The sequence below is a fragment of the Oryx dammah genome, unplaced genomic scaffold (assembly GCF_014754425.2).
Source record: "Oryx dammah isolate SB20612 unplaced genomic scaffold, SCBI_Odam_1.1 HiC_scaffold_17, whole genome shotgun sequence".
Taxonomy (NCBI): domain Eukaryota; kingdom Metazoa; phylum Chordata; class Mammalia; order Artiodactyla; family Bovidae; genus Oryx; species Oryx dammah.
This window is the reverse complement of record NW_024070201.1, coordinates 73,252,623-73,827,890: the sequence shown is the minus strand read 5'-3', so window position 1 is coordinate 73,827,890 and position 575,268 is coordinate 73,252,623. Positions and strand designations below refer to the sequence as shown.

The window sequence follows — 575,268 nt, the reverse complement described above, 5'->3', positions numbered from 1 at the left end:
CCATCAGGTTCAGGAGGAACTTTGCCGAGAGACGTAACAGGAGAAGGTGGGCTGAACCCAGACAGCGGCCCAGGCAGGGCCCCTCTGGAGGCTCACCTTCTCCTCAACTCAGAGATCTGGGAAAAGGACCCAAAAGAAAGCGATGGGGAGACCTTGTCTGGCAGCTCGGCTTCCTAACATCTGAGGGTGGAGCCCATCCCTACTGCTGCTGTTGGAACCAGCAGAGATTGTGTGGTGGTTGGAGAAGTGCGCCCTGGAGCCAGAAGACCAGGCTTTAAAATCCAGCTGCAAACTTACCAGCTGGGCAGTTTGGTCCCCGAGCCTCAGCGCCCCAGCTAGGAGGAGCGGGAAATAATATCCCAACTTGTCAGGGTCATTAGGCGAGAAAAGGCATGTGACCTTGTGCTGTTTGTGGAAGGGATTCAATCAGTACTCATGCAAGAGATGAAACCACTGCAAATTCAAAACCGAACAGAGCTCTCTCCCTTTCTTAAAAAAGTTTCCCCCCTCTTTATTCTTAAACTAATACTTGTATGTGATTTTAAAAAACAAACAAACCAAAAAACAAAATTCACAACATCATGAAAGAAGATTCAGTGAAGAGTGACTGTCTCTCTCATTGAAACCCCCCCCCCCTTTTTTTGGCCACCCAGCTTACAGGATCTTAGTTTCTTGACTGGATATCAAACCCACGCCTCCTGCAGTGGAAGCAGAGAGTCCTAGCCACTGGGCCACCAGGAAATGCCCTCATTTTAGCCTCTTGTCACCAATTTCTCCTCCCCTGGTGGCAATAAATACCAGGTTCTGGTGTGCCCTTCCAGACTTGGGCTATGCACCGTATAAGGTTCTTTGTGGATTTTGAAATTTGCCTCTTTTTTTTTTTTTTAAACTAAACAATGTATTTTGAAAGTAGTCCACTATTAGGATATGTAGGATTATCTCATTCTTTTTAAGGCTGTGACTATTACACTGTAATTACGTAGCCAGTCCTTTGCAGATAGACATTTAGGTCTGTATTGGTTTTATTTATTTATTTATTACTACCAGCTTAGTGGCTTAAAACAACATGAATCTATTATCTTACAGTTTTGTACACCGAAAGTCCAAAATGAGTCTTGCTGGGCTAAACTCGAGGTGTTGGCAGGGTTCTCTTTCCTTTGGACACTGTCGGGGAGAATCTGTCTCCTTGTCCATTCTGGCTTCCAGGCACGTCGAGACCTGCATCCCTTGGCTTGTGTCCCCTTTCTTCATCTTCAAAGTCAGTAACCATAGGCAGAGTTTTTCTCCAGTCCCTTTATTCTGACTCTCCTTTTACGCCTCCCTCTGTCACGTCTAAGGACTCTTGTGATTGCATAGAACCAACCCAGATAATCCAGGATAAGCTCCCTGTTTTGAGCTCAGCTGTCTTTATTCCATCTGCAATTTTAACTCCCCTTTGCCAGGCCTATTCACAGGTTTTGGGGATTAGGATGTGGACATTTTTTTGGAGGAGGACGTTATTCTGCTTACCACCAGCTTATTTCCTATCTTTTGTTGTTAGAATCAGAACTGATGAATGTCCTTGTATAAATATCATTTCTTACCTGTGAATTGGGACATATTGTAAGATCAAGTCTGAGAAGCAGTGTTTATGTGGAAGGGTGTGCATTTAAAAAATCTTTGGAAGGTATTGTCAAATTTTGCTTGAAAGGGATTATAATAATTTACATAGCAACTATTATACTATTATGTACCCGTTTGGGTTTCCGCTCACCCCCTGGTAGCTCATGGTAAAGAATATGCCTGAAATGCATGAGCTACAGGAGACACGGCTTTAATCCCTGGGTCAGGAAGATTCCCTGGAGGAGGGCCTGAGAGCCCACTCCAGTATTCTTGCCTGGAGTATCCCATGGACAGAGGAGCCTGGGGGGCTATAGTCCATAGAATCGCAAAGAGTTGGAAATGACTGAATCGAATCAGCAAGCATATAGGCATGTACCAGTGCAATTAAAAATAATTAGTAGCCCTTATTATTTTAGAGGAGTTTTAGATTTACAGAAAAATTGATCGGAAAGGATAGTTCTCACATACCTCCTCCCATGGTTCCTCCTCCTATATACATGTTATATTACTGTGGTATGTTACAACTGATGAACCAATGTTGATACTATTATTAACGGAAGTCCCTAGTTTATACTAGGATTCATTCTTGACACTGTACATTCTTCCCTTTTTTTAAAAAATTTACTTTTATTTACTTATTTGGCTGCACTGGGCTTAGCTATGGCACGTGGATCTTCTATCTCGTTGTGGCACTCGGGATCTTTGGTTTCGGCGTGTGGGGTTTAGTTTCCTGACCAGGGATCAAACCCAGGACCCCTGCACTGGGAGCACGGAGTCTTAGCCAGTGGACAGCCAGGGAAGTTCCTTGGCATTGTACATTCTATGGGCTTTGACAAATGTATAATGACATGTACCGCAATAATAGTATACACAATAGTTGGGTGTAAAAATCCTCTCTATTCTGGTTATTTATCCCTCTCTCTTTCCCATCCCAGTTCAGTTCAGTCGCTCAGTTGTGTCCAACTCTTTGCTACCCTATGGACTGCAGCACACCAGGCTTCCCTGTCCATCACCAACTCCCAGAGCCTATTCAAACTCATGTCCATCAAACACTGATATTTTTACTGTTTCCCTAGTTTTGCCTTCTCCAGAATGTGGTATAATCGCCTTTTCAGATTGATTTCTGTCTTCTAGCAATATGCTTTTAAGATCCCTTCATGGTTTTCTGTGTGTGTGCATGTGGCTTGATAGCTCTTTTTTATTGCTAAATAATAGCCCATTGTATGGAGGAGCTCAGTTTATATTGCCATCCCCTCCATCACCTACTGAAGGACATCTTGGTTGCTTTCAGGATTTGGCAATTTCAAATAAAGCTGCTATAAACATCTGTGTGCAGGTTTTTGTGTGGACATAAGTTTTCAGCTGTGCTAATTTTTTCACACCTTTGAATATGCAGTATTTTTTTAAATTAATTTATTTTTTATTGAAGGAAAATTGCTTTACAGAATTTTGTTGTGTTCTGTCAACGTGAAAGTGAAAGTGATATCGCTTAGTCGTGTCCGACTCTTTGCGACCCCACAGACTGTAGTCTACCAGGCTTCTCCATCCATGGGATTTTCCGGGCAAGAATGCCAGAGTGGGTTGCCATTTCCTTCTCCAGGAGATCTTCCTGACCCAGGGATCAAACCCGGGTCTCCCTCATTGCAGGCAGACGCTTTACCCTCTGAGCCACCAGGGAAGCCCAAACCTCAATATAAATCAGCTATAGTGAATATGCAGTATTTTAACAAGCTTTTTCATTTTGGTTAACCTGATAGACGATAGTGGTAGCTAATCATTGTTTTCATGTACATTTCTTTAAAGAAAAGTGAAGCTTGACGTCTTTTCATATTTATGTTTTAATTCCTGGCAATGATCTGTTCACATTTAATCTAATAGTGGCTTGCTTGCTTTTTTCTCTTAGTGAGTGATACAGTCTTTTTATATAACAAGTAAATTGGAAATTTGTGTTATATTTTTATAAATATTTTGCCCAGTTTATTATTTGTCTTTTGTTTTATTTCTATGTTGAAATTTAAAACATTTACAAGTCAAATTTATGCCTTTAGTTTTCTTTTGAGGCCTTTGTTGTTTTGTGTCTTGACTTTCCCACATTGAGATTTTAATCTCCTGTTTAATTCTCATGTTTATATGGCTTTAATTTTTACATATAAGTCCTGGATACATCTGGATATATTTAGTAGAAAGGAGCAAGGTAAGATTCCAAATGCTGTTCCTCCAGCCCCCACCCTACATTGTAACCCATCAAGGACCGTTGTTCTAGTATCATTTTCAGTAGAATACATCTTTCCTTTTATTGAAAATGCCATCTTGACTATGTACTAAATTCTATTGGGTATTTGCGTCTTTTCTAGTCTTTTGAGCTGACTGCTGTTCCATTATTTTTTTACTTTTTATTTATTTTATTTTTTTTGTTCCATTATTTTTTTAAAATATATTTATTTGTCTGGCTGCACCAGCTCTTTGGAATCTCATGGAATCTTTGATCTCAGTTGCATCATGTGGTTTCTAGTTCCCTGACCAGGGATTGAACCTGGGCCCCTGCACTGGGAGTGCTGAGTCTTAGCCACTGGACCACCAAGGAATTCCCTCCATTATTTTTTTAATAACTGATTTATTGAGGTATAATTCACATACTATAAAATTCACCCCTGTAAGCATACCATTCAGTGAGTGAAGTGAGTGAAAGTCACTTAGTCGTGTCCAACTCTTTGCGACCCCATGGACTACACAGTCCATGGAATTCTCTAGGCCAGAATACTACTGGAGTGGGTAGCCTTTCCCTTCCCCAGGGGATCTTCCCAACCCAGGGATCGAACCCAGGTCTCCCGTATTGCAGGCAGATTCTTTACCAGCTGAGCTACAAGAGAAGCCCAGACAAAGCCACTCATAAACTCAGCCGGCCGACGAGGATGGGGTGCTTTTTAGTATATTTACAGAGTTGTGTAACAATCACTGTTATCCAGTCCAACAACATTTATATCACCCTACAAAGAAACCTTGTACCCATTAGCAGTTGTTCTCTACTCCTTCCTGCCCCTACCTCCTGGCAGTCACCATGCTGTTTTGGTTCCTATGGCTTTGCCTCTTCTGGACATTTCATATAGAGTTAAGTGGTATGTGGCATTTTATGGCTGACTTCTTTCACTCAGCGTAACATTTTCATGGCCCATTCATGTTGCATGTGTCAGTACTTCACTTGTTTTTTAGTGGCATATAATATTCCACGGTGTGGCTCTACCACTTTCTATTTACCCATCCACCAATTGATGTGCATTTGGACTGTTTCCACTTTTTGGCTATTGTAAATAGTGCTGCTATGAACACTTGTGTACAAGTTTTTGTGTAGATGTATGTTTTCGGTTCTCTTGGGCATGTATATAGGAGAGAAATTGCTGGGTCACATGGTAATTCTGTGTTTAATGTTTTGAAGAACTGTCAGAATGTTTTCCAGACTGGCTGCATTATTTTACTCTTAACAGCACTCTATGAGTGTTCTAATTTCTCCACATCCTCACCAACACTTGTAAATATTTGTCTTTATGATTATAGCCATCCTTGTGGGTGTGAAGTAGTATCTGATGGTGGCTTTGATTTGCATTTCCCTAAGGAGATCAACCCTGGGATTTCTTTGGAAGGAATGATGCTGAAGCTGAAACTCCAGTACTTTGGCCACCTCATGCAAAGAGTTGATTCATTGGAAAAGACTTTGATGCGGGGAGGGATTGAGGGCAGGAGGAGAAGGGGACGACAGAGGATGCGATGGCTGGATGGCATCACTGATGGACGTGAATCTGAGTGAACTCCGGGAGTTGGTGATGGACAGGGAGGCCTGGCGTGCTGCGATTCATGGGGTCACAGAGTCGGACACGACTGAGCGACTGAACTGAACTGAATGACTGATAATGTAAGACATCCTTTCCTATGCTTATGGAACATTTGTATATCTTGTTTGGATACATTTCTGTTTCAGTTCTTTGTCATGTAAAAATTTAGTTGTTTGTTGTTTTTATTGAGTTGTAAGAACTCAATAAAAGTTGTAAGAACTTTGACTCTTATCAAATTTGCAAATATTTTCTCCCATTCTATGGGCTGCATTTTTACTTTCTCAACGGTGTCCTTTGAGGCACAAAAGTTTTTAATTTTCATGAGGTCCAAGTTTTCCCTTTTGTTTGTGGTTTTGGTGTCACATCTAAAAAACTACATTATGTTTTAATATTTGGCAAAGAGTCTATCCCTGCTTTCTCTCTCCCTACCCACCCACCCCCTGGGCTATTCTCGTATGCTTATTTTTTTCACGTGAACTTTAGAATCAGCTCATCTTGTTCCAAAAGCAATTCTTTCAGTATGTTTTTAAAATTGGAATCACTGTATGTATGAATGATTTGTGAGAACTGACATCTTTACAACCGTACATCTTCCTATTCAGAAACAGGATGCGTCTTTACGTTTTTTCAGATTATTATGTCCTTCAGGAGCACTGTAAAGCGTTCCTCTTATTGATTTAACACATTGAAGTAGCTGTGTTTTGTGTTGTTGCTTCTATGAGTGGAATCTTTTATGTTTTCTGACTGGTTGCTGACTGCATGTAAAAAAGCTGCATCATCATCTTAGTCGTATAACATCATCTTATTTTATTGATATTGGATGATTTTATTGATAATTTCTGAATGAGTTATCCTGTGTTTTCTAGGTGTACAGTCATATCATCTAAAGATAATGATACTTTTGCTTTCTCCTTCCTTGACTTAATACTTCTTATTTCTCTCTGTTGTCTAATTGTATGGGCCAGCACTTCTGGAACAGTGTTAATAATGATGGTGTTGGTGGAAATCTTTGCCTTGTTCCTGACTCTCCGGGAAGTGCTTCTAGTTACAGACTTTGCAGAGAGACAGCTGTCAGCACCTGAGTCTTTCTTTTACTGTGTTCTCTCTGTCAGATTTCACACCGTGTTATGCTAGCTTTCATAAAAAGAATTTGGAAGTTTTCCTGCTTTCTCTTTGCTCTGGAACAATTTAAATAGCAGGTAGAATCCACCCATGAAACTGTCTGGACCTGACGCTTTTGGAGGATATAGTTCTTTGAAAAGTCCTCAATTTATCCTATAGTATTTAGTTTGTTTCAGTTTTTTTGGAGTATATTTTTTAAAACTCTCCTGAAATTCATCATAATATTTTCTCTGTTCCTAGGGAATTCTCGACTGAACCCAGGGCTTTTAACCATTTTGGCTTGGGTTGACCAACCTACTGCTTCTGATTTTATTAATTAGTTTGGTGTCCATGGTGGTTTCCCAGCTCTCAATTCTTATTTTGTGTATGCGCTCTTTCAAAAACTGATAGGGGATCTTCCACTGCAAGGCTGCCTGTTTAGACAGCCAGTCTGAAGCTGAGGGTACCCAAGAGTGAAATCTCCCCCTGACCATCCAGCTTGGACTTTTTTGTTCAAGATGACATAAGACATTCCTTTGTGCCCATGGCCTTTGCTGTGATCAGTTGTTTCCACGTGCCAGCCTTTGTGCTAAACTCTTTCTGTGTTTTTTTCTCATTTATTTGCACATTGTCCCACAGGATAGGTAATATTGCATTATTCCCATTTGCCAACAAGGAAACAGAGATTCAGAGAGATGATATACCTTGCCCAAGCTCTGGTCAAGCTGGTCTCTGACCAGGCCTGTCCACCCCAGGACTCATTCCAAGCAGGGGGCCTTTAGCTCAGCCCACTCTCATTCTGCCCCTGCCTTTTGCCTCCCCTGGTGTCAGCAGCAGAGAAGCGGCCTCGGTTGGTGGACTTCCAACTCGGGCTTCTGTTTTCGGGACTTCTGAGTTGCCTCACACTGTGACCCCCTACTCCATCTCTTAGAAAATTTTTGGTAGCTGGCTTGGGGTCAGCCATGGTACTAGGTGCCGGGAAAATAGCACTTACAATCCTGGAGGGGAGAGAAGTGTCATCAGTTAAATAAGATTCACACTTAGATGGCAGGAACAAACCGAAACAAAAGAACCAACCATCAGATCATTGTGCCTTGAGGACAATTGTAAATAGAGCCCAGGACTAGTTTGAATCGTAGGCGCCTGACCCTTAATGGTTATGTGAGCATGCCACACTGCTTTATGCCTCTGAGCCTGAGTTTCCACGTCTATAAAGGGCGGATAACATCACATGTTTTTCACATTCTAGGGATGCAGCTTACAGTTGATATTGCTCAGGGATGCTTGGCAGTGCTGGTTTTTAAATTTTTTAAAATTTTCTTTTTGTTACATAAAATAGTGGTGTGTCCTATTGGTGATCTTAGATCTGACGACATACGATAATAATCACATGGTTGCTGTGAGAATGACCTGAGATCATATCAAGTGGAAAACCCTGTAAACTTCAGGTAAAGCAGTGTAAGAAGCAGGGGTGGGGATTCTAATCCCAGACCCGTTGTCCCTATCGTGCTCGATGACTGCGGGCAAATTACCCCCGTTGTGAAGTCTTCACATTTCTTCCTCTGGCTTTCCTTCTCAGCAAAATGAGAGATTTATTTATTTCATTAATGCAGCCAGCAAGTCCTGAGCACATTTCCTGGGCCAGCACGGTGCCCCTGGGCAAGGACCTGGCTCAGCAGAGTGAGGGCACGGAACTTTCCTTGGGAGCAGTGCTCCGGGAGAGGCAGAGACGGGAAGGGTGAGCCCGTCTCATGCAGCTCCTCCAGTTGAATTTTCGTCCTTCTGGAGCTAGGAGGAGGGCCAGATGGGACAGGGTGAGTTTGGGGAAGCCAAGTGGTATGGGGTTAATGTACAGGATATGGAGTTGAACAGTCTTGGACCAGCTCTGTTGTTTTCTAAGCTGTGTGACCTCTGGCCAGTGACTTAACTTCTCTGAGCCTCAGGAGCCTTAACCGTAAAATGAGAGTGGCAACAGTTTTTAATCTCTCAGGACAGTTCTGAGTACTGAATGGAATGCAGTGTGTAAGGCACTCAGCTCCGTGCTGGGTAGCACCAAGCCATGAATGAATGACAACTTCCTCCCTCTGTTTCTCCCTCCCTCCTTCCCTCTTTCTCCTTCTTGTTCTTCCTTTTCTGCCTCTCCCTCCTTACTCTGCCCCTTCTCCCCACTTTACTTGCTATACTTAAGCAAAAACCTGTGAGGAATCCCCCTGTCCAAACCTTCCCACTTTGTTTTTTAAAGAAGTATTTATTTATTTGTCTGTGCCGAGTCTTAGGTGGGGCACGCGGGATCTTTTTTAGTTGCAGCATGCGGACTCTTAGTTGAGGCATGTGGGATCTAGTTCCTTGACTGGGAATCGGACCCGGTCCCCCTGCATTGGGAGCTTGGAGTCTTAGCCACCAGACCACCAGGGAAGTCTCCCAAACCTTCCCACTTTGTACTTGGTTTGTTGGCACAGAGAAAACAACTCTGCTTACATACATTGGCCTTTCCCATTGCTGGCTTTTGCAGTGACTTCTGCCCTTGCTTGGAAGTTTCTGATACCGGTCTGTCACGATTGCCCAGCAGCTGAAGGGTCTCAGGCAGGATGTTTTCCTCTGTGAGGCAGGGCAGACACAGAACCCAAGGCCTAGGGACTTTTCAAGGGCCTGGGGAAAAATTTGAAGTCTGGAAAACATGATTGGTGTTAAAATAGGAAAAGAAACTCTAAGATCAGGAAGTGTTTAATTAAAAATCTTGAAAATGTAATATTGTGTTAACTTCATTACTTGTTAAAATTTAGTGTTTCTTTATATTTGAAAACAGTTTATAGGTTGGATTTTGTTTACTTTCTAAGCGTTCCTCAATATGTACAGTAGTTACTGAGAAATTATTGCCAATTGTAAATTGAGTTGTTCACCAGTTGTAAATTAAATGAGTATGCTTAGCCAAATTCAGTAGCAAAAGTATTAAAAGCCCTTTCAAGAATTTTATAGTTAAAATTGTTAATATGGAGTATTTTAGGTATTTTATACAACATAAGGTCTCTCTAGGGCCTGAGAAAGTCTTTAAAATGCCATTAACCATGTTTCTAGTTCTCCTAATTTTTTTTTTCTCCTAGGATAGCTGATTATTCTAGCCTTTTGTAAGACATCTAATAGTTAGAATTTGTAATAATTTTTGAAAATGTTCACAATTTTATAAAAAATTGCAGGAAAAGATGCTTACTCCTTGGAAGAAAAGTTATGACCAACCTAGATAGTATATTCAAAAGCAGAGACATTATTTTGCCGACTAAGGTCCGTCTAGTCAAGGTTATGGTTTTTCCAGTAGTCATGTATGGATGTGAGAGTTGGACTGTGAAGAAGGCTGAGTGCCGAAGAATTGATGCATTTGAACTGTGGTGTTAGAGAAGACTCTTGAGAGTCCCTTGGACTGCAAGGAGATCCAACCAGTCCATTCTGAAGGAGATCAGCCCTGGGATTTCTTTGGAAAGAATAATGCTAAAGCTGAAACTCCAGGACTTTGGCCACCTCATGCGAAGAGCTGACTCATTGGAAAAGACTCTGATGCTGGGAGGGATCGGGGGCAGGAGGAGAAGGGGACGACAGAGTATGAGATGGCTGGATGGCATCACGGACTTGATGGATGTGATTCTGAGTGAACTCCGGGAGTTGGTGCTGGACAGGGAGGCCTGGCGTGCTGCGATTCATGGGGTCGCAAAGAGTCGGACACGACTGAGCGACTGAACTGAACTGAACTGAACTGAAACTGTAGATCAGTTTGATCTCAAGTAGTTTAAAAAATTCATACATGCATTAAAAAAAAAAGGACTGGAAAGAAATATATTAGAATGATAACAGATTCCCTTGGTAGAACAACTTGCATAATTAGCTTTTCTTTTTTATAGTTTTCAGACTTTCCAAATTTTCTACAATGAAAATGCATTACAATCAGAAAAACAATTTTTGGTAGTTAAAAAAATTTTTTTTCTTACTACAAAAGTAATTTATGCTCATTATAGAAAAATCACGAAATACATACAACCATAAGGAAGGAAAAGAAACATGCAAATTCCACCCACCCAGAGACAACCACTGGGTCCTTCCAGACCTTTTTTATGCATACACAAACATTTATATTTTTATCACAAAACGGGATCATTCTGTACGTAGTACTGTTTTGAAAACTGCTTCTTTCTCTCACAATGTATATTGAGAACATTTTTTTTTAATGTCAACAGCACGTTTCTACAAGATGATTATAATGGCAGCATACCACCACATTTCAAGGAGGAACCATAATTTACTTAACCTCTAATTATTAGACATGAATGCAACTTCCCAATTTTCTCTATTACAAACATTTACTATAATAAAAATATTTTAAAGCACCTAAGAATACTTCATTTTCACAAGGAACTCGTAAAACACTACCTGACGTTTATTTTTTGAATGATGCCAGGCTCTGAGGCTCCAAAGGTGTTTAAAAGTAGTGATTCCTGCTGTGAAGGAGTTTCCAGCTCGGCAGAAGACCGTGGCGGGAGCTGTGAGCTCTACGTGAAACAGCCAGCAAAGGGCTCTCTGGGAGGGTGACACTGAGCTGAGACCTGGTGGAGTGAGAGTTCACCAGAAATGCAGGGTCAGGGAGCAGGGAGAAGTCACAGACCCAGAGAAGGAGGAGAGGGGAAGGCAGCGGCTAATCTAGAGCCTGGCACGTGCTTTCTCACTTTCTCATTTAATCCTCACAGCAACACTGCAAAGGTAGCTATCTGATTAGAATTCCTATACTTCCCAGGTGGCACAGCGGTAAAGAGTCCGCCTGCCAAAGGAAGAGACGTGGATTTGATCCCTGGCTTGGGAAGAACCCCTGGAAAAGGAAATGGCAACCCACTCCAGTATTCTTGCCTGGAAAATCCCATGGACAGAGGAGCCTGGTGGGCTACAGTCCATGGGGTAGCAGAGAGTTGGATATGACCGCGTGACTGAATACACACACACACACATACTTTCCAGCCCAAGAAACTGAGGGTACTGGGCTTGTTTTAGCTAGAGATAGAGCCAGGATTTATTCTTTTCAGTTTTATTTATTATTATTGTTTTTTGGATGTGGGTCATTTTTGGAATCTTTATTGAATTTGTTACCATATTATTGCTGTTGTTTATGTTCTGGTTTTTTGGCCATGAGTGATGTGGAAACTTAGCTTCCTGATCAGGGATCAAAGCCACACCCCTCTAGCAGTGGAAGGCAATGTCTTAATTGACAGACCTCCAGGGAAGCCCCTTGAGCTCAGATTTTAGACCCAGGTCTCAATACTCTTAAACCCAAGCTCTTACTTTTTTCTTTTCTTCTCTTCTGTCTGATGATAGCAGAAGCAGTCCTATGGTCCCAAGGAAGGTAAGAAAAAGTTGAACTCCTTTTCTTCTGATTTTTCTTGGTGGTAAACATCCCCTGCCCCGGCCATTTTAAGGCCTAGGCTACTGCCCACCCCCGCTCCACTCCTCACTCTGCCCTGCTGCCATAAAGAAGTATTCCAGTTCCAACCCACTTTGGTCTTTTCTTCACAGAGCTTGAAAGAGAAGTGCAAGCATCCAGCCACCATCTTGGGTGCTGTTTTTTGCCACCACTTGATCAAGCTGTCCTCTTGCCACTCTATCTTGGCACGAAGACCCAAAGTCAGGCTCAGAGTGGTGTGTTTTGGGATTGGTGAAACATATGGTGGGCAGGTGTGTGGGGCCTGGGGGTGGGGAGAAGTAGAGAGTGAGTTGGAAAGGCGGGCTAGGCCACAGCCCATGTTTCTCCTGTTTGCTAGTGAATGGCCTGGTTAAATGCTTTATTAGGAAGAAGCACCAGACAGCTCAAAAAAGGACACTTTAGCCTCCAGAGAGATAGGTGGTGGAGAAAACATGATATCGACCAAAAAGAATAATAGTTAACATTTTTTGTTTGCCAGGCACTGGTCTAAGCATTTCAAATATTTTAATTCTCTTAATTCATTGTGGGGTACGTCCTGTTGTTATCCTTGTTTTCCCGATGAGAAAGCTGAAGCACAGAGAGGTTAAGTAACTTGTCTAAGGGCACACAGGAAGTGAAAAAGCCAAGATTTAAACTGAAGCAGCCAACTCAACCTTGAGTTTAGCCCTTGCAAAGCTGAATGAGACTTCTCTGGTGGCTCAGACAGTAAAAGCATCTGCCTACAATGCGGGAGACCCAGGTTCGATCCCTGGGTTGGAAAGATCCCCTGGAGAAGGAAATGGCAACCCACTCCAGTATTCTTACCTGGAAAATCCCATGGACAGAGGAGCCTGGCAGGCTACAGTCCATGGGGTTGCAAAGAGTCGGACACGACTGAGTGACTTCACTTCACTTCAAGCTGAATGAAGCTGCCCATTGACTCCATGAAGACAGGGGAGGGGAAAGTGAAGGGTGCCTTTGCAAGTCTGATCACCGGTGCAGAGCTCAACTTCTGAAACACAATGCACTGTCAATAGATATCATTTATTAATATTTATTATAATAGCATAATCACACATCATTATGTTAATTGTATTACAATTATACAATATTACAAGAATATTAATGATTAAACATAGATTAGTCTGAATGAAAACAGTGGCATTGGTTTCCAGGTTGATGACTAGGGGGATGGTGGTGTCATTAATGAAGCTCATTGAGAAGGGGGTTGCAGAAGAAAGCTGTGCTTGGGCTGTATTAACTGAAGGGTCTGTGGCCTTAGCTCTGAAGAGCACCTCCCTTGGAAACTGTATAAAGCTTGTTCTTCTGAATTTGATGGCAAAACTAACAGGTTTACAAACTTCTCACATGCTAATTAAGAAACTAATTAAAACCCATCAGTTCTAAAAGGCATATGGTTTATTTAAGGTTGATCCAAAATTGATATTTGCTTAAACAATGTTTTAATAAATCAAAAAACGAATTGGCTCTAATAATGCTAGCATGGTGTTCTCATTTACTGGCTATGTTTCACATGTGCTTTTTTCCATTTGGAAGAAATTAAATGAGATAGCTTAGATAAAAATGCCTAATGCCTCATCAACATTTAAAATTTCCTTGTCCTTGAACTCCACAGCAATTCTGTGTAGTAGGTAATGTCTTTATCCCCCTTTTACAGATGAGGAAGCAGGCATAATTAAGAGAAGTTAAGGGACACACACAAGAAACTTTTGCAAGGAAGTAGAAAAGTCAAAACTCATATCTAGGTCTTCCTCCAAATAATTCCCCTGTAAAATAATCATCCCCAAACTTGAAGTGAAAGTGTTAGTCACCCAGTTGTGTCAAACTCTTTGTGACCCCATGGACTGAAGCCCACCAGGCTTTTCTATCCATGGAATTCTCCAGGCAAGAATACAGGAGTGGGTAGCCATTTTCTTTTCCAGGGGATCTTCCTGACCATAGGGGTCAAACCCAGGTCTCCTGCCTTGCAGGCAGATTCCTTACCATCTAAGCCTCCAAGGGAAGCCCACCAAACTTGGCTGCTTACAACAGTAAAGGCTTGTTATCTTACACAGTTGTTGACGGTTTGGAGTCTGGGAGGGGCTTAGCTGGTGGTTTCACGCAGGTCTCTCATGAGTTTGCGCTCAAGCTGTTGGCTGGGACCGCAGGGTTTGAAAGCTTGACAGGGACTGGAGGTCCCATTTCCGAGCTCATTCACGTGGCTTTTGGCAGGAGCCCTCAGTCCCTGTCTATAGGGATGCTTGTGACGTTGTTGTTCAGTGCCTCGGTCGTGTCTGACTCTTTGCGACCCCATGGACTGCAGCACACCAGACTTCCCTGTCCATCACCAACTCCTGGAGTTTACTCAAACTTATTACCATTGAGTTGGTGATGCCATCCAACCATCTCGTCCTCTAGCATCCCCTTCTCCTCTTGCGTTCAATCTTTCCCAGCATCAGGGCCTTTTCTAGTGAATCGGCTCTATGAGTCAGGTAGGCAAAGTGCTGGAGCTTCAGCTCGTGACATAGCTTTACTCAGACTGAGGGATCTGAGAGAGAGAGAGAGGAGCGGAAGAAAAGGAAAAGTGAGAAATAGCAACCAAGATGGGATTCTTTCTATCCTAGTCTCAGAAATGACATTCCATCACATCAGTTCAGGCACGTGCTACTCCTTAGAAGTGAGTCACTAGGTCAATCTTACACTCTAGGGGAGGGGCCTTCACAAGCATGTGAAAGCCAAGAGGAGGGAATCACTGAGGACCATGTTAGCAGCTGCCTACCAAGGGCCCCTTTTCCACTGGATACAATACCTTGTCATTTTCATCTTTGCAGCTCTTTCCCCCACCCATCCCCCGATACATTATGAACTTCAGAAAATTGCAGTGTGACCAGTTTGGCGTGATGCATACTTTCTGTAGACAACAGCATTGAACTACTTAGCAAATCAGGAAGTGAAAAATGGTTGTAAAGGGATCCAATTACTTTCATTGCCAAGCCAGTGTAAAAAGCAACATGTAAAAATGGACTTAATTGGTGAAAAATTAATTAGTCAATTAAACTTATTTCTACTAAATACATTTAGGTGTTAATTGGTGGTCCGACTTGGGGTTTATTTTAAGGGGGATTTATTATCTTGACTCTGTCCTTTAAGAGACAATCTCTGTTTAAATGCCAGGAACACCCCAGGTCTTGCTGAGAAACAGTGTCTAGGTCATTGTCATGGTCCTTCTCCAGATGGGACGATCAGGGTCAGAGTGGGCCAGAAGGCAAAAAGGCATTTGCTTTGGAAGCCCCATCAGGAGAAAAATCTTTCTACTGCCTGAAGGGCTTTTCTGGGAAGGCCGAATGGGAGCGTGAAAGGCATAGGATTACATGTGGAAAAGAGAAATACTCTTTTTTCTACTGTGACTTTCGGCAAGACTTATGCTGCGTGGGTTTACATTTTCTGTGTCTGTAAAATGAAGCATTGAGAATAGATAACATCTGACGTCACTACCCGTAGAAGTCCATGATTGTCGAGTACAGTGGTCTCAGTAGAGGGACACCCTGCAAGGATTTTCTTTTTCACAAAATTATTCTTTGGGTGATCTGTTTGCTAGAATTTGTTTCACAGTGGATCTTCTGTTCTGGTTAAACATAGTAGGTTGAGCATGTGTTTACTGCATGCTGTCTTTTTTTTTTTAGGATTGATTTTAATTTTTATTAATTAATTAACTAGTTAGGCTGTATTGGGTCTTAGTTGGGGCACACAGGATCTTCGTTGCATCAGGCAGGATCTTTTGTTGAGGTGCACAAACTCTCTAGATGTGGCACCTGGGCTCTCTAATGGTGGCCCACAGGCTCCAGAATGCCAGGGTACCAGAGTTGTGGTACTGGGCTTAGTTGCTCCAGGACATGTGGGATCTTAGTTCTCCAACTAGGGATTGAACCTGCATCCCCTGCATTGCAAGGCAGAGTCTCAACCACTGGACTACCAGGGAAGTCCCTGCCTGCTGTCTTAAAATCCTATGGAAGTGATAAGGATGAACGGCGTGGGCAAAGAGGACCCCAGTGGACAGGAGGGGGATGAAGGAGCAGCTAGTGCAGAGCCTGCAGAGGGAGGTGGTCTCAAGAAGACCAAAAGCTTGCTCTACAGAATCCCAGAAAGGCGCAGGAACTCCAGGGAACCACTGAAGGTGTCGTGAGGGGAGTTAAGGGAAAGCGTGGATGACTGACATGTGACTTTGCCTTCCCCTGGCACTTCCATTCCCCACCACCTCCAGGAAGGAGACTAGAAGATTCTTCTCTGGAAAAGCTCGGCAATCCTGGAGGAAGGAACTCCCCAGTGAAAAAGCCGACGTGCCTCCTGGTCACCTAAGAGTGACCGTCACCACTGACAAGCCCTGTCATACCGGCAGCTGCTCACCAGTTTTTAGTGTCTCTTTGCCAATGTGATTGCTCAGCCAAAGATCACCAGACATGTCAGGAAAGCCTCCTGGCAGGACAGAGAGATCAAGAGTGGTGGACGGAAGAAACCGGAAAGAAAAAGAGACAGTGCAAGGAACAAAAGGGAAAGTATAGCAGCTCCCTAGACAGGTGAGAAGGTGCTCGTTCCAATTTCTGCTCAGATGTCACTTCATCAGGAGACTTCTGCTGGCCACTCTGTCCAAAGCAGTATCTCCCATTACTCTCCACCTCCTCACTCTGCCTAATTTGAGAAAGAGAGAACAGAAATAGAGAAGAGATTACTTAAAATAAACAATCTGGAAAAGTTTCCCCGGAACTGAAGGAGATACGTTTCCAGTGTGGCAGGGTCCACTGGGTATCCAGCACAGTGGACTTAAGACCCCATAATGCACGTTACGGTGAAATTTCAGAACCTCAGAGATACAGCAAAGATCCTGAAAACTTCCCTAGGAAAGATCCCTGAAAACACAAAAAAGTAGGCGTTTATGAAGGTTCAGCAATCAGAATTGCCTCAAGTGGCTCCATAAAAACATCAGAAGCTAGAGGAAAATAGAGCAAGGTATCAACATCCCAAGGGAAAGTGATTTCTACCTATAATTCTGTATTCAGTTCAATGATCAATTAAGTGTTGAGGGGAAGTAAAGGCATTTTTAGACATGCAGGCTTATCTTAGAATAAACGAAGAAAGAGAGTGCCGTAGGATTCAGGGGGTCTATATCAGGACAGTGGCTGGGGAAACTTCCAGGATGATGGGAATGGAAGCAAACCAGTCCAAACGGATGGGGAAAAACAGGATTCCAGGAAGGGGGTCTTCGAGAAGATAAAACAGAATGGGTGGTAACCTGATTGCTTGGTGTCTGAAAATGTTAAAAGGCTGCTAGAAGAAGGTGTGAGAAAAGTTATTGTTAGATATCCAGAATACTGAGCACATGAGAAAGAGCTAGGGACTCCCTGGTGGCCCAGTAGTTAAGACTCTGCCTCCCAATGCAGGTGGCACGGACTGGATCCCTGGTCTGCTAAGACCCTACATGCCTTGGAGCAACAGAGCAAGCCGTTGGACCACATCTACCGAGTCTTCACTGTAGAAACCACGAATCACAACTGGAGAGTAGCTCCCGCTCACTGCAACTAGAGGAAGCCCTCAGTAGCAATGAAGACCCAGCACAGCCACAAATAAATAAATAGGTAATAAGATGTAAAAGACCTAATTACTAACTTAGAATGTGTTAGTTGCTTAGTTGTGTCTGACTCTTTGTAACCCCATGGACTGTAGCCTACCAGTTTCCTCTGTCTGTGGAATTTCCCAGGTAAGAATACTGGAATGGGTTGCAATTTCCTTCTCCAGGGGATCTTCCTGACCCAGGGATCAAACTCAGGTCTGCATTGCAGGTAGATGCTTTTCCGTTTGAGCCACCAGGGAAGACCAAGGGTAAACAAAAAGTTGTCCAAGAAAAGAAGCATATCTAGTTCAAGTGAATAAATATCATAATAAAATAAACATTAGAAAAAGCAGAGACATTACTTTGCCAACAAAGGTCCGTCTAGTCAAGGCTATGGTTTTTCCAGTGGTCATGTATGGATGTGAGAGTTGGACTATAAAGAAAGCTGAGTGCCGAAGAATTGATGCTTTTAAACTGTGGTGTTGGAGAAGACTCTTGAGAGTCCCTTGGACTGCAAGGAGATCCAACCAGTCCACCCTAAAGGAGATCAGTCCTGGGTGTTCATTGGAAGGACTGATGCTGAAGCTGAAACTCCAATATTTTGGCCACCTGATGTGAAGAGCTGGCTCATTTGAAAAGATGCTGATGCTGGGAGGGATTGGGGGCAGGAGGAGAAGGGGACAACAGAGGGTTAGATGGTTGGATGGCATCACCGACTCATTGATCATGGGTTTGGGTGGACTCCGGGAGTGGTGATGGACAGGGAGGCCTGGTGTGCTGTGGTTCATGGTGTCGCAAAGAGTCGGACACAACTGAGCAACTAAACTGAACTGAACTAGGTGTTAACTTCAGCAAGAGTTAGAATTACACTGAGCAAAAGAGGGCAACAGATAGTGCTTCAGAAGAGCCAATTCCTCCCTCAGCATGCTAGCCAAGAGATGATGGATAAATGTGGCAGATCAGGACACAGCCTCTACACTTGTTCTTTAGACATATGAAGGTCAATACCAGAAGGATATGCACTGAAGACTGACGGTCGTTGCCTCTGGGGCAAAGATGAGCTGCTTTGTGTTAAAAGGTGTATTTAGGACAATTTTACTTGTTAAACCAGGAGCAGTCGTGACACTGAGAACAATAAAGATGAAGTTTAAAAACTGTATCCCACATTGAGACAGTTCAGATTCATCCCTTCCCCCATACCCAGTGTGAATGGAGTAAAATCATGGCCAGAGCTAAGACTTAGCTCCTGTCTACACTGCTCGCTGAGTGTGATTTGAGGAGCCCTGGCAAGGCTGTCCCACCCACAAATCCCTATTGGTGATGGGTGTCCCGCCGTTCTGCAGTGATGGTATGGAAAGAGAGTAATGGGCTGGAGTGAAAGGACTGTGGGTTCAAATTTAGTTTCTGCTGCATATTAGCAGAGTGGTGTCAGGAAAATAACAAATCTCAAACACCCCTGAGCACCCACCAGGGCTGTTGTCACATACTGGGGGGGTGCATATCTCTGTGCTCGAGGAGTTGAAGGGTGGGGATGAGTTAGTTTACTCATGGATAAGATGGGAATTCATCTACTGTGGGTATGAGCCTGGCACTGAGCCTGCCCGCTGGGCAGAAGCTGCCATGCTGAGAGCCATGGCTCTGGGTAACAAGGCCCGTGGAGCACACAGACAACCATGGGATAAAGAGAGCCTGGGAGTACACCATCAGGGGGCAAAGGCCCCACACCAAAGCGCTTGTGCTTGGGGGAGGCGGTAGGGCAGAGCAGTGATGCCCCTTCCACCCAGCACTGGCTGAGCTCTATCATTCTATTTTCCTTCTTAGGACTATCTTCAGAGAGCTGGGAGTTTAGGATGTTAGAGCCCTACAAAATATCTAGGTCACTCATTTCTACACTTTGGCAACTCATAAATCAGTAACATCCTCAAGCTGATGTGGTGGGTTCACAGAGAGTGAACCGCTTCCTATTTGCTAAATAAAGACATGAAAAGATGGGAATTCCCTGGCAGTGCACTGGTTAGGACTCCAGGCTTCTGCTGCAGGGGGACCAGGCTTGATCCCTGGTTGGGGAACTAAGATCTCAAAAACCACATTCCAAAAACTCAGCACCCTCCCCCCAAAACAAGACATGGAAAAGAAACATTAGGGGAAAAATCCCGGCTCCCATAGGCCATCGTTTCACAAAAGAAGGATGGCTTACCATTAGAAAAATAGGAGAGACGTTGTCCCTAAGTCACGTCTGACTCTTTGCAACCCCAGGGACTGCAGCACACCAGGCTTCCCTGTCCCTTACTATCTCCCGGAGTTGCTCAAACTCATGTCTATCAAGTCGTTGATGCCATCCAGCCATCTCATCCTCTGTTGCCCCCTATTCCTCCTGTCCTTAGTCTTTCCCAGCACCAGGGTCTTTTCCAGTGAGTTAGCTCTTCACATCAGGTGGCCAAAGTATTGGAGCTTCAGCTTCAGCATCAGTCTTTCCAATGAATATTTCGGACTGATTTCCTTTAGGATGGACTCATTTAATCTCCTTGCTGTCCAAGGGACTCTCAGGAGTCTTCTCCAGCACCACAATTTTAAAGCATCAATTCTTCCAAGCTCAGGCTTTCTTATGGTCCAGCTCTCACATCTGTACATGACTACTGGAAAAACCATAGCTTTGACTATAACGGACTTTTGTCAGCACAGTGATGAATGAGGTTAACTTTTTGCAGTGTGAAAGATTGTCCTTTATCCTGAAATTATTTATATATATAGGAAAGACATAATCTCAGAATAAAGGATGGTCTTTCACATCACAAGAGGTTAACGTCATTCATGAAAATTACACAACCCTGGCCTAATTTTTCTCGTTTCACTGCTGTCCTGTGAAAACTTGGGTGTGAATCCACAGTGAATGAAGACCAACTTCAGGCACCTTTGCACTCACCCACTCCTTCATGTTGTAGGCGAGTAGATTAAAGGTCAAGGGTGAATCAGAGGTGGCGAGATGACGGCAGAGCAAGACCGAGACTGGGCCGCCCGGCCCCCTCCTCAGCTCCGGTCCACCCCAGGTGTGCCCTCGGGTGAGCAGTCAAGGGTGAGCTCATGGGATGACTCTCGCCGCGATGAAAGGAGAGAGAAAATCTTGAGAGTGACTTTCCACTGAGGCTAGCACCCTCTCACACCTTCCCGACGCCCCCAAACTGCCTTCACGGTAACTCTGCACCCCTGATTGGGTCTCCTCCTCTGACCTCCTCCTCAGCGTTCCTCCCTAACCTCCTCCCTGGGAGCCTTCCTTCTCTGTCCCTGGTAACCTCGGAGGCATTTAACACCGTTCTCTACCCTTGAACTTCCCCCTGGCATTTGGCACCGGTGTCTATTGGTTTCCCGCCTACTTCCTAAACAGCTCTTTTTCTTTCCTTCATTCCACTTCTGCCTTGCAAATGCAGGTTTTCCTTAGAGTTTATTCTTCATCCTCCAGTGATCTCACTCATCACCATTTACATACTGGCGATTCCCCAACTTTAATCCCCAGTGTCCTCTCTTCCAAGCTCCAGACTCAGGTTGTTAATGGGTACTTTGACAGCTCCACCTGGACCTTTGAGAGGTAACATGTTGCAAACAGGAAACTTTGTTTTTCCTTCTAGACCCCTCCTCCTTCCCTTCTCCCTGTCTTGCCTAATACCATCACCCTTCACTCTGCCTCCACTTGGGAGTGAAACTTGACACTTTTAATTTATTTATTTAAAATTTTTGGCCACACCCTGTGGCATGCGGGCTGTTAATTCCCCGACCAGGGATGGAACCCACACCCCTGCATTGGAAAGCAGAGCCTTAACCACTGGACCACTGGCTTCTCTCCTGCCAGTTTCATATCAGTCACGCATCCAACCATCTTTTCTTAGAAATGTCTTCCTAACCTTAAACATCTAAACCCACACATCCTCATTGCTTGGCTGTGTCATTTCTTTTTTTTCACTAATACAACATTTTCCTCGTTGATCTCCACTCTCTCACCTTTCTTCAGTCCAGTCTCTACCATCTAGAACGCAGACCTGAGTGTGCTACTTTCTTTCTTATGAAACCTCTGCTAGAATAAAAATAAAAACAGCAAGGAGAACTTTTTAAAAGTGTAATTCTCAGTGCTGATGAGGATGCTGCGAAACGGGCAATCTCATTTATTGCTAATAGAAATGCATTTTGTCCAATCATTATAGAATGCAGTGTAAGGATACAGCATAAGAGCTTCAATCTATTCAGTCTTTGACCCAGGGATTCCATTTCTGAGAAGCTAAGGAAATAGCCCCATCTATGAAAAAGCTTCATGCACAAAGGTATTTATTATAGCATTATTTACATAAAGAAAAACTGGAAATAACCTAAGTACAGTACAATAGAAGTAACATATGATACTGGATATCCTATAGTACAGCCATTAAAAGTGACATTTACTCATATAAAAGTAAGGCAAAATAATATAAACTAAAATATTAGTAATGATTATTTCTAACTGATGAGATTATGGATCATTTTTTCTTCTTTATAATTTTCTATATTTTCCAAGGTTTCTACCATAAATAACTATTCTAATTAGATAGGAATTTTATTTTTAAGTAACACTTAGAATAAGTGTATGGTGACTGACCAAAAAAAGCAGCATACCAAATTGTATATAAAACATATTCTTGATACAGACACGAATAAGAGCATAATGAAATACAACAAACTTTCATCCTGATTGTGGGATTTTTGTTGTTGATTTTGCCTTCCTGATTTTCCAACTATAGTGGGAAAAGAGTGAGTGTGCATGTATACAGGTGCATGCGCGCGCACACACACACACACACACACACACACACACACACGAGTATTAAGAAACTTGTCATTGCCCGCAGGATTTAATTCACATCCCTTAGTGTGACCTAATGTGCCACAGGGACACCAGATGACATTTTAAAAAATTGAGCTGCAGTTCACACCATTACATTATACACACACACATTACATTACATTACATTACTAGCCCATTGCTAGGGCTTCCCGGGTGGCGCTAGTGATAAAGAACCTGCCTGCCAACGCGGGAGATGTAACTGAGCTGGGTTAAGAAGATCTCCTGGACTAGGATATAGCAACCTGCTCCAGTGTTCTTGCCTGGAAAATCCCATGGACAGAGGAGCCTCGTGGGCCACAGTCCATGCGGTCGCAAAGAGTTGGGCACAACTGAGGACTGGACACACACACAGTTCCACCCATAAAATCCACCCTCTCCGTGTGTACAGCTCAGTGGTTTCTCGTACGTTCACAAAGTTGTGCAACTGTCACCACTAACTTGTACAACCGTCACCACTAGCTAAGTCTGGAATATCTCATCACCCTCCCCGCCTCCTGAAACCCTGTACCAATTAGGAGTTACTCCTCACTTTGGCCTTCCGCAGCCACTGTAAATCACTAATCTATTACTTTCAGTTTCTAATAATTTATTCTGGGCGTTTCATACAAATGGAATCATACACTGTGTGGCCTTCTGTGTCTGATTAATATTTCAGGATTCACCTATGCTATGGCTTGGGTCAGTCTTCCATATTTCTTATTCCCAAGTAATACCTATTGTATGGCTATACCACATTTTCAGAGAAGGCAGTGGCACCCCACTCCAGTAATCTTGCCTGGAAAATCCCATGGATGGAGGAGCCTGGAAGGCTGCAGTCCATGGGGTCACTGAGGGTCGGACACGACTGAGCAACTTCACTTTCACTTTTCACTTTCATGCATTGGAGAAGGAAATGGCAACCCACTCCAGTGTTCTTGCCTGGAGAATCCCAGGGACGGGGGAGACTGGTGGGCTCCCATCTATGGGGTCGCACAGAGTTGGACACGACTGAAGCGACTTAGCAGCAGCAGCATACCACATTTTGTTTCTGCACTTATTGATTGATGGGCATTTGAGTTGTTCTCACTCTTTGGCTGTTGGGATTCATGCTGGTTTGAATATTCATTCCAGTTTTTGTGTCTACGTGATTTCAGTTCTCTTGGACATATATAAATAGGAATGGAATTACTGGGTCATATGATAACTCATTGTTTAACTTTTTTGAGGGACTATTTTCTAAAACATCTACACCATTTTACATTCTTACCAGCAATGTATGATGGTTCTAATTTCTCCACATCCTCGCCAACACTTCTTATTGTCTGTCTTTTTTTATTATAATAATCCTAGTGAGTATAAAGTGCCCATTTAAAAATGGGGTTATTTGTCTTCTCATGGTTGAGTTGTAAATGTTCTTTGTATATTTTGGACACTGGTTCCTTATTAGATACACAATTTGAAAATACTTTTTCCCATTCTATGGGTAGTCTTTTTACTTTCTTGATGGTTTCCTTTGAAACATATAAGTAGAAATTTGATGAAGTGCAGCTTATCTATTTTTCTTTTGTTTTATGCTTTATTTATTCTTTAGAATTTCAGACTCCTTGGCCTAATCCAGGATCGTGAAGATTTACACTTAGGTTTTCTTCTTGGAGTTTCATAGTTTAAACACTTACCTTTATGTCTTTGATCCACTTTGAATTACTCTTTGTATGTGATGTGAGGTGAGAGTCCAACTTCAACTCTTTCCATGTGGATATTCAGTTGTCCCACCACTGTTTGTTAGAAAGACTATTCTTTTCTCATTGAATTATTTTAGCACACTCACTTCAAACCAGTTGACCCTAAATATAAGAGTCAGATGACATTTTTAGCTTCATCAGACTTCTCAGTTTACCAAGGTTTTCCCATCCCTACCTTTTGAAAGGCTGGTCCTTTTCCTGACTTCCATTTGTCTTGGTTGCTGACCATCTTCATTCTCTAAATATTATCTGAATCCACAGCCTTCTCCTCTCTCCCGATGCAGTCAGATTCAGGGCCCTTGGAGCATTTTGCTCAGACCTTTATAGTTTTCTGGACTTCCCTGGTGGCTCAGACTGTCAAGAATCTGCCCACAACGCAGGAGACCCAGGGTTTGATCCCTGGGTCGGGAAGATCCCTGGAGAAGATCATGGCAACCCACTCCATACACACACACAGTATTAAACTCGTCATTGCCCACAGGATTTAATTCACATGCCTTAATGTGGCCTACATGCCACACATGGAATTTATCACTTTCTATCCATATTGTATCAAAGTTACTTATTCATGAGTCTGCCTGGAAATAGTTTAATACATCCAAGAGCTGAAATCACATCTTCTTCTTTGAAGCACATAGTGTAACACTGGCGCGTCACAGGGATTTCTTAAATGTTGGTTGAGTCACTATTGACCGAAATTTCTGAAAATTAGGACTATACTGAAAACCTTAATGGGAAGAGGAGGACAGCTTATTGCACCACAGCCTCCCATCCTGTCTCTTTTTCCAATTCCGGAGAATACTATTTGTTCAAAAGGTCTTTATTGAGTACCTGTTACATGGGAGCCATTGAGCTCGAAGCTGCAGATAACACAGTGGACACAGACATGCAAATGTCCAGTGTAGTGGGTGAAATCGACATCAGTCAAATAATCATAAAGGTGAAAATATGAACCCTGTCATGAGACCGCGTCTAGCACTAGCCCTGCCTGCCTCCTCTTTGTGTGCTTCTGGACTGTTTGGCCATCTGACTCCCTGGCTTTCTCTGAGCCCCTCCTTCATTGTCCGCGGTGACTGTAAGAGCTACAGGCTGATCATCTATCCCCTGCCTCTCCTGATGCCTCAACACCGTGATCCCTGTCCCCCCAGTCCACCTCAACCACAGTCACATTCACACCTGGCCACAGCCACACCACCTGTGGAGTTTCCATGCTAACCATCAGACCATCACCATGCATTGTCCCAGCTGAGTTTTCCTGACTCCCATTCCAACAATTCTCTGATCCTGTTGAGAGCTTCAATTCCTCGATCACTATATTCACCGTCCTTTATCAACCCTGACCCAGGCCCGCCCTTTCCTCCTCATCCAACCTGGACTCCACAGCCTGGTATCAATAGTATGATTGTTCCATAGCTCCCTTGCTCTGCCGTGTCCACTGCCAAAACTCCCACCTTGGTCACACCCAGCAGAGCACCTCCTTTGCACCTGCATCTGGGCGCAGGAGCATGGCTCAAGGAAACACCCACAATAGCCCGGGCAGGTTTTATTTTACATTTAAGTGCACAGATAAGTGGACTGCCTCAGCACTGCCCAGCGACCCTGCTACAGCGTCCAGTCACCCTGCCAGTCTCCAAGACACTGTCCCTTCTCCTCTCTTCTCCAGCTCTTCTGCCCTTTCCCTGCCTGGCTTTCAGCTGATGAACTCATCTTCCTGTTCACAGGGCAAACAGGGCATCAGAAGGCTCTTTCCCCACCACTAAGCTTCCTGACCTCCACGTCCATACATGTTTGCTCTGCCCTCTCTCTTGTTGCAAATTTCCAGTCATCCCCGTGCCTGCATCATGCCACGCTCTCTGCCTAAGCCCTGGACTGCCTTCTCCCTCACCTACTCAAGTGTGTGTGTGTGTGTTAGTTGCTCAGTCGTGTCTGACTCTTTGCGACTCCACGGACTGTAGCCTTCCAGGCTTCTCTGTCCTTCTCTGCCCTGGAATTCTCCAGGCAAGAATACTGGAGTGGGTTGCCATTCGCTTCTCCTGAGAAACTCCCCAGTCCAGGGATCGAACCCTGGTCTCCTGCATCGCAGGCAGATTCTTTGCCGTTAGAGCTACAGGGAACCCTCACCTACTCAAGGACTGACTACAGTTATCTCCTCTTTCATGAATCGCCGGAGTGACTCTCCGTCTCTCCCGGAGCCTTCCTTTCAGCATACAGATAGGCTGTAGTACTCTCCATCTTATCACAAAAGAACAAACCAGAAACACCCTCCCTAGAGCTCATGTGCGCCCCTGACTCCTGCCCTGTTTCTCTGCTCCTTGTTTTGAGCAAAATTCCTCCAAAGGCTTGTCTGCTGGTCCTCCAGCCTCACCGAGCGCTTTCCCGTTTTGCTGTCTCCACCCCAGCCACACTGGCCGGCTGCCGCCCTTCAGACTCGCCACGCTCACCCCGGGGCCTTGGCCCTTGCTGTTCTTTCTGTCTGGGGTGGTCTTTCCACACGCCTCTGCATGATTTGCTCCCTCGTTTCATTGAGGGCTCTCTTTAAATGTCATCTGCTCAAAAAGGCTTTCTCTGTGGCTCTCTCTTTTCTGGTTTAAGATCTATTTATTTGGGGCTGTAGTGGGTCTTCTGGAGAAGGCAGTGGCAACCCACTCCAGTACTCTTGCCTGGAAAATCCCATGGACGGAGGTGCCTGGTAGGCTGTAGTCCATGGGGTCGCTAACAGTCGGACACGACTGAGTGGCTTGACTTTCACTTTTCACTTTCACACATTGGAGAAGGAAATGGCAACCCGCTCCAGTGTTCTTGCCTGGAGAATCCCAGGGACGGGGGACCCTGGTGGGCTGCCGTCTGTGGGGTCGCACAGAGTTGAACACGACTGAAGCGACTTAGCAGCAGCAGCAGCAGCAGCAGTGGGTCTTCACCGTTGCTCGGACTTTCTCTAGTTGCAGGGAGCGGGGGCTCCCCTTCGTTGCCGTGCTTGGCCTTCTCGTTGCCGTGGCTTCTCCCTTGTTTCGGAGCCCAGACTCCAGGCGCTCGGGCTTCGGTAGTTGCAGCTTGTGGGCTCAGTAGTTGTGGCTCACAGACCCTAGAGCCCTGGTTCAGTAGTTGGGGTCACAGGCTTAGTAGCTCTGCCGCCTGTGGACTCTTCCTGGGTCAGGGATGGAGCCGCTGCTCCCTGCATTGCAAGGTGGATTCATAACCACTGGACCACCTGGAAGCTCACTCGTTTTTTTTTTACATACTTGTTTATTTGACTGCCTTGGGTCTTAGTTGTGGCCCTCGGGATCTTTCTTTGAGGCATACAGACTCTCTAGTTGTGGGGAACTGGTTTGCTTGCTCTGAGGCATGTGAGATCTTAGTTCCCCAGTGAGGGGTTGAACCCACGTCCCCTGCATTGCAAAACAGATTCGTAACTACTGAACCAACCATGAGGGAAGTCCCTCTCTACTGCTTTTATTGAAACCAATTACTCCATACCCCTGACACCACACCAATCCTTACCCAGCTTAATTTTCCTCTTAGCACTGATCACTGCATGTGTTTATTTGATTGTTGTCTCTTCTCTTGTTAGCATGGAAGCTCCCCAGGGCCTTCTGTTTTTCACCAGTATATTTCTAGCCTCCGGAGTACTGTCTGACCCACAGTAGACACTCAGGAAGTATGAATTAACGAACAGATGGATGGCTGTATACAACTCGCTGAGCTTGTAGGAGAGAAGGACTCACCTAGCTGGGAGAGGTGGACAGTGCTTCCTTGAGGAAATGTGATTACAGTGATTCTGGGACAAAAAGAGAGAGTTAACCAGGAGGGAGGGACAGAAGTTCTAGACAAAAGGAGTGTGCAAAGGTCCTGGGGCTGGGAGGAGTGTGGTCGATTCAAGGGGAGAGAAGGCCTGCGTGGGGGCCCAGGGAATGTGAGGGACTGGGTGGATGGGCAGGATACCAGGCTCCGCAGGGCCTGAGGGCTGCCGCCCTGCTCTGGCTCCTGTCCTAAGACCGGGGTGGGGGAGGCCTCGGATGAAAGGCACAACGTGTCTAGATTTGCGTTTGAAAAGGTCCCCTCGAGTCACTTGTTATTGCTAATAATGATGATATGAAGATGATGATACAATGCTTGCATCTGTATCGTGGAAGGTCTTTACAGAGTATTTTCACGTCCTCCACCCTGCCCTCAGCTCCTTGAATCCGTCAACACAGCTCCCGGACTTGAGGATACAGTGTTCTCCTGTTACAAGGATCATGTTTTCTGAATCCCAAATCAGGGCACGTGGTCTGACAAAGGACTTTTTTTTAAGAATCTATACAAAGCTATACATTCCAATCACATTTAACTACACTTTAAACAAACTGCCTCAATTCAGGAAAAATATACCTGTTTCAGAAAGTTAGGGGGAAATGATTACTGTAAGTGAGAGCTCTCCTGTCCCCTGGCCCATCCTCACCAAAACATGCTCACACTTTGATTGTTTGTTTATTTATTTGTTTTTCGGCTGCACCCTGTGGCATGTGGGATGCTAGTTCCCTGACCAGGGATGGAAAGTGTGCGCTCTGCATTGGAAGCACAGAGTCTTAGCTGCTGGATCTCCGGGGAAGTCGTGCATGATCTCACGAAACATGTGTCCTTACGCTGTGGGGCCATGAGTTCAGTGCCTATGACAATATTTCACAGTCAACCGGATTTATTCTCCCTCCTTCCCTCAGAAAGAGCAAGTGATCCTCTGCATCCAGAGTCCTACTCTCCTCTTAGGGATGGACAGGAAAGCAGAGGGAAGGATGAGGCTCAAGCTCTTGGGAGCTAAGGGATCAGGGCGTCATTTCCTTCTGAGTAGCATGTTGCTTCAGCGATGTATCCCAGGCTAGCGTGCTACTGCCTGCTGGCGCTGTGGGCTTGTAATGATGAGGGACTCGCTGAGTTTATGATGGGCAGACACAGCCCTGGGGGAGGCAGGAGTGGCTGGTGAGTAGGACCGGGGGCAGGCAAGGATGGCCAAAGATTACCTGTTTAATAGATACTAGAAAAACATATGCCCATACATGCAAAAATACACATGAGGACACTAAAATCAAGTCCTTCTCTGAGTCTGGCTGGGAGATAGGCAAAGGGACTGAGTGTGCTCTTGTAAACAGACCCAGCCGTCGGTCTGCGGAGGTCCTTTCAGAAGTCTCCCGGAAAAAAGCACGAAGGAAGCGTGACTTTCTGGGCGATGATTTTTGGAGACCAGTCAGAAAGGAGAAGGTGGAGCAAATTCTAGGGACCTGGGAATTTATGGCAATCAGCTGTCAGAACTGGGAACATCCATGAGTCACGTTCATTCCCTTTGGTATTAGTAATTGGCATCATTTGGCTGGGAAATGAAAGGCTGAGACATGATTTTATAACTGCTTTTAAAAGTAAGGAGAAGTTTTTCCTTTGAAAGATGGTCATGAGGTGTTTTCAACCCTTAGAAGGAGGAAACAGCACATTCCCAAGCTGGGTGTAAGTTTCAAGAGCTTTTCAGCTTAAATGTACAAAGTGCCTGACCCTGGGGCTGGCTGTCTCTCAGTGATGACTCAGGAAGATCCCAGAGCGTCCTGAGCTCTGAGCAGAAGGCTTGGAGTTGGAGATCTCATGGGGGCGGTATTGTCCTGCTCCCCAAGCCTCCTTCTCCCAGCGTGGGGGCAGTCATGGGCAGAGAGCCCTTAGCTCTCTGGAGGGATCCTCAGTGGTGAGCCCAGCTATTCTTCAGGAAGGCCAATCTCCTGTCCTCCTGGGGTGCAGTGGTTGAGTTCCTCATCTGGATTGTGAATACAAAAGTCCTGTGTCCTCTCTTGTGCCATTTGACTTGAGGAGAAGTATGAGAGAAGGGGGCATGGCAACCCGCTCCAGTATTCTTGCCTGGAGAATGCCAAGGACAGAGGAGCCTGGGGGACCTACAGTCCATGGGGTTGCAAAGAGTCGGACATGACTTAGTGACTAACACTTTCACTTTTCACTTCATGACAGAGGGGTGTCAAAGTGGGAAGAGATAGCAGCCTCTTTTTTTAATGCGTTTATTTTTATTTGTTTCTGGCTGGGTCTTCGTTGATGTGCGTGGGCTTTCTCTAGCTGCGGAGAGTGGGGGCTTCTCGCCGTGGCGGCTTCGCTTGCTGCGGAGCACAGGCTCTAGGGGCATGGCCTTCAGTAGTGGCGGTGCATGGAGTTAGTTGCCTTGTGGCACTTGTAATCTTCTCAGACCAGGGATCAAATCCATGTCCCCCGCACTGGCAGGCAGATTCTTCACCACTGGACCACCAGGGAAGCCCGAGGCAGCAGTCTTCACTGATCGTTGTCAGCATATTTGACAGAAGCACATGACCACTTGAACCCATTGCTGGGGCCCCTCTAAGAGGAGCTCCTGAAGTTCCATTAGCTTCAGGGGATATCTGCCCTTGGTGCCCAACACTGTACATCCATGATCTAACGGAATCATCACAATATTCCTATGAGACAAATATGGTTCTTATGTGACTTTCCTGAAGAGACAGACTTGGGGCAGTTAGGAACTTAGGACCTTGTCTCTCAGCTAGAGTGTGGTGGTGCTGGGATTTGAAGCATGTCAGCCCGACTCCAGAAGCACATCTCTACCCACTGCTCTCCTCTGCCTCCTCTTCCTCTCTAGGAGCTTCTAGCTGCTCAGAGAAAACGAACATATGTCAGTAGTCCTCTCACTGCTTTCCAGTCTTGACTCAAATGTCACTTCATCTAAAAGAGGGGCTCACCCGGGGGGATAGGGAGTGACAAGTACTCCAGACAAAAGGAGCGTGCAAAGGTCCTGGGGCCCAGGGGATGAGAGGAAGCCAGGCTGAGGTGGGAAGGTGCCAGCTCTTGGCATTCCTCTTGTGCGGAATAGCTACACCCCAACCCTGATTTAGTTTTCTTCACTGCACTTTTTTTTTTTTTTTCCTTTTGGCTCACCAGGGAGCAGGATTTTAGCTCCCTGACCAGGGATTGAACCCAAGCCCCCTGCAGTGGAAGCATGGAGTCCTAACCACTGGACCACCAGGGAATTCCCTCCATTGCACTTTTGAGCGACAGATATACTCTATTTTTTGTCCCCCTGACTTCTTCTAGAATGTGAGCTTTACGAAGGCAGGGACCACATTTGTCTTGTTTATTTCCATGTGTCCGGTGCCTAAGACACTTTCTGGCAATAAGAAGTGTTTGATATATATTTATTGAATTAACAAATTAAGTAAATAGTTATAGTACTAACCTGTTTTTGGTAAATGCCTGAAGAATTGACAGCCATCAGGTGTTGCAGCAGTTAGAAGACTTAAAACCTTTCAAACCAGGGGTTTATCAGAGAGGGTTTCCAAAAGGAGGTCGGCCTGTGAAGGATGGCTAAGCTAATATATTTAGGAGCCGATGGTGGGGGAAGGGATAGGATGGTAGCGGTCCAGCAAACTGCTTGGCATGCCTCCCAGCCTCCACCGGCCTCCTTGGATGTGGGCCTCTGTGCTATATTCACACATCATCTAAGTGGGTTGTGAAACACAGACACCAGCTAGCAAGGGATGCTATCGTTTCTCCTTCCTTGGAGATCTTTAAAAATAGGAATAAGAGATCAACTGTCCTAAATTCTTTAGGAAGGGAAGCACCGACAGGGTGGGCGCCTACAGTGTATCAGGCAGCTTAACTCTGTCATCTGATGCAAGCCTCTCAAGAACCTGTGAGGTGGGCACTGTTATTTCTATCCCCATTTTACAGATGAGGAAACTGAGGCTCAGGGAAGGGAAGCCCAAGGTCACACACCTGGTACAAGATGCATCTCCTTGACTGCAGAGGCGGTAGTCTTCCCACCACCCTCGGGCTCCGAGGCTGTCTGTCCCTCTCTCTTCTAGGCTGTAGTAGAAGAGCACGTAGTGCTTCTTAAGGTTGACTTGTCTCAACGGTGATGGCAAAAGTGACCTCGTCACGTGACTGAAGGCTGTTGATTTGTCGGCAGCATCCTTTGAGGCAGGAGCTTGGACCAGACAACCCCTTCCTGTCTCCCCTTCCGTGTTCTTCTCATTACAGAGAGTGCCCTGAGGAGCAGTGACAGGTGGTTAGTTTAGGGGAATATGCATTAACCGCTGAATTAAACACTGAGTTCCCACGTGGAGGTGTAGTTACATTCGTGCAGCAATGTACTGCCACGCCCTGTGGGTAGAGACATGGAAGTAAGTGTGGAAGAGTTTCACAGGGAAGACGCAGATGGCAGAGACTTGGAAGACACATGAACTTGACCTTTTATGTATGTCCTTTGAGAAGTGGCATGAGGCTTTGACATCAGACTGCCCTGAGGTCAAATCCTTGTGCTGGCGTTCCCCAGCTGGGCCGTCTAGGGTGAGAGTCAGAAATATTTCTCTGATGGTCAGTATTCTTTAGTTGCGTAAATAGAAACCAACTGTGGCTGCCTTAAGGTGGGAGGGTCAGAGAATGGACCGCAAAGCCCCAGTCCCTGACCTCAGAAGGGGCCAATGGCTGTCCTCTTCAGAGTGCTCACCAGCGCTGGCCTCAGCATTACTCCACGCAGGCCAGGGATTACAGGAGAGGCCTGCGTCCTGGACTTCTGGGCAGGAGGGCAGGATTCTTTGGCCATCGGTTTCATCAGTGAGGCAGAGGAGTTCCCTGAAGCAGACTTGGATAGTGACCACTGCCTCTGAGCCTCAGTTTCAGTTCAGTCACTCAGTTGTGTTCGACTCTGAGACCCCATGGACTGCAGCACGACCCTGTCCATCACCAATTTCTGGAGCTTGCTCAGACTCATGTCCATTGAGCTGATGATACCATCCAACTATTTCATCTTCTGTCATCCCCTTCTCCTCCTGCCTTCAATCTTTCCCAGCATCAGGGTCTTTTCCAATGAGTCAGTTCTTTGCATCAGGTGGCCAGAGTATCGGAGCTTCAGCTTCCCCATCAGTCCTTCCAATTAATATTAAGGACTGATTTCCTTTAGGACTGACTGGTTTGAGTTTCAGTTTATTCATCTGCAAAATGGGGACAGTGATACCTGCCTGGCAGAAGTTTATTTAGTGTAGGATTCAAGTTCATATAACTGAACTGGCTTGCATAAAACAGTTCCCGTAAACAGTAGTTATTGTTATAATATAGTCACATCTTCATTGTCTCTTTTGTAGATGGTCTGTGATAGCTTATTTGTCAATTCCAGGGTGTGTCTCTTTTTAAGAAAGGAACATATCCCTCCATAGCTAAAATAATGTCGATATAGTTAAGACAATTAACAATTCCTTTATATCATCTAAACAAGTCAAAATTTTTTTCCAGCACTTAAATCTAGCCCCCAAACTGCCTGTCCCAGCATGGTCTTCTCTGTGGACTAACTGAGGATAGTTCAGTCGCTCAGTCGTATCCGACTCTTTGCGAGCCCATGGACTGCAGCACGACAGGCCTCCCTGTCCATCACCAACTCCCGGAACCTACTCAAACTTATGTCCATTGAGTCAGTGGTGCCATCCAACCATCTCATCCTCTGTCGTCCCCTTCTCCTCCCGCCTTCAATCTTTCCCAGCATCAGGGGCTTTTCCAGTGAGTCAGTTCTTTGCATCAGGTGGCCAAAGTATTGGTGTTTCAGCTTCAGCATCAGTCCTTCCAATGAATATTCAGGACTGATTTCCTTTAGGATGGACTGGTTGGATCTCCTTGCAATCCAAGGGACTCTCAAGAGTCTTCTCCAACAGTGGAGGATAAGCTTATTGTAATATTTGCTTAAGCCAAACAGAATTGGAAAGGTGCATTTGTTGGAGGAAAAAAAATCATGGACTGTATTTCAAGACTAAATAGAGTTGATCTGGGATTTCCCTCTGTTTGGGTGTATTCAGGTCACCACTCCCCCTCATTAGTACCGGCTGTATTTAACACTGCCACAGTTAATGAAAGCTTTAGTAGTTAAACACGTACACGAAATCCCCTATTACTCCAGGGTGCATGTCACAGTCTTCCAGGGCAATTCAACAAACATTTATTGAGTGCCTACTATATGCAAGAGCTTTCCCATTATAACCACACTTGTGGAGTTCTCGAGCCAAACTGAGTTTTTTTTTTTTCCTAGTAAATTGTATACATCAGAAGCCAGATTTGGCTGTCTAAAGTGGGAGAGAAGGAGCAGTCACATTACAGAATTACTTGTCTATGAATTTTAAGATCTACTAAAAGGAGCCCTCCTGGTTCCTTTGGGGACAAACATTTCATAATACAAAGGTTTAAAAAATCAACCAAGTTTGTTTTTTTTTTAAGTTTAGCCTGTTTATTTCTTCTCACTCAGTAATGGTTTTTCTACCAAAGACAAGGGATTTTCAAGGAAGGGTCTTCTGCTAAACCTAGGAAGCCTTTGTGGTTTTGCTGAAGTCGGGAAAGAGCAATTCCTAACCTGGAGTCTTCCCCAAAGACTGATATTTCCAGTTCCTTGAGCCAGAAATCTCTGCCTTCAAGACAGCAAAAGGAGAAAGAAAAGTTCTGAGCCAGGGTTAAAGAGGGACAGGATATAATGTTTTATAAGACCAGATGTGAGCAATGATGTGGGGAAATGGGCCCTCTTAGATGCTGCTGGCAGGAGCATAAATAGATACAACCTTTCTGGAGGGCAATTTGGAAGTATTATCAAATGCCTTAAAAGTGATCATACTCTTGGAATGGATCCCAAGGCAATAAATAGGCCTACACACAAAGATTTATCCGTAGGAACAGTTGTTGCGCTATTGTTTATAATAGTGGAAAACTGGAAATAATCTGAATGTCCAATCTTAGGGGACTGACTTAGGTTGGTTCAGTAACTTATAGGGCATCCTTCTGTGATGGAATATTGTTCAGGCATTAGAAATAATGTTGTATCCTGGGAAACACCATAATGAAAAATAATGTATATATATATGTATAACTGAGTCACTTTGTTGTAAAGCAGAAATTAACACAACATTGTAAATCAACTATACGCCAATTAAAAAAAAAAGAAGACATAATGTAGAACTGGAGTTCTCAGGATCCATGGTTCAGGGAGTCTCTGAAATCACATGTAAAATTTTTTGTGTATTTCACATTTTGGGTGAAAGGGAGAATTCTTACAGATTCTTAAATAGATGCGTGACTCAAGAGAGTGAAAAAATTCACCATTGTAGCAAATATTTAAAACAGAAAGATGCTGATAATGTATTATTAAATGGATGAAGGAGAGGTCAAAAGCCAACATAGTACAATCTTATTTTTTAAAACATTTATCTTTAATATTTATTTATTTGGCTGCATTGGGTTTTAGCTGTGGCACACAGTATCTCTCGTTGTGGTGTGAGGCTTAGTTGCCCCATGGCATGTGGGATCTTAGTTCCCTAACCAGGGGTCAAATGCATCCCCTGCATTGCAAGGTGGATTCTTAACCACTGAACCAGCAGAGAAGTCCCACAATCTTATTTTTGTAAAAAAAGAAAAAAAAAGTGTGGGTGTGTGTGTATAGGAGAAAGATTCAAATGTTATCTACTAAAATGATAATCATGGTTATCTCAGAATGGTAGGATTATAGTGATTTTTTTTCTTTTTTCTTAGTCGTATTTTCTAAAGTTGTTACCATGAATATATATTACTACTGTATTTTTTAAAAGTACTTTTATAAAGGCATAAGAGGATAGACCCTAGAACTTGCAACCACACTGTCTGACTTACCAGCTGAGGGGTCTACAGTGAGCTTCTTAACTTCTCTAGACCTCAATTTCTTCATTTTTAAAATGGGGATGATAATAGTCCATATTCATAGCTGTGAAACACTGGGGCCTGGCTTGAGGTAAGTGCTCAGCGAAGGTGGGTCATTGTTAACAAAACTTAAGTGAGGCAGCGTGGCCTGAGCATGGGCTTTGGAGATGCATAGCCTTGGGTTTGAATCCAGGTTCATGACTCCTTAGCTAGTGATCACCTTATATAAGCCTTACTCTTCCCCTCTGTAAAATGGATACAATAATATATACCTTGAAATCAGCTGGGCTGATTTCAGCACTAGAAAAGTATATGTGTGTAATGTACAGTAGGGGTTAAGAAAATGATAAATACATTCCAACTAAACTAGAGTGTATCCTTTGGAAACTGACAATGTTTGGAGAACTACTTTTGCTTTTTTTCCCCACACCTTAGCATAAATGACTCCTCATTTACCTCAAGCTAAATGCACTGCAGTGAAGAGGCTGGCTTAGCACAGGCTCCAAGAAATACAACATTCCACGTGTTTAGCTAATATTGGCACTGTGATTACTAGAAAGTGTTACCTTTGGCATTATTATCATTTTTTTGAAGTCTGACAGTACTTTATTTTTCTTTCTTTTTTTTTTTTTTTAAAGCCAAAGGGTAGTTGTCTTACAATATTATATTAGTTTAGGTGTACAACATAGTGATTTGATATTTTTATAGATTCACACCATACAAGGTTATTACAATATTATTGACTATGCTTCCTGTTCTGTACATCACATCCCTGTTATTTATTTTGAAGTTATTGTTATGTACTGGTCCTGGGATGAATCATTCTTGTTTTTCTCTGTTCCTACTCCATTTATCTCCTATTTCTAGAACTAAGTTACTGGCCACAGGAAAACACTGAGTTATTAGAGTTGACTAGAGCCTGCCTTCCCAGGTGGCTCAGTCAATAAAGAAATCACCTGCAGTGCAGGAGACCTAGGTTCTATCCCTGGGTCGGGAAGATATCCTGGAGAAGGGAATGACAACCCACTCCAGTATTCCTGCCTGGAAAATTCCATGGACAGAGAAGCCTGGTGGGCTGTGGCAGTCCATGGGTTCGTAAAGAGTTGGACATGACTGAGCAATTAACACAAGAGCGTTTGGTCACCCTCTTCTTTCGATTTTCTTCTGTGTCCTAAACCCTACCCCATGAGTTATCTAACTAAGATATTACCTTGCTGAAGACCGTAATCTCTTCTGAAATTTTCTGGGGTTTTGGTGTTTGCTAAATATCTAATGTGTGCTTGGGACTGTGTGCAGTTCCATTCGGTTCAGTCGCTCAGTCATTTCTGACTCTTTGTGAACCCAAGGACTGCAGCACGCCAGGCTTCCCTGTCCATCACCAACTCCTGGAGCTTATTCAAACTCATGTCCATTGAGTAGGTGATGCCATCCAACCATCTCATCTTCTGTCGTCCCCTTCTCCTCCAGCCTTCAATCTTTCCCAGCATCAGGGTCTTTTCTAATGAGTCAGTTCTTTGCATCAGGTGGCCAAAGTATTGGAGTTTCAGCATCAATCCTTCCAATGAATATTCAGGACTGATTTCCTTTAGGATGGACTGGTTTGATCTCCTTGCAGTCCAAGGGACTCTCAAGAGTCTTCTCCCACACCACAGCTCAAAAGCATCAATTCTTTGGTGTTCAGCCTTCTTTATGGTCCAGTTCTCACATCCATTCATGACTATTGAAAAAAAAAACATAGCTTTGACTACACAGACCTTTGTCAGCAAAGTAATGTCTCTGCTTTTTAACATGCTGTCTAGGTTTATCATAGCTTTTCTTTCAAGGAGCAAGAGTCTTTTAATTTAGTGGCTGCAGTCACCATCTGCAGTGATTTTGGAGCCCCAAAGAATAAAGTCTCTCACTGTTTCCACTGTTTCCCCATCTATTTACCATGACGTGATGGGACCAGATGCCATGATCTTAGTTTTCTGAATGTTGAGTTTTAGGCCCGAGTTTTCACTCTCCTGTTTAACTTTCATCAAGAGGCTCTTTAGTTCTTCGCACCATAAGTGTGGTGTCATCTGCATATCTGAGGTTATTGATATTTCTCCTGGCAATCTTGCTTCCAGCTTGTGCTTCCTCCAGCCCAGCATTCCTCATGATGTACTCTGCATATAAGTTAAATAAGCAGGGTGACAATATACAGCCTTGACGGACTCCTTTCCTGATTTGGAACCAGTCTGTTGTTCCATGTCCAGTTTTAACTGCTGCTTCCTGACCTGCAAACAGATTTCTCAGGAGGCAGGTCAGGTGGTCTGGTATGCCCATCTCTTTAAGAATTTTCCACAGTTTGTTGTGACCCACACAGTTAAAGGCTTTGGCAACTTGACTATGAACTTTATTTATTTATTTATTATTTATTTATTTATTTCTGGAACTCTCTTGCTTTTTCAATGATCCAACAGATGTTGGCAATTTGATCTCTGGTTCCTCTGCCTTTTCTAAATCTAGCTTGAATATCTGGAAGTTCACGGTTCATGTACTGTTGAAGCCTGACTTGGAGAATTTTGAGCATTACTTTACTAGCGTGCGAGATGAGTGCAATTGTGCGGCAGTTTGAGCATTCTTTGGCATTGATTTTCTTTGGGATTGGAATGAAAACTGACCTTTTCCAGTCCTGTGGCCACTGCTGAGTTCTCCAAATTTGCTGACATATTGAGTGCAGTACTTTCATAGCAGCATCTTTTAGGATTTGAAATAGCTCAACTGGAATTCCTTCACCTCCACTAGTCTTGTTTGTAGTGATGCTTCCTAAGGCCCACTTGACTTTGTATTCCAGGATGTCTGGCTCTAGGTGAGTGATCACACCATTGTGGTTATCTGGGTCACGAAGATCTTTTTCGTACAGTTCTTCCGTGCATTCTTGCCACCTCTTCGTAATATCTTCTGCTTCTGGGAGGTCCGTGCCGTTGCTGCCCTTTATTGTGCCCATCTGCGTGTGAAATGCTCCCTTGGTGTCCCTCATCCTCTTGAAGCGACCGCTAGTCCTCCTCTTGCTTTCCTCCGCACTGTGTGCAGTCACTGCCGTGTGTCGCCTTGTCTAGCATGTAGGCTGAATCTTCACTTGTCCTCATACTCCACGTCCCATCCGCTGGCAATTCTGTTGGCTCTTCTTGAAAATAAATCCATAATCCAACCACTTCTCCACACTTCTATAGCTGCTACTCTTGGCAAACCACCATCAATTCTTACTTTTTTTTTTTTTTTCCCAAATAGACTTGATTTTTTAGAGCATTTTAAAAAAGGGCTTCCCTGATGGATCAGTCAGTAAAGAATCTGCCTGCCATGCAGGAGACCTGAGTTTGATCCCTGGGTCAGGAAGATCCCCGGGAGAAGGAAATGGCAACCCACTCCAGTATTCTTGTCTGGGAAATCCTGTGGACAGAGGAGCCTGGTAAGCTATAGTTCACAGGGTCAAAAAGAGTCGGACACAACTTAGTGACTAAACTACCACCAAGGTTTACTGCAAAATTGAGTGGAAGGTTCAGAGGACCCCCTTATATCCTCTACCCTTTCCAGCCTCCCCTATTATCAACATCCCTCACCAGAGGGGTACATTTATTACAATCAGTGAAGCTATACCGATATATCATTATCATCCCCAATCCATAGTTTATATTAGAGTTCACTCTTGGTGGTGTATATTCTGTAGGTTTTTGACAAATGTAAAGGGCTTCCCAGGTGGTGCTAGTGGTAAAGAGCTCACCTGCCAGTACAGAAGACACAAGAGACATGGGCTCGATCCCTGGGTCTAGAAGATCCCTTGGAGGAGGGCCTGGCACCCCACTCCAGCGTTCTTGCCTGGAGAACCCCAGGGACGGGGGAGCCTGGTGGGCTGCCGTCTATGGGGTCGCACAGAGTAGGACACGACTGAAGCAACTTAGCAGCAGCAGCAGCAGTATGTAGTCTTTTCAAATTGGCTTCTTTCACTTAGTAATAATTCATATAAATTTCCTTCATGCCTTTTCAAGGCTTGGTAGATCATGTCTTTTAAGTGCTAAATAATATTCCATTACCTGAATGTACTAATATCACTGTTATCCACTCACCTGCTGACGAATATCTTGGTTGTTTCCAAGTTTTGGCAATTTTGGGTAAAGCTGCTCTAAGCATCTGCATGCAGGTTTTTGGATAGATGTTTCCACCTCCTTTGGATAAATACCAAGGACCATGATTATCGGACCATATGTTAAGAGTATGTTTAGCTTCCATAAAATATTTATTTATTTGGCTGCTCTGGGTCTTAGTTTTAGCACGCAGGATCTTTGATCTTTATTGTGGCACGTGGTGTCTTTCAGCTGTGGCATGTGGAATCTAGTTCCCTGACTAGGGGATCCAGGGCCCCCTGCATTGGGAGCATGGAGTCTTAGCCACTGGATCACCAGAGAAGTCCCTGTTTAGCTTTTTAAGAGACCGCCACGCTGTCCTCCAGAGCGGTTATACCACTTTGCATTCCCACCGGCAATGAAGGGGCGTTTCTGTTGCTTCACAGCCTCAGCAGCATTTGCTGTCATCAGTGATCTGGTTTGGCCATTCTAATAGATGTGCAGTGGAATCTCATTACTGTTTTAATGAGTAATGACTTTTTATGTCTTTAATGACTTGTAACATGGACACTTTTTCCATGTGCTTGTTGCCCTTTATGTATATCTTTGGGGAGATGTGAACCAAAGTCTTCAGTCTGTTTTTTAATCTGGTTGTTCAGTGTCTTACTCTTAGAGAGTTTTAAGAGCTGTTTGTATATTTTGGATAACTGTCTTTATCAGATATATGTTTTGCAGATATTTTCTCCACAGGACATGACTTTTCATACTCTTCACAGAGTCTTTCTCAGAGCAGAAGCTTTTTTTTACTGAAGTCTAACTTATCAATTATTTCATGACGTCTTTGGTGCTGTAGCTAAAAAGTCATTGCCAAAGCCTAGATGATCTAGGCCTAAGTTTTCTCCCTTGTTATCTTCTAGTTTTAAGTTTTGCACTTTGTACATGTAGATCTATGAATCATTTTTTCAAATGTCCTAAACTACTTATGATCCATTTTGGGATAATTTTTGTGAAAGGTACAAGATCTGTTTCTAGATTTTTTTGCATGTGAATGTTCAGTTGTACCAGCATTATTTTTTAAAAAGACTATCTTTTCTCCACGGCTTTTCTCCAAAGAAGCCTTTGCTTCTTTGTCAAAGATCAGTTGACGACATTTATATTGGTCTATTTCTTGTCTCTCCATCTGTTCTCATATATGTATACCATATAAATCTTATTCATATCATATTAGGTTCATACCTAAGTATTTCATTTTCTGTGGTGGTAACATAAATGGTATTGTATTTTTAATTTCAGATTTTACTTGTTCATTGCTGGAAAGGAGTTGACTTTTATATATTAACCTTGTATCCTGCAAACTTGCTATAATCCCTTATTAGTTCCAGGAGTCTTTTGTTGTTGTTGAATCTTTCAGATTCTCTTTATAGACAATCATGTCATGTATGAACAAAGAGAGTTTTATTTCTTCCTTCCCAATCTGTGTATCTTTTATTTCCTTTTCTTGTCTTACTGCAGGTTAGGGCTTCCAAGATGATGTTGAAAAGGAGTGGTGAGAAGGAACGTCCTTCCCTTGTTCCTGATCTTAGTGGGAAAGCTTCCAGTTTCTTACCATTTATGTATAATATTAAGTATAATTTTTTACAGATGTTCTTTACCAAGTTGAGGAAGTTCCCCTCTATTTCTAGTTTGCTGAGAGTTTTTTTTGTGTGTGTGTCATGAATGAGTATTTCACTGTGTCAAATACTTTTGCCTCATCTATTGAAATGGTTATGTGATTTTTCTTCTTTGGCTTGTTCATGTAATGGATTACATTAACTGATTTTCAGATGTTGAACCAGCCTCACTTCAGATGAATCCTTCTTGGTCATGGTGTATAATTCTTTTTATATATTGTTGGATTAGATTTGCTAATATTTTGTTGAGGATTTTTGCATCTATGTTCATGAGAGATATTGGACTGTAGTTTTCTTGTAATGTCTTTATCTAGTTTTGATATCAGGGTAATGCTAATTCTAGCCTCATAGAATAAATTGGGACATATTCCCTCTGCTTCTATACTTTAAAAGAGATGGTATAGGTTTGGCATAATTTTGTCCTTAAAGTTTTAGTAGAATTTACCAGCGAACCCATTTGGGCTTAGTACTTTCTGTTTTGGAGGGCTATTAGTTACTGATTCAATTTCTTTAATATACATAGGTCTATTCAGATTGTCTACTTATTTTTGTAAGACTTTTGGCAGATTGTGCCTTTCAAATAATTGGGTCATTTCATCTAGGTTATCAAATTTGTGGGCGTAGGGTTGTTCATACTGTTCCTTGATTATTCTCTTAATGTCCATGGAATCTGTCGTAACGTTGTCTTTCTTTTCTGATATTAGTGATTTGTGTCCTCTTTCTTTTCTATGTGACCTGATAAAGGTGTATCAATTTTATATATCTTTTCAAAGAACCAGCTTTTGGTTTCGTTGATTTTTTCCTATTGATTGCGCGTATGCTCAGGTGTGTCTGCCTCTTTGCAACCCCATGGATTGTAGCCCGCCAGGTTCCTCTGTCCATGAGATTTTCCCGGCAAGAATACTGGGGCGGGTCGCCACTTCCTCCTCCAAGGGATGGATATTCCCTAACCAGGGATCCAAGCTCTGTCTTCTGCATTGGCAGGTGGAGTCTTTACCACCGAGCCCCCTAGGGAGCCCCCTCCTATTGATTGTTGTTCAGTCGCTCAGTCGTGTCTGACTCTTCACGATCAGTGGACAGCAGCACGCCAGGCTTCCCTGTTCCTCACCATCTCCCGGAGCTTGCTCAAACTCATGTCCACTGAGTCAGTGATGCTATCCAACCATCTCATCCTCTGTCTCCCCCTTCTTCTCCTGCCCTCAAACCTTCCCAGCACCAGGGTCTTTTCTAATGAGTTGGCTCTTTGCATCCATGGCTCTTCATGGCCAAAGTATTAAAACTTCAGCTTCAGCATCAGTCCTTCCAATGAATATTCAGGATTGATTTCCTTTAGGATGGACTGGTTTGATCTCCTTGCAGTCCAAGGGACTCTCAAGAGTGTTCTCCCACACCACAGCTCAAAAGCATCAATTCTTTGGCGTTCAGCCTTCTTTATGGTCCAGTTCTCACATCCATCCGTGACTACTGAAAAAAAAACATAGCTTTGACTACACAGACCTTCGTCAGCAAAGTAATGTCTGCTTTTTAACATGCTGTCTAGGTTTATCATAGCTTTTCTTTCAAGGAGCAAGAGTCTTTTAATTTCGTGGCTGCAGTCACCATCTGCAGTGATTTTGGAGCCCCAAAGAATAAAGTCTCTCACTGATTCCACTGTTTCCCTTGTTTCCCCATCTATTTGCCATGAAGTGATGGGACCTGATACCATGGTCTTTGTTTTTTGAATGTTAAGTTTTAAGCCAGCGTTTTCACTCTCCTCTTTCAGCTTCATCAAGAGGCTCTTTATTTCCTGTTCGTTCTCTGCCATAAGGGTGTGTCACCTGCATATCTGAGCTTGTTGATATTTCTCCTGGCAATCTTGATTCCAGCATGTGATTCATCCAGCCCAGCATTTTGCCTGAGGTACTCTCAATATAATTTAAATGAACAGGATGACAATAGACAGCCTTGTCATACTGCTTTCCCAATTTTGAACCAGTCAGTTTTTCCATGTAGGGTTCTAACTGTTGCTTCATGAGTTGCATATGGGTTTCTCAGGAGACAGGTAAGGTGGTTTGCTGTTCCCGTCTCTAAGAATTTCCCACAGTTTGTTGTGATTCACACAGTCAAGGCTTTCCTGTAGTCAGTGCACTAATGTCAGTCATCATTTCTGTTACAGTGGTTTTGATCTCTGGGTGTTTTTTTCTGACTCATTCTTGTAACCACTATCTGTTTACATTAGTCATCTGTTCTTGCACACTGTCTACTTCATCCATTAGAACCCTTAGCATATTAATCATAGTGGTCTTAAATTCCCAGCCTGATAATTCCATCATCTCTGCCATCTCTGAGTCTGGTTTTGATGTGTGTTCTGTCTCTTCAAGGCAAGTGTATTTTTTTTTTTTTTTTTTTTTGCTATTTGATAGTCTGGAAGTTTTTTCTTGTTAGCAGGACATAATGTATTGGGTAAAAGGAACTGCAGTAAATAGGCCTCTAGTGATATAGGGAAGGTGTTGGGGAAAGAAAGCATTCTATAATCTCATGATGAGGTCTGATACTTTAGTGGGTCTGTACCCCTGGACTGTGAATTTCACAAGTTCTTCTCAGCCTCTTCCCCCATGATTCCTCCTCAAATGGCAAAGGATAATGAGAGAGGGCTGGAGTGGGTGTTTCCCTTTCTCCACATTGATTATGCTCTAGTATGATCTCTAGTATTATGCTCCCCAGTAGTTTAAACTCTGGTAAAATAACTTCTCTCGAGGGCAAGCCTCATTAAGAGGAGCAGAATGCTCGCCATATTTCAAAATGGTTCCTTTTCCTTAAACCACACCAGAAGCTGGAAGGGTTTTTCTACAATACTCACCAAGAGAATGTGGTTGAGTCCCTGGAGATAAAACTCACAAAATTGTAGGCACCTGTCCTTAACTGGGCCCTCCCCTCCCCAGAGGTTTTAACTCTCGGCTTGTGCACGCTGAGCCTCCAGCAGTTCAGGTTTTCCTGCCCCAGTGCTGCTTCCCTTGGAGGTTCCTGCTTGTGATCTCTGCTCTAAGTGGTGACTCGAAGCATTGTTCTGGCTGGCTGTCCAGACTTGTGGGGGCAGCAGTTTGCCTTGAGACCTCACTTCTCTGATGAATCTAAGAAGGGCTGTGTTTTTAGATTTTTACTTGTTAGGACAGAACGATAACTCCCAAGCTCCTTACGGCTAGACCAGAAACTAGAAGCCTCACCTGGATTTTAAAAAATTTATTTATTTATTTACTTATGTTTGGTTGTGCTGGGTCTCCATCGCTGTGTGAGCTTTTCTCTAGTTGGGCAAGCAGGGCCACACTCTGGTTGCAGTGTGCGGGGCTTCTCTCCTTGCAGAGCACGGGCTCCAGGGCACAGGGGCGTCACTCATTAAGGCACGTGGGCTCAGTAGTTGCGGCTCCCAGGCTCTAGACCACAGGCTCAACAGTTGAGGCACGTGGGCTTAATTGCTCCGCGACATGTGAGATCTTCCTGAATCAGGGGTCAAACCCCTGTCTCCTGCGTTGACAGGCTGATTCTTTACCACTGAGCCACCAGGGAAGCCCCTCACCTGGATTTTTGCTACAGCCCCCTAACTGGTTTTCCTCTTCTGTCCTCACTTAGGCATAGCGGCTCAAATGATACTTTAAATATATAGATTAGATTGTGTTACTTTCCTGTTCAAAACCTTCCATTGGGTCCCCATCTCCTTCAGAGTAAAAGCCAAAGTCCTGGACCGACCAGGCCCCAGGCATCTGCCCTGTTGCCAGGACTCTGACCTCATCTCCATCTTTTCTCCAGCTACAGGGTCCCCTCCAGCCATCCTGGCTGCCCCCGTTCATTGTTCCTTGAACTTTGCAAGAGTGCTCTCAGCGGCAGACCACTGCCCCCCGCGGTTCCCTCTGATGGATTCCCCCAGACCCCTGCCTGGCACAGTCTGCCTCTCTCGACGCTTGGTTTGAATGTCGCTATCACATCAAGTGTCACCACTGGGTTGTCACCTAATCACCCTATAGATTATAGTAACTCTTCCCCCATCACCCCATTGACTTCCTTCTCGGATTTATTTTTTCCACAGCATTTATCACGATCTGAAAGTGCAAGTGTTAGTTGCTCAGTGGTGTCTGACTCTTTGCGACCCCATGACCCCACCAGGCTCCCCCGTCCCTGGGATTCTCCAGGCAAGAATACTGGAGTGGGTTGTTGTTCCCTTCTCCAGGGTATCTTGCTAACCCAGGGATCGAACCCAGGTCTCCTGCACTACAGGCAGATTCTTTGCTGTCTCGTGATAAAGGGAAGCCCCTTGTCACTAGCTAACACACCACATATTTTCCCCTTTTTTGGTTGTTTGTTTACTTTCTTCTCCCACTAGAACATGAAGCCTGTGAGGACAGCAGGGGTTTCTCATGTGTATTGCTCACTTGTTTTATCAGTGCCTCAAAGAATACCTGGCGTATAATAAGTCCTCAATAAACATTTGTTTAATGGGCTATTACTGTACTCACATAGATGAAGCAAAGGATGGGTTCAAACTCAGGGCTTCATGACTCAAAGCTCGTGTTCTGAACGACTATGCTACATTGCCACTGTGTTGAATATTGAATATCTGATGCGTTCTTCCAAATGGCTATTTCCTACACTCTGGCAGTTTTCTATTTCTTGGCTCTCGCTGGAGTTGATTTTTCTGAGTTAGTGAGGACTCTCTATGAACTGCATCCTAATATTTCCTCAAGATCATTGCATTGCAAAATAGGCTGAAATAAGACTGCCCACTGCATTACCTGCAGAGCTCTCTCTCCTTCATCTCGCTTCACTGCAGCCTGTCTGCCAGCTAAGGTCAGAACTGCCTGCTTCTGGCCAAACGCAATCTCGGGTTAAGGAGTTGATATGCTGCGATCTGCAAAGTAAATTAGAAAAACCCAAATGACCAATAACAGCCCCTCAGGTTTGCATGTTTAACAGCCTTCCAAGTGCCTTCAAGCACATTATCTATGTTGATGCTTATAATGCCCGACTGGATAGATCACTGCTTACTCCATGGCTTAGATGAATAAACAGAGGTCTCAATTAGTAGCAGTGCTAGGACTAGAATATGGATCTTCTGATCCAAAAAAGCCCACATTCTCCTCAAACTGAGCTTCCTTCCACGGATTTCAATCCTGCCTATTACTCGCTTTAGTTTAGAGTTCTGCCAGCTTTTCATACACAGCACCCGGAATCTTGGTAGGCAAGTAGACTGTGTAATTGGGGAGAGATGGGGGTGTTTTGAACACATGTAGTTTTTGGCTGCCCAGCATTCTGCTCCCTTATTTTGGCAAGAGCCCCACTTTCTGTGTTGGACAATTGCTTCTACCCCAGTGGTTGCAGTCTCAGTTGGGTTGTTGATCAAGGTGGCAAAGGAGAGGGCGTTTTACTCAAGCCAAGCCAATCAGATTCAAGGACTTGGGATCTTAACCAAAATGGCTGAAGGACAGATAACACTGTGTGTGAAGCAGTCCTCTAACAAGCTGGTTAATTAACTCCTGTTCCAGGATGTCATGGCTGTCATTGTTCCCAGCCTTTTTCTCAGCTGTCTCTTGATTCTGTGAATGGCCCCATCCTCTCAATGTATCCCTTTGCTTCAAGTCTGCCAAAGTTTGTTTCTGTTGCTTGCAACCAAAGACTGCTGCCTGAAGTAGGGAATAATTATGGAGAGATTGGCCTCCTGTGGCAAGACTGGAGCCCTTTTCCGTCAAGATGAGCTGGGGTGAGTGAATGCACTGTGCTGCTCTTCTCCGTCCCTGGGTCAGTGTGTGCCAGCCTGTTGCCTTCTCCCCTGGGACTTCACAGCCTGGATGGATGTGGGACCTGGTGAAGCTTTTAAGAAAATGAAGGGTCAGGTTGAGGGGAATGTGGGTGGAAGGGGACTTTGAGATACTCCTCAAGGACTTGGCAAGGAGAAAACAAGAAGACTCAGGGTGTCTTAACCCCATGGCTGGAGTTATCCAGGCAGGAAGATTGGGACCCAACTTGGAAAACAGTTTTTGCTTTGCCAAACAAGCTGTGTGAAACCTGGGTTTCAATGTCACAAGCCGCACTTCTCATATTTTAAGTGTTTATCACTCAGTTTGATTCTTTGTGACCCCATGGACAGTATAGCCCTCCAGGCTCCTCTGTCCATGGAATTCTCCAGGCAAGAATACTGGGAATCTCCCCCACCCAGGGATTAAATCCGGGTCTCCCGCATTGCAGGGAGATGCTTTACCATCTAAGCCACCAAGGAAGCCTTCTCATGTTTTAGATGAATGGCAAGGTTATTAGACAGTTATGATGGAATGGGGATTGGTGCTGGTAGATTAAAGGGAGATTCATGGCTGCCACCCTCAACATACAGAGAACAGAAACTTTTCTCCTGGGTGCCCCCTCCCCACTTGCTACTTCTCCACTGGTTCTGGTACCCACCACACCTTCTCTGCTATGCATCTGGATACACCACCTCTGTCTGATGATGGAGCGCTCTCAGGCCATGGGACTCTATGACTGGGTGGATCTGACAGAATCCATCTTGTGATGGGCAGCTCTGGCTGGAAGATCACTTAATGTCCCATCATCAGATGCTCTGTGTTTCCCAGAGCTCAGTACAGCCCTGGTTGCTGTTTTTTGAATGGGACGTACAGTTCTCTATTATAGATGACATGGCCTGTGTCCAGAACTCCAGGGGTCTAGGATGTGATTCCTCTCAGAGTTTGTCACAAACTGCATTCAGTGTCTTTTGCACCATAGATGCCTCATATACCACGGCGACAATTGCATCACAGCCTGTACCTGCTGCAGAGCCCGTTCTTGCTCTGGGCCCCACTGCAAGCTGACAGTCTTCCTTGTCACCAAGTAATTGGGTCAGAACAATATCCTCCAGTGTAGAACACGTCTCCAGAACCTGCAAAGGTCTGCCAGATTGTGGGAAGCAGCTTCAAAGAGGCTCCCCAGTGACCCCCGAGTCCTGCCACAGACTCTGTGTATATTCTCCTCTCCTTATGGATGGATTGGACCTAGTGGCTTGCTTCTTTTTTTAAAATTATTTTTAAATTTATTTTTATTTTTGGTGGCACTGGGTCTTCATTCATTGCTGCGTACAGGCTTTCTCTAGTCTCAGCGAGCAGAGGTTACTCTGTTGTAGTGCACAGGTCTCTCATTGTAGTGACTTCTCTTGTTAGGGAGCATGGGACCCTAGGGCGCATGCATGCGTTCAGTATTTCTGCACACAGTCTTAGCTGCTCCACAGCATGTGGAATCTTCCTGGACCAGGGATCCGACTCCCATGTCCCCTGCATTGCAAGGCAGATTCTTAGCCACTGGACCACCTGGGAAGTCCGTGGCTGGCTTCTAATGCATAGGAAACATCAGATACGATCGGCTGGTACTTCCAAGATTAGCATACAAAAAGGCTTGGTTTCTGTCTTGGGAGACCCTCTGGTTCTCTGTCTCCGATCCCCAGCTGCTATGTGGTGCGGACACTCAGGATACACGGCCAGGTCCTAAGGCTTCCCTGCAATTGCAGGAATAAGCTTAGAAAAGGATCTGCTAAGCCCTGCAAAAGCCAGGAGAGTGATCATGGAAACAGATGCTCCAGTCTTAGCTGAACGTCAAGATGACTGCAGCCCCTGACCAATATCTTGATTTCAGCCTCCTGAGAGTCTCGGGGGCCCATTCTTTCCAATCAGATCCCTGACCTCAGCACAGCAGATCTGCTAGCGTTGAGAATTCAATCTTCTTATAATTAAGTTCTGGGCCTGATCCTCTGCCCTCTGGTACAGGAGCTAAGAGTCTCTTTATACTCTGCCTTATATAGGCCACCCTCAAGCTTTTACACTTTGCCTTATATTGGTGATTAATCACTCTGGGCCTCTTGTTGTCTTTCTTCAGTGAATCAGTCCCTTGCCCCTCGCCTTGCCCCCAGCACCAGCCATCTCATTCTACAGTGTTTGCAAAGAGTTCGTCCCAGAACCTCTCCAGCACTTGGTAATCTGCCACCCCAGGTGCACTCACATACAACTGTGTCCCATGCCAGGCCAACATCAGTGAAAATTTTAGCAGTTGCACTCGAACCCCATGCCTGGTGCTCTCAGCGTCCCACTCCCACTAGTGATGAGGTCCTCAGTGCCAGTCAGCCAGCAAGTGATGCTGCTCCATAATCTCATTTTGGGGACTGTTTCTTAGGCCAACCACTGTAGGTCAGGTTTCCTGGGAAACAGACTCGGAAGCAGAGATTTTGCATGTGTGTGGTCTATGGAGGAGTTGTTTAGGGGAACAGTAGCTGTGAGGGGAAGGAAAGGAAGCTGGATTGGGCAGAGAGAAGCTGGGTTCTGATGCAGCCACAACAGAGACCTCAGTGAACTTTATGGGGGGATCAGAAGCAGGAGTGGCCCCTTAGAACTGTCTAATCAAGGCAAAGAGGCCAGGCTTTTGCACTTCTTGTTGACGCGGCACTGGATGCAGGCTGCCCCCTGGAGAGGGCAGCATTTTAGGGGTTTCCGTTATGGTAGTCACTCAGTCGTGTCCCACTCTTTGTGACCCTTTGGACGGTAGTCTGCCAGGCTCATCTGTCCGTGAGGAATTCTCCAGGCAAGAATACTGGAGTGGGTTGCCATTTCCTTCTCCAAGGGATCTTCCCGATCCAGGGTTTGAACTCAGGTCTCCTGCACTGCAGGCAGATTCTTTATTATCTGAGCTACCTGGGAAGCCTGCAGTTTCCCTTGGTTGAGGGCAATTCCTGGAGGGGGTTCAGTGTGAGGGTTAGTGCCAACACTCTTACAGCTGGGAGAATATGTATCTCAGCCTTGAAGAGGGACCTGTGTTGTGTATCACCATATCTACTCCAAAAGGTACCCATTTTACAGATGTGCAAAACTGAGGCACAGAGGCACCTTGTGTAGCTAGGAAATAACAGAGCCAGAGCTCATACCCTTAACCCTTATGCTTTATGCCTTTTATGAAAGAGAAAAAATCTGCTTTTGATATTCCCTAATCTCCGTTTCGATGACCTTCTCTTACTTCTTCAAGTGTCTTTCCCAGGCTATGAAGTCACAAGAAGAGCATTCCAGGCTTGGGAGTGGAGGAAATGATGTTGCCGGGGTGGGCGTAGGCATGACCAATATGGAGCAATTAATAGGCTAATTTGGCTGCAAAAAAAAGTTTGTAAAGGCAGAGAGAGATCAAGTGGGAGAGTGAGGCTGAAGACTAGAGAGGACTTGATGGTCAAGCTAAGGAATTTGAACACAGAGGCAAAGGAGTGGAGGGCTCTGATCAGAGCTGGTGGATGAGAATAATGCGTGCAAAGGGTTGTTTGAGGAAGATTCAGTGTGTCCCCAGGGCCAAGGATGAGCTGGCTAAAACAAAGACTAGAGGCAGTAAAATCTGTTAGGAGGCTGTTGCAAGAGTCCAAGAGGGCAGAGGAAGCAGAGAGAGAGAATGGAAAAGAAAGAAGGATGGGACAGGCATTCTGAAGGCAGACTGTTGGGAATCTATATAGGTATATTAAAGACAATGATCTTAGATGATATCTACAATAGGGTTGCAAGGGTGCTAATTAAGCAGAGGATCCTATAGCAAAGCTCCATAAAGATGAAATCTCTCAAGGGCTTTCCATGGAAGAGGCCACAGAAGTTGTTTTGCTGTGATAGAAGTCTGAGTACCCGCACGGCAGCTAACCCAAAGAGTACAGGAAGCACGCGGGCACACAAATATATTGTCAATCCAGATAAAGATTTTATTTAACAACACTGATGCTTGCTGCACGCCAGGTGCTGTTCCCTTTATGAATATCTCCTCACTGAATCACTTCCTGTCATTACAGTTCTATGAGGTTGGTGTTTTCTTTCCTTTTGGTTGCTCTGTGTGGCATGTTAGTTCCATGACCAGGGGCCGAACCTGCACCCTCTACATTGGAAGCACAGAGTCTTAACCATTGGACCATGGGGGAAATCCCAAGGTTGGTGCTATCATTATCCCTATTTACAGATGATAAACTGAGGTACAAGGAAGTTAAGTAATTTCCCTGAGCTTACCCAGTAAGTGGAGGAGTCAAACCCAAACAATGCCTCCACATTCCATCATCGTAACCACTGCACTCTGCTCCATGACGCTTTGTAATTAACCATGATAAAAATTAAAGTGGGGATAAAAATGATAATTACCAACTTACTGCTATGCCCAACTGGACTTTGAAAACTCCCAAGATTTCTCATCTTTATTTTAAAACTGACTGCTTCCCCACTTTTATCCCATGACCTCATTTTACCTTCTCCCTCAGATCTTTAATTCATAAATACCTTTGGAGAAGCCACGCCCATTACTATGTCTCAGCTTAGATCATGAGTCAGAACAGCCTGAAATAACCTCATATATCGGCAATGACAGAAATGGTATAGCATCCTTAGCCTAACTGCAATAGTCATTTATTCTTTCAGTAAGTGCTTCATTCATTTCCGCAGGAAACAGCTATCCGATACTTACTCTGCACAGGCACTGGGCTGAAGGTTAGCGACATAAAGATGAATAAAGCTTGGCCTCCACCCTCTTCTTCTATTGCCTACCCAAGACCCTTAACTCAGAATTCTAACATCAACCAACAGTCAGGGATGCAGAAGAACATTCCATGCTTGTGGAAGTATTTAAGGGGTGAGAGTAGGCTATTCTATAAGGGGAAACGATAGCCAATTCAACACCTTGTCTGGATACCCTTCTTTTCAGCCTGATAAAATGTTTATCAGCTATTTTCTCACAGTCTTGGAAGAAAGTCAAGGGGCCCTATTTTACTGATATTTTGATATGTCAGTGGCTTGCTCAGTGTGGCTAGAATTTTTGTCCTCCAATTCCATCAACTTCATTTCTACCTTTTAAAAGATATTAAATGTGACCCTGATGCTGGGAAAGATTGAAGGCGGGAGGAGAAGGGGACAACAGAGGTTGAGATGGTTGGATGACATCACCAACTCAATGGACATGAGTTTGAGTAAACTCCGGGAGTTGGTGATGGACAGGGAGGCCTGGCGTGCTGCAGTTCACGGGGTCACAAAGAGTCAGACACGACTGAGTGACCGAACTGTGATAGATAAAAGAATATATACAATGTATATCTAAGTACAAAGCATAATGATGAACATTTGTAAACCACCCAACTTAATAACATTTCCAATGCTGTTAGCTGTCTGGGATCTCCCCAGTCCCACCCTCTGCTACTCCCCAGAGGTAACTTCTGTCCTGAATTTTGTGTTTATTGTTCTCCTGACTTTTAGGGTAGTTTTACCACATGCATGGGTCTTCAAACAATATTGTGTTTTCTTTTGTTTGCTTTTTAGAAAGTGGTTTTGTTCAGTATAATATCAACTGCAACTTGCTTTGTCCACTGCACATTGTATTTCTAAGATTTATCCAAACTGCTCCAGGTAGCTGTACTTCATTTTCACAGCCGTTTATTAATTCATTCAATAAACATTGATTGAGCCCCAGTAATATTGTATTAGGTGAATATATCACAATTTATTCATTTAGTTTCCTATTGATGGATATTTGGGTTGGTTTTTATTTTTCTTTTATGAATAATGCTACTGGGAACATTCCATTACATGGCTGCTGACATACATATGCAGAAATTTCTCAAGAGCACTGGCTTTCGTACTGGGATTCACGATTTTTGGTGGGCTGTGAAATCAATTTAATAGATTCAACCAGGATTTAAAAAAATTAAACAAAGCAGTAACTACCTTAGTGCATTTCCTGTAGAAATGATTAAGTATGGCTTTGTGAAACTTTTGTTTTGATTGTGTTCATGTGTCTTGGGTTATGATGGGAAGAGTTTTTCTTACTCTTGGGTCTTATAAAAATTTGGAACCCTCTGCTTCAGGGTGGTGCTTTTTGAACTATCTGTGGGTAGATTTAGAAAATTTTACAGCTGTCATAGATGATTTTTGTAAAATACCATAAAAATGAATTATTCGGAAAATGAGATTATTAAAAATTCAAAGACATCCTAACATAAAGCCCAATTTTAATTATTATAGTCAACGGAAAAATTATATTTTAATAAGTATAGTAGGACAGTCATTCACAATAGACAAAAGGTAGAAGCAACCCAAATGTCCATCACTGAATTATTGGATAAACAGAAAGGTGTTAGTTATATCCATTCAGTGGAGTATTATTCAGTCTTAAAAAGAAAAGAAATTCTGACACATGCTACAGTATGGGTGGAATCTGAGGACATTATGCTTAAGTGAAATAGGCCAATCACAAAAGGACAAATATTGTATGATATTCCACTCATATGAGATACTTAGTCAAATTCATAGGCAGAAAACAATGGTTGCCAGGAGTAGGGGTGCAGGGGGAAGAGGGAGCTATTGTTTAATGGGTATGGAATTTCATTTAAAAATTTTATTTTAAATTTATTTATTTTTTATTGGGATTCTTAAGTTTCGGCATTGGAGAAGGAAGAGGCAACCCACTCCAGTATTCTTGCCTGGAGAATCCCATGGACGGGGAGCCTGGTGGGCTGCAGGCCACGGGGTCACAGAGGGTCGGGCACGACTGAAGCGACTTAGCAAGCTGTGGCATGCAGGGTCTTCAGTCTTCGCTGTGGCATGAGGGACCTCTTAGCCGTGGCATGTTGCATCTAGTTTCCTGACCAGGGATCAAACCTGGGTCCCCTGCATTGGGAGTGCAGAGGCTTAGCCACTGGACCACTAGGGCAGTCCTGATACGGAATTTCAGTTTGGAAAGATGAAAAAAAAATTCTAGAGATGGATGATGGTGATGACTGAACAACAGTGTGAATGTATTTTTTAATGCCACTAAATTGTATCCTTAAAATGGTCAAATTTTAGTTATATATATTTTACCATGATAAAAAAGTCTAAAAAATTAAAAATATAGGATGGCAATGTCGAGTTGCTATCAAGTTTTCTTAATCCTCACTGTCAATTTTTGTACTTGTCTCATGGTAAATTATAACAGACCGTTCCCTTACATATTGACACCAGTCTGTGGACTGCATTTTTAGAGGCACTATTCCTGGGTATAAATCTAAGAACAGACAAACTGACATACAGGCTACACACATGCGCACCTTTATAAGATAATCCCAATTTGTCTTCTAAAGAGAGAAACAATTTCCATTCCCACCAGCAGGTGTATTAAGAGTTTCTTGTGTTCCTCATTCTTGCCAAGACTTAGTATAGTCAGAATTCTTAATGTTTGCCAGTCTGGTAAATATAAAATAGTATCTCATTTCAGTCTTAATTTGCACTTCCCTAATGATAGTACATTATATGTTTATTGACAAGTTGTACTTTTCATTTTCTTATTGAAATGCCTGTTTAAGCCTTTTGCTCATTTCTTTCTATTGAGTTGTTGATGTTTTTATAATTGATTGGTAGGAGTTTTTAACCAACAAATATTTATAGAGTACCTGCTGTGTGCCAGGCACTCTTCTATACACTGGGAATACAGAAGTGAACAAAATAGATCAAAATTCCTTATTTCATTTAGGAGTTTATAGTCTTCTGAGGAGACGGATGGGAGGCAATCATCATTTCCTTAACGTGTATAGTAGGTATGGTAATGATAAATGTTATGGCTAAAAGTAAGGCAGGGAAGGGCAATAGGCAGGGCAGGGAGTAGTAGTGAGCTTGCAATTTTTTAAACAGTGATTAGGGAAGGTTTTCTGAAAAACATGACATGTGAGCAAGTTCTGAAGGAGAGCAGGAAATGAGCATGCAGACAGATGTAGGAAATTTTTCTTATGTATTCATTTATCAGTTATATGCATTCCAGGTATCTTCTCCCACTTTGTGGCTTGCCATCTCACTTTCTTTAAGATGTAGTTTGATGAGAGACATTCTCTTATTTTTAATATAATCTATTATATCAATCTTATATTTTGTGGTCAATACAATTTGTATCTTGTATAAAAAATCCTTCTCTCCTGCTGTGATAAAGAAATTCTTCTCTATTTTCTTCTAAAAATATTAGTGTTGACTTGTACATTTCACTTTTAGTTCAAAGGATTTACTTTTGGATAAAGCCTGAGGTAGGGATCCGTCTTCCCCCGCCCCCTGCCCCGATGTGAATAACAATTGTGTGCCATTTACTGGATAATCTCTCCTTTCTCTCGTGGTTGGCTGTGCCGTCTCCGTGATGTCGGGTTTCCATATATGTGTAGTTCTACTTTGGGGCATTCTGTTCAGTTCCATTGGTCAGTTTGTCTGTCCTTGTACCTATATCACGGCTTCCCAGGCAGCACAGTGGTAAAGAATCTGCCTGCCAATGCAGGAGACACAAGAGATGCAGGTTCGATCTCGGGGTTGGGAAGATCCCCTGGAGAAGAAAATGGCAACCCACTCCAGTGTTCTTGCCTGGAGAGTCTTGTGAACAGAGGAGCCTGGTGGGCTACACTGCGTGGGGTCACAAAGCGTCAGACATGACTAAAGTGACTTAGCATGCACATATCCCTATATCACACTGTATTACTTACCGTGGCTTTGTAGTATGATTTTATATACAGTAGAGAAGATCCTAACACCTTATTCTTTTTTTTAAGGAATGTCTTGGCTACCCTTAGGGCTTCCCTGATAGCTCAGTTGGTAAAGAATCCGCCTGCAATTCAGGAGACCCCAGTTCAATTCCTGGGTTGGGAAGAGCCCCTGGAGAAGGGATAGGCCGCCCACTCCAGTATTCTTGGGCTCCCCTTGTGGCTCAGTGGGTAAAGAATCTGCCTGCAATGTGGGAGACCTGGGTTTGATCCCTGGGTCTGGAAGATCAGCTGGAGAAGGGAAAGGCTCTTCACTCCAGTGTTCTGGCCTAGAGAATCCCATGGACTGTGCAGTTTATGGGGTTTCAAAGAACCAGGCACAGCTGAGTGCCTTCACTCACTGGCTATCCTTAGGACTCTCCTCTGCCTTGTAAATTTTGGAATTAGATAAGGATTTGAGTTGGGTTGACTCTATAGATCTATGTGAAGAGAGCTGACATTATTTTCATATTATGACTTCTTATACACAAACCTAGTTCATCTGTCTGCTTGTCTGGTGTTCAGTTCAATTCAGTCGCTCAGTCGTGTCTGACTCTTTGCCACCCCATGGACTGCAGCACGCCAGGCCTCCCTGTCTGTTACCAACTCCCGGAGTTCACCCAAACCCACGTCCATCGAGTTGGTGATGCCATCCAACCATCTCACCCTCTGTCATCCCCTTCTCCTCCTGCCCTCAATCCCTCTCAGCATCAGGGTCTTTTCAAATGAGTCAGCTCTTTGCATCAGGTGGCCAAAGTATTGGAGTTTCAGCTTCAACATCAGTCCTTCCAATGAACACCCAGGACTGGTCTCCTTTAGGATGGACTGGTTGGATCTCCTTGCAGTCCAAGGGACTCTCAAGAGTCTTCTCCAACACCACAGTTCAAAAGAGATGGGCATACCAACTGACTTGCCTCTTGAGAAACCTATATGCAGATCAGGAAACAACAGTTAGAACTGGACATGGAACACAAATTCTTCGGTGCTCAGCTTTCTTCACAGTCCAACTCTCACATCCATACATGACCACTGGAAAAACCATAGCCTTGACTAGACAGACATTTGTTGGCAAAGTAATGTCTCTGCTTTTTAATATTCTGTCTAGGTTGGTCACAACTTTCCTTCCAAGGAGCAAGTGTCCTAATTTCATGGCTGCAGTCAGCATCTACAGTTATTTTAGAGCCCAGAAAAATAAAGTCAGCCACTGTTTCCACTGTTTCTCCATCTATTTCCCATGAAGTTATGGGACTGGACGCCATGATCTTAGTTTTCTCAATGTTGAGCTTTAAGCCAACGTTTTCACTCTCCTCTTTCACTTTTATCAAGAGGCTCTTTAGTTCTTCTTCACTTTCTGCCATAGGGTGGCGTCATCTGCATATCTGAGGTGATTGATATTTCTCCTGGCAATCTTGATTCCAGTTTGTGCTTCTTCTAGCCCAGCATTTCTCATGATGTACTCTGCATAGAAGTTAAATAAGCAGGGTGACAATATACAGCCTTGATATACTCCTTTTCCTATTTGGAACCAGTCTGTTGTTCCATGTCCAGTTCTAACTGTTGCTTCCTGATCTGCATATAGGTTTCTCAAGAAGCAGGTCAGGTGGTGTGGTATTCCCATCTCTTTCAGAATTTTCCACAGTTTGTTGTGACCCACACAGTTAAAGGCTTTGGCATAGTCAATAAAACAGAAATAGATGTTTTTCTGGAACTCTCTTGCTTTTTCCATGATCTAGCGGATGTTGGCAATTTGACCTCTGGTTCCTCTGCCTTTTCTAAAACCAGCTTGAACATCTGGAAGTTCACAGTTCATGTATTGCTCAAGCCTGGCTTGGAGAATTTTGAGCATTACTTTACTAGTGTGTGCTGCTGCTGCTGCTAAGTCGCTTCAGTCGTGTCCGACTCTGTGCGACCCCATAGACAGCAGCCTACCAGGTTCCCCTGTCCCTGGGATTCTCCAGGCAAGAACACTGGGGTGGGTTTCCATTTGATGAGTGCAATTGTGCAGTAGTTTGAGCATTCTTTGGCATTGCCTTTCTTTGGGATTGGAATGAAAACTGACATTTTGCAGTCCTGTGGCCACTGCTGAGTTTTCCAAATTTGCTGGCATACTGAGTGCAGCACTTTCCCAGCGTCATCTTTCAGGATTTGAAACAGTTCAGCTGGAATTCCATCACCTCCACTAGCTTTGTTCATAGTCTTGTAGATTGTCTTTCAATAAAGTTAATATATTTCTTTTTAAAGGTCTTCCTTATCTTGCATCATGTTTATTCCTAAGTATCCTAATTTTGGTTGCTGTAATAACTGACATCTTGTATTTTTGAATTTTGTGTGTATTGATTTTTTTTATTTTTTAAATTAATTTTTTTGGCGTATAGTTGTTTTACAATGTTGGGCTAGCTGCTGCTGTGTAGCAAAGAGAGTCAGTTATATGTATTCATATACCCCCTCTTTTTAAGTTTCCTTCCCATTTAGGTCACCACAGAGCACTGAGTATACGTGCTATGCAGCAGGTTCTCATCAGTTATCTGTTTTATACATGGTGGTGTACATATGTCAATTCCAATCTTTCAGTTCACCCCACCACCCACTCCTCTTCCCCACTTGGTAACCATAAGTTTGTTCCCTACATCTGTAATTTTGTTTCAGCTTTGCAAATAAGTTTATCTGCACTATTTTTCTAGGTTTTCCATGTCATGATATTATACAGTATTTGTTTTTCTCTTTCTGTGTCACTTCACTCTGTATGACAATCTTTAGGTCCATCCACGCCTCTGCAAATGGTGCTGTTTTGTTCCTTTTTATGGCTGAGTAATATTCTATTGTACATATGTACCACATCTTCCTTATCCATTCCCTTGTCAATGGGCATTTAGGTTACTTCCATGCCCTGGCTATTGTAAATAGTACTGCATGACATTTTTAAAAATTATGCTGTCTAATTGTTTATTGGGAGTAGTATATCGTTCAGTTCAGTTCAGTCGCTCAGTTATGTCCAACTCTCCGTGACCCCATGAACTGCAGCACGCCAGGCCTCCCTGTCCATCACCACCTCCTGGAGTTCACTCAGACTCACGTCCATCGAGTCAGTGATGCCATCCAGCCATCTCATCCTCTGTCGTCCCCTTCTCCTCCTGCCCCCAATCCCTCCCAGCATCAGAGTCTTTTCCAATGAGTCAACTCTTTGCATGAGGTGGCCAAAGTACTGGAGTTTCAGCTTCAGCATCATTCCTTCCAAAGAACACCCAGGACCGATCTCCTTCAGAATGGACTGGTTGGATCTCCTTGCAGTCCAAGGGACTCTCAAGAGTCTTCTCCAACACCACAGTTCAAACGCATCAATTCTTCGGCGCTCAGCCTTCTTCACAGTCCAACTCTCACATCCATACATGACCACAGGAAAAAGCATAGCCTTGACTAGACGGACCTTAGTCGGCAAAGTAATGTCTCTGCTTTTGAATATGCTATCTAGGTTGGTCATAACTTTTCTTCCAAGGACTAAGCGTCTTTTAATTTCATGGCTGCAGTCACCATCTGCAGTGATTTTGGAGCCCCCCAAAATAAAATCTGACACTGTTTCCACTGTTTCCACTGTTTCCCCATCTATTTCCCATGAAGTGATAGGACCGGATGCCATGATCTTTGTTTTCTGAATGTTGAGCTTTAAGCCAACTTTTTTCGCTCTCCTCTTTCAATTTCATCAAGAGGCTTTTTAGCTCCTCTTCACTTTCTGCCATAAGGGTGGTGTCATCTGCATATCTGATGTTATTGATATTTCTCCCGGCAATCTTGATTCCAGCTTGTGTTTCTTCCAGACCAGCGTTTTTCAATTCATATTACCCACCCACATTGTTAAACTTTTAAACTTAATTCCAACTACTTATAGTCTTTTGTGTTTTCTAAATAAACAATTATATTATCTATAAAGACATTAGTCTTATTTCTTCCTTTCCAAAACTTATACATTTTATTTTTTTTTTATTGCACTGAATAGGACTTCAATACAATGATGGAAAGAAGAGCTAATGTGGACATTTTTGTCTTGTTCCTGATTTTAAAAGGACCCCTCAAAACTTTCACCTTGAAGAATGGTGTTTACTGTAATTGTTTGATAAAAAGTCTTTATTAGGTAGGAAATTTCATTTAAAATTTTACCAAATATTTTTCTACACTTGTTTGGATAACTATATGATTTTTCTCCCTTATCCATTAATATAGGAGAAGGCAATGGCAACCCACTCCAGTACTCTTGCCTGGAAAATCACATGGACAGAGGAGCCTGGTAGGCTGCAGTCCATGGGGTTGCTAAGAGTTGGACATGACTGAGCGACTTCACTTTCACTTTTCACTTTCATGCATTGGAGAAGGAAATGGCAACCCACTCCAGTGTTCTTGCCATATGAATTATATTAATAGCTTTTCTAATGCAACAGTTAGAACTGGACATGGAACAACAGATTGGTTCCAAATAGGAAAAGGAGTACGTCAAGGCTGTATATTGTCATCCTGGTTATTTAACTTCTATGCAGAGTACATCATGAGAAACGCTGGGCTGGAAGAAGCACAAGCTGGAATCAAGATTGCCGGGAGAAATATCAATAACATCAGATATGCAGATGACACCACCCTTATGGCAGAAAGTGAAGAGGAACTAAGAAGCCTCTCGATGAAAGTGAGGGTGGAGAGTGAAAAAGTTGGCTTAAAGCTCAACATTCAGAAAACTAAGATCATGGCATCTGGTCCCATCACTTCATGGCAAATAGATGGGGAAACAGTGGAAACAGTGTCAGACTTTATTTTGGGGGGCTACAAAATCACTGCAGATGGTGACTGCAGCCATGAAATTAAAAGACACTTACTTCTTGGAAGGAAAGTTTTGACCAACCTAGACAGCATATTGAAAAGCAAAGACATTACTTTGCCAACAAAGGTCCATCTAGTCAAGGCTATGGTTTTTCCAGTGGTCATGTATGGATGTGAGAGTTGGACTGTGCAGAAAGCTGAGTGCCGAAGAATTGATGCGTTTGAACTGTGGTGTGGGAGAAGACTCTTGAGAGTCCCTTGGACTGCAAGGAGATCCAACCAGTCCATTCTGAAGGAGATCGGTCCTGGGTGTTCTTTGGAAGGAATGATGCTGAAGCTGAAACTCCAGTACTTTGGCCACCTCATGCAAAGAGTTGACTCATTGGAAAAGACTCTGATGCTGGGAGGGATTGGGGGCAGGAGGAGAAGGGGACGACAGAGGATGAGATGGCTGGATGGCATCACTGACTCGATGGACGTGAGTCTGAGTGAACTCCAGGAGGTGGTGATGGACAGGGAGGCCTGGAGTGCTGCAGTTCATGGGGTCACGGAGAGTTGGACATGACTGAGCGACTGAACTGAACTGAACTGAATGTTAAATCACTCTTGTATTCCTAGGATCAACAACCTAAACTGATCACAGTACATTATCTTTTTATACACTACTGAGTTCAGTTTCTTGGATTTTTGCATCTAGGTGAAGAAATGAGATTGGCCTCTAATTTTCTTGACCTGTTTAATTTCTTTACATTCCTCCAACAAATTTGTCATTGTGGCTAAGCACAAGTCAATTAGCTGCAATTTATTAATAGAAGGCTTTTTTTTTTTTTTAAATCTCTGCTGGCTACCAAATGGCCCTCCCATTCTGGTTTTCCCTCCCCACATCAATGCACTGAGGCCTGGGTACTAACCACAGTAGAGGCCAAACACCTGTCTGAAGGTCAATGGCAGCCCTGAAGAAACCAAACCCTTGGTTCGTTGTCAATTCACATCCTTTCTCTCCCCTCAAAACTCACTTTGTCCGAGAAGCTCTCTTGATTACTAGCTTGTGATCTACCTTGAGGGCAGGACCACATCTTTTTGTCTCCATATGCCCAAGATCCAGCATAACACCTACACACTGACGTTGCTCATAAATGTTTATGAAACGGAGTTTAGTGTGTGGGTCACTCAGTCGAGTCTGCCTCTTTGTGACTCCGTGGACTGTAGCCCGCCAGGCTCCCCCGTCCCTGGGATTGTCCAGGCAAGAATACTGGAGTGGGTTGCCATTCCCTCCTCCAGGGAATCTTCCTGACCCAGGGATTGAACCTGGGTCTCCTGCACTGGGGGCAGATTCTTTACCATCTGATGCAACCCAATTCTTTGCGCTTCTTGGCTCAGGTGACTCCGATTTTTAAAATTGCTTTTTCCAAACTGGTCTTGAGGTTTTTTTGTACATGTTACAGGCATAGGCTCTGTCTCAAAAGGCAAATAGTGGTTATTTAGTAGATGAGGAATTTCTTTTGACTTTCCAGTTGCAGAACCTGCCAGTCACCAGCCCAGAGAGTCTTGTCCGGCTGTGTTTCCATCTACATTCTCCCTCACACGTTGGGAACTCTAGGTAGGTTCACTCTAAGGTTTCCGAGTAGGGAAATCCTCCACGTTTCATGCCACACCTTTCCCATGACCTTTTCCTAGCCGACCCTCTCTCCAAACTCTTCTTCTCCAAATGAACTCCTTTTCTGTCTTCTCCTTTGTACTCAAAGGTCAAATGCTGGGTGAAGCTCCTCCCTACTCACCTCCTTCCTTTCCTTCCCCACTTGGAGTCATCCTTTCATCCGCTGTGCTCTTCAGATGTTGTATACATGTGCCTATTGAAAAAAGACAAACATCTTAAAAAAAAAAAAAAAAACAACAAACCCTGAACTACTTCAGTGTATTGTTTCCCAAGATCAGGATATTCTCTTACAGAGCTTACAGTACAGTCATCAAAATCAGGGTATTTATCATGGATAAAAATACATTTTCTAATCCACAGTTCATTTTAAAATTGCATCCAGGGACTTCCCTGGTGGTCCAGTTGCTAAGACTCCACACTCCAATGCAGGGGTACGGGTTCGATCCCTGGGAACTAAGACTCCACATGTGGTGTGGGGTGACCCCCCCAAAAAAGAAAAGTGCATCCGTTATCCTTTCTTTAAGGGCTTCCCAGGTAAAGAACCCATCTGCCGGTGCAGGAGATGCAGGTTCGTTCCCTAGGTCGGGAACAGTCCCTAGAGGAGGAAATGGCAAACCCACTCCAGTATTCTTGCCTGAAAAAACGCCATGGATGGAGGAACCTGGTAGGCTATGGTCTGTCGGGTCCAAAAGAGTGGAACATAACTGAGCGTGCACACACACACACACCTTTCTTTAGCTTTATTGGGGTAACAATCGTCATACTGTGTTATAGACATTTGGTCATAGTTTTCCGCCTCCTGTGTAATTGCATGCACACAATTGCCCCCAAGGGTCTGAGCTTGTAACTTTATCTTTCACTCCATTAGGTGACACATAAGGAATTTTTGTCTTGTGTGTGTGTTTAATGACAATGCAGTCATATGACTTGTCTTGGCTCCTCTGGTCTTCCCAGTCGGGCCCTCCCCTTCTCACTCTGACTTGTGCTCCTTCGTTCTATGTACCATGCCGTCTTCCTGGCTCTATCTTTCATTCTCTTTCTCTAAAACCTTTACACGAACCTCATTCTGAGCCTTCCTGTGTACTGAGTAGTAAATCACTCGCGGTGGCTTGCAGTATCCTTCTTCCAGGGGTCGATACTGAGGGGAAAGGGGAAAAAAAAGAATAGTCTTCCTCTCCATCCTCAACGGCCCCTGTTCCTTGTGTTCTGTGTATTTTGGTTTCTCCCCCCAAAGGCCAGTACTATGCCTTGCCCATATATACCTGCTGGCTCTGGGCTCGGTGAATGAATGTAAACGTGAAAAGGGGGCCCCTGAGATGCAGAGCCAGGGTCCAGGACTCTCCAGCCACACCACTTGGCCACATCGTCGAGGGCTGGACCCGATGTTCCAAACTAGGGCTTTATATGGCTTCCCTTTAGCTTATTTAAAGCCAACAGGCTGTTCTGAGAAGCATGTCAGACTAAAAACTTGGACTGCTTGTTTTATGAGGGAAAAAAAAAAAAATCTCTAAGAGACCGAGGAGAGAAATTGAAAAAGGACTGAAATTCACCTCATGGGGGCTGTCACTATTTTAAAATGCTTGACTTTGTAACTGGAGCCATTTATCCCTTCAATGCTTGGAGCTCCGTGGGGAGGAAACACTGCAGAATTTGTAGACAGAGTCCCCTGCCCTCAATAAGCTTGTAATTTATGCCACAAGCCTTACTGAGCTCCTGCAGTCGTGCGATTCCTCACACTGTTTCTGGTTTTCTTTTTCATCTTGGTTGTGGGATCCCGATTTTCAAGGCCACAATGGAGTTAGGAATGGCCAGAATCAACATTCTCACCTTGTTTCTTGTTTGTTTTTTTTTTTTAATTGCAGTGTCCATGATAAACCTTTGTGGAGCATCAATAATATGCCCGACAATGTAAGACACAGGGGAATTAGATCCCAGAGGGCTTATAATTCAAACTCTGGATTTCTCTGTCTTCCGTTTCTCCCGTTGCTTCCGGATTTTCCCTTGGCGTTCGGTGTGTTCCCAAGAAGGCGCCACCCTTTCCCTGCTCCCTCCACACCGCTAAACAGGAGCCTCTTCCCAAACCCACACCTGACTCCCGGACCTCGCGTCCTCTAAGCTCAAGGAGGCATTTCAGGGCAAGAACCCATTCTTCACAGGTTGGGCTAAAATGGCTTTTGAGCCCGGTGGAAAGGAGACAGAATCCTTGGTCTTCCATCTTCTCCCAGGCCACAGGGAGGGCCCTCAGGCCCTTGCAGGCGGAAGATGATTCCCGAGGCTGAAGAGGCCAAACCCTGCCCAAACGCCGCCTTCCCGTGCCTGCGGTGGTGGGGGAGCCCCTCGCGAGCCGGCGGTAAATCCCGACACAGCTGGTTCTGGATAAAGAAGCCTGGTCCCCCGAGGCCTGCAGGCTCCAGGGCAGAGGCCGCGAGGCGGGCTCTCCTGGCGCGGGATCGCCGGGCGGCGGGACCCGCTTCTTGGGGATAATCACGGCGCCCCGGCCACCGCCCTACTTCAAAAGCGGGCCGTGGGCCTGGCGATATTTGTTGACCCGCCTTAAACTGCCATCTCGCCTTCCTGAGGTGAAGGGGGTGGGTGTGGAAGCCGTAAGAGGAAGGCCGGGCTCGGGGGAGACTCAGGTCACGTCTCTGAGCCCACAGGGGGCCACTCGCTCCTGAGCCTTTTCTGCCCGGGAGTCCCACCTCTGGTGTCTCAACCCCCCTGGGGTTCTGGCCGCTTCCCCCGCCCCCACCCCGGGGGAGGTGACTTTTCACAGCGAGTCCACTTGTCCCTGACTCTCAGCTTCTAGCACTCTCTTAATTCCAACCCTTGTTTCACTTTTTAATGCACATTAAATAGCCCATCTCCCCTTGATGCTATTCACCTTCCAGGTGTTTGTGATCGTCCTTGATTTATGAGTTAGCCGAGCTGTGCCGTAATTATTTCTTCATCTTTACTCATGGATTCTTCCATCCCTTAATCACTCTTGTTTTTCCCTAAACTGTCACTTTCTCTACATTTGTCTGGTAATGAGGCAGCGGCTGCCGGGTCCGGTTCCTGTTCTGGGGACTCAGCGGTCTGAAGAGGGCAGTTAATGTGCTCAGGACCCGCCCCTGCCCTTTCCCATTATGAATCAGCTTGTCGCTGATGGATTGGTCAGCCCTTAACACTTTCATAATTCCAGCCATTGTGTTTATTGAAAGTGCATCGACCATGGGATACCATAGTTCACCCCCCACCCCACCCCACCCCACCCCTCACAACAGCCCTCAGGGTTGTTCCTGATCTATGAATGTATTTACTCACAGTGGCTTCTGAATAAGACTCTACACCTACTTCAGTTTTCGATGCTGTTCTGAATGTTGCAGGTGTGCATTCTGGAATAGACATTGTGAGGTGCAGGAGGGCACTCTGGATCTAGTTTCATGCAGCCTGTGTTCAAATCCCAGCCTCCCTGCTCCCCATTCCTACTGGAGTGACCTTCGGAGAGTCCCTTAATCTCTAGAAACCTTGCCTTCCTGATCCATCAAATGGAAATACTATCACCCGCTCCGCTCCGCAGTGTTGCTGTAAGGATGGGCTGAAGTGAGTCATCTCAGCACAGCACGGAGCAGGTACTTAGTTCACATGCCTTTTTTTTTTTTTTCTGTTTGTGCACTTGGCTCCTTCTCCAGGCGATCCCCAGACTTTGGGGGGTTTGTAGGCTAGGGAAATCTCAAAATACATTGTAATAAGCATGAAGTTGGCTGACTTTTTCTTTTGCCAAGAAAGAACACTATAAAACAACACAACTAACCTCCATCTCTTGTCACTAAATTTTATGGAAGAGTATTTGCAAGCAAAAATAAATACATAAAGAGGACATAGTTTAAGAATTAAAAATACATTCATCTTATGAAAACCTCTCTGCATTGTTCTTATTTATCTCACCAAGGATGAGCAGAAACTTGGTGCTATGAGCTTTTGGGAGCTGTTGCCCTCCGTTGACAGCTCAGAAGGGCTTCCCAGCTTGCTCCTTTCCTGCTGTGGTCACCTTGCCCTGAGGTGGAGAGGGGTAGGTGGAGGGTGAGGAGCTCTGCATTTTTCTGTGTTAAGTTTCAAGAGGAGGCAGAACTGCCCTGTCTGAGTTCCAGGTAAAATAATGGCTGGATCTGCAGTTGACTTTGTTGTGTTATGTTTTAAAACACTAGCAAACATTAAAACTCATCACGTCTATACGTCTGTAGCTGAAGGGTATTTGGGCTCACCATGATTTCACTCTGACCCTGTTCCGAGCCACTTGTGGTTTCTCAGACAGACACATACACACACAAGTATACTTTGGGGTTGAAGCATTCCATATCTGGTCTAAGTGCAGAGGTGAATTGTTTCTGAGAAGTTTGACCTAACTCTGCTCATCTGGTTTTGCTTAGGAGAGTGTGGAAAAATCCTTATTCTTTTCTGAGAGAAAAAAAAAAAAAACACACAATACACACACACACACACACAAACACACATATCATCTTGAGTCTTTTAAAGTCAGGTTAATGCATACCTGGGTGGGGAACTTTGTCTAGATAGGAAATCTTACAGGACAACCATTGATTTGGTGTCTTCAAGCAAGCACAGAGCAGGCCTGTGGTGTGTTGGTGTCCTGTGGGAGCACTGAGCCCTGGGCCAGGAGGCTCTGCTGACCTTGCAGAGAAAAGAGTCATGACCACCTACTCTGTGCGGGGTACTCTGCAAAGCACCTCGCTTACGTTGTCCGACACTGGCATAACCCTTAGAGCTAAGTTTATCAGAAGGACCATTTTACAGATGAAAAAACCAACGCTTACATAACTTTCAGCAATAGTTGTCCAAAGTCATACCAGAGCTGGTGAGTGCTAAGGCGGGGATACACATGCAGGTCTTTCTGACCGCGTTTCAACTACTCGTATATTTAGCTTCTAAAGTCTTAGGTCCAGGTCTTCCCTGGCGGTTCTGTGGCTAAGATTGTGCACTCCCAGTGCAGGGGGCCGAGGTTTGATCCCTGGTCAGAGAGCTAGATCCCACACTGCAACTAAGAGTTTGTGTGCTGCCACGAAAGATCCCGAGTGCTGCAGTCAAGACCCTGGGCAGCCAAATAAATAAATATTAAAAAAAAAAATCTTAGGTCTGACATGAGTGGGAAACAGACTTGAACTGACTTGAACCATACCTTCTGGGGTGGCATCTGGAAAAGGTGACATTGTACACACACACACACACACACACATACACACATTTTTAAAACTCTCTGAGCACTCCTAAAACCCATAGCGTTTCCTCCTCTCTTTAAAAAGACAACCTTGGGAACTTTCTGGAGAGTAATTTAGCAGTACCTTTTTATCAAAAGGCGGCTTCCCAGGTGGCTCAGTGGTAAAGAATCTGCCTGCCAATGTAGGAGATGAGGGTTCCATCCCTGGGTCAGGAAGATTCCCCTGGAGAAGGAAATGGCAACCCACTCCAGTAGTCTTGCTTGGGAAGTCTCACAGACAGAGGAGCCGTACTCTACAGTCCACGGGTTCGTAGAGTCAGACACGACTTAGCGACTACACAGCAACAGTTTATCAAAAGTCTTAGAATGTTCATGTTCTCTGGCCCAGAGATTGCCCTGGTAGGAATATATCTGGTAACCAGTCTGTTCCAGGATTCTCCAGCCCCTGGGTCCGTAGGGCTGTTCTCAAGTGGCTCCTCCTTCCTCTCACCCTTCCTTGTCTTCTTCAAAGCACTACCTCCAGCTGAAATGACAGGATGGAACTGTCAGAGAAGGTGACCCCATGAGAGCAGGCATTTTTCTGATTTGCCGCCCCCCGCCCCGCCCACCCTGGGACTAATCAGTATCTGACTCATTGAAGGCCCGAAACAAAGATTTGTGAGGGAATGAATGAACTTACGTTACAAAAATATCTCGGATCTCAAACTCTGCTTGACTGACAGTGGGACCAATGTCTCACTCTCCCATGCAGCTGAAGTTCTCCTTGAAGTCTCCAGAAGTCCTGGTCCTCACTCACCACCCCTCTCAGTGGGTGGAGGAGGACACCCAGGCATGTCTCTTGAGACCAGAGTCCACAAACCCTGGCCTCCCTGACCACCTCCAAGGAGCTGTTCCTGCAGAGTCACCTGCACCGTCTGTCCTCCCTGGCCCCAAATGCTGCCTCCACTTGGGGGTATCACCCTGCTGCTGAGGTAATTTCAGGCCAGCAGCCCTCCGCCCATTTGCACAGGCAGTGAGGCACCCTGACTTTCATCTAGTTCTATCTGGGAATGTTCTGCAGGAAAGTTGCCTGAACCTCAACGTATTCTAGCTCTTCCCCTGCACCCCAGCAAGCAGACAAGGCACAAAGCACCTCCAGCCTTAGGGCTGCTGGGTATGGAGGGTCCACTCTATGTCTGTGCGTTCTCTCCAAGCCCAGACTCTGCTGCCGGGCTGATTCAGGTGAGGGATCCCTGAGATATGGGAAGGGGCCCATTTCAGAAGCAGAATGAGCATCTCTAGGTAACGGGGCTTCCCTGGTAACTCATCTACCTGCAATACAGGAGACCCTGGTTCAATTCCTGGGTTGGGAAGATCCCCTGGAGAAGGATTAGGCTACCCACTCTGGTATTCTTGGGCTTCCCTGGTGGCTCAGATGCTAAAGAATCCCTGGGTTGGGAAGATCCTCTGGAGGAGGGCATGGCAGCCCACTCTAGTAATCCTGTCTGGAGAATCCCCATGGACAGAGGAGCCTGGTGAGATGCAGTCCATGGGGTCACAAAGAACTGGACACAACTGAGCCACTAAGCACAGCACAGATAATGAAGGATGGTCAGGAGAGGGCCTGTCCCCTTTCCTGAGAAGGCCTCCCTGCCTAACCTCCTCGAAGCACAGCACAGATAATGAAGGATGGTCAGGAAAGGGCCCGTCCCCTTTCCTGAGAAGGCCTCCCTGCCTAACCTCCTCTACTCTGGGTTCTTTTTGCAACCTGGTCAGTTTAGCTATTGTTTTCTTTTAATCACCTTTGTCACAGTATAATTTACATACCAAAAAAGTACCCATTTTAAGTGCACTTAGCAACTGGATAAACTCATGTAACCATTACTACCTACAACATTCACACCACCCCCAAAATTTCCCTTGAGTACTTTGCAGTCAATCTCCCCCACCCATTCCCTACCACCCCAAGCACTGGTTTGTTTTTTAATCCTTATACATTAGCTTCATCTGTTCCAGAATTCCCTACAGGTGGAATCATAATGAAGATACTCTTTTGTGACTTCTTTCACTCAGTATATGTTTAAGATATTTCTATGTTGTTACACAGAGGAGTAGTTTATTTTCATTGCTGAGTGGTATTCCATTGTCTGGAGAAACCTCAGTTTGTTTATACATTGACCTGTTGATGGACACTTAGATTCTCACTTTTTGGCTTTTACAAATAAAGTTGCTGTGACTGTGTAGTGCTAGTGTTTTGATGGACATGTTTTCATTTCTCTTAGGTAAATATCTAGGACTGCAATTGCCAGTGATATGGAAAGTGTATATTTACTTTTATAGAAACTGCCAAGCTATTTTTCAAAGTGGCTGTACAGAGGACAGTTTGGTCTAAATCCTTTCACTGGTCTTGTTTAAGTCCCAACTTTTGCCCTTTGTAACTCAAATGAAATGTCAGATAAATACACCTATTTATGTGTTCTCAAGGATATTCATTGTGTTATTGTTTAGAAATTTTAAAAATCCTGGAAATGATCCAAGTGTCAAAAAATAGTAGATGCTGATTCTAGAACTGAGACAAGAAAAACACGAGATAAACCTGTAGCATCATGTAGCACCTGGAAGTAAGGAAGTGCTCAAGAACAAAGACTAAACCCACCATGATGGAATGTCAAAGAAATGCAGGAATCAAATGAAAGAGCTCCCAGTGGCTGTAAGTGAAACAATTTGAGGAACAAAATAGTGTTGAATTATAACCCAAAGGATAAAATATATACCCCTGAGTCCATACTGATATTGATAACGGAATAAATAAATAAGTGGAGAAGAGACACATCTTTCATGCGGAGGGATTTCAAGCAAATGTCCGCCCACAAGGAGGGGGATTAACGTCTCACCTCAGAAGTGTGAGCTTCACATAGTGACTTTCTTCCAAAAAATGCAATATGGAAAAGGAGGAAAGGGAGTAACTCTACAGTGAGGAAACTTGACAAACATTGCCTAGCCAGATGATCAAGGTCAACTTCCGTGGTGAGCAGTTGTGTTGACAGTATGTACCCTTGACGTTATGATGCGCTAAAAATGCCCGTTTACTTCTGTGGCCTTCTTCCCCAACACCTTACCCCATCTAATCATGAGAGAAACACTAGCACATTACCCCCATCTAATCATGAGGGAAACTATCCCAATTGAGAAGCATTCTACAAAAGACCTGACCAGTATTCCTCAAGGCCGTCAAGGTCATCAAAAGTGTGGGAAAATCTGAGAAACTGTTACAGTCAAGGGGAGCCTAAGTATCCATGACAACTACATGTAATGTGGGTTCCTGTATGGGATCCTGGAACAAAAAAAAGGACATTAGGTTAAAAAAAAAAAGCAAGGAAATTTGGATAAAATATGGATTTTAGTTAATAATAATGTATCAATAAACATCACCGACTCAATGGACATCTGGGGTATAGTGAAGGACCGTGGAGCCTGTCGTGCTGCAGTCCATGGGATTGCAAAGAGTTAGACACAACTGAGTGACTGCACAACAACAAATGTATCAATGTACATTTATTAATCTTAACAAATGTACCACACTAATGTAAGGTGCTAATAATGAGGGCAATTATTATTTGCTTGGGTGTGAGGCTATGGAAACTGTCTGTATTAGGTTCATAATTTTTCTGTAAATCTATAACTGTTCAAATATGAAAAGTTTATTTAACCTCCCCCTCAAATTGTGGACTGCTTAAATAAATCAGAGTTGCATCATAAAATGGAAAGTACTACATCCTTTGATGTAGATGCAATAGACATTTATGTGTGGCTATAGAAAGATAGTTTGAAGACATTGTTAGAGTGAGAAAAAGCTAGTAACAGAATGGTATGTATGCCACAAATACATATTCATATGAAAAACGTGTAGAAGGCTAAGTCAATAAGCCAAGAGAGGTTATCTCTAGGTGGTAGAATTTCCAATTGTTTAATGTATTTTTCTTTTTGCTTACTTGTATTTTCTCATTTATCTATGATGCCTCAGGATAAAAATATGATGTGATAGGCAGAATCCTAAAGTGATCTCCAGTGACCCTTTTATAATCCCTTCCCCTGGAGTGTAGGTGGGCTGTGTGACTATGACAGCTGCCACTTCTTTAATAGGTTACACATATGGCAGAGGTGAGGGGATTTTTGTAGATGTAATTCAAGTTCCTAATCAGCTGACTCTGTGTTAATCAGAAGGGAGATGATCTTATGTGGGACTGACACATGCAGGTGAGCCCTTTAAAAGAAGACTTAGGCTTTCCCTGAGATCAGAGACTTGAGAGTCCCTTGGCCTGCACAGAGATCAAACCAGTCAATCCTAAAGGAAATCAGTCCTGAATACTCATTGGAACTGAATACTTAGGCCACCTGATGCGAAGAACTGACTCATTGGAAAAGACCCTGATGTTGGGAAAGATAGAAAGCAGGAGGAGAAGGGGATGACAGAGGATGAGATGGTTGGATGGCATCACCGACTTGATGGACCTGTGTTTGAGCAAGCTTTGGGAGTTGGTGATGGACAGGGAAGCCTGGAGTGTTGCGGTCCATGGGTTCACAAAGAGTCAGACACGACTGAGTGACTGAACTGAACTGACTGAGATCACAGAAGATCCTGCTGGTCTTGAAGAAGCAAGCTGTAAGGAAGTGAATTGTACCAACCAGCACACAAGCTTCAAAGAGGATCCTGAGCCTCAGATGAGACCCTCGCCCCGGCCACCACCTGCCCTGCAATCCAGGAGACCCCGAGCAGAGGACTCAGCCAAGCCATGCTCAGCTAGGGAGACTTAGAGATCATACATTGATGTTGTTTAAATCACTAAATTTGTGATCATTTATCATGCAGCAACTAATAGAACTAATAGAGATGGTAAAAAATAAAAAGCAATAAACAAAGGAAAAGGCAGCTTAGAACAAACAGAATGCAATAGCTTCATTTCCAAACAAATGCAAAATGCCATTCTTATCCAGCTTTAGGTTTTCTTAACTGGACTTTATTTTTTTAGGCTCCAAAATCACTGCAGATGGTGACTGCAGCCATGAAATTAAAAGACGCTTACTCCTTGGAAGAAAAGTTATGACCAACCTAGATAGCATATTCAAAAGCAGAGACATTACTTTGCCAACTAAGGTCCATCTAGTCAAGGTTATGGTTTTTCCAGTGGTCATGTATGGATGTGAGAGTTGGACTGTGAAGAAGGCTGAGTGCAGAAGAATTGATGCTTTTGAACTGTGGAGTTGGAGAAGACTCTTGAGAGTCCCTTGGACTGCAAGGAGATCCAACCAGTCCATTCTGAAGATCGGCCCTGGGATTTCTTTGGAGGGAATGATGCTAAAGCTGAAACTCCAGTACTTTGGCCACCTCATGCGAAGAGTTGACTCATTGGAAAAGACTCTGATGCTGGGAGGGATTGGGGGCAGGAGGAGAAGGGGACAACAGAGGATGAGATGGCTGGATGGCATCACTGACTCAATGGACGTGAGTCTGAGTGAACTCCGGGAGTTGGTGATGGACAGGGAGGCCTGGCGTGCTGCGATTCATGGGGTCGCAAATAGTCCGACACGACTGAGCGACTGAACTGAACTGAACTGGGATTTTGCCACTCAGTATTCCTACCTCCTCACTTTAAAGCCTTTCAAACGATGTAGGTAAAGTTGTTTGTATGTTATGCTAATGAACTAATCATACCAAATGCTGTGGATAAGAGGACAAATATTCAAACCACATGTAGCTGTCATTCAATAAACTCAAGTAAGTGGGAAATGACTTAGCTGTAAAGGATGAAGGCAGAGAGAGCTATTAGAAAATCTGTTCCTCCTACTCCCTCCCCCCATGGAAAAAATTCTCTTTTTATTTTTTTAATTTAAATTATTTTTTTCCTATTTTTTGGCTGTGCTGTGGGGCATGTGGGATCTTAGCTTCCTGACCAGGTATCGAACCCATACTCCCTTCCTTGCAAGCTCAGAGTCTTAAGCACTGTACCACCAAGAAAGTCCTCAATAGCCTCTTTATAAAAATAATGTATAATCATTATTTTAAAAATCTAACACTAGAGGCAAAAGGAAAGGATATCCTTCTGGGAAAGTCAGTTTTGCAATTAAGAAATCTTTGAAAGGAGGGTGTGTGAGAAGGGACTGTTTTAGGTGAAAGATGGAAAGAAAAGGCTCAAGTCCTGCACAGGTGCTGTACCCTAGTCCCAGGCGGCCCCTGTAAAAGCTGCTATCACTGTCATCATCGTTAAATAGGCACACAAACCCTTTTATGTCCTATACGCTGTCTTGTTTGTTAAGAGCCTATAGGGAAGAGATTAGAGTTTGAGAGAAACAAAGTGAGAAGCCAGCGGTCCCAGAAGGCAAAGGCTGACATCCATGGGGCTTTTCCAGGTGGTATTCAGGTCACACTTGCCCTGGGACCCAGGCAGGCCGTGGGGCCAGACCGGGCCGGCTGGGAGGATGCCGTCATAGGAGTCATCGCACTGCTCGAGTGTCCTTTTGACTTTAAAAGGAGCAGAAGAGGAGGCTTCCTTTGAGGTGTGATTTAAAAGTTCGAGATAAAACTCTGGGCTCAAAATGATTTCAATGACTACCTTTTACTGTGCTAGTGGTTCACTGTTAAAGATTCATTTTGGGAGATTTTGAAGGGTTTTCTGTTTTCAAGAAGCCCTTCATGAACACAGATATCCCTGGGAGACAAAAGAGAGGCTAAACCTCAGAAAAGATTAGATGGAACCAGTTGATAGTAAGAGAATGCTTGAAAAGTGGAAAGAAAAAGGGGCCAAATCTCTTTCACTGCCTTGTGTAAATAGGAGGTGTGTGTGTCCATCTGTTTGCCTGTCTGGGTCTGTGTGTCCACTCCTTCATTCTGCATCCACCTTGGACATTGCTGATAGACTGTGATGCACTCGCCTGCTGGCCTTGAACATTCTTCTCAACATAGTTTCCCAAGGTGCCGCTACTAGTTGGCTGGGACAGGCTGGTAACATACGGACTCGCTGACGTAAAATCAGGTCCTGGGCAAACTTGGGAGAAGCACTCCCAGAAGCCTGGGAGAAGCACTTGAAGAGGTCAAGGTGCGGGACAACGAATGAGCTGTGTGGCCCCAGGGTTGGTGCCATAGTAATATAATTCACAAACACCTGAATGGTGTCTGTGATATAATATCTCATATAATCCTCACAAAACTCAATGAATGCTCCCATTAAACAGATAAGAAAAGGTTCAGCTACCCATGGCTGATTCATGTTGATGTATGGCAGAAACCAACACAACATTGTAAAGTGATTATCCTCCAATTAAAAATACATAAATTAAAAACAAACAGAAAAGAAAAGCCTCAGCTAGTACAGGTCGGGACCGGAATCTCCATTTGAATCTTCTAACGCTGAGCTCACATGCTTTCCACAACCCTGCCAGAGCCTGGCTCTGCTATCACAGATCTAATGGGCATAGTAGTAGAATAAATAGCACAGAAGTAACAAGAAAAGCTTTCCAATGTGGCTTTCACGCCCATCACTTATCCCTGAGACAACCTGCCTAATTCACCACCAGTAATCTCCAGGTTCCTTCATTCCATGGGCATTAAAACACAAAACTTAAACAATTCACTGGTGCATTTTTGTTTGAAAAATGCAAACCATTTCAAAGTATACAGAGTAAAAGTGAGTCTTCCTTTACTAGATTAACTCTAAACCACTTTTTAGGTTAATCATTGTTAACAGTTTGCTTGATATACTTCCAGACATATTTCTATGCATTTATGCTCATAAAAATCTACATATGCAAGTATACAGGTTTATAAATGTATACCAATAAGATTTTAGTATATATATTCTTCTACAACTTACTTTTGTGTTTCTTTCTTTTTTGTTTAATCTCTTCCCCCCCAATGCTGTCCTCAACTGGTTGTCCTAAACTGGTTGTCCTCTCCCGGTTGTCTTCTCCCAGTAAATGTTCCGAGCCTCATCTTCCACTTTAAACATTGGGAGGACCCAAGAATATTTCTCTACCCACGTTTTTTTTTCTTTTTTCTTTACACCCTTTCCTAATCTCATTCAACCCCAAACCCTAAATTCCTTCAGTCCAAACCTCTTCCTTGAGTTTCACGTTCTGATACCCTACTGTGCACCAAACATCCACACTTTGATGTGTAATAACCATCTCTGGCCTATATGGCTGCAAGTGTCAGTGTTTCCACTGTTCCTCGAATCTCCTTCTGTCCCATCCAGCCTCACTGCCACTCCCATTTTACATTTCCCATCTCACCCATCCAGGTACTCAAGCCCAAAGCATCATTACTTAATCTTTCTCTTTCTTATATACACTGAGCTCAGTCCAACAGTAAGCTTTATTGGTAATATCTCCAGAACATACCTCTGATCTGACCATTTTACTTTTGTGTTTCATTCTGTCTTAGGGAGCTTTCTATTTAAGTGCCTATAAATGTACATTATTCTTTTACCCCGCTGCCCAGTATTCAATAATACACCCCATTGTTTTCTTTCTCCCAAAAGACATTTACGTTTTCAGCAGTTTTTCAGTTTTACAAACAATGTTGCAGTGAACAGTATTGTAATCACCACCTCTTGTATATGAGGGAGCGTTTCCTGTGTATAGATACATAGAAGAGAAATTGTCAGGTTAAATAGTGTATATAGTTTATATTTTTATAGATGCTGTCAAGACAACCCCCAAAGTTGGTACCATGACATTTCTACCAAGAAGATGTGAGAGGAATCCTTCCCCCTACCTTTGCCCACACTGAAGATTATTAATCTTAAAAATCTGAACCATCTGGTGGTTGAACAGTGATATCTTGTTTTAATTTGTATTTTCTGATTATTAGTGAGAGTGAGCAATAAGCACTTTAAAATCTTAACTTTGTCTCCAGCAGACTTCCCTACCATGCTCCCTTTCCCTGGCTTCTGTGACAGTCCACACCTCCACACCGGCCTGGCTTGCTTCCACACCGCTGGTCACACTCTCTCATTCCCCATTCCTGACTTCTTCCTTCTCCATTTGGGTTTAAATACTGATGTTCCTGAGGCTTCCCTGATGGCTCAGTGGTAAAGAACTGGCCCATCAATGCAGGAGACACGAGTTTGATATCTGGTCCATGAAGATTTCACGTGTGGCTGAGCTACTAAGCCCAGGCGCCACAGCTGCTGAGCCTGGGAGCAGCAACTGCTGAGCCCATGTACAGCGCTGACTGATGCCTGCACACTCCAGAGCCCGTGCTCCCCAACAAGGGAGGCCTCTGCAATGAGAGACCCTCGAACCACAGCGAGAAGGTGGCCCCCGCTCACTGCAACTGGAGAAAAACCCACGTGGCAACAAAGACCCAGCACAGCCAAAATTAAATAAGTTTAAAAAATAACATTTAAAACATACTGGTGTTCCTCAAGTTTTGGTCTTAGTCGTTCTCACCTGCTTCCCTAAACATGCAGATCTCTTAACCCACATTCTCTCCACAGACAATCTCGTTCAGGCCGTTATTGCCTTCAGATTTTATCTATACACCAATCCTCCCAAATTCTGTCTCCATCCTCTCCTCTCCTCTTGCTCTAGACCTGTCTGTTTCACATCTCCACTTGGATGTCTCAAGGGCATGTTATACTCACCATTCCTAACCGGAACTCAAGAGCTTATCCCCCCAGACTAGTCCTTTGGGATTCCCAACTCGGTGACTATATCACCAACTTCTGGTTGCCCAACAAAAACCTGAAGGACTCATCCTTGATGCTCTCCTTGCCATGATCCCAGTATTCAATTCATTCCAAATCCTGTTGGCTCTTTGTCCTAAATATCTCTGGAAGGTGTCCATTTCTTTCCATCTCCACATGCCCCACCTACCCAGAACTGCGCAGTGGCTTCTTAACTGGCTGGATCCACACTTGGCCTTGGCCAGCCTGTTCTCAACAATATAACCAAAATGATTCTTGAAAAGCAAATCTGATCATGTCATTCCCCTATAGAAAGATCCAGTCGCCAAATTGTTAAACATAATTTTTTTATATAATCATAGAAAGAAAGAAAAAAGAAAGAGAGGAAAGAAGAAATAAATACACAAGAACAGCTTGGTTAAACATTTATTTCATCTATTGGATAAGATATGTAGATATTAAAAGAAACTGTAGTCCTAGTAAATCAACTATAGTTCAATTAAATAAAAAGAAAAAAGTGTAGTTCTATCAAATATTAAGGATCAGATAATTGCTATTATTTAAAAATTTAGAATGGTGGTGACTGATAGAAAAATAACATGAGCCTCATATATAATTAAAAACTTTCTAGTAACCACAAAAATAGTAAAATGAAACAGGTAAAATTAATAATATATTTTACTTAATTCAATATATCAAGCATAATTATCATTTCAACATGTAAAATTATTAATTGGACATTAAAATTTTTTTCACACTAATTTTTTGAACTCTAGTGTGTGTTTTACACTTACCCACGTCTCAATTCAGGTGCTAAATTTTCATCCGAAATATTGATCTCTAAAGATTTAGGTTTCACGAAATTTACAGTTGAAAAGTAGAGGCAAATACCCATGTTGTTCCAAACATACTTAAGCAATTTCCAGTAACTGGATTGAGGATCAGGTTTTAACTTTAAATATACATTACTTTAAATTAAATTAGAAATTTAGGTCCTTGGTTGAAGTCACCACCTTTCAAGTGCTCAGTTGCCCACGTGGTTAGTAGCTACTGTATTGAATAAAGTGGTTCTAGAAAGGACATGAGTCTGAGCCAACTCTGGGAGATGGTGAAGGACAGGGAAGCCTGGGGTGCTGCCGTCCTTGGGTCACAAAGAGTTGGACACGACTGAGTGACTTAACAACAACAGAATAAGGTAAGGACTGCAGGTTCCCAAATTCATTGTTTATTTATTTTAAAAATATTTATTACTAATTTGTTTATTTGTCTGTGGCCGGTCTTGGTTGTGGTGTGCAGAATCTTTTGTTGCAGCATGCAAACCCTTAGCTGTGGCATGTGGGATCTAGTTCCTTGACGAGGGATCGCATTTGGGGCCCCCTGCTTTGGGATCTTGGAGTCTTAGCCACTGGACCACCACAGAATTCCCCCTAATTCATTTTTAAACCTTTTAAACTTTGTTATAAAAATCCTTCAAGGCATAAAAATATTATAACCCAGACTCTCTTGGAGTCGGGCACGACTGAGAGACTGAACTGAACTGAACTCTTGGAAGTAAATGCTAAATAAAATATTAGCAAATTGAATCAAGCAATGTTTTAGAATAATCATAACTAAATAGGATTTATTTAAGGAATGCGAGAATGGTCATTATTTACTCAGCTTTCCTGTTGGCATAAAAGATCCCATTCACAATTGGCATAAAAATAAATGCAAATAAACTTAACAAAATGGATATTTATTAAAAAACTATAAAACCTTGCTAAAAACCATGAAAGAAGCCTGGGGAAATGGAGAGGAACACTCCATGGTCCCGGAATGAAAGACTAAATACTGGTAAAGGTGTGAAGTCTTCTAAAATTAATCTGTAATTTTCATGTAATTCCAATAAAAATGCCAAGAGAGAACATTTGTTGGAGGAGGGAGGGGGCTAGTTAAACTAATTCTAAAGATTATTTAGTAGAATAAACGAATGGAGAATAGCCAAGAAAATAATGAAAAAGGACAATTGTTCTACCTGATAGAAAAATGACCTATAAAACTATAGCGATTAAAACTTTGTGGAGATAGGCCCATAATATAGGGGAATTTCATATATAACAAAGATGGTATTTCAATGTGGTGAGGGAAAGAATTGATTATTTAATCAAAGTGATTGGTATCACCAAAAATCTTTAGGGAAAAAATAAAGTTATGTCAAACCACACCCCAAAATAAACTGCAGATAAAGATGTGGAAATTAAGACAATTAACCAAAAAATCAAAAGTTCAAGAAGATAATACTGGAGCACGTTTTAAAAGAATTTTGGGGGTGAGAAGGGCCTTTGGTAATATGGCACTAAGCCACAAGTCATGGAGGAAATGATTGACAGCTTTGACTATTTTGGCAGACACTACTGGTTACCAATGAGATGTAAATAAAAATCTGCTGGGGACTACTGGGAAAGATTTTTCTTCCTGAGGAGATAACAGATCTGTGAGATGAAAAAAAAATCTGTCCTTATCCTCTTCCTTCCTAATTGGCACATGAGGATGTAATGTTTGATGGTGTAGTAGCCATCTCATTTCACAAGGGGAGACACTGTCAACACACTGTAGATGGCAAATTTGAGACATGTAAAGGGAATAATGACATCTCTGAGCCATCAAACCAATTCTGAGTCTACCGATCTCTAGATTTCCAGTAAATTAAATAGTATTTTAACTGGTTTAAACCCTGGTTACCTGACTTTCTGTTCCCTAGGACTGATACAGATATATAAACATTCCATGGCATAAGACACAATGAACTAAGTGAAAAAATACAATTTCAACATTGATGTCAAGGTTAATAAACTTAATAGAGGCTATCATTTAATAAAAACACCCTTCTACTTACCAAAAAGGAAAAAAGAGATGCTTTAATACCATAAAATGTGCAAAAGCCTAAACGTATAATTCATAAATTAAATTCAGTTGACAAAGACACGAAAATATGCTCAACCTCACCAATAATCAAAGACTTACAGATTGAAGCCACAATAAAATATCATTTTTAGCCATCATACTGGCAAAGATTAAAAAGAGTAATAATGGCTGATGCTGGAGATGGTGTGGAGAATAATCCTATCTCTTATGTGTAGGTGAAATGTAAATTGGTAGTTTTCTACAGAGCCATTTATTAATATGATTCAAATTTTAAAACATGTATTCTATTTTTTTTTCAGCAATTTTCCTTTTAGGAGTTGTCTCTAAGGGAATAATTAGACTTGTGACAAAAATGTGTATACAATGATGTTTAATGCAGCATTCCTTAGAATAGCAAAAAAAAGAGCGGGGGGAATAACTCAGATGTTTCCAACAATAACTGATGAGTTAAATAAATTACAAGCATTCATTCAATGGAATGGAATTCTATGTAGCCATTAAGAAGTATGATGCATTACTATATATATTAATATGGAAAGATATTCATGATCTAGCGATAAGTAAGAAAAAACAGGTTACAAAACACTCTGTTATGATTCCATTTATGTAAATGTATGTTCATATATATGTATATACATACATACATATAAATAAAAACTTGAAGGATTTATTTCTTAATAAGTGATCATCTTTAGGAAGTGGGATTATGAGGGAACATTTATTTTTCTGTATTGATTGAATTTTTATACATCAGAAAAAGCAAAATTGATTCCTGTTTAGGAAATAAAGTGTTTCCAGAATAATATGCCATGATATGAAAAGAAGCATATGATGTATTGCTAAGTTTAAAAACAGAATACAAGTCAATGTTATCATAGGGTTATTTTAAGAGTAGAGCTAATTTTATTGAAAATTACCTGGAAAGTTGTATACCAAAATGTTAACAGTAGTTATCTCTTGAGAGGGGCATGGTGGGGAGGAGGTATGATGTGAATTTGAATGACTTTTATTTTTTTGGTGATACTTCCCTGTTTAAAAATATTTTTGAGAGATATTTGTTAACTTTCAAAAAACAAAAATGTTACTCTTAAAAAAAAAAAAAGAAAGAAGGAAGGAGGGAGGGGGAGGAGGGATGGACAAACCAAACTTAACTTGGTCCAAGCCCTCTTGGAAGACAGTTAGGATCCTGAGAAACCTACAAGATGGGCGGATTTGATGGCTTTCAATACAGCTCCTGAGATTTATTTAAATTTAGGGTTTATTTTGTCTCCCAGCTGGAGACTTCCAACATCCTGGGACCTACACAGGGTGAACCCACAAAGAGGAGAGCAGACACTGACACACTGTGGGTGTCTGTCCTGCCCAGAAGGACTCCCTTTCTTCTGCCTCCTTGAGGGGCCCTGGCAGTATCACAGTGGACTGTGCCAGGGTGAACCTCTGGCCCAGCTGGAGCAGAGCAGCCTCTCCTAGACATTCAGAAAGGGCCTGAGAGCTGGCCAGAGTCCGGCTGGCCTCCTGGGGTGGCTGCACAGGGCTGAGAACACCTCTTAGATTGGGGGGCCTTAGAGCTCACTTCTGTGTTATGAGGCTCCTGGTGCCTTAAGAAATAAAGAAATGAGGCCACAGAAACGATGGTATATTTTTAATGTTTATATTGAACAAATTAATGCTTTTAACACCAAAAAAATAGAGTGCCACAAAAATGATCTGTTCACAAGATAATTACAGGATTTATTCAAAATATTAATTCATGGTGCACTACAGGCGGTGTGGTCTACAGCCAAGAGGGCTTGTGCCAACCTCCCGCTCCCCTCCCGCCACATGCCCCCAGGCTGTGAACTCTGCGCGCAGGAGGAAACCCGAGGGCAGCTGGCAGCAGGCAGACGTGGGGAGTCGCTGCACCCGCTTCTCCAGCCTTGCCAGGGCTTGAGTCCAGGTCCTTCTGAAGCCCACCGGTCGGGCCGCCTGAGACACTCATCCTTCCAACGAGGTCTCTTGTTCACTGACTCCGCCTGAAGCGGTTATCTTTCTACCATGGGCCACCAGAAGAACTTCAGGACAACTTGCAGACAACCAGGTTCTTATTTTTCCCTTGCGATGAATCCCCCCTCCCAGGGACAAAGGGAATTTTCAGCTTTCGAGGCCCTTGCCTGCACTGAGTTCATGCATATTCTCCCAAGGTGGAGGAGGATCGTCTAAAAGATGCTGAGTGGCAGGGAGAAGAATGTCACCTCAACATCCCTCCGCCAAGCCGGGAGAGGTTTGGCTGAGTCTCAAGGACGCAGGTTCAGACAAGGGCAGGCTTGGCTGCCTCTCACTGTGAGCCGGAGTCCTGTTCCTGTAGGGAACCTCGGGTCCCTGCTTCAACGCCTCTCGCAGAGCGGATTGGTCCTAAAACTGGTTTCCGAAGTGGGGTGAAGACGGTGAGGTGAGGTATCTGTCCTTTGAGGGGTCACCTGGCTGACTCTGCCCTGTGGAAAAATAGAACGGTAGAAGCTGCTTAGCCTTAGAGATCTTGTTTCTCCGTGGTTCCCAGAGTGCCCAGCAGTGAGCCCTTAAATCAAGCAACTGTGCCAGTAGCTGTCTGTGGTCCCCAGTGCTGCTGGCCACACAAAGCCTTTGTCCTAGGGACTTCCCTGATGGTCCGGTGGCTAAGACTCTGAGCTCCCAATGCAGGGAGCTCCTGGTTCCATCCCTGATCAGGGAACTAGATTCCACAGGCCACAACTAGAGATCCTGTGTGCAGCAACTAAGACCCAGCCCAGCCACATAAATAAATAAATAAATAAAATTTTTAAAGGGCTTTGACCTTTGTTCTTTGCTCAAGCAGCCCCTGGAGAATGTTCTAGGACTCACCTCCTCCCTTCCCATTGCAAACTGGAATGCATTCATTTAGTCAGCACATATTTCCTGAGCACCTGCTTTGTGCGAGGCTCTGCCTAGGGGCTGGAAATACAGGGGTGATGAACAAGACAGTCGCGGCCCTCGGAACCTTTTACGTCTTTCCATACAACTTTTCACCACCACCCTCCATTGTACATGAAATGAAAACACTCACAAAAAGAATCATGCTTCATTTCTCTCGACCCACCAAAGAATACCAAGTGTGTGTGGTGAGAGAGAGAGAGAGATCTTGCCAGAGAGAAAACTCTCAGTTTTGCGGTAGTCTCCCAGAACAAGGGGTCCATTTTTGTCAACCCTTGTTCAAAAAATCCCATGTCCCTCACCCAAAGCCCATACATATGTTACCCTCACAGTTTACATTCATAACGTGTACAGCTGGAGAGCAGCAAAGTCTGCCTCCCACATTATACAGGACGGATTGGCAGCTGGGACTGAAGGCGATAGAAATAAGCTATTGATCAAGGGTTATAAAAGTACTGCCACTGGGGTCCTGTGATGCTTGCACGCTGACGGCAGCAGTAAAGTGCCACACAAATGCAATAACATTTATAACCCGAGGGCAAGTGCTTTTACATGAAAATAAAAAGCTGATCCTCTGTTTAATTCTTTCCCCCTCCTTAGGCTGGGTTGGCCTTTGACAACTGCATTGACAGGTGCCTAAGCAGGGCCGCTCTGGATGGGCTGGCCTTGTACTGAGTAGCTGACATGGGTTCTCCTTTGTCCCATGCCAGTGCCTTCTGGTGGTCTGTGGAGTAACCTGCACTTTGAAAGCTTCCCTGGCAGGCAGGAAGAAGCGGCCATATCCTGCCATCTTGAGAGGCCCAATAATGCCTTGGCCCCATGGGCCTGCCTTGGTTTGCTTTGTGGATGTCACCTGGTCCTGTTGGGAGCTGAACTTTTCGCTTGAATGGATGCTGGAAATCACTCTTTAGAGCTTCATTCTGTGACATTTGTGAAAAAGGAGAAGTCCTATTTTAGGGAGAAATAAATGGAGAAGCGAGATGGCTACAAAATAGTGAATGCATCATAAGGGCTGGACCAGAACAGCCCAGCTTTTTCTTCCAAAACTCACCAGACCACTGTTTCCTATCATGAGTTCACAGCAACATCAGTCCTGTAAGATGCTGGATTAAAAAAAAATAAAATAAAAACCTGGGCTATATAATCAAATAAAATGGGAAAGTGCTTCTTCTTGGAGATTCTGATTGGGGCTTTGCAATTTAAAGTTCCTAAGAAGCCCTGCACTAAGAAAACAGGATAAATTTGCTTAACAGCATTTCCTGGGTTTACTTGACTGCCAAGCTGTCCTTTCAAAATTTATTTGGTCTTTTCCCTTTATATTACTTAATGCCTACTAACACACTTTGGGAAATGCTGCCAAGGTACGTATAATAGGATATGATATTTTGCCTGCCATACAGTGTATGCCTACTATGTGCAAGATACTTTACATGGTCATTTCTAATCACCAAAACAGCTCTACAAGGAGTATTAGCCCTATTTCACCGATAAGAAGAGTAAGGCTAAGAATGGATAAATAACCTGCCCAATGGGGTTGCACAGAGTCGGACACGACTGAAGTGACTTAGCAGCAGTAGCAGCAAGGCCCTTCAGCTAATAGTCACTTAACCAGGACTCTTCACCTAGGCTGTTCTGACTCCAAACTCCACATTTTCTTTTATACCATCTGTCTTTCTGGGATAGAGACTTCCTTCTCTTTTTGCCCAGGAGTGGGTGAGTTGCTTTTCTTTGGAGACCTTTGTCTCAGAATTAATTCATTCTTTCTAAAGCCTTGCCTGATTAATCTCTTAGCATAGCCCTACCCTGTATTTGCTTCCTCCTGGCTCATGGGAATTCCCATTAGAAAGCAGAACCTGAATGTAAGTAGCCATGGGCAGGAATCCCAGTTTTGCCATTTACTATTTATGTGACTTTAGGCAATTTACTTAACCCCTCTGTACCTCAATTTTCTTATCTATAAAATTTTAAGTATGTACAAAACATCTGGCCCAGAATGCCTGGTAAATGGCAGCTGTTATTTTTCACTGTTAATGATTAACAGTAAGTTTTCATGGAGAAAAAAAAAAACTTATCAAGAAAATTTTAGGGATCCCTGTTTTAAATCCCCCCAACTATCCTGGTTGGAGAAGGCAATGGCAACCCACTCCAGTACTCTTGCCTGGAAAATCCCACGGACGGAGGAGCCTGGTAGGCTGCAGTCCATGGGGTTGCTAAGAGTCGGATAGGACTGGTCGTCTTCACTTTCACTTTTCACTGTCATGCATTGGAGAAGGAACTGGAAACCCACTCCAGTGTTCTTGCCTGGAGAATCCCAGGGATGGGGGAGCCTGGTGGGCTGCCGTCTATGGGGTCGCACAGAGTCGGACACGACTAAAGCGACTCAGCAGCAGCAACTATCCTGGTATGATAAGACATGGTATTTTTGTGTTGAAGAAATAGAAACCTGTTAAGCCAGTGGCTCTTTCAATGTACAGCTATCAAATAGCAGAAGGACTTCGATTCTAAGTTCACAGAAAGTTAAGACACTCGGAGGTGTCAAATAGCTAAATGCACCTGAGAAGGCAGAGAAATTCAGATTTAAAATTTGGGAGCTCTTTCCCGTTGAAATCCAGTCAGCAGGGATCATAAAAATTTCTCTAAAATTTAAGTTTGGTAAAATGAAAAAATGAGAAACTTTCATTTTAAAAGTTAGGTCTAAAATGTGATTAGAAGCAGGGCCCACTTGTATCACCCACTACCATATTTTGTTTGTTTACTTTTTCTTTTTCACAGTTACTCAGGCCAAATCATTTTCCCTTAAAACAACATTCTTTTGGAAATCGACTCAAGTTCCCATAACATGGAGAACATAAGATCTCCATGCTAATGTTGTTGCACTCTCAGTTGGTTCTGCTCCGTGATCTTTTTGGTTTTGCCTAGACTGCTGAGACAAGGATGCTCCAGGATGAAATGAGCTGTCCTTAGGCGCAGTTAGTCATGAAGCTTAGGTTCGAGCATTTCACCTTTGAATGAGTCTGTTCCCATCAACCCACTGATGTTTATCATAGGAAATGTAGTCTTCACCCAGACTGGAATTGGAATGAGTTTTTCTTTGCTATTAGGTGAACATCAACAACACAATGTACTTGGAAGAAAGAAGTTTGCGCTTATGCTAATTGAGGAAGTAATATTAAAATAAAATGTTTGTGGCTCTGAGACTCATAATCCCTGTACCTTCGGGGAGTCAAAAGCCCCCAGGTGGCTGTTGGAAAATGCTTCTTGTTTTTTAATTCTCACTCTCAATAAGTTAGGAGAACATATTGCTGATTCTGGTCCCTACTTCTCTGTGTTATCTCCCTGTCCACCAAAGTCCGTAACCCACTACTGCCTCCAGTTTCATTCCCCCATTCAGATGCTGGGATGGTAGAAGTAGTGTTATTTTAAATTAAAATGAAAATTTAATGAATTCCTCTTTCTTTCACTTACAGCACTGCTGCTGCTGCTAAGTCGCTTCAGTCGTGTCCGACTCTGTGCGACCCCATAGACGGCAGCCCACCAGGCTCCCCCATCCCTGGGATTCTCCAGGCAAGAACACTGGAGTGGGTTTCCATTTCCTTCTCCAGTGCATGAAAGTGAAAAGTGAAAGTGAAATTGCTCAGTGTCTGACTCCTAGCGACCCCGTGGACTGTAGCCCACCAGGCTCCTCTGTCCATGGGATTTGCCAGGCAAGAGTACTGGAGTGGGGTGCCGTTGCCTTCTCCACTAACAGCACTAGTTTTCAGTAAACACAGTCTTTTGCAATTTCTTTCTTTCTTTTTTTTTGTTAATATGAATTTTTATTATTAACACATCAAACATTAGCCAAGGTATTATTAATGCCAATATCGGAGTATTGATAAAAGATCTATTTTTTTCGTTCTATCTCATCAATTCTCTGCAGGCAAAGAGAGAGACATGAGCAGTATATGGTGTGTCCATTTGACAGATGGAACAACAGTGGACTGTACATCAATGCTGAGAACAACTTCCCTCCCATTCATCAACATTATAATGTGGAGGAGATTTGACTTCTTCATGCCAATGAAGTATAAAACACAAATGACCAACCTCTGTTTAGCCCTGGGGAGGGAGTGATACAGCTTTCATCAGTAGACATCTATAGACATAATGCTTTGAGTTCAGAGAGCCTTAAAAACAGTTATTATTCGAATAGTTTTCTTAGCATTACCACCTGTGCGAAATACTTTCCCATTTCAGAGATGAAGCTAAAAGGAAAGCAGGCTGACTGGACTTGAAAGCAGAACAGAATCGAGGGCTTCTGCTTCCCCACTGCCACCACTCTGGGGCGTGGTTCTCTGTGTTCTAGCTTGGATGCACACAGATGATGAGTTTAACAAGAATGGGTGTCAGGTTCATCCAGAGATCATGACCTCAGGACGTAAATTATTCAGCAACGAGGTTGATGTGACTATTTATAGGTCATAAATCAGTTATAAACTCAGAAATATGAGCCCAGGTCCCTAAATAGGGAGGCAATTGTTACCTATCCAGGGTTTAATTTAAATAAGCAGGGTTGAAGCCAAGTAAATTGCGTATCTGATTCTCTCAGTGTTGGGCTTAGGGAGAAGTGGCTTAGGATAGGTGCATTGATTATAAGACGGGATGGGGGGTAAGTCCATCTATGATGACATGGATTTCCATCTTGAGCAAGCTCCAAATATTTGGTGATGGCTGATGCTCTGAGTTGAGAAGGATTCTGAGGCCGAGTTCAGGCTCTGGAAACCCACAGGCCACAGATTTGTCATTCCTGACTCGGGTATTTCATCCTCTTTATCCATCAGTGACGAGGTTTCCTCAAAGTGAGCCCACCAGGTCACATTTGCTCACCAAAATTGTCCTGCTGAATCCTGTACTCTGATGCATCTCCTACAACCGATCAAGGAAAAAGAAACCAAATTGCTTCCTTTCAAAGACCCTTAGAGAGATGATAAGCCATTTGCAAGATAGAGATAATGAAGAAGAAATAAGGACACTCTACGGTCCAGCTGTGACAGATTGGGCTGCTGGCTGGATTGGGGGTAACTCCTTGCCCCTGTTATCCAGGAGGGCAGATTTTTCTGCCATGCCTGTCTGAAACTCAGCCTGCCTCCTTTCTTTTCTTCCTTAGCAGTATATCTTTCTCTAATCAGCATCCAAGTTGATTCAAGTGCATCTCTCCATCGCATTTCAGTGTGAAGGACCGCCAGGCCTGAAGAGATACATCTGAGGTCATTCCCAGCTCTGAGTTGCTCCAGTCTTCTCGCCGTGGAGAAAGCCCTCAGTGAGTCCCCTTCCTTCAGTGCCCAGGCCTTTCAAGGATCTGACCCCCGGGATTATGATTCTTGTGGCTGCTCCTTCTTTTCGTTCCTCTCTCTAGGCCCACATCAAACAAACTATCACTCCTAGGCCTTACTCTGGTTTCTGAAAAATCAGGTCATGTCCTGTTTGGATGCCAGGCACACTCCTGTGGCTCTCTGTTCAGAACGGCACTATCTTTACAGCTCCTTGGTTCAGCACCCTGCCTGCCACCCCCAGGTCCCCTGCTTTGTCTCAGGTTTCATTCTGCAGCCTTTCCCACAGACCAACCCTCCCTGCTGGTCCTGAGGCTCAGTGATAGTACCTCTTAGCTATTTTGATCCAACTTCTCTTCTGTGCAAAATTTTCCTTTTTTCTAAAAGAATTATGGAGATGTCTGTAACTTCTTTCCTGTTTGTCCCATGGCATCATTCTAAATAGGCAATAATTTACATTTATTGAGAGTTTAGGTGCCAGACTCATCCAAATCTTTACAACTGTTATTCCATTTAATCCTAACAACAATTCTATCATTATCCCCATTTAACAGATGAAAAGACTGAGGGACTAGACACTAACTGTCCAGAATCATATAGCAAGTGGTAAATGGTGACAGGACTTTTACTATCTGATTTCAATTGATCTTTTTGCAAAACTGCCATGTGATCATTTAAAATCAAATTTGGACAGCAAAGGCATTACTGTGTCCTCTGGGAAATCGCTGTTTTTTTTCAAATTCATGATAACCTTTTTTTTTTTTTAAATATCCTAATGATAAAACACGTTTATGACAGAATTCTCAAACCTTTAAAAACACCCCGTGATTACATAGGTGTGTTTATTTTGTGAAAATTTACTGTTGCGTACAATTTGTGATCTGTGTGCTTCTCTGTATAATTTAATTAAACAGTTTATATAAAAGATACCCTCAGACACCTCCCTGCCCCCTATTAGGACTTCAATGCAATTTGCCAGTGCTATGGGGGAAGGTGAGTTTTGCGACAGCACCAAGTCAGATTTATATTGGACATACATCGTGCTAGCTGGGCATACTAGGTCTGACCCTATGTGTTTTATGTGGTACAGAGGTTGTAAAAAACTTATTAGAACATTATTTCAATAAGGGGAGGAGAACCTTATGTTATTGCAACAAACTTGTACACTGATTTAACTTGAAAGATGAAAGGCTACATACTACAGTTTGATGCTGCTTTCCTTGTTTTGGAATTTGGGATGCCATGTATTTATAACAAGGTTTCACTTGTATAGATATATTAATTGGTTCTTCAGATTTCCAGGTTTCAATGTTCACAGGAAAGAAATAACAATAATATGATATGTATTTGTGCAATGTGATACAGTTTACCAAAGACCAATAACATAATAATATTTATCCAGTACATATGGTGTATCTTATATCATTTAACCTCCATTAACAATGACGTTATGTGATTATTGCTGTATTTTTCACACAAGGAAACTGTGACTTACAACCCAACGTCAAGCCAAGACTGTGCAATTTCAGTGTTCCTAATTCCTCAAGAACAAGCCCTGCTACTTCTCATTAACAGCCTGGACCTTCACAACAACCCAGTGGATTAAGTGTTACTGTTTCTCCCATTTTGGACAAGGAAATAGGCCCAGAGAGATAAAGTGATTAGCTAGACATTTGCAGAGCCCAGACCCAAGCTCAGGTTCTCACACTCTGAATCTGGGAATGCCTTCCACCAGATAATGTCCTTGCTCAAGGCCCACAATACAATTTATTTATGTTGATAATAGATAAACTAAAGGTGCACACAACAAGATGATAAAATTCATTCCACATCCCTAGTCTTGGAGGATCTCCCTGTGATACTTTTAGCAGCTCAGCAGCTCTAATGCAGACATTACAGCTCTTAATCGCAACCATTTTCGTTTTTAACCACAGATCCAGCCTAAGCCCCCTGATCCACCCCAGTTACTTTTTCGGAAAAGAATTGGGATCTGCTTCTGTGGAGGGCAGAGTCACACATATGCAAATACACACCTACATCTATCCATGGTGTTTAGTGGTTTTCAACCCCGACCACCTGCAATCCCTCATCCTCTACCTTCCCCCACAAACCTGGTGCAATTTTACCCCTCCTTCTGGCCCCATACACATGTAGGGGACTTTCGGCAATGTCTGGAGATTTTTGGTTGTCAAAACCGTGGCCAAGGTGCTACTGGTATTTAGTGGATAGAGACCAAGGACACTGCTAAATATCTGCCCCCCACCCCCACCCCAACACAAACTTATCTGGCTCCAAATGTCAATGGTGTGAGGTTGAAGAGCCCTAGTCTAGTCAATTCTACTAAACACATATACCTGAAGTTGCTTAGGATTAAACTGCTTATTTGGTGATCATGACAAGGTAGTGAAATTGAAAGTACTCTTGAGAAGGTTGACTGCTTATTCACCAATATTTATTTATTATACCAGTTATATCTGACCCATTTTCAATGATAATTTCAGCTTACCATAAAAGCATACACAAGAGAGTTACAGAGATTTTTAAAAGATCAGAAACCATTGAGACAGAGGGGAGAAAGAACATACATTCAGCTTCTGCTAGTCACTGGGGATTTTCTGTCATAATTCTTTAAAAATCACATTGATACATCTTCTCTACTTATTTAAGTATTTTGTTGGTACAAGCCAGGCAGTTACTTCCCTGCCTCAGTGAAGAGGTAGGACCTTCAGATTTCCAGTGTTAAAATCTTCTTTAGAGTGACCTTTTAAAAGACAATGGGGTTACTTTTCAACCTGGAGTAGAAAAAAGGACAGAGTTGGAGTAAAGGAGTTAGGGAGATTGGATGAGAAAGCTATTCAAGTAGCCCTTTGTGGGGCAGGTTCATTATGTTATTTGAAATACTGTCAAATTCCAGAATATCAGAGACAATCATATACAGTTATAGGTATAAAAACCTTAATATCTAGGGTATGGCATGTATTGTTACCATAAAACTGTAAAATAAGAAAATGTTGAAGACACTTCTTTATTCTTTAATATATAATGTTCCTCTATGACACTGTAATATATAATGCCTCTTTATATTTTTCATATATTTACAGTATCTCTGCATTAGACTGACCACCTTTATAGGGAGCTAGCTGTTTTATCATTTTGAATGACATTTTACATTCTCTATGGACTTCCCTGGTGGCTCAGACAGCAAGGCATCTGTCTACAATGTGGGAGACCTGGGTTCCATCCCTGGGTTGGGAAGATCCACTGGAGAAGGAAATGGCAATCCACTCCAGTACTGTTGCCTGGAAAACCCCTAGGACAGAGGAACCTGGTAGGCTGTAGTCCATGGGGTCACAAAGAGTCAGACACGACTGAGAGACTTCACTTTCACTTTACATTCTCTAAGAGAATCCCAATATTAATTAAATATTTTCTGTCCAATGAAAGTTATTTAGATTCCTACCTCCTAACCTACACATACATATATGATAAGTGTGAAAAATAGAAACCATAAAAATACGAGAAGAAAACTGTAGGTTTTTTTCTAATCATGGACTTTGAATGACCTCTTGAAGCAATGGGATGGAAGGCAGGAATACATAGGAAAACACTGACAGATTTGACTGCTTATATAAAAACTAAAGGGCTTCCCTGGTGGCTCACTGGTAAAGAACCTGCCTACCACTGCAGGAGACATGGGTTTGATCCCTGGTCCAGGAAGATCCCACATGCTGCAGAGCAACTAACCCCACATGGCAAAACTACTCAGACCGCGCCCTAGAGCCTATACTCCACAAGAGACGCCAGGCACCGCAACTACAGAGCAGCTGCCGACTCGACACCGATAGAGAGAAGCCCGTGCTGCAACGAAGACCCAGCACAGCCAAATAAATAAAAGTTAAAGACTATGCTCCAATATTTAATAACATCCAAAACTTGAGTTTTACCTCTTCTCAGCAGGGTTCTGATGACTAATAAATGAGAATGGAGGCTAGCTAGGTGATAGGAGAGCAACTCTAAGTCACTGTGCACCTGCCATTATTATTATTATTAGGTCATTCCTGTCTGAACTGTTTACCACAAAGGAACTTCTGGTGGTAAGCTTTCAATTTGCAGCTTATTTCTGGGATCGTCACTAACTTACACTAATTGCTCTATTTTTTTTCCTTTAGCACTTATGCCGGTTAGCCCTCTCAAAAATCCTGCTAAGTATTATATTTTACGAGAAACACCAGGGTTCAGAAGGCCTAAGTGTTTTTCTCAGGCCACGTAACTAGTGAGGGTCTACTGAATGCCTCGTGTCAGGGACACATGGAGCTTGAGAAAGACCCACAGAAATATAGCACAGCCTTGAGTCACCCCAAGATTCCCGGGATGCCATATGCCACATTAGCACTGACGAGGTATTGGAACTCCACGTGTTCACCTTATCTGGTTATATTAGCTCAGAAAATGAATCTGAAGGCACAGGAAAAGATGTCTTATGTGGCCTTGTGTGCCAGGCACTGTGCTGAGCACACTTCCTGAATTATTTCATTCAATTTTTTTCAGTAGTCCTAAAAAGTAGGTATTAGGAGCTGCATTTTACAAGATAGGAAAACTAAGGCTCTGAAAGATTGTTATTTGCCTAAGGTGCCTTAGTTGAGAAGCAGTGATGTGTCTTAGGTGTGAGAATCCAAGGCCATTGGTTCCACTCCTCTTCACCACCTTAGAGCGAGGAAGAGTATGTAATTGGAAACGTGGTTACATAATGAATCACAAGCTAAAGAATTCTTTTTCATAGGGTTTGATAAATGTTATCAGACAATTATTTAGCTAAAATACTTTAGTAAAATGTAAATATCAAACATGAGTTTACATTTTTTTCTTTTGAGTATAATTGCTGTACAACAATAGCAAAATGTGAATCAGCTATGTATATACATGTATCCCCTCCCTCTTAAGCATTCCTCCCACACCACACCTCCCGCAACCCAGCCTCTAGGTCATCAGAGAGCACCAAGCTGAGCTCCCTGTGTTATACAGCAGCTATTTTATGACACTCATTTTTGATTGCTATGGATTTAGTAAGAAATATTTGGTAAGTTTCCTGGTGGCTCAGACAGTAAACAATCAGCCTGCAACTCGGGAGACCCAGGTTCAATCCCTGGGCTGGGAAGATCCCCTGGAGAAGGGAGTGGAAACCCACTCTAATATTCTTGCCTGGAGAATTCCATGGACAGAGGAGCATGGTGGACAACAGTTTGATTGCTATTCAAACATGTTAGTAACCAAGCACTTATACAAGAAGTTCAGGGGCTTTAGTCTTCAAAAATTGGGTTGATAAAGGACAGCCCATGAGCCTAATCCTGTCCACCCACTGGTTTCCTGAGGTCCATGAGCTAAGAATGTTTTAACATTTTTTTTAAGGGTGAAAAAAATAGGAATATTTTCTGACACATGAAAAGTACATAAAATTGAAATGTCACGGCCCATAAATAAAGGCTTTATTACCTCACAGCCAGGCTCATTTGTTTACCTACTTTCTATGGCTACTTTGTGTTACAACTGCATGGAGTTGAGAAGTTGAGACAGAGACTATGTGGCCTGCAAAGTCTAAGATAGTTCCTATCTGGGATTCTACAGAAAAAAAATTTGCTGACCCCTGTTCTATAGCATTTACACATTCAGGCACGAAGTGAGTTTCTGAATTTTTTCTTTGAAATTTCGAAACATTCTAAATTTTTTTTTTTTTTTTTTCTGCCAGAAAGAACGCTAAAGCAGTCTTGCTCTGAAAAAATTTTGACAGCCTGGGCTGAGTTGAAATGACACCATTAGACTATGGTCCAGTGCCTACCTAGTGGGTCCTTCTTGAAAGAGCCCTGCCTTCACGCATCTTTAAGAGACATTAGAGTTATCTCTAGACAGTAAAGCTGCATCTTACTACCCAACCAGTCCTTCCTTTATTTATACTGACTGCATTATGGGTTTAGTTTCACAACATTATGAGCTTATCCAAGCTTTTTGAATCATTTATAGGGACTTTCATTTTCGATCTCAAACTCTTACACTCTGCTATGAAAATTTTTTTTAATGTAAAGCTCAGAGCACTAAATGGGCTACACATGTAAAATAAAGCCCATAATTTTATTTATCCTTTAGCGTTAAGAAATCAGAATTTTTAAAAATTGCTTTTTCTTGAGAAATGAAACAATTTTGCAGAAATAAAAAAAAAGCTTGCATGTCCAGGGATCTCAAAGCACCTCTGGTGGAAATACAAAACAGGATAAAGAACGTCTATTTATTTTTAAATACTGTTTACTTCTTGAGGGAAGTAGTATTTAATATAAAAGATGTGACTAGTAACAAATAGAGTCCAAGACTATTTCTGGTTCTGTCAATGACTCACTTTGACTTTGAGCAAATCGTCTCACCACTGTTGCTCTTTATCTGCAAAAACTGGACTTCATGCCTATGGGAGTTGCATGGCTAATCAATGCCTGAAAAATGCGTAGTGGCAGATGCTACAAAAGTGCTGAGCCTTAAAAACAAAACCACCCCCACCCCCCATTTGTATTCAGTTGAGGTTGGGGCTTATTGTTATTTAACATTCAAAGGCCAGCACTACGTTAAGTCCAGCGTGCTGAACAGAAGAGATAATAATCACCGCCCAGTAGAATTAAAAAAAAAAAATCTAAGATTTTTGGACTTTTATCTTTTCTTTTTCGTGGTTAGGTATTATTTTAGAATCTAGTAATATATCCATACAAAAACATTCAGCTCTAAGTTGAAAACTATCGATTTGAAAATCTAAATAAACCCCCTGGAAAAGAAAAAAAAAAAAAAGCCTTCCCCCGCCCCGCCAAGAAATCTCTCAAAACAAGAATTCTTCTGATGTTTTTTTTCCTCCCTGCAGTTCTCCATGTTACAGTCCTTGGAGGCAGAATAGGCATAAAATACTTTCACTAATAAAATATGACAAACCGCCGGATTATACGTGGCCGATTCCCAGTGATTGCCCTGCTACACAAAGCAGAAAAGTAAATGCCATCATCCCCCTTAGAACAAAAGAACTTAGGAATAAAAAACATGGAGAGGGGGGGAGAAAGCGGCAATAAATAAAGGTGAGCGAGGACCCCGGCCCCCGCCCCTCCCCGAAGCGAGTGTGGGACGGAGTGTGGCTAATAAAGTGGTTCAAGGGTAGTTATTTGGAAAGGGGGCGGGGTGGCGAGGGGAGGGAGCGGGCGAGCGAGCGAGCGGCGGCCGGGGATTGCATGTTGCATTCGACTTGAGGTGGCATCTTTCTCCTGTTGCCTGGACCACGCTCCCCCATTGCAGTGCTTCCCCCCTCGCTTCTCTCCGTCCCTGCCCTCCACGGCTTTCTCCCCCCCCCACCCCCTTCCAAACTGCTGTTGCACTGGAGGGAGTTGGGGCCGCTCCGAAGCCCCTTTTGCAGCTCCTGCCGACGGGAGGGGGGAGTTGGGTTCGGGCCGCCGAGTTGGTGGTGGTGCCGGGGGTTGCGGGGGGAGTGGCGGCCGCAGCGGGCTCCGGCCTCGCCTCGGCTGCAGCTCCTTGGGTGCCGAGCTGCAGCGCTGCACGGGCCCATCATTGCGGCGGCCCCGGAGTTTGGCCGCTCGGTGCTCAGCCCCATCACCGCCGCCGCCGCCGCTGCACTGGAGTTTGGCTGCCGCTGCCCTACTTCACTCTAGTTTAGTTTCACTCACTTTACATCCGGGTTTTTTCCCTAGGCAATGGGGGCCGCAGCACACCCCGTTCCTTAGGCAAAGTGAAATAAATTCGCCGCACCGACACGTCAAGTAGTCCGCCCGCCCGAGCGCCGCCGCGGGCCCCCCGCCGCCCCTCCCGCCGTTCCCCTCAACCCCCCCGGGGGAGGTGAGGGGCCCGTATTCCCCGGGAGCCGCTGGGAGGGAGGTGCGGCGGGGGGGGGCAGCCCGGGCCGGCCGCCGTACAACTCCGCCCGGCGGCCCCCGCCCCCCCGACCGTGCCCCTCTACCCCGGCGCCTCCTCTCCTCCCCCCGCCCGCCCTCGTCCCCGCTTTCCTCAGCCTCAGTCCCTCTCGCCCGGCTCTCGGGAGCGGCGGGGGCGCGCACGGCGGCGGCGGCGGCGGGCCGGCGGGGCCGCGCGGCGGGCTCCCGCGCGGGCGAGAGTGTGTCTGGGCCTGGGCGGAGGGATCCCCGGGCTGAGGCGGCGGAGGTGCTGCGGCCCGGGGCCGGGTGGTGAATGGGCTGGTGGTGCTCGCCGCCGCCGCCGCCGCTGCTGAGGAGGAGGAGGAGGAGGATGAAGAGTTGGGCTTGTTTGTCTCTCACAGTTTCTCTCCTGCTGCTCTGATTTCTGCCCTCCCGTTCCGGCCCGGGGCCTGTGTGTGTGTGTGTGTGTGTCTCTCCTGGACGAGGAGGAGGATCCAATTCCTCCCCCCCAACCCCCTCCTCCCCACCCCCCCTTGCCTGGGGAAGAGGAGGAAAGAAACAGCCCAGAGAGAGAGAGAGGGAGAGAGAGAGAGAGTGAGTGAGGGAGAGAGGGAGAGAGAGAGGAGGAGGAGGGAGAGGGGAACAACCTACCATCTTAACACACTAATATCTAAAAAGTGCGAGAGGCCCAGAGCAGCAGAGAAGCAGCAGCAGCCGCTCCAGCGCCTTCCCTCCCTCCCCATGAAGAAGAGTTCCCTCCTCCTCCTCCTCCTTGCTTCTCCTGCTCAGAGTTCCTGCCTCCAGCTGCCAGGGGGGACAGCCAGCCAGCAGCAGGAGGGTGCAGTATCCCAGCTTTTCCATTCTCTCTTCTCCTCACTCTCCTCTCTCTCTTTTTTTTTTCTGGAGTAGCTCTGTTTCCCCTCCCTCCCCCCTTCCCCCTCTCTCTTCTCTCTCTTCTCTTTTCTCTCTCTCTCTCTCTGTCTTGTCTCTGGTGTTTGTCTCTGGGAGGAAAAGGGGGCTGCTTGCTTGGAGTTTGTTGTGGCTGGGGGGGGGGAGGGGGAGGGGAGGGGTGTGTGGGAGGGAGGAGGGAAACGGGGGGTGTTCTCGCCAGGACCCCTCAGTCAACTTGAGATTTGAGCAATAACTTCCCCTTCGGGGCGCCCCCCTCCCCCTGCGTGCCCTTCCTATTCCATCCCCCCCACCCCCCAAAAAAAAGACAATGGAAAAACCTGGTCTCCCCCTTCCTCCCCTCTGCCCTCCACCCCTCCCCAGGATAAATTGGAAGTAAGTTTATGAGCAGCCTCGGGAGCCTGGGCGCTGAGTGCTGGGCCGGAGCGGGTGACAGAGGCGGCGCGCCGGGGGTGGCGGGGAGGGGGGTGTCACATTGTCCCGGAGGGCGGCCAGGGAGTGGGGGGGGCGGCCGGCGGGGGCGGGGGGCGCGGAGCCTCGTCCGCCCCCTTGGGCGCTCTCCCCTCGGCCCGGGGATGGGTCGCCGGGGCTCTTTCACTACCCCACCCCCCACCCCCTCGGGATGCTGTCGGGGGGAAGTTTTTATTATGGTTATTTATTTAATTTTTTTTTTTTTTGGAAAACCATCTTGTTTGATGACTGAGGGATCTGGTTTAAAAAAAAAAAAAGCTGCGGCTGCTGACGCTGCCGGGCCCGAGTGTGTGTGTGTGTGTGTGTGTGTGTGTGTGTTGGTGCATTTGTCTTGGGTGGCCGGAGCAGCGTTGGGGAAATTCCGCTTATTCTTCTTCTTCTGCAACTTGTTATTCCGGAGAGTCTGCCTGCACCCCTCACCCCGGGGCCGGCCCTCCCGCACTCGCCCCCGCCGCCCGCGGCCGCGGGGCGCCCCCGGTACCCCAAGCGGGCCGGGGCCGGCGAGAGAGGGGCCGCGGCCGCCCCTCCCCCGCCCGCGCCCCCGCCGGGGGGAGGGGCGCGCGGAGTGGGACTCTTTCCGTTTGGTCCAGCCCCGTCGTGCACGCAGTTCCCAACACTTCTCGTCATCCTCTCTTTGGTCTCTTTATTCTGCTGAGCGGTGCTGCTAGGATTTCTTTTTTTTTTTTTTTTTCTCCCCTGAACACGTTCGCGATGGTGGGGTAGCAGCAAGGTGGTCCTGGCAGGGGAGGGGTCGATGTCGAGATTGGGCACCGGGGGGAAGAATGTCTCTTTTCAACTTTGTCTGTGGCTTGCACCCCCGGAGAAGGCCACACGCCGGTTGTGGGGTGCAGATGTGCCGAGAGTGATTTCTAAGTAGTTGAGTTGTCGAGATGAGGGTACGACTGCTAATGGTAGGCAGGTTTTGTTTTCATTGGTGAATCTGGTGTCATCATATTCCGGTCATATGTTGAAATATTCTTTGTTTAGGTCTTGAAGTAGAGGATCTTACTCCGAACGTCCACATTGTGTTGTTTTTAAATGATGTCTCTGCAAGTATGGCTTTCTAGAATTTAAAATGTGAGTTAAGGTCCGGGCGAGTGCGGGCCTCAGCACTGGCCTTGACAGTGAACTTTGTGGCTCTGTTTTGGTTTTCAAAGATTTGCTCCATAGCTGGGGTGCGAGCTGTGGATTTTAGTATCAGGAATGTAGATGCTTGAGCTGGGGACGTTGGAGAAGGAAGAACATTTATATATTAATAATTGATAGCTGAATATTAGAATCAGATTAATTGGACTGATGAAAGTTTTTTTTTAAAGCAGTTATGCACTCTAGGAAGGAAGCCTTTTCATAGGCACACTTTAAAGGGGTTCTTTAGGGCGCAGAGCTTGAATATCTCCTTTTAGAGAGGATACTTACCAACATCTGTAGCTTCATTGAGGGCCTGCTAAAGGGACTGAAACGGGGGCTAAGACATCGAAGTGTACTTTTCAGCGTTTATGTTGTTTGTTTACATCTGATGTTTACTCACGTTTGGGCAGTAGAAATAAATAGGTCAGCTTTTCTTTTGCTTTCTGAAGACTAGCCCCCTCCCCCAGCCCCCTTTTTTTCTAAGTTTCACAATTTACTTGGTTTCACAGCATTGTAGGAAACTGTTACTACATTTTTACTGGAAATACTGTTATTCATTTTGATTTTGGTAAGTCCTTTTCTGTTCTTTTTTTCTCTTTATGTTTATATATGGGATCTACTTTGTGGGCTTAAAACTGGCTTATTAAGGTCCATTTAAAATGTTTGAAGAATGCATTTTAAAATCTCAGGACACATCTTTTGATGGCAAACAGGAAGTTTTTGTTTGCAGTTATGCTCATGTTTATGAAAAAATTCTGTACTTAAAACTTTTGTAGATGTATAACTATCCTTAAACGAAAAGTATAGTAGTAGTGCAGAAAATTCTTCAAACAAGTTTCTGGCTAACACATTAAAAATATTCCAGGTGCTTTTCTTTATGTCATACTTTGGCTTTTCTTAAGGTAATAGTATTTGCAATATGACTAAGGTTGCCTGGATGGTCTTAATAGTCTTTTCGCTTGAATGCTTCAGAAGGCTTTTTAACATAGTTTTAAGATAATTTTGCAAGCTTTATTTAAGCTTATTGCACTTAGAACTCCCAGGCGAGTCTTTATGGAACTGGAAAAGTAAAAAGCCCCCTGCCTCTGCCAGATTTTATTTTTAAGAGGTGTAAGTGTTGGGTGGCCCCTGTTTCTTTTAGCTTTGAAGGGTCCATCCTTTTTCCCATTCAGTCATCTGGAAAGAGCTGCCTCAGAAATACTCTTCTTCTGCTTACATGAAGAACTCTAAATGCTATCCAGCAGGAGGTGCTGCAGCAAGATAAACGAAACCTCTGAATTGTGAGGGTCTTGCTACTTATTACAGCTCTACTTAGCTTCAGCTAAGCAACAGGATTAACACCTTAAAGTTCCAGAAAGATCTTGAATAAGTCCATTAAAAAATTCCATTTGCTATTAGAAGCTGAAATTTGTGACTGCTTTTTCCCTGCTTACAATATTACACAGAGTAGATTGCTTATGGTGGACAGCTGAAGGATGCTGCCCTTAGGTACAGAGTACTGCTAGAACACGTTTTTAAAAATTACGTGCTGTGGATGGCTATAAACAAAAGTAGTTAATATGACTTGGGATTTTTGACTTTGAGGTCATCTTTATAATATTGAGTGAGATATAGAGTACTTGAACTATTATTGGAAAGGGAGATATTGTGTGGAAAAATTCTTAGACTTTCTGTGTTTTTTTTCTTCCCATCTGTGGATAGTAATCCTAATAGATAAATTCTTAGGCCCTCAGCTTTATAAATACATGCAGTTAATGTGTTTGAGTTGGCTTGCAAAGACTGAGATTCTTGAACTAGAAGTAAAGTTCTGTCTGTGGGTATAGGTCATTGCTGATATGGCTGTTAGTAACACTTAACAATAAGTGCATAAAGATGGAAGTATTTTCGTAGCATTTATAGCACATGGTCCTTTGAAACTCTTGTTAGTGTTAGGTGAATTGATTTATCACTGGAAATATTATGATACTGTGGTGGCTTGTAAAGCTTTATATCAAAGTTTTAAAAACTTAAGAATGTGTAGAAAATTTGATGAACTTGCTTTGAATTTTGTTTGTTTTTTGGAAATAATGGTGTACTTTTTTCTCAGTAAGATCAAATGATATAATACATGTGAAAGTTGTTTGTAAATTGTCAGAAGCCATGCAGATGTTAAGTTGTTGAGATAGGTGGCTAATTAATACATGGGCAGAAGCTCCTGGCTTTAAAATATTAACTATCTTCATATGATTTGGGAAATGAGTGCATTAAAAGTGCACCCAGAACACTTTATGAACTTTTTTTTAATACTGCTGTGGTTACCAAAAAGCTCTTTGTTAGAATATTGAAGCTTTGTTTAAAAATGCTGTCTAGGCAGTTTCCCCTAATTAAAAAAAAAAAGATCATTTTTTCCTTTTGTAGACCCTGGGAAATGTGTATCTCCTGTTAAAGTTTTTCTTCATTCTCCATTGATGTGATAGTAGTTGATTTTAGTGATTATTTTAAAGTTCCTGTATTTTTCTATAGACTTTTAGTAACACACAGAGTAACAGATGTCATGGTTAATATTTTGATTGTTTTGACTGATCCTGCTAACTTTCTGAAAAATTCTTGCTAACTAAACCATTCAAACTTGCTTCAGAGTGAAAAAGACATGTATCTGTATGTGTTAGTATTAGGTACCTGTGTGTATCATTTTTGTTTTTCTAATTGAGAAGGATGTGTGAGGAAATGACTACTCAAATCTAGAGGAGTGCACTGAAATATTTTTGGTGTCAAAACAACTTAGAAGTTTAAAACTCAGAACTTTGATTTCTGGCTTTCTTACTAGACTCTACTCAAATTTGAACTGAAATAAAGTAACATATAGATAATGGGGAGTTCCTATTTTGTGAGCATATCAAAAGGTATAGTATCCTAAATTTTAGAATTAACTAGTCTTTATGAAATAACCGCAACTAGAAATTAAATATAGAAACTTGCTTCAGTGAACGGTGAGAAAAACATTTAACTGTTTAGATAAAAATGAAACTTCTCAGGGTAATATTAATGTTTTCATCCTAGACAGTGAACATTAAAGTTGTTTTTTTTTTGAAGAAATACTGACATTAAGGTTTTAGTCATGTGTTTTTAAATTTTGGATCCTTAATATATTATTGCCGAAGTCTTTTGTATTTAATTACTGTTGAAAGGGAGAAGAGGAAGGGGTTATAGTTTTAGGTCTCTAACCTTTGACAGAAATCATTTATATCTATATTCAGAGCTGATTTCTTGAAACATGTTTGAATCTTCATATTAATTTGTGCTGGGAAATATTAATGATTTATGTTGACTTCTCAGAACTTATTGTACATGGGCTTTTTTTCGTAGGCCCTAAATATTCTTTAGGAGCATAGCAGTGTGTTTTGATCACTTTCTAACTTCACCAGGTGTGTATTTTTGCTGTTTTGAGGTGTTTTTTTTTTTAAAGTAATATGTTAATACTGCATGAAAATTATTGTTGATAATTATTTCTTCAATAGCATATGTTTCCTTCTTTGTATCGTGTGTGTACATGTGGCCATACTGTTTTGTGGGCTTTCATATCCTCTTATTTGTGTATTGAATTTTTGAACAGTTATCTTTGGTGAGAATGTTGAAATAGACCGTTCGTTAGGAATAACTTTTATATTGCTCGTCTATCAATTGAGTCTTAAACTGGGAAGGTGGTGAACTCTTCCCCTTAAGAGATAATGTGCGTTTCAGTCATTCTTTGAGTTTTTCTAAAGCAACTTTCTTACACTAGACACTTGTTAGGCAGTTTGAATGCCCCTCCATTTCTCTCCCTCCAACACACTGCAGACTGCACATCTCTGCCCCCTTTTTAAAGAAAAAATAGGGAGCAGGTCTCAGCTGGAGGAAACTATTCTTTCCTATATTTTGGAATCATCTATGGAAATGTTTTTCTGCTTTTTAAAGTAGACAAAAAAAGTGAACTGATAATTTGGAGATAGGAAAGGGATGGGGCCTAACAGGTTGATGATCTAGGTTATATTTTGACTTTGTTTGTGGGCCTAGGGGAGAAAAATAACTTAAACACAGAAGCCAAAAAGATGGGTTTTGTTTTATTGTTTTGGCTGCATTGAGAATACAAACTGTCAGTACTTGAGGAGAAGGAGCAGCAGAAAGGAATTGATTTTTTTCTGCTGCAGATCCAAGTATTGTTAACCATGTGGATCTCTAAAGCAGCATACTTACAAATCAAACAGGAGTTGATTCTCTGACTCAATTAACAGTCAGAACCCTAGACTGTTTTTTAAAAATTTTAAATAAGTACCAAAAACTTCGGAGTAATGACAATGATTTCCTGATAAAAGTGGGTGATAGTAACCATGGCAACTGCTGTCTCTGGCCTTATGGACAGTATGTTGTATTGATGGAGCTTCGGATCCTGTAGTAGCCTGTCACTTTCATGGTGAAAGGTAGTAGCCTGTGTTGCAGGTGCTTTTTAGCTGGATTGTGTTAAATTTGTGTGCCAGCTTATCTTTCCTTGTTAGGAATTTCTTGGACTGTATTCCACAACATGTTTGTGAAGGTGCTTTTGCCTGAAAATAACCCACCACCTGTGTTAGGCCTCCTAATGCAGATTGCACTTAGTTCTTTCCCTGCCTCCTCCTTCAGTGTTGCAGAAAATGAGAGTGTGTGTAGAAATTATATACATATATTACAGCGCAAAGTTATCCACTTGGGTTTGGACATGTCATTGATAGCTTATTAAAAAAAAACAAAACCTTCTATGTTTTTGGAAAAGGTCAGTGGTTGAGAGAAATGGATCTGTAATTGGTATTTTCCTAAGTGTTCTTTTCACAAACAGATGTGTATGTGAAATGAAGGGTGAGAAGTGGAGGGGGTAGATACTAAGGACTGGACAAAAGAGGGACTTAAGTAGTGTTGGTGTTGTGTGTGATGGTTTTATGTGTATACTATAAGAATATATTTCCCAGTGGGCCTAGTGGGCAGTATGAAAGTATGGAAAATGTTTTCTTGTGAGAATTTTCTTCAAGAAAAATTATTTATAAAATGTAACTTGAAAGACTGTTAAGAGAAAACCTGATAAAACAATTAAAACTTTTTTGGGGTATAGGGGATAGAAAGCTCTGAAACTGATAAAATTTAAGCAATTGTTTTAAAAGTTGTATTTTTAAATATCATTTAAAATTTGTGTCATATCTTTTTGCTTTTTAAGGATTTCTTTTATAAAGTTATTCTGTTTTTCTAAGGTGAAAATGTTGATCTAAATGTTAATTGATACTTTTTATCTGTATATAGTAAAGAATCTGTGCTAGGGCAGAGAACAAACAAATTATATGTAGATTTGACTAGGCCCTGATAATAAGATCTAGTCAGATTGTGCTAGGTAGTTCAGAGTTTCTTAAAACTTACTGTGATAGGGTGAAATGGTTTACTTACTACAAATCCCAAGATGCAGTGCAGTTTTTTGCCTAGCTCCAGAATAGAGCATTGCATGCTGGGACCTGTAGTTGATTTTAATAGCACAGGGAACCTTTCCCTCCTGTCTACTCCATTTTATACACAGCTTCCCAAAGCCTCTAAAAACTTTCTGCTAAGTAAAGTTTGATTGCTAATGTCATGATTATTATGCTGCTAGTATTCTAAAGTGAGTCTTCAGAAACACCCTAGTGTGATTTTACCTTAGATGCGTTAGCTGTTTTTTAAAATCAGTTGCTAAAAGATTTACATGTAGAATAGCATACATATGTATATATACTCAAAACTTGACTTAGCAGTTGTAACTTTTTTTGTTTGTTTGTGATGATACAGATTTTTTTTATAATTACAGCATTAATTGATTGCTAGTGTGGGCATTAGAATTAGAAGACTGTTATTGTAGGGCCTGATATATATGCAGTTCTTTCTTTGATTGAGGACAGCTAAGTTGGATGAAGGGTTATTTTTGTGCCAGAATTTAAGTAGAAATTTTTATTCTTCTGTAATGATTGTCAACGTCTTGGATCTCAGTATTCTTTAAATGGAAGACAAAGTCCTGAAAATAATTGTTATTTTAGTGTAAGTTTAATACTCAAAGCTAACGGCTGAAAGGTAGAGAAAAACATAAGGTTATAAAAACAAAGTGTAATTTGTTTATATTTTCATTTGTAAATTTAAAAATTCTGTCCTTTTGAGGGTTCTAATACTTTCCACTTTCTTAACTAGCGTCAGTGTTGTTGTAGGGATTAAATGTTAAAATCTGTGAAAGTGCTTAGCACAGTGCCTGGCACATAATAAAGTCTCAATAAATGTATATGGTTAGTAGTAGGTTTAGTAGTAGTGTTTATTGTTATTTTTTTAAATATCATGATTTACATTTTTCCTCTCTTTTTACATTATTATTTATTTGATCAGAAACTCAGGATGTTCTAAACAGGCCTTGAGGTTTTTGGTCTGTAGTAATGATGTGGCAGTTCCTTAGAATTTTTTGCCATGAAATGTCTTCACACCGCAGTTTCTCCCTAAGTGACATATGCCCGAAATCAAACAACCAGCTAGTAGCAGAATTTTCACTGGGATTCAGCTTTGCCTATTCAGAACTCTTTGCCACTGTGCCATGGCCTTTGGTTGATTTTAGAAAGTTCAAAAGATAATGAAAATTTCTTTGTTAATAATGTTTGCACTGTTAGAACATCCAAACTAGTTGATGAATGAAAATAAGATGCTGTAAACATTTCCTCGTGTCACAGTGTATGTAACCTTGGAAAAATTCTGTCGTGTTGAGAAGCATGAAACAGTCTATCACCACAGTTCACAGTGTTACAGGATTGATGTACTGGAGGCCAGTGAGCAGCCCCAAAAAGAAAATGTAGTTTCAGGTCTGTGGGATGTACTTAAAATGTTAGGTTCAAAGAAGTCATAAGTCTTTACGTTATTTTTCTCTTTCAGGACATGAACTTCTTTTTAGCTCTTGAAATTGTTCGAGGATAATTTTTTATCTACATGGCTTTTAGCTTTTTGAAAAGACAAAGGGACACCTGGGAATATTGAAAAATGTAGGCATAAGTTGTGGTGTATGTGCCTTAGTCTGAGTGTGTGTAGAATCAGGGAAGTGTCTTTGTTACCTCCTTGACCATTGTCTATTAGATAGAGTTCATCAAATGCTGTTGCTGAGGGCTGCTGTGTTTATTTAAGAAAGCTCTGCCTTTAGTAGTAATTATTCAAGTATTTATTTATACAACAACCCATTCCACTGTAATAATACTAATCTTTTTTTTTCTTCATAAAGGTGAACTGAAACTTGTTGATATTTGTAGCTTAGACATTAGATAGATTTTTTAGATAGTGTCATAAATTTATGGAATCTGGTCTGATATGCTTCTACGTTATGAATGGTTTTATTTATTTTATATTAACTCATCTTTTCAAGACCTAATATTAAAATGAAATTAATTCAGTGGTTACAAAGATGTTAAATTCTAATGGCTAAGTGTAAGGGAGAAAATGGTCTCTGGTGTTACTTGACCAGTGCAGGAGGTTTGGATGAATTCTTATCTACATTTTATGGTTACACTCTAAAGTTGGAAATAAGGAGAGGATGTAAGAGGAGTGAACCTGGGCAGCCATGTGTAATTATCTATAGAGTCCTCTGACACACCTAAATTATTGAGCACAGTTTTCTATCTTTTTTTAAATGAAGTGTCCCAGACCACTTGTAAATGAAACAGTGTTGATAGTGTCAGAAGACCTGGGTTTAAGACCAGTCCTGTCACTGGCTGTACACTCTTGGGAAATTCATCCTAGCTGAGCTTTAATTTTCCCAGTACTGTAGTAAAATCGGGATAATGGTGAAAGCCTGCTTCACTGTTTTCCTAAAAGGATGAAATAATACTCCTGGATGTACTTTACAGACTAAAGAAGTACATAAAAATTTGAGTTTTTAATCACTAATAGATGGCTGGATTTTAAGATATTTGTCTGTATTATGTTAACAATGTTAATATTTACAAAATTGAAATATATGAGTTAGACTCATAATTGGTGATATGGATCACCCTCCCCCACCATGGCCGACAGACAAGTTCTTAATGTGTTTGCAGTGTAGTTCTTGTGTGTATATATATAAAAATATCTTAAGTGTACTGTGTGTTACATTATTGAAAAGTTTCAATTATGGCCTTTTATGTTGAAAAATGTTCTTATGTGTTAATATTCAAACTTAAATACATATATTTGTTCTTAGACAAGGGCATGTATATAAGATTTTAAATGGTTGGCAAGTGGTGAACAGTTTTTGTATTTTGGGGTTATCTGTTATTATATGTTTATTGTGTTTATGAGTATGCTTAGTACTAGCCTTTTTACATATAGTATCTCAGTTAATTTTAGTCCTCACAGCAATGTTCTGAGGATTTGCTGTTGTTAACCTACCCCCATTTTACAGATGAGGAAATGAAGGCTTCCCTGAGATTGCATACATAGCTGTGATACTATGTTAATTCAAGCCCGAGTTTGATTCCAGAGCCCCTCCTTTTAAGTGTCTGTAATGCCGTACGAAGCTCTGTAATTCCTGTAGAAGCTTAGCAAGTGCGTTACTAAAGGAGTTTTCAATCTACCGAAATGGCCACAGCTTTGACATATCCTTTTAAGAATGAATGTTTCATCTGATTTTGTTGGGTTAGGTTGAATGTTTTGGAAATAGTAAGTAGTGGAATGGAATGGAAATGAAGGCATTTGGGATAGTGTATTTCCTGTCCTAGGTGGCGCAGTGGTAAAGAATCCACCTGCCAATGTAGGAGACACACAAGATGTGGGTTCGATCCCTGGGTCAGGAAAATCCCCTGGAGTAGGAAATGGCAACACACTCCCATATTCTGGCCTAGAAAATTCCATAGACAGAAGAGGCTGGTGAGCTATAGTCCATGGCGATGCAAAGAGTCAGACATGACTGAGCACACACTGCCTGTGTCCTGTCCATCACTTTGTGCCCATTGCGAAGCACAGTGCTTGCTATGGAGGAGGGTCTAGTGTCCATTGCAAAGCACAGTGCTTGCTATGGAGTAGGGTCTAGTATCCATTGCAAAACACAGTGCCTGTTATGGAGTAGGGTCTAGTACCCATTTCTTAAAGGTTGCAGTCTGGGCACTGTTAGCATGGTAGGTTATCCATTTTCTTAGTAGGTGCAGATGGTTTACATTAGCTATGTCAATCAGTCCTTAGAACTGTCAGCATTTTAGAGGGTAGGATGGTAAGTGTCCTTTTTTTAATAGTTTATTTTAATATTTTAAAAATATCAAAAGGCAGAGAATTGGAGTTATAAAAATAATACTTGCAATACAGATATGTGTAAAGTAGAAAACAGAAGTTAGCCCATTTTCATCTACTTTAAATTTTTCCTGTGTATTTAACTATGTATAATGTTGTTGTTTAGTCGCTAAGTTGCTTCTTACTTTTTTACAACCCCATCATGGACTGTAGCCCGCCAGGCTCCTCTGTCCATGGGATTTCCTAGGTAAGAATACTGGAGCAGGTTGCCATTTCTTTCTTCAGGGGATCTTGACTCGGGAACTGAACCCATGTCTCCTGCACTGTGAGGCAGATTCTTTACCACTGAGCCACCAAAGAAGCCCCATGTGTAATGTATAAACATTTTAAAAATAAGTAAAATTATACCGTCATACTCAAAGTTTATTTTTTTCAGGTGGCTATTTTAAAAACTTTGGCTTGTTTTTGAAAATAAGGTTCAGATGGGAAATGGTAGTGAGGTTGGAAAGAGAAAGGTAGGTAAGATTTGTATATTAAGACTGTAAACCTCTAATGCCCTAGACTGATTATTACCTATGGGGCAGAAAGCATTTTAAGTTCTTTTTGTTTGAGTTGAGTTGCATGCGTGCTCAGTTGTGTTGACTCTTTGCGAACCCAAGAACTGTAGCCCGCCAGGCCCCTCTGTCCATGGGATTTCCCAGGCAAGAATATTGCAGTGGGTGGGCATTTCCTACTCCAGGGGATTTTCCTGAACAGAGGGATTGAACCCTTGTCTCTTTGCATCTCCTGCGTTGTCAGGCTGATTCTTGACCACTGTGCCACCGTTAGAAATGGTTGTCATTATTTTTTAAAAATTTAAAATGTCATCTTAAGTAAAATGACAACATTGTTTTCTGTCCTGCACAAGTAAATTAGGAAATACCACTTCAGAATTAAATTCCATTAGTTTGTGGGAGGGGAGTTCAAGATTGGGAACTCATGTACATCCGTGGCGGATTCATGTTGATGTATGGCAAAACCAATACAGTATTGTAAAGTAAAATAAAGTAAAAAATAAATAAATAAATTCCTTTAGTTTATTCTGGTAGTTATTTATAAGGAGATCAGTTGTGGTTTCAGATAACTTTAAAAAAAAACTGTAGTCTCTCTTTCTGATTGTTAGAAGGGGTTCATTCAACATTTATACAGTAAAGTCGAGTTTTAAAAGCAAGAAAATACTTGTGCTGTTTTAATAAGTAGAAACTCAAACCAGTACTGCTTAATGGGCATACAGATATGGCATACAGATATCCTGCCTAGGAATTAGTGTTGGTTGACCTCACCTTCATCCCTAACCCTACTTACTCAATCACCGTTGAATGCTATACTGGTAACCCAGCAATTTTTAAAGCAGTTAAAAAAAAAAGAAAAGTAAATAATTGGAAGTGCCAATAATTTAATGAGTACCAATAATTCATTTTTTCTGTTGTTATTTATATTTTAAAAAGCATACTGAAGACCTTATAATCTGCAGTAAATATCTTTTGATTCTAGCTTTGAGAGTTTTGACTTGTTGATAAGGTTATATTAATAATTCACCTTTGTAATTTTTAAGTTGAAAATTTTTATTTCATGGATAATAAGTTTTTCATTATAAAAGTTTAAAAAGTGTCTTTCTAATTCTAGAATGTGCTCATATCTAAAGTGCTTTGTAGGTCTTTAGATCCATATTTAGTGAAGTCCTGGAGCATGGCCTTTAAATTCTAAGAATTGGGTCTGATAGGGTGTAGCAGTTAACTAGTTTTAATAAGCCAAGTTAAGGTTATCTCTCATTGGTAGCTTCTTAGGTGCTTTTCATTTTGTGTGGCTTAGACTATGCTCTGGAGAGTATTTTATTTCTCATAATAATTTGATAAGTGCACAAACGACTCAGTATATGTCATGGATGGTAAAACTGAGGCAGAGACAAGAATTTGAGTAAGTTGATATTAATAGCAGAGACTAATTTTCCTGGCTTTCTTATTCTAGTTTTGGTCTTCTTAACCTGTAGTACCCAAACTTAAATATTATGGCCCCCATAAATGTGTATTTATATATAATTTCCTGAACCTAGTATTTTATGTATGTTATAAAACATACAGGAAATTAGAAATTTTAAAAACGATGAGATTTAAAAATATAAGTTGCAGTAATTTCTTCCGATGGCCCTCTTCTTTCTCCAGAGTGGGTGCACCCACTTGGAGACTGGCGGCCTAGGTAGGCCATTCTTCTGCAGAAGAGGTAGCCAGGGGGACACCTGGAGGACCATTAGTACAAGGTGTGGGGCTCTTTTACAGCTTTTTAATTTTAAAGCAACAGCCTTTCTTTCTGTGAAGGCTGAATGATCGAGAGTAAAGGCCTTGAGAGAGGTTAGCTTAAAAGACAGAAATATAGGCCCTGTTTGTTTTCTTCAGAGTTGACCAAAGGGAGAAGGCTGGCCTACCCTGACAGCTCCTACTCCCACTATGGAGATAGCAGTGCCTTTTTCTGTTGTTGTTAGGCAGTTTATAGAACGCAGGATAGCTTGGTAAGCGTCTTCTCTGTGCCTGATATGACGTAACATTGTGGAGTATGCAGCATGCATGTTAAGTACAAGTGGTTGTATTTGGCTTGTTGCTGCAGCAGTTTTGAGGCTGTCTTAAAAAGCAATTATCACTCGATAGGGTTGGATATGTGCAAATTATTGAAATCATCATTTCATGAAGACCAAACTTTGTAACTTGAATTATTCTATTTAGTATTTGTTTTCTACTCCCCCCGCCTCCCCCCACATAACTCAGAGCAGAATTCTTTTTCTGAAAGGAACAGATGCCGTTAGCTTATCAGGACCTGATACTAAAAAGCCCACAAAAATCTTTCTGCTGCTTATTCTCTTTATTTAATGTATATGCAAAGCATATTGTAATTATTGCTGTTAGAGGGTTTTAAGCTGATGGTTCCTCCCCACCCTTTTTGTCCTCAAGGGAGATAGATCAGGAATGCCAAATTGACAACTTGGTATAAGGAAATAATGACCACTGAAATAAAACAGGAGTTCAAATAAAAAGCAAACCAGATACAAATGTAGAATGAAAATATCTTTTAGTAAAATGTTAGCATGCTGTACTTGGAACAGATGCCACATTAATTCAAAAGAGAGCCCAGAAAATGTGGCAACTTTACGATGTCAATGGAGGGGGCTGCAATAGTTCCTGTTCTTATTGTGTCAAGTTCTCAGTACCTCCAGGTCCAGTCCTGTTATTCTGTTTATTTTCTGTGTATATTCCATGTTAATATTGCAAATATTAAATCCATGCTTAATATTTTTGTTTATATTATTAACTACATTGTCATATTAATAGATACTAGGGTAAAAGCCCAGTAACTTGTAATCCAACAGTAATGAATCTTGTTTTAAATATGCATATCAAGATTTGTAGAATCTGAGGCAAAAATGGACTTTTCTAGATACCCTTCAAGGCACGTATATGATAATAAGGTAGTCTAAGAATTGAAGCTTTCAAAGAGGCCTACTGCTTTTTGAATGTAGAATTTGGACAAGTTACAAAACTATGAGAATTTTGCATTTTTTTCTCATTTAAATCTGTAGTTATCATTGGACATTTGCTATGATTTTTAAGTAGCTTAGATTCATTCATTCCTTTTGCTGTGTTTTTTTATGGTGTTTGGAAAGAAGAAGATAGGGTGATGGAAAGGTACTATATGTACTTGGGTACTTCCAGAGTGACATTCATTTTATAGAGGATATCACTGGGACATCTCTGAATCACCTGTATTTTGCAGTGCATGGTTAGTGTGGGTCTGAGCGTGCAGGGAGATGGGTGGGGGGCTTTTAACCTGATTTACAGTGTGCTACTTCCTGAGCACTGCAGTGATCTAGTCACCAGGGGCATATCTTCTGTGCCTGTGAAGAAGTCTGGTGAGCATGCTTAGAAAAGCACTACTAGTTTTCTCTGTATTAGTTGAAGCATGAAGCCTTACAATTGACTAATTTTGTGAAAAGGTTAAAAGTTTTGTTTTCGGGCAGTTCAAACTAAGGGAAGTTTTTTAGCATGGCAGTAGAGCACAGTGGTTAAGAGTGTGGGCGCTGGAGCTGGAGCCAGTTGCATAGGCTCAAATCCTGGCTGTGCTCTGTGCAGTCTGGATTTGTATTAGCTCTGTGACAGATCACTTCATCTGCTGTGCCTCTGCCTCAGTTTCTTAATCTGTAAAGTTTGAATAAATAAGAGTACTCTCTGAGGTTGTTAGAAGGAATAAATAAGTGCCTGACAACATAGTAAGCACTAAATAAGTGGTAACTTTTTAGCTATTAGTCAAGACTATGGTATTTCCAGTGGTCATGTATGGATGTGAGAGTTAGACTGTGAAGAAAGCTGAGTGCCGAAGAATTGATGCTTTTAAACTGTGGTGTTGGAGAAGACTCTTGAGAGTGCCTTGGACTGCAAGGAGATCCAACCAGTCCATTCTGAAGGAGATCAGCCCTGGGATTTCTTTGGAGGGAATGATGGTGAAGCTGAAACTGCAGTACTTTGGCCACCTCGTGCGAAGTTTTGACTCATTGGAAAAGACTCATGCTGGGAAGGATTAGGGGCAGGAGGAGAAGGGGACGACCAAGGATGAGATGGCTGGATGGCATCACTGACTCGATGGACATGAATCTGAGTGAACTCTGGGAGTTGGTGATGGACAGGGAGGCCTAGCGTGCTGCGATGCATGTGGTCTCAAAGAGTTGGACACGACTGAGCGACTGAAGTGAAGTGAACCTTAATTCTAGACTTGTTCTCTTCTCAGGGTTTGAGACAAATGTTGCATAATGGGCAAAGAGCCTAAGCTTGGAAGTCTGACCTATGGGTTGGAATCTCAGTGTGTGTGTGTGTTAGTTGCTCAGTTACAGCTGACTCTGTGTGACCCCATGGACTTGTAGCCCACCAGGCTCGTCTCTCACCAGGAATTCCTGTCCATGGAATTCTGCAGGCAAGAATACTGGAGTGGGTAGCCGCCATTCCCTCAGGGGATCTGCCCAACCTATGATCAAACCCAGGTCTCCTGTATTGTAGGTGTATTCTTAGCATCTGAACCACCAGAGAAGCCCCTGGACTCTCAGTACAACCACTTCAAGTTGAGTGTGTGACCTTGGACTGATTATTTAATCTGTTTTTAACAAATATGTCTCCTGTACATTCATTCATTCCTTTTGGTGTGTTTTTTATGTGTTTAGGAAGAAGAAGAAAGGGTGATGGAAGGGTACCAGTGCTTCATACCAAGCATTCTGCTTTCACTTGGACTTTTCACTTTCTTTACTGACGACATAGGTACAATAATATTGACCTCTTTGGATTGACATGAAGATAAAGTGGGGCTGTCTTAAGATACTTCATAAGCTTGATTATCATTGTTACTGTTATTGTTGTTTAGTTGCTAAGTCATGTCCGACTCTTTGTGACCCAGTGGACTATAGCCTGCCAGCTCCTCTGTCTGTGGGATTCTCCAGGCAAGAGTACTGGAGTGGGTTGCCATTTCCTTCTCCAGGGGATCTTCCCAACCTAGGCATTGAATCCAGGCCTCCTATATTGGCAGACGGATTCTTTACCACTGAGCCACCAGAGAAGCCCGCTGTTATTGTTACAGTCCCACTAAAAGTTTATGGGAAAAGGGTAAATATGGAACAACTTAGTTAGAAATGAGAGCTTTTTCCTGAAATGTCATAAGAAAAGATATGTATGGGAAAAGTGACCTAATGAGTTCTTGTTTGTGGAAACTGCTAAGAGAAGTATAAAATACATGGGAGTATGTCAGTTATTACAGAGACTTTGAAAAGTATTTCAGGGCACTTTATATTTTTAAAACTCTTAGTGATGAAAGATTTTTTTTGCACCAAGATATTGATATTTGCTGTAGGTCACTTAGCATCAAGGCAGTAGCAGATTAGGCATTGTATTACAACTCACAAGTTCAGAATTCTAATCAGCTGGTCAGTCCATTGGGTCTACAGCCCAGGACAACTTGAGAACAACACATGCTTGGTATCGTAACTCATGGAAACAAATGTGGAACCTCAAAGATATAAAAGTGGCATAGGAATGCTTTCTAGTAATGATGGACACAGTTTATGTGTCTTTTTATTTTGAGCATTTTTTCCTGTGTGAAATTTCCTCTCATTTGGTGCCTGATTTTTTTCTTTCTATATTTATTTTATTTTCTTTCTATATTTAATCATCATGCGTTACCTATACTGAGCCTACAAACTGGGCCTGAGAACAAGTTGATTGTGAGAAAAGCCATACTTTGTCTCTGCCTTACAGTGATCTCAGAATTAAGTTTTTGAGTTTTAAATGTTTTTTGAGTTTTTAAGTGTACTTTTGAGTTTTAAATATATTCATTAGTATGTAGGTACATATAAGTATATCTATAGGTATGTATGTATCTGTTAAGTGAAACCAGTCATTGAGGGGAATGATCATTCAGTATGAAGAAGGATTAATTTTATTCATTTATTGCCAGTTTAGATCTGAAACCTTTTTCATCTTTGGTCTGTGCAGTTTTTTTCCCTGGGATCAACAAGTGTGTTTGTAATAGCTTACCAAACATCCTAAATACAGTATATGTTGCCAGTAGTGAGCATTTGAGTTAAAAAATAGAATAATAGCTTTCATTAACTTTTTTTTCTCATTTACCAACTGCACCACTGATAAAGGCCTAGTAGGTGGATAGAAGTCTTTATTCAATTTTATTTTGTCTGTGTTCCTAAAACATTGTTTCTGCTTTCTGAGCAGAAACTCCAACAAGGTTGTTTTGATAAAATGTTGTACTTTAGCTCGACAAATATTTTTTAAAATTAAGCAATTTTATAGCAGGTTGTGTAGTTTTTTTTTGTTTTTTCAATTAAAAACTTGTCGTACTTTGCAATAGCCAGAGTTTTGGGAAGTCAAGTTTTGTACTTTAAGAATTAGCATAACAGGTATATTGTGTGTTCTGTGTTCTCTTTATTTCAGTCTGTATTCAGGGTCTGTAAAAGTTGCTTCTCTTGGGTGAATGGAATTGTAAGAAGTTTAGAAGTGTATTTTATTTTAACAAACAGGGGAGTTAGAAGTGGACCCTAAATGGCCTCTTTGGGGTTGATTTAAAGAGTTACACAATTTTGAAAATCATGTCCCTGCCTCATTTGTAAAAGGTGGGCTACTTTTGACTGCTGTTCGGAGAAGGCAGTGGCACCCCACTCCAGTAATCTTGCCTGGAAAATCCCATGGACGGAGGAGCCTGGTGGGCTGCAGTCCATAGGGTCGCTAAGAGTCAGGCACGACTGAGCGACTTCACTTTTACTTTTCACTTTTATGCATTGGAGAAGGAAATGGCAACCCACTCCAGTATTCTTGCCTGGAGAATCCCAGAGACAGGAGCCTAGTGGGCTGCCGACTATGGGGTCGCACAGAGTCAGACACGACTGAAGCGACTTAGCAGTAGCAAACTTGTGCAGGAGCCTGTCTGGTTCATGGTAAGTCAGCTACTTTGCAGAGAGATGCTGCCATCACCCCCTCCATTTCTTTTGCTCTCCCCCTTCTTTATTATCTTTGAACTTTCATCTGTGCTTATGGCCATTCCCTGTCTGCTGTTCATCACTCCCTCCAAAGGAACCATCATCTTATTCTATTTCTCTTAAATACAGAACATTATTTCAATGATTAGTTTTAAAACAGAGAGACTTGTTATCATAGACCTCAAAGTTTGACAGCTTGTGAACCTCTGCATTTTGGCCCCTCAGCCAGGAGTTGGATAATAGCTTAAAATCACTTCCAAAGTAACCAAAGATTTGTGAAACATTTCATATCTGGACTAAGGGAGAGAATAGAAAAAGACCTTTTTACCTCAAAAGTTGCTTTATTATTTTCTGATAGGAGGTGAACTGGGATCTTAGAGAGGAAGGGGGTAACCTTGTTACTTAACCAAGATAAAAGAAATAGGAAGCGTTAATTTGTTAGATTGCCCTCTGTAGTCCTGTGGACCTAATTGGAGAAGAAAATGGAGAAGTTGGTATTGCTTATTCTGGACGTATTTTGATTTATTAGTAGAGAGAGGGCTAATAGAAATTCTTTGGTTTGTAAAATACAAAATATGGCTAAAGATACTTTGTTATTAGGCATTGATTGTTTTCATTTCATTGTTGGTAATTACGCAATAGCAGATCCTTTCCTTTTCAGATTTCTCCTGTGATTTTTGAACTGTTAACTGAATTGTTTTGGTAAAAAAAGTAAAACTTGGAAATTTTAGTTGTGGTTACATGTAATGGGTATGTTCGATTTAAATTCAGTGGCTTCTAAGGTCTGTACCAAGCATTTCATCCATTTTTTCAGTTACACATAGAGAAAAACATATTTGAGACAAGAGCCTTAACTTTATAGGATTTCTAAAAACTTTTTATGGAAATTTAAAAACATACACAGAAGTAGAGTGAATATTAGCAAACCCTACATACCTGTTAACCCAACTTTAACAATTATCAACATTTGCCAAACTTTACATATAAGAAAAATGATTTTACGTTTTTAGAACATGTATTACAATAGATATGTTGGTATACTCAAATGAAAAGTATGTGTCCTGGAATGTTAACTCTTTACATACATTGTAAATTTACTACTGGTAATCATCTTTTAGGATAATGTTGTTTTCATTTGTTTTTTAACTTACTGAAGATGTCTGAACCACTATCAACTTAATAGAGGACCATATCTACTGGAAAGATTTTAGTTTTCTTCTCTGTCTTTTGAAACTTAAGATGATTAGTTTTGAATTTATTGTTCTTAAGAGTTGCATTTAATTTTATGAGCACTTCCTGTCTGCAGGTTTTGTGTGGACCACCACAAATGGCCATTTCTAGTGTATGTTGGGCAATATTTGTCAGCTTATAGTGGAAAATCGCCAAGTCTTGTTCTACACTTTCTCTTGCATATTCTATTTGTACTTACCAAAATGTATGTGTTGATTGACTAGGGAATATACACTGTAACTGTGAAATAGTTTATTGAGGAGGGAATTTTGACTCCCTGCTATCCCTGGACCCGGTAACAGTTTTTAAGAACTTAGAACTTAAGTTACTGTTCATTTCTCTTTGGAGGAGTAGCAAGTTGTGCGTGTGTCTGCAATTTTGGGTGCTGTTCGTTAGCAGTGACTACAAGGTGATGATAGGCTTATTTCTAAATTTCCTTGCTTTTATTAGTTTAAATTAGACCCGTAGGGGTAATTATGCCACCCCAGTGCATGAGGAAGCAGTCATTGGTGGTTGTGCGTCTAAACCCGTGTACAGTACGTTGGAAAGATAGCTTTTAATGTTATGATGCTGTTTGGCATATTTAGTTTAGTGCAAGGAGTGCATTTATTTAACAGGACTCTTAATAAACTCCCACTACACCAAAGACGTCTTTTAAAAAATTATCCTTAAGAAGACTTTGTAGTATTCCCCAGTAGAGTTCATCTAGAGCTGCAAAACCTTACTAAAATAAAACTTATTCCTTTAACCGGTATTCATTTAAGTGGTTTCTCTGTACTTGGTTTCCATGGAAATAGCGAATAGCTAACGTTATTTATAAGGTGGAAGTAAAATAGGGTGCCTAATGGGACCCCATGCTGCTCTGATGAAGAGACTTAGGAAAAAAAATCCATGCTCATGGGATTTTTTTTTTAAACAGGTTTAATGGAAGCCCTGATTTCAGTCTTCGGTAACAGAAAATATTTTTGGTTTTAAAGGCTAGCTTTAATATCAGGCAAACTTCTTTTTTGGTATGTATTGCTTTCACTTTCAAATTTTAGGACCACTTACTTATCAGCATGATTGAGACTTTATACTTCAGAGTCATGTTTCTTTGTGGTTTTTGTTTCCAGAGTTAAAACCCCCAGCATATTATAGCTGTTTCAATTTCTCATTGACATTTCAAACTACAGATAAAAAGCTAAATGTTCATTAATGATAGCAGTGATGATAAAGAATCAATATGTTGGACTACATAGTTTTTTTTTATTTAACTGTGAATGTTATGGAACCACTTAGTTTTCAGGCCTTAAGTCAGGGTTCTTTTTCATTTGTGTTGCGGAGCTAAGATCAGAAGAAGATCTTAATTTTCTTTGGAGGATAGAAATGGGGAAAATCTTAATTTTTCTTTCTTTAAAAAATGGATTGTTGCCAAAGCCATTCTAATTGAAATAAATGTTAATTCTTTTAGTAAATGTGGATTAGGAATAAACCTTGGCTTTTTCCTTACTGCTCCGGTAAGGCCTACTCTTAGTTTTTGTAGGCCTTCAGCAAAGCCTTGCGTTTTTTTTTAAAGCCCTTTCATGTGAAAGAATATCACTCTCTTTGTGTGTGTGTTTGTGACTGGGGTGTGTGTGTGAGTGCATGTGTGTGTCTCACTAATTTTTCTGTGGCCTGAAACACACCTGCTCATTTTTCAGCCTGGTGAGTACAGCAGTGATGTGAGAAGTGAGGCAATATGAGACACAGTAAGGTGCTGTAGTTTTTATTTTAGTTTTGGTTGTCTTTGGCAGCTTGTGATTGTTATCTGTTTGTCTGGAAGTGCTTTGTGATTATTCCAGGCAGTCTGTGCAGCAGGAGTTTTCTTCTGTGCTTTTTAAAGGCAAGGATTGCAGTGCACTTAGGGCTCCATCGGGGGAGGAGTTTTTGTTTTGTGTGTGTGTGTGTTTCTTTGGACAAGCTTCTCCTACAGTTGGGGTTCCTGTGCTCTAATGTAGAAAATTCTAGTTGTTTTAACCCTGTTGAATTTTTGTGTGAGATATTTTATCTCCAGCAATTCACTAGTTTTGTTTTGTTTTTCCCACCTGTGCATATTGGTGCTATTTTATAAAATTTCCCTTATGCAGTAATTGTTCTTTTAGTTTAGCTTTTTCTTGTGTATTTTTAAAATCAAGTGTTTACCAGTGACCTTCCTTAGTGACTTTTATTTGAATGATCTTTATTCTTTAGAGACATAGGAATTTGGGTCTATTATCCCATCTCTGAGAGAACAAGTCCCAGTAGTTGCAGTTAGTGCCACAGAAAGGGTTTTCACAGATTCGGTGCTGGGCGTTGATCCTCCTCCTTACTTGACACCCAGAACTCCCATTAGTGTTAACAGGAGGCACTGGCTTAAATCCCTATACACCAAGATGAATACAAGCTCTTCTGTAATGCTTTATAGATACCTCAGTTGTTTTTTGTTGATGATGGCTAGAGTGTTGGTCCTGAGGTTTACTGATTATTAAAATAAGAGTTTGAGTTGTCTTGGGATATGGGGTGATTTACTAAGTCTGATCTGTAATTAAGAAGGTTATGTTATGATGATTAGACTCAGAAAACATTTACACCTTTGTGCACTGTGGAAGCTTGTGAATAAGGAATTTTGTACTTTATAGCATGATGAAGCAAGAATTCTCCTTTCCATTGATTTTTTTGTAATATATTACTACAAAATAAATGATTTTTACAAGTTTTTGTACGTATTCTAAGAATTTAAGTAACTTTTTTTAAAATTTGTAATCTCTAGCATTTTAAGACTCTTGTCAGCTAATGTTGCTAACATTCTTCAAGCATATAGAAGCTAATAATGTGCACTGTCTTAGAGCGTGGGCATTGCAATTACTGGTCAAGTATTAGATAATCACTGTTTACTATGCCTATCTGAATTGTGGATTTTTATTACTTTATTTATGCACAGTGTAATGGAAGGATTCCTAGATGGAGAGCAGTAAATCTGGGTTTTAGACTGGGCTTTGCCTCTTATAATCTTTATAGCTTGTGGCTAGACATCTAGATTTTTTGGACCACTGTTCCCCTTGAAATGAAAGTATGGATCTGGTGCTCTAGGGTGTCCATTCTAGCTTTAGGCTATTTGAAGGCCTACTTTCCTAGGTCCTGAAGGTAATAGAGATGTATAAGGCAATGGTTTCTAATCTTGGCTCTGCATCAGAATCTTCTGGAGGAACTTAAAAAAATTACAGATATCTGGGCTCTAAATCAGACATAATGAATTCAGAATCTTTAAGGGTAGGGCATGTGAATCTATACATTTTTTGAAGTTTTAAAGTTACCTTGATATAAGTTTGAGAACTGCTTGTGCAGGACATTATTTCTGTTCTACACATGTGGGGGATGTGTGTGTGTGTATAGTTAGGGAAATGAGACGTGTAAGTTACAGTGTGAGATAGTACATGGTTAAATTCTAAGATGAATGAGGGTGTGTGTGTGTGTGTGTGTGTGTAGTTAGGGAAATGAGACATGTAAGTTACAGTGTGAAATAGTACCTGGTTAAATTCTAAGATGGATGAGAAAGATGATAAACACTTCGCGAATTAAAAGAATGGAGAACTGGGAGTTGGAAAGGCTGTTAATCAATGAGTCTTCATCTGGCTCCTAATGGTTGAGTAGGACTTGGATAGGCAGAGAGAAGATAAAAAAAGGGTATTCTTGGTGTAAGAAAGAATGTCCCTAAAGTGAACGTTTGGGGAGGGGACAGTTCTGATGAACGTTTTAATCTTTGTTTTAGTATTCTACTCTTGCAGCTGCTGTAGTTTTTCTGACATTTGAGGAAGTGAACTGTTGAAGGTATTTGATGGGAGAGAATGTTCCAGAAGAGCCCTGAGAAGAGAACTTGTTAGGAGTTTTTGAAATACAGAAAAGAGGCCAGGGTGGCTGGAATAAATTGAGGAATGGGGAGAGGGAAGAAGGTGAGGTCTAAGAGTAACCGAGGCCCACATCACTAGGGCCTGTGGCCGTTGTAGACGAATTCAGCTTTTTCTCTAAGCATGATGAGAAGCCATTGGAGGATTTTGAGCAGAGGCATGACTAGATCTGTCTTTTAAAAAGGCTACTGACAGACTAGACTTTGGAGGACAAAGATGGAAGTGGGGAGGCTGGCCAAGTAGGAGGCTGTTGCAATAACGTAGGTGAAAGATGATGGTGACTTGGACTAAGGAGGTGCTAGTAGAGTTGAGACAAGTGGTCACAGTCCCATGTATTTTGAAGGCAGAGGCAAGAAGTTCAGTTATTGGACTGGATGTAGGATATGGGAAAGAGGAGTCAGTGATAACTTTAAGATTTTGTCCTGAAAGGATGGAGTTTCCATTTACTGAAATAAGGATGACTCTGGGGAGGAAGTTGGGGGATAGGTAGTCAAGAGTTTAGTTTTAGATTTGTTGAGCTTGAGAAGCCAATTTGACAGGTGTCAAATGGGCAGTTTGATATGATATGTAGGTTTGGAAATAAAGGGACAGGTCTTGGCAGAGATACAAACAAATTTTGGAGTCACCAGTGTACAGATCCTTTTATAGCTATGAGACTGGATGAGTTTACCTAATGGGAAGAGTTCCAAGAACTGAGCCTTGGGGGAGTTCAACATTTCAGGTCTTGAGAGGTGAGAAAGAACTAGCAGAAGAAACCCAGAAGAGTGCCTAAAGAGATTGGGAAGAAAGTGAGGTGTGATTGGTGTCCTGGCAGTCAAGAGAAGAAAGGATTTCATGAAGGAAGGGACGATTAACAGGGTCAGATAATACCGTGTGAACAGGGAAATGAGGGCTGAGACTTAACTGCTGGATTTAGCAACAGAGAGGTCACTGTTCTAGACAAGACTGAAGGAGGCAAAAGCCCTAATGGAATGGGTTCAATAGAGAATGAAAGGAGAGGAACTGGGGACAGTGACTTTTGTTAACTCTTTCAGGGGGTTTTGCTACAAGTTGCAGTGCAGATAATAATTACAGAAGACAATAACTACAGAAGAATATGGAGTTTTGGAAGGCTATTTTTTTTAGATAAAAGAAGCAAAATGATCCAGTAGTGAAAGAAAATTTGATGTTTCAGGAAAGAGAGGGGAGAGGGATGCCCTTGAGAGGGTGAGATTAAGAGGGCTTGGGGCAAGAGGGATGATTGTGATATTGGGCTGCACCTAAAGGACTAAATCTCCTTTAACAGGATTCTGCTTTTTCATCTGAGCATTTATTTGCATTTAAATTTATTTCAAACTTATTATACTCTCTGTTAGAAGTTAGGAAAGACAGATAAAAAGCAGTAAAACTTATCGTATATGAAATTAGTGTATCAGCTTGGTGTAGTAGAAGAGATTGAATCTTCTGTGTAAGGTGACATTTCAAAGTGTCTTTGAATGACAATTATCTGTGCTATTCTAGTCCCTTATCAAAATTTATGATTGAGCACAGACTATAAACTTAATTGTTCAAAATTTGTAATGGGGTGGATTTTAGCCTAATTTAAGACATAATCTAGTGTTGAACTTTTCCTCTGCAAAATTTGTTTTTGGTTTATTTATATTCTTCATACACGAAGGTTTTATATACAAAAGATATTTTCAAAGTAGTTATTAATCGCCTTAGATTTATTGATGATATTTAAAAATTTTATAACCATATCAGAAATCTGAATGATTCATTTCTTTATTGGCCGTAATTAAAGCAGCTACAGTACCTGTGAAGTTTCAGAGAGGAGGTGGAACAATCTTTAGTTTGCAAAAAATCAAGTGAAGTTATGTTAACAAGATAGTATTCATCTCTAAAAGTAAAAATAATTACTCCAATTCATGTGTGTTGAATGTATTTTTCAGGAACAAATCTATTTTAAAAATTTAAGCAAGTAAGGCTAAAATTTTGAACTACTTTAGCTGCAAGTGTCAAATGTATGTGAGAAGTTATGTGGACTTTCCAATCAACCTAGCCTGAGGAAGTCAAACTTGGATTTCAGACTTACATACATTTTGCCTATGTATGGTGTAAAAAGTACAAGTTACATGTAAATATTTTTGCTGCTAACTAATTTTTATTAAATTACAGAAATACTTGCTTTTCTTTTTTCAAATCAATATCCCAGTGGTAGTCAGTTAATAATCAGTCTTCAGAAGGAACACTTCGGATAGTTCTAATGCAATGTTTAAGAATCACTAGTCTAAAAATAATTTACTCTTTTTGGGTATCTGAACCTCTGCGAATCTTATTTAAGTTGTGGATCTTCTTCCCAGAATACTCTAACATTCACAATTTAGCATATAGTATTGTGGAGTTGGCAAACCCCTCTGAAGCCTATTCATGGGGATCCCTTAGGCATAAAGGAGTTCAAGTGTTAAAACAGCCCTAGAGAGCTTACTTACGTGATTTTTCTTTAAAATTTTATATGAAGGTTTCCTCCAAAATATTTGGTCAGTATTTATCCTAGTTTCTTAAGAGAGTAACAGCTGAAACTGGATAAGAGAAAGTGTGATCTAGTAGAAATGCCAGCTTAGTCAAAGGATCTCAGGGTCTGTATACTTTTCTCTTGCTTGATACCAACTATCTGTGTGACTTTCAGGGAAGTCACTTAACCTCTCAGACTTTGATTTCCATTGTGATTTCTGCAGTCCCTGCAAGCAATGTTACAAGTAGTTTTGTGGTAAAATTCCTTGTCAATTAGGGATTGACTCTGCTATTTATTTTTGGAGAAAATGCCCCAGAGATAAGGTGCATCCATTGCCTTTCTTACTGAATATGATTTTCAGAAGAGTTTATTTGACTATACCTTCTCAAATGCCATTTGTGTAAAAGTTGAAATCCCAATCCCATCCTGACCACTTTGAGTCTCAACATATTTTATACATTCTGAGTATAACCTATTGTTATGTATTGCAGTTATAATTCTCCAGTTCTGTGGATTGCTTTTTCATTCTCTTAAATGGTGGGTTTTTTTTTTTTTTGATGGACAGAAGTTCCTAATTTTTATTTGATCCAATATATCTATCTTTTCCTTTTCATTATATTTTAAAAGGGCAATCAACTGTTGTTATCCAAAGTCACTCATTTAACAAATAATGCTGTGGAGATTGATACATAAGAGATTATCTATCCCCAGCATGAAAGAGCTAACAAGAAATGCCTAGTAGGGAAAATGAGCCAGCAACTGAAAGTTAAGGTTCCACTCAATTAATTAATTTAACAAATATCTGCTTACCATTTACTTTGTTTTTGGTCACTCCACTTGGCTTGTGGAATCTTAGTTCTCTGACCAGGGATTGAACCTGAGCACAGCAGTGAAAGTGCCCAGTCATGACCACTGGACTTCTAGGGAGTTCTCTCTAAGGAGCCTTTACTGTTTGCCTGGTAGTCTTTGAGTAGTACAGATCTGTACTAAGAATCCACTTTTTAAAATTGACATAGAACATCATATTAGTTCTAGGTGTACACCATAATGGTTTGATATGGCTGTGTATTGTGAACATCACACATAGTTGGATATTTTTTTTTCCTAGTGAGAATCCACTTTTTGGTAGGGGGAGGCCATACCTTTTGGCGTGTGGGATCTTCGTTCTCCAACCAGGGACTGAACCCATGATCCTTGCAGTGGAAGCACAGAGTCCTAACCACTGGACCACCGGGGAATTCCCAAGAATCTACTTTTTAATAACCACATCATTCTACAGATCATTTTATAGATTTTTCTTTTGGTTGGTAATCATTCTAATCTTGGTGATTAAAATTGCCATGTATATGGACTTTAGAACTCTAGAAAAGTGCTGCTGCTAAAAGAAAGGCAGGATAAAACAGCAAATTGAATTTCTTTTGGAAATGAATGTTAACTGCATGAATTGAGGCCCTTTAAAATTATTTTACTATATGTTGGGTATGACTGTGCATGATTAAATACAAATTTGTGATTTGGATGAAGATTTTTTAAAATATCCCTTAAGGAAATGAGAATTTACATCACACCATTGGAGTGACATCAGTGGACAAATGTACTATGTTTAAGGCATAGGATGATATACATTTAGAGCATGGTATGTTGAGTTTAAATAAGTTAATACTAAAATACTAAGGAAAAAGTTTTAATTTTTGTTCACTAATTTTTTTAACTAGAAAAGTTTGGGGCAAGGACAAGTTAAAAATAAACAATATAGCTTGACATGAGTTTTCTGACCTTGAAATCAACTTAATGGAGTTTAGATAATCTTAAAAAACCACAGTTGATAAAAGCATCACTGAGCATAGATTGGGATCCCAAAACCTTGATTTTTCTTTTTTCCCCTGGCTCTATCACTGATATGGCATAGGGAAAGTCACTTTAGTGTTACGTGGTTCACAGTTTAAACTGGTAGGACTTTAAGAATGAAAAGTTTAATTTAAATTATGACTATACATATAAGATGCTTGAATTTTATAGCCTTATAAGACAGGTCCATTTCAAGATTAATTGAAAAAAAAGTGCCTTTTAAGTAGATCAGCCTAAGGGCCAACATCATTGGCCCTAATTTGTAAAATAAAGCAGCAAACAGTGAAGGTCATTTGTTGGGGATGTGGGTGTATTTCTGCATTTCTGTGTCTCTTAGGAAAGGGAAACTGTCAACTACTTTTTCTTGTCTTGAAAAGGCTGTGGAAAAGTGAAAAAACAAAAAACAAAAAACTGGAAAATTAGATATTCAATTGCCCTTGAGTTCTTCTCTTGTAAAAATGAAACTACCTATATCTTTCCTTATTTTTTTCTTTTGGGTTTTAAAGCTTTGGAGATTCTTGTGTGTTTTGGTTTTTTCCTCATGGAAATGAGATAGAAATCTTTAAGTTATCAGCTTTTGATGACTTGTCATAAGTCTGTGTTTGTAGTCTAATTCCATTTTCCCCTTCTTCTCTTATAGGGAACAAGAGAACTGAAGGAGAGGCAGTTTCCCCAAAATTGGTAAGTACTTTTTTCAAGCAGGCACACTGTGCCTGATGCTCGTTGGATGATAACTCAAATATTCAGTGACGTTTTTTCTTTTTTTGCAAAAAAGCTCTCTCCCAGAAATGCGAAAGGCTTCACTGTTTGTACTGAGTGAACGTGAATTTTTGTCTAATTTCACATAACCATACCTCAAATTCATTTGTGTTTCTAATAATACTGCTAGGCTTGCATGTTCCTGCATTCGATAACCTCTTAAAATGTAAAGGTCCCCTTTGCGGAAAATGTCCTTAATGCAGTGGTTAGGGCTGAAAATTCAGAAACCAGGAAATTCAAAAGTTAAGGTTCCCATTGTGTCTTGTATTACTTACTACACTGTTTAATTTGATGGCCTTAGTATATGTGCAAAAAGGCTAAGTTAATGTAGTTATGGGAAACTTGACTTTGAAATTGGGGACTCTTAGCATTTATATTACTAAATTTAATGTTGGTTTGGCCTCATGTCTGATGCTACATTTTCAGTGTATGTTTTGTATAATTCTTGAAGAGGAAGAAGTTTTTAAAATGAGAGAAATGTAGCAGTGTGGGTCGTATAGGCAAACATGTTTTTTCCATAGTATCAGTTTTAATGTCTACTTTAACAGCTTATAAATCATCACACTTAATAATTTATTTGAGTGTATAATTCACATTACACAGGGCATTCCAGTGTCTAAAGATCAGACAGACATTAACCTTATATTGACAGCATGTATTATGATAAAAAATTAAATTCAAACAAGATAACTGGAATAGGGTAGTCCCCTATTGCAAGGTACTTTTTTTTTTTTAATTCTTTCTCTCAAATGGTAATTCATTTAGTGGGTGGAGTAGATATTTAGTTGAGGCTTCTTTCATAACTTAATGGTCATTGAGGTATCTCTTACCTTTTAGGTATTGAGCTTTAAACATGAAAGGGAAGCATTTGAACCAGTTAATCTTAGACTATACTACCTTTTTATCTACTTGCCTTTCTCATGGAACCATTAAAAATAAATAGTCAAGACCCCATAGCCATTTAGTTTGAGATGCAATGGAGTCATATATTTCTTAAAGAAGAAGGAATGTTAAAGGCCTTCTCTTTGAACCGTTTACCAGGTGTGGCAGTTTCTTCTCTTAAATCCCTGACATACTGTTATTCAGATATATCCCTGATGTATTAAATTCTACATTTTAAAGAATGTAGCTCATATTTCTGTAATGTGTTCTGAGGAACTGTAATTTCCACAGAAATTAATAAATATTATTGAGGTGGGGTGGTGGGGAAAATGTTCTGTGGTCAAATAATTTGGAAAATGCTGCTTTAAACAAAGTTAAACAGGTTTCTTTACTGCAGGACTTCTCAGAACCTTTAATATGCTAATGTGCATTGTGAATCTCCAAGAGGGGGATATGATATGCAGCATTCTTGAATACTTCTATTGACAGGGAGCCCACTACCTCATAAGGTAACCCATTCCTTTTTTGTACAGCTCTAATCCTTAGCTCTTCCTTAAATTGATCTGAAATCTCTCTCCCATAACTTCCACTTCTGTTAAGTACTTACTAGTTATACCAAGACCACCGTCCTCTCTTATGTTCTCCTTTGTGTAGTAAAATACTTATCATTAAAAAGCATTCTGGTAAATACGGCAACCATTTCTAAAATCTTGACCTCATTGTCACTATGCTCTTATACGACTCTTCTCTTCAGCCTCCTTTATTTTGAATTTCTGTGCATTTTTGAATTTGCTGCAGCGTTCTTGTTGTCTGGTATAGTTGGGAAGAGTTTAGTAGACATGCTTAATTTCTGTAAAGAAAAGTAGCAGATAGAAGAGTGTATGTGTGTCTGCCAGGCCTGGAGCCAGGAAGCTGAGGTGGAAACTGTGTCTTAGAATGAACACTGGTGGTAGGAAGTGGGGCAGGACACTCACTGCAGCAGACGTGTGCAGAAGAGGGGGCTGTGGGGAAACCCTGACTTGACCAAAAATACCACTCCCTTGTGCTGGAATGGTATGACTTGTGCAGGTATTCCTTGTTTTTTTTTTTTTCTTTTTAACAAGGATCTGGCCCCCTTCCACCCAAGAAACCAAAGGAAAGATACATACTTTATACTCAAAGGCATTCATACTTTCAGATATCATTAATCAAATTGTGTGTGTATGTGTGTGTGTGTGAATTCAGTGGTTAAGAAGCATCAGTCTTACTAGCTCAGGTTTGTCAACACCTGTAATACCAGTACTTGAGCATAGTAATCTTGCCAGATTCAAAATGTAGCCTCCAACATCAAGTTCTTTGTGAAGTAGCATTTCCTATTGACCTGTGGAGTGTTACCAAAGAAATACCAGATGAAAATAAGAAAATAAACATTATATATATTTTTTAATGTCATCTTATTGATTCATGTTAGTAAATGTTAGTTTTCATAAGTTATTAAATTTTTCACATTTGTGATCATTTTTAGCCCTGTTAAAAGTTAAAGATATGTTTTATCTATTAGCATATTAGATACATAGTAATCAGTAAGTATTCAGTACAAATTGAAACCTGATATTTTAATAATGCTTCCCTGGTGCCTCAGGTGGTAAAGAATCTGCCTGCAATGTGGGAGATCCAGGTTCTGTCCCTGAGTTGCGAAGATCCCCTGGAGAAGGGAATGGCTACCCACTCCAGTATTCTTGCCTGGGGAATTCCGTGGACAGAGGAGCTATTTCCGTATTGTAGTAATTTAATTTTAGTATTTTAGTAATAAGCACGAGACAAGTAAAGTGAAAGTGAAGTCGCTCAGTCGTGTCCGACTCTTTGCGACCCCGTGGACTGTAGCCTACCAGGCTCCTCCGTCCATAGGATTCTCCAGGCAAGAATACTGGAGTGGGTTGCCATTTCCTTCTCCAGGGGATCTTCCCTACCAGGATACATAGATCTACAAGACTCTACTTTTTCATATTTTAAAAAATTAATTAAGCGTACTTGAAACACTATTTTGAGAGTATAGATCAAAAATGGAGTCTTACACCAAGTAGATACATGGTACAGAGAACCCTGAGCTGTTCATTTTTAAGGAATTCAGTTTGGGGGCACAATGTATTACAGACTTACTGTAGTTAAGTAAACTTGGTTGATGCAATGAGTTTTGATTGGGAAAAGATTTATATCAATTCAAGAACAGAGCAGTAATTTTGGTAATAAATTCAGAGTTGTAGTATTAATGCATTATTAGAATCATTATGAAAGATCTAGCAGTCATACATCTCCAAGCAGAACTGTAACCAGGAAAATGGTTAGAATCCCTTTCTTAGAGAAGTTGGAAATAAGAAAGCTTACATACTCTTTTCAGAAATATACTGTGTTGAGAAGTTTATACAAAAGTTTGTGTGTATGAGTTAAGTATGTTAAGAAAAGCATAGAACTTTACAGTTTACAAATGGCTTTTCATATAACTTCACCTAATTTAAACCTCATAATAGTTTTGTGAAACAGATGATTCTGTTCCCCTTTTTCTGATTTATAAGCAAACAAACCTAAAGCTGAGAGTGGTTACACAGTGAGTAAATGGAATCAGATGTTTTTTTTTTTTTTTTGAGACAGTGAATGTTCTTTTCAGACACTACATCTGCCCTTGTTTGTTTTCTTTTTTTTAGTGAGATTTGGTTATTTTGTTTGTTTGCTTGTTCGTTTGGTTTGTGGAGTTTTTATTTATGTGTTTTGTAATTTGAATGTGGGAGGCCATTAGGTGTCCCAGTGGTTTGACACATACAGTCTTGAATATAGTGAATGTTGGTATTTTGTGCTAAGCACTTGCCTTCTCTGGTGGTAGTACTTAGAACTGATGGGCAGCAAAAGGCTTTGTACCTCAGTAAATTATTTTGTAAGTCTCTTTATATTTACCTTGCAGAAGTGGATTTGTTATTTATAATATATTAGAATTTGTCAAAATATGATAAATCATCTTTTTATAAATTTTGCTTTCTTTATAATACTTTATATTACCTTCTATATTACTTTATAATACTAGAAACTGCCCCCAAATGGTCACCACATGGTGGCTACATACATTGTCTAAGCCCTCAAAGTATTTTTTAAAAGGATTCAACATGTGCTTGCATTGTTTTTTGTAGGCTATGAATATATATGTATATAACTTGTTCTTTAGGCAGAAATCAGTCTTTTAAAAATGCAGAAAGAGGCTTCTGTGAAAAAGAAATAATATTAAATGAATCTTCTAATCCTTCATATATTTTTCTATAATAAGTCACTACCTTTTTTAACCCTTCAGTTTTATCTTGAAATAAAATGAGTAATTGGCCTTTAGAGTCCTTGCCAAATAAAATTTCTTGCCTTTGTGTGTCTCTAATAAGCAGACAACAATCTGATGAAAGAAGTAAAAGCTGTCAGCTCCTCATTAACTTGAGTTGCAGGCTTCTTATCCTGTGAGGCACTCTCTGACATTTAGAACCTCCAGGTTAAACCCTGGCTTTACTTACTCTGTTCCTGAACGTTGTGTTTCGTCAGTATAAATTTTTCTGATGTTTTATCTAGCAATTCTAAGTTAATTTTTTGTTATATAAAAATAAGTACATATTTTCTATGGGAAAATTTGAGATTATTGATACTCTGAAAAGAAGAGAGTAAATAACCCTCAGTGCTACCACTCAGATATAACTAATAGCAAATTATAAAAGTGCCACCTGATGCAAACTCTAGACAGTTCAGAGTATTATTATTTTTACACGTCTGTCAGTTTGACAAAAATGTGTCTTAAGTTTACCTTTACATGACTCTCTTGAAAATAGATTTTTTTTCGTGTTGATCATTCTTATCTTCTGTGAATTGCTTTTTCGTAGCTTTTGAAAAATTAATTTGTAATTAATCTGTAAACACTCTGTGTAACTGTACAAATTATGTTAACCCTTTGTTTGTGTATATTGTAAATTCTTCATGTTTTTATGTTCCTGTTTATTTCTAGAGCTTATGAATTGAGTTGAGCTATGATGTTATAAAGTAAAATAAAGTGTGGCTTTTCTGTCATTGAAAATACCCTTCAAGGTGATTTTAATTTAATGAAAATGGTAGGGAATCATTTTTGGACATGCTTTCTGATGGGCTTAAAACTAAGTACTGTTTTCAGGAAGACCTCTAATACATAAGTCAGGAATTTGAGTAGGGAGATTATTTTAACATTCAAAATTATAGTAAGTGCATAGTTTTAACATTTGCTTTAGTATGTAAACCTAAATGACAACAAAAACCTTGGTCTAAAACCAATAACTTAATGATTCTGATATTTATGTAGTTCCAACAATTTTTAAAGATTTAATAAATATGTGGAAAACCTGGTTTGTTCATCAATATCATCTTTTCTAAATTACCTCCCCTAAACATACTACCTTTATGAAAATTTTTGGTGGGCAATATCATTGTACAATAATATCGTTTTCTAGCCGCCACAAATGTAAGTTTGAAGGAATTTTACACTTTGGAAACGTATTGTTTTCTTAAAAAAAGCTTGGAGTACTTTGATATTACATAACATAGTATGTAAGCCCTAGGGGAGAGATCGCCAGTGATGTTTTAAGCCTAGTAAGATTAAACAAATATAATAAAGACTAATACACGAATACAGCCTGAAGTTAATGACTTCATTATAACTTTGTTAAATCAGGTTTTAAAGAAGTTTTAATAAAACTTAGGTTGACTGTGGGGCTTCCCTGGTGGCTCAGGTGGTAAAGAATTTGCCTACAGTGCAGGAGACCCAGGTTTGATCCCTTGGTTGAGACGATCCCCTGAAGAAGGGCATGGCTGTCCACTCCAGTTTTCTTGCCTGGAGAATCCCATGGACAGAGGAGCCGGGCGGGCTACAGTCCATAGAGTTCAAGAGTTGACATGACTGAGCGACTAACTCTTTTAAGTTAACTATGAATTTTATCCATAGATAAATAGTTTTTAGAGGTTTGAAGATTATGAGTCTCATTGAATTAGCATAGGAGTAGCAGTTATTCTGACTTCTTGATTGTCCCCTTTCTCAGTTTGTAAAAATGCTGAAAAGCTGCTCTAACTACAAGTTAAATATATATATTTATTCAATTAAACTTTTACTTTGGGGAGAGTACCTGAAATCATGTCTAGGGCCACATTCAAGAAAAAAGAAAATAAAGAAAAGTTAGCTATGGAGTTAATTTAAGTTGCAGTAGTGGTGAGCAGAGCAGAAGGTTCACATTCACAAATCTAGACTTTTGACTTTGTCTCTATGTGTAGTTATACATGGCCAAAGCCAAAGCTGGAAAAGAAGGTGGTGGTATAAAGGTGAAGAGTCTGTTCTGTTGTATAGACCCACCTCATCTGTTGTGCATGATAGATTTATTTTTTAAGATCTCTGTCATAACTTTGTGGAAAGCAGAGTTCCATTGTAATGTGGTTAAGTATTAATTTGTTAAATGTAAACCTTTGTGTCAGAATTTCCCCTATTTTGAGTTTATTTTTTTAAAGACTGTGGAAGTCCATCCAAGTGAGAGTGCTCTGGCCTTCTTTAACTTCCGGGAGATCCTGAGCTCTCCAGTTCACTCTGTGTGATAGTTAAAAATGTATGACCATGCTGTTGTGTGTCTCTTTCCAAGAACAGTGTGTCCTGGATGGCTGTCCTCTCCTCCTCTTGTCTCCCGACCCATCTAGAACAGAAGTGGTCTTGTTCAGTTCTGTGTCCTCAGAAAGTAGTATCTTACATGGTGCTGAGCACGTAGTAAGTGCTTGGATGTTTTCATGACCAGATTTCCCCATATCTTACTTATTTGAAGTGTTTTGTAGAGGAATGCTCACAGAATAAAACTCAGAAAGTTTTGGTACCAATTCAGTACAAATCTACTCATTTTGGAAAGAAATCTGTTTGGGGAAAGTTTGTTTAGTTGGCTAATTTTTTGCCTAATGTAATTTATTTTATCTAACATGTATGTTTCCTTTATAACCAGCATAATGATCCCAAACATTTTATGATCTCTACAGCTGCAGTGAGAAGAGGAGTTTGTTAGTTTAAACAAAGGCTGAAGAAACTGTAGGATTAGCAGACATAGAAAAAGTGGAGAAGGCAGAGGATGGAGTTGCAGACTCTACAGGAGGCTCTTAAAGTGGAAATTCAGGTTCACCAGGTATGTTTCAGTCATGGCTTCTCCCACATCATGCTATTAAGTAATGGCTGAGATAGTCAACAGCCTGCTGTCTCTGATTTTCAGTACAGTTTTTAATCATTTTTTCAGTCAGTTGTCCAAGAATCATGTTATTTGCCTTGTGACACTACTCAACAAACTCATTGATAATATTTTTGAGAATTTTAAAAACCCTGACTTCTAAGCAAAAGAACTAAAAATATTTTTTCCATATACTGAATGTGTTTAAAAAAAAACAAAACCCTTTTCCCTGTTTTTTGGTTAATCTGAGAGACTTTGTTCGTGTGACTTTAACTTGCATATTTTATTTATTTTTTAATTTTCAAAATTTATTTTTTTGAAGTATAGTTGGTTTACAGTATTATGTTAATTTCTACTATACAGCAAGATGATTCAGTTATACATATATACATTCTTTTTCATATTCTCTTCCATTATGGTTTATCACCAAATACTGAATATAATTCCCTGTGTTTACTTACATATTTTAAAAAATAAGACATGTTCCACTATCATGTATACCAAAGTTACTCACATGTGATTTTTGGACGTATTCCTGCTCTCAGGAAATTTTGGGATGGCATAGTTAACATTCAGCTTTTGGTTCATCCTCCCAAGATATGAACAAGTCCAAATAAGACTTTTTTTGAAAGGTTCATGATATAATTGAACTGAATCACAAAATTTAAAGAGTTCTTAAATATTATTTAGTTTCATATTTTTAATTCAAGCATACCAATTTTATAAAAATTATGAAAAAATTGGATGTTTATTGCTTTAAAATATAATTTAAATTTTAAAATTACATTTATTGACTCAAAAGGAATAAAATATTCTTCTGAAGTTATCACTTAATATTTACATTATTTTCCTGTGTATTTAAATATTTTTAGCATAAAATTAATATAACTGTTAATACAGCACTTTGTATGGTAATAAACATTTATTTATGTTTATCAACATTGGTTGATAGTATTTTAACTTATATAGAATGTAAAATATTTCATTCGAGTTACATTTAGAATCCTTTCCTATTAGAAAAAAATTTAAGTACTTACAGTAGGGACTTTGCTGGCAGTTCAGTGGTTAAGATTCTGCATTCCATTGCAGGGGACATGGGTTGGATCCCTGGTCTGGGAACTAAGATCCCACATGCTGTGACATACAGCCCTCCCCTAAAAAATAAGTATTAACAGGAAATACAAGTGACATGCCTTGATGTAAATCTGATGCTGTTGTTCTGATTGGGTACATGTTAACCTACATGATCATGAGAAATTCAGGGATGCCAGAAATGACGTCAAAGTAGCCACTGGCTATTAGGCCGAGGCCAAAGCCAGATTGTACATTTGACTAAATTTTGGGGCAGAAGCCACCCCTTCATCATTTCCACTTAGGGAATGAAACTGGGGCTGAAAATGAGCTTACTGGATAGAAAGTGTGTTTATGAAGCTACCTAGTATTGCTGTGGTAGAAGTATACTTTTGTTCTTGTTGAACAGGGAAATGATTTTAAAAGTAGCGACATGCACATGGTTGATGTTGAATGAATGTTTAAAGAGTAATGGCCTGTGATGGGCATCTCATCTTTCTTTGAGAAATTGCCTTTTTTAATATTCCTGTGTGGATTTGATGCAAGTTATATTTAAACTTCTGGAGTATTTACTCTACATGTAACAGAGAATAGTATAAAGCAGAGATTAGCAAACTTTCTGCAAAGGGCCAGATGGTAAAGTCTTTTACACTTTGGGAATCATTTATGGTCTGTGTCACAACCGCTTTTCTCTGATGCTGTAGGGACAAAGCAGTCATAGACAGTATGTAAGTGAATGGGTGTGGCTGTGTCCCAGTAAAACTTTATTTGTAGGAACAGGTGGTAAGCCAGATTTGTCTGTGGGTTGTAGTTTGCCAACCTTTGGCAAAAACTATATCCTCATGAAAAACTGCTGCATTCTTGAATTAGAAAGTAACAATTTTGATAACACACAATGTCACCTTAAAGTCATTTTGGATTTGAATGTTTGAATTGCCCAGCTTTTCTGTCCTGCCTGTAATGGTCTAAAATTAAGCTTGAGTGATTGTAGGTAGAAAAGTTGGCTTATTTATTTCCTCCAGAGGTGGAGAGTGAGTTTGCTGGTCAGTTTTTAAATTCCAGTGTCATGGAGAAAAACTTTTTTCAGCTTTAAAAGACAACTTTACTGTAGTACTCTAGTCTCTGGTACCAAATCAGAAAGGAAGACCAAGGGCTTTTTTTCATTGAAGAATGTGTCTAGCCTTTAAGCTGCATTAGTAAAAATGTATATGTATAAAACTTTGTATTTTTATATCCTTGAACTCTTGGAATGTATGTTATATAGATTAAGACCAAGATATAAAAGAGTTAACCACTGTCATATATGAAGTATAGTAAAATATACCTTGTGTATTTGGAGGTCACATGGTTGGCAATCTCAGCTATCCCGACTGTGTCTTAGCACCTAATGTAAGGCTTTTGACAAGCTAGAACAAATGTCAAAAGTCACTCACCAAAGATTGTATGTTTTACTCAAGGGGGATTTCTTAGCATATTTGCTCATCTTAGGATTAGTTCATTGAGCATATCACAAAGCAGATCAGAAGTAGAAATTTGAATTATGGCTCAGGGGCTCTTAGAGGGAGGCATAGTGATAGTAGCAATATTTGGTAGCTGCCTGTTTGACCTTAAGGAGTAGATGAAAAAACTGAAAAAACTCTTTAGAACATAGCAATTTGGGATCTTTATTTAAGGACCTTATTGTATTGTTTGCAGAATAGTGTATTGATGTAATCATGCCTCTATCATTAAATATCATTAAATGCTGACTTTTTTTTTTACTTAATAAGGTGGATAAGTATATATTTTAGAAAGTTTTTATTTTATGACTTAAAAACTTCAAATGTGTCTTGTCACCCAAAGAGAGGCATAGATTTTTCAGTTATATGAAAAAAAATCACAGGAATCAGTCTTCTGATACTCCTTTATGCTTCAGTTTCTTCTCTCCATGGTTATTGTTACCTTTGGGCAGTGACGCTTTTAGAAGTTGGGTAGGTCAGTCGACATCCATTTTCCTTTTTCATTTTTTGGACTTATGTTTTCCTTAGTTAAGGTCTTTCCATTCAGTATTCTGGTAGAACTCTCTTCACCCAGGACCCCAGGTAGGTCGAATTTTGCATTACTGTTCTTTACTTCCTTGCTCTCAGGTACTAGCATTGCTCCACTGGGTACCTTCCCTCCCCAACAGAGGGGACAGTGGCAGAGTCACATCTGACACTAGGCTCCTTCTGTGAACCAAACCAACTGACTTGCTAAGTCTGTTTGCTGTATACAAACAGGTCTGTTTTTGTATGAGAGCAGCTTCTTCCCAGGCCTTACTTGGGACTCTAGACAAAATGACAACATTTTCAAAGGACATTTGACTTTTGAAGCATTCTGTTAGTTTAAATTGTCTTTTAAAAGCTCCTTTCCCCCATCCCATCTCCAGATTTGTTTAAAAGCAGGAAGCTCTTTATTTCAAATATAAAGCAATACTTTGGTGTTTGTTTTTTTTTTTTAAATTATTAAGAGAGTGTTTCATTAATCTTTTACATGGATCACAGAAGCTTTTGGTCTGTTCTGATTATGGTATTGCTTGTTTTGTGTGTGTGTGTGTGTGTGTGTGTGTATGTCTGTGTGGATTTAAAACTTTAGATTTTGGGGGCCAAGCCTGCTTAGTGACATTGAGTTAATATGTAAGACTGATGGCTCTTTTTCTCTTTTTATTATCAGAAACTGGTTGCTCAAATGAAGCAGGATCCGCAGGTAAAATACTACTTTTATTCATTTAATTTTTAAAACAATTTAAGATAAAGTTACTGTAAAATACTAAAATATAGATGTTTCGTAGGTTTTAAAAACTATTTCATCTCTATAACAGCTTTTTTTAGCACATTTGTCTTCATGTTTTAAGAATTAAGAAAAATCTAGTCATTCTGTTCTAATATAGCTATTATTTCATCTTTGTTACTGTTATTTTGCTTTTAAGTTAATTGCTTTGAGTATTTTGGGAAAAAATTGAGAGTTAATACATATATTAAATACTTAGCTTAAATTTAGTTTCCACAAGCCCGCTTACTTGAAATCAGAGTTTGTGAAGCTTTCTCAAAATTATTGAACATAGCCCAGAACCATTTTTTACTTTCTTATAGTTTATAGTGTAGAACATATAAATGCTTAATCTCACTGTTTGGAGTAGAATTTTAGAATAATTTTTAAAAAGCTTTAAAAAGATTCTTTTTGAAAGAGCCCTTAAGGAAGGTTTTAAAGAACCTTGTGTTAATACAGTAATCCATCAAGTATTACGTTTTCTTTAATGTCTCATAGGAATTTTTGGCTCAGGTATTTTATTCCCTATCCCTGAAGAGAAATTTTCCTAAAAACTTACCTTGTCTTTAATTACTGTTAATATATTTATTGTTCAGGCAATGTCTTTTTTGCAGCAATTAGCTAGTGGGCCATAAGTATGAGGTCAACGTATCAGACATTCTCAAGATTTCTCCCTTGCATTTGTTTACTCATAATCTGTTCACGGAACAGCTAGACCCACACACATTTTTTTTTTAAGCTTGTTAAACACACCATACATGCCTCATTGTAAAGTTACGTAAAATAGATTCTTGGATTAAAGAATGGTGCTGAGGCAGATTGATTTTTGGAAGTGGGACATAGTATTCATTTCTACAAATTTAGCCCCTAGCAGCTTAACTATTGTATTTTTAACACAATCCATTGATTCTGAGCTGGCATTGATAGCCACTTAACTCGTGTTTGACAGCCCAACTTCTTTGAGAAGTTTCTCCATTTTAATTTTTAAAAATATACTATAGTTTAAATTAGGTTTAGGGAACCAAGTAGCAGTAGATCAATCAATAGATTCTTTTATATTTAATATGGTAACCTATATTATCAGCAACTGAAATATTATTAGAAAACTGTAGCATTTCTGACATAGCTGGGAGTTATGTAACAGAGCAATCTTAATGTGGAGAATCTGAGGGGGCAGTAAGTTGCTGGACAGTCTTGTGAGTGATCTCATTAGAGAGGCCTTATAGTACACACTGTCACAAAAAAGACCTCATGGAGTAAACATGAAGGGAGGATGTATGCTGCGACCCTGTCAGAAGATCAGGTAGAGTGAATTGAAAGAATTTCATGAGAAATGAAAAAGGAAAAGTAGTCTCTCTCTGGGGTGGTATTCAGTTTGCTAGTAAGTAGGCTATCTTGTTACATTAAGCTTTAGAAAACTTTAATTTTGGATTTTTCTCCCACGTGAGTAAAAGGCAAGCATGCTCAGTGTATCTCATTTAAAATAGTATTCTTTTTTGATTCCTAACATTTTAGAACTGAGAAGTTGCCCTGGTAGTCAGTATGTTAATTTGAATGATGTAGTGTTAAGGCAGTTGCAGCACTGACAGCTTTTCAAATCTAGGCTAAAATAACAAATGTACTCTACTAAATAAGGGAGAGGGCAAGCAGAGAAAAACCTCTTTTTATTGATAATGCTATTAAGCATCCAGTTTGTTCATCCTTGTAAATTCCATTTTTTTGCTTTTGTCTGATGAGTGGAACTTTAGGGTTTCTGTCAGCTGTTATTTATGAAGAATAGCTATTTTAGTAGAAAGGAGTACTGTTACACTACAAAATGCTAAAATATAAAATATCTTTTAATTTAAAATAATCACAAAGGAATTTACCCCTGTCCTTGTGTTAGTAGCCTACATTTAGGATCTGTGCACTAGATGGTGGTAACATGACTACAGTTTAATGCATGACAAATACGATTGGCTAAATGCTTTAAGGTTGCTTCATCATTTGTAATACAGTATGCATAAAGTCTCCTTGCTACTATCCTGTTAACAAATGAAATATCTTCCTCACAGATATTTTTTCTTTCCAATCAGAATGCTGATTTAAAGAAACAGCTTCATGAACTCCAAGCCAAAATCACAGCTTTGAGTGAGAAACAGGTAGGGGAGAAAGGAGGGGGGAGCATATTTTTAACATTGTGTTCTAAAGATATGTCTGCTCGAGGCTTCTAGGAGAACTGCTATTTTTCTTCATGTGTGAAAATAAGTGTGGGCAGCCAGACTCAGTTTTAATTTTTTTTGAGCTCTGTTTATCTATTTTTATTTTCAGTTGAAATCAGTCTCTATAGAGTATCCCATGAGTATATGTTAGTGGCAAATATCTAACAGCCGTGTGGCAAAGCTGCTGTTGACTGTGTTAATTAAGCTCCATAGTTTACCCGTAGAAGATGGGGGCAAAGAATGTTAGTGAGAGTGTGTGACGGAGAATCTTAAAGTTGCTGGATGTGCCTCGCTACCTGTATTAAAGGCTTGAGATGACATTTAACTTAATGTGGAGAGAATGTTTTAAGTAGATTGCTATAAATGTAGGTCTCCCATTCTGATTATTGTCATTCCTTTATGTTAATCTTTATTAGACATTGACCTACTATTATGTGAAAAAAAACTTTGGTGGATATCTAACCTTGTTAGATATATTCTGTGTAGGACCAAAAAAAAAAAGAACATCTTGCTTTCTTCCCCAAGTACATCTAGCAAGTGTTCTTTGGAATTTCTTGTAGAATGACCTCCACTTCACCAATTCATGCAGCTCCTGCCACCAGGTGGAGTGTGACAATTGACAGAGCTATCTGAGCCACCAGGGAAGTTAATCTGACAAAGCATTTGTTTTCTTGTTCCTTTCCCACCATTCTCCCTCTGGTTAAAAGGCGCAGTTTTGGAGTAGGTGAATGTGTGAACCAAAATGATAAGGTGAATTTCAATTGATAGTTCATGCTTATTGAAGATTTTTAGTTATATAGTTCTCAATAATTGATTTTTGTGTTATATTTTTTTAAACTTTTATTTAGTGAAATAATAGCAATGAGAGTAATTTATTCCTGGAGATTTCTGATTGCATTTATATTATGTATTGTATTGTGTTTTCATTTAACTAATGGGAGAAATACATTTTGAGAACTGTGTGGAATAAATGTGAGTCATTAATGTTTCAGAATAGAATCTTTTTCCAAGCTGCGTGAACAATTGCTTCCCCCACCTCTTATTCGAATGTTTCTACACTCCTCTGTCTTGTCTTCTTCAGAGACAAGAGGTGATTTAGATTAGGGAATTGCCAAACTAAAATTTTGAGTATGTAGCGTGGTGGAGACCAATTTGTAAGGAAAAATATAAACAGCGTTCATTAAATGTATTTGACTCTGAAAGTGATTCAGTTCTCTGAAGTTAAAATGATGTGTGTTAGTGAAATGTTCTAGTTTTAGAATTCTTTTAGCGCTGAGCCTTCTTAAAGTTTCAGGGTTTGTTTTTTTTTGACAAGATGCCAATGAATGAGTCATTTTTGCTGAAAAACTTATGTGTTCTATCAGGGAAAGAAGGTGAGAACTGATTGTGGAGTAGGGGATGGGGGATGCTGTCACAAAGTTAAGATAACCTAAGGCTACATTTGGGGAAAATGGGATGATTTTTAAAAATTTACATTTATTTGAAACCATTGTGAGAAGTGATGTAAACATTTGGTTTATTTCTGTAACTTTCTAATTTTTTTTTCTGCTAGAGACCTCACTTAATAGAACATTGCAACCATTTATGTTTAGTGAGATGGTTCATCAAGTGGCAGACTCTGTCTTCTGAACTAAGTTTTGGTATTAGAAACTAGAAGTTTAAAAATGGGTGTAGCATCAGGAAAACCTTGGGTTTACAAAGTAAAACCAGTGTAAGAAATTAAAATGCAATCTCGCCGTTTCTAAAATATTTGCTCAACTATTGGAACAACATTTTTGATAGAACAGAAACTCTGTCATTTTTTAGGTAGGATAGTACTTGAAGGAAGCACAGCTATGACATTCAAAAGCTAGTCCTTCCTCAGACTTATGATATTTTGTTTAAAATAGTTTTATTTTAGAGCAAACTCCTAATGCTGTATACTCAGCTTTTCGTTTTTCCTTCTCAAAAGATCCGCTTAGCCTCTGGCAAAACTTACTGATATTCCTTCCACTTTAATAACTGAAATCTGAATTACCTCACTCACATAACTTAATATTTTAATTTAATATTAATTTATTGGTTGTGAAATTTAAAAACAAAAGTTCAAAGAATGTCATATTCCAAAATTAAGTTATTAACCCTTTGTCATATCTGTTTCCATTCTTTTTCTATATGCATTTTTCCATATTCATTTTTTTAAACCCACTTGAAAATTTAATTATAGAAGTAATAAATGCATATGTTCTCTTATTTTGCTTTATTAAAAAAATAAAACATTGCAGATAGTCACTAATTCATACAGTAGGCACTTATTAGTTCTTATTTGTTATTGCTACCTCAATCTTTGGTACTTATTTTATTTCTTTCTCAAGACCAATTACAAAATAATGCACTCCATTTGGGAAAATATGGTCTTTATTAAGCACTCTTCATGGCTAAAATTCAGTGAATTTCAGTGAATTCTTAGTTAGATGCTACCAGTGCTTTCAAATTGTGATTTGAGATTTCTGAATAGAAACTCCCCATGGCCGTTTGTGGAGTCATCTTCTTGACCCACAAGACTTTAATTTGTGGTTGACAGTTTAAAGTCAGTTTTAGCCCAGACTTGATTGGCTAAATAAATTATATGTAATATAGTTAAAATCGTGGTTTCAGAAACATTTTAATGATATAGGGATGCACTTACAATAAATAAGTGAAAAAACACAGGAACTTCATAGGCGTTAACAATCCCATTTGTGTGTATCGTGTGTATACATGTATATAGGCATGTAAGTATGTATAAAAAACAGTGTCAGTATTAAATGTTGTTGGTAAGTGATGATTTACTGGTAGTTTATTTTTTCTTTATATTCTTATGTATATTTGCTGCATTCTCCACAATAAATATGTTTCTTTTTTAAAATCAGAAATACACAAGAAAATACTATTAAAAAATTTTTTAACACCAAAGTCTTATATTTTCCAAGGATAGTTAGCCTTTAAAACTCTAATGACATTCTCCTTATGGTATATGAACCACTCCAATCAGAGAATCCAACTATTTTAAACACTAGAAATACTGAATTGTGGAAGCAGCTATTAATTTCTTTAACAGGATTCATTTTCATTCTGCACCCCTCCCCTTTCATTTTTGACATGCATATGTGGTCTTTTACTTGTCATAGTGGAGATTCTAATAGTGGAGCCAATGCACTTAGCTGCTTTAGCGCTCTGCTCTCATTCTAATTCATTCATTGTTACAGTAGAAGCAGTCTTGCATCCCAGAGTTTGTTGCTTATTCCTATTGCAGTTGAGGTTTTCATCTTTGAAACTACTTGGCTGGAGGGCTTTGCCACCTCCCCTCCCCTCCCCTCCCCTGGTGCTCTCCTGGCCAGGCATCAGATAGGTTGCAGCTTAAAAGTTACTTCCTCAGAGGACCGATCTCTGAAACCCCTTCTTCCTGTCAAAACCAACAGTTTCTGTTATAATCTCTCATCCAACCCTTCATTTTTCCTGCATAGCTATGCCACTTAGGATTAGGGTTCAGCTGTGAATGATTGAAAACCCAAAGTGAAAATGGCGTAAACAAGGTAGAATTTTGTCTGTCTCATGTGAAAGCTCTGTGGGGGTAGTAAGGCTGGTCATAGTGGTTCCACAGTGCCAGGGAACCCAAGCTCCTCCTATTCTTTTGCTCTGCCATCCTCAGCATGAAGCTTCCACATGATAGTCCAAAATAGCTGCTCCATCTGGCAAAAAGGGGGAAAACAAGCCCTTTATTTTTAAGGATGTTTACTGAAAGTTTCATGTCTCACTTCCAGTTAGATCCCATTGGTCAGAACTTGGTCACATGGCCCCCACTAGGAGCAGGGAAGGCTGGGAAGTATAGTCTATTCCAGATGGCCATGGGCAGATAAAATTCAGGGACTCTGGTACTGAGCAAGAAGAGGGAAATAAATCCTGGGGATAATTAGCAATTTTTGCCACAATAGTTTATCAAAATTTATAATTACATATATATGGTTATTGTTTTTTAATACCTGTTGTCCTCACTAGACTGTTTCGAGAAGTCAGGGAGCATACTTACCTCTTTATTCCAAGTATAGTATTTAGCATAATATTTAGCATAAAATAATATTTAGCACAGAAAGGCATTTATATTTCTTAAGTGAATTATTTTATATACCTGATCTTTTTCTGTACTTGTAGATACTTTTTTAAATGGTGCATCTTGCTTTTTATATTTTTTAAGCTTAAAATACTATGAACATTTTCATACATTTTTGAATGTTCTTTAAGAATGAAACTTTTAATAGCTTCAAATATTTAATAGTCTGGTTTGATAATAACTATTCACTCTATTATTTGATGATATTTTGTTTTTTGTTATTTATAAATGTTGTTATGATAAATACCCTTATATGTGAATCTGTTCTAATTGCCTCAGGATACATACTCAGATGTGAGATTAGTGGGTGTATTGGTCAGCTATTGCCATAACAGTTCTGCATAACAAACCAGTCTTTATTAAATTACAACACTTAAGTTTCACACTGGGTCTGTTGATCCTCCTGATCTACGCTGGCTTGACCAGGAACATCTACTTCAGTCTGTGGGTTAGTTGGCTTGCCTCGGGCTGTCAGTTGGGTTAGACTCCTCTATGTTTGTTTGTTCTGAGGCCAGGCATGAGGGGGCAGCAGCTACCTGGGGCATATCCATGTCATGGTTTATCACTGGAGTGTAAGACACAAGCCAGGCTACCAAAACACATTTTAAGCCTCTGTTGGCATTGTCAAAACAAATCGCCAAAACAAATTGTGTGGTCATACCTGGCAAAATTATATGACAAAGGGTGTGAATGTATACTTTTATGACAAAGTATGAAGAGTTGAGAGCAATAATCCATCTACCACTCTTGGTCAAAGTGTATAAAAAGCTTTTAAAATATTCAACAACAACAAGTTATTTCTAAATAGCCTCCAGAAAAGGCTAATCAGATTAACAGCATTAGTGAGAGTACCAAGTTCTCCCTAAGAGATTCCTTGAGAGGAGGCAGGGTAGGGGGAAGCACTGTGCAGATTTTGAAGATGGAGTAATATGTATCTGATGCTTATCTGAAAATATATTTTTCATGCCATTTGTCCCTGGTACACATATTACATAGTATTCCATAAAATTACCTTTTGGTTTTTCTTCACTCTTTCCACTATTTTTCTTAATCCTTTTAAGAGAGGTAGACTCCTTCATAGTCTTTGGTATTTGCTGCTGAATCTGTGTGTAAAAATCAGTCTCTTTTCCTCACAGATTACTTAACCTAATACAAGATGAAACATTTTTCTGAGGGTTTAATAAATAGTTGCTGTTCATGAAACTATTCTCATTTAAAATTTGAACATATTGTAGTAAAGTGAATTCTGAGGCCTTTGGAAGAGAAATCTCTGTCCTGCCATAACTAATTATGTTTCTGACGCATAGAACAACATAATTTAAGCTAAGTGGGCGACGTGAACAGTGGACTGGGTGGGGAGTTGGGAAGGGGACGCAGAGTTTGATTCTGTTCCTTACTCTGTGACAGACTTGTTGGTAGATTTTTGAGCTATCAAATAATTTAATATGTCTAATTCATTATTTATGGAATGTTTGAATAATGCCTTTTATGAGTTAATGAACATATATCTATTGAGTGCACTGAGTAGTTTTGAAGGTAAGTTCTGTTTAAATGGAAACTGTTAGCTTCAGTCATGCTGGTCTACTTCATCTCATATGTAATTCCCTCATCTTATAAGTAAAGTACTACTTTTTAAAGGAGCTTAGAACATTTCACATTTAACTCGGTCATGAGTACATCATCAAAATACATAAACTGGGACATGAACTATTTGTGACTTATATAATTAATTGTATCAGATTCAAGACTAGAATCCAGATCATTGTCCTGTTTGTTCAGTTTTATTTAGTAAATTATATTCTTAAATTATTCTCTGAACCTTTATCTATCAAATATTTTTTGAAATAGGACATTAGGCACAATAATTACATTGCCTTTAAGCTTCATTGCCTTGGAGTCATGTAAGTAAATTGCTTCTTGTAGTCTCATATCGGTAACCTAACACATGACAGTCTCTAGCCTCTGATACCAGTAACCATAGAAAGTCACCCTGTCTCATCCATATCCAAACTAATGTGATTGACATGTCGTATTAGAATTTAAGGTCGTTTTCTTAGAGATCCTTGAATTATGATGGAAATCTGACCTCTTCTTCATCCAAAGTTTAGGAGTCCTACGACTTAACTAGTTCATCCCTCCTGTTAAATATTTATGTGAAACCATTAATTTAACTATTTGTTGGTTTTACTGCCTCTTGTGTACATCGGTTCTTTCTCCCTTGCTTCAAATATAGGAAGTGTATTATTTCAAATTTTTCCTGGTGAAATCCTTTTGGCTTGTATTCAGCGAAGATGAGATGAATGAAGGGCTGAGAAATACAGGACAGGAACATTAAGTCTCTAACGACTGGGAAGCCGTATGCGTGTGATGTGGCTCTGGTTCCCGGGGCTGCGTTGTCTCCTGGTTCTTTTTAATCTTTATTCTCAGAGTTCAGCTGTCTCTTTGGCCGGAAGTTGCAACCTGCTGGTCAATGATTTGATTATTTAAGATAGAAAAGCTTGTTGAAGGAACTCGTATTTCAGTAGTACTGTGCCATGTTATTGTAGGACATTTTACCTGAATACGGTAGAGGAAAATCAGGTAAGTTTGGTGACTTGTACTGAGTGCAGCCATCTGCTTCTGAGCTATCTTCTCAGGTCATCCTAATCATTTATTTTTGGTACTTGTAAATGCAGTGACTTAAAAATAATCAGATGAAAATTTTAATCCTGTCATCAGGTGTTGCATGTCAGTAAAGTTAAATAATCAGCTCCTTCTAGTTTATTCCCGTCTCCCTAGCATCTGTGTTTTTTTTTTTTCCCTTCAAATTTCTTTGTCATTCTAAGTTTCTGACTCATCTGTTTCTTCCATACCCATTATTGAAAGTTCTCTGTGGTGAAAGGCATGGTCCTAGGCCCATGGGAAATGCTGAGGATGAAAACTTTACAGTGTTCCTTACCTGTGACTGGTCATGAGCTAAGAAAATGCAAGCTCATTTTTCCTGACACCTTTGATAACTCATTCTTGATATCCTCTCTTTAATCCTTTCCTGCCGTACATACATACCCTGTAAGTTTTCGGTTTTCACCTTTATTCACTGGGTTCTCTCAATACTTTTGGTCTCCCAACAGCATTTGCACATTCTGTTTTCTACAGCTGGAATTCTCATTGCTCTTTGCCTGGTAAATTCCTGCTTATCCTCTGAAGACCCAGTTTAAACAAAGATCCTCAAAAGGTTCCCTTGACTTTTGTCCACTCTCCAGAAGGAGTTAAGTATCCATCTTCTGAGTACCCTTGGTGTTTGTGCCTGCTTCTCTTATTTGTACTTATTACATTGTATTGTAATTATATATTTGTAAGTTTCTCCAGGACAGGGAGTGTGTCTTGTCATGTTTATACCCCTCAAGGCTAGCATGGTAGATGTGTAGCAAGCATTTTTTAATGTAGTAATTCATTATGCTTTCAAGAAGCTAGTAGTCTAGTAAGGTGGCCCAGTATGTCGGATTTCCATACTAAGGTGTTTTACCATTAAAAGGAGATTTCCATTCATATAGTTCAATTTCCCCTTTTTTCGGGAAAAATATTCTCAATATTGTTTCCTACTTAATTCTTTAAAACACTCAATCTATTTTAAAAAAGAACACTGACATTATTGACCTGTGTTCCAGTTCAGAGCAGCTTTATCTTAGTTGCAGGAAAGGAAAACTTTTATGAGGTGAAGCAGCATAAACTAGTAAATGAGCCTGGGTCCAGCCGTCTAGGAGTGCAGTATATCTAGAAACAGTCTCTTCTGCAGTGTTGCTACGCCACATACCTCTTTGTCTTGTACTTTCTCCAAGTCCTCTTTAGGGTTTTTCCCCCGACTTTATAAAACATGCTTACATGTCTCATATTCTTTTAAACAACAACAAAATTCCTTCCTTTGTTGCTTAATTTCTTTCTGCTATTGCTTTGTCTTTCTCTCCTTCCCATTCCTTTGTTATTAAACTTATTAAACCATGAAATATTATTCAACTCAGGCTCTTTTTATATTACTTTTTTATAACCTTGTGGTCCTTGTCAGCCTCACTGCAGTCAGTTTCCATTTTCATTCTACTTTATTGAGCTCACTGAAACTTCTGTTAACATAATTGCCAAATCTAAAGGAAATTTTTCATACTTCTTCTTACTTGAAGTAAGTAGTATTTCATATTAATGATGGCATTCGTCAGTCTTCTTCAGAGAACCAAGAAGCTTCGTTTCCTGGTCTCCTTTTACATCTTTGAATGAACTTGCTCAGTTTCCTTCTCAAACAGTTCTTCCTCAATCTGCCCTTTAAAAACTAATATTCCATGGTATTTTATCCTTTTCATCTTTTCCTATTTTTCCCCTGGTGGGTGATATCCTGCCTTAAACCACTACTGAATGCCACTGATCTCCAAATGTTTATTTGTCTTCTCCTCTCTTTCCTGACCTCCGGAAAGATACGTATTTTCAGCTTCTTCCTACTGGATGTCCCAAAGCTCTGTATTCTCCAAACAGATCTCGGTATCCACCCCTCTTCAACTTCTTGTTGTTGTTGTTTTCCAGTCACTAAGTCATGTCCGACTCTTTGCGACCCCATGGACTGCAGCACACCAGGCTTCCCTGTCCTTTACTACCTCCCACAGTTTGCTCAGACTTATGTCCATTGCTTCGGTAAGGCCATCCAACTGTCTCATCCTGCTTCTCCTTCTTTCCCTTTGTGGCTAATGATACCCTTTTCCTCCAGTAGCCAAGCAGAAACTTGGAAATAATTATGAAGTTCTTTCTCTGTCTTATCCATGATTACAAAGTCCTGTTTATTCAGGCTCCTCAATATTCTCACCCCCTTTTACACTTGAATGTTGCTTTCCTGCTTGAGATCCTTTAGTCAGTAGCTCACCTTCTCTTGTACTCTAGCAAAAAGTCCAAATGCCTTATGATGGCTCAGAAACCCCTCATAATCTCAACCATGGCTGCCTCTCTACCTAACTTATACATACCTTTTCCTCCAGACTCGCTGCATACTTAAATTTTCTTGGATATGCTCTGTTTTTATTTGACCTGGAACGTTCTTTCTCATCTTCTTTGCTTAGTGCAAACCTGGAGTCACCATCTGCCCTTTGACCCAGTAAGCTAATATTCAGGGCATTGTAGTTCAGTAATAGTTCAGTAATAAAAACTGAAAGTAACTACAAATAAATCAGGGTGCAATTAGCAAGTAATATACAGGAACTATATATGCATATTATGAGGTGCTTAACTGGATAGAAAGATGAATGGAAGGTGAAAAAAAATTCTAAAACAGATGTACAATATGATTCATTATTTAAAATAAAAAATAGTTAAAAATCTTGTTTGTATGCATGTATTTATGATAATTTATTTTTTTGTATATTCTTTTCTAATTTTTTAAAATATAAAAGTATAATATAAATACAAAAACTGTACACACACACCGCCCCATATATATGTGTGTGTATGTGTGTGTGTGTATATATATATATATATATATATATATATATATATGTATGTGCATATGGCTCCAATGTATTTTTACAAACTGAAATACCCAGGTAACTAGCACCCATATCAGTATCAGAACATTACCATAGCCACAGCAAATGTTATGTGCTTTCTTCAGTTCACTACCCACCTCCACTATTGTGCCTTCTAAGAGCTTAGATTAATTTTGCCTGTATGAAATCAAATAAGGTATTCTGTTTTCTTTCTGGCTTACTTTGTTCAACATAATGTTTATGAGATTGTGTCTGTTGGAAGTTTTTCTTAAAAACTAAAATATAGAGAGTCACAGTAAGTTGTCTTTTAAAATTTTATATCACTGAAGAATAAAAGTTTGTCATCTCCTAGATATACCCACCGTAAAATCTCTTGGCATTGTTAAATGTGTTCTCTTGTAAATTGATAGTTCCTTGCTCTCTTGTTTTTATCACATTTCATTAATTGTTTGTATGTTTATCTCCCTTCTAGATTGTGAGTCCATAAGTAGTGTGGGTTTTTTTTTTTTTTTTCCATCCTTAAAATCCAGTATATACTTAGTGCTTCACACACAGTGGGTACTTAAATAGCATTTGTCAAAGAAAAGCAATACATTCTAGTCTTTGTGTTCTAGATTGTGCCAAATATTTACTGGCCTTGCCTATTGAATTTCTCTGAACTGATTTCCTCATCTCTAATATGGTCATTATGATTGCATCAGCTCCTATACTTTTGGTGCTGCTGCTGCTGCTAAGTTGCTTCAGTCGTGTCCGACTCTGTGCAACCCCATAGATGGCAGCCCACCAGGCTCCCCCGTTCCTGGGATTCTCCAGGCAAGAACACTGGAGTGGGTTGCCATTTCCTTCTCCAGTGCATGAAAGTGAAAAGTGAAAATGAAGTCGCTCAGTCCTGAGGTCTTAGCAACCTCATGAACTGCAGTCTACCAGGCTCCTCCGTCCATGGGATTTTCCAGGCAAGAGTACTGGAGTGGGGTGCCATCGCCTTCTCCGTTGTATACTTTTAGCTGCACGTAACTGAGCACCCAATTAAAAGTGGATGAAACAGTAAGTGGACTTATTGATTAACCTAATAAGTTGCTAGAGTTGACCAGTTCAGCATCTCAGCAATACCACCAGAACACATGTTCTGGTCATCTTTCTGCTCTGCCACCCTTAGCGAGTCAGCAAACATTGCTTGTTGTCACAGTATTGCTGCTGCTGCTCCAGGCTTTACATCCTTCCAGTTCTTCTGGTATGTCTCTTCCTAAGAGCAAAGAAGAACTTAATTAGAAATTATTCAGCAGATTTTGCATCCTGTTGTCCACACTTTTGCCACATACTAGTGTCTAAAGTAGTGACTGGCAGAAAGAGTGGGTCCAAGACTAATTTATATCCTGGAGCTGAGGATTCGCTTCTCAAACATTTGAACACTAGATATAAAAATTAGTTTCTTGTTAGCAAGTAAACAGAAGAGATAAAGAGTAATGGATTTGAAAAGGCAATCAACAGTATCTGTGTGTCTCCATCTATATAACAGTTGTCCCTACTATTGTAAGTTAAATATAATATATATTTGAAAAATATGTGAGCCTTTAGCGCTTGTTACTGGTTTCATAGATTGTTTCAGAAAGGTCTCCCTTTGCCAGCTTACCTAACAACCTGCTTTAGGTCAAGGAATGTAAAAATAATTTTGCTGTTTGCCAGAGTATCAATAGTATACTATTGTAAGGGTAAATCTATTACAGAAAGCAGTGTAATTTATTTCAAATATGAACTGTAAATTATTTTGAAGTTTTTCAATATTTAAAATTTATTTTCTATAAGCTATCATCGTCATCACTGTTACTAATATTAATAGTCTATGCCTTTTAAGCATGGCAGCCTGATGTCTCTTGGTTAACAATACCTTTTACCCACCTGCATTATTCAGAAAAGCCAAAGTTTTATCAAACGCAATGGTATTCATGGATTTCAGTTTTTTAAAAGGTTGAACACTATAAATGACAGGCAAAATCAACAGATTACTTCATTTCGTTTTTTATTTTTTACCAATTAGGGTAGGAGAGGGGCTTCCTTGGTGGCTCAGCAGTAAAGAATCCACTTGCAATGCAGGAGACATGGGTTTGATCCCTGGGTTGAAAAGATCCCCTGGAGGAGGGCATGGCAGCCCACTCCAGTATTTGCTGCTGAATCTCCTGGGCAGAAAAGCCTGGTGGGCTACAGGTGATGGGCTTGCAGAGTTGGACACGACTGAAGCAACTGAGCACAGGGCGTGAGAGCCAGACGGGAAAACAAGTGTGCTCTTGAGCTCTTGTCTTCATTTGGCGGCTCATCTGATGACAGGCTGCCCTCCAGGATTGTATTTACAGAAGACACATTCCCCAAAGTTGATTTTTCTCTAAGTTTAGGAAGCAAATGTTTGTGTGAATCAGCAGGGATTGGCTAACCTCTCTCATACTAGCTTTGTCTGACAGAGTGATTATTAGTTTCTGTCAGTTAAGCACCAAATATTCCTTTGCTCTGAAAAATGAGGCCTTAGCAGTCTTCAACTAATGTGCTTAATTTGTCACCTTTTGTCCCACTCCCACTTCCACTTTTAAAAAACCTCTTCCTTTTGCCAAAACAAATTATATCATTTTGACCAAGAAGAACTAAAGGTGGAGATCAATTCTGAGCTTACTTCTCCTATGAGCAGTGAATGATTATGCTAATCCTGTTTTATCTAGTGATTCTGTCATCTAATATAGTGATTGGAGAAGTTAACATTGCCTTTCCTATGGAGTCAAGAGGCACAGATAAGCTTACTCTGAAAAGTTGCATTTCCTGAAGTGAAGTTGGGGAGTGTGTTAATCGGCAGGAATGGAAATTTGTTTTTTTGAGTGTGCCTCATTTATTACAGATTGTAGAAGTTGGTTGTGAATTTGAGACAGATTTATGAAGATTTTGAGTTAATCCATCACTTCTATTTAATTAAGAATGAGGTGGCAGTCTTACTTTTTTTTTAAACATAAATTATTCAGAAGTTCACCTTTTCCATGGAATGTTGTTTGATTTTTTTCATCTGCAGTGAAGTCTTAGAGACTCTTACTCACACCCCAAATCCCCAACTAAAGTCAAGGTAGACAAAAGTAACAGAGGTCATTTATAAACATCTGTCATATTAACTTCTGAAGACACTTAACTGTTTACTCTGATTTCTGTTTGTCCCAGATGTGAGTTCATCAGATGAGACTGTTGGCAAGTTATCAGAGTACTGCCCCTGAGCCTCACCCTCTGCTAATAGCTGATAAGATTGTATCTACAACTTTTAAAATTTCCAGTATTCCCTCTTCGTGACTTCCTTTCCTCTTTCAACTTGCTTAATTGTCTTCCTTGGTTACGAAGAAGTTTATAGCCATGCCTTCTGAAGAGAAATTGATTAGTTCTCCAAAGATGGAAAGAGTGGTATGAATCTCTGGAGCTGGGATCAGCAAACTATGGCCCATACCTGGGCACATCTGGCCAACATTCGGGGGATGTTGTTGGAATACAGCCACCTAGTTTTTATTTACATATTGTCTCTGGCTGCTTTGGGGTTTCAGTAGCAAAATTGAGTAGCTGCAACAGAGATCTGCCCATTTATAGAAAAAGTTTGCCAACTTGAGAGAAATTTAGCCAGAGAGGCACTTGACTGAGAGGTAGTAGGCACAGTATAACAGTGAAGATCAAGAATCAGTGCCACACTGGAAACAGTTTGTATACCGAATAATGAAAAGGCCCTCTTATATGCATACATTCCAGCCCCGTAGTTTTCAGTTTATTTTTTAAAAGCTGCTTTGTTTGGATTTTTTTCTCCCTCCCTTCTACTCCCTCTCCTTTTATAGATTTATTGAGGCATAATTAATATAAAATAAACTATGTAGTTTTTTTTTTTAAAGAGTATAAGTTTTAATGAGGTAAAACCATCACCATCATCAAGATAATGAACATACCCATCACCTCAGAGTTTCCATGTATTCCTGGTAACCCTTCTTTTCCCTCCTTCCTTTGCCAGGCCTGTCCCCAGGCAAGCATTGCTCTGCTTTTTGTTGCTCTAGATTGTTTTATACATTTTAGAATTTTAATGTATATATTTATACAGTATGTGCATTTGGGGATTTTTTTTCCAGGCTTTTTGTTGTTGTTGTTTAGTCGCTAAGTTGGGTCTGACTCTTTTGCGACCCCGTGGACTGTAGCCCACCAGACTGCTCTGTCCGTGAGATTTCCCACGCAAGAATACTGGAGTGGATTGCCATTTCCTCCTCCAAGTGATCTTCCTGACCCAGGGATTGCATTGACAGGCAGATTCTTTACCACTGAGCCACCAGGGGAGCCCTCCCAGTTTTTAGCTATTAGAAATAAAGCTACTATTAGCATTCATATGCAAGTCTTTGTGTAGAGATAGCTTTCATGTCTCCTAGGTAAATACCTAGGTGTGGCTCCAGTGGTAGAGTATGTGTACTTTTAATTTTTTTAAAGAAACTGCCAGAATGTCTCTAAAGTGGTTGTACCATTTTACATTCCTGTCAGCAGTGTATGAGGATTTGAGTTGCTCTGCATCCTTAGCCGTTTATTCTTAAACACTTTAAACACAACAGCCAAGAATCTCAGCTAGTTAAGGGAAGCTACTAGCAGATCCAGAGAATTGGAAGGGACAATTAAAAATAACTATAACTTTAGATCCTCTGATCAGAAAGAGAAAGATATTGCATCCCTGAAGCAGGAATAGGATGCTAGGAAAAAACCATTAGAAAACAAAATGAGTTCTTTTTTTAAAAAGTTGAAGTATAGATGATTTATAGTGTTGTGTTAGTTTCAAGTATACCAAAAAGAATTCTTGATAATAAAAAGTAAAACGTTTGGAAGATGCAATAGGAGTAATCTCTCAATAAATAGATGAAGAGACAAAGGGATGAATGACGGAGAAGAGGAATTTTCAAGGATCAATCCAAGAGGTCTAATGCCTGATTAATAGCAATTATAATGCAAGAGGACAGAAAATGGAGAAGAGGAAATCATCCAATAATGAATATAAGGAAATTCTCAGAACTGGAGAGCATACATTCCAGATTAATAAGAGTTTGTGCTGCGTGCTCACTCAATTGTGTCCGACTCCTGGTGATCCTTCCCTGGTGGCTCAGATGGTAAAGCGTCTGCCTACAATGCGGGAGACCTGGGTTCAATCCCTGGGTCAGGAAGATCTGGGGAAGGAAATGGCAACCCACTCCAGTATTCTTGCCCATAGACAAAGGAGCCTGGTAGGCTATATAGTCCATGGGGTCCCAAAGAGTTGGACACAACTGAGCAACTTCACTTTCTTTTCTTTCTTTCCTGGCGACACTATGGACTGTAGCCCTCCAGGCTCTTCCTGTCCATGGAATTTTCCCGCCGTGAAAACTGGAGTGGGTTGCCATTTCCTATTCTAGAGTTTACTGAGTGCCTGAAACTATGAGTGAAAAAAGACTAACCCTCCCCCCTCCCCAACCCCTGCACCAGGGCACATTACTGTGAAACTTCTGAAAGATACTTTGAATAAAAGCTCCTAAATGCTTCCTTAAAGGGAGGGGGAGAAAACACAAGGATTGGGAATCAAATGGCATCAGCCTTCTCACCAGCAATTCAGGAAGCTAAAATTCAGTATAATGTTGCTTGTGAAAAACAGTTATTTCCCATCCCAAGTCTTGATGATAAGTCTGAGGTGTAGAATAGACACAGTAGACATGCAAGATTACAAACCTACCTCCCATGCACCCTTTTGAGGAAGCTACTGAAGGATGTTCTCTATCAAAACAAGAAAATACACCAATAAAGATGAAAATATGGATCCAGAAACAGGGAATCCACTACAAAAGAGAGATGAAGAAAATCTCCTTCTGATGAAGGAAAAACACAGATGACTATTGTACAACAGGTTTAGAGAGCAACCAGTTTAGGTTGAACAGAAGGATGGAGGTCTCTAGGAAAGATGTAGCCAAGAAAGAAATGGACTGATAGATTATATGATGTGTTTGGAGCCATTATTTAGAGATGTTTTCTAACTTCTTTAGAGAGTATGGGGTAGAATTAATGATGGGAATATAGAAAACTAAGCAAACGACAAAGAGCATTTTTAGTTTCAGGAATAACAAAATGTGCAAAAAATAAGTATAACTCTAGTAGTCATTGTCTTACTAGTTAATGTTACTTGCATGGTTCTAATAGTATATTCTAATATTATAAACCTTAAATAGGGATTTAACTAAAAATTGTGAGATGACTGCAGTGGGAATAGGAAGTGGGAAAGGGGAAAGTAGTAAACTAAATTTTAATTATCTGTAGTAGGAATTCAGTAGGTAATGATTAAAGTGAAAAATCAAGAAATCACAATGACTATGTAAAACATATAATAAATAATTGTAAAATATATATATATAATATAAAGATAAGATAAACACTTAAATCACTAAGATAGTTGAAAGTGGTTTCCTAAAAGGAATAGGGCTAGAGAGCTGGAGAGGGTTGGTGCAAGGGACTGCTGTTTTTATTGTAGGTCTTGTAGTAGTATTTTTTTAAAGCTGTGTATATTATATTATATTATATATATATTGCTTCAGTTAAAAAGCTAAACAGGAAAATGAAAGTCTGGACTTACTAGATGGGATGTTTGTTAGTTTTTGTGGAGTTACCCTGGACTCCTGAGGCAGGTCATCTCTTGACTTAAGTCTTTGGCCTCCCACCCATCCCATCCTAGACAGTTAGGGACTGTGCTTGGGCTCATAAATTCTTCCTTTTCATTTTTATTAGTACAGGCCACAAGGTGACTCCAAAATTTGGTTAAGGTGTTCTTGGGAATCTATAGGAGAGAGAAACTGGCCGTTTAGTTGATTGCTCTTCTCTTCTGGATGGGTTAATAGTTTTAGGCTCTAATAATGAAATAATAATGAAACATAATAAAAGCATATTGCTACTGATGAGTTCAGCCCCATAGGATATAATGTTTCTTTTACCCTTAGGTGATATACTCAAAGCCCCCTAACTATAAATTCCATGAAAACCAGGGATTTTTACTTCTCTTACAGCCAGGGATATACTGGCTATTGTATTTAACATGCTTGATGAAATTCTATCTTGAATGTAATGAAAAGCTTTAACAATCAATTCATTTGGCAAATATTTATTGAGGACCTCCTATATGCCAGGCACCCTTCTGGATGCTGACAGTACAGTTGACCCTTGATCAATATGAGTTTGAACTGCATAGGTCCACTTACACGTGGATTTTTTTTCAGCAGTAAGTACTTCAGTGCTGTATGATCTGCGATTGGTTGAATCAACTCCCACGTTGTTTAAGGGTCAACTGTGTATCAGTCCTGTGCGTACATGCGTGCTAAGTGGCTTCCGTTGTGTCCGACTCCTTGCGACTGTATGGACTATAGCCCACAAGTGTATTAGAAGTTTGAAACACTTTGAACTGCCATTCAGAGTCTGAATCAGATTTCATTTTACTGATGTTAAAGCACACTTGAGCCTAAAAAGGAAACACCCCTAATGTTTCCTCTGTTGGGGATATCTATTTAGTTTTTTCTGAGTGAGTGATAGGAAGTTGTGAGGTTGTGCTGCTTGACATCTTAGTTTTAAATATTGACAGTTTATGCTTCCTCCTTCCCCTACCTCTGTGGTAGGGCAGTGGTGGTATTCAGGCTGTGTGTCTCTAGTTTCTGTTTTCTGCAAGTTTAAATGAGATCTTTCACATTTAACAAGACTCTTTCAGAGGTGACATGTTCGAGGACTAGAGTTCTCGAAGTTGGAAAATTACCTGACAGAAACCCTCTGTAAAATAGAGAAAGAGTTATGTTTTGAGTTTACATCAAAAACTGATTAGACTTTTTCCAGATTGTGTTTTGTACCTGTCAGTCAAGTTAAGAGGTAAGTCACCCAGTGACAAACTTGAAAATGTGCTGTGCAAGCTTGGTGCTTTAGAGGAAAATTCCTCCTAAGAATCATATTTTTATACTTTTCTGCTCCGAGTTGGCTTTCACCTGGAAAATCTGTTGCATTTAAGCCAGGGTTAGTGGGTAGTGCCTTCTCGGGAGACCTGATCTCAGTTTGGATGGGGCAAACTTCCTTTTCAGTGAATGGGGACAGACTCTAGAACAGCTCTGCTGCTGCCTGTTTGCACTTGTGAGACTCCTTGCTGCTGCTGGATTTAGAGTTTTAGTTGATTTCAACTTGAGCCATATTACGGATGGCACTTTTTTCCAAAAAATAATATTTCTTTTTATTGAGGCATATAATTGGCATATAACATTATTTAGTTTCAGGTGTGCAGTATAATGATTTGATTTGTGTATATTGCAAAATGATTACAGTAGTTACGGATGACATTTTTAAAGAGACAGCAAGTTTTCTCTTTTCTCTATTTAGAAGTACAATATGGAGAACAAGAAGTGTAAGCTTTCTTATGTATTTATATTATAATAAACTATATGTGTGGTGGTATATGTAATTCAAGAAATTTTATGCAGTTTTGCAGTTTCTAAACCAACCTGGGTTAAGTGAGAGAATTAAGCCCTAATGCTCTTGGTATTCATTATATGTATTAACTTTCCTATGAGTCTAGAATGGTACTAGTTTTTGTACTATCTTGTAGTATGAGGAAATAGTCATAAAAATAAGTTTGTGTCTGTGGTTCAAATGAGGAATCCTGGTTGAAAAAGGCTGTTCTGTAATGATAAGAAGCCCTCTCCCTTAAAACTCATAGACAGCCAAAGATTACAGCTGTGTGAGTATGCAGTGATATGGTAACTGCTTATGTCGTTTGAAGATGGGAAACAAAAAAGTCTCAAGCATTAATAGCCTGCTGACCATGATCTAGTGAAAATAACTACTCTGCTGTTTCCTTTAATCAAGTCCAGTATGAACTTGGGGGGGCAGGTGATAAAACCCAGTTACAGTTTTCATGTAAATCAAAACATAACAATAACATTTTTTTGTGTGTGCTAACATTTCAGTCTTTTTCAGAACTTTATCTTGATTTTTTTTTACTCTGTTTAAAGCAAATAAAATCAGTTATCTTGATAAGATGTGGCACTTGATTAGTTTTTAAAATAGATAAGTGAAAAGCCTATCAGCCCAGCACAAGGCAAAAAACTATTCTGTTTGTAAATAATGTAACTGTTTTATGGAACTGAGCCCTGGGGAGGAGGACAAGCACTTGTCTTGTTTACTAACACAGAGCACAAGGATTCTGTAACTAACCTTAACATTTCCCTGTCTAAAGGTCTTTTAAACAGGAGCATCTATGAAATTCATATTATATTTTTGCAACTAAATCCTGATTCGTTGAGAGAGCCATTATTGGTGAAGTAAACATACAGGTTAAGAAGAGCTTTGTGGACAAATGAAATGATAACGTTCGTCTTGAACAAGTTCAGAGTCTTAGAAATTGACAGATTAGCAAATGTATCCACTCTACTTTTCAAAAATAACGTTAATAAGGACCTGTTGTTTAAGAAGTCCAGGTCCTTGTTTTAAAATCTTGACTGTGATATTGCTGCTGCTGCTGCTGCTGCTAAGTCGCTTCAGTCGTGTCCAACTCTGTGAAACCCCATAGATGGAAGCCCACCAGGCTCCCCCGTCCCTGGGATTCTCCAGGCAAGAACACTGGAGTGGGTTGCCATTTCCTTCTCCAAAGCGTGAAAGTGAAAAGAGAAAGTGAAGTCGCTCAGTAGTGTCCGACTCTTAGTGACCTCATGGACTGTAGCCTACGAGGCTCCTCCGTCCATGGGGTTTTCCAGGCGAGAGTACTGGAGTGGTTTGCCATTTCCTTCTCCAGACTGTGATACACTAGCTGAGACTAATTTGAAAACAGTGCAGGTTTATAGATCTTTAATGTGAAATTTTACCCTTTTGTCATTCTCATTACCTTTACATTTAACATATAATTTGTGTTAATTTGTCATAGACACTGGCCCATAGAGCCCAAGCCAACGAAATTGCTAAAGTCTGTTTTGCTCTCAAAGTCTTCTGTCAGGTTTCCCATGGAATAAAGTTGGAGTTACCAGCTTTGTTGGGAAAAACATAAATAAAAACAAAATTGCTGCCGAGTTTAAAAATTTTTTAAATAGTTCTCTTTTTTCCTATATGATAAAATTCAAAATCTGAGGTCCTGTTTCCTGGGAGTAGTACATGGGAATGCTATAACTTTATTTTTTAAAAAGTTTCCATGGAAAATTTGTTTATTTGAAAAGGTATCACATTAGCTATAAAGAAACAAGAATACTTTAAATTTCAAGGCTTTCAGTAAAAGGTACATTGCAGAGCCTCCTGGTGGCAGTAGTTCTTTGTTACCAGAGTGTCCTCATTTGAGACACCTACCAAATGGGAGCTGATTGTGAATTAGCAAAACAGACCTACTCTGCTTGTCTGTATCCTTTTGAGGCTTTTACTACAAAGACATTAAGAAAAATACTGTGCTGAGCATTTTTTAAATTGAAGTATATTTGACTTAAAATATTATGCTGTACAGCTAAGTAATTCAGTTATACATATATACACATTCTTTTTTAAATATTCTTTTCCTTTATGGTTTGTCATAGGCTAGTGGTATTTTAGTGAAAGTATAGTGATTGGAATACTAATGTTTTTCTCAGTACTTATAGAATAGTTATCAAAATAGAATCTAGTCTTTGTATTGAAGGCCAAAGCCACATCTACCTGAAGACTAGTGGTTCTCCACCCTAACTTGTGCTCTAGAGTAACCTGGGAAGCTTTTGAAAATGGTGCCTCTAGGGCCCCATCTTAGAAACCAGTTAGGTTAGAATCTCTGGGAGTGGGGCCCATACATACAGAGATGTGTGCGAAAGGCAAGTTGAGTTTAGTTAAAAGTAGTTCAGTATTGCCCAGACTAGATCTGATAACCCTAAGCCAGTTTGGTAGAGCATGTTTATTCTTGAATCATCTGGGGACAAATCTATATGATATGGTTTGTCAGAATTAATGATTTGTTTGAATCTTCCTAGAGAAGAAACTATTATTTTTTTTAATTTATTTATCTTTAATTGGAAGTTAATTGCTTTACAAAATTGTGTTGGTTTCTGCTATATAGCAACGTGAATCAGCCATGGGTATTCATATGTCCCCTCCCTCTTGAACCTCCCTTCTGCCTCCCACGCATCCCACCCCTAGAGATTGTCACAGAGCACCGGATTTGAGCTCCCTGCTTCATACAGCAAATCCCTACTGGCTATCTGATTTTACATATGGTAATGTATGTGTTCCAGGGCCACTTGCTCAGTTTGTTCCACCCTCTCCATGTCTACCAGTCTGTTCTCTGTGTCTGCCTCTCCATTCAGATAAGTTCATCAGTATTTTGTTTCTAGATTCCATGTATATGCATTAATATATGATGTTTGTTTTTCTCTTTCTGATTTACTTCACTGTGTATAATAGGCTCTGGGTTCATCCACCTTATTAGAACTGAGGCAGATATGTTCCTTTTTATGGCTGAGTAAAAGCCTTTGACTGTGTGGATCACAATAAACTGTGGAAAATTCTGAAAGAGATGGGAATACCAGACCACCTGACCTGCCTCTTGAGAAATCTGTATGTAGGTCAGGAAGCAACAGTTAGAACTGGACATGGAACAATAGACTGGTTCCAAACAGGAAAAGGAGTACGTCAAGGCTGTATATTGTCACTCTGCTTATTTAACTTATATGCAGAGTGCATCATGAGAAACGCTGGACTGGAAGAAACACAAGCTGGAATCAAGATTGCCGGGAGAAATATCAATAACCTCAGATATGCAGATGACACCACCCTTATGGCAGAAAGTGAAGAGGAGCTAAAAAGCCTCTTGATGAAAGTGAAAGTGGAGAGTGAAAAAGTTGGCTTAAAGCTCAACATTCAGAAAATGAGGATCATGGCATCCGGTCCCATCACTTCATGGGAAATAGATGGGGAAATCGTGGAAACAGTGTCAGACTTTATTTTTTTGGGCTCCAAAATCACTGCAGATGGTGACTGCAGCCATGAAATTAAAAGACCCTTACTCCTTGGAAGAAAAGTTATGACCAACCTAGAGAGTATATTCAAAAGCAGAGACATTACTTTGCCAACTAAGGTCCGTCTAGTCAACGCTATGGTTTTTCCTATGGTCATGTATGGATGGGAGAGTTGGAAGATGAAGAAGGCTGAGCGCTGAAGAATTGATGATTTTGAGCTGTGGTGTTGGAGAAGACTCTTGAGAGTCCCTTGGACTGCAAGGAGATCCAACCAGTTCATTCTGAAGGAGATCAGCCCTGGGATTTCTTTGGAAGGAATGATGCTAAAGCTGAAAACCCCAGTACTTTGGCCACCTCATGTGAAGAGTTGACTCATTGGAAAAGACTTTGATGCTGGGAGGGATTGGGGGCTGGAGGAGAAGGAGACGACAGAGGATGAGATGGCTGGATGGCATCACTGACTCGATGGACGTGAGTCTGGGTGAACTCTGGGAGTTGGTGATGGACAGGGAGGCGTGGTGTGCTGCAATTCATGGGGTCGCAAAGAGTCGGACACGACTGAGCAACTGAACTGAACTGAATATTCCACTGTGTATATGTACCACCACTTCTTTATTTATTCATCCATTCATGTTGATGGGCATCTAGGTTCCTTCCATGTCCTAGTGTAAATAGTGTTGCAGTGAACATTGGGGTATATGTGTCTTTTTAAGCTATGGTTTCCTCAAGGTTTATGCCCAGTAGTGGGATTGTTGGGTCATATGGTAGTTTTATTCCTAGTTTTTAAAGGACTCTCCATACTTTTCTCTGTAGTGGCTGTATCAGTTTGCATTCCCACCAAAGGTATAAGAAGGTTCCCTTTTCTCCACACCCTTTCCAGCATTTATTGCTTGTAGATTTTTTGATGATGGCCATTTTGACCAGTGTGAGGTGTGATACCTCATTGTAGACAAACCGTCATATTAATAATCTGACTTTTCAACTTTTCCTTGTAGAGAAAAAAGTTTTTAAGAAAGACAATGAATTGGTTGGAATTCTTTGACTTTTCTCTGTAGTTTGAAGTATGCAGTTTTTACCAGTGTATTTTAGCTTTCAGAAATATTTTGGTGAGAAATCTTGAGAAAATCATATCTTTTATTTGCTTTAGAATATTAATATTCAGCTTATATGAACATTTATATGAAACACTGATTAAGGTTTGGACATACCGAGCCATGGAGTTCTTTTAACCAGTCATAGCATGTAGTTATAATTTTACATATGATGAACAAAAACTAATTGGTGTCAAAGGTATTGAAAACATCTTAAAATAAAACCTCCTCTTAAGAATGATTTCATTCTTAGTTTATCTTTAGGCCCAGAAACTTTGAAAATTAAAGTGTAGTGCATTAATTATTTTTCATCCTTGCTCTTGTAAAATGTAGTTGTGCTCTTCTTGCTTATTTTCTTACTTGTATCACTTAAAAGAGGACCAAAGGTTAGTACTTTCAGGTATTTGTTTCACTAAAATCCTTTGATACTGATGTTTTATAGATCAGATATATTCTTACAGAAAGTTTCTTATTCTTTCTGGTATCCATAAGAGATGTGATCTGGTGGTGTTTGAAACCAAGCATTTATCAGGACATTACAACAAATTTCAAAATACACATTTGATTATGAATTGTGAATTGAAAATTTAATCTTAATAGTTCACTTCTACTCTTAGAATACTAATGTTTGGGGGGAAGAGATGGTCTGGCACATTAGTTGAAGCACTCAGATTTTCATCTTGTATAGGGGTAGCTTCTTTTCACCCTTGATTTGCCTTCGTGTGAGAATTGCTGCTTTACCTCATCTCCCAGCACATGTACTTCACACACACACACACACACACACACACACTCACTCACTCACTCACTCACTCTTGAAGATGAAACTCTTAGTTTTCCCTTTCTGTGATCCCTTTGCTTATAGGTAGCTTGATCAAAGATGTCTAGGAAGATGGAAAAATATTGTCAACTGAAAGTAAATGGGAAAATACTTAAAGACTTAGTCGTAAAGGGAATAGACTTACTAGGTGATTAACTGGTTTGATAAAGATTTCATAGGCTCCACCAGGGCAAATGATGAGAAAACTAATAAAATGTTATCTTATCAGCAGTAGCAGCTAAGAGCAATTTAGCCCCATGAGTATCTTATTCCTTCTATCCTTACCTTCTGCGTTAGTTAAAATATCAATGCCTCCTATGTAGTGCTTAGCAGTTTCTGATTCTGTCAGGTAAACAAACATGTTTTTTCACTCCTCCTTATAGTTCAGAAAACTGATATGCAATGAGATTGACTTGTCCAAGGTTATTTGGCTGGTGCATTAATGAACATTCTTGGTTTCAAGTGATAGAAACAACTCAAGTTGCTAAAACAAAAAAAAAAAAGAGAGAGAGAATGTATTGGCTTAAAGGACTAGTAAGTGGAAAGAAGTGGCTGGTTTCAGACATGGCTGTTTTGGGGCTTAAGCTGTGTTTTAGGGTGCTCTCTCCTTTTTGGCATTATTTGCACAGAGGCTGTCCTGTACTCAACAGTTGTTCACAACCTTAGTTTACAACCTGCCATTTTATCAACCCCAGTGAAAAGAGAAAAATTTTTTTTTCCCTTCTAGAAATATCAGCACAAAATATAGCCTTGATTTTCAGGTCCATTCTTAAAGCAGTCATCCTTCACCATGGCCAAGGAACTGGAGCCTTCCCACTGACCAGCCCTGGGTCACGTGCCACCCTAGAAACAAGATTGACATCATCCCGGGAAGAACCGCATATACTGAAAAGAGGGAAGAGTAGTTCTCCAAAAAGATACTGAGAAGGCAAAAAAATAAGGTCCCCAATAAGTTACTGAGTTCTGGAGTTCTGATTCTAAAACTGATGTTAGTTTCAGTTTTCTGCTACTGAAAATAGCAAAAGAAGTACAATCACAAAATAAATAAAATTGTCTAAAGGACATAAAAATCTCGAAATCTGAGATTTGTAGATTGCTTAATATCAAAACATTTTCCTCCTTCCTTACAAGTTGAATATTGTCATCTCATAACAGTGTAGTGGCTAAACACTACTAAATAAACAGATCTCATTTTGACTGTTATCAGAGGAACAAGCTTTGAAGGCTACTAGTTTTGGAATTTTACTAATAGTTTGAAATAGATATGGAGGAAAGGAGGCTTAACATAAAAGCTGTTGTTGGATTGTTTAAATTTTTCAACATTGCAAGATGCTTCTGACTTCCGGACAGAAGAACTTTCTTCCCAGTTCACCCTGTCTTTTCCTGTCTGTCTTCCCACCCCCTATCACCCTTCTTTTTGTTGGCTTAAGTTGACTCCTTTCTCTAGTTATTCCCGCCGTGGGAGCGGAAGCTGGACAATTTCCTTCCCCCGCCCCGAGTAGAGGCATACTAACTAGTCTCCTCCTCTAAGTAAAGTACCACAAAACGAGAGTATATGCTGATACGGTTAAGACTTGTGAAGGATAACTCATTTTCCTTGTGTGGACAAGAAGCTTTGTGACTCTGAGGACCACAATCAGAGGATCTTGTCCCAGGCTTCTTGGGGAATCTTCAGCTCAGGTAGCTCGGAGGCCTTAGAAGCAGCTAAGTACTGGAGATGCAGGGGCTTCTGTAAACTCTGTCCAAGATGTCTGTGAGAATGAAGGCAGGAGGTACTGTTAAATGCTCTGGTTTTCATTCCTGCTTGTCACTAGAATAAAAATGACCTAACTGTATTTTGGGCCCCCAGGCAGCACTGAAATGACATGACACCTGCTGACCTAATCCATTTCATTTCTGGTACTAGGATAGCCAAAGCAATTTGTTCAATTTGCAATTGACTATTTACTCTTTAAAGCAGCAATGATTAGATCTAGTTTAAGAAATCACATACTTTATCAAGAATTAAAACTTTAAAGGTGGGAAGTTACCCTTTTTGGAAGAAGTCATTTAAATATGGTGTATTTTACCTCAGAGACTGACTATGCTTTTAGAAAGCTACTTTCTGCTGCGGTTCCCCAGGAAGGAGTACAATCTGCTGATGAAACTTGAGATCACAGAAGTGTTTCTCAGCAGCAGCTGAATGGAGGAGAGAACTAGAAGAATGCTATATTTATCTTTAGGTAAATTTTGCAGTTTACGAGGGAAAATTCTGTATAGCATGCAAGCAGATTAACTCATGTTAATCCAGCAGCTGCTTCTCTGGCAAATAGAAGAGTGGGTATACAGCTGTAGTCCTGCACACACGCTCAGGTGCTAGATGTACTTCCTTTGTCTCAAAAACTGTGCCAAGAGTCACATATGCTGATGAGTTCCTGTTTTTTTTTTTAATCCATTTTAATTAAAAAAAATTGTAATTCCCAATTTTCCCCTCACCTATCAAAGTGAACTGATAAAACTTCTGTTAAATTATGGTCTCAGGAGCTTGGACTCTGATCTTGAACCTTGTGTTTAATAGTTACATGTAGTACTGCCATTGATGAATTAGAGTTACAGAGGCACCTACTTCATTCCCTTCCCAGAGATCCTTATATCGGTAAGGAACATGCTGGCAGAATTAAGGTGTCTGCTTCCAGCTCAGCCCTCTTTTATTTCTTGTTGCTTTCTGTGATTCGGCAGCTATGGAATTTGCTTCCCTGCATGGGCCTCTCAGAAGCCAGCTCTCCTGCTCTCCCCAACATGCTCACAGTCAGCAGAACAGGGAAATCACACTGATCAGCACACCACTCAGTTGATCAAAGGAAGCCAGCCACTTTTCTTCAACAAGACCCAGCGGTATTAGTCACTACGCCTTCTCCTGCCGTGAGCAAGGCCACTGGAACGCTGCTGGCAACATTAGTCTGTGTGTAAAAAGCTGCTTATATTCCCTTTGCCTTGGCTTTGGTTTTGGCTTAGGCCTCGGCAAGGAGGGAGGAAAAAGGAAAGTGCCCAGACAACCAGTATCTCTCCATTGTAAAACTTGGTGTGGAGCATTTCCCTCTGTCGGCAGTCCCTAGTGGCAACCCCTAACTCTGCTGGGGAAAGACTTGGTAATTTTCTTTTAATTGAGAAAGAGCAGAGCCCCACAGCAAACTGAACATGTGGTGACTACAGGAAATATATGACAGTATGGTCTTACATTGATTGCATAACAGGTCTGACAAATCTACAAAATTTAAAAAAGCCACATTTAAAAAAAGTATTTTATCTCTTGATTCTGTTGCTTTTTACTCTTTTCCACATAGTCTTAAACGTTATTTTGTAGGGAACCTATGGGTCTCGATGCTAATTAGTTGGATATGGTTGGCAGTTTGCTACTCTTGGCTCTAATGGGTGTATAATTCCCTTTCTTGTAAGCAGCTGGCATTTCAGTACAGTTTACAACATGGAACATGGAAGGGACCCCCTGAGTAGGACAGTGGCTGCTCTTTGTCACTTGCAGCTGTGTTTGCAAGGGAGCATGCTGGCAACCAGCAAGGGGAGTGCTGTGACAGGTGGGAAGAGCAAAACCAGAAAATATGCTTCTCCTTTCTCTTATCCTCTTTCTGTTCCCTTCTTTCCCCACCCTCTTTTACCTGACCTTCTGTTTCTCTTCTCTTCCCCTTTTAGAAGCCATCTGTTTCCCTCTACCAGTTCTGTTTGGCTTGCAGATGCCACTATACAGAAATACACTGTGTTGGAGCTAGCGTATGCTTGACCTGTACTAAACGTATGTATTTGGGCTGGGCTCGGCCTGACGAACTGAAGGGAATGGTGAGGGCCCGATATATAAAATATCATAGATTTTACGCACCAGTTCTACTTGCTGAACGAAAAAAGACGACACACCTTACTGCCTGAATCCGAGAAATGGTAGAACACCGTTCAAAGCCTGACTCTGCAAGTTCTGCGTCTCTTTCTGTTCTGGATGGGAGCACCCCTGTCTGTGTGTAAAAAGCTGCTTATGTTCCTTGGTCTTAACCTGGGCCTAGGCAAGAGCGGGGGAACGGAGGAAGATACACCACCAGCCAGTATCCCTTTTTTCTAAAACTTGATGCGGAGCATTCTCATCCTTGTTGTCAGCAACACAAATTATCATTTTAGTGAATAGTTTAGCTATTCCCTGAACAGGCACCCAGTTAATGGTCTCCCTTCAATTACCTTCTCCTTAAGCATTGCTGGTGGGAATGTAAAATGGTGCACTACTTTAGAAAACAATCTGGCAGTTCCTCAAAGTGTTAAACATAGAACTACCATGTGACTCGGTAATTTTACTCCAGGTATATACTGAAGAGAAATGAAAACATATGTCCAAACAAAACTTATACACAAAATGTTCATGGCAGCATTATTCATGATAGCCAGAAAGTGGAAACAACCCATCGATTGACAGATGGTTAAATAAAATGTGGTGTACCCATACAATAGACTGTTATTTGGCAGTAAAAGGAACGAAGTACTGATGCATGCTTCCACATGAATGAATCCTGAAAACATGCTAAGTGAAAGAATCGAATCACAAGAGGCCGCATGTTATATGATTCCACTTATATTGAATGTCTAGAAGATACAGGTTTATATAGACAGAAAGTAGATTAATGACCGCCCAAGGCAGTGGGGGTGTGGGGGGTGTGGTGGGGAAATGGGGAATGACTGCTAATGTGTCAGAATTTTCTTTGGGGGGTTGATGAAATGTTCTGAAATTGATTTTGATGGTGGTTGTGTAACTCTGTGGATATACTTAAAGCCATTGGTTTGTATACTTTAAATGGGTGAATTGTATGGTATGTGAATTGTGTCTCAATAAATCTATTTTAAAATTTATTATTATATATTTCATTTCGTGTGAGGGTTTGTCTTCTCTAAAGTTGGAGAGGCTAGAAGAACCCATATTCCCAGTAAGAACACCAGTCTAATAAAAGTAATAACTTGTTTGCCCTTAGTTTTCACATACTTCATCTAATTTGATCTCCACTGAACTCTAGTGTGCAGATGAAAATGACACACATAAAGAAAAACTGACTATCTAAGATTATAGCACCAGTAAATGGTAGAATGAGTGTTTCATCTCAGACGTTCTTGTCCTAGTCAGGGCACTTCGGTCAGAACAGTGTCAGAACTGTAAAGAAAGTAATGGCGTGAGCCTTGATGGTTTCCAGTTTCTTAATTATGCTTAACCTTTCACCTCTTGAATATGACTAGAAAAGTCACTCCATTTCTCTGTCTTGCTTTCTTTATCTGGAAGATAAAGATAAGAATGTCTCCCATCTCAAAAGTCACTTAACTTCCTTTATCTAGAGGAGGGAGCTGGGACTGTTTCCTGTCTCATGGGCATATAATAAAAACTAACAAAAAACCAATTATGAAATATCTTGCCAAGCTATAAAAAATTCTTCATAATAAACTATCAAAGAGTCTTGTTTTTTCCTTTCCTTTATATTGTACAACCTGACAGCCTCAGTGAGATGTTATAATAACCACTTATATCACTTTTCTCTAAGGAGCTGAAAGCATTTTACAGACATTATCAAATTAATCCTTCCTATTTCTCTGTGCATTACCGAGAGGGCTGGTATCAGAGGAGCCTAGAGTACAGAGAGGTGAAGTAACTTGTGTGAAGCCTTTATTTCAGTCTGGGTCTACACTATACCAATTGCTCATTTATTCACCCCCTAGTGATATTTATTTGGTTGATTACATATGTTCTCTGTGAGCTTGTCACTTGTTAAACATGAAAACAATGCTTGAATATCCCTCTGGAATCATTTTAGATCAGCTTTAACTTTTTTGAGGGTATAAAACTGTTTACTTTGACCTGACTGTGTCATTCTTCATCTAGACTAGAAACCTGTGCAAGACTCCTGAATGTCTACTTTTTATTATTCACTGTGGGGTGTGGTACCAACTGTGTCTTTCTGTGTAGACAGACAGGAGAAAGCCTGATGAGTCTTTGGAAATGACTCTCATTTGTTCAGACACCCTTAACAGAGTGAAGACAGATAGACTTCCAAGTCGTTGAGGTCTACGGTCTCTTTACATGTAGCAAGCCCATTTACCATCTGGGTTACAACCGAGACCTTCACCATTGCCATCATCATTTAATAGTATTTTGGTTTTACGGCTTAGTCCCATCACCAACCCTTTGACAGAGAATATATATGGGAGAAGTGTGTCAGATGATTGGAAAGACCTGCAAGAGAGTGACTTCGGGTCGCTTCTAATAACCCACCAGAGAGCAGAGTGAAGCCTGACCCATCTATTGGCAAATACTGAATTCTGGTTTTTTTTCCCTCTCCTTGAGTTAAGAGAAAAGCTCTAGTTTCTCACTGAGGTTGTTCTGGCAAGTTTGTTTGTTTGTTTGTTTGTTTTGGTTTGGTTTTTTTTGGGAGGAGTTTCTTCTTTGTCATATTGATCTTTCATCTTACTTGATGGGGGTGCACCTTTTCCCCTCAGAAGCAGATTTCCTTTCATATTAGCCTTTGTTGGCATGCTGCCCCTGGAGAGATGGCCCCAGTGCTGTGGGCACTGTCCTCTGTACAGTTAATTAAACCTCCTGCTGTGGACTGGGTTTCTGCTGCTGCTGTTCACTGATGTGTGTGAATTGAGTGAAGCACATGTACACAAGCTCAGGCGTACTTGTGGAAACAAACCCTGGAAATAGCAAAATAGGAAGTTGGGGGAAAGCCTTCACCTATTAAATAAGCTTGGTAATCTGGCTAACTGAATGCCAGAGCTCACAAAGCTGAGAATTGCATTTCTGAAGATAAGACAAGCCCTTTTTGTGTTTTTATCTTTTCTTCCCCAAATGTATTCAGTTTTAATATGGTACTTTATCTCTCTGAGCAAGAAAGCAAAGCCAGTGGTGCACTTACAGGCCACTGGGTCTAACCCAAAGTGGAGTTTCTCTGCCTCTCTCTGGTGACCACTTCCCAAGAAGGTAAACCTTGTCCAGAGTCTTCTCCCTAAGATATATGGGTGCTATATGCTCATTGCAGCATAAAGAGAATTCACAGAATGTGAGAGTAGGACTTTGGAAAAGTCTAGTAACCGACACATTTTGAACAGATAGTGATTTCCTTTGGAGCTAGGCCCCTACTCTTTTTCATTAACTAAATGAATAGAGAGAGAATCTTGATTTCCAACTATTCTTCTTTAAAATACTTTGTCGTGCTTTGAATCCTTCTTGTGACTCTCTTTATTAGCACCTAAAAAGGTTATATAAGAAAAAAACGAATCTTTTCTAATCCTCCTCTTACTTGGGTAAAATATAGGCAAGTTAATCGGGTTGGGGTAGCAGTGGAGTCTTAGAAACATAGTAGTTGCTAAATCAGGCAGCCTCTCTGTTCTTTCTCACTCATCCCAGCTCCACTCAGCAGATTTTAACTGTGTATTTCTGTATGAAATCCATCAACCAGGAAGTGTTTTTTTTTTTTTAGCCCTCCTCTGTTCACTTCTAGTATGTGTGCTAATGCTTATGATCTTTAGTAGGAAGACGGGAGTAACCCTATACATATTAATAGCAGAACAGGATACTGCATAAAAAGAGTTAGTATGTGCCAGGAGACGTGGGTTCCATCCCTGGGTCAGGAAGATCTCTTGGAAAAAGAAATGGCAACCCACTCCAGTATTCTTGCCTGGAGAATCCCACGGACAGAGGGGTCTGACGGACTGCAGTCCATTGGGTCGCGAAAGAGTCGGACACGACTGAGTGATTAAAACAACAGTGTGTTATAGGTAATGAGTAGTGAGAGGACAGGGAACCCAGATGAGACCTGGATCCAGGAGGCAGAAAGAGTGGAGCCATTCTAAGAGGAAGCACGTGAGCAGATGCAGGGATGTAGCAAGGAATGTGATACGCAAGAACAAACGAGACCTTTACTGTTTGCTGAGATTTTTTTCATAAAATATGTTGGGAAACAATGAAAATGCAGACTGAGTGGCTGTGATAGGGCCTGGTATCTGAAGGCTTTAATTGACTATCCTGTCCCCAGCCTAGGACTAGACTTGCACAGAGAACTTTGGTCAGTATCTATCTTTTGAATGGAACGCTTTAGCATTTGAAGGGTGGAATGAGTTTGGAGGAAGTTAAGGTTTCATGAACAGAGGAGCCTGGCAGGCTAGAGATCATAGGGTCGCACAGAGTCAGATACGACTGAGCAGCTAAGTACACACACAAGGTTTCATTGACTTGTTTTCTTTGTTTGTTTTGCCAAAACAACATACTCATGGAACTAAATCAGTTCCCCGTATTGTAGAAGGAAAGTTAAGAGAGCAGGGTTTTCCCCCTTGAAAGGAATTTTCTTTCCTAGTTGTGAAATCTTAGCCTGTTTGCTTATAAATGAGATTGTGAGTGAAAGAATGGGTTTAAAAGAGTTTGGATAGCTGTTGCAGAAGCAAATTGACTTATACCATTGCTTCCTGATCTGGGATTGCCTGAAGGAATAAGAGATATCTTTCTTATGATAAATTGCACAAGTTACATAGAAATCTGATTAGTTTGAAAGATAAAATACAAGATCCAAGTAGGGATAGTAAGGGGAGAGGGGAATGTAGTTCAGGGTGCCCTGGCAGTGTCAAGGTTGGGAATTTCTGTTGTAAATTGTATTTTAGATTTGAATAGGAACAGATGACCCTAAAATTTCCAGAAGTATCTTTTATCTTAATGCAGATTTTCAACATTTATTTTTCCACTTGTTTAAAGTACATTTTCATGTAATAATATATTCTCGGTAAAGCCAAAAGGAGCCTATACCTGTAAATGCACGTAGGCTTTTGAGTAGAAGTGTATTTTACAGTTTATTTTCCTGTATCTTGTGTTGATAGTTGCTGTTATTTATCTCATTTAAACAGTAGTGCTTAGGTTGAAACTTGATTCTAATCAATTTTATTATGACGAGTTTACCATCTTCTCAAATCAAGTATTCCTCTAATGCATTGTTACTATATCATGAAGGTAAAAATAAATTTACAGTTGTTAACCACAAACCTAACCTTTTCTCAGTTTGCTTGATTTATTACAAATTAAATTATATTATGCCTGATCTAAATCATTAAGTATATAATTTAAAGCAGTTTCCGTGATCCATCTTTTACTGTTTTCTGCCTTCACATCCAAATATGGAACCTTGAGTCTGAAAGGCAGCAGAGTGATTAGAAAACTGCCCTTCTGGAGTCCTAAGCGAGCCTTCATCTCCATGTTGGTGTCTGACGGGGATCCTTTCGGCTCTGAGCCGGGGATGCACACATTGCATTCATGATGGAACGTTTGCTCCTTGACTTGTCTGCCTGATTTAAATATTCATACTTCACCAGAAGGAAAAAGCTGCTGACTTCTAAAAGTGGGTCAGTTTTGTTTTTTTTTTTAATGGCCCTTTTGGCACTTCGCAATGTGTTAATACTGCCTTAGAGCTGGGGAATAGTTTGGCAGAGCTCATCTTTATCACTTCGGGGGCCAAGACTTCACTAGGCCAGTGTAAAGAGAGAGCATTGCAGATATTAATAGCCAGAAGACTATAATATGGGCTTATTTGCCTTTGTATATGTTTTTCTAGATGTAGCATGTTAGCCAGAGGGGATTAATTTGAGAAAAAAACTTTTAGATGTAGATGAGTGTTAAAGGTGTCAATGTAAATAAACAGCAGTAGCCTGTATCTTCAGATGCATGATATTTTGGAATAAATTCCATAATTGCATAAATTTGTTTTATTTCTCTATTCAAATATGATAACTTTTAAAAGAAAGTTGTTGGAGAGAGAATGGGATCATTGTTAGGTTGTGAATCCTATTCCTACATCATTTATTTAAGCTTAATGATTGTATAGAATGTACTTTATATTGATTGAGTTTCTTATATCAAAGGGACCCAAAATGCATTTTAAACATGAATGTCTTTTTATTATCCTCACAAAATAAAAAATTTAAATATTTTTTTATGGAAAGGAGGGACAGGACAGTAGGATGAGAAAGGGAGTATTAGAATAATAGGAAGTACTAGAGAGGGAGAGAGAACTTCTGGAGATCTTGTGACAGATCCATGTCTTAGTCATAGGACATGAGGAAGACAGAGAAAATTCAGATTACTCGCCCAGGAGAACTGTTACTCCATTTCACCAGTCTCTTCTTTCAGTTCTCCAGTATTTATAAAAATGAACAGATTGTTTCAGTCCAGTCTTATAATGTGTCCGTGGCCTGTCTTAACACCTTATCTTAGGCCAACTCACGGAGTGGTGGATTCTCCCAGAATTGCATTCATCTCACAGGCTAATATGACTTCTCCTAGGATCTTCTTGATCATTGTCAAATTCTAGGCCCCCCACTTTAAAATGCCCTCAGACTTGTCCAGTGATCTGAAAGTTTGGTTCAGAAATCCCTAACATTTTGAAATATGCCCTGTTGAGGACTATAGTCGGTCATGTAGCTCTCCCACAGACCCAAGATGTGTTTGCCTTTTTTAAAATGATAAGCACTGTATCTATTTGCCTGACACCTTGGAAAATAACCACAATATTATTGGGTTGGTAATTCTGAAGAGTTAGTTGTTCACCTTTCTTCAGACTGTGTGTTCCAAAGGATGGTTCTGTAAATCTAAAGCCATATTAAATATAATAGGGGAAACGGCCATTTTAATAGTTAAACTGATGTACAAGATTTAAAAGAACATATTAGATGAATCCTGTTCTCATGGATCTTCTGGAGTGTATCTTGACTATAATGCAGTCTTTCTATAATAGAAGTGCTTGTTACTGAGGTGGTCAAGGAGTAGGTGTCGTGTTGTCTACTTTCAAATAGTTCATGGGGAAAAAAAACACATGATTTGGAGAAGGGTGGAAGGATAGATAGGTAATTGGTTTGTAAAAGAGATCATTGTATTATTCTTGAGCTTTCCTGTATATTTGAAATTTTACAAAGTAAAAAGTCATACAAATAAGAACAAGAAATGCTTCCTAATTTATTTTAAATCTGGGTCTTCATACGTTAGGTATACTTACAAAGCAACAAATTGGGCAGCACCCATATCTTCAGAATCCTGACATGCATACTTTACCAAATAGACCATAACCCCCACCCACCCACCGTGAAAGAAGCAGGTAATCTTGGCCTGCCTATAATTGAAACCAAGGAAAAGAAACCTCTAAATTTCAGATTAACCCCTTGGTTAATGTTCCCAAGATAAATTTGACCCAGATGGCTGAAAAATAATCAATTTTCAGAGTGGTTAGTAGTGTGCAGCAGAAAAAGTCGTTGCTCAAAAGAAATAACCACAACACTCAAATTAATAGTCAGCATAGTACTTTTCTTTCTACAACCCAAATGTTTCTAAGATCTCATTTGTTAACGGCTTGTCTTTTCCATCTTTCTGACTTTTTTTTTCTTTTTTAGTGACGTTTGCAGTGTTTTCAGAAAAGCATCTGTGTGTATTCACTTTTATGTTTCACATTGTGTTGGGGGCAGTGGGGAAGAGATGATGGAAAAAGGAAGGAGAATAGGTTGGATTTTTGTATGTGTTTTAAAGAAGAGAGAGAAAAATGAATGCATGTATCTAGTGTTCACTATATTATCTTCACCATGAAAAATCAGCAATACAGGCATGTTTAAATCTGGTACACTGACAAAGGATGCTACCACCCTGGGAAATTCTTACTCTTGATGGATCAATAACCTTACCCTTGTGTGGTAGGTGGGTAGGTATGGGTGTGTAGTATCCTGCTTTGATCTCTAATCAATGTAGTCCTAAGGGTAAATAGATTTACATTTAGCCAGAGAGGGAAAAGGGAGCTTTTCCTGGGTTTTTAACTGTTTAATCAACTTATGAAAGAGAATGAGAACTATAAGAAAAAAAATTGCAGTAGTGTTTAAACTTGAACATATGTAGGTTCCTCCACTCCCTGCCATAATAAGCAATTTTGTATAAGATACTTTAGTATTGAATTATGAGCAAGTGTTTACCAGCGGGGCCTCCTAATATAGTCCTTTAGCACGTACCTTATTTTCCAAGCTTTGGTTTTTCGAGTAGTCATGTATAGATGTGAGAGTTGGACTATAAAGAAAGCTGAGTGCTGAAGAATTAATGCTTTTGAACTGTGGTGCTGGAGAAGACTCTTGAGAGTCCCTTGGATTGCAAGGAGATCCAACCAGTCCATTCTAAAGGAAATCAGCCATGAATATTCATTGGAAGGACTAATGTTGAAGCTGAAACTCCAATACTTTGGCCACCTGATGTGAAGAACTGACTCATTGAAAAAGACCCTGATACTGGGAAAGATCGAAGGTGGGAGGAGAAGGGGACGACAGAGGATGAGATGGTTGGATGGTATTACCGACTCAGTGGTCATGAGTTTGAATAAGCTCCAGGAGTTGGTGATAGACAGGGAAGCCTGGTGTACTGTGGTCCGTGGCGTCGCAAAGATTTGAACACGACTGAGCCACTGAACTGAACTGAAGTCGTATTAGTTGCTAAGCCCTAATATACTACAATGAGTACTCTAACTATTTTACTCTCAAAATCATCTTAGATGGTACAAGGGCTCTGGTATCCCGAGCCTTCTCCCTTGTTACCTTTTTAAGATCACTATCCACAAATTATGTCTTCTACATATATTGCTAAATAATTTTGGAATAAAAGAACCCTAAAAAATAAAGACTTTATTATAGTTTGTGTAACATAGTGTTCTTCTTTGCATATAAGTGTAGTGTGGGTATTTTCTTCCACTACCAGCCAACTGTGCCTCCATCTGAACTCCATTCACCACTGAGGTTGGACCACTCGGTTTAATAGAATTCTGTTTCCTATGTGACTTGTATTATGTTCTACCCACTAAAATACAAGAGTAGAGTGAAAAGTCACTTGAGATTACTGCCAGAGGTTGTTCAGAAGAAACCACATCTAGTAACCCTGTTGTATCTGGCATAGTTCATACTCAGAGCCAGCACAAAAAGACTTGGAAGGTTAAATTCTCCTACTGGAACATTTTCAGTTACATGTGCTTTAGGCTTATAAAAGGTCTAATCTCTTTTTTTCCCAGAAAATACTGTTCGTATCAAGTAAGAATAAACTTATTTGAGGGCTTTTCTTAGATGTGTTACTTGAAAGTGTCGAGGAGATGCAGAAAAGGAAACAGATTGATAAGCATTCAGTATTTTTCATTCATGCAGATATTTTTAATCATAGGAAAAACTTTAAGTTATTTTCTCTGACTTTAGTCAAGGACTCTAGAAAGCTGCAGTTTGTGAAGTTTTGACTGAGATCCTGATAGTGTTCTGTAATTTTAGTTTGCTCTTTGTAATATTGACCTTTTGTCTTTACTACCAAGAAGATAGAGTTGAATTCAGCCTTTATAATCTACAAGTGAGCCTATACCTATCTTGATTTTTAAGATTTTATTGACTAATAAGAAGCATATGCAGGGCTTCCCTGATAGCTCAGTTGGTAAAGAATTCCCCTGCAATGTGGGAGACCTGGGTTCGATCCTTGGGTTGGGAAGATCCCCTGGAGAAGGGAAAGGCTACCCATTCCAGTATTCTGGCCTGGAGAATTCTATGGACTGTATATAGTCCTTGGGGTCACAAAGAGTTGGACACAACTGAGCGCCTTTCATTTTCACTTTCACATGAAGCATATGACAGTTAGAGTACAGTCTCTGGCTTTAAGTTAGTAAAATTGCAGTGAACTGCCTCCTTTCAAGATGGGCCCTGTATTTACATGTGTGTTCTGAGACTCCCCAAACGTTCACTGTGCCTGGGACAAAGCCTTCTTCTGGACTTGCATGGCCACACATATATCAATTAACTCAGCCTTTATTTTTAAGTATAAGCATACAAGAAAAGATCGCTAATTATATGAAAAGAATAAACAGCGAATGAAGCTGAGCAATCAAACCAAACCCCTTGTCCCACCTCTACTAATACAGCTAATTCAAGAAAACAGGAGGTAACTTGTTAAGTTTTTCATTAGTATTCTCACTGAGGTTTGAGAAGATATTATTTCATCAGTAAAACAAAACAGGCTGTCCCTGTTACCCTTTAGTTACGTGGCCCATAAGGTCTCTTGACCTGTCCTCATTTCATACTCCCCTCAAGCCACTGGGGGGCTCCTTGCCGTTTTGTACCTGTTGGGCTGTTCACACCCTTGGGCTTTATAATGGCCATTCTCTCTGCCTGGGAAGCTCTGAAACACACACACAGCTAACTCCTTTACCTCCCTCAAGAGACTGGAGTGTCATCTGGCCCATGGTAGGTAGTCGGTAAATGGCTTTTGATCAACTGAAATAAATAGGAGTATTCAAAAGTAAACATAACAGAGGGAGTGGATAGTACAGTGGACTCTGCCAGAAGTTGTTGTTTAGATGATAAGTTGTGTCCAACTCTTTGCAACCTCGTGAACTATAGCCCGCCAGGCTCCTCTGTCCATAAAATTTTCCAGACAAGAATACTGGAGTGGGTTGCCATTTTCTTCTCCAGGGAATCTTCCCAACCCAGGATCGAATCTGCATCTCCTGCATTGGCAGGAGGATTCCTTACCACTAAGCCACCAATTAAATTTTCCTATAACATAGGAAGAATCAGAGGTGCAAAATAAACATGGATACTAGATCTACTATATATTGTCTATATAACAGAGGAGTTTCAAAAGAAAAACTGATCAAAAAGCTTTCAGAAGAAAAAAATTCCTAAGTTGAAAAAAAAACTTCAGGTCTTGAGGTAAAGCTTAGCATCAGGCAAGATAGTTTTGGTTAAAACAGACTCATCCTATTGCTAAAAATATTAACTACTTAAGGAGAAAAATCCCATTGACTTCTCAATAGGTAATAATGACAGCCAAAAAAGTTACTTATAAGGGGATAAGAATCAGATAAACATTACGTTTTTTATCGACATAAAGATACAAGATTGTGACACTAGAATTTGGTATTTAGGAAAGGAATTTAAGTGTGTGGGTTAAAGAAAGACCTTTTTGGATTCAAAAAGCATACTTTTCACATAGTAAAGTAAATGTCGCTCAGTTGTGTCCGACTCTTTGTGACCCCATGGACTGTAGCCTACCAGCTTCCTCCGTCCATACTTTTCACATAGCCTTTTGAAAAAAGTTTTTGTCTGAGAAACCGATTGTATGTGCTTTAATCAGATTAGTCAGAATTAAAGAATCAGAAAACAAAAAATAGAAGTTAAATTCTTGGAAGTTATGAACAAAAATTAACAAATCATTAGCTATTCTGACAAAGGGGAAAAAAAGAGTTGATTATTCTAGAAGTTCTAGGTAGTATTTCCTTAACATAGGAAAAGGAGATGAAAAATACCGTTGAAACAATAGATGTGTGTTTCATTTTTGAAGACGATGTGATGGTCTACCTAAAGAAACCAGGAAAATCAGGGACCATTACTGCTGCTTACAACTGTTATTGTTGTTCACTTGTGTCCAGCTCTCTGTGACCCCTGGACTCAGCACTCCAGGCTTCCATGTCCTTCACTATCTCCTGGAGTTTGGTCAGACTCATGTCCCCTGATGTGGTGGTGCCATCCTGCCATCTCATTCCCTGCCACCCCCTTCTCCTGGTGCCCTCAGTCTTTCCCATAAGGTGGCCAAAATAGGCCAAAGTCAAAGCTAAGAAGTTTCCTTCATATCAGCAGGATTTTGTGAGGAAATAATAATGGAAAGGAATTTTCTAGTTACTAAAGCAAGAAATCTTTTAAAAGACAGAAGTAAACTTAATAGGAAATGTATAATATGTGTACCTTTATCTTTACCTAAGAATATAAAAGGATTTGAATAAAGAAAGATCTATACCTTCTTTCTGGATGGAGTCAGCATCTTAAAGAAGTTAATTCTTCTGAAATCTAGAAATTTAATAGTATTTCATTCAGAATTCCAGTGGATATTTTGAGGAATTTGACAGATTGATTCTGAAGTTCACCCATATGTAACCAAGGAAACTTTGGAAAAGAATGATGAAGGATGCTTCAGTTCTGGTCCATACCTGTATGGCAGCTGCTAGTGAACAACTTCCCTTAAATGTCCCACAGATTCCCCCAACCCAGGATGTCCCAAGCTGAACTCATTATCTTCTCTCTAGTTTGTTTCCCCTGGTGTTCCTTTCTGCTGTAAATATTACCACTATCTACTGTAATAATCGAACCAGAAACCTGAAAGGCGTCCCTGATTGTTACCTTTTACTCCTCCCCCAGATTCAGTCATTAGGTCTCGCACATCTTCTCGGAAGTCTGTCTTCTTTCCATAATCGCTGCTTCAGTCCATGCCATCGTCATCTCTTGCCTGGCTTATTAAAAGTGCCTCTTTGTGGATCCTCTTACTTCCAGTCTTCCTCCCTTCCAGTTGCTGTGACTAGACTGAGTCTTCAAAAACGCAAATCTGAATCATGGCATAAAACCCCTCGGTGTCTTCTCTTTTCTCCTAGAACCAAGTCCAAAATCCCCAAAAGACTTAAAAACCTATATTGATCCTCACTTGCTTTTCCCAACCTTTCTTCATTCTCCTCTTTCCTTCATTCCAAGTGCCAGCCATCTGGGGCTTCTCTTGCTAACTATGGACCCTGATCCCTCTGTGCCTTTGGATTTAAACGTACTTCCTTCCGAGGTACTGTTCTTCCCACCTTGCAAACTCATATGCATCCTAGGTGTCCGTGTAAAAACCACTTCCTCCTGGAAGCCTTCTCTCACCTCTAGATCAGGTTAGGCCCAACTGTTGGATGTTAACCTAGTACAGCCTATTACCCTTTACTCTAGTATTCATTTTATTTTACTGTAACCATCTTTTCTTGCTTCTAGATTTTTCAACTCCATGAGTTAGGACATCTTTTTATACAAGGGGGTATTTTCTGTGCCTTGCACAGCGTAATGTGTTCAATAAATGTGTGCAGTGAAATAAATAAAACGTAATAGGTGAAATCGTATTATTACGATTACAGGAAATTATAATAGGTGAAATCGTAATATTTTGGCAGGAACAAACAGATCAGCAGAACAAAACAAACTCAAAAACAAAACTTTAATATAAATTGGAATTTAAAGTATTACAGAAGTAGGGAAAGATAGATTATTTAATAAATGATAGCAGAACAGTTGGGTATCCACTTAAGGGTAAATATCAAGTGAGACTCCTGCATTATTTCAGACAATTCTGGTTGCAAATTACAAGCTCAACTGAAACTAGCTTAAGCCAAAAAGGATTTATTGGAAGAATTTAAAGATACCTCTGAAAGGAAGGAGTAGCTGAACAACTAAGCTTTAGGAATTCAAGAAGCAGCAAACCTCTTCAGCCCTCACTGACTTGAAAGCTATGATATTCTATCTTTTACGTCGTATGTTCTCAGCTTTACTTTCTAAGGTAGACTAACTCTATGTGGCAGGGAATGTAGCCTTCAGCAGTTTCCAGGCTCAAAACTTTTGTCACCTTTCAGAGGAAAGTGCTCTCTAGTCTTATTTGCCTGTTTAATATCCCTGAGGAAGTACTTTGATTTATATGGCTTGGATCACATTGCTTGCCCACCATCCCCATCTAAGGCTTTGGGCAATTGCTATGTCTAGGTAATGTGAGCTCCTTCACTGAGTAGGTATTGGTCTCTGTGGAGTTATATGTGTTTGTTGGAAGGAGGGTGATGGTAAGAAGAAAACCTCCTCAAAAAAAAAAAAAAGGAAGTGGATAGCAAACCCGCAGCCACTGAGGAACTTGTGATGAATTGAGGGCCACTCTAATTTTTGTTTGCTCTTACCTCTATTTCACATTATACTTAAAAATAGATTTAAACTGGATTATATGCAGGTCAGGAACCAACAGTTAGAACTGGACATGGAACAACAGACTGGTTCCAAATAGGAAAAGGAGTACGTCAAGGCTGTATATTGTCACCCTGCTTATTTAACTTATATACAGAGTACATCATGAGAAAGATTGGGCTGGAAGAAGCACAAGCTGGAATCAAGATTGCCGGGAGAAAGATCAATAACCTCAGATATGCAGATGACACCACCCTTATGGCAGAAAGTGAAGAGAAACTAAAAAGCCTCTTGATGAAAGTGAAAGTGGAGAGTGAAAAAGTTGGCTTAAAGCTCAACATTCAGAAAACGAAGATCATGGCATCCAGTCCCATCACTTCATGGGAAATAGATGGGGAAACAGTGGAAACAGTGTCAGACTTTATTTGACACTGCAGATGGTGACTGCAGCCATGAAATTAAAAGACGCTTACTCCTTGGAAGAAAAGTTATGACCAACCTAGAGAGCATATTCAAAAGCAGAGACATTGCTTTGCCAACAAAGGTCTGTCCAGTCAAGGCTATGGTTTTTCCTGTGGTCATGTATAGATGTGAGAGTTGGACTGTGAAGAAAGCTGAGGGCCGAAGAATTGATGCTTTTGAACCGTGGTGTTGGAGAAGACTCTTGAGAGTCCCTTGGACTGCAAGGAGATCCAACCAGTCCATCTTAAAGGAGATCAGTCCTGGGTATTCATTAGAAGGACTGATGCTAAAGCTGAAACTCCAATACTTTGGCCACCTCATGCGAAGAATTGACTCATTGGAAAATACTCTGATGCTGGGAAGGATTGGGGGCAGGAGGAGAAGGGGACGACAGAGGATGAGATGGCTGGATGGCATCACTGACTCGATAGACATGAGTTTGAGTGAACTCCGGGAGTTGGTGATGGACAGGGAGGCCTGGCATGCTACGATTCATGGGGTCGCAAAGAGTCGGACACGACTGATAACTGAACTGAACTGAACTGAGAGAGAAAATATGAAAGTATAAAAATACTAGAAGAAAAACAGTTTTCTTCATTTTTTAAAAAAAGTCTTGGGAGTGAGGAAGATTTTCTTTCATGATAGGAACAGAAACCCTACAGGGAAAGACTTAGTAACATAACTGGGAAAAAGAAGAAAAACCTGTAAAAACACAGTGAAAACAAAATTTTTGAGAACAGTGATAAAAAATGTTAGAAAAATATTTTCAACACGTCTTTCAATGGGGATATTAGTCTTACATTTAAAGAGTTCTTATGAATCTCTAAGGAAAATATCCCAAGAGAAATTAGGCAAAGGACATGTGTAGGCAAATCACAAAAGAAGTAAACATGTTAATAAATGTACAGAGAAGGAAGTATCAATGGACAAATGTACTTACTGGTAGTTAGGGAATGAGATTTAAAATCACAGTGAGATATCACTTTGCTTCTGCCAGATTGGCAAAAATTAAAATATATCCAACAGCCACAACTGTTGCCAAAGATAGAGCAGCAGGAAGCCGTGCACATTGCTGGAGGAAAAGGAAGATGGTTCAGCCACTTCGGAAACCAGTTTTGTGTTTTTTACCGACTTTGAAGATAGGTTGATGTTGTGACCCACCAGTTGTACTCCTAGATAAATCTAGAGCAGCGCTGTCTATTAGAACAGAAGCCACATAGCAAAAAAATAAACATGATTAATTGTGATTATATATAAGGATTGATTAAATGTATGTTTTATTTAATTAGATTTTAACTATACATTTTGTTAAATTTTATTTAGATACAAATAGACTTAAAATATTTTCATTTCAACATATAATCAATATTAAGGATTGGCAGTGAGATATTTCCTTTGAAATCTGGTTGTTTATATTTTGCTGTTTACAACACACATTTCAAGTGCTCAATAACCCTATGTGGCTAGTGGATGTTGTGTTGGACAGTGCAGCTCTAGAGACACTCTTATGCTAGAATAGTCATAGAAACTTTTAAAATAATAACAGAAAATTGAACCAGTCTAGATGTCCTTTGACAGGATAGGTCAGTCAGTTCAGTCGCTCAGTTGTGTCCGACTCTTTGCGACCCTATGGACTGCAGCACACCAGGTCTCCCTGTCCATCACCAACTCCCGGAGTTTACTCAAACTCATGTCCATTGAGCCGGTGATGCCATCCAGCCATCTCATCCTCTGTCGTTCCCTTCTCCTCTCGCCTTCAGTCTTTCCCAGCATCAGGGTCTTTTCAAATGAGTCAGCCACATCAGGTGGCCAAAGTATTGGAGCTTCAGCTTCAACACAGTTTCCACAATGGGATATGTTTTTAAAAAATGAATGAAATGCGTATGTATCAACCTGGAGAATTTCACAATATTGGGCAAAAAAAGAAATACGAGTTGCAGAAAACTATATTAAAACTGGTAAAAGATTGTTGGTGGATAGTTATATAAGTGGTAAAGTTATAAAGGAAAAAGAATATTTAAGAACATAATAATAACTAACTCTTTGGCAGAAGGAGAGGGATGCGGTTGGAGAGGGGCTCAGGGATGCAAAGATATTGATAATGACCTGTTTATTAGAGAATATACACACATATACATTCATACATACATGTGCACACACCTGTATAAATCATTCGCTGTATTAAAATCATTAATGGCCAGTAAATACGAAGTGATACTCATTTTCACTAATCAAATAATTATGTTAGCACAATAATGAAATATTTTTGTGTATCAAACTGGTAAAAGTATTGTGAAGATGTCACGTCCATGTATTTGTAAGGAATAGACAACAGGCAGTTTACATACCACTGATGAGAATATTCAGCCTCTAGGGAAAGCAGTTTTGGAATAGGAATCCAAGTTTTAAATTGGCTTACCCTTTAACCTAGCAACCTAACTTATAAGAATTTATTCTCAGGAAAGACTCAGGTAAATGAAAAAAGATGTTCATTTTTTGTAACAGTGGGGGATTGAAAACAACCTTCATTGTAGCAGAGTGGTTAAATGAAGTATGGTGTATTCGTAAGTACAGCTGTTAAAAAGAAGTAGGTAATACATGTATTGATGTGGAACACATCCATGACTTGTTAAAGTAAGGGCAGAACAGTGTGATGTACAGTTCCAATACTGTTATGTAAAATTAGGAAAACATCAGAAAGGATAAATCAAGTAACATTGCTTATCTCTGAGGCAGACTGGTGATTATTTGATATTTTATTATTTTGAAAAATTTTAAATGAAATTGTATTATGTTTATAAACAGGAAAAGTATGAGGGTATCCTGCCCCGCCCCCCCCCCCCCCCCGCCTTTTCTGTTCTTGTGAGATTGATATTATTTTGTCTAGCAGGATCCTTGGGACACTGGATGTTGCAATGGAGTTAATCTAAGTAAAACTCTAGTATCTTTCCTTGGAGAAATTTGTAGATTAGGACAATTTTCTTTTTAAAGCAGCACTTCAGATTTTGGCTTTGACTGTGATTTAAGCAATCAGCTTATAGAGCTATGGTTTTCATTTTGGTTTGGGAAAAAGGAGGAAAAAGACACGCATTGGGGGAAGTTGGGTAATTGTGTGACACAGTCCAGTTCAGAACCTTGGACTCACAATGGTGCTGCTAACTTCAATCAAGCATTTATATCTCACCCCATTTTCTCAGTCTGTGGGTAAGTGTTACTCCTGAAAACTGCAGATAATTCCAGCTTTTGAGTATTGTGTTAATAAAGTATCAGAAAGAAACAAGATTGTTTCATCCTTTGCCAGGCACTGTTGGGCATTACAGACAAAACCAGAGGAAGAGCCCCAGCCAAACCCCTTTGATTTGACCTGCCACAGAGTGTGTATTAATCTAAAAAGAAAAGAATCACCTAACTAAACACTTTAAAGTATATATTGCCTTGTTACACATGTTTCTTACAAACTTTCTAGAAAGATAATGAATTTGTGCAATCTGCATGAACAATTAGGTTGGAACCTGCCAAGCCTCCACCTCCTTGTGTCCTGTGGACTGTCTTCGGGTTCCTGTTTCCAGGCTTCAATTCCGTACCTTCCCTTCCCCCGCTCTCTCAGCAGATGGTTTCAGGGACCACCAGGGCCCCTTCCAACTGTAATAGTCTGTGATTCTTTGCTGTTGGATTTTTTTTTAGCCAAGGAAGTGACATAATCAATCTGAGTTATGCTTTCTTGAAATTAATCTGGCAGCACTGTACAGAAAGGGAGAAATGGGGTACAGACATACAGTTAGAATCATATTATTGCAGTTTAGGGATAAGGAAATTATTTCTGACCCAGGTAAGGGGCAAGAAGTATGAGGAAGAGAGGTTTGGAATGAATAGGACTCCAGATGCAGAACAAGAATGAACAGGATTAGGAATTGGTTGAAACTGGGCCACAAGACAGAGAAAGAAAGAATGAGAGATGATTCTGAGACTTTGAGCTAAGGAGGCTACAAATGTATAGCACAGGGGCGCTTCTTTACTACGTGTGCCCTTAGAAAAATTTCTTGTAGAACTCCACTCACTGATAGTGTCTGGCTCCTTATGGTTCTGCTTTACTTGCTATTTAAAACATTTATTTACTTGTGAGCAAATACGGGGATAGATGAAACTGTTTTGAAATCAGCACTTTTTCTAGTCAGTCCCAGCCCACCCCAAAATAGTAAAAATTGGTTGCATAAACACAAACACGCACACTCACTCACAGAATGTGGTTTAGAAGAAATGATGTTCAAGTTCTAAAAATTGCACATTTAAAAATGGAAGCAAAAATGGTTGAATGAAAACAAAATATTATTTGAATAAAATTTTATGTTTATGATGCAGGTTGTTTCTCTGAATCTAAGAATTTGTATTTTAGCATTAAGAGATTTTTTTAAATTAATTTTTATATTGTTGATTTACAGTGTTGTGGGGTTTAAAGATCTTTTTGAGTTCAAGGTTGTCACAAAGTTAAATTTTAGTAACATTCAGATAGTAGTAGACTACTGTAAAGTAACTTATTTATAATTTGCAGCTGACAAAAGAATGCTTTTCCTATCATCTGTTTTCAGATTACGTTTTAAGGCTCTTCTTGAAATCAGATTTTAATCCCCCACTGATTCAAAGAAGAATCTCATGAACATGATGTTAGACAAATGTTAAAAGTCTAGGCAAATAATATGATTAGAGTAATAAACTGTTCAATGTCTTCTTCTAGTGAAAGAAGCTTTCTTGATTGGGGTAGGAGAGCTTCTGGAAAGAATGAATAATTTTTGGTTGTTTGACACTCACCTTAAGGAAATCAGAATAGAAATCAAAAATGTTGTTTGGCCATATTCTCTGGATAGTTCTTTACGGAGGCTGGGATTCTAAACCTGGTAGAACCAGCTGTTTGCTCTGTTGTTTCTTGTTGATTCTACGTCCAAAGGCTGTTATTAATATGAATAACAACTCACTGTATCAGTTGTGTATGTCAGGGCTTTCTTCTTGTAGTAGGTAGTATTACATTCCAGTTAAAAGAATAAGTTTCAGTGAAAAGGATAATTATCAAATCAAGTTATAAAACACCATTCAAAGGATAAGTCTTTTAAAGCATTTTCATAAATAGAATATTTTACCCATCTCCTCTTACAATTTACAAGTTCACATTTTTATTTCCTTCTGTTGTTATTTTTGCTGTGTAACTGCGGCATAGGTAAGATTGAGTAAAGTTGAAATACTTTTTAACAAAAAGAACTCCAGTGATGATTTATTGTTTTTATTTCAAGTGTACTATTAGAAATGACACAGAATTTATTGCTGGGTTTTTAAGTTATATTTAAGGAAATATAGCTTAACAATGAAGACAGTGAAGAATTTTTTGAACTTTAAAAAGAGAATCTTAAGTGGGAAGAAAAAGTTGGTTTTCAAAACAGATACTTTGTTGGGCAATACTAAACAATAGAGAATATATTGTTTTGGGAATCTCTTATATGAGGAAAAATTCAACCCAGGTCGTTGTTAGACTTTGAGAAACTCAGTATCAAGTAGAATTACCTGGTAAAAAGCATCTCAGAACATTAAGTGCAAAAAATTTGCAAATGATCATGGTATAAGAAGTTATCATTGACTTCCTGAAATAATTCTTTGATATCCCCAAAGTTTAGTTCATCATGGCAGATACCACTCTTTTAGGAGCTTTGTTTTATTTTGGAAAGGTGAAGTTCAGATTAATAAACCATGATTGCATCAACATTGGACTTCTACTCAATTTGAGGATCCAATAGGATTCATCCTGTGTTCACATGTCCTTCAGGGATGTATTAAAACACACTTTAAAACAAGTGAAAAAAACACCTTTAAAAGGCAAGCTTTCCAAGTGTAAGGAAGTATTTTTTAACATATAGACTTTAACGTGAGCCTTACAACTGAATTAGGAAGCCTTAAAGTGTGAGGAGGGGAAAACATTTCTTTCCCAAAACATCGTAGATAGTATAATTATTATTCTAATTATGAAAATAATATATTCAATTAATACATTAATTCAGTTAGAGCAATTAATTAATTGCTAAGCAAATATTGCTTGCAAGATTTGCACTCAACTGCCAATATTTTGATGTACTCTATTAAAAATTTTTTTTATTTCATTTTTTGGTCACATGGCACATGTTCCCCAACCGGGGATCAAACCCATGCCCCGTGCAATAGAAGCACAGATTCTTAACTCCACTAGACTGTCAGGGAAATCGTAGTATTTTCATTTTTTAAAAAACGAATGTGAGATTGTTCTGAAGGAATCAAGATTTTCCAGTTAAAATTTCAGGAATGACAGCTGTATGTGCATGTCCTTGAAAACGGAAATAATTTTGTTTTCTGACATCTAATGCTGAAAAGTTGAAGTTTTCAGGATAATGAACAATAAAAGTGTTTTTGGATAAGACAGCTTTTTCAAATCATTTTTTGTTATATTCCTCCAAAAAACATTGTCCTCAGAGATTCCCAATTCAAGCATTTAGAGAATTAACTACCAGCCTGTTAATTCCAGCCATAGTGAAATGTTACCCTGTTTGTGTTATTAGGCTGAAGTGAATTCCTTGTTGAGAAAGAAAATGATACTTCTGGCTATTTTCCCTCCTGTAATGTAGGATCCCTCATGGGTGGGGAGTGACATTTCTGTGACAGCCAAGTAGAAATTCTTAATGTACTGACCATAAATAAGAAAGTAAAATAATGGCCATTTTGCCTATTAAGTATCTTCCCAAAGTGAATTATATGGTGAAAACTGTGTAAGGAGAAGATAGCAGTCGTTCTTTAAAAGGGGTCCTCTGAATACTGATTCCTGAGAAGGTAGCTTTTCCCTATGGGAACAAAAGGCCTCTCTCAGTATCTTTGGCTGTTAGTCCTTTGGTGAAAGGTGAACTGGAAATGGCTTCAGCAGTTGGGTATAAAGATCTTAAGCATTACGTTTAGTTGATTGGTTTGCTTCGTTCTTGAAAGAGTTGTATGCGTTAAAGACTTCATCAGACTGCATTGTATTTTTTTGTGTTTTCTGTGCAGGCGTCTGCATTCAGGTGTAGGTAGTACTGTTTTCGAAGTCCAGAAAGGGTAGGGTGCTCAGTTGCCTTTATAAAGGCAATTTCTTGGTTGACTGCGATTGAGTGCAGAATTATAATACTCAGGGCCTAATTTATAACAGAAAATGCAGGAGTGCAAACCCGTTAAACCCCTTCTACATGTATAAATAAGGTAAACAATGGCAGATTATCATGGAATATTGTTTGACATGAATAATCTTAAAAACAAATTTCCTTGGCCTGTGCATGTTGTACCTGTTAACACAGAGAAAACTTGTAGAAATCTGTGCTTCATCTTTGACATATAATAAAATAGGGGAGAAAAAGCAGAGCGATGTGAGACAGCTGCTGCTTGGATTGGCAGCCTGTTTATAATCCAGGAGGCTCGCAGCTAGATTGCTGTGCTATGAGCTGTGCTCTCACACATCAGAAAGGAGTGGTGATTTGCGTGCGTATGCGCGTGTGTTCCTACTCTCAGACTTCCAGTTTTTCGGGAAAGGGTTCCTTTTCCTGCATAGAAATGGAACATACTAGCAGAAGCAGATTTTCTGAGTTCTAAACATTCAGCAGTCTTCTCCCTAGGACCTCTGGGCATTTTTCAGTGCTGGGGGAAAGACCTTTGGTGGGCCAGGCATTTAAAGATGTAAGGCCTTCTCGGCATTCTTCATGAGGCTGCCTCTGCTGAGTGAGTGAGTCATGTGGGACAGAATGTCGCATTTCAGTACCTTTTGGCTATCTGTGCACATTAGACAATAACGATTGCCAAGCCAACGTGTCTCAGGTTTTTTAATTACGGATTTAAATGCCCACAGGAGCTCTGCTCATATGTTAATCCACTGTTTGACTTTAAAGGATTTTTTTTTTTTGCATTTTAAAATTCAGATTATAAAAAGCAGTCAGCCATTCAGAATAGAGACAGTTTACCACATAAACTTGTTTGAGCGGCACACAGGGTATAGAAGAGGTAGCTAAAGCTTGCCCACATTTTTATTCTGAGAAGGGGGAAAAATCCTCCTCAGTACCCTTCCTTAGGTTTATTTTAAGGATCTAAAAAGAGATATATTAATAAAAATAACATCGACACCTGTTCTTGCAAAGGATTGTAAAGCATTGGAATGGCATCTTTGAGTCCGTGTCTTGTCAGCTTTCACACACCTTGGTCGTGCTGCTACGTCATAGGCTGTCTGCAACTACATTTTCCACCAAAGGCAGTTTTCCTCGAGGCATACTTTACTACAAAAACATTTCCTGTGCCACTGAGCTTGGGTGTTTTAGAACATTCTAATGGAATTTTAATTTTAAAGCTCAAAACCTAATTATATAGATTTATCTAACCCCCACAAGACCATTTAAAAGCCTGACAATTTAAGAACCAAATGTAACAGAGTTTTGGATATTCTAGCGTTTTGGTTTATCTTTAGCCCAGGTCTCTCACATAATTATGAATAATTAGAAAGCTGACTTCCTCTGTTGCCCATCAGAGAAACAGAGAAATAGGAGACATTTAAATAACTTACATGACATGATCTTATTTTGCTTAAAACATTAAGCAAACGTTAAATAAAATTAAGATTTTATTTTGCTTAAAACATTACTGGGACATTGGCAAAATTTATTTGGATAAGATCTGAAGAAAATAGTATTCTATTTTCTGATTTTTTTTCCCCATAACATTTTATTATGAAAAAATACAAGCATACAGTAAAAGTTGAAGGATTTTATAGTGAATGTCTAACTATGCCCGTTACCTGTACGTAGTGGCTTCATCACCTTTGCTCATATATCCATCTTATTTACCTATCTTTTCTATCGTGTTTATTTATTTGCAAAATAGGAAAGGCACATAATGCCTGCAGCTTACTCTCAGATGGTTCAGGGGGAAAGCGTGTATGTGTGTGTGTGAGGGAGAAAAAAAGAAAAAAGAATAAAATGTGTCAGAGTTAACATTTGGGGAATCTGAGTGAAAGTTATATGAGAACTCTCTGCCATCTTAAAACTTATTTGTAAGTCAGAAATTATGTCAGAATGAAAAGTTTAAAAGAAAAAATAAATTGAGATTGTAAGAAAAATGTAATGCATCAAATCAGAATGTTCTCAGGGTATCAGGACTCCTTAGATAAAATGATTTTCTGTAGCCGAGAACTACAAGTGATTGGGGTTTTATTATTGTCTTACCAGGAGAATGGCATCTTCACTAACTTAATCTATTATCATGGAAGGTCTAATTTTAAAGCTAAAATAGGAAGGAGGGGAACGTCTACTTTATCAGTAAGAATTTGACCTTTATCTAAAAAAACGGTTGAAATGTTTGCCTGCCGATTGGTCATGTCCGGGTGAAAGGGACACAAATTTGGGCGAAGAAGAAACCTAGTGATGTTGAGACATAAGGAAATACCTTCCTTTTTAAAATCTGTGGCGTAATAAATCTATGGCATAATTGGGAGATGGAGAAAAGATTTTAAAAATAAAACTTTATACATGTGTCTGAGAGAAAATCCACCTCAGTGCTGTCTCTTTCAGAGAAAACTCCTTGTGCATAAGCAGTGTGTACTTGTTTTCATAAAGTGTCTAGAACGCCACTATATTACTGATGAATAGTAGCTAATGATGGAACAGCATAGCATATTGCTCATCTTGGATAGCTTCCTATGAAGAAAGGATGTTTAGTAATAAGGGATGCTGGCTTCATAGCCTAGTCTGGAGATAGGGAGTCATGGTAGAGACAATGGAGATTAGAGAATCATCAGAACAGCAGGTTAAATCTTAGAGAAATCCTTACCTCTTATATAAGTAAATCACAGACGAAAAATAGATGAGTAGCAGAACTAGATGGTTAACATCAAAGTGAAACAATGGCACCCCACTCCAGTACTCTTGCCTGGAAAATCTCATGGATGGAGGAACCTGGTGGGCTACAGTCCATGGGGTCGCTAAGAGTCAGACACGACTGAGTGACTTCACTTTCACATTTCACTTTCATGCATTGGAGAAGGAAATGGCAACCTACTCCAGCGTTCTTGCCGGGAGAATCCCAGGGACTGGGGAGCCTGGTGGGCTGCCGTCTCTGGGGTCGCACAGAGTCGGACATGACTGAAGCGACTTAGCAGCAGTAGCAGTAGCAGCAGCAGAACTAGATGGTTAACGTCAAAGTGAAACTTAGTATTAAGCGACGAGCAGTGACTTGCATTTTTTTTTCAATGAAAGAAAAATGATACTGCTTATTACCTGTGGAAAGCAAAGGAAGGCACTTTTTTGGAAGAAAGAGGACTACTAACGAGAAAAGTAAGTTAGAAGAAAGTGAAGATAAAAAAGGGAGGAAAGAAAGGAAAGTTTTGATAGCCTAGACAAGTCAGTGGGAGAATTGGGAAAATCAGAGAAAATAATAATTTGATGGGAGGTAGATTTATGCCTGGGTCCAGTCTATTGTTGGACCATTGGTAATCTAACTATTACCAATCTAATGGTCCCTTTCATGTATGCTTAGATTTGGGGTAATCTTTTCCAGTTATAACTGTCATGCACTTATCAGCATATCAACATTCAAAACAAGACACTTTTGAATGTGGAAGCAGTTTCAGTTGGTGCAGTCGCCTGGAGATAAGGTAAAGACATAGGGAGCTAGGAGTCATGTTCATATTTGAGAAATTTCATAACTTCTGGCGGTAAATAGGACCAAAGAGGATAATGGTTTTTTGCTGTTTGTTTTTGTTTTTAGATATTCATTTATTTATTTGTCAGCACTGGGGCTTAGTTGTGACACGTGGGATCTGGTTCCCTGACTAGGGATTGAACCCAGGTCCCCTATATTGGGAGCCGCTGGACTACTAGGGAAGTCCTGAGGATAGTGTTTTATATTCTAGATGATCAGATGGTCTGAGACACAAGCAGAGCAGGAAAAAAAGGGAAAATGGGAGCCAGCTCTGCCAAGGGCCTGCTTCTAAAGGCACAGCCACAGCACCCGCGCCTAGAAAGGACTCTTACCTCCTGCGCAGAGATGGATGTTCCCCACTGCCACTGCGTGCAGACCAGTCAAGCAGTGTCAGAGCCAGCTCTCTTGCTCCTTGTGGCAGTTCTAATGAAAAATTGGTTTGCTGCAGCATAGCAGCAGGCAATTCAGGGAATTCTAGTGTCGTCCCCAAACATGTCACAGGATCTTACTCTATGGATGCGATATGTGTGAATGAAATGCCATGTCTGAGAATGTCAACAGGCAACACAAGAGGACTTTGGGAAATGACATCACTGATGCCACAAAATAGGGACCAGACCCCAGAAAAGGCAGTCATATTTCCAGTCAGAGTGTTTATGAATGGCAAAATTGCCTGTTTGCTAGTAGTAGTAACTAACCAGAATGAATAAAATGGAGTTGGAGAAGACTTGCTCTCACTAGAGTAGCTTTGCTTATCAGAGTTTGCTTGAGTTCCCCTCATTCAGGTCAAGCAGTATCTTCCAAAATGATAGCCCCAAAAAGGGAGTTAAAATGTAGGGATTAATGATATATCCTTAAAGGAAAAAGATTTGAAATGCTGTGACATGATGGTTAAGTTATTAGGAACCCTGAAAGTCGAGCACACTGGTTTTCCTGCTTTTTCTGGTTATTTGATCCTTTGCTACATAGGAAATGTAACCCATATTTCAGTGTCATGCTAGCATTTATAGAGCAGAGTGCTATTTAAGTCTCAAGCTGCAATACAAAAAATAAAAACAAAGGAGCCAGTCAAATCCAAATCGACGATGAGACTCAATTTCATTACCAGGATTGGAATGTAGTCTGACTGCCTAAGTTAATACAAAACTAAAATGTTTAGGTCTTGAAAAAGTTAGTTTCGGTGGATAAAGTGCAATTTATAGCATCAATAAGAGCATGATACTCTGTAGTACCAACTCAAGAACTTACTTGGGAGTACAGCAGAATGTCTTTTAAACTCCTCTGATACCTACTTTCAGCAGAAGTTGTCTAGAATCGGTCATATCCAAGTACTGTGTGGGCCTAGTTCATTCCTACTTAGTTTTTAAAGGCTGTATACAGGCATGTATATTTATCAATAAAAGTTAGCTTCTAGGTTAGTCTAAATCTCAAGTGAAAACAGTTGAGATTGATTTGATGTTATGCTTAATTTTGATATGACTTTGTTTGAAACTTAGATCCTACAGTCATCAAAAAGTACCTTTCCTGCCAAGTTTAAAAGCTGACAGTCTTTTCTCCCATCTCCTGGAACACATTAAAAAGCAGTTCTTTCTTTGCCTCTTCAGAGAAAATAAAGCAGAAACCAATAACTGAGAAATTAGCATCCACAAAAATTCGAAAATGGGAGTATGTGAGTTTCAAAGGCTCCAATTTTTTTTTTTTAAGCAAAAAACCCAAAGTAGACTAAGCTTCCAGAATGGGAAAGTCTTATTTTATTCTCCCTTTCTTTTTCTTGCCTTATTTTTGACCAAATGAGTTTGTCTTTAAACACAATTTTAGCTTCTTACATGATTTGTGTGTTCGGCTGCTTACAGTGATGATACATTGATTTTGTCATAAAAAGTCCTGCACTGGATTGCATTGCTCTGAGGTGTTATTTTAGAGATTGGTGCTGTGTATCTGTGAGAGTGTGTCATGGTATGCAGTAAGCAGTGCCATTAAGCCGGCTATTGCCATCTGCTCCTACCTGCAGTCATTCTCAGTACAGCATCATCATTTTTTCTACAAGCATCAATTGCTGTCTCAGTTTCTGTTGGTTTTTTTTTGGGGGGGGTTGGTGTCTGTTTCAGGATTTTGTTCAAATTTGTCAAATTGTCTTTTTTGGAGTCATGTGATACATACTTATAATTCTGTGAAATCTCTTCCATGAGAAATTGAGTCAGATATGTTAGTGAGATTTTTAAAGGCACATAAATTAAATTATACACTGATGGCCATTTCAGCATAGCTGTTTTTTCTCTGAAGTGACAAGAGATGAAGTCTTCTGACAATTTTCTTTCAATTTTAGGAAGATGCGTTTATTTTTCCCCTATAGATTGCCCAATTAGAAAAAGTTAAATGGTAATAGTGTGTGAGAAGGCAATGGCACCCCACTCCAGTACTCTTGCCTGGAAAATCCCATGGATAGAGGAGCCTGGTAGGCTGCAGTCCATGGGGTCGCTAGGAGTCGGACACAACTGAGCGACTTCACGTTTACTTTTCACTTTCATGCATTGGAGAAGGAAATGGCAACATACTCCAGTGTTCTTGCCTGGAGAATCCCAGGGATGGGGGAGCCTGGTGGGCTGCCGTCTCTGGGGTCGCACAGAGTCGGACACGACTGAAGCGACTTAGCAGCAGCAGCAGCAGCAGCAGCAGCAGTGTGCATTCTTCTGAGGATAACAATGAGCTTGAGTCCAGACTTTCAGGATACCCAACTAACAGGTCTTGAGGGCATTCTTAGGTGTTATATTTTGATGTCTTTGTAGGGAAGCTTTAACCATAGGACACAGGTTCGATCCCTGGGTCCAGAAGATCCTCTGGAATAGGAAATGGCAGCTCGCTTCAGTATTCTTGCCTGAAACAAAGCATTTCATGGACAGAGGAGCCTGGTGTGGGCTACAGTCCATGGAATGGCAAAGAGTTGGATATCACAGCACAGCACAGAATAAGCATAGGACATATTTCTAAAACCTCTACAGCTAGCTAGAGTAATTAATTTAATTAGCCAAAATAGCAAAAAGAATTTTTTTGCATTAATTGAGATTTGAAAGTTATAGAGAAAAAGTACAGCAGCATACAATTCAGGCAGCTGATAGCCTTATACTTCTTTATTTTATAGTCTTTTCTGTTGAACCCTGGTTACTTTTAAGGAGAAGATTAGTTTTTCCTAACCAATACACGTTTATAATTAACAGTTTTCAGGGACAAACCCACTTGCATTTTGATCTGTATAATCTTTGTTAATTGCATAGAAATTAGAAATAAAATAGTATAGTAAGGATAATGATTTCTTTCCCAGTTTAGTTTTGGGGTTTTTTCAATAGAGCAAATCTTGACATGTTACTTAAAAACCTGGAGCTCTTCATTGTCAAGAATTTCATCTTGCGAAACAGCTTCATAGAACACCACCACTGCAGACAGAGTAGATAGAGAATCTGCAGTCCACACCCACAGGGCAAGAAGGGAATAAATCCAAGTACTCTGTGCAAGCAGTGGGGTGTAGTCTTGATAGCTTTCAGTATACTCTGACATCTTCTGCCTCTTTCCTCATTCTTAGCGCTAATAAAAATCTTATTTGTCACTGTACTAGAGCTATAGGATAGCAGATGTATCATTTAAAGATTAACAGATGTACATGTTTTGGATGTAAAAGTCTAGTTAACTTTTTTCTATATAGCTGTATACTTTCTTTGTACACATGTTTATTTAAATTGATTTTTGCTGCTTTTTATAGACATTTATCTCCAAGATAGCCATAAGGATCACACTCAGGGAATTTAAGATTGATGATTTTCTCTAATAGCGTACTTCTCAGACTATCTGTGGAAGAGCATCTGTTTTTAAACTTCCAATTCATCAATAAAGTTTTTATGATATATGACAAAATGGATTACTAGAAAAAATGAAATTTCAAAAAACATCATATGGACAAAGCACAGGCCCAATTGCTTTATTATTAAACAGACATAAAATTACTGTCCCATTTCTCTAAACATTTCTAAATGTACATTCTCAAGTTTTATACTTACCTCACTACTTATCATTAATAGTTTACAGATCAGCATGGGCCCATGGACTATACTTTTGGGTAGCACTAATCTCAAAATCACATTTCCCTAGTAGGTGACCACTGTATTCTTTAGAAGGCTTTGTATTTTTAATCTAAGGTCCAGTCAAGAATCACACATTGCATTTGGTTGCCATTTTTCTTTGATTTTTAATCTACTACAGTTTCATGGCCTTTTGCGGGGGGCGGGGGGTGCATGGAGGGGAAAGGGGAGAGGTACATTGTTGAAATTTTTGAAGAAAAATCAGTTTTGGGGAAAATGATAGGTGATCACTAAGGGTGACCAGAAGGTGAGGGTAAAGATGGAATGATCTTCAGGCAGAGCCTGTGGCCTGGTTGCAGCGCTGAATGTCCTGCGATTTTGATTTATCTGATTTAGCTCCTCATAATTAAATCCACATTAAACATTCTTGGTTTAAGAATACTTCTTACACTACTTTATGCCTTCATCACAGGAGGGCATAGCGTGACCATTTGCCCCATTATCAGTGATGCTGAGTTTGATGATCGGTTGAGGTAGTTTCTGTTTTGTTATTTTTTTAAAGTGCTACAGTTCTGCATTCTAGATGATAGAATCATACAATTATTCTATTCAGTTTAACAAACATCTGTGAGGACCACCAGCTTCCAGGCAGTGGACTACTGAATGCTTAGGACCTGGTTTCCTTGTTCTCAGGTCACTGGTAGCATAGAAGAAGAGAGAGATGTATAACATATAAATTGAAATACAGAGTAGATTATGGTACATGCCTTTATAGAGTTATAAACAGGGTGTTCTGCAAACATAGAGAAGGAGATATTAATCCCGAGTAGGGAATTAGGAAAAGATTTGTGTAAAAAGCAGTGTTTGTTTTAGGTCTTCAGGAATGAGAGGTTTATAGACAGGTAGGAGAGGTGTTTGAGGGAAAGGAAGAACTGATTTAAGCAAAGGTACAGAGGCAGGAAGAAGCATTTCAAGCATTTCATTTATCAAGCAGATAATTCAGAGTGGCTGAAGGAATGAATGAAGTATAATTGTTAACAGCCTTTAATGCCTCACCTAGGAGTCTAGGCTTTATTCCATAGTTACTAGGTAGAAGATACGGGAAATTTTAAGCAGAGAAATGACATGGTGAGATCCCTTTTTGAGAAAGTATTCTATCAGCAAAGGGACCTATGTGCTCTAGATGGGAGAGATACCAGTTAGAAAAATGTTACAAATTGTCCTAGTAAGTGGCCTGACTCATGGCAGTGGCATAGAAGTGCAAGACAGTGCAAGGACTAATTAGGCATAAGAGTGAAGGAGTGGTTAGGGTTCCCAGCTTGAGCTATTAGGGTGTTGTTAAGATAGGAAACTGCAAGGCAGGAAGACAGGGATGCATTTGGTCTTGAGCTAGCCAACTCTTCAGTGTTGGTGAAGTGGTAAGGTAGATATGTCTATCATATAATTTAGATATGTGGGTGTGGGGATTCAGGAGAGGCCAGGACTATTAGGTAGGTACCTTATACTGTTACCTCACTTAATATTCATAGTAGCCTTGTAAGGTGTAATAGATACTGCTATCCCCATTTAAGAGGTGAGTAAACAGATTGAAGTTAATTAACTTGGCTGAGACCATACAGTATGTTAGTCGTAAGGACCAAAATTCTGTCTGTGGTCTTCCATTGTCTGATAAAGGAGATTTCGAATTTGATTTTGAATGAAGATAACCAAGGAGATGAGTGTAGAGAAGGGGAGAAAGAGGGTCTAGGATAGGAACTTTAAAAAGTGTATGACTGTAAAAAGATCTAAGCCTAAAGGAACTTCCAGGGCTGTGGGAAAGAGAAACAACTAAATAATGACAAGTAGTAGTGACAGGTGAGCAGAGGATCCCAGGAAGAGCATGGTCAACAGTGCACTTGTGCAAAGAAGTCAAGGAAGACAAAGATTTGAACAGCTTTTGAGGGAAATTGATAGATGATCATCACTAAGGGTGACCAGAAGGTGAGGGTAAACATGGCATGAACTTCAGGCAGAGCCTGTGGCCTGGTTTAAGGATTCTTTCCAGTGGTAATAAGCAGGTCAGGTATAAGGATTGTCAAGTTCAAAAGAAAAAAAATAGTGCAAGGGAGAGTGTAGTGGAAGTAGTTTGGTGTGGATCCCAGGATGTAGGGGAACTACTGACGCCATGACTGACTGTCTGCAAGTGTAGACAGAGTGAAGGACCTGCAGGGTTTAGCTTGCTTCTAATTTTTATGTACAAGGTTTTAAAATTAATTTTATACTAAAGCTTTAATCTTTCTTTTTTGTTTTGGTATGCTGCATATATGGTTTTTAAATTAAAAGAAGTAAAAAAATTCATAGTAATTCCTTTATTTTGAAGGTCAGTCAGTGAATAAAAACTGCTCTAAGACTCTGCTATGCCAGACTCACGGGCATCCACATTTTTTGCTTTGGGAAAACTTTGTTAGCTGAAGACATTGCCTGAAATAACATCTCTCTTCTATAGAAATCAGAAAAGAAAAAGGATCTCAGCCAAAACTTTCATGACTTTAGAAATCAAAAGCAATGCTTAGTACCAAGTGGGAGATGTTCTTGAAATCCTAGTCTTCGAGAGCCAGGAAGTGTCTTAAGAATTGCAGTTTTATTTCAGTAGGTGATTCACTGACTTAAACACCCTACTACCGGTCAGCTAAGAAGTAAAGTTATCAGTTGAAACAGTTTATTCTTGCCTTCAAGGAGTTCACAGTCTAATGGGAAGGTCAAAGACCCCCAGTAACTCCATGAAGAAATTTAGTAAAAATGCTCAAATATTTGTTGAATGAATGAAAAAAACCCATATTTTAATAGATATCCTCAGGCCACATAGTTTTAAAACTGACTGATTATATCAGTATAATCCAATACAACTATCAAATGCTTTTCTAATATAATCAGTATTTCAAAATAACAACAGCAACAAAGAGTTTAAGTGATAAAGGGGAATGAGAAATATGCTTTAGTGGATGCCCATTTTCTTTTGGGCCCTCTACTTGTCACACATTTCATTGTCACCTCTCAGGAAAGGAGGAGAGAACAGCAGCTTGGGGAGAGAGAGTGTGTTTGTTTTCTTATAGACAAGACCAGAGCGTGCTTGTTGATAGTTGGAGGGAAGGAAGCCCGTGAAAAGGGAGATCCTGTTCACTGTCTGGTTATGTCTGTTGCTCCAGTGCACCTAGCAACTCAGTCTTAAGAATCAACCGGTCAACTGTATCAGCCCCGTCCTCTGGGGTGGGGGTGGGGGTTCTTAGGGGAGGGGAACCATAAACTTCCAAAATAAAGGTGAAACAGAGGTCAGTTCAGTTCAGGCACTCATTCGTGTCCAACTTTTTGTGACCCATGGACTGCAGCACGCCAGGCCTCCCTGTCCATCACCAGCTCCCAGAGCTTACTCAAACTCATATCCATCAAGTTGCTGATGCCATTCAACCGTCTCATCCTCTGTCGTCCCCTTCTCCTTCTCCTCAGTCTTTCCCAGTAGCAGGGTCTTTTGCAATGAGTCTGTTCTTTGCATCAGGTGGCCAAAGTATTGGAGTTTCAGCTTCAGCACCAGTCCTTCCAATGAGTATTCAGGACTGATTTCCTTTAGGATGGACTGGTTGGATCTCCTTGCAGTCCAAGGGACTCTCTCTCAAGCGTCTTCTCCAACACCACCAAAAGCATCAATTCTTCGGCACTCAGCTTTCTTTATAGTCCAACTCTCACATCCATACATGACTACTGGAAAATCCATAGCTTTGACTAGACGGGTATTTGTTGGCAAAGGAACGTCTCTGTTTGTTAATGTGCTGTCTATGTTGGTCATAGCTTTCCTTCCAAGGAGTAAGCGTCTTTGAATTTCATGGCTGCAGTCACCATCTGCAGTGATTTTGAAGCCCCCCAAAATAAAGCCTGTCACTGTTTCCATTGTTTCCCCATCATTTGCCATGAAATGATGGGACTGGATGCCATGATCTTAGTTTTCTGAATGTTGAGTTTTAAGCCAACTTTTTCAGCTCCCCTCTTTCACTTTCATTAAGAGGCTCTTTAGTTCTTCGCTTTCTGCCATGGGTGGTGTTATCTGCATATCTGAGGTTATTGATATTTCTTCTGGCAATCTTGATTCCAGCTTGTGCTTCATCCAGCCCGGCATTACTCACGATGTACTCTGTATATTAAATAAGCAGGGTGACAATATACAGCCTTGATGTACTCCTTTTCCTATTTGGAACCAGTCTGTTGTTCCATGTCCAGTTCTAACTGTTGCTTCCTGACCTGCATACAGATTTCTCAAGAGGCAGGTCAGGTGGTCTGGTATTCCCATCTCTTTAAGAATTTTCCAGTTCGTTGTGATCCACACAGTCAAAGGTTTTGGCATAGTCAATAAAACAGAAGTAGATGTTCTTCTGGAACTCTCCTGCTTTTTCCATGATCCAGCAGATGTTGGCAATTTGATCATTGGTTCCTCTGCCTTTTCTAAATCCAGCTTGAACATCTAGAAATGCATGGTTCATGTACTGTTGAACCCTGGCTTGGAGAATTTTGAGCATTACTTTGCTAGCGTGTGAGATGAATGCAGTTGTGCAGTAGTTTGAGCATTCTTTGACATTGCCTTTCTTTGGGATTAGAATGAAGACTGACCTTTTCCAGTCCTGTGGCCACTGCTAAGTTTTCCAAATTTGCTGGCTATTGAGTGCAGCACTTTCACAGCATCATCTTTTAGGATTTGAAAGAGCTCAACTGGAATTCCATTACCTCCAACTAGCTTTGTTTGTAGTGATGCTTCCCAAGGCCCACTTGACCTTGCATTCCAGGATGTCTGGCCCTAGGTGAGTGATCACACCATCATGGTTACCTGGGTTATGAAGATCTTTTTTGTATAGTTCTTCTGTATATTCTTGCCACCTCTTCTTAATATCTTCTGCTTCTGTTAGGTCCATACCATTTCTGTCCTTTATTGTGCCCATCTTTGCAGGAAATGTTCCCTTGGTATCTCTCATTTTCCTGAAGAGATCACTAGTCTTTTCCATTCTATTGCTTTTCTCTGTTATTTTGCATTGATCACTGAGGAAGTCTTTCTTATCTGTCCTTGCTGTTCTTTGGAACTCTGCGTTCAGATGGGTATATCTTATTTTTCTCCTTTGTGTTTAGCTTCTCTTCTTTTCTCAGCTATTTGTAAGCCCTCCTCAGACAGCCATTTTGGCCTTTTTGCATTTCTTTTTCTTGGGGATTGTCTTGATCACTGCCTCCTATACAGTGTCACAAACCTCTGTCCAATTGTTCTTCAGGCACTCTATCAGATTGAATCCCTTAAATCTGTTTTTCACTTCTATTGTATAATTGTAAGGGTTTGGGTCATACCTGAATGGTCTAGTGATTTTCTCTACTTTTCAATTTAAGTCTGAATTTGGCAATAAGGAGTTCATGATCTGAGTCACAGTCGCTTCTGGTCTTGTTTTTGCTGACTGTATAGAGCTTCTTCATCTTTGACTGCAGAGAATATAATCAATCTGATTTTGGTGTTGACCATCTGGTGATGTCCATGTGTAGAGTCTTCTCTTGTGTTGTTGGAAGAGGGTGTTTGCTATGACCAGCACATTCTCTTGGCAAAACTCTGTTAGTCTTTGCCCTGCTTCATTCTGTAATCCAAAGCCAAATTTGCCAACAGTCTAGGTGATTCTTGACTTCGTACTTGTTGCATTCCAGTCCCTTATGATGGAAAGGACATCTTTTTTGGGTGTTAGTTCTAAAAGATCTTGTAGGTCTTCATAGAACTGTTCAACTTCAGCTTCTTCAGCATTGCTGATTGGGGAATAGACTTGCATTTTGTGATATTGAGTGGTTTGCCTTGGAAATGAACAGAGATCATTCTGTCATTTTTGAGATTGCATCTAAGTACTACATTTCGGACTCTTTTGTTGACTGTGATGGCTACTCCGTTTCTTCTAAGGGATTCTTGCCCACAGTAGTAGATAAAAATGGTCATCTGAGTTAAATTCACCCATTCCAGTCTATTTTAGTTCACTGATTCCTAAAATGTCAATGTTTTTGCTTGCCATCTCCTGTTTGACTACTTGCAATTTACCTTGATTCATGAATCTAACATTCCAGGTTCCTATGAAGTATTGTTTACAGCATTGGACTTCACTTCCATCACTAGTCTCATCCACAACTGGGTGTTGTTTTTTCCTTGGCTCCATCTATTCATTCTTTCAGGAGCTATTTCTCTACTCTTCTCCAGTAGCATATTGGGCACCTACTTACCTGAGGAGTTCATCTTTCAGGGTCATATCTTTTTGCCTTTTGATACTGTTCATGGGGTTCTAAAGGCAAGAATATGGAAGTGGTTTGCTGTTTCCTTCTCCAGTGGATCACATTTTGTCAGAACTCTCCACATGACCCGTCTGTCTTGGGTGGGCCCCACATGGCATGGCTCATAGTTTCGTTGAGTTAGACAAGGCTGTGTTCCATGTGGTCAGTTTGATTAGTTTTCTGTGACTGTGGTTTTCATTCTGTCCGTCCTCTGAGACACATATATATTTTGACCTCTTGTTCTCTAACTTCTCTGGGCCAGGGCTTGGCACAGTGGCTTAGGAAACCTGCTGTTTCTTGCAGAGTCAAGACTGTTTTTATGTTTGCTTTATGATTGTTGTTGACTTGCAGCATTATGAATTACCAAAAGATGAGACCCAAAAAAACATACTCCAGATTTAATTTTGAGTTAATCCACACCGCTTTTCCCAACAACTTTGTAAAGCAGAAAGAAATTTAGGCATTAGAATCAGAAAGCATAGATTTGGATCCTGGCTTCCCTGGTGGCTCAGAGGTTAAAGCGTCTGCCTCTAATGAGGGAGACCCGGGTTCAATCCCTGGGTCAGGAACATCCCCTGGAGAAGGAAATGGTAACCCACTTCAGTATTCTTGCCTGGAGAATCCCATGGTCAGAGAAGCCTGGTAGGCTACAGTCCATGGGGTCACAAAGAGTCGGACAAGACTGAGCGACTTCACCCTTCACCTTTCTGTCTTATAATTGTGTAATTTTATAGAGATCACTAAATCTCCTTGAGCTTTGTTTTACTCTTCTTTAAAATAAGTATCTTCACAGGATTGTTGTGAGGTATAAATAACAATATATTTAAAAGAAAAGCCTTTTTTAAACCATAATATCAGTTATAGAATGCTGACATTTTTAAAATAGTTGTGTATCATAGACTTGTACTATACCTGGTCTCAGGTGACTTAATCATTGAATTATTAAATCTCCATTATTAATTTTCCTTACAAATGCTCAAGAGACTGCTTTGTGAGTATAAATCAGGAGAGAGCTTTAGTTTTTATCTTTAGATTAAGATTATCCTTATTCCTGACTCTCACACTAGGCATGTTTTTTCACCATTTTAAAGTCATTTATTTTTAAGTGACTAAATTAATTTTCCTCAGACATCCCTAAATTTTTTGGTTCTGGGCTAGTAGCAGGAATAATCTTTTATCAAAAGGCTAACAAATTAGTATATTTATTTAGTGAAAACCCTGAAGTTTGGAATGATTCATTGTAAGGCTGAACTCCCTTCCCCAGAATGTAAAGTGACATAGTCCATCTCGACTTTCAAGGTAACACTGAGCATGTAACTGTACAGCCCAGAAAAATACAAAGTTATGGAAAGGTTTCACTAAATGAAATGCCCTTATCCTTAGGAATCATATGTTCTGAGTCAAAGACAAAATCATGTAGAACATTGAGCAAGCCGAGCCCATACTGTCTGATGGAGAGCAGTCTGGAACCAGACTGCCTGCGTTAGAATCTCTCTGGCTTTGCCACTTACTTCCTTTGGAAATGTGTTTTCCCCATCTGTAAAATGGGATACTAATAGACTGAACTGAACTGAACTGAACTGAATAGAACTTATCTCATAGGATTGCTTTGAAGATTAAATAACACAATACATGGTTAATGTGCTTAGAAATGCCTACCATATAGTAAGGATTTCTGTGTTTTCAGCTGCTGTTATTATTATATGTTTAGATGTTATATTATGTATGATTCAGACACTTGGTGTAATAGGGTTTCACAGATCATTCTAGGCAGGTAGAGTCAAGGAAAGTTTTATAGAGGAGATGGTACCAACCAGAACCTTTAAGGGTAGATGGATGAAGGCAGAGGAGAGAAAGAAAGGTAAATTGGGTCCAGGGAATGTCATCAACAAAAGCTTTAAAATGGGACCAAATTTGTTAAGTTCACTTAACAGAGAAGAAACTGGTCTTATCAAAGGATCTGGATAAGATGGAGGGTAAATATTGCTCAGATAAGTGGTGGGATGAGAGTGGATAGGGTAGATAAGATTATTAGGCTGAAAATAGCATTTTGCAGTTTACATTTACATTTAGCTTGTCTAGCAGCATCAGGTTTTCATATTCCAAACCCAGCCCTGTTCCTCCCTACCTTGCTGTTTCTCTTTGCTAGATGTTCCCTACCTTTGCTAGATGTACAGGTAGATTTAATAACTCAGCCAGTCAGGTAGGCCCCTTTCTTCTACCTTTGACCCATGGAGTGGTCTTTAGGCCATTGGCACTTCTCTAGTGAAGCAGATTGGGTCAAGATGAGATATATGCCGCCCAATTCTTGACTCTTTCGGAAAAAAAGGGAGTTTGATTAAATTTAGCTGTTCTTTTCAGAACTGAGGCCATGTATGGTTCGTGGTGCCCCAGATATGCGTTATAGTATGGAACTCTGCTCTGTACTTTCTTTAATAAGAAAACACACGTGGGAAATTTTTGATACCCTTAAAGATTTTACAGAACTTGCTAAATTAAATTGAATTATCATCTGGACATTATTGTATATTAATCTAATGTTTGACATGGCAGAGTGTAGGAATGAGTGTGTGTGTAAACTGATACACAGTTTAGGGGAAGATGGTAAAATGTTAAGATTAACATTCCCACTTAGAAAATGGAATAGTTTGCAGCTTACTTACATGAACTTCACTCTGTGTGATTTCCTACCTACCAGTGAGCCGAAAAACAATGAACACATTTTACTTGAAGTTCTTTTCTCTTCTTACCTGCAATATGGTAATCCCAAGAAACGCAAAGAGAAGTAGAAGCAGATATGCTGTTAGGAATGTAAATAACTTGAATAATGCTGATTGTTGCAATAGATCCTGTACCTTAGGGGGAAGTCTTGCATTATCGTAAGACTTCCAAATGAAAAATCATATTTCTGGAAGTACAGATATTTTTGTTGTTGGGTAATATGAAGGATGCACATCTTTTTCTCAATGATTTTTGGTTTAAGCTGTGTCACTGAGTCAAAATCATGATGGATTTAATATTCACGCTAGTGTGTGTGTGCGTGCATGCTCACTTGCTTCAGGTGTGTGTGACTCTTTGAAACCCTGTGGACTGTAGCCCGCCAGGCTTCTCAGTCCATGGACTTCTCCAGGCAAGAAGACTGGAGTGGGTTGCCATTTCCTCCTCCAGGGGATCTTCCCGACCCAGGGATGGATCCTGCATCTCCAGCATTGCAGGCAGATTCTTTATTGCTTGAGCCACTGGGAAAGCCCATTCACGCTAATAGTTTATTTCAATGTGAAAAAAAATAACAGTAAAACTATGATAAAAGGCAATTGTAAGCATCTTCTGTAAAGTGCTATTGATTTTTGGAATCAGAGCCAAGCCTAGGCTCCTTCAAAGACCAGGACTCTTTTTCCTCTTTTAGAACCGCCTCATCTCTTGGCATGTTTCTGGGCATATAGTAGGTATGCAGTGAGGTAATGTCAGTAGATGGGATATTCACATCATGTTTAGAGGGAAGAAGGATCACTTACTTTGATTAGTCACTCAGGGTGTAAGTGTTTTCATAACAGGGAATTGGCTTTAGAACTACATTGCGAGATAGCTTTAAAGATTAAAACTTTGTGGCATGCTAAGTGTATGCTTCAGTTCAGTTCAGTTCAGTCACTCAGTCGTGTCCGACTCTTTGCGACTCCATGAATTGCATCACACCAGCCCTCCCTGTCCATCACCAACTCCCAGATTTCACTCAAATTCACGTCCATTGAGTCGGTGATGCCATCCAGTCATCTCATCCTCTGTCGTCCCCTTCTCCTCCTGCCCCCAATCCTTCCCAGCATCAGAGTCTTTTCCAATGAGTCAACTCTTCGCATGAGTTGGCCAAAGTATTGGAGTTTCAGCTTTAGCATCATTCCTTCCAATGTATACCCAGGACTGATCTCCTTTAAGATGGACTGGTTGGATCTCCTTGCAGTCCAAGGGACTCTCAAGAGTCTTCTCCAGCACCACAGTTCAAAAGCATCAATTCTTCGGCGCTCAGCTTTCTTCACAGTCCAACTCTCACATCCATACATGACCACAGGAAAAACCATAGCCTTGACTAGACAGGCCTTTGTTGGCAAAGTAATGTCTCTGCTATCTAGGTTGGTCATAACTTTTCTTCCAAGGAGTAAGCGTCTTTTAATTTCATGGCTGTAGTCACCATCTGCAGTGATTTTGGAGCCCCCCAAAAATAAAGTCTGACACGGTTTCCATAATAATAGTTGTTGTTATTTAAACATTTTTATGACCAAATATTGTTTTGATTTTGACTTCACTTTTTTCTGATCTTTGAAAATACATATTGTTAGTACATGTTGATTTGTATTTTGTGCCTTTGAAGGAAGAATAGAAAATTATTCCCTTCTAAGTGAGGGTTACAGGTCTTAAAATATTTTTGTGCTATTTTTATTGTAGGCATCTTTGCCACATTCTTATGATAATAGTTCACTTATTAGTATAACTGTGTGTGTGTGTGTACATATAATTTTTTTTTTTTTGACTGCCTTGGATCTTAGTTGCAGCATGTGGGATTTAGTTCCCTGATCAAGTATCAAACCCTGGCCCCCTGCGTTGGGAGCATGGAGTCTTAGCCACTGGACCACCAGGGAAGTTCCACAAATGTGTATTTTAAAACAAGATATTTGACCAGTTGAATAGATTGCAGTAACCTGGAGCAAACCAGATTCAGCTGAAATCTCACTGATCCCACTAGATGGCGTCAATTCATTAAGTGATAACTTCATCCTCTTACTTAGACAGCCTCCTATGTAGTTGAACTGATTTGAGTATCTTTAGAAGCTGAGTGTAGCAGTATATTCTTGGACTCCTTGCTATTTATATAGTGATTTGTGGAAGTTATTTGTGGAAATACTAGGAAGATCAGAAGGCTAAGGGCAGATTATTCAAACTAAAAAACTACAGTAAAATACAGTATTTTGTTAGATTCTAGTTAATTTTTTGACTTAGCCTTTGCCCTAATTGTATATCCAGCTAAAAGATTCAGAACTTACTATTTCCTCATATTTTTTGCCCTTGTATTGTAATTCTTGTTTGGGCTTCTGGAAATGCTGGAAAACGATTGAAAAACGGGAAACAGATACTTCTTAACGCATATAGCTTATAACAGATTTAATTTTAAATCATTTGGTTCTTATTTGTAAGGATGAGATCAACAATGGTCCGTTGTGGGTTATTACGGTTCTTTAGTCATAAATGTAAAATAAAAGAAACATCACAATTCTTTAATTCTCTCTTGTGTGAATGTGAAGTACTTATTATCTACAATGACCGTTTTATATTACAGATTAGTCCATTTCAAGGTTTAAAAATTGTGCTTTTCTACAGTCGTTTGTAGGCTCTAAATAATTAAGCTATTTTCCATATATTTTTTATTTTCTGTTCTTAAGAGTTCTGACATTAAATTTTTTAAAGAAATGATGAATATGTTTCAGTGGGGGGAAAAAGTCCTTCCACATTTCATTAGAAGTGATTTTTTTCTTTATGATCATATTCATGCAGCTAGAATAAAATTGTTTCAGAATTGATGGGATGATCCATCTTGAGCCATAGAAGCTTAATTGTGCTACAAATATTATTCTTTTATTCATTGCTCATGGGGAGTAAGTGGTTGGTGCTGATGGGTCCCTTAATGTTTACCTGTTCCAGTGTAAGGTAGTTCAGATTTCTCAATAAGAAGATTGCCAATAGTTTTATTCACGGTTACAGTTTTTTAAAGTAGAGAAAAAGACTTTTGCCAGTAGAGTCAAAATAATGTTTTTAAAATTTTTATTGGAATATAGTTGATTTACAGTGTTGTTTTAATTTCTGCTCTACAGCAAAGTAATTCGGTTATACAGATATATATTCTGTTTCATATTCTTTTCCATTGCGGTTTATCTCAGGATAGTGAGCATAGTTCCCTGTGCTGTACAGTAGGATCTTATTGTTTATCCGTCCTGTATATAATAGTTTGTATCTGCTAATCCCAAACTCCCAGTTCTTCCCTTCTCCTCCCTCCTTCCCTGTTCTCTGTATCTGAATTTGTTTCTGTTCATAGATATGTTCATTCGTGTCATATTTTAGATCCCACATATAAGTGATATCATATGATATTTGTCTTTCTCAATCTGATTTAATTTGCCTAGTATGATAATCTCTAGGCCCGTTTATGTTGCCACAAATGGCAGTACTTCTTTCTTTTTTATGGCTGAGTAATAGTCCATTGTTTATATATTACTACATCTTTATAAGTTTTTTTAGTTTATATTGGAGTATACACTGTTGGGTTAGTTTCAGGTGTACAGCAAATCGATCTAGTTATGTTTTTGTTGTTCAGTCACTAAGTCATGTCCGACTCTTTGCAACGCCATGGACTGCAGCATGGCTTCCTGGATTTTGTGCAAGTTCATGTTCATTGAGTTGGTTATGCTTTATAATCATCTCATCCTCTGCTGCCCTCCTCTCCTTTTACCTTCAATCTTCCCCAGCATCAGTGTCTTTTCCAGTGAGTTGGCTGTTGCATCAGGTGGCCAAAGTATTGGAGCTTCAGCTTCAGCATCAGGCCTTCCAATGAATATTTAGGGCTGATTTCCTTTAGGATTGACTGGTTTGATCTCCTTGCAGTCCAAGGGACTCTCAAGAGTCTTCTTCAGCACTACAATTTGAAGAATTGATTCTTCGGTGCTCAGCCTTCTTTATGGTCCAACTCTCACATCCATACATGACTACTGGAAAAACCACAGCTTTGTTAATTAGGTTCTTTTCACATATAGGTTATTATAGAATATTGAGTAGAGTTCCCTTTACTATACGGTAGGTCCTTGTTGATTATCTGTTTTATATGTAGTAGTGTATATATGTTAAACTCAACCCCCTAATTTATTCCCCCACCACCACCTTTCCCCTTTGGTAACTGTCAGTTGCATTCTAAGTCTGTGAGTCTGTGTCTGTTTTGTAAACAAGTTCATTTTTTAAATTCTACATGTAAGTGATGTCACAGGATATTTGCCTTTCTCTGACTTCCTTCGCTCAGTATGGTAATCTCTAGGTCCGCTCATGCTATTGCACATGGCTTCATTCCACTCTTTTGAGCAGTACTGCGTTGTATATATGTCCCACACCTTCTCTAGTCCTTCATCTTTTGGTGGACATCTGGCTATTGTAAATAGTGCTGCAGTGAACGTGAGTGCAGGGATCTTTTCAAAGGACGGTTTTCTCTGGATATGTGCCCAGGAGTGGAGTTGCTAGATCATATGGTAGCTCTATTTTTAGTGTTTTAAGGGACTTCCATAGTTTTCTCTATTATGAATGCACCAGTTTACATTCCCACCAAGAGCATAGGAGGTTCCCTTTTTTCCACACCCTCACCCCCTCCCCAGATTTATTGTTTGTAGACTTTTTGATAATGGCTATTCTGATTGGTGTGAGATGATACCTTATTATAGTTTTGATCTGCATTTCTGTAGTGATTCAGCTTCCCTGGTGGCTCAGATGGTAAAGCGTCTGCCTGCAATGCAGGAGACCCAGGTTCAATCCCTGGGTCGAGAAGACCCCCTGGAGAAGGAAATGACAACCCATTCCAGTACTGTTGCCTGGAAAATTCTGTGGACTGCGGAGCCTGGTGGGCTACAGTCCATGGGGTCGCAAAGAGTCGGACATGACTGAGCAACTTCACTTTCACTTTTCTGTAATAATTAGTGAGGTTGTGCATCTTTTCATGTGTTTTTGGCCATCTGTATGTCTTCTTTGGAGAAATGCCTATGTAGCATTGCCCATTGTTTTGATTGGGTTTGTTTTTTGATGTTGAGCTGTGTGAGCTGTTTGTATATTTTGGAGATCAGTCTCTTGTCAGTTGCATCATTTACAAATATTTTCTCTCATTCTGTGAGTTCTTTTTGTTTTGTTATAGTTTCTTTTGCTGTGCAAAAGCTTTTAAGTTTAATTAGGTCTCATTTATTTATTTTTGTTCTTTTTTTTCGTTAACTCTAGAAGGTGCATCCAAGAAGATATTACTGAGATTTATGTCAGTGTTCTGCCTATGTTTTCTTCTTAAGAGTTTTACCTCTCTTCTCTGTCGCCCAACCCTGATGTCTCTTCTTTCTTTCTCTTTTTTATTTTCATTGAAATATAATTTATATATAACAGTATTTCAGGTGTATGACATAATGATTTGGCACTGGTATAGTTTTTATCAAAGTGTAATTGGCATGTAATATACGGTCATAGCAAACTAACCGATCTGAGCACATGGACCACAGCCTTGTTTAACTCAAAGAAACTATGAGCCATGCCACGTAGGGCCACCCAAGACGGATGGGTCATGGTGGAGAGTTCTGACAAAATGTGGTCCACTGGAGAAGGGAATGGCAAACTACTTCAGTATTCATGCCTTGAGAACCTCATGAACAGTATGAAAAGGCAAAAATATAGGACACTGAAAGATGAACTCTCCATTGGTAGGTGCTCAATATGCTACTGAGATCAGTGGAGAAATAACCCCAGAAAGAATGAAGGGATGGAGCCAAAGCAAAAACAACACCCAGTAGTGGATGGGACTGGTGATAGAAGCAAGGTTCAATGCTGTGAAGAGCAATATTGCATAGGGACCTGGAATGTCAGGTCCATGAATCAAGGCAAATTGGAAGTGGTCAAACAGAAGATGGCAAGAGTGAATGTTGACATTCTAGGAATCAGCGAACTAAGGTGGACTGGAATGGGTGAATTTAACTCAGATGACCATTATATCTACTACTGTGGGCAGGAATCCCTTAGAAGAAATGGAGTAGCCATCATAGTCAACAAAAGAGTTCAAAATGCAGTACTTGGATGCAATCTCAAAAAAGACAGAATGATCTCTGTTCATTTCCAAGGCAAAACCATTCAATATCATGGTAATCCAAGCCTATGCCCCAACCAGTAATGCTGAAGAAGCTGAAGTTGAATGGTTCTATGAAGACCTACAAAACCTTCTAGAACTAACACCGAAAAAAGATGTCCTTTTCATTATAGGGGACTGGAATGCAAAAGTAGGAAGTCAAGAAACATTTGGGAGTAACAAGCAAATTTGGCCTTGGAGTACAGAATGAACTAGGGCCAAAGCTAATAGAGTTTTGCCAAGAGAACACACTGGTCATAGCAAGCACCCTCTTCCAACAACACAAGAGAAGACTCTACACATGGACATCACCAGATGTTTAGTACTGCAATCAGATTGGTTATATTCTCTGCAGTCAAAGATGAAGAAGCTCTATACAGTCAGCAAAAACAAGACCAGGAGCGACTATGACTCAGATCATGAACTCCTTATTGCCAAATTCAAACTTAAATTGAGGAAAGTAGGGAACCACTAGACCATTCAGGTATGACCTAAATCAAATCCCTTTTGATTATACAGTGGAAGTGAGAAATAGATTCAAGGGAGTAGATCTAATCGACAGAGTGCCTGATGAACTATGGACGGAGGTTCGTGACATTGTACAGGAGACAGGGATCAAGACCATCCCCAAGAAAAAGAAATGCAAAAGGCCAAATGGCTGTCTGGGGAGGCCTTACATAGCTGTGAAAAGAAGAGAAGTGAAAAGCAAAGGAGAGAAAGAAAGATATACCCATTTGAATGCAGAGTTCCAAAGAAGAGCAAGGAGAGATAAGAAAGCCTTTCTCAGTGATCAATGCAAAGAAACAGAGGAAAACAATAGAATGGGGATGACTAGAGATCTCTTCAAGAAAATTAGAGATACCAAGGGAACATTTCATGCAAAGATGGGCACAATAAAGGACAGAGATGGTATGGACCTAATAGAAGCAGAAGATATTAAGAAAAGGTGGCAAGAATACACAGAAGAACTGTACTAAAAAGATCTTCATGACCCAGATAATCACGGTGGTGTGGTCACTCACCTAGGGCCAGACATCCTAGAATGCAAAGTTAGGTGGGCCTTGGGAATCATCACTACGAACAAAGCTAGTGGAGGTGATGGAATTCCAGTTGAGCTCTTTCAAATCCTAAAAGATGATGCTGTGAAAGTGCTGCATTCAATATGCTAGCAAATTTGGAAAACTCAGCAGTGGCCGCAGGACTGGAAAAGGTCAGTTTTCATTCCAATATCAAAGAAAGGCAATGCCAAAGAATGCTCAAAGTACTACACAATTGTACTCATTGCACAGGCTAGCAAAGTAATGCTCAAAATTCTCCAAGCCAGGCTTCAGCATTACGTTAACTGTGAATTTCTAGATGTTCAAGCTGGATTTAGAAAAGGCAGAGGAACCAGAGATCAAATTGCCAACATCTGCTGGATCATAGCAAAAGCAAGAGAGTTCCAGAAGAACATCTACTTCTGTTTTATTGACTATGCCAAAGCCTTTGACTGTGTGGATCACCACAAACTGTGGAAAATTCTGAAAGAGATAGGAATACCAGACCACCTGACCTGCCTCTTGAGAAATCTGTATGCAAGTCAGGAAGCAACGGTTAGACCTGGACATGGAACAACAGACTGGTTCCATATTGGAAAAGGAGTGTGTCAAGGCTGTATATTGTCACCCTGCTTATTTAACTTCCATGCAGAGTACATTGTGAGTAATGCTGGGCTGGATGAAGTACAAGCTGGAATCAAGACAAATATCAGTAACCTCAGATATGCAGATGACACCACCCTTATGGCAGAAAGCAAAGAACTAAAGAGCCCCTTAATGAAAGTGAAAGAGGAGAGTGAAAAAGTTGGCTTAAAACTCAACATTCAGAAAACTAAGATCATGGCATCCAGTCCCGTCACTTCATGGGAAATAGATGGGGAAGCAGTGGAAACAATGACAGACTATTTTTGGGGGCTCCAAAATCACTGCAGATGGTGACTGCAGCCATGAAATCAAAAGACACTCCTTGGAAGGAAATTTATGACCAATCTAGATAGCATATTAAAAAGCAGAGACATTATTGTCCCAACAAATATCCATCTAGTCAAGGCTATGGTTTTTCTTGTAGTCATGTATGGATGTGAGAGTTGATCTATAAAGAAAGCTGAGCATCAAAGAATTGATGCATTTGAACTGTGGTATTGGAGAAGACTCTTGAGAGTCCCTTGGACTTCAAGGAGAACCAACCTGTCCATCCTAAAGGAAATCAGTCCTGAATATTCATTGGAAGGACTGATGTTGAAGCTGAAACTCCAATACTTTGGCCACCTGATGTGAACAACTGACTCATTAGAAAAGACCCTGATGCTGGGAAAGATTGAAGGCAGGAGAAGGGGACAACAGAGGATGAGATGGTTGGATGGCATCACCGACTCAATGGACATGAGTGGGAGTAAACTCCGGGAGTTGGTGATGGCCAGGGAGGCCTGGTGTGCTGGAGTCCATGGGATTACAAGAGTCGGACACCACTGAGCAACTGAACTGAACTGATACTAGTGTTTTAATTTCTTATTTATTAAAAGTGAAATTCTTTTCCTTTGATTAGAGGTAGAATTTTTTTTTGCATTATGCAAAGCAAGGCATCTCAGGTTGACTCACTTTTGTACAGCAACACTGTCCATAATTTCAGATCATTTGAGAACACTGTTGTTAAGAGCTCTTTCTCATTGAGTTATTTTGTTTTATGAAGATGAATATCTGATTAAGTTTTTTAGTAGTATGCATAATTTGGTGATTTTTTTTTAATTTAAGGGAAATAAAAATTTTAAATTTTAAGTAAAATGGTACTAAAAAGAGAGGAGAGGCCTTTAATCATTGATATATGTTTTTAATTTTCTACTTTGTGACTCCATTAAAAAAAAAAAAAAGAAGAACCAACTCTGTAATTTTAAAGTAGAGATTCTGAAATTACCACTTTTCTAAAAATATCACTTACAGCTGAAACTTAATATATCTAAGCATTTTAGTTCTGAGGATGATACATATTTTCATAAAGATGTGTTTTTCCAAATGGAAATAGCACTGAGGCTTCTGAAATAGGGAACCTTTCCAAACAGGCTTCTTGTTGCCTGGGTGAAGACTATTCGGTTGCAACACTCTAAAAGGAAATCCTAACCTAGGAAGCAATTGATGAAGGGCACACATCCACAGAGTCTAATGCAACTTTTGAAGGCACTTGCATGGACCTCTGTGCAAGGTCTCGCCAGTAACTGTCTTGCTTTTTCTTTAACTGTTACTGGGGTATAGTTGATTTAATGTTGTATGGACCTCTGTGCAAGGTCTCGCCAGTAACTGTCTTGCTTTTTCTTTAACTGTTACTGGGGTATAGTTGATTTAATGTTGTGTCAGTAGTTTTCAAATTAAATACTGTATTCTCCATAGTGCACTGAGCCATGCTTATATTTTCACTTTGCTACTGTTATACACAATATATCATTCTTAGTTTTAATCTTCTGTAAGTATTAGTCATCATCCTAGAGAGAATTGCAACCTTTTCTCATTGCCCTTTGTGAAAATGTCATCATAATAATGGGCAGTAGGGGAGCTTTATGGTGTTTTAAAAATCAAGTTCATCAGCATTTTTAGACTGTCAGTTCATTATTTAATGTCATTATTAGTACTAGGAATTCTGAGTATTTCATAACTCTAATTTTATAAAAGCAAGTTTTTTTCTTTTTTCTTTGAATGAAGTAGGGAACAGATAGGTATTATCCTAATTTTATAGATAGTTATCATCCTAATTTTATAGAGGAAACTAATATTAAAGTTTAACAACAGTTAGAACTGGACATGGAACAACAGATTGGTTCCAGATCGGGAAAGGAGTATGTCAAGGCTGTATATTGTCACCCTGCTTGTTTAACTTATATGTGGAGTATATCATGAGAAATGCTGGGCTGGATGAAGCACAAACTGGAATCAAGTTTGCCAGGAGAAGTATCAGTAACCTCAGATATGCAGATGACACCACCCTTAAAGAGCCTCTTGATGAAAGTGAAAGAGGAGAGTGAAAAAGTCGGCTTAAAACTCAACATTCAGAAAACTAAGATCTTGGGATCCAGTCCCATCACTTCATGACAAATAAATGGGGAAACAATGGAAATAGTGACAGACTTTATCTTTTTGGGCTCCAAAATCACTACAGATGGTGATTGCAGCCATGAAATTAAAAGATGCTTGCTCCTTGGAAGAAAAGCTATGATCATCCTAGACAGCATATTAAAAAGCAGACATTACTTTGCCAACAAATACCCGTCTAGTCAAAGCTGTGGTTTTTCCAGTAGTCATATATGGATGTGAGAGTTGGACTATAAAGAAAGCTGAGCGCTGAAGAATTGATGCTTTTGAACTGTGGTGTTGGAGAAGACTCTTGAGAGTCCCTTGGACTGAAAGGAGATCCACCTGTCCATCTTAAAGGAAATCAGTCCTGAATATTCATTGGAAGGACTGATGATTTTTTCCAATACTTTGACCACCTGATGCAAAAAACGGACTCTTTGGAAAAATCCCTGCTGCAAAATTGAAGGAGGAGGAGAAAGGGATGACAGAGAATGAGGTGGTTGGATGGCATCACCGACTCAGTGGACATGAGTTTGAGTAAACTCCAGGAATTGTTGATGGACAGGGAAGCCTGGCGTGCTGCAGGTCATGGGGTCACAAAGAATCAGACATGACTGAGTGACTGAACTGAACTGAATATTAAAGTGGAGTACTGACCAGAGTCATATAGATGGGATGAAAGGGAAGCCAGCATCCTGGCTGGTAATGTGTTTTAGCCTTCAACCCAAGCTCTTCCCTTGTACAGTACATCAGGTACAACGTTCTCAGGGCTATTTTTGTTTAATGGAGCTCTTCGCATACAGATTTTTCTTTTCAAAACAATAAGCATCTTAGTTTTAAAAAGATTCTACTGAGGGACTTGTTCTGGTTCTGGTTTTACAGCCTTCTTTTACCTCAGAATTTTAAAAAATAATTTTAAATGTGTCTATGCCATTTGGGGGAGAAGAAAAAAGCCCAGAGACAAACTTACCTGATATTGCAAGTCCAAAAGAGTTGAAACAATAGTTTTCAAACTTGCATAATGTTTATAGCAGGTACATATTTACTAAACTAATGCATTTTGTTTAAATCCACTTTATTTGACCTGTGTTTTAGGTGGAAATGTACCATCAGTCTACTTATTGTTGAAAATAAAGTTTTTTTAAGGGGAGACGTCTGTTATTACAAGTGTGTGTGATTTTGGCTTTGGTGAAGAAGGTACCTGAATAAGGATGTTAACTAGCCCTTGGAAGCTGTCTGAAGTGAGGTGGGACTCAAAACCCTGAAATATGTGCAAAATATGTGTGTATATATTCTTGTACTTATGACATTTTTGGAGGTGAGGACCATAATTCTTCATTATCATATTAAAGGTATTAAAAATGTTGCCCCACTGGTGAGATACATGATCTAAAGCAGATCACTTACTAAGATTGAATATAAAGCATTTCCTTTTTCTCCTGAAATGAAGAGGGCCACATGTAAATACCTTTTTTTTAGAACAGTACTTTTAAAAGCTAGAAGTGTTTGCTGAGAAGTCATAATTTATAAACAGAAAGAAATCCAATAGATTACTCTTGCATTCTACTGGAAAGTTAAATTTCACAGATTATAGTAAGTACAAGTTACAGATTAGTTCCCTTCTGAAAAACATTAGCCATTCCACAATTATTTTGAGGTCTAAGTAACCTAGTTATGAAAGCCAAATATAGAAACAAATCTTGAGGATGAAAAAAGGGAAAAAGTTGCTCCAAGGAGCTCAACTTACCGTTAAAGCCCAGCCAGTGTGCCAGACTGTAATGATTTAAATCACTAATGAAATTCATGTTGTTTGAGAGGAATTTTTTTAAACATTAAGTGAGGTAGTAATTTTCCAGTAGTCAAATTTAATGAAAACATTTACTCATGTAAATTGGAGCTTTATTTTCGTATATTAATTTTGCCACTTTATTTGTTTTTACTAAAAATAGCCCCTCTTTCTCTTATATTTCTGCATGAAATCTTGCAGTACCACCTCTAGAAATGGCATCATTTTGCCGTAAGCATTTTGTTTTCTCCCCCGTATAGTTTTTATGAAGTAGTGCTAACTCTGCCTTAATTTGATTTGGCATCCCTGCGATTGAACATTTGTAAGTATCTTGTATTATGGCCCATCTGGGTTGTCATAGAAACCAAAGACCTCCATCCTCTTCCCTCTAGTTAAAAATGGAATGCAAACAGGGCTTCAAAGTGACGTTTTTCTAGTACGAGTGACAGCCCTGTGAAGTGCAGAACAGAAAGGTTTCTTATTGGTTTTATTCTCCCATGGCCTATCTTACCAGTTAACTCTGATGCATGCAGTCTTTCTCTTGAAAATCTGGCAAGATACTAATGGAATTTTAAAAATGTAAGCATCAGGGGCAAAGAAAGAATACCGCTAATCCCCTTCCTGCTCTTTTCTTATACAGAAATGCAGTGTTAGCTAGCAGTGTTTTTGTTTTCTTCCCTGTGTTATATTAGCTGCTCTGTTGAAGCTGTGGGACACGTGGCTGAAGCACTGATTAGTCACCACAACTGTGACTTTCATTATTTGGTCTTGTTATTTATTTCTCAGGACAGGTGAATGTGGTTTTATTTCATTAAAACCTACAAGCCCATTGGTTAAGTACATGGCAGTAATTCACTGGAATAGAAGTTCATTGATATGGAAGTTTGAATGGCCATATCATTGCTGCTGCTGCTGTTGCTGCTAAGTCGAGTCAGTCGTGTCCGACTCTGTGCGACCCCATAGACGGCAGCCTACCAGGCTCCCCCATCCATGGGATTCTCCAGGCAAGAACACTGGAGTGGGTTGCCATTCCCTTCTCCAGTGCATGAAAGTGAAAAATGAAAGTGAAGTCACTCAGTCGTGTCCGACTCTTCGTGACCCCATGGACTGCAGCCCACCAGGCTCCTCCATCCACAGGATTTTCCAGGCAAGAGTGCTGGGGTAGGGTGCCATTGCCTTCTCCGGCCATATCATTAGGCATTCTAAAACATTGTAGAGACCTGATTCTAAAATCTTAATTCTAAAACACTGCCCCATTTCCGCTACCCTGGTAGTTACAGAATCCTTGACTTCGATGACTTTTCCACTTCCACATCCCCCCTCAGGTTCCCTCCCAGGGCAATACATGACTCTGTGACGTTTCTGCTTTTAAAGTAGCTAAGTTATTAATAAGTTCCAGTGTGTTATTTCATTTGTGTTAGCAAAATGTCTGGGTTTGATGGTTAAGATTTGTTGAACTATTGATGTGGCACTACTTAAAGTTTAGAGTTTAAATTCTTGTTTTAACATAGATTTTTAATTTAGCAAATGACACAAATAGTGACTTCTGACTATGAAAGAAATAATGAAAAACTGACCTGTAAGTTTATATTCTAATAGAAGTGTTCCAAAGGGTTGGAACACAGTCTAAAATCATTAGACTGTTGTAGTTGCTGAGTTTTTGGTCAGTTTTAAATCTACTGTTTTTCAATAGGAAAACATTTAAGTCTTTAACATCTATAATTTGACTGTTAGCTAGTTGAGGTAATTGAGTATTTTCTTTAGTCCCACATTTGAATTGTAGTCATTTTCAGCAGTGAGTTCAGAAGGATTATGAGTATTTTCATATCTTGGTGAAGGAAGACCCTGCAACTCCCAGTGGAGTATAAGTAAGAGATAGGGTTTATCTGCTATTAAATCTAAAGGTAGGAGGATATAGTTTCCAAATAATACTGTATTCCTTGGCGTATATTACAGAAGTGAATAGTTTGTTTTCATAGCATAGCACAGGGAAAGATGTAGCAGTTCCTTATGCTGGACCTGTTGCTTTCTTCTTTGGTTTGCTGTCTTCACCTATAATTTGACTGGTACTATTTTGTTTGGTTTTGCAAGTATCATGCAGTTGAAGGAGTTGACATACTGGCCTCCACACTCCAGTCAATGTAAAAATTAGAATCCTCTCTGCTGCTGCTAAGTCACTTCAGTTGTGTCCGACTCTGTGCGACCCCATAGACGGCAGCCCACCAGGCTCCCCCGTCCCTGGGATTCTCCAGGCAAGAACACTGGAGTGGGTCGCTATTTCCTTCTCCAGTGCATGAAAGTGAAAAGTGAAAGTGAAGTTGCTCAGTCATGTCTGACTCCTAGCGACCCCATGGACTGCAGCCCACCAGGCTCCTCCACCCATAGGATCAAACAATCTAGAGAGGATTCTGGAGAAGGCAATGGCAGCCCCTCCGGAGTGGGCTGCCATTGCCTTCTCCAGAATCCTCTCTACATTGTTTCTATTTATCAGTGTCTTAAAAAAAAAAAAAAAAAAGACTAAGAATGTTGGTAGTTGTTGAGTAGAAGTGCTGTTGCTGCCAGTCTTGTAGGAAGCTGTGACTTTGTACAGGGGGATGGGGCAGATGTTTCTCTTCACCACCTGCTGTGACTCATGCTTAGGAGAAAAGTTAACATGTTTGTGTGTATTGGAGACAGTAGTACCTTGAACAAAATGAAACAGGATGAATTTCTCACCCATTAAAGACACAGAAATTCTCAGGAAGGTATCAGTGTCTCTCATTCCTGTGCTTTGTCATCCCCAGATATCTATTGCTAATAAGCAACATAATATTTGGTTCTCTCAAGTCTGTGTTTTCAGGTCAGTTTCTACACATCATTGACATAGTTTCATGTCCTCTAACCACCAATCTAGTAACTTCAGCTCCTTCAGAATTATACATGTTTTAGTCCTCTACATATACATTTTAAAAATTTCCTTTCTAAAAATAGACCTGCATTTCCAAGTGCATTTGTTAGAAACAAGATAGATTAATTCTACATTTTATTCTCAAAGAACAGTCTTCTCAAATTCTTTACATAAATCAAACACTAGCATCTAAACTTGCAGTACTGTATTTCTCCAAAGTAAAATTTTTAATTGCTATTGATACCCCATGTTTAATTGTTTTTGTCTCAAGAAAGCCGTTTAGATTGTCACTGCTCAAAATGTACACTCCCAGGTTCGACTTTCTTACTTGTACTGACTCTATTTTGTCTCTGCTTTGTTCACATATTTTTAAAAATCTTCCAATAATTTTGCTTGTTAATCTGTAAGAAATGTTATAGCTGTTTTATACACACATCTTCTATTTTCTGAAATAGCTACATAAATTTCTTAAAGACTTTAGCTTTTTAATATTATGCCACAAAATCTAATACTGTACTACACACTTTGTAAGTATATTCAATAAATAATGTCATCAAACCTTGACTACCTATTACAGCCCTAACATCCTTTTAAATCTAAGATGAAAGAATGATTAGCAAAGTGCGTGCAAAATAGCAAGCAAATTGGTAGTTGTGGATTTCAGAGGATGTTCTGAGAACCTTTTCTAAAGCTGCTTTAAATTTGTGCGTTAATCACACAGATAGAAACCCATCTCTGGATAAGTTGCCAATCTTTAAAACAAAGAAGACCCAGAATGGTTTGTATTTGTATTTCATGCTCTTGTCCTCTGGGATTCAGTAATCTTTTTAGCCTCTCCATAGCCATACATGTATATTTCTGGGTAGCAGGCTGATTGCTGCTGATGGTACTAAAATGTTTTGATAGGAGCAAACCTGTGCTGCCACCTTCCTCATGAGCCCAGTGTTCAGAGATGACCTGTTTGCACATGGGCCTGTGGTGTATCATTTTTTGGTACAAGAGCAGTAGAATAAGGTCTGACTCTAGTTGATTGAAGTGGTAGTTTTAGATTCCGATAAGAGGACCAATTGCTGGTGAGGGAGGCTGAAATTGCAGAATGAGTTTGCAGCTTGAGGCAGATCTGCCCAGCAGCAGGTTGATTTGCACCGTGAGACGAGCAGCACACATAAACAGATGGCCCAACAATGAGTCAGGGCCACGGTCTGAGCAGGTAGATTGGCTTTTGCCTAATTCTTGGCGTGGTTATAGACAGTGGTTAATGTCTACCACTTTTAAAACTGAAAAATAAGTACTTGGGGAAAGAAATTCTACTCATTAGGAAATGAAAAATGTGCATATTAAGCAGAAGAGAACCTGACTGTCGCTGGATCTGGACATTGAAACCCAGCATTTTCTGGAGCTGCTTCCTATAGGCATGGGCTTTATCTTTTGGCATTTGGTCATTCAGCATCAGTATGCTAAATACTTCAGCATTTAATATGCAGCAAGAATATCTTAAAATTATGTCTTTGATACTGGGTTTCAAAGAATTATGAACTATTTAGTTGCAAGCACAAGTCTGATATTTGGGCTAAGAAAAGCATTTTTTAAAAAGGATACCATGGTGGTAAGTGGCCTGCAAATATAAAAGTAATGTGTTTGTAATGGTATTAAGCAAAAGAAAAATATTAATGGAAAGATCTTTCAGTTTCAAATGTAAAGCATAAAAGAAAAAAAGTGTAGCGGAACACCCAGATCCAATCATCCATCTTCAGACTATGAACGCAAACAATCATTTCTCTGCCAGATACTTTCAGAAGTACTAAGAATCTCATTAATTTTCAAAAACAAGGTCTTGCTATAGTTTATACCTCTAAATAAAGTGTTTTAAATGTAACATTTGATGAAGAATATGCTGTACCTCTGAATTCTTATACTTTAATCTTCTGATTGTCAGATTACACTTAGCATAGACCATTACCCTTAGTGCATAAATTTGCCAAAGAAAGAGAGTTAGTAGTGAGCAGCATTGTCAGGGTACCTGTGCCCTTCTTTAGATCACTGTGGTTAGGGAGTATACCCAGAAGCACAAGCTACAATGATGGAAACATTATTCTGAAATGTTGTGAGGGCTGTGGATGCCATTGGTTAGGGCAAAGGTACAAATTTTGGCTTCTTTTGTTTCCCCAATAATTGGGAGCTTCCCTCATAGCTCAGTCGGTAAAGAATCTGCCTGCAGTGCAGGAGACCTGGGTTCGATTCCTGCATCAGGAAAATCCCTGGAGAAGGAAACGGCAACCCACTCCAGTATTCTTGCCTGGAGAATTCCATGAAATGATGATTCATGATTAACTGTGCCAGCCTCTATTTCCCAGACTGGCTCAAGCATGTAATACCTGGTCTTTGCTAGGGTAGGAAGAGCACTAATCTACCTTTGTACGTATTGAAAGAAGCATTCAGGGCGCTGCATTAAAAACTGCAGGAGAATGCATTATTAATGGGATAGGTCTCCGTCTCTCTCTCCATCTTCAAAAAAGGGAAAAAAGAAATCACTTATGGGTGCATTGTCAAGAAGGATAAAGACTGACTTAGTGCTAGTTCTTAATGAATTTTTTTAATGGATTACTGAGAGTTACCTAAGGAGAAATACTTAAGTGAGTAAATTATAGTCACAACAGGCAGCTTGTAGTCACCAATGTGATCTAATTGTAAGAGAGATCACCCAGTAATTGTGTCATCCTGCAAGCTTTAGTTTATCGAGCCCATTTCTTATAGGGTTATCCAAGATTAGAAAAATAGTAATAAATTTGGGGTTTTACTATTGTAAAGATTATCAGAAGATTTTGAATCACTTTTGGTTTGAATGAGCTCCCATCATCTGTTTGCTGGTTCCAAGACTTTACAATTTTGGTTTGTTTTTGCTACACATGTATAATTGACCTGAATGTGTGCGCCAATAAGGAGAGGAGCTGTAGACCTGCGTTCAGCTTCTGCTTAAGTCTGCAGTATTAAAGTGTTCCTTTTGTTGCATGTGCTGGTCTTGCAGACTCTGTAGAGCCTTATCAAATGCTGCCAGTTGGTGCTGCCGGTATGAAAGCACAGGGGAGCTCTCATGTGGAAGGTTAATGGAGTGTAATTATAAAGAAAAATGAACTGCTCAACTACTCTATCTCTCTCTACCTGCACCAAGAGTGACAAGTGCTCTGATCTTTTATAAACCCTGGAGCAGAGGTTTAACCATCTAAAATTATGACAGTATAACTGTCGCACACACAAACACCCCGTGACGTATAGGTATGCACCCTTGTGTAGGAATGATTCCTTCCTGTTACAGGATTTCTCGGGAAAGGAGCACCTTCAACCACCAAGAAAAGCTGCTTGTTAAACATTGTACTTTCATGTCACTTCTTTTCCATTCAGTTTGTTCCGTTTTCTTTTCCTGAAGATGCTTTCCCCCTTCTGATTAGTGGCAAGACTGACAGCCTGCGCACGAGTAGGTCCATTCCACTGTATCCATCAGACGACAGACATCCTTGCTTTCTCTGGGCAGGTCTGTCGTGCTCGCCCTCACCGCTGTCCTTAAATCAACTGCGTCCTTCCAAAGGGGGTGGAAACGGCCGTCTCCTCTCATTCTTGGCTGAATAGAGGAGGCTGTAGGAAGCCCGGATGCCGTCTGATGGGTCTTTCTCCTGGGATGTCCGTATAGCAGTGACTGTTACACACATTTCTATGGGCTTGCCTGGAGTTAGATCCTTAGGTCTTTTGGATGAAAATACCACAGGAAATGTTTAGAAAGGAAAATGACAGCTGGGAGGTACAAGGACAGAAAAGGACCAAGGAGACATTCAAAGGGTGTGATTAATGGACAAATCTGTGTTACTCGTATGTCACGTTGCCGGTGAATATAGCGAATCCATCCTGCTACTGGAACATCTGAAGGGTAAGCGGAGCTGGATTATAGAGCCGGGTTGATTGAGTGTTTTTGCCAGCTCAGCACAGAGTTGAAATAAGGTGTTACAGAATGATGCCACAACAACAAAACCCCTGACATCTTGTTCTTACCGAGTCTAAAACATTACCACTCCTGGTGCGGCTGTGCTGCCTACTGAGATAAGTAAATTCAGCATCACATACATTAGGCCTGTGGAGACTAAGCAGAAGTGATGGCTGTGTCACTTGCACAGCCGTCTTACTGACTGAGCCCTGGTCTTGCATGGCGGGTGGGGGAGGGGCAGCCAGGATTCCTAGAAGCAGCTCTGAAAGCAGGGAGGCTGATTTGAAAACCTCTCTGTTTGGTTTGTAGTATTATTTCTCCAGCCCCTTTGCATATGGATTTTGATCATCTGTGCTTTATTTTAAAGGCAAAATAGTTGTATAGGTTAAATGGCAGTAGGATAAATCTGTTAGTGAATAAAAATTTTAAAGCTAGCTTGATATTAGTGGCTGGTGTGTAAAGTTTGCTGTGATTTACTCCCTAAAATTCTGGAACCCAGTGTTTTACCCAGTATATATGTTGCCAAGCTTCACAGGTGGCACTAGTGGTCAAAGAACCCGTCTGCCAATACAGGAAATGTAAGAGACACAGGTTCAGTCCCTGGGTTTGGAAGATCCCCTAGCGGAAGGCACAGCAGCCCACTCCAGTATTTTTGCCTGGAGAAACCCACGGGCAGAGGAGCCTGGTGAGCTGTGGTTCATAGGGTTGCAAACAGTTGGGCACAACTGAAGCAACTTAGCACGCATGCACATACATGTTGCCAACATCCATTAGTGAAAGTCACTCAGTCGTGTCTAACTCTTTGCAATCTCATGGACTTTACAGTCCATGGAATTCTCCAGGCCAGAATACTGGAGTGGGGAGCCTTTCCCTTCTCCAGGAGATCTTCCCAGCCCAGGAATCGAACCCTGGTCTCCTGCATTGCAGGTGGATTCTTTACCAGCTGAGCCACAAGGGAAGCCCATTACATTTATTAAATTGAAGTCATTGCTCCAGAATTAAAGTTTTTGGCTTGAGGTATAAGGTTAGCAACAATATCTTAGAATTGTCCGTCGTACTCCATAGGTGAAGGAATCCTGTCATTCTTGTCGGGTTGTTCATCATGTATCCCTCCTCAGCTGCCAGAGAGAATATCTTTGGTGACAGAATTACAGTCTTCTGGCCTTTTGGAGCAAGTTATCTAGGACATCTCAATCCCTTTAAGAACATTCCCAGCTCTTTTGATGCTCAGAGCCTATAGGAAGTTTTTCTAAGAAGGGTCACTCTCTGTGCAATTTGCTCCAGACCCATCTATGAGCCATCCATGCCTCATCTCTGACTGTCCCATTTCCCACCTTGACCATATCCTTGGGTACCTCTCCTGCTTGGCCCCTTCAGGTTGCTGTGCAGGCTGTTCTTCTTCCTTGGCTTTCAATGGCCTGTCTTTGTTTCCTGGCAGTTACTATATCTAGAGACTGATGCCCAGCAGAGGACGTTTCTCCCCCTGGCTGATCTCCCCACACCAGTTTTAGACAGTCCAGTATCTCAAAGATACTCCACTTTTAGACAGTCCACTTGGATGTCACCCAGCCTCCTGTCAACCCCAGAAGGACTGGCTCAGACAAACGAGCTTCAGCTCTTTGTTCAGTGAACAGAGCTTCATTCAGACTAGTTTTCTAGGGGAGAGGAAGTCCATATTCTAGTGCCCTTTTTACTGTGAAGTAACTGCATAACTTTTGGCTAGTCATCAATCACCTCAGTGTCCCTGTCTAATCAAAGACAGTTGTCTTAATTCACCCCACACAGTAGTGAGAATCTTATTTGATAAGAGGGTATGAGAATTTACAAATACAAAGTTCTGTATGAACGTATGATTGCTTAAGCTAAAAGAAGCACACCATTAGGGAAATATTTGTGAGAATGGAATCATTTAGGGTTCACTCAGAAAGTAAGATTCTTGAAAAATTATTAATGAATACATATGTTTATAACATGGATTCCTTTTTCTTAATCGTGTAAACTAAATGATTTTGAAAAATCATTTAGTAAAAAAAAATCTGGAGTACTCAGAAATGAGAGCCAGTTAAGTATAGGAGGTGTTTCTGGTGTTGTGGTTGATTCCAAGTCTGATGCTTGCATTTTGCTTACTGTAATTCCCTGGGCAGCTTCAACAAGGTGGTTTTCATTTTTCTGACCTCTGCAGTGTGGCTGTTTAAACAGCTGCTTTCTTCAGTCCTAGAGACAGCTGCAGTTCAGTGGTAGAGAAACTGATTCCAGCTCATTCTTAGGTTGGTGTTACATGATGGGGCGGAGGGTAAATTGTCTACAAAGTACTTGAAGCTGTTTGGATAAAATTGGCACAATTATGGAACACATTATTACTAAATTTTTTGTTCTTTTATATTTTGTGTATTGTTGTCTGTTTCTCTTAAGATATTTTTCTCAGTTCCCATTTATCACTTGCTTTTATGTGTGCGCTTCTTCCCACTGAAGTCTCAACCCAGCCATTTAACAATGATAAATAAGATTTTGATTAACAGGAAAGCCATTTGAATTTTGAGGTTATCTGAAATTCTTTTTGCTATCCTTTTACTGTTGAAAAATTTCCTAAGTAATGACTGATCCCTTTCCTAGTAACTATAGTTCAGTGAATGTAATTACTGTCTAAAAGTTGAATACTGGTAACCCATGGGCTTAATCTAAGTAACAAAGATATTTTAACAGTGTAAAAGCAATTCTTGCGTTAGGGCTTTTAGACAGGTCCTTCCCTCTCCAGTTGACTGTAGTCCCCAACACTCTCTATTATCTCATAGCTGGCCTGCTTCATTCACATGCATTACCTGCTTGACCCTTGTTCATGTGAATGTTTAATCCTTGAATGAAACTATTCTTTAATGATTTAGCCTCTTTGTAGTGTGTCAAGATCATCATTGTGAGCGTTACTAGTTTTCTGTGTACTGTGCTTATAGAGATGAAAAGTAAAGATAATGAGATTGTATTCTTGCCATTTAGAGATTCACAGATATATAAACAGAAGAAAATATTGAATACTGAGTGGAGAAACTGAGACCAAGATCAGGTAAATAACTTACCCAAGGTCACAAATTGTATATTAATAGATGTGAGAACTTCAGGTCCTTATCAGCAAGTTAAATAATGCAGTGAGAGAGAGGAAAGATAGAAATTAGGTATCAGGAACTAAAACTTTTAAGTCTGACTCTGCCCTTAACTTGAGACCTAGGTCCAGTCCCTTAGATGCTCAGAGCCTTACTGTCTTACCTGGCAGGTAATAGCTATTTGATACTCTTGTTGCTGTTTTTATTGTAATCACTCACATTACACTGTATCTAAAAATCAAGAGACTACTGTGGTATATTCAGACAATGGAATATTATATATGGGGATAAAAAGACATGGAAAACTAATATTTATTACTAAGTGAAAGAAGCCAGTTTGTAAATGCTACCTACTATATGATTGCAACAGATGACATTCTGGAAAAGCCTAAATTATGGAGACAGTAAAATGATCAGTGGATGGCAAGGGTTGAGGGCTGGAGAGTTAGAGCACAGAGGATTTTTAGGGCAATGAAACTATTCCGTATGATATTACAGTAGTGGATACATGTTGTTATATATTTGTCAAAACTCCTGTACAACATTGAGAGTGAACTCTAAACCCTCCTACACTGTTGGTGAGAATGTATGGTACAGCCACGATGGTGAACAGAATGGTAGTTTCTCAAAAAACTAAAAATAGAGCTACCATTGTTCTTTAGGGCTTCCCTTGTGGCTCAGATGGTAAAGCGTCTGCCCGCAATGTGGGAGACCCGGGTTCGGTTCCTGGGTCGGGAAGATTCCCCTGGAGAAGGAAATGGCAATCCACTCCAGCACTCTTGCCTGGAAAATCCCATGGACGGAGGAGCCTGATAGGCTATAGTCCATGGGGTCTCAAAGAGTCGGACACGACTGAGCGACTTCACTTTATTGTTCAGTAGCTCAGTGGTGTCTGACTCTTTGCGACACCGTGGACTGCAGCACACCAGGCTTCTCTGTCCTTCACCATCTTCTGGAGCTTGCTCAAACTCATGTATATTGAGTTGGTGATGCCATCCAACCATCTCATCCTCTGTTGTTTCCTCCTCCTACCTTCTGTCTTTCCCAGCATCAGGGTCTTTTCTGATGAGTCGGCTCTTTGCATCAGGTGGCCAAAGTATTGGAGCTTCAGCTGTAGCATCAGTCCTTCCAATGAATATTCAAGATTGATTTCCTTTAGGATTGACTGGTTTGATCTCCTTGCAGTCCAGAGGTTTTTCAAGCATCTCCTCCAACACCACAGTTCAGAAGCATCAGTTCTTTGGCACTCAGCCTTCTTTATGGTCTAACTCTCACATCCATACATGACTACTGGAAAACCATAGCTTTGACTAAGTGGACCTTTGTTGGCAAACTAATGTCTCTGCTTTTTAATATGCTGTCTAGGTTTGTCATAGCTTTTCTTCCAGGGAGCAAGTGTCTTTTAATTGTATGGCTATAGTCACCATCTGCAGTGATTTTAGATCCCAAGAAAATAAAGTCTGTCACTGTTTCCATTGTTTTCCCCATCTATTTGCCATGAAGTGATGGGACCCAAATGCTGTGATCTTCATTTTTTGAATGTTGAGTTTCAAGCCAGCTTTTTCACTCTCCTCTTTCACCTTCATCAAGAGGCTCTGTAGTTCCTCTTCACTTTCCGCCATAAGGGTGGTGTCATCTGCATATCTGAGGTTTTTGATATTTCTCCCAGCAATCTTGAGCTTCATGCAGCCCAACATTTCGCATGATGTACTCTGCATATAAATTAAATAAGCAGGGTGACAGTATACAGCCTTGATGTACTTTTTTTCCAATTCAGAACCAGTTTGTTGTCCTATTTCTGGTTCTAACTGTTGATTCTTGACCTGCATACAGGTTTCTCAGAAGGTAGGTAAGTTGGTTTGGTATTCCCATTTCTGTAAGAATTTTCCTCAGTTTGTTGTGATCCACACAGTCAAAGGCTTTAGCTTAGTCAATGAAGCAGAAGTAGATGGTTTTCTGGAATTCTCTTGCTTTTCCTGTGATCCAGTGGATGTTGGCAGTTTGCTCTCTGCTTCATCTGCCTTTTCTAATTCCAGCTTGAATATCTGGAAGTTCATGATTCATGTACTGTTGAAGCCTAGCTTGGAGAATTTTGAGCTTTCCTTTGCTAGCATGTGAAATGAGTGCAGTTGTACAGCAGTTTGAACATTCTTTGGCGTAGCCCTTCTTTGGGATTGGAATGAAAACTACCTATGATTGGAATGAGAGCTACCATATGATTCAGCCTCCAACTCCTGGACAGATACCTGCAGAAAATGCTGATTTGAAAAGATTCATGTACCCCATGTCCATACCAGCACCACTTACAATATCCAGAAAGGCATGGGAACAATGTAGATGTCCATTGTCAGATGAATGGATAAAGAAGATGTGGTGTTGTATATATACTCAGCCATAAAAAAGAATGAAGATGTGATTTGCAGCAGCATGGATGGACCTAGAAATTATCACACTAAGTGAAGTCAGTCAGAGACAAATACATGATATCACATATGTGTGGAATCTAAAACATGGTACAAATGAATTTATTTAAAAAACAGAAGCAGACTCACAGACATAGAGACAAATTTATGATTACCAAAGGGGAAGAGGCAGGGATCAATTCGAGTTTGAGATTAGCAGATACAGACTACTATATATAAAATAGATAAACAACAAGGTCCTACTGTAGAGCACAGGTAACTGTAGTCAGTATCTTATAATAACCTATAATGGAAAAGAATATGTATTATAACTGAATTACTTTGCTGTACACCAGAAACTAACCCAACATTGTAAATCAGCTATACTGCAATTTTAATAAAAAGAGAGAACTCTGGTATAAGCTGTGGATTTGGGGTGATAATGATTTATCAGTATAGGTTCATCAGTTTTAACAAATGTACCATTCTGATGGGACTGTTGATGTAGGAGGCTATGGGTGGGGGAGCAGGTAATATATAGGGATTCTCTGTATTTTCCACTCAGTTTTACTGTGAAGTTAAAATTGCTTTAAAAAATTAGGTCTATCACAGATACTGAGAGCAAAGTAGTGGTTACCAGTGGGAGGAGGGAAGAGGAAGGGGCAGTATAGGGGTGGGAATTAAGAGGTACAAGCTATTAGGTATAAAATAAGCTGCAAGGATATATTGTATAGCACAGGGAAGATAGCACATATTTTATAATAACTATAAATGGAATATACTCTCTAAAAATTGTGAACCACTATATTATACACCTGTAACTTATATAATATTGTGTATCAAGTATACTTTAGTAAAAAATTCAGTAAATTAAAAAATATAAATGAGATGACAACAAAAAATTAAGTCTATTTAAAGAAAATCAAAGAGAGACTTCCTTGGCAGTCCAGTGGTTAAAAAATTGTATGTTCATATCCAACTTGTCAAGCCCTTCCACTGCGGGGTGCGAGGGTTCCATCCCTCACTAGGGAACTAAGATCCCACAAGCTCCATGGTGCAAACAAAAAAGATTAAAAAATAAAATCAAACAACAACAGCAAAAACAAACCAAGAGACGTGTCCTGTGTTTAGTGAAGTGTCCTCTTCTCTTTTGACCCTCACTATTTTGTTGGACGTGGAAACTGGAGAACAATATGCTAAAGAGTGAGCTACACCTTCAGGACTAAAAAGTATGCTAACAGAAGATAAAACAACAAATCATTTTTACTGTGGCCATCCCATCTTTTCTAAAACTTAGAATTACGTGCTTGCTTGCTTGTGTGTGTGTGTATGTGTGTAAAAATTTTAAATACTTGTGTAGAGATTTGTGGATTGGATTTAGTCATTTTCGTAGCTTGTGAAAAATGTTTTTCTTCATCCTTAAGATTTAATGCAAATTAAAATTTCTTAACGAAGTGCATTGTTCATGCTTTTCTCCTGTATTGCTAAATCTCTTTCTGTCTAATTAAAATTTCTAGTACTGACCATTTAAAACAAAGAAAAACCAAACCTGCTCTGAAATCCTGAAAGATGAGTTTGGGTTTCTTCTGTCTCTGTTGCAGAAAACTCAGCCTAAATACAGAGTAATGCAAATCGTCCTGTGCCACGTGTCTTGTAAGATCCAATCCCTTGGAGTTAACTGTCCCTCATCTTGGCAGCCTACGTAGGTGATAGAACTGCTTCCTCTGTTGTTTTATGCGGGGTCTTGTCAGAAAGTATATTTATAAACTGTTCATTTTTTTCTTTAAGTGATTATAATAAATACTTGGTGATAAAATACTGAAGCTGAACACTTTGAAATTAAGAGATATTCATTTAGTAGCTTTGGAATCTTTTAATCTGTGTGTTTATGCTATTATGGTAGATGATAAAAAAATACGCTGTTCAGGTTGTACTTTCATTAAATACTTACCAATGCGAAATATCAGTGTTTAGTGATTTATATGCCCTACTTTTGTTTCAGTGTGAGGAAAGCATTACATTTCATCAGAAATATTTTACACCTGATATATCCTGCCTGACACAGTATAGTATTCTAATACTCTTCTCTTTTTATTTCATTTAAGAAAAAAGCTGCAAAACTGAGGATTGTGAAAAGATATCCTCGTCCTTGGGACTGATTGATCCGTGACTCAGTGTGCTTATTCTGCTCAGAATTTGGTTAGATAGCCTGTTATGTTTGCTCTCCTAGAATCTGATTCTGGCGTACGTTTCTGTGAAAAAAAAAAAAAAAAAAAAAAGGCTTCCTGCATTATCTCAAATTGTACCCAGGGCTTGAGTCATCAAAACAGTCTCTTGTTATCTGAGCAGTATTCTGTAAAATAATAGAGGTTTTTGGTTTTGCTCTTCCTTTTCCCTCCCCCCATTTTAGGATCATTATTGTGCTTAAATTGTATTTTCATATCCAACTTGTCAGGGACAGCTACTGTGCAGCCATTTCCAATCATACTTTTGTGAGAACCGTAGCAGCTTCAGGGCAGAGCAGTGAGAGGATTTCTATGGTGTATGGGACAACTCTGACATTAACAAGGCAGTGCTGCCTTTAAAGTTGTGGGGTAGAGCCGTGGAACGACGAAGGACAGGCTGGTGGTATGTGCAGGTTTGTAACAGATAGTTACAGAGGGCCACGCGTTGACTGAACTGGAGCTTAATTTACAAATTAATAGCCTGTGTGTCATATCTCACTGTGGTACAAACACAATGATTCAGGCAGTTTTTTAATATTAGCAAGCAGCTAAATTGTACAGATTATAAATGGTTCTTACAGGTTTTTTTCTACTCTTCGCGTTACTGTATCTAGGGTCTTTGCTAGGTCAGGTTACATTTAAATTGGACATCTATTTTATGTATTCAGAATATGGCCCTGAACCACTAACAGAGGTAGAAGAATCTGGGCTGTACGAGATTTCTGCACAGGAAAAAATTCTTTACTGTGTTTGATTTCTGAGATAAAAGGGCAACAGGTAGCATTCTCTTTCTGAATCCTGTACTTTGTTTGGTGATTCTCATTTTTTAAGAAAATAACATAGTTTGAACAAGCATAAAGTGTTTGGCTAGATGTTAAAAATAAAATGATTGAAAGATAATTGACATTGAAAAGAAAAATCACATTTAATTAGCTGTTGCTATGAGCTTAAAACTCATACTAGAGAAATTGTATTATTCATTGGTTATCATCTCTGCTTTTCACATTGCCCTTGACAATTTCCTAAGCACTCCCTAGCATTTATTCATTTGATCCTCAGCATTTTTCTGGAACAGGCAGGACAGTATAGTTTAGTACATCAAAGAAACATAGAGAACCTAAATGCAAGCTAACTGGGTTCTGGTTTTGGCTTCCTTCCTCTTTTATTATGGATAAATATATTATAACTACCATTCCCAGCATGCAGTGCTCTTTTTCAGTCTCTCTCCTTGTTGGTACTGTTTTGTCCCAGCATCTGGGTGTGTTACATATTGAAACACTGTAGTTCTCCCGGGACTATTCTCTCTTGAGTAAACAGCTGCACTCTTTCTTGTTTGACGCAAATTAAAGATAAGTTCTCAGGTTCTTATTAGAAGGGTTCATAGATTTAGACAGAGTTTGACTATAGCTGTCTTGGCAGTCTTTTATAGTCCTGCATAAGGAGTTGGGGGAAGGTGGGGTTGAGTTTACCTATTAGAGTGTGAATGAACTATTATAAGAAAAAAGTAAACTTCATTACAATCCGGCTGTCAAATAAAAGATCTAATCCCCAATGGAAATGGGATATAAATCCCATTGATATGAATAAAAGGTCTAATCTCCTGTAGGGATGAATGTAAAATCTATTGATTTAAATATCAGTTTGTGTGTGTGTGTGTGTTGAAGGAAGAGTAAACCCCAAAGAATATTTTTTTAATTAAGAAAGCCAAAGTCTAATCATTATCATGACATATGCATTCTCTACCATCTGTTAAGCATCCATGTAGAGAATTTTAAACTTTACAGGAAAAAACTGTGATAATTCCAACTGCTGCCGTTCCTTAATTCATCTAAATTGTACTGTACAAATTTTGTGACACCTTGCAGAACTGTAAAATATCTGTGTTCCCAACTCTCTAAGACCAAACAAATCCTCTTTAGTAGACACTATACACAGTTCACGTATTAGATGAGGTGTAGATACTATGTGGCCAAACAGGTAGTGTTTCTCAAGAATATATTCCTTTTAAAAGAGGCTTGTAAGGTTAGATGCTATTTGTCTAATTCTAATGCTGAAACTGAATGTCGGAGTATTGGGGGGGAACCTCCTAGTGCCTTACAAAATGAATGAAATGTAATTATTTTTATCTGAGTATATATGAATATTTAAATATATGTGTGTATTTTATCTATCCATCTATATTTTTCTTTTGGCTGCTCTTTGCAGTTTACTGGATCTTGGTTCCACAACCGAGGATTGAACCTGGGTCCCAGTGGTGAAGGCCTGAGTCCTAACCACTGGACCACCAAGGAATTCCCCTAAGTATATTCAGAATATGGCCCTGAACCACTAACAGAGGTAGAAGAATCTGGGCTATATGAGATTTCTGCACAGGAAAATTTTCTTTGCTGCCCCCAATATTCCTCCTTCTGTTCCCCTGTCAGAACTCTGTTCTGTTTCTCTCCCCGGAACATTCCCTCTAATAACTTCAGTGTGTATCTTCCCATTAAATTTCAGTTTTAACATCAAGAAGGAACTTATTTTGTGTTTATTGCTTCTTTTCCTTTTTTTTGTTGTTGTTGATAAAATGGTGGAATCGTCACTTAATTTTCTATTTCCTTTAAATAGCATATAGCTTTTACTCTGGATTGTAATTTTGTCATTGATGTTATGCCAGTAACATACCCTGTTCTTTAGAGAATAATTACAGGCAGCATTCTGAAGACTCATCTGATCTTTCTTACCTTTTCATTGTTATTGAGTATTGGTATTGCTTATAAATACAGTTGATTAATTCTCAGTTGGACAGTAGAAAGGGTTCTTTTAATCCTCTTTTCTCTTTCTAAATTCTCATTTTATTAACAAATATAAATTTCTCCACATTAGTTTTTCTGCACACAAAAAATTTAGTATCCCGTTTTCATTTGTGCAGTTGGTACGTCTGAAGACCTGCAAAGTTTTTTCATTGCATTTTAGGTATGAAGATGGGTAACGTTTTTTTCTTCACTTCTGGATTTGTGAAAAGTTATGTGCCTCTATCAGTTTTTGGTATGAAGAATCAGGGTTATATTTTCTGATTGTGTGGTTGATCACAGAGGAAGAAAGACGAAGTTTTAAGGCAATGCTGTGTGAGAAGATGTTTGAGTGGACGTAGCCCTCCCATAACTGTTACATGAACTGGTAATGCTGAGTGGACACAAGCGAGCTGAGTGGCTGTGTGGAGAAACAGAGCCTTGAAGCACAGTGTCCAGTTGTGGAGGGCAGGGCTTGTGCCTGGAGTTGCTCTCGAGTGAAGCTTTCTGAAATTTGTGTGAGGGTTTGATGGGAATAAATTGGTGAATTGAGTGGAAGAGAAGGCTGTTCTTCCCCCACTCCATCTCCCTCCTGTATTGACAAAGGTCATGGCACTTAGAGTGATTGACTTACATAGCAGAAAAATGAACCTGATTTTCTGTTGAATTGAGCCTATAAGCTTCTGTGTTTTTCTTTGGGGTCTGTCTTGCTGTCGTGTGAGCACGTTGATAGTATTGCTGAACGTCACAATATTTATCACAGTGACTACCTGTCTCAGAAACTGTGACTTCACGTGTCAGGGACTCTGAACCCTTCTGCCTGAACAAGCCCTGGTGAAACCTAGCGATGCGAATGTCAAGGGAATTAGAGGTGTGGAATCATGTGCTGGGTTTCTGGAGCACTTCTTGACAGATGAATTGAAGAGGGTAGTACTAGCCATTCTGGATGTCTGGCACACTGGCCTGTTGTTTATAGAAAATATATTAAGGAGAGAAGATAGCAAATTGTTAACTTTTTCTCTCTCCTTTCTGCCTTCATTCTTTCCAGCTTTTCCTTTTCCAGTTCTTCTGTCCTTCCTCTCCTCCCTCCTTTTTAGTTCTCAATTAACTTGTTTTTTGTTGCTGTTCAGTTGCTGAGTCATGTCCAACTCTTTGCAGCCCCATGGACTGCAGCACGACAGACTTCCCTGTCCTTCACTATCTCCTGGCGTTTACTCAAATTCATGTCCACTGAGTCGGTGATGCTATTTAACCATCTCATCCTCTGCTGTCCCCTTCTTTGGCCTTCAGTCTTTTCCAGCATTTAGTGAGTGACGAATAGCCAGTTTGTGAGACTTTGCCTTTTCTTGAAGCTTCAGGATAATGTTCCAAGATAATTAGCAATGTTTAAGTTGAATATATATGAATAACATTGAAAATACCTAGTTGCTTATGCCAGTATAACCTTCATCCATGACCAGCAGAAGTCATGATTTCTTTGTTTAAAACACACAATAGCAAGAGTATATAGGCTCACTACCTGTGAAGATAAGAGACTACTTACTTAAGAACTTTGACACCACAGGCTAAGACTTATGAAACACTGTAGCTCTGTTCCCTCACTGCCACCCAGAACTGGTACAGGCCTAGATCAGGGTCTTACTGGAGTTAATGTGATTATTGTTATTTGCCACTTCCGTGGTGGCTCAGACAGTTAAGCATCTGTCTACAATGCGGGAGACCCGGGTTCGATTCCTGGGTTGGGAAGATCCCCTGGAGAAGGAAATGGCAATCCACTCCAGTATTATTATTGCCTGGAAAAGCCCATGGACAGAGGAGCCTGGTAGGCTACAGTCCATGGGGTCTCAAAGAGTCGGACACGACTGAGCGGGACTTCACTTTCACAAGACTGAACTAGAACAAGCCTGGACGTGGAACCTAGAAGAGCCAACTACTGCACAGGGCAGCTCTCCCTTATTAGCTGGCCCTTAAAAGAGTGTGCAGAGTCTCTGTGCTCATAAAGAAGGAGCACCTCCACTCCAGAACTAATTGACGTAAAGAATCAACCTGAACCTTGATTAAAAAAAAAAATCCATAGACATGCACAACTATATGCTGGATGTTCGTCTCATCTTCTGGTGAACACAGCAAGGACTGCCAGGGCAATGCATTTCTGAGCGGCTCTCTGAAACATGCTAGCGCCTTCTTTCAAAGGAAGCATTACACAGCTCATATGATCTGACCTGTGACAGTCTGCACAGCTCTCTGTTTTTTCTTTCTTTCCCTCTTCTCAAAGACTAGTAAGTTTGCAGGTATTATGATCCCACCTCCCCTCCTCTCTTTGTTTCAGGCCCCGGGGGAGGAACAGTTGTGAATGCATGGTGACTCACTGACTCCCACGGTCCTGATTCTGGTTCTGATTGGTCGTCACCTTGCTCTAGCCATATGGCTGCAGAGTACTCTAGCCTGCGTCCCTTTCTTGTTCTTTCCCCTACTGTTCCCTTCTGTTGTACAAAACACGAGGAGTGGGTTCCGAGCTTTGTCTCTTGCTTCTAGTTTAACCCGGTTAGGCAGTAAGTGGAAGAGCACAGTGTATTTCCCAAGGATGGCTGGAGAGGAGAAAAACACCCTTTCCTTTTGTGCCTGGTATAGTAATGATTTAGTTTCCGGTGCTAATTTTGTTCAAAGTCTATTTTTTGGCAGATATCACACTTATGTTTGTGTTGTTTCTCCTCCTCCCGCTGATCTGAGCTGGGAGGTTTGTTCTTGTTTTGGTAAAGATTCTCTAGTCCCTTTCTTTAGCTGCCAGTGCTGCACTTTAACTAGTTTGTTAGTATGTTTAATTAATTCTGATTAATATGTTGGGGAGGGGGACTGAAAGCAGCTCTAAATAATTATTTAATTGTTCAATGTCTAAATGTTGTGGCAATCACCAAGAAATAAAATCTGCCTGTGATGCTCAGAATTATCCATAGCACCGCTGCTATTACTCCCCTTCTCTTAAACTATATCCGTCCCATTACTCTGCCTTCTATATTTGAGAAATAGTATTTTGAAGACTTGAAAGTTATTTTTATAAGAATTTTATATTTTTATTAATTTGCATTTTTCGTATTTTGCAGATGGGTTTCTGGAAATACTTTGAACTCTGCATCTTTCTTTTTTCTTTTTAATGTTTAACTTCTCAGAGAGGCAGTGCTAGCAGAGTGTAAAGTATAGCCTACTGCCCCTTCACCGGCCTTTATACGATATTTTCATTACCTAAAAAGAATCAGTTAAAAAAAAAAAAAATTTTTTTTTTCGTCAAGAATGTATTTTGTATTGTCTTAACATTTTAAAAAAGTCCATTTTGTAAATATCTTAATGTTCTAGTAGGTTAAGCACATAACCTGCAGGTTTGGCTTCTTTAGAGAGTGTTGTGTAGTGAAGTTGGTTAGCGTCATAAGCAGGAATATGAATATCAGCCTGGCCCTTATGGTTTCACTTAACCCCTCATTTAGCGATCTTTATTTACTTCTTCTTCTCTATTTAAAATCTATATTAGAAAATAGCAATCTGCTTTTGTCAGGAGTAACAAACTTCAGCAAGTGAACTCACCTCAAAAGTGTAAATGAGGAGTGCTGCTTAGACTTTCTTCCAGACATTAGGGCCAGAGAGTCAGAGCCCAAGTTAGGCCCCAAATAGTTAGTGTACTTTCTCTGAGCCCTTTGCCTTCAGTTCCACTGCTCCAGATATCATGTGAAGAGACATTCGCTTAGCCACGTAGTTCTAGATGCAAAGTTTGGTTGTGAACAGAGTTAAGTCTGCGCCTCCGTGGAGCATAGCTTTGTTGGAATGTAGTATTATAGTAATGAAGGTTTCTGAACACACCATTTTCTTTGATTTCAATAAAGTCAGGGAAAAAAATTTATTTGAAAATTTCATCCCATGTACTCAAAACCCTACTCTGCCTACACAAAGTTTTTGTAATCCTGTTACATGAGTTACCTGTTTCAGTAATTTAAAGTCTCTGTTGTGTATATCACATAGTGCTGGGATCGAGGTTTCTTAAAGTCTGTTTAATGTTTTAAACTGGGGTACATACATGATGTTTGTTTGATTAATAAAAATTAGTATGACTCATATCTATGTTATCAGATGCAAAAGAAAAAAGACCCACAATGTACACCACTAATAATTCTGTAACGTACATGAGGCATTTCAGTACTTGTTGTTAGTTACCTCATTTTACAGAACAGGAAACTGAAGCACAGATAGGTTATGTGGCTTGACCAATGTCATATAACTGGTAAGTAGTGGAACTGAAATTTGAATTGAGGCAGTGTGTCTCCAGAATCATGTATTTACTGCTACTTGAAACTGTCCTTCAGTCCGGCGCACCAAGTAATAATAGTCAAGGAATCTCAGCTCTGCTGTGTGCCCTCCCTTAGCTTTTCTTCTCATCTGTGGCTCAGCTTCCCTTTATATATGAAGTGTTTCTTATGCCATGGGTTTCTTCTCAGTTGTCTTATCTGTTGTCTAAATTTTAGATGTAACAAATCTTAGATTTAGCTGGTTCCAGAAAAGTTGTCAGGGGCATATAATTGCTGCCTATTTCTCTACAGCTGATAGAACAATATTCTAATGGATTTTATTCTTTCTTGTCCTCATTTGGTAGAAAAGAGTAGTTGAACAGCTACGGAAGAACCTGATAGTAAAGCAAGAACAACCAGACAAGTTCCAAATACAGCCATTGCCACAATCTGAAAACAAACTACAAACAGCACAGCAGCAACCACTACAGCTGCAGCAGCAGCAGCACCACCACCACCACGCGCAGCCGGCCGCGTCCTCCCCCAGCCTGACTGCGTCACAGGTAGCGTGTGCACGGGGCACCCCGCGCTTCGTGCTGTGGGCTGAATTGTCACTGGTCACGGAGAACGAGGTCCTGTTTCAGCCTGTACTAACAAGCTGAACTAGCGCTGAACAAAAGTTTTTTTGCTTACCTTTTTATACTGTGTCTGGGATAACAACCACTTGGAATTCATTGGCAGAAAGAAATAACATTACCAAGGAGTAAAAGTTAAAATGATTTCCCATGTGTCCAAAGAAGGGGAGAAGGTAATCAAAGAAAAGTCACGTCTCTGTATTAGGGCAGAATTAAAGTCTTATTTTGAATTTCCGAAAGTGTTTATTTACGCTTGTTCTAAATGTCTCTGTGACTTGACATCCTCGGGAATGGTTTTTCTGAAATGCTTAGCAGTTGGTGTGGAAATATTCCAGGATCAATGCCCATGGGACCAGTAGAAAGAGGCATTTAGAAGGTGATATATTTCATAGAAATGAAATATTCACTTCCAAGTTCATATTCATCTCATATGAGAATTTGTGTTTGTTCTCATACAGTGAAGGAAATCTGAAATGGAAGCTACAAGTCAAAAATCGTGCTGAGGAGTGGAAAGCTTAAGAACATTCTAATTGGTGTAGCTGTGCAAATAAATGATTTTACTGAAAAGGGCATTTATATTACCACATAATGTAAGGATATTAAGGCATTCAAGACACACAGAAAAGGATGTATTTAGAAATGATTCAATTAAGAGAAGTAATCAAGCTTGATCTCCACACTCTTATATGTAGTGTGGGCATACTTTTTAAAATGGGACTCTTCAACAGTGGCTTCTGGTCTTTGGAGGTCACAGACTCCTCTAAGACTCTGTAAAACCATGGATTCCCTCCCCGGAAAAAAATACACATTCACACCTAATACAGTCATTTTTGCACATGGTTTCAAGGATTGGGGATCTTCTGAAACCTAAGCATGGATACCGCTCACCCACCAACACCATCTCCACCATATCTTTATATGTAGAGCAAAAGATTATAGTTTATTTGGTTAGTCACTGTTTATGTACAGTTGGACTGGTTCATATACAATATTTTGCAAGTGCAAAAAAATACTTATAGAAATACTGAAGATACATTTGATAGAGGTTGTCACGTTATACTGGCACTCTCCTAAGGGCTTTACATGTACAGTGTGTACAGTCCTCACCCCAGCCCTCCTAGGACAGTATTATTATTATTATATCTGATTTGTAAAAGAAAACTAAGGCACAGAGAACTTAGTAATTGCTGAAAATCATGTGAATATTACGTGGTGGAGCAAAGATTTGAACCCAGACATTCTGACTGAAAAACCTGTCCATTTACTACTCTAAACTGCTATACAATATCCAAAAGAGAAATACTGACATTATATAAAAGGCCAAAGAAGGAAAAATGAAGAGTCCCCATTGTAAATCAGGTAGCTAGAGTGGCCTGCATCATTTTTACCCTAATCTCTAAGACTTTGGAGATGAGGCATTCAAACTGACTTTAAAACCCCCCTGACCAGGTCTTGCATTTCTTCCAAAAGGTTGCCTATCAGTTTACTTCTTTTGGAGTTTTTAACAGAGTTGGATTGGTTGTTATCTTTCCAAAGTACAGTTTGATCAGAAAGTGTTTACATGGAAGGAGTTTTTTAGAATTCATTGTTTCCTGGTACTAGGAGTTTTCTCTATTAATCCATGGAAACTTTTTCTTCAAGTACCATTCCATATTGCACAAATCAGAGGAAATACTTACCTAATACTTAAACAATAGCTATTCCCTTCCCTGGTAATCTGAGTTCTGTACTGGTTTGGGATGGCAGTAGTAAGGGGCCTGGAGCTATTCCCAAAACCGTGGCCTCTCCATCTGGTAGTCTGTCTGATAATCTAACTGATTTAGCTAAGCTTATTTTATATTGCCTTTTTTTTTTTTTAATGATAAAAGCCAAAAGATCTTCAAGTTTGGGGGTTTTGTTTTGATAATAAACTGTCCATCATTATTTATTGGGTGCTTCTTATATGCTCGGAGAAGGTAATGGCATCCCACTCCAGTACTCTTGCCTGGAAACTCCCATGGACGGAGGAGCCTGGTAGGCTGCAGTCCATGGGGTCACTAAGAGTTGGACACGACTGAGCGACTTCACTTTCACTTTTCACTTTCATGCATTGGAGAAGGAAATGGCAACCCACTCCAGTGTTCTTGCCTTGAGAATCCCAGGGATGGTGGAGCCCAATGGCCTGCCGTCTGTGGGGTTGCACAGAGTCGGACACGACTGAAGCGACTTAGCAGCAGCAGCAGCAGCCTTATATGCTAGCTTTTAGTATACAGAGAGGTAGTAATATCTTGGCAACTGAACAACAACAATGTCCCTGCCTAGAATCTGGTAAACTATGATAATTATTTTCATTAATTATGTAAATATTTATTGAGTCGCTATATGCAAGCCCAGTGCTGGGCACTGGAGAGGACAGATTCACAAATAAGACAGGGTTTCTGTCTTCAAGAACTTAAAAAAATTGAGAAGAGAGGAAGATATAAACAGCTAACAAGAAAAAAAATGAAAACACCAGTGAGGAGCTGTGAAAATACCAGAGGACAGTAATATTGACCAGAGTGCTACATAAAGAAGTAGCTTTTGATCAGGGCCTTGACAGATAAGAGAGTTCAGTGATGGAGCAGAAGTATGGACAGAAAGGAAATGCGTGCCTTGGGAATAGCAAGGAGGCTGATGTGGCTGGAACTTGGATTCCAGGAAGTGGTGGAGAGGGAGATAGAGCCAGCCAGTAGGAAGAGGCTAGCTTGTGGAAGCTCTCCAGTATGGCAGAACTTTGGGGGTTTTTGGCAGTCATAGGGAGTCATTAAAGGTTCATGAGGTTAGGGACAAATGAGAAGTTTAATATATGGCATATACTAAATGTTTCAGTCCAGAAAGAATTAACTATAAATTTAGCGATCTGTGTAAGCAAGGAGGAGGTGCTAGGAAGAGCAAGCGTTTTATTTTAAGTTGGGTGATTAGCATGTACCAAGGCTGGTGAGAGGGAGGGAGGGGGGAAGGAAACCAGTTCCCTTTACTAAGCTAACTCCAGCTCATGTTTATATGTTTTTTTTTTTTTTGAAAATTTTCCAATCTATAGAAAACAATGAAAGAACAGTTGAACACAGGTGTACTCTTCAACTTACATTCACAACTCTGTCATTTTAAATGAATACAGGTGTAAAGAAGCATGCAATTAATAAAACCAAACAGAAAATAAACCCTTGCAGACAAAAGGGAGTGGAATTCTACTGATAGCTGTCCAAGTGTACAACGGTTACCTTCCATTCAAAACTAAACCAACAGTCTGAAATAGATGTGGAAGTTAATTAGAGCCCATAGTAATAATCCCTCTTAAGTTCTGATTTGTACATTGGAGCTGGTCTTTTTAAATTCAGTACCTTATGCTTTGCAGCCACTAGCCACATGTGACTGTAAAAAACCAATAACTTAGCAAAAAAATAAAAAGATTTTGCTGTTAGTACTTCTTGCCATGTATTTTCTGCATTAACTTCTAGTTCATGCAGTTTGGGTTTTGTCCATAAAGAACCTCTTTATGAAACTGGGAAAACTACTGTCATCTCTTGAAAGAGATCATACTTGGACTGCATCAACCAGCCAAGGACTAATCACAGCTTCCATGAAAATAACTTTCTTTGTTTTGGGGCACCTTTCCTCTCTGTGTCTTTCTCTTCCTCCTGCCAGAACAACTCAGAGGTTTTCATTAGGTTTGGATATCAAAATTTTAAGATTCTCTTTATCATCTAAACTCAGAACTCCAGGATCGGTTTATGTTCCCTAGCACTTAGAATAAGCACCAGGCCAGGAGTAAAGCGCTAACCAGTACCTGTGGCAATACCTGGTGTCAGTAAATGGTTAGCAAATATATTCATCAAAAGCTTTTCATCAGAACATATAGTACTAGGTCTTGTGCCTTTATATTCAAAGAGAGTTATGTAGCTGCTAGAAGACATGGAGTGAAATTAGCTACAACTAAATATTTCTAAAGTAGAATAAAAATGCTAACATGTGATCACACTTGTTGGAATTCAGTGCTTTTTAGTGTTGCAGTTAATGTAAGTATATAATTCAGGTTAGTTTGAGGTTTTACTCACTTTTTAAGAATAATTATTCAGAAAATTGATAATGACTTAACCTGAACTAGCATATTTCAAACAGAAGTATACTGACCCTCTTTTAAAGTGGTACAGCATGCACAAACGTTTTTAAAATCCATGTCAGTGAGTTCTGCTGATTTTATAGCTTTCCTTCCACAACTTGTGGTGGTACCAGGATTGAATGCCATCTGGTGTGACTTGCGCACCACTTCAAAAGTTCTGTGTATTTAAATGTTTTAAATTGAAAGATAGGACTAATATCACACTGGGTTAAAAACAGATATTAAGATAGCTGGTAATATAAAGTCCGTCCTTGCTGCTATACTACTGTGACATTTCTGATGACAAATAGCTTTCGATTTTATTTGGTTTTCATCACTGATAGGCATTGGATGGCCTGCTCAATGCCTGCTACCTCCCAAGATAAATAATAATTATCAGTGTTTCCCCTTTTACTCCCATTTCACACTGGAGAGGACAGTGGCCGGGAAAATAAGCCATCTTGTATCATTGACTAAGGGAAGAGGAAACATTTGGGTGATTTTAATTGTAGGATCAATAAGGATCACTAATTATTCTCAATATCGGATAGATGAGGTCAGCTTATTACCTTTTTTGGTTAAAAAAAAAGGTGTTAAAAAGTTAGATAATACATGCAAGTGTGTTGTCATGCGAGTGTTTAAGGCAGAAGAATTACTTAGAACCAAATGACTTACTACACAAGGACTTGCATAAACACTGAAATAGAAATTCACAAAGGAATTTGTTCAAATCTATTTCAGGGAGAGTGGGGTCCTTCACCCTGGTTGAGGGCAATGCTTGTCCAATAGAACTTTCTGTGGTGTTGAGAACGCCACTGGCCAGTTTGATAGCCACTAGACACGTGGCTATAAATACTTTCAGAGTGGCTAGTGTGACTGAAGAACTGATATTTTAATTTTTATTTTGTTTTAATTAAATTTGAATACCCACATGTGTCTATTAGCTACGAAACTGAACAGGGCAAGTACAGAGTAAGAAGAAAAAGATGAAACATGATAATATTAAAATGAGAACCAACAAGTTAGACCAAGTATATTTTCATGTTTCTGAAACATCTCTATATTGAGTGACTAGTAGCATTCGATAGATGTGTGTGCCATGAAATGAGATTGTTTATATTTTCTTCTTTCGGAGCTGGCTCTTTTAATTATGTTAATAGAATAATACAGCTCCAGAGCTGCAGTAGTGCTTGTGGGGCATCAGTGAAGCCCTCTCACCTTAGTTCAGACTCTGATCTATCAGACTTTCTGAAACTGAGGTGTTTGCTTCCACCCCATCGCCTTTTTCTGGGTCTTTAATCACTTCTGCAGCAGTCCTCCAGAGAGAAGATTGTTGGTAGTGACTCATATCCCGTTGGTATCAAGAGCTGGTATTTACTATACTAGTTGGTTAATAGGTTTCATTACCTAGAATTGGGGATTTACTGCCTTTGAGGCAATAAATTGTACTAATTCTCATGTGAGTTTCCTTTCCTCCTCTCCAAGGTGACACTCAAAAGAATTAAAACACACTGGCTGTCCTTTTATCCCAGCCTTTGTGTCACAGAAGGCAGATAACCAGAATTATACGATAAGTTTCTTCATATTGATGAGGTTGTAACAGTTAAAGAGATGGTGTGTACCTCATTGATTTGCAACTTTTACAAAGTTTAAATTGAGAGCAAGCAAAAATTTTAAAAAAAACAGAAGAAATAGTTACACTCATATTCTCTATCTGTAAACCCACTCCTTTCCTTGTTGAAAATCCTGTGGCCATATTATCTTGCAGTTATTACTATAAACAGACTTGAAGCTAAATTTGAGAACTCTGGCAAACTTGACATTGTCTTGCCCTGTAGTAAGAACTGTGCTCTATGTACACAAAAGAAATGTTACACCAAAAAGCTTGGCTGATTATGAGAACCGTTGCTTTGTTTTCTTCTGGAGGTTAGCATTTTGTTTAGTGGCATGACACTTCAGTATCCTAATATCTGTTCTCCATGTCTCCTAGAAGACTGTAACTACAGCTTCTATGATTACCACAAAGACACTACCTCTCGTCTTGAAAGCAGCAACTGCGACCATGCCTGCCTCTGTTGTGGGCCAGAGACCTACCATTGCTATGGTGACCGCCATCAACAGTCAGAAGGCTGTGCTCAGCACTGATGTGCAGAACACACCAGTCAACCTCCAGACGTCTAGTAAGGTCACTGGGCCTGGGGCAGAGGCTGTCCAAATTGTGGCAAAAAACACAGTCACTCTGGTAAGCCAGCAGCTGCTATCATGTGTGCCCACATGAGAGGGTTCAGGAGATGCGTTTGTAGAGTTAGATCCGTGTTACGCTCCTGCTGGATTTTTCAGTCTCCATCAGTCTTCTGCCATACCAAGCTCGCCTTTGGGGCTGACGAGGGAACGTGGCATTCCTGCTGCCTATAGGGGCTTCCCTGGTGGCTCAGACAGTGAAGAATATACTTGGAATGCAGAAGACTTGGATTCAGTCCCTGGGTTGGGAAGATGCCCTGAGGAGGGCATGGCAACCCACTCTAGTATTTGAGGCTTCCCTGGTGGCTCAGACAGTAAAGAGTCTGCAGTGCGGGAAGCCCAGGTTCGATCCCTGGGTTGGGCAGATCCCGTGGAGAAGGAAATGGAAACCCACTCTAGTATTCTTGCCTGGAAAATCCCATGGACCGAGGAGCCTGGCAGCCTACAGTTAATAGGATTGTGAAGAGTTGGACACGACTGAGTAACTCACACACACACACTATCTAAATAACTGTAGAGGTGTCCTGACACTAAGGGTGGCCAAAATATGACTTGACTTAAAGGGGGAAAATGCCCTTCACAGAGGCATTTACATAGCTTCATGAATCTCTCCCTCTGTCCTATCCACAGTCCTCCCTGTGAAACTTGGGTGCGCTGGTGCTATACTGCTAATTCAGGGGAGATGCCCTGCTCAATTTTTTTAGTTCACTCTTCCTTGAAATTGCACCCAGGAAGTACTGGAGTTAGTTGGGGCACTTTAAAAATGTTTAAGACACACAAATAACAGTGTCTGTTCCAAGGTCCATCAGAAAAAAACGACCTCTGGAAGGAAGAAGTTCTTGAACAAAAATTTTTCTTGAGATTTCTAGGGTGAAACCATCTAAACACCAATGTTTTCAGAATATATCCAAATTGCAGTTTAAAGGTCTGTTCTTAAAGTAGAAGCTAAGGGCTCTTGGTGGCTTTCGAATAATGACCAGTGGTGAGTGAAGCTAGAGGGCCTTAAAGGGAACCTCTGCTTCTTACCCAGGAATCTTTAAGGAAGCAGCCAAATAACTCAGCCAGATGCTGAGAGTTAGAGAATTCTCTGTAGGAAGAAAGCCATTCACTGTTAGGTAAAACTCTTATATTAGGAAAAAGCCCATCTGTCCAGGCTGCAAATTTGATTTTACTTTGGAATCAGTGTTGACTTTTAAAATACATAAGTGCAAGAGTTCTTGAATGTCAAGAGGAAATCGTCTAAGATTGCTGAGTCTGTTATGTTCTACATTAGAGGTATAAGGAAACAAATGTGATTGGTTCACTTTATGGGGCAAAGCGTGCAAGCAGGAGAGTAAGAAAGTTTCCTAAGGTGATGTTAATTCAGATGGTTAATTCTCCAGTGAAAGCTTGTAGAAAATATTGCCTGGTCGAGTGAATAGTGACGCTGAAAATCCGTTAAGAATACTGAGCTTTAGCACTATTTACAATAGCCAGGACGACGGAAGCAACCTAAATGTCCATCGACATCTGAATGGATAAAGAAGATGTGGTACATGTATGCAATAGAATATCACTCAGCCATAAAAAGAATCAAAAAGTGAGTCATTTGTAGTGATGTGGATGGACCTAGCATCTGTCATATAGAGTGAAGTAAGTCAGAAAGAGAAAAATATCACATATAAACACATATATGTGGAATCTAGAAAAACAGTACCAGTGAATGTATTTACAGGGTAGGAATGAGACACAGATGTAGCTAATGGACGTGTGGCCATGGGAAGGGGAGGATGGGGCGAATCAGAAGAGTAGCAGTGACATGCATACACGACCGTGTGTTGGACAGAGAGCCAGTGGGAAGCTGCGCACGGCACAGGGAGCTCAGCTCGGTGCTCGGCGACGACCTTGCAGGGTGGGAGGGACGCTCAGGAGGGGATGTGTGTATACCTATAGCCGATTCAGTTTGTTGTATAGCAGAAACTAACACACATTGTAAAGCAATTATACTCTTAAAAAAAAAGGGATGCCTAGCTTTTATTTTATATTGAATAATTATTTTCTCCTCTGATTTGTCTTTCTCATGTTTTTTTAGCAGGTTCAGGCAACACCTCCTCAGCCCATCAAAGTACCACAGTTTATCCCCCCTCCTAGACTCACTCCACGTCCAAACTTTCTTCCACAGGTGAGTAAATCAGTGACAAGCCCAGTGATGGGTTAAGTGAGACAAGAATCCTTATGGACCCTTTCGAAGCAGCCTATAATGTACTTGTCAATTCAACTGTATTCAGATCCCACTTAGCAAGAGATTCTAGCTGCAGATCCCTATACCATGAAGAAGCCTTTTTTTTTTTCTTTTTGGCCACACGCATGTGGGATCTTAGTTCCCTGACCAGGATTCGAACCCATGCCCATTGCAGTGGAAGTTCGGAGTCTTAACCACTGGACCACCAGGGAAGTCCCTCAGAAGAAGCTGATGTTGTCATCAGGGCTTTTTTTTTTTAGCAATGACAAAAGACTGTAGCAGAGGGATGTATGGAAAGGGAAATTGTCCTAAGTCTAAGTTTAAAATAAGATAGCACCATTTTCAACCTTATTACATTGACCTACTGGAAGAATTTAGCCAGAACTGCCTGTCAATGGGGAAGGAATGCAGTGGTCACTTCTCTCCCCCACTGCTGAACCCCATATGCTGAGGAGAGTAGGGAGGAGACAGTAGCAAGCCAACTAGGAGAAAGCATTCTGTTCCCTGGGAAGAGATGGCGCTGAGCATTACACTGAAACCCAAAGTCTCGCTAATCAAGACTTAGACTAGGGAGCTACTAGGGAGCCCAGACCCAAGCAGCACTGCCTGTATTCTCATGAGAGCACTCTTCCAGCAATTGGGCTGAGCTCACCATTCTCATGACAGACTACCAGGATTGTCCCAGTATGGGTTTTGACGGGGAGTTGCCTTGCCTGGTAGAAAGACTGGGTATTCTTATCTGAGGCCTCAGCTTTCAGACAAAGAGAGAAGGGGAAGGAAGTGTGTGGTCAGCGGCCATTAGTGATTTCTGAATCGCCTTGGGGAGGGGAATGGGCAGTGCTCACGTGAGATAAATCAATAATTTATCAGGTAAATCCTTAATGCTGTAGGTATCAAAAGGGCCCTAAGAACTATGGATATGAGGGTTTCAAGATAGTTCTCAGCCTCATGCAGCTTCCGACACATGTATGGCCATCACTGTGTCCGCTGATGCTTTCAAACTGTGGTGCTGGAGAAGACTCCTCAGAGACCCTTGGACAGCAAGGAGATCAAATTAGCCAATCCTAAAGGAAATCAACCCTGAATATTCACTGAAAGGACTGATGCTACAGCTGAAGCTCCCATACTTTGGTCACCTGATGCGAAGAGCCAGCTTACTGGAAAAGACCCTGATGCTGGGAAAGATTGAGGGCAGGAGGAGAAGGGGGTGACAGAGGATGAGATGATTGGATGGCATCACTGACTCAGTGGACATGAGTCTGAGCAAGCTTCAGGAGATGGGAAACCTGGGGTGCTGCATTCCATGGGGTTGCAAAGAATTGGATACAACTTAGCTATTGTACAATTGTTGGAAGTACCATATAGTCTGAGAACACATGAGAAGGACACCCAGCTCATCCTTGGAGTATTACAGAAAGTTTCCTTGAAGAGTTGACATTCAGTCTTAGACCTAAAGTCCTAATGATGTTAGTTTGACATAGTTATAGAGGAGTAATAATAACATGCCGGGCAGAAAGAGGAACATGTATGCAAGTCCACAATGGCGAGAGACACATAGGCTTAAGGAACCAAAGGAAACTTGATGTGGCTGAGCGTGTGGCCCACACAGCTGCCTCAGGCTAGAGTGAGAGGTGGGGATGGAGAAGCCCATGGGCCAGTGCCTTTGGAACCTTGGAGGCTATATAGGAATTGGGCCTTACCTAGGAACAGTGAGGATCCATTAAATTATTCTCAAACAAGTGGTTGGCATGATTATATTTTTGTTTTAGAAAATTCCCCCTTAACACTATGTAGAGAATAGATTGATGATTGTCTAGACTGGGGCAGGAAAAACCGTTAGGACAGTGTCAACAATGACAATAGCTAATGTTTAGAGAGTCTTACTGTATGCCACTTATTGTAGTAGGCATTTTACATGGGTTATCTATTTTAATCCTCACAACAACTCTGTGAAAGTAGGTGGTTTTTTTTTTTAGATAAGAGTCTAAGGTTTAGTCTGTTTTACAAAGGGTGGGTCATGACCTGTTAGTAGACTGTGAAATCAATTTGGTGGACTATAACCAGAGTTTTTAAGTAAATGAAGAAAACAGAAAGGAAATGTTAAGAGTATGTTGCACATAAGTATTGTTTCATGAGGTTTTTTAAAAAACAGATGTATAGATAAATGTCTGTGTCTATGTATAGATAAATATCTATGTTTACAGTGTAAAACATATTTCCTATTATGTATCTGCAACACACACTATAGGGTTGTCTTAGATGCAGCTAAGTATTCAGACTCATAAGACTATCAAAGGCCACTCTCTGCACCAGTCCACTTGGAATGATATAGGACAGAAACTAGCGCTTGCCAGCAAGATAGCATCAGACATTTTTCTTCAGTAGGAGTCCCTACAGGTGTCCATACAACAGTCTCTATGGCTGTCCAGGGACTGCTCAGGTACAGGCAAATGAGGTCTTCATCAGGACAGTGGGAGAGCCTGGCACAGAAGCCTTATGCCTCTCAAGAGCCCAGTGTATCTTGCAACAATTCATAGGTGTGGCTTTCAAGGTCCCCGCAGTGGACATGCCCAGTTACAAGAGTCAACCCATTTTAGGAAACCCAAAGCATGGTGTCTGATCTTTTTTTTCAAAAGTGTTTATAGCAAATTTCTATCTATGCTTTTTGCAAGTAATGGAAATAGATTTGATTTAGCAACAAGAGGTCATTTTTACCATAAGCAGTGTTCCTGCTAACATAGTTGGCATTCTTCTGTTATCAGGCTTCCAAGGGTGTACAGCTAGAGTTAACTGAAGGTCAAATTCTTATGTATAAGGAGAAAGGATTTTGCCTCCAGGTCACAATTTAGAAAGTTTAAAAAATACTGGCTTAGAGAGATCAGGTATGTTATCTTAGGTTACACAGCTAACTAGTAAGTGGTAGAACCAGGATTTGAACACAGGCAAGGATAATCCCATGTTTTTAATCACAGTTTTCTGCCACTGTTTCAGTAAAATGACACAGCTAGAGTAGTGGCAGTGAGGATAGAAAAGAAGACATATTTGAGAAGGGATTTAGGAAGGAGAGGCAGAGTGGAAGCATTAGGAATGATTCTGAAGTGTTTTTTTTTTTTTTCTAGTAAGAAAGGGACATTTACTGAGGTAATGATTATAAGAAGAAAGGATTGGAAGAAGTTGATAAGTTTTAGACATGTTGATTTTGAACTTCTTGTGAAATTTCCAAGTAGAGATGTATAACAGAGAGATGAACAAATGATTCTGAAGTTCAGGAAATGTCTGGTCCTAAGATCCAAGTGTGGAAGTCTTCAGTATGTAGATAGTAATTGAAGCCATAGGATGCCTGAGAATTCCCAGGAGGAGTGAGGACATTGGGAAGTAAAGGGGTTCCAGGACAAAACCCTGAGAAATAGTTATATTTTGGATTGAGCAGAGGCAGAGGAAGCCCCAAGGGAGACCTAGAGAAGGACTGGCTGAGAACGGGGAGTTAGAGGACCAGAGATGAAGCTGTGGGCGTGAAGAAAGTTAGGATGCACGTTCAGGGCACTGGCAGTGTTATTACCATCACTAGGCACAAGTGCTGGGTGGGACCAGTCTCTGGATTAGGCATCTGACCTTAGCCTGAAGAGGTAGCATGGTATAGGAGAGGGAGCTATGGTTCGGAATCAGAAAATCTACATTCTAGGATAGCATCTGGATCCTCTTAAGAGCTGATGCATCTCTGTAATATATATCCTGAGATCTGTAGAATTGATTCTAAAGCGGCTATCAATAAATATTTGTACTGAATACCATTTCACATATATAGTGTAGAAGGTCTGGCAGTGTCTAAAGCTTATAGGACTTGAGAAGTTTAAGTAATACGATAATTGTTCTTTCTTTCTCCATAGGTTCGACCCAAGCCTGTGGCCCAGAATAACATTCCTATTGCCCCAGCACCTCCTCCCATGCTTGCAGCTCCTCAGCTTATCCAGAGGCCCGTCATGTTGACCAAGTTCACCCCCACGACCCTCCCTACCTCCCAGAATTCTATCCACCCCGTCCGTGTCGTCAATGGGCAGACTGCAACCATAGCCAAAACGTTCCCCATGGCCCAGCTCACCAGCATTGTGATAGCTACTCCAGGGACCAGACTCGCTGGACCTCAGACTGTACAGCTTAGCAAGCCGAGCCTTGAAAAACAGGTACAGGCACAGTATGCACCTGCTTTGGGCAGTAGCTTTGCCGTTGAGGCTGGGCAGCCTGTAAGGGGTCTTTATCTTCCCAAAGGCTCTTTATCTCAGCACCATTGTTAGTTGCTTATCAGGAGATAATTTATCCACAGTACAAAAGGGCCATTCTTACTGAAGAAATTTGGGGTTGCTTTACCCATCATCTCCTTGTAGGTGGATTCTGATTCTTGTGTGAGTGAGCTCCCCCTGCTGGTTCAGAAGCAGAAATTCACAGATGAGTTCTGCTGCCCTTAGTCAGGAAGCACAGATAAGGAGTAAACAGAAAATGTCGTGTTCCTTTCGGCCCAGTGAGAATCCAGATGAGGATATCACAATAAAAGTCAGGAAGAACAAACAAAACAAGGAAAAGAATTTCATTACAAAGATTTTCCCTGTCTCTTACAGACAATGAGGAACCAATGGAAAATTAAGATTTCTAAAATGCGTTCTTTTAACTCTAGAGGTTACAGACATTTTAGCTCAAATAGTGAAGTCTTTCATTTATATTTCTAAAATCAGATTTTCTGTTAGAAATGCAAGTCTGTAGAACTAAACCTCCAAGAATACATAAGGGTTCTATGACAGAAAGACTTCTAAAACCAGGAAGAAGGATTTATAGGCAGTCACCATACTCCATTTAAAGAAAAACCAGTGACAAGAAAGAATTTTGCAAAGAAAAGCTCTTTTAAGAAGGTTGCTTTAAAAAGTTATTGACCTATTTCTAATTGCTCAGGCTTGAGTTCTCATTCATCTGAAAATAGTCTCTGGTGATCCTGAATCTTCTGCTTCTGGGTGGCTGACCATGATTCAGAGAGGCTGGCCAGATGGTGGGAAATGAGAAGGCTTCCTGCTGCCTTGGCCGCCTTGAACAGAGGAGCCTTATGCATGGAATACCGGCTTTCTACGCAGGCAGCTCATAAATGCTGCTAATCTGGCACTAAGAATCTGGGTACCACAATCTTATATTAGGAAATACAAGCGAAAACATGTATCTATTCCTGGGGAGCCTACTCAAACCCTAGGAAATGCTTTGAGGAACATTTAGAGATAAATGATTTAACATGCATTTTAGATCAGAAGTTTTCAAATTTATTATCAGCGAACTTCAGTATGAAATAAGGAAAGTAAGATGCCCAAGCTTAGGAGTTTGAGTGGAGTCATGTTTGTAGACCATCTGCTGTCATATCCTGTGCTGGCTCTCAGATGACCTCTGAGGAGCCTTAGAGTTAAGAAGAATGTGGTTTCAAAACATTATTTTAGAATGTTATTTCTCTTTGACCTCTTATTTGATCAAGATATTTTTAGGAGACAAAAGTCTTTTCCATTTCATTTCATTTTTACATTTCTTGTTTTTTTCTGATTACGATGATACATATTCATTGTAAAAGAAAATCCAGACATTTACAGAGATACGTACGGTAGAAAGTGCATTCTCTCATGATCTGTGAAGAGAGTAAACTTCTCCCATAATTTTTTCCTTCTAAGTTGCTACTAGCAGTTTCGCTTCATATTCCTCCATATTTTCTTTTTAAAGCAAAAGGCAAAATCAGATTATATATTACTTTGTAACTTTTTTCCATATTAGATCTTGAATATCTTGAATATCTTTTTCTCAGCCATACATATTGATAGAGCTCTTCATGTTAATTATAATTCCATAAATTGAAAAAACTTTTCCAGCAGTGAATTCCATGGGCTCCCTTCTTGTTGATCTAATAAACAAATGCAGTCATTGCTGTTCTAGTTTAGCAGACCACTTGGCATAACAGTCTTACAGGTTATCAAGCTCCGTCAGGAAGGATTCTCTTTAGACTCCATTCTCAGGATTATCTTCAGATCTTTCTATTCTCCTCCTTTCTCTTCATATTTCATTTCCAGTATCTCATTTAGAGCTGTTTAAGAGATCTCATAGATAGGCAATATGTAGCCACAGAAGTACCACTTACAGCCTACTCAGAGAGATACCCAAACCTGTATCCTAACATTCTGTATGTGACTAGGCTAGATGGGTTCCTTTCTGCTTTCTACTCTTTTGTTTAGGATGATAGCAATCACTTAATAAAAATATGTTGATTCCGTGCCGTTACGATACGTGTACTGACATGAGAGTTGGTAAGTTAAAGCCTGTGCCGTCACAAAACTCAGTCTCTAGAGCATTTGGGGAGGCGCTGTGACTCTGCCTTCATAGGAGGAAGCAGGGCAGGTTGGGTAGTTGCAAAGCCTTCCCTGTAGGAAAGGAAAGAGGTAACATCAGCTGTAACAGCAGTTGTCTCACTTCTCCTCCCCCCGCCCCCATTAGGCATCTGCAGCTTCTTATCCACCCCAGATGAAAGAGCCCCTGTCTGCCCCTTATTGGAAGCATATTACTCTGTGGCTGTGAGAAACTGAGTGGTAAAGTTTGAAGAGCTTTGAGGCTAGAAACATATTTAAGGCAGAAAAGTAGGTAAGGCCAGTCGGAGCCCGCACTCTGCTTCCTTTCATGTCTGTGTCCTCTGCAGCATTCTGTGAAATGGGGCTAAACGCCTGTGGATGCTAGAAAGTCATAAAGCACTGAAAGTCTGTTAAACTATGCCTGGCACAGTTAGTTCCCAGGAATTATGTTCATTTCTTATCCATGCCATCCCATCCCATCCTCTGCAACAAAGCCTTCTGTGTATTTCCCAAGGCTAGACTGCTGAAAAAAATCCCAGGTTCTATGGGAAAATTTGTCAGATTGCTACCCATTCCCCTACTTCCATTTATTATTTTATATAGAAACCTACACAGTATCCTCTTTTTTAAAAAAAAAAAAAAGTACTTCCAAGTTGAGAATATTATCCTATACATTATCTTCAAATCCCAGTCTTCCCTTTAAGGAAATTTGAGGCAGTGACTCTTTGCCCTCCAGTGGGGAAAACAGAGCCAAAGATGGATTTTGCTTTGCTCTCAATCCAAATTTTAACCTTGATTGGTGTAACCATTTGGACATTTAAAACCTTTGCAGGTGTCTGACTTTGATTATTCATGCATCATGGCCTCAAAAGGTGAATTTGTAATTAAGAGGTATATATGGCTAATTTAGTTCTAGTATTTTTCAGAGTTCTTGGTTTCTATCTTTTAAAACCAAAAAAGAACAAGATTTGCAAATTCGTACAGGTGCAGAGTAGGAAATAAAAATAAATAACACAGATTGGGAGTAAACAAATGGATTTTTTTCCCCCGCTTTCAATGGCAACATGAATACAAGAGATATCCCAGTCGTATTCTTAATTTATCTTTGAAATAGTAAGACCAGTGTGACAAAATTGACATTTTGGCCTTGGTGTCAAGAATAGAAAATAGAAAAGACTGCAGTAAACTGCAGAGTAATATACTCCGTCTCAAGGAGGCAGCTACTTTTTGACAGTAGCCAATTTTTATCATATGGAAAACTTCTCTAAGAAAAGCCAGAGGGCTTTTCTGGTGGCTCAGTGGTAAAGAATCTGCCTGCCAATGCAGGAGACATGGGTTTGCTCCCTGATCTAGGAAGATCCCACACGCTGCAGAGCACCTAGGCCCGTGTGCCACAACTATGGGGCCTGCGCTGTAGAGCCTGGGAGCCACAAGAGAAACTTCTGCGCTCTAGAGCCTGTGCTCTGCACAGGAAAAGCCACTGCAATGAGAAGCCTACACACTGCAATTAGAAGCCTACACACTGCAATTAGAAAGTAGCCTCTGCTTGCCACAGCTAGAGGAAAGCCTGTGCAGCAACGAAGACTGAATGCAGCCAGAAATAAATTAAAAACCAGAAATCCAGATCATTTGAGAGATTTTGAGATAGACTTTTGTTCCTTGTGCTTTTTGGTGTCATAGGTAAGAAACCATTGTCACATCTAAGATCACAAAGATTTAACCCTAATTTTTCTTCTAAGAGTTGCATGGTTTTAGCTCTTATATGTCAGAGAAGGCAATGGCAACCCACTCCAGTACTGTTGCCTGGAAAACCCCATGGACGGAGGACCCTGGTAGGCTGCAGTCCATGGGGTCACGGAGAGTCGGACATGACTGAAGCGACTTAGCAGCAGCAGCAGCAGCTCTCATATGTAGGTCAGTAATCCATTTTGACTTAAATTTTCCATATATAATGTGAAACAAGGGTCCATGTGGATACCCAGTTCTCCCAGCACTATTTTTTGAAGAAACTGTTCTCTCCCCATTTCAATGATCATCACATCATTGTTGGAAATCTGTTGGCCATGGATGTATAAGTTTATTTCTGGACTGTCAGCCTATTCTGTTGGCTTATATGTCTATCCTTATGCTATTACCAACCACACTGTCTTAATTGCTGTAGTTTTGAAATTGGGAAGGATGAGTCCAACATTTTTCGTTTTCACTATTGTTCTGGCTCTTCAGGAGTCCTTGTAGCTCTACATGAATTTGAGAATTTGTCTTTTCCAATCTTTCTGCAAAAAATAAAAAGAGGGAGGGGTTGTTGGAATTTTGATAGGAATTGGGTTAAATCTGTAGATTGTATAGTATTGCTATCTTAATAACAATATTCAGTCTTCCTATGCTTGAACATGGGTGTCTTTCCATTTATTTAGGTTTTCTTTATTTCTTAGCAGTGTTGTCTAGTTTTCATATACAAGTCTTTTACCTTCTAGGTTAAATTTATTCCTAGATCCTTATTCTTTTGGATGATATTGTAAATTGAGTTGTTTCCTTAATTACCTTTTAGGGTTGTTCACTGCTATTATATGAGTTACAATGTGTTAGAAATACAGCTGATTTTTGTGATGATTTTGGATCTTGCAATTTTGTTGAATTCATGTATTAGCTATAGTAGTTGCTTTGTGGATCTTCAGGATTTTATGTTTGTAAGATCAGGTCTTCTGCAAATAGAGTTTTACATCTTCCTCTCCAGTTTGGATGCCTTGCATTTCTTTTCCTTGCCTTATTGCTCTGGCTAGAGTTTCCACTACATTGTTCAATAGCAGTGGTGGAGGTGGACATACTTCTCTTGTTCCTCATCTCAGAGGGAAAGCTTTCAGTATTTCACCACTGAGTATGGTGCTAGCTGTGGTTTCACATAAATGTCCTTTATAAAGCTGAGAAAGTTCCCATCTCTTCCTAGTTTTCTGAGTATTTGTGTCATGAATGGGTGTTGAGTTTTCACGGATGCTTTTTCTGCATTAACTGAGATGATCATACTGTTTTTCTTTGCCTTTGTTTATTAACATGGTATATTACATTGATTGTTAAAAATGCCTTCCATTCCTAAGATAAGTTCTACTTTATCATTGTGTATCATCCTTTTAATATACTGCTGGACTTGGTGTGCTAGTGTTTTATTGAAGATTTCTGCATCTATATTCATAATAGATAACTGTTTTTTGGGAAAGTTTGAGGAAAATTGGTGTTAGTTCTTTAAATGTTTGGTAGAATTCACCAGAGAAACTGTCTGTCCTGGACTTTCTTTTTTGAGAGTATTTTGATTACTGTTTGAATCTCTTTAGTTGTATTTTCTGTTGAGATTTTCTGTTTGAGTTCATTTTGGTAATTTGTATCATAAGAATTTATCCATTTCATCTAAATTATCTGTTTTTGGCATACAATTTAAAAAAAGAAGTTCAAGTATAGTTGATTTACAATGTTGTGTTAATTACTGCTATACAGCATAGTGATTCAGTTACCATTCATCTTTATATTCTTTTCCATTATGGTTTATCGTAGGATATTGAATGTAGTTCTCTGTGCTGTACCATAAGAACTTGTTGTTTATCCATCCTGTGGATGGATATATATCTGCTACCCCAGCCTCTCACCATCCCCTCTGCAAGCTCCTCCCCTTTGGCAGCCTATTGGTGTACAGTTGTTCAGTGTATTCTCTTATAATCCTTTTTATTTCTATAAGATTCATAGTAATGTCACCATTTTTATTTCTAATTTTCATTAGTTGTGTCTTTTTTTGTCTTATCCTGTTTAACTAAAGACTTGTCGTTTTGTTGATGTTTTCAAAGAATCAACTTTTGGTTTCATTAATTCTGTTATTTTTCTATTTTCCAATTCTATATCTCCACTCTAATGTGGAGATAATTTTATCTGTTTCCTTCCTTCCACTAGCTTTGGGTTTAGTTCTTCTTGAGTTCCTTAAGCTATAAATTTAGGTTATTGATTTGGAATCTTTTTTTATTTTTTAATGTAGACCATTACAGCCATGAATTTCCCTCCGAGCAGTGCTTTCACTGTGTTTCATCAGTTTGGGTATGTACGATTATCATTTTCATTCTTCAGGGAGATAGAAAATTTCCCCAGTGATTTCTTATTTGTTCCACTGGTTGTTTAAGAGTATGTTGTTTAATTTCTACCTAGTTAAAAATTTTCAGTATTGCTTTGTATCAAGTTCTGGCTTCTGTTATCATCAGAAAAAATACTTCATATGATTTCATGAGGTATTAAAGTCTTCAATTATTATTATAGAACTGTTTATTTCTCCCCTTCAGTTCTGTCAGTATACGCATCATATATTTTGAGACTCTGTTGTTTGGTGCCTATGTATTTGAAATTGTCATATCTTTTTGATGAATTGACTCTTTAGTCAATATATAATGACCTTTTTGTCTAACAATCTTTGACTTAAAGTGAGTTTAAGTGTCTGATATTAGGATAGCCATCCCTATACTCTTAACTACTGTTTCCATGCAGTATCTTTTTCCATTCTTTGATGGATACCTTTTTGTGTCTTTGTCTCTAAAATGTATCTCTGGTAGAGAACATATTGTTGGATCTTGTGTTTTTTTTAATCCATTCTGCCACTCTATTGTTTGATTTGTGAGTTTAATCTAATTACATTTAAAGTGGTCACCTATAGGCACAGATTTATGCCATTTGCTATTTTGTTATCTACATATCTTACATCTTTTTGGACCAATGTAATTTGATTTGATCCCAGCTTAGCTTCAGTAGTAGACAAAAGCTCTGCCCACCACCGCCCCCCCCCCCAGCCATTATGTTGTTATTGCCTCACATTACGTCTTTATGTATTGTGTAGCCATGAATACATATTTAGAATTTCTGTTTATGCATTTCTCTTTTAAATCATATAGGAAGCAAAAAGGAAAGTTACAAATAAAGCTACAGTAATACTGGGTTTTACGTTAACTAATATAGTTACCTTTACTGAAGTTTTTGTTTTGGGGGAGGGGGTTTAATTTACTGTCTAAGGTTTTTTTATTTCATCCTGAATAATCTAAAGTTCTTTTAGGATAGGCCTGCTAGCAATGAACTCTGTTGGCTTTTTGCAGGAAATGGAATTCTTGGTTGATAGTCTTTTTTCTTTCAGCACGTCATTTATTATTGGCCACGCCACATGGCATGTGGGATCTTAATTCCCTGACCAGAGATTGAACCCGTGCCCCTGCAGTGGAAGTGTGGAGTCTAACCCCTGGACCACCAAGGAAGTCCTTTCAGCACTTTAAACATGTCATCCCATTGCCTTCTGGTCTCTGGTTTCTGATGAGAAACTGACTGCTAATTTTAGTGAGGATCCCTTACTAAGGGGTGATGCATCGTTCTGCTTTTGCTGCTTTCAAGATTCTCTTCGGCTTTTGACAGTGTGATTGTGTTGTGTTTCAGTATAAGTCCTGTTTGAGTTTATCCTCCTTGGAGGTCATTGAGCTTCTTAGATGTATACAGGTGAACCTCGGAGATTCTGTGGGTTCAGTTCCACACACCACAATAAAGCAGATAAAGGTAGTCACGTGAATTGTTTGGTTTTTCAGTGCATATCAAAGTTATGTTTATACTGTGGTCTACTGAGTGTGCAGTAGCATTATGTCCAAAAAAAAAAATGCATGTACCTTAATTTAAAAATGCTTTATTGGAAAAATATTGACCATCATCTGAGCCTTTAGCAAGTTATAATCTTCTACAGTAGTAGCATCAGAGATCACTGATCACAAAACTCTTTATTTATATTATTGATATAATAATAACAAAAACGTTTGAAAAATTGTGAGAATTACCAAGATGTGACATAGAGGCAGGATTGTCACAGACCTTCAGTTTGTAAAGAATGCAATATCTGCAAAATCCCATAACGTGAAGTGCAGTAAATAAAGCAAGGTATGCCTGTAGATCCTGTATTTCATAAAATTTGGGAAGTTTCCAGCTGGTACTTCTTTAAAGACCGCTTCTGTTTCTTTGTCTCTTTCCCCTGGGAATTATGACACATGTGTTGATATGCTTAGTAGTGTCTCACAGGCTTCTTAGGCTCGGTACATTTTTCTGCATTCGTTTTTGTGTCTGCTCCTTAGACTGGTTAATTTCTGTTGTCCTGTCTTCAGGTTCACTGATTATTTCTTTTGCCTAAACTCCTTTAGTGAATATTTCAGTTCAACTATTTTTTAGTTGCAGATTTCTATTTGCTGCTTTTAAATAATTTCTGTCTCTGTATTAATATTTTGTTTTTGGTAAGCCATTGTTCTCCCGGGTTATTTTTTCATTCTTTGCCATGGTTTGCTTTAGCTCTTTGAGCATATTTAAGACAGTGGGAGTCTGATGTCTGGGCTTCCTGAAGGCCAGTGTCTTATTATTGTGTTTCCCCAGTGAAACAGCTATACTTTCCTGTTTATTTGTGTGCCTCCTAATTGTGAAAAACGTTCACTTTTAAATTACAATGTGATAACTCTGGAAATTAGATTCTCCTCCTACCCCAGGGTTTATTGTTATTGATTGTTGAGAGCCTCTGTTGTTTTTCTGTGTAGTGCCTTTTCCAGACTATTTTTACAAATACTATTTCTTGTCATCTGTGGTTATTGAAATCTCTGTCCTATTAGATTTACTTAAACAACTGGAGCCAAAAAGAAAAAGGTAATAATAAGTAAATTAAAACAAAAACAGAAAACCCTTTCTTGGCCTTTGCTGGTTGGCTTTGAGCAGGGGCATTCCTTCAGTGCTAAACAGGCCACCTGTAACTGTCTGAGACTTCACCTTCTTGGACAGAGCTCAAACATCAGCAGAGATGCAAGCTTAGGGTTCTCTCAGCTCTTTTCTAAGGATGCATCTAGTCCCGGTAATGCTCTATGCACTCTGGATTCCTCAGTGTATGGGATAGCCACTTAAAGCCTTTACTCCTCTAAGAATCTTCCTCCTCAACTTCCTTCTTCTTAGGCTGTTGAGTCTTTCTGCTGCATACTCCATCCAGCATCCTTGCACACATAACTACAAGTAGCTTATGTCTTTAGATGCTTTCATCAGATGGCACTTGGAAAGCCACTCCAGCCTTAGGCGGGCAAACAAAGGTCAACCTCTGTACCAGTCCTCAGGGGATTACCAGACAGGTCAGAATACACAGCCACACATTGAAAACAAGGTCCAGCAAAACACACCAGGAGCACAGGCTACCATCTCCAGAGCCTCTGCCGAGCCAGCGGATGGCTTTGTAGGCAGGGAGGGAAAAATCATTTAACAAAATCTAGCAGCTTCTCTGTTCAGTAGGTGTCTCACTGGTTGTTCTCAGTTTTTTATTAGATCCAAACATTTTAAAAAGTTGATTCTGTCTGTTTCTGCCAGCTTAATGTTTGTTTCAGTGAAAGGAATGATTATAAAACTCCCTATCCGGCCATTTCTGTGATGTCACTCCCCTCCCCTAATGTTTTTTTTTTTCTTGTAAGCAGTTTTAAACAACAAAAATTTATTATCCCACACGGTTCTTGAGGTCAGAAATCAGTTTGCCTCTCAGCTTGGTGGTCCTGGCTCAAGGTTCCTGACAAATTTGCATTCAGATTAGTTGGCCAGAACTGCAGTCATGTCAAAGCTCAAGTTGCCCTGTGGCACGTGGAAGCTTCCTGGACCAAGGATTGAACCTGTGTGTCCTACACTGACAGGCAGATTCTCTACCACTGAGCCACCAGGAAAGTCCCCCTTCCTGTTGTTTCGTTTGCTTTATCTTTATTTTCTTGGATGATTTTGGTATTCTTTATGTAACCTTGAGATAGCTGTACTCTTCTTACATGAGAGAAAATTTTTGAACCTTGGATAATTCCTTAGCAAAGAGGAATTGGTTTGATCTTCCCTGGAGGCATTACCACTACCTGCTTTATTCAGCCCTAGAGATGGAAATAAGAAACCCCAAGAGACTTCACACAGCCTTGGAGTAGAGCAGCAAACCCTTGTAATTGACCCCTTCCTCCTCCCCCATCAGACTCCTGTTGTTCCGATCCACAGAGCTATGAAATAAGCTTCCTGGGCACGCAGGACTTTAAAACTACCGCTAGAAACTACTTTCCCATTGTGTTCCTTTGTAGGTGTGTTTGGTGGTTTATTTTATGGGGGAAATGTGTCCTTTTTAGTTAAAACAAAAAGCGTGTGAGAGAGGAGAGCAAGTGATTCTTCCGGTAGGTTCTACTCCCTACTCAGAAGATCAGCACCTCTTTACAGTATACCTGCCCTATGGTGAGGCCCTGTACTACGTGCAAAGGGATGCTAAAGCGTGTAGAACAATCCTGCTCTCAAGTGGCCTCTGTATAGTACAGAGGTAGAAATATTACAGTGATGAAAAAAAACAAAGTAGCATTTATGCCCCTAGTGGTTGCCACAGTTCTGATAAAGCAGATACTTAAACTTTCCTAAAGGAATAATGTGAGGAGCAGAGGAAAATAATGGATGTGGCCAGGAAGTAAAGTGAAAAGTCTTTGTTATGATTTTTTTTTCAGATCTAGTGAAATATTTCACAACATAATGATTTCTGAGACCTTCTGATATCCTGCTTGTAGAACCTTCTTTCTACATTGGGCTTTCGTTTGGCTCCTTCTCATCAGTAATCAGACAGTTTCACTTTTCCTTAATTACTTGTCGCCATACAAAAAGACCACTTGCATCTGCATTTTCAATTTTGAAAAAGTAAATTAGGTTTGTGTTTATAGTTTTGTATCCACTGTTCTAATATCATTTCAGTATTTACAGAGGGTTTCATAACATGAATTAGCCATTGGGTCATGATAAGAATAGAAAGGCCAACCAGCCCCCAGTCTACCAATTTGCTAGCTTCCTCTTGTATCTGAAGATGGTAATGCTACTGGTGGTGTTGTGTTTGAATGAATGCACCTGGAAGGTGAGGTTGGCTGCAATCAGGATGTCAGCCTTTTACAATATAGTCTTTCCTTGGCAATTGCATCTCTCCTCTAATGGATGATACAGGCAGATTTTAAGTGTCCCGAGTAAGGGGAGTTCTGCAACCTCTCTTAAGGCTGTGACTGGAATTCTTCTGAAATAGAAAAGTGTGTATGTAAGACTTTTTTTTTAACATCATTCAGATCTTAAAGCACACTGTGAACCAGAGCTTGACCTATATGTAACAAGAATGGACTTATTTCTGGAAAATTACTTCTGCATCCTAAAGTACATAGAAATAGACTATTGTAATCCTTTTTTTTTGGCTGCTCCGGGTCTTAGTTGTAGCATGTGGGATCTAGTTCCCTGACCAGGGATCGAACACATATCCCCTCCATTGGGAGCACAGAGTCTTAACCTCTGGACCACCAGGGAAGTCCCTCCCGCTTCTAACCTAAAGTCCATATTACCTCCTTTATTAATGTTTCCGGTTTGAGTATGTTCTTTTCTTTCTTGTTGGCAACAAAGTATGTTTGCTTTTATTCTCCTAATAAAAAGTGAATTCTGAAGTTTCATTTAATTTTCCTCTTCTAGACGGTTAAATCCCACACAGAAACAGATGAAAAACAAACGGAGAGCCGCACCGTCACTCCGCCTGCTGCACCCAAACCAAAACGGGAGGAGAACCCTCAGGTAGGCCCAACCTTCCAGGCGTGGCTCAGGCTCTGAGATGTGGCTTACTCCCATACGCCAAGGGGGAGCCCTCGCTTTCTGAATCACTTGGTTTCCTCTTCCTGTGCTTTCCCACTCTTCAGTGATGTTACTGCCAAATCAGGTTGGCCTGGGACAGGTTAAGAGTGTGGCCTGGAGGGTTCACGAGCTGGCAAACAGAGATTCCATAGCTGTGTCACAGATTTGAATTGTGTGAGACATGACCGTTTCCCCAGCTACCCCCCTGCATTCCTAATGATCATTCTGTTTCGTTTGTCTCAGCCAGCATCTATAAGCTAGCTGTCCCATTCACAGTTAACATCTATCTGTGCTGTTGATTACCCTTGTTACATGTGCATTTTTGTTATTGCTGTTGTATTGCATTAGATCCCCAAATCCCAGATGAATCAGCAGCTCGAAAGTAGATCATTGAAGCACAAAAGTAGGGATGAAAACAGTAACATCTGTACTGCAACTTAATATAGATTTAGAAACTTAAATAGTAAACAGAACTCTGGTTACAAACACAGATTGTGAATTTGTGTGTCCTTAGACAATAGAATATTATAGTTGATACTTTTGTACAAGCAGCTCTAAAAGAGAAATGTGGACAGGTAATATGATGACGAATATCTGATAGCTGGATTTTATTAGACCAGCAGTCCATTCCCTTCTGTCCTCAGTGCATTCTTTGTAATGAAACCATGTCAGATAGTGGCATGAAGCCATCAAAGCTTCATGTCATTTTTTAGAGCAATGATTTATTAAGCCAGTTCAGGTTTTTCTATAAGTACAAATTATAATTCTTTATGATATGAAATGAATTAATTTTTAATCTGCTTTTTAAAGAGACCAAAACTTGAACCAAAAAGAAGCACTAGTCATGCATGTTGCTGAGAAACTTACAAAAAATCTGCAAAATTAGTGTCAAATATTAGGCTTGGAGGGTGAAAAAGAGAGCAGATTATTAGCAAAATTCCCTTATCAAAAGAAACTGAAGGATATCTTATGTCAGTAGCACCATGGAGACACGCAAGTATCCTTGTGTAATAACAGGTATTTCTAATTGGACAGGATCACTGCCATAAAGAGGATAAATTAGCTATTGGTATACATGTGATACATAGATGAAGCCAGAGTTCTTGACTTTTTATTCTATTTATCACTAAAAATCAGTTCTATGGAAGAGATTTTTTTCCCCATGTAGTAATTCTTTTATGAGCTTGATCTAGAGTGGCAAAGATGAGTTGGATGTGAGTGGCCGAGAAGGGTGCTGTTACTTGATTAAAAGAAGATGCATCAGAATGTTAGTTCACACTCTGCTTTATTAACAGAACAGTTGGGAGACAGTCTTCTGATCTTAAGTTTTGAAGGAATAAGTGAAAATTAGGAATGCGGTTAATTGGCAGCTGCAAAGTGTATGCAGTATAGAGAATGGGCACCAAGTCCAAGGCTTTTCCTACTGAAGCACTCGGGCTGTTGGGAGGACAAGCGCCCACCTGCTTTTGAAATAAGAAATAAAATAATAACATTTCTTCAGGACGCTGAGAATACCAGTAAAGGACATTTCTGTGTTCTCAAGTGGCTTGTTCAAGATTATCTTTATAAAACAGTAACTTGAGTAGCCTGAACCTGTCAGTTCAGGCCAGCATATCATGATGTTTAATGTTGAGAGTAAAATGTCTGGATTTTCAAAGACCAAATTGTGGTATTCATAATTCTGCAGGAGTGTCAACTAAGGATGTTTCCTTATTCACCAGTTAGAGAAATTGATGATTTATCATTTGGCATATTTAGCAGCTGCATGCAGTGCTATAGCAGAAAACGAAGACATACTTTGCAGACTCAAATCCAACCAAACACCAAAGTAGTAATCAATCTGTTGCTCACTCCATGTTTAAGCAATGAACGTTCCAGCCTTGGAGTCCAGTGTTCTCATCAGCCTAGCTTCCGATGGAGCGCTGAGAGTGGTGGTCAGAGAGAAATCATCCCTCTATAATTTATAGGTCCATGGTTGATTGGAAAGTCACGGTGTTAAGCACAACCACCTGCTAGCATTCCTGAAACTCTTAGCTTTGAGTTTTCATTGTCCTGAAAACTGAACTGAACTTTCATTGTCCAGTCAGTGGTAGTAAAAATACAAGAACTCTTGACCTGGTGTCACAAATGAAGTTCTTAGAATTCGGAGCTTGTTGGATGGGAGGCTCTTTGGAACACTCTCCGTGTCACAAACGAAGTTCTTAGAATTCGGAGCTTGTTGGATGGGAGGCTCTTTACTCTCCGTGTGTGTTTTTTGTTTTTTCAGTGTCGAGTCCTCTTTTCTCTTAGAGAATTTTTCTGGGAAAATTTAGGTCTTTCAAGATTGTGATTTCTGCCATTGAGAAAGTAGAAGATACAGGCCCCAGTCCTTCTCTTTTGATTCCTGTAAGATCAGAAAGCTTCCCGGGCAGCTTCATAGCTGCCATTCTCAGAGCAGAGGGTGCCTGCTCCTTGCTCACCTGAACTTGGCTTTCTTCCTGCCACCAGCCATTGGGTGGCTTTCTTCCTGCCACCAGCCATTGGGTGGCTTTCCCTAGGAGTCTAACTGGGAACATGCAGTTGGGCTTTGTGAGAACCCAAACTGAAGTATATTCTTCTTTTGTTTCTCTGGCACAGAAACTTGCCTTCATGGTGTCTCTAGGGTTGGTGACACATGACCATCTAGAAGGTAAGAGAAGACATTCATGGTGCTGCCTTGCTTCTGGCCTAGAGCTTTGTTCTCAAAAACAGTGTTCAGTTTATTGTTAGACTTGAAAATTGGAACACAGTGTGATTCAACCAGTGTGGACTTTTTTTTTTTTGGAGTAAACGTACCTTCCTTCTAGCTAATGTTCAGCTTCTCTCCTGTCTTTATTTATCCACACTATTGTCCTGGGGAAATTCCCTACTTGCCTGGATTAAGGGGACTGCTGTTCACTTAGAGAAACTATTTTTTTTTTCTCCTAGCAGCACAAAGTAGCAAATGGCCCTCTGACAAGTCTTGGAATTTCTGTCCCTTTTGATTATCAGAATCTTAGGAATAGTTGCAGAGCTGTACCTCTCTTAGTTATTTAATTCAAGAATGGTAAACTATGATTACTCAGTCTAGGTCTGTGGATAAAGTTCATCCACACCTGTATTATAGTGACCTAAAAATAGATCAGGACAGCTGTTGACAAGTGTGGTGTACTGTTAAGCTCTCAGTCCACAGAGAGCCACCCTATAGGACAGCACGGCCTTGCCCTCCAAGAGGCAAGAGGAAACGGTCCCGCGTGTTTGCTCCCAGCCGCGTGCTGGCCTTGGCTGAGGCTGCAGGGGAACCAAGAGACTTGCTCTCATTTGTTAACTTGTCATGGGAAGACCAGTAGGTAGACAGGGAAGTCAAGCTTGGTGGGGTTTTCCGTGCCTCTCTTCTAATCCAAACCTTTTGCTTTCCCAAGAAATCCAAAGCAAGAGGCAAGAACGGAAAAGAAGAACAACAGCGAATCCGGTGTACAGTGGTGCGGTCTTTGAGCCGGAGGTACTCTTGTCAACACTCGGCCCTTCCTTCACGTGTTCAGTTTTATTCACAACTCGTTCAGTGCGTCCCTTCTGAAAACCTGCTTAAGAGCAGTACCCAGATTGTGCTTGGCCAGCTTTGTAAAATGGTGGATTTTTCTCTGGCTGATCCCATTATTTCATTTTTCTCGCTGTTTTCCCCCTTAATTTCTTCCCGAAGTTCAAGTAGCTACAAACCTACCTTAAAAATTTAACTCATCCTGTCATCTGAGTATGACGGTCTCCTGAAGCAGAGACAGACTTCTCTGGAGTATTCTCTCAGAGCCAAGCACGCATAATAACCCCGCATCTTGGGGTGACCGGCACTAACTGGCTGGCAAGTTGGCGGGCCTGCAGTGCTTGGTCTTTAGCTTGTGCCAGTTTAGTAATAACCGTGCTGTCCAGCCAGTCACCTCTCCATCTTCATTCCCCAAAGCGCAAGAAGAGTGCAGTCACGTACCTGAACAGTACAATGCATCCCGGGACCCGGAAGAGAGGTGAGTGCCTTTTTGTGTCTCCCCCTGGCTGCTGCTCTTGCTTTCTGTGTGTGTTTCCTTCCCCTCCCTCCTCCCATTGTCCTGGCTTAATTCCTGTAACTCCTTGAAAATAGTCTTGTTGCTGTTCTCTGAAAATGGGGGGAAAAGAGAGTGAGATTTCTTATTAGAGGTCTGTATACAGGATCAAAGCTGCCTTCCTGGGGTTCTGGCAGAGCTGGCTCAGGGGAATGGCTTAATGCAGCATTTCTGCCCCAGGCCCACCAGGCTGTTGATGAATAGCACAGTGAACAGAACACCCTGTAAGAGGAAGCATTTTAGCATCATTGAGCCAAACAGAACGCTGCTGTTGCCAAGGTGTTCTTAGTAGTGTCTGAATGGTCCTGACGCAGTGAGGACAGAGGATCACTCTTAAGCGTCTGTGAGCTCCAGGCTTCCTAGGAAGGAGAGGGGTAGCCACACTGAGAATTTAGAATGTATGAGAGAAGAGAGCATCTCCAACTAAGGAAGAAAAGATCACTGTCAAAACAGGCTCCCCAAAGCAGAAACTCCTGAAGAGCACCATCCCCCAATTGTCCCCCCCCCTCACCCTCAGGGCAGTCTCCACTCTCTGCACAAGTAGGCCTGAATAGGTCTTAATGGCTCAGAGTTTGAGCTCATAAATAGGGCTCTGAAATTGTTCTTTGATGGCAGTAATACAGCCCAAGGTCCCTTTCTCCACATGATAATGTGGCCCTGAATTACACTTCTAGGCCAGAAAGGTTGCAGAGCGAGTGGAGTAGCATGCTGATTTGTGTGCGTGCACACGCTGTCTCAGGGCTGCTGGAAGCTTAGGCGGTCACCCCGACCCTTTGTCTGCCTTAGGCAGGGCTCCAACTATACCATGCCCACCTCTTCCCCTCAGAGAGATAGCACACCCGCCTTAGTGACCCATTCCAGTGTTTCATCAGTCCCTCCTCTGGAAGCCAAAACACACTTAGATGGGAGTCCCGGAGTCACTGGGCTTGCTTCATATTGATCCCTAGGCCACAGTGTCATGGGTTATTTTCTGTAGTTTTGTTTTGTTTTTGGCAATTTTTAGTGACCTCTGACATAATTCTCAGAGAGGAGCCTCCAGCCAGAAGCTACAGTTAATTGGCCTGCCAGTGGGCAGTATCTGCTAAGAGGATAGGGGTTAAATGAGCCAGAAAGACCTTGGCATCTCTTGCCAAGGTCAGAGAATGAAAGCCTGCATTCACAATGCCTAGGAGTGCCTTCTGTGGGTAAACAAAGAGCATTCATCTTCTACTTTCCCTTCTAGCAGCACTAAATACCTTAGAAAAGACAAACCAGTATGATCTGTCTCTGTACTGCAGACAGTGCCGGTTTAACACAGATAGGTAATGTTTGTGTAATACCTGACAGAATCATGACTCTTGTGCATAATTCTAATATAAATAATAACTGTTGGCAAAGTCATGATCCCATATACCATTCACAAGTACTCGTAGGCAGTTGTGTACCTGTGTTTTGTTTTTTTTTTTTGCCTGTGGTACGCTGAGTGTACACTTTTGATCACTTGACATCTTAGAAGCTATGACCTTGGCCTCTGGAAGACAAAGATCCTGACTTGATATATCATAAGGCAAGAGGGCTTGGCCTGGACTTCTGACACCCATTAGGACTCATTTGTAGATTCTCTGTAGCCATGAAGTTTGATGCAACATGCTCCTGCTCAGACCAGCTCTCTCAGTTAGCAGTGTTACTGATGACAGGGGCTTACCTCAGACGCTAGGACAGGTAGTTCACCAGAACGTTTGTGATGGAAGCAGGGAGCACTTGTTGATCAACTGGGGAGGGTATCTGAGTCCAGGCATACTTAAAGGCGTTGTTAGGCCCACAACATCTTTTTAGGTGTTAGGTTTCAGCTGCTCCCAGAACATATCTCTTACTAGCTCTACCAGCAAGGGGCAGAGTAGTTAACTAGAATTTTGCCTCTTCCCTTCGCCTTTCTCCACCCTCGTAAAGTGAAGTGACCAAAATGTGTATAGGAGAGAAAAGGACAATCAGAAGTCCTCGAGAATATCTCTGGGAACTGAGAATCATTAATATTATTATATGGATAGTGATTGCAGAAAAACCTTAGGGAACAATGTGCAAAAGACACAGGAAAATAAATATTTATCCCTGGCCTTGACTCCCATTGAGCTTTGATATCTTGTTTTCCCATTAGAAATCTCAGATTGTAATAGTTGAGGAGTGTCTCTATAATCTGCCCAAGATGAAGACCTTTAACATATGACCCAGAATCTCTTGCCATTCTCCGAGGCTCTCTTATCCTCCCTTCGAGACTCATGCATTTGTTTCTAATGACATTTAAATCTTTGCTTCTCTTCCTCTCTTTGGGACTGTTGTATTAACTTTCTGTCTGCTACCTCACTTCCTTTTCCATGCTAGCCAATGAGGAACACTGGCCAAAGGTATGTAAGACCATTTTTCCCCCTTTCTTTCCCTCCCCCCTTTTTCCCCTTTTGTTCCCTTCTCTTGGTATATAGGTCGTCCTCCAAAATACAATGCAGTGCTGGGGTTTGGAGCCCTTACCCCAACATCCCCCCCATCCAGTCATCCTGACTCCCCTGAAAATGAAAAGACAGAGACCACATTCACTTTCCCTGCATCTGTTCAGCCTGTGTCCCTGCCCAGCCCCACCTCCACAGACGTAAGTAACTTGGGGAAAGCTCACTCTCTTTCTCAGACCTGAAATCGGGGAAACCGTTATCATATGTTGTCTCCTTACCAGCTGCATCTCCTTGACTAATCCTGGAATAGCAGTCATGCCTCCAGGACACTGTGCCATGTAAGGCAGCTTTCTGCTAGGGCCCCAGGTCCTGCCATGAACTTGAGAATCATGTTAAATAACACATCAGGAAGCTCGGTCAGGGCTCTAGTCTGGATTTTATCCGCAGTGAAGGAGTTCTCAGGAAGAGGGATGGGGTGGGGAAGTCAGCTCCTGTAACTGAGAGGTGTCATCAGTTTTGGGGAGTGGGGATAATGGACAAAGGTGTATATTTCCCCCAGCAGTCCTTGTTTCTTGCTTCAAGTAGAATTTAAGACATGGAAAACTTTTCCTTCGAGCAACTTTATTCAGCAGAATTGATCAGAAACAGGTTCCTGAGAAAGCATCAGCCTGCCCCTGAGGCTGCAGGCGTGTAAACTGCACGCTCCCCACTCCTCACCTAACAGATACTGCACACCCTCTGCTGAGCAGGTGCTGCTCTTGAGGCTGGGGACAGAACAAGGAACACAGCCAATCCCTGCCCTCAGGGAACTCACATTGCAAGGCCAGAGGCAGCGGCTAAGCACATGAACATTTAAATGTCAGGTAATGAAACGTGCAGTGAAGAAAGGGGGCACAAAATTAGAGTTACAGCAGGAGGTCCTGTTTTATGGAGAGCGGTGAGAGAGAGTCTCTCTGATGGGAATGGGGTAGGTGGGAACATCTTTGGGGAGGCATTCCACGCCAAGGGGACAGCAGAGCAGAAGCCCTGCTCACAGGAGGAAGTGCGCATGGCATAGAGAGGCTCTTGGCGAGCACGCGAGAGAGCGAGAGAGCGTGTGGGAGAAGAGACTTCAGAGGGCCGGGCCCGCCGTGCAGGACCTTGCAGCTTTAACTCTGAATGAGATGGGAGATGCTGGAGGGTTTTAAGTAGAGTGGCATTACTTTTCAGTTTTCATATTGAAAAAATGTCAAACCTACCGAAAAGCTTCAATAACAATACAGAGAACAAATGTATACCCTTCACCTAGATTCACCAGTTGGTACAATTTTGCCACGTTTGCTGTTCCCCACCCCTCCACACACACTTGTTTTGCCGATCTAGTTAAGAAGTTGCAAACATCAAGAAGCTTTACCCGAAATACTTCAGTGTATATCTCCTAAAAACAAAGATATTCTCTGACATAGCCACAATAAACTTATCAAATTGAGGAACTTTAATATGATAAAACATTATTATTACGATATACAGCCCATCTTCAGATTTCTCCAGTTGTCTCAGTAAATGCCTTAGTGGCACTTTGTTTTTTTCTGTTCCAGGATCCAATCCAAGATCACTTTTGACATTAATTTTTATGGTGCTTTGTCTTTAGTCTCCTTACTCTGGAACCATTTTTCAGCCCATCTTTGTCTTTCATGACATTACCATTTTTTAAAAGATAAGCCACGTGCTGTATAGAGTGTCCCTCCATTTGGATGATCTGATTGTTTCCTCAAGAATAGATTCCAGGTGTGCATTTTTGTAGGAGCACTAAATACATGATGATGAGCCCTTCTCAGTTGCATCTCAAGAGGCATGTGTTGTCCATCCATCTCATTGTTGATGTTAGCTTTCATCTCTAAGGTAGACTCCATTGGATGTCTCTACTCGTAAAGGTACCTATTACCTTAGGTGCAGATAGCTTTGAGTCTGTAAAAATACCCCAGTAGTCTTCAGTTCAGTTCAGTCATTCAGTCATGTCTGACTCTTTGCGACCCCATGAACCGCAGCTCGCCAGGCCTCCCTGTCCATCACCAACTCCCAGAGTTCACCCAAACCCATGTCCATTGAGTCAGTGACGCCATCCAACCATCTCATCCTCTGTCGTCCCCTTCTCCTCCTGCCTTCAATCTTTCCCAGCATCAGGGTTTTTTCAAATGAGTCAGCTCTTCGCATCAGGTGGCCAAAGTATTGGACTTCCAGCTTCAGCATCAGTCCTTCCAATGAACACCCAGGACTGATCTCCTTTAGGATGGACTGGTTGGATCTCCTTGCTGTCCAAGGGACTCTCAAGAATCTTCTCCAACACCACAGTTCAAAAGCATTAATTCTTTGGCACTCAGCTTCCTTCACAGTCCAACTCTCACATCCATGCATGACCACTGGAAAAACATAGCCTTGACAGCAGTCTTACTCAGTGATTTTAGTGTCTTTTGATGGTGCTTGCCTGCATTTATTATTTTTAAGCCATTTGCAGAGTTCACTTGGATTTTATAGGAGACTGAGGAGGACAGGGTGGAAGCACAGAGAGACCAGGTAGGAGGCCGTTGCAGGTGTCCTGGCAGGAGCTGACGATGGCTTGGCCCAGTAGAGTGGCAGAAGCAGAGGTGGAGGAAACTGATAGGGTCCGTGTCTGTTTTGAAGAATGAGCAGAATTAGATAAGGAGATGTAAGAGAAAAGAGAATAGCCAAAGATTTTAGCCTAAACAACTAAAAGGATGACGCTGCCATTTACTGGAATGACAAGAGCAGGTTTGAGAAGAGAGACCAAGGAGTTAATCTTGTACATGACCCGTTTCTTTTGTGGATTACAGAGCTTGTCCTTACCTGAAGCTGCATCTTCAGGTAAAGTGTCCTTTCAGCTTGAAGTCTCTCTTTGTACTTATTAATGATCTGCACGCACGCGTGCTGTCATTTCAGTTGTGTCTGACTCTTTGTGACCCCATGGATTGTAGCCTACCAGACTCCTCTGTCCATGGGATTCTCCAGGCAGGCATACTGGAGTGGATTGCCATGCCCTCCTCTATTAGTGGTCTGCTTCTCTCCAAAGAGCAAAAGAATACCGTGTGCAGAGCATGAGTTACAGTTCCAGAAGCAGCAAAGTAAGTGTTGTCTTTGGAGGACCAGGGTCCTGGAAGAGTCGTCTTCTCGAGCAGGTTTCCTTCCTTGGACATAGCCAAGGCTACAGCCCTAGGCTTGCTCTCAAGATTCAGCATTGGCTTTTGGCATTACTGGTTGACACAGATTTTCTGCCTGTCCTGTTAACGAGTACCAGGACACTGGCAGAAGCCCTGTTTGTTGGCCCCAAGGATGGTCTCCATTTTCCTCAGTTGAAGCATTGCCAAGGTATTGCCAGCTCACAGTTTCGTGGTAGGGATCCTTCGCAAGGTGATGCACAACTGGTGGTGAACAGGTGACTGTGGACGTGCAGTTGAGTTATCGTTGCTAAAGAATGCTGTTTTTATGACTTTTGACTTAGAGGGTTTATGATTTTATTTGACTGAACCCAAAGGATCCATTCAGATCAAATCACAAACTGAAAAGCTTCTGCCAAGTTTCATCTTAAAATGCAAACTTTGTTCTTTCCAGGAAACTAAAGGTGAAATTAAGCTTTTCTAAAACCACTAAATATTTTGAGAACCTTCTAGGTTACACCTAGTGGAATGGATGGGACTTCCCTGGTGGTGTAGTGGCTAAGACTCCATGCTCCCCATTGCAGGGTGCCCGGGTTCAAGCCCTGGTCAGGGAACTAGATCCTACATGCATCAACTAAGACCCAAAGAAACCAAATAAGTAAAAACCCTAGTGGAATGGGCTTTCTTTAAAGATAATTGACTTCTACTTTTTCAGTTTCCCAACAGTGGCAGTGATTAAAATCAGCACACAGGGCTCTATCTGTGTTTGCCTCCAGGTAGCGTAAACCCCAACAACGTTAATTAAACAATCATGGTCGAGAGGCAAGCCTTTCCTGGGGATCAATAATCATCCAGAAGGAGCTAGTGATATAAGACCCAGCTGGTCACTAATCTTTAGGATATACCTGTTGCCACTATCATCGTTTTAGTGAGAAGAAAAGATACATTGACACAATTGAAAATTCTTTTAGCAAATGATGAAGCTGTGATTGATATAGCCAGGGTGTTTCCCAAAAACACAGCCCTCAGCTCCTAGCAGAGACTCCTGGGTCAGCCATCATTCAGCTTGCTGTTAGGTTTATGGTAGTAATTTGGTCAGTCACCGAAGCCTAATAAGCTTTTGGACCTGGGGCAGCACCTCTGTGGGACTTCCTCTGCTCTCTTTAAGCAAAGAATCAATTTCGCGTGGCTGAAATACATATCTTAGCATTTTATATTCCATTTTGATGGGCAGTAGTTCTCAATGTGTAGTCTGCATGTCCCTGAGACTCTTTCAGGGGTTCAAAATATGTATTTTAAAATATAGTATCAATCAAAATATAAAATCAGAAGTGTTTTGATGATAGCACTAAAATGTTCTTTGCCGTCTTCATTCTCATTCTTTCAAGCGTAGGACAGTGATGTTTTCCACATTCGACGTGATCAGTAATGATGTCATCACTGAGGGCTAAGCAAAGGTGTGCCTGTGTGTTCTTGGGTTTTAACATTTTTCAGTACATGATTTCTGTAACTTTCTGTGATTCTGTTATTATTTCAAAATAAAAAAGCTTTAAAAGTTTTAGTACAATAAATAGCAATAGGTAGAACTCACATAAACAAAAGCACTTTGAAGTAAACAAGAGCACTTTGAGGTAGACAAAAGCGCTTATTAATTCTTAAAATTACTAAGGGGTCCTCACACTGAAAAGATTATGGACTGCTGCTATAGGATAAGATAGCAGTAAATAAGATAGGAGTTTTCTTTCCTTTAGGAACTTGAAAGAAATTATTTAACCTTTATTTTATGTACTCTCCACCTTCCACTTCCTGATGGTCTCCTTACTCAGTTAGCAAAGGGAAGTGAACAAGAACTCTATCCAAAAAATAAGATAGGTATTTGGGATAAGATGTCCAGTTTGCCTCATTTACTTCATCAGTGATAATTTTACCTGTGGTTCATGTAAAAAAGTTTCAGAAACCTTAAAATTTGTCTAAACTCCTTAAAGTCGCAGACTTAAAGCATGTGGCTGTGGTTTAAGAAAGATGAGCTGTCTAGAGGAGCACTCCCCTCAGCATGATCTTAAGAACAAAAGAAGAAAGTCACAGTTAATCTAGGAGAGAAACCTTCATGTCTTTCAGTGCCTTTGAAATTAAACTGTTATGCTGCCTTCTCCTGCGGTATTTTTGCACGTGTACTAAGTATCTTTTTTTTAATTGTCCAAAGGTAACATTGTTTTACTAAAAAAGATTAGCATCCATCCACACTTTGATGTATCTTACAACTTTTTGCAGCCAGTTTTCTAGTTCACCAGATACCCTAGATATGTAGATAGTGCCAGATAGTCTCCTTGCCTTTCCTTTGGAGAGAAATTGTAGGTCTGAGAAGATAACATTCCTGAAGATACCCTGGAGAAGGGAAAGATGACTCACTCCAATATTCTGGCCTGGAGAGTTCCACAGAGTCTATAGTGCGTGGGGTCACAAAGAGTCGGACACGACTGAGCAACTTTCACTTTCACTTTCTGCAGTGGTGGCTGAAAGGTTATATCATAGAAAGGAAGAACTGAGCATTGCTCTGTCTTTGCTTCCTGTGCAAAGTTTCTGTATTAGACCTTCTGGCAGAATAGCCTGGAATTCTAAAACAACACACTGGAAGTGAAAAGGAGTCTGCCCCAAGTTGTGGCACTGCCTTCTTAGCTAACCTCTGGCATGACCCCTCGGCCTTCCCTTCCCTGGTGTCCTTAGCAGCAGCATTAATCCTGTTCAGAGAACGGGCCAGGGATTGACTCGCTGGAGACCACCTCTTCAGTACCTCATTTTTAAAAAATGTGTTCTCTCCAAATTTTAAATAGATCTGCTTTTTCCTGATGGTGCCTTTTGTCGTGAGGGCTCCCGCAGACTGACCTGCGTACCAGAGCTGTTGCAGGTGGGGGGAGGGGAGACTAGCAGAGAGCATTGAGGCTGCTCCTCTTCTTCCATCTGGTGAAGCATCTTACAGGGAGGAATGAGGCCTCCCGGAGTAGAATGGGCCATTGCACCGCAGATGCCCAGTGCTGGTTTTAAGAGAGCACCGTCAGGTGTTTGACGTTTCTAATTCTTCATGTTAGAATGCTCATAGGAGTTTAACATGCTCCCGACTTAATCCTTTCCCGTGTGAATTTTGACTGTAGTTTTCCTCGCAGAACAACCAAAGTGTTTAACAAAAGCCTCCATTTCTTGTCTGTCTGTCTTTTCCAATTTTTCTAAACTTCCCTGAAAAACGATAGGTAATGGGAATTTTTGCTATTGTATTGTGGAACACTTTGATGGACGGATTTCAAGGTCTTTCAACTTTATGATTTGTGGGTTGGACTGTACTAAAACATAAATGCTGAGCTGTCGCCTCTAAAGCTTATTTTGGTCTGAGTGACTACAGAGTTACAGTCTCCTGTAAACTCTCAAGAATACCGGCCCCACCTGGAGAGCCCCAACTGTATATACCAGGTCGGGGGCTTGCACCATTGGTAATTCCTGCTTTTCCTGAGCACGCTTGTAATGAGTTGGAGGGGCACAGCTGATTGTCCTAAAACATTTATTATGTGTATTCAGAACGTGCATGTTAACATTCAGCTTTTACCTTTTTGTCCTTTCTTTACCTTTCCTCACAATGTCATAGGGTGATATCCATGAAGATTTTTGCAGTGTTTGCAGAAAAAGTGGCCAGTTGCTGATGTGCGACACGTGTTCCCGTGTATATCATCTGGACTGCTTAGACCCTCCTCTGAAAACGATTCCCAAGGGCATGTGGATCTGTCCCAGATGTCAGGACCAGGTACTGTGGGGTGGGTCAGAGAGGACGAGAAAGACCCCCCCTCCCCTGTCATCTGGGGGAACAGGACAGTCTCTTCCCGCTCCGGTAGCTCTCCAGGCCATGTCTGCCTTACCTATAGGACAGCCCTCACCTGCATAGCTTCTCCTTTCCGAGGTCCTCAGTTCATGAGGCAGTGACTCACGTAAGGCGGAGAAGCCCTAACTGTTTCTCTCTATTTGAAATGATGTATCTTTTTATTTCTGTTACCCTTAAAACTCCACAGTACTGTGCCTCATTCTCTAAAAATGGTCCAAACTCAGCATATGGTTGAAACTCTGGAAATAAAATCCTTAAAGGAGAATGTGCAATTGATCATTTAGTTCAAATAAGAACGGTTTTACTTTTAACCTGTGTTCTCATCAGGATCAGAGCACTAACTATACAGTACTGTCTTAATTAATGCACTTGAAAGAAGAGAAACAGTGCTCCTTCCCTCCCCTTTCTGTTTAGTTTCTGATTTTTTTTTTTCTCAGTGATTCATGTATGTCTTTATGTTTTTATGATAAGCTGTCCTGAGACCTTTTTGAAAGTAGGCAAGCATATAAATAGTAAATAAATAAGCCCAGTACTCAGCAAGCTTTAGGAGCCCTGCTCGATTTTGTGGAATCCTGATTCGAGAGACTTCTGGTCTCCCCCTTTAAATCTCTCGTCTTCGTCCTTCCTGTCTCCGTGATGTAGTAGAGACAGTCCTCATACTGATGCTGCTTTGTGACTCTCTGATAATTTTCTTCATGGGCTCTAGATTATACTTCAGTGTTTGGGGTTGATATTTAATTTCCTCGATCAGGCTGTCTTTGAGGGACATATAAGCTAAAACTGAGATAGGCAGCCCGTGTCAGGTCAGGGATGATCCTACCTGTGGTGCTGCCATCACGCAGATGTACAGCTTGTGTGCTGATGGTTCTGGCCACAGGGCGTAGCTGAGGGTCATGCAGCAGGTCTGAAAAGTGGGGAACGCCCAGCCCAGTCCCCACCTGTGCCTACACTGGGGCTCAGGTGGCTTGGCTCTTCCTGCCAGTGACCTTTATTCTCTCATGCTGGTAAACTGGAACTTCGTAGTCCAGAAACTATAGCCATGGGTTTTACCATACTGCCACCATAAATCCTTCCTGGATTTTGTCTGCCAATAGTGACAGACACTGTTGCTTGTTGTTACACAGGGGATGTGTGCTTATACTTCTTTCTCAAGGATAAAATTTGAAAATCTTTTCAGATGCTGAAGAAGGAAGAAGCAATTCCATGGCCTGGAACTTTAGCAATTGTTCATTCCTATATCGCCTACAAAGCAGGTAAAGAATTATCCATACTGCCTTTTGAGTGAGCCTGCCTTTGTTTAAAAGTACTGACAGTATTTGTTTTGTTTTCAAAGGGAACTTTAAAATTACACATGAAAAGCTTTATTGAATGAAATAAAATGTTGGTTATAGTACTTTTGGGGGAGAAAAATTGAGAAGTGAGATCTTATATGTAATGCCAGGCCCAAGCCACTGACAGTTTTCTTAGCGTCCTTTTACATGTAGAACAGAAACTCCAGGTGAGCAGGTTCTGTGTACTGATGGCACATGGGACTAAGTTCCTTTTTTTTTTTTTTTTCCTTCCCAGCAAAAGAAGAAGAGAAACAGAAATTACTTAAATGGAGTTCAGATTTAAAACAAGAACGAGAACAACTAGAGCAGAAGGTGAAACAGCTCAGCAGTTCTATAAGTGTAAGTCAGCCTCATGCCTTCAGTGACAGGTACAGAGATGCAGAACTCCACCTGTGCGTCAGAGGACGTGTGGCTCTCAAGGGTTGATGCATTCCTTAAGCTTACTGACACTGCTACCTTAGGCGGTTGCAGTTTGCCTCCAGTTAGAGGTTGGTCCTCAGGTACAGGGGGCCAGTTGGTACATGGTGCCTTAGCCAAGCTCTGGAGCATCCTCTTGGCTTTGATCTGAGAGATTTTCAGTCTCCAGATTTTCTCTGTTACTTGAAGAGGTCAAGTAGCAGCTATAGGAGTATAGCCAGCACCCCAGTGAGCTCCTGAGTGTGTTGGGAGGAGTGTGGAGCCACCTGAGCAGACCAGGGCCCCATGTGTAACTCTTCCCAGTTGCTCTAGCTAGCTAGCGGGCCCGTCTGCAGGGCCTTCCCTCCTGTCCCCTCTCCCACACCCTGCTGATCACCTCTCTAGGGTCCCCTGCGCAGCTTGAAAAGGAGCGCTTTCTGGAGATGAGTACTGGAAGTAAACACCACCCAGCCTGGCTGACCAGGTGGGAAGGAGAGCTGTGTTTGCCGCAGAGATTCAGAGGCTCCTCCTGACCGGAGCAGGCTTTCTTTTTCACTGAGTAGGTCCCTTTTCCACTGAGTAGGTCCTCTTGTTGCAGTGATGTGGCCCCAGCCCTTGTGGATGCCAGGTGGCAGTCTTGCTGTCCTTCTTCATTGTACTGCCCATTGTGGCTGGCAGGTTTCACATCACTTTCCCTGCCTAGAACAGAAGCCAGCAGGTGTGGGAGGCCTCATCAGTTCAGTTCAGTTCAGTTCAGTCACCCAGTCGTGTCCCACTCTTTCTGACCCCATGAACCGCAGCACGCCAGGCCTCCCTGTCCATCACCAACTCCCGGAATCTACCCAAACTCATGTCCATTGAGTCGGTGATGCCGTCCAGCCATCTCATCCTCTGTCGTCCCCTTCTCCTCCTGCCCTCATACAACACGGCAAACAGCTACCTGTCCATGACCGAGCAGAAGGCCTTCTCTTGGCTGCAGTCTTTGACTCTGCTAAATATCAGTGAATATCCCGCCTTAGGGCCCTGCCTCTGAACTCCTACTGTCCCAGTGGTCTTCAGTAGGCCCTTAAACTGACTCCAGATACCACTGGCTTGTGTCTATCCTGGAAAGCTCAGCTCAGTCCAGAGCATATCAGCAAGGTAGAAGTGTACCCAGGCCTGCTCAAAGCAACTTCAGCTCAGCTGTGACAGCCATTTTTTAAAATGCCTTTCATTTTACAGTATTACAGCGGTGATTCATGTTTGGCTGTAAGTCCTAGCGTCAAGTAGTGGGCTTTGAAACCACTCGCTTGCTCCCTCTCTCTTGCTTCTCGGGCCTCCTCCTTCCCTTGAGTAGCGGCGCCCGCTCGCCCGCTCGAGGTGGAGCAAAGCAAGGTGTAGGGCTGCACCCTAGCCCACAGGGAGAGGGCTGCCGGGCCTGTCAGGACCGCCGGAGGCTCAGTGCCGCTGCCCTTCTCGTTGGCTGCAGAAATGCATGGAGATGAAGAACACCATCCTGGCCCGGCAGAAGGAGATGCACAGCTCCCTGGAGAAGGTGAAGCAGCTGATCCGCCTCATCCACGGCATCGACCTCTCCAAACCTGTAGACTCTGAGGCCACTGTGGGGCCCCTCTCCAACGGCCCGGACTGCACGCCCCCTGCCAACGCCAGCACCTCCACGCCGGCCCCCTCCCCGCCCTCCTCCTCCTCCCAGAGCTGCACAGCGAACTGTAACCCGGGGGAAGAGACTAAATAACAGAGCCCCGCTAGGATAAGCCACGAGATCCCGGCGGCAAGGAGAGCAAAACACTGAAGACTCTAGCAGAGCCGAGCCGGAGTTCTTCTGGAAAGTACAGAATTCTTTTGGTTCTTTGGTTCCAGAGAGAGAGAAGATGCTTGTGCCAGGTGGCACCAGAGTTTGCCAATTGATCCTTCTTATTCTGTGTGTACATGCAAAGATTGGACCATGTTACATGAAATAGTGCCAGCTGGAGGTTCTTTGCCAGCACCATGCCAAGTGAAATAATATATTTACTCTCTCTATTATACACCAGTGTGTGCCTGCAGCAGCCTCCACAGCCACGATGGGTTTGTTTTTGTTTGGTCGGGGTGGGGAAGCAGGGCCGGGCGGAGGGAGAGCAGGTTTCAGACCCTTGTTTGCCGAGCCGTCTGTCTGGGTGGAGAGACAAGTCCAAAGAGTGCGTGGGCTTTCTGTTTCTAAACTCTCACTACTATAAAACCAAAAAGAGGAAAGGGAGATTTCACCAACCCCAGTGCCCAGAGGAGGGGTGGGGGAGGGGAGGGGAGGGAGCTGGGGTGGGAACAGTGTACCGAATAAGCAGTATTTCATAGTGTCTGGAGAGGGCACCGTGCCCGGAGAGACGGACACCAAGAACCAGCCACCCGGTTCTTCTCCGGAGCACCCTGCTCCCAACCTTGGGCGCCCCCATACTCCCCAGGTTCCTTCCCTGCTTTGGCAAATTGGTGCCATCCCCATGAGTGAGCCGGTTACCTTCCCTCTCCAAGAACAAGCAGAACCAGGCCTCAGGTGGCCCTTGCCCGGGGCAGGGAAGAAGGGTGTGTGTGTGTGTCGAGGAAGGAAAAACGGTGGATCGGTGATTTTACTTGAAAACAAGCTCCATCCCTTTTCTATATTTATAAGAAGAGAAGATCCTGAGTGAAGCAGCACGCGACCCAGGTGTGTGTGAATCGAATGGAGATGTTTCTTTTCTCTTTTTTTTTTTTTTTAAATTTTTGTTTTTGTTCCTTTTTTCTTTAAAAAAAAAGTTTTATTTTGTTGTTTATTTTACACTTTTGGTAACAAAAACTAAAATAAGGAATAGAAAAGCTGTTTTTCAGGCTGACAGTCCAATTAAGGGTAGTCGAGACCTTGCATGGTAGAATAGGAATCATAGTGTCAGTGAGGTCCAGTGAGTCTGTGTGAGTCCTTGTGTCATCGTTCGGGGCACTGTTTTTTTATGCAAGGGCAAAAATCTTTGTATCTGGGGAAAAAAACAACAACAACAACTTTTTTTTTTTTAATTAAAAAGGAAAATAAAAGATATTGAGGTCTTCCTAGTGTTACTTAAATTAAGATCAAGGTAAGAAACATTGTAAAAAAAATTACAAAAGTGCTATTTGTTTCCTAAAAACAGTGATTTCTATTAAAAAGGTGTCAGAACTGGAGAAAATGCTGTGTAGTTATAATTTTTTAGCACAGAACCTGCTGATCATGATGACATTTTGCTGTGTTTGTGTCTCAAGACTGGTGGGCTAGTCTCCGTGATTTCTGTCCTCCAGATGGCTGCAGCCCTGAAAGGCAGGGGCTGAGCTCTCCCACCATCCTCCCCTCCTTGGAAAAGACTGTCCTCCCTGCTTGGTGCAGGGAGTGGGGCTCATGTTTCTGGAGCCCACATGGAGCGCGGATGGTGTCAGGGCCCTGCTTCTTGTCTCCTCGGGTTTTGCTGGAGCAAAAGGCTGGTGCCTAAATAAGATCCCTTCCTTTGGTGCTGCTCTTGGTCTTTCAGCCACCAGCATTTCGAGTTCCTGGGGGACAGCTTTGAAGGAAATGGCCAGTGAAGCTCATTGGTGCCCACACACCCCGGCTTTGACAGGTGCAGGGAGCAGGCTGGCTGCATCAGCCCTTGGTGCTTAGAGAGGACAAGAGAGTGAGATGTCTTGAGGGGACAGGGTGTCTCTGAGACGAGGGCGTCCCTGGGCGGCCTTCGTGTCGTCACACCTTTGAAGAGAGATCTGCATTGCCAGCTGCTTTCTCTGCCTGCTGGCTCCGGCCACTGGAGATGGGAGTCTTACCCCCTTTTGCCCACCCACAAGCTTCCTGGGTGACCTTTGGCTAGAACGTTGTGCTTGCCTTTGCTTGGCCTGTCGCCTTCTTGAGAAAACCAGGGTTCTGAAAGGCTTGGACCATTTCTATCATTTTTGCCTCGTGGAAAATGAATTTTTGTCACGTGTGCCCTCCTGCTGGAGACCTTTGCCCATGGCACACGTCTGGCCCCAGGAGAGAAGCAGAGACTCTGCCTGGGCACTCCCAGAGCATCTCCCCCAAGCCCACCCGGTGTCCAGTAAGGGCCAGAGTCTAGGAGGGGGCAGAAAGGGACCAGTCGTCTCTCCCTCACCTAGTGAGGCCCAGAGAGACAGAGATGGACCCTGAAGGCGACTGCTGCAGAGCAGTCCTTTTCATGTAAAACGTGTCTCTTCTCTACCAACAGTTTCCGTTCCTCTTCCTGGGATGTTTGTTAGAAGAGGGGATGACAAAGGGGCTGCACCGGCCTCTTGAGAGTCAGGGCCTTGCTGCAAGGTTGCCTGAGTGGGAAAGGAAGGCGCTCCCTTTGCTCATGCAAAAACCAAGGTGCTATGTCTAGTCAGGGAGCTTTGGGAGATGCCTGGACTAGTTGGATGAATGGTTGGCGGAGCTTCAGAGCCCAGAGGTGGGCTGTGCGCCCTGTCTTGGAGCCCTCCCATCAGACTTGTCTGGGCCCAGAAACAGGAGGTGGCCGCTTAATACCTGTCTTCTTGAAAGAAGAGGCTTTTGCTCAGGAAGGAGCCACCGGGGGTTCTCAGGGGTGGGTGGCCGGGTTAGGAACTAACTGACCAGGGTTTTGCAGGCTGCTGTGAGCAGTCACACTCTGACCTTGCCGAGGGTTGGGGTACGGATTCTTCTCAAGTTAAGATGTAAGCTGTTGTGCTAGTCATCTAGGATGACGGAGTGAAAAACTGCAGCCCTGCCCCCAAACCTGCATTCTGGATTCAAATTGCCAGACACCCCTCACTGCAGAGAAAAGGCCCTGGTCACCAGTGTCCCTCCTCATGGTCCTGCCAAGAGAAGAGCCTCCCCGTCCCTCCAGACCCGAGGGTCCCTGTGACCACCCGAGACACACCTTCATGACCATCCCACCTCCTTCTTCCTCTCCGCTGCTTTCCCTCTACTGACAACTTCTGAGGGCAGGGGAGTGACTGGTCGGGGCTGGGACTGATCCAGCTGCCAGCTTGGGCTGGATCAAGGGGCCTCTTGTCAGTCCCAGGCCAAGGTGACGTGCCCTGGAGGCAGTGAGGTCATGTTGCTGTCATCTTCCCTGCTCGTGTTCTTGCCAGTGTGGCCTGCAGCTCCTTTTTCTTTGAGAGCCTGCTGGGTCTTGTCTCACCTCTGCTGAGCTCATCCAGAGTTCTGCTTTCTTCCTTCCTTACTGGGCCCTTTTGGGGCAAGCCTGTCGGTCATGCCTGACAGGGAGGCCCCCCTCAAGACAGCCCCTCACGGGCCTTAGCCTGTGGGGCCTATACCCTGGCCGTGGCGGCCTCTGGCTCGCACCCAGCGCCCAGTGTCCCTGCAGGCCTGCTGTGTCCCTGTGGCTTCTTGTCTCAGGCTCAACAGGGCGTGGGAGTGGGGCGCAGCTCCTCGCCCCACACCTCTCCCGTGAGGACGACCGCGTTTCCAGCTCGTTGTAGTCTCTGCGTGTGCAGTTGCCTCTCTAGCCATCTCTGCCACCTACTCCTGGGGCCAGCAGAGCCTTCTTGGGCTCTCATCCTGAACCACGACGACCCACACAGCACACTCATAGCGGTTTCCTCCCTACGTTCCCTTTTAGGGTTTAGTCTTTCTCATTTATCCAAAGGGCTTAATTTAGGAGACTCTTACCCCAGGGGAAGAAAGCTTTTCGGTAGGAGGAAGAATGGGGGCCCGGGTACGTCTTCCAGTCCCTGGGTTCTGCAGATTCGGTGGCTTTTGTTGGATGGAGGTGACCTTGCTCTATGTAGAAAGGAAGACCGTGGACCTCACCCCTGCCTCTCAGCTGGGCACCCTTGGCAAGAAACAGGAGACCCACTTTCTCCGATTTAGAGACGTCCCCAGTGTCAGCTCCTTTCCAGGAGGCAAAGGGTGACCCTCCCACCAGAGTACAGGGGAAGAAGCCGAGTTTCCCTGTTTAGAGAGCCCCAGTGGAGCTTGTGAAAATAGCCCTTGTAAAGAAAGAGCAGGGCTCACAACTTCTCTTCACTCTCCGCTCGCAAAGGCTCTCGTTCCCTGAGGACTCCACCAGCCCCACAGCAGCCTCTGAGCCCTGCCCCTCTCTCCGGGGTTGCTGGGTCCTCAGCCCAGGGTACGCTGCAGTCAGGCAGGACCGCCGGAGGCCAGTGAGCTCTGAGCAGAAAAGTGCCAGCCAGCTCCCAACCTGTCTCTTGTCCAAGCCCTTTGTGATTTCAGTCTTGGTAGAACTTGTATTTGGAGTTTTGTGCTTCAAAGTTTTTGTTTTTGTTTGTTTGAGTTTTGTTTTGAGGGGGTGGGGGGGATACAGAGCAGCTGATCAATTTGTATTTATTTATTTTAACATTTTACTAAATAAAGCCAAATAAAATCTCTCAGACTCATGGTGTTGGGTTTGCAGCAGGGGAGGGTGGACAGGATACACAGACTCCAGCCCCAGCCTCCAGGGGGGGCCCCGTTGCTGGGCTCCCGACAGATCCAGCGCCTCCCCAGGCTTACTGACTGCCTCACGCCCCAAACCAAGAGGAACGAGAAAAGGAGCTGTTAAAACTTAACGAAAAAGGGATGTTATGGTTGAGAGGATGTAGGAACCAGCCCCAAACCAGCTGGGGCCGAGGAACGCTAGACCCACCTGAATAGCAGCAGCAGAGGGAGGCCCCGGGCCTCACGCCACAGATGCCTCCCCCCAGCCCCTCCCTAGAGACCTTAAATAATTTAAATAGCAGGAGGGCGGGGTGGCGGCAGGGTTGCTCCTGCGGTCGGCAAGGAGTGTGTGTGAGAGCCACGGTGACAACGGTGGGCAGCCGCGAGGTCAGGCGGGGCCCCGGGGCTGCTGCAGGGCAGTGAGGTATTTGAGGGCAGCAGCCCCGTAGTGGCGGGACAAGTCCTGGTGGAAGTCGTCCTTGAGGGCCTGGACGCAGTCCCGATAGGTGGGGTTGGAGCGGAAGCGGATGATGTCAAGGCTTGGGGCGTGCGGCAGGTGGATGGTGAAGGCCTCGGGCAGCACCAGGAGTTCGTATTCCTGGGGGCGCGGGGGAGGGCGGGGGGACAGTCACTGTGTAGGCTTGGGGAGGGTGGCAGCTCTGGGGCGGGGGGAGCAGATTCATCCAAAGTCAGAGACTTGAGTTCTGCAGAGGGCCCTTCACGGTACAGTGTGCCACTGTTTAGTGAGCCCCTTGGGCCTGCTGTTTAGTTGCTAAGTCACGTCTGACTCTATGAACCCACAGATGAGCCCGCCGGGCTCTTCTGTCCATAGGATTTCCCAGGCAAGAACACTGGAGTGGGTTGCCCTGAGTTGGGGAATCTTCCCAACTCAGGGATCGAGCCTGTGTCTCCTGCATTGGCAGGTGGGTTTCCTTTACCCCTGAGCCACCCGGGAACGGGGCAGCCCTTGCTGGGCCTAGAGGTATTCTCAGATCAAGGCTGGAGACAGCAGGGTGCCCCTTACTTGTGCATCCAGCTCTATGATGTGGGCCACCTTGTTCCAGCCAAAGCCCACGAAGCGGGGATCATAGCGGGGACAGTCACGCGGCACCACCACATAGGGCTCGTAGTCAGCTGCCCACTGCACACGGTACGGGGCCTGAGCCTCCCGCCAGCGGGCATAGTCTGTGGGTGCGTGGCCCTGGGGCCACTCGTGGTACCTGTGGGGGGCAGGGTAGGACGGGGAGCCAGTTGGAGGCTGATGGGGGTCAGTGTGGGGAACGGCAGCGCTGGGAGGGAGGGGCAGGCCGGTGGCCTCTCCCACCTGAAAGTATAGAGAGCGCCAGCGTCCAGCAAGGTCAGCAGTTCGGCTTTGGAACTGGGGAAGCTGAAGCGGTAGTGCAGGGTCTCGAACGCAGGCACCACCAGGGCCGCCTTCCGCCTACCGCCCAGCTCCAGCTGCTCGATGGAGGCCCTGAGGAGGGAGCACCCCATGAACCGGAGAGAACTGGACGGGGCTCTGCCTCCAGCACTGGGCCCAGGGGTTCTCTTTTTGTTAGATGTAGGACCCAACTTCTGGGGCCAGCGCACCCTGAAGCGTGGACTGGGGTTCAGGAAGGAGCAGGGAGGCCCCTGCCAGGGCCCATGGGTGCCCCCGACCCTGTCCACACCCACCCATGTGCCATGGCTCTCCCCTGGCCCGGCCCACCTGAGGTAGTTGTAGAGGGAGTAGGCGGGCAGGAAGTCGATGTCGCTGAGGAAGACATAGGGCGTGAGGGCCTGGGCCAGGGCCACGTTGCGGAGCTGGTTGATGGGGTAGAGGGAGCCCTCCCGGTACACCACGTGGTAGGCCACGTCCTGCCGGGCAGAGAGCACCTCCGAGGTCTCCACGAAATGCAGGAACTGCTGGGCCTCTGCCTCTGTCAGGTACAAGGCCAGGCTCATGGGGCCCGGCCAGTGCCTGCACAGGGCTTCCAGCATCTGCAGCCTGGGGTGAGGAGGGCGGTCAGCCTGGGGGAGGCCCGGGCTGCCTCCCGCGCTCACGGCCACGGACAGCCCCCTCGAGTGGCTTGCTGAGCCCCTTCCAAGCACTTTTCGAACTGTTCTTATTTCATCTTCACAGCTACCCCACAAGGTGGGTACTTTCTCATTTGACAGATGAGAAAACTGAGGGCCAGAGATATTAAGCCTTGCCCATGGTTCCACAGCTACAGAGGGCAGCTTCCCGACACCTGGGTGATCCCCACAGCCTGAGCTCCTTCTACCGTCTCTCCAGTGTCTCCAGTTCCTGGAACTCCTCAAGCATCAGGCAGTAAGAGCTCTCCCTCCCACCAAGTGGAACCCTCCTCTCGAAACTCCCAGACCGCGCACCGTGCCCTCTGGGGCTGCCCTCGGCTCCTCACCGCTCCATGGAGAGTTGGGCCACCAGGGTGACGTCATGGGGCTGGGGGGGTGGCGGCTTGTGGGGCAGGAAGGTGATATGCACGCGGTGCACGGCGAGCTGCTGCTGCCGGAACTCAAAGCAGGCGTCCTGCTCCTCCAGTTGTGCCAGGGCCTGCTGCAGCTGGGAGGTCGTCGGGGAGAGGAGGGCAGGCTGGTTGGGGCAGGCGGACAAGCCCTGGACAAGGCCAGGTCCCACGGGAGCAGGGGCTGGGTGGGGCAGAGCCTCCCTGAGGGGAGGGAAGGGAAGGTGGCTCCCTCTTACCTGCTCGGCCCCAGGAGGGGGCGGGCAGGGGCACCCGAAGAGCTCTCTCCGCAGCAGGTTGCCATCGTACTCCAGGAAGGTCAGGTAGAGGTTGCGGAAGGATTCCACGTGCTTGTTCTTCACGTGAAGCTTCTTTGGTGAGTTCCAGTGGATCACCTGGGATCAGAGAGGGCATGGAAAGGGGCCGGGAGGTGGGGGGAGGCGAGAGGGAACGGGAGCCCATCACCACCGCTCAGCACCCCCGCCCGGCTCACCTTCAGGTCAGAGGCCTCTGAGTAGCAGCGCTCAGCCAGTGTGTGGTCTGACAGCTGCACGTTCCACATGCAGGGCAGGGGCTGCACCAGCCACGGGTGCTCCTTGATGACAGCGTTGAAGATGTCCTGGGCAGAGACCGTCGCCGTCACACCTCGGGTCAGAGCCCGCCCCCACCGCCCTCCGGCGCCCCCAGACCTGGTCGGCCAGTGAGGTGGCAGGCAGGGTGAGGAGCTCCCGCTTGGCCGTCAGCTTCCACATCTGCTCCCAGCCAGCCTGCCGAAGCCGGTCCAGCCGTAGGAGTATCACGCCTGCTCGGGGGGAAAGGCTGTCATGCCCACCTGAGATGACCAGCTCCTGGGGCCGAGGCTCCTGAAGGTGTCTTCTGAATGTTTGTTTTTGTGCCGTGTTAATATTTTCTGACTGCTCAGACGTGAGTGTGGACTCACTGGGTCCACAACTAAACCTCTTCGGGGTGAAGGGGAGGCAAAGCACAGTTTACAAAGCACCCCCACAACCATCTTCTCAGATTCAGTGGTCCCAGGGCTGGGAAAATCACCCCCATTTAATGGGTGAGAAAACAGGCTCAGCGGAATCAAGTGACTTGGCCAAAGTCATCCAGCATCATCATCCCAGGTTGGAACTGTGATTTCTGGCTCTTCTCCCAGTGTTCTTTCTACAGAACAGTTCTTGAGGGCCTCCCATGCATTCTATGCTCTAACCAGCCCCAGGGGCCCAAGGACCAGTGGCTGCCCTCCTGCACCACCCCCAACACTGTCCCCACCTGTGTTAAATCCCCGGCCCAAGGCAGGCCAGGGCCTGTGGTTCTTCCAGAGGTTGCCGAGGTACCAGTCGCTCTGGTTCTCCACGAGACCAATCGCTTGCTTGTCTGGGAGGGAGGGCACGAGAGAGCTGTCTGAGGCTGCCACTGACCTCAGCTCAGGGCTAGGCCACAGGGAGGCCTGGATGGGCCAGGGAAGGGGGCTGACTGGGGTGGGGTCCCAGACCTCTCACCAGAAAAGTGAGCAAAGAGTGCCCAGAGGTCTGCAATGTTGGAGGCAAAGGTGACGTCCGTGTCCAGGACAATGACACGGGCCAGGTCGGGGGGCAGGGCAGTGGGCAGCGCCAGCTTCATTAGCCCATAGAGGCCAGAGTAGTGCTTGCTGGGGATCCAGGAGACCTGGGGCTGTGGGCGGAAGCACAGGGCATGAGCCCGCAAGAGAAGGGCTTACCAGTGTCGGAACATACTCGGGGTGACGTGCCCAGGAGGGTGAAGGACTGGCGCTTCCGAGGAGGTGATGGGACTGGGGGTCCCATGCAGCTCTAGCCTGCCCTCCCACTGATACCCACAACCCTGGGAGGAACGAGGGGGCAGAAAGGCTGGGGCTCCTGCCTTGAGCTCGTCAGCGTCGTAGAAGCTGATCTGGACAGCAGGCACCATCCACGTGTGAAAGAGCGTCTCCAGGATGTTCCTGGCCACAGCATCGGTCACCAGGTGAAGGTGCAGTGGATTTTTCCTTCAGGAAGCACAAGGGAGGAAAGCAGATGGGCCCCAGAAGGAACTACAAGGGACCAGAGCCCCACCCTGAGGGGCTCAGAAGTGGAGGCACTGGTGGCTATCACGAGCTTCTCCCTGCCCAGCTCAGGGTATTCTCACAGCCTCCTTCCAGGGAGGAAAGGGACACTCCTGGCTGTACCTGTAGAACAGCAGGGACTTCACCAGGGTGATGACATCTCTGCTGGAGTTATGTCCCGCACAGACCATCGCCACCTGCAAGAGCTGGGGAGGGAGCAGCAGGTCGGCGGGCTCCGGACAGGAAGGACCTGGGGTTGGGTTGACCCGGCCTAGGGCAGTGGAGCCCCATCTGGCATCGGAGCTAGGCCGGAGTGTGGAGGGGGGCTCCACGGAGCCGGGGTACACCCCCCTCATTTCCCAAACAGGGAGGCCAGGGCCAGGAGAAGGGCAGGTGTGAACCCGAGGCGCCCCCGGCTGGCTGGTCGGTGTCAGAGCCGACACCAGGTGTTGGGATTCCCACAGGTGTCCAGGTCCCTGCTTGGGGGCGCGGGGGGACCCTGGCATTCCCGCCGCCAGGGCCCGTGCGCACCTACCTACCTCGCACTTGGGCGGCGGCGGCGGCGGCGGGATGCAGTCCGAGCTGTTGTGGCCCCCGGGGTCTGCCGGTGGGTCTCCATCGAAGGCAGCGGCCCCCCGTGACCGTGGCCGCCCGTCTGGAGGTACACGTGGCGTTGGCGAGCCGGGTACGGATCCCGGGTCACCCCCGCCCCGCCTCGCCTCCCGCTCGCCGCCGAGCTCACAGTCCGGGTCCCCGCCGAATAGGAAGAAGCCGATCAGCAGCAGCAGCAGCAACGCTGCGGCCCCCAGCGCCCGGGGGCGCCCTCGGAGTAGCATGGCTGCGGGCAGGGGTCCTCACTGCGGGGCGCGACCCCGGGCTGTGGGCTCCATCGCGGGCCCTGTGGACCAGGGAGGGAGAGGCGAGGTCAGCCATGGGCGGCGGGGCCCGACGGCCACCCGGTCTTCTCTCCCGCCGTTGAGTCGCCACCTCACCTGCTCCAGGGGCGTGGGGTCCCCAACCTTACTCTCTCAGAAGCTGGCTGGGGTGCAGGGAAACTGGAGGTGGAGAGCAGGCCAGCCCCGTCCGAGCAGGAGCCAGCCCCGCCCCCAACCTGGGTTCAGGTTTCACCTCCGCTTGGCTGAGTCCGAAGGGGCGGGGAGACCCCCCCCCGCAAGGGGAGGAGGAGGGAAGGGCTGCCCTGCCCCCGCTACCAGGAGCCCCTACACCGGGGAAGGAAATGCGGGAACCCTCGGGGTGGCCGGAGGGCTGGGGGCAGCCACCCGTGAAGGACCACCTCCAAAACTACCTGCTTTGAGCCCATCCCCCTCTTCCCTGTCCCGCGAACCTTCCCCTGCAGGAGGGGCAGGGTCCCCAGGCCCAGGATCAAAGGAATAGCCAGAATAAGGGAAAGGGGACTGGGATGGAAGGAAGGGCCTGGCGGGATGGGGTTGGGGGCGGGGGTCCGGACACCTGCTCTGGGGGCGGAGGCGGTGCCGGCGGCCAAGACCCGCCCAGGAGCCGCGGGGCACCTGGAGTCCCAGCTTTCCTCCTGGTCTGCTCCGCCCCCACTCAGTGCAGGTGGCCTGGGGGCAGAAACCCGCCCTGAGAAGGTCCCCTCCCGCCCAGGAGCTGGCCAGGGGCCTCCTGGGCAGCGCCGAAAATCCCCAGCCCTTGCCTAGACCGTCGTGGTTGTGCCAGGCCCCCACCCCCCAGCCTGGATCTCTGTCTTCTCCTGCCCTGGAGGGATTGGGGGGCGCTCCGGGCCGCCAACAACCCATCACAGTTGATGGAGCTGGAACGCCTGTCCTCTGCTCTAGGCCCTGTGCTGAGGTTCCCCTGCCTCGCAGCAATCAACCATGTCAGTCCTGTGACACCGGCTGGGTTCTCCAGGCAGAGCTGAAGCGACCAGTTAGAACACCCTCCTGAGGCTCTACCCTGCAGAGCGCGGCTCCTCCCTAAGGGCTTCCTGTCCCAGCACCTGCCCTTGAGGTTCCTGCTCCCGGATTTTATCAGATTCTCACAAGGTAGGCCTCTCCTTCCACATTCCTTGGTTTGTTGTTTTCCTAGTTTTTCTCGAAAGGAAACCTCACTGACTTGTTTATAGCTTGTCTCCCCTACAAGGTAGCTACTCATCGGATTGGGCCTCTAGCACCCAACCAGGGCCTGTGAGTATGTGCTGAACACGGATGGGCCGCAGTGTGACCTGGAAAGGGAGGGGTCCGGGCAGTGTCCTTCAGCCCAACTTCCAGCTGTAACAAGTGAGGGTCTGAGAGGCCCCAGCCCGGGAAGAAGTCGTGGCAGAGCAGCCCAGCCTGAGACCAGCCCCCCTCGCCTCAAGTACCCCCCTCTGTGAGGCCAGGATGCCTTTCTCTGGGAAATGGGGGTCTGCAAGGAAGGGCTGGCTTTGGGCCTTTGGAGGCCAGGGGCAGCGGTTACTATGGAGACTGATGCGGCTCCTCATACATCTGGGAACTGAGCAATGAAGGGAGGCAGAGTCCGCTGATGTGCCTGGAGCTTCGAACCTTCAGTCCCCTGAGCCTCATTTCTAGCCTAGAGCTGGGATGAGTGTGAGTGAATCCCTCCCCAGGCCCCTCAGCAGAGACTGCGGGGGAGTGGATAGGGTACCCTGTGAGGGCCTGATCGGGGAGTCTGTGCAGGGAGCTGGGTCTGCAGAATGACGGTAGTCACTCACGGTACTGGCCCTACCCCTCACTATCATTCAGGGGGATATTGAGGTGCTGAGATCCTTGCTGGGCCTTCAAGAAGTTCTTCTGGGGTGTGGAGCGGGGAAAGGGAGATAGGCATGGGCGTGTGAAGGATGCTGGTCTTTAGGCCAGAGGCCTCGTTTGACCTAGCTCTACCAGGATTTTTCCACGTGACCTTAGACCACCCAGGCCCCTTCTCTGGGCCTCGGTGTCCACCTCAGGATACCTGTTGGACTGGTCTAGCTGTCTTCCCCTGTGGTTCGGGCCAAAGTGAAGGAGACAGGATCAGGTCCAACTTGCCCAAAGGCCCTTCAAAGCCCAGCCCAGGTGACCAAATTCAGGCAGGGGCCCAGGAGGGCAGGGCTGCCCTGGGTGCCTCCTGTACACACGACCCTCTTTGTCTCTGGGACCTAATGAGGCACAAGATCTAGAGAGGAAATTCAGGCCGCTGTGCTGCTGCCAACCTGGCTGAGCTCCTGATCCCTTCCCTGGCCTGAGGGAGGGAAGAGAAACAGCCTCCAGCCCGTGTCCCTTATAGTCTGTCCAAGGGTGGGGGTGGCGGGTGCGATCCTCTGTCTCCCATGCCCGTCTCCCTCCCCAGAAGCACTAGAACCACCAGCCCTGGGAAGGCCAAAGAAACCCTGCACAGCCCCCTTCCTCACTCTCTCACTCTGCCTTCCACACTTCCCCTTCCTCACTCTGCGTCTCTAGCCTCAGTTCCAGGGGCCAGAGTACTGCTGATGAGGTTTGGCGAACAAGTTCATTGAGACGGCAGGGGATGTAGGGAGGGAGGAAGGAAGAGCCCCAGCCAAATGCCCTGAGCTCTAGTCTTAATCCCAGTTGCTAACTTGATTTATGACCAAGCGGCCTCAACAGTCACTGCTCTGGCTGAGCTGTGAGCAGGAGAAGAGAGGACCCTGTCACAGGAGACCCTCACTGTGGTCTCTTTGACCAGTGCCATGCTGTGTGACCTAAGACAAGTTCATTCCCCTCCTTGGGCCTCTTATTCCCCATCTGTGAAATGGAATTCATACCAATCTGGCCAAGTTACTAGGAGGAGTTAAGTATGAGTGAGCCTGGCACCCAGGAAGTAGTGAAAACTAATGCAGATGATGCCCATGGCCACCTCTCTGTTCCCCAGGAGGTTTGCCACTCTTGGGGCCCTGGACACATCTCCCTGAGTCTTCATTCCCTGGCAGGGGCAGGGCGGGAAGTTAGATCCCCCGTCTGAAAAAGAAGAAAACTAAGCTGGGGGGAGACTTAGGGAGGCAGCTCAAAGATGGGTTGTGATTTCTTGGTGAGGTGTGTTAAAATGCCCAGATTCTGTGCTCAGACTAGACCAGGATTCCAATCTTGACGGGGCGTTCTTAAGCGGATCCTTTGCTCTTGTGGAGATAATATCTGGTGGAGAGGATTAAGTAAAATACTGTACTATTCTCAGTTCAGTTCAGTTCAGTCGCTCAGTTGCGTCCGACTCTTTGCGACCCCATGAATCACAGCACACCAGGCCTCCCTGTCCATCACCAACTCCCGGAGTTCACTCAGATTCACGTCCGTGATGCCATCAAGCCATCTCATCCTCATTCGTCCCCTTCTCCTCCTGCCCCCAATCCCTCCCAGCATCAGAGTCTTTTCCAATGAGTCAACTCTTCACATGAGGTGGCCAAAGTTTCAGCTTTAGCATCATTCCTTCCAAAGAAATCCCCGGGCTGATCTCCTTCAGAATGGACTGGTTGGATCTCCTTGCAGTCCAAGGGACTCTCAAGAGTCTTCTCCAACACCACAGCTCAAAAGCATCAATTCTTCGGTGCTCAGCCTTCTTCACAGTCCAACTCTCACATCCATACATGACTACTGGAAAAACCATAGCCTTGACTAGATGGACCTTAGTCGGCAAAGTAATGTCTCTGCTTTTGAATATGCTGTCTAGGTTGGTCATAGCTTTCCTTCCAAGGAGTAAGCGTCTGTTAATTTCATGGCTGCAGTCACCATCTGCAGTGATTTTGGAGCCCCAAAAAATAAAGTCTGACACTGTTTCCACTGTTTCCCCATTTATTTGTCATGAAGTGATGGGACTGGATGCCATGATCTTCATTTTCTGAATGTTGAGCTTTAAGCCAACTTTTCACTCTCCTCTTTCACTTTCATCAAGAGGCTTTTTAGCTCCTCTTCACTTTCTGCCATAAGAGTGGTGTCATCTGCATATCTGAGGTTATTGATATTTCTCCCGGCAATCTTGATTCCAGCTTGTGTTTCTTCCAGTCCAGCGTTTCTCATGATGTACTCTGCATATAAGTCAAATAAGCAGGGTGACAATATACAGCCTTGACGTACTCCTTTTCCTATTTGGAACCAGTCTATTGTTCCACGTCCAGTTCGAACTGCTGCTTCCTGACCTGCATACAGATTTCTCAAGAGGCAGGTCAGGTGGTCTGGTATTCCCATCTCTTTCAGAATTTCCCACAGTTTATTGTGATCCACACAGTCAAAGGCTTTGGCATAGTCAATAAAACAGAAATAGATGTTTTTCTGGAATTCTCTTGCTTTTTCCATGATCCAGTGGATGTTGGCAATTTGATCTCTGGTTTCTCTGCCTTTTCTAAAACCAGCTTGAACATCAGGAAGTTCACAGTTCACATATTGCTGAAGCCTGGCTTGGAGAATTTTGAGCATTACTTTACTAGCACGTGAGATGAGTGCAATTGTGCAGTAGTTTGAGCATTCTTTGGCATTGCCTTTCTTTGGAATTGGGATGAAAACTGACCTTTTCCAGTCCTGTGGCCACTGCTGAGTTTTCCAAATGTGCTGGTATATTGAGTGCAGCACTTTCACAGCATCATCTTTCAGGATTTGAAATAGCTCAACTGGAATTCCATCACCTCCACTAGCTTTGTTCGTAGGATGTTTTCTAAGGCCCACTTGACTTCACATTCCAGGATGTCTGGCTCTAGGTGAGTGATCACACCATCGTGATTATCCGGGTCTTGATCTTTTTTGTACAGTTCTTCTGTGTATTCTTGCCACCTCTTCTTAATATCTTCTGCTTCTGTTAGCTCCATACCATTTCTGTCCTTTATCGAGCCCCTCTTTGCATGAAATGTTCCCTTGGTATTTCTAATTTTCTTGAAGAGATCTCTAGTCTTTCCCATCCTGTACTATTCTCAGAGTACCATAAACCTTCTGCCCTGGTCCCCAACGGCGCAGCCCCTTGGGCCCCAGCCTTGCCCCGCCCCTTTGCCCACAGCCAATCGGCGGCCGCCTCTTCCGCGCATCCGTTCCCTCCACCTCTGGCAGCTTCTCTCCCGCCGCGACTTCCTTCCAGGGAGGCTACCCCGTTTGGCAAGAGATTCCTTGGAGAAGTTCTCATTTCTTGGGAAGCAGTTGAGAGATGGAAGATGCACCGGAGGGCCAAAAAGCGCTGTGAAATTGATCCCGAGTTCAAAGAGCCCGTCTGCCCTCTAACCATTTTACAGATGGGGAAACCCGAGGCCCAGAGAAGGGAAAATCCTCGTTAAGGTCACCCCGAGCGGAGAGCAGAAGCCCAGGCCAGGCTTTTCTCCGTGAAGATGGGAGTTCAGGTGCGCGATTTGGCGGGAGGGCGGCGGGAGGGAGGACATGCTCCTTGTGGGAGCCGGGGCACTAACGATGCTGGCCAGGGGGATCTTGACTGCGTGGGAGGCTGGACTTCTCGCTGCCTCAGTTTCCCCAGCACTACCTCTGGGAGAAGTAAGGCGACGAGGCAAGGGGCCAAACGCGCGCCTGCACACAGTCCGATTGTCCTTAGGCTGTCCCCGCGCTCCCCACCCGCCCAAGTCTGATGGAGAAGGCTCCTCTGTGGGCGCTGCCTCCCAAGCCCTTTAAAAGCCAGTGCTCCCGTTCGAGCCTCTCGGCATTCTATTGGAAAGGCTCTTGATCCCTACTCCAGAATTAACTGCTCAGGCTGCCGCAGCTTTTTCCCGGAGCTGTAACTGCGCAGGTGCAAGGCAGCAAATCCGGAAGGCGGAAGAGCAGGTTGGGGCCGCCGGGGTCGGGGGCGGAGAGCGTGTGAACCAATGACCTGAAGGAGTTAGGAAGGGCGGGATTAGGCCCGCGGTTACTTAACGCTACCCTGGTGGGAGGTGATTTAAGAAATGGGGTGAAGGATGCCTCAACTGCTCTTCGCGTCACCGTCCTTCTGGCCCGCGGAAGTTAAGCAGCAGAGAGGCGGGCCTAGCGCCGGAAGCAGGAAGGAGGGCGCAGGAAGCAGGGCCCCGTAGCCAGTATCGCTGTAGGTCCGTGGGTCTGTCGGTCCCGAGGGCAGGATGGAGAAGCTGCGGCTGCTGGGCCTCCGCTACCAGGAGTACGTGACTCGTCACCCGGCCGCCACGGCCCAGCTGGAGACGGCAGTGCGCGGCCTCAGTTACCTGCTGGCAGGTGCCACCCTGACCTTTGACCCATCCCTTCGGATCTCTGACCTCTGACCCCACCTGCCTCCCCCTCCCTTCCCTGCGGAGCCTGGGTAGTGATCGCTGTGCTTGAGGAGTTCCTTCCAGGTTCCTGTTAGGGCATAGGGAGGGAATGTCCAGGGACCCGAAGCAGCAGGGAGAGGCAGACTCTCACCGGCGCCTCCTTCTGTGCCTTCTCTCCAGGTCGTTTCGCCGATTCGCACGAGCTGTCAGAGCTGGGTGAGCCGGGCTTTGGGGTGGGTGGGAGGCGAGAGGGTGGGGGAGGGCTTCCCAGAGGGCTTCCTAGATTTCCCGTTAGATCATCCAGTTCTGCGATTGAATCAGACAGGGGTCCAGCGTCCACTGTCCCAGACCGTCGCGTATGCCACTTCTCCCGCCATAGTTGAGAGATATGTCTGGGGACCTTGACTGGTCAGGAGGCTGAGCCAAGCGCCTCTTCTGCCTTTGCTCCGTTAATGTTCCCTACAGTCATGTGAAGTGGGTACTGTTATTGTTCTCCTTGTCCAGTTAAGGGAACAGAAGTTTAAGTGAGGTTAAGGAACAGCCACCGAAGGCCTCAACCAGGATTCACATCCCAATCTCCCAAATTCCAGAATGCCCAGACTGTAACTGCCTCAGTGGTGTTTACCCAGTCAGTACAGGAGGCACAGATCCTGAAAGGATGAGCTGGGTTCTAAAAGGTAGGGATGGAAGAGAATTTCAAGGACAGGCTGCAGAGAGAGCAAAGGCCAGGAGGTGATTGCACCTCCCATGTCTCTTTGGAGCATGATGGGCAGTTCTGGGCTGCTGGATAACCAGTGCTATTCAGCAGGGCAGTAGCTGGTATGTCATAGAGATCAAACCATCCTTTCTTGTTCTAGCTGCTCACACAAAGGTCTTTGAGGGGAGTGGAGAGCTCTGAGGAAGTGGGTTGCAGGACCTGTTGTTTCCACATAGTGTGTGGGTGGCTGAGCACAGCAGGGGATAGGTGATCTCTGCTGCTCTAGGGAGAGGGGCAGGGGCTGGAGGCTGCAGAGCCAGCCTCTCAAGGCCACTCTCTGCCCCTCAGTGTACTCTGCCTCTAACCTGCTTGTGCTGCTCAATGACGGAATCCTACGGAAGGAACTTCGGAAAAAATTACCCGTGGTAAGAATTGTGAAGCAGCTCAGGAACAAAATAGTAACCACCAGCCCGTGTTTGGGGCACGCGTTATGGTCTCGTGGAGTACGAGACATGGCTGCATCCACCTGTGCCTGTAGCTGTTGGGCGACAAGTCCAGGCATCAGTGTCCCCTTATCAGTTGAAAAGACTGGGTTTCACAGGGTAGAGTCGCCTGTCCCAGCAGCAGATCTCAGGCTTACGCACTGAATCTTGGGAAGAGGAACATCTACGTGTCCTGTCAGAGGTGTCCCCTGCGGGAGGAGCTGAAACCAGGGGGGCCTCCTGACCTCTTGGCCTGGGGTTCTTGCAGTCCCTGTCCCAGCAGAAGCTGTTGACATGGCTGAGCGTGCTGGAGTGTGTGGAGGTGTTCATGGAGATGGGGGCCACCAAGGTGTGGGGTGAAGTAGGACGTTGGCTCGTCATCGCCCTCATCCAGCTGGCCAAGTATGTCGGGACTGTGGAGGGCCGGCCTGGGGTGGGGGGTCACTGAGACCAGCTGTACCGATGGTGTTAAATAGAGCAGCCCGGACCCCTGCCAGCTAGCCACCTCCCCCTTCCCCAGCCCTGCCGTACTCCCAACCCAGGGCTGTACTTCGGATGTTCCTGCTGATCTGGTTCAAGACTGGCCTCCAGACCTCACCCCCCATCATTCCGCTGGACAGGGAGACCCAGGCACGGTCCCGGGGTAAGTGCCTGCCCACTCTGGAGTGGAATGGGGCACGGGGCTGATTGGTAGATGAGAGCTGACCTACGCACTGTCACCGTGGAGCACACCTCTCCCCATCAACTCATTTTGTCGTCATCGTCTTATACTGGTATTTTACAGAAGAGAAAGAATGATGAAGTCAGAGGCCAGATGAGAGCTTAAACTCAGAGCTTCTGATGTCGGAGTCCTCAGTCATTGTTACGGGCTGCGGGAAGAGGGGACAGAGCATCAGGAGGAAGCAGGGGTCTTGCCAGCCTTGTCTTTGGGCCTGGCTCTGTATCAAGAGCACAGCCTCATGAGGCAGGGTACCCAGCAGATGCGCCCCTTCAGAGTTTTGGGCCCATCAGCTGCTGGCCTCTGGTTTTACCCCCTTGACTTTGAGTTGGGGGCAGGTCTTCGGTTCTGTTTTCATGGTCATGTTGAAAGCAAAGCTCTCAGAAGATACGCCCTTCCCCTCCTTCTTTTTTTGTTTATTGGCCACGCCACACAGCCTGTGGGATCTTAGTTCACTGACCAGGGGTGGAACCTGCGCCCCCTGCAGTGGAAGCATGGAGTCTTAACCGCTGGGCCACTGGGGAAGTCCAGATACAGCCTCTCTGGCTGTGGTCCCCATGGACCACCAGCCCCCCTGCCTTGTTCCAGTGCCTAGGAGGCCTTAGTTCTTGGCTGGTATATCTGCACAGGTGATACTGGCCTTTCCCCAGGTTGGGGAGGGCTGCAGAATGCTCCCCGCTATGGACAGGTCTCAGGCACAGCCTCTGCTATGGTGTCCTTGACTCAGCTGCTGTCTTAGTACAGGTTTATCCATTCTCCCCATAGCCCATGAGCGTTCACTGCACCTGCATTCACCTGTAGGCTCTGCACATGTCCCTCTGACAGTAAGACCTTTTATCTATTCCCACTAGATGGTGACCACAGCGCTGGTAGCCAGGAGCAGTCATATGTGGGGAAGCGGTCAAACCGGGTGGTGCGAACCCTCCAGAACAGTAAGTATGGGAGGTTGCTGGATGAGATAGCTCAGTGCTGAGGTCAGCGTGGGCCTGAGGGCCTGGCTTTCGTCACTGCCTGCCCACCCCCCCGCCCCAGCCCTCGGGCCCAGCCTCTTACCTGCTGCCCTTGTGTTCTAGCTCCGTCCCTGCACTCCAGGCACTGGGGGGCCCCGCAGCATCAGGAGGAGCTGGGCGTCACCCCCACCCCGCTGGGGCTGCAGGAGACCATCGCTGAGTCCTTGCATATCGCCCGGCCTCTGCTGCACTGTATCCTTAGCCCAGGCCCGGGTTGCGATAGACGGGGGCAGGCAGGCCGGGCCGTGTGCCAGAGACATCCTTAACGCCGTGGCCGGCAGTGCTCAGCCTGGGCCTCTGGGGTCAGCGGTCGTGGACACCCTGGCTCCTGTCCGGTGTCGTGGATGTGACCAGGTGAGCCGGGCTTGCCTGGGGGCCCCATTCCCTCCGTCTGGCTTTGTGCTACAGGCCTGGCCTCACGTGGGCAGGCAGGGTCCCTGCCTCTGCTGTCGCTGGCCCGAACCTTGTCCCCTCCCCCAGCCTGAGCCTCCTGAGCGACAGGAAGGGCCTGACCCGGCGGGAGCGGCTGGAACTGCGGCGCCGGACCGTCCTGCTGCTCTACTACCTGCTGCGCTCCCCCTTCTACGACCGCTTCTCCGAGTAAGGACTCGGAGCGCCCCCTCCCGGGGCAGGGGTGGGGAAGTGGGCTGGCTCCCCAGGCTTGCTCACACCTGCCTTCCCTCCCTCCTTCCCCGATCTGGGTTCACGGAACACTTGCCGTGTGCTACCCTGGGTGTGCTCACTCCTGATTTCTTGGGGCCATCTGCCCAGTGTGTTGCTTAAGCTGCTGTTGGCAGGTGAGGGCAGGGCCCCAGGGACCGTGGGCATGAACTTTCCCCATCCTCAGCTTGCTCGCCCACTTTCCTAAACAGTTGGGTTATTCCCCACTGCTCACATGAGACACTGAAGTTCAAAGAGGCTGGGCAGCTGAAATGAAGCCACCCAGCCAGCCAGTTCCCACACCCATGCTCTCTCCTGGCCTGTCCCTGCCTCACCCAGCCCTCCCTCCATACCCTGAGAGGGTCCAGAGCTCCTAGCCAGAGAGGCCTGCTGGGGGTGAGTCAGGGGTGACTTGGGGGCAAGTCTCCCAAAGAGGTCACCTGAGGTCAGACTGAGATTTGAGGAGGGGTCCCCATACTGCGGCTGGGGCTATGAGACAGGCTAGAGGCTCCCGGGACCCACTCTGTCCAGGTCGTAACAAGAACACTGCTTAAAGGCTGGAGTGATCGTTGGAATCGTACTTAACATTCTGTACATACAACTTCTGTTTATTTTCTGAGTTGGTAGAAAGTAAGCTTAGGTCAGATTTAATAATCACCTCGATGAAAATAAGTTTCTATTTTCAGATCAGTTTGAAGGCTCCCAAGGTTCTACAGCCAAACCCTTTTCCACACTCCAGAGAAGACGCTCTGGAGACTTTGGTGGATCCTGACCTCTGCCCACAGATGGCTTGCACTGAAGCATTGCAGCCCCAGTATCGCTCTGAATTGAGGATTACCTAATTGCAGAGGTGGCTTCCCAGGCTGCAGGCCTCCAGTCTGCCCTGTCTTCCTGCCAGCCTGACCAGCCCAGCACCCTTAGAGCAGTGGCCCAGACTGAGGAGGGCCCAGAGCCTGTCCCCCAGAGGACAGGGGCAGGGTGCCGAGGACCTCTGGGATATAGTCTGGGGAGAGAAGTTTCCTTCCCCCTTCTTATTGTCAGGCAATATAGTCTCTGGCTCTGGGCTGCCTCCCAGCGGTGGGCTGAGGTGTGACCCTCCCAGGTGTGTGGCTGGGGACGGCTGGACCAGAGCCTTCTGTCTCCGAGGGTGCCCTTGATGCACCTGGTGACCTTCTGGCTTCTGGGATGCACTGCCTTTAGTCAGGTGGTCTGCAGAGGTTTTACACGCCTGGGTTTGCAGGAACCCAGGCCCCCTACTTAGGCTACTCCTTTGTTGCAGGGCCAAGATCCTCTTTCTACTCCAGCTCCTGGCAGACCACGTCCCAGGCATTGGTCTGGTCACAAGTAAGCGTGGGATGAGAGTGTGATAATTACCATCACGGAGCTTTTGTGTGGCTCGGCTCCCTGTACCTCCTTGTAATCTGACTCCTGGCACAGTTGGGAGAGGGAGCACAGAGGTCAGGTTGGGTGGGTGACAGCTCCTTCAATGACATGAGACCAGCTTCGCTGGCCGGGGACTGTACGGAGGAATGAAGCCTGCTGGCCATTTGGAGAGGCACCCTCAGCAGAGAGGCCCTGGGCCAGGGCTACCCACAGGGACAGCGGGACAGCTGTGTGATTTCTGTGAGCTTGAAACTCTTTGTCTGTAAACATGGCCAGAGATAGCTCTGATGCTGGCGGGGAAGGTGGGAGGGCGGGGGCTCTGACCAGGCGGACAGGAGCCTCAGGAGGGCCCTGGGTAGAGCCGGATTGGAGTCTGGCCCTCAGCCCTGAACTTGCTCCCCTCTCTGTCATTGCAGGGCCGCTCATGGATTACTTGCCCAACTGGCAGAAAATTTATTTCTACAGTTGGGGCTGACGGACATTCCGCAAGTGGGGTATGAGGAGGGGCAGGGGGTGCCTCAGCTCTTCAAGTCCTCTGGGCCCCTTTGCCCTAATAAAACTGACTCTGGCAGCGTCCACGCCTGTGACTGCTCCATGCCCCCGACCCGGGGCGCCCGGCTCCTGCACTCTGGCTGGGCTCCGCACACAGCCCTGGTCTCCACTAGAGCGCCCTTAATTCCCTCTCGACTCCGCATCCTGAGGGGAAGGAAGCACACGCCGCACCTCATCACTGGCCAGGATGCCCCCGCTAGGACCGGGACGCAGGCTTCTCCAGCCTGGAAAGCTGGAGCCCTACCTCAGGAGCACGGGAAGCTGTTTGCCACGGCAGCTGCGAGAGTAAATGCTGCTTCTCTCTTGGTCCCTGTTGACGGCCAGCAAGGCTGAACCCAGACAGTGGATGACAGCTGCCCCTGGGTCTTCTGGCCCACGCCCTGCTGGGGCTGATGCCTGGCAGCTGCTCTGTGGTGGAGCGTGGTGCTGGTGGGCCTGCCTCAGTGCAGAGGGGCACCTCGAGCCCTGACCCCTGCTCGAGAGCAGAAGGCCTTTCTCCTGTGGGAAGGGGACGTCAGGCCCCAGCCAGCGCTGCGGCCGGCCCTAGGCAGTGGTAAGATTGACAGGGCTGGGAGCCGCCGCGTGCGGGTTCACAGGGCATGAGCCGGCGTCTCCCCCGTGGTCTTCCTGGAGGCACCATGCAGGGATTTGGGCATGGCGGCTGCTGTCTTTCTGCCTGGTCTCCCTTCCCTCAGTCTCTGCTGCCTTTGTGCTATGAGCAGACCGCATGCTCCTGCTGGAGCTTACAGCCGGTCGGGCAGCCACTTGGGTTCTGAGAGGGCTCCATCTGCCCTGTGTCAGCTGTGCCTCTGCTGCCCCCAGACACCCTGGGACGGGCCGGCTGTCCCTGACTGCTTTCCCCAAGTGCCTCTGAGAAGCCCCGTCCTGGTCCCGGGCCGGGGCGAAGGCACTGGGTGGTCACCACTCGAGACCCGCGGCTTTGGCTGGGCATGGTATTGTGCTCTGGGGCTCATGCTGTGTGTGGAAGCGAGTCAGGCCCAGCTCGCCGCCCTCACTCTCGACAGCCGGGGGGACGGGTGTGTGGATGCCTCCATGCGCCGAGTTGTTGCGGTCGGTGGAAGTATGCGCGGACCATGGTCAGACTGCCTGTCCGCCCCAGCCGGAGGGCGCCCTAGTCAGGGAGCCCTCCGCTCAAGCCGGCTTCTAAACTGCTGAGACTTCATCTGTTTTCAGCAGGCAGACAGGAGGTGGAGGCTGTGTGTGCAAAAACACAGCACAAGTGATTGTTGCAGTGGCATGACGGCCCTGCCGGGGTGGGAGGGCGCCCAAGCAGCGGGCAGGGCCAAATCCACCAGGCCATCGCGCCCCAGGCAAGCAGTGTCTCACAGGTGGTGGGGAGGGGCCTGTTTGAAACCGCATCTCAAGGGGCCTGTGGGCACGGGAAGGGGAAGGTGGAGGCCTGCAACCGTGGGTGGCAGGAGGGGTGGGGCCGACCCAGCCAGGCCTTGGGGACTGGTTGTGGATACAAAGGAAGAGGGTGGAGTCTAGTCTTGGAGGCAAGGAAATGAGGGGTTTGGAGTTAAGAGGAGCCAGAGCGTCTGAACTTGTGGTTCCTGGCGGAGGGCAGGGGGGGCAGAGGATGCTAAGGCGGTTCCTGGGAGCCAGTTGTGTCCAGGGAGGGAGCCGGGTCCACACTGAGTTAACACAGGGCCGGGCAGGAAGCAGAGGGCCACATGGCCTCGCCACAGGCCTGTGAAGAGACTCAGTCTCTGGCCCCATCAAGGATTCACTGAGCACCCAGCAGGCATCCAGTACTGAACATGCTGTAGTCCCTGCCCTTGGGAAGCTTACACTCGAGAGGCCCAGGTCCCAGGCTTTGCCACCTATGCTGAAGTCCGTGTCAGCCTCGGAGGCGGGCCTGCAGCCATGCTAAGCTGCGGGGGCAGCCTGGGGGTGGTGCCCTCAGCATGGGCTCTGTCCCGTGGGGCCTGGGTGGGCCAGGGCCCAGGGACCTGCTCAGGGCTCTCCAGCTGCAGGACCTTCCTGGGGCAAGTCAGTGTGGGAGGGAGGGGGTGGGAGAGGGAGGCCGGGCGAGGAGCAGTGGCAATGCCGGGGCTGCACAGGGCCTCCTGGGTGTGCGTCCCTGGGCAGGTTGTATAGGTGCCTTACCTCAGTGGTGAGGAAGCCCAGGCCCGCAGAGAGAGGCAACGTTTCCGCCTGGCAAGAGGCAAGGTGGGGATCTGAGCTGAGCTATCTGTGCCCTTAGCGGTGAGTCTAGAGTAAGATGGGCTCAGCACCTGGCGGCCCACAGCCTCAGAACAAGCTGCCCACAGGCCTCAGCAGGGAGCTTCCCAGCAGGCCAGAGCCGCTGCTGACACGCAGCCACGGAGCTGGGGGCCTTTGTGAGGCGGCCGGGCGTGGGCAGCAGGTTCCATCCTCCGGCCTGCCGGGGGAGGGGCAGGCAGAAGCCGGGATCATGCTGGGGGCTCTGCACCCCAGGGCTGGCCTGAGCCTCTTCGTCCTGTACCTCGTCCTGGCAGCCGCACTCCTCCGCCCCCAGCCGCTGAGGTAACTCCTGAGGTGGGCCGGCCCTCCCTGGTGTCAGGACCCCCCACCCTCAGACGTTGCTCCCGTTCTGGGAGGTGGTAGCTGCCCCCCTGCCAGCGCTGAGCACCCCAACTTCTCCCGCAGGCCTCAGCAAGCCGTTCCTGAGGAATTTTCGGCCCCCTTGGAACTCTCGGCGCCGCTCTCTGGCCTGGTGGATGGTAGGCTCTCTCCTTCCTCTCCCCACCCTGCTCCCCGATGGGGGAGCCGTGCCCTGGGAGCGGGCACCTGGCCAGCCTCGGGGCCTTCTCACCCCACACAGCGTGTGTGTGGGGAAGACTTCAGGGGAACGCGGACGCTCCCTGCCACTCACCCCCTCTTTTTTCTCTCTAGACTACGGGGTCCGACCGAAACACCCGTGGCCTCGGGGGCCCCGACCCCTGCTCTCCCGGGCCCAGCAGCGCAAGCGAGACGGGCCCGACATGGCCGAGTACTACTATGACTCACGCCTGTGATGGGAACCCCTTATAAAACTATTCTGTGCAGCAAAGCCTTGGGCTTGCCTGGTGTGGGAACGAGCCGGGCGAGGTTGGGGGTTAGGGGGGATGGTCCAAGCAGATGACACCCAGTGCAGTCCCGACAGGAAATGGCACTTTAATAGTGGAGGCCAGGGTCACAGGACCTAGAATGGGGCTACAGCTGAAGCAGCCAAGAGGCCCGGCTGGCCCAGGGCTGCGGCGGAGCCTCCTTTTCCTGCCGAGGTGGGGCCCCTGTTGCTGCCGTGCTCTCCCCTCCCGGCAGGGACCCCCACGCCTGCCAGGGGGCCAGTGCACTGGTGGGGTTGCAGTGGGAGCTGTCGATCCAGAGGCCACACCGGTGACAGCTGGGAACGGGGGCGGCACCCCCCACCTGCGGCTGTTTCCTGACCACAAAGTCCTCAGGAGGGGCTGGGCTGGAGCTCAGGGCCCCGCGGCTGGGGGCTGGGAGTTGGGGGCAGGGCTAGGGTGGGCACTTGCAGGTGGCATGGGCTTTGTCAAGGCAGGGGCCGCCGGCCAGAGGCCCTGGTAGGGGCAGGTGAGGGAGGCCCAAGGTGAGACAGAGCTCTCTGCTCCTAAGGAAGGCAGCCCGTCCTGGCTGGAGGCTTCATCTTCCCCCCAGCCCCGTGCCCTCCCAACCCCCGGGCAGCCCACACCATCCTCCGCAGATGAGTCTAACCCTATATATTACAATAGACTGCATTCGCCTCTCCCGATAACCCCTGCCCTCCCCCACCCCAGCCAGCAGCCCGCCACTCCCCCTCCTCTGGCGGTGGCAGGTGTCCCCCTCAAGCAGTGCCACGTCCTGTTGGCAGCCCGCTGTCCTGGCCCTGGCCTGGGGATGCGAGGGCAGGGTGGCGCCGCCGCTACTCCAGGTAGATGTCTTCCGTGGGGCAGGTGTACTCCACGAACTGCTTGTAGAACTGCTGAAATGCTCTCCTAGGAGGCAGGCAGACACCCAGGCGTCACCAGGGAGGGGCAGGACCTCCACCTGGGGTTTCCACCCTGGAGTGTCAGGGTCCCTATTCTGGGCTCTGTTTCCCATGCCTGCCCTGGTCAGAGCTGCTCAGCTCTGTTCTCTACACGTGGCGTTTCCTGAGTAAGACTGCAACTGAAGAAAGGGCCCAGTGACTATAAAGTTGGGACTGCAGGACCGCCCACCCCTCCCTCCATGAGCCGAGGAGCTGTGCAGAGGCGCTAGGAGAACTGGGGGTGTTGCCGAGCCTGAGGAGTGTGCTGGGGCCCTCAGGCCAGGGCTGGCAGCTCGGTAGGACGCACACACTCACCCCACAGATTCTGCCAGCGCTTTGGTGGATTCTTCAGACACAAAGACGTGGCAGGCAAACCGGTGGTCAGCAGGGTGCTTGGTGATGAACCCAAAGTACCTGCAGAAGGGGGGCAGTCTGTCTGGGCGGGACAGGGGCTCAGGCCCCTGGGGCGCATGCCAGGCCCGGGGCTGGACTGCAAGCACCCTGAGCCAGCACGCCCGCCTCCGCCCCTTTCCCCTCTGGTCTTACTTGTTGTTCTTTGGATGGTATCCACAGAAAGAGATGTTTTTTAACTGGAAAAAGTGGCTACATTTATTCCCCTACAAGAGGGAGAAGAGAAGAGGGTGGTTGTCAGCCCGCGGGGGCACAGGTTGGGAGTCTGGTGGGAGAGCAGGGGGTGCCCCCGGGCCGTCACCTTGGCCTCCTGGGAATCGTCAGCCTTGACGCCGATCTTCACGCCCCGCACGCTGATCTCTAGGACACAGCTGGAGGGCGGGTTAAAGTGCACGGTGAGCCGGCGAGTGGTGGCGATCTGTAGGTGCAGGACGGGACGTCAGGCTGGCGCCCCTCTCCCCAGGAAAGCATGGGGGACCGGGCCGGGTGTGGGCGCCCTCCCCAGCGGAGCAGCTACCTTTTGCATAGCAGCACAGAGGACATCATTGCCCTTGTGATAGGGGACCTGGACTGAGCCCAGGAACTTCACCCGGAACTGGTCCACCCAGTCGCTGTTTTTGGTCAGGGCTGGAAAGCAAGCGTGGAATGAGCAGCAGGCAACCCGCAGAGGGTCACCACCCCCGCCCCTGGGGTTGGCCCTGCTGGGCTGGGCCTCACTTTTCTCTATTGTGAGATGAAGTCACTGCCGCGGGGCCCCCTCCCTGGGAGGCTGAGATCTGGAGCACTAGTCCGCCCAGGAGCGGTGGGGCGGGACTGATGTGGGGGCGCCGGTGCGCCGCGGCGGGAACACTACCTGCCATGTGCTCAGGCTCCTTGGTGACCTCGATGGCGTAGTAGGCAGGGAAGGCGCCCCTGGCTCCTGTGCGCATGTTGTAGGCCTCGTACCAGTAGTCCTCGGCCTGCAGCTCCACCAGCAGAGGGTCGTCCACCTCCAGCTCGAGCTCGTCTTCATGGCGAGGCACAAACCTGTCCCCAGTGAGGGCCCGTGAGGAATTCACTGCCTGGGCCCCTTCAACCAGACATCTGTTCCCCCACCCGGCTCTGGGGTCTGGGAGCTACATCGACATCACTGGTTCAATAAACATTTGTACAGCATCCCGTGTGCCCGTGACTCCTAGAGCCGGGAGGAGAGGACCGAGGTCAATCAGACATGCATCTGCCACCGAGGAAATCACAGCCAAGGGAGCAGGACCACAGGTTAACTGTGAGAGGTCATGGCGGTAATACTGTTAGTCGCTCAATCGTGTCCGACTCTGCAGCTCCATAGACTGTAGGCGCCAGGCTTCTCTGTCCATGGGATTCTCCAGGCAAGAATACTGGAGTGGATTGCCATGCCCTTCTCCAGGGGATCTTCCTGACCCAGGGATCGGACCGGGTCTTTGGCATTGCAGGCAAATTCACTACTGTCTGAGCTACAGGGAAGTTCTAAGTGAGGGGTCATGGGTAGGGACTATTTCCATGGGGGGGAGGGGGAGGGGCTGGCGGGTTTTAATGTGTGGTCAGGGGTGTCTGTTGGGCACTCTCTTGGGCCCTGGCAGCAAACACACCACTCTGAGACCATCCACTCTGTGTCCAAGCTCCAGGTTCCTAGAGGGTGGACACTGTCCTCCTGGGGCTGAGTGCAGGGGCTGCCTTTAGGCCATGTGGTGATGGTGGAGGCCAGGAGGGTGTGGCCGGCTCCTGCCTGCCCAGCGCAGCCCTCAGCTCTCACCTGAATATGGCCCGGTGGGTCTGCTCCTGCTCTTCCCCGTTGATGACGCAGGAGAAGAGCCCGAAGGACTCCGCACCTGTAAGCGAGGGGGACGAGCTGGGAGAGGATGGTCCCAGCCCCTGGCTCAGCCCTAATGCCGTGACCAGGTGGACCTGGCGCCGCCACTGGGGATACCTCCACCAGGTCCCTCCCCGCCGCCCCCAGCTCCCTGCTGCCCACTCACTGGAGGAGCGAGAGCGGCCGCTCATGAAGACATTCAGGAACTTCTTGGAGAAGTGGACGTCGGGTTCGTCGGGCGTGGAGTCCTCGGAGAGGCAGGCCGGGGGCCGCGGCCGGGGGGCCTCCTCGTACTCCTCCCCGATGGCCGACTCGTAGGGGGAGGAGGCAGAGGCGCAGTTGTCGTACACGGTGGCCGAGTCGCTCTCGTCGCTGTAGTCGCCGAAGCACGGCCGCAGGCTCACCAGCTCCAGCTGTGCGTGCTCGTCCACCACCAGCGTATACTTGACCGAGTCGTAGGAAAGGGCGCTGGTGTCCGAGCTCAGCGAGGCCCGCGGAGGCGGCGGCGGCTCCCCCAGGCTCCCGCGCCATGCTCCCACTGGCGGCTCGGCCCGCTCAGGGGACGACAAGCAGTCGAAGCCCTCGTCCTCCTCACTGATAGAGGGGTGTGGCCGCCCGGCACTGGCCGGGTAGGCGGCGGGGTCGGGGTCGGAGCTGACCGACATCCGGCTCTCGGCGGGGGGCAGGAAGGCGGAGGTGGGCTCCGCAGGGTCCGGGGGCCTCTGCACGGGCGTCAGGTAGATCTCCTCGGTGGCCTCCAGCCGCACGTCCGCCTGGTAGTGGATGCGGTCTCGGTGCGAGTGGCTCCGGCCACCCGGGGGGGCGGCAGGGGGCCCACCAGGAGGCGCCATCTGGGTGGCGGCGCTTCGGCGGCAGGGGCTGTCCGTGGAGGTGCCTCGATCCTTGGTGGGCGCGGGGCTGCTGGGGGGCGGCAGCTCATCGCTCAAGCAGACGTGCTCATGCGGAGGCGTCTGCTCCCCTGGAGAGCAGGCGGGGCGGGGCTAAAGGCGGCGCCCTCACCCGGCCCAAGGGCCACCCGGACACAGACACCAAGACACGGTGGGGCCTCCCCACGGGGCGTGCGGCAGGCTCCAGGGCCACCGCTGACCACGGCTGGGGTTCAGGCAAGGGAAAGGGCCCCCACTTACCTGTCTTCAGTGGTGAGGACGATCTCGACACCCGATCCTGCCAACTGTGCTTCTTGCCCAGAGAGTTATTATTCAGTGTGTCCTGTGCAGGGAACAAAAGGCCCTGTGACAGAGGCGCTCAGCAGTGCCCGGCACGGGGAGGCCCGGCCCACCCCGCCCCCCAGGCCAGCCCTAGGCCATTTGCTGCTGCCCTTGCCCCCCTACCACTTGGCCAAGGGCCTCAGCCCTCTGGCGCAGGCAGGAGGGGCGGCAAGTCACAGTCCTCCTCCCAGGCCTGCTGACGTGGGACAGCCCACCCCCTGGGCCCGGGGAAGCTGGCTGGGCCTCAGGGAGAGGTTATCATTGGCCTCAATGAAAGTGGCAACACCACCATTGGTGGTGAGTGGGGAGGGGAGCCAGAGCCATCCAGGGACAGAGCCAGATCCCAGGGTCTCAGACGTGGAGGGTTTACAGGCAAGATGCTCACTCCCGGCCCTACTCCCCTGAAGCCTGGGAAGCCATGGCCTAGGGAGGAGGCAGGGACGTGCTCGTAGAGCCTGAAAGAGGCAGGAAGAAGGGTCTCCGCAGCAGCTAGCCTGGGGGACTGGGGATGAATCATACAAATGAAGGCTCCAGGATGAGGTTCCCCCACCCCTCCCTGCCAGGAGCACATGAGGTAGGAATGACAGATGTAACTGTCAGAGGCCCTCTTCCCTGGGTCTCCGGGCCACACACCCCACATTCTCCGGCCCCTGGGATCCCTCTCCACAATGCCTATATACAAGGCTCCCTACAGACACCTTAAGCCCCCTCCCCTGAGAACACCCTCGCAGGCTCCCACATTCATGAGTTTGGCTGCCAAAACCCACCAGAGAGGATTCTGAGAAAGGGACCGATCCTCTCTCTGCAGCACCTGCACCCTCCACCCACAGCCCCAGCTCCCAGAGCCGCTCCTCTGAACCTCCCCAGACTGGGCCTGGGAGACAATGGCCCACTGCCGGCTCTCCCCAGACCTCATTCAGCCCTTCTTGGCATCCAGCCACCCAGCCCAGGGGCCCTAGGCCCCCAACCCAGCCCAGCAGCCCCGCCTCCCATTTCCCTCCCCTGCCTCCCGGGAATTCCCAGCTGCCAGAATTTCAAAGCGGCAACCGCCACAACTTCTCACAACTTCCCCTGACTTTTCCCACGAGGCCACCTCACGTGCCCTTTTCTCCAGGCCCTGCTTCTGCCCCACGTTCAGCAGGAACCCCGACACCCTGGCAACCCCTGTTCTCTTAATCCCCTACTTCCCTCTCCAGCAGCATCTTCCCCCTGGCCCTCTCAGCCCCTACATTCCTTCCACGTCTCATCTCGAGGCTCAAAACCCAGAGAGCTACTCGGCCCGTCTCACTTAGGGTGGATTCTGCTTGCCTTCAGCGATCACCTCTCCAGGGACCTCCCCCTGGGGAAAGCTAGGCCAAGCATCACCAGGCTGGAGACTTTTCCGACTCGCACAGCCCCGCCGGCTCCGCGGCACTTGCCGGGACCCTGAGGACACCTGCCGGAGCCCCGCCCCGCGGCGCCGCCCCCTGAGCCCCGGCCCCGCCTCACCTGAGACCGCGGCACCTGCGGGAAGAGGTTCAGCGTGGTGGGTCGCTTGGGCCGGTACGTGTCTCCGCCGCCCGGGCCCTGGCCCTGGCCCTGGCTCTGGCTCTGGCCGCGGGGCACCGTCTCCTGGCGGGGCTCGGCCTCGGGTGGCCCCGCTCCTGGCCGCCGCGCGGCGCGCTCCTCCTCCTCGTCGTCGTCCTCGGCGCCGGGAGTGTCCCCCGCCGCATCGATCAGGTCCATCTGCAGCATCTCGGCCTGCAGCCTGCTCCCCCCGCCGCCGCCGCCGCCCGCGGAGAGCAGCCCGGCGCGTGGGGGCTGCGCGGCGCGGACGGAGGGGCGTCAGGGGCCGGGCGGGGGCGGAGCCCAGGCGGCCGAGCACCGCCCCCACACCCCCGCCCCACACCCGGCGCGGGCGAGCCGATTCCGCGGCCTCAAAGAGGGGGAGACAGGGAGAGCAGCAAGGAGCCCCGCGAGAGGGGGCCGTGCCCTCTTGCCCCCTCGAGGACGCGCGAGGCCGCCGCCTCCTCCGCATGTCAGTCCGCACCTTTGGCAATCCACACCGATCCCCGCCCCCACGGTCGCCCGCTTTCCGACTCTTTGCAACCCCCCTCGTTCCCTTGGCAACGGCCGGTGACCTCACCCGAGTAGTAAACCGAGCCCAGAGTGAGGTCACCGCTGTTGCCATGGGGACTGGGGACGGAGGGGTCGCCGAGGAGTTCAGGGCCCCACAAGGGATGAAGAGCAGGGTTAGTTTTTGAAGTGGGCAGTAAGGGAAACCCAGGAAATAGTCTCAGCCCGGAGGGCTGCAGTGCGGACAGGAGGACCCGAGCGCGGACGGAAGAGGGACGCCGGGCCGGGAGGAGCAGGTGGCAAGCACCCGCATGAGGCAGTGGCATCCACACCCTCTTCCGTCCTCAGGCTAAGGACCCTCCAACCTGAGGTCTTCTCTTGGCCTAACTCTGACAGTCCAGAGCTCCTGGCCTGCCATTAATTCCCTGGCACCTTGGACAGATCCCTCGACTCTCCCAATTCCCTCACCAGTTAACTGCCTCCCAGCGTCCCAGAGAGGCCAGGATTTACTGGTAAGAAAACGTAATAGCCCCCTGGAGCTTGGCTAAGGCCCCACAGGGTACACCCCGAGCTAGTACCATCTCAGGGTCCGCTGGTTGCAAAGACCACCCTCTCCAAGGCTCTGCTTGTACAAGTCAGCCAAGAGGATGGTGCGGGAGTCCCAAACCGATGAATGACCTTAAAGAAGCTGTATTCGTCCAGAATCTGGCCTCTGCCTCCATCCCCTCTGGCCTGGCCAGGGGGTGGGGGTACAGCGTAGGTAGGGTTTGCCCCACCCCTCGGTTTCCTCTTGCCTAGAAGGACTTACAGAATCTCTGGGGGTGAAAGGAGGTCAACACAGAGGTACGCCACCCCAACTCACACTGCGGCTCTCCTTTGCTAACATTCTCCCAACCGCATGTCTACTCCGGCCACCCACCCTCCTGCGGGCTGACAGAAACTCTGGGCTCTGCAACCTAGCTGCACGCTTGCTTTCCATCTCTTGGCCTGTGGCCCCTTTTTCCTGTTCTGAAAAGACATGAGGGATCTCTGTCTGACTGGGCCTCCCCAGACGCTGGGGACCTCCCTCCAGGCAGGATTCAGACCTTTGGCAGCTGAGAGAGCCATCTGTCCTATGGCAAAGCCACGGGGGCCCAGAGCAGCAATGCTGGATTAACCTTCCAGAGAGACCCTTAGGACAGGGGCCAGAGGGGGTCCATTAGGCTGTGTGGTGTGATCGGTGCCATGGTAGCCAGGGGAGTGCCCTGGCTCTCTTCTCCTGCCCCAAAGCACTGCAGATTCCACTGGACTCCACCCTACACTGCCTCAGGCCCTCTGCCAAGGAAGCTTTGGAAAGGATTTAGGGTAGTCCTGAGTCTTCCCTTAATTATGGTCCTAACTGCTACTGTCCTAGGCCTCAAGACTTCCTGCTCTCTCCCTTCTTGTGGGCAACTGAAGGATCTGTCTCCTGCCTTTGCCCCTGGCAAAATAAATAAATGCATAATAAATAAAAAATCTGAGCACTCAACATGTGCCAAGCATGGTCCTGGATGTTTCCTGCATGTTATTTCCTTAGATGGGAGTGCCAAAAAGACCCCAAGAGCCCCTCTAGATATGGGGATACCCTCCCTCCTGTCCCTACCCATCCCATCCACCCAACCCTTACCCGTAAGGACAAAGTGTCTTTGCACTGCAGGCTGATGCCACACTCATCGGTGATCTCGGAGAGGTCTTCATCCTCAAACTCCTCCAGGCTGATGTCATGGGTGAGCCTGGTGGGGACAAGAAGCCAAAGTTACCACTCAGGGGACTGCTGGTGGTGGGCCGAGGACCCTGGTGCCTCCCTTGTACCTCTTCCGAGGGGTAGCCCCTTGACGTATCACAGCCCCTAGAGGATGGGACCTGAGGTCTGCCTGCATCAGTGCAAGGGGTACTGAACAGGCAGGGCAAGCTTGGGGCTCAGATCAAAAGGCAGGTCTCCTGGTGAGGACTGGAAGGGAGGGCTCTGGGTCACCGTAGCTCTACCCGGCTGGGAGTTTCCACCCTGCTGTCAACCAGGAGGCTGTGCCTAGAAGGCCCAGCTGGTCAGAGACTCGGCTCTGCCAAAGAAATGGCTTCCAGAGGCAAGGCACTGACTTGACTCCAGTTCACCCATGGAGGAGGTGGAGCGTTGAGAAGAGACTCCAAGGGAGGCCAGGAGTGGGGCCTCCCTGTGCACCTCGGGGACAGAACCCAGGGTGCTGGCAGAGGCCCCGCCCCAGCTCAGAGGGGTGCTCCATGTCCCCGGCCCAGGAGGTCCCCCCCTCGGAAGCCCTGGGAGCAAATGAAGGGGAACCTGGTGTCAATCTAGTTTCATCCAGTTCTAGGAAAGACGGTGCCCCTATTCTGTGCTCTTGGTCTCATCAATTCCAATGCAAAATCCTCCTGCCTGGCAGGTGGGCCCCGAACCGGAGGTCGCCCATGGCGGGGCTGGGATAAGCTGGAGGTGTCCTGGACTCAGGAGACCCCACTCAAAGCATGGGAACTCTAACTAGCTGTACTAGGACCCTGTCCCCGCAAGGCCGGCCCCCACCCCAGAGTGGTGGGCTGTGCCAGCTCCTACTCAGCCCCAGCCCTGGGTATCTGCCTGGTTTGGTGTGGGTGGGACAGTGGGAGAACTCTGTTAAGGAAGTTGGGGAGAATTCTGAGTCTTTTCTTCAAGAAGACCAGGAGATTGAGGGCTAGAGAATGTAGACCCACTAGTCCAAGGTCACCCAGGAGAGGTGGTGGGCTCAGCCCCAGGGGGTCCTAGAGGGCCACACCCCCTGCCTCTGGCCTCCCCCCAAACCAAACAGAGACCCGGAGCCCAGTGGAGTCGCCCCAGAGCTTCCCCCTCCCCCACGCCGGGCCCCAAACCCCTACCAGTGCTCCCACTGATCCTCCAACCAGCTGTCATTGTCTGGGCTCGAATCCATCTTCAGCACCAGCTGCATGGAGAGCCCTGCCCGGCCGGGGGGCTGCGGGGCCCCAGGGCCGCCCTCTCATGCCCAGAAGGGTTGGGGTGGGGGCCAGGGCTCAGGGCAGGGCTGGGGCCTCCGGCCTCCGCCGCCTGGGCCTGCCTTTCTGCGTCCAGCCCGCTGCAGAAGTCTGGGGAGCTCATTAAAAATAGATGGGCCGGGAGAGGAGGCAGCGGCTGGCTGCCGACCCCAGCTCTGCCCCGCCAGCCCTCAGCTGCAGGCAGCTTCCTCCCCGGCTCTTCACAGCCGCTGCTGTCGCGGCCGCCTCCCCTGCGGGATCAGGTTACTGCAATCAATGCCGGGCTCCTCCTGCCCTTCCAATGCCCCGGTCCTGTCAGGGGCTGGGGTGGCCCCCCCTCCCTGGCCCAGGCTTGGACGCAGATGGCAGAAATCTGGGCAGTTTCCCCCCAAAAGCCAGCCCCGGATCTGCTTTTAAAGGGCCAGCAGCACAATTAGGGCTCCTGGTGGTGAGATGGGGGTGGGGGTGGGGGGCTGTGCTTCCAAAATTCTCCACAAAGGGATGCTCAGCCCCCGCAGCTCATCAGGCAGGTTTCTGTGGGCTCACAGACAGCGCTGCCTGGGGTGGGTCTGGGCTGCTTCTGTTGCCCACCTGGGTGCAGACAGAACCCGGCCCCCTTCCCCAGGGCTCTGTCCTTCCATCCAGGAAGTGCCTGGAGGCAAAGGAGGCTCCAAGGCCAGGGCTAAGGGCAGGTCATGTGTGGATCTCCCTGGGCAGGGCAGAAGGGCAGCCTGGGGGCCCAAGAGGCTCCTGGCACCGTGGGGTGGCAGCAGTAGAAGCTGGAAGGCCCCTGGAGGAGCGGCATGGAGGCATTTGGCGGCCGAGGGAGCAGATGACAATGTGCTCTCGAAGGCTTCTTCTGACCTGGAGCCCAAGGGTGGTAGGTTCCCTGGGCTGGGGCAGGGTGTGGAGGTAGGGGCAGGCTGGGGAGGAAGTCAGGGCAGCCCTGCCCAGTCTGGTGCAGGGTGGCATCTCTGATTCTGGGCTGAGAACCCATCTGCAGTGGGGAACACACACTGGCAGCCTGGCCCATCACGGAGAAAGCACCCCTGGGATTCAGCTGGCACCAGGCAGCGGCAGGACCACTGGGTGACTAACCCAGACGTGCCTTCAGATGACCCTTGGGGGCCTGGGACCCCCGCACACGTCTGCATGTTCATGTCCTCACTGCCCAGCCTGGCCTAGCTCCTGCCTCTGCAGTCCCAGGCCTCCGCCCTGGGCTGTCTGCCTCAGTTTCCCCATGCCTGCACATCGCTCCCCCCCTCACCCACCATGATGAGGCAGATGAAGCACCACCCTTTGCACGCAACTCCTCTTGCCGACTCTGTGTGTGAAGGTCTATCTCTTGCATCTGCCTCCCAAGCGTCTAACCCAGCGCTTGGATGAAGCATGTGGCAGGCTTTCACCTGTGCCTGCTGGGAGAAGGTTTGGTTAAGCCCCCTCCTCCAGGAAGCCCTCCTGGTCCCCGGTATCAGCGCCTCACAGCCCTCCAGGCAGCGTTCACTGGTCCCTGTCATTCCTCCTGCTTGTGGTTGGTGTCACCCTGTGCGTGGAGGGAAGGCAGTGTGAAGGAGCAGAGGGAAAGAGGCCTGCATCAAGCATCCTTCCCGTCCTCTCAGGGGGCTCCAAAGTAGATGGAGCTCACACCCCACCCCCACCCTGCACCCAGCAGGTGAAGAATAAAGGTCAACCCCTGCCCCACCAGCAAAGTCTGGAGGGCAGAGCTGGTGAGGTCATCTTGCATACACTAGGCACTCAGTATGTGTCTGCTGATGGCTGTCCAGGACAGCCTCAGCCTCCACGGCTCCTCTCAGACCAGAGTGTTCGCAGCAGACCTGCAGGGTCTGGCTTGGACCTGGGCCGGGGCTTCTCAGCTCATTTCTTCACACACAATCTCAGCATCACCCGATATTCTTGCTTCCTGGGAGGCAGGTCTGGGGGGCTGGCAGGGACAGCTGTCTCAGCCTCTGCACATGAGCAATGAGGGTCTCCAAGGGCAGTGGTGGACAGAGCCCTGGGCTGGGGCTCAACAGCTGTACTTGATCCCTGGCTCTGGTGGGGCAGGTTCATGGAGCTCCTCAATCTTACTTTTTACTCCTAAGCCAGGCAAGATGGTGGAATGGCCGCCATACCAGGCTCAGAAGCATGAGGCCTGAGATCAAATCCTGACTCCTTCCCTTACGAGGATCAGCCACCCTGTAGTCTGAGTGGCTGCCGTGCCCTGGCCACCAACCTTCTTTATGCTCTGCGTCTCCCTTCATCCTCACTCCAGCCTTGGAAGACGGTTTTATTCTGCCCATTTTACAGATGAGGAACACTAAGGCTCAGACAGAAGATGCCATAGGTCTGCGGCTTCTCCATATGTAAGATGAGGCCCCCCCTCCATTCTGGGTGCTGGTAAACTTAACTGAGTGGAGTGTGTGTAAGTTACAGGGTGCTGTGAGGAGGTCCCGACCTAGGATCGGGGGCTGGACTAATCCTGGAGTCATCTTTGCAAATCACACCCACCTCCCGCAAGGCCCACCTCTGCCCACCCCTCCACCGCCCTATTCTCTGCCCTTCCTTCCTGCTTCTCCAGGCACCAGGAGTTCTGGGTCTCTCACCTGAAGCCCCAGGAGGCCCTTTGTGGAGGGAAAGCCATACAGACCCTTAGTCCCTCCAAGTTCAAGGAGAGCAGCTCCTTGAGGAGGAAGGAAAAGATGGAGAGGAGGCGGGCAGCGGGAGCAGGAAGGAAGGAGGAAGGTCCCCTCCTGAACCCACTGATCCACCTTCCCCATGGAAACCGGCCCCTGGAGCGCCAGAAGACAGCTCAGGCTGAACCACACGACCCACCGCAGGTCGGGTCCCCGGCTTTGCCTCTAGATCTGGGAACCCCAGCCCTTCGGAGGCAGCTGCCCTCATCACCCAGACTTGCTTGCCCGTTGGGGTGAGACGGGTCACGAGGTCTCACCCACACTAATATCTGGTCACTCTTCGGCAAGGGTTTGGTTTCTCGAGACTTCCCCCCACCAAACCTTTGACATCAATCTTTATCACCCAGGCTCCCTCTTCCGAGTTAACCTCATCGCCTCCCACTCTGGTGCCCCAGTCCTCCTCTCTGGCTCCTCACTGTCCTCTGAACATGCCACCCTCAGGCTCCCGCTGCCTGAGCCGAGCTCCCCTAAACGGACAGACAAGCCTCTTGTGTTTCGATGTTTACGTCATGGCCTTTCCCTTGCCATGTGCCGTCAGTCACATCTGCGTTCCACCAAGGGCATCTCTTTCTAAGCTGCTGTTTCCACCCAGGAGGAGGTGGAGTTAGCAGTGCCTGCCAAGCAAGGGTTAAATGGTAAAGTGCTGAGGCTTCAAGCTGAGCAATGCCAAACCCAGCCAGGCATCTGGCTGCCCAGAGGCTCTTCCTGTCTTCCTGTTCCTGGCTCCTGGGGAGGGAGGTCAGGGTGCCAGCTGACTGACCGTGGGTCCCGGCCACGATGTCTCACGGGGCCCTGCTGTGATGGGGTCAGCTGCGGTCCAAGGGTCCCGCCTATCTCTCTGCCGCCCTCTGAGTGCTGAGCATGGCTGCCCAGGGGGTTCTCGAACCCAAGCCTTGGCTGCCCTACTCTGAGCAGCTTCCCCACCTCCCTTGGTCTCCCCTACAGGCCATTCTCCGAGGGGCCACCAAAACCAACATGTGAAATGCAAGTCTGGCTCTATCACCCGTTCCCAGCTCAGAACCCTAACAGCTTCCCCCATCCTTAGAGGAAGGGGCCCAGATTCTCACCTGTGGGTCCTGCCCCCGCCTCCCACCCTCCCAACTCTCAGGCTCCTGCCCCACTGGCTTCCCTGATCGGGCTGAAGAGCCCCGCTGTGGCCTAGGTCCCCCTTGCAGGCGTCCTGGGGTGGGGAGTCACTGGAATTTTCCCTGTGGGCTCTGTGACCAAAGGTGGGTTCCCCCGAGAGGCAACTGGCCCGTGAGGACGGCATCACGAGGGGGCCTGACATGACAGGTACTTAGTGACTGCTGTCGAATGAATGAAACGCTGATGTCCCCAGGTCTTTCTAGACTTCCCCTTCGGAAATCTTGAAGCCAGCTCCCTCTTCAGCCTGACTTCCTGGGTGCCCAGAACCCTGCCTGTGCGTCTGGGGTAGGAGTAGGGGCCTCTGGGAAGATGGTGCTGGCTGAGACGGCAGAGTGGGGGGCGCCAGGCCCAGCCTCACCCTCAGAGTCCCCTCTCCGTCCCACCCCCAGCTCTGGGGGACCCTGGGGTCAGGCTGGGTTTTCTCCTCTGGTCTGGAATTCCTTTCTCAACCATGTCCACACTGGGGTCATCTTCACTGAAAACTGAATCCAACCCAATAAGCCAGTCCCACAAGAACACCCCTACTTGGGGTTGTGCTCAGCCCGACTCTTTTGCAGCCCCGTGGGCTGTAGCCCACCAGGCTCCTCTGTCCATGGGATTCTCCAGGCAGGAATACTGGAGTGGGCAGCCATTTCCTCCTCCAGGGCACCTTCCCAACCCAGGGACTGAACCCAGGTCTCCTGCACTGCAGGCGGATTCTTTACCAGCTGAGTGACCAGGGAAGCCCGGTTGCACTGGCAGGCAGGCTCTACCACTAGGCCACCCGGGAAGGCCCTGCTTGGGGTCAGCAAGCATCCAGTCTGTTTCAATACTTTGGTGCTGATATGGAGCAAGAACTCTGGGATCTGGTGACTTGACTTTCAGGAAACTATCCTATGGAACCATCCCAACCTTGGCAAAACCTTTCTGCACAAGGGTGTGTATCCTCATGATGGAGACCACCGCGGAGTCTGGCACGCGGGGTCTTCCAGCGGACGGAGCATTGCTCACTGTCCGGGATGAACATTATAAAGTCTGTGTGTTAATGTTGACAATGGGAACTAAGAGAATAAGCAGAAGACAGAGCGGGTCATCTTACGGCTCCACGTGATGACTCGCACACAGGGAGGGACCCTGACGCAAACACAGCCGCGGGCCGCGGTGGGATCCAGGGGCCGTCTTCTCCGCAAGTCCGCTCTGGGTCACACCCCCGAGCCCCCGCCCCTCGCAGAGCCGGGTTTCCTGGGGTAACTCTGACTCTCGCCCCTGCTCTGCTCCGCACGTGAAGCCCGGGACCCGTATACTGCAGGCACTAGATAAATGCTTGTTAGCAGCAGCGCTGGTAGACCCAGGCCCTGGGCCCTGCCTGTGTCTCTGGTGCCGGGTAAGGCCAGGCCCACGGTGGACGTGCCTAGAGATTTCTTGAATGAATCCAAGAGCAGGGCCAGCTGCAGAAACGGTGCCCTGGACGTGCAAGAGCCCCTGGAGGGGGAACGGGACCTGGGGCCCAACCTGTGGGTCCCCCGGGGCCCCAGGAATCCAGAGGCAAACTTACGGTTCTGACACCCAATCACTGGGTTGGAATGCTGCCTTGGCCATAGCCGTCTGTGTGAGCAGAGTCCACGTTTTGCCTCATCGCAGCCATCTGGGGGCGCTGCCCAGGGCAGGGTTGTGGTGGCCCCAACAGCAGCAGCTTTTCACTACCCCCCAGATGTGGCAGGTCCCCAGCCTCTCCCTTCACTCTGTCCCCCCGGTTATGATGTTCCTCCTGAGGCTTCAGGCCATCACTCGCTCTCTGAGCAGAGACTCCCAGGGTCTGTGGCCCCAGCCCCATCCTTCCCTTTGAGCTCCAGACCCCACACCAACTGCCTGCTTGAACCCTCTAACTGGGTCCCCCCTTGATCAGCAACCTCAGGCTCAGCTTCAAGTGACGTCATCACCCAAGCCTCTCTTCTCCCACAGGGCACCCCCTTCCTCGGACCATCCTCATCCCAGGCGCCTCTCTCCCCTCCCCTGGCTCCCTCCCAGGTGGGCTAATCTACCCTCCAAATGTCCCTCCCCTGAGCCCCGTCCACACCCACACAACGGCTGGTCTCCCAGTGGCCTCCCTGCCTCCCTGTCCACTCCTGATCAGAAGCCTGAGGCACCATCTGATGCTGTACTTCCCGAGACCCCTGTGGGCTCCCCTGCTTGTGGGGGGACAGGCCAGGGTCCCCACAGGGCCTTTGCGTCCCTGCACGTCCGCTCTCTGCACTTGGGCCAGCCTGGGTATCACATGCGCCTTCCCTCTTCACCCCCCCTCTTGGGTGACCCTCACTCTCCCCCCAGGTCTGTGCTGAGCTGACCCTGTCCTGACCCAGGGCCCCTCCAGGCCCCTGACCTGAGTCACCAGTTCACCTACAACCTGCCTGGTAAGGCCTTGTCTGTCTGTCTGTCTGACCACATAGACCACGTTGCTGCCCGCACGACAGGCCAGGCCCTCATCTGTGCCTCTGGAGTGTCTCAGTGAGCCCAGCAAAGTGGAGGTAACTTGGGTTTTTTGGGGATGAGGTGGAGAGCCGGGCGGCACAGCTTATGGGATTTTAGTTCCCCAACCAGGGATCAAACCCAGGCCCTTAGCAGTGCCAGGGTGGAATCCTAACCACTGGGAATTCCCACAAGTTCTTGCTGAGTGAATGAAAAACAGCTGAGTGCACAGAACCCTGTGAGGAGATGGGTAGGGGGCCCTCAGCTCCTGCGCCCCCCAGGCAGCGTGGGGGCCAGAACATGACCATCGTGTCCAAGAAGTCCTGAGACCCAGTGCCGCCCCAGCTCCGCTGCAGCTTGCTGTGTGTGCTCCAGACAGCCTCTCTTGTCTCCCCCTAAGGAAGGGGGTGGGCTGGGGGTGGGCTGGTCTCTAAGGTCCTCTCATCCACGCCGCCTTCAGCACACCCCGGGAAAGCCGCTCACTTGACCCCCCACCAGCCTCTCATGAGGACTGTCCCTCTCTTCTCCTGCCACGTAGCTCAAGGAATCCACTGCTAAGTCTTTAAATTCTCTCACAGAATTTCCTTAAAATGAACATGTATCACTTTACCCTCCAACTTTCTTTTATTCTTTTGTAGGTGACAGAAGTAACTTATGCTTATGGTAAAAATAAGAACTCAAAGAATACAGAAGTTTGTGAAATAAGTGAAAATCCCTCTCCCACAGCGGAGTCAAAGGTAATTACTAGTAACTGGTTGGAGCATTTCTAGAATCAGAAAAAAAAAAAAAAGTTTATTTATACCAACTCTCAACAAATAAATGCTCGCTCTCCTCAGAGCCACACCTGTGTCCCCCTCCCCAAACTCTCCATAGTTATCCCTCTGGGCCCTCTCTTTCCAGGGTGGCTCTGAACTCGACCTCTGCCACTTACCTAACCTCTTCCCATCTCTGTTTCTTCATCTGCAAAGTGGGGATAATGACAAGATTCTGTCTGTGTGGTTCTGGGCAGGATGAGGCACCCTTGCACAGAAAGTGCTTAGAACGGAGCCTGGGCAGAGCAAAGGCCTCCCAAGTGGCCGGGTTTCCAGCGCTCTTCTCTGAACTCTCCAGTTGCATCCCCAGTTAAATAGTAAAGCACTGCACACCTACTCTGTGCCCGGCTTCAGGCAAACTGAAGTTTAGGTATTGACGTTTTGTGCCTTCTGGAAGTGGACAGTGGTGCTGGGTCACATGCACACATGCACACATGCACACACGTGTGTACACACACACACACAATAATACCCTCAGGAACAGCCCGACATGAATACAGCTCTTCACAGCCCTTGAAACACTCAACATGTATTGTTTCATCCATGTCTTAGGGCTGCCCTGAGCAGGGGCAAAGTAGACATCGTGGAGAAAAAACCAGCCCAAGGCATTCGGCACCCACTCTGAGCATGTGGCTAAGGGGACGGAGCCAGGATTCAAAGCCAGGCCAGAGCCACGGGGCGCAGTCCCACCCGGGCTCCATCAGACGTGAGAGGCGGTCAGGGAAAGGGCAGCGGGGGCTGCTGGAGCCGGCAGGGCAGGCCTCGGGGCCGGAGACACTGGCCTTACTGTTCACATCTCCACAGCCAGGCCATGGTGTCCCGGAGGGCCAACCCACACTCAGCCTTGGCACAGTGCCACCCTTGCCCACCGGGCCCAGGGCTGGGCACACTCACTGGCGGGCCCTCCTTATCAGTCACTGTCCCTCAGGAGTCCAGGATAACCTGCCCGCCGGAGGCAGCGGGGACGGAAAGCGCTCTCACCTGGGGAGGGGGAAACAGGCGGGGGAGGCCAAGCTGTCCTCCGGGTCAGAGGCAGGGCCTGAAGGTAGAGTGGACTGAACACGCAGCCTCAGGCCCTGACTCCCCTCGGGGAAACCACCCGCCTTCCTGAACCTCAGTCTCCTCATCTACAAAATGGGCAGGCCCATCCTGATACCCAGAGTGGTGGGGAGGGAGACCTCAGCCAGCCCCAGGAACATGCTCCAAGCAGGAATGAGACGCCTCAACGCCCGCCGGTGTGGAGGGTGGCGCTTGCTGAGTGCCAGCATGATGGACCTGAAGGAATCAATATGAATCAGCTCATCAACAGATGAGACTCAGGAAAGCCCAAAGAGCTGCCCAGGTCAGGCAGCTAGAAAGTTGGTGGAGCCAGGATTCGCATCCACATCTGTCCCAGGGCTGTGCTCAGCCACCGCAGAGGGGCCTCCTGGATGGAGGGCAGCGCTGGTGGGAAGGCAGTGCAGTTCACATTAGGTGGAGTGAGTCTCACACCTCGGCCTCCCTACTCTGAGGCTCTAACCACAAAGCCCCCAGCCCTGGAGCCCGGCCTCCTCCATCTGGTCTTTGGCAGCTCAGCTCCGGGCCTTCTGGGAGATTTCTAGTCCTGATGATGATGCCATTAGCGATCCCTGGAGGTCCCTGCCCACCTGAGGGCCGGGGAGCCAGCAACCCTTTGGTCAAGAAGAGGGGCTGGCGCCAGAGCCCAGCTGGGGCCTGGCGGGGGTGGAGGCCCCAGGAGAGGGGCAGGCACCAGCTCATTACATGGAGGAACAATGGGGAATGGAGGCCTCTTTCTGGGGGCTCAGGAGCGGTAACCCTTCCTCTCCTTCCTCTCCAACCTGCCAGGATGAGGACGGAGGGACGTCCGTCCCAACCCCCACAACACCCACTGCCACCTCTCTGAAATCCACCTCCCAGTTGCCTAAGGCCAGACTAGGGGCACGGAGAGAGCTGAAGGAGGAGCTCAGATCAGGGTCCAGGGTACTCACCCCAGCAGGACCCAGACCCACCCCACCAATAACCCTGGCTACTCCCGCGGGCTCCAACCCAGACTCCCCCTCCCACAGCCGGGCCTCGATCTCGCGGGTTGAGGCTGAGCCTTCGTTAGGCACCTACACGCACCTGACCAGGTCAGTACTTGTCCCAATGCACAGAAGGTCCTGGCCACGCCAGGCCTGGGAGTTGGGCCCCTCTGGCCAGGCAGGGCTGGGGGAGGGGCCTGCGACTCTCTCTAGCACCAAGGCTGTCGGTCGCCCCAAGAAACTGGGACCCGCGAGGCACCCCAACCTAGTGTCATCCTCTATTCAGGAGCCTTCCGACTGGGCGCAGGCAAAGCCCCAGGCTTCCTGCCTCCTGCGGGACCTCAACGCGGACCCCAGACCCCGCCGCAGCTCCAAAGTCGGAGAGAAGGCGGCCTCCGCGCCCCTTCCTCCAGTTCCAGCTCAGGATCTCCTCGCCTCGGACACGGAATGGCGGAGAGAGCCGCACCGCGGATATGCATCGGCCATGAGTCTAGACTTGAGGCTGACGGGGATTCGGGAGGAGACCCCATCCCCACGCCGCCCTCTCGTTCTGCGGTTTCCCATGAGTGCGTGTTGCGAGGCGGGTGCGGGGTGGGGGGAGCCCGGGCAGATCGATTTAGGTTGAAGGGTGGGGCGCGGCGGCCGGAGAGCCTCACCTGAAATTGGGCGGCGACGCGATGTGCAGCCCCAGGAACGGGGAGGCGGCAGGCGGGGACGCGGCCCCCCCGCCCAGGCCGCCGCTCTCTCGCTCCGCCATTCTCCCGCACAGCCCTGGCCATCCGGGCGGAGCGCGGCGCGGAGGCGGCGGCGGCGGCGGCGGCGGGGAAGGAGGCGCGGGCGCGGCGAGAGGCTGCCGCCGCGGGGATCGGCTGGGGACTGCGCGGCGGGCGCACCTGCGCAGGGCAGGGCGCGGCTCCAGACCGCGCGCCGCTCTCGGGACTGGCGCGAGCGCCTCCGAGCGCGCTCCCGGGTCCTCGGCCAGGCTTGGGTATGCCCCGCCCCGCCCCGCCCCTTACCCGGGAGCCCCGCCCCGCCGCGCTCTCCAAGGTGCTGAAGTCGCAGGCCCGCGGTCCCCGAGTTTGGCTCCGCCCCGCCCTCAATCCCACGCAGTAATAACAGCTTCCCCTTCCGCAAAGCCCTCTGTGTCCCTGCCCGCTCTCTTCCTGGGGTGGGCCTAGCGTCCGGGTATGCGGTAACTAATGGCGGGATCTTGGTCCCTGGGACCCGAGTTGATCCCCTCGCTGCAGACAAAGAAGGCAGTCAGGAAAGGAGAGTCGTGGAGGAAGGCAGAGAAACACTAGTGGGTGTTGGGAGCTGGTTCCTAGGACCGACAGATTTTTGGAGTGAGGTGGTGTGAAGTCACAGCCTGGCTCTCCTAGTAGAATAGGTAGTGTGACTTTGCATTAGTTACAACAGTCCTAAGGTTTGATTTTTTTCTCATCTGTGAAATGGGGATGATAATGGTCCATCTCATGGTCGTGAGGATGAAATGTAATACAAATGTTGGCACTGGAGGCTGGGAACACCCCACCTCCAGCTGGGAACCAGGGCTCACCCCTTGAGGGGACTCTCCCCACCCCCCCACTCCACCCAAGGACTCTGCCGAGGGTCTCCTCTCTAAAGAGTGATTTAAGCCCCTTTTAGCCCCAAACACTTCTAATGGTGAATTGAGCCCTTCCTTTTGGCTTCTCTCAGCTTCTCCTCCCTCATGTCAGGACTTTGACGTCACCCTCTCCTCACTTAGCACCTCAATTGTATTTCCTGCAGAGCACCCCCGTTTGCACTCAGACAACCTCATAGGAGGCTCCTCACATTCTAAGACTTGGGGCCTTTCCTCCTGCCCGTACGGTTGACTTCTCGGGATTCTTTTGATGGTTTTTCAGCTCCCTCCAGCGCCTCTGCCCTGCACCTCCGGGTCATGGTTCCTCCTGGACTTCTTTCCCCTAAGACGATTAAGCCTGTGTGTTCTCTCACAGCACATGGACTTCTGGCCACTCAGGCTGCTGGGCACAGCGAGGTCCCCAGCTCTGGTGGGTCATAGAGCCTCTGCCAAATCTCACTGGCTTGTATGGCTAGTTGAGAGAGCCACAGAGGTCCTGTCCTTCTGAAAAGGCACTGTTTCACAGCTGTGGAAGCCTATGTGCAAACCTAGACTGCCCACTGGTTGCGCCTACAGCATAGCGCCCAGAAAGGAGCAGTGGGCACCTGCCCTGCAGCAAACAAGCCCTGAGCTCCAGTTCTGAGGTTAATACCTAGAGCTGAAGGCCTTGCTACCTCTCTTCTCCGTGTTCCTGGGCCCAGAGGGGCCACATAATCCTTCCTGTCTTGGTTCAGGCTCCTTTCACTAGGACCAAAAGGTAACCGCTTGCTGCTATGGTGCTGACTTTTCCTCCCAGGAAAGCAGTTTTGCCACAGTGGCTAATAATTTTTCCTAAGTGTCTGTGCTTCTCTACTAGGGGGCACCCTTAGGTCAGGAATGTGTGTGCGTGTAGGACAACTCCACCTTCCAGAATCTTTGGCTCAAGAGCAAAGGTATATTAGCTCCCAAGGGCAAAGCAGAGCCATATTAGAGAGAAGGCAGGAGAAGGCAGGAGAGGGAAGGCCAGGCCCAAGTCTCGGCCATCAGGAGCTTCAAAGCAGAGCTGAGAACCAGACAAGTCCCAGGGTCAGGTTCTTCCTTTTCCCCTTTCTCACTCTGTGCAAGGCAGCTTGTGATATCGTTGGCCTGGCCTGAACCCCTTGTCACAGGAACTTGGGATGCGGGTTAATAAAGCTCTTATGTCCAGCGGTCCAAAACTGGAAACCCTCACTCAGTAGAGAAAGGGCCACTCTGGCCAGATGGTACCAAAGTCAGCATCCAGACTCTGGGCTTGGCTCTCCTCTGCACCAAGCAGCTGCAGCTCACATGCCCCAGTTAAGAATGGATTGAGGGCCAGGAGAGGGCCCTGCCATTGACTGATCCCCAGATTGAGGGTGTTGAAGTGGGCTGAGAGGCTGGGTCACTGCAGGAACCTCATCTCAGGCCTGGCATGCTCCACACCATTCCAGCTGACTGACCTCCAACTCTGACCAAGCTCTGGCGTCGAGACCAGTAATTGCTCTAGCTGCTCAACTAGGAACCTCCCTGGGCCTCCATCTCCCACCCACTCTTCCCTGCCACCTCCAAGGTGGGTGAGAGGCTCCTGGTTCACTCAGATTAAGCCCTACTGCCGCCCAGTACCCAGACCTCCCACAAAATTGACATGACAACTTTGCTCAGATAGGATCAGACATTTATGGGACACATGGATATTCACACACTGTGGGAGAAACACACCTTCCTAGCAATACAAAATCTCTGTATAAAGTGCATTTGGCCTGCAACCATCCCTCCCAACACTGGCCCTTGGGTCAGGATTTGGGGTAGTGCTCTGCAGGAGCCCCCAGGGACACCTGGGCCAGGAGAGGGGTGACACGAAGCCATCACAGAGCTCCAGGCCACTGGATAGCCCCTCTCCTCATTTCCAGTCCACTGGGAAAGGGCCAGCATGCCAGGGATGGTAGGAAGTAGGGGGCAGTGGTCCTGCCAACATGTACCTTAGGGAAGAGACCCATCATCAAAACGGCAGGCAAAGGGAATCATCCTGCCATCTGAGGTGCTGTCAAACACTGACTCTGGCCCTAAGCCCTCTGGCCATCCCAGTTTCTCCGGTCAGTCCTTCCAGGCTTGCTCTCCCCTCCTTCCGGCGGCAGCCCCCGATGCTCTTTCCTCCTGGCTGAGGCTAAGACAGCAGTGAAGCCCCCAGCCCAACACTGCAGAAAAAGCGGTTTCCCCCATGCAATACGGGACATTTCTCGTGAGTTGACACAGATACAATGGTTGGACTCCAAAGGCAGCTCTCCAGCTGAGGAAGCCTGAGGACATCTCAGGGAGAAGCCTGTCAGTGTGCTGGACAGACGTGGGAGACAGGGGCCTGACCCAGGGTTCGGGTCCTAGGACAGAGAAGAATGGAGGGCATGGCTGGGACAAGGTCACAGGGGAGGTAGAGAGGAGAAGGCCCAGGGCCAGCTTAATGTGACATGTGAGGACAAAAGTCCCATGAGAGGTTGGTCTCTCAGCCACACACACATACACCTGCACACACTCCTGTGCGCGCGCACGCTGTAGCTCAAGTCTGGGCCGTGGGTGGGAGGAAGACGCACTCCAGCTGGCCACACAGTCCTCCTTTCCGCAGGGTCCTACTCAGCACAGACCTCCAGCAGCGGGAGGGTTGAGGTGGGAGCACCGGCCGCCCCTGGATGGCAAGCCCTTGGCTTCTCTGGGTCAAAAGCCCCACCTGCTGCTTCCAGAAGGGTTGGTGCACCGCGTGGGACCTCAGCTGGGGCCCTTCCCAACCGTCCCTGGCCATGCACCTGCCTGGGCCCTTGATGTCCAGCTACCGGGAGGGCTGATGTGGCAGCTCGGTGCTGACCAGCCCCGGGCAGATGGCAATGGCTTCCCTGGCTGCCGTCAGCTGACCTCGGGGGCAGGACTGAGGTGCTGTGGAGTGTGGCCAGGGGAGCCAGGGGGCCCTCCACCACCAGGGACCTGGCCTCCTCCTGCTGGAGGCTCTGGGTCTCCAGTCCGCTCTGACTGTGAAGCAGTGGTGAGAGCAAGGGTTAACTCCTAGCCTCAGGTTTTCAGCCCCAAAGAGTGAGAAGCTCCTCTCTCCTACTGTCAGACTGCACACCCAGCACTCAGGTCAGGCCCCTGGTGCACTTCTGTATGAGGCAGAAAGGCTGCAGATCTGTCCACAGCTCAGCCCCAGCTCCCCCAGAAAGACTTTGGGGAGTCCACTGGCAGGGAATTTTAAAAGCAGCAGCCAGGCCAGGTGACTGTCTGGACAGCACCTGTCCCCTCCAGCCTGCCTGGCCCCCGGGCTCATAAAGCAGGAACTCAGGAGAATCCCATACTCTGCACAAGAGCCAGAAATGCTTCCCTCTGCTCCTCAGTCTGACGTGGAGGGAGGACGGGGAAGGGGAGCAGGTGTCAGAATCCCACCTAAGGTCTGAACACCCTTCTAGGCCTACGAGGCAGTGGGCCCCCAGGGATAGGTATGGGGTGACCGCCACCGCCGTGACCTCTAGTCCAGGGTCCGGAGGCTGAGGTGAAGCTGCTACCGTCCTCCTCTGGCCCAGACAGTGTTCAGAGACACATGAGTGTACACAGACGCATGCACACGCAAACAGGCAGCCCTCCTTCCTCCGCACGCGCACACACGCACACACACTCGCTCCGTCTCTGCAGGTGATCAGCGGCTTTGCAGGTTGCACTTCGCTGCCACAGTGGCGCCTCGGGCACCCAGGCTTTGCTCACGGAGCCACGGCACTGCAGCTGCAAGAGAGATGGGGCGAAAAAGGAGCGTTGAGGAGACTCCCCGTTGCCCGGGACACGGCTCCTCTGGCTGCTTCTCTGGGGAACCAGGGAGAGCCCAGAGCGAAGTGCACGGGCAGCGGCACCCGGGGACAAGGTGGCTGCTGGGATGCCAGCGGGTGCCTGGACGCTGGCCCTCTTCCTCTGAGGTGCTGACATGGACCAGCTCTCCCCGGTGGACTCTCTGGGCCTCCTCCGCCCCAGACCTGAGGATGGCAGAGGAGGGGGTCACTACCTGAGGCCTTGGTTGACTTATTCAGATACGACAAGGGCAGTTTCTGTATCAAGGCACAAGGGCTGCTGCCAGAGATGGGAGCATCAGGAAAAAAAAAAAGGCTGGAAGAGAAGCCAGCCAGGACCAGTAATTCTGAAGATGAAGGCAATGACTGAGTTTGGAATCAGCAGCTGAGTGAACTTCCACATAGAGATAAAACAAAGCTGGCACTGTGCTAGAAGACTGGGGAGGCAGGGGAAAGGAGACACAAGGATGAGTCATTTTAAAGATTTATAATGTCCTGGTTCTAGGGCAGAGGGAAGAGATGGCCTCACGCTGGATGACAGGACAGGGCAAGCCCATCACAATGCCGGGTTGCCTGTTTCAAGAGGTCCAGGGTGCCTGAGAGTGTAGACACGCGGGCTTCCGTTCAAAGACTGCACCTCTTAAACGATGACCAGGTGGATAACAAGATGGCCTACTGAGCCTACAACGGGTCAGGCACTATACACGTGTGTTAGATTCATATACAGATTTGTATACTGAAGCCCTCCTCCCCACCACAGGGGCTGAGGTGCAGGGCCCGGCTGGCTCCCAGCCCCCACATCAGGAGCGGGGAAGGGCAGAGGTGCGGCTAGGCCTGGACGGGTTTACAGCTGGTCTCTCGGCTCAGCCTCATTCTCCACTTTAGCTACTCGCCTGCCCTTCCTGTCTTTGGAAAGAGGGTCTTTAAAGAAGTGATTAAGTTGAAATTAGGTGCTTTTCGTGGGCCCTGATCCCAAATGACTGGTGTCCTTCTATGAAAAGATTAGGGCACAGACACACACAGAGGCCAGAGCCTGTGAAGACAAGGTGGACAACAGCGGTCCTCAGGCCAAGCGGAGAGGCCTCAGGAGAGGCCAGCCCTGCCGCCAACTTGACCTCAGACTTCCAGCCCCCAGAGCTGTGAGCGAATGCATTTCTGTCATTAGAGTCACCGGTCTGTGGCACCTTGTGCGAATCCAAGCGAACTAATTCAGCTTGCGACCCCGTTAACTCTGAAGACACAGCCTCCATTTTCACAGATGAGAAAACTGAAGCCAGAGAGGCTACGTAAGCTGCCCAAGACGACAGCATTCAGGAGGGACAGAGCCAAGCCAGGAAACCTAGGTCTGTCTGCTTCCACAATCTGTGTTTTTGCCACTAAGTAATCTCTACATTACAGGATCTCCCATTTAAGACTTTCAGAGGATGTAACAAGAAATTCAACATGGTGGCATGAAGATTAACATTCAAACAACATCAATGGAAGTTCAGATATTAACAGAAAAGGAAAAAATGCTCTCAAGAGTTGAAGACATTGGAGTCAGGGGTTCAAAATCAGTCTTCTGACACATGCAGCCCTTTTCAGACAAATGTTAAATCCAAAGAAGATTTTAACTGGACGATGATAATTTCTCTGGAAGCTGGGAAAAGTAAAAAACAAATTTACGAATGGATACCTGTATGGGCCAATACTGAGTACCTCTTTTAAAATATTTTCAACAATTTTCTCTTTAAGCTTGTACTATAATGACCTAGCCATATTTTTTCACTACAAGTAAATATATTTGTCACTAAAGTGTATATATGTTTATTGAAACATGCTAATTGACTCTTCTGAAACTGATAACTTCAGGACTGGAAAGTAAACAGGTGCTCCTACCCACTACCTCCATTTCTGGTGTTTTATCCACCTTCAGGGACGAGGGACGATTAAGGGTGCTTGAGGATTCCTTAGAACACAGGCTCTTACTCTGGGGTTCCTGATCCTTAAGGGGTCCAAGGTGCCTTAAGGGGCAGTCCGTAGAGGCCATGACGTTCTGTGTACATTTTGCTGTGTGTGGGAATAGGTGTAATTTTCCGGGGAGAGGCTTCATCCTTCATCAGACTCTTCAAAGCATGAGTAACCCAAAGAGGAGTTAAGAACTGATGCCTCAGCTTAGAAGATGAGGAGATGAGGTGTAGTCGGGCAGATATAATACTAAAAATTCATTGAGACCTAAGCTCACCTGGACATGGTTTAGCCATGGGGCAGACCCGTGAAGGGAGGTGGCAATGACCTGGCCTCAGATGAGCCCCAGTGACCCATGACCCTCTGGGATGGCTTCAAAAGCCCACACAGAAAACCAAGGTTTGGAAGAACCAGCTCATCCTTGCCTACAAAGCTAGTCAAAGGGCGGGTCAACTGCTTACTCAAGCTGCTCAGTCAGCAGATAATTAGATGGTCTCTGTGCTTTTACTCTCAAGCTAGGGCATAAGTCTGCAGAAAAAGGCGCTCGGGGAAATCAAACGAGGCCGTACAGGAAAGCGACAGCATCACTAAAACAAAGAGAAGTGCAGCTAGGGGAGAGGCACCAGGGGAGAAATCAAGTCAAACCCGCACTAAAGACAAAGTCAGTCTCACAACGGTTCCACTCTCTCAACCCGTCAGAAGTGGTGGAACACAGACTAAGTTAATGGCTTTCCCTCAGCGTGCCAATGTCAGTCAGGACGGCCCCTGTGTCCCTGGGCCCTGCTCATCTGCAAGACCACTGCACCCCGGCTCCCAGCCTGGGAGGGGCGTGTGTGGCCACTGTGCACACCTGAGCCTCGTCAGCAGAGGAGGCCGCTACAGCTCAGGGTCTGGAAGAAACGTGGCTTGGAGCTGGACCAGGCCTCAGGGGCCACCCTCCCCACCACAGGGGCTGAGGTGCAGGGCCTGGCTGGCTCCCAGCCCCCACATCAGGAGCGGGGAAGGGCAGAGGTGCGGCTAGGCCTGGACGGGTTTACAGCTGGTCTCTCGGCTCAGCCTCATTCTCCACTTTAGCTACTCGCCTGCCCTTCCTGCTGTGCCACAGCAAAGGGGAGGAGTGTCTGTCAGTCAACAGCTACTGAGTAAGTGCCGGGGAAAGCACGAGGGGTGTCAAGTCCCAACAAATTCTTGTTTCAGGAACTGAGTCAGAGAGGCAAGAGAAACCTGTGTGAAGGCTCCCAGGACGGGTTTCTGACCACCACACAGCCTCTGCTTCCCCGGGCAGCATTTTACAGACTGCCCAGTGCCCCTCACACACGGTTTCACGTAAGGATGGATATACACGCGACAGACGTCAGAAAGCCAATGAAGAGATCCCAGAAGTCAGGTTCTCCTCAGTGAAAAGTGAAATTGTTAGCCGCTCAGTCGTGTCTAAGTCTTTGTGACCTGGTGGACTGTAGCCTGCCAGGCTCCTCTACCCGTGGGATTCTCCAGGCAGGAACACTGGAGTGGGGAGCTGTGCCCTCCTCAGGGCAGCCCCACGGCTAACTGAGCCTGCGTGAACTTCGGGCGGAGGAGGAGGAGAGGTGGTCCTTGCCATGAACCTTCCGTGTTCAACGGGCTTCTCTCAACAGATCGGTATGTACCAGCAGCAGGGCAAATGGATCCTGTGCACTGCTAAAGTAGCTGGACCAGTACAAAACCTGCACACAATCGGAGGCTGATGGAATCCTGAGCGGTCAGCAGCTTTGGGGATTACGGAGTAGCGGCTGAAATGAAAGCTATTTGAGGCTGGCTTTTCAGTTTTGTGAACATCGTACAGTAACCAAGTGCAGAATAGATACTGATGTGGGTTTGAGGTAAGCGTGGAACCAACTGATATCAGGATATGTTTTCCCACAAGATCAGTTTAAATCATTGTCTGGCCCAGGCCTGAGGCATCAGAAACAACAGAATAACACACTAGAGAGGCTGGAGCTAAACGCGGCCTGAAGGATCCGTGATGGAGCCTTCCGGCTGGTAGGTTGTGCTTATTCACACCTGACAGCTATAGCATCTCGGAAAGGTTATGAATCCGGCCCTGAGTCACTAAGCTACACTGACAGAGAGGAGAAGGGGCGAAGGCAGTGAAGACTATCGGCTCAGGCCCCGGGGCCACTGCTGTGTGGCCCGTCCAGTGCAGGCTGCTGGCTCTGCCGCGGGAATGACAGAGGCAAAGACTCCCTGAGAAGCACGTGCAAGGCGGCAGCGTGATTTCGTCTGTGGTGCATTTTACTCAGAGGCTTTTCACACGTGGTTTCTCCTTCTCTTTCCCCAATGCGTGTGCTTGATGGGTAGGGCAGGTGACGAGATGCTGTTATCACTGGTTCACTGGTGATGACGCTCGGCCATCTTCAGGGCCTCGTGCGACCACCAGCACATGGTGAAGCACAAGCGCCACTGAGAAATTCTTTTCTTTCAGGGTCTCCAAAGAACACGCGTATCTGTCCTGTCCTCCGACCTCCGGGCCCCACTTCCAGTTGACTGGCCACGACGAAGGACTGACCCTTGAGAATCAGTCCTCCTGATCCTGACAGGCTGATGGACACCCCTGGACTACACGCGAGGAGAGGCGCTGGCCTCTGCACCCTTGCAGTGGCCTCCTGGCATCACCGCCATGGCCTCTCGACTGGCTCTCTCCCCACACCACTTCCTCTTGCGTCCCAGCCCAACGCCTGGTTAATTTTCAAAAAATGCCAGTTTGATCATCCACTCTGTTTCAAAATGCGCCTTTGTTCCCAGAGTACACACCAAGGACTCTGTCTGCCTGACATTTAAGACCCTCCATGACTGGACCCAAGTGTAACCTTATGTTCTTGTAAAAAAAAAAATAGTAATAATAATATCCGTAATAATAATAGCTATCATTTTCTTTAGGAACTTCTAAGGCTAAGCGGGGCTTCCCAGGTGGCACTAGTGGTAAAGACCCTGCCTTCCAGTGCAGGCAACGTAAGACACGGAGGTTGGATGAGTGAGGAAGGTCCCCCGGAGGAGGAAATGGCAACCCACTCCAGTATTCTTGCCTGGAGAATTCTAAGGACACAGGAGTCTGGTGGGCTGCAGTCCATAGGGTTGCAAAGAGTCAGACACGACTGAAGCGACTTAGCATGCGAGGCTAAGCACCCTGTGTTTCACACAGACACTGCTAGTCACTGGCAGCACGCACACTCTGCAGCCCACAGAGCCTGGACTCTGTCTGGCGGCCCGTGGGCGTGGCTCAGACAACAGATCAGGATGGTCTACGTCAGCGATCCTCAGAGTGCGGTCCCAGAGCAGCAGCATATGAACTGCTGGGAGCGCGCCAGAAATGCAAATTCTCAGGCCCCAGCCTAGGCTCGCTGGGGGTGGGGCCCAGCCATCTGCGGCTTAGCAAATCCTCCAGGGGCTTCTGTTGCTCACTCAGGTTGGAGATCAACGGTCTAAATAATCCGGATCTATTTCCCAGCTTGGGGGTGGCTTTATGACTCAGTTCTGGCTCCTGATGCCAATGTGAAAAGCTGGGGAAGAAGAGGTGTCCTGGTAAAGGTTTTATTTTCTTGATGAAAAGGAAGAGAGGCACCCCCCTGATGACCTGGCACAGTATAAAACTGCAAAAACCTTCACTGTGCCCCAAACCCAAACTTTACTTTCTTTTACTCAACTTTATTTTTCCTTCATACCACTTAGGGCTTCTTGACACAAGATGTATCTATCTGTTTACTGTCTGTCTCCTCTCACAGAGATGCACCCAAGGGTGGGCAGGACTCTGTCAGTCACGTTCACAACCATATCCAGTACCTACAACGGTGTCTGGCAAAGTGTGATCACTTGATATATGTTTATTGAATGAATAAGTACAGCTGTCTCTGCGATTCCTTCTCTTTTTTGCTTTGAGCAAGGAATTGATGGCTGAAGCTGTGGCAGCCACCTTAAGGCCAAGAAATAAGAGAATCTCAGAAAAATTGGCTCTGACATTATTGAGCCATCAGACTCAAACCAGCAACACCGTGCTCTGGGCCTTTTGTTCCTTCAGTTCAGTTCAGTTCAGTCGCTCAGTCATGTCCGACTCTTTGCGACCCCATGAATCGCAGCACGCCAGGCCTCCCTGTCCATCACCAACTCCCAGAGTTCACTCAGATTCACGTCCATCGAGTCAGTGATGCCATCCAGCCATCTCATCCTCTGTTGTCCCCTTCTCCTCCTGCCCCCAATCCCTCCCAGCATCAGAGTCTTTTCCAGTGAGTCAACTCTTCGCATGAAGTGGTCAAAGTACTGGAGTTTCAGCTTTAGCATCATTCCCTCCAAAGAAATCCCAGGGCTGATCTCCTTCAGAATGGACTGGTTGGATCTCCTTGCAGTCCAAGGGACTCTCAAGAGTCTTCTCTAACACCACAGTTCAAAAGCATCAATTCTTCGGCACTCAGCCTTCTTCACAGTTCAACTCTCACATCCATACATGACTACTGGAAAAACCATAGCCTTGACTAGACGGACCTTAGTCGGCAAAGTAATGTCTCTGCTTTTGAATATGCTATCTAGGTTGGTCATAAGTTTTCTTCCAAGGAGTAAGCATCTTTTAATTTCATGGCTGCAGTCACCATCTGCAGTGATTTTGGAGCCCCAAAAAATAAAGTCTGACACTGTTTCCACTGTTTCCCCATCTATTTCCCATGAAGTGATGGGACTGGATGCCATGATCTTCGTTTTCTGAATGTTGAGCTTTAAGCCAACTTTTTCACTCTCCACTTTCACTTTCATCAAGAGGCTTTTGAGTTCCTCTTCACTTTCTGCCATAAAGGTAGTGTCATCTGCATATCTGAGGTTATTGATATTTTGTTCCTTAAGAAAACTAAATCCCTCTTTTGTTTTCACCATAGTAGCCATGTTTTTTATCCTAGCAGCCCCATTTATTACTAACACATATATTTAATCATTTAATCTTTGTAACAAGAACCTAATTTTTGACGAGGAAACCAAGTCTCAGAGAGCTTAAGTAATTTGCCCAAGATCATGTAATCATTAGGGCCCCCTTGCTGCCTACATTCAATTCATTGTCGACGTCCTCTAAGGTAAACTTCTGTGCTGTACTCCTGGATTGCTCTAGCCCACCACATCTGTCTAATGCTAAGCTGGTGGAGTCTGAATCATCTGTCCAGGAATTATAGATCATTTGTCTTATTTCTCTAAGCAGACTATTACACCCTTATGGATGGGCATCGTATCATGTTTTATATGTCTTAAGCTCCCTTTCCTCACACATTTGCTGGCAACAGTTTCAGGCTCAAGTCGATGCCATTACCTTCCTGAGCAACCATAACCTAGACGATTAACCTCTCTGTTCTTTGACCTTCTCACCTGAAAGTCAGAGTATCAGCTTGGCAAGTTCCAGATTTTTAAGACAGAATGAACTTTGCTTAGTATCACAGACTTAAGAGAGAACTAAGAGGTAATATCTAAGGTTGCCAGTACTCTAGGGGGAGATAACACAAATCTGTCCACCTGTGACGTCTGTGACAAAGTGCCTAGTCGGGTAAAGGGCATCAAACATCTGCTGCGTCACTGACACGTGAGTCTAGACCAGATGGCCCCGCCTGGCCTTGAAAAGTGCAAGAGCTTAGAAAAAAAGAACTGGCTTCACGGAGAAAATTCCCCTCCCATCTAATCTTGCAGACATGGCACACAAGGAACAGCCCAAGATGATGACCCAAAGTGGACAGGAATTTATGTCTTCCCCAGAAAGGCATAAAAGGCCCTTCTTACGCTGGGGAAGGAAGAGCCAGGTTTGTTTTTGAAGACATTTGGGGGCTTCCAAGGAAGATGAGCACTGACAGGGAAGTGCAGAGCTGAAGCCAGGAGAAAGACGTGAATGGAGGCGTGGCTGTAAGAGGCACAGATGACTGACAGGAGCCTGGGTCTTCCGGTCGGTGGTGGGGCTGGGCTGAGTGAGCCTCCAAGCACCCCAAGCCTACATTCTGGAAGTGTGTGCTGCCCTCTGCTGGCCAGCCTCAAGCACACAGCCCGTCGGGGCAACTGGCAGAGGGGCCTGGAGCACCCCCAGCCCTGCCCTGGGACGACTTGCCCCTCAGCTTCACACCCAGGTCTCTGCTTTCTTTTTTTGGATATGGCTCACTTTGATAGGTAGAAAGAGTCTTTTTTTTCCTTTCCCATAGCTAGCAAAGAAGGAACAAGGCTTTACCTGTAAATTCTCTTCTTAGTATTAGAAAGTGTAAAAGTCAGAATAGTAGAATTTGAGCTGAAATCTTAAAAAAGTCATGCAGTCCTCACCAGGCTTTAATCCCATTTGCCGGGTTTTAAGCTTCACCTGGCAGGGCAGTAGTTTCCCAAACTCACCCCCAGCCCTCCCCGCCTCACCCCACGAGACTCTCCCCCTCCTCACCCCCGCCTCCCTTCCGCCTCACTGCCCGGCCTCACTCACTCTCAGACGCCCCTGCTCGGCAGTTCTGAGGGGAGCGACTCCGCCACCCTGGCCCGTTTGCTGAGCTCTCCACCAGGCGGCTCCTCCGCTGCTTCCAGCTTGCGCTTGGGAGACGCTGGGCCCCCGGGCAGTGGTCTCAGACCTGTAGGGAAGCAGGTCAGTGTCACACGGACACATGTGTTCAGCCCACATGACCCTCAGCTGTGCAGAGGCTGCTCTTTAGGGGGCAGGGAAACTGTTCCTCAGACCAGCCCCTCTCCTTTCAGCAGTGACCGCCTGGAAAGATCCAAGGAGAGCATGACCAGGCCTGCAGGCACGTGTGCCAGCTCTGGGGGCCCAAGGGCCAAGGGCTCCAGGCCGGAGATGGATGGGCCTGGGGGCTCTCCTTGCTCGGGGACTGAGGCCTTCCCTCGGTAACTGGCCTCCCGAAGCTGGGATGAGCATACTCTCCCCTGTGGAGCCCACCTGGCCGGGCAAAGTAGAAAAAACTCTGTAGTTCTCTACAGTCTGAACTTGCCAGTCTTCATCCCAGAGCTGAAGGGCAGAGGTTAAGAAGGGGGCAAGTCTGCCTACCCCTCACTCCTGCCACCTCCTGCCTGGATGACTCATTGCCCCTGAGCGCCCCCCATTCTCGGGGGCTCCTGCCCATGCTGTGCTCTCCACATACACACAGAAGGCAGAGTGAGCTCTTTAAAACATAAAGAGGTCACGCCTCTGCCCTGCTGACCCCGTCAGCGCCTTCTCCCTGCACACACGAGGGAACGCTAACCCTCCTGTGGACGCAGAGTCTACACAGTGCTGCTCTGGCTATCCACCCTTGTCTTGCTCCAGCTCGTCGCTCAGGACACGCCAGCCCCACTGGCCTCCCTCCTCTCATTCCTGGGTCAGGCAGCTCGCTTCCTTCTCTGAGTCTTTTCTTGCTACTCCCTTTGCCTGGGATGCTCTTCCCCCTCTTCTAGGAAGGCTGGCTCCGCTCACTACGTGGGGGCCTGGTGCTCCACCTAAAGTCACCCCCCTCCCCAGCACTCTCTTAGCAGGTCATTCGGCTTGACTTTCCTGCAAAGCACTTGGTATCTGACATGACCCTGCATGGTTCCTTTACCATCTGTGTCCCCAGGGGGAGTTCAAGCTCCACCGGGGCGTAAGTATTCTGGTCTCCATGCTCAGCCCCCTGTGACTGAAGTGGGGGTAGCTCTGCAGTGCCCCTGGGACGGGCACAGGCCCCCGGAGGCCAGCTGTACTCACCCGCACTGCTTGAGCTCCCTGCCTGGCTCGAGCTGGGCTCTGCCACTGGGGTGCTGAGGTCTTCCACACAGGAAGGGACAGATGCCAGCAGACCTGGGAAAGAGGCAGGGGAGTAATCGGAATGCAGACTCACAGGACTGCAGGGGCAGGTGAGGACAAGTCAGGGCAGGTCCTAGGTTCTGTCTCTCCCCACTGGCTGCAACTAATTCAGCCCAGCCTGAGCGGCCTGTGCCCAGGAAGTCAAGTCAACAGCCTGGAAGGCAGCGCTCGGCGGTGTCCCTCTACAAACATCTGGGAATCCCCATTCCCACCCCAGGAGCCCGGAGGTGCTGCCCCTGTCCGGGGATGAGGGGATGTGGGGGCGGGGGGTGGCTCCTTACAGAGTCCCCGGTAGCGGGAGAGTTGCTGGTAAACTTGCTTCATCCGCTCGATGTTGAGCCGGCTGGCCTCGGCGTGGTTGACGATGGGCCGGGGGTAGTCTACGCCAATGATGCACTTGGCTGCCTTCTGAATGGACTCTGGGGCGTTCCAGGGCTCGTAGATGTACCGGGAGGGGAACCCTTTCAGTTTGGGCAGGTATCGCCTGAAACGCACCCACCGGACGACCTATCAGCACGCTGGGAGCCTCCTCCAAAGGCCAAGTGTTTCTCACCTGAGGAGGAGGCTGCAGTGGTCAGAGAGCCTGCTCTGCATCCTCACCTGATGTAGTCCCCACTGGGGTCCGTGCGGCGGCCAAAGCCCACCGGGCAGTAGCAGTGGAAGAACTGCTGGAAGAAAGCGCTGCAGGACAGCCACATCCAGCTGCCAGCGTTCACGCTGAAATCCGCGTCCAGGAGCAGCTCATCGAACACCTAGACGCAGGCAGGAGAAACCATGAACCTCCAGGGGGGCCTACGACCATGGTTCTCCCCCAGTCACCACATGCCCCCCAGAGAAGGGTGTCAAAGCCTTCTGCTGCGGGCAAGCCGAGAAGGATCTGGAGGGAATTTCCTGGACCAGGGGCCCCAGCCCACCCGCCAGACCCCACGGGGGCGGCCCGCTGAAGAGCACTCACCCGGACCCCGCTCTCCCAGCTGACCCAGAGGTCCCCGCGCGTGAGGAAGCAGGCCACAGCATGCCGGGCCAGGTGGTGGATCCAGCCCTCCTGCCTCAGCTGGGCCATGATGGCGTCGATCCAGGGGAAGCCTGTCTTGCCCTCGGCCCACTTGGCCAGGGCCTCAGGGTTGCGATCCCAGGGGATCTGGATGCAGATGGGGTTCCCCTCCATGCGGTCGAACCTGGGGTTGTTGGTGGCCGCCGTGTAAAAGAACTCTCGCCACAGGAGTTGCCCAAACAGGGAGAGTGGGGGCGTGCTGTTCCGCTTCACCTGGGGGCGGGGACAGCACACGGGTACACATGCGGGCCTCGCCCCTGGCACCTGCCCCTCGGCCTCCCCACGGAGGACCGGAGCCGCCACCTCCACCCTTGATGCGGGGAGGGGCCATGCCCAGGAGAAACGGCAGAAGGTGCCCACAGAACCCCAGGCCCTGGCTGTGCCCACTGCTGCTCTGAGCACCAAGAACGGCTGAGGGGCGGCAGGCGGCGGCAGGGACGGCACTGTGGGACTCGGGGCTGGGAACTGAGCTCCCCAGGCTGGTCACGACCCTTGTCCTCAGGGGCCCCTGTGTAACTCTCCTTTCTAAAATGTCAAAGGGGGTCTTCTCAACAGCACACACACAAAAATGCTCAGTCTAGATTTTGGTTAAATACATGACACCCGAAGCCTGGATCTGGGGCCCTGAGGGAGCTAAGACATAGACCTCCAATCGAATGATGCGTGTGCTCATCACATCCGAGCTCTTTTCAGCCCACGGACCATAGCCCCAGGCTCCTCTGTCCCTGGGACTCTCCAGGCAAGCACACTGGAGTGGGCAGCCATGCCCTCCTCCTGGGCATCTTCTCAATCCAGGCATCAAACCTGTGTCCCCTGCACTGGCAGGCAGATTCTTTACCACTGTGCACCTGGGAAGCCCCAAGGGAACGATAATTTTCCTAAAATCACAAGATTACCCACCAAGTGGCAAAGCTACCCCAGGCCACAAAATCCGGATACTGGCAACCTAAGGACACATGAAACAACGCAGATGCGAGGATGATCTGATGAGTCTCAGGAGCTGGAGGTGTGGCCCTCTCTCTCTGTGGGGGCAGGTACATTACCACAAGGCGCTCTGCCCGTTGCCCCATCCAGCCCTGCATTTGGCCCTCTGGTTACTTTCTCATCACTGATGGGCAAGCACCACGAGACAGTCTGGACACCACCCCGTAGCGGGCCACTGCGCTCCTCACCTCAGGACTGGCTCCAGCCTCACCCGTCCTGCCTCCCGCCCTGAGGGCTCAGCCCTCACCACCCTGCTGCTGGCAGCTCTGCCACTCCGGGCTCTTGCTGTCCGGCTCCACTTGAGAAGCTGGATGTAGTTTCGAGTGGCAGTTGGGGCTGTGCTTGGCTCTGCCACCTCTCGGAAGTGGCCTGCTCCTCACTGTCTCTGGGTGGTACCCACACTTCAGCCAGAGGGAAGGCCTCCCTGCATGCTGAATGACCGGCCCAGAAGACCCTGGTCCTCTTGGCTGCACGCGGGGGCGGGCTGATAGCTCTCACCTTCTTGTACAGGTCCCACAGGCGGTAGTAGAAGAGACGGCAGGAGAGGCAGCCAAAGCGCAGGTAGGGGCTGAGGCCCGTGGGGCTGGCCAGCAGGGAGTTGGCGTTCATCCGGGGCCTCTCGTAGCTGGCAACCCAGGCCTGCAGCAGAGAGAGAGGACGGAGGAAGGACAGGCTGGGACGCTGCCGAGGAACAAGTCTGATGCAGCCGGTGGTTAAGGAACCTGCTGAAGGTTGCAGACCAGAAAGCCAAGGAGCCAGGACGAGTCCTGCGCACGTCCCACCCCTTCAGGCTGGCACAATTTCTGATGGAACCACCACCAACCAAATAATGGGGCCCAAGTTCTCACCCTGACTCTGTTTAATTTGTGCTATGACTGCAGTAAGTTATTCAGTCCCTCAGCGACTTTTCTATTAAATGAGAAGAAAGTTTCCTACCTGCTGGAGAGTAAATAAAATGACAGATTTGGAAGTTTCTGAAAGCACTGAGCAGGCCATGACTCTACAGATGAAAGGAACAGGGGCTTCCATGCTACAGAAGAGGGCAGCTCTCGCCCAGCTCCCACTGTCACAGAGGCCTTGAGGCTGCTGCGGCACAGATTCACCCAGATTCCCTTCTGCCCACCGCTCCACAGCACTGAGAAGTCCACTGCTGCGGACCCAGAGTCATGAATTGCGGGGGTCACTTGTCTTGTTTTTCTCATCAGTTGCTGCCGGCAGGGTACTTAACCTCCACAACTCAGGGACCCCTGCTCTCTCATTTGCGATTAACAATCCCGCGAGGCACCATTTGCCACCTCCTTTTGAAAATGAAGAATAAGGCTAAGAAGGGTTACGTGACTGCTGGGGTTACAGAGATAGTAAGAGATAGGGCTGGAGGGACTGACTCCAGTCTTTTCCACTCCCTCTAACAACTATTTTCTTTCTCAATTCCTAATGCCCTCTTGTTCTTTGTGAGGACTATTTCACAAACTTATACCCTCTTGAGACCTCCAGTTCCATACTTGCCCACCCCTCTCCAGCAGATGCCTTCTTTCCTCATGATGAAGATATGGACGCCATCAGGTAGGAAAGACCTCAACTTTTAGCCACCGCATCTACAGGCTCACCTGCACCCACCCCCCTGCAACCCTGCCCAAGGCTAAGGCCTCCACCCGGCTCTGGAGCCCTCCATTTCTGCTTACACACATTCCACCTCTCCCTCTCTTCTGTGTCCGCTCTAAGAACACTGGGGAAATGGTCTCGGCTCTTTGCAAACAAAACAAAACAAAAATGAATACTTTCCAGTCACCCTGCAGACTTCCCCCTGCATCCTCTTTCCTCCCTTCACAGCCAGCCCCACTCTATTTCCTCGAACCCAGCTCCACGTCCCCCTTCACCACTCGCACCAGAGCCTCCACGACGTCCACGCCACTGAATCCTGTGGGCATTTCCTGTCCTCTCGTTTCTAGGCCTCCCAGCCACTCACCCTACTGCCTGCCCCCGTCTCCATTCCCACCATTCCGCTGGCTCCTGGTCGCCTCTCAGCTCTCACCTGGCTGGCTACTCCTATTTCACCAGCTCCACCGCGCCTCCCAACACTGAAGTGCTGGCGTCCCAGGGCTCTGTCCTGGGTCCTCTGCTCCACTGTGCTCCAGCTTGGTTCAGCCAGTCCCGTGGATCCTCTAAGGCTACTTCCTTGAAGACAATCACCATGGCTCTAGCTTGCGCCCCAACTGCGACCTAGAATCCCAAATCACCCTAGCCAACTCCCTGCCAGAGATCTCCACTGGACTGACTTTCAGGCCTCAAGGGTAGCAGGCTCTTTTCTTTAAACTGCGCTTCCATTGGCATGCCTTACCTCAGAAAGCGCACTGTCATCCACCTCGTCGCCCGAGCCAAAAGCATGGCCGTCACCGTTACCTGCCCTCCCTCAGCAGGTCATGTCAGTCCCACTGTCCACGTATTTCTCCACCCCGTCCTTTTCCATCCATCCCCTGTTGCCATCGACCTGGTTTAGGCTAAGACTATCTATACTGGACAACTGTGACAGCCTCCCACCTGCCTCTCTGCGTCAGCTCTTGTGCCCTCTAATCCACTGTCCACATCGGGAGCAGAGTGGTTCTTTAAAATGCCTGTCCCCGAGGGCAACATCTGCAGCAGGCTTCCTGGTGTTCTCAGGCTAGAGTTCCAAATCCTAACCAAGGCTCACAAGCACCCTGCAGTCTGCTGGGGGCCCATGTTTCTAGCTTCCTCCCTTGCCACTCTTCTTGAAGCATCATGCTCTTGCTAGCCTCTGCACATGCAGCTCCCTTTCCTTGGTTAATTTTGACTCTTCCTTCAAGCCTCAGCCTCAAGGCCACCTTCGCGGCAGGTGATCCTCAGGTGTTGGTTAAGTACCTCTAACAGACCCAAGGTATATTTGCCTGCTCACATCCTTGCCCACCATTCTTTGAAAATCTTTTTAAGTGAAACATAGATACAAAAGCACCGATGGGTGGCTTAATGGATTATTCTAAGGCAAATGCCTCCGCAACCACCACCAAAGTTCAAGAATCAGCACCTTGCTGGCCACCCCAGAAGCCCGCCTACGCGCTCCGCCAGTCAGGTCCCTCCCCTGCTCCATCAATAACCACCTGCCCGACTCTGTCAATAATCAGGTCCCAGCATTTTAAAATGTTTACATTTTTCTGTTTTTTCAAAGCACATTTGGAAGGGAGAGCTTTACCTTTTCAGTTATTCCTTGCACTTTTAAAGTGTTTCCTATTCTTTTTTTCATCCAAATGTACATCCGTAGGCACATTTTGTTTAGTCTTGGTCATGTAAAAGAGTTCAACGTGTTATTTATTTTATTCTATGCATTTCTTGCCATTTCCTACTTTTCCTTTTACATTTCTTATAAAAGAACTCAAGATCTTTGACTTGCACTAATTCCCACAATCTGGATTTCCCTGTGTTCTTATGGGTGCAGTTCAACACATTCCTCTGGCCTGTGTGCCGCTTGCAAACTGGTGGCTGGGACCAGAGACTGGCGTGGACTCAGGTTCCCTGTCTTCGGCGAGACTAGAGGGGGAACAAGCCTGACAGTCACTCTCCTTGGTGTTAGCAGTCATTAGTGAATCACTAGGGGCTGCAAGATTCCTGTTCCTTTTTCATTTAATAACTGGGACACTTTTGTGGAGAGGTGCTTGCCCTCAGCTACTACTGGGTAACCCACTGGTAAAGATCATATTGTTTGGCCCCCTCTTTCTGGTAACAGTACTTAATGTTCTTGTGGTGACCCACCCCTTCCCTAATCTCAGCTCAACTGGGTAAAGTAGAGCTAAGCCCACCTTGAACTCTGGGAGTGGGCTCACTCCCAGATTCAAGTCTGAACAGGGAAGGGGGCACCCCCTTCCCTGGCCTTAGTGACAGTCAGGGACAGTCACATGACCCAAGCCAGACCAACGAAAACACTTCTTGGGACTTTTTCTGAAGCTTTTGGAAACTTTCTCAGGTAGTACTAAGCACACTGAAAATAAGCCTCTGGTGACCAGCCTTGCCACCACTCAAGGAAAACCTGCCTGAGAATGAAATAATACACAGGAAGGCAGTACTGAGATGGAGAATGCATTCCAAGTAGCATTAGTTGGACACCTGGATCCAGCTATGCCTGAAGGCTACATCCTGGGACTCTTGGTTATATGAGTTAAGAAAAATTCCTTTTTCAAAAGCCATCTTGCAAATAAGAACTGATCAATATAGTCAGTCCTCTTGCTCTTCCACTTTCACAACCCTCTGAACCACTCCTTTCCTCACCCTGAATGTACTTTACTTCCCTGTTTCACGTCTGTCATCTCTATAGACTATGTTTTAAACTCTATGTCTGTCGTGCTGGGCAGGCTTTCTAGTAGCTAGACTGTCCTGACCTAAGAAAATGCTCACTTCAGTTTTGGAGAAGTGAAGTTAAAATAAACCTCCTGAGATGGTTTAAATTCCTGTCCATCAGGCACCTCGTGTTCTCCCAGATATATTCCCCAAGACCATCTCTGAGTCTAAAGGGCCCTGACATAGACTCCCCTTTCTGCCCCCTCGGCCCAGCCTTTGTCTCCAGACTGACTACAAGGATGTCTGCATAAAGCTAATGTGGGCAAAGACAGCTGGTTCCCTCACAGATCTTGGACATCAATGTTCCTCCTTTTAAATGGCTGGGGCTTGCTTTCGGCCCTGTCTGATGGTAAGATCCAAATGGGGACCTCAAGGCCGCTGCGCCTTGGGGAGACTAGGCCCATGACCTGCCTTCACTGCTGGCGAGGTACTTCCTGGGCTGGGGAGCACTCTTCCCAAGTTGGCTGTCTTAGCCTCCTTCTTGCACTGTTATCACCTGGCTGCTGGGCCAAATGCCCACTACCTGAGCAGGAATAGAACATGCCGTGATTCTAGAGACCCAGTCTATAACCAGCTGCAGGGGGGCAGGAAATAGGAGCGACTGTTCTTGAGAACAGTCTCTGCTTCTCTAGTCCCGGGAGGTGTAGGTGGGAGGGACATTGTGAGGGCCTCCTCTGGGGCCTCAGCCTCTTTCTTACCTCTGAGCAATTCCCACTTCACTGGGGGGCGGGCCATTCATTCTGCGCTGAGCAAATGGAAATCAGTGCCTTGGAGGAGACTCAGCCAAAGCGAGCAGGGGTGGGGAACACGGAAACACAAAATAATCTTCTACACTTTACTACCAGATATCCTCTTAGTAAGAGAATACCTGACCTCTTACCCACTGACCTCTTAGTAAGGGGACACACCAATGAAAAAAAAGCAATCTAGCCCAAGTTTTAGAACCAAGTAGAACAAGATCTCACTCGGCTACTTAGTGACTGTGTGACCTCAGGCAAGTCTTGATTTCCTCACTGGTAAAATGGAGAGCTTAGTATCTACCTTGCAGAGCAGATGGAAAAATGAAAGGAAATAGCACAAGCAGGTGCTAGACCTAGAAATGCTCAGCCCCGTGACCAGCCCATGGTATAAGCACTCACTAATGGTAGCTGCTCTTATTGCTGTTATCAACCAGCTTGAGTTAAGAGGCACTCAGGGACATGAACCTGGCTCCAGCCCCCTGGCTGCACAGGGGTGTCAGCATCTGAAGCCCTGTCTTGGCATCGGGGCCATACCTTCCGTTCGAGGTGCTTATCCAGGCGGGCCAGTGCTTCCGTCTCTCCTCCCCGCCAGACCGCTGGGCCGAGCCCTTCAGTGGGGAATCCTACAAAGGGGTAGCAGGGCCACAGGACTCGAGGTCAGGTCAGTCTGGTGATGATGGCGCAGCAAGTCCTCACATGCGGCTCTGTTCTCTGAGCTCCATGTAAGCTTAACTATGGTGTTCTTGGTGCTAAGAGGACTAAAGCCAAGCAAAGTGAAGTCCCTCAGTCGTGTCCGACTCTTTGAGACTGTAGCCTACCTCCTTCCATGGGATTTTCCAGGCAAGAGTACTGGAGTGGCTTGCCATTTCCTTCTCCAGAGGATCTTCCCAACCTAGGGATCGAACCTGGGTCTCCCCATTGTAGGCAGACACTTTACCGTCTGAGCTATCAGGGAAGTCACTGAGATAATCCTTAATGTTTCCTCAGTGATGTTTTCTAAGTCATGCAGGTTTTCTTCCCACTGTGACCTCTTCTCTCCTTTCCCTTGCCTCCCTCATCTCAGCCATGTCTCATCATAGGCAGGTGAGAAAATCTTATATGGCTGGCCCTGGCAGGTGAGCTGGCTACAGCTGTGGTTTTTAGGTGAGAAAGGCTAACTTCGTTCAGATAAAAAAAAAAAATGTGTGATAGGTGGGGAAGGGGAGAGAGGCTGACATAGCCCCTTTCATCAGAAGCAATACCAGTTATGTCGGTATTGAGAAGCCCACTGATGCCAACACCAGGCTCCGTCTATATTGTCCGAGAGGTAAAAGTACAACATTAGTCATGAACTAGAAACAGAAGCTGATGGGGAGGGGGGTGGGAGGGGGGTTCATGTTTGGGAACGCATGTACACCCGTGATAGATTCATGTCAATGTATGCCAAAACCAATACAGAATTGTAAAGTAAAAATAAATAAATTTAAAAAATAAAAAAATTTAAAAAAGAAAAAAAAAGAAACAAGCTGAACATGTGAATATGAACAGGAAAAAAGGCCAGAAGGATTGCTGTAAAATTATCAGTGGGAGGTAACTGTGACAGTTATTTCCATTTTCATCTCTCTGTATTTTCTAAAGTGTCCACAATGACATGCATCACTTTGACAAAAAAGAAAAAAAAAGCAAGCTATTTTTTTTTTTTTTAAACGAAAAAGGAGGTGACAGTATGAGGGGCTGGGGCAGGAGTACGCACCCAGCTCCTCCAGGGAGGGCACGCCGTAGGTCTCATCGTGGCTCTCCTGGATCTCGGCCCGGCAGCCCTCCATCTGCTGGCTGGTCACGGAGCCCACGGGCTTCCTGGGCAGCTCCATGCGGCTGATGATGGCCTGAAAGCGCTTGTAGGTAAGGGGTGGCTTCTGCCCATTCAGCTCAATGATCCTGGGAATCCCAAAGACGCCTGCCATCACTCACGAGGCCTTTCATCTCAGGTCCCTGCCCACCCAGAAGAGCCCAGACTGCCCAGGCTTGGAGGGTGGCCTTCCTCATCCGCTCTGAGTCCCACCCCTAGGGAGAAAGGAGGGGGTAAGGGAGGCTATGTCTCCATGTTACTGAGAGGGAAATGAAGCCCAGACTGCTGGAGTAGACGCCTCAGGTAATGGAGCACGTCAGGGCCAAAGCTGGGCCTCAGTTCCAGGTTCCCTGGTGCCAGTGTGGAGCCACCTAAAGACAGAGACTGACCATATCTCTCTTGTCACAGAAAAGTCTCCATTGGCCTTCACGGTCCTTGGCCTGCCTGTCCAAGCCACAGGGCGCCCTGTGGACTGTCTCTACCCCAGCGTAAGCCTCCAGGAAGTTCTTTGATAAGAGCTGCAAACGGGTTCCTTGGTTGGAAATTCATTCTCTCCTTGGGCCCTAGTTACTAGAACAGAGAGGTGGGGAACAGCCTGTCCCTCCCTAAATCGGAGGCTAGGGGTTCAGAGTCACAACTCAACCTTAAAGGGTTTTCTGCAGTTTACAAAAACACAGCTGCACTCAGGTAAGAAGAAAAACTATAGGAGTGTTTAGAGGCGAATTGAGGCTGTTTATGTAAGGATGAATTCGGATGGGCGGGAGCCAGACTCCTGGGGCTCCTGTTGGCCAAGCAGCAGCTGATGGCAAGCCCGGACTTGCCGGCGAGTCCATCTCTCAGGTCCTCTCTCCTCCCCTCCATTAGTGGAGGCAGAAGGTTGGCTGCTGCCCAGGAGTGCCTCCCGCCTCCTCCTCCTCCTCTGGCACGTGGCGGAAGGAGGCGCTCCACACCCAGCGCCTCCCCCCGGGAGCCCAGCTCACATGCAGAGCTGTGTGACCCAGCCTCCCAGCAGCCACCACCGGTCTGGGGGAGGCAGGCGGGGAGCCGCGGTGGCGACAGCAGCCCAAGAGGGACAGCCCTGGCAGGGAAGGAAGGGGAGGAGGGGGTTTCCTCCTGGCATCTCTGAAAGCACAGGGCCCCGCAGCGACCTCTCAAGCCTCCGGGGCAACATCTAAATGTGAGACCTGGAAACCCAAGAGCGAACGCAGCTGGGGAACAGAAGCTGTGCCTGTGAGACCAGAGGTCTACTGGGAGGGGCCACAGACAGGGCCCCACTGAGGTCAGAGGGCAGTTTCTGAGCAGCAGAATGGAAGCAGGAGTATGTGGGGTGGGTGGGCCTGCAGCGTGTGAGGAGCAGATCTATGAAGATCCTGCTTGCGTCTCTTGGGCCTAATGAGCCTCTCTGCACCCAAATCGGGTAAGCTCTACAGGCCCCCACTCTGACCTGTTCTCCCCCGGCTCTGAGAAAACGCCAGGCCCCATACGCCAGGGGGCCCTACTGCTAAACCTCCCTGAGTTCCGCTCAGCAGGGGCCCAAACCACCAACTCCCACAACAGGCAAGCTGAGCCCTGGGACCCATCTCTTACTTGTCCAGGTCATAGAGAGTATGCGAGTTCTCGGTGACCACCTCCACACCAGCCTCCTTGGCCATCTTCATGATGGCTGCGTCCCGTTCTTTCCCAAAGGGTTCAGAGTCATACTCAAAGGTCAGCCGGGTCACCCCCCATTCCTGTGGGGGAGAGAATCTGTAATGCTCACCACTGCTGGGGAGAAGGAAGCTGGGCGGGCACTCAGCTCCCTGTCGAGAGGAAACCAAGCACGTGGGGAGACCCGTCAGAACAAACTGCGGACCACGACTTGAACGAGAAAGCCAACCATCTGAGGGCCACGAGGTTTGAGGAGGGCAGGCCCCTGAGGAGAGGCCAACAGCCCTCACCAGTGGAGCCCGAGGCTGGCGGTCCCTGTGGCATCAGGAGAGAGGTGGGCAGCTCTGGGCACCACCAGTGTCCTTGTGGGAGAAGAATACAGCAGGAGGCTATAAATAGACGCTCCCCAGGGAGTCCCGTCCCAGAAAGAGGCAGAGGATCGCCACCTCCCGCCTGCTCAGCAGCCTTTCCCAGAGCTCCTCGGGGCCCTGCAAACTTCTGGCCTAGTTTTCTTGGCAGACTTGTGCTACGAGAAGTGTCCTCCTGGTTTCCATGGCAACACTCCTGTGGCCAGTAGCAAACAGAGCTAGTAGGCTCCAGCTCTCAGACAGCTGGGAAAGGAGCAACCGCCCTTGGCCCAGAGGTCAGAGAAATCAGAGCAGAGGGGCCACATATTTTAAAAGAAGGGGATTCTTTTCCAGGTCTTTAGTCATGTCTGGTAGAAATCTCTGTATTTCCTAGCAACCTGGGAGAAAGCGGCCCCGTGAAAGGCTGCACCCTTTCTGGAGCCCACAGAAAGCCCTAGAGCGTGCAGCTAGCAGGAGGGAACCACGTTCCAGCCCAGGTCTCTGGCCACAGTCCCTGAAAACCCTGAGCCCTTGGGGCGAGTGTCTTGGCCACGCACACACCGGTCCAGCCTCGACTCGGCCCTGCTGGCTGTGGGTCCCGCGCAGAGCTGTTTATCTCTCGTCCAAGGTTAAGGTTGGCACTAAACATTTATTGGGCGCTTACTAGGAGCCAAGTATTCTGCTTAGCAGTTCATACTATTATGAACTATGAATAATAATAAAAGGGTTACTATTAGATGACACCATCTCCAAGAAGCCTCCTTGGCCCTCTTCAGAAAGATTCTCTGGCACCTGCCCGTTTCCCATCACAGCAGTTACCATATGCCAGGGAAGCTGCCCACTACTCGCCAGTTTCCTCCATTGGAGTGTGAGTACTCGGAGCAGTGATCGTGTCGCCTCAGTCTTCATCATCCTAGGACCCAGGATGGGACTGCGCACGTAGCAGAAGCTTAATAATATACAGAGAATGGCGCTGTCTGTATCTCTGGGCTATTAGTGGGCTGGCCTCGGAGGTGCTGGGAGGTGGGGCAATGCAGCAGGAGAAGAGAGGCCCGTGTGTTTAAAGGTATGGTGGTCACGAACACAACTCCGGGCTCACAGCCTGGGCTCAGGAACAGACTGCTGCTCTGAGCTTCGCAGGCATGGTCAAACTATTGCTTCCCTGTCTGCAGAACAGGGACAGCAGCACCTACCTCTGAGGGCAGCGGCAAGGAGTACAGGGATTAATGTTCATAGAGCACGCACTGAGAACAGCGCTTGACTCACAGTCAGCCCTCAGTGAATGCTGGCTCTTATCAGCACTGTGTGATTTGTGCCTGTGTGTCTGTGTGTGGGGGTGTGGGGAGGTGGGGAGGTGAAGTGAATGCCGAAGTATTTACTCAGCTGCCTGCCTTGACATTTAGGCTTTCCTCTTGTCTTTTCCCTCCAGGAGAACAGGAAAGGAAGCGGGGTGCAGAGAGGCATAGAAACAGTTGTGTGCTGATGTCCTAGAGCCCTCTGTGCATGAGCACTTCTGTCTTTTTAAGACCCATTTGGGTCTTAAAAAATGTGTATTATAAAGGGTTTGTGGGGGAAACTGGGCTGGCTACCTGATACAGCAACCAGAGGCCTATGTGGTACTGAAATGAAGATTTTTGTCAATCATTTACAGAGGAAGTAGGGACACTCCCTTAAAGAGGCTGATTTTTTTTTTTTTTTTTCCCAATAAGAGGAGCAAAGCAAGAGGGGAAATGCCCCTACCTCACCCTCAAACTCCTGGCGCAAGAAGAGCCCTAATAAACCTTGCTGGCTTGAACCAGGAAAATAGTTAAGGAAGCCAGGGCTATCTGGGGTGAAATAAGTTGCTACATCCCATGTCTGAACTGAGCTGGGAACTTTCCAGCAAGACACCAGATTCCCTGATGTTTTCCTTAACACAGTTTCCATTCTGTGGGCAGCTGACCAGCTTCATCCGCTCCCAGCTTCCCTAGCAGCAGCAGTCAGCTGGCCCTGACTGTCTCCACTTCCTCAATCAGAACGTTGTCTCATTCAGCTCGCAGGGAGCAGGCGCCCACTGTCTTGTCCCGGACCCTGCGCACGTACCTTGAACAGCCTCGGGAACACGTCAGCTGGCTGGCCCCGGACCACAAAGAGGCGGGAGTTCAGTTTCCTTAAGCTTCTGTCCAGATCTTCCAGAGACTGAAGCAGGAACCTGCAGAAGCCACGGAGTCCTTGTTGGTGGTAACATAACAAACAGCCACTCCTTCCTAACACAGCGGCGAGAACCTTGTTTATGCCAAACCAGTAGCACAGTTCTCCTGGGTTCTTGTCCAGGCGTGATGTGGTAGGGGGTCAGGGCCCCCTCCGTTGAATCCTGCCTTTGCCATTACTAGCTGCGTGGCTTTAGGTAATCACTTAATCCCTTTAGCTTCTTCCCCCCTAATCTGTCATACACAGTTGGTGTTAGTACCCATCGCATAGAATTGTTAAGGAAAGAAAGCCAAATAATGCAGAAGAGCATTCAGTACAGACCCCGCAAGAGAGGAACCTGGGGGAATGTGAGCTGCTCCTACTCGAGCCATTCCTCGCGATCAGAGGCAAGTCGCTTACTCCCTCTTGGCCTCAGGCCCTGGGTGTAACTATCTGCCCAACACTAGGGGGCTGTGAGAACCACAAGGGAGAAGAGATGGGGGAGCCATCTGAGAAACAGGGGCAGTCCTGTGGTATGTAGGCAGAGGTCCCATCAGCAGAGGAACAAGACTGCAGTTGTCCTGGAAGGTCTCATCCACCCTAGTCCGAAAGACTCCCCGTCTTTCCGCACTCGCGCTCTGGTCTGTGTCGGTGTCTCCTGACACGGCCCCATGGCCTGGGCTGGGTCCCCAGCGTTTCGTTTGGCAGGTAGCCCCTTCCTCAGGCCTCTCCAGGGCCCTGGCCATCAAGTTCTCATCCCGAGAGGGAGAAGGTATGTGTCTGGAGGATTCCCTCCCATGCATCCACGGGTGTGGGACTCCAGAAACACAAGCCACCTGGCCTGAGGGCTGGATCAACGTGGGACAGGGACAGGAAACGACCATTGCCTGAGAGCTTTCAGGGTCTGTTTACTTTACAGAACCACAAAAATGTATGACCTGCACAGCTAGGCAAAGGAGAAAAGGAAAGATACACTCATCTGAATGCAGAGTTCCAAATACTAGCAAGGAGAGATAAGAAAGCCTTCCTCAGTGATCAATGCAAAGAAATAGAGGAAAACAATAGAATGGGAAAGACTAGATATCTCTTCAAGAAAATGAGAGATACCACAGGAACATTTCATGCAAAGATGGGCTCAATAAAGGACAAAAAAGGTATGGACCTAACAGAAGCAGAAGATATTAAGAAGAGATGGCAAGAATACACAGAAGAACTGTACAAAAAAGATCTTTACAACCCAGATAATCACGATGGTGTGATCACTCACCTAGAGCCAGAAATCCTGGAATGCGAAGTCAAGTGGGCCTTGGGAAGCATCACTACGAACAAAGCTAGTGGAGGTGATGGAATTCCAGTTGAGCTATTTCAAATCCTGAAAGATGATGCTATGAAAGTATTGCACTCAATATGCCAGCACATTTGGAAAACTCGGCAGTGGGCACAGGACTGGAAAAGGTCAGTTTTCATTCCAATCTCAAAGAAAGGCAATGCCAAAGAATGCTCAAACTACCGCACAATTGCACTCATCTCACATGCTAGCAAAGTAATGCTCAAAATTCTCCAAGCCAGGCTTCAACAGTACGTGAACTGTGAAATTCCAGATGTTCAAGTTGGTTTTAGAAAAGGCAGAGGAACCAGAGATCAAATTGCCAACATCCACTGGATCATGGAAAAAGCAAGAGAATTCCAGAAAAACATCTATTTCTGCTTTATTGACTATGCCAAAGCCTTTGACTGTGTGGATCACAATAAACTGTGGAAAATTCTGAAAGAGATGGGAATACCAGACCACCTGACCTGCCTCTTAAGAAATCTGTATGCAGGTCAGGAAGCAACAGTTAGAACTGGACATGGAACAACAGATTTGTTCCAAATGGGGAAAGGAGTACGTCAAGGCTGTATATTGTCACCCTGCTTATTTAACTCATATGCAGAGAACATCATGAGAAATGCTGGGCTAGATGAAGCACAAGCTAGATTCAAGAGAAATATCAGTAACTTCAGATATGCAAATGACACCACCCATGGCAGAAAGCAAAGAAGAACTAAAGAGCCTCTTGATGAAAGTGAAAGAGAGTGAAAAAGTTGGCTTAAAGCTCAACATTCAGAAAATGAAGATCATGGCATCTGGTCCCATCACTTCATGGCAAATAGATGGGGAAACAGTGGAAACAGTGTCAGACTTCATTTTTGGGGGCTCCAAAATCACTGCAGCCATAAAATTAAAAGACACTTTCTCCTTGGAAGAAAAGTTATGACCAACCTAGACAGCATATTAAAAAGCAGAGACATTATTTTGCCAACAAAGGTCTGTCTACTCAAGGCTATGGTTTTTCCAGTGGTCATGTATGGATGTGAGAGTTGGACTATAAAGAAAGCTGAGTGCCGAAGAATTGATGCTTTTGGTGGTGTTGGAGAAGGCTCTTGAGAGTCCCTTGGACTGCAAGGAGATCCAACCAGTCCATCCTAAAGGAAATCAGTCCTGAATATTCATTGAAAGGACTGATGTTGAAGTTGAAATTCCAATAGTTTGGCCACCTGATGCAAAGAACTGACTCACTGGAAAAGACCCTGATGCTGGAAAGACTGAGAGTGGGAGGAGAAGGGGATGACAGAGGATGAGATGGTTGGATGGCATTACCAACTCAATGGACATGAGTTTGAGTAAACTCTGGGAGTTGGTGATGGACAGGCAGGCCTGGCGTGCTGCAGTCCATGGGGTCGCAAAGAGTCGGACACGACTGAGTGACTGAACTGAACTGAACAGCTAGGCATGATCACCTTTCTGAGAAATTCATCAATACCTTTTTTGGTGGTTGGGGAGGGGTGCTCACCATGGGGCACATGGGATCTTACTTCTCCAACCAGGGATCAAATCTGTGCCTCCTGCATTGGAAGCATGGAGTCTTACCTGCTGGGCCACCAGGTAAGTCCCCATCAATACATTTTATGACATCTATTTTATCTTTAAATTAACAGTTTAAACAGATTAACTATTCATGTGGTTCAAAATTCAAGTTACAAAAGGGTACACAGTAAAAGAAGTCTCCTTCTCCTGCACCCCCTGGGAATTTTATGCTCCTCTCTAGAGACAACTAATGTTATCAGTACTATTATATGCCTGGGATGCTTTCTAAGCGTGTTTTCTTTTGAATTCTCTCAGCACATTTTGAAGAAAAATACTACCCTTGTTTTATAGATGAGGAAAATGAGCTACAGAGAGGATAATAAATTTGCTGAAGATCACAGTTATTGGGGACAGTTTCCTACCCCACACTGCTGGTCATACTCAAACCATGTTTTCTTCCTTAAGCCTTCTAGCGGCACATCAGACACCGCTCCAGGGGCTGAGATTTTTGTAAGCTTGTGTTATGACGGACACACACCCGACTCCAGGTGACCCACTGACCTGCTCTTCTGCAGGAAAGAGGCCCTGGCAGATGAGCTTCGTTCACAGCCACCTCCTGCTATCTACCCTGGGGTCTCCCACCCAGCCTCGTCAACAATGGTAGTCACTAGAGTTTACTTTGGGCACAATGAAACCCAGGGGATCCTCCGCAGCACAGCACAGTCCCTTGACTGTGGGAGCCTTACAGAAGCATCGACTGTTCTCAGGGCCCCCCCGCCGCCTCTGACGTCTCCGATATGACACTCCCAGGCAGTGAATGCCACAGATCCACATTTCCGCGGGAGCTGAGTCCTGGGCTCAGCCCGAAGCATTGTGCTAGCTGACGAGCAGGCAGGGACTCTCTGAGAGGCTGAAATGGGAGACTGACAGGCTGAAGGCCAGAGCTCCGCCTCTGCGAAGTTCTATTTTTGAGCACTGACACCCTGAGAAAAGCAAAGCTGAGACAGAGTGACGCACTGCACTCGCGCTGGCCTCCTCTCAGGCCTCACCCTCCTCTCAGGAGGGAAATACGAGAGATTGCTTCCATGCCACCTACAGGATGCCTAGGGGTAACTGGCGACTTTCAGACTTCACAACCTCTAGACAGAGGTTCCTCCACCTGCGGCTCCCAGAAATGTGCCTGCCTTGCACTTGGAGGCCCGCATCCTTCACAGTCCACTAGGCTGCACAGGACGCTGAAGCTACAAACAGGACTGGCATGCACATGAAAGCGAGGTTCCAGCTGCCTTCTGTAGACTATTTCTAGACCTCATGCATTTATTTGGCTGCAAGGGGTCTTAGGTGCCGCACGATCTCACTGCACCGTCTTTTGTTTCAGTGTGTGGACCCTCTAGTTGTGGTGTGTGGGCACCAGAGAGAGCAAGCTCAGTGCTGTAGCCCCCGGACTTCGTTGCTCCATGGCACGTGGGATCTTAGTTCCCCAACAAGGGATTGACCCACAGTGTGTCCTTTGCACTGCAAGGCGGATTCTTAACCACTGGACTACCGGGGAAGACCCTAGACCTCATTGATCAAAAGGAGAGATTCCTTGCAGCACCTCTGAAGTACAGATGACCCAGTGAGAACCCTTTTCTTTTTTGACAAGAGAAGTCTACAGCCAAGGCAGGCAGCAGAAGGCAGGACTCCGAACTCAGCAACCAAACGATGGTAACAGTAACAGCAGTAACTAACCTTTCATGAGCATTTACAGTGAACCAGGTACTATTCTCCCTGGAGGAGGAAATGGCTACCACTCCAGTGTTCTTGCCTGGAGAATTCCATGGACAGAGGAGCCTGGTGGGGTACAGTCCATGCAGTTGCAAAGAGTCAGACAGGACTGAGCACGCACGCACAGGTTCTATTCTACCTGCTTTACATACATCACCTCATTTAATTCTCATTTTACAGTTGAGGAAAACTGAGGCACAGAGAGACTAAGTAATTTGTGTAACATCATTCACCTAACGAATAACCAGAATTCAAACCTGGACAGTGTGGCTTGGTGTCTGCATTCGTAACCACCAGGCTCCAACGCCTCTCAACCAGTGCTCACCCCCTGAACACTGAGGCCAACACTTTGCTACCAAATCCTTGTTCCTCGAGGGGGATCAAAACAGTTGTGAGTCACCCAGAAGCTTGCCAAAATGCAGGACCTCAGGCTCCCTCCCAGACCTCCAGAAACAGAATATGCATTTGTAGCAAGCTCCCCTGGTGATTGCTTTGCACATTAACGTTTGCAAAGCACCGTCCCAGAAAACAGAACTTGACTTCTAGCTTCTACTGACAAGTTGCCTGCCTTGGCTTCTAGTTTGTTTTCACTAAAGTTCCTCTCTTTGACATCCTGGTTTTGGCCCTCTAGAAATGCTATTACTTCCAACTCCCCCAACCCCCAGTCAAGCCCTGCAGGGCTTCTCCAGAAAGGGAGGTCTCACGATGACCTCCAGGAGCCCCAGCCTCCAAGCAGAGAAACTGCAGCCGCGGCTAGGGCACCACTCGAGAGGCCTGCCAAGAAGGAATGTGGAGCAGTGCTGCTGCTGGGCAAAAGCGCCCTGGTGTTGGCAGGCACATTCTTTGACCAGAGAGAACCTTGGGCCTTTGTGCTCCCCTAGAGCCCTCCTCTCCATGTGGCCAGTTTCTCTTTACTCCAATGAGGGACGACTCCAGAGAAAACTGGCCTGGGCACTGGAGGTGGCAGTGTTTGGGCAGCAGTTCACCCTTGGCAGCTCCCAGCTGAGCTCACATGGCCGACATTCAGAGCACACAGTCCTGTGTGAGCGGCTCAAGCTCACCCTTTGGATCAGACGACATGTGCAGCTCAGTTGCATTATGTAAGTGCTCTGTAGTCAGAAGCACAGTGGAGGAAACCAACTTGGGATTTCCAAAAATACTAAAAGGACAGTAATTCAGGGACTCCATGGAGCCAGCCTTTTAAAACAAGACAGACAAATCTTTAGGCAAAGACTTCTCCAGAGACAGCAGATTCTGTGTTGAGAAATATTTTTGTTTATTTGTTATTAATAGGAGGAAGGAAAATGATAGTGAACTCTTTTTTGGGGTCCAGATCGCCCTTGACCAAGTCTCTCTGTTTCAAGCCAAGGTTATTTACCTGTAATGATGATACTGTTGGCTGGCCCAAACTGGCTGCATATGGCATTAACAGAAATTAACTTCTCCTAAGGGCTTCCCAGGTGATGCAGTGGTAAAAAAGCTGCCTGCCAACGCAGGAGACAGAAGAGACGAGGGGTCAATCCCCGGGTCTGGAAGGTCCCCTGGAGCAGGAAATAGCAACCCACTCTAGTATTCTTGCCTGGAAAATCCCATGGACAGAGGAGCCTGGCAGTTTCCGGTTCAGGGGGCTGCAAAGAGTTGGATACGGCTGAGAGAGCACGTGCACACACACACACAATTTCTCCTGGAAATGGGACGAACTGAGAGAATAGCACTGATATATAGACGTGGGCTGTCTATAAAACAGCTGGGGAGAAGCTGCTGTATATAACCCAGGGAGACCAGCCTGGCGCTCTGTGATGACCGAGAGGGGCGGGATGGGAGTGGGGTGTGAGAGAGGCTTAAGAGGGAAGGGATATATGTATACAGATAGCTGACTCATGCTGTTGTAAGCAGAAGCTAACACATTGTAAAGCCATTATACTCCAATTTTAAAAAAATGAAATTAAGAGTGCTTAGGCCAAATGGAAAAGGACAACCCAAACCCACAGTCCATAGCAGGGATGGATCTCTATGTATCATCTGGATAAAAATATATTTATTCTTCCCTAACTTCAAAGAGAAAGATGAAGTTCAAAGTTTTCACGCCTTTGGGGCAGATGGAAACATTTTCTCAGCAGTAGAACAATAAAAATGACTCTGCTGGGTACAGAGAAACTCAAATTCCCTACCAGCAGACCACAGTTTGCAATCTCCTTCTTGCTGGCCAAGCTCCAGGCAAGAATCACCCAACATGGACAGTGCACATGTGTTTAGCTCCCAGCAGTGGGAAGGGAGTTGTATCTTACCAGGCATCCAGGGTCACCTTTTATTAATTGAGCAATTTCAGCTGATATTTTATTTCTACCAACTCCTTCTGTCCCCAAAGTTCCTGACGATAGGTGCAGCACAGAGCCAAAGAGAAAATGACAGAAATAAAGGGTGAGGTGAATGAACTGTTGCCCAACACCTATCTCAGCTGCAGTAGGGAGAGAAAGGTAATTAAAAAAGAAAATGCAGAGGCTTATTTGGAGTACCCATTTTAAAATCTAGAAGCAGTTCACACCTCCCCCGCTTTTTTTTTTTTTTTATTCTCACTGCAGTACGTCCTTCCAGATGCAGTAAATTTGGGGCAAGTAGGGCTGGGGAAAGTGGAACAGGGCTTTGCTAATTAGTACTTGACAAAAAAAAAGTCCTGAGGTTCAAATGCTACCATGAGCCATAAATTTCCCACTGCCACCAAGGCAAGGAGCGCGCTAGCCCTTCTCCTACGCTAGTAAATCTACATATTCTCGCCTGCCTTTCTCTGTCCGTTTTGACTCTTAGAAAGTGTCCTTCATGGCTATTTTAATCTGATTTATCTGCTGAAGAACGCAGTGTGGGAGTCAGTGTAGGGAGTGCAGGAGGATAACAGAGACACAGATTGTGGCCCCCTGGCCTCTGGCAGAAGGCCTGGAGCCCACTCTTCCGAGGGAGGCTTCTCAGAAGCAGCAACTGAAGCATTTGCAGAGCTAGAATGTTCTGCTGTGGCACAGTTCTCCCAGGTCACTTCCAGATCCACAAACAGCCACTGGAAGACTACACCTATTGTAGTTTTGCAGAGGTGCCGCCGGCTCTATCACTCCCCCAACCCCCAACAAAATGCACAAAACCGCCTGCAGTTCTGCCTGCACGCTGAACCTGGGAGCAAAGAGTATGGTGGGGGTGGTATGAATGTGTCTGTGTCCAAACCCAAGAGCAATGATCATATTCCATCTACTTTGGGTGACTTCACCTCTAGTCTGATGCCAAAACAAATTGCACTTCTTGCCAATGAGCTGCAACACGTATCCCAAGTTGTCAGGCTGGGGTTCTCAGGCCAGTGCTTCTCTGGCTTTGCTGCACATGTCAGCTTTAAAGACCCCAGTGCCCAGGCCATTACCCAGAACAATGAAACAGAACTGGGAGAGAAGGGGACCCAGGCATCTTTCAAAGGTCCTTACATGACTCCTGTGTGCCGCAAGGTTAAGAACCACTGCTCTAGTATGTCCCCCAGTTTTATTTATTTCATGGCATCAATTCTACTAAAGGAAGGCTGGTTACTTGTCTTGTGCCACGAAAACGTAGGCTCCGGGCACTGTGGATACCACATCTGCGTGTTCACTGCTGTGTCCCTAGCAGCAGTGCCTGGCAGATATTAGGCATTCATTAAATAATTGCTCCATTAACATCTGCATTCTTGCATGGCCTCTGACTTCAGGATTTGACCCGAGCATCTGAGTTAAATCAGCAACAGAGTTTTCGTCATCGATCTGTGACCTCCACTACCACAAAAGAACAGACAGTCCTATGCAATGTCCTCCAAGACCTAATAAAAGAAGAACCTCCTTCGTGACAATACAACCGGCGAGCAGTCTGGATTCTATTTACTCTGCCTGGCACGCTGCCACTGGGAGAGGGGCAGAGTCTGAGACTCAGTCCATGCTAGGGATGGCAGGTCATCTGAGAGTGTCTGTCAACCCCAACCTCCTATCTATAGAAACTGGAGCAGAGGCAGAGCAATACAGCAGCTGGAAACTGTGTGGGCAGGCTCTCCACAGGACTGTTTTTAGTGGTTCTCTCAATATTATATTAAGTGGGGTGGGAGGGGCACTGAATAGATGCACTGCTGGGGTACTCACTCTCCTAGCAGGGCGCACACCTTGGAAAGGAAAGAATGGTGGAGAGCCGGCATATCCCGGGAATAACTCTGCCCCTTGTGCAACAAGGCCACAAGCAAATATCCTCCAGAACAATGCAAACAAACCAGAGGACTACTGCAGGGCGTGTTGCACACAGATGGGAACACCGTGTCTCAGAACCCCTTGGTTTCAAACACTGCTTAAAGAGAAAACACATCCACTGCCTGTCTGTTCATCTTCTCCCATGACCCTGTCCACTCCATCTCCTGGGTGCCATCAAAGAGGGGCCTCGATACCCACCGCTTTCCTGCTCCCTGTCTCAGCACATCAACTGATAAAAGTCTAATTCACAGTCGCTCAACCGTGCTTTAAAATCAATCTCGAGAGAAGAGGAAGGAGGGGACATTTTTGGTTCCTTTTTTTTTTTTCCTGGCAAGTCCATAGCTGCTGAGGGAATTCTCCAAAGTGGGTTAAGCACTGTTCTCTGCTCTCTAGCTCAGGACAAAGTGTCTCTAACTGAACATGCCCTTGAGCCTGGCACTTTGCCTTATCTGATGCTAAGCCAGAGTCTCTAGACATCTCCCAGAGACAGGATGATCTTGGTGGAGGGAAGGCAGGATGGATGAAAAAAATGGATTAAAAAAAAACCCGGGGGCTTAAAGATGACCTTCAGGAGCTGGGCAATGCGCTCTTTACTTGAAGAACGCAGGCATCTGCTGTGCTGTCAATTCAGGAACCCTCCCTGTCCTCACCCCACCCCCACCCCGCCCCAGGTTCATGCCTAGACAGGAGTCCCTGTTCTGCCACTCACTGGCTGCAAGTCCTCGGGCAGGTCAGCTTGTGTCTCTAGGATTCGAGTCTCACCCGTACAACGGGGATCATGATCTGTCCCACAGGAACGTCGTGAGGACCAACCAAAGAGGGCAGCACCCAGTGCGGACCCGCGCTGTCAGAGGCTAGCCCCTCCGAGGCTAACCCCCCGACCCCAGGCCGTTCCTACCGGGACTCACTGCTTCCCCGGTCCTGGCTTCTCCCCGCCGGGGACTCGGCTCCGTCGCCCTGCTGCACCTCCTTAAGGTCGGGGTCTTTCGGCAGAGGCGACTGGGACCAGAGCCTCCGCTTCTGAGGGTGGGTGCCCCAGAGGCCAGGCTGCGTGCCCCGGGCCCAAGAACCGCGCCCCCGCCCCGGGGACCCTCTCACCTCCATCGGTTGATCCCGACTGAGGAGGAGGCCGCGAACCAAGGGTCGAGGATGTAAACGCAACGCACGCAGTGCGCCCCGCGCACGGCCGCCAGCAGAGCCGGGTTGTCATGGAGCCGCAACCCCTTGCGGAACCAGTGCACTGAGGAGGCGCCGTCCCTACGGGCCGCGGGCGCCTGGGCGGCCGCCGCCGCTGAGGTAGTCGCCGCCGCCGCCGCCGCCGCCATCATCGCCCTGACTGCTGGGGCTGCCACCGCCCCGCCCGCGTAGGCGCCGCGGGCCTAGCCCCCGGCCCGCCCAGTGACCTATGACGCCACGGCTCCTCCCTGGGGCTCCGCCCCACGACCCTGGAGCGCCTCTGCTATTGGCTGAGTGCCTCTCGCTGGGCGATTGGCTCTGAGGCTCCGCGGTCTGTCCCCGCCCCCTCACGTTCCCGCCATGTGTGGACTCTCTGGAGAGGAGCCCTAGGGCGAGATGGGGTGACAGAGAGCGGCGCTTCCCAAGGAGGTCTGGGCGTGGACGGTGTCTGGAGGGACAGTGGATCCCAGACGTCTTGCTTGAAGCTTTGCGGGCTGGCGGGGTTGCTGTGACTCCAAAAAGTGACTAACAGGACGAACAAATGGCTACCCTACGTCACCATCATCATCGATAGCATCGTCACCTACCTCTACATCGTTACAGCGTTTTACTACAGCCACTATTTATTGAGTGCATCTTTTAAGCCAAGCAGCATGATAATACCCTTACATTGACGTGTGGAGAGGTGCCCTGCTGTGCAGCAGTAGATGGGTTGGGAGTAGGGACTGGAAATGTGGAGGATGTGATTTGAGATAGTAATTATGCCATCAGATGAATTTTTTATTTTTGTTCTGTGTTTAGTAGACTCAGTGGTACCTCTGTATGCAAAGCACTGAACTGAAGTCTGTGTGAGACTGACACTCCCCAATCCTCCCCAGGGGAGCCAAGTGGGGCCCTCTGCTTCTGGGGGTTATCAAATGAAACTGTCTCAATTTGTCCCTAGGTGTGCCTGTGCTCAGAACACTTCCTGAACTTGGGAATGAGAAATGAAGGAGTTTAGCAATATAGCCAGCAATTTAGCAGCATTACTTGGAACAACTCTGTAAACCACAGTGTTATTGCAATCCTAGGCTCTCTCATTGTCAGGGCTTTGTACAAACTGTTCCCTCAAACCTGGATCACATACCACACCCCACCCCCTTTCTAATTTCAGTTTGTCCTGTGTCTCTGTTCCGTGTGACTTCACCAGGCCTTCCCAGGTGACTTAGTAAAAAAGAATCCACTTGGCAATGCAGAAGACATGGGTTCAATATCTGGTCTGGGAAGATCCCCTGGAGAAGGAAATGGCAACCCACTCCAGTATTCTTGCTGGGGAAATCCCTGGACAGAGGAGCCTGGTAGGCTACAGCTATAGGGTTGCAGAGTCAGACACGCCTTAGCAACTGAACAACAACAAAACAACGCTGTTCAGGGTAGAGGTCATTTGCTGTCACTGTACACAGCACATCTCACTCTGTGCTTTTTATCACTGGCCTTATACATGATATTGGAATTTCTCATCTGTCTGCCTCATTAGATTATAATCTCCTGGAGGGCAAGGACTGTGGCTCACTTACAGCTATATTTCCAGGATGTAGCTCAGTGCTTGGCACTTAATGCTCAAGGATTATTTGAGTAAAAGTTAGACAGGGACTAGAATCTTAGGTTGCCAGGAACATTAATGGTCTAGCCCAGTCCTGACCCTGTTGTTATTTTTTAATCTTCTCTCCAAAGTCTTGCTGAATAATGAGATGCCACCTTTTGTTATTTTTTTAAAAATATTTATTTATATAATATTTAAATTGAGACATAGTTGAGCATTGCTTTTCTTTTGAGACTTTGTGTCCTGTCTTCTAGCCCCTTTTGCCTCCACAGGAGTGGAACAGAGAGTGTCCTACTAGAAGTGGAACAGAGAGTGGAAGGAGATTGTTCTTTCCTATAGCCTCAAAGATGGGTATTTGCTTCTTCTCTGAATGCCCATGATGCTCTCTCTATAGAGCATGAGCTCTGTGAGGGCAGGGACTTTATTTATCTTGCTCACCAGTGTATTCCCAGCATTTAGTTTGGTACCTGACATGCAGTGGGTGCATAAATGTTTGCTGAGTGCCTGGGTGATCGTCATTTATCTCCTTTTCTTTCTTTTTTAGTTGACATGTCTTGCAAGTTTGGCAGTTTATTTGTTGAGGAAATAGGGTCATTTTCCCTGCAGAGAGCCCACATTCTGGATTGTTCTCATTGGCTGCATCTCTGAGAATCATTTAACATACCAGTCTCTAATCCTGTACTTCCTCTCAATTGGAATCCAGGATTTTTTTTTTTTTTCCAGACAAGGATAGCTTATAAATGAACTTTCCCTGGGAAGCAGGCACAAGATATCAACTTGTTCTTCATTTTGTGATTTTAAGATTGAGCACTGTTTTCCAGTGCCATGGCTCTTTCTATCTTATAGGTTATTATGAAAGGCAGTGTGGTTAACCCCAAGGTCTTACACATTTGGAATGAGTGTGTTCAAATTCGGATTCTGCTTTTGCTCTGAGTGATCTTAGGTAAACTAGTTGACCTCTCTGTGTCCCACTTTCTTAACCTATACAATAATCAGGATACCGTAAGCATTTAATAATAGCTAGCTACTATTATTCTAGCCAGCAGGATCTCTGCCTGCTTTTATTCCTTGCAACACCCATGCCCTGGGTCTTTACACATAATGAGTGCTCCATAAGTTGCTGAGGGAATAAAAGATTTTAGTCAGTTTTTTAAAATCCTCAAAATTATACCAATAATGAAAAGGGAAGTCATCACCATCAGTCCCCAAGCAAATCAATTAGTTTTTATCTTCATGTAGCCTTCCAGACTTTGTCCATAAACATCTGACTTCTGCAACTTTAATCAAAGCAGAGGTACAATGTTGCATGCATCTTTGAACAAAATATTAAACATGTTTTATAAGGCTGAACACCAAAGAGCTGACGTTTTCAAACTGTGGTGCTGGAGAAGATTCTTGAGAGTCCCTTGGACAGCACGGAGATCAAACCAATCAATCCTAAAGGAAATCAACCCTGAATATTCATTGGCAGGACTGAGGCTGAAGTTGAAGCTCCAATACTTTGGCCACCTGATGTGAAGAGACGGCTCATTGGAAAAGATCCTGATGCTGGGAAAGATTGAGGGCAGAAGGAGAAGGAGGCAGCAGAGGATGAGATGACTGGATGGCATCACTGACTCAATGAACATGAGTTTGAGCAGATTCTGGGAGATGGTGAAGGACAGAGAAGCCTGGTGTGCTGCAGTCCATGGGGTCGCAAAGAGTCAGACATAGTGACTGAACAACAACATATTGCTTTGTGTTTGTTATTTTTATTTTCAAGTTGATAAAGATGAATTATCTTATTGAATGATTGCATATTGTTTGGGTATAATAACAGGATAATATCCAAGAATCAGGACGTAAATCTGGCACTGGATGGAATACTGGAGTGCAAAGCCCACTTTTGGACTTCGCAGTTCAAAAGGGACATAGAGAAATTGGAGAGAGACCAAAGAAGTCTGTAAATTGCTAAGTAGGTGAAATGTACTTATGAGTTATTACATCTTTGAGATAAAAGAGAACTGAGTTATACATCTTTTGTTTACTAACACCTTGCTATTTACAAGCGTCTCTGAAGAATAGTTCCCATGTGGATGCCAAACAGTTACTCCTTGTTTCCACTGAAGAAAGTGAAAGTCACTCAGTTGTGTCCGATTCTTTGCAACCTCATGGACTGTAGCCCGCCAGGTTCCCCTGTCCATTGAATTCTCCAGGCTGGAATACTGGAGTGGGTAGCCATTCCCTTCTCCAGGGGGTCTTCCCAACCCAGGGATTGAACCCAGGTCTCCTGCCTTGCAGGCAGATTCTTTATTGTCAGAGCCACCAGGGAAGCCCATGTTTCCACTAAGGGCAGAACGAAAGAATCTAGTTTAGGTCAGAAAGAGTAAGAGATTTAAGGAGGGACTTTATCCTAAGTGGGCTTCCTCGGTGGCTCAGCCGGTAAGGAATTCACCTGCAATGTGGGAGACCTGGGTTCCATCCCTGGGTTGGGAAGATCCCTGGGTTGGGAAGATCCCCTGGAGAAGGGAATGGCAACCCACTCCAGTATTCTGGTCTCGAAAACTCCATGGACAGAGGAGCCTGGCAGGCTACAGTCCATGGGGTCTCAAAGAGTCAGACACAACTGAGCGACTTTCACTTTCACTTTTTATACTAAGTGGTTTAGGAATGAGACAAATTAGCCAAGTATTGGGAAGTTTCTTTCTTCGCTAAAAATATTTAAGGAAACAGAGGTCAGAGTCCTGTTTTCTGTTTTTGGAGTAGTCCTGCATGGAGACTGGCTTAGGCAGTTTTTTACATTCCCTAAGAACTACACTTTGTATTATTTGACAATTGGTTGAAAGGTAACCTTGGAAACGAACAGAGATCATTCTGTCGTTTTTTGAGATTGCATCCAAGTACTGCATTCCGGACTCTTTTGTTGACCATGGTGGCTACTCCACTTCTTCTGAGGGATTCCTGCCCACAGTAGTAGATATAATGGTCATCTGAGTTAAATTCACCCATTCCAGTCCATTTTAGTTTGCTGATTCCTAGAATGTCGACGCTCACTCTTGCCATCTCTTGTTTGACCACTTCCAATTTGCCTTGATTCATGGACCTGACATTCCAGGTTCCTATGCAATATTGCTCTTACAGCATCGGACCTTGCTTCTATCACCAGTCACATCCACAGCTGGGTACTGTTTTTGCTTTGGCTCCATCCCTTCATTCTTTCTGGAGTTATTTCTCCACTGATCTCCAGTAGCATATTGGGCACCTACTGATCTGGGGAGTTCCTCTTTCAGTATCCTATCATTTTGCCTTTCCATACTGTTCATGGGGTTCTCAAGGCAACAATACTGAAGTGGTTTGCCCTTCCCTTCTCCAGTGGACCACATTCTGTCAGACCTCTCCACCATGACCCGCCCGTCTTGGGTTGCCCTGCGGGCATGGCTTAGTTTCATTGAGTTAGACAAGGCTGTGGTCCTAGTGTGATTAGATTGACTAGTTTTCTGTGAGTATGGTTTCAGTGTGTCTGCCCTCTGATGCGTGGGGTATCTCTTCACGGCTGCTCCAGCAAAGCACAGCCTTGGAGGAGGGGTATCTCCTTACTGCCACCCTTCCTGACCTTCAATGTGGGATAGCTCCTCTAGGCCCTCCTACGCCCACGCAACCACCACGCCCAAGGTAAGAGAAACCCAAGTAAGATGGCAGGTGTTGCAAGAGGGCATCAGAGGGCAGACACACTGAAACCATACTCACAGAAAACTAGTCAATCTAATCACACTGGGACCACAGCCTTGTCTAACTCAATGAAACTAAGCCATGCCCGCAGGGCAACCCAAGATGGGCGGGTCATGGTGGAGAGGTCTGACAGAATGTGGTCCACTGGAGAAGGGAAGGGCAAACCACTTCAGTATTGTTGCCTTGAGAACCCCATGAACAGTATGGAAAGGCAAAATGATAGGATACTGAAAGTGGAACTCCCCAGATCAGTAGGTGCCCAATATGCTACTGGAGATCAGTGGAGAAATAACTCCAGAAAGAATGAAGGGATGGAGCCAAAGCAAAAACAGTACCCAGCTGTGGATGTGACTGGTGATAGAAGCAAGGTCCGATGCTGTAAGAGCAATATTGCATTAGGAACCTGGAATGTCAGGTCCATGAATCAAGGCAAATTGGAAGTGGTCAAACAAGAGATGGCAAGAGTGAGCGTCGACATTCTAGGAATCAGCAAACCAAAATGGACTGGAATGGGTGAATTTAACTCAGATGACCATTATATCTACTACTGTGGGCAGGAATCCCTCAGAAGAAGTGGAGTAGCCACCATGGTCAACAAAAGAGTCAGGAATGCAGTACTTGGATGCAGTCTCAAAAACGACAGAATGATCTTTGTTCGTCTCCAAGGCAAACCATTCAATATCACAGTTATCCAAGTCTATGCCCCAACTAGTAATGCTGAAGAAGCTGAAGTTGAACGGTTTTATGAAGACCTACAAGACCTTTTAGAACTAACACCCAAAAAAGATGTCCTTTTCATTATAGGGGACTGGAATGCAAAAGTAGGAAGTCAAGAAACACCTGGAATAACAGGAAAATTTGGCCTTGGAATGAGGAATGACCAGGGCAAAGACTAATAGAGTTTTGCCAAGAAAATGCACTGGTCATAGCAAACACCCTCTTCCAACAACACAAGAGAAGACTCTATGCATGGACATCACCAGATGGTCAACACTGAAATCAGATTGATTATATTCTTTGCAGCCAAAGATGGAGAAGCTCTGTACAGTCAACAAAACCAAGACCAGGAGCTGAACTAATGAACTCCTTATTACCAAATTCAGACTCAAATTAAAGAAAGTAGGGAAAACCACTAGACCATTCAGGTATGACCTAAATCAAATCCCTTATGATTATACAGTGGAAGTGAGAAATAGATTTAAGGGCCTAGATCTGATAGATAGAGTGCCTGATGAACTATGGAATGAGGTTTGTGACATTGTACAGGAGACAGGGATCAAGACCATCCCCATGGAAAAGAAATGCAAACAAGCAAAATGGCTGTCTGGGGGGGCCTTACAAATAGCTGTGAAAAGAAGAGAGGTAAAAAGCAAAGGAGAAAAGGAAAGATATAAGCATCTGAATGCAGAGTTCCAGAGAATAGCAAGAAGAGATAAGAAAGCCTTCTTCAGTGATTAATGCAAAGAAATAGAGGAAAAGAACAGAATGGGAAAGACTAGAGATCTCTTCAAGAAAATTAGAGATACCAAGGGAACATTTCATGCAAAGATGGGCTCGATAAAGGACAGAAATGGTATGGTCCTAACAGAAGCAGACAATATTAAGAAGAGGTGGCAAGAATACACGGAAGAACTGTACAAAAAAGATCTTCACGACCCAGATAATCATGATGATGTGGTTACTAATCTAGAGCCAGACATCCTGGAATGTGAAGTCAAGTGGGCCTTGGAAAGAATCACTATGAACAAAGCTAGTGGAGGTGATGGAATTCCAGTTGAGCTGTTTCAAATCCTGAAAGATGATGCTATGAAAGTGCTGCACTCAATATGCCAGCAAATTTGGAAAACTCAGCAGTGGCCACAGGACTGGAAAAGGTCAGTTTTCATTCCAATCCCAAAGAAAGGCAATGCCAAAGAATGCTCAAACTACTGCACAATTGCACTCATCTCACATGCTAGTAAAGTAATGCTCAAAATTTTCCAAGCTAGGTTTCAGCAATATGTGAACCGTGAACTTCTTGATGTTCAAGCTGGTTTTCAAAAAGGCAGAGGAACCAGAGATCAAATTGCCAACATCTGCTGGATCATGGAAAAAGCAAGAGAGTTCCAGAAAAACATCTATTTCTGTTTTATTGACTATGCCAAAGCCTTTGACTGTGTGGATCACAATAAACTGTGGAAAATTCTGAAAGAGATGGGAATACCAGACCACCTAACCTGCCTCTTAAGAAATCTGTATGCAGGTCAGGAAGGAGCAGTTAGAACTGGACATGGAACAGACTGGTTCCAAATAGGAAAAGGAGTACGTCAAGGCTGTATATTGTCACCCTGCTTATTTAACTTGTATGCAGATTACATCATGAGAAAGGCTGGACTGGAAGAAACACAAGCTGGAATCAAGATTGCCAGGAGAAATATCAATAACCTCAGACATGCAGATGACACCACCCTTATGGCAGAAAGTGAAGAGGAACTCAAAAGCCTCTTGATGAAAGTGAAAGTGGAGAGTGAAAAAGTTGGCTTAAAGCTCAACATTCAGAAAACGAAGATCATGGCATCCGGTCCCATCACTTCATGGGAAATAGATGGGGAAATAGTGGAAACAGTGTCAGACTTTATTTTTTGGGGCTCCAAAATCACTGCAGATGGTGACTGCAGCCATGAAATTAAAAGACGCTTACTCCTTGGAAGAAAAGTTATGACCAACCTAGACAGCATATTCAAAAGCAGAGACATTACTTTGCCGACTAAGGTCCGTCTAGTCAAGGCTCTGGTTTTTCCAGTGGTCATGTATGGATGTGAGAGTTGGACTGTGAAGAAGGCTGAGCGCCAAAGAGTTGATGCTTTTGAACTGTGGTTTTGGAGAAGACTCTTGAGAGTCCCTTGGACTGCAAGGAGATCCAACCAGTCCATTCTGAAGGAGATCAGCTCTGGGATTTCTTTGGAGGGAATGATGCTAAAGCTGAAACTCCAATACTTTGGCCACCTCATGTGAAGAGTTGACTCATTGGAAAAGACTCTGATGCTGGGAGGGATTGGGGGCAGGAGGAGAAGGGGACGACAGAGGATGAGATGGCTGGATGGCATCACTGACTCGATGGACGTGAGTCTGAGTGAACTCTGGGAGTTGGTGATGGACAGGGAGGCCTGGCGTGCTGTGATTCATGGGGTCGCAAAGAGTCGGACACAACTGAGCGACTGAACTGAACTGGACTGAAAGGTAACCAGGAGCAGGAGAGGGAGGGAGGGAGTTTAAGTGACCGTCGCCCTCTAGTGGTCAGACTGAGAAAGAAGCAGCGGCTCAGTTTCAGGCTGAGCTGGGAGCCCTAGGGGCCCACCCTCTTCTTTTAAGTTAAAGGCAGTGTGCAATTGCAGCATTCTTAGCTTCAACACTTGACTCAAAGCCTACTTTGATGTATGCTATTTGAGCTATTTGGCTTAAGAAGCTGTAAAACTTATTGAGAGGATGGACTGAAAAGCCAGACGACTTTTCCATGTCCAACTCTGGGAAACTACTTGGGCAAGTTACTTAATCTCCCTGGGCCTCAGTTTCCTCATTTGTAAAATGAGGATAATGATAACGATGATGATGATGATAAATAATAATAATAATAAAACAGGTGCAGCATGGAATTGGAACAAGATAAAAAAGATAAACATCTCAGAATTGAGAATCCATAAACAGACCCTCACATATGTGGGTATTTAATTATGACAAAGATGTCTGTGTAAAAAAGTGGAGTAAAAAATGGTTTTTCCCACAATGAAAATGGGCCAACCGAGCGACTTTCAGCTGATTGGCCCATTTCCATTATAGGAAAAACCATTTTTAGTCACTCAGTTGTATCCGACTCTTTGCAACCCCTGGCAGGCTACAGTCCATAGGGTTGCAAAGAGTTGGACATGACTGAAGTGACTTAGCATGCACGCAAGAATACTGGAGTCAGTTGCCATTTCCTCCTTCAGGGGATCTTTCAGACCCAGGGACTGAATTCTGTCTCTTGCATTGCAGGCAGATTCTCTACTGTCTGAGCCACCGGAGAGGCACCAGGTCAACCGGGTATCCTAGTGTTAAAAAGAAAAGAAAAGAAAAGAAAATTGACCTCTGTGTCAGGGCTTACACACAAATCAACTCCAAGCAGATTACATGCTTAATATGAAAGGTAAAACAGTAAAGCTTTGAGAAGATTACATAGGAGAATATCCTTATATCCTTGGGGGAAGACAAAGAATTCTTTAATACAACATGGAAAGTGCTAATCATAAAGGAAAGATTGATAAATTGAACTATATTAAAATTAGGTTTTGTGTATCAAAAAAAGCATTATTTAGAGAGTGAAAAGGCAAATTACAGAATGAGAGAAGATAGTTGTAATGCTTATTCTTAGAGAGCTCAGATCCATAATATTTAACACATTCTTACAAATAAAAAAGAGAAAAAAGATAGGCAACCCAAGGTGAAAGTCATCCAGCTGTTAGAACAGGCACCTTCCACCTCCTCCCCAACAAAGGATATACAGAGGACCAATGTTCACAGGAAAAGGTGTTCACCTTTCTAAGTTCAGTGGAGAAATACGAACAATCACAGTGACATGCCACTGTAGACCCAATAGAACAGGTGAAGATACAAGAGTTGACAAAACTGTATGTTGGGGAAAATGGGGGCCGTCAAAACACGCATATTCTGTTGTTGGAAGTGTGAATTGATACAACTCCTTTAGAAAGCTGGGTTATACACCAAATCGGAAAACCCAAATGCCCTTAGAAGTTTAGGAAGATAGGATGCTGGCTCTGATTGGGTCTAGTGTGGTGAGTCCAGAATTCCACGCATTTGTCCCTGTCCTTTCTGGCTGTGTTTGTCCCAGAGTGTTTGCTCCTAAGGATGTCCCAAGCAATGGCCAGGGTTTGGTGGAGTTGGAACAGCCGATGGCCGCCCAGATCCTATAAAGACTGGTGGTTCTGGGGCTTCCCTGGCAGCCCAGTGGTTAAGACTTGCTTCCCCTGTAGGGGGTGCAGCTTCCATCCCTGGTCAGGGAACTAAGGTCCTGCCTGCTATCTATGTTACATGCTTAATCGTGTTTGACTCTTTGCAACACTGTGGACCAGAGCCCGCCAGGCTTCTCTGTCCATGGGATTTTCCAGGCGAGATACCGGGAGTGGGTTGCCATTTCCTCTTCTAGGGGATCTTCCCAATGCAGGGATTGAACCTGCGTCTCCTGCGTTGGCAGGTGGATTCTTTACCATCTAAGCGACCAGGGAAGCTCCTGCCTGCTAGGTGGTGCAACCAAAAAATACACAGAGAATTGGCTTTAAGAAATTCTCTACTTATTAAAAAAACAAAAAACAAAAAACAGTGGCTCTCTGAAGATTGCCCTAGGAGCCTTCCCAGACTGTTCTGCTGGTCAAAGAAGTTGAGGAAGATCATTTTGAGCAAGACTGTCCTACAGACACACAGGAGGTATCACCTGAGGCAGGAAGTAACCAGTATCACCTTGTTGTTAAATCCTGTGGGGGCTGGAGGACTTCCCTGATGACTCAGTGGTAAAAATCCACCTGCAATGCAGGAGCCTCAGGAGACAAGGGGATTCCTGGGTCAGAAAGATCCCCTGGAGGAGGAGAATGGCAGCCCACTCCAGTATTCTTGCCTGGAGAATCCCATGGACAAAGGAGCCTGGTGGGCTACAGTCCACGGGGTTGCAGAGAGTTGGACCCTGAAGCGACTTGGCATTCAGCACGCACGCATAGGGGCTTGAACCAACTGTCAAACCCAAGGAGGGGACAACATTGGGTGGGTTGGGCCTCACCTCCTGCTGACTCACCACTTGAGACTTTGATAACATTGAGCAAAGGGCCAAAGAAATGAGTACTTTTCTAATCTTTGTCGTAGATGACCAGGAACTGACAGGATGTTTGAGCTGTGATCAGATGAGGTGCGGCCATCAGACTCTGGGCCCAGAGGCTGGTGGGGGATGGGCTGGCGGCTGTGCTCAGATCCCCTGGGACTTAGACCTCTGTCACTTTCATCAAAGGAAAGCTGCCCTCAGAGGTGAGGCCCCAGCCTAGGATTAGTCACTCAGTCGTGTCCAACTCTGTGAACCCTTGGACTATAGCCTGCCAGGCTCTTCCATCCATGGGATTCTCCAGGCAAGAATACTGGAGCAGGTTGCCAGTCCCTTCTTCAGGGGGTATTCCTGCATTGCAGGAAGATTCTTTCCCATTTGAGCCACCAGGGCGCAAAAGGAGTAAATGTAAGAACTGGGAGTAAGGGGTATCAGTTCAGTTCAGTTCAGTTCAGTCACTCAGTCGTGTCTGACTCTTTGCGACCCCATGAATCGCAGCACGCCAGGCCTCCCTGTCCATCACCAACTCCCGGAGTTCACTCAAACTCACGTCCATCCAGCTGGTGATGCCATTCAGCCATCTCATCCTCTGTCGTCCCCTTCTCCTCCTGCCCCCAATCCCTCCCAGCATCAGAGTCTTTTCCAATGAGTCAACTCTTCGCATGAGGTGGCCAAAGTACTGGAGTTTCAGCTTTACCATCATTCCTTCCAAAGAACACCCAGGACTGATCTCCTTTAGAATGGACTGGTTGAATCTCCTTGCAGTCCAAGGGACTCTCAAGAGTCTTCTCCAACACCACAGTTCAAAAGCATCAATTCTTCGCTGCTCAGCTTTCTTCTCACATCCATACATGACCACTGGAAAAACCATAGCCATAACCTTGTTTAATTTCATAGGTTCTTGAAATTTAGTTCTATGAAAACTGAAATTTCATAGGTTTTTGCTCAAGAAAACAGCAACTGCTTTTTAAGCTCAAAGAAGGGAAGCATGGTGTGTGTTTGTAGGTCTGTGCACGGCAGGAACCCAGCTAGCAAGAGTAGCCACAAAACGCATGCCTTTAGGCCGCCAGAAAAAGGACCTCATTAATGAGCCTGTCTCTGCTAATCCCGCTCCAGGGCCCTGGCAGGGAGGATGACTTCGAGGAGATGGATTACTGAGGCCACTTGCTTGGGCTGCCCTCAGTTACAAGCCTTTGTTGGAGGAGTGGCGTCCCCACCACCGCTCTCTACACAAAGAGTAGGCTTTTGGCTGCTATTGTGGGACCCATGGGCATAACCCAGATCCTGCTTCATCAGAAATTAAATCAAGCATCAGAAAGCCCCTGAGGGGCTTCCCTGGTGGTTCAGTGGTAAATAACTCACCTGCCAATGCAGGAGACACGGGTTCGGTCTCTGATCTGGGAAGACCCCACATGCTGAGGAGCAACTAAACCCGCAATCCACAGCTATTGAGCCTGCTAGAGCCAGGGAGCCATGATGCCAGAGCCCACTTGTCCTAAAGCCTGTGCTCTGCAACAAGAGAAGCCACTGCAATGAGAAGCCTGCACACCGCACCTGGAGAGGAGCCCCCACTGCAGCAGAGACCCAGCACGGTAAAAAATAAATTAAATTATTTTTTCAAAAGAGCCACTGGATATAAAGACAGACATCCTCTTCCCACTTCCCTCTCACTCTAAGATCTTGTGATCTCTTGTTGCCTCTCTTTGGATTTTCCTGCATTTTCTTTCTCTCCAGACCAGTTTTCTCTGCCTGCTCTAACTTCTGGCTATGTCTGAGAGGACTGACCAGTGTCTCTTGAATCCTGGCTTCGGAATGGTGATTGGCTTGGGACACTGGTCCAGTCAATAGTGGACTGGGGGGTTGTGCGTGTGCTCAGTCGTGTCCGACTCTTTGTGACCCCATGGACTGGAGCCCGCCAGGCTCCTCTGTCCATGGGATTCTTCAGGCAAGAATGCTGGAGTGGGTTGCCATTTCCTTTTCCAGGGGATCTTCCCGACCCAGGGATCAAACCCTCATGTCCTGGGTCTCCTGCATCGCAGGTGGATTCTTTACCTCCTGAGCCATTAGGGGTGCGCTTGGAGAACCTCAGTGCCTTGTTAAGTGACCTTAGTAGGAACTGTGAAGCAGGGGTTTAAACACAAGTCCGTCTGAATTCAAAGCCTAAGGGTTTTTCACTGCATCAACAAAGTTTTTAGAAAATACCAAGGGCTTATGTCAATTTTATCTCCATAAAAATTAATAAAGAGGATAAGATTAATTTAAATTAATTTTTTTTTAAAAAGCCAGCTATGAAATAATAGGTATAGGATGAACCCATCTCTTTTTTTCTTGGAAAAAATTTACATGTGTCTGAAAATTTATGAAAACAAAGAAATGATTCAGAAACATACATCAGAAGGTAATGGACGTTAACATTGAGGAAGGTGATGTAACTGTGTTCTCAGGGATAGGTTACTGGGATTGGGAAGGGGTGGATGGAGGAAAAATTGACTCTATGTTTCTGTGTCATTTGAATTTTAAAAATATGTATTGTTCAATTTATGGTTAATTAATAATTTTTTTCAAAAGATACTGTTAACAAACTAACTTAAAAAAGGACAAGGACAGTGACTTTGCTTAGTTCTCATTCAAAAGGAACATGCTCCCGTCCTGTTACCAAGTGGTGAGGGGCTTAGTATCCAGAGCTGGGGAGTAGCTCTCCATGTTACTCTTAGAAGCCCTGCAACCCCACCCAGCCTCCTTTTATAAGACAGAGTGTATTAACAGCCCTTCCCACACCTGCCGACAGTCCGGTGGGGCTAGAAATGTGATGTGATTCCAGCCTCTCTAGTGGAGGTTCTCAAATCAGAGTGTTCCTAGGTATTCAAAATGCAGATTCCATGTAGAGTATGACTCAGGGGAGTCTGGGGTGATGCCTGGAAATCTGCATTTTGAATGGTGCACAGGCAGCTAAGATGCTGGTGATCCTGCCTGAATCACAGACCAGAAGAAACTGCTTTAAGGCATGGCTGGGGCATCCTGGGTACCCGAGGTTCTGAGGTCCCTTTGTCAAGCCAGGTGAAAACAACCAAATCACACCGAGCCGGCACTAGGTCTGCCAGCATCGTGTTCCCAGTACCTCTTCCAGTCCCACCACAACCCCAGCTCAGGAGAAGGCGTCCTGGGGCTTGGTAACACTGGCTGGGGGAGGGGAAGGCAGAGGAACCCAACACTGAGCAGCCTCGAATTCTGGCTTAGGGTGTATGTTGGAGAAATTAGCACTAGTTAGAGCTCTTCATAATGCATTGAGCTTGTCCTGTGCCAGTTTCTCTACTAAGCAAAATATGTAAGTACAGTTCAGTTCAGTTCAGTAGCTCAGTCATGTCCGACTCTTTGCAACCCCGTGGACTACAGCATGCCAGGCTTCCCTGTCCATCACCAACTCACGGAGCTTGCTCAAACTCATGTTTATTGAGTTGGTAATGCCATCCAACCATCTCATCCTCTGTCATCCCCTTCTCCTCCTGCCTTCAGTCTTTCCCAGCATCAGGGGCTTTTCCATGAGTCAGTTCTTCCCATCAGGTGGCCAAAGTATTGGAGTTTCAGCCTCAGCATCAGTCCTTTCAATTAATATTCAGGACTGATTTTCTTTAGGATGGACTGGTTGGATCTCCCTGCCGTCCAAGGGACTCTCAAGAGTCTTCTCCAATCTCACAGTTCAAAAGCATCAGTTCTTTGGTGCTCAGCTTTCTTTATAGTATGTACATATATATATATGTATATATATGTACATATATTCGTAAAAAAGAAAAAGTTGGTTCTTCTTCTCTACAGAAGTGGAGGTGGGGGCCTCACAGAGGTTAAGTCATTTGCCCAAGGTCACCCAGTGGCAGAGCCAGGGTTTGAACCTAACCCAGGGAGATGAATAACGGTCCTAAGGCTGGTCCTCACACCAGGGATAGCTAGATGGGTCAATGTGGTTTTCAAAAGGCCTGCCACACATGAGTGTCAGGAAAGAGTAGGATGTTCCCAGATGTCCCTGGAGGGGTAAAATCACCCCCAGTGGAGCATGGCCAAACCAGGGGGTGAAGGCCTGAGGGGCAGAGGGAGCAGTCATAAAGGTTGGTCCAAAAACCTGGCTCAAATGGGGGCCCGGATACGGTGACCCATAGGGGTAAAAAGCCTCATGTTGAAACCATGTCCTGTAAGGTTAACAGAAACTGGTGACTAACAGACATTCTTGAGCTAGTCATACAGCTTACTAAATCCCCCACAACTGGTAGCCTGCCTTAATTATTTTGAGCAAGCCCACTTTAATTATTCTGTTGCAAGTTACATACTCTCCAAGCTTCACTCAGCCTAAATGATTAGAGATTTGCCCATGTTGTTTTCCAGGAACTTGAAGTCAACTGTGTCTTCTTTGAGCTCAATTGTTTGGAACCAAGGACACTAAGACTGGGCCTCTGCAGGTGTCGGATAAACACCCTTTGACATTGTGGAGGGCCCAAAATGCCACCCTCAGATCACGCTGAGCACCTCCGTTTTTGAAATCCTGTGAGGCAACGTGTAACTCAGATATGCCTGAGCAGAACACGGATTACTTCATCTCTTCCCTTCCTTCAATCACCTTTCCCCACAACTAAGGCCAACTTTCTTCTTAATCCCATGACTATCCCAAGCCCCTTGCTTTTGGGGAGGCAGGTGTGAGATTTGTCCTCCTGTCTCCTTGCTTGGCTGAAGTGAAAGTGAAAGTGTTAGTCACTCAGTCGTGTCGACTCTTTGCGATCCCATGGTCTGCCCAGGGGATTCTCCAGGCAAGAATACTGGAGGGGGTTGCCATTCCCTTCTCCAGGGCATCTTCCTGACCCAGGGATCAAACCTGGGTCTCCTGCATCGCAGGCAGATTCGCTACCATCTGGGCTACCTAGGGAATAAACCCTTTCTTTGCTGCAAACCTCTGTGTCTCAGCATTTGGCCTGGTGTGCCACATCGGGCAGCAAGCTTAACCTTGTTCAGGAACAGAAGCACACATGTGGAATCATACAATATTTGTGTCTGTTTAATTTCACTTCGCACAATGCTTTCAAGGTTTATCCATGTTGTAGCGTGTATCAGTACCTCATTTCTTTCTATTGATGTTGTTCAGTTGCTAAGTCGTGTCTGATTCTTTGTGACCTCATAGACTGCAGCATGCCAGACTCTGTCCTCCACTATTTCCTGGAATTTGCTCAAATTCTTTTCCACCGAGTCTGTGATGCTATCTAACCATACTATTCCACTGTGTATATATTCCACTTTTGTTTACCCATTCACCTGTCTGTGAACTCTTCAGGTATTTCTGCCTTTTGGATATTGTGAATAATGTTGCCATGAACATCAAAGTACTCTTCCTCTTAAGCAGCTTTATTGAGATATAATTTACCTACCCAAAATAGTACCCATTTAAGTGTCCAGTTCAATGCTTTATGTTGAAGCATATGTACAGAATTGTACAACTATCACCATAGTCTAATTTTTGAACCATTTCCTAACTCCAGAAGACCACCCCCCCCCCATAGCCATTAGCAGTTACCTTTCCGTTTTCTCACTTCCACCCTCAGTTCTAGGCAGTCACTAATCTATTTTATGTCTCTAGAGAAATGCCTGTTCTGGATATTTCATATCAGTGGTATCAACGTGATGTGGTCTCTCATACCTGGCTTCTTTCATTTAGCTTTATATTTTTGAGCTTCCTCCATTGCGACCTGTTTTGTAAATAAAATTTTGTTACAACACAGTCCCATTCATTTTTTAAAAAATATATGCTCGATGGCTACTTTGAGCTACAAAGGCAGAATTGCTACAGAAACTATGGCCTGAAAAGCCCAAAACAGTTGCTATCCAGCCTTTTACAGAAAAAGTTTGTCAACTCTGGATTTAGGCTCTTTGAGTTGGGTTTTCTAGCATTTAAACTGATACAGGCATCCAAAGAGAAAAAACCAAATGAGGAGAAATTGATGCCAAGAACCCCGGGTCAAAAAAAAGCAAAGAAACACAGTGCAGGGAAAATCCTCATTGCCTGGGAGCAGAAGGCCGATCTGCTTAGCAGGAGACGCGACCTGAACACTGGCCCCTTGGGGCCCTGAACGATGTACTGAAAACTAAGGGGAGAGGCGTGTACAGACACTGCACCACCTTCCCAGTGGGGGAACAATGAGGTCAGGGCAAGGGGTTCTGCCTGCCATTGCCTGTCTGCAGGTTGAATGCACTCTCACCTTTCCCCACTTCCCCCATGCTGGAATGCACTTTAAAAATAAGTATTAGGAGCCTTCTCTGCAATAGCCTCTTAACCAGTACTGAGGATTCAGTTGTGAGCAAGGGAGACCCCCATGCCTGCTGTCAAGGAGTTGACAACCAGTGGGGGAGAGAGCGCTAAGGCAGAAATGCTGAGGGTGGGATCTCATCGCTTATCGCTTCTGAAGCACTTACCTGTGCCAGGGACGTGCTCAGCTCACTTGATCCCCATGACCACGGGTGAGAGACATCCTTTTTTTTTTTTAATCACCATTTTGCAGGTGAGGAAACCAATGCACAGAAAGATTAAGGAACCCCTGCAAGGTTGCAGAGCTGTTGGTGGCAGAGCTGGGGTTTAAATCCAGGCAGTCTGACTCCAGGGTCCATGTTGGGTGAATAAAGGATGGCTTTTCTGAGGAATCAGTGTGGACCAGCTGTTCCCAGATGCCCGCTTCTTACCATACAATCTGTCTTTGATGCTGAAAACTCAGCTTCTCTGTATACCGTACCGAATTGAATCTCGCAGACAGAGTTCTGGGTCAAGTAGAAAAGGGTAGCTTTATTGCTTTGCTGGGAAAAGGGGGCTACAGAGGGTTAATGCCCTCAAAACTGTGTGTCCCCACTTGGGGAAGATAGTTCAGTTCAGTTCAGTTGCTCAGTCATGTCCAACTCTTTGCGACGCCATGGACTGCAACATGCCAGACTTCCCTGTCCATCATCAACTCCCGGAGCTTCTTCAAACTCATGCCCATCGAGTCAGTGATGCCATCCAGCCATCTCATCCTCTGTCGTCCCCTTTTCTTGATGCTTGTCAACTGTGGTGTTGGAGAAGACTCTTGAGAGTCCCTTGGACTGCAAGGAGATCCATCCAGTGCATCCTAAAGCAAATCAACCCTGAATATTCACTGGAAGGACTGATGCTGAAGCTGAAGCTCCAATACTTTGGCCACCTGATGCGAAGAACTGACTCAGTGGAAAAGACCCTGATGCTGGGAAAGACTGAAGACAGGAGAAGGGGGAAGATAGTGAAAAGTTTCATAGTAATTGTTCAAAGAGGGAGTGATCAGCTTGTGGACATTCTCCCGAGGGGTCAGTGGTGAGGTAAGTAGGAGTCAGCGTCATGTCCTACATTCGGGTCCAACCAGTCTGGGGTCTACAGTAGCTTGTGGGCAGCAAACCATCCTTAATCGTTAACATCTCCTACCTAGAGGGGGTTTCAGGGAAAAGAGCTCAGAGATGCTGTTTTGTGTCGGGGTGGGGGGTGTCCCTGGTGGTCAGACGGTAAACAAGCTGGCTGCCATGCAGGAGACCTGGGTTCGATCCCTGGGTCGGGAAGATCCCCTGGAGGAGGAAATGGCAACCCACTCCAGTATTCTGGCCTGGAAAATTCCATGGACAGAGGAACCTGGTGGGCTACAGTCCACGGGGGGACCGAGCCACTAACATGTACTTGTGTGTATCTGTTGCTGGGGAAACAGGACCTTGCCCCAAGGCTGCTCTTGACGGTTTGTTTCTCCCTGGTCTTGCGGCCCCTCCCTTCCCTAATTGAATCTGCCCAGGGAGGGTCTCGGAGGCTGAATGGAGGGTGTTTCCTGTAATCAGAGAAATGCGGAACACAGAGAGGCTTTATGCCCAGGAGCCCCACAGGGGCTCTTGACCAAATTTTAGTCAGGCTTCTCCCTTTCCGCTGGACTCTGCTTGCCCCAGACCTGAGCAAGCACTGAAAGAGTAGAATGTGCCTCCCCTGTCAGCGTCTCCTGCGAATCAGCTGACCACAGCCAGACGATTTTCTTACCAGATCCCACTTGTCATTTTCCACGGCTTGTTTGGCTTCCCTTCAAAGATCCTGCTTGCCTCCTCCTTTATCCTAGAAGAGAGAAACTTTTCTTGGCTTAATCTTGAGATGCTCACGGATTTCTGAGACGGATGTGTTCTGTCTATTGCAGTAGACTTTCTTTCTAATGAATGTCTCTCCCTAGCTATGTCCTGATTTGTTTTTATTGGACAATGTTTGTGCTGAGATCTGAGATGTGTGGAGGAGGGAAAAACAGTCTTGTGGGTAGAGGAAACAGCATATACAAAGGTCCGGAGGTGGGTGGGAGCATTGACCACTTACGACCCCACAGACTGCAGCCTACCAAGCTCCTCTGTCTATGGGATTTTCCAGGTAGTAGTACTAGAATGGATTGCCATTTCCTTCTCCAGGGGATCTTCCCAACCCAGGGCTCGAACCCAGGTCTTCCGCATTGTAGACAGACACTTTACCGTCTGAGCCACCAGGGAAGTAATCTGAAGAATTAAAGATTAGATGCTAAATAAATAAGCCCCAGGTCAAGGACCCAGGTTCCCTCTTTCTGCTCACTTGTCCTCAGGTGTTAGCTGATTCCCTCAAGGCGGGCAAAATAGCTATAGCAGCGCCACTCATCCTACAGAAGGCTTCCTCCTACTCCTTTGTAAGATGGAGGAAAGTCTTCAGGGAAGCACCCCCAGAAGACCTCCTTCAGGTCCTATCGGCCAGGATTGTATGTATGGCTTTGCCCTGGCCAATCTGATATAATTTAGATCAATCACGATTCACCCCTGGGGTCTGGAAGAGGCTGTCCTCAGGAAAGCAACAGGCCATCTGACACTTGAACAAAATGGGGGCTTATTGGTCTAGAAGAGAGGGTTATGGGTGAACACCAACAGTGGCTGCCATTTGCACCTTCTGTTAACATGATTATAAGCCTTGAGAATTTCTGGAGGAGGTAGATGGGATAGAATTCACTCTCTCAAAATAAACTGCAACCATATACAAACATTCCTTGCAGGAATAGAAGGCTTTGTGATGATTACTGTTCCGTGAACTATTCTTAGTATCTGCAGCAGTAGCAACAGTGATCACAGAAACCCCACAGGCCTGCTCCTGCATTTCTGCGCATTTCAAGGACAGAGTGAAGAGAGGCAATAAAATGTTTAAAAGACTGTAAGTGTTGTTTCTCCTTATGGCTGCTGGAAAATGCTGGAAACAGCGACCGACTCCCTGCAGGAAGTTTCTCTTCTGGGGAGGTAGCAAAAGAAGGGCACTTCTAGCTGGCACCTTCCAGAGCGACAGTCCCCATCAGCTCTGGTTCAGAGAGATGCTGCCACTTTTGCCCGCTGGTTCTGTGTCCTCTGGCTCCCCTTGTGGCTCAGCTGATAAAGAATCTACCTGCAAAGCGGGAGACCTGGGTTCAATCCCTGGGTTGGGAAGATCCCTTGGAGAAGGGAAAGGCTACCCACTCTGGCCTGAAGAATTCCATGGACTGTATAGTCCATGGGGTTGCAAAGAGTCAGACACAACTGAGCGAATTTCCTTTCACTTCTGTGTCCTACTTAAGTTTCCACAGGTATGACAAGGCCACCAAAGAAGTTAGATTCTGGGTCTTCCCTGGTGGGCCAGTGGGTAAGACTTCATGCTCTCAATGCAGGGGGCCTGGGTTCCATCCCTGGTTGGGAAACTAAGGTCTCACAGGCCAAAACTAAGAGTTCCCATGTCACAATTAAAGATCTTGCATGCCGGGACTGGGAGCCAGTGAAGCCAAATAAATAAGTGAATATTTTTTTAAAAGGGAGGAGAAGAAGTTATATTCCATGAAAAAGGGCGTGAAATAGTGGCCCGAGGCTGAATCTGGTCGATGTACATGCCACACAGCCTACACAGTATTTTATAAACTTGAGTCATTGTTTAAACAAATCAGGAGATGGTATGTAGAGATTCAGATTCCCAGCTCCTCTTGCCAAAGTAGAAGTTCTAGCAATATAGACCCACATTCCCAAACAGCAAACATATAGACCCAGAGTCCTGGAAAAGAACTTTGTCATGGCTCCCCTGTGTGAAACTGTCTGTGGTACATGCTAAGTCGCTCAGTCCTGTCCAACTCTTTCAACCCCGTGGACTGTAGCCCACCAGGCTCCTCTGTCCACGGGGTTCCCCAGGCAAGAATACTGGAGTGGGTTGCCGTGCCTTCCTCCAGGGGATCTTCCCGACCCAGGGATCAAGTTCACCTCTCTTGGGTCTCCTGCACTGACAGGCGAGTTCTTTACAACTCGCACCACCTGGGAAGCCCCTCATTCCACCACAATTCCCATCCAGCTCACCTCCCTCCCTTGTGTGACTGGTGGGCCTCATTGCTGTTTTTATCGGGAGTTCACTTCTGTGATAAATAAGGGTTAACCTTCCCTGTGATTGCAGTGGGAGGGGAGGAGCAGAGACCCATTTAGCAGATGAAGGTGGTAGGGAAGGAGAGTCCTGGCAGCTCCAGCTCTGGCCAGGGCAGCTCTTTCCCACCCAGCAGGCGGCTCTAGGCAGATCTCAGAGCTGAATCCACAGGCCTGTGTGGCAGAAGGGACAAAATCCTGTAAACCTCTCTGCTGAGAGCTTCCACCTAATAGTCACAGCTGCTGTTCACATAGCAAACAACACGCTAAGTACGCAACCTGCATTACCCGATCCAGTCACCGTGTTGCCCTCTGGAGTAGGAGTTTTTGTCATCCTTACTCTGTATATTAGAAGCTCAGGGATATCAAGTCATATTGCCTATGGCCACACAGCTGGGAAGTGGACAGGAAACTGAGACTGCAGAGATGTTATCCTGCCCACGTAAAGATGCCCAGCCCACAGAGAGCAGAGCTGGGATTTCGACTTAGGTCCAATGGCCTAGCAGTTGAAAACTGATGGTCAGAAGGGAAAACTAGTTTTGGAAACTAGGAATTTGGGGCCCTTTGCTGGGTTCATTGGCCCCCAGTCGGCTGTAGGCTCCACTAATCCCTATTGACTCCCACCCTGGCTTCTCCCGGTTGCCTGTTGCTTGCCTGGCCTCTGGAGAAGGCGACAACCTTCATATTCTTTTCATGCCCCCTCACCTTCTCGCAGAGTCCAGCTCAGGTGAATATGAGCTCTTGGTTCTAGGACAGAGGTGGACGTCTGTGATTGTCTCTGCTGACCCCATCCCACCAAGTCTCATGGGAGCTGAGAGTTGAGATCAAGGAGCTATGGTTTGGGTGCAGGTTCAGCTCCATGACCGCAATGCTATTCAGAAGCTCAAGCTTTGTTGGATTGATTGGGCTGGCTCCAGGATCCACTGGTTCACTGGGGGTGGTGGTTGAATTGACTCTACCGTTTTGAGTCATTTCTTTCTATTTGAGATTCCATGTAAAGTGGCCCTGCTTTAAATCAGGGTTTGTTAAAGGGTATGTCAGGTGTGGGTCCTCAGGGTCTCATTTTCCTTTCTGGGGGAGGGGGCAGGACAACCTAGGTCTACATGAGCAGGTATCAGGGCAAGAGTTTGGGATCAGGCTGGATGGGGCTGGTGGTTACACAGAGCAACCAGAAAGTCCAGGAGACAAGGGAGGGTGGAGGTTCAGGAGCACAGTCCAGTTTGGTACAGGAGAAGGAGGAAAGCCATGGGGAGGGGAGAGGCTAGGAGCAGGCCAGGGATCACAGTGCAGAGTGGAAAGAAGAGAGGGGGGTTGCTTGGAGGTTTGGAACCAGACAGGTGCCCAGGAGCATGCTCTGACAGATGCTGTTGGATGAGAAATTCAATTCAAGCCCCAAATGGGCTACGTCATCCCATTGTTCTAGGCATGGGTGCTTAAGGATTAGGACAGGACCATGTTAGCCACAAAACAGAAAAGGAGATCTAAGCCAGCTAAAATACTTCTGGCTACAAAGGGAAAGCCTACTGAGAGAGGCTTAAATTGTGTCTGAGTTTCTTAATTCCAACACTCAGTGATGTCACCAAGGACCCAGGTTCGCTCCATCTTTCCACTCCGACGGTGTGTAGGCTAGACTTCCTAAAAATGACTCTTCTCATGATTCCAAATGGCTGCCAGAGCTCCAGCCATCTTGCTGAGGATCCCTCAAGAGGCCAGAGCAGGAACATTCCTGTTTTGTGTCTCTTTTGAAGAGTTAGGAAAGTTTCCGAGTAGTGGACTAGCCACTAGTAGACTTTTCATGTCTTCTTAGTCAATTCCATTTTAACTAATAACAGACAAGGAGACTGGGATTACCATGATTCATTTTTACTCATCAAGATTTAGTGTCTTCTTTACCTTCTGCAAGTCTCAGAAGAAAAAGGATCAAAATTATGGCAATGGCAGCAAAGACAAAGAAGCAGGGATTGGTACTGGGCCCCCCAAAATACTGTATGTGCCACAAACTATTCTCATGTCCTCTGCTGAAGTCTTAGGGGCCCCATTAGCAGGGTAACATGCAGAAGGCCCCCTCCCCCCTTGTTAGCATAGTGGACCATAGTGTTAGTTGCTCAGTGATGTCCGACTCTGTGACTCCTTGGACTGTAGCCTGCCAGGCTCCTCTCTCCATGGAATTCTCCAGGCAAAAATACTAGACTGGGTTGCCATGCCCTGCTCCAGGGGATCTTCCCGACCCAGGGATTGAACTCAGTCTCCCACACTGTGGGCAGATTCTTTACTGTTTGAGCATAACTAAATCTAAATTGCACCCTCGGTATGTAAATGTGTGAAACTGAGGCTGCCCTGGAGTGGAGACTGGGGGTCTACTCGGTTCTCCCTTCTACTTTAAGGGGGCTCCCCAAATTTCCTAGAGGAACTGATCTAATCTAGCCTCCTTCCCCCTGTTTTGTAGGCAAGGAAACTAAGTTATGGAGGGTCGGGGATTAGATGACTTTGGACACAGAACTAAAGACCAGTGTATCTCAAAAGCAGTGGAAAGATGATCTTGCCTCACAGGGTACCTGGAATGAAGATGTAAAGAGACTAGTTCAGGCCTTGCATATAGTGCACTCAATAAGGACTAGGGGAATGAAAAGTGAGGTAAGGCAGGGACCCTGTGGATGGTGACCTGGGGAGGAAGCAGAGAGAGGCTCGCTAGCTGGATGGAAAATCAAATAACCCTCTGGGGCTACAGAGCAGCCTGGGAGCCAGACTGCAGACCAGGTAGAAGTGCACCTGCCCCTACCCAGCCCCCACCCTCACCCCACAGGCTCCTTCCAAATCCTTCCCCCTGCCTGGGGCTCCTCTGAGACTATTTCCTCCTTCCCAAGCCAGTCTGTACCTGGACAGAAAGCTGATGGTGAATGGGAGTCACTGAAGTAGACAAAGGCCACCCACATGAGAACAGGCAGGCCATCTATTCTGAGCTTGCTATGGCAGGGGAGTCAGCCACCATCACTTGTAGCGTGGCAAAGATTCAAAGGCAGGCAGAGGAGTGGGAAGGCTTTCTAGAGAAAAGGGAATGCTTCAGGAGGCTATTAAACTGATCGGAAAGGTGGAGGTGGGCTCATAGAAGCGGGAGGGGGTCCTGTGTGATTGCTTGGTCCTTAGTTGGAAGCAGGGAGTGGGTATCAAAAATAGGGAAATAGGCTGTCATTGCCCAAATCCTGACTCTCCTGGGCTCATGTCACTGGAGGTACCGGTTTAGCTTCCAGGATGACCGCTGCCAAAGCTGTGGGTCAGAGTTCTATTGTCATATACGGTTTGGCTCAGGTCCCTCTGTGTTTTCAGTCTCATTGTACAGAGAGGTCACCTAGCTCTGGGATTTGGGGCAAGATACCTACTTCTCTGGGCCTCGGTTCCCTCATCTGTGAAAGGGGGCTGTTAATAGTACCTGCTGCAGAGGCTTCCCTGGTGTCCTTTCAACACAGAAGGTGTGGGTCTGACCCCTGGTTGGGGAGCTAAGATCCTATATGCCTCCTGACCAAAACAAAAACAAACAAAAAAAAAGTTCCACATCTTAAAAAAGGAAAAACAAAACAGTACCTATTGCAGATGTTAATCTGGGTCAACGGGTGTCAGATGTTAACGGGTAATATGCTTAGAATAGCACCCAGCATGCGGTGAGCATCTAACAAATACTAGCAATAATAATAGTCACAGTGACCGTCATTACTTTAAAAAAATGGCGATCGATGATGCTTAGCAGAAAGGGCACTGGCCTGAGAGAAGGGGGTCTGGGTGCTGCCCTATCGCACTGCAGCTTTGGGCAAGTCAGTCGCACATTCTGAGCCTCAGGCTTGTCGGTGAGATCTGGGGCTGATTCAAACTTGCTCCCAGCTCTACAGCTGTACACTCCCCACCAGGGCTCAGCGATACCCTGCAGTCACCCTCCCACTAGTCATCACCCCCTCCCTCCTTCCCCCCTCCCCCAGCCTTCCTTCATCTGAGCTCCCAGCACACCTGGGCCAGCTGCTTCAGTGCAGCTGGCTTGGCTGTCCCCGTTTTAGCTGGTTCCAGATCCTAAATTTAGCCCTCTTACAGGAGCCAAGGTTTGCGGTGGGGGCAGGGCCTGTGTCCAGTGAGGCAGCTATGGGATCATCAGATGAGGGGCCAGGAGGACTGAGTACCACACTCTAGTTTGTCCTTGGTGTCTCAGGCTTATCATGTGACCCTATGGGGACCTCAGTTTTCTCATCTAGTAACCAAATTTCATGTATGTCAACTCCTTAAATCGTCATGTTACCTCCTTTCAGTCACTCAGTCGTGTCCGACTCTTTGTGACCCCATGGATTGCAGCACACCAAGCTGCCCTGCTGCTGCTGCTAAGTTGCTTCAGTCGTGTCCGACTCTGTGCGACCCCATAGATGGCAGCCCACCAGGTTCCCCCATTCCTGGGATTCTCCAGGCAAGAATACTGGAGTGGGTTGCCATTTCCTTCTCCAATGCATGAAAGTGAAAAGTGAAAGGGAAGTCGCTCAGTCGTGCCCGACTCCTAGTGACTCCATGGACTGCAGCCCACCAGGCTCCTCCGTCCATGGGATTTTCCAGGTATGAGTACTGGAGTGGGGTGCCATTGCCTTCTCTGGATAAGAATAATAACTCACTGTATTTTCAGAACGATGCTGAGCATCAATTTACAACCACTTCGTGTGGCAGGATGGACAAGGATTATCCCCATATCTCAAGAAAAGTGAGGCCTGGAAAAGGTTAGGAGACTTGTCTGAGGTCCCCTAGCTTCTAAGAAGTGGAACCCAGGTCTCCAGACTTCCGATCAAGTAAGTGCTCTGCAAAAACAGAAGTAAAAAGTGATACTTTCTGGAAATGTGTGTGTCAGTGTTGAATCAGCTTCCTGATTTCCTAAATTTTCCATTTCATCCCCCATTTTTCTTTTTTTTTTTTTTCTGGGCAGCTTGACTTCCACATCTCTGTCTTTTTGTACCAAACTATTTTATGCTTGTTTTTTTGGAGGCATATTAAAATATTTTTTGAGGTTTTTTTTTTTTTTTTCCCAAGTTGTATTCCCACTGTTGCAGGGTATCTTTGTTGATGTCAGATATGTATATATGACATGTATATGGTTCTCTTTAAGCCTTCCTGACCTTGGAGGAAATTTTGGAGATAAACTCCTTGATATGTACATTATCCCCTTAGCAACCTGTTACCACTGGAATCAAAGGGAAAAAGTGATCTTATTTTTATGTTATAAACAAGACACTTTGTTTAAAAAAAAGGTGTGGAGGGGAACCAAAGAGAAGGGGAACTGTGGACTTGCCAGGGAAGGCACACTTCCTTTGCTTCTTGCAGGCGAAAAACGTTCCTGGGGATGGCCCTGGCTCCTTTAAATACCATAGAGACGAGCTGGGGGCGGTGGAGCTGACTGGGAATCTGGGATGCTGGAAGGCTGGCTCTGGTTGTTCCCTGGGCTTTATGTGCATCAGAACTGGGGTGTTCTGCTGCATGTGGACACGAATCCATCCTCAGACACTGTACATCTTTGTGCTTTTCTGTGTGGAGGACAGCAGGCTGTTCGGTTGTGTCCTGTGGATTGAGGCTGCCTACATTTTTTTCAAACTATTTAGATTTTTCTTGAATCTTGTTCAAGAAAGGGCTCATAACATGAAGAATGTTGTCTCAATCTTCTGACTATACAGAGGGTGCAGAAACGATTATGTCCCTTCTCTGTTTAAGGGACCTGGTGATGGCTTTAAAATTGATTAGAATCAAGACCAGACAGACCACAGCATTCAAGGCTGTTCACACCATGACCCACTCTCCTTTTCTATACACCCCTCTCGCCAAACAAAACCTCTCACCACTCCCCATGTACTCTTTCCTCAGCTTAATCTTGTTTCCTGGTCAGTCTACCCCTGCTCCTGGAGCCCCTGCTTGCCCAGGAATATTCAGACACCCTGGCCCTTGTGAAGACGTGGTCTCTCCATCTTCTGAGATCTCAGAGCAGTACTGCATTTGTTACGGGAGCCTTAATGTGTGTTTATATTCTTGTCCCTTGAAGCAGATTGGGGTCCTCATACCAGTACATCCTATCACCAGTGCCTGGCATGCAGTAGGTGCTCAAAAACTGCTGGGTATACTTAAGGGCACTGTGGTTAAGCAGCTGTGCTCAGAAGGCAGAGACTTCTGTCTGACTCCTACTGCTACCTCTTTCTTCCTATGCTCCTTCCTGAGCCTCAGTGTCCTCATCTGTAAAATGGGTGAATGACTGATGGCACCCACCTCAAGGCGTGTTGGGGAGGGCTGTGGAAATGAACGATGGAACAGAGCACTCAGCAGTGTCTTGCCTCCGGCAAGTACCCAGAAAGTGGCAACAATTACCAAATAGGAAACTTGAGGTCTGGAAGCAGCTTTGATCTTTGGATCAACCCCTGGCCTGGAGGGAGAACAACTTCTGAGAAAGACTGTTGTGCTAGAACCCAGGCTTGAGATGGCAGGGTTGGGCCTTAGTTCACAGGTCCCATCCAGACCCTGCCTGTCCCTTCTCACTGCACACACACAAGATGTTTTTGTCCAATTTTTAATTAAATTGCACACAATTCAGGGCATCAAAGTCCCACCAACTTCATTAGAAACCACCTGGGAGGGTGGAGGGACAGGAAGAGAGGGGTGGTGAGAAGACCCACTCTCCCCAGCCTTTTGCTACAGGGACGGAAAACATCAGGAGTTACCCCCCAAAAGTTGGGTGGAATGAAACACCCAACAGAAGGGACCGGAGTCACGAAAGCCACCCTGAGGCCTGGAAGGTGGGGACGAGCAGAAGGGAAGGTTCTTTCAGCCTTAAACTCAGGGATGTTTGCAACTGTTAGCTGAATGCTTTCATCTCGATCAGGTTACCACCCCAGCCCCACAGGAACTGTATCTCGAGGGGGCCTGGCACAGCTGAGGTAGAAAGCTCTGAGCTGACCCTTGCTCCCTCAGCACCTCCTGGGGAGGCACAGTTCGCAGAAGCCAGAGTGTCTCCCTGGCTCCACTTCTGGGAGGCTGTTCCCTGAGCCAGGTAGCTGTGCCAGGTGGCAGCTGCCCCTTAGGGGCAGGGGAATGAGGCGGGGAAAACTGGTGTTGGGGACTGGCGGAGAGTGTCACTGAGCCTGCTGAGCCTGTGAAGGACGCACCATGTTCAAACAGTGGAGACGTGGGGTGCAGATGGGGGACAGGGAGCTCTCCCATGATGCAGCCCATTCCCAGGCCACTTCCCAGCAGCCCTTGCGGGTGCCAGGACCAGACTTGGGTACCGTCTACCTTTCATCCCCTTTCATGGGACCTGCTGGTCTCACCACAGAGAAGAGGGAACGTTTGCCCATTTACTCCCTCAGCCCAGCCCATGCTCTCCTCCAAAAGAAGGTTGGTTTGGGGTGGGGGTGGGGGTGTGGGTCAAAGCTGTGCTACCTGCCCGGGACACAGAGAGGTGAGGTTTCTCAAACCCTAAGCCTCTGGTGGGGGCGGGTCACAGCCCCATCTCCCCTGAGTGTAAGTGAAGACTGGCTGGCTTTGCCAATGCTGTCCCTTCAAGGTTGTGGCCTGTTCCCAACCTCAAAGGTCGTGTGGAGGTAAAAGGCCCTGGAAGGGGTCACAGTCTCTGGCACGTGCCCCTGTCCTACTCCCTGCAAGCTGGTACTCCTCCAGAGAACCTAACTGGCTCTTCTCACGGGGGTGTCCCTCCTCCCTGTGGGAGGACAAAACCCTGGAACTAGGAAAGGGGGTTGAGACAGGTTTGGCAACTTTCTGACGACACTAGGAAACCCTGGCGGTTTCATTTCAACCATTTCAACCACCAGATTCCTGTCACGTCCATAAGGCCACAGTCTCCGGGTCCAGAGACACCTTCATTGCATTCAGGGGCAGGCTCCCTGGGGGCTGGGCCGTGCCTGGGTCTCTGGAGACGCTCACACCTCCATGTTGCTCTTCTCGTTCTCCCTGGGGTGGGGCTCCTCCTGCGTCTTCTTCATCTCCCGGCCCCTGACCCAGGTATAAGCAGAGGAGCCCCCCAGCACCATCATGTTGCTCGTCCACCAGAGAAAGCTCTTGGCCTCCTCATAGTAGAGGACGGCCAGCACCGTCTGGGCACACGCTTTGGCTGTGCCGGACACGTTGTGGGTCAGGGGACTGGTGAACTTGATCTGCAGTCCCGTCACATAGCCGATGGCGAAGCCAAACAGGCCGCCCAGCGTCATCATACCCCAGAAGTGGGCGCTGCCCAGCTGGGGGAAGGTGAAGAGGGCCCGGAGCTCCCCCAGCACCAGGAGCAGGGGCAGGAAGAGGACGCAGGCGTTGACGTTGTTGTAGAAGGTCAGACGCCAGATGCTGCCGTCCACCGCCGGGAGCACCTTCTTGGTGTAGATGGCATTGAGTGAGACGCAGAGGCTGGCGAGCACACCGAAGAGGGTCCCCGTCCAAGACAGGGTGCCCTCTGCGCCTTCCTGGTCCACTCCAAGCCAGAAGCCACCTGTAGCGGGGAGAGGGGAATGAGCATGGGAGGAGGAGGGACAGAGAATTTTGCCACCCAAGTTCACAGACTGTGTCACGCTGATCTCACCATTCCATCCCCCCAGCCCTTCCTGCAAGAAAGGTGTGCAAAGTCTCCACTACGTGCAAAGCACCGCACAAGGGCTGGAGGAGTTAGTCCAGGATAGGAACCCTTCCTCATGGGGCTCGCATTCCGGCAGAGGAGAGAGCCATTTAAATGATTCCTTTCCCAATTACTTCTTTAATTGCAATTGTAATGAGGTCCATAAAACAGGACAGGGTGCTGTGACAGCCCTGTAACTGGACAACTGGGCTGGCCTGGGGCCCCCTCAAAAGCAACGTGGGAAATGGGTTCTGAAGGTTGAGCGTGGCTACAGCACTCAGCCATGGAGGTGACCCTGGGCGAGTGACTTGAGGTCTCGGAGCTTCACTTGGCCTCCCGGTCTGTGAGCTGGGAATCTACCCTGGTGACCAGCACTTATGGCCCGAGGTCTTTGGGGCTGCTTACTCTTTCTGAGACTATCATTTTGTGACACCTCCTACCCATGGAGCCTCCTCGGCGCCCCACTGCCCACCCTCAGTTTGGCATGCTGGGCTCCCCAGGCCCTCGAACCCCATCTCCATGCCACAATCACCCCGAGTGGCCACTCTCATCTCCCTGCTTCTCACACCAGGGTTCAGCACCCTTGATCATTTTCTGAACCAGAAATGCTCTCCTCCTTCTTGGGACATTCCACTCATTCTTTAAGGTCAAAGCCAGCCTCTCCAGGGCTGAAGACTCTCCTGGTACCCCCCAGCACCCAGACCTCTTCCTGGCTTCCTCCTGCCTATGCTTTCCTTCAAGACCCTTGCCTGCCCTGGGCTGCTAGGCACCTGCCCACGGGGACAGTACAGTCTCTCTAGCTTAGACCCCACTTTCCCAGAAGGCAGGGGCCGAAATCTTACACGCGTTGTATCTCCTGCCACATGGTTTTGGTGTCAGAGATCTGGACTCCGATCGGGCTCTGTCATTTAAAGGCTGGGTGGCCCATGGAAAGTCTACTTAAATTCTCTGAGGTCCCATGTCCTTCCGCTGTAGACATCTGGGTTCATGTTCTTGACCTTCCACTCCAATCAATCTACTCTCTACCTTGCAGCCAGCATGATCTTCCTACAGGACAGATCTGCTCGGGTCCTGTCCTGGCTTAAAGCCTCTCTGGGCATCTCCACAGCCCTCAGGAAACAGTCCAGGATCACTTAACTTGGGCAGCCTCGCGGGCACAGCCTCCTCTCGCCCAGCCATGCAGAAATGCGCGTTTTTTTCTTCTGCCTAGAACGTTCTCTCCTCACTTCTTCCTTACATCCATCTAGTACTTCCTCTGGCTTTCTACAGCACCTTTTATGTCTGAGTCACGGCCTAACTCCCTGACTGCTAGGCATCAACCCCACGCCCTCCAGGAGCATAGCAGCTGCGTCTACCTTTTCAGAATCTGCATCCCCAGAGCTCTTGGCGCATGCTTGGCCAGTGAGTAATATCTGCTGAGTAAATGCACATAGGTTGTTCTGGAGGTGGTCTTGAGGATCAGAGGAGACAAGACTGGGCTGTAAGCACATGGGCAGTGTTCTCTTTCTCGGCAGAACCTTTGCAAACAGGTACCCCCAGCCTGGTTCTAGGGGCATAGCCAGAGGGCCCCCAGCCCTCCTGCTGGTTACCTTTTGAGTCCAGAAGAGGGACTGCCCCTTTTAAAATTCCAGACCCCAGAGGGAATCTCAGCCAAGAGGGAGCAATGAATGATATCGTCCAAGGAAGGGAGGAGGAGGGGCCTGGAGAGTCACCTGAGACCCCCGTTCCCTCACAAGGAGGATGGGGGTGGGGTGGGGAGGAGGGGGTGGGGGGTGGGGCAACACTGCAGAGAGCAGGCCCAGGCGCTGGGCCAGCAGACAGCACTACCTCCTGGGCGCCTGTCCCGCAGCAGACGTGAATGCACTTTCCCAGAAGCTGTCTCACCATCCACTACGCTGATTACTTTTTGGACTCGGGCCTAGTTTCCCTAAAGACTTCACCGGCCTGCACGTAAATTAGCCAATCAGGAAGTCCCTCTCTCTCCCCTCACACCCCCAACTCCATAAAGTCAGCGGGGGCTGAAGTGGAGATCCCTGGGGCATTTGTCTAAGTGAGGCCTGGGAGTCCATACCAACTCCCTGGGGGAGGAAATGGGAACTGCTGAGACCGAGCTGCCAGGGGTCTTGGCAGCTGCCCTCACTCCAACCTCTGCCCTTCTCTCTCCCACCTTGAACTGAGACTGGGCAGGCCTAGGTCCATAGTGGCTCAACGAGGAAAACATTTTCTAGGACAGGTGGCGTGGGATGGGCCCCTCCCCACCACTGGTGCAACTCAGCCTGGGGACTCAGATACTAACCAAGACGATGTAGGTCAACCAAGATGAAGTCTGCAGAACCAGGAAGAACCTGAACAGGTTCAAAGAAAGATTATGTTCCTGGAAGACTGAGCCTCAGGAGGACTCTGAGGGGGTGGGAAGCTGGGGGTGCTCCTACCTAACGGGCTGCAATGAAACACTTTGTGATGATGGAAATGATCTACCCTCTGTGTCGTCCAGTACAACAGCCACTGGCCACACGTGGTGACCGAGCACTTGAAATGCGGCTACAGAATCAGCTCACAACCGAGTAACTGAATTTTAAAAATTTCACTGAATTTGAATGGAAATAGACACATGTGGTCAGTGGCTACTGAACTAGATGGCACAGTTCTAACCTCTAGGGCAGGGTCCCCAACCTCCAGGCTGTGGACCAGTATGTCCTGTCAGATCAACGGTAGCGTTAGATTAGAAATAAAATGTGCAATAAATGTAACGGGCATGAATTATCCTGAAACCATCCCGCCACTCCCAAGTCCGTGGAAAAACTGTCTTCCATGAAACTGGTCCCTGGCGCCGTAAAGGCTGGGGGCTGCTGCTCTAGGGGACAAGAACAGAGCGGAGTGATTAGAAATACAGGCCTGGGGGGCCAGCCAGTTTGAGTATCCATCCCAGGCTGGATACTTCCTAGCTGTGGGGCCTTGTAAGTGACTTAACCTGTCTGGTGTCAGTTTCCTTGTGTGTATGTAGTTGGTCATGGTGATGATAATACCTTTCAGGGAACCTCTGGGGAACATAGGAGATGCTGGATGCAAACAATCAACACCACATCCCCATTAATAATTTTTATTTTCTGAGGGTCAAGTCTGGGAAGACAGCTAAGTAATCTCAAAGCATATCTCTTGCCACCGTCTCAGGCATTATTGTAAGCCTGCAAGGTCAGAGGATGATGGTACACATATATTTATTAAAAGCTGCAATGTCCTCTAGAAAGAGCACTGGATGAGAAGTCAGGACACTCGAACTCTTGAGAAGCAATAGAGTACAGTGGTCAAGTGTAAGGAGCCAGATTACTTGAGATCAGATCCCATCTCTACCACTTACTAGCTATGTGATCTTTGACAAATCACTTAACCTCTCTGTGCTTTCGTTTTCCCCGTGTGAAGTATAGACTGTAATCCCATCTTGTTTGAAGGACCCTGATTAGGCCCCTAGCTTGCTGGGTGACCTCCAGAGAGTTACTTGCCCTCTCGGGACCCCAGACTCTTCTTCATATGATGGTCAAAACAAGGGAGCTGGGGCAGATAAAGCCCAAAGATGTTTGACAGGGTTGTTCTTTAGGGTTTCAGCTCCCATCCTCCCCCAGTCCCCACTCCCTGTGTCCCTGGCTGGCCACTCACCGATGATGACGCTGCAGGTGAGCAGGGCATAGAAGGAGGTGGTTTGCTTGAGCAGCAGGTAGGAGAGCAGCACATTGAAGACGGTGGTGAGGGAGCGACCCACGTTGTAGAAGGCCACACCCACATACTTGAGGCAGAGGTTATTGAAGGTGATCATGCCAATGAAGACCACCGACAGGGGCAGGACGCTGCGGGCCACCTTGAGGTCCAGGTGCAGGGCGGGGAAGTCCACGGTACCAGGGCAGCAGGTGGCCAGTGAGCTGAGGCCCCTGCACAGCAGCACGGTCACCAGGCACTGGTAGAAGGTGACGAAGATGGGGGTGTCCAGCCGCAGGGAGGGGCTATCCAGCAGGTACTTGTTGAGGAACACCATGGAGATGGACGTGACCCAGTAGAGAGAGACGACCAGGGCGATCTGCAGTGCCCGCAGCACAAAGGGCTTCTGCTGGCTGGCCTCTGCCTCTCCGGGGGGGTCGGAAGTCCCCATCAGTGGCACGTGCAGGATTTTTGACCGCTTCAGAGAGGCCCTGTTCATGGTAGCAGAGGAGCTGGGTCAGCTCACAGCCAGACTGATTTCCTGGAGTTCAGGGCAGCGAGCTCACATCTGCTTTCTGCGAGCTGAAGTCCTCAACTGTCACATGGCGGGTGGCCTGGAGGCCTCCCACTCTTCTCTCAGATGGAGAGGTTCTGATTTGGGGTGAGCTCCACCACCTGCTCCCACCCTCAGGGGGCTCATCAGACAAGATAGGGGAAAGGTGCCCGATAGGCTAAGGCTGGACGGAAATGACAAGTTAGGGGAGAAGGGGCTGGAACCGAGTAGGCAGGAAATCAGCGGGAAGTGGGGGAGGGCGGGAATGGAAGGAGAAAGGGGGAGCAAGAGAAACGCAGGACGAAGGGGCTTCAAAAGGGCGGGGGACAGCGTGAGGAAGAGGTGCAGAGAGAAACAGGCATGGGCTGCTATGGGAGAGAAAAGGTTTGCCGGGCAAGAAGGGGGAGGCATGCAAGGAGCTGAAAGGAGGGTGTGCAGGGAAGTTTGGAAAGAGGGTGCAGGCGAGGTCAGGGGCGCTCAGGGCCCGGGTCCTCTGGACCCGCAGTGGACTGGACCGGTACAAGCCCACGGCGCGCGGTCTTCCCAGGCTCTAGGCTTCCACTCGGCCCCGAAGCCTCCAGACATCCGAGGCCCCTCCCCCGGGAGAGGCGGGACCAGGACTCATTTCCTGACACGCCCCCAACACCCTCCTTAAAGAGCCCGCGCGCGGATATCTCCCTTAAAGCCACAGCCTCGGGAAATTGGCCTTCCGAGCCCGGCTCGCGGCGGGCCCCTGGCAGCCCGTGGGCGCTGCCCGCCCGCAGCTGGTGGTGCTGGGTGTTGGATCTCGGTAGCCGCGGAAGGGTCCTGTGGGTGTTAGAACCTCGGCCCCCTTCCAGCAAACCCTCCCTCCCCGCTCCATCTCCTCGAGAGGCTTAACTCCCTCCGACTCAGCTCATCTACAGGGCCATCTTGCCCCTCATCCGGGCAGGACCGCGTCCCCAGAGCCCTGGCGCCACCCCGAGTCCCCCGGGGTCCAGAGAACCGTGGCCCCGCCGCATCCCTCCACCTAGCCGCGCTCACACTTCCGAAAGCTTGTTGCAATGGCCTCCTTCTCCCTACTTTTACAGCCCTCAGCCCTCTCCCGAGCCTGAAACCCACCCCCCCAGCAACGCCCCCACCCCAGATTCGAGGCCCTCCGGGTGGCCCGATCCAACCCTCAAGGCATTACCCCACTCCCCCTCCCCGAAAGCCCCCCTACCCTGCCCAGGCCGGACCCAGCCGCAAGCTCCTGGCCCAGGGCTGTCTGTCCCTAGCCGGGAGGCGACCCCGGCACTCACCTCCTCTGCACTGGCCGCCAGCCCACGCCGCCTGGCGCTGCACCTGCCGCACCGCGCCCAGGGCCGCGCCCGCGGGAGATTACTTCCTGCTCCCAGCCCCTGGCGTGGGCGCCGTGCCAGCCTCGCCAGCCAGCTCCCCACGTGGAATTGGGTCGGCCGCAGGGCGACCCAGGCCGCAGCCTAATCTTGGCTGCGAGTTATCCCGCCGGTCGTGGGAGCAGGTCCCCTTCTCTTTCCAAGGCCACCCCAGACCCGGGTATCCCGCCCGGGATCCCCGACCACTCTAGTTACCGCGGCTTGCAGGTCCCAGTACCCCGCTGCATTCAACCGGCTGCCGGCCTGTGCTTCTAGAAATGTGTTCGGGGCAACAGCCGAGATTCTTCCCGCCGTCAGTCCGGCGGTTAGTGGAGGGTCCCCCTCCCTCTCCCAGGGACGAGGCCTGGGAAATGGTCGCCAGCCTGGGCCATCACTCACCAGACAGCCGGGAGGACCGACATTTTCCTGGTTCCCGCTCTAGCCGTTAACGTTGGGTAGCTCACTTCTCCAGAGTTACCGTCCTTAACTAGGAGGCTGGACTTTGCCAGTGGGTCTCAACCTCCTAGCTGATATGGTTGAAAGTAAAGACTGCTATTTGTTTGTAATATTTCAAACACCATTTGATTAGTCCCTTTTGATTTGTGAATGAGAAGTCTGAGATTTACTTGAAAATACTTAGAATTCTCAAGACCACCCCGCTCCCCTGCAAGAAAACCCCAAAGATTGATAGATAAAATGAGACAGGCAATTGTTGAAGTTAGCCTTGGGTACATGGAGGATACAAGAGTCTCCTTACTTCTTTGTACATTTGAAAATTTCAATAATAAAAAGGTAAAACCTATGGAGTACATTTAGAGTCTTACTTGCTAGCTGCATAAACCCTCACCAGTGTTTCAAACAGCCCATGGCGGGCTATGGGAACTGGAGGGGTTGCACTGGAATAAGCACCCACCAACAGTCCCAGCCAGTGCAGACCCCCAGGGTGAGCTCTGCCCCAGGCCTGCTCTCTTCCTCCTGAAATGGGACTTCCTGCTTCCTAGTTATGGGCAGGTCTCCAGGTGGAGGATACCTTTTGATCACCTTGTCACCTTGGGGATCCAATTACCCTTTGGGGGAAGGAAAGGCTTAAAGGGACTGAGCTGGTGCTCTGACTTGGAGAGTCTCACTCCAAGGCCAAACATGAAAGGGTGTGGGTTTCAGTTTGTGAAGAGCAACCCGTAAACCTGCTCTCCTCTCTTAGGCCTGATATGTCACTACGACAAATACTTTAGTGACACACAGGGCAAACATCTCTGAGAGGCCGTGGTTTCCTGGAAGGGCCCTTCAGCTTGGCAGGTTCAGTTCAGTTGCTCAGTCCTGTCCGACTCTTTGCAACCCCATGGACTGTACCATGCCAGGCTTCCCTGTCCATCACCAACTCCCGGAGCCTACTCAAACTCACGTCCATCGAGTCGGTGATGCCATCCAACCATTTCATCCTCTGTGGTCCCCTTCTCCTCCCACCTTCAATCTTTCCCAGCATCAGGGTCTTTTCCAATGAGTCAGTTTTTCGCATCAGATGGCCAAAGTATTGGAGTTTCAGCTTCCGGGTCAGTTCTTCCAATGAATATTCAGGACTGATTTCCTTTAGGATTGACTGGTTGGATCTCCTTTCAGTCCAAGAGACTCTCAAGAGTCTTCTCCAATACCACAGTTCAAAAGCATCAATTCTTTGGCACTCAGCTTTCATTATAGTCCAGCTCTCACATCTGTACATGGCAGGTTAACAGGAATTAATTTATCTGATGAATGTGCTGTCACCTGGATCCCCTAGAGCAGAAATATATGGTCTATATAGGCCCAATGCACTTCACAGAGAGAGACCCAGGGACAGTCTACACTGGATATTTGGGGCAAAGTCTGGACTCTCCAGAGGCCAGGAGACCAAGGCGTATCCCTGTGTCCAATCCCTCCCCAGACGCTGTATCTGAAATTCCACCATTGTCTGCACTCCCTTGATTAAGGTTGTGATAGGCCAGTACTGTAAGTCTCACAGATCCCAATCCTTTTAGCTTTTCATAGGGAAAGGAGCAGTGGGGATGTTTCATAGCGATCTAAGGCCTTAGGAGCTGTGCACTTTGCCCAAACTGCTTTTGAGTTGTTTTTGAAAGTGAAAGTGAACTCACTCAGTCGTGTCCGACTCTTTGCGACCGGTGGACTGTAGCCCACCAAGCTCCTCTGTCCATGGGATTCTCCAGGCAAGAATACTGGAGTGGGTTGCCATTTCCTTCTCCAGGGGATCTTCCTGACCCAGGGATGGAACCCAGGTCTCCCATATTGCAGGCAGACACATTAACCTCTGCACCACCAGGAAAGCCCTTAAATACAAGAATACAGTCTCTCAGAAAACCTCCTATAGAGACACAGAACTTCAGATCCAAGTACTAACATCAAAGATTTCAAGGGAGGAAAGGAAGCCAGGTTGAAAGAAGAAGGGGGAGGAGGCAGGAGAGGGGGGTGAAAGGGGTGGCCTTACAGATGTCTCCTGCCACCTACAGATACCCAAGCATTATGGGACTTTTCCCTGGGCCTCCAGAGAAGGTAGGACTGGAACTTGGCCCTACCAGAAATCAGACCAGAACCAGAATTCGAGTTCTCTGCCAAGAGGAGGTGATCAGTCTCCAATCCTCAGCTCAGGCTGAGGGCCCTTCGACCAGATTCCTGCGTCCAGGACCTGGGGACTAGATAAACAGGGAAGGATAGGAAGGGTTAAGGAGAGGAAAGAGAGAGGGAAGGGGAGAGAGGTCAGTAAAGTCTCTTGTTCCTTACTGGTCGGGGCACTCTGAGTTGTTTTTAAGGAATGTTAATTGTTTAATCCGTTTATAAAGGGTGAAGTTTTAGGTTTTGTCAAGAATAATTATCCAGGGTGTGAACTTGGTATGAGGCAGGTCATAAGGTCATTGATGTGGCAGTTGGACCAGTAATGGGTGTGGTCCTATTTTCTTAACCTTGACTGGGAGGCACTAATGATGTCAGAAGGAGACAATACCTACCAGACAGGGTGAACAGAACTAACCTCCCAGGGATGGAGGGGCAGTGGACTGGTACCAGGAGGGCCTGAGTGCTCCTGGGAACACACAGGTATTGACTGTCTCAAGCTGAGTTCAGCAAGGACTCCTGAGCCAGTTGTATGTGGTGGACATTACTAATTTTCCACCAAAATTCATTTCCCGTTTGTCCAAGATAATTGCATGCTTGCTTAGCCAGATGGCACATTTCCCAGGCTCCCTTGTGGGGAGGTGAACCATCACGTGACTTTGTGGATCGGGAATGGAGGTAATGAGTTGTAATGTTCCAAGTCTAGGCCTTAAAAGGTGAGGTGGGCGCTCCTCCGTGTTTTCTCCTCCTCTTCCTATAACCTGAGACCTAAATGTGCCTATCACCCAGCTGTTACCATGGAGATGAGGTCAATTTTTAGAGGCTGTTGGAGAAGGATGATGGAAAGAGCCAGGGTTTCTGATTGTGTGGAGTAGAACCACCTGCCAACCTGCCCTGACTGCTTTGAGACTGTTCTCTGAGAGGGGCATCAACTTACATCCCCCTGATGGCGTTATGAAGGGATCTCTTTGTTACAGCAATTAGGCCTTTACCCACATACTGACCATAGTCTATAAGCCCTTCTCCTCAGTTATATGTGTATTCTGTAGACAAAAGGGGCTTCCTTGGGGGCTCAGACGGTAAAGAATCTGCCTGCAATGCAGGAGACCTGGGTTCGATCCCTGGGTTGGGAAGATCGCCTGGTGAAGGGAATGGCAACCCACTCCAGTATTCTTGCCTGGAGAATCCCATGGACAGAGGAGCCTGGTGGCCTACAGTCCATGGGGTTGAAGAGTCAACACAACTGAGAAGCTAACACTTTCACTTTTCTTTTTAGGCAAAATTAAGAAGGCACGACATTGTGAGTCGGATCCCTCTCTTGCTCTCTCTCTCTCTCTCCATTTATCATCTATCCATTCATCCATCCATCCTGTCTCTATCTAGGACCTGACACAATTCCCACCACAGTAGCTATTCAGCACTACTTCCCTGGGGGCTCAGACAGTAAAGCATCTGCCTAAAATACAGGAGACCGGGGTTCAATCCCTGGGTTGGGAAGATCTCCTGGAGAAGGAAATGGCAACCCACTCCAGTGTTCTTGCCTGGAAAATCCCATGGACGGAGAAGCCTGGTAGGCTACAGTCCATAGGGTCGCAAAGAGTTGGACACGACTGAGCGACTTCACTTTTGACTTTCAACCCCTTTGTGGAATGAATGGAAGTCACACCACCACTAGAGGTACCTGATTTAAGACCTGTGGCTCTATGCCCTGAAAAGCTTAAAAGGCTTCCCATTCACCCTGTGCGTGATTCAAAACAAAAATCTGTCCTAAACTGTAAAACAATGTAAACAGAGAAGAAAAAAGTTCTGATTTTTTTTCATGATTGGAATGTTCTTTGGAGTGTTCCAGGGGGGAAAAAAAAAGCCTTTCCTTTGCTGGTACTCATTGCCCACCCCAGGAGTTGGCAAATATTTTCTGTAAAGGACCAGAGAGTAAACATTTTAGACTCAGTGGATTATACGGTCTTTGTCACAACTATTCAACACTGCTATTGTAGTTTTGTAACAAACGGGTGCTGCTATGTTTCAATAAAACTTTATAAAAACAGGCCATGGAATGGATTGGCTCACTGGTGTAGTTTGCTGACCCCTGGTTCACCCTCTATTAACTTAACCTTCCTTCTTACTAACATTACCCATATTTCATTTGTATGTCAATGCGTGTACCTAAAAATACTCATTCACCAGACCTCCTTGCAGCTAGATGTGGTCATGTGACATACTTTTGACCAAAGAGTTATAAGCCGAGAATTTCTGGAGAAGCCTTTGCTTTCTTATATAAGTAGTCTTTATTGCTTCTTTTTCTTACGTGTTCTGTCTATAATGCAGACATGTGGTCTGGATGGCCAGCAGCCACCTTGTAACCATGAGACAAGATACGAGGAAAGCAAAGGATGGCAGAGCAGAAGTGTGGGGAGAGCCTGCCCGAGTCCCTTAGAGCTTGCAGGAGCCACCATCCAGCTCTGCACCGCCTACTCTTTATTGCAGGAGATGAATAAGCCCCTGTCAGTGCACCCTTACAGCAAGGTCCAGCTATATCAGGTAACTATTGCTGGAACTCATGTCTAAGATTCCAGTAAAGCCTGGGGTTGGGTGGTATTGGGTCTGAAGCTGCAAGGGAGGGGATACAATTATCAGGGAGTGAATACAAGCTGCAGAGCTGGAGGCCGGCTAGAGAATTCCAAAGCAGGGCTCGTTTGCTAGACGGGGATTAGGAGTGGCAGAGCCGGGCAAATCCCAAAGCATGAGATGCATGGCCAGGGGACGAAGGACTGTTAGCAAAGAAGTTCCAGTGTGGGAGAGGGTGTTCTGTAGACGAGAGAGGAGAGTTGAGGATTAGCAAGAGCTGGTTCTCTGTAATGATAACATTTATCAGAGACAGCATCTTTATGCTAGGGTCTGGCTTCTGGGAAGCACTTACCTTGAGATGGTGCAGGCCTTTTCGGTTTTTTTGAGATCTAGGATAGCCAAAAGCATTACTTCCCAAAGCTCCTGTAACACGCACCCGAGTAATCTCCAAGCCAGAGTGATGATTCCCCAGGTTAGGTGCGAACCTGTGGGAGTGAGTGACAGGACCAGTCCTGCCCGGGGGAGGGTGTTTTACTAACACTTAACCCTTATTGGAGGCGGCCCCATGCCAGGATTTTCCATGTACAACATGGTAGTCCTTGCAACAAGGCTGCGAGGGACACTCTCTTGTTTTAATCTCTGTTTTACAGATGAGGAAAGTGAGATCCCAGACATGAGGGGTCACTAACCCAAGGCCACCCGGTGAGGAGGGAAGAGTCAGATTTAAACCCAGACTAGTCTGATCACTGAGCTGAAGTTTATTCTGTTGCATGCGCTCAGTTCTTGGAGCCCGGTTTCCCGGTTGGTCTCCTGGGTCATTGGTCCTATGGGGTGACCCTGGCATTACTGCCCTCTGTCCTGCAGTTTGTTGAGGGGCAGATATGTGCCTCAGGCCTCACTGCCCCAACCCTCAGGGAACTTGCCAAGCTGTCTCAAGAGCCCTCTGGTTCATCCACTATTGGATCTTTTTCTCTAACTTTTTCACCTGTTAGTTTCATCTCCCACATGAATTGTAAAGTCCCAGTGGCAGAAAGCATGTAGCTAATAGTTGTATATCATTATCAGGCCCTGCTCTGGGCCATGCCCTGGCCTCAATACTGCATGGACTAATTCTTCTAGCCTCATGATAACTTTTTGAGATGCTGTATTATCCTATTTTATGGAAGAGGGAACCGAGATCCAGGGAGACAAAGTTAAGTCACCTAAGGTCATAGGAGCTTGTAGACAGTAGAGCTGGGATTTGAATCCAGGCCGGCTGACTTACTTAACTATGAATATTATACTGCTTATCTTTGAATGTACAGCACTTTGTGGTTTACAAAGCATTTTCAAACACATTAAAAAAAAAAGTTTTCAGAATATTAGAATTCTAAAGTGTGTTAGAGATCGTCTATTCTAAACCCCTTACATTACAGAGAAAGAAACAGGTCCAGAGAGGGGCAGTTTATGAAAAATTGAGACAGCCACTACTCTCCTGGCTGCTGACAGCCTTGCAGATGCCAAGCTCCTTCCCTGGACTGGAGCTCCATGAGCACAGGGGCTGTGCCACTGGGCACCTTTAATTCTTCAGCACCTAACAGAGTCTCAGACATAGTAGGTGCTCAGGGAGTATGTGTTAAATGAATATGAGTCTAAGTTGATCAACGTCGATAATTATCAGTTCAGTTGCTCAGTAGTGTCTGAGTCTTTGCCACCCCGTGGACTGCAGCACGCCAAGCTGTCCTGTCCATCACCAACTCCCAGAGCTTGCTAAAACTCATGTCCATCGAGACGGTGATGCCATCCAACCCTCTCATCCTCTGTCATCCCTTTCTCTTCCTGCCTTCAATCTTTCCGAGCATCAGGGTCTTTTCCAATGAGTCAGTTCTTTGCATCAGGTGGCCAAAGTATTGGAACTTCAGCATCAGTCCTTTCAGTGAATATTCAGGACTGATTTCCTTTAGGATTGACTGGTTTGATCGTCTTGCTGTTCAAGGGACTTTCAAGAGTCTTCTCTAACACCACAGTTCAAAAGCATCAGGTCTTTGGTGCTCAGCTTTCTTTATGGTCCAACTCTCACATCCATACATGACTACTGGGAAAACCATAGCTTTGACTAGACAGACCTTTGTCTGTAAAGTAATGTCTCTGCTTTTTAATATGCTGTCTAGGTGGGTCACAACTTTTCTTCCAAGGAGCAAGTGTCATTTAATTTCATGGCTGCAGTCACCATCTGCAGTGATTCTGAAACCCAAGAAAATAAAGTCTGTCACTGTTTCCATTGTTTCCCCATCGATTTGCCATGAAGTGATGGGACTGGATGCCATGGTCTTTGTTTTTTGAATGTTGAGTTTTAAACCAGCTTTTTGACTCTCTCTCCTCTTTCACTTTCATTAAGATACTCTTTAGTTCTTCTTTGCTTTCTGCCATAAAGGTCATGTTCATAAGGGTGTCATCTGCGTATGTGAGGTTATTGATATTTCTCCTGGCCATATTGATTCCAGCTTGTGCTTCTTCCAGCCCAGCATTTTGCATCATGTACTCTGCATATAAGTTAAATAAGCAGGGTCACAGTATACAGCTTTGTCATACTCCTTTCTCAATTTTGAACCAGTCCATTGTTCATGTCTGGTTCTAACTGTTGCTTCTTGACTTGCATACAGATTTCTCAGGAGGCAAGAAAGGTGGTCTGGTATTCCCATCTCTTTAAGAATTTTCCACAGTTTGTTGTAATCTACACAGTCAAAGGCTTTGGCATAGTCAATAAAACAGAAGGATATGTTTTTTCTGGAATTCTCTTACTCTTTCTATCCAACAATGTTGACAATTTGATCTCTGATTCCTCTGCCTTTCCTAAATCAGCCTGAACATCTGGAAGTTCTCGGTTCACAAACTGTTGAAGCCTAGCTTGGAGAATTTTGAGCATTACTTTGCTAGAATATGAGATGAGTGCAAGTGTGTGGTAGTTTGAACATTCTTTGGCATTGCCTTTCTCTGGGATTGGAATAAAAACTGACCTTTTCCAATCATGTGGCCACTGCTGAGTTTTCCAAATTTGCTGGCATATTGAGTTCAATACTTTAACAGCATCATCTTTTAGGATTTGAAATAGCTCCACTGGAATTTCTTCACCTCCACTAGCTTTGTTCACAGTGATGCCTTCTAGGGCCCACTTGACTTCGGACACCAGGATGTCTGGCTGTGGGTTAGCAATCTCACCACTGTGGTTATCCGGGTCATTAAGATCCTTTTTGTATAGCTCTTTCATGTATACTTGCCACCTTTTCTTAATATCTTCTGCTTCTGTTCGGTCCATACCATTTCTGTCAATATTATCAGGGAAATGCCAATCAAAACAACCATGAGATGTCACCTCACACATGTCCAAAGGACTATCATCAAAAAGAACACAAATACTGAGTGTTGGTGAGGATGTGGAGAAAAGGGAACCATCGCATGCTTTGGCGGGAATGGAAATTGGTGCAGCCACTGTGGAAACCAATATGAGGAGCTCTCGAATTCTATAAACAGAACTACCATAGGACTCAACAATTCCATTCCTGAGTATGTATCCGAAAAAAACCAAAAACACTAGCTTGAAAAGATCCATGCGCCTCAGTGTTCACAACAGCTCTATTTACAGTATCCACGTCATAGAAGTAACCTACATCTGTCCATCAGATAAGTGGATAAAGAAGAAGACACACACACACACACACATACAATGAAATACACAGAAAAGGTAAAAATGTTGCCAGTTGCAGCAACATGGATGGACTCGGAGGGCATGAAGTGAAATAAACCAGACAGAGAAAGACAAGGACTGTATGATATCACTTTTTACATGGAATTAAAAAAAATATAGTGAACTAGTGAATATAACATAAAAGAAGCATCTTCACAGATATAGAGAGCAAACTAGTGTCCACCAGTGTGTGTGCTGGGGGTTAATATAGAGGTGGAAGAGTGGGAGGTACAAAGGACTGGGCGTAAGATAGGCTACAGTGATGTACAATGATATGCAATGTACATCAACAAGATATAGCCAATATTTTGTAATAACTGCAAATGGAGTATAACCTTTAAAAAACGGAGTATAACATAAAAAATTTAAAAATAAATGGACATGAGTTTGGTGTGGGCACATTATCACACACACCATTTCACCCCAGTTATGCCTCAAGGCATGTAAGCTTGATGCTTGGCACAGAGTTAAGTGTCCTGGGTTGACTAGAGTTCAACCCTCCAACTCATCCCCAGAACCTCAGAATAAAAACTTACTTGAAATTGGGTTTTAACAGATGTATTTCAGTAAGTTAGAATGAGCTCATACTGGATTAAGTTGGACTCTAAACCCTGTGACCGGTGTTCTTATAAAGAGCGCGGTTTGGAGACAGACGTGACACACAGGGAAGAAGGTCATGTGAAGGCGGAGGCGGAGGCTGCCGAGGGTGGAGTGATGCGGCTACCAGTCACGATGCTTCAAGAGCTGCTGGAGAGCGCCGGAGGCCAGGAGAGACGCATGGAACAGATTTTCCTCCAGAGCTTCCCAAGGAACCCACCCTTGACACCTTGATGTTGGACGTCCAGCTGGCTGAACTGTGACAGAGCAAATTTCCATCGTTTTGAGCCGCTGAGTTTGTGGTAATTTGTTATGACAGCACTAGGAAATTAATATAGTACCTGTGTGCATGCCAAGTTGCCTCAGTGGTGTCTGACTCTTTGCGACCCCATGGACTGTAGCCTGCCGGGCTACTCTGTCCATGGGATTCTCCAGGCAAGAATACGGGAGTGGGCTGCCATGCCTTCCTCCAGGGGATCTTCCCAACCCAGGGACTGAAACTGCATCTCTTAACATCTCTTGCATTGGCAAGCAGGTTCTTTACCGCTAGTACCACTGGGGAGGAAATTAATACAGCAGGTTTATGAAAAACAAAATTAAAAACTCTTGCCTGACTGATAAATGTCTTGATAGCAGCAACTATCAAGTCTTTTTTCAGTCTTGGCTGGGGGTGACAGGAGAAAGGGCACCAGCTGCTAATTGAATGCTTAACCCCCCAGCAGGCCTCAAGACATAGTGGAAAGCTCCTTAGACTTCTAGTTTTGGGTCTGGTATCTACAATCTTTTGACTTTGGATAATTCTCTCCACCTCTCTGGACCTTTGTTTTCCTATCAGTAAAATGGGAGAGGAGCCAGGCTTGCTGGTCTCTAAAAGAAGAAACTCTGACCCTTGTCCCAGATGGTATGTGGAGGGACAGGGAAGAGCTTGTTGAAGCAAAATGGGATATATTGGCTGATGTTCCTGAGAAGTCCAGGGGGAGTGGCTGGCTTTAGGTGAGCTTGACCCAGAAGCTTGCGCATGCTGTGCTGAGTTGCTTCAGTCGTGTACTACTCTTTGCCACCCAATGAACTGTAACCCACCAGGTTCCTTCCTCTGTCCATGGGATTCTCCAGGCAAGAATACTGAAGTGGGTTGCCATTCCCTTTTCCAGGGAATCTTCCTGATCCAGGGATCGAACCCAGGTCTCCTGCATCTCTTGCATTAGCAGGCAGGTTCTTTACCACTAGTGCCGCCTGGGAAGCCCCCAGCAGCCCAAACAATGTCATCAGACAGATCTTGGTCCGGGCTCTTCTCCAGGCGTTGGCTTTGTTCTCAGACTCCGTATGATGGCAAATGGCTTTAAGCATTCCAGACCTTACACCATTCAGATTTTTTTTTTTTAATAAACTTTATTTTTTAGAGCAGTTTTAGGTTCCCACCAAATTTGAGCAAAAGTACAGAGATTTTTCATAACCTCCCTCCCCTACACATGTACAGCTCCCCATTATCATCACCCCCCACCAGAGTGGTACCTTTGTTAGAATCCATGAATCTACACTGATACATCATTATCACTCAGTCTGCAGTTTACATTAAGGTTCATTCTTGATGCTTTATATTTTATGGGTTTTGACATTGAATATGTATATGTATAAAGACATAGCTACCATTATAGTATCATATACAATCATGTCTCTGCCCTAAAAAGTATCACTCAAGTTTAAGTCTGGTGGGGAAAAAAAAAAATCAGGTTCTCAAAAGCCTTGAGGTTAGCTCTGATTGGTCCACCTCTGGTCACATGACCACCCTTGATCTATCACTGTGGCCAGGTAGATAAATCTAGCGTCTGGTGTAAGCCGTGCACAGCAAGCTCCACCATTGGACCCAGATAAGATGATCTGAGAGTGGGGAAGCTTTGGCTCCAGAAATAAAAGTTAGAAGGGGGAAGAAGAAACGCGGGTGATGCTGAACTGGCAAACTACCCGTGTGTGTGGCAAAGGCCTGTACTGGATGAAGGAAAGCGTATTTGGAGGGTTGTGGGGACCTCGTCCCTCTTCCTTTGCTCCTGTGGTTACACCTTGTTCAGTGTTCTTGCACATTCGCCCCTAAATCTGTCTAGATTTTTGTCTCAGGACTCAGTGCAGACATCACTTCCCTAGGGAAACTCTCCAATTAGACAAGGTCTCCCCGATGTGCACTCTTGCAGCTTCACTTTGTCAGTGAGTTATGAAGAAAGTACACACAGGAGGCATCTATTAATATTCCTTTTTTGGGCGAGGAAGTCTTGATCTCCTTTTGGGACAGCGCCCTCCTTGGCTCTTGCTGTCATTGGTGCCATCAATCCACTGTTTGCTTTCTTCCAGCCAAAGTGTTACTGAAAGTGGAAGGTCTGGCTGCCCGTCGCTCTAAAGCCAATAAAGAGACAAGGTTGGTGGAATAAAAAGTTGGCTTTATTTCTGAGGCCAGCAACCTGGAGGGGAGAGCGGACTCTTACCCAAAGACTGACTGCCTACCACTAACCATCAGTGGGTTATAGGTAGAGGGAGGGGGCTGCATGCAGAAACAGCACAGTCAGCTCTGACTGTCATCTTGAAATTGGCCATGGAGTGGTCTGGTCCGTGTCATCTTGATTGTTTTAAATACAGTTAGTCTATTGTTCCAGCGTTAGTTTGTTCCCTTTTAAATTAAAGGTGGGTTCTCGGAACTGTGGAAGCTTAGGTCACGGCTACGGTCAGGTCATCATGTATTAACAGTTCATTTACTCCACCTGGTGGGGATTTCAGTCTCCCTGTGCTTGTGAGTGCCCAGTCGCTTCAGTCATGTCTGACTCTTTTGCGACCCCACAGACAGCAGGCTGCCAGGCTCCTCTGTCAGTGGGATTTCCCAGGCAAGAATACTTGAGTCGCTTGCCATGCCTTCCTCCAGGGGGTCTTCCCAACTCAGGGGTCGAACCTGCGTCTCCTGCATGGCAGGCAGTTTCTTTACTGCTGAGCCGTTAGGGAAGCCCTATAAGACAGCTCAAAGGACAGGGCTCAAAGTATTGTCTATAGCTCTTGAAGAGAAATTAAGGTCCTTGACTCTGCTTAATTATTTGGTCTTGTTTTAATGTTTTCCACAGACAAAAGACAGGCTAAAGACACGCGGGTGGGGGTGAGGCAAGGACCATTGGGTCCTGCTGAATTTTAAAAGGGGTGAGTATGACCCAGGTCATACTAATGAGCCCACTGATGATTTATTCCTTCCCCAAATCTAGCTCTCATAGCCCCACTTCCCCCAAGTGCTGTGGTTCCAAGAACAGGGTAGGAGAAGAGAAAGGGAAGGGCAGCAGGAAGTGTAGACCAGGATGTGTTCATAATGGTTTGTTTGCAGAATGGCTGCCAGTAGGCAGATAAAGGTCAAGACTGGCTTCTTTCTTTGGTTCTTGGCTGTAAAACTGGCAGGTGGCATGTAGTGATGGTGAGGTGGGCTGGTGTGGATACCTGGGAATTTAAAATTGGTTTAACAAATATCTTCTGATTGATCTTTCTGCTTGACACCCCTACCCCTGGCCCTCTCCTCTCTGTTGGATTCACTGTTCAATTCATATAATTTATGAAACACCTTGGGCTTCCCAGGTGGTGTTAGTGGTAAAGAACCCACCTGCCAATATAGGAGACCTAAGAGAAGTACGTTTAATCCTTGGGTCAGGAAAATCCCCTGGAGAAGGGCATGCAACCCACTCCAGGATTCCTGGCCTGGAGCCAGTTGCCCTGCTGAGTTTCTATAAGAGACACTCTCATGTAGTTGAGACCCTGATGCTGGGAGGGATTGGGGGCAGGAGGAGAAGGGGACGACAGAGGATGAGATGGTTGGATGGCATCACTGACTTGATGGACATGAGTTTGAGTAAACTCTGGGAGTTGGTGATGGACAGGGAGGCCTGGCAGGCTGCAGTCCATAGGGTCATAAAGAGTCAGACACGACTGAGCAACTGAACTGAACTGAACATGTAGTTGAGAACCATTGTTATGCACTGAAGTTTGGTTTCAGTCTTCCAAACTCAGCCAAACTCTATTTAAACTGGGCTTCACCCCTTGAAAGGTCAAATAGTGAAACGTCTAATTTTGTGTCATTCTTGACATCCCTGAAATTGTACAAGATTGATGATCCTGTGATCAAGAGAGGGACATCATATTTAACCAATGTAACTACATCAGGAATGCAAAGAAGGCAGGTTATTTGGATTATTACTAACATTTGAACATTTTCAAGCATAAGTAAGCATTTTAGAAGTAATCCAAGATGAAAATTCTTTTGTGATTTATATATTGAGATTATTTCAATCAGTTGCTGAATACACATATATTTATTTTTGCATGGTAAAATGGTACAATAATTAGTGATAATTGAAAACTGTTACTTTTATGTGAAAAATAATTGTTTGCAATAATTGTTTGAAATAATAAGTTTCAAAAATTTAAATAAATAGGAAAATAGACTGATGGTTCATATGAATATTAAGAGAAAGGGAATTGGCTAGATAACTTTAGGAAGAACATTTTATTCTTTTGGAACTAATAAATGTTTATACAAATTTAAATAAGAGTACCAAGAAGAATAATAGAGATTCAATTATCTTTTGTAATTCCAATCTTTATAGAATTGTTTGGCAGAACAGCATTTTTACCATTAAGCAAAATTACTTTTAAGAACTGTATTTAATTTGTAGTTACTTAATTCCATTTAAACTATTGATCTCTGAACAAAATGTCTATTTGAGAATCATTCTTATCTTGTGGGATCAATTAAAAGCAAAATGTCTGTTTTGCCACCTCAAAATTTTACAAGGAACAAAAATTCTGATATAAGGACAACAAAATCCATGATAAATTAACTTCTACTCAGACATGACGAAGAATGTAAAAAGTGTGAAGGAAAAGAGAAAAGTAAAGAGGTATCTTGCACTTTTATAAATGCTAAAACCTTATTCTTCCACTAGCCTCATTTGAAAATAAGAGGATACTTCAGTTCAGTTCAGTCGCTCAGTCATGTCCGACTCTTTGCGACCCCATGAATCCCAGCACCCCAGGCCTCCCTGTTCATCACCATCTCCTGGAGTTCACTCAGACTCACGTCCATCAAGTGTGGCAAATATCCAGCATATAATTGGAAGAGTTGATTATAGAGAAAGTAGAATTCCTGCACATAATGTTTAGTTTTTTTGGTTAGGCTTATTCATATGTATATTATGTACAAAAATTTATATTTTAAGTGTACAGTTCTGTGAATTTTGACAAGTATGTACACCTGGGTAACCACCACGATAATCAGGATAGAGAACAGTTCTATCACCCTCAGAAGTTCCTTCTGGTCGTGAGTGAACTGACTTCTGTTCCTATAGTTTTGGATTTTCCAGAAAGTCATATGAGTAGAATCAGACAGTATGTAGCCTCTGTGTCTGACATCTTTCACTTAGCACATGCTTTTAAAATTCATCCACGTTGCATGTACCTTAATTTGTCTATATAGTCACCAATTGATTGTTGTTGTCTAGTTGCTCAGTCGTGTCCGACTCTTTGTGACCCCATGGACTGCAGCACACCAGGCTTCCCTGTCCTTCACTATTTCCCGGAGTCTGATAAACTCATGTCCATTGAGTCAATGATGACACCCAACCATCTCATCCTCTGTCACCCCCTTCTCCTCCTCCTTCAATCTCTCCCAACATCAGGGTCTTTTCCAGTGAGTCGTCTCTTCACATCAGGTGGCCAAAGTATTGGAGCTTCAGATTCAGCATCAGTCCTTCCAATGAATATTCAGGGTTGATTTCCTTTAGGATTGCCTAGTTTGATCTCCTTGCTGTCCAAGGGACTGTCAATAGTCTTCTCCAGGACCACAGTTCTGAAAGTGTCGGTTCTTCAGTGCTCAGCCTTCTTTACGGTCCTTCTTTATGAACAAGTCAAGAAGCAGCAGTTAAAACTGGACATGGAACAATGGACTGGTTCCAAATTGGGAAAGAAGTACATCAAGTATTGTCACCCGGCTTATTGAACTTACATGCAGAGTATATCCTGTGAAATGCTGGACTGGATGAAGCACAAGCTGGAATCAAGATTTTTGGGATGGGGGCACTATGAATAAAGCTGCCATAAACTTTTTTTTTTTGGTACAGGTCTTTGTTGGAGGTCTGTCTTCATTTCTCTTGGGAAGATAATCTAGGTGTAACATAGTTATTATAAGTATAGAAACTTTTTAAGAGACTGACAATTTTTTTCCAGGATGGCTGTAACCCTCAGAAATGTAGGAGAGTTCCAATTGTTTTGCATTCTTAACAGTACTTGGTATTGTCAGCTTAAAATGTTCATCCCTTCTAATAAATGTGTAGTGATCATTGATTGTGGTTGTGATTTTTCTTTCCTCTACTGGCTAATGATGTTGTCTTTTTTATGTACCCTGGAGAAGGAAATGGCACCCCACTCCAGTATTCTTGCCTGGAGAATCCCATGGACGGAGGAGCTTGGTGGGCTACAGTCCACGGGTCACAAAGAGTCGGACACGACTGAGCAACTTCACTTTTATGTACCCATGTGCTATTCGTATTTCTTTTTTAGTAAAGTATCTGTTCTCATGTTTTGCCCATTTCTGAATTGGTTTGTTTGCTCTTCATTCTTGAGTTGTAAGATAAAATCCTCTATCAAATATATGCATAAAATATTTTTTCCCAGTCTTTGATTTGACTTTACATTCTTTTAACAGTATCTGTGGAAGCGCAGATGTTTTAAAATCTGATAGGTCAATTTGTTAATTTTTTTCTTCTATGATCTGTGCTTTTGTATATGATTTTAAACATCTTTGTCTAACTCAAGGTCACACATATTTTCTCCTATATTTTCTAGGAGTTTTATGGTTTAAGGATTTCTATTGAAATCTATGATCCATTTTGAGTTAATTTTGTATGTGGCAAGAGGTGTGAGTCAAGATTCTTTTTTTTTTTTTTTTTTTACAGAGGTGTGTTGAAATGTGCCAGAATCGTTTGTTGGAAATAGTTCTTTCTCCTTTGAATTACCTTAGCACCTTTGTTGAAAATCAGCTGTGTTAAACAGCCTTCCTGCCAATGCAAGAGATATAAGAGATGTGGGTTTGATCCCTGGTTTGGAAAGCCCTCTTGGAGAAGGGTATGGCAGCCTACTCCAGGATTCTTGCCTTGGAGAATCCCTCGGACAGAGGAGCCTGACAGGCTACAATCCACAGGGTTGCAACGAATGGGACATGACTGAAGTGGCTTAACATGCACATTTATATGAAGGAGCTTATTTTTGAACTCTCTTCTATTCCATATGTAGATATAAATATATGTATATCCATCCTTTTCGTACATATAAATAATTCCAATAAATAACAATATAAGCTTATTTTTTAGCTTTATACTAAGCTCTGAATTCAAGTACTGTGAGTCCACCAGCTTTGTCTTTTTCATAGACAGTACTTTGGTTCTGTCTAGGTTCTTTGCTTTTCCATATAAATTTTAGAACTGGCTTGCCAATTTCTACAGAACAAAACAAAACAAAAAAACCAACGTGCTCAGGCTCTTTTGAGATTGTATTCAATATATAGATCAATTTGGGGGAAAGTGATGTTTTAATTTTGTCTTTTGATTCATGAACATCACACATCTATTTATTTGGGTCACTGTCTCATCAATGTTTTGTAGTCTGTAGCAAACAAAGCTTGCACATCTTTCATTAAATTTATTCCTGATTACTTCATGTTTTCTGTTGGTACTGTAAATGGTACTTTTTAAAAAAAAATCTCAATTTCCACTTGTTTATTTCTGTATATAGAATACAATTGATTTTTGTATATTGATCTTGTATTCTGCAACCTTGCTTGATTCACTTATAAGCTTTAATAGCTTTTAAAAACAGCTTTATTGAGATATAAATCACACACCATACCACTTACCCACTAATGTATACAATTCAATGGCTTTTAATATATTCACAGAATTGTGCAGCCATCACCACCATCATTTTAGAACATTTTCATCACACCAGCAAGAACCTTCATATCCCTGACCAGTCACTTCCTGTTTTTCCCAAACCCCTGGTCTTAGGCAGATAGTAATCTACCCTCTGTCTCTGTATAGATTTGCCTATGCTGCTGTGAACTACAAACGGACACTTTCCAAAGGCACCTGTCATCTGCCTGTGTGGAGATTGAACTCTGTGCTGCTGCAGCTGCTAACCTTCAACATGCCCGGAAGGGAATTCAGAGAGGAAAATGAGGCACTGTGCTCCAGGGAAACCGGTGGAACAGGTCTTTAGACAGTTAGATATTTTCAGGAGCTGATTTCAAGATCCCAATCCTCGAATCTCCTCATGTCTAGAAAAGCACTAAATCCCTTCATGATTACATCAGCTCCTTGAGACTAGCAGAAACCCTTTTGCAAGATGAGTGCTTGATTGCACTGAACTCCTCCTGCACCAAAATCATATATTGACCTTCCCCCACTATGTCTTTGGAGCAGTTTCTCAGGACTATCTGGGTGCTGCCTTCCTGGCTACAGTCCTCATTTTGCCCCAAATGAAACTTCACTCACACGCCCACATCGTGTGCTCTTTTTAGTCATTGGTGGACATTTCATATAAGTAAATTCATACAATCTGTGGTCTTTTGTGATTGGTTTCTTTTACTCAATGTAATGTTTTCAAAGTTCATTCACATTTCAGCATGTATCAGTGTGTGATTCCTTTTTAGGGCTATTAGTCATAGGAGAAAAGAAAAAAAAATATATAAGGAGATTCATTATGAGGAATTAAGTCCTGCAATTATGGAGAATGAGAAGTCCCATGATTTGCACCTGCAAGCTGGAGACCCAGGAACCCTGGTGGTGCAGTTCAGTCTCAGTTAGAAGCCCGCGTATCAGAGGGGCTGAGGCTGTAAATCCCAGTCGGAGGGCAGGAGAAAATGCTCAAGCAGTGAGGCAGAAAGCAAAACGGAGGAAGACTATTCCTTCTTTCTTCACCTCTTGTTCTAGTCAGGCTCTCAGTTCCCTCACGCTGGGGAGAGCGATCCACTTTACGGAGTCTGACTGTCCAAGTGGTGATCTCATCGGGAAATACCTTCAGGACAACAGTGTTTAATGTGGGTGCCTTGTGGCCAGTCAGGTTGACATAGAATGAACCATCACAGGCTAAATAACATTCCAGAGTATGAATATACCCTGTGTTATTTATCCGTTCATTAGCGAATGGACATTGTGTCCTTTCCACTTTTGGGGTATTTTAAATAATGCTGCTATGAACGTTGGTGTTCAGATTTCTGTGTGGACATATGTTTTCTTTCTACACCTGTTGAGCGGAGTGTTCTGTAGAAGTTGGTTGTGTCTAGTTGGGATATAGTGTTAGGTCCTACATTTCCTTATTAACCATGTGTCTGTCATTGTATTTATTCTTGATAGTGGGATGTTGAAGGCCAACAATTATTGTAGAACTGACGTAATGGACTGATGTTTGTGTCTCTGCTCATCCCTTCCTCAAATTCATACTTTGAAACTCCAACTCCGCCAGTGTGGCTGTATTTGGGAACAGTGCCTCTAAGGAAGTAATTAAGGTTAAATGAGGTAATAAGCCTGATATGATAGGATTAGCGTCCTTATAAGTAACAGAGAGCTCTCTTTTTCTTTCCGTGAACACAAAGAAAAGGTGACGTGAACACACGTCAAGACGGCAGCTGCCAAAAGGCCAAGAGAAGAGGCCTCGGAAGGAAACCGGTGTTGTTGGCGCCTTGATCTCGCACTTTCCAGCTTCCAGAACTTGAGAAATGAATTTCTGTGGTTTAAGCCATCCAGTCTGGGGTATTTTGTGATAGTAGCCGGAGCAGATGAATACAATTGCTTCTTCCTTTTGTTGTTAGTTTCGCCCCGTGTATTTTGCGGTTTTGTTACCAGACACAAATATGTTTGCAATTGCCACAACTGTCTTAATGAATTGACTCTTCTATCAATATAGATCCTTTTTTTAATCTCTTGAAACTTTTTGTCTTAAAGTTTCTTTTCTATGATATTAATATAACTGCCCCAGTTACATTTTAGTTATGATTTGTATGGAATATCTTTTTCTATCTTCCTACTTTCAATCTATTTGTGTCTTTAGATATAAAGTGAGTTTCTCGCAGTCAGATATAGTGTGTGAATTCTTTTTCTTTTAACCCATGTTTTCCAATCTCTGCTTTATAATTGGAGACCTGAATCTATTTACGTGTAAAGTAATTACTGGAAGAAAAGATTTTTGCTGTTTTCTATGCATTATACATGGAGAAGGCAATGGCACCCCACTCCAGTTCTCTTGCCTGGAAAATCCCATGGATGGAGGAGCCTGGCAGGCTGCAGACCATGGGGTCACTGGGAGTCGGACACAACTGAGCGACTTCACTTTCACTTTTCACTTTCATGCATTGGAGAAGGAAATGGCAACCCACTCAGTGTTCTTGCCTGGAGAATCCCAGGGACAGGGGAGCCTGGTGGGCTGCCGTCTATGGGGTCGAACAGTCGGACACGACTGAAGTGACTTAGCAGCAGCAGTAGCCGCAGCAGCATGCATTATACATCTTTTTTATTCCTCAATTTTTCACGTGTGTTCACATCACCTTTTCTTTGTGTTGCCTTTTGTGGTCAGTTGATTTTTTTTCCTATTATTTTGGTTCTCTCCTTTTTAAGAAAAGTCATATTTTCATTTTTTCCTTGGTGTTTTCCCTGAGGATTACAGTTAAAATCTTATTAAATCCACACTAAACCTAAGTACCTAAACTAAATACCAGTTTAGTTTCAACCATACACAAGAACTCTGCCCGTCTATAGACCCACCCTCTTCCCTTTGTGTTGCCATTGTCTCTAATTACATCATTATACATTGAGTCCTGGTTAGATTTATACTTATTGTTTTATACATTTGACTTTTGAATCTCATAGGAAAAGAAAGACTACAGATGAAATATGTGAAAGTACTGGCTTTTATATTTACCTATGTAGCCCGTTGGTTATTTCTTCTGCCATCTTAGATTTACTGCTGAATCTCTCCAGCACGTTTTTTGGTTCAGTTATCGTATGTGTCAGCTCCCAAATTTCTTTTTGGTTCCTTCTTGTAATTTTGGTCTCTTCATTGGTATTGTCTATTTTGTGATAAATCATTCTGATTTCTTTTTGTTTTAGTTAACTTTATCTGTCTCAGCATGTTTAAGACAATTGATTTAGAGGCTTTTTCTAGTAAGTCCAATGGGTAAATTATCTTAGTAACAGTTTCTATTATGTCCTTATTTTCCAGTGAATGAGACTTAGTTTCTGGTTTCTTTGCATGTCTCAATATTTTTGTTTGAATACTGGACATTTTGCATAGTATAACGTGGCATCACTGAAGCTCACATTATCCCTGTCCCTGGAGTTGTTGTTGCTTCTTCTTGTGGTTGTGATATTTCGTTGTTATTTTAATTTGCAATTCCCTAATGAGATGTGGTTCAGATGGTAAACAATCCGCCTGCAATGCAGAAGGTCTGGATTCGAGTCCTGGGTGGGGAAGATCCCCTGGAGAAGGGAATGATTACCCACTCCAGTATTCTTGTCTGGAGAACTCCATGGACAGAGGAGCCTGGTGGGCCACCGTCTATGGGCTCACAGAGAGTGAGACAACTGTGCAACACAGACTTCCACTTCTTCTCAGTGATATGTGGTGCTGGCTCATATGATTATTTGCCAGCTGTATATCTTCTTTGGTGGAGTTTCTATTCAGCTATTTTGCCCATTTTTAAGTCAGATTATTTGTTTTCTTGTTGACTTTTAAGAGTTCTTTGCATATTTTGGACACAAGTCATTTATCAGATATGTGTTTTGCCAGTATTTCTTCCCAGTCTGTTCAGTTCAGTTGAGTTCAGTCGCTCAGTCGTGTCTGACTCTTTGCGACCCCATGAATCGCAGCATGCCAGGCCTCCCTGTCCATCACCAGCTCCTGGAGTTCACCCAAACCCATGTCCATCGAGTCGGTGATGCCATCCAACCATCTCATCCTCTGTTGTCCCCTTCTCCTCCTGCCTTCAATCTTTCCCAGCATCAGGGTCTTTTCAAATGAGTCAACTCTTCGGATCAGGTGGCCAAAGTATTGGAGTTTCAGCTTCAACATCAGTCCTTCCAGTGAACACCCAGGACTGATCTCCTTTAGGATGGACTGGTTGGATCTCCTTGCAGTCCAAGGGACTCTCAAGAATCCTCTCCAACACCCCAGTTCAAAAGCATCAATTCTTTGGCGCTCAGCTTTCTTTACAGTCTGTGGTTTATCTTTTTAGCCTCTTAAGTTCTATTGTAGTACAGAAGTTTTTAATTTCAATCAAGCTCAAATGATCAATTTTTCTTTCATCAATTGTGCTTTTGGTGTTTTTGCTTTGGTGAGCAGGGGTTTCTGCCAACATTTGATTGTTGAAAAAACAGGTTTGAAATGACCTGCCCAGGGTCATCAGTGCAGACTCCACCTCCGTTTCCTCATTCAGAATGTTCTTCAGGAGGCAGCAGGAGTGGTGTGTGTCCACATGCGCGTGAGTGTGAGCATGCAGGCAAGGATACATCTGAATAAATGTATAAATCTATATCTGAAACAACCTAGAAAGCAGACAAGAAGCAAGCCGATTGTTGGATAAAAAGCAATTTGGTTGAACAATGAGATACAACTGCTTACCTGCTACACAAACAAAAAGTTCAGGCCCACACTACACAATGCTGCCAGAATGGGGAGCAACCCGAATTTTCACCCACTGCTGAGGGCGAGTAAGACCGTCAAGTCACTTTAGAAAATAGTTTGGCAGCTTCTTATAATGGTTAAATATACGCATCCCACATGACCCAGAAATCTCATTGTTAGGTATTTACCCAAAGAAATGAAAAATTGTATTCAGACGAAGACCTATGCAAAAATCTTTATAGAAGCCTTATTTATAACAGCAAAAAACTGCAGACAATCCAAACATTCAGCAAGAAATGAATGGGTAAGCACAGTGTGGTATTTCCATACAATAGAATACTACTAAAAGTGAAATAGCTGCTTGGTGTAAGCAAAAAAAAAAAAAAGGATGACTCTCAAAAACATTTTACCAAGAAGACAGACACAAAATGGTATGTAATATGTAAGTCCATTTATATGAAATTCTAGAACAGATAAACACAAACTGATTATAGAGAGCAGATCATTGATTGCCTGGGGCTGGATGGCTTGATTACAAAGAGGCACAAAAGAACTTTCTGCAGTGGTGGAAATATTCAATCTTTTATCAATGTCAGTATCAATCAATATCCTGATTGTATGGTTGTTATATGGGTATACATATTTTTCAGAATTTAAACTCTACACATAAAAATCTGCATTTTACTGTATGTAATTATACTTCAAAGACCCTGATGCTGGGAAAGATAGAAGGCAAGAGGAGAAGGGGGCGACAGAGGATGAGATGGTTGGATGGCATCATCAACTCAATGGACATGAGTTTGAGCAAACTCTGGGAGATAGTGAGGACAGGGGAGCCTGGCGTGCTGCAGTCCATGGGGTCACAAAGAGTCAGACATGATTGAGGTACTGAACAACAGCAATGCTGATACAAAAGCATTGGTTGAAATGGTATTTCTGGCCCCTGTTTTTCAAGTATTATTAATTTTTATGTACCATGGGGTGCCCTTAAAATGTTTAAAAGTATATTTTAGCTTTTATTGTTATCTCTTTACTCTTTATTCCCATCTCTAATATTTTGGGCTTTTAATTTCTAAATAATTTTCCAGCAATTAAGCATTTGCTTGATAAAGTTAGAACACATTTGAAAGTTTTTTTCCAGGTTTCAAATGAATCAACTGAAAGGAATTTAGTTGGAAATGAATGTTTACAGCCATTAGTTCATGTCTTGATAAGGTCATTGGACCCTGGGGTGATTTTGCAATTTTCATATGCATTTTGAAAGCAATTTTGTCTGCTTTCTAGGTTGTTTCATTTTAAAAATTCATTTTCAGTCATCCATGTCCACTTACCTATTTAGCCATGTTTTTCACAAATTCCACAGAATATTTCTCTTTTAGAGAGGGAGACAAAATTGACAGCTCATAGAAACATTGCCAACAAGCAGAGCAGTCATAATGCAGTGAAAATAGATCAGGACGCTAAATTAAAAAACAAAAATCTCAAGTCTGAGAGAGGACTATAAAAATGCAAATGTATTGCAACACAAATTCCTAAGAATGATTTATTTACAAAGTTCCCAAATTCTGTCACGTGTTTGCTCTGACCTTGGGCAAGCTTAACCTCCTCCAGCCTTATTTACTGGCCTGAAAACTGGGGACTAATAATAGAAACTACCTCATGGATTATCAAGATTAAATGAGAAAATTCATGTGATAGTCTAGAGCCCAGTGTTAGGCATATACTAGACATTTAATAAGTAGTTGGGAAGAGCTGCTGGAGAAGGGATAGGCTACCCACTCCAGTGTCTTCGGCTTCCCTCGTGGCTCAGCTGGCAACAATCTGCCTGCAATGCAGGAGACCTGGGTTCGATCCCTGAGTTGGGAAGATTCCCTGGAGAAGGGAAAGGCTACCCACTCCAGTATTCTGGCCTGGAGAATTCCATGGACTGTATAGTCCATGGGGTCACAAAGAGTCAGACATGTCTGAGTGACTTTCAAAAAAAACAGTTATTATTACCTCCATGGAAGAAAAGTGCTGAGTGGACATGTTATCAGTCTTTTTGATCACATCTCCTGGGGTCATACTGAGGGTGTGGCTCACTGGCTGGGGGCTTACAAGGTGATTTTGTGGAGGGGCTGGTGTAAGGAAAAGGAAGGGTAGTTGCAAGACTGGGGATCCTCAGAGGCTTCACATTAAGACAGCTTTATGGCTTATGTCTGCAAGTTCTGAATCCATCCATTAGCCACTTAAAATTGACTGATTCCTCAGTGTCCCAAGTATATAGATCAAGGATCTTGCTCACAGGCTGGTGGGTAGAAGACACCAGGGTGGATATAGAGCCTACATGGCCTCGAAGCTCACGTCCACACCTCAGGTCAAAGAGGAGGTTCAGAGGCTGAAACTGACTTGAAAAAGTCTTGGGTAAAGCCAGGCTGGGACCTGCCCCTGGTCCCCAGTCTGAGCAATTCTTCCTGGCACCTGTGATCTTAGTAGCCCAGGGTAGAAAATCGTGGGGTGACCCTACTAGGGGAGCAGTCACTTTCACCTGGGAAGTGGTGGCATTGAAGTGTGACAGGGACAAGATGGGGAGTATTGGGACGCAGCTGGAGGAAGGGCTGCCCAGGTGGTAAGACACAGAAGCAGGAGAACAAGAGATGTAGCCGGGAAACATCAAATACCCTTCCGTGCATCATGGGACTTGCCCTCCATCCCACAAGGGCTTCCTGGAGGAGATGGAATTTCAGGGCTGACACCAGGATCTCTCTGGTGATAGATGAAGCCACACCTAGCGATTCTTAACTGCTACCCGGACAGCACGGATTTCTCCTCCCTGGCTACCTCTTCTCTGCCCAGGCACACTGATTGGAACCTGGCGCTTCTCAGGACTGAGGTAACAGAAGAGATACTCGCTGGGCAAAGTTGCAGATTCGCTGGCAGTGCAAGGAAGGGCAGGCCCAGTGGGAGGGGCTGACTGGAATGGACCCCCTGGAGGGCTCCAGCTCCCTGTCCCCGCCCCTCCATCCTAGAGGTGGCCCAGGGGTGGAAGGCGAGTTGACGCACACTTGGTCAAAGCCGGGGCTGGGAACCCTTGCCCTTCTCAGCTGAGAAGTTCCTTCCGTATCCCCACTGGTGGATTTGCGAATTAGTGCGAGTCTTCCGGGCTGGGTCACCAGCTACCACTGGACCCTAAGTCCTCAGAGGGGTGGGATTTCCCAGATTCTGGTGCTGACCCTCAGACATCCCGAACTCTCAGTAAGCGTTTGCTTACCTGTTACTCTGCACGGAACCTGTTACAGTAACCACCTGTCACTCTGGTGCTAGGCGCTGACACCTGGGGGATTGATTTTACTCTCGTGGTGGCCCTGGGAAGTAGGCAGCATTATTTTCCCCATTCTCCAGAGGAGGAAACAGGCCCAGAGAGGGGAAGTGTCCCAGACAGGGGCTTGCTCGAGGTCAGGTGGAGATGGACTCTGGACACAAATCCCAGCAGGTGGGCTCAGAGCCTCCCCTGGCTGCCCTTCCACCCCTGCTTCCCAGGGTCGGACCCCCCCACCCCTGCTCCTGGAGCCTGGCTCTGGCCAAGCTGAGGGAGCCTTTTAGAAGCGATTCCAGGCAGAGGAAGGCCAAAGGAACAACTCTTAGCAGTTGGACTGAGAGATACTTTTTGGTGATGGGAATAAAGGCTGATGGTCTTATATTTGCAATGAAGAGCTAGTTTTCCTTCATCCTCCCCCTCCACCCCGACACGGATATAAAGCCTCTTCAGGCTACTTTTAGGGGTGGGGATAACTGGAATAAGATGATGGACAACTTGAATCAAATGCTGGTGGGGAGACGGGGCAGGAGGAGACAGGAGGCCTCCTCCCAGGGGCTTCCTTCTCGGACCAGTAGAAGTTGACTTGGAGGAGGAATGGGCGCCCCTGTTGATGCTTCAGCCTCAAAGGCCTGGGCATGGGTATGAGTGGAGTGCCTGGAATTTCTGAAGTCTGTATCTGCTACGGTTGGGTGTGGCTGTTTGTTTCCACCCTTCTGGGGTTAAGGACATAGGGAGGGAGATGAGGTCACGGTTTATGAGAGCTTCAACTACATGGCTTTGGAAAGATGTAACATAAAATGCAGATAAAATGTTTATGCACGACATTGGCAATAATACAAAGTCCCTCAGTTAAAATAAAAGTCAGCAGAGTTGCCCTGTTTCCTGGAGCCGGAGGAGCTAAGTGAGCTGCTAACTGGGAGTTGTAAACCTGCCGCATGGTGTGCTGGAGCTTAGGCTGTTAAACAGAGGTACCTGCCTTCCATATGCGTGCGCTGCTGTCTTCACGCATCTGAATTTCTAATTTCTGCTGGGGATTCTCAAGACGATTGTGCTGCTTTCTCTACATTCACAGTGATTATAACTTCAAATCTTTTATCTGTATCCTGTAACCACATCATCCAAGTGTTCTTTAAATGGTGGTGCTGGAAAACGTACCTGAAAATCAGTAACATTGGAAAGGAAGTGAGGTGATAAAATGTTATGAAGAAGACCAAACCACCGGTGGGAAATGCTGTGCTCTTAATTTAGCTGAGAGCGTGTTGTGAAATACTAGAGGTCATGCCGGGAAAATAAAAAGTGGCGTTGAAGCAAGAATATGCCACAGTGGGGGTTATGCAGCATACCCCTTTCACTTTGCATTCATTTCTCTGGTGAAATTAGTCTGGAATTATGCACGTTTTGAATCATGCAAGGGCTTCAGGAACACACGCTTTGCATAAAATGCGACTGTTCTGTGCTATCAGTGGGTGGGAGATGGGTCAGTTATTCTAGGGTTTTCTTAGAGGAGGCAACTTTCTCTTTGTGTCTTGGCTTGGGCCTTGGTGACTTCACTTGTAAAATGGGACAGGCTGGCTTATCTCACTCTATTAGATTTTGTTGAAAAAGGCACTGTCATTTTCTGCCCCAAAGGTGTCTTTTCGGAGACCGAGTCCACAGCACGCACGAAATCCATCTTGATTCATTGTGAGACTGCCTTTTCAAATACTAGGTGCCATAGAGGATCCCTCACTTATCCTGGTGGGATTCATCCAGGTGGAACGATCCCTGGAGACAAGAGCCCGTTATCTCCACCCCTCTAGTCCCACCAAGATGTGCCCTGGTGATGACAGGTGGCGGCCGATTGAAAAGGTCCACGGATGGGCGGGAGAAAGCCGGGTGTGATGGGGACCCGGCACCACTAGAGGGCAGCACCAGCACACGGCTGAGACACAGGGCCTGGCCGGGAGGGGAGGCTTCCCTCCAGTCTCTGCAGCCCTCGGGAAGGCCAGGCCGAGTTCTGAGTGCAAGTGATACCAATGCGGGAGATCGGGACCCCAGGACCCTGCTCTTAAGAGGCTTATATCCTCTTGGACGAGACAAGATAAACAGGTAAGTGTATCATAAACAAGGCTCTTTCAAGTGCAGTAACCAGCAATGTGCGTGCGTGTGCGCTGAGTTGTGTCTCTTTGAGACCCCGTGGACTGCAGCCTGCCTGGCTCGTCTATCGGTGCAGTTTTACAGGCAAGAATGCTGGAGTGGGCTGCCGTTTCCTACTCCAGGGAAGTAGCAATAAAGTGATGGAAATAAAATAGTGATGGAGGAGGCACCCGCAGGGGCCTTCCCAGGTGGCGCTAGTGGTAAAGAACCCGCCTGCCAATTCAGGAGACATAAAAGAGACACGGTTTCCATCCCTGGGTGGGGAAGATGCCCGGGGGAGGAATTGGCAGCCCACTCCAGGATTCTTGCCTGGAGAATCCCATGGACGGAGGAGTCTGGCAGGCTACAGTCCAGGGGTCACAAAGAGTCGGACACGACCAAGCCCTTTAGCCCTTTAGCAGGCACACAGGAACCGGCTGAGGAGGACTGCCTGGGCAGGTGACAGCATGTGCCCGAAACGGGGAGGAAGGGCAGTGATCTGAAGATCTAGGTGCGCATGGGTACCGGAAGGGGTCTGTCTGGGGGCCTCCGAGGGGCCTGGGGAAGCTTCCTTACAGATGAGAACACGGAGAAAACCAGAGGCCAAGGCACAGACTCAGGTCACAGTAAGTTAAGGACAGGGCTAACAAAAACCTCAGAAGAACTTACCTTCATGTACCCTAACTTTCCCTCAAACCTTCCTCTCCCTCCGGGACTGTGGCAATGAGAAGCCCTCCAACCCCCGGTCCCCGTCCCCATTCCGGAGCATAATTCCCGCAGCGAGACAGGGCAGGGCTCCTTGCCTGCGCGTTCAGACGAGTCCCCTCCCTCTCTGGACTCAGCTTTCTCGGTTATGGTGTGCAGGGTGAGCCCTCATCTCCGAGCTGCCGGTTCTGGTAGCCTGCTGGGACACCTGATTTCTAGTTCCTGAGCACCCTCTTGTGGGCAGTTGTAGAATTACATGCTCAGCGGGAAGGGCTCATGGGAGAACGGTGAGCTTCAACTTGAGAAGCGGGTGGATGTTAAGGGACCACGGAGTGTGTGTTTAATTTGCACGTGTGTGCACACATGCGTTCCTGTGCACACGTGTGTGCATGTCTGTGTGTGCTGGCTTCTGGGTGCCACTGCTCGTGCCCGCGTCTTGTCTGCTTGGGCTGGTCTATGGGTGCGCGTGCACCTGTGTGCCTGTCTGCGCTTGCATCTCTGTGCCTGTGGGTCTGTCTGCATGTGAGTGCACCTGTTCTTGTGAGTGTGTGTTTTGGCACCTGGGACTTTCAGGTTGGTAGAGAAGCCTCCGTCTTTCTCACAAAGGTCCAGCCACTGTCTTCGCAGCCAACTTCCTCTCCCCTGTTCTCTCTGATCCCCCCACCCCCCAACTCCCCGACTTTCCCGACTCTGGGATCTCCTTCTTCACTTCTCACCTGCACTATTGCAACCACCTTCTTTGGCTACTTTTTTCTCTTTTGTGTCACTTGAGCCTCATTTGAAAGTCACAGATGGTGGCTTCCGAAGTGCTTTTCCTTTACTCTTCGCACCCTAATCAGTAGATTTACACCCCTTGAGTGCAGTTGATCCCCCCCAGTGCTGTTGTGGGGTAGCAGGAACCAGGAAACTTGTACACAGTGATGCTCCGGAGGGTGGAGCAGAACCAGGCAAGCGGCAGCTTGGACACAAAGGTAGGTCCCGGGAAATGCTCCAAGTTCCTCGTGCAGGTGTGCCATTTCATTTGGTTTACATGATGACCCTTCAAGCATAGGAAAAAGAAAGTGAAAGCTGCTTAGTCGTGTCTGACCCCGTGGACTGTAGCCCACCAGGCTCCTCTGTCCATGGGGATTCTCTAGGCAGGAATACTGGAGTGGGTTGCCATGCCCTCCTCCAGGGGATCTTCCCAACCCAGGGACTGAACTCAGGTCTCCCACATTGCAGGAGGATTCTTTACTGTCTGAGCCTCCAGGGAAGCCCAAGCATATGCAAGGTGGGACTTATTATCCCCATTTTACAGATGATGATCTTGAGGCCCAGACCAGGGAGATCTCAAAAACAGTCCTGCAGGAGCTACTGAAGCGATGTGCAACCTCTCTGATCCAGTTTCCATAACCCCTCTAAGAGATAGTTAGTCTATATCACCTTCTTCAACAGACAAGGAACTCAAGATTTTAAAAACTTGAAGGGAGTGCCTGAGACAGCATGGCTGATCAGCTGCAGAGGCAGGAACTGAACTCTGCCCCGGGGTTCAGACTCCACAGCTCAAGCATCACGGCCCGTTGCGACGGCTCCCTGGCGGTCACTGGCCCAAGCTCTCTGAGCTGCACCCTGTTCCCTCATGACACATCCAGGGCTTATCTCCTAGGAATGTTCTGGAACCCGAGGGGGAGGGCAGGCTTAATTTCTGGGTCCCCTGTTTCTCTCCCAGAGCTGAGGGTGGGTGAGTCATGTTACCTGTGCCACTTTCAGAAGCTGCTGGATGGGGGCTGAGCATTAATTATGCGAGAACCTCGCTGCAGTGTGCCTAATTGCCTGATAACCATAATTGAATCTTATGGATTACACCAACATTATTGCAGAGAGCAGTTTCAGGCAGTTAATGGAAAGCCGCACTTGCATTGTGATACTTGCTTCATCTCTCCCAGTTGGCCTGATTTTGAGCCCTTTCCTGGGGACTGGCCGAGGGGTGGAAGGGCAGTCAGGGAGTGAGAAATAGCACAAATATTTCACTCCTTGACTCCCCGGGGGCACCATCTTCTTTGCCAAAAAAAAGTCTGTCTGGCAGATGGGATTGTCATTTTGTAATCAAGAAGGTGCCATTGGGAGGCTGAGAGCCTCTCCTGATTTCATTCTTGATCATTGCTACAGATTGGTGGCTCAGATGGTAAAGCGTCTGTCTACAATGTGGGAGACCCGAGTTTGATCCCTGGGTCAGGAAGATCCACTGGAGAAGGAAATGGCAATCCAGTACTATTGCCTGGAAAATCCCATGGACAGAGGAGCCTAGTAGGCTACAGTCCATGGGGTCCCAAAGAGTCGGACACGACTGAGCGACTTCACTTACTTATGAAAGGTTGTTGGTGAATGAAAAGACACCGGGATTCTTGGCCTCCGGAGGAGAAGAATTCAATCCGGGGCTAGAGACGAGGCTTGATCGCTCAGAGCTTTTGTGTAATAAAATTTTATTAAGGTATAAAGGAGATAGAGAAAGCTTCTGACATAGGCATCAGAAGGGGGCAGAGAGAGTACCCCCCTGCTAGTCTTCAGCTGGATGTTATACAGTCACTAGCAGCCTGTTAATGAAAGAAAGGAATGTCTTAATACTCAGAATGGCACCAGGCCCCTCACCCATAAGATGCATTTTGGGATAATCTTGGCACCAAATGGTTCATCCTGGGCCATAAAATGATTAACTTGAATCTTGTAGAAGGGCAGATCACCATATAGTTTCGTTTACATAGATTAGGGGGACAGTATCTGAGTATAACATACTGGTTTGTCAAGTAAGTTCTGAGCCATGAGGCAGACCGACTTGAAGAGAGAGTTTGGGGTAAATGCATAGCACATTAGCACAGCTTAAGACAAACATTTCCATAAGAAAAATGCATTGGTTAACTCTAGGTTTGAGAATAGTTAACTTCAGGTGAAACCAGGTGTCATTATGGCAACACAGTATTTTAAGAGAAACCTCCTTTTAAATTTGTATAGAGAAGGAAAAAAATATCGCTAGTTTGTTTCCTCCTGCCGCTTAAGAGAGATAAAAATGTCTGACACTTGTAGGCTATTTCCTTCGTTTGGAGACCCCTGGCCTTCCTGCCTGTTACCCTCTCACTTACTTACAGATCTTTACCCGTACCACCTGGGACCTTCTTTCGAGGGGGACTCTCGGGTCCCACCCTGTGCCTGCTGACTCAGAACCTGCATTTTAATAAGATCCTCAGGTGATTCGCTTGCAATGCTGTACTTTGAAAGGCACTGGGCCCTGGCTGAGATGGTTTTCATCCTTACTGTGGAAACAGCATTTTGATGTTCCATGGGGAAGCAACCCATCCCCGTGTTCCCCCAGCCTGTAAAGTTTAGGAGGGACCCTTACCACCCCCACTACTTTCACCCGCTCAGGCACAGTGGTTGCTTCAGGGGAGAACAGCTGACCCCAAGCCCGGCGGGTGAGTTATCTCCAACCTGTTTGAAGCACTATTGAGAAAGATGTGCGTGATCGAATTATTTAGTGATAATCTTCCTTCCGTCCCTGTCCTTGCCATGGCTTGCTGTGGATGAGTATTCTTCCACACATTAGCAGTGCTGGCCTTGACCACCTGACTTGTTCTGGACTGAATGTGGGTAGAAGTCAATGTGCCCGTTCCTAGCTTGTCCTGAAAAGCGCAGTCTTATGTTCCTGCTTGCCCCTCTTCAGCTCCTGACTTCCGCCATGAGAAGGGTGTTTCCCACATGGCCTTCGTCTGGAGTCCAGGGTGGAGAATATGGAGCAAACCAAAACCAATCTGAAGACTTGAGTCCAGCCTCACTCAGCTGAAATTAGCCAACCCCCTGAGAGTGAAAGTATCAGTTGCTCAGTCGTGTCTGACTCTTTGTGAGTCCATGGACTGTAAGCCCACCAGGCTCCTCTGTCCATGGAATTCTCTGGGCAAGAACGCTGGAGTGGGCTGCCATTCCCTTCTCCAGAGGATCTTCCTGACCCACGGATCGAACCCCGGTCTCCCCTGCATTGCAGGCAGATTATTTACACCTGAGCCACGAAGGGAAGGCGTGACTATGAAAAAGGATTGTTTCTGTGTGCAACTGAGATTTTGTGGGTTGCTTGTTACACAGCATCATTGCAGCAGATACCTGATGGTTAAAAATAGAGATGCTTTCTTTCCATAGAGGTTGCTGAGCTGAATTTGGACTAGGAGAGCAGAACTCATCTAACAGTGAAACTGGCATAGAGGGAGACAGAGCTAAGCCAGCACGACGGGCCTAAGCATGATGATGGCTTTGTTTCCATGCATGGCCTAACTTGAATTAGTCAGGACTCTTTACTCCACTGGTTTTAACCAAGAGGGGAATTAGTGGCTCATATAAGCCAAAAGTCCAGAGATTACCGGTTTCAGCCGTGGCTTGATCCAGCAGCCTACTGATGGATCAGAATCTTGGTTTCTCCGTTCTGCTTCCTGCTTTGCTCTTTTCTTGTGAGACCGGTTCCCCTTGTTATATAGTACAGTGGTTTCCTCATTCAGGTCTAACAGGAGAGACAGTTTCTTCCAGAGGTATAGAAGCTTCTTTCCCAGGAGTTGGTAGCAAATATTGTCCTCAAGTCTCAATGCCTCAGGGGTCACACATCTTAGAGGCTGGAGAGACGGAATATGCTGAGTGACTTAAGACACTTAGGAGGGGAGTAAGTCAGCTTCATTGAACCACACGGATCCTCAAGAGACAGTTGGGACTTTGGGACCAGGGTGAGCAGTGGGGAATGCTGGCTAGGAAGATGTATTCGTTTCCTGGAGCTGCTGTAACAAATTACCATGAACTTGCGGGCTTAAAACAACAGGTTGTTTTTTGTTTGTTTTGGGGGGTCTGGAAGTCTAAAATCAAGGTATTGGCAAGGTTGGTTTCTTCAGGGGCTTCTGAGAGCGAATCTGCTTTGTGCTGCTCTCTAGCTTCTGGTGGTGGCCAGAAGCGCTTGTGTTCCTTGGGCGGTTGCATTAGTGCAGTCTCTGCCCCCTCCATCCTCTCCCTGTGCTCTCCCTGTGTGTGTGTGTGTGTGTGCATGTGCGTGTGAGTGTGTGTGTGTGTGAGTGTGTGTGTGTGTGAGTGTGTGTGTGTGTGTGTCTTCACAGGGCCTTCTTATAGAGACACTACTGGTTGTTTGGATTTAGGGCCCACCCTAATCCAGTGTGACCTCATGTCAATGAATTACATGTGCAAATAACCTATTTCCAAACAAAGTCACATTCTGAAGTTCCAGATGGCTGTGAATTTTGGAGGAAATGCTGTTCCACCCAGTACGGAAGACAACCAGCAAATGCTCACCAGATTATAATTCTTTTATACAAAAATAGGACTATAATATCTTTTCTGTTGAAACTTGTTTCAGTCTGAAATAATTTTAGACTTACAGAAAAGTCACAAATATAGTACAGAGTACCCTTAATATCCTTCACTTAACTTTCCCTAATGTTAACATCTTGCATTACCATAATGCAGTTATCAAAACTAAGAAATGAACATTGGTTCAATACTGTTAACTAACTTACACTCTGTAGCCAGATTTCATTGGCTTTTCCATGAATAACCTTTTTCTGCTCCGGGATTCGATTTACGATCGACACTGCTTTTAAGTCTCAGGTCCACTTAGCTCTCTCTGGTCAGGGATGGAGCTTCAGTCTTTCTTTGTCTCTCTCAACACTTTTGAAGAGTACAGGTCACTTATTTAGTAGAATATTCCTCTGTTTGGTTTCATCTGCTGTCTTTTGGTCATGATTAGATTGAGACTGTGCATGTAGGCATCAGTTCAGTTCAGTCGCTCAGTCGTGTCTGACTCTTTGTAACCCCATGGACTGCAGCATGCCAGGCCTCCCTGTCCATCACCAACTCCCAGAGTTTAGGCATGTAGGCATGAATACCCCCCATTTTTTTTTTTTGAGATTTTTGATGTGGACCATTTTTTAAAAAGTCTTCATTCTACTGTTACAATATTGTTTCTCTTTTATGTTTTGGTTTTTTAACTGTGTAGCACATGAGAACTTAGCTCCCCAACCAAGGATTGAACCTGAGCCCCTGCGTTGGAAGGCCAAGTCTTAGCCACTGGCCTGCCAGGGAAGTCCCAGTAATGTATTTTTCCCAGGGGGTACATATTATCTATATGTCACGTTATCGATGATGTTAACATTGATCACTTGGTTTAGGTGGCAACTGCTGGATTTCTCTCCTATAAACTATCTTTTCCTTTGTAATCAGTAAGTATCTTGGGGGTAGGAGAGATACTTTGAGACTACCCCATTTATAAGTTGGAATCCTGCTATGAAAAAATGATTCTTTCTCCCTGATCCCTGCTGTTTTTATACTCTCTGCCCCTACTTAATAATAATTCTCAAATATCCACCTTTGCTCAGTATTCCATGTGTGGTATATCATGATTATTACTTAATCGTCTCTCAATTGCTAGTCATTATGTACTCAACATAAGGTACTCCATTCCAACCAACACTGCAATGAATGTACTTGTATTGATGGTGACCCCCTTCTGGGAGTGCTTTTGGAGGCTATCATCCTAAAATACAAAGTCTGAGGTCAGAAGTGTGAACATTTTTAGGGACATTGCCAAGTTGTCCCTCAATGAGAGTATTACAGGTAGCAATCCTGTCCATGGCGTATGAGCATCGTTTGCTCAGGTCATGCATTCCAACGGCATGCCATTGATCAGGCTGTGCAGAGGGTGCATGGTGGAGACACGATGTCCCTCTGCAGCCCTCCAGGGCCTTCACAGTCTTAGCACTCTCTTCCTGGTCTCTTTATTTTCTTTCCCATCTCATCTGCTTTAGCATCAATAGATTCCATAATGTTTTAGAACAGTATTCTTTTTCTGGTAATTAATTTATATAAAATTCACTCTGTTAAGGGCTTCCCTGGGGGCTCAGATGGTAAAGCGTCTGCCTGCAATGCAGGAGACCCAGGTTCAATCCCTGGGTCGGGAAGAGCCCCTGGAGAAGGAAATGGCAACCCACTCCAGTATTCTTTTGCCTGGAAAATCCCATGGACTGAGGAGCCTGGTAGGCTACATTCAATGGGGTCACAAAGAGTCGGACACGACTGGGTGATTTCACTTCACTCTGTTAAAGTGTACAGTTTTGTGGGTTTTTAGTATATGTATAAGGTTGTGCAACCATCACCCTTATTTTGTTCTACAATATTTTCAGCATCCCACAAAGAAACCCCAACACCACTAACCTTCACTCCCCATGACCCCCTGCCTCTAGACCATGGCCAACATTAATCTGTTTTCTGCCTCTGTGATTTTGCCCATTCTAGACATTTCACATAAATGGAATCATGCAATGTGTGGGTTCTTTCATTTGGCATAATGTTTTCAGGGTTCATCCATACTGTAGTGTGAATCAGTATTTCATGCCTTGTTCTCTTGCGTGTATACCTAAGAGTAAAAATTCTGGATCGTATGGTGACTTTATATTTAACTTTTTGAGGAAATGCCCAACTGTTTTCCAAAGTGGCTGCATCACTTTACATTCCCACCAGCAACGTACGAGGCTTCCAATTTCTCTGTGTCCTTGTCAACACTTGTCACTGTCTGTCTTTTTGATGATAGCCATCCTAGTGGGTGCAAAGTGGTGTCTCACTGTGGTTTTGATTTGCCTTTTCCTGATGACTAATCTTGTGTGTGTGTGTGTGCTAAGTTGCTTCAGTTGTGTCTGACTCTTTGTGACCCCATGGGCTGTAGCCCGCCAGGCTCCTTTGTCCCTGGGATTCTCCAGGCAAGAATACTGGAGGGGGTTGCCACGCACCCCCCTCTCCGCCAGGGGAATCTTCTCAATCCAGGGATCAAAGCCTGCGTCTCTTTGTCTTCCTGCATTGGCAGGCAGGTTCTTTACGGTTAGTGCTACCTGGGAAGCCTAATGATGGTGAACATCTTTTCACAGCCCTGCTGGCTATTTGAATATCTTCTCTGCAAAAATGTCTGTGGAGACTTTCCCCCTTTTTAAAGTTGGATTATCATTTTTACTGTTGAGTTGTAAAGTTTTTTTTATATATTCTGCACAACAGGCCTTTGTTAGCTATGATTTTTAATTCTTTTCTTCCGTTCTGAGGGTTGTCTTTTCACTTTCTTAATAATGCCCTCTGAAGCACAAAAGTTTTAAGTTGATGAAGTCCAGTTTATTTTTTTCTTTTGTTGCTTGTGTTTTTTGTCATGTCCAAAGAAACCATCGCGTCATATAAGGTCATGAGGATTTACAACTATATGTGGAGCAGTGCATGTCTGTCTTTCTTTTTTTTTTTTTTGGTGGCTATATTGTGTGGCTTGTGGGATTCTACTTCTCCAACCAGGGATCAAACCCCAGGTTGCTGGCAGGGAGGTCGCCAAGTCCTAACCATTGTACTCCCAGGGAATTCCCATAGAGCAGTGTGTTTTTTAAATAAAAAAATTTCTTTGACCACTCATGGGACAAAAACATTATGAATTGTGACCCAACATTCCCATACGTGCATATATTCCCATATATGTCTTTACGTTCCATGAAGTTCTGTAAGACAATAATCTTCCTATTGTTTATTCTATTTCACTCAAAATAGAATTGGTCAAGACCCACTAAAAATTTTTTTTCAATATTTGGTTGTGCTGGGTCTATAATTGCGGCATGTAGCATCTTCAATCTTCATTGCAGCACGTGGGATCTAGTTCCCTGACCAGGGATCAAATCTGGACCCCCTACCCTGGGAGTGCAGAGTCTTAGCCAGTGGACCACGAGGGAAGTCCCAAAACCCATTAAATTGATCCTGTGACCCATTTATTGACTGGGACCTGCAGGTTGAAAACTCACTGCTTATGTGCTGACAAAAACATTTTTGTGTGCCTGACCTTACTAGGGTCTCCCCAAGGCAAACATGTGAAGTGGTCAACATTCTGTCTCTCTTAAAGGTGAGAGACTGAGGCTTAGAGAGGTTGTGACTTCCGGTCACATGGCTGGTCCGCATGGGACTGATCTATGCCTGTACATTTCCATCTTTGCACCCAGTCCCCCTGTTATGGTTTCCACACATTCGTGTGCATGAGAATTCCCTGGGATGGCTTGTTAAAAATGCTGATTTCTAACCTGAGACTGCAGAGATTCTGACTGTAATTTAAGACGCAGCTCCTGGATCAGAGGACAGCAAGTTGCGTCTTTAAAATGGATAACTGGCAAGGACCTACTGTATAGCCCAGGGAACTCTGCCCAATATTATTGGCAGCCTGGATGGGAGGGGAGCTTGGGGGAGAATGGATACCTGTGTATGTAGGGCTGAGTCCCTCGCTGTTCACCGGAAACTACCAACGTTGTTAATCGGCTATACTCCAATACAAAATAAAAAGTGAAAAAGAAAAAAAGGCAGTGAGTAGCTGTGAGTTTGTGGAAGGGGCTCTGAACTAGGAATCAGGAGGCCCAGCTCTCTGCTTGCTAGCTCTGGGATGGGCTCCAAGGATGTTCCCCATGACTGATTGAGCGCCTCCTGCTCCGGGCTGAGAGGTGGCAGGGGACAGGGACGTGGCCAGCCCTGGAGCTCAGGAACTCTGACTTCACCGAGCACACTTCTGAGGTGACAGGACTTTTTTGCGGTTGTAGACTGGTGAGTGGGCTGCAGCCAAGAAGAAGTGATGTTTTGCTTGTCTCAACAGTATCTGTTCATTCTCTTAAACGCTGAGCCAAACTAAACAGATAGGGGAGATTTCGTGTAATAGTTTGATTTTAACATTTCTTGAAAAGTCAGAAGATCTGGTGGCCTGGGCTTTGTTGCTGCACGATCGAGGTGGGCAGGGCTGGAGTCGGGCCTGCCGCGGTGGGGTGGACCACAGTCCCCACCACTCCCTATCGTCTCCCTGCCCACTGACTCCTCTATAGGTTGCCTCGCCCCTGCGGGCATGTATGAGAGTTTGTCCCCCTTCCACGACTCCACGGCCCAGAGGCCCTCCCGGCCCTGGTGCTGAAGGGGTGGATTTCCTCAGTGGCGGGCTGACCCACGTGCAGACACCTGCAGCTTTCTCTCTGTTCTCTTCTCTGCATCCTCTCTTTGTTCCCTTTCCCTGGTCGGTGTGCTTTGCTCAAAGAGATGACTCTGGTGATATGGAAAGCCCACGGGCTCTGGAGTTAGGCAGTGCTGGGCTTCAATGCCAATCCCCTAGTTTCCTTACTCATGGACCTTGCGGAAGTTACATTACTTCCCAGTTTTCACACCTATAAAATAAGGGGAACACTGCTCGCTTGCTGCAGCTGTGTCCTTCCATGAGGAGGGAGCATCTGCTCGAGGAACATTCTTGGCTCCCCATCCCAGTCTTCCCAGGGGGTGGTTTGTAAATGGTGACCTTGGGACAGTGTGCAGCCCAGCCCGTTCCTCGCTTCTCTTTGGGGGAATCTGCCCACCTGCAGAGAGCATACATCCTCTCCATGCTGTTCTGTTCAGAGTTAGGAAACCACAAGACCTGAGGCATATTTGTCCTGAATCAGCTGTGTGCGTGTGTGTGTTCCCGCAGGAGAGCTGTGCTCAATCGAGTCCAACTCTTTGTGGCCCCATGGACTGTAGCCCGCCAGGCTCCTCTGCCCATGGAAATTTCCAGGCAAGAATCCTGGAGTGGGTTGCCATTTCCTATGCCATGGGATTTTCCCGACCCAGGGACCGAATCTGCAGCTTTTGCGTCTCCTGCATTGGCAGGCAGATTCTTCACCACTGAGCCACCGCGGAAGCCCCCTGAATTAGCTTAACCAACATTAAAGAGGCCCTTTGAAATGCTTCTGCCTGAGTCAGTGTCTCTGGTGGCCCTGAAGAGGGGCTGGGAAGGGGCTCCTCTTCCCTGGGTCCCCTCTGCTGCTGCTGCTAAGTCACTTCAGTCATGTCCGACTCTGTGCGACCCCATAGACGGCAGCCCACCAGAACACTGGAGTGGGTTGCCATTTCCTTCTCCAATGCATGAAAGTGAAAAGTGAAAGTTAAGTCGCTCAGTTGTGTCTGACTCCTCGAGACCCCATGGACTGCAGCCCACCAGGCTCCTCCATCCATGGGATTTTCCAGGCAAGAGTACTGGAGTGGGGTGCCATCGCCTTCTCCGTGGGTCCCCTCAGACCCCTCAAATGGTGATTCTCTGGGAGTAATTGTGAAGGGCAGCACCCGTCACATAACAGGTGCTCAGTAAATGGCAATCGTCATTTAAAAATAAATATTCCTCCTCTTGTTTAGTTACTCATCTAGAAGCAGGAGAGCAGGGAACAGTGCCCGAGGGTGGGTTCAAAGCAGCAGGAAGAAATAGAGAGATAAGGAGGGGAAAGCAGCCCTGATAATACTTCACTGGAAGGCTGCCTTGCAGTCCTCATGCGTGTATGCAAATCACATGCAAATCCTGTGCATACTGATGAGCAGCCCTCCTCAGGAAGTCTGAGTGAATGCGGCCCTGGGGAAAATCTGAGTGGAGGTCCCTCAATTCCAGGGAGTTTGTGGTCAGAACTGGGGAAGCCTTTGCCTGGGAATGGGGTGCAGAGGGTGGCCCGGGGAGGGTGGTGGTGGTGGGCAGCAATGACTGGGGTGAATAGGGTGGGGCTGGGGGTTGAGAGGTCAGTGAGGGTGGAGACGGGCTCCTAGGGCAGGAGGGAGACCAAGCTCAAGGGCCGCCTTGCAGCTCTGCACCGGCACCCTGGACCTGCACCCCATGCCCCTACCCCTCACTCCTCATCAGCCAGATGACGGGACTCCTCCAGGGCCCCGGGGCCATGCCTTCACCACCCCTACAAGCTTAGAAGGACAGTGTGGGACAACAGAAGAGTCCCTGAGGCTTCAGCATCAGACAGAACCCAGTGCCCTCCAGCGGTGTGATTTGTGGGCCAGTTATGGGGCCTTGGTTTCCACCTCTGCGAAATGGGTTCGCAATAGTCTCTCCCTCATAGAGCTCACATGAGGCTCGCTTCAGTGACGGCCTGGAGAGGATGACTGCAGGCATACCTTGTTCAGGCTGCCCCATACCTGCCCCCACAGCCTGCGTAGGGATCCACGCTCTGCACGCCTTCTCTCATTATTATTCCCATTTTACCTATGAGGATGCCAGAGTCCAGTGAGGTCAAGAGCCAGGACAGAGCCAGCTCAGCAGTCAGGCCCATGCTGTTTCTCCTGATGCTCTCTTGCCTTTCCCCAGAGACAGGCAACTTCTTCATTCTCGAAGTGAAATGAAGCCCAGAGAGGTTGACTAACTTGCCCAAGGTCACACAGCCAGTTAACAGGCAGAGCTGGAGCTAGACCCTCGCCTTCTGACTGTGGTCACATTCTCTGTCTGGCCATCACACAAGACCCACCCTCCTGGGCAGCCCAGCCCAATGTCTAAGTGGGCTCTGGTTCTCCCTTCTCTGGGCATGGGAGGCCCTTGGCCCGAACACCTCTCAGCCTCCTTGATCAGCACAGGTGAGTGCTGGGTGCCTTTAGGGCCGCGGTCTTGTCTCTCCAGGAAAGCTCGCAGGTTGCTACTGGCCCGGCTGGGTTGGGGGGTGGGGTGGGGTCCTGTGTGAGTTCTTGCCTCCTGCTCACCTCCTCCTTGCCTCCCCTTTGGTCCCTCTGTCCCTGCTTGTCAGCTGCCCCTTCCCCTTGCCCACCTCCAAGGCTGTCACTGTTTGGGGGAGATTACACAGTGTTGACATTGGAATATGAATTAGGCGAGAGCGGCAGCCAAATATTGGAATTAGGGAAGGCAGGAGCCCAGGCTGGAATCCAAGAGTGGCTGGAACATCTGTGCCTTGGCTCTTCCAGATGCCTGACTTGGGCCGCCCACCCGAGGACGCCTGGTCCCAGAGCTGCAGACAAGTCCTGCCGCAGCCGGCATCTGGTCCTCCCCTTGCCCACCGAGGGTGCAGGTCAGAGTCCTGCAGAGCTCAGCCTCATCCACTCTCTCTGTTCCGAGGCCTGGGAGGAAGGAGAGGCTTCTGCTGTGACTTGAGGGACTGAGGGAAGACTCTGCCCAAGGATTTATCTTTTGTTTGAAGGTCTGAAATCCCACCTTAGAGTTCTGCTGCTATTGGTCAGATCCACATTTGTCAGAGTGCTTCGGGGAGCTGAGGTTCTGTAGACGGTAAGAGAGGCCATGAAAGTGTGTTAGTGAAAGTGTTAGTTGTTCATTCATGTCTGACTTTTTGTCACCCATGGACTGTAGGCCGCCAGGCTCCTCTGTCCATGGGATTCTCCAGGCAAGAACACTGGAGTGGGTTTCCATTCCCTCCTCCAGGGGATCTTCCTGAACTAGGGATCGAACCCAGGTCTCCTGCACTGCAGGCAGATTCTTTACTGTCTGAATCACCAGGGAAGCCATATGTTAGGGAAATGCTGTGTTCAACAGCGTGGACTACAGGACTTTTAAGAGCCTTTGATAACTTAAGAGGCACTGTGATTCCCTTAAAGAAGGAAATAATTTGTAGCATTTCTCAAACTTGTTTAAGGGGAGAACGTTTCCTCATGCGGAACTTTTTGGGCCAGTGGTAACAGATCTGAATCTAGTCTACCGGCTGCTGGGACTGCCGTTCAAAGGTTGGCGTGAAGCTGGTGGGGCCTGAATCAGAACTCGTCTCTTGCATCTGTGAAATGGAGTAGCTGCACCTGCCCCGGGCGTTTACTTCTTTTCTAAATGAGCGGACGTTGTGTGCAGAGGCTCACCGCCTACTGTGAGCTTGTGCACAGCTCAGGGAGGGCAATGATCACCACCCTTCCTTCTCGCTGATCTGCTAAACGGGGTTACCACACTGGCAGCTTGGCAACAGGGATCCCTTGGGGGCTTTCCCCTTCTCCTGTCCGGGAGGAGGGCCGCGTTCACTGCAGCATTTCTGAGTGAGTCTTGAGCCTCTGTCAGTTTTTCCACATGGGATTGTTACATGGCAGGTTCAAGGCCAGCTTGCCCAGTGGGCAGGACAGGAAGGCACTAGATGTCAGGGGTTGACTCCAGAGCCCCATGCTCTGTCTGGGCCACCACAGTGCCTGTCCTCTGGCATGCAGCAGGGTACCAGAGAGGCAGGTGACAGAGACATTTCCTGCCAGCGCTTGGGGGCAGCGTGCTCACCACCTGCCATCCTTCCCAGTGCCCCCGCCCAGCCCAGGCTCCCTGCAGGCCAGCCATGTCCGAGTCTGATGCCTGGAACACTTCCCCTCTAGGAGGCCTGGCTCTTGAGTGGGACCCTTGCCATCTAGACATCAGAGTTGTTGTCTTTCTCCCTGTCTTCTTCCCACAGAGGCTGCTTGGGCAGCAGGCCTCCCTTGGTCCATCCCATCTCTGTTGGGGATTGTCTGAATCAGATGTTAAAAGAGGCCAGGTCTTCGAAGGACTGAGCTGCTTCCTCCAAGTGGCCCAGGAGAAACTCAGTCATAAAAGCAAGGGCTACCTCATTTCTCCTCTCTGGGCCTCCATTTCCCCACATTCAGAGAAACTAAGATCATGGCATCTGGTCCCATCACTTCATGTCATATAGATGGGGAAACAATGGAAACAGTGACAGATTTTATTTTTTGGGGCTCCAAAATCACTGCAGATGGTGACTGCAGCCATGAAATTAAAGGACGCTTGCTCCTTGGAAGAAAAGTTATGACCAACCTAGACAGCATATTAAAAAGCAGAGATATTACTTTGCCCACAAAGGTCCATCTAGTCAAAGCTATGGTTTTTCCAATAGTCATGTATGGATGTGAGGGTTGGACTATAATGAAAGCTGAGCACTGAAGAATTGATGCTTTTGAAGTGTGGTGTTGGAGAAGACTCTTGACAGTCCCTTGGACAGCAAGGAGATCCAATCAATCAGTCCATCCTAAAGGAAATCAATCCTGAATATTCATTGGAAGGACTGATGCTGAAGCTGAAACTCTAATACTTTGGCCACCTGATGGGAAGAACTGACTCATTAGAAAAGACCCTGATGCTGGGAAAGATTGAAGGCAGGAGGAGAAGGGGATGACAGGATGAGATGGTTGGATGGCATCACCAACTCAATGGACATGAGTTTGGGTAGGCTCCGGGAGTTGGTGATGGACAGGGAAGCCTGGTGTGCTGCAGTCCATGGGGTCGCAAAGTGTCAGACACGACTGAGCGACTGAACTGAACTGAACTGAAGTGGAGGTGGCTCATCTAGCCCTGATAGAGTGTCAGTCTATAGATTCATAAACACATCAACTCCTGCCCTGCCTACTTGTGAAATGCTTCTAGGAATTCCCTGGCCTCCATCTGCCCTCAGGGGGGTCCCCATCACTTCTCCCCATGGGAGGGATTCTAGCAGCCTCTCAAGGTGTCTTTCTGCCCCAGGGTTGTCTCCCCTTGAGTCTGCCCACCACACAGGAGCCCTCTGGGCTATCTGTCCAGGTTCTGCTCTTCTCTCATCCCTCTCTGGCTTCCACACTTGAGATGGCTCTCCTCTGTCCCTGGGGAGGTCTGTGGCCCCAACCCATCTCTGCCACCTCTGCATGGAGTCTGCTTGAAGTTCTCAGACACACCTGGACTTCCACACTTCCCAGTCTTTGCTCTTGCCATCCCTTTAAAATGCCTTCCTCTGATGAAATCTGACCTCACTTCTTCCTGCCCACCTGTCTTTTCTTCTAACTCTCCCTCTAGTGTGGCTCTGTGCATTGTCCTATAGCCAGCAACACACACGTCTTCCACGTCCATAAATCTCATTAGAGTGCCAACCATCCTTTGTTGTTCAGTTGCTCAGTTGTATCTGACTCTTTGCGACCCCATGGACTGCAGCACACTAGGCTTCCCTGTCCATCACCAACTCCCGGAGTCTGCTCAAACTCATGTCCGTTGACTTGGTGATGCCATCTAACATCTCATCCTCTGCTACCTCCTTCTTCTCTTGCCCGAAATCTTCCCCAGCATCAGGGAGTCGGCTCCTTGCATCAGGTGGCCAAAGCAGTGGAGATTCAGATTTAGTCCTACCAATGAATATTCAGGGTTGGTTTCCTTTAGGATTGACTGGTTTGATCTTGCAGTCCAAGGGACTCTCAAGAGTCTTCTCCAGCACCATAGTTCAAAAGAATCAATTCTTCGGTGCTCAGCCTTCTTTATGGTCCATCTCTCATACTACGTGAAAAACCATAGTTTTGACTATGTGGATCTTTGTTGCAAAGCGATGTCTCTGTTTTTTAAAATGCTGTCTAGGTTTGTTATAGCTTTTCTTCCAAGGAGCAAGCATCTTTTAAGTTCCTGGGTGCAGTCACTGTTCACAGTGATTTTGGAGACCAAGAAAATAAAATCTGCCACTGTTTCCATTTTTTCCTCATCTATTTGCGACGAAGTTATGGGACCACCCACCAACCATCCTGCTGCTGCTGCTGCTGCTGCTGCTAAGTCGCTTCAGTCGTGTCCGACTCTGTGCGACCCCATAGACGGCAGCCCACCAGGCTCCCCCATCCCTGGGATTCTCCAGGCAAGAACACTGGAGTAGGTGGCCATTTCCTTCCCCAATGCATGAAAGTGAAAAGTGAAAGCGAAGTCGCTCAGTCGTGTCCGACTCTTAGCAACCCCATGGACTGCAGCCCACGAGGCTCCTCTGTCCATGGGGTTTTCCAGGCAAAAGTACTGGAGTGGGGTGCCATTGCTTTCTCTGACCAACCATCCTAAATATTCCCAAAGTATTTGGTGGTTTCCTTAAATTATAAATCTATACTCTTGTAACGGGGCTTCCCAGGTGGTGCTAGTGGTAAAGAACCCACATGTCAATGCAGGAGACGTAAAAGACACCGGTTCAGACACTGAGTTGGGAAGATCCCCTGGAGGAGGGCATGGCAACCCATTCCAGTTTCTTGCTTGGAGAATCCCATGGACAGAGGAGCCTGGTGGGCTACAGTCTATAGGGTCACAAAGAGCTGGACATGGGTGAAGTGAGTTAACATGCACACGTACATTCTTGTAAGAGCCAAATGTGGTTCAGAAGGAAAAGCGAAAGCTCCCATCCCCCACCCTCCAGTTTCTGATCTTATTGGTCAATCCCGCTATACTGGGGTAATCACGCTAACAGTTTCTTCTGTTTTCCACACATATTCACATGTGTACTCAGCACATATAGACGCATCCAAATCTAGATGGCTAGCCTCCGTCATGGGACATTCACGTATTTCCCACCATCTACTGTGACAAATAGTGCTGCAATGACAAGACTCAGACGCACGTATTTCCGCAGGCACACTCTGAGAAGCGGCATTGCTGCATCAAACGCAGGCACACTCTGAGAAGCGGCATTGCTGCATCTCAGCATGTGTGCACTCGTAATTTTAACAGGGTATCTTCCTGACCCAGGAATTGAAGTTGTGTCTCCCGTATTGCAGGCAGATTCTTTACCCATCTGAGCTACCAGGGAAGCCCTATAATTTTAATGGATGCTGCCAAACTGTCTCCAGAAAAGGCAGAACCATTTACGCCCACCAACAACAGTCTTGCATCAATCTTTAAATGTCTAGTTTCCTCATTTAAGAGCAAGGCCTGAGTCTTGTTTATCACAGTGTCCCTAGTCTCAATAGATGCTTCTTGAGTGGCTGTCTTCCCAAAGAAAAGTGGAAGGCTTCCTGTCTCTGAAAAGTCTCTGAAGTCAACTGTGGGACCAGGAGACCTTGACTCATTCCATTCAGCTCTCTGAAATGCAAAGAATCCTGAGGACTCCCAGGTACCTTCTTTGTAAGTGGGGAGTGTGTGGTTTTTGTCTTCAGAGCTGGTCTCAAGGATCTGGGTTGCCATGGCAACTCTTAAGCAGAGCCGCCTTTTCCCTTCCCTCCATTTGGGAGTCTTGGTTGCCATAACAACCATTGGTCCACTCCTCCTCCCCTAACCCTGCCATAGGGCCACCTGCTTCCCTGTGTGGGTCCCACCATTCTTAGGCGTGACCCTGATGACACTTTGACCCCAGGCACCTTGAGACCCTCTCGGGAGATCTGAATGGGGCCACTCCTGAGGATGGTTGGCAGCAGAAAGCAGCATGGCTGTTTGGGAAGGGGAGAGGGCCCGGGGGAGGGGAGGGGGAGGGCCTTGCTCCTTCCAGGTCCGGTGGGGTCACTGTTGTTTGGCGACCAGAGGATCAGATTGGGAGGTAGTTTGGGGCATGGATGAGCCACAGGCTGTGTGGCCAAGCATGCTTCCTCATCACTCTCATTTCAGGTGGCAGAACGGATGGAGCAGATGCCACTGACCCACCTCTCCAGGGGTCCTCAGCCTCAGAGGAAGCAGAAGGCCACTCACAGACCCTGCCAAGAGCACCATGGAGTTCCTACAGTCCTCTTTAGAATGCTTGGAACAGAGTCCTGAGGAGGTGGGGCATGGGACATTAACATGATGGGATATTCTGTGGCCAAATTAAAGAAGGACATTAGAGGATTCTGTTGACCCTTGGAAATTATTTCGAAGAGAAAAAAGCAAGACTCAGATAGCTATGTGGATATTGATGGCAACTATATACCAGTCTGGACACCCCAGAGCCTGGACTTGGAGGAATGTAATAAAAATGCAAATATAGTTTCCCTATACCTGCTTCTCCTCCAGCATTTCCCCATCTCTGTGGACACTCTTGCCACCTGTGCTTAATCGCTCAGTCGTGTCCAACTCCTTGCGACCCCATGGGCTGCAGCCCGCCAGATACCTCTGTCCATGGAGATTCTCCAGCAAAAATATTGGAGTGGGGTGCCATGCCTCCTGTTGTTGCCCAAATCGGAAACTTGGGATTCAAACTAGACTCCTCCACTGCTCTCCTGCCCCGCTCGTTGGTTGCGGGTCCCGTCGATTCTACGTGGTGACTGCCACTGCTCAAGTTCCCTTTCTTGCTGCCGTTTCTCATGGGGAAACTGTTGCCATAACCCGCAGTGGGTCTCTCTCCTCTCAGGCGTGTGTGCCCCCGACTCCCTTAAGCACACCTGCCGTATTGCTCCCCAAGTGACGAATCTGGTCACGTGGTTGCTCTCCTTCAGGCTTCCCCTTTATTCCAGGATCAGTGACAAACTTCTTGGCACCCTCATGGCCCTTCATGACCCGCTTCCTTGGCCCGCGTCCAGCCTCTTCTCCCTTGAGCTTGCTTCCAGTCACGAGAAGCTGTAGGCTGTTTGCCTTCATTCCTCTTGCCTGGGAACACACCATGCCCTCTGCCAAGAATAACTTTCCCTGCCTCAGCTGCCAGGTCAACTGTTATCCACCTCTGAGACTGAGCTTGAGGCTTTCCAAGATGGTAGGAGAAAGATGTCACCACTCTACTCACTCCCCAAAAACTGTACAGAAACCACCAGGAGAACCAGAACAGAAACCTGAATTTTGTCTTTGATGGACTTAGATGTCCGTATCCCTGGATCTCAACACGGAGCTCCAAGAGGTAAAGCTGCTAGAGGAGGAATACATGACTTAGCAGAGCGGTGTGTGTGCTCAGCCACTCAGTCGTTACTGACTTTTCATTGACCCCGTGGACTCTAGCCCACCGTGCTCCTCTGTCCATGGGATTTCCCAGGCAAGAATACTGGAGTGGGTTGCCGTTCCCTTCTCCTAGCAGAGAGGAGGAATACCAAATCTCCACACTCACAGCTGGGAAGGGTACTGGGAAGCAAGCTGATTTCTTCCACACTCCTCCAGTTTAGAGGGTTAGGGATTGGAGTCACCAAGTGCCACAGGAAGTGGGGTGGAGATGGGGGCTCACCACTTAGCGGCAGCGGCCACAGCAGCATGGGAGGCAGTCCCAAAGTCTAGGTAAGGAGTAGGCAGACCTCTAAGTCCTCAGCAGTCGGGTGACCATTCCTCCTACTCCCACGAGAGATCAGAGGCTCTGGGCTCAGCGAAGCCAGGTGTACCTGCGGCAGCCCACCAGGCTCCCCCGTCCCTGGGATTCTCCAGGCAAGAACACTGGAGTGGATTGCCATTTCCTTCTCCAGTGCATGAAAGTGAAAAGTGAAAGTGAAGTCGCTCAGTTGTGTCCGACTCTCAGCGACCCCATGGACTGCAGCCTACCAGGCTCCTCTGTCCATGGGATTTTCCAGGCGAGAGTGCTGGAGTGGGGTGCCATTGCCTTCTCCCATATATATATATATACACACATATATACACATATGTATATTCTTTCTCATATTCTTTTCCATTATGGTTTGTCACAGAATATTGAATATAGTGCCCTGTGTTATACAGTAGGACCTTGTTACCTTGTTGTATATAAAATAGCTTGCTTCTGCTAATCCCAGACTCCCAATCCTTCTCTTCTTCATCCTCTGCTCCCCTTTCCCCTCCCTGGAAAACACAAGGCTAATCTCTGTGTCTGTGAGTCTGGTTTTGTTTGGTGGATATGTGGACTGTGTCGTATTTTTTAGATTCTGCATCTGAGTAATATCATATGATGTCTTTCTTTTTCAGAAGCTAATTTTGCTTCCCTGCTCTGGCTGTGCTGGGCCTCCTTGCTGTGCAGGCTTTGCCCTGGCTGCGGTGAGCAGGCTGTACTCTCTAGGTGCAGCGCGCAGGCTGCTCATTCAGCGGCTGCTCTCATCGCAGAGCACGGGCTCTAGGTTGCACCGGCTTCAGCAGTGCTGGCTCCCAGGCTCTGGAGCCTAGGTTCAGTTGTTGTGGGGCATGGGTTTAGTTGCTCCTTGGCATGTGGGATCTTCCCAGACCAGGGATAGAACCGGTGTCTCCTGCATTGGCAGGTGGATTCTTTACCACTGGGTCACGAGGGAAGCCCTTGTCTCTTTCTTTTTCTGACTTAACTTCCATACCAGCCTGGGGCTTTCCTGGTGGCTCAGGTGGTAAAGAAGCTGCCTGCAATGCAGGAGACTGTGTTTGATCCCTGGGTCGGGAAGATCGCCTGGAGAAGAGAATGGCAACCCACTCCAGTATTCTTACCTGGAGAATTCCATGGACAGAGGAGCCTGGTGGGCTACAGTCCAGGGGGGTCACAAAGAGTCAGACACAACTGAGCGACTACCATCTATCTTCCTTCCATACCAACCCAGGCTATCAACTGAATGTGATGGTGAAATGAAGACTTTTCTAGACATACAATATCTCAGAATAACTTGTCCACCCACGTACCTTTTCTCATGAGACTACTGAAGGGTGTGCTCCACTGAAACCAGGGAGCTGAGAAAGAAGATGTGGGGTCCAGGAACAGGGACCCCAAGCCAGGGAGACAAGGGATATCGGCTGGAGAATGTCAGGAGACCAGCTGGGCCTTGGCCCAGGGAACAACTAGAGCTGATCAGCAGGACATCTGGAGGCTCTAAGGGGTAAGGGAATTTGTCCCCAGGAAAATAAATGAGACTGACAAATTATCAGACAGGTTTGGTCATGTGGAAAATTACATCGAGGGCACGGAAAAGTTTAGTCAATTGCTTTTTACAAAACAAGCCTAAGTTGATGAAAAATGAGGTAATTATTAATAGGAAAAACAAAAAAGAAAGGAAGTAGAATCACAGCCTGCTATTCAGGCTGGGAATACATAGTAGTGAAGGTGTAGACTAAGGATTTAAAATAATTATGAGCAGCGTCCCTTATGAGGGTGGTCCAGTGGTTAAGAATCCACATGCCAACATAGGGGACATGGGTTTGATCCCTGGTTCCAGAAGATCCCACGTGCTGTAGAGCAACTAAGCCCATGCGCCGAAACTGCTGAACCTGTACTTTAGAGCCCGTGCTCTGCAATAGGAGAAGCCAGTGCAATAAGACCAGACGCCAGAGCTGGAGAGTGGCTCCCACTCCCCACAAACAGACAAAGCTGTGCGCAGCAACGAAGACCCAGTACAGCCAAAAAATAAGAAGAATTTAAAAATTGAGATGCAAGTAGTTGAGGAGGATAGGGGAGGAGGAGAGAGAATGGAAGAAAACCTTCTAGTCCACTAAGATGTCCACCAATGTTTAAGATGATGACTCAGGAGGTTGAAGAATAAGTGTTATCTAGCATGAAAGTGAAAGTGAGTCACGCAGTCCTAACCTAGGGACTGTAGCCCTCTAGGCTCCTCTGTCCGTGGAATTCTCCAGGCAAGAATACTGGAGTGGGTTGCCATTTTCTTCTCCAGGGAATCTTTCCAACCCAGGGATCAAACCCAGGTCTCCTGTGTCGCAGGCAGGCTCTTTACCCCCTGAGCCACCATGGAAGCCCCTTGGTGACTCAGGGGGCAATTTAGAGAGAGGGTTATTTAGAGAGAGGGAGGTAAACAACAGGGGCAAGAGCTTCAGGAGAAGAAGGTGAGGTTGGGGAGAGGAGAATGCTCTTTTCAGTTGTAAGCCTTTGAGCACTATTTGACTTTTCAAAAGATTTAGAAGTCATACTTTGTTTAAACAACAACAACAACAACAAAATTAAGACACTTTTGGTTCATGTTCTTCCTCTGTGAAGGCTTCCGTGACCACCAGGCGTCCCTTGAGAGCCCTTCCCTCTGGGAGCCAGTTGAGTGCTTGTCCTCAGCAAGAGCTCTTGGAGAAGTGAATGGATTCCTTTTAAAAGTTGGTTAAGTTCAGATGAATTAAAGGAAAAAAAAAGACTTTTGAAGAGGTTGAACTTGGAAAGTTCATTACGGGAGATTTGTCTTTCATTGGCTGTCACAGGTGGTAATGTCACATTTTTTTCCCCATCTTGAGGGGTGGGATGGGGTTGGTTGAGGTCACAGGGTAGGCAGAAGCAGGTTGGAAGTTAGGCATGCTTGGGTCCCAGCACTATCTCTGCCTTTCAGGAAACTGAGTTCAAGGCAAGTTACTTTACCTCCTTGAGCCTCAGTTTTCCTCATCCGGACAGTGGGGAGAATAATGGAGCTAAACTACTTTGTCAGGCTGTGGTTAAGGATTAAGAGAATGTTGGTGAAGTGCTGGGCACACAGTAGAGGCTGGTTAAATGGTGGATGGTTTTTTTTAAGCTGCAGGATGTGTTCAGTGATAGCAGCTGTTCACTTGACCCCACTTCCTGAATTCCTGTTCTTACAGCGCCTCCGGGAAGCTCTGGCCTCTCTGTCAGATGTCCCTATAACAGACCCTGGGCTCGGTGTGGGCAGACCATATATTAGCAGAGCAGTTCAGGGCATCCACACATTTTCAGAGACATCTGAGTCATTCCATTTTGGGAGCTGTGCTGAGATGGTTTCAGCGGCTTTGCCTGCTTTCTAAACAAAAATTATTTAGGTGGGAACAGTTTCAGCTTGAGGTTTCCATGATTTTCACATGACCTTTAAATACCCCAGATTTGCAGTCTCCTTCTTTCTCTAATGAAAGTCTGGATCTTCTTGGAGAAAAGAAACTTAATTCCAGGCTTGGCCCTCCCTCTGGCCTGGCTTCCCTCTTCCCATTTCACTGGCTCCACCCACCCACTCCCCCACCGTGGGCCTCCGTCCATCCCTCCATCCACCTCGGTGGGAACTCACCAAGCACCTCCCACTGGCCACAGCCTGAGACCTTGCACAAGTTTCTTTTTCTGGCTACGTTTAACCCTTTGCTTGAAATGTTCTCTTACCTTGGCTTTTGGACACAGGCGTCTCCTTATTCGTGTATTAGTATCACCATTATTAGCTTCTTTGTCTTCAGTCTTGATTCTGTGACCATCCCCTCAGGCCCAGTCCTTGCTTTTCTTTCACTTTATTGCCTTTATTCTTGGAGACTTGAACAATCCCCTTCACATGGATGATTCCCTTAACTCTCTCCCCTTTCTGTTTCAGTCTGTCCCTGGAATTCTATTCTTGAGTGTCTGGTGGACTCGGGGACTTTGTCCCTGAGATGTCTTAAATTACCTCATATCCCTTAGATAGACCTTGCCATCCGTCCCAAGCCCCCGTCTAACTTCCCTGCCTCGGTCAGAGGCCCTTGAAAGCCTAGAGTCAGTCTTTGCTTCTCTCTCCTTCGTTCCTCTCTGCTTTCGTCCCCCTTCAGCTTTACTTCCTGAGCCAGCCTTCTGATCTCATCAGGGTGTCCTCTGCGCTGTCCCCAGACCCATGTGGTCACGCCTCTGTTATGCCTGTAACGTCTTTCTGCGAGGACAAATTGTCATCATTGTGTTTTTCTAAAAGAGAGTCTCAGTGTTAGCCAATTGCATATCCGTTCTGAGTCCAAGAATGGTGCAAAGCATCCTTGGTCCCAGTGAGTCAGCTGCCAGTCCCCTCAAACCCAGCCACAGGCAGTGTGTGGCCTAATCACCACGCAGAAGGCCTGTCCCGGGGGACTGGGGCGTGGCCTTTTCTTGGCGTCAATTTGACTAGAGTTGTGTGTGGCAGGGGGCGTGGTTTCTGCAAGGTTCAGGGCTCAGCTCTCTCCTGAGTCCCAGCTCCACCCTGCAGGGGGACTGTTAGATCCTTAAGCATTTAAATTCTTCAAATTCTTAGAGACTAAGAGAAATCAGTTATTCCCTCATTTCTTGGATGCATTATTATGCTAACAGATTCTGTCTTTTTACTTCATCTTGCCCAGGAGGCTCTCTCCTCAAGGGTGGGGAGAGGGTGAAATTTCCATCTTGTATGGAACTCATGTCCCGTCCCACTTGTATCTTTGTTTATGCTGGTCATCTATCCAAAATATTTACTTCTCTCCAATCTGGGGAGTCGCATTCTGCATATTCTCCAAGGTAGAGGAGTCTTAACTGTTCTTGTGCCACGGACCCATTTGGCAGGCTGATGAAACCTATAGACTTCATCTCAAAAATGTGATTTTAGAAACATTAAAAAAATACACAGTATTATAAAGGAAACTGGTTGTGATGTGGTTGTTAGAATATTGAAGAACACCAAATTGTGATATGGTAATGCTATTCTCCTTTATTACTATATTAAATAAACACTATTATTTCAAAGTAGTGATGAACATTAATGATATTTTGAGGTCTCTGCAGTAGTATGTGGTGATTAGTAAAACATCTGTTACACCTGCTTCTGTGGTTTGTAACCTACATTTATAATGGCATGAAATGCTAAGTTTCAGTTCGAGATTAGTGAACACAGAGATGCAATTTTTCCTCATCCAAGTTCATAGGTCCCCCTGAATTCAGTTCATGAATTCTAGGAATTCTTACTGTGGATCTCAGTTGAGAACCTTAACTCCTGCTTCCATCACGGAGCACTCCTTGACTACCACAAACTTCTGAGTTTTCCTTCACGCTGGAACTCTTACAACGTTCATTCAGTCAACACACACTGACACGGCTCATGTTCAGGCAACCATTGAAGCAGATGTTGGGGTCCACATAGTGAGACGCAACGCCCAGTTTTATAATCAGTGGGCGGGATGGACACATTCTCATCCAACCATCACTCTAAATGTAACATGAAAGTCACCCTGGAAGAATTTAAAACAATGGTCTGCGGTATCCCAGAGGAGGTAGAAGTGAACAATTCAATTTGGCAAGGAGTTCGAGGAAGGAAATGTTACAAGAGGAAGGTAGCATTTGAGCTTTGCCTTGAGGAAAGAGTAGGATATAAACAGTTTCCACATGGTTTAAGTAGATCTGACTGGTATTTTTCCTTTGTCTCACCACAAGTAAATATGAAACTCTAAGCAGGATCATGTCTTACAACATGGTTTTCTGTATTCTCCAGAACCTATTATGACAGGACTGATCATGGGCACTCAATACATAACCATCGATTAATTAATAATGTTTTTCAAGAATAAAATTTCTGGATCAATTAGTTATTGCCAGGGAGCAAAGCATCCCCAAACCCACTGGCTTTAAACACCAATGTTTTTCTCACTGGTCTCTGTGTTATTCTGCTGATCTGGCCAGGACAGGCTCTGTGCTCACTGGCACATTGCCAGAGGCTGGTCGGTCTGGAATAGCCTCGACTGGATGGCTGGGGCTTCTTCTGTATGCTTTCTTCAAGTTATGCTTGCATGAGGTTTACTGCGGTTCTATTGGCCAAAGCAAGTCATAAGGCCAGGCCCAGAGTCAGCGTGCAGGACAAGGGCAAGGAGGCAGGGAGGCACAAGAAGTTTTGGCCGTTTTGTTGTTTAGTCGCTCAGTTGAGTTCTACTCTTTGCAACCCCATGGACTGTAGCCCGCCAGGCTCCTCTGGATGTGAGATTTCCCAGACAAGAATACTGGAGTGGGTTGCCATTTCCTTCTCCAAGTGATCTTCCCCACCCAGAGATCGAACCTGAGTCTCCAGCATTGGCAGGTGGATTCTTTACTGCTGAGCCGCCAGCGGTAGCGTGCAGTTTTGGCCATAGTTTTCACAATTAAACAATCAGCCTCAAATCCTTTGTGGAATGGGGCAAATCTAAATCAATAGGCAAACACATAAATGAAATAGTTAAAGTGTAAGGGGCAATTTATAAATTCAACTAGCAATGCGGCCTCTCTTGTGGCTATATCCTGAGTGTTTGAAGAATGTTATCCACAGAGACTGCCTGGGCCATCCTTTTATTATTATTATTTTAAACCGGGATGCAAACCCATTGAATTGTCGTTTCATGTTTGATGTTCCATCAGTTAAGCATCCCACACAATTTTTCATAGAGATGCTTTCTTTCCCCCTGAGGACATCTGCAACAATCCAGAACACACTTTCCTCGGTACTTGACTCTAAGTTGCTATAAATATCAGACAAATCTGTCAGCAGCTCAGGGTCACAGCTCAGGTTTCCTGAACCAATATCACTTGCTCCTCTGCTTTGAGCTGTGTCTGTTAGAGGCAGTGGTGTGGTAGACACAGTGAAGTGGAAAATATGGGTCAGAAAGCTTGTTCTTTGAATTAACTGAGGGAAGAGCATATGTGTGTGTGTGTGTGTGGAGGGGGCGGGCAGATTTAGCCATACAATTGCTTTTAATTGTTCAGGCTTTAATGTAGGTGATAGAGGAATTTGAAAAAAATATGCTGGCAGAGTAAAATGTGCTGTTGCCAGGGTAGGGGGGTGCCACGCAGACCTGAGTGTATATCATAGCTCATTATTTACAGGCTGTGTGACTTCAAGCAAGTGCTTTAAGTCTCTGAGCTCCATTTCTCCTTATCTGTAAAAGAAACTGGCCATATGCTGACCTCTGTTTGTAGTGAGGATTCAGTGAACTGCCATGCTTATGAGTTAAGTGGCTCAGCAAATGTTTGATATTATTTCTTACAGACTGGAAATAAAAATCCAAGTGAGTTATCAACAGCAGGAGGATGGTTCTCTGTTAGTCTGGGAGAGAATAACTCAGGGACCTGCCTTCCACTCTTAGATTTGCCTCTAACTAGGTGACCATTTAAGCCTCAGTTTCCACATCTGTTGAGTAGAGCAATTAATAGTCATAGCCTTGTTTTGACAATCAAATGGCATATTACACAGGTTTTATTTTTTAAAGAATTTAAAATCCCTTTGAATACACGTGAAATAAGGCTGCAGTGATTGGCCGCTCCCCATGGGATTGTTCAGATGGGCTACTCTGCACCCAGCACTCTGCTCCTGTGGTTAGCAGTGGTGTTGAGGAGAAATTAAAATTAAAAGCGTGTTTCCTTCCAGATGTTGTTGCTACAGGCTCAAGGTGCTCTTTTAACTAGGACATCAGGCTCTCTTGAAATAGACAAGAATTCTAGAAACATGACATTGGGCCTGAGTCATCGCTTAAACTTGTGGCTGACTCATTCTCTCCTTGATCGTTTCTTCAACAGTAACTTTAATTACATCATTTTACTTATTCTTCTTTTTCCCCTTGATTTATTTTCTTCTTACAATTCTTGTTTATTGTCTCAGTGATTGGGCCTTCTCACCTCTGAGACTTGTGTAAACCTTCTGGACTCTAGAAATAGGAACTGAACTTTCCATGTACTTCTAATAATGAGTACTCTCACCCTGCCCCCCACAACCCCCAAGCTTGTGTACTTGAAATACATCAGCAGAAGCAATACTTTTGACTTTGCTGGTATTTTACAGAGCTTATGTTATTGAATGTTCTCAGCTACCCTACAAGATAGATACAATCCAGTTTAAAAAAAAAAAAATGCAGGGACAGAAGCTTCAAGAGGAAACTGTAACTTGCCCAAGTCCGTGTGGTAGATTTCAAAAGTGATCCCAGCTCTTCATCCTTCCCTGCATTCACACCCTTTCCCCCATCATCTGTTTCCTCTGTGTCCTCCTTCTTTGACTCTGGGCTTAGCAATGAAACTTGCTCTGGCTGAAGGGATGATGGCAAAGGTGATGTAAGCAAAAGCCTGAAAAGTTCCTGTGCAATCAGTTGGATTAGCCTTGTCTCTTGTCCCTCTGCCGTGGCCATGAGAATGTGCCTGGCTTAGCCGACTGGAGGCTGAGAGGCGTGTGGAGAGGAGTGAGTCCCTGCAGCTGTCCCTGGAGCCCAGCCTCAATCACTCAGTGGGCAGCCAGACTCTACGTGTGTTAGTGAGTCCAGCCAAGATCAGCAGAGCCGCCTAGCCAACTATCCCAGATGCACGAGCAGTAAATGCTGACGAACTGAATGCCGCTGAGGTTTTCTTGTGATTTGTACAGCGTTGTTGTGGCAAGAGACACCTGACGGTATGAGTATGTGGGAGAAGAGCAGGCCTTGGGAACTGGCTAGGCCTCAGTTTGAGTTCCAGCTGTGATGCTTGGAGTGTGTTCCTTTTCGAGATTAAATTTCTTTCTCTTTAAGATGAGGTAGTAATTCTTCCCTCATAGGGTGGCTAGAAAGATTAAACACAAGGCAAAAGAAAGAAAACCTTTGGGACCCAGTGTAAATCATAGATGATGTCCAAAAAGTGGTGTCTTCTCCCAGCAAACCTTCAGAATGAACAACTATGGGACCATGGGGCCCAGACCAGGGTCTGTCCAATGTGAGGCTGATACCAATCACATTAACTCAAAGGTAAAAATGAAGACCAGAAAGGCTTGATTCTATCCTTACACTGTTTTTTGGGTTTTTTCCCTTCCTTTGAAGCCACTGTTTGACATGACAAATGTACTCAGGTAAGCTTATGGCTAATTACCTCAAGGGGGAAGGAGAAAGGAAAACCAACCCAGCTAAAATACAGAGCAATTAACTCAATAAACTCTAAGAAGTTGTGAAGGGTATGGGATGCTCTTTGAAAATTAAAAAAAAAAAAAAAAAGATTCATATACATTTAAGGAAGAGTTTTCTTCCCAAGGAATTGAGAGGTTTCCTACAAAAGCCTTTGTAGGAAGGACCCTACAAAGCCTTTGTAGCAGCTCCTTTCCTGCTTTCTGCCCCGGACAGCTCGCTCCTCTTTAGCTTTTTTGATGGTGGCAATGGGGTGGCAACAATTTCATGCACCTGTTTGTAACGGGTGACAACGGCTACATGACTGCTTCTAATGCACGGTGTGACCTGCGATGAATCACAAGGCATTTCTGAGCTTCAGTTTCTCACCAGCAAAATGGCATTTGGATAAAATTTCTTTACAAGAAAATCAATTTATTGTTTTTTAAAGCAATGATTTATCATTTGAACTGGACATGGGACAACAGACTGGTTCCAAATAGGAAAAGGAGTACGTCAAGCCTATATATTTTAACCCTGCTTATTTAACTTCTATGCAGAGTACATCATGAGAAACGCTGGGCTGGAAGAAGCACAAGCTGGAATCAAGATTGCCGGGAGAAATATCAATAACCTCAGATATGCAGATGACACCACCCTTATGGCAGAAAGTGAAGAGGAACTCAAAAGCCTCTTGAGGAAAGTGAAAGAGGAGAGTGAAAAAGTTGGCTTAAAGCTCAACATTCAGAAAACGAAGATCATGGCATCTGGTCCCATCAGTTCATGGGAAATAGATGGGGAAACAGTGGAAACAGTGTCAGACTTCATTTCTGGGGGGCTCCAGAATCACTGCAGATGGTGATTGCAGCCATGAAATTAAAAGATGTTTACTCCTTGGAAGGAAAGTTATGACCAACCTAGATAGCATATTGAAAAGCAGAGACATTACTTTGCCAACAAAGGTCCATCTAGTCAAGGCTATGGTTTTCCCAGTAGTCATGTATGGATGTGAGAGTTGGACTGTGAAGAAAGCTGAGCCCCGAAGAATTGATGCTTTTGAACTGTGGTGTTGGAGAAGACTCTTGAGGGTCCCTTGGACTGCAAGGAGATCCAACCAGTCCATTCTAAAGGAGATCGGTCCTGGGTGTTCTTTGGAAGGAATGATGCTAAAGCTGAAACTCCAGTACTTTGGCCACCTCATGCAAAGAATTGACTCATTGGAAAAGACTGATGCTGGGAGGGATTGGGGGCAGGAGGAGAAGGGGACGACAGAGGATGAGATGGCTGGATGGCATCACCGACTTGATGGACGTGACTTTGAGTGAACTCTGGGAGTTGGTGATGGACAGGGAGGCCTGGTGTGCTGCAATTCATGGGGTCGCAAAGAGTTGGACATGACTGAGCAACTGAACTGAACTGAAACAATGATTTGCTTCCCCCCGCACCGATTTGTGAATTGGTTTGGCTCAGCAAGGAGATTCTTTCTTGGGTTCTCTGATGTGGCGGCATCAGAGAGTGGCTGGGACTGGAGTCATCTGAAGGTCAACAGGACTTGATGTCTGAGATGGTCCACTCTCATGGCTGGCGTTCATTTGATGCTGCCTGCAATCTGGAGACTCATCTGGGGCTGACTGCCAAACTGAGGAGTACCTGGACATGGCTTCTCCACGTGGCTTGGGCTTCTCATGGTATGGTGTCTGGGTTCTCAGAGGGAACAACTCAAGAAGGAGTGTTCCAAGGCACCCAGGTGGAAGCTTCAAGGCTTCTTATACTCAGAGGTACAAGGACACCACTTTTTGCTACATAATTAGGTTTCTTTTGATGCTGAAATTTTATGATTTCTTGACCTGAATCCTCTGTTTTCTGCTAATGAATCAGATGCCAGTTGATGAAGCCAAGCAGAGAGCCAGCTGAGCCTGGCCGCACAGGTGGCTGTGTCTCATGCTGGAGTCACGAGCATAGGATGAATGTGTCGTCCTAATTACCTGGGAAGGGAGCTCAGGGTAGTTTGTCATCGACCAGTGCCTGCTGGTTGTTTTCTGTGCCCACCCCTGGGCGCAGAATCTCTGCCCCTCGCTCCAACCTGCTACTCCCCCCACCCCCCACCCCGCCCCTACCAGTACAGTGATAAAGCTGAGCATATGTTAGGCATGTGAGGGTGAGAAAGAGAAGACAGCATTTCTGCTTTTAATCTAGATGAGAAGACCAGCAACGAGAAGAGAAAAAGGCTGCCGTGCATGACAGTGCATGTTGAATGCCAGATGGGAGTCACAGAAAGTGGGAGAGGCATACAAAGGAAGGAGAGATGGCGGAAGGCAGTCTTCCTGGAGGAAGGGGACCTTGGAGCTGAAGCTGAACCTTGAAAGGTGGGTGGGAATGATCCAGGGCAGCAGTGGGGGAGGGTGTTTCAGGAAGAGCAACCCGAAGCAAGCAGAACGTGAGGCAGGGAAGAGTAACCATCTGCGGTGTGGAGGTGGGGCGGGGGTCACAGGAGAAGAGCAGGAGAGACAGGCAGCGCCCAGGGCCGTGCATGGCCTGGTGGTCGTGCATGGAGGCCAAGTAACAAAAGCCTCATTTTCCTGGACAAGGACACAGGAGCTCAAGAAGATAAAGGGACTTGACAAGCCCATAGGGCTTGTAAGTGACAGGGTCAGGATTTGAACCCAGGCTGATGTGACTTCTCAGCCCTGTGGCCTTTCCACCATAGCCAGCTGTGAGCTCTGGGTTTCCCAGAGGCCCTTCCTCTCATCTCTGAGACTCCTGGCAGACTAAGGGTGTTGCTTTTCTGCACCATTTATTGTAATGACTTCAATTAAACCATCTTGTGCTGGATCAGTGAGCAGCTCTGGGGAATCGATGAGCAGGGCTGGCTACCAGGGAAGTGGAGCCTCCTCCCCTCATCTCTGCCAATCCCAGGGCTGAGCTCCTGTGACCCAGGCCTGGGGAGGACTCGAGAAAGGAAAATGGGGGGCTGGGGACAGGCAGCAGGTCACAAAGAGACAAGGGAGCAGGTGTCTATTACCGTGTAGACACAGAGGACGCATGGCCAACCCCTGGGTGCCCATCCTCCCCCACTCTGCTGTCTTCTTCTGGCTAATTTGGATTTGCAGCTCCAGCTCTGGGACAACGGGCCATCTTTACTTGGCTGCTTCAGTGCAGGGCCAGTACCTAATGAACCTTGACCCCGAGGGAGAGGGGCCAATGGCCTTGTACTAACTTGCTGCCTGACCTTGGGCAAGTTTGCCTCGGCTTTCTGAGGCTTCTGGGAAAAAGAAAAAAAAATTGAGATAGGCTGTTTTTCTCTGCTTGTCCGTTCCAATTTAGGGTCTCAGATCTCCCCTTCTTTGCCCCAACCTGTGTCTTGGGAGGCTGCCCCCTGTGCAGTGAATCAATGGACGCCTCTGGCAGCTGGAGGGTGGGAGGAGAGGGTGGAGGATTTCTTGCCCACAGCCTCTCTGCATGGTGGCAGGGGCTGTGGAAGTGCTTCTCTGCTCGGCCACAGCTCCTGCCAACGGCTCTTCGCCTCTCGCCTCGGCACTCCCTGGGCTCCAGGAGTGCTCCTGCCTCTTCCCCTTGACCCTTGAGGCCCCGGGGGTGGCCTCCAGCTGTTTGTAATCTCAGGGTTTTCAGCATCCCTTCTAGTTTCTCTAATCCTGCCCATCTCTCTGGAAATAAGTCTCTCCTCTTTGTTCAAGTCTCTTCAGTTGAACTGTCTGAGTGAAGTTCTGTTTCCTGCTGGGACGCTGATGCATCCTCTGAAGGCCCCTTCCAGCTCCGTGATTTGAAGGGTTTGTGAGGGGGAAGATGCAAAGAGCTGGCTGACTCCCAGGATTCCTGCAGCTCTGATTATCCCACGACAGAGTCCAGACCAAGGGACCCCAGCTTCAAGCAGCTTCCCCTTCTCTTCCCCTACCCTTCAACTCCCTCAGCTGTAGCTCAGATCCCAAGCACATGTTTTTTCTTAAAAAAAAAAAAAAATATATATATATATATAGATATTGATTTCCTTTTTAAGGATTACTTTATTTATTTTTTGGCTGTGCTGGGCCTTCGTTGCTGTGAAAGGGCTTTCTCTAGCTGCGGTGAACAGGGGCTCCTCTTTAGCTGCGGGGCACGGGCTTCTCATCACGCCAGCCTCTCTTGCTGTGGAGCACATGCTCTAGGTGCGTGGGCTTCAGTAGTTGTGACAAACAGGCTTAGTTGCTCTGAGGCCTGTGGGATCTTCCCGGACCAGGGATCAAACTGGTTCCCCCTGCATTGCAAGGTGAATTCTTAACCCCTGGACCACAAGGGAAGTCCATGTGCTTTTTTTGCTTTTAATGCAACGGTATTGAGATGTAACCTCTGCACAACCGACTGTATCCGTTGAAAGCACAATTAGATAAATGCCTATCCTTTTTGCCCAAATCTAGCAGCTTTCTAGTTGTACTCCAGCCTTCATTCTCATTCCTGCAACTTCACAGTCCTCAGATTGGGTCATGTCATTCTCCAGCTCTAAAACCTTAACTGGCATGCCTGTACCTTGAGGTCAAAGCCCAAACTCCTGAGAGCAGCACAGGAGGCTTTCATGAGCTGAACTTGAATCCTCCAGGCTGCTACCACTTCCATGGATGCTCTGCTGCTGCTGCTACTGCTGCTAAGTCGCCTCAGTCGTGTCCGACTCTGTGCGACCCCATGGACGGCAGCCCACCAGGCTCCACCGTCCCTGGGATTCTCCAGGCAAGAAACTGGAGTGGGTTACCATTTCCTCCTCCAATGCATGAAAGTGAAAAGTGAAAGTGAAGTCGCTCAGTCGTGTCCAACTCTTCGCGACCCCATGGACTGCAGCCCACCAGGCTCCTCCGTCCATGGGGTTTTCCAGGCAAGAGCACTGGAGTGGGGTGCCACTGCCTTCTCCGATGGATGCTCTAGCCTTAATGAACTACTTGAACCACACTCTCTCCAAGCTCTCTGCACGATCTGTTCCCAGACCTGAAATATCCAGCATCCTCACGTCATTGACTCTCACCATGCCTTCAAAATTCCTCTTCATCCTAGAGCATCAAGGGCTTCCCAGTGACTCAGTGGTAAAGAATTGCTTGCCAAAGCAGGAGAAGCAAGAGACATGGGTAAGATCCCTGGGTCGGGAAGATCCCCTGGAGGAGGAAATGGGAACCCACTCCAGGGTCCTTGCCTGGAGAACCCCATGGACAGAGGAGCCTGGTGGACTACAGTCTATGGTGTCACAAAGAGTTGGATAAGACTGAGTGACTGAGTGTGCACACACACCAGAGCATCAAACTGGAGCATGATCCCCTCTAGGACGGTCTTCTTTACGGTGCCCAAACTGAGCAGAGCCCCTCCTCTGTGCTTCTGCAGCACATTGTGGGTATTTTTGCTTTTACATTTATTCTGAACCATAAATGATGTTTGACTCTCTTGTTAGAGTGTGAGCAGTTTGAAGTTAAAGAGTCTGTCTCGTCTCTGCACCCTTAGCTACTAACACTATGTGCACCATTCATTCACCCATTCTACAAGTACTGAGTGCCTACTGTATGCCGCATACTCCTCCAACATGGGGACTAAGGGTTATACAACAAGACGAGGATGCTAGTTATTTAGCTGCTGTCTCCCAGCTCCAAATCCATCTTTTTATTACCATGCCTCTTGATACGAGGGCATGGATGCTATAAACTATGAAAGTGAAAGTGTTACTCGCTCAGTTGTGTTCTACTCTTTGCAACTGCAAGGACTGTAGCCTGCCAGACTCCTCTGCTCCTGGAATTCTCCCGGCAAGAATACTGGATGGAGTGGGTAGCCATTCCCTTCTCCAGGGGGTCTTCCTGACCCATGGATCAAACCAGGGTGTCCCGCATTGCAGGAAGATTCTTGACCATCTGAACCGCCAGGGAAGGCTTCTATAAACTATGGGAATCCTGCAAACTACAATTCTTCTTTGTTCTGGGACTTCCTGTTTCTGCCAGCAGAGGCACTAGGGTGAGACTGGAAGTCAGGAGGAAGGAGTAAGGACCTGCTCCTTCCTTTTTGTTTGCTGGATCCTGTAGGGGTTGCCCCATCAATGGCCCTTCTTCCTATTAACTACAGCTGGTTCTGGCCTCCAGCTTCTTTTGACACTCCCAGAACAACCTCCCCTGACTCCTCAGAGGTGAGCAACAGAAGACCTCTGGCAGGGCTGGGTCCCAATGCTATGCGCTCCTCCCACAAGTTCCTAGATTCTCACAACCCCATTGCTTCCTGTGGTTATCACCTCTATTTTTTTTTTAGGACTTCCTTAACATTTTTTCTCTCCTAATATTTTTAAAAAAATATATTTTAAAACAACTCCTTTTTATTAAATTATCACTGTTGAAATATCTAATGCAGTTTCTATTTTCTTAGCTTGACCCTGACTGATGAAGTGAGGAAGTTTCCTGGCCCTGTGGACCTTAAATTCCACTTGAGGAAGACAGACAACAAAACATAAAAAGGCCAGCACCAAAAAGTGTGGTGATGAAAAGGGAACCCTCTTGCAATATTGGTGGCAAGGTAAATTGATACAACCTCTATGGAGGACAGCATGGAGTTTCCTTAAAAAGCTAAAAATAAAACTACCATATGACCCAGCAATCCTACTACTGGGCATATGCTCTGAGAAAACAATAATTCAAGAAGACACACTACCCCAATGTTCATTGCAGCACTATTTAAAATAGCCAGGATTTGGAAGCAACCTAAATGTCCATTGATAAAGAAGAACATTTTTAAATGGATTAAAAAAGATGTGGTGTATATATATATATATATATATATATACTATAATATACTATATATAGTAATATACTATAATATACTATATATATATATATAAGTCATAAAAAGGAATGAAAATGAGACTGGGTCATTTGTAGTGATGTGGATGAACCTAGAGTCTGTCATACAGAGTGCAGTAAGTGAAAAAGAGAAAAACAATATTGCATATTAACACATATGCACGGCGTTGAGAAAAATGGTACTGATGAACCTGTTGCAGGGCAGGACTAGAGATGCAGACGTGGAGCATGGACTGTGGACACAGCAGGGGAAGGAGAGGGTGGGATGGTTCAGAGAGTAGCACTGCCATATATATGACGGAGTGTGAAGTGGACAGCTAGTGGGAAGGTGCTGTATAGCAAGGGGGGCTCAGTTTGGTGTTCTGTGAAGACCTACAGGGGTGGGATGTGGGGGTTGGAGGGAAGCTCAAGAGGCAGGGGATAGATGTGTACTTACGTCGATTCATGTTGTTGTACAGCAGAAGCTAACACAACATTGCAAAGCAATTACATTCCAATTTAAAAAAATTATAGAGAGAAAGTGTTCTGATGAAAAATAAGACAAGGTAATGGATAAGAGCGGTAGTTTGAGCCTTCTTTGGCATTGCCTTTCTTTGGGACTGGGATGAAAACTGACCTTTTCCAGTCCTGTGGCCACTGCTGAGTTTTCCAAACCTGCTGGCATATTGAGTGCAGCACTTTCACAGCATCATCTTTCAGGATTTGAAATAGCTCAACTGGAATTCCACCACCTCCGCTAGCTTTGTTCGTAGTGATGCTTTCTAAGGCCCACTTGACTTCACATTCCAGGATGTCTGGCTCTAGGTGAGTGATCACACCATCGTGATTAACTTGGCCATGAAGATCTTTTTTGTGCAGTTCTTCTGTGTATTCTTGCCACCTCTTCTTAATATCATCTGCTTCTGTGAGGTTCCTACCATTTCTGTCCTTTATTGAGCCCATCTTTGTATGAAATGTTCCCTTGTTATCTCTAATTTTCTTGAAGAGATCTCTAGTCTTTCCCATTCTATTGTTTCCCTCTATTTCTTTGCATTGATCACTGAGGAAGGCTTTCTTATCTCTGCTTGCTATTCTTTGGATCTCTGCATTCAAATGGGTATATCTTTCCTTTTTTCCTTTGCTTTTAGCTTCCCTTCTTTTCACAGCTATTTGTAAGGCCTCCTCAGACAGCCATTTTGCTTTTTTTGCATTTCTTTTTCTTGGGGATGGTCTTGATCCCTGTCTCCTGTACAATGTCACGAACCTCCGTCCATAGTTCATCAGGCACTCTATCTATCAGATCTAGGCCCTTAAATCTGTTTTTCACTTCCACTGTATAGTCATAAGGGATTTGATTTAGGTCATACCTTAATGGTCTAGTGGTTTTCTCCACTTTCTTTAATTTCAGTCTGAATTTGGCAATAAGGAGTTCATAATCTGAGCCACAGTCAGCTCCTGGTCTTGTTTTTGCTGACTGTATAGAGCTTCTCCATCTTTGGCTGCAAAGAATATAATCAATCTGATTTCGGTGTTGACCATCTGGTGGTGTCCATGTGTAGAGTCTTCTCCTGTGTTGTTGGAAGAGGGTGATTGCTATGACCAGTGCATTCTCTTGGCAAAACACTATTAGCCTTTGCCCTGCTTCATTCTGTACTCCAAGGCCAAATTTGCCTGTTACCATAGGTGTTTCTTGACTTCCTACTTTTGCATTCCAGTCCTCTATAATGAAAAGGATATCTTTTTTGGGTAGTTTTAGAAAAGGCAGAGGAACCAGAGATCAAATTGCCAACATCCACTGGATCATCAGAAAAACAAGAGTGTACAAGAAAAACATCTATTTCTGCTTTATTGACTATGCCAAAGCCTTTGACTGTGTGGATCACAATAAACTGTGGAAAATTCTGAAAGAGATGGGAATACCAGATCACCTGACCTGCCTCTTGAGAAACCTATATGCAGGTCAGGAAGCAACAGTTCGAACTGGACATGGAACAGACTGGTTCTAAATAGGAAAAGGAGTACGTCAAGTCTGTATATTGTCACCCTGCTTATTTAACTCACATGCAGAGTACATCATGAGAAATCCTGAGCTGAAAGAAGCACAAGCTGGAATCAAGATTGCTGGGAGAAATATCAATGACCTCAGATATGCAGATGACACCACCCTTATGGCAGAAAGTGAAGAGGAACTAAAGAGCCTCTTGATGACAGTGAAAGAGGAGAGTGAAAAAGTTGGCTTAAAGCTCAACATTCAGAAAACTAAGATCATGGCTTCTGGTCTCATCACTTCATGGGAAATAGATGGGGAAACCGGGGAAACAGTGGCTGACTTAATTTTTCTGGGCTCCAAAATCACTGCAGAATGCAGTGAATGCAGCCATGAAATTAAAAGATGCTTACTCCTTGGAAGGAAAGTTAAGACCAACTTAGACAGCATATTAAAAAGCAGAGATGTGACTTTGCCAACAAAGGTCCATCTAGTCAAGGCTGTGGTTTTTCCAGTGGTCATGTATGGATGTGAGAGTTGGACTGTGAAGAAAGCTGAGCACCAAAGAATTGATGCTTTTGAACTGTGGTGTTGGAGAGGACTCTTGAGGGTCCCTTGGACTGCAAGGAGATCCAACTAGTCCATTCTAAGGGAGATCAGTCCTGGGTGTTCATTGGAAGGACTGACGCTGAAGCTGAAACTCCAATACTTTGGCCACCTGATGTGAAGAGCTGACTCATTTGAAAAGACCCTGATGCTTGGAAAGATTGAGGGCAGGAGAAGGGGACGACAGAAGATGAGATGGTTGGATGGCATCACTGACTCAATGGACATGGATTTGGGTGGACTCCGGGAGTTGGTGAGGGACAGGGAGGCCTGGTGTGCTGTGGTTCATGGGGTCGCAAAGAGTCGGACATGACTGAGCAACTGAACTGAACTGAACTGAATGGATAGAGCCCGAGTTGCTTTTGTTTGTCTGTTTTGTTTTTGGTTTGCGGGATCTTAGTTCCCTGACCAGGGGTCAAATCCATGGCCCCTGCAGTGGAAGGGCAGAGCTCTAACCACTGAACTGCTGGGGAATTCCTGAGCCTGAATTACCTTAGACTGCATACTGAGGGAAGGTGTCTCCAAGAAGGTGACATTCACGCAGAGAAAGAAATGGTAAGTTTCTGCCCATACAAAGAGCTGGGGAAGAACCTTCCAGGGAAAAGGCTCAGCCAGTGCAGAGGCCTGATGGAGTGGGCTTTTTGTATTCTAAAAGAAAGGCTGATGTGGTGAGGGAGGGGTTGCTGCAGAGGTTGAGGTCAGAGAGGAAGGCAGGGGCTGGATCTTGTGGGCCTCCTTAGCCGTGGAATAAATGTCAGTTTACATTTTTCATATTAAAAAAATTTCCCAATGTGTTGGAAAGCCATTGGAGGGTTTTAAAACATTAGAAGTGCCAAGATCTGACTTCGATGTCAAAATGACCTCTAACTGCCAGAGGGGGGACACTCTGTAGGGTGCCGGAGCCGAAGCTCCATTCTCCTTAGAATAGAAAGTAGCCGCCTTTCAAGGAGAAGGAAAGTAAAGCTCAGAGACTGACAAGACTTGTCCTAGGTCATCTGTTTTTAGACTTCCGGTTCCCAGATCGGTGCCCCTTCATGGCTACCCATTCTCTGAGTGCAGAGTAACTGACCAAGTTCCAGGCAAAGCTTCTCCGCCTTGTTTGGGAAGAGAATGAAGCCCCTGGGGCAGCCAGATGCATGCTTTTGACAATGTTCCCGCTTCATGACAAGTCTGGTGCTGCCGGACTCACGGTTTACCTAGGTTGCGCCGTCCTGGTCAGTTACCATTATAAGAGGGACTCACAGATGCAGTGAAGGACACTGACAGGGTTTGGTAAACAGGGACATTCTGGGTAAAGAGGAGGGCTCTCTTTATAAGTAGAGGTGGAAATAAGAGACAAATGTTTCTATATGCTTTAAGCAATAGATCTTTATTGAAAGAATCCTTCCTTCTGTGAACAAAATAATCTGGCTTTTGGGGGGACGTGAGGAAATGGATGCGATTTCAGCTGTTGGCATTTTTCTCCACCGCTTTGAAAAAAGAGGAGGATGGAATACCGGGAATGAAGCTGAGACGTCCTTCCTCGCTTGCAAGCCTAACAGGGAGAAAGGTCTGGGAGCCAGCGAGCCCCACACCCGCCTCTCAACGAGCAGTGTATTCTGATTGGCTGTCTCTGCCGGCCTCAGTTTATTCCTCCTACTGATTGGTCGGGTCCTTCCGCCAAGTCAGGGCCTGGTTCCGACCCTGCCAGCCCTTCCACCTGCAGCAGCGTCACCTGGAATTGGCTGGGTTCTGAAAGGCCCTCCGGCTTGCCTCTTGCCACCATCAGATTCTTCCTCATTAAACAAATGAATCACAATCCTAATTAATTTGAGCAACAGAATTTATGTAACTACTCCCAGCAGGGTGTCTGCTCTCAGTCGGTAGTGAGATTAATCCTCTCTCTGGGAAATTCCAGCCGCGCTGGTCAATAAACCTTAATGATGACTGAAAACTCCCATCTGTCTCTGCTCAGGGCAGGTAACCCCTGCTAACCAGACATCCCAGTTGTGCCCCAGATACGGGAGGACAAGGACAAGACTCTCCCAACCTAGATGGGCCCTGAGCCGTGCAGAGCACACAGTAGGTGTTCAATTAAGGACAGAGACTGCCCATTCCAGCGACGTGCTGAATCGCTTAAAGCCCACAGGAGGTGTTCGATTTCTCTTCATGGGGTGAATAAAAGGGAATGTGTGCTGCTCAGATACTCATAAAACGCTCTCAGGTTCCGGAATTGCAACCAAGCCCCTCCGGCTCTTTCCGTCCTTCACTCCCACGGCTTCCTATGTCCATATACAATTCAGTCCTTTTACTATTTTGAACTTTCTGGGCTCAGAGACTTGGCTCTTGATGTTCGCTGCCCTTGAACTGTCCCCAGCCCTCTCTCTCCCAAACAGGCCCCACACCGGCTGCATGGGAGGGAAGGGTAGCCAAGTGGAAAGTATTCTGGAATTAGTTCTAATTCTGGCTCTGCCACTTACTCAATGTATTTCACCTCTCTGTGCTTAACCTTTCCCTCTTAGGTAAACTACACGAGTCTTAGGAAGATTAAATGAGAAAACATGGTGAAATTGTATCACCCGGGCTCCTGACTTATTTAATTAGTGGCAGGCTATGTTTTAGGCACTGGGGATACAGAGCTCAAGACTAGATTCCTGCTCCCCAAGAATTTAATTTCTAAGAGACAATAAGCAATTAAGCAAAGCAGAAGATTATTTTAGTTAGGGATCAATGCTCAGAGAAAATAAAATAGAAAAAAATGTTACCAGATGTTGTTGGAGTGAGGAACTCTTTGAGGAGTTGCCATTTGCATCCAGACCTAAATGTTGGAGGGAACAAACCACAGGAAGATTTGGGAGCCTGGCATTCCAGAAAGAGTTTTGGAAAAGCAAGTGCAAAGGCCCTGAGGTGAGGGCCTTTGATAATCTGTCTAAGGTTCATCACACGATCATCTAGCTAAGGTTCTGCAGGATTGAATTCTTGATACCCACCTAGCAGGGGCCAGGGTCAGGATATGAACTCAGGTTTTTTGCCCTTCAGTATGGAGTGCTTGTCATTATAGCACAGAGAAGGCATAAGAAAGCAAGAGTGAGTGAAGAAGAAGTGGAATATACATTGTCTTGTCCTCCACCAGATCTGAATCTGCCTGTATCTTCCTGACAGTTTGCAAGTCTGTGGGATCCTGACTCCCATTAAATGTTCCACCTCCCCTGCCAGGTTGTCATGTCAGTTCACTTCACTTCAGTTCAGTCCCTCAGTCGTGTCCGACTCCCTGAGACCCCATGAATTACAGCACACCAGGCCTTCCTGTCCATCATCAACTCCCGGAGTTCACTCAGACTCACATCCATCGAGTCCGTGATGCCATCCAGCCATCTCATCCTCTGTCGTCCCCTTCTCCTCCTGCCCCCAATCCCTCCCAGCATCAGAGTCTTTTCCAATGAGTCAATTCTTTGCATGAGGTGGCCAAAGTACTGGAGTTTCAGCTTCAGCATCATTCCTTCAAAAGAACACCCAGGACCGATCTCCTTTAGAATGGACTGGTTGGATCTCCTTGCAGTCCAAGGGATCCTCAAGAGTCCTCTCCAACACCACAGTTCAAAAGCATCAATTCTTTGGTGCTCAGCTTTCTTCACAGTCCAACTCTCACATCCATACATGACCACTGGAAAAACTATAGCCTTGACTGGACAGACCTTTGTTGGCAAAGTAGTCTCTGCTTTTGAATATGTTCTCTAGGTTGGTCATAACTTTTCTTCCAAGGAGTAAGCATCTTTTAATTTCATGGCTGCATTCACCATCTGCAGTGATTCTGGAGCCCCAAATAAAGTCTGACACTGTTTCCACTGTTTCCCCATCTAGTTCCCATGAAGTGATGGGACCAGATGCCATGATCTTCGTTTTCTGAATGTTGAGCTTTAAGCCAACTTTTTCACTCTTCTCTTTCACTTTCCTCAAGAGGCTTTTTAGTTCCTCTTCACTTTCTGCCATAAGGGTGGTGTCATCTGCATATCTGAGATTATTGATATTTCTTCTGGCAGTCTTGATTCCAGCTTGTGCTTCTTTCAGCCCAGGATTTCTCATGATGTACTCTGCATGTGAGTTAAATAAGCAGGGTGACAATATACAGACTTGACGTACTCCTTTTCCTATTTGGAACCAGTCTGTTGTTCCATGTCCAGTTCTAACTGTTGCTTCCCGACCTACCTATAGGTTTCTCAAGAGGCAGGTCAGGTGGTCTGGTATTCCCATCTCTTTCAGAATTTTCCACAGTGTATTGTGATCCAGTCAAAGGCTTTGGTATAGTCAATAAAGCAGAAATAGATGTTTTTCTTGTATGCTCTTGCTTTTTTGATGATCCAGTGGATGCTGGCAATTTGATCTCTGGTTCCTCTGCCTTTTCTAAAACCAGCTTGAACATCTGGAAGTTCACAGTTCACTTAAAAAGAACTCCCTCAATCAGTTCATTCCAGTTCCTTCTTCATTTACAACAAGGAAGAACCAACTACTTTTACAATTTGGATTTTTGTTTGTTTATAATACAAGCTCATTTTATAACAGAAAATAAAAAAATGTGTAACAAAATAAAAATCAGCCAGAATTCCAACCTCTTCTGGAATTTTTGGTGTTTATCTTTAGAAGATTTTGCATATACAGTTTTAGAATATGCTTTTTTATGTCTGTCATGAGAAAGTTTTCAAATGTATTTTTTTAACAGCTACATAATAGTTGACTAGAAGGACCAAACCAAATGTCACTATTTTAGGGCATTTTTTATTATAAACAACAAGAAGGTCTTTCTGACCTGTACATTGCTGTTACATAACATCCTGATAGAGAAGTGGAAATGCCCTTCAACTAACTGAAAGCTGTGTCTGGTGCTCAGGGAAACCATATTCTTGGCTGAAGTGGTTAGGACCATTTGTGTTCTCAAACACCTTACCTGTGAGTAGCAAGCTCTGTGATCACTCTCTATTGAGAAATGTATATTGTCACACTTTCTCCAACTTTACTCATTCTCAGCTTCTAACATTTGGGTCCCATAAAGAATACAATGGGGAAAAGAAGAATATAATTTAATGTTACAGTTTGAAACAACAAATACTTAAACAGTACTTTGGACACATGAATACCATTTAACAATATTTTTATTAAATACAAGTTGGCAGGAAGGTAAGACTGACAGGAACAGGGCCTGGCTTCAGTATGCCAGAGTCTAAGGTGACTATGTTTTGCTTCTGTGGGGGCCCTGCCATGGGGGTGGACATGGGAACTAGGAGGCAGGGGTGATAATAATTGAGGATGTTGGGTTAGAGTAAGGGGTACTCTTCTAGTGAGCCTGCAGAATAAGCCTAGTACCAAGCGGGTGTCTGAGGAGCTGGGGGGCAACATTCACCCCCGCTAGGTTGGAGAGGGTGAGTCTGCCTCTTAAGGTGGAGGCTCAGGTCTTTTCCTTTGAAAACCAACATGCCCACATCATCTCCAGGTTCCACTCTGGCCTCAGAAAACAAAAGGAAAAACAAGTTTAACCAGAGAAAAAGACACAGGAAAAGAGACAGTGAGGAGACCAGAGTGACAGCAAGAAATATGAGACATAAAGGGGGAAAAAAACCCCAGTTGTGTGGAAGGTGGATGGTTTGAGATGTAGAAATCTTGGTAAAAAGCTAAACAGCAAGACATTATTTGGGTTTGGATGAAGTTATTATACCTCCTCGGCTGACAACCTCTAACTCATGAAGTATTAGTGTTAGTCCATTAGTCCTGTTCAACTCTTTGTGACTCCATGGACTGTAGCCTGCCATCTCTGTCTATGGAATTCTCCAGGCAAGAACACAGGACTGAGTAGCCACTCCCTTCTCCAGGGAATCTTCCTGACCCAGGGGATGAACCCAGGTCTCCTGCATTGCAGCAGATTCTTTATCATCTGAGCCACCAGGGGGAGGCTAACGTTAGGAAGATCAATGTCAAATATGCAGATACCCCATGGGCTAGAGAAATGGCTTGGTGCCCTCTTGCTGAAAATCAATTTCTCAAACTTTCTGGAAACTGATTACTTCTCAGCGGAGCAGACAATGGAGAGGTTGTGCCAGGGAATAGCCTTTCCTGAGCATGCCTTCAGGCCCCCTGAATTTCTGGGGAGGCAGTGAAAAATGAAAATTGGTGTGACCCTGGCTGGAGTCAGCAGGTGGGAGGAGGAAAGGGCTGGGCAGAAGGATATGAGGGAAAGAAAAAGAGGGGGAGGGCTGGGGAGAGGGGAAAGAGTTTCCTTTTCCCTACCCACACTCACCTCTTGCTGCCAACAATTACTCTGTCTTCCCTCCAGGCGGCAGGAAATGGTGTTGTGGTAACCACTGGAAAAGCCCAAGGGTCATTGTCAGCTTCGGCAGGTGGTGTTGGTTGAGAAAACAGAAGACAGTAAATGAAGGGGGTTCACTTATACCGTGGGAACAGATCCTTGCTCAACTTCGCCAAACTCTTCAGAATAACTTCCCCCCACCCGCCAAAAAAGAACCTTTTTGTAGGAAACTCCAGAAAAACAAACAAAAAAAACCCGACCCATAAATGGGAGAGAGGAGATTCTTTAAGCTCCACTGTGCTCCCTTCCCCACCCCAACCCTGTTATAGACACTGCCCAAAATACTTTTTCTATCTTTTGAATCCACGCTCAGAGAGGTCCTCTGGCAAGCTATCCCCCTCCTCAAACTTTCCCTCAGGCTAGAGGGCATCACTCTTTCATTCCTTTTGAACATCCTCTTGGTTCTAGATCCTTCTTCACCTCTGACCTACTGCCTTCCCCTTCACAATTAACGGGACAGCGGTTAAGCTAGGTTCTCTCCTCCTTGGCTTTTGAAATATCAAAAAATAAGAAGCATGAGAGATCTTGAGGGATCAATCCCCTCCTTATGAAAAAGCAACTGAGGCCCAGGACAAGGAAGAGACCAACAGAGGTTCACCAGCAGGGAACAAGCAGGGTTGGGGCAGAATTGAACTAACGCACCCTTCCCAATGCTATTACTGTTAAGGAATTCCAACGTTTAGTTGGCGCTAAACCTTTTCCTTTTGTCCCTTCCCCCTCCAAATTCCGTAACCGCTGCGTGGGTCTAGGCTGATTCAATGATCCTCCCTCCTGATGCCCACCTGTCTATGATGCGTAGGCACGAACAGTTAGCTGCAAGCTGCAGATGAGAACAGCAGGGCCACCTCTGGGCTCAGAAAGACAGGGAACCACTGGCCTGCCCTTCAACCGCCGTTTCTTGTGAGGCAATGCTACTCATTGGCCCAGCAGAAGTGACTGACAGGTCAGCAGCCCAATGAATGATGAATCTTGAAAGTGCTGTGGCCGTTAACAGCCAGTGCTCTCATCGCGAGACCCTGGGATGACGGTTTTGGCCGTATCTGGTTGGCCATTGTTCATACCTGAAGTCCCGCGACTTCCTAGTAAAGGGCGAAAGGAAATGTTCTTCTTCAAAGGAGACATACGTTTGGGGGATCACACTTATAAATGGGGTGGGGCCTGATTTATTAATAAGCTGGTGGGAAAGCAAGTGGGCTGGAGGGTGGGAAGGTGGCCAGTCTACCTTTAGGTAGCCCTCAGAAGGCCAGAGCTTAAGGTGTTTACTGAAGCTTTTATAGCTTGTATGAAATGCTGAGGCTTTTCCTGGGACCTGGATAGGTTCTAGGACCTGGGTGAAATGATGCAACCACTTCTGGGGACTCTCAACGTCCGGGAGCTAGGGACGAGGTTGGCAGGCAGGTGGGGCAGTGGTTGCGGTGATCTTACTCGTGGAAACGGTCTCTTTGCGAAGGCCTCTAAGTAAGCGCTGTCATGCATAGCGAAAGGGGAGGCCTGGAGTTAGATTCTTCTAGAGTATATCGGAATGGTTGGAGCCCAGAGATGGAGTGGTCCATCTTGTAAGGGTAAGCCAGGGAAGGTGTGGCCTCTGAAAGAGCGGCAGTGGGTCACCATACAGCTTTTTTAGAAGAAGGTGTCAGAGATGAAGAGAGTTGGAATAGAGAATTGAGATGGAAAGTAGGGCAAAAGGGAGACGACTTCTGTAGGGACTTCCAGCTCCCAGAAAAGCTGGGCAGATACATGCCTGGCACAGAGTTGTCACTCAGTAAGTGCTAGCTATTACACCTCTTGGGGGGTGGGAGAGGGGCTGTTAGAGTCTCATAGTCAAAATGGAATAGGAACTGAGTGGAGAAGTAAAGTAAAAGAAAGAACCAGGAACATAGGCCATGCCCTCTTGTGCATCCTGTAATTACGGGGACTGCAGGAGCGTCCCTTCTCAGAAGATGAGAAGGGAGGATTGAATTTCGAAGAGTTAAGGGTGTCAAATGTGGTAGAGCTGGGAGCACGAAGAGAGATTATTTATGGTCCTTCCCAAAAGTATCTTAAATGGTACCTGTTAGAAATGAAGCAAAAGAGGGAGGTACAGATGAGAAGGGATTGGGACTCAGTGTGGGCAAGCACTGGGTAGGTTGTCATGGTTGCTGGGATGGGGTCTTGGGGAGGGGCCCGCCTTGTTGTCTCTCTTGGGAAGAGGGAATGGTTAGATTCAAGACTCCTTTGGAAATTCCCATCAGTCATTGTCACAAGTGTCAACTTTCTCAGGGACCACTGGTCTTTAAGGGCTGAGAGAGAAAGACTCCCCCAACAGACCCTGAAACAAATCATTTTCTCTTGACAGGAAGGTGTATATATCACTGGAGGCTCCTGAATATTCTGGGGAGTACATAGTACAGCTCATGACGGTTCTGAACAGAGAATAGAACCCCCAAGTTGTACTCCATTTCCCTTGGTCTTTCCTATCCTCACTAGTTTCTGTGTTCCCCTTTATCAAGTTATTGAATCAGAGGCATTTGCTGGGGTGTGTGTGTGCAGAGTTGGCAGTGCTGAGGTAGCTAAGAGAAGGTGATGTTGAAGGAAGAATAGAGAGTCCTTCTGAGTTCCCAGATTACCCTTAATATGGATCTATTGAAGGTTGGGGAACCCATGGGCCCACAGTGGAAGTGCAAAGCCATGTGGACTAGCCTCCCCAAGCTAAGGGGCTCTGGCCTATTGTGCCTGGGAGAAAAAGGGTAGTAGGATGGAGATAAGGTCAGCCAGAGGGAAACAAGAGGAGATAGAGAAGAAAAGGACAAAGATGAGAAGGACCGAGGCAAGATGGAGGCCAGTGACAAGAGGTGCCAACGTCAGACTGAGAGAGCCAAGAGCTAGCCCTTAAATAATCTAGTTAAATAACTTAGTTGCCAAGTCTCCAAAGTCTTTTCTACTTCTGTTTCCACGGAAGAAGTTTCTATTAACTTATAAAGAAAATTTATAGCATTCTCAGTATCTCAAGATTCCAGAAAGCCTCACATTTACTAAAGTTTAGATCCGTTTTACATAAACCCTTCAGAGTCTTGTTGATGCTCACAGGCAGTTCCTGATGATCTTATCATGGGTTTCAGATATGGGTGGGACAAATGAGATAGGCAATGGGTAGTTGGAGAACCAAATCTAGGCAATCACCTTCTGGAAGATGCTCTGATTTTTCACACCCATGGATCAAGGGCTAAATAAGCAGTTGAATAGGAGTGAAATGAGCTGCTTTGGAGCAGCCATGGGATGTGGCAAGACAGTGGCACTGCAGTTGGGGCACTAAGGCAAGTGATAATAGTATCACAAGAGGAGCTGTTGGCCTGGGATGGAGAATATAATGGAGTACTGTGGTGGGGGACGGGGGCATGTTGGGCTATCAGTGAAGGCTAGTTTTTTATGATCTTGGATGGTTTGCCCACAGTGACTAGAAATACTTCTGAGAAACTGAGCAGGACTCAGACAAGAGGCTGGGAAGGAAGTAGGGCCTGGGCAAGGATGATACAGCTACTGGACAAGGCCCTGAAGCCAACTGTTGATAGTAGAGGAAGGGACTCACCCCTTCCGCAGAGAGAAAGCATGTAGGCCAGAGAAGATCACGATTGAGTTGGTGATAGAGAAGAGGAAATAAACAGAGGTGAAAGAGGCAAACAAATGTGCTAGAGAAATCGCAGAGAATCCCATTAAACTGATTCATCTTCAGGTCATCTAAGGAGGTCTCTTTTTGTTCTTCATCCTGAGATAGTCCTAATAAAATGCCAGTGATGTTTAGAATGGGTTGAGGGTTTTCTGGGGATTTAGAAAGTGGCTTCCACTACTCACCCTCAGCACCCTCAGCACCCTCAGCTAAATCCTCTCAATGTGTGGGAAGTATGTGTACAGTGGAAACTGGATTTTTATGTGGGAAGACGAATGCCTTTCTTTGCTGTGGCCTTGTCTTTTGAACTCAAGGTCTGGAAAATGTCCAAGAAGAAGGGAGATGGTTGACCAGCCAGGAGTTACTTATCTCCTGATCTTACATGCCATGCCCAAGGGCTTCCCTCTTATAATGGGATCTGGTGGTCAATAAAGAGGCTGAGAATCAGGAGGGGAAGTCAGGTAGGCAGTGAAAACTTATTCTGAAGGGAGAAACAGCCTGTGGGAAGAGGGCAGGTGGGCACCTAAATGAATGAATCACTTGCTTTCCTCTGGCTGTCCTGGGCCATATCCTGCATCTGTCTTTATCTGTGAGACTTGACTTCTCAGCCTCCTCAGCCTGTTGTCACTCATGTTCTTACAGTAAAATGAGGAACAGGGATGAGGGAAGGGATTGAAAACCAGGAGAGAGAGGGCTGTGGAGAGACTGAGCCTAGCTGATAGCCCTCCTCAGAGGTGGAAAGAAAGACAGGTCCACTGAGGCAGTAACAGATTCTCTACGTCTCTTTTCTGTTCTCCAACTTAGTGGTTACGCTCATCCTCAAGGGATATCTTCCTTCTTAATCCAGAATTTAGAGCCCTCTACTCCAACCACAGTACTTTCTGAGCTCAATTTGAGTTGGGTGCCTCTATTTGCTAAAGAAGGGTTCCTCAGCTTGTGAGGGAGTGAAGTGAGACGGTGGTTTGTGCTGGCTGCCAAACCACTAAGGAAGAGCATTTCTGAGAGACAAGCCACAATGGCCGCCCTTTTCCCTTTCCATATGGGCACATGCAGGAAAAGGTAGAATTGGGGATACAAGGTGGAGTTAGGGGGCTGGAGGGAGTCGTGAAGTTTTACCCCCTCAATCTACTGAAAAAATGTGGTTGGGAAAGGAGATGTGTTGCGAGAGGAGCACAGCCCTGGGTAGACGTGGTAGTGAGCCTCAGATGGGAGCACTAAGAGAGTTCGAAGGTGACGCCCCAGGGAAGCTCCTCAGGGAGGCATTTTATGGCATAATGAAGTCTTCTTTTTGGCCACAAGAAATTGAGATGGGTCTCTTTCAATTCTTTCTTCTCCCTGTGGCATAATTGGAGCTTGATGCTTCTAAGATTTAGGAATAATGTTTTGGATGAGTTGTTTTTTCTATGTGAGAGTGGAAGGAAATAATAATGTCAGATTGAAAGGAAATAAAAGTTTCTCATCCTTGGAAGGCATTTTCTTACTGTTGTCCTCCTCTGGTCAGTTGTCCCTTCCTTCTCCAAAGCCCCTCTGATGAGAAGCGTAGGGCAGAGGAGACAGGGAACGCCATTACTGCCATGAAATTAAGCAGAGCCTTTTCATCATAGCAGCCTATGATGAGACTGAAATTTTTCAAAAGGAACTTTTACAGGGAAGTTAAAAGTTTAAGAAGAAAAAATAAGAAAATGTGAAATACAGGGGCCAAGAGATCTTTTGGCTGGTTTGGAACCTGCTCTGATCCTAAACTTGCTGTTAGCTGTTTGGATTGGATTCCAAACTTGTTCTCAGTTTGATCCGGTGGAAAATGGATTCTTCCCAGACCCTGGGGCTGTCTCCTCCACTACAGTGTCTCCTTGGCCCTTCTCAAGTAGGGTGAGCCTAACCTAGTCTGCCCATGAAGCTCATCTTTGTAGGTTTTTTAGTTCCTATCTCCTCCAGCCTCTGGGCAGCCCCTCTGATTTTTGGAATCCTGTGATTTAACCTAGATTTCTCTTTGTTGGGGGCTTCCCTGGTGTCTCAGATGGTAAAGAATCTGCTTGCCATGCAGGAGAGCTGGCTTCAATTTCTGGGTTGGAAAGATCCCCTGGAGGAGGGCATGGCAACCCACTACAGTATTCTTGTCTGCAATCTTCTCATGGTCAGAGGAACCTTGACTAGTTGGGATGCAAGTCCCTGTTATCTTCTACTTCCAACCTATGTAGAAGATTTTCTTGGACTGGGAAGGGAGTCAGGCTGTAACTGTGATAGAGAGAGCAGAGTTGTCAGGTCATTGGCCAAAGAAGGAAAATGCTCCCCCGAACTCACATTTTCCTCTTTGTTCCCTTTTTGGAAATTCCTAAGAACAGCATTTCCTGTCCCCACATGGCCATCTTCCCGATGGTTACAGAATTCAGTCTTTATACTTTTATAAAATTAATACTGAAAATACAAATTCTCTCAGAGTAATTTTTCTTAAAAGAAGGGCCATTTCTTCACAGAGAAGACAGGTTTGGAGCCTAATAATAGAAACTAAACCTCAAAGAAAATATGAACATACTCAATATCTAAAAAATGAATTTGTGCAACTGCTAAAACAGTGAGCAGATGGGCCTGAAGGAGAAGGGTGTGGGCAAGTAGGGAGGGGCCTTGGGCGAGCTCTGGAGTCTAGTGGTCCGTTCAGCAGTCTCCTTGGACATTGGCAGGCTTGTGGGTATGTGGCTGGGAAACAGATGAGGGATGTCAGTAGCAGAGCCCAAGCAAGCTCTGTTGATTGACTCCAAGGTAACTGAAGAGACTGTGTGTCTGAGGTGACTGATGTGTGCTAGTCAGTCAGCCTGAGAGGAGGCTTCAGTGAAAGGTTGGGGACTGAGCCTCAGTTGGGTCAAATGTGCTTCAGTAGAAGCTTCATGGGTGGGGAGAGAAGAATGCTGGAGAATGGCATACATCTTGAAGTAGCCTGAGTGTGTCCTGGCTGGTGGCCAGAGTCCCAAGGGGAATGCTAGGCCCTACCCGATGGCCACTTGGTCCCATTATTACAGAATTGTGGGGCACAAACTTCTAGGCCAAAACAGTTTCTCATCAAGTTGTGATGGTGGTTTGGAGTATCATGTTCCTAGATACAAGCCTTTTAAGGGAGGATGAGCAAACAAGAGGACTCACATCTCTGACTGTTCCCTTGGAATGCTCTAGAAAGCAGACACTTTCTGCTTTTGTTTCATCCTCACATTTTCTCTGGTTCTCCGGAGTTTCCAACTCTTTTTCTTCCATCCTCTGGTTCCTCCCCAGTTACTGGGTTAGATGAGGTTAAGTGGCTAGAAAGGAGAAATTGCCAAGAAAGAGCCTTCAGTGAGGGACAGTTGAAAAAAATTTCAAGTTCAGAACTGTAAATGGAAACACTGATAACATAGCAACATCTGATGGAATAGATAATACTTGATAAGCTTCTGGTTTTGTGGTGGAGGGGTGGAGAAAGCTAAGGGGGAAGGCAGGGTCATGGTGGTCCTCAGCAGGCTGGAGTCTAAGGTGCCTATGTTTGGCTGCTGTAACAGACCTGGTTGACCTCCAGAGTTGTTTAGGAAAGTACTGGAAGAACCTACCAGTGATGGTCTTCTGATGAGGGCTCTGTGTGCTGTAACTGGTTTTCCTATGGGTAAGCAGGGACGCATCCAGTTAGGTAGAACCATGCAATGGTAGGAAGTACTAGGGACCGTCTCTTCGTTGCATCTCCTATGGGGCCACGTGGTGTGTGGGCACCTGAGGTTCTGAGGTTTAGGGATTGGGAAAGTTCTGAATCATCTGCTATCTTCACTTCCTGCTCTCTCCCAGCTCTCCCGAGGGGGGGAAAAGCTTCAGATGGGAGGAGGGGGCTAGGAGGGGTAGAAAACAGATAAGAGGAGAGAGAAGCATGGGAAGAAGTTAAACTAGAAAAAGCGGATTAGACAGTCTAGGAAAAGGTGATAACCAAGTTCTTGTGATCCATCAAAAACAGTTCAGCTAATATGCAAAGTGCATTGTGTTTTTAGAGCGCTGTAAGCTGCAGGAAGAACTGTTTGTTTACACTGTGCATTTCAGATCAATCCTCTCTGCTTGGAGAAGGTGTTTGCTTTTACAGAAGTAGGCCTGAACCTAGTCAGGATTTACTGTGCCCAGCTCTCAGTTTGCTTGGGGAATGTGGAAGGGGCCATGGAGCGCAAGGAGCTCTAACCCCTGCCAGCTGCCTTTTCTGTCTCTCTCCTTGGGGGTCTAACATAATAGAGATAAAGCCTGCACTTTTAGACTTTTGGTGTGCAGCCCAGAAGACAGAGTTGTGAAAGGGCTTGAGTGTGAGGAGTGCTAGGGTTAGGAGTCAAATGACGAAAGGAATTCTCTCCCCTCTGAGACCCCGTCAAAAAACTCCGGCAGTGTAGGGAGAGAAATCTGGGACTGGAGAGGGGAAGCGAAGGAATGGGAGGCAAGAGGAGGAGGGAGAGAGTGAGGGTTTCTCAGCTCCACTTGAAACTCATTCTTACTGTGGGCTTTCTCTATTGTGCCTTGATCCTGATGGAAACATCTGGATGTACTGTCTGGGGGAATGGTTGACCTAATTACAAGGGGGTTGCCTCTGAACAGTGCCCAGGTATAATGTGCTCCCTTTATCTCAGTTCTGACAGAAGGTAGGCACAGCCATCACTCCTTTTCTAGCTAATCTCTTAAAGTTAATTTGGCAGTACTGAGTCTTAGTTGTGGCATGTCAGACCTTTAGCTGTGGCATGTGAACTCTTAGTTGCAGCGTGTAGGATCTAGTTCCAGGACCAGGGATCGAACCTAGAGCCCCTACATTGAGGGCATGAAACCTTAGCCACTGGGCCACCAGGGAAGTTCCTAGATCCTTCCTAGACTCTTTGCCACCCCAGCCCTGGTTTTTTCTCTAGTCCACTCTTTAGTGGTGGCAGAATTGTGGGGTTTAGCAAAACAAATGCAGAAAGAAAGTAGAAAAGGCAGAGGTGACTTTTTTTTTGTCTGTCCAGGAGAACTTTGGGCTCTGAATCCAATTCTCCTTGAGTTTGTATCTAATAACTATACTGGTGAAAAATAATAAATATGCCAGAGAGCAATTGGGAGATAGAATGGTTAATGCTTTCCTTTGGCAGGCCAGAATCTAAGGTGAGCGTCTAGGAGATGGTCGACCCTTGCATTAGTTAAGTGAGGTCATGGGTGAGGACATTAAGGCAAATTGAGTGACATGGATGGGCTGGGGTTATTCCTTCAGAGGAGGTACATGGAGAGTTTCTGATGAATGGGGAAAGCCTCTTCTGAAAGATGCAGATTCAGAAGCAGCATTTCCAGATGAAGCATAACATGTGGGGTGGCTCTTCTTGCTGATTCAAGCCTGCTCTTGTGGCTGAGTGGTGGCAGGCGCCCTCTCTTACCCCTTTCATAGCTTCCCTGGTTTGTTTCCATCTTGAGAGGGGAGAAGTATCATATAACATGAAAGATAGACCCAGAAAGAGAAAACTGATATTGCCTGGAAGGCGGAGACCCAGAAAAGATGGCATCTACCTGTCAAGTGCTCCAAGTTTCCCCACCTGTGCAGTCCACCCCTCAAAAAGATTCTGATGATTCAGTTATGTTTACCAGGTTTTCAGAGCCTTTTAAAGGTGCAAAGGGAAAAACAAAAACAACTGGAACTATTTAAAGCCACTTTTGCTAAAAAACCTTCTTTCCAAACTTGCCAGAGGCAAGTGAAAGTCCATTACTCATCTCATTAATTACCCATGGGACTTGGGTTTGTGTGTGAGAAGAGGGATAGAAAATGGAGAGAATTTTAGAGTCAGAGCCAGGTAGAAGACAGCTTCTTCCCTTGTTTTCTGGAGCTCCCTGAGGACACAGAAGAGGCTCTTTTTATCTCTGTATCCTGAATGTCTAGCATATCAAAGAGTTCAGGAAACAGGCATTTATTGAATTGAACTAATAGTTTGTTAAATTGCCATGTACGTAAATACACAAAATTAGCTCTGGTGGACTAAGGGGCCGCAAAAGTGGAGGGTAGAGCAAAGATGATCTAAAATTGGAAATCCAAGGGAGAGAAGCAGAATATATCCCAAATAAGCACTGATGGAGTGGGGGTAAGAATGGACATGAGAAAGAGAGAGGGCAAAATGAGCTGGAAGAGAGAAGAGAAGTGAAGGGCACAGAGATGGAGGCAGTCTAGCTCAAGGTCTATGTCACCCTTGTGCATACTTCTTCCTCCAAGACCTTAAGTCTGGAGTAGTCTTATCTTTTGGTTGTAGTTCTGGCAAGTAGGACCCCTGGCTTCTCACTAGAGAACACAGACAGCATATTCAGACTAAGGAGGCGTAGGGAGAGAATGACTCCCAGGTGGTATGAGATTTGGGAGGGTCAAAGCTCTTAAAGCCAGGGGGAACGTATTCAGTTCAGTTCAATTCAGTCACTCAGTCATGTCCGACTCTTTGCAACCCCATGAATCGCAGCATGCCAGGCCTCCCTGTTCATCACCAACTCCCAGAGCTCACTCAGACTCACATCCATTGAGTCGGTGATGCCATCCAGCCATCTCATCCTCTGTCTTCCCCTTCTCCTCCTGCCTCCAATCCCTCCCAGCATCAGAGTCTTTTCCAATGAGTCAACTCTTCGCATGAGGTGGCCAAAGTACTGGAGTTTCAGCTTGAGCATCATTTCTTCCAAAGAAATTCCAGGGCTGATCTCCTTCACAATGGACTGGTAGGATCTCCTTGCAGTCCAAGGGACTCTCAAGAGTCTTCTCCAACATCACAGTTCAAAAGCATCAATTCTTCAGTGCTCAGCTTTCTTCACAGTCCAACTCTCACATCCATATATGACCACAGGAAAAACCATAGCCTTGACTAGACGGACCTTAGTCGGCAAAGTAATGTCTCTGCTTTTGAATATGCTGTCTAGGTTGGTCATAACTTTTCTTCCAAGGAGTAAACCTCTTTTAAATGTATTGGTGGACTTTAAAACAGAGCTGCAACAGAGAAGAGTTACTACTGCTTCAGTGAAAGATAACTAGCACTTAAAGGCAATAGATGAGATTCGCCATCTGTAAAATCTGTTCAGATTGATCTCTTTGCTCAGAGCTGATCTGTTACATGTTGTAAATGTCATGAAGAGGCCACTCAAGTTAATCAGAAACTCAATAGTCTCAATGTTACTCCATAGCAATTTGGCCTCTGGGAATTGCAGCATTGTTGCTGGGAGGCAGCATGATCATGACTGCAGAAAAAGGGGAATTGTTCAGCAGACCCTAATCTGACCCATGGAGAAGAGGACCTTTGGCGGGGCTAGGAGTCTGGAATGAAGATCCCGGGTTTTGGAAATGTATGTGTAGGGAGGTACCTCTCTTCTCTGCTGGTGGTTCCCAGACATGGATTCACAAAAAGCAAACTATCCCCTCTAAAATTTGGAAGACTAAGATTTTTTTAGGTCAGAATATTAAAAATATAAAGCTGATCTACAGTCACCATCAGTTTACAAAAGAAAAGGGTCTTTTACTCCATAAAAAGAGGAAGAATATAATCTCAGAGCAAACATTGTTTTCATGATTTGTTTTGGGCAGCAGACAGGCCAACATCTGGTATTGAGAAATCTTGATCTAGTCTGCTTCTCTGCTGCATTGCCTTTGCTTTGACAGCAGGATGCGATAGCTTGCATGACTTATACCTGGGGACCAAACAGACTCCTAGAGTCTGGGCAGCCTGCAGAGGTGCCAGCAGCAGCCACTGTTGCTCTAATCGGAGTGGACCAGGTGGTCCGATTTCGTGAGTTTGCTGGTGAATTTTGTGCCTTGGGGTTGTTTTTTGTGTTCTTTCATCAGCAGAGAATGCAGTGCCTTCCTCTCTTTCACATTTTCCAGGGGGAAAATCCTACTCATTCTTCAAAAGCAAGCTCAGGTGCCATGTCCTCTGAAGTCGTTTCCTGAAAACCTTCCCCTCTACCACATCAAGAAGGAAGTTTTGACTACAGTAGTCCTCCCTTGTCTCCAGGGTGTGCCAAGACCCTCAGTGGACGCCTGAAGCTGCATAGTACCAAACCCTATAGATACTGGGCTTTCTTCCATATACTAACTAGGCGGGTAGTGTGTACAGTGTGGATGCCTTGAACAAGGAGATGATTCACGTCCAGGGTGGGAGGGAGTGGACAACATGAGATTTCATCATGCTACTCAGAACAACATGCAATTTAAAACTTATGAATTGTTTATTTCTGGAATTTTTCATGTAATATTTTTGAACTGTGGTTGACCACAAGTAACTGAAACCTCAGAAAGTGACACTGTGGGTAAGGTTGGGGGAACTACTGTACTTTACTTCTCTGTATTTCAGAGGATAATTTGTGTTCTAATTTTTCATTCATATGCTCTATTAGTGACATAAACAGTGTGCTAAGGTGACGACTTTCCCACTGGAATAGGGAGGTTGCGGAGACAAGAAGTGTCTATTTTTTTATCCTCAGTGCCTGATATATAGGAGGGAACTTCAAGTCCAACTCATCAGGAATTTCGTTTGGTTCAGTTCTGTCACTGAGTTGTGTCCAGCTGTTTGCGGCCCCACGGACTGCAGCACTCCAGGCTTCCCTGTCATATCACCAACCCCTGTAGCTTGCTCAAACTCATGTCCATTGAGTCAGTGACGCCATCCAACCATCTCATCCTCTGTCATTTCCTTCTTCTCCTGCCTTCAATCCTTCCCAGCATCAGGGTCTTTACCAGTGAGTCAGTTCTTCGCATCAGGTGGCCAAAGTATTGGAGTTTCAGCTTTAGCGTCAGTCCTTCCAATGAATATTCGGGACTGATTTCCTTTAGAATTGACTGGTTTGATCTCCTTGCATTCCAAGGGACTCTTTGAGAGTCTTCTCCAACACCACAGTTCAGAAACTAATTCTTCGGTGCTCAGCTTTCTTTATAGTCCAACTCTCACATCCATACACGACTACTGGAAAAACCATAGCTTTGACTAGATAGACCTTTGTCTGCAAAACTTTGTTGGACTTTTGTTGCTCTAAAACTGATGACCGGCTGGCATCAGGTCTCTTGGCAGTGGGTAGTAGGTGTTGATGTAGACTGACAGCTGTTTTATGCCTTGGAGTTTTGACAGGCTTCCTTGGGGGTGGTTTTGGAGACCTACCTATAAAGACTGGGGTTCATAGATAAGACTCCAGTTTAAGAAATAGTGGACAGAATGAAAAGCAAAATACCAGCTTGTTTTGAGGTCCAAGTAGTAAAACAACTGCTTTATCTACTGAAACCAGTGTTTGAGGAAATGACCTGTCATAATTAAATGTGTTAGAGGCCCAGATGCTAAGACCAGTTTCCTGGATCAGAGCAGGACCACCAGCAATTCGACCTGGTCCAACTTCTTTGGATTGTTCTTAATATTTTGTTATAAAGCTGATCCCTTGGTCTCTTGAGTGGCAGATGGGGAAACTGGTGTGCTTCCTGGTAGGGAGGAGGTTGTAGCAGATAGCCATTCAAGCTGTTCTGAAAAGTCTTGTGATGGAGAGCTCCCAACTTCACAGGTAGTTTATTTTGCTTCAGGATAGTTGTGATTATTTTTAAAAGTTATTTTTATTGAACTGAAATCTGCTTTCCTTGTAACTGGGGCCCATGGGTTCTTGTTTATCCTTCAGTACCCTATAAAACCTCCCCAGTCTCTAATCCACTTGCATATTCCAAGAAAGAAAACAAATGTCCCCAACAATTATTGTAAATCTTATTAGCTCCTTATATATTATGCTTTGTCCTCTACCCCAACCATTCTTCATAAAATATATTTTTAAGTCCTTTTACAGTTCTGCTCACCCTTCTCTGGACTTGGTCTAGGTCATTAAATATCCCTGTTATTTGTTCCATTTTTCTAGAAATTTGAAAGGCTGTTAAGCTAGGTTTTCCATTTTACACTCAATGCAGGTTGATTTAAGTGTAGGATTTGCCAACTAGCCTTAGTAAATTTCATTATTTTAGATTAATGTCCTGTCAGTTGAGATAGTTCTGAGTCTTAATTCAGTCAGCTTATATCAGCTCTACCTCTCTTTTTTGTGAAATTAGCATATATTGAGGGACACTATGTTTGTCTTTGTTGCTGTGATATAAAAAAGTGTTGAGAGTGATGAAGCCAAGTAGAATACGACTGTGGTTAATCACACAGTGACGGGTTCACCTGGTTGTCCTGTCATCCTGTATACATATTTCTGCCTGGTTGGTGTGAATATTATGAGACACTTTGTCAAACCCTTTCCTGGTCAAGGTATAAAATAAAATGTGGCTGTTTCTTAATCTTTGCCTCCTACCAAAATCAGAAATTTGATTAATATAGCATGACTTGTTATCAGTGAATCTCTGATGGGATCGTTTTATCTTGTCAGTTATCTCAGATAAGGGGAGGATTACCCCAAGCTATGTATATATATATATATATATTTGATTCTAGTATCCTTTGAGCAAGACAATACTTTCTCTTTTCTGATTCTGTGTTTACCAAGCAATATTCTATTCTGATCTCTTCATTGTACTGCCTTTCCAAGAAGAACTTGGGCCTGCACACTGCTTATTGCAAAGGAATTAAGCAGCAATTGAGCTTTGAAATCTCTTTCTTAGGAACTTGGTGTGTGTGTGTGTGTGAGTGTGTGAGAATCTGTTCACTGGAGCCTGACTGAGGAAATGATGAAATCAAGTTTGCAATATATATTTTTCAAATCTTGAGATGAAATGATCCCACCAAAGGGTGACTGCCCAGGGAAGTTCAGCCTAAAGGAACCAACCAAAATTTAGATGAGAGAGAAATCACTTGTAGATTGTATGGTAGGGATCAAGAGGGGCTACCTGGAGGGGTGAGAAAAGAGAAGTCTGCTGTTCACTGATGTACTTTAAGTTTCTTTCCTAGATTCCTAGGAGGGGATATAAAGAGAAGTTCCTCCACCCTCAAATCTTGGCATAGTTAATTTGTTAGCTCATTCTATTATAAGTAGATGGTATATGAAAGTACTGAGGTTTTGAATTAAGATGATGGCAGACTTGTAAAGTCCAGTAAGAGTGTTTTCTATTTATGATGATTCTAACTAGTTGCTTATGTCAGCTGGTAATAGGTTACATCCGTGAGTTTACTTTTGAACTTCAACCATAGTCATTCTTGCAGCTCCCTGTTACTGAATGGCTCCAAGGTCACAGCGGGCCAAGGCATGGTGACTCATCAGTCACAACTGTACACGTCTGTGCAAATCAAGACCAGTGGCTTTTCCTCCGTTTCATGCTTAGGAAGGAACAGGAATAAAATCTCTTGTTCCTTTTTTTGGCTTTTGCCACCTTCCTAGTACCTTGCTAGGCAACAGAATCTGGTCCCCTTTTGCTCAAGGGGACGTTGGACTTTGCCCCCTTCCTAGACTTGGGAAACCTTTTTCCTCACTTTCCTGTTTCTCACAGGCACCTTCCTACTCTACCTCAAGAATGTGACTGGATGGCTTTTTGCTTTCCCCAATAACAATGGGTTTATTTTGCTTCCACTTTTCATCATGACAATATCCCTGAAGTGAGAATTTAAAACACTAAGGTAACACTAAGGTTACCAGGTTGAAACTGGAGGGAGAGGGAGAAATACAGAAAGCCACAAAGCAAAATTAATATCTAAAAGAAATTCTGGTGCAAGAATGTTCATAATGCACCAGTTACCCTCACGCCCTCCTGCTTGACTTCTCTGCTCTTGATGTGCACTTCCTCAGGTCGTCTGGTCTCCCAGCTCTGGATTGAGAGCCGTTTTGTGTTTCTGGCTAACAAGTCCAAAATGGCTGCAATAGGAAGAATGCCATGAACCAGCATTCCACCTCCCTTGCTTATTGATGGTCAAATAATTACTCACTTCTACCATGGTGAGCTGCTTACATGCTGTTGGCCATTCACTTGTTTAAACTGGTTTGTGAAGGAGGGGAGTTTCACCAGCGCTTTTATTGTGGCACCTTTTCCTTCAGTTGAGATGCTGCTTTTAGGTTCAGAGAACCTCAGGACGCTCTGTGTACGTAACTTGTGTATCTAATATTGTACAAGCTTTTCATGTAAGCTGCTTTGCCAGCGGCCTTGTTGATGTACAAATTTGGGTTGTTTCCTCAGGTCTTTAGGGTTTCCTGTGTTGTGATGACCAGTGTGGCTTCTGCAGGAGCCCAGGGGCAGAGAGTCAGGAGAAGCAGGTCAAAGGGGATGGGATGGCTGAAGGGTGACAGACAGTCTCTACACTCTACCAGAAATGTATCTAAATCCCATTTTGTAAATTCCACTCCATTACTATGATCCAGAAAATTCAGTAATGACTGCCTCGATCCAATCCCAGTGAACTTCATGGATTTTCCCTTCAGTTCCGTTCAGTTCAGTCACTCAGTCATGTCCAACTCTTTGCGACCCCACGAATCACAGGACACCAGGCCTCCCTGTCCATCACCATCTCCCGGGGCTACCATTTGTCTTCAGAGCTGTTCATGTCATTTTCCTAACCTTGTGCACTTGTATCGAGGTATAACAGAGCATTCAGGGTGGTGGATACCCTTCTCTCGGTCCTCTCAATTTTCAGACTGTTTTCTGGGGACACTAAATGCCACTGGACAGCCGATAGTCCCCTTCTTGTAAGTCTTATTTGCAAGACTTTCAAAGTCTCATAGAAGTTGAACAGAAACAAGTTCAATAACTGTAGGTTGTGCCACAGCCAATGTTTAAGCATCTACTGATCTGTACATAAAATGGGAGGACTCCAACAATGATTACCTGTAGCTTTAACTCTCTTTTTCAGTTGGAATATGTTCTGCTTTGTTCTAGTGTTGTTGTAATTGAATAAGAAGCTATACTGCCAAGAAACAAAATTTAAATTCCCCATTCTCTGGGTGCCACTCATAATTCCGTTAGACTGTAAGTTCCTTGAGGGTCTGGCAGTGTCTCGTTCACCGCTGTGATCCCAGTGCCTGGCCCAGGATCAGCTTTGATTGTGCCGAGAGTTGAATGGTCATTAAACATGGGTTAATCTCTCCCTCTCCATGGCTGGGCTGACACTACCATCTTCTGGTTTTCTTTCTGCCTCATGAGCCCTTCTCAGTGATCTCTTGCAAGCCTAACCTAGGTCTTGGGCACTAAAAAAATCTTTATTTCCATAACCTCAGGCAGACTTATGGTTTAAGATTATATGTCAGTGACTCCCCAACTTAGATCTTCAGCTGCAGACCCTCCCATGAGGCCCAGAATGAACTTTTAACTCCTTGAGTGTCTAGCAGGTGTTGTATACATACACACCATGTTTTAAAACAGAACTCTTGACTTTCCCAATGCCACCCTCAAACTGTTCCTACTCTACTCTCCTCTTGTGTTAGTAGTGGGGATCTAATATATTCAGAACCCCCAAACTGGGTTCACATTTGATTTGTCTGCTCTTTTTTACATCTCCACATTGAATTCATCATCCAGTCCTGTTACTGCTATCTCTGAAATACATTCTTGGCTCATCTACTTTTTTGTTAATTGGTGATTACCACTGTCAGGCAAGGCCACCCTCACCATGTGCCTGCATGACTGACGGATCAGGAGAGCTTCTTGACTGCTTTTGCTCTAACTTTCCTGGGTCTACTCTTTACACAACAGCTGAGTGATCTTTTAAAAATGTAAATCCAGTTCTGCTTTGCTTAAAACTTTTCTCTGGCTACCCTTTGCACTTGGAATAAAATCCAGACTCCTTGCCATGGCCTGAAAGATGTGGTGCTCCCCATTCCAGTGCATCTCTTTGGTTTTACCATCTGTCTGCACACTCTGGTCCATCCAACTTTAGCCCTCAAATACTCCAAACATAGTGTTCCCTTAAGATATTTCCCTAATTGTTTCTTCCATTTGGAACATTCTTTCCTCTGATCTTTGGTCTGGACCTTTCTCAACATTCAGGTCTCAGTTTGCGTGTTGCCTTTTCAGAGAGGCTGTCCTCATGTTCCCTACCCAATGCTGCCTCTGCTGTGGTGCTTTCTGCCATGGCCCGCTGTGTGGTCTTCACAGCGTACATCACCATCTGAAATTATCTTATTTATTTTCTTGACCCCTGTCCATTTTTCCAGTTGATATGTAGGCTCTGTGAAAGCCAGGAACATTGTCTTCCCTGTATGCCATTGTATCTCCAGCATCTGGCATATAGTAGGTGCTCAGTAATAGCTGGATGAATGTATTGAATATCTGAATGTGTTGAGTGAGTGAACATTGAATGCAATTGGTGATGCAAATCCAAATAATGCCTTTGTAGAAGTCCTGTTTTCTCTCCCTTCATAACTCATGATTACACAGTATCCGTATTTTCTCAGTAACAGAGTCTTAAGGTGACCACCATTGCTACTTCTCAGGTGGAATTAACTCTCACTCATTAACTGAAAAGGCTAGCTAAGAATTGACTCAAACTCATCTGCTGAACATGAAAAGTTAATAGCCCCCCGGAGTCTTAAATTCTTCCTCTGATGCTTTTAATGATATTTTCGTGTTAACCATATCGTAACAGTCTAAGGATGTAGAAAAGTCAGAAATTAAATATCCTTTAGGGTCTGTTTTGGGGTTTGGTTTAGATTAGGAGGTGAAGAGTATAGGGGAAAAGTTAAAAAAATCAGAATTAGTGTTGCTGTAATGATCATAGGGCTTCAAATGTCGTAGTAGCATAAATAAATGTTACTGACTGGTGCCGTGTGTTTACTGGGCAACTTATCACACTCATGCCTCCTCGGGGTGGCTCCTGACTTCACACATTAGAGGAATAATTTCTACTGAAGATTAATCTCACCTGGAATAATCCCCTCTCTGTCTCATTTCAGATCCAAACTTCTTTGAGAATCTATAACGTCACCTCAGTGACAGAGACTTCACACACACCTATCACTTGGCCCCTGTGTGTTCGTATGCGTACCCTCACCTTTGCAGGCAGCCTTCTACATTCAGACATGCTTGCAAGTGTGCAGAGGGACAAGAACTTAACTCTCCATGGAGAACTTGGTTTAAATTTTATTTTGCACGTTCTATGGGGGGGAGGTGGTGAAGGAGAGCAAGCATTTACCGAGTGCCCTCTATGTGTTATGCAATATTTTCATATGCTATCTTGAATAAGGGATATGAAACCTTGAATAAAATCTAAGAAATCTTTTTATCCTCTATGTCTGATCACTGGTAGTAATAAGCTATCAGAGAAGTAGATAGGTATTTCATGCAAATAACATCACTTCTAAATAGTTCTAAATAAAGAAGTTGAATAGCAGATAAGAAAAGGAGCTGGGTATTCTAGTCAGTGAAAAAAGCCTTACGATCAGAAATCTGATCCTCATCAAAGGGGCCTAGATCTCTAGGATCTCTTGATGATGCAGAGGAAGCTGAGGGTAGTAAATTATCCTGGGAAAATCCAACCTTAGAGACATTACTTGTTAAACACATCATTCCTGGGAACTGTGCTGAAGGAGGCACTCTTACAGCTGCTGGGGACATCTGTGATTAAGACCCAAAGTATTTATCCTCATGGGGTCCACTCCTAGGAAAGGGCCCCTCTTAGGGAGATGCTCAGCCTTTAATATGGGAAATCTGAAAAACATGTAAGGTCAGGTGCTGTTTTTGGTTTTTGTTTTAGGCAAGAAGTAGATTTAGGACACTTGTAAGAGATGCAAGTGGGTGGTTGAGGCAGCTCTGCCCTTAAGTGTGAGTGGGCTACAATTTATAATGAAGAAAAAGGAGAGGGGAAAAGACTGCCTTCTTCAGGTAGACGTAGGTGCAGATGTAAGGCACACATCATTAACTCCTCCTTCACTGGTTCAAGCGTGCGAGTGCTGTGCTCTACTCTTGTAGACACCTTTTTTTTTTTTTTTTTTTTACTTTATTTTACTTTACAATACTGTATTGGTTTTGCCATACATTGACATGAATCCACCACGGGTGTATACGAGCTCCCAATCCTGAATCCCCCTCCCACCTCCCTCCCCATACCATCTCTCTGGATCATCCCCATGCACCAGCCTCAAGCATCCTGTATCTTGTATCAAACATAGACTCATTTCTTACATGATAGTGTACATGTTTCAATGCCATTCTCCCAAATCATCCCACCCTCTCTCTCTCCCTCCCAGTCCAAAAGTCTGTTCTATACATCTGTGTCTCTTTTGCTGTGTCGCATACAGGGTCATCATTACCATCTTTCTAAATTCCATATATATGTGTCAGTATACTGTATTGGTGTTTTTCTTTCTGGCTTACTTCACTCTGTATAATCGGCTCCAGTTTCATCCACCTCATTAGAACTGATTCAAATTTATTCTTTTTAATGGCTGAGTAATACTCCATTGTGTATATGTACCACAGCTTTCTTATCCATTCATCTGCTGATGGACATCTAGGTTGTTTCCATGTCCTGGCTATTATAAACACTGTTTGCAGATGACATGATCCTCTACATAGAAAATCCTAAAGACTCCACCAGAAAATTACTAGAGTTAATCAATGAATATAGTAAAGTTGCAGGATATAAAATCAACACTCAGAAATCCCTTGCATTCCTATACACTAATAATGAGAAAGTAGAAAAATAAATTAAGGAAACAATTCCATTCACCATTGCAACGAAAAGAATAAAATACTTAGGAATATACCTACCTAAAGAAACTAAAGACCTATATATCGAAAACTATAGAACACTGATGAAAGAAATCAAAGAGGACACTAATAGATGGAGAAATATACATGTTCATTGATTGGAAGAATCAATATAGTGAAAATGAGTATACTACCCAAAGCAATCTACAGATTCAATGCAATCCCTATCAAGCTACCAGCGGTATTTTTCACAGAACTAGAACAAATAATTTCAAGATCTGTATGGAAATACAAAAAACCTCGAATAGCCAAAGCAATATTGAGAAAGAAGAATGGAACTGGAGGAATCAACCTGCCTGACTTCAGGCTCTACTACAAAGCCACAGTCATTAAGACAGTATGGTACTGGCACAAAGACAGAAATATAGATCAATGGAACAAAATAGAAAGCCCAGAGATAAATCCACACACCTATGGACACCTTATCTTTGACAAAGGAGGCAAGAATATACAATGGAGTAAAGACAATCTCTTTAACAAGTGGTGCTGGGAAAACTGGTAAACCATTTGTAAAAGAATGAAACTAGATCACTTTCTAACACCACACACAAAAATAAACTCAAAATGGATTAAAGATCTAAATGTAAGACCAGAAACTATAAAACTCCTGGAGGAGAACATAGGCAAAACACTCTCCGACATAAATCACCGCAGGATCCTCTATGATCCACCTCCCAGAATACTGGAAATAAAAGCAAAAGTAAACAAATGGGATCTAATTAAAATTAAAAGCTTCTGCACAACAAAGGAAACTATAAGCAAGGTGAAAAGACTGCCTTCTGAATGGGAGAAAACAATAGCAAATGAAGCAACTGACAAACAACTAATCTCAAAAATATACAAGCAACTTATGCAGCTCAACTCCAGAAAAATAAACGACCCAATCAAAAAATGGGCCAAAGAACTAAATAGGCATTTCTCCAAAGAAGACATACGGATGGCTAATAAACACATGAAAAGATGCTCAACATCACTCATTATCAGAGAAATGCAAATCAAGACCACAATGAGGTACCATTTCACACCAGTCAGAATGGCTGCGATCCAAAAGTCTACAAGCAATAAATGCTGGAGAGGATGTGGAGAAAAGGGAACCCTCTTACACTCTTGGTGGGAATACAAACTAGTACAGCCACTATGGAAAACAGCGTGGAGATTCCTTAAAAAATTGCAAATAGAACTGGCTTATGACCCAGCAATCCCACTGCTGGGCATACACACTGAGGAAACCAGAACTGAAAGAGACACATGTACCCCAATGTTCATTGCAGCACTGTAGAAACCTTTTTAAAGTTAAAATTCTTTTACACATTATTTTTCTCATCCATGGGTCAGTCTTGAGTCATTCCAGATCAGTCCAGTCTTGAGTCAGTCCAGAATGAAGATCATCATCCTTTCTTTTACAATTTCAATATCCTCAAATATTTCTTTTCCTTTCGCTGGTTTTCACTTTTCACTGGGTCTATTTCCAGTCTTAGCATGGCAATTTCATCCTGCAGCATGTGCCTTTTTTGCTTTTTCATGACTATCAGAAACCCGATGTCTGGACTTACTGAGGTTCAGGTTCTTTGTGTCTCAGCACAGAAGGAATTCAGCGAGAGGCAAGGTGATAGGCAAGAAGTAGATTTATTAATATAGAATGGTTGTAAGATATGCAAGCGGGCAGGTGAGGCAGCTCTGCCAGGTCAGGTCCTTTTGAGATTGATCTAGATAGGGGAAGGCCATTGAAGTTCCTCCAGAATAGATTTGGGTCCTGCCCTCAAGGAGCTTGCTTCCCTGGTGGCTCAGAGTTTAAAGCATCTGCCTGGAATGCAGGAGACCAGGGTTCGATCCCTGGGTCGGGAAGATCCCCTGGAGAAAGAAATGGCAACCCACTCCAGTACTCTTGCCTGGAGAATCCCATGGAGGGAGGAGCCTGGTAGGCTACAGTCCATGGGGTCACAAAGAGTCGGACACGACTGAGCAACTTAACTTTCAACTTTCTCAAGGAGCTTATAGTCTGAGAAAAAGGAAAGACACGTGCCGACTGCATTGTGAGGCAAAAGTGCTAAGGGCTTCTGCTAAAGCGTGGCAATTGAGGGGAAGAGATGGTCCTCAGTGGGAAGATCTGGGAAAATGTTTTGGACAAGGAGGTATTAAACTCTATCTTCCTGAGATAAAATTTGAGCTCACAAAGGTTAATTTGGAGTGGGGAGGTCTGCCTGGTATAGCTCCATGGCACAGGCCATTAGTGAGTCAGGAAGGGGAGTCTTTCTAAAAGGCCAATAGCGCCAACTTGGAAGATGAAACTTTGTGTTTGGAGGGTCATGTAGGGACTGTTCTATCCCCTTGTTACTGTCTTCTGTGTGAGAGGAAAGAATGCAGGCACTTTCAAATTAGGAAGGTTGAAGGGCAAATTAAGGCTTTCCCTCTGATTGACTTGAACAGCCTCAGCAGGGGGAACTAAACAGTTGGTGGCAGAACAAAAAAGAGGGGGTGGGGGAGAAAGAATAGCTGCTACTGATGGGGAAGGAGCTTGGAGGAGGGGGCATGTAACTTTGAGAAGGTCAAGGTTAAAGCAGAGGCACTGTGTTGTCTCCAAATGAAAATTTAGAGTGAGCTGAAGAAAAGTCTAGAAGTCTTAATTAAGAAAGGTACTGAATTTTGTAACCTAGGGGTTTTTCCTTTAAAAACATGTGCTGGTATATAGTTTTGAAAAAAACGGGTTCTCTGATGGCTGCTTTTGCATCTAAGCATTTAGATAAGAATATATATGTCTTTTTAACCAATAAGGGGTGGGAAACTCATAGATAAAAGAGAAGGGCTGAAGAAAAGAGAACTACTAGCTGGAATAGTGGGGGAAAACTACTGTGTCCAGTCATAAAGAGGTGGAATTTTTCTTTAGCATGTGTCAAAATATTTAAATATCAAAACTTGTTGCTTTGCTGAAAAGTTAGAGAATCAAAACCAAAAGTTAATAAACCAGATGATGGTTCAAATCTCAGGATTCTTACCTGTGGAAGATTACTGCCCTGACAAGGATAGTGTGAGGCTTAGATGAGCTAATATCTATGACCATCCTAGTAGAGTGCCCCATCATAAAGGTGTGATGCTCAAAGAGATGTTCCTGCCCTTCCTTTGCTGTCTGCCTTCATGAATACTATCAGGAACGTGTCTGCCTTTCTGCTGTGCCATCTACTGCATCTCCCCCTTCATCACCTCTCTCTCTTCAGGCTTTCCTGTCCACTAAAACTGTGAGTCAGTCCGTCCCAGCCTTTCCCCCCTTCCTTTCCTTTCCCTTGCTTTCTTTCATGGTCAAATTCTGCCCTGAGACCCTCTTCCAGGGAGCTCTAAAGCCAGTTATCTGCTGAATGGTTATAGAAGCTGTTTCCTAGCTATCCCTCTGGGGTGGCCACTAGAGAGCATGGTGACCATGTCTTAGAATTACTGAAGCCAACTCTTCTCACCCTGCAAAACCTGGAAATCCAGGATTTCCAGTTTCCAGTTTTGGAAATGACCAAGCTGCAGTTTGTCGAACATTTAATCCTGGGCTGGAAAGGAGTGTTCAGTGGGCTCATGGTGCTTGCCTGTGTGGACACTACCAGGCCAAAGTCTTTGGCTTTTGGGATCTGAGCGTTTGCTTCCCAGCTGTCCTTCCTCTCTGCACTTGCTTTTCTGATCCCCCACCCCCATCACCAACACGGGAACCCCACAGGCACCCTTTCTTTCCTTGTTAGAACCTCATTACTCATTAGCTTTCAAGTAGACACAAAAATATGCTTGCTCAATTTCATGCCTAGTGAGCTTGTTGAGGGCCCACTGACTGCCCGTTGTAAGGTGGATTGTGGATTTCTCATTAATAGCCATTCAGTGCTGCCTCCTCATGTTTAGGGATGAGGCAGTGGCAAAGGGGGGTTATTAATATTCATAATAGTAAGAACAACTACCATTAATGTCAGGCACTTTACACAAGTTATTTAACGTAATTCTTACAAATCTGCAACAATCCTATAACTTAGGTATCCTGTCCCCATTGTGCACACAAGGAAATGAAGGCTCAGAGAAGTCACGCAGCTAAGCAGGTGACGTAGCTAGCTGGGCTCCAAGTCTTTGTCTTCAGAGCGCGTGCTCCTCCGGGTCCTGCTGCTCTCTCTTCTGGTGGTATTAAGGAGTGGGTCAGCCTTGTCTGCATGTAATCCGAACAATACTGAAGCGGGCAGTCAAGGACTCCACTTCCCCACACTGGCACTTCTGCCCTAAAGCACAGCCAGTACCCTAGAATTTTTCAGAACAAACACTACCTGTCAGATTGGAGGGTGGGGGGCACCATATGGCCTTGCTTGAGCTCAAACATCCCCTGTTGATTTCTATATCTTATTGCCTTCCTCCTTCCCATCTTCCTCTCCCAATACCCAACACATTTTTGTATCCAAGATCTTACTGGATCCTCAAAATAACCCTGTAAGGTAGGCAAGGCTAAGCTTATTATTTTGAGTGTATGGATGAGGAATTTAAGGCTCACTTGACCTACATGGGCTCTTCCAATTTACACAGCAATTTGGGGGTGGTGCCTCTTTCTGGTTGCCAAGTGAAATCATTCATTCTCCAAGGGAGCTGACTTGTTTGGGGACTTCAGTTGAGAGCCAGCTTTCTTGAGGAAAGGTTATTTTGGAGTCGGTTGGCTCAGCACATCCTGGGGAATGGGGTCTAGAGGATGAGGATTTGAGGGAAATTCTAGACCAGTTAACTCTCTTGCCTTCTTTCTTTTGATCACTTTCTCTGTAAATCTGTATTTTTTGTTTTGAGTTTGTGCATTTCTGATTTCATTCTGACTCATGCCATTGGATGATAGTCTTTCTCTCCATCACCAGGGTGAGTTAATTTGTAAGACAGAATTACAGAGAGGTGAACAACCTAGGATATCTTGCAGGAATAACAGTGTAAGAGGAGACCAGTGTCCAGCTGGCATTTGTTGTGTAGTTCAGCTTGGGCCTGGAGCAGAAGTTGCTGAGGGACCTAATGGAGTTACTATTTTCTTTGTAGCTGGAGATGAAGTCAGTCAGAGTGGGGAAGTGGTTCTTGGGGACAGCTCCAGGCTGGTCTGGTTGGAGGAACAGAGGGGATCTGAGAAAACCGACTTTCATGAGTCTGGAGCAGAAGAAAGGGGGTCCATATTGGGCTGAACTCAATTGCTGGACCAGAGGCATTCACAATGAAAGAGTCTACAATGAAAACAAAGCCTAGTGAATGGCCACCTGAACATTTTGACATGTGGTAGCTACTCAAAAAAAGCTAATTGTCTTTCTGGTGGCCTAATTCAAGATTGATGGTATAATTTTCATCCAGAGAAGAGTTTGTGTTATCATTGCTCCTTGTGTTTCAGCTAAGGTAGACAGGACCAGACAGAGGCACCTAGTGTCTGATGTTGGAGTTAATCAGATCTGGATTTGAGCTCTGAGTGCCACTGTGTGATATTGGACAGAGTCATTTCATTCTTCTAAACCTGAATCTTCATTTGAAAAATGGAGATAATACTTAGCTTGAAGGGTTAGAGCTAGACATCTGTGATATAAGGTCTCAGATGCTCAGTAATGAACATGTGAGTGAGTCAAGCTGCACTCATATGGACTAAGTTGCTGTTAAAACTGGAGGAAAACTTGTTGTTGAAGACCATACCTGACTTCAAGGCCTATATTGAAGGCTGGATATCCTGGGATGGGAATTCCATGGGGTCTCAGCATCAGGAATCCTTAAAGTCAGGTCTTGCATCTAATCTGAAGGGGGGTGGTTCATCAGCAATGAGGACTTCAGAGTCCTAAGCCCTTGGGGATATGATGATCTTCCAAGCTGGGAAAGCTGTTTGGATCCAGAGAGATTGGTCAGGTAGGACAGGTGTGACCTCTTCTGGCTGCCAAGACAGCAGAAGCTCCTGCAGCAGCTACTAACTACATCTAGATGTTACGCCTACAGGCTTGTGGGGCAACTGCCCCACCGACCCTGAGTCCTCAGGCCCTGCTGCTGTCTCCTGGGCTCCTTACATGCCTCTGTGTTCTCAGGATGCTGCTTCTTCATTGAGTCTGGCTGCCTGAAGCTAGTCTGCTGTATTATGTGCCATTTTTAATCCCCTGTGATTAGGATTACGAATGTCTAAGGCTGTGTTTTCCCCCAGAAGGCATCTGTGGAGGCCCTGGGGGAGCAATTCTCCTGTTTGTACTTTCCTGAGACAAAGCAGCAGGGCAGGAGGACCTTGGGGGCTGATTTGGAGGCTGGCTGATCCATTTTGCAGGACTCCTCTGCTGGTCCTTTCTTCATTCTTTCCCAAATCCTTTTCTCCCCAAGGATGATCCAGACATCCTCCCCTTATTGGGGGCCAGGCATCTCTTCTTGGGGCTTGTCACTTTTGTCTCATCTGCCTCCAGGTGTATTGCAATAGCTTCCTTGGTGGTCTTTCTGCCTCTAGTCTCCATCTGCTGCAAACCATTCTCCACATGGCTGCCAGAATTTGTTTATTCAAGCAGTCAACACTTGATCATCGAATATTTATCAAGACATCTTGAGCCTGCCGCTTCTGCGCTCCTGGAATTCACAGTCTAATTAACAACCTTCCATCATTTCTGACTCTACTTTTCTTCTTGCCTTCAAGCAAAATATCCCCAACCGTCGATCCCTTGGACGGAATCCTGGTGGGTGCCCTCAAGCCTCCAGGAACCAGGAGTATAAGAGAAGAAATCAGTGCTCTACTTGCTGCCACTTCAGATCTGGGTCTCTTGGCTCCCCACAAGACAATGTTTCCGGACTTGTCTTCATCTTTCCTGATCCCAAGACTTTTGCTTCTGGGACTCACCTCCTGGGGCTGGCCAGAAATCTCAGGGCCTTACCTAACCTTTTTTCTCAGCTCCCTTGGGTCCCTGGGGGATAATTCACAGCCAACAGCCTTGCCTGCTCTGGATCCCAGCTCTCTGCTCAGCCTTCTCCCAGCTCATCCCCCACCCACTTTTACACTGTCTGCTCTGGCCATTTCTCTTGGAGCTGCTTCTGGAATACCTTTTCCCTGCGTGCTTATCTTGAATGTGCTTGCCCATCCTTCCAGGTCCAGCTCAAATGCTACCTCCTCTGGAAGCCTTCCTTGACTTTGGAAGGCACCCCCTCTCCTGGGCTGCCTCTGTAGCTTCTGTTTACTCTCATTGCAACTGCCTGAGAAGAACACTTCTCGTGAGAGCATAAGCTCCCTGAGGACAGGAACTGCAGCAAACTTGTCTTTCTACCGCCTGGCACGTAGGTGCTGCCCACACATTAGTGGAAGGAAGGAAGTTTTGGCTGAACTCTTCCTCTCTGCCACCTCTGACCTGGGGCTGGGAAACTGGAGAGGCTGGGAGATGGGGGAGGATAGTGTAACATGAAAAGAAGTAGCCAATTCTTCCTAACAATGCCTGATTTCCTATTCTGCACTAATTATAATTGCTTGCTAGGATATAGGGTATTAATCACCACATGTGGCACTTCTGCAGAGTTGCAGCACAGTGCCTGGCAGTATGGCATGAAAACCCCCAGGAAGATGGAACGAGGAAAGTTCAGAATTCCTGGGTAGCCCTTGGCCTTTGCTAGGCCCCGGGAGAGCACCAAGGTTGGTGAGAAGTGGGCTTCTGCCCCCAGAGAGCTTACAGCCTCCCTGGGGAGCAGATGTGCACGTATTCTGAATTATAAGGACAAGCCAGGTTACACAAAGCCTTTAACTGGGAATCAAGAGGACAGGGTCTTGCTCTGACTTGACTACTAACTGGTGGTGTGACGGTAGCAAGCCTTTCTTGGGGCTTCTTTCTCTCTTAACACAGGGTAAGGGACTGAGTTAGATTCCAAAACATGAAGGCTGAAGGCCTCTGTCTGGAGTTCTTTTCCTTTCCAGCTGTGCCTATTAAATACTACTAAGGGACCTCCCTGGTGGCCCGGTGGCTAAGACTCTAGGTGTCGCCCAAGGCAGGGGACCCAAGTTCCATCCCTGGCCAGGGAACTAGATCCTACCCAGAGCAGCTAAGAGTCTGCATGCTGCAACTAAAGATCCCATGTGCCACAACCGAAGATCTTGTGTGCCACAACGAGGACCTAGTGCAACCACATAAATAAATTATTTAAGTTAAAAACACACTACCCATTCTTGAAGGTCAGTCTCAATGCCTTGGTCTCTGAGCCTTTCATTGTTCTCCCCGATGTATAAGGGTGCTCCTTCTTATGAACAAAACCTGAGCGTGCTGCTGTCCCAGGGCCTTTGCATCACTGTTTCCTCTCTGGGATACTTCCCCCACCGCCAAATAACCACACAACTGACCTGGTCACTTTCTCAGATGTCTGTGAAATTCCACCTTTGCAGAGATGCCTTCCTTGACCATCCCGTGTAAAACAGCCCTTCTCTTTTTATGTCAGACTTTATATATATTTTTGATAGCACTTGTCCCTGTTTGGCATTTTGTATATTCACTTGTTCATTGTCTCTCCTCTGCAGTTGGAATGAGAGTAACCATTTCATTTTGTTTATAATTACAGTACCATGGCATGACAGGTAGGGGCCCCTCAATGGAGAAGTTTTGGATAAAGGAATGAATGAGTGAATGAATGAAGTGTGCTCATAACTCTTTGCCTCTCAGAAAACTTCTGTTTGAATGAAAGGGAAGCGAGTGGCCAAATAGCTCTGCAGCCTGAGAAGATCTTGGATTACATTTCATCTCATTCTGTTCTCACAAAACACTTTGAGGCATCAGTACCTCCCTTTTACAGACGGCAAGACTTGAGGCTCAGAGGATTTAAGTCATTTGCTCAGGATCACACAGCTAGGAAGCAATGGAGGCAGTACGGGGGCCAAGGTCTGGCTCTAAAGCTCTTTCCATTTTCCATGCTGCTGCTTCCCTGTGGGTGGGGAGAGGAGAAGCGCCCTCTGATCCCCAGGAGGGACTCTTACCACAAGAAGTGTCTGGGATCGGCGATGCCCAGGAAACTGCTTGGCCCCGTTTCCCATCTTGCTTGTCTTCCTTCTCTTTATGCTCCTCTTTCTCTCTAGTTTTCCATGTCTCCCAATCTTGCAGTGCCTTCAAACTCCTGTTTTTCTGGGATAGGCAAATTCCAGCTAGTCTCCTGGAGTGCCATGGGCTTGCCCTTTCTCAGCCATCAGTTTTAACTCCTGGGTTGCCAGGGAGCGATGGTGGGGCCCGGGCTTCGCTGTGCTGACAGCTTGTCTCAGCGGGGCCAGTGCAGATACTTGCAGTCTGATAGCAGCAGGGAACAGAGTGTTGCCTTGTGAAGTTCATTGTTCCAGCTGAACCATGGCCCCCGCCAGTGGCCCTGCTCCCCAGGGGCCGACCGAGGACGAGGACACGGACACAGGAGGGCTGTCCTCGGGAGCGGAAGAGCGGAAGAGGCAGGGGGAGGGAGACAGGGAGCCCGTCTCTTTCAAGGATGTCTCTTCAACCTTGGGACTGCTTCCGGACTAGGGCTCCAGGTGGTCTCCTGAGCAGAAGGATGGCGGGAGTAGGCTGTAGACCCTTTGCCCTGAAAGTAGCTGCAGTTGTACCATTTGCGGTTGTTTGAGTTTGAGGATTTTTCTAGAATCCTCGAACATTGGTAGTCCAGGTACCCTCCAGAGCCTGCCAAATATTGTTAGAGGCGAGAGTGCATCAAGCTCTCTTCTTCCTTTGGGAAGGGTGATAGCCTTCAAAAGGGTGTGACAGGAGAGGATAAGGGCCTCAGATGGCTGGCCTTGGTAGCTCAGGGATCTAGATGAGTCCTGGGTGACAGTGTCTGAGTGGTCAAAGTGGCAACCTGAGCCTCGAATGGGCTCTAGGGCATCTTTAAACCCCCTCAGTCATAACCCTTGTGACCCACTTGTGCAGAGTGGGTGTTTTTGTCTGCCCTCCCTGTGCACCCTGGACCTCAGATCCTGTGCAGAGAGCAGACTGTATTCTGTGGGAGCTGGAACAGGCCTGTGGTTGCTGTCTTTGCCCCAGGGTCTTGGTGGGGAGCAGGATTAGGGGTAGGGGTAGGCCCATGGGGCTAGCCTGGAGGCTTCATCCAGTTCTAACATGTCCTGGTTTTATAGAAAGAGGCTGGAGAGAAAGGCGAAGAAGCCTGGCTGCTCTGGCTCTTCAGTTCCCGCTTTCCAAAGACAGGCGCTGGGTGGATATGCTGCGATAGGAGCCAGGCCCTGAGGACTCTAGAAATTGAAAGGGGACAATGGTGGAGGCCAGAGTGGGCAGCAGGTGGTGCTGAGAGATAGGCAATCCGCTAGACCCAGGCTGGCCTGCTGGGAGCTAGAAGGAGCTGGAAAGGGAGGGGCAGCAGGGAGCCATCCCAGAGGAACAGGGCCCCAGGTTGGGGAGAGAAAAAGAAAGAAAAGAAACCAGACCGTGGAGAAAAGGGGAGGAGGAAGAGAAAAAAACCTGCAGGGGTCGGGGAGGGGGGAGACTTGGGAGGAGGAATGTTTCAGTTACTCCAGGCAGCAGGGGACGACCTGGGCTGCCGGGCCTGAGCAGGCCAGGGAATGGGCGTCGGGGGTGGTGGGGTGGTGAGGGTGGTTGCGGTGGTTGGGGGTCACTGTGGAGGAGACGCAGGTCTGTGAAATGGGGAGGGGTGTGTGTGTGTCTGTGAAGAATCAGGGCTCTCCTTAGGGACCTGCTTTGCTCAGTGGGGAACGGGCTGCAGGTGACAGACAGATGGCATTCTCACCCGTGACAAAGAAGAGATGCTGGGGCACAAAGGCTGTGACCCCAAAAGCGTGGGCCCATGTCTCCTGCTGTGGCCCTTTCCCTCACCTCCGCTCTAGACTTGGGACTGGTCCTGAGCTGCCCTCTTCTGCCCACTGTGTCCTCCGCCCCAGAAGTGATGGTGTAGTCCCAGTCCCCCAGCTCAGCGGGGGCATGAAGATGCCCTCATGCTTCCTCCTGACTTCCTCCTCCCCTGCTCGGCTTCCCTCTTTTCTCCCTATTCTTTCCTTTTCTTCCAAGGTCTCTCCTTTGCTTTCTTGTTTATATGATTCCCATATTTCAAAATGAATATATGCTCATTACAGGGAAGTTGGGAGAGTGCACACAGAAAAATACTCAAAGAGAATAAACTCAGAACCTCACTGCATGGAGATAATATAGTGCTTTGGTCCGATTTCTTTTTCCTGATCTGGTGCTTTACCCCGTTAAACCTGTATACACTGTGTACATATACAGTGGTATGTCAAACTTTCTCTTTTTATAGTATCCATTAAAGACCCTTCAAATAGATTATCAATAGTAATCTGTCCTAACGAGTTGCCACTATTATTTGACCATTCGACTTTTATCAGACAGTTATTACATTTTTATAGTTTTTCATCAATGTAAATAACACCGAAATGTGAGCCTCTCAGTGCATAACACTCTGTGTGTTTTTTCGGTAATTATTCCCTCCGTTTGTTTCTGCCTGGAAAGTGTTTCCTACTAACTCTGGCCCAGAGGGCAAGAAGTCTTCACCTGCCCTCTTTTATCTGAGGTATCTACTGCTTTCCTGTGAACTGTCATTCCTTTAGCAAGGAGCCAGGGAGATACTTTTGAGAGGGAGTGTTTGACACCAGCTACTTCCCTCCAAAAGACCCAAATGAATCCTAACACAACAAACACGAAAGCCGCAGTAGCGAGGAGGCCCCCTGTCTGACTTTTGGGTGAGCTGGTTCCTTTTGGCCATATTGTGTTAAACGTGGATTGATTAACATGCTCTCTCACCCGTCTGCTCCAGGACCCAGCCAGGCACTAAGTTGTTATCTCTGGCTGAAAAGGTGGGCCACAGAGAGGCAAAGGGCACACTCTTCACTCACCCTATCCCATGCTGTGAGAGGCTCTTTCCCCAAACTCCCGAGGCACAAAGCCCCACTCTTGCCTCCAGCAGATTCTAGTTACAAATCAAGAGGGAAGGGCCCACTGTCTGCTGGGGAGAGAGATCCACACTTTTAGCAAGAAGCTTGGGGTTCAGATTTAAAGAGCAGGGTGGTATGGTGCTGTTCAGGTGACTGTGAGAGGGTTCTGAAGGCCTTGGTGCAGAGAAACACCCTCAGGGGCGGGTTCCCCAGGGAAGGAAGCCTCCGCCATCTGCTATTTCTGTGTTGTCTGACCAGAAGTGTGTTTGCTCTTTGGCTCCTCCCAGTTTGCTCATCTAGCGTGGCTGCTGTGACTATTGCTGAGTGACCGCTATGTGTCCAGGTCCTGGGCTTGGGTAGTGAGCAGGTTTAGGAAAAGCACATGGCATGGTTTCTCTTAAAGAAGCAGAAAATCTGATGGGTCCCAGGCACGACCCCACTTCCTAGGATAAAACCAGAGCAGAGCAGGTGGTTCTCTCCTGCCTGATTCTTCCCATAAGATAGCAGCATGATCCCAACAGGACCTCCATGGAGGAACAGGGGTTTGAGTTGAAGAGATATGAGAACAGGCATTCCAGGTGGTGTGGGCAAAGGTAGGAGGTGGGGACCGGCAGGGTGCTGGGGGAGGGGAGGATGCTGTGGTTTCCTGGGAGAGTGTGTCCTAGGCTGTCGCTGGCAGCTTCTCTGAGGAGGCACTTTCCCCATAATACAGGTGTGTGCTGGTGAGCTGGCATCACAAAAGGGGACAGAAAAATTTGGAGACTGATTTAAGCCTTTGTGGGAATCCTGGCAGCTGGTTGCTCACCCCTGGCCACCTGTGGGCTGCTCACAAAGCTCTTTCTCAGGCTGAGCCCTGTTTAGCTCTGGGCGCCGAGTCCCACCTTGGTGGGGGAGAGGCAGTTGCTTCATCTGTTGTCGCGAGGTGAGGCCATGCTTGTGAGAGCACCGCGTGAACCGCCCAGCACTCGACTCACTTGCGGACCCCAAAGCTAGGTTCCGGGCCTCAGCCTCCTGCCAGCTCAGCAAAGCCCCGGTTCACACCTAGGGAAGCCAGGCTTGATAAGGGCGTGACGCAGACCCCGCGGGTGATCTCGGGTGGCTTTCTCCAGCCCGCAAGCTAGTCATCTGACTCTTACTGCCTCTTGACCTGAGAAGCTAGGAGGACTAGGGTCCCCCTTGGTGACTGAAGGCGGCTCACACTCAGGTCTCTTGCCTCTGAAGTTTGTGGCTCTTCACCACCCAGCTAGGTGCAATGGGGGGATGGGCGTGGGAGAGGTAGTGAGGAGGTGAGAACGGCGGGGGCGGGGGGGTGCTGGGAAGAAAGAGGGAGTGAAGAAAGGTGAGGGTGCCAAAGGCTTCTGCTCTGGTATCCATTTGTGGGATACGAAATACATACAAGTCAACACTTGGTCTCCTCAAAGGAAGGCTGTCTAGACATCAGAGGCCTGATGAAAGATATAACGCTGGAGATGATGCCTCCCGTGGAGGTGACTCCCCTGTGATGGGGTGAATCTTCTCTGAGGGTGTGTGAAGGGGATACGTTTGAACAACTGGGGTTGAGAGTGTGGATTCACAGACCTGCCCCGCCCACTCGCTCTGCCTCCACTGACTCTGCGAACTTGTATGGATTATTTCCCCTCCCTGGACCTGTTTCCTCATCTGTAAAATGGGGATAATAATAGTGCCTACATGTTGGATGTGTTGTGGAGATTAAATGAGTTAATGCGTGTGAAGTGCTGAGAACATTGCCCGCCTGGGAGTAAATGCTGGGTAAGTGTTTGCTATGATTTCCCCGCTCTGGCTGGGTACTTGCTTCTTGTGGCAAATACTCGCAGCTTATTCTAGCCCTGTGGCTCCTCCCCTGGTCAGCCACTGCTATAAAATGTGAAGCTGAATTGATAGCCACCCATCATGGTGACTTCTCTGGCCTTTGGGGAACTTGCCCCTCAGCCTGCAGCCCTCAGCCCAGAAACTAATAGCTCTTAGAGTGTTAAAGCTCTCTAATTCTAGAGTCTTCGATCCAAAGGGTTCCTGCAGAGTGTCTGGTCCCAGTCTTTTGTTCTTCAGAGACTGAGATGGGGGACCTGCCTTCCCCAAAGCACCCAGTCGGTTCCAGTGCTTGCACTAGCCTAGACCCATGAGTTCCCGGTTCTGTGAGGATGCCCCCACGACCACAGACATTTATCAGCAGAGATTGCTTAGGAGGCGCTGCGGCCCTTGCAATAGAAGGGGAAAGCTGCTTGGGTAACCAGCAAAGGTTGAATTATTGGTATGATACAAAGCATGCGGCTGGAAATGCTCCTCACGCTGGTTTTATAAAATCCATTAGCACGCTAGTAGACAGGGCAAAGAGGAGCAAGAGTGACTCCTCTGTCTGGGGGTGGGAAGGTGGAGAGGAAATTTAAATCCAACAGAGGAAGAAACTTAAATCCAATGGAAGAAGAGATAGGAGGCCTTGGGGAGGAAGGGAGAGGCTGGCTGAGGGCAAGAGCAGCCTCCAGCCCTGCTGTGCTGATGGGAAGGAGGGAGGGAGGCAGCAAGAGGAGAAATGCCAGGTGGTGTGTGTACCAGGGGGCTGCTGGGGAGTGGTGCGCGGGGAGGCAGGATGGGGCAGGGAAGGCAGCACTTCTGTCTTCATGACTTGGCTAGTGGAAGACGAAGATGAATTCTAGGAGCTGGTGGTGATCATTAGCAGGCACAGAGTCACAGTCCCCAAGGCTTTCACCCCATTTCCACCCCCAGGCTGCTTAGGGGGAGCACCTGCAATATGTTTTTTGCCAAAGGGCCCTGCTCCAAGAGTCTGTGGAGGGGAGCCACCTCCTCCCCCCATCCCAAGTAAGCACGCTCCAGAGGTTCTGAATTCATAGACCTGGGGTGGAGCCTGGGAACCTGCATGGCTTAACAGTAAGCTTGCTGGGTATTTCTGCTGCCCAGTGGTCCATGGACCACCTTTGAGAAGGCTGACTCTGGAATCTGTAGTCAGACCTTTTGGGGGAGGGCATCACGCAGCTTCCTGGAAGGAAGGATGTGTATTTGTTCAGCCTCTCACTGATACTTTAACATCTGTTGATGTTTACTGTGTTTCATGCCCTGTGTTGGGCCCTCTGGGAGCTACAGAAATGCTCTTGCCCCAAGGGACTTTGGCAGTAAGCTGATAGACAGACTGGTACCAAATAACTTGAGAGTCTCAGAATGAGACAGGTCCTATGAGACAGGTCCTATAATACAGCAACTCTAGGCTCAGGGACAGAGAGAGGCAGGAGAGTAGGCTGGAGATGGCAGTGGGTGGTACAGGCTTGGGGAAGGCCTGGGCTGCCATGCTGAGGGTTTTAGACTTTTTCCTACAGAAGAAGGCCCAGAGAGGTCAAACGACTTGCCCAAGGTCACACAGCTAGTTAGCAGTAAGACCAGACTTCAAACCCACCCAAGAAAAAGCCAGTCAAGGAATTTCAGTAGGGATATGATGCTATGGGGACTTTCATCTTGCACATGAGATGAATTAGATGTGAGGAGGTATTTTGTTCAAGTGTTTTATTATCGTGAATGATGGGCTGTGCTGGAGGAGCTGAGGCCCACTTTTGGAAATGCCCTTAAATGCCGATGTATTAGTGTGTAGGGGATGCGGTAGGAACAGAGGACGGAGGATTCCAGAGGTGCTGGACTTCTTTGAACCTCCCACCACACCTGGTACTAGGAGAGGGTCGCCAGGCCTTTACTGAATGACTTTATTAGTAGAACCTAGGAAGAGATCTTGGCTTCTCCTTCACTGGTGAAGAGAGCAAGCAGCCTGGGACGGGTGAGGCCCCAGGTGTGTGTCTGAGGCAGAGAGCAGCTCTGCCTTGGACATCCACCCTTCTGCTCCTCACCTGAATTTAGCCTCAGGGACTCACTAGAAACTCTACAAAAGTCATGCTTTGCTAGTTACCCCAGGGGGCAGTCCACAGTCTGTGAATGACATATGCGTGTGGGAGGGAGAGGGAGGGCCCACGAGCTACAGCTTGGGGCCATCGCTTCTTCCCTTGCCAGTCCTAGCCAGCTGTGTGGGCACCTGAGGAGGGCACCACGGCGTTTTCCTCTTTGTCCAGGGCCTCTTGCTCACCTGAGACTAGCTTCGCTCAGTCAGTCGGGACCTTATGAGGACATGTGTGCGCGCTCAGTCGCTTCAGCCGTGTCTGACTCTTCACGACCCCATGGACTGCAGCCCTCCAGGCCCCTCTGTCCATGGGATTCTCCGGGCAAGAACACTGGAGTGGGGTGCCGTGCCCGCCTCTGGGGGGCCTTCCCGACCCAGGAATCGAAACTGTGGTTCTTATATCTCCCGCATTGGCAGGAGAGTTCTTTATCATCAGCGCCACCTGGGAAGCCCCTTACGAGGACAGCAGGGGATAAAAGAAAGTGAGCCCCTGCTGCTATCATCTTTGGAGACAAGTAACCTCAGCAGCAACCACTGTGGCCACATGGGCAGGGGCCTGGGCACAGGGTACTCCCTGCAGCAACCCACGAAATCAGCTCTTCCTCCAGTCCTGGGTTGAGTGCTGAGAAAGAGGCCTTAGAGAAGATCAGGGTTTTTGAAATCTGATTTTGGCTGCTAACTAGCAGCGTGACCTCAGGCAAGTCATTGGACTTCTCTAGGGCTTAGTGTCTTCAACAGAGGACATTTGAACAAAATGTAGTCCCAAGAGGGGAGATTGGGCTCACTTTATTCTTCCCAAAGAGGATGGACCCCACATGCAATCCTGGAGATGTGCTTTGGTGGTGAGGGGCTCTTGGCTAATGGCTTGTGGAACAGGGGAAGGTGGGATGGAGTTTCTTCCAGGAACCTCATCTCCTAATCAGGGGCCTACAGAGGAAAAAGAAAAGGGAAAAGCAAACAAACAGACCTTGCAGATTTTACTTCTGACATGATAACCTTCAGTGAGGACTGTCTTCCCCCTCCCAGACTGGCTCTTGCTTGGAGCCTTGACAGGCAGGCAAGCTGATGAGGAGATGATGGGAAGATGGAAGGTCAAGGTGGGGTGAGAGGCTGAGGTCAGGAATGGAGTGCTTGAGACTCTCTTGTAAATGTAGAAAATGATTTTTTTTTTCTTACTGAGATGGGTTGGACCGGCCACTGTCTGGATTTCCTCTTCACATCTGTGGTGGATGCCACTTCTAGATTAATCTCGAAACACTCTTTTATGATGAAGTTCCCACACCCTTGCCACATAAACCAAAACACTTCCAATTTCTGACAAAGCAAAGACAACCCGTTCTGGCTCACAATGCCTGACCCTGAACTTCTAAAACACTATTTCATTGGTTTGGCACCGCTCTAGTCTGGAATCTCCAATTGTCTCTTCAGGTTTTCCAATTAAGTTGGAGACCTATCGATTCATTTCTTATTCATTGCCTGAACAAACACGTATGGAGTCTGTATTGAGTGCCAAGCAAGAGTGCTTGGATAAAAATACTTCTTGATCAAGGAGTAAAGTAAAAGTAAAGTCGCTCAGTCGTGTCCAACTCTTTGCGACCCCATGGACTGTAGCCTTCCAGGCTCCTCTATCCATGGGATTTTCCAGGCAATAGTATTGGAGTGGGTTGCCATTTCCTTCTCCAGGGGATCTTCCCAACCCAGGGATTGAACCCGGGTCTCCCGCATTGTAGACAGACGCTTTACCATCTGAGCCACCGGGGAAGTCCCTAGGTCTAGAGATCATGATGGACAAAGAGGCCAGGAATTACGAAGCAGACTGAATGAATCCCAGATATTCCACTGGGGGTGCTTGGGGTAGGAGAGGTGTAGGAAGACCTGTGCTAGGGGATGTTTCCCAGGGAGGGAAGGGGAGAGCGGAGCCCACCTGGAAGAATGCAGGGAAGTTAATTAGGTGGAGCCGCTGGCCTTGGGAGTTCTACAGTTTGAATGGAATATTCACAGGCCTGGAAGAGAGAGGGGAGAGAGAGGAGGAAAGAGAACAGCGAATCCTGCAGCATGGCATTTAAGGGAGTGCCAAAAGCTGTGAGGCCCAAGAGGTGGGCAGAGGCCACAGCCTTAAAGTGTGTCTTCCTTCCTGAGAGCACAGGTTCTGAAAAGAGTGGGAGCTCCTGAAGGTACTCTTGACTGGGTGGTGGGATGATGCTTAGGGTGGCAGAGATCCATATGGTCTGGGCTGTTTAGGGGGCCATTGCCAGAGTCTAGGTGAGATGTGATGGGGGTTTGATTTGTCTGTAGCTTTAGGAAGAGGGGTCTGGATGGACCTGAATGGCAAATGTCCTTCTGCTAGGAAGGATCTCCAGTCACTCTTCCTCTCTTGAGATCCTCATCTTGCCTCTCTTAATCCATGTCAGAAGGTCATAGAGCCAGAAGAGAACCTGAAAATTGTGTGGTCCAACTCCTCTTCGATTACACAGATGGGGAAAACAGAGGCTCAGTCAAAGGACTTGCCTTGACCAAGGGTAAGAAGAGAAATGGCTGCTAGAAATAAATGGGGCCCGCAATTAAGGTTAAATCTACGTGCTGGTGACTTTGGATCTGAGGGCTACCTCCTTTCTAGTTCCCAAAAAGGAGTGAGGCACCCCCATCCTAGATAGAGGGTGGATGTGAGTCCTAGTTCAGCCTGGACACAAGGAAGTGAGAGCTCGTAATCCTGAAGCCACTCACCTTGAAATGTGGTAGAGGTGCCATCTTGATGCTACTACCAGAAGAATGAGGCCCAAACTCAATTTTAAAAAGGTGGCTTTACTAGAAAGTCCCTCTAGCCCTTTGGCTTGGTCTAATAAGAAGAACAGCAACGAAAATGAGTTTAAGTTTTTGAAACTACTGTCTAGGATTTCAAACTGAGCCCTGTTAGAGATTTCCCAACAGATAATCTGGGAATTAAAACCGGCTGGCTCCCCAACTATCTACAATTAGAAGAACCAAAAAATTCCATGGGATACCTCAGCATCCTGCCAGAATCAGACTGAGCTTGAAAAATAAATTCTGAAACTGAGGTGGTCAGTGGCTCCTAAGGGACCTAAAATGGTGCTGTGGCGTGAAAAAAAAAAAAAAAAAATCCAGTCTAGTGTGAACTCATGAGGATTTTAAATGCCTGAAAGGCATGAATGAACAGAACTCCCAGAATCTCTGGAGAAGGGCTCTGGCCAACCCAATGGTTTAGTTTCTTGATTACCATAATTATGTATCCATAATGTATGTTATAGGAAAGGAAAAAAGGCAACCGGGTCCTGGGCTATAATACTCTAGGTCTGTGTCAGCTGCATGCAGCCTCTGACATGTTTCTTAATAGCAAAGGCCTTGGACCTCTGTAGGCTGCTTGCTGCTGCTGCTGCTGCTAAGTCGCTTCAGTCGTGTCTGACTCTGTGTGACCCCATAGACGGCAGCCCACTAGGCTCCTCCGTCCTGGGATTCTCCAGGCAAGAACACTGGAGTGGGGTGCCATTTCCCTCTCCATTGCATGAAAGTGAAAAGTGAAAGTGAAGTCACTTAGTTGTATCCGACTCTTAGCAACCCCATGGACTGCAGCCTACCAGGCTCCTCCACCCATGGGATTTTCCAGGCAAGAGTACTGGAGTGGGGTGCCATTGCCTTACCGAGGCTTTAACCTGCATTTTACCCACGGTGTCCCAACTTTGGTATAACACATCAAGGAGGAGGGACACTTGTACCAGTCTAGGCCATACAGATTTTAAAAACTGGAGTTGAGCTGATGCTGTTGGAAAAAATCGACAAACAAAAAAACAAACAATGGATCCAGGATTAAATCTTGGATTGGATTCTCAGTTGTCATTCCCTACATTATACCACGAGGCCTCAGTTTTCTCATTTGTAAAATAATTCTCTCATTTGTAAAAGAAGAGCTCCTTCTGCACCAGAGTTACTTTATAGCGAAATACAAAAGCCCTTTGGCTGGTGTTGGTATCTGGTGTTTGGTTGGGTGAAGAGGAAGGAAGTTAGGTGGGACAGCCCAGCAGAGGAGTCTCACTAGGTGAAGTGTTTACGGGTCCTCGTGCATTCAGTGAGTTGTGTGTGTGTCTTTGTGGAGAGGAGAGCTTTTTGTCTGGTGAATTTTGATTTGTTCTCTTGACATGCAGGGCATTATATCCTCCTAACATATGTTCAACATTTTTTCACTATAAGGGTGGTTTTTTTCTTTCTTTTTCAAATGTGCTCTCTTCTCTTTGGCCCTGCATGATTTCGGTGGTAAACTTGTTACTGCTTTGCACACATGTAGCCCTCCAGCCTCCATCCCAGATACTCCCTATATGAGTTGGAGGTGGGGTGGGGGTGGAGTAGGGCAAGGGGTATCCCTCCTTTGGCAGCAGCAAAGGCAGAAAAGCAACTGAGATGGCAGACGGGTGGGGTGCAAGTCCTTTGCAGAGATGCGCCAGCTGCCAGGTACCAGGAGACTTGTCAGGCAGCCTGGCTTTCTAGGGAGCTCCCAGAGCCCCCAGACTCAACACAGTCTTTCTCCTCTATGACCCAAGCCCTCCTTAGGAGATCCCAGGCCTTGCTCTCTGCATAAACTCCTTCTAGAAACTATCCTAGGCTCCCTCTCTCTCTTTGGCCAGTAGAAGCATGTCAGCACTGACAATGTCTTACTCTTCCTCCTAGCTGGGTGTCTAATTATCTTGCTGATGAAGACACATTTTCCTGGTTGTCTGGACTGATCTCATTTAGTTCAGTCTAGTCTACTTCTGGGGGTCTACTCCTGCCCCAGCATACCCAGAAATGCTTCTAAGACGCCATTTTCATGCACAGAACTTAACGATTCCTCTCTATCCTAATACAACTTTCCCCTTGAGTTGAAGCTGAGTCTCATAGCATGTACTATCTTCTGCCTCCTGTCCAGTTGCTTATACATGTATCAGAGCCCTCCAGCCAAAGATCACCAGAAACACATCTCTAGTTGAACAAACTTGGTTTATTGGCTCATTGCAACAAAGGAAAAATACACCTTACGGGGAACATGGGTGGTCTCAGGAAGAGGGTGTTAGAAAGGACTTGTTATAGGATTGGGGCTGTTTAAGTGATTTGGGGAGGAGGATTCAAGGAAGCTGGGCCTTGTTCTGGATGGGATACTGTCCGGAAGAGGCGTTAACTCTATGATTGTTATCTTAAGTCTTTCCTACAAGGCAGGAGGAATGAAGTGAGATTCAGGCCATAATTGGTAAAGAAGCAGCAGTCACTCGTATTAGCCAGAATGGGAGGATGTATGGTCATTGTCATGGCTTAGACAACACCAAGGGCTACTTAGGTAAAGAATCTACCTGCCAATGCTGGAGATGCAAGAAATGCAGGTTCCATCTCAGGGTTGGGATGGAAAATTCCATGGACAGAAGAGCCAGGGGGGCTGCAGTCTATGGGGTTACAAAGAGTCGGAAGACACGGCTGAATGAGCGCACAAGCTCTATGAAAGAATGCCAAGTCAGGACTGTCTGGGGCTTTTTCTCTCTTCCTAGTGCACCTTTTTGGCCAAGGGCAAAGTCAGACTGCAAGGCATTCACCTATGAATTTCAGGTCTTCACTCTTACAAACAGTTTGCTGATTAGGAGGCTGTTTACAGAGTATAGTTGGACAAGAGCTAGTCTCCCTGCCTCTTTGTGGCGCAGGGTTTCTTAATTTTCTGATGTGACAAGGGTTGCATAGCAGCTTTGAAGAAGACTCTGAGCAGAGTACACCAGGCAGCTGTCACTCAGGCGGGAAGTGATTAGAAACACAACTTGTTGTTGGTCCTTGTAATTGATCCTGAAGACCGGGGCCAGATTGACCAAATTCAGGAAATGAAACTGTGTCCCAAATTCTTTTCTAGAGATCCGGGTGACTTTTTCATTTGATCTACTTCTAGATTGTTCTACCTGAGCCTGTAGTTTTTATATGGGTGCCGCGAGAAGACTTGCTAGAGTATAGATTCCCTTAGGCTATTCAAGAAGAAATTAAGAGCTATGTGACCGTGCATAACAATTCTGGCTGATAGATTTACATTAAGATGGTTGGTTTGGTTTCCGGAGCAAAAGCTGTGTAACTGACGATATCTACTAGGGTCAGGGGAAAGTTTCTGGTCACCTTTGGCAGCTGAATTGTTCCTACTGCGGGGACTGCAGCTTGCCTAGTAGGTCCAGTGAGTGGGTCTGCTGTCCCTTCTGGCAGCCCTCTCATTACTCTGTGTGTGCCTCTTTTTGGAAGTTTCTGGACATTCTGTTCCGGGAAACATGATTTGCTGGAGGGGTGGTAATTTTAAACATCTGAGAGTCTCTAAAATTTATCCTGAAAAACAGGAAAAGTTAGTGCGTGGCAGGTGGTACAAGGCTGACGTCCACATACAAAGTAGAGTCGCAGTGGTGTGCAGACCATATTGGTGATGTCATTTATCGTAGCAGGAGTGAGCTGGTTTTTTGTTTTTTGTTTTTTGCCTTCAGGGTCAGAAGCTTTCCCAAGTGGAGTTAAACGGTTTCTGCAAAACAGGATGAAGTATCTCTGCAGAGATTAAACTACTGTAGCAAAAATAGTCTGAATATTAGTTTCTATTTCTGATGGTCTAAGTTTTGCTTGATAGGGTTATAATGACCTAAACCGAAGCATATTTTTGACATGGGGACCAAGATTCAATTTTTTCAAAATTAAATTTGAGATTAATTATATGAGGGAAACAAATATCAGGACTTTAGAAGGAAATCTACCTTCTGAAGTAGTCAAAGAAACAGTTATTAGATGTTTGTCATCAATGGTAGGCAGTAATTATGGGCTGAGGAAAACAAACTCAAAGGTCTTATTTTTTTCTTAAGGGAGGAAGGACCTGGGTTAGGTGGTGGCAGGTGGTAAAATGTGTCAGGATTTAGATAGGGGAGGTCATGTGGAGAAATCTTTTAGTTGGTTAATAGAGGGAATTCAGTCACTTAGTCGTGTCTGACTTTGTGACCCCAGGGACTGTAGCCGGCCAGGCTCCTCTGTCCATGGAATTTTCCAGGGAAGGATACTGTGGGGTGGGTTGTCATTTCCTTCTCCAGGGGATCTTCCTGACCTAGAGATCGAACCCAGGTCTCCTGCATTGCAGGCGGATGCTTTACTGTCTGAGCTACTAGGGAAGCCCTAGTTGGTTATTGGAGAGTGTCAAAGTATAGTTAGTGACAAGATTAGTGGGGAAGGCAAAGAAAAATGGCACTGCAGAATCCAAAGTGACCTTGCTTTGTGGTCTTGAGCAGAAGTGGTCCACCTGTGCTGGCAGCAGCTTGTCTGTGGTCTCAGGCAGAAGCTCTCCTTTTCTGGAATCAGCTTTTCCTAGAGCTTTTATCAGGGCCCTCAGTTTGAAGTCTTCAGTGGAATGGATATTCAGTAGTCTGGTGATGTCTATCTTTTCAGGGGGGAAACCTGAGCCTGATGATGAGCCCCTTGGCGTATTACAGCTGTGTTGGTTGTTAACGGTACTTGATAAGGTCTTTCAAGGTGCAGAAGCTGTTTTCGTCTAGCCATTTCAGGGTGCCAGAACGCCGAACCTCCAGGCTTGTAGGGCACGCAGAGAGCCTTGCTTGAGTGGAACCTCGCCTGCGTGGAGGCCCCAGAGCCTCAGATGTGTGTCCTGTTATGGAGTCCATGGTCTTGGGCCAAGGTGGGGAGAGCTTTAGTCGTATCTTCCTGGAACCTCCATGTCTGTGAAGACCTTCTTCCCAGCACACCTGTGGTAGGACAAAGTTGGGTTTGTCGACTCATTGCAGTCAAAGTGAACACAATCACAAAGAACTGTGGGACTTTTTGAGATGCTTCGTTTCGTTCTCGCATATCTTTCTTGTCTGCACTGGAAGCTTTGGAAGGATAGAGCCCCCCGTGTGTCTAGCACCCCACCGGGCCCAGAGGGGGCGGCTCAGCAGATGGCATTTGTGTGGTCATCCGGGTAAGGCCTGAAGGGAGTTTAACCTTTTAAAGAGAGGTCTGTTACTTGACAGAGCTGAGAAATTAGGGTCCCTCTTCTTTCTCCAGAGGCCAGCAAGGGCAGAAAAGAGGCATAGATACCTCTGGAGAGACAGTGAAGACAGCAGCATGGAGAGCAAATCCCAAACTCGAGCCCTCCTTCCTACTGTTTTAGAAGAAAGGGAAATTGACCTTTTACTCCTGGGTTGAATTGGGGCTATGGATGTTGTGTGGGGGTGGGGCTCTCAACGCAGAAAGGAAGGCCCTGAGAAGGAAGGGCTCTCACAGAGCTGTCTTTCCTGAAGGACTGAAGCCATTACATTGGCAGGGATATTATGATTTTTTTCCACCCGTTCATCTTGGTTTCAGTTGGTCCTGCCTGCCTCCCTCGTCCTCCTTTCCTCTGTCTGCTTTTTCAAATTCCACAATCCTATATACCCTCGTGGTGCTTCTATGCCGGGCCTTGGACTTGGCTGATGAGTAAGGCATGATTCCCAAGGTTCACCCTCCTGTGATTGATGGGGTCTGGTGGGGTGATGGCAGAGGAGTGGTAACCAGCGAAATCGCGGCCCCTTTCCTGTTCCCGACCCTCCAGGCTCCAGATGACTTTTGGCTTCTTCTTTGGTTCTGTGCAAGTGCCTAGAGAAAGAGGCATCTTTTGCTCCTTGAAAGCCAAGATGAGAGTCTCCTGATGCTACTCGTGGCCATTTGGAGGGAGGGGACGGGCTCACATATTAGAGGCGTGGTCTTAGCCAGCAACCTCCCAGCGTGCCAAGGGGTCTTGTCTGCAGATAGAATGGAGACGGTGGAGCAAGGAGCAGAGCAGTTAAGTGGTGAGTCAAGGGCAGCCAAAGTCAGAACAAGGGCTGGGAATGAAAAATGGGGTTGGTGAGAGAGGTCTGGCGGCTGCTGTGAAAGGGTCTTGTCCAACAACCCGAAGGACCCCCTGAGCCTGCTCTGAACCTCCTTTCTGAGATCTGGAGAAGCAGGGACTGGGTCGGGGGGAGCGGGGGGCGGTGGCATACCCTCCTTGAATGCAATGACTACCCTCTTTGAGCCCTGGAAGACCCTCAGGAGGCCCGAGGGCTTCATTCTCTCCCAGGCAGTAGACTCTCTCTTCTTCGACTTCTCTCCCTCCAAATCCATCTTCATTAGTAACTATAAACGTCAGAGTCAGAGCCGTTAGAAGGCTGTTCTTAGATAAATAATGCTTTTCATATTTAATTTACGAGTAGTTCTGCAGCCTCTTTGGGGTGTGCTGGGTTAATTAAGAGCTGAATTAGATGGAGCTGCATCTCCCCAAGGAGACTCAATTAAACCCTTTCTGGCAAAAAAAAAAAAAAAAGTGAAATGAAGGAAGGGAAGGTGGTTGAAGAAAGGGGTCCATTGGAGGATACTGCCCCTTCATGGTGACCTCAACCTCAACCTCAGCCTCTCCTCCCTGTAGAGTTTGGAGCCTCCCCTGGTCCAGGAGGCAGGCAATCTGGGCTTGCAGGGAGGTGCAGGGTATTGACCCTGGTGAGCCAGACCAGCTTCTGTGGCTGGAGTGGGGTTAAGGCCCTGTGGCTGGGAAGCCAGCCCCTGAAGCCCATCAGACGCTGCTAGGATTTGGCTGTGGGGCTGGGAAGCTGATTCCAGCCTCGGCCAGGATTGTTGCTCGGAAATTCCAACCCCCATCCCTAGCCCTTCTGCCCGCCACCAAATCATTCCCCTTCAGGGGGCTGAGCAGGCCAGGGTGGCATGTGCCCGAGCATTTCATGAGCAGCTGAAGAATTCCTACAGAGCTCTTCTTTCAGGATTCCAGCTGCTGGGGGGAGGGTTGGGGGATAAGGCCCCCCTCCCTGGTGGGGTTGCATGAGCCCCAACTTCAGGGGATCAGACTACAGGACACAGCCAATTGTGTCTGCTCCTCCCATTGAAGGGGAAGCGGATTCAGCCCAAGTCCTAGGGTGCGTTGGTACAGAGGTGGGCCTGGAATTAGAACCCTTGGGTACTGTCACCAACACTTTTGAATGTGCTTATGCACAAGCACACGTGCCCCCCCACCCCCATCCCCACCCCCGCTCTTTTCAGGGGTTCGTGGATTCACAGAAGGCTCTTGCACACCTCTCATCAGGCAGAAGTCTGCAGGGGCAGGGACCCCGCAGCACAAGCGGGTCCTCCCATCCTGGGCCCCACTCTCTGGGCGCCAAGAGTTGCCTTTGCACCCCGGAGACCCTGTGGGGTACTGCGCTGTCCCTGAGTCTGTGCGCTCACAGAGCTGCAGACCATGTCCGCACCCCGCGTCCCCAGACACAGTCACCAAGCGCCAGACAGCCGCAGTCTCCTGACCTCCTCCTGATGTGAGCCCCGGGCTGGGGAACATTTCTGTGCCCAACACAAGTGTGCCTGTGCACGCACAGACACAGAAACATGTGCACGCACCCCTTGGCATGGGGCTCGAGACTAGACAGATGCCCTGCTGTCCAGAAAGGCTGGAGTGCTCTGGACAACTGTCCCTCAGTCTCCCGCGCAGCTAACTGTGGACTCTGCAGGAAGTGGGGAATGGACCTCCTTGTGACGAAGAGGAAGAGCCTTGAGGAGTGGGGCTGGAAGGGAGCCCGCTGCGTGTGCAGGCAGACAACACCCCTCCACCCTGCAGGCTCCAGGAGCCATTCTCACCCTTCAGACCTGGCTGTGTGACATCCTGTCTGTCCTCCCAGCCCTTGCTTCCCTCAGAGGCTCCTACGGCAAACCAGGCTAAATGAAACCTGGCCTTAGCCTGCCCAGTTCCCTTTGGTCAGCTCTCCACCCCAGAGGAGATGCTGGGGCCTGAACAGGTGGGGTGGGGCCTCTTAGACACGTGCATGGCAACGGCTCTGTCTCTCTCTGCATTTATCTGGTTCCTGAAGTGTGGCTACCCCTCCAGTTTCATGGCCAAGTTCATACTGGGGGCAGATTTGGCTTCTCTGGCTAAGCCTGGAGGGCTTCTCCTTGGGCGCAGTTTTGTCCTTCTCCTTGATGCCTTGCATGTCCTCACCTGGACAGAACCTCTGGGGAGATGGACCCCATCAAGCAGGGTTGGGGGCTTCAGTTCTGACTTGAGGGCCAGAAGGACCTCCGAGATCATCTCTCCCCAGCCCTTTGTGTGCAGAGGAAGAGGCGGGGGTTGACCAGGGCCTCACGGGGGATCAGGGACAAGACGGATTCAGAACTAGGTTTCCTGTCTGCCTCCACCCTTCTGCCCGGCCCCTCTTCACTGCCCACACTGCAGCTCTCTCTCTTCTTTGCTTTTCTTCCATCATTTCATCTTTGCCTTTATAGACATATCTTGCTTTATATAGCAGATAAGTCCTTTTAAATGCTGCAAAGAGCTTTTACACATTGAATCATATTGTAAAGTGTGGTCTTTCCCTTCCTACACACCGCAACTAAAGAGCCCGCATGACACAAGTTAAAAGAAAAAAAAGGTTCTGCGTGCTGCAACTAAGACCCGGCACAGCCAAATAAATGAATATTTTAAAAAATCAATTGATTAAAACTAAAGGGGCGCTACATATTTCCCTTTGACCCCACAAGGGTCCCAGGTGCCGGCAGGGTGAAGTGGCCCCTGAGAGAGAGAGGCAGCGCCAGACATTCTGTCTCCTGTCTGCCTATTTTCTGGGAAGCCTCTGTTTGTCCCTGAATTCCTCGTTAGATTAAAGACTTGACATGGGAACTGGAATACTTAGATCTAGTCATGTGTTTTCCGGAGCATGTTCCATAGAACATCGGTCTTGAGAAGTCTGCTGTGAATAAGGGTTTCTTGATTAAAAAAATATATATATATACGTTTGAGAAATGCTGCATTTTACCCCTCTCGGAGATGCGCCACGCACATTAGAGTGTTGGAAAGTCCTGCTAAAAATACCTGCTTGACTCTGCCTTCCCAAATCTTCTTTGACCATAGGATCCTTTATTTCTGGGAGCACCTGCTCTGTGGAGCACAGGATGAGAAACGTTGGTCTGGTTTATCTTCTGTGTTGATTTGGGTTTGTCATCTCTCTTATTTATGTGAGGCCCCCTGGCACACTCCGCTTGGTGGGCATCCTGACTTCTGTCCTCGTTGGGGCACCAGAGGCTGGAGCTGTTTACTCTGGCTCCTTAAGTAGAGGGGATGGGAGCAGGGAGGGCTCACAGGAGAGTGGCCCAGAAAAGCTCAGGAGCAGAGCTAGAGAAGTGGACCAGGAAAGCTGCATGGGATGGGAGGCTGGTGGAGGTGAGACCCAGCCACTCTGGGGCACAGACGAGCAAGTAGAACCTGTGGGTGTGAAGGGAGGGAGGCCCTGAGTGTGTCTGTCTAGGGCCCTGGGTTTCATGCACCACTCCACCCCCTGTGCCTGACTGTGGCCTTCCTGCTACTGCCCCACCCCTCGAGCATGCTCCACCAGCATCCACTGTCTCTCTGGAGCCATTAGACTCATTGGAAAAGCCCCTGATGCTGGGAAAGAGTGAAGGGCAGGAGGAGAAGGGGACGACAGAGGATGAGATGGTTGGATGGCATCACTGATGCGATGGACATGAGTTTGAGTAAACTCCGGGAGTTTGTGGTGGACCGGAATCTGTCTGTTCTCCGGAAGTGAAACAAGGCATTGTCCCCGCAGCCTCTCCTGTTTGGAGAACTATTGTTAGTTGAGCTGGAGCCTTGGGGGGACAGTACCTGAATGTTGGCACTTGGATCTGTGTCTTTTCTGTATCCTTGAGATGAAGAGGGGGAGGGGTGGGGGCTGGATGGTAGTGGTGGTTGGTAAGTCAGCATCCAAAGTCCTGTGGGCAGGGCGCAGTCCCTGGGATAAGACAGCCTCTCCCCATCCGAGTCTTAGGCTGGGACTCCCTAAGCACCCAATGGGCAGATGGGAGGATCTGTTGCTCCAGACCAGTGCCCTGCTTTGGTGTCAGTTGGAAGAACTCACTGGGTCATGAAAACCTCACATTTTGAGGTCACGTCTGGGGTCCATTTGGCAGCTACCTAGTGGCTACCTACTATAAGCCTGGTCGTGAACTAGGTCCTAGGTTTATAGAGACCAGTAAGCTCTAGGGCCCTGACCTCAAGGTGTTCCCAGTCTAGTAGGATAGGCACATGCATAGACGTTAAAGGGGCAAAATTATAATAGATGAGGGGGTGAAAAGTACGTTGGATTCCACTCTCATGGGAGGGAGCTGGGGCAAAAGCCTTGGCAGGAGAGAGGACCGAAGGAGCAGGCCTGAGGAGCTGCTCTCCAGACAGATGTGGGGGACGTAGGAGGGATGGGGCCTGGTTGGGGGAAAGCTGGTCCGTCCAGACTGTGGTGCTGGGAGTGGCATGAGGCAGGAGTGCCCGGGCAGGGCGGAGGGGGCGTCAGGAGGTGGTGAGGGAAGAGCAGGGGCTGGCACAGACTAGGCCCTGGCTGAGGGGCCATGTTAGGATCAGCCCCGGGTCAGAACACGTGCTGAGGTCACTGCTGAAAGCCAGAGTGCTTCAAGGCAGTATTTTAAAAAGGCAAGATGGAGGGCGATGGCTTGCCAAGCTTTATTCAGCTCTCTGGGCTGCTTAGTTTGTTAAATGGAACTTTGTCTGCATTTGGCCTCCTGGGGAATTATCAGGCCATCAAGGCCCCCTGAGGTCACTGTGCTGTCCTGAGCAAGCATAGAAACAGGGGCAAACCTGACAGGAAGCAGCCTGCCCTGCCCCTAAGGGGTGTGCCCTAAGGCCCGCCCCTGCCTCTTGCAGGAGGGGTGAGGCTGGCATGGAGGGGCCAAAAGGCTGATGAGGAAGTGGGGAGCATGGGGACGGGCTGAGAGGCCTGCAGAAGGTCTTTCCAGGTGGGACCTTGGCCTATCGCCAGGCTCCCTAGCTCTCAGGCCCCACACAGAGGGTGCTGACAATGGTCTGTGTGGCCTTAGAACTTTTTCCCACTTGTCAAGGGTTCATTTATTTTCTTTTTTCCTCCCTGTAAATCAGAGTTGATACAAGGGCTTCTTCCACCCATGTTATTCTAGAGAGAGAGAGAGAAAGAGAGTGTGTCCTGCCCCCAGCTTTGCTTGGTCTTCTGATTTCCTTCCAGCCTCCCGTGCATTCACCTGTCTGAGCCCTGGTGTCCTGCTCAGCTCCAGCAGTGGCTGCCCCTGCCCTTATCTGCTGCCTGCAGCTGTCCCTGGGGACCCAGGCCCCCTTTTCCCTCTCTTTCCTCCACTCTCCACTTCTGGCTTTGAAGGCTTTGCACATCTCCAAGCAAGGCCTGAAGTCCCATTCCAGACACCCAGATTTTGTTTTGTTTTGTTTTTGCAGGGTTGAGCAGACATGTCATTGGTGTCTGTGTGAATAATTGAGGGGAGGAGGGATAAGGTGCCAGAGGGGTGCCCTTTTCAGACAGTCTTAAAGCCATAATAATAATAGCTGACATTTATTGAGTGTCTACTATGTGCCTATTGCTCTAAATGCTTTATTTAATACACTTACTTCCCTTATTCTTTCCAATGACCCAAGGAAGTAGGCACACATTAGGTTCCCATTTAGAATGGGGGCCCAGAGAAAGGGTGAGAAAAGCCAGCCATTTCATTGCTTCCTTGGTGGGAGATCTTTCTTCCCCAGGAGAACGACTCTCTAAAGGCCAACTAGGGCATCCCTCTGCCTCTGGCCAGGACTGACTCAGAGAACTACATCTGGTGAGGAGGAGGGCTCTGGACCAGGCTGAGGAGTCTTGGGTAGAAGTTGGTTCTTGGTGTTTTGTTCAAGGTCATAGTCCGAAGGTCATTCTTACAGCTGAACTGAAACCCTCCTTATCCCCAACACACCCCTGTATTACAGGGAGTGTCAGCTGGAGTGGGGTCAGCATTTTCTCTTTACCAGGTCCCCACCTTCTGGCAGGTTGAAGCAGGTATCTGGACTCTTAATTCAATGTTCTTCCTTTGGGTCCCAAGATCCTAACATTCTCCCTCTGTCCCAAAGCTAGACACCAGGTCTGGGGCTCACCATCCTTCTCTCCTCCTTCACACCCCAGCCAGTAGCCCCCTGCCCTGTGATACTCCTTTATCACCCTCAGGAGCAGAATGGGGCCCCCTGTACCCTACTACGTGTGTCTTTGCTCTTTCCACAGCCTGGCTCAGGGCCTATCAGGCTGTGCCTGGAAGATTTTGCCCTTTAAAAAAGATGTCTTTCTTTTAAAGGGTGAGGAACTAATCATTAATGTAAAGAAATCTTCTGGGACAATCTGTATTCTGGGCCTGCTTAGAAAACAGTTGAGCAAGAGTGATGGAACCACTCTGGAGAGGGGCAGAGATAACTCACCTGCAGGGGAGGAAAACCTGATGGACTGGTTGCCATAACTCTGGGTGTGCCTCCCAGGCCCTGAGGGGCTGGTCCAGGCTCAGCGAGCGCCTCCCGGAGGTTAGACAGTCAAGGGACGCTTGAGGCATGGATTATCATTATGGGCGACTTCTGTTTATGGCTGTACTGGGTCTTAGCTGTGGCACACAGGGTCTTTGTTACCTGATGTGAGACATCTTTGCAGCTTGCAGGATCATTTGTTGCGGAATATGGGCTCTCATCTGCAGCATGTGGTGTCTAATTCCTTGACCAAGGATCAACCTGGGCCCCCTGAATTGGGAGCTCCGAGTCTTAGCCAGTGGACCACCAGGGAAGTCCCATTACAGGGGACTTTTTGAGACAGCATTTCTGGTATGTATTTGAGCAGGGCGCAAGGCTGAAGAGAGGAGGGGCTGTTTCAGGGTCTGAGGAGACCCTTTCACTCCAGAGAAAGGACGGCCTACAGCTCTTACCTATCAAGGAATGACCCTGGACGGCCCACAGCTCTTACCTATCAAGGAATGACCCTGGACGGCCCAAGGAAGTTTCCTACCTGCAGAGCCTGGCCAGGTGCGCCAGTCCTGGGTGGGGTTGTGCTGAATGGTCACGAAAGTGCTGGGGAGCAGCAGGCTGGGAGCTGGAGCCCTGGGTACCTACCCCAGTGCTGCGCTGACTGCCCCCGTGGAGGCTTGGCACTCATCAGTAAAATGGAGGGGTTTCTCCCCACCTTCCTGCCCCACCTGAAGCCGCTCGGGGGGTGACGTGAGCTATGGATGTGATGTTCAGAGCAGACTTGCGCCAGGAAACTTGGGGTCTGTAGGGCAGCTGCTTTCCTGGCCAAATGACCCCCTTCCTCTCTGTTCCAGGATGTTTGATTCCCCCTTATCCACCATGGTCACCATGTGACCTGGTCTCTTACTTTCTGGCTTGTTTCTGGACTCCCCCGCCCTCCAGGTAACACAGGCTCATTCAGGACTAGGCAGCTGCATGTTACTGTTACCTCTCCTATGCTCAGCATAAGGCCTGGGCAAGAGGTCATCCTCCAAGTCCCCAGGTGAAGGCTACCGAAGCAACGGACTCTGCCTCCTCCAGGAGGATTTGATCTTGGAGGGGCCCTGGAGGCAGGGTACTGCTGCCCATCAGGGTGTTAAGAGGCTATAAAGAGCCCCGGTGGGGACATCCATTTGATCCCTGCAGACAGGAAAAATGGGACTCAGAGGTTCAGTGAATTGCCCAAAGCAAATCAGCTTCCAGGCCAGAACAGCCCAGCCACAGGGCTTTAACTAACGCCTAGGCAAGGGGGCGTGTGTGCACACACTGTCTGCCGTGAGTGCGAAGCTGTGGGCATCTGGTAGTGGAAGGAAAGCCAGGTAGGTGACACCAGGTGCTGCTGATGCCTGTTCCGCCTGAACCCCACCGTCTTTGTCTTGAATTTCTTCCTTGTGGTAACTCTTGGAGACCCAGAGATGGCCCTGGGGCCCCATGAGTCTTCCTGCCTCTAGGCTCTGAGACCTGAAAGAAAATCAGGTATCCACAGGCCCCGCATCCTGGGTGCCTCCCTGGCGCTCAATACTTTGCACTGTTGTGATGACCCCAGGGCAGGGAGGGACCCAAAAGGGACCTGGAGCCCTGGTAGGGGTAGGCCTTCTCCTTGAGTCTCCCTCTCTGCAAAAAGCTGTGTAGACACTGTTGCCCCGGGAGTGAGGGGTAGATCCTTCCAAGACGGGCCTGCCTGGGTCCAGGTTCTGTGCTGGAGCACCCGTACTCCTTTGCATCTCCTCTCTGGTCCCAGTAATCCACGCAGGGATGCATCTTTGTTTCCATTTTGTAGATGAAGAAACAGAGGCACAAACAGATGAAGTTAACGTTTCTGCAGTCCTCTGGCCTGTAAGTGGCTGAGCTGGGATTCAGACCCAGGACTTGGACACAAGCTGGCCTCTTTTGAGCAGGATGTGATGAGTGGCAGTTGAGCTAAGGAGGGCTGCTCCCCTCTGCACGCCCCCAGCCAGATTCTGACCACATCTGGTTGGCCTCCCTGGACCTCGGACTTCCTGGGTTTGCTTTCGAGGGACCAGGGAGAGGAATCTATGAGAAAGCAATAGCAAGGTTGGGAGCAGAGGGCAGGGTGGGGACCTGGGCAGGCATGCTGGCAGCTGGAGGGGGCCCAGGTGGAAGCAGTCAGCATCCTTGGGCACTCACCCTCTTCAGGGTGGGTGGGTGGGTAGGTGGGGGACTGGGCTCTGTGAAGTAGTGGCTTCTCCACAGCTCCAGCCCCACCCCAGCCTCTGGACTCTCAGGCCACAGTGGGCTCTGGATGGTCCGTGGTGGAGCCCGGCCATGAACTGTGCCCAACTGGGCAGCCAGCTATAGTCTAGCTGGGTTCCAGGAGGGATGACAGGCTGGAGGTGAGTGGGGAGAGTGGAGAGAGGCTGTTTGACCTTGAAACTAAGTGCACCAAAGCAATGGACATAACGGCTTGGGAACTGGCAACTCAGGCACTCTTGTATTGTTTAATTTCACTTACTTTTTGAATAAGTGATACACTCCTGTGGGTTAAGAAAAGGGTATATGGGGGAAAGTCTTCCTCCAGCCCGTGTCCAGCAGTGGGGCTTCTCTTCCCAGAGGTAACCGTGGTGACTGTGTGTCCCTCCAGAGGTGATCTAATCTATGCAGACAGATTTGTAGAGACAGTATTTTAAAACGTGTTTGTGTACTATTTGGGAACTAACGTCAAGTGCATCACTTTTTCACTTAACTGTGTATCTTGGTAATCTGTATATAAAGAGCTATATAAAGGTAAATATATAAAGAGGTATATAAAGAGCTTCCCTCATCTTTAATTATGACTGGGTAATATTCCATTCTATGGATGTACTGTTATTTTTTTTTTTAATATAAAGTTAGGTAGAGCAATCTATATACAGCGAAGTGCACAGATCTTCAGCGGACAACACAAAATGTGTGTGTGCAACCATGTGACCACCATCCGAAGAGAGACTTTTGCACTTTCCTGGAAAGTTCCTTTATGCCCCTTCCCGGTTAATACCCCTCTCAAGGAGTTACCGTTATTCTGACTTACATAACTGCACCTTGAGTTCCTTGTCTTAAAAACGGGGGTCCTGCTGGAGCTCACTCACTTGTGAGTTGTGAGGATAACGCAGGTATCTGGGGTAGTGCTTGGCCCAGAGAAATTGTCTAACAGAGGATGGAGATCAGGATTATCATACATAAGTCCCTGGTCAGTGGTCTTTCTCCTGCCTCTGCCTGGGCTCTCCAGTTACCTCCACATCCCACTGCCCGCCCCGCCCCCCACCCCCCCAAGACACATTCTCACTCACACACCGTCTAGCCACCAATAGAGACCAAGAGGGTCATTGTGTAAAGCCCAGGCCGCTTGAATGGCTCCATTGTTCCTGGGCTGAGTTCCCAGAGCCAGCCGGTGCAGCGCTGACCAGGGCTGGGCTGTGCAGTGTGAGGTGCCCACGGGCCGCTGGCCAAGGGCTGACCACACCCGGCAGGACACCCCTCCTCCTCGGGAGGAGCCACAGTCTTCCCAGTTTGGCCTGAGGGCCAGGCAGGGGAGCCCCGAAGACACCTCCTGGTCTCCGCTCAGCCTCCTGGCTCCTGAAAGACCAGGCCCGGCAGGTGGTGGACTCTTGAGCTGGCATCTCATGTTGGGGGCAGATGAGGAGTGGGGACCAGGTAGGAAAGGGGACGTGGACGCTGAATGCTTTCTTACCCCTCCTCCCCTCCTGGGGTCAATGGACAGCCTGGGAGTCTGGAGGAAGCTGCCCACAGGGATCTGCCTGGAAGCAGCAGCCCCTCTAGGCATCTCCCCCCTGGGAACTGGCCCAGGAGGGCAGGCCTCATGGTTGCCTCGGGGTCAGACCTTCCCAGACGGAGACTTCTGCATCCTGGCATGAAAGGTGAATCTGCACCCCTGCTGAGCTTCTCCAAAATTCCTGGGAGGTGAGGCCTCAGGACAGCCCCAGCATTGATCTACCTGTCTACACCCTCCAATGCCCGCCTGTGAAATGCAGTGTGGGGCCCACCTTTGCCCTGCTTGTCACCATATGCCAGCAGAGAATGTGACCTTCTCAGCACCAGCCAGGGCTGGGGAAGTGAGCCTCGGGGGCTAACATGAGGTGAGTCCTCATGAGCAAGAGGAAGTGGGAGCCTGTGAGGAGTGAGAGGCAGAGGGCAGGAGCTGGCCAGGAGGCAGGTGAGGGGGTGGGGGCCTGGGGAGTAGGGGAAGGGCTTACCAGATGGGAATCCCAGGCTTTCTTAGGGCTTGGCTCCTTTCTGCTTCAAGAGATCAGACTGGCCTTTCCCGGCTGTTTGAGGTAACCTATGTCCCCAGAGTTGGGGCCAGGGCACCCGGTGGCCTCCCATAGTACCAGGATATGCCCTTACTTACCTCCTGGGCCCAGACACTGCCCCTCCCTCCCTAATCCTGCCAGCTTGGGCACCTGCCTCTCAGAGCTTGGGCCTTTGCACCTGTCCCTGGCCTGGTTCTGAGCTGGACCTTACACCCTGGTCTGAACTGCCCCTCCCAGGGACTGAGGCTTCTGTAAGCAAGAGCTGAGGTGCAAGGCCAGCCCTGCCAGGGGCCTGCCTCATCTGGGCCAGCCTCTCTGGCCACGGTAACGTGGAGGCCTGGGCATGACCCAGGATGCGGGATTTGGTTGTAGCCCACCACCCTGCGCCATCCACTCCCAGTGCCCATCACTTCCCTCACCCCAGGACCTGTTCACTGTACTCTTGTTTTCCTATCAGACGCGCGGATGCAGCCCACCTCAGGCCTTGTTTGCCTTTGGTCAGTCTGTCCGTCTCCCCAGGGTTCTGTGACTGGGGGTCCTGGGGTCTGCCCTGGGTGGGGAGCCAGAGGTGGAGGCCCTCTCCAGGTGATCACAGACTACGAGGGGGCCCCTCTCCACCCCACCAGCAAGGAAGCTCTTGGAAGCACCTAGGGAGACACTGGATCCCAAGAGCGCACCCTCGTCTGTCCTCAGTCTGGGCCTCCGGGATGAGTGCGGCAATGGCTGCAGAGAGGCTCAGGGCAGGTCAGCTTCTGCACTGATCTCTTCCTCAGAGGCGGCGCCTCCAGAAGGAAGTGGCCATCTGGCCTTCTGTGACCTCTTCCTTCCTCCCAGAAACTGGGGAGGGGGGAATCGGGTGACTCTTGCCTTGGCAAGATCTGGGCTGGACTGAGTGAGGCCAGAGGAAGGAAGATGGAGCCTGCAGGCTGGGATACGGCCTGAGTCAGTCAGCAGAGGATCGAGACAGACCCCTCCTGCCTTCCGCCCAGCAGGCCCAGCAGGGCTGGAGCCCTGGGGTGCCCGGGTTGGTCCTGGTAGCAGGTGTGTTGTGGCTTGGCTACCTCCCAGAAATAAATCGCTTAGTTCCCCTGTTTCCTGCCTCCACTAAGATATGTTGGCATCCCCTGATTTACTTCTGTAACTGGAGGAGAGGGACTGTCTGTTGGGAATAGGTTCAAGAAGAGGAGGAGTCAGGAGGGAACAGGGCCTCCTCCCTGGCCCCTTGGCTGGCATTTGAGGCCCGGGCTTAGAGGTTGCAGCCACCAGCAGGACAAGCTCTTCGCAGAGAAGTTTTGGGAAACTTAGGGTGCAAGTCGTTATGTCTCAGGGCCCTGGGGACCTACCTAGGACCCCTCTCCTGGGGAAGAGGCTGCTCTTCTGGCTCCAGCAGCCCAAGGACTGGGGCTCTGGGAGCATTAGGCGTCACCTCTTGGCCTGGCCATTAGCTTCCCTGCAAAGGTCAAAATCGGGGAGACATGGCACGTGGTGGGGGCACTTCAAGTAGCCTCATGGCCTTTGGCAGGTTCTAGAGCAGGAGCAGACAAGACAGATGGTCAGCGGTGATGGCAGTGGTCAAGCTGGTGTGGGAGCCACACAAATTCCCTTTGAGAGGTTCAGAGACCCTTTAGGTGGGACAGTAGGGCGACCTTTCAAGGGGCTTCAACTTAAGGATCTGACAGGGCAGGAAAGGGAAAGAACAGGAATTTGGGAGTTTTGGGCAAAATGATACATTCTGAATCTAGAATCTCATGAAGCCTGGTGGTGGGCCCGGTGACCTGTGGGCCTGGTGACCCATGGGGTTCTTATGAGAAAGAAATGGGGTCACGTATTCCTAAGGAAGCTAAGGTTCCAGGTAAGGTCCTCAAATATTTGTTTTATTTCAACCACAGAGAAGTTGAGTTCCTTTGATTCATCTAGAAGAGGAATTCATTGAGAATAAGACTTCATCTAGGACAGGGCAGAATTGGGGGAAAAGAGATAGCTAAGAGACCTTTCCTTCCAAGAGCTGGAGACCCACTCACTCCCAACTCACTTCCTATGTGGCCTCGGCTAAGTTGATTAACCTCTCTGGGCCTCAGTTTGCTGATCTATGAAATGAGAGAGTCGGTTTGGTTCACCTCTGAGGCCTCTTCCAACTCATATCATCCAATGGGCCTTCTCTTTCGCATCACCCATGGGGAAACTGAGGCTCCAGAGGACGGGTCCATGGGGCCTTGCCGCCTCCGCCCAGGCTTTTCAGGTTGGAACTTTCTCTACAGGTGCTTCAGGCTCTCAGACCTGAAGTCTGGGGCCAGCCAGGAGTCGTCTTCCACGCCCTCGCTGCCTTGTCAGCGTCCCTGTGAGACAGGGCAAATTGAAGATCCCTGCCACAGATCTTAAATCAGAGCCTGGGCCATCAATCTCTCGGAACAGACTGAAATAACCAGGTGGGTGGCACAGACTGCCACCGCCTGGACAGTGAGGGATATTAAAAAGCTGAAATCTTGAGCCCCCAGATCCCTTAAGCAATTTCCCCAAACCCCAGGGACCTGCGCTCTGAAGGGAGAACTCATTTTAGAGTTCCCTGGGAAGGTCTGGGGGCTCCGTTTCAGGAAGCCCCTGTGTCTGGGGGCTTCTGAAGGCCCCAACCCCTGCCACCATCCTTTCCAGCCCATTCAACCTGCCATTCCTCCCTGTAGGCACCCTCCCTAGAGTCAGGCTGGCAGTGGTGGGGCCGCTAAAAGGTTTGCAGGTAGAGCCAACCAGCCTGCTTGCTCAAACGCTGGCTCTGCTGCTCACCAGCTCTGCACACCTGGGCAAGCCGTTTAACCTGTTTGGCTCTCAGTTTCCTCATCTCTGAAATGGGAACGCTCACACCTCCTTCATAGAGTTGTTCTGAGGATGAAACGAACTAATCCACACAAAGTAAATAGTACTGTGCCCTGCACAGGGAAGACCTTGATTGTTAGTCATTAATGTTAATCTTCCTATATTATTCCACAAATGAGCTCCACCCAGCGGGCCGCTGCTGCCTCTCACAGGCTCTCCTGCTCTTTTGCCTTTTTTTACACCCTATCCATCCCTCAAGCCTCAGTTCAATGGCCTCTTCCTCCAGGAAGCCCTCCCTGAATGGCCCTCTGAGGCTCCATCTTCCTCCGACTTCCAAAGCTACGTTTTGCACTCAAGTCACATTTGTAGCAAGTGCTTTTGGCTCCTCCATTGGGATCCAAATGCCCTGAGCAAAGGCCTGTTTTCTCCCTCCTCTCTTCCCCTGTAGCATCTGCCACAATGCTGCACAGAGTAGGTGCTCACAAAACACTCATGCTTGTCAACTGGGAGATTCCAGGAAATGAAACAGAATCCTGGTGTTCCTGAGACCAGGTCTTTTGTCTATTTTTAGAGTTTAAATAGTCTTCCAAAAAAAAAAAAAATTCCGAATTCCACTCCGTCTTTCCATTACAACCCCACCAATCTTTTCATGTCGGCCAGAGGTACATTTCCTTCCTCTCCACTCGAAACACACTCGAATTTGAAAAGTGAGGCGCTGGATCTGAGAGGGCGAGAGGGAGGAGGTGCTCTCTAAGCCCCCAAATGACTATTCCTGTCGGGCTGAAGACGGTGGGGAGGGATTAGCTTAGCTCTGGGTGAAAGGGAAGGTTCTGATGGCTCAGCTCTGGCCTCTTGGAAACTGGTTTTCTAGAGGGATGCACGGGGTTTTGAAACACGGAAGTCCTTGCTCCTGGAAGGTCAGCACTCCCACTGGGCATCCCAGAGCACTGCCACTCCTTGGGGGAGCACGTAGGGAAACAGGTCTGATCAGCTTGAGGTGGAGATGGAGGCTTGGGGCTACCATCCTGGCTGTGGTGGGAGGAGGGTGGGCCATGCTGAGGCCGCCACAGCTGAAGAACCCACTGGAAGAGGACCGTGGATAACGTGGGATCGCGATGGCCTGATGGGGATCCACTGCCAGACTGGCCACCAGTGGTGGTGGGGGAGTTTATCTCATTACGAATTTGCAGTTGTGACCAAGATAAATGACTGTTTGGTTTTGGTGGGCCCCTGGGGGGCAGAGGCTTTCATACCATCTGGCTCTGGCGGAGAGAGGGTTCAGTGATCTGAATATGGAGGCCCTTAGAGAAGCGCAGAGGCCGCATCCTTCTCTGGGTGACTGAGTTTAATGTTCATTTCTGGCTACCCTGAACCCCAACCTGCCAGTAGCAGTAACAGCACTGTGCAGTTATTAAGCGCTTGGCATGGGCTGAGTGCTTTGCATACATTTTTACCATCTAGTGTTGTACAGCAGCCCCAAGAGGTGAGGACTGGTATCTCCATCTTTTAGGGGAGGAAACTGAGGTGCAAAGAGGTTGCATCCTTCACGCACATACTCTGCAGACTGTGGCCCAGGGTCTCCCGTGCTAACCACTCAACCGCACTGTCTGTGGTTGGGTGAGAAGGCTTCCCTGGGGTGCCCGAAGTTTTCAAGTCACCCATGACTCTCTGGCTATAACTGGAAATCAGAGTTTCAGAGATGGGTGGAGATAGAAGCTGACTGCCTTTCCTGGCCTCAGAAGATAACTGGTCAGAAGCCGAGGAGTGACAGGGGATCGGCCAGATGAGGACACAGGCCCCCATGGTGGCCAGCCCGTGCACAGTCAAAGCTGCGCTTCCTGGCTGTCCCCTCCAGCCCAGGGGCCACTGCTCCCAGGTACTCTCTGCCTGTTTACCTTGCTTCTCCTACACTTCACTCTGAGAGGCCAGGGGTCCATCTGTCTTGTCACCAACGAGTCCCTGGTGCCCATGCAGACGCGGCCTTTGAGAGACGCTCAGTCAATACTTGTGCAAAGAATGAGAGGCCAAGGTGCTTAGCCTGTGGGCTCTGGGCTACATAAGGGGGGGCAGTAGCTCCAGATTTCCACCTAGGAGCCCCAGCATCTGGCTGGTAGGACGGGTGGGGGCGGGGTGGAGGGCTGGCCTGGAAGAGGGTCCGCCAGCAAATGCACCTTAATGCCTGCCCCGCACCCCAAACAGCCTGTGGACCCCACCCAAGAGGTACCAACGGAGCAGGGGCAAACGATTCATTTCCACATCTGAGAAATAACGGGGGTGGAGGGGCGTGACCTAGGGGTGTGTGCTGGGGTATTGGTACCAAAAGATACAAAAAGGCTCCTGTTCTGGGTTCTGGGGTCCCGAGGCCAGGCTGGGGGCTGCAGGCGAACTTCTGGAGGTGGAGGGGCATTCAGGCAGAAGGCCCTCGGTGAGCGCTCTCCAACCTTCCCCCCCGCTCCCCCCCCCCCCCCCCCCACACACCGGGGGCGGGGTAGGGGTGTGTACAGAAAGTGGTGCGCCTTCGCTCGCCTGGCTCCCAAAACCCGGGTTGCGGGTGTGGCTCCCCCGGGTTTGGATGGGTTGGCACAGGAACCGGCCTGCGAACGGGGGCGTCCCGAGGGCTGGTGGCCGGAGCAGCGCGGGGAGCCGGAGCCGGCAGGGCGGCTCGGGGAGCGGGAGGGCGCGCGCTGGCGGGGTGGGGAAGAGCAGGGGGCGGGCGGCCGCCGAGGGGCGGGCGGCTTTGGGGGGGTGGAGCCCGGACCGCAGCGCCCGCCGCTTGCTCGGCGCCGTAGCAGCCGCCGCTGCTGCCCAGGGCTTGGGACGCAGGGCGGCTGGCGCTCGGCGAGGCTCCGGCGCCCCGGGCTGCCGCGCTCTCGGTCCCGGCCCCCGGTCCCCGGCCTGGCGCCCCTGGGGCTCTCGCGCTCCGTTCCCCGATCCGGTACCCCGACACGGAGAACGCTCTCAGCTGGTCGAGCGGTCCTGGGCTCGCGCCCCCGGGCCATGAAGAGGGGCCCGTGAGGGGCGCGCGGAGGCGGTGGAAGAGGCAGGAGGAGGGAGGCCGAGGAGGAGGGCGCGGGAGGCGGAGGATGCCGCCGCACCCGCCACCACCCGCCGGCCCCCGGCGAGCCTGACTCCAGACCCGAGGATGGAGCCGGCGCTGAGCGCTGCAGCGGCTCCCGGCGCGCCCCCGACCAGGTACCGGCCGGGCCCGGCGGGCCCCGGGGCGGGAGGGAGCAGACTCTCGCCGCAGCAGCCGGGAGGGGCGCGGGCGCGGTGGGAGACGCCCCTCAGCTCGGGGACAGTCTCTACTGGCGGTGCGGGGCGGGGTGAGGACCGCAGCTTGTCGGGTGCAGGAAGGGGCTTTCCGGGGCCGGCGGCGGGTGAGCGCCGCGATCGCCCTGGCTCTCCCCGCCCCCATTCGGGGAGGGCAGCAAACTTGAGTCGCGCCGCGGCCCCGAGGCGCCCTCTCCCCTCCGCTGCGGAGCGCACTCGGGGGCTGCCTGAGGCTCGGCGTCCCATAGCCTGCCGGGCTCGGGGCTGTTGAGACCCCTGCAGACCCTGGGGTCCCCACGGCTGCACCAACTTTCCAAAACCACGCTGCACGCGGAGACGGGGGCTGTTGTCTGCTTCCTGCCCCCAGCCTGTGTCCCGCACCCGCACCCACCACTCTGCGATGAAGTGGTCTTGGAGGGGGAGGGGGGACAGGGGCTGCTGGAAGGTGCAGACCTCCCACGGAAGCCAGAACCACCCGCCTGCTCTTCCCCTCCTGGAGAGCAGCCCCTCCCAGGCTCTGGGAACCCAGAGTGGCCCTGGCCGGGAAGCTAGGGGTTAAAAGGTAAGACCTAATGGTAGCCCTCAGGTGGCACCTTGGCCTGATTTGCGATGCCACAGGGTACCCTCCCCCCGCCGCCCCCATCCCAGGGTTACCGCTCCTCACCTCTGGTGCGGCTTTTCTCCTGATGGACTTAAAACACTGCTCCGAAGCTGGAGGCATCTAGGGAGTCCAGGCGCCAGAGACTTTTGACAGAGAGTTGAAGGCAGGGGGTAGGGAGGTGGATGTCCAGAGGGTAGATAATACTGGAGGCAGAGGGGACCGGGGGTTGGGGGTGGAAGGCGGGACCCTGACCGGGAGGGTAGCTGCTCTGGCCAGCCAGAGGAGCCGTGGTGTAAGAGGCAAGCAGGAGGGGGCCCGAGGTACCAGGTGCCTGCTTCCGGGGTTCCTCTACCCCTTGAGGTGGGGCTGGCTGCCGCAGGCAGAGGCCTCGCTTAGGTGGGCAGCCCCCAGGCCCCGGCCCTCAGCAGCTGGGGACACTTAGGGGCAGCACCGTGGCCCTGCTTCTCTCTCCAGGTGCTCTCACCGTCATGACTCACACATTGGGTTCGCCAGGGAGGCATCAAGCCTCCGATCTATCCCACCCTCCCCCCTCCTTCCTGGATCCTCCCGGAGCTGCTGGGGCTTGGAGGGGGTGGATTTGCCCTGGGGCCTTGGCCCACTGAGGGAGGCCCTGAAGCCTGGCACTGCAAACTTTCATTCCCCTGCTGCTGTCCTGATGTTGGCAGGTGAGGGGCTAGGCCAGGGTGGCGGGGGTTGCCCCCAACCCTGCTGAGGCTTTGAAATACTAGTCCCACCTCCTTCCTGGCACATACCGTTAAGACACGACCTCATCGCAAATCGGAAGCACATTTTCCCCTTAAAATTCCAAATTTCCCTCTTTGCTGAGTATTGCCATGTTTTTGGCTGGAGGGTTCCTCTTCAGCATCTGAAGTCAAGCTCCTCTTGCCGACAAGCTTCCCTCCTGCGTGGTCACCTTTGCCAGGGGCAGGTCCCCATTCGAAGGGATGTGTTCTTCTAGGGCCCTAGTTCCCGAGGAGTGGCACTGAGGGGGCTGATGCAGGGGTGTGAGTGTACTGGCCACACGTACACGCAGGAGGTGTGCATCTGTGCTCCGCTGAGTCTGCAGGGGGCCCAGATGCCATGCTCTCACCAGCCGGGGAGAGGCTTGAACCTCCTTCCGCCCACCCCCCAGCCCCGCGGCAGACCCCCTTCCCCACACCCCTGTCTCCTTCCCTTGCCCACTGTGGGTCTCTCTTCACTTTTCCAACTCACTCTGCACTGGTGCGGGGAGGGAGCATTTGATATTCGTAATCTGGTTCAGAGAAGGTCCCGAAGCCCTGAGTCACGGTATGGTTTCCATGGAAACAGACTTGTTCATCGCTGTGGTGGTGGGGGAGAAGGGAAACATATAGTAAGAATCCAGTCTCCACAAGTGTGGTTGGAGTTGGACCAGCTCCCTTCATGGGGGACAGGGAGCGACGGGGCAAGGCTCTGGGGTCCTTGTGGGAGGGGCTGCCTCTCCCCATCCACTGGAGTTACCCCTCCCACCCTGGGAGCTGCTCAGCTCCTTCTGTGGCTCTTGGCAGGTTCTGCTTCTCCACGGGCTTTCTGACTAGGTGCTAGGGCTCATGGCCACCAATGTATGCCTCAGTCTCCTCCTCTGTGAGATGGGAAAGCCCTCATAGGGCTGTTGTGAAGGTCAAATGCATTAATCCGAGGCACACACTGAGAACACAGCCGTAGTAAATGTTCAGTGAGCACCATTAATTCAAGGTGTTGGAAGAGCACTCCCCCTGGCGGTGCTTTCACCTGGATCTACCCCTCTGCATCAGGCAAGGTGGTCTTAACATCTGGCAAGGTGGTCTTGACATCTGGCGGGGCTGGCCTCCTGCTTCCTGTAAGAGCCTCCCCAGCAAGCACCAGTACACCCCCAGCTGGGAGCCAGCCATCCCTTTCTTCCTCCCAGGGAGCACATATTTAGGTGGCTGAGGGCCTGAGCACCGTGCTTAGGGGTCCTGGCTCCTGTTCAGACCCCACCTGCCTGGGAGGCTTGCAAGAACACATCCTCCCAAGTTCAGATGGCCGGGCAGCATCCTGCTTCGGCCCCCTGGAGCTCTGAAGACCAAGAGAGGGGACTGGAGCGGGAGTGACCTTCCCGGATCCCAGAGAGGTGGGTTCACCTGGCTGGAGAAGCATCTCCTGGTGACCCACTGAAGAGGAATCAGGAACTCTCTAGAAAGATAATAGATGCTGGCCTCCTCATCCCCACAGGTTAGAACCTCTGCCGCTCAAGCGTGCCCAGCGCGCCCTACAAGTCTGGATTGGCTCTGGGCTCCAGCCCAGCAGGCTGGGAGATGGGCGCCTGCCCACATCTGCTTACCCCAGCAACCCGTGCCTCGGCAGTGTCTGGGCAATGGCTCGAGGCCAGTCGGCTCCAGTGATGGCCCAGCCAGTCTCCCTCACGGGTCCATCTTTCAGTTGCTCCTCTCCCCTCCCTATCCTGCAGACAACCCCTCCTCCTCTCCACGTCACTGGTCACTGTCCCCCTCCTTCCCTCCCATAAGGAGGGCGTCCACTCCGAGCTCCCTAAAAGGCAGTCCCTGCGGCAGTACCAGGTCTTAGAGCTACAGCTCATCCTCCACACCTGCTTGCTCTTCCTTCTGTTTCACAGATGGGAAAACTGAGATCCTTGGGCTTTGCCAGTCAAAGCCATCACTCGAGCTGGCCTTGGCTGCCCCAGCCCCATCTCCGCCCTGGGGATGTCCTTCCCTCTTCCCTGGCAGCCTCAGAATCCCCCTGCCCCCAATGCCCCTCCATGCTGAGTTTCCTGCCTAGGTTTTTCCCCCAGGTCTCTGGACCGCTTTGCCATCCTCATTGGTGTTCACAACACCTTCCAGTTTAATACCCTCTGCAAATTTCATTAACGGACTGTTTACTCCCTCTCTCAGGATCGTTAATGAAGATGTTAGTAAGATCTGACCCAACAGAGCTGGGTCTTGGCAGCCCTGCCTTCTCTCCCAGACTCTGTCCCTCAGCTCCTTCCCCCTGGGCTTGCCTCCTCCACCTGGGACCCTTGGGACCTGCCCCTTCTTGCTTTTAGCCCCATGACAAGTGCTTAGGGCCAAGTCTGTTTGAATTAATTTTGTAAGGTTACTTGAGGCACTGAATCAAATGCTTTGCTAAAAATCAAGATATATTACCCTGCCTGCATTTCCTTCATCTACCAGTCTTGTAATTCTATCAAGAAAGCTATCAAGTTTGTCAGGCATGATTTGTTCTTTATAAATCCCCACAGTATTGCGTGGGGCACAGAGTTCCCGCGTTTTCTAAATGTTTAGAGATTCTCTGTGTTTGCTCCTTGATTAGAGCTGGAAGGCCGTGTCGCAAACGCTCATCTCTTCCTCTGGGACAGAGAACAGAGCACAGTCCTCCCCTTCTCTGGGTCTCTGCTGGGGAAAACGAGTCGCTTAGCACCCACTGTGTCCTTGCAGGGTGCTGAGGGCCCCAAGTTGGGCACCCCCTGACCCCAAGATGGGTGGATGGGCAGAGGGCCTGGCGCCGTCCCTCAGGGATTCTGTAGGCAGGTGGAGATGACGGACATGTCTGGTGCCGACACTTCAAAGGTGCCGTGGAGTGAGTACCTTGCCCAGTGCACTAAGAGCATTACCGAGATGTTGAGTGTTACGTTCATGATCTTTAAGGGAGGTGGGTGATCTCTCCTCTCCCTGGGTGCCTGGGAAAGTCCTATGAGGGTAAGCCTGCCCTGGATCCGAGGTCTGGGTCTCAGCCTCTGCCGTTGCTCTTGACCTCTTAAGTGTGCCTTAACAGGGTCAGGGCAATAGCTGGGGTCCAGACCACGGGGTTTAGGGGGTCAGGGAAGGAAGGCACGTCTTTAGGGAGAAACTCAGACAGGTGAGGACTTCGCTGCGTATGCACCTCACACACAGAACCCTGTAACCTGCCTCCGGCCCCTCGGCTGCCACTTCTCAGCACTCCGCTCAGCCTCAGTGAGCCTCGGCCCCTCCCCTGTGAGACGGACCCTCCATGAGCAGTGGCCATCATGTCTTTTTCGGGACGTCCCTGTTGATGTAGGGGCAGAGGTGCTCATCTGATCGTCAGGGTACCCGTGAGCGGCTCTCCCCAACACTTCTCATCCAGGAGACAGACAACTGGCAGGCTGAACTGCCTGGCATCCTTGGGGCCAGCTGGGGGCTGGTGGTAAGTTCTGGGCTTAGGGGCCAGGGGGACCTTCTGGACCTTGAACCCAAACCCTCTGCCCCATTCCAGACTGTTCCAGGCCGGATGGTAATCAAGACATTTTTTGGTGTCCTCTTGGCTGCATGGCATTTGGGCATTTCTGGCCTTGCTGGCCATGAAACCACCCACTCCCCCACCTCTACTTGTCTAACCAGAGCTAGGGCCCCGGAGTGGGGGGCAGAGTGTGTTTTGGTTAGTGCCTGTCCGGTGGGACATTGCCCTGCACCCTCCGCATGCTTGCACCATTATTTTTTCTAATCTTTGCGATGGGCTTCTCTTTGTCATTCAGCTGGGGAGGGGAGAACCACTCGGGAAGCGGTGAGATGGTACCCACGCATCTGTGGTGTGCCAGGAACCAGGCAGGTAGGGCTGCAGGCAGCCCGTGTCCCTCCAGCTGACACAGCAGGGGTCTGATCCTTGGAGATGGTCACTAGCTGTTTGCTGGGTGAACTCGCTTCTGGGTCTGCATGAACGCTGAGGTCAAGGTTGGCCCTGAAGTGTGTGGGGATCCTGGTGGCCACCTTGGCCCTGCCTGTCCCCTCTAGCCTCCAGGTGCTGGTGCCATTACATGCTCTGGGGTGTGGTCTGGGGATTTCAGCTTTGTGGTTAGGGCCAGTGCTTAGGGGTCCTCAGAGCTGAGCTTGAATCCTGGCCCCCACCAAGGATAAGCCGCACACACTTGGACAAGTTCCCTCACTTGGTCTGAGCCTCATGTGCCTCGTCTGTGAAAGATGGCAGCAATACCTGTGGAAAGCCCCCGCTTGAAGGGAACGAGGCCCGTGATCATCTCTGGGTATTGAGAGGGTGACAGGCAGGAAGGCCAGGGGTCTCCAAATGGAGGAAATAGGCTGCAAGTGTCAGACATTTTTAAATCTCTCTTGAGTGGCAGGAGGAAACAAACTACAAGTGTCAGACTTTTTTTTTCCCCTTCTCTATACAAATTTAAAGGGGTTTCTTTTAAAATTCTGTGTTGCCGTGACGACACCTGGTTCCACCTGAACTTAACTTTTCTCAAACCTTGAGCTAACCAATGCATTTTTCTTATGGAAATGTTTTTCTTAAGCTATGTTAATGAGCTATGTATTCACCCTAGACTCTGTCTTCAACTTGGTTCTGCCTAAGACTCAGAACCAGTATGTTTTACTTGACAAACCAGTATGTATGTTTTACTCATGCAAATGTTCTCTTAAGCTATGTTAATGAGACTACGGCTTTGCTTGGAAACCTGCCTTTCTTCAAGATTTACATCAATCATTTTATGGCCCGGGACAACTTACCTTGTGCCAACATTATCTCAAAATGCATCTCGTGGGTGAGGGGCCTGGTGCCAGTCTCTGAGTTCTGAGACATTTCCTGTCTCTAATTAGCAGCCTGCTAGGAGAAGGAAATGGCAACCCACTCCAGTGTTCTTGCCTGGAGAATCCCAGGGACAGGGGAGTCTGGTGGGCTGCCGTCTTTGGGGTCGCACAGAGTCGGACATGACTGAAGCGACTTAGCAGCAGCAGTAGCTATATAACATCCGGCTAAAGACTGGTGGGGTGGGAGGCACTCTTTCTGCCCCCTTCTGATGTCTGTGTCAGAATATACTTTAATAAAACTTTATTACACAAAAGCTCTGAGTGATCAAGCCTCGTCACTGGCCCCGGATTGAATTCCTCTCCTTCAGAGGCCAAAAATCCCAGCGCCTTTCATGGCTCAGCAACAACGTTTCAGCATTCCCTCCATCCCATGTAATAGCCCCAAAGCTCAGGTGAGCTTCCCCGGCGCCCAGGCGCCTCCCCCCCCCCAGTATCCCCAGGGGCTAGCTGGGTCTTACGCAGGCGGCCCGAGACTGGAGACTCCAGGATCCAGGGACAGAAGGCTCCCCTTCCCAGCCCCTCGGGCAGCAGCGGCCTTCGCTTTAGCTGCTGTTGGCTGTTTGTCATCCTTGAAGCCGGGAGGAGGGGCTAAAGCCCCCGGTATCCAGGGGGCGGGGCCTGGGTACTATTCCGATGACGACTCTGGCTGGTGGGGAGGGGCGGGGGTGGGGTGGGGGACAGGAAACCGGGGCCTTTCCGCCCGGTGTGGGTGCAGAGTGGCCCGCCTACCACAGGCCGGGCTGTGGTAGGATCAGCCCGAGACAGAGAATGGGCCCTTCTGACTCATCCCTCCCCCGCGAGGAGTCAGGCACACTGGGGCCATGCGGCAGGAGGAGGTCGATCACTCTCCCTGCTGCTGGGGAAAGCTTCCCTCAGGTCTGTCGGGACCCGCTGACCGGCAGGACTGTAGGTAGTCCCTGCAGTCTGAACAACAAGGGTCTCCAACCTACACAAGTGGTGAGAGCTTCATGGCGGAGGCTGTGGCGCTGCTGTAATTTCTTTGAACATTTCCAGGCCACTATTGCCTGTTTGTAGGTTTGAGTTATTAAGTGACTCGGTAGTGTCTCTTTGCGACCCCACAGACTGCAGCGTGCCAGGCTTCCCTGTCCTTCACTGTCTCCCAGAGCTTGCTCAAACTCAGTGTCCATTGAGTCGATGATGCCATCCAATCATCTCATCCTCTGTCGTCCCATTCTCCTGTCCACAATCTTTCCCAGCATCAGGGTCTTTTCCAATGAGTCAGCTCTTTGCAGCAGGTGGCCAAAGTATTGGAGCTTCAGCTTCAGCATCAGTGCTTCTAATGAATATTCAGGGCTGATTTCCTTTAGAATGGACTGGTTGGATCTCCTCGAAGTTAAGGGACTCTCAAGAGTCTTCTCCAACACCACAGTTCGAAAGCAGAGTAGTCCCTCAAAATCATGCCCAGGGTTGTTAGTGAATCCCACTCTATGCCCAGCCCTTGTGCTAAGCTTCATCAGCTTTCTGTCTCACAATCCAAATATTCTAAAGATTCTGTGATCATCTTTCCCATTTCATAGATAAGGACAGTTGAGGCCTATGGAGGTTAAGTGTTCTGCTCAGGGTAAAGCATCAGCAGTAGGAGTCAACCCAACCCTGCCTGGTCCCACAGCCAGGATGTCCAACTCCATCCAGCCTGCCTCCTCGCACGCCTATGGGTAAACGTCTCAAGGAGACTTGGGACACCATGCATGTCCCAGGGTCAAAACGTGGATGTTGGAGTGACCTGCTCTGGAGACATCGAGGCTCATGAGAGACAGCCAAGCCTCTCTGCTGATGGTGAAAAGTTGGCGGATGGTCATCTCTGGATGCTTGTCTTTGGAACCATGATTGTGAGAACTTGCCCCCACTGGAGGTGCCTGAAGGATGTGTGTACTGGTTCCGTGGGGTCTGTGGATAAGCCATGAGGCCCAGGGACTCAAGAGATTGTGTGCAAAACACATGTTTGGATTGGGTGGGTCTGGAGATAAGGACCATGGACCCCACAGGGTTTCAGATTGAGGGGGCATGACCCCAAAGAGAAAGAAGCACTGGGGCTTCCAGTCACCCCTGGGCTGACCCAGACCTCAGAGGCTGAGTCTGGACACCATCAGATCACCTCCTCCCAAGGCTGCACTGGCTGAACTACATATGGGCATCCTGTTTACCTCCTTGAAGGTTGTTTCAGGACACAGCACTGCTAAACTTGTCCTTGGACTTACTAGGTATGGGGTCTTAAGGACAGTGATACCTGCTCAGGGCTCTCGAGGAGAGCCTTCTGGATAAATCTTGTGTTGGATTCAGTAACAGGAATAGTTGGGTATCTCTTGAGCAGGTGCTATAATCTTCACCTCATGGATCCTATGAAACACGTAAATGAAGTATTTCCCTTTTCTCATTGGCTGCCAGGTAACTTTGACCTGTCTGTGTAACCTTATGGGCTGTTGTGCACTGACCTGGCTCCTCGTTCTTTTGGAAATTCATACCCCTGTTTTCCCCTTGCCTCATTTTCATCACATTATTTTCCTTAGGAAGAAAAAACTTTGCTGTTTTATGTTTTAGCTAAACAAACATGAAACTCTGTGAGGCCTATGGTCCTTCTCTTCAGATCCACACCAATCCAAACATGTGTTTTGTACACAAACTCTTGAGTCCCTGGGCCTCATGGCTTATCCACAGACCCCAAGGAACCAGTACACACATCCTTCAGGCACCTCCAATGGGGGCAAGTTTTCCCAATCATGGTTCCAAAGACAAGCATCCAGAGATGACCATTCGCCCACTTTTCACCATCAGCAGAGAGGCTTGGCTGTCTCTCATGAGCCCCGATGTCTCCAGAGCAGGTCATCACTGTCTACTGCAGACACAGGGATGAAGCATTTCCTTTCTGCAGGCTCCATCCCAGAGGCCTGTTTGCCAACTCTGTGCCTCCGTCCATCTCTTCCCCCATCCAGATCCCTCTGCTTCTTACTCCAGTTTCAGGGACCCCGGAGCCTCGGGGCTCCTCCATACTGACTCCTGACTCTGAAGAGCTGTATCATTTGATACAGTGATCAGGTTTTTTTTCCTCTGCTTCTCCTGTCTTCCTGGACTTCACAAAAGCAGGGGAAAAGGGAACAAGGAGAAAACCAGGAGGGGATTCATTTCCTCAACTGGGCCTTAGCGGCTCTTCCCAAAGCCTCAGGTCCCGCTTTGGAGGTCTCCCCCTTTTTCAGCTCCTGTCTTGTCTCAGCAGCCCCAGGTGACTTCTGGCCCCTGCCTGAGCAGACTGAGCCCAGTTTTCTGGCCGAAAGATGGCGAATGCAGCCCCGGTGCCTTGGAAATGCCGGTGGAGATTGCCAGCCAGCAGTGCTCTGGGGAGAGCAGTGCCCTGGGGGCACAGTGAGACGCCAGTTCTGGGCTTCAGTGCCACACCCTGTCATCAGTTGTCCCTCCAGTTCTTGCATGAGGTGGCTTCTCTCTGTTTCTCAAAGTTAATAAACTGGATCAACATGCTCAGTATAAACTGTGCCTTCCTCCCACCCGTCTCCTAGCTCCTCCCACCTGGCAGCTACAGTTAACTGGTTCGGTGCAAGTTCTTATGGTTGTTTATGCATAGATTCAACTAAATGTGTGTGTGTGTAGATATACTCACATACATTCCCTTAAAGAAATGAGAAATGGTGGCACACTGTTGCCCATTGTCTTTTCTGGCCCTAGACTTAAAAATTTTTTTTTTTTTACTTAATAATGCATCTTGGGTGATGGTTCCACCTTGGTACTTAAACATCTGTGGAGCCTTCTCTGACAGAATTGGTTAAAAAGAAAATGCTAGGGTGGGGGAGAATGTTAATGAAAGGGTTAAGTCTCTAGGGAAGAGAAGGGATGCTCATGGGTGGGTGTAAGGAGGTTTGAGAGCCTTCTGATTGTGTGTGTAAAACTGTGGGCCCGAATGGATCTTCAGGGAAGAGGGATTGTGTCTCTCCAAGGGGGTCTGTGACCCAGAAAAGACAAAGAACCACAGCATTGGGTTGTGCGGATTAAACAGAGCAGGAGACAGAGGTTAACTCGTCAGAGGGCAGCGTCCCTTGGCTCTTGGGCCTCACCGGGGCAGCCACGGATCGGGCTGAGACAGGGGCAGAGCTGCCAGCCGTGGTAGCCTCTTGGAAGGTGACTGGAGCCTTCCCACTTCTGAAGGAAGGTTCCCGCATCGTTCAGGGAGGGTGGTCCTGACCCTGAGGATGAAGTACAAGGGCTTCCCGGGATCGGACAATTCCGATGGCCAGACCTGGGACGCCCTTAAGGGTCACTGGGTTTAGGGAAAAACCGAGGCACAAAGAGGCCAGGGGGTGAGTCCAAGGTCACTAGCCAGGCGAATGCAGAGCCTGTGGGTTGCTCCAGCCTATGACATTCGGTGTTCCTTCCCTGCCGGAGCGGAAGACCAGGGAGCCGAGGCCCTCCAGATGCTGTGAGGCTGCCTGTTGCCGCCTGCCTCATGGTGTGTGGGTGAGGGAAGAGGGGAGCACAGAGCAGAGCCCGCAGCCCGGGTGGGCGTGTCATCCCCCCACCTCGCTGCTCCTGCAACATTGCCTCCCCGCCGCCTGCCTGCCTGCGTCCTCACATTAGACTGCAGCCAACCAGTCAGGAATTCTGAACCCAGCCGAGACGCCGCGCTAAGGAGCGGCACTGCAGGATGCGGCCACTAGAGGGCAGCAGGGAAGCCACTGCGGCGGTTCCGCAGGAGAGAGCTCGCCGGCTGGGACAGTGTGCAGGAAGGCAGGGGCTCCGGGCAGCCGCTTGCCTGGCAGAGGTCTGGGCACAGCGGTCAGGGAGCGTGTCTGCCTCACGGTCACAGTCAGTGCTGATGGGTTATGAGAGACCTCCTTGAGACAGAAAGCCCACGAGGCCATCAATGACGATAAAAGTAACAACACTTATTGAGCACTTCCTCCTCGCTAGACACTGTAGGAAGTAATCAGTCCTAAAAAAAACAGCCTTGTTAAAATTATCCCCATTTCTTAGGTGAGAAAACCAGAGGTCCAGGGAGACTGGGGGAATCTGGTCATCCACAGGGCTGGTGCCAGAGCCAACGTCCCAAGTGCAAGGCTGTACCACATTATACGCCTGTTCAGATGACTACTGCTACGTTATACTTAATTTACGGGTGGGGAAACTGAGGCTCGGAGAAAACGAGTGGGTCGCCCAGGGCCACGTCCTGCTGAGTGACAGGTCCAGGTAGGTGTGGTTTCATGGCTTGAGCTCTCAGCTCTGAATTCTAGTTCTCCCAGGTGGAGGTGTTTGTTTCCCACTCCCATCCTGTACCCTAATCTGAAGGTAGCTGGTTCCAAAGTCTGAACTTTCCTTTGAGAGTGGGTGACTCCCAAGAGAAGTTAGATTCTGGATGCCCATGTCTAAGGCTTGCCTGGATTTTGACTCACCAGAGGTGGAGGGATGCCAGGCCAGAGGCTTCAAGAAGCCCCAGAGAGGGGCTCTGGGGCCCACAGTCTGGCTTAGAGGATGGGGGTATTGAAGGTATCCCTTGCAGTGGCCAGAGCTCCCCTGGGAACAATGGGGCCCGGCCTCAGGGCCTCTGGTTTCCAGGGCAGTTGCTTCCAGCATACCAAGGACACTTGGCGGGCCCTGGGCCTGGTTCTGCCAGGCTGGCAGGCAAACAGGGGCATTTCTAGGAGGGCCTGACTTCCTCCATCTTCCCGTTCCCATGCCCTGGCTTTGCCCTCCTTGGGGGTGGGGGGTTGGAGGGGTGACAACGGGTGGCCTGCCTTCAACATCTTCCCCTCCCGGGTGTCCAGATTGCACCTTGTAAATCTGAGTCCTGCTTTTTAAGGGATTTATAGCATCGCAGTGATGCTTTAATTCCTTCTGATTTATTGGCAAGACAGCAGCTTCCAATCCTGGCCTTAGTTTTTGGGGGTGGTGGTGGTTCAAGGAAGTGAGGGGAAGAAACTTAAAATGGTTTCCTCCTTGAAAGATGCTCATCTCTAAAGAAAACCTTGGGTGAATTGTTTTTGGAACGGGAATCTTAAGAGTTAAGGGAAGTCTCTTTAAAGCTTCCATTTCCTGTCTTGGTGAGGACCAAAGGGTGCTGAAGGTAGCTGAAGAGGGAGTAGGTCAGGGAGGAGGATTTTGAGCATACTGCCTGGCTGGAATCCTGGCTCTATGCTTGGAGAAGTTATCTAACTGTGTAGAACCTTTTCTTATCTGTAAAATGGAACCATGACCCCACAGGGTTACTGTGAGTGCTAGATGAGCTGATGCCTGGAAAGGGAGCCTATGACTGGGAGAAACATCATGAGTGCCCAGAAGTACTTGCTTTCCTTCATGTTATTTTAGAATAGTACCTGGCTCATGCTAGAATAGTGTTCAGAATAGTACCTGGCTCATGCTAGATAATAACATCCTTGTGAATAAATACAAAGGAAATATGGCCGAATGAAACCGCACTGCCGCTAAAGAATGGACTCCTGAATAATTTAAAAATATTACTCTGCACGCATATCGGTGACTTTCCCTACCTGTTTTCTAAAGACGTTCACGTTTGTCTTGGGGCACTTGGGCAGGGCTGGCCTGCACTCTGCATGGGTCCCATATAAAGCTGAGACGCTGTACTCTGTGGGTCCTCTGAGCAACCCTGCTGATGGAGACAGCGTCTTCTGCTCTCGTGGGGTGAGGCAGTGTGGGATGGGGGTGCTTTCCTCAGCTCACACCGGAGGTTCCCCAGAACCTGACTGCGCCTTTCCCCTGTTTACTGCCATCTGGTGACAAGGTACTGCTTCCTCTAAGCACCAAGCAGGGTTTTGCACCTAAAACAGGCCTCCCCGAGCCGCCGCCAGCCCCCTGCCCGTCCCTAAGCTTCAGCATGTTCCTTCTGCACCAAACTGATGGTAGAAGAGCCACAGTGCCGGCCCAAGAGTCTGATCCAGAGGGACTCGCGTCTCTCCTACTTCTTACTTGCTTACCACGCCCATTGGCGTAGTCTCTGAGCCTTAGTTTCATCATCTGAACAATGGGAGTGAGGACCCTGACCTTCCAGCAGGGGCTCTCAGGAAAACAGACTCTCTCCCTGGTGTGGAGAGCTGGGTGAGTGAGCTGAACCCGATAGCACCCATTTGGGAAATGAGGACCCACTCGTCCCGCCCCCAAGGGGAATTGTGCCCAATAGTGAACGTGGGAAGAATACTCAGAAGGCGCAGGCGTTCACCCAACCTCCACGAGCCCAGTAGTTCAACCAGACCAGACAGCAAAGGGAAGAGCATGCTCTAAGTCTCAGAAGTCATCTGAACATCGCCTTCTAACATCTGGTGCCTCTCATGCTGATTCACACATGAGCAGGGGACATTAATTACATGCATGTCTGAAGGCCCAATATGGGTAACCTGGAGGAACAGTAAGTCAGGTCTCCTTGGAGGGAGGGAGCATGGGCTCTGGGGAACCTGCTGGATGGGGGTTAAGCCAGGCATGTGGGGTCAGGCAGGTTTCTCCACCTCTCTGTGCCTCAGCTTTCTTGCCTGTGAAATGGAACCGATACTGGCTTCCACGTAAAGTTCTTGCGGAGCACTGATGAGCCAAGGTAGGTAAACCGCTTAGTGCTTAGGAAATACTCATTGGATACTAACCAAAACAATGCTGTGACCTTGGTGCTTTGACTTAGGGTTTGCAAAGAGCGTGAAGGTCAGGGATGCTCCCTGGTCCACTTGTGCTTTGAGTTTCAGGTAGTCGTTCTCCTCTCTCTGTATGGATGGAAGAGGAACCTCGCTTCCTTTCTGTCCCTTCCTCCCGGGCTTCAGCGGGTGGGCTGCCTCCACTGAGCTGCCGTTTCCACCTGGAGATCTGGGGTGAGGCTCCTTGCTCTTCCCGACTTCCGCTAACCCCCATTGGGGAAAATCACTGAACAAGGTGAATCGCAAAGGGTCAGGATGCTGCGGATTTTAAATGCAGAACCCATCTGGACTGTGCTCCAGCTGGCCCCGTTTTCTGGGATAACTTTGACCATGATGGTACCGTTGTTGGGCACTAGGTACTGGGTCTGGTTGGGTCAGTCCGATCACCAGAGCTGAACTGAGCTGGCCAGCTTGGGGGTGTTTATGTCCAGTGGATTTCTGTGCATCTTTCTTGGATGGTAGCTGGGACAGGTGCCTCTCTGGGGTGGTTCCCTACATGGGGCACTGACTCTCAGCTGGGCATGCAAGCTTGCCAGCCCCCTGCCCACTGGAGCATCACTTTCATAGGGTATGGGTAGCGGGTGGGAGAGGGGGGTGAAGGGGGTAGGATGCTGCCTGGGACTCAGAGGGCTGGACTCAGGGACTCAGAGATGGCACTGGGTTACCTGGAGCCCTGAGTCTCAGTGGGTAGATCTGGGAGAGCAGATAGGGCTTGTGTTGCCCAGCCCTAGGGAGCTGTCCGTGGGGCGTACGAAACAGGGGAGAAGAGGTGGGAGCGGGTGCTGGGAGCCCCTTCAGCACCACTGCTCTCCCTGTCTCCTTGCAGTCTGCTGGCCACGGGACTGCTGCACGGGCTGTGACTGCCGGCGAGGCCTGGAGATCCGGCAGCTGCGGACTGCCCAGCGCCGAACAGCCCCCCTTTGGTGAGTTGGTGGAGTGCTCCCCTGCCTTTGCCTTCCCCAGGGCGGGTCACTGAGCTGGCCTCTCTTGGCTGGGGGAGGTACGGGGGCCAACTTTCAGATGCTCGGGTTGGCCCCTACCCCGGGACCCCAGCACACCCCCACTTTCCCTGCCCTCCTATTCCCCACACTTCCTCCGTTCCTTGAGATGCCCCTTTTCTTCCACCCTTCTCCTTCTCTCTCCCCGGTCTGGGTTCTCTGGGGTCACTGTGGAATCACAGTGGGGTCCCTGAGCTCACCCTGTGGGCTGAAGGGGGTGAGGGCCTAAGGGTGGAGGCCCTTGAGGACTGGATGGGGGAGGGATGCTGGAGGAACCAGTTCATCCAGCTAAACCAGTTCACTCACGTGCCCCATGACCAGGACCCCTTCCTCAGTACACGTGTGCATACCCAGTTGTGTCTGACTGCAACCCCACAGACTGTGTAGCCCACCAGGCTCCTCTGTCCATGGGATTCTACAGGCAAGAATACTGGAGTGGGTTGCCATTTCCTTCTCCAGGAGATCTTCCCGACCCAGGGATTGAACCTGTGTCTCTTGAGTCTCCTGCATTGGCAGGCGGATTCTCTACCACTAGTGCCACCTGGGGGCCACCCTCTTCTTCAGTGGCCAGGAGCAAATCCTGGAGGCCACTGGGGCCTGGGAAGGGGTGTTTCTCAGCAGCCCCTGGACCCTGTCTGCTCTGGGCCAGCTGCCTCTGAGGGAGTCCATGAGCCCTGAGAGTCCTCCACTGGAATAGCTGGTCACCTGCACCTGTAAACTGGGTGGGGAGAGCAGGAAGGGCTTGACGTTGCTGTCCCCCTTCCCCAGCCCGGTGGCCAGAGGTCGCTAGCAGCCCACCCACTCAAGGCGTGCAAGGGTTCTTTTTGCACGAGGTCTTGGGTCAGGGGGCAGCATGTGACATGGGCCCTTCTTCCTCCTGCGGGTGGGCAGAAGACAGAGGAAAGAGGACCACACAGGGAAGTGGGTGCCAGTTCATGGGAGTGGAAGATGCAGGTGGCCCAAGAGATGCCAGCAGGGGTGGGTAGGCAGAGACAGAGGAATGGCTGAGGTGGGTGGGAGCTGGTCATTCCCCAGGTATGGGAGTTGAGGGAGTTAGGGTCTTGACTGGTCAGGCCCCACTAAGCTACTCAGTTCTGATGGGAGGCCCCACAGTATTCTGTAGGTTAGGCCCTGGGGTATAGGAATGGGTTTGTTCAGTTCCTAAGAGCCCCCGGGAGTCCCCAGAGAATGGTAAAGTCTAGCGTAGGAGCCCTTTCAGTGCTCAGGTGTATGTGGGAGCACTGAACCATGGAGCTGGGGCCCCTCCCCTGAGGGCTGGAGACCCAGCTCCTCTCAGGGAGCAAGCCGGTGCCGCCTCCGGCCGTCAGGGGCCCCCAAGTCTGGCTGCTCCCTGACGGCTGCCCGCCTTGGCCCCCAGACCTCACATGCTGGAGAAGCAGCCCCATGAAGGTGCCCAGCCATGCAATGTTCCTGGAAGGCCGTCCTCCTCCTTGCCCTGGCCTCCATCGCCATTCAATACACGGCCATCCGCACCTTCACGGCCAAGTCCTTCCACACCTGCCCGGGCCTGGCGGAGGCCGGGCTGGCCGAGCGGCTGTGCGAGGAGGGCCCCACTTTCGCCTATAACCTCTCGCGCAAGACACACATCCTTATCCTGGCCACCACGCGCAGCGGCTCCTCCTTCGTGGGCCAGCTCTTCAACCAGCACCTGGACGTCTTCTACCTGTTTGAGCCCCTCTACCACGTGCAGAACACACTCATCCCCCGCTTCACCCAGGGCAAGAGCCCAGCCGATCGGCGGGTCATGCTGGGCGCCAGCCGGGACCTCCTGAGGAGCCTCTACGCCTGCGACCTCTACTTCCTGGAGAACTACATCAAGCCGCCGCCCGCCAACCACACCACCGACAGGATCTTCCGCCGCGGGGCCAGCCGCGTGCTGTGCTCCCGGCCGGTGTGCGACGCCCCGGGCGTGGGGGGCCTGGTGCTGGAGGAGGGGGACTGCGTGCGCAGGTGCGGCCTGCTGAACCTGACGGTGGCCGCCGAGGCCTGCCGCGCGCGCAGCCACGTGGCCATCAAGACGGTGCGCGTGCCCGAGGTCAACGACCTGCGGGCCCTGGTGGAAGACCCTCGGCTAAACCTCAAGGTCATCCAGCTGGTCCGGGACCCCCGGGGCATCCTGGCCTCCCGCAGCGAGACCTTCCGCGACACGTACCGCCTCTGGCGGCTCTGGTACGGCACCGGGCGGAAGCCCTACAACCTGGACGTGACGCAGCTGACCACGGTGTGCGAGGACTTCTCCAACTCCGTGTCCACCGGCCTCATGCGGCCCCCGTGGCTCAAGGGCAAGTACATGCTGGTGCGCTACGAGGACCTGGCCAGGAACCCCATGAAGAAGACTGAGGAGATCTACGGGTTCCTGGGCATCCCCTTGGACAGCCACGTGGCACGCTGGATCCAGAACAACACGCGGGGAGACCCCACCCTGGGCAAGCACAAGTACGGCACGGTGCGAAACTCGGCGGCCACGGCCGAGAAGTGGCGCTTCCGCCTCTCCTACGACATCGTGGCCTTCGCCCAGAACGCCTGCCAGCGGGTGCTGGCGCAGCTGGGCTACAAGATGGCCAGCTCGGAGGAGGAGCTCAAGAACCCCTCCATCAGCCTGGTGGAGGAGCGGGACTTCCGCCCTTTCTCGTGACCGGGGCTCCGCGGGTGGGGGCAGGGGGCACACGATGTCGGTTTTGATAACATGGACCGTTTTTAACTGTTGCCTTATTTCCCCCTTCCCTCTCCCACCCCGTCTTTGGTGTCCTACTTGCCCCCTGTCCGCCCCCCTCCCCACTTCCACCTGCCTCTCTTTGTCTCTGAAATTTGCACTATGTCTTGGACAGGAATCCTTGGGGAAGAGGGGGCGGTGAAGTGGGGTCCAGCCCCCACCCCACACCGTTCAGACACTCGGGTGTGTGTCTCTGGTGGATGGTGACAATGTTTACAAGCACCACACTTACACATTCACATACGCACGTACACACACACACACACACACAGGCGCTTGAGAGGAGAGACACCCCAAACCACACAACTTCTGAGGTTTTTTGAATGGACGAGTGGTCAGGGTATGGTAGTTTTTGCACTGTCTTACTTCAACAAGGTAAGAGGTTAAAAACAAAAAGGCCACCTCTCTCTAATTTATGAATGGTGTTTATCCCTCCCCATCCTGCTTCTGCCTCCCAATATCCGCTGCCCCCGACTCCTTGGAGCAGAGAAAACTGCCCCTTCCTGCCCATCCTCGCCTGTCGGTGAGCAGGTTTTTACTGTGAGGTGAATGTGGACCTTGTTTATTTCTTCCAGTCTGTGGCAATGCTGTCTGTCTGTCTGTCTGAGTTTTGTGGCTGCCCCTGGACCAGTGATGGCTGATAAATATTACGGTTTTCTGATTGATCTTGGGGTCCATCTGTGATATTTCTTTGTGCCAAAAAAAGAAAAAAAAAGTGGTTCAGTTTGCTAAATGAACATTGAAATGCTTTATCTGTGTTTTCTGTGAATAAAAGAGTGCAATGATGTCTGAGTGTGATTATGGGACATGCTGAAAGGTGAAGGCAGAACTTGGTGGGGTCCAGGTGTTTCTGGCTTTGGGGAGGAGAGACATGGAGATGGAGGAGGGGATTCAATGACCAGTTGCTGGTTTTCAGAATTTGTATCACCCTCAACACCCTCAACAGTGAGCTCACAGTTTCCTTTCCCTTCGGTTAGTTGAGACCAGTCACCTGATAGCCAGGGGGTGATGCTCAAGTGGTGTGGCTTGCTGGATCAGTGTCTGGAGATCCTGATGTCCTGGTGACTCTTTCCTGTGCCAGATGTTACTCCTTTTATTGCTGGATCTGGGGCCAGGATAGCCGGGGAGGGAAAAATATTCCAGAGTGGGTTGACTCAGGGCAGTGGCCTCCATCAGTGGTCCGGATGCATTCGGTATTTTAACAGCTAGTGCAGATGTCCCATTGTCTACACTGGGAATACCAGTCCTGCTTACTTTCCTTCCGATCTTTGGCAATCTAGCAGCTGCCTCCGCGAGGCTTCCCCAGCTCTTATTTCAAGAAAACGGCTGGTCCCTGGGGTGGAGTTCACAGCTTTGTTGGCCTGGGAGAGAGAGAACTCCTGGGATTAGGCAGCTTCGGAGGTGCAGAGGATGAGATGGCTGGATGCCATCACTGACTCGATGGACATGGGTTTGGGCGGACTCCGGGAGTTGGTGATGGACAGGGAGGCCTGGCATGCTGCGGTTCATGGGGTCGCAAGGAGTCAGACACGACTGAGCGACTGAACTGAACTGAGAGGTCCTGGGCTTCTCAAGCTTGGCAGAGCCATCACCCAGGGCAGTACAGCCTTCAAGGGATTTATTTGTGATAAACAGGCCTGCGTGACAGAATCAGAAGCCAGAGTGCTGGCCTGTTTCTAGGGTCTAAAGACCCGATCTTAGAGCTCTCTTGGAGGCCCTGCGTGCCCTGGTTCCTGCCCACCTCCAGCTTCACCCGAGCTGTGTTCCCCTTCACAGGGAAAGGCTTGGCTTTCTTTCAATTCCTTGAGCGCACTGAGGTTACTGCTCCCAATTTGCTCTCCTCTCCCTGTAACCACACCCTTGGTTGGTGCCTCTTCCCCCCATTTGGGCTTAGCCACATGCCTTGTCTTTGTCAGTGGCTTACAGCAGCATGAGAAGTGCCTGAGCTTTGGAACTTGTTCCTTTTTGCTGCTTTTTAGATACCTTTAACTGCCTTGTGAAGGAAACCCAGGGCAGCTTGCTAGAGAATGACAGACCACGAAGTGAAGAACCAAAGAGCCCCAGCCAATGGACAGCCAGTTCCTCACTGACTTGGCCACTGATAGAGGTGCACGAGTGAGCCCCAGCCCAAGTCAGCGACGCAACCTGATGTAGACTGTGGGAAGTGCCTTGCTGAATCCAGCCAAATTTCTGACCTACAAAATTGGGTTTAAAAAAAGTTGTTTTAAGCCACTAAGTTTTGGAGTGACTTGTTATGCAGCCAAAGCTAACCAATACATACGGCACTCTGGCTGATTGCAGCATATTTGCTTAGCTCTTTCCTCATGGCTGGGTTACTTCTATTGCCCTCTTAACCTAGTTAATATCTGCTCATCCTCTGGATCGCAGTGTCATCATCAGCACTTCTCTGGTTTTATCAGATTGGTTCAGTTATCCTAATCATAGTCCCCTGTATAAGTGATTATATTAGATATCTTGAGTATAGGCCCTTATGGCATCATATACATATCTTTTACAGTGTTTCTCACAATTGTAATCATACTTTTAATTATAGGACTTGCACACGATAGCCTCCAGTAAACACTGGTTGCATGAATAAAAGAAGGGATAAAACAGGTGTTTCCCCTGGATAAAAGAATTTGCTTGTACTGCTCCTTGCTCCTTCACCCCGGGGGGTGGGGTGAGGGGGGCGCCCTTAGGAATCTGAATGAGGCCCAAGACCGGGCAGCTGATGCCTTCCCAGCCTGTTTCTCAAAGGGGACGGAGCGGGGGCGGGGGTGTTCAGCTGAGTTTTGTTCTAAGAGTCCACATCATCTCCCTGTAGTCAACAATTTTTTTTTCACTCCACACACCTACACTGGCTTCCTGGTTTTTTGTCTTTGCCATTTGTTACAATTTCCAAGGTTAACGCTTGCAGGGAGAAGAGCAGCAACAAGCGCATGTAGGAAATGTTTGCAGTTTACAGAGCACCCTTCCGCCTCCCATCAGTCACACGTCTCCAGCGGCTATTTCCTGCTCACACAGAGGCACCTTCTTCCAGCCAGGAAATGGTGGTCAGAGTGCCACGTAGGCAGGGCTGACTCGGCCCCACCTCGGCTGTGTGTAGCGCCTTGATAGCTTAGATCCTAAGGAGTAACTTCCTGGTCTTGTCCCCTTCCTAAGGGCCCCTCTCATGCCGCTGCTTGGAGGGCTGTGTCCTGCCGATTCTTTTCATCACAGGATTCCTGTGTTTGTGTGTTCTCACCTGCTTGCTCTTGTTTCTTCGTATCAGCAGACACTCCAGCCTCCCAGCCCCACTTCCCTGGGACTCAGGGGAGCGCACTGAGCGCCACTTCCCATTATTCCACAGGGTATTGTCCAGAACAAACCTGCCATTCCTGATTCATCCCCTTCCTGGGGAAGGATTTCTCCCTGCTGGAATGCCTTTACTCACTGGGAAGGAAAAGATGTACGTGAAACCCCTTCCCAGACCCATGGAGAAAACACACAGGCTTCTGTCTCCCAAGTGCTGAAAAACAGGTTGGAATCAAGTCCTTAGAGGCAAGTAGTCAAGGTTTGAGTGCACCAGGGGTATAGCTGCAGCCATGGGCTGAGTGGTCACGAGGTGACCTGTGTGTGTGTGTGTGTGTGTGTGCGCGTGTGTGCATGTGTGTGTGCAGCTGGGAGACTAATGCCCAAACTGAGGATCTGACTGGCCTGGGGGCCTGCAGCCTGCCTGCCCAGGGCATACATGGGACAATTACCCAGGCTTCAAAGAGCCCTTAAAACTTCACCCAAACCTCCCATCTCCCTACCTTGCCTCTGTCTAATTGCACTTTTTGCTTCTGGGAGTTGTCATCTGCTGATGACTTATAATTACAATGTCTTCTTCATCTTGGGAGCCATTATGGCAAAATGCTTGATTCTAGGTTCCAGTTCCATCTTTGTCATTAGTCAGTGTGTGACCCAGGGCATATCACAATTTTTCTGAGCCTCCATGTTCTTATCTGTACAAAGGTAATGCTTATAATACCTGCCTCAGAGGGCTACTCTGAAGATTGCATAAGGTAACGCATTTAAGTGCAGGGCACTGTGCTTGGTGTATAGGGAATACCTATTAAACGCTAGCTATTATCATCATCACCATGTCATTTTATCCACAGTTATTAGCAGGGTGCCTGGGACATGCTCAGTGAATATTCGTTGAATAGTACACTTTTTGGTGAGCTCTTCTCACATGAATGCTAGCAATGCACAAAGTTACTCCTGAACAAAATGACCCAGCAGTCAGTGCAGTCCCCTTATTCAGCCAAGGCCTAGAACCGAGGGTTAACTAGGGGGAGGCAAGTAGGGGACAGACAGAAATGCCCACAGAATGGCTGTGAAGCATGAAGACAAGCTGGCCTACCCATAGGATGGTACCTGTAGATGTCCGGCGCCCTTAAGGGAGTAACCCTCAGGACTAGAAGTTGGCTGAGATGACCGGCTGTCTTTTGGCCACATGTCCAAAATTATCTAAATTCCTGGGAAATGCCTTCCCGGGATGGCATTCCCTTCCTGCTCAGCTGCTACGTCTAGATCAGACGGTCTTGGCCTTTCTGCCCCCTTTAAGCCACCTACATCTGTGCTCTTTTCAATTCACAAAGGGCCATTTTTCACCTGGGGACCTAGACCTAGTCTTCTTCCTCCAGAAGCCCCAGGGAAGCCCACTGTCTCCAGCAGTGAAGGATGTTGAGTTTTCTGAGACCTGAGTCTTAGAGCTTCCTGGAGGGGATCTGAGAACACCAGCTGAACACACCCAACCACCGGGCGGTTTCCTCCTCTGGCACGTTCCAGCATCCAGCCTCCAACAACAATGCCTTCTGCCGGCATTGCTTCCTGCGTTCTTCCTTCCTTGGTAACACCTCAGCCTTTAGCAATGTCACTCTGGCCTTCAGCTGGCTTTGGGAAGCTGGATGTGGCTTTGGAACAAGAACCTTTGCACAGAGGGAAACAGGAGGCATTTAAAACCATCCAGGAAGAGTAGAAAATTAGCAGTTCAGGTGACAGGAGACTCACCTTGAGAACTTGCTCCACTGCATCTTGCTGGACAAGCCAGAAGTCTACCCTGAGCCTCAGTTCTCAGCGGTAGCCTGGGGACTGCACTGGAAAAGAATGTGTCTTGTGTAGCAACTGGGTGTAGTGGGCCGCCTGTGCCCATCTAGTCAAGTTTAACTTATTGGCCAAATACTGCTCCTGACTTAAAAAAAAAAAAAAGTGTTTATTTTGATGATTACTGAGAAAGGTGAGTTAAAGATTCCGCACTGGGATTGTGGGTAGATTGATTTCTCTATTTCCCCATGCAGTTCTGTCATTTTTTTTTTTGCTGTGTGATTTTGAGATTGTGTTTTTAGGTGCTACAAATCTAAAATTATCATAATTTCTGGCGATTTTCACCTTCTCTCATCGTGAGGTGTTCCTATTTACCATGGTAATGCCTCTGCCTTAAGTCCATTTTATCTAATGCTAGTATAGTGACACCAGCCTTCTATGGAGGGGCTTCCCTGGTGCCTCAGGCGGTTAAGCATCTGTCTACAATGTGGGAGATCCGAGTTCGATCCCTGGGCCGGGAAGATCCCCTAGAGAAGGAAATGGCAATCCACTCCAGTACTATTGCCTGGAAAATCCCACGGACATGACTGAGCCTTCTATGGGTAGAATTTGTGTAATTTATTATTCCATCTTTTAGTTCATATCCACGCCTTGTAATTACCGACATATTTGACCCAGGGACTGAGCCTGAGGCTCTCACATCTCCCACGTTGGCAGGCGTTTTTTTTTTTTTTTCCTACCACTAGCACCACCTGTGAAGTTGGACTGTGAAGAAGGCTGAGCACCGAAGAATTGATGCTTTTGAACTGTGGTGTTGGAGAAGACTCTTGAGAGTCCCTTGGACTGCAAGGAGATCCAACCAGTCCATTCTGAGATCAACCCTGGGATTTCTTTGGAAGGAATGATGCTAAAGCTGAAGCTCCAGTACTTTGGCCACCTCATGCGAAGAGTTGACTCATTGGAAAAGACTGATGCTGGGAGGGATTGAGGGCAGGAGGAGAAGGGGATGACCGAGGATGAGATGGCTGGATGGCATCACTGACTCGATGGACGTGAATCTGAGTGAACTCCGGGAGTTGGTGATGGACAGGGAGGCCTGGCGTGCTGCGATTCATAGGGTCGCAGAGTCAGACACGACTGAGCGACTGAACTGAACTGAGCACCACCTGTGAAGCCCATTTGAATTTACAGCTACCATCTTATTTTGTACTTCCTATTTGTCTCACCCATTATTTTTAACCTTTTGATTATTTTTTTGTCTATGACATCTTTTTTCCTCCACTGATTAGAGATTTACATATCTGTTTTTATTCCTTTAGTGGTAATATTAGAAATGACAAATTCCTTCTTCAGTTTATCCAAGTCTAAAATCAGTCAATATCTTTACCCATCTCTTGAAAAACATACTTAATACCTTAATACACTTTAATTCTTTGTGCCTTCTTTTAAATTTCTCTGTGATTGTTGTGATGCATTTTTAAAGCATTATATGTGGTCTTTCATTGACTTTTTCTAAATGATCAAATTTATTAATGTGCCGTTTATATACAATAAGCTTCACTCATTTTAAATATACGGTTTGATCAATTTTGACAAGTGCATAAACTATGCATCATGTCAATCAAGATATAGGAAAGCTCAGCCCCCAGATTCCCTTGTGCTCCCTCTCTTGCCATCAGTCTCCTCCCCTAGCCCCCAGAACTTGGCAACCGTTGAGCTGCTTCCTGTCACTATAGTCTTAACTCTTCCACGATTTTGTATAACTGGAGTCATGAACACGCAGCCCTTTGTGTCTGGATCCTCTCACTTGGTTGACGACTGATATTCATCCTGTTGAATGTATTGGTGGTCTGTTTCTCTTATTTCTGAGTGCTCGCCATTCCTTTGTGTGGATCCAGACTCCTGCCTGATGTCTCTTTCCTTCCACCTGAGGAACTTTTGATCGAATATAACATTTTTTTTGGAGTGCAGGTCTACGGACAATGAATTCTTTCAGATTTTCTCTAAAAGTCTATTTTTGCCTTCATTTTTGAAAGATGCTTTTGTTGGCTTTAGAATTCTAATTTGATGGCTTATCTTTCAGCAATGTAAAGATTTTGATTCACCTTCTTCTGCCTCATATTGTTTCTGATGAAGAATTTGCTGTAATTCTTAATTTTTTGGTTTATGTATAGTATCTCTTTTCTGTAGCTGTTTTTAAGATTTTCTCTTTATTACTTGTTTTCAGCAACTTTGATTATAATGTGCTTTGGTAGGTTTTTCTTTATCATTATTCTCCTTGGGGTTCCTTACACTTCTTGTATGTGTGAATTAATAGTTTTCATCAGACCTGGGAAACGTCAACTGTTTTTTTCCTTCAAATATTTTTTTCTGTCCCCCTCAACTTTCCTGAGATTCTGACTACCCATATATAAGGCATCTTGACATCATCCCACAGATGACTGATGCTTGTTTACGCTTTTCCTAGCCCTTTATCCTCTCTGTGCCTAGTTTGAATAATTCCTAATCTGATGTTCTCAAATTGTCTAATTGTCTCTTTTGCAGTGTCTAATCTGCTATAGTCCAATTCAGCACGTTTTTCATTTCATGTTTGTATTTTTCCTTTCTATATGGCCCTTGTGTCTTTTATGTTATGTATTCCACTTTTACCCTCATTGTATTCACATTCTCCTTTATATCTCTGAAAATGTTTATAAGACTTATGTTTCAAAGTCATGTGTGTGTGCTAAGTCACTTTTGTGCGACCCTACGGACTATAGCCTGCCAGGCTCCTTTGTCCATGGGATTCTCCAGGCAAGAATACTGGAGTGGGTTTCAGAGTTCTTGATGACTAATTCTATTATTGTTGGGTGTGTTTTTATTGATTGATTTATTTTCCTCTTGGTTATGAGTCATAGTTATCTGCTTTTTTTTGCATCGCCCTGTGATTTTAATTGGATGCTGAACGTATTGGTCAAGGGCCAGGCCAAGACAGAACTGACATTTATAATTTCAACAGGGACCATTTAATATAATTAATGATTAGCAAATAAAATATGATTAATTACTAAAAGGGTTGTAAAGGAGAACCCTTACGGAATATGAGAATAACAAATGCAGGAAGTCCCACTTCCTCTGGGGTGGAGGGAGAGTAAACTGGGAAGGAATTAAGAACTTGGAAGAGGCATCCCACACACCTCCTGCCTAGATCCAGATCTTGGAGAAGATGTGGCTGCTGCAGGAACTCACCGCCTGCCAGAGGAGAAGAAACGTTCCAGAGGAGAAGAAACATTCCAGAGGGTGTGGGCCAGAGTGGGGTGGGTGTGGATCCTGAGAGTCTAAAGGGTCTGCCTGTCGAGGGGCTGATAAGGCAGGGCACTGGTGTGTCAACACGGGTCTGCAAGAAGTGGTCTCCTGCTTTCTGTTGGTTCTCAGTCATAATACGGAGTTTCCTTGTGTATTTGTTTAGTTGTGAACTGTGGTTGACTCAATTTCCCTTGAATTTCTATTTATGGAAATTCGTGAGCCCTGGGATTGCAGAGGGTTCTTCCGAAGAGTATTTTTTATTTTTGGCCTCTGCCAGGCCCCTGGAGGGCACTTCTTGGCAGCAACCGCTGTAAATTAAGTTGTTGGTTTGTGGAGTTTGGGGACCACCCAGGTGGTGTGAATTCAACTTGGTTGGTTACAAACTTGTGTCAGGGATGACTGATGACTCCAAATTCTCAGTAGTTACTTTTTCCATTTTCCACTTAGGGCTTCGTTTTAAGACATTCCATTTTTCTTGCACTCCCTGTGATGGAGGGCGTTGTTGATATTACTCCTTTGTCCTTAACCTGAGACTGCTTTCGCGTGAAGTCTCAGCTTTTTGGGGGGAGTCACTCCTATCAGACTCCTCACCCTGGGCACACTCTGGGCTTTGTCAGCTCTTCCCTTAGCCCTAGGACACCAGGAAAACCAAGCTCTGTTTCTCAGGGTTCAGTAAATACCCCTGGTAAACACAGCTGCTACTCTCCTTACCTTTCTGGTTCTTGCCTCCATTCCGTGCATTTTTGGCCTTGTACATTATTTACTTTCTTGCCAGTTTAGCTTACATTTAAGAACGCTTTTTCTTCTTTTTCCAGACATTTTATTTGCCGTGAAGAATCAACTAGCAATGCAGGAGACCCAGATTCAATCCCTGGGTCGGGAAGATCCCCTCGGGAAAGGCATGGCAACTCACTCTAATATTCTTGCCTGTAGAATCCCATGGACAGAGCAGCCTGGTGGGCTAAAGTCCATGGGGTCCCAAAGAGTCAGACACGACTGAGCAACTAAACTTTAGCTGTTTTCAATAGGAGAGTCATCCCAGGTATTTGGTATTTTGTATTACCAGGGTTAAAAGCAGTATTTCTCTGCAGTATCTACAACTTCATAGGTTCTACACTAGTATTTGGCAAATAAATGAACGAAAAAGGGGATGAAGAAAGACATATGTGCATGAATTGGCTGCGTGAACTGTCAGTCAAGGTTGAGGTCTGGGATCTGGTCTGATGAATTCACCACTGCCCCTAAACTGGCTATAGTGATCCATGCTAGGGTTCAACTGATGTTAACTGATTTTAACTCAGAGTGGCCTAGAGGCCACAGGAAGTCTGTCCTCGATAGAGATGCTTGCCGTGTGCAGAAAGCAACTTTCCAAATCTGTGGGCCGTCAGGGACGACTGGTTTTCATATGGTGGGGATGGACTCCAGTGGCCCTTCTCTGCTCTTCCCCTGGCTCCCCTGGGCATCTGGCTGCAGATCTCGTCTCACAGTGTTGGGGTCGCATCTTTGGTTTCAGTGCTGCGATCCAAGCCCGTGCAGCTCAAAGGGTGGGCCATGTGCCAGCAGCACCCATCACCTGGGTGCTTGTTCGAAATATAGACTCTTGCCTGTGCTCCCCTTCAGCTACTGATTCAGAATCTTCACTTTTAATAAGATCCCCAGTCTATTCATGTGTGCACAAAGGTTTGCGAAACACTGCTCTAATCCAGTGTTTTCCAGTGTGTGTGTGTACGCAACGAATGAATTACAGGGGTGCAGTGAGGAACTGATTCTTACAGCCTTCAGGTGGCTGTGTAGGATGACCAGCTAACTCCTTTCTGTTTGGCTGGGACTTTCCCAGTTTTAGCACTGGAAGAATCACAACCCTGGAAACCTCTCGTGTATGTGCCACGTTGCTTCAGTCATGTCTGAGTCTTCGAGACCCAGTGGACTGCAGCCCACCAGGCTCCTCTGTCCACGGGATTTCCTAGGCGAGAAGACTGGAGAGGGTTGCCATGCCCTCCTCCAGGGGTCTTCCTGATCCAGGGATCAAACCTGCGTCTCTTACATCTCGTGCATTGGCAGGTGGGTTCTCTACCACTAGGGCCACCTGGGAAGCCCAGACACCTCTTAATCACAAGAACTGGGATGGTTGGTCCCCTTACCAGACAGGGCCCAGGCATCCCCGAGGTTCCGTAGATTTCGTGAGGACGAGCTACATCTGGTACCACGTGGGCTGGGCCTCGCTCCAGGAGGTGACTTGTCACCTGTATCAGCAGCTAGCTGCCAAGCCCTGTGCTCCCAGTGTGAACAAGGGACCCCTGGACTCACAAGAGGAATTCCCATTCTTGGTGTCCTAGAAGCACGGTGCCCAGTCCAACGTGGGTCCAGTCATGAAGGTGATAAGGAAACTGGATGTGTTATCCAGGGCGAATCAGCTCTGGGAGAAGGCGCCAAATCCCTGTCTTTACATCGGGTAGAAGCTGAAGCCTTAATCTTTTCAGGTGATGTGTCTTTTTAGCGGCATCCACGTTAGCTGCAGGGAGAAAGCTCTAACAATACACACACACTCCGCAGATTAGAACTTCATCATTATTTTGAAATCCTTGATATGAAATGTTTGATTGTATTCACCATCCGTTCACATTATCACAAGAAATTTCAACATTACATTTGTCAAAGAAAGAAGAGAAAGAGCTGTTAGGTTCTTTTAATATAATTTCAAGTGTTATACATTTTTGAATGGATATAAAATGGTCTTACATTTTTTATCATGTACTCGGTGAACAAAAGTTTCCTGCCAACAGTGACTTTCAAAAATTTCAAGAGCTCCTCATTAAAAAGCCCCCATCAAAAATTGTGTATGGCCATTGCACATGTAAAGCCTGATGTTAAAAAAAAAGTATGTTCATGGAAGAAATCTCAAGTTTCTCATTAAATTGCTTAAAAAGATTTCTTTGGGAAGTTGTTTTTTTTTTTTTTTTTTCCCACATAGTCAATAGGGATTCCCTGGTGGCTCAGATGGTAGTCTGCCTGCAATGTGGGGGAACTGAGTTCAATCGCTGGGTCAGGAAGATCCCCTGAATAAGGAAATGGCAACCCACTCCAGTATTCTTGCCTGGAAAATCCCATGGAAGGAGGAGCCTGGTGGGCTACAGTCCATAGGGTCACAAAGAGTCGGACATGACTGAGCAACTTTGCAGTCAATATTTAATAGTTTCCCTATTACTCTGTAGAGCTCCCCTGTTAGCTCAGTTGGTGAAGAATCCGCCTGCAATGCAGGAGACCCTGGTTTGATTCCTGGGTCAGGAAGATCCGCTGGAGAAGGGATAGGCTACCCACTCCAGTATTCTTGGGCTTCCCTTGTGGCTCAGCTGGTAAAGAATCCTCTTGCAATGAGGGGGACCTGGATTCTATTCCTGGGCTGGGAAGATCCCCTGGAGAAGAGAAAGGCTACCCACTCCACTATTCTGGCCTGGAGAATTCCATGGACTGTATAGTCCATAGGGTCTCAAAGAGTTGGACACAACTGAGCGACTTTCACTTTACTTTCATTACTTTGTACTTATTTTTTTCCTACCGAAATTATATAATATACAGAAAATGTAATACAGATTTTCACCTAGTTCCTAGTTACCTTGAGTGTACCCCCAACACAATGTGCAAATTTGATCATTTTATCTGTGTGCCAAGGTGTGATGTTCCTGGGGAAATCTGGCTGTAACCCTCTGTGCTCCCCACTTTTCTGTGTGTGGGGGCCCCCACACACTGAGGGAAAGAACACGGTGAGCCCCCACACCCTCCAAAAGTCTCCCTTCCACTTTCCCTCCCTGCTCCTTGGAGGTGCTCCTTTCCCTTCTTTAGTAAAAAATCCCAGCCTCAAATGGTTGCTATGGTAACCCTCAGGCTGGAGGAGCTGGGCTGGCCTGAGTTGCCAAAGGGCTTCCATGGCTCAGCTGCCCCTGAGTTATGATGGCAAGTAGGAGGGATCAGGTCACTCTTGGGGGCAGAGGACCTCTTCACTCAGACAGAGATGCAGGAGACACAGCCTTGCCTGGAGTCCCCTGGACACCTGCCTTCCACACTTCACAGAAGGTCTCTGGGTCTCTCTAAAGGTTAATTCTTTATAAAACCACACTCTGAACACAGTTGGTTTCAACCTTTCTCTTAGGGTCCCAAGGGTATATTTTGTCTCATCTTTACACTACCAGCTTGAACCTGACTTTCACTTTCAGGGCTTTGAGGTAGACTCAACTGGTACAAGTAGTGTGGACCATGTGACCGGGCTTTAGTGTCAGAAAGATGTGGAATCAAGTCTTGGCTCAGTCACTTACTGGCTCTGGGATCTTTGGCAAGTCATAGAGCCACACTGAGCCTCAGTCTTGAGAAGGGGACACAGAAGATGAGATGGTTGGATGGCATCAATGACTCAATGGACATGAGTTTGAGCAAACTCCAGGAGATAGTGAAAGGCAGGAGAGCCTGGCGTGCTGAGGTCCATGGGGCTGCAAAGAGTCAGACACGACAGCTACTGAACGGCAACCACTTGCATACACAGGGTGGAATTATTAAAGGTCCATCTCATAAGGCTGCCATATGTGAGCTCATACTTTGTCAAGCTCTCAGCCCAGATCCTGGCACACAGTAGGTGCTCAATTAAAGAGGATTCATGTTATCATTATTATTATTTTCCTCTCACCTCCTTGAATTGCTGCTTTCTTTTCTTCCTTTTTTTATTCCCCCAAAATCCTGCCAGGCACCTGGGGCTCAGATGACTGTGACCTCTCTAGCTGTTTGTGTAAGCCTGTCTCTCAAAGAAAACAGTCTCCCCAGGGAGAAAAATGCCCCAAACTTTGTGCACATAAATCAACAATTCTGCACAAAGTGAGGGTAATTAATAAATGAAACCACTAGGAAGAAGCCAAGAGAACTTATTATAAAAAATAACAGTAAAACTGTTATCTAATGTTCAGAATCTCAGACCAAGAGTTGTATTCACCTTGGGGTTTTGAAGCTGTGTTCCATTGACCAGCGATGTTTGATGACCAGTTCTCTGGCCACTCTCATTTTATGTTAAGGCTGGAGGAGAATTAGTCTGTCTGGTTTGAAATTTCTCACTTTTTGCAGCAGACTAAAAATTAATAATTGACTGATAACAAATAGCATTGATATTATTGTTTTTGTTGCTTTTTAAGCAAGTTTTAACATAGCAAGCAGTGTTTCAGTTGGGCTGTCTCTGGAAGGAGGCTCTGAGACAAGTTTAGTGCACATGGTGTTTACTGGGAACGGTCAGAGGGATGAGCATCCAGGAAGAGAGGGGGAGGAAGCAGGACTGGCAGGTGGAGAAGTCAGGCCCGAGGGGGTCCAGGCCAACCCCAAGAGGGGTCCCTCACAGTTGTCTGGATGGGCCATTGACCAGGTCTTTTTCCCATCAGCCTCCTCGGTCACTCATTGACTGTGAGAAGGTCATGAGCTCTGGGAAGGGCATGAGCTCCGATGGGGACTCTCTGCGGCTGGTGGATGCGGAAGGGGTACTGCTGGGGGCAGAGGCACCCTCTTGAAAGGGGGTCTGGGCTTCTCAGCTCTGTGTTCCTCAGATAAGATAAACTGAAGCTGCGGGCCTGGAGCTTGGCCATTCTGGATGTTTCGGTGGCTGCTTTAGGAGCACACATGGCATCCTACAGTTTAGCAACCCCCCCAAATTAGAGCTTAACTTTCTTTCCTTGGTGAGTAAACTGGAGCTCGGATTGGGAAGGGAGCTGCCAAAAGTCCCCCAGCAAGATATAATCAGAATCGCTCAGTCGGCCGCTGCACTTTTTTCAGGTCTCAGCTCGGATGCTTCCTGCCCCAGAAAGCCCTGCTGACCCCCAGGCTGCAAGAGATGCTCCTGTCTGAACACCCCACACCCAGACTTCTGGGGTCTGGTCACGTTCCTGACTCCCCAGCCAGTTGTGATCTTTCTGAGGGGATGGATGGTGAATGAGACAGCGGCAAGGTGGAGACTCTCTTTAGGAAGGCAAGCATGGATGAGTTTAGGTCCTCGACCATAACCTTGGCCCGGGAAGTCTGCCTGGTACCCAGCCAGAGAGAAACGTCCCCAACACCTAAGGGATGGACCTCCAGGTCTTTTCAGGTTCAGCTCAGGAAACTCAGAGTTGCTCTAAGCCCACTTCTCAGTTCGTGCCTTACTGCTCTATGCGAGGGTATCCGGATGGATTTCTCTACTGATTCCTTGTCCCACGTCTGGGCTCTTTCTTCTGTATCTGATGAGCTTGACATACTTGCTTTTATTTTTACGATTGTATGAAGCCTACATTATTTTATGTGCATGTATTTAATTTATGCACACAGTATTGTGCTAAAAACCCAATTCTGTTTTTTTTTTTTTCTCTCCTTTAAAAGCAGGCTTTTTTTCTCTCCTTTAAAAGCAAGGCTTTTAAAGACCTATCCAGGTTACTGTATGGATCTCTAGGCTGTGCCTCTAAACTGCTGTATCCACCGCCTTTACCCACCCCTCAGCGATGGAGGCCTAGCTCGCTTCTAAACTTCCTCCTCCCCTTCTCGCTGCCTCAGACAACCTGACGGTGGGGAACCTCTTCCTCTCCTCCCAGATCTGCTGGACGGTTTCTTTTGGATCTTGATCCAGGAGGGCATTTCTGGTAAAGGTGTTTGAAAGGGAGAGTGTTGGTTGCTCAGTCGTGTTTGACTCTTTGTGACCCCCATGGACTGTAGCCCCCAGGCTCCTCTGTCCACAGTCACCCTTCGTCTAAGTAAGGTGTATATGCACACTTAATTTGACTAAATAGACTTTCACTTTCCACTCTTAGGGGACCCTGCACATATCAAGCCCGGGGGCTCACTAGACTATGAACTTTCCCAGATAGAAGATTCTAGAAAATAATTTAAAAAATATTTTTATGGAAGCAGTTTGCCAGCCAAATAAAGCACAGGAGATGGATTCAGCCTACTGGTCTCCAGTTTACAAGTTGGAGGCGCAGACCTTGACCTTTGACTAGTCTTCCCCTTGACCTTTGCACACAGAGGTCACGCATTCTTGACATTCCATGTGTGTCTCTTCCCGGGCAGGGTCTGTGTCCACACTAACAAGCCTTGAGTGCAGCTTCAGCCCCTCCTCAAATAGACCCTGTGATGGAGCCCCTGACACAGGTCATGAGCAAGTTCTGTGTGTCTTGAGGAGGAACTCTAGCAGCCTCACTGAACTTACCTGTCTCTCGACCCTGGTCTTTCAGGACCATTACCTGTCACAGGAGATGAGTTCTTTCTGGCAGGAGGTAGCCAGTTCTTGCTGGCAGCTGGTTCCCAGAAGCTGAGGAGGGGTAGAAGAAGGCATGGAGACAGGGGACTTTCTTAGCTTGGGCTGCTATAACAAAATGCCATAAACTGGGTGCTTGGATATCTGTTCCCCATAGTTCAGGGAGCTGGAAGTCCAAGATCAGAGTGCCAGCATGGATGAGCCCTCTCCTGGGTTGCGGACCACCCTCACACGGAGGAAAGAGAGGGTTAGGGAGCCCTTTGGCCTCTTATGAAAGTGCTAACCCCAAAGTCCCTCCCCCAAGTACCATCACACTGTGGGTTGGTTTTCCATGTATGTACTTCTGCGGGGGACACATTCAGACTGCAACAGGAACTCAAGGTACTCGCTCCAGCTCCTCCAGAGAAAACAAAGGCTGTTGCTCTGATTCTCAGGAGTTTGAGAAAGCCTTAGGCTGTGGGGAATGTCCAGACCATTGTGTGGTTTTAGACAATAGCCACAGGTGTTCAGAGATGCTAATGTTTGCTTTTGAAAGAGAAAAAAAAGTACAACAGCTTTAAGTCTTGCTTTAAATTGGAGCGTCTGTGGCTCCAGCCCATTCAGTCATTAATTCCCAGATCTCAGTAAGGCTTACCGGAGTGGGCTTCATCCCCCTGCTGGCATCTGAACTTCCTAAGGCCGGAGTCTCACCTCCCAGGCTACACTTTGTGTAGCAGAGAGAAGGGGCTGAGATGTTTGGGCTCTGGAGTCCAACACCCCGGGTACAAGCCTGACCCTGCTGCTACCAGGCCGTGACCTTGGACAAGTTGCTTCATGCTTCTAAGCCTCAGTTTCCTCCTCTGCAAGAGGCTGGTGCAATGACTACCATCTCACAAGGTGCTCTGAGAATTAGATAAGTTAATAGCGATAAAGCTCTGTCACATGAAAAGAATTTAAGGGATGGGAATTTCAAGAAGCGATTCGGGGATCCTGGGATGCAGGCAAGTTAGGAGAATTATAACAATCAATAAATGTTTCCCTGGGCCCACCGTGTGCCAGGCACTGTGCCATATACTGCAGTGCCTTGGGCTGCATCCTGCTTGCTGGAGACTGCTGAGGGACCTGGCATCCCGCGAGGAGGCAGAGTGAGAAGGAAGGGCACAAAGGCATGCCATGCGGTGGGGCTTCCTCTCCAGCCTCCAGCGTGAGAGGAGATTTTAAAACGTTTATTTGCTAAATGTTTACAGAGTTGCAAATATTAGAATCCACGGTGGCTAGTTTCAGCAGAAAAAGGCATTATTAAACCATATGAGCAAATGCAGGCAGTCAACGGGAGGGCAGGAGGAACTCGGGACCCTGCCGTAGTGCTGGCTCGATGGGTGGAATTATTGCTGCCACAGCAGCAGCCACTAAGCAGGAGGCCAGGAACTGACTTCACTGCAGCCACGGTCTCTTCTGCCACAGGAAGTTGACCTTGTAACTGAGGCCACACTGATAACTGGACCATAAAACAGAAGTCTTTGCCTGTTTCTGCCTGGGGCTCAGCTCTGTATTAGGGACTTTCAGGAGAGAGCCCAGGTCACATGCCTCCATCCTCACTGCAAGGGAGCCTGAGAATTGAGTTCTGATACATACAGCCTTACAAAGAGCTGAGAAAAGAAGAGAAATGAAAGGCAAAGGATAGAAGGGAAGATATACCGAACTGAATGCAGGAGAAGAGCAAGGAGAGATAAGAAAACCTTCGTAAGAGAACAGTGCAAAGAAATAGAGGAAAACAATAGAATGGGAAAGACTAGAGATCACTTCAAGAAAACTGGAGATACCAAGGGAACATTTCATGCAAAGATGGGCACAAGAAAGGGCAGAAGTGGCAAGGACCTAACAGAAGCAGAAGAGATTAAGAAGTGGCAAGAATACATAGAAGAACTGTACAAAAAAGCTCTTAGTGACCCAGATAACCACGATAGTGGGGTCACTCACCTAGAGCCAGGCATCCTGGAGTGTAAAGTCAAGTGAGCCTTAGGAAGCATTATTATAGACAAAGTTGATGGAGGTGACTTAATTCCAGCGGAGCTATTTCAAATCCTAAAAGATAATGCTGTTAAAGTGCTGCACTCAATATGTCAACAAATCTGGAAAACTCATCAGTAGCCACAGGACTGGAAAATACCAGTTTTCACTCCAATCTCAAAGAAAGGCAATGCCAAAGAATGTTCAAACTGCCCTACAATTGTGCTCACTTCACATGCCAGCAAGGTAATTCTCAAAATCCTTCAAGCTAGGCTTCACCAGTTCTTGAACCAAGAACTTCCAGATGTACAAGCTGGATTTAGAAAAGGCAGAGAAATGAAAGATCAATTTGCTGACATCCATTGGATCATTGAAAAAGCAAGAGAATTCCAGAAAAACATCTACTTCTGCTTCATTGACTATGCTAAAGCCTTTGACTGTGCGGATCACAATAAACTGTGGAAAATTCTTCGAGAGATGGGAACACCAGACCACCTTACTTGTCTCCTGAGAAATCTGTATGCCAGATAAGAAGCAACAGTTATAACTGGACATGGAACAATGGACTGGTTCAAAATTGGGAAAGGAGTATGGTAAGGCTGTATATTGTCATCCTGCTTATTTAACTTCTATGTAGAGTACATCATCAGAAATGCCAGACTCACAAGCTGGAATCAAGATTTCCAGGAGAAATATCAACAACCTCAGATATGCAGATGATACCACTCTAAAGACAGAAAGCAAAGAGGAACTAAAGAGCCTTTTGATGAGGGTGAAAAAGTTGGCTTAAAACTCAACATTCAAAAAACTAAGAACATGGCATCCTGTCCCATCACTTCATGGCAAATAGATGGGGAAAAAGTGGAAACAGTGACAGATTTTATTTTCCTGGGCTCTAAAAGTATTGTGGATGGTGACTGCAGCCATGAAGTTAAAAGACACTTCTACTTGGAAGAAAAGCTATGACAAACCTAGACAGAGTATTAAAAGGCAGAGACATCACCTGGCTGACAAAGGTCCGTATAGTCTAAGGTGTGGTTTTCATGTATGATTGTGAGAGACGGACCATAAAGAAGGCTCTGCACTGAAGATTCGATGTTTTCAAACTGTGATTTTGAAGAAGACTTTTGAGAGTCCCTTGGATAGCAAGGAGGTCAAACAGTCACTCCTAAAGGAAATCAATCCTGAATATTCATTGGAAGGACTAATGCTGAAGCTGAAGCTCCAGTACTTTGGCCACCTGATGCAAAGAGATGACTCATGGGAAAAGACTCTGATGCTGGGAAAGATTGAGGGCAAGAGGAGAAAGGGGAGACAGAGGATGAGATGACTGGATGGCACCACCGACTCAATAGACATGAGCTTGAGCAAACTCAGCAAGATAGTGAAGGACAGGGAAGCCTGGTGTGCTGCAGTCCATGGGGTCACAAAGATTTGAACATAACTTAGTGACTGAACAACAACGATATACTTGGGAGGGCCTCCCAAATGGGGCTAGAGGTAAAGAATCCACCTGCTAATGCAAGAGACGTAAGAGATGTGGGTTTAATCCCTGGGTCTGGAAGAGCCCCTTGAGAAGGAAATGGAAGCATTCCAGTATGCTTGCCTGGAGAATACAACTGAGTGATCGAGCATATTATATACTTGGGAAGGCAGAGCTCACAGGAAATTTCCCCAAAGAGAAAGCTTTTCAAAGGATGGACGATGGCAACTGTTCCTATGTTTCTACTCAAAGCAGCATGTGGGGGATGTAGGAGCAAGTGACAGAGTTGGACCCAGCTCTTAGAGGTGCTCACTGTCTATTGGGGTAGACAAACTTCCACATAAATAACTCTGCAGACAAATGGAGGGCCTTCTAGGGAGATGGACCATCCACCTATCCACTGCACCTTTATACCTGACTCCGGTTGCTTTGCTGATGTAAGAGTGAATGTGTGACCCTCTTTCCATCGGTGGTGCTGAATGGTGGAGAGGGGATGGTCAGCCAACCCAGGGTCAAGTCCCAGCCCTCCCACTGGCCTGGGATTTTGGATTTCTTAATTTCTCTGAGCCTCAGTTTTCTTCATGTGCAAAATGGGCATAGTCCTATCTACAATAAAAGGACTAGTGTTCACATTAAAGATACTGTATGTAAACTGCCTGATATAACAGATGTCCAATAGAAGGCTGTATTTCTTGGTGTGAGCAGGATGAGAGAGAGTTCCTTCTGTGGAGTCCTAGCTTCCCAGGTGGTGCTAGCGGTAAAGAACTTGCCGCCAGTGCAGGAGATGTAAGAGACGTGGGTTTGATCTCTGGGTTGGGAAGATCCCCTGGGAGAGGAAATGGCAACCCACTCCAGTAGTCTTGCCTGAAAAATCCATGGACAGAAGAGCCTGGCAGGCTACAGTCCATGGGGTCACAAAGAATTGGACACAGCTGAAGCGACTTAGTGTGCATGGCTGCAAAATGCTTTCAAGAGGTAGCAGAGAGGTTGGGAAAGACAGGAGCATCCAGGACCTGTCTACCTTGGGAATTCAGGGAAGTGTTAACCTTTATTAAGTCACCCTTGGGTTTGTCAAGCTTCAGTGTTGATTGTCATTCAATAAAAAATATCAAAGCAACCCTATTCCCCCCAACAAGAGAACAACTTCTTGCACTCTTGGGGTGCCCTAGCGTTTTCCCTAGAGTCCCTATTCAGACAGAGAACAGTGAAGGGCAGGACTCTGGTTTCTGGGCCACCAGCTGGAAGGCGAGCTCTGCTTGCACGTGGGAGGCCCTGCTAGCTCAGGCTCCCAGCTGGGAACAGAAGGTAAGGGGGTGACACCCAGCTGGTGTGGGCAGGGTCCCCCGTGGGCAGGGCCGGGGTGTGGGGTCAGGCGGGGAGCAAGATTAGAGCAGCAGAGACCACACCTGACCCCTCCTCTCTGGTCTCCCCTGTGCCCTGTAAGGTACCGGCCTCCAGGCTGGGTGCCCTCTCAGCTTGTCTGACGCCGACAACTGTCTGGAACACTCCACAGCGGCAGGGCAGGACAACTTGGGCGCATTTTCAGAGGCATAAACCTGGGGCTTCTAGATCCCACTGCTTGCTTCTCCCTGGGGAAACTGAGTCAATCTCTCCCAGCCTTTCCTCAAGCTCCCACCTGCCCACATGGGCATCTTAGAATTTGACTCAGAGAGATGCCCCAGAGTCCCCTTCCTGATGAAAAAATAGTCCAGAGCAGGGCAGTTTGGTGTAGTAGAAAAAACCTTGGGAGTCAGGCAGACTTGGTGTTGATCTCTGGCTCCTTATACCTTTGGAGTGATCTTGGAGTGACCTCAGGGTCCACCAAAGTCAATTCACAGATAAAAAGCACTGACTTGAAAGACTTTAAAAGTTCTGAAAAAAGATGAGAATGGTAGACAAATTTGATGACTGATACCAATGAGTCATGGCTTGAGGGGAAGACTGCTCAGAAAGCTTTGGGAAGTTCTAAAAAAAAAAGGCAGTTTAGACCATTCAATTCAAGTAATTCAATGAGGATTAAAAGAATTGTATCTAAAGGCAGATTCAAAGTGGGAAGAAAAGACACAAGTAACTGAAAACTCCCTTTAAGATGGATTAAACTAAAAGGCACTTTATTGAAAAGTATAGGAGTAGATTGGGTTTCAGGTGTGGTTTGATTCAGGGGCTCAAACGACATCATGGGACAGAGCAGAGGAGTTCAAACTGGCTCTCTTCTCACAAAGGGACCCCTCCTATGATAACCAGGTGGCAGTAGCAGTCTCAGACTTCCACGCTCCCAGGTTCAAGTGCAGCAGGGGACGGAAGCCAGCAGTCCTAGCAAATGTCTCGTTGGCTATTTCTGAACTAAACACTGTAACACAATGCTTTCATTGACCAGGTTGGTACCAGTGGGGGTAGGGACATGGTGAAGTCAACACCAGCTCCCCGGGAATGGGGAAGGGAGGCTTTCCAGAAGGAAATCAAGTACCAGAAGAAGAGAAAAATGGATCCTGGGTGGTCCAAACATCAAAGTCCACTCTCGTAGGTGCAAGCCGACAGTTGCAGGAAAGAGAAGGCCAATGAGCTAAATTTTACTAACACATCAAGGGTGACAGAAAGGGCTTTTTGTGAAATTTACAGCAAAAAGAAAATCATGAACAAAATATCCACTACTTGTGTTAAAATGATATTTTTTTAAAAAAAATTCTAAATGGTGACTTTTAAAATTTATTTTTAAATTTTTCATTATTTGTTTCTAGTTTTATAACACTTGGTCAGAGAAGGTAACTTGTATACTTCCTGCTACTTGGAATTTACTGATGTTTGATTTGTGACCTGGCATATGATCAATTTTGTAAATGTTACACAGACACTTGACAAAAAGATATAGTTTCTGTTGGCAGGATATAAGTTCAAAATCTATTAATTCAGCTACTAATGATACTGTTTGAATCTCTTATTGCTTTATTAAGTTTGCCTTCTTGATCTTACACGGATTGAGATGAGTATGCTAAAATCTCCCACTATAATTGAGTTTCTGTTAATTTATTCTCACATTTTGAAGAGTTTATGCTTAATATATTTCAATGCTATGTTCTTTGGTCCATTAAAGTTCATGGAGCAAACTATGACTTCATTATTGATCATAACTTTTATCAATATCAAACGATGCTCTTTGCTCTATGTAATGCATTTTGCCTTGAATTTCACACTGTCCACTTTCCATAGTGCCTTTCTCTGTCTTCTAGTTCCTACTTTCCTGATATATTTATGCTGTAGGTCCAACAGAGCTTGGGGAAGATGGCATTTGGGGAGGTATGGATGGAACAGAATTCTTCATCTCCTGTTTTGCTCCTATCCCTTCTCTTTGGCAATACAACCATGGAATGAACTCAGGGATGGTTGGAAAATTGCCCTCACTGACCCAGTTGCTCTAAATGAGTCCAGGGCTCCACACTGAACAGAGAACTCTTGGTCCTGGATTGCGGATGAGACCGCCGAGTCACTGTCTCTGTCCTCAAGAAATCAGAGAAAAGGAAGTGCTACTGAAGACAGGTGAGGGGTGTACAGTCTTCCACTTCTCAAAAGGGGGAAGAATGTGGATTCTAAAACTACAGATCAGCACACTTATCTCAATGCAGAGGATGAATTATTCCAGATGTCATTTCTATAGAAGTGAGCGTCACCAGACCCCAATATGGACTCACTAAGAACAAATCTTTATTTTTTTGAGCTCCCAAATCACTGCAGATGGTGACTGCAGCCATGAAATTAAAAGGTGCTTACTCCTTGGAAGAAAAGTTATGACCAACCTAGATAGTATATTCAAAAGCAGAGACATTACTTTGCCGACTAAGGTCCACCTAATCAAGGCTATGGTTTTTCCTGTGGTCATGTATGGATGTGAGAGTTGGACTGTGAAGAAGGCTGAGCGCCAAAGAATGGATGCTTTTGAACTGTGGTGTTGGAGAAGACTCTTGAGAGTCCCTTGGACTACAAGGAGATCCAACCAGTCCATTTTAAAGGAGATCAGCCCGGGGATTTCTTTGGAAGGAATGACGCTAAAGTTGAAACTCCAGTACTTTGGCCACCTCATGAGAAGAGTTGATTCATTGGAAAAGACTCTGATGCTGGGAGGGATTGGGGGCAGGAGGAGAAGGGGACGACCGAGGATGAGATGGCTGGATGGCATCACGGACTCAATGGACGTGAGTCTGAGTGAACTCCGGGAGATGGTGATGATCAGGGAGGCCTGGCATGCTGCGATTCATGGGGTCGCAGAGTCGGACATGACTGAGCGACTGAACTGAACTAATCAAATTGGCAGAAGGCAGAGGGCTGGGAGGGAAAATAAATTCCTTTCATGACAGAGACAGAATCTGAAAAGATCTTCGCGGGGCTGAGTGATGGACTAAACCTAACCTAAGATGAGAGGCAGCAGGAATAATGAGGGGTCCTGCCGTTGCACTCTCAAAGAAACCTCTACAGCAGTGCTAAATAGGAGGACAGCTAGATCATCAGTAGCAAATATAAAAATGACCTAGGATTTTAGCTGTCACAGGGTCACAATGCATCAGTCAAACGATGTGGCTGCCAAAACTGCTGCCACGTCCTGGGCCTGGATTAATAGAAAGGAGGAGAGAGCTCTGTTTGTCTCCCATCTGGTCTGCCACTCCAGGAGTACTGAGTTCTTCTGGGTGCCAAAAAAGAGATAAAGTGGAACACAGTCAAAGAACCAGGCCTCAGGTAGCCAGGAACATTGTCTTAAGGAATGAGGGAGGTTGTATGAGGTATGGATATGGTTCAGAGAAAAGGTGATTGTCGGCCCTAGAACTGCTTCTGGTTTAAGAACGATCCAGCTTGTTTTTTTTCTGACCATAAGCCCCAGAGATGGGAGATAGAAGGTGGGATAAAAGGAAGAATTGTTAAACAATTACAGCAACTCTAGGATGGAGAAGCTTGCCTAGGTAAGTCATGGGTGTCCAGTCAGACATGGGAGAGTGTGTGAGCTGAGGCTGGGAGGTTGTGTAGTAGGTTCACGTAATGAATAGGGAATTAGGACTATTCTTCCCTCCACCCTCATATTCCATCATCTTAAGTCTCTTCCCAAGACCAGAGAAGACCCAGCTTCACTGCCTTGCAAAGGAGGACCTCTTAACTTTGGAAAAGTATCCTACAGGGAGGGAAAAGAATCTCAAGCTAGAAGGAGCAGGGCCCAGGGAGAGAGGAAGAGACAACCATCCTAGAGGATGCCCTCACCCAGATGTGGGCCTCTGCCCTGGTCCAGATTATCCTGTTGGCTCTGTCCTGCTGGGAGTGAAAACTGCCTTCCCCCCACAGCACCCACAGGCCTGGAGCAGCAAGGTTCCTCGGTCAATGTCTCCAACCCTTGATAGATGCCCCTGATCTTTGTGGCCTCCAAATGCTGTTCTGAGACCCGAGTCGACTCCATGAGTGTCCCCCCACTGGCTGGACATCGACCTAAGGGCAGTGGCTGGGGATTAGTTGCCAAAACCCAAAGGATAAAGAACGCCTTAAGGAGGTTCAAGCAGGAGGGAACGTGTGTATACCTGTGGCTGGTTCATACTGATGTGTGGCAGAAACCGGCACAGTATTGTAAAGCAATTATCCTTCAATTTAAAGTACATAAATTAAAAGAAAAATAAGGATTGTTTTAAATAAAAAGGAGGGCTTTGTGCTGTCATTGACAGAAGTTAGTCCTGTCCCTTCAGGTGAAATAGCGACATGGCCTGGGGGGCACCTAGGCTTGGTCTTTAGTGGGAGGAGAGAGCCCACCCCACCCCCATCCTCCCTGAGTCAGACTTGTCCTTTCT

General features: G+C 45.8%; 8 protein-coding genes across 22 annotated transcripts; 4 read left to right on the top strand and 4 right to left on the bottom strand.

Moving 5' to 3' along the window:
- The first annotated feature begins 96,801 nt into the window (after window positions 1-96,801).
- PHF21A (PHD finger protein 21A) lies at window positions 96,802-281,998 on the top strand. Of its 15 annotated transcripts, none has more exons than XM_040259083.1 (19): window positions 96,802-97,347; window positions 125,912-125,952; window positions 127,310-127,421; window positions 132,949-133,091; window positions 136,893-136,925; window positions 139,064-139,129; window positions 238,815-239,012; window positions 245,192-245,443; window positions 247,514-247,603; window positions 251,551-251,844; window positions 263,539-263,637; window positions 266,311-266,362; window positions 267,114-267,193; window positions 267,647-267,707; window positions 270,239-270,402; window positions 276,989-277,144; window positions 278,397-278,472; window positions 278,786-278,889; window positions 280,415-281,998. In XM_040259083.1, the coding sequence occupies exons 4-19, from the start codon at window positions 133,038-133,040 to the stop codon at window positions 280,679-280,681; spliced, it is 2,046 nt and encodes a 681-aa protein (XP_040115017.1). In that variant the 5' UTR covers window positions 96,802-97,347; window positions 125,912-125,952; window positions 127,310-127,421; window positions 132,949-133,037; the 3' UTR covers window positions 280,682-281,998. The 15 variants fall into 15 exon arrangements, with proteins under 15 accessions (XP_040115017.1, XP_040115022.1, XP_040115019.1 ...); XM_040259088.1 differs by having other exon boundaries at window positions 127,295-127,421; XM_040259084.1 differs by lacking the exon at window positions 96,802-97,347 and adding an exon at window positions 98,464-99,585.
- A 3,244-nt stretch (window positions 281,999-285,242) lies between these two features.
- Window positions 285,243-291,286, bottom strand: LARGE2 (LARGE xylosyl- and glucuronyltransferase 2). Its single transcript, XM_040259081.1, has 14 exons — window positions 290,869-291,286; window positions 290,416-290,774; window positions 290,000-290,082; window positions 289,696-289,819; window positions 289,317-289,488; window positions 289,087-289,191; window positions 288,501-288,613; window positions 288,305-288,430; window positions 288,051-288,206; window positions 287,749-287,909; window positions 287,055-287,333; window positions 286,671-286,820; window positions 286,371-286,566; window positions 285,243-285,944 (listed from the first exon to the last, which is right to left on the bottom strand). The coding sequence occupies exons 2-14, from the start codon at window positions 290,710-290,712 to the stop codon at window positions 285,735-285,737; spliced, it is 2,172 nt and encodes a 723-aa protein (XP_040115015.1). The 5' UTR covers window positions 290,713-290,774; window positions 290,869-291,286; the 3' UTR covers window positions 285,243-285,734.
- A 4,883-nt stretch (window positions 291,287-296,169) lies between these two features.
- On the top strand, window positions 296,170-302,557 carry PEX16 (peroxisomal biogenesis factor 16). The gene is made up of 11 exons (XM_040259098.1): window positions 296,170-296,994; window positions 297,210-297,245; window positions 298,075-298,151; window positions 298,477-298,610; window positions 298,751-298,851; window positions 299,778-299,858; window positions 300,000-300,128; window positions 300,218-300,290; window positions 300,417-300,536; window positions 301,876-301,940; window positions 302,396-302,557. Exons 1-11 carry the CDS (start codon window positions 296,883-296,885, stop codon window positions 302,452-302,454), a joined length of 987 nt encoding a protein of 328 aa, XP_040115032.1. The 5' UTR covers window positions 296,170-296,882; the 3' UTR covers window positions 302,455-302,557.
- Window positions 302,558-304,776: 2,219 nt separating this feature from the next.
- On the top strand, window positions 304,777-305,586 carry CUNH11orf94 (chromosome unknown C11orf94 homolog). The gene is made up of 3 exons (XM_040257700.1): window positions 304,777-305,060; window positions 305,184-305,257; window positions 305,430-305,586. Exons 1-3 carry the CDS (start codon window positions 304,777-304,779, stop codon window positions 305,549-305,551), a joined length of 480 nt encoding a protein of 159 aa, XP_040113634.1. The 3' UTR covers window positions 305,552-305,586.
- Window positions 305,587-305,665: 79 nt separating this feature from the next.
- Window positions 305,666-324,934, bottom strand: MAPK8IP1 (mitogen-activated protein kinase 8 interacting protein 1). Its single transcript, XM_040259099.1, has 12 exons — window positions 324,834-324,934; window positions 313,712-313,817; window positions 311,500-311,811; window positions 309,931-310,012; window positions 308,949-309,761; window positions 308,726-308,801; window positions 307,808-307,980; window positions 307,472-307,581; window positions 307,256-307,372; window positions 307,090-307,160; window positions 306,859-306,957; window positions 305,666-306,511 (listed from the first exon to the last, which is right to left on the bottom strand). Exons 1-12 carry the CDS (start codon window positions 324,932-324,934, stop codon window positions 306,439-306,441), a joined length of 2,133 nt encoding a protein of 710 aa, XP_040115033.1. The 3' UTR covers window positions 305,666-306,438.
- A 2,498-nt stretch (window positions 324,935-327,432) lies between these two features.
- CRY2 (cryptochrome circadian regulator 2) lies at window positions 327,433-362,654 on the bottom strand. The gene is made up of 12 exons (XM_040259080.1): window positions 362,402-362,654; window positions 352,361-352,469; window positions 349,872-350,014; window positions 348,189-348,373; window positions 346,991-347,079; window positions 341,871-342,011; window positions 340,290-340,601; window positions 339,935-340,086; window positions 339,616-339,818; window positions 339,236-339,328; window positions 337,991-338,132; window positions 327,433-329,530 (listed from the first exon to the last, which is right to left on the bottom strand). The coding sequence occupies exons 1-11, from the start codon at window positions 362,629-362,631 to the stop codon at window positions 337,993-337,995; spliced, it is 1,797 nt and encodes a 598-aa protein (XP_040115014.1). The 5' UTR covers window positions 362,632-362,654; the 3' UTR covers window positions 327,433-329,530; window positions 337,991-337,992.
- A 29,240-nt stretch (window positions 362,655-391,894) lies between these two features.
- Window positions 391,895-397,505, bottom strand: SLC35C1 (solute carrier family 35 member C1). Its single transcript, XM_040259079.1, has 2 exons — window positions 396,311-397,505; window positions 391,895-392,533 (listed from the first exon to the last, which is right to left on the bottom strand). The coding sequence occupies exons 1-2, from the start codon at window positions 396,843-396,845 to the stop codon at window positions 391,974-391,976; spliced, it is 1,095 nt and encodes a 364-aa protein (XP_040115013.1). The 5' UTR covers window positions 396,846-397,505; the 3' UTR covers window positions 391,895-391,973.
- A 134,837-nt stretch (window positions 397,506-532,342) lies between these two features.
- On the top strand, window positions 532,343-551,164 carry CHST1 (carbohydrate sulfotransferase 1). Its single transcript, XM_040259078.1, has 3 exons — window positions 532,343-532,737; window positions 547,474-547,570; window positions 549,024-551,164. Exon 3 carries the CDS (start codon window positions 549,066-549,068, stop codon window positions 550,299-550,301), a length of 1,236 nt encoding a protein of 411 aa, XP_040115012.1. The 5' UTR covers window positions 532,343-532,737; window positions 547,474-547,570; window positions 549,024-549,065; the 3' UTR covers window positions 550,302-551,164.
- Window positions 551,165-575,268: the final 24,104 nt, after the last annotated feature.

Bases quoted from the DNA above. Each gene is read 5' to 3' on its own strand.
- PHF21A (XM_040259085.1), top strand. From the start codon at position 133,038: ATGGAGTTGCAGACTCTACAGGAGGCTCTTAAAGTGGAAATTCAGGTT. The intron at 267,194-267,646 runs GTACTCTTGTCA...CATTCCCCAAAG, and splicing joins GTGCGGTCTTTGAGCCGGAG to CGCAAGAAGAGTGCAGTCAC. The intron at 278,473-278,785 runs GTAAAGAATTAT...TTTCCTTCCCAG, and splicing joins CTATATCGCCTACAAAGCAG to CAAAAGAAGAAGAGAAACAG.
- LARGE2 (XM_040259081.1), bottom strand. From the start codon at position 290,712: ATGCTACTCCGAGGGCGCCCCCGGGCGCTGGGGGCCGCAGCGTTGCTG. The intron at 288,614-289,086 runs GTGGGGACAGTG...CCCCCCGAGCAG, and splicing joins GGGCCGGGGATTTAACACAG to GCGTGATACTCCTACGGCTG. The intron at 288,431-288,500 runs GTCTGGGGGCGC...GTCTCTGCCCAG, and splicing joins CCACCTCACTGGCCGACCAG to GACATCTTCAACGCTGTCAT.
- PEX16 (XM_040259098.1), top strand. From the start codon at position 296,883: ATGGAGAAGCTGCGGCTGCTGGGCCTCCGCTACCAGGAGTACGTGACT. The intron at 298,611-298,750 runs GTATGTCGGGAC...CTCCCAACCCAG, and splicing joins GCCCTCATCCAGCTGGCCAA to GGCTGTACTTCGGATGTTCC. The intron at 301,941-302,395 runs GTAAGCGTGGGA...CTGTCATTGCAG, and splicing joins AGGCATTGGTCTGGTCACAA to GGCCGCTCATGGATTACTTG.
- CUNH11orf94 (XM_040257700.1), top strand. From the start codon at position 304,777: ATGGGCTCAGCACCTGGCGGCCCACAGCCTCAGAACAAGCTGCCCACA. The intron at 305,061-305,183 runs GTAACTCCTGAG...CTTCTCCCGCAG, and splicing joins CTCCGCCCCCAGCCGCTGAG to GCCTCAGCAAGCCGTTCCTG. The intron at 305,258-305,429 runs GTAGGCTCTCTC...TTTTCTCTCTAG, and splicing joins GCTCTCTGGCCTGGTGGATG to ACTACGGGGTCCGACCGAAA.
- MAPK8IP1 (XM_040259099.1), bottom strand. From the start codon at position 324,934: ATGGCGGAGCGAGAGAGCGGCGGCCTGGGCGGGGGGGCCGCGTCCCCG. The intron at 313,818-324,833 runs GTGAGGCTCTCC...TGTCCCCACCAG, and splicing joins GCGTCGCCGCCCAATTTCAG to GCTCACCCATGACATCAGCC. The intron at 310,013-311,499 runs GTGAGGCGGGGC...TTCCCTGCACAG, and splicing joins CGCAGGTGCCGCGGTCTCAG to GACACACTGAATAATAACTC.
- CRY2 (XM_040259080.1), bottom strand. From the start codon at position 362,631: ATGATGGCGGCGGCGGCGGCGGCGGCGACTACCTCAGCGGCGGCGGCC. The intron at 348,374-349,871 runs GTAAGAGATGGG...TGGGATTCCCAG, and splicing joins ACTCTCTATGACCTGGACAA to GATCATTGAGCTGAATGGGC. The intron at 339,819-339,934 runs GTGAGGATGCAG...GGTGCGTTTCAG, and splicing joins CCCAGTGGGGACTACATCAG to GCGATACCTGCCCAAACTGA.
- SLC35C1 (XM_040259079.1), bottom strand. From the start codon at position 396,845: ATGAACAGGGCCTCTCTGAAGCGGTCAAAAATCCTGCACGTGCCACTG. The intron at 392,534-396,310 runs GTGAGTGGCCAG...TCCCCGCTACAG, and splicing joins CACCTGCAGCGTCATCATCG to GTGGCTTCTGGCTTGGAGTG.
- CHST1 (XM_040259078.1), top strand. From the start codon at position 549,066: ATGCAATGTTCCTGGAAGGCCGTCCTCCTCCTTGCCCTGGCCTCCATC.